We start from the raw sequence: 576,716 nt of genomic DNA, 5'->3' as shown, positions 1-576,716 counted from the left end.
ATCTGAACCACAGCTTTGTAGTTCACATTCTTGCTTATGCCTCCCAAAATCCAATAACATGATTATTGGATTTAAGAGATTCTGTGGATATGGACAATGTGAACAGAAATTCTCATGCCTTGATCCATGATCCTTGAAGGTCCAGAGAGTTTCAGTAATGACTGGTAATGAATAAGGGCTCATGTTTGGATGTAAGGTGTTTTAAGTAAGCTTTTTATTTTGAAATAATTTCATATTTACAAAAATTTGCAAAGATAATGTTTCCATATATACTCCTAACTCACTTTCCCTAATGTTAACATCTTATATTACCAACGGTACATTTGTCAAAAGTAAGAAATAGATATTAGTATGTTGCTATTACCTAAATTATAGACTTTATTTGGATCTCACCAGTGTCTCCATTAATGTCCTTGTTCTGTTCCAAGATCCATTCCAGGATACCACATTACATTTAATATCAGGTTTTAGTTTTTCCTTGTTTTTCATGGTCTTGACAGTCTCAAGAAATACTGGCCAGGAATTTTGTACGATGTCCCCCAGTGTGGGTTTGTCCAATAGTTTTCTTATGATTTGAAATATGGGGTTTTGGAACAAATATTGTAAACAGTTGGGTAAGCAGTTTCATCAGCTCTTAACAGACCTTCTTATATCTTCTGCTGTGATACTGGGACTGTTTAGATAAGGATTTTCTTAAGTCTTTGAGGAGGCTATTGCAATCTGGTCAAGATCAACTTCTTTCTTTGCTTTTTATGTTATTAGTGACGCTATGACCAAATAGAATCAGTTTTGCTAAAATCTTAAGGAAAAAGAAAAAAAAGGTACATAAACCCATAACATACTAAGCATCAGGTGCTTAAACCGACCTTCTCTTGTGGTTTCTAGGATACAGGAACTTGTTTGTAATAAAATATCCAGACTGGGTTTTAACAGTGTGGAGTACATTTAAAATTCATGATAAGAACCACTAGAAGGACAATCCCAAAGTTATTAAAAAACAATTATTCCTTACCTCATTTTCACCTCAACTTTCAGTCCTCGGCCATATCCAGGTCACCATGTGGGCATTAATCAAATGTTTCTTCTAGCCTTGCTGGAAGTTCTCACCCATGGATAATGATTGATGGCCCCTTCCCAGGGACTGGATAACTGTCTTCCAGAGAAGCTGAACCTCTGACTGGGGCAGAGTGCACTCACAAGGCTGAGCGACTGTTTGGCAACAGGCACACACACATCTGTTCTGCTGGGCTGACACCTGCCTTTCTTTAACAGTTACTTATTCTCATAACAGAGTTCCTGGATGTTGAAATACTTTTCCTTCACCTGGACATACAGAAATCTAGAGACTACAGAAATGTGTTTGTCTAATTGTCATTATTATTTTAAATATAAATGTCCTACTGGCCAAGGGAAGTCTAAACTTGGTGGTCTTATCGACATATTTTGGTATGTCATGAGAGTCACCAGAGTCAGAGGGAAGGTTCAAGAAGGTGTAGGTCCCATAGTCCAGTCTGTCCCAGAGAAACAAGATTCAGTGGAATGCTAGTCAGCGCGTCAGTTTAGAGGCAAGGACACCATCTTTCATTTTTTTCAGTTCTTTCCTCCATTGGGGTGAGGATTTTACTCCACATTGCAGTCTCTGGTATTAATGCATTTCCCTTTGATTGTCTTTTTTTTTTTCAATTTGCAGATTTTATTGAGATATATTCACATACCATATATTCCATTCAAAGTATACCATGTCTCACTGTATCCTCCCTTAGTTGTACAATCATCATCATCACACTCAATTTTAAGCCATTTTCATTGCTCCAAAAAAGAAAAATATCAGGTAGACACACAAAAAGAAAACCAATTGTCTTCTGATTCCAAAGAACTGCTTGATAATATTCTGAAGGAGAGAAAAATAAAGGGTGTCAGCAATGGTTAAAAGTCACAATGGGGAAAAAAAGTCACAATGGGCGTTCATAATGCAATTCTTCCACAGTGGGTGTGTGTAGGGCAATGTGAGTCCCTAGTCCAAGGCAGAGCTATGGAGAGAACATGTCTTAAGAATAAGGAGAGTTAATTATACCAGGGAATAAACCCTAAATAAAGCCCTAATCATATTCTGATTATAGGTAATGAAACACTTAGCCCCTCATTTTGGGGAATACAAATTCTATGCTAAATGAGATTGGTTTATACTAAAGGGCCTGCCAAGTAAAATTCATGCTGAACCACTAACACAGAGAGAAAATGAGAATGTATGTTTATTTATTTATTTATTTTACATGGGCAGGCACCGGGAATCGAACCCAGGTCCTCTGGCATGGCAGGCATTCTTGCCTGCTGAGCCACCATGGCCCGCCCTGTATTTTAATTTTGTTCTTCTGAGAAGTGGAAGGAAGTGCCAGTCACCTGCTCAGGCATAAGTTGTAGTTGTCCATGGTTACCATTTTCATTAACATAGGTCAGTGGAATTAGACTGTAACATCTATGGAGCATTAGCTGTGCAGTCAAAAAACATCTCAAAAGATAAGATCACAATCCTGTAGGATCTTTTTGTTTCTCTGTCACAGACCTTGCCACTGCGGAGAATTCCAGGGCCATTCCATTCATAAGAAGAAAGAAATAGTGTTAAGATCAAAGCCACGTCTCCCAAGTGTTTCTTTTTTTGGTTAAATGCTTGTTTAAGAAAAGCAAAATGGCAAGCTGATCAGAGAAATACTGTAAAGTGAACTGATTGTGGGAATAAAAAATGTCTATTTTCAATTGAAAGTAGTAATAATAATAGGCAACATTTACAGACACTTACTAAGTGTCAGTTTCCATGCCAATGTGCTTCTTTTAATCTCTTGTAACCCTTTCAACAATCAATAAGGAATGCACTTTTATTATCCCCAAGGAAACCAAAGCTAGAGAGCTAAAATCACTTGCCCAGTCCTACAGTGTGTAAGTATTAAAGTCAGAATTCAAACCCAAGCAGTCCATTGCTAGCACCCATGTGCTTACTAGGCATTCCTTACTCCCTTTCCTTCCTTTCCTGGAGAAGAAAGCTAAGCTAAAAATGTTTGAGATAGATCTAGATCGAAATCATGTGTAAAAAAGAAAATCAATTATGAAATAACCAGGTGTTACAAAGCTGGGCCATAAAATATCTTGCCAACAGACTAGGCAGTAACAATTGTTTTGGTCTACTTGACTTAAGCTATGTGTTGTAACCAATCATTCTGCTTGATGATACTTGCAAATTCAGTCCCCATTTTCTTGTAGTCATAAATGACTTTCAAATCACAAGCCCAACTCTGGCTGTAGAAATTCCAGGCTGATAACTCTAGGAGCTATTGAAATACATTTAAGACCTGATGCAAAGAATAATGACTGGAGCTCCTGAGCTGGGTTTTATCTAGGTTAGAAGACTGGAGGACTGGATGGGGGAGATTCCTTTCATTCCCTCCTTTGGAATGTATTAATTCTTACCTCATCCCTAGAATTGTGCTTTCTATGTCTATTATCTGACTGGTCCAGGCGCACCACTTCTACCTCTGCCTGGGGAGCAAAAGACTCTTCTGAAATACCTCAGCTTCCTTCCATCCATCCATCTATCCATCCATCCTTCCACTCTTAGGTTAGATCATGTGAATGATATTCGTCTTATTCAATCTTATTACACCATGGAGTGTTCAATTAGAAAATGCTCAAACCAAACATAGAGTTTTACTGATTTCCAGTTTGAGTGGGAGCAAATAGAACAGTTTGTCAGATTTCCAGAGTTGGATAGTCTATAGACACTGTGGTGGACATGGGGTATAATGCTCAAATTTCCTTTCTTTTGAAGAAAAGGTGCAATAGGCATACTTGGCTGACAGTCTCCAGCTGCTACACCTTCAGATCCACCTTGGTAATCATTCCAAAGCCACGTTTTGCCAGAGACATTGCCAGACAAAATCTAGAGCACATGGCAGGAGTATGAGAGCTGAGCCATTCCTACTTGTTGCAGAACTCTTTCAATGGACAGTCTTTACTTGTGATCTTACCATCACACTGACTGAGACTTTCTCAGAGCCACACTGCAGTCTGAGGCTCTTTCTGCCTAATACCCCTTCTCCCTTCACAGGTGTCACACCTGAACGGCAGACTGAAGCCTTCCCCCACCTACTTCTGTTCCTTCACTACTTTATCCTTCACAGGCATTTCCCCCAATATCTCTCTTCCATGTCACCACCTCTCAGAGGACCTGAAGGGAAACAAACACCAACTCACATATTTATACACATCATGTGTATATATATTTATGTATTTTTAGCCTATTTTCAAGCCATACCATAAAACAATTCCAAGTCTGATACATCTGTACATGAATGACTACCAAATGAATGATCTCTTGTTCCAAGCTCTGCTCTGAAATCTAAATGCCTATGTCCAACTCTTTAACTGATATCTTTACTCAGATGTCTAATAGGCATCTCAGTCTTGAAAGGGCCTGGTCCAAATTATTTCTTCCTTAGTCTTCATTATCTCACTAAGTGGCATCACCCTTCACCCACTCGTTCAGGCTAAGAATCTTGGGCTCACTCTTGATCCCTCTCTCTTGTGCTTCATATCTAGACCATTTGCAAATCCTACTCTACATTCCATGCCTGTCCCAAATTATATGTCTCTTCACCACTTCCCCTACTCCCCTTCATGCCCCTAATATAGCATGTTTAAGCCCCATCATCTCCTGCCTGACAATTACAATAGCCTTCTTCCTGGTCTCCCAGTGCCCCCTCTTATTTCCCTACACTCTGTTCTCCATAGTGCTACCAGAGTGGTCTTTTAAAAACTTAAAAGTGGCTTCCGGGTCAAGATGGCAGCTTAACAACATGCGCGTTTTAGTTCGTCCTCCAGAACAACTGCTAAATAACCAGAAACAGTACAGAACAGCTCCTGGGGCCACGTCAGTGACCAGACACACAGCGTACCCCAGTCCAGACCAGCTGGACCAGCTGCGAGCACTCCCCAAAACCGTGAGTTCCCAAAGCTGCGGTGGCCAGCGCCCCTCCCCCACAGGCCACTTCCCAGAGGGGAAAGGAAAGGACTTTACCAGCAGCAGTGACTGGGCAAAATCAAACGCCAATTGTGGAACTAATTAACAAATTCTGAATACTAAAAATAGGCCCCCAGCTTAGGTGAACCCGATCAAAGCAGAGGTTGCTCATTTTTGCCCCGGCACCAAGGGGGCAGGACTGACAGAAAAAGGGGGGAAAAAAAAAAGAAGGAAACAGGTTTTTGTGGCTGTGTATCTACAAAGGCTTGACTGCCTCTGGATACAGCGGCAGGACTTTTCAGGCTGTAACTGCCCCAGGCATAGGCAGAAGTGAGCTCTTTTGGGGGCTTATCTGGAGCCTGTGCCTTCCCCAGGGGAGGGGTGAAGGCCCACGCAGGTGGAATCCCTCCATCAAGGAATTCAGACACCAGTGCTTGGTAATTTGAAGCCATTAACACCAGCCTACAACCTCTCCTCTGTCTCCAACAAACCCCCAGCCAAAATTAAAGGTACTGCATCATCTTATGCTGGTGGGACCTGCAGTCAGACAAGCGCCACATACTGGGCAGGATAAGAAAAACAGAGTCCAGAGACTTCACAGGAAAGTCTTTCAACCTGCTGGGTCTCATGCTCAGGGAAAACTGATGCAGGTGACTCTTTCCTCCTGATAGGAGGCCAGTTTGGTCTGGGAAAATCTGGCTGGGGTCTATAATATCTAAGCAGACCCTCCTAAGTGAGTGTGGGGGAAAGGTACCACACAAGCAGGGCAAGAAACAAGAAAACAAGAACTGAAAAATTCTCCTCTGTTAAACAAAACCTAAGCTAAAGGTTCAGATAAAGCTGAACAGAATGTCAAAGAACAGATAGACAACAAATTCATCCAGCAAGAAAACCCTAGATAAAAGAAGTGAAAGCAATCTCCAGAATAAACTAATTAAGGCAATCAAATGCCTAGATGCCAGCAAAAAATAACAGATCACACTAAGGAAACTGAAGATATGGCCCAGTCAAAGGAACAAACCAACAATTCAAATGACATACAGGAGCTGAAACAACTAATTCAGAATATATGAACAGACATGGAAAACCTCATCAAAAACCAAATCAATGAATTGAGGGAGGATATAAAAAAGGCAAGGTAGGAACAAAAAGAAGAAACTGAAAGTCTGAAAAAACAAATCACAGAACTTATGGGAATGAAAGACACAGTAGAAGAGATGAAAAAAACAATGGAAACCTACAATGGTAGATTTCGAGAGGCAGAACATAGGATTAATGAACCGGAGGACAGAACATCTGAAATCCAACAAGAAACAGAAACTATAGGGAAAAAAATGGAAAAATATGAGCAGGGACTCAGGGAATTGAAAGACAATATGAAGCGCATGAATATACGTGTTGTGGGTGTCCCAGAAGGAGAAGAGAATGGAAAAGGAGGAGAAAAACTAATGGAGGAAATTATCACTGAAAATTTCCCAACTCTTATGAAAGACTTAAAATTACAGATCCAAGAAGTGCAGCGTACCCCAAAGAGAACAGATCCAAATAGACATACTCCAAGACATTTAATAATCAGAATGTCCAAGGTCAAAGAGAAAGAGAGGATCTTGAAAGCAGCAAGAGAAAAGCAATCCATCACATACAAGGGAAGCCCAATAAGACTATGCACACATCTCTCAGCAGAAACCATGGAGGTGAGAAGACAGTGGGATAATATATTTAAATTATTAAAAGAGAAAAACTGCCAACCAAGAATTCTATATCCAGCAAAATTGTCCTTCAAAAATGAGGGAGAAATGAAAACATTTTCAGACAAAAAATCACTGAGAGAATTTGTGACCAAGAGACCAGCTCTGCAAGAAATACTAAAGGGAACACTAGAGACAGATACAAAGACAGAAGAGAGAGGTGTGGAGAAGAGTGTAGAAAGGAAGACTATGAGTAAAGGTAAAAGGAAGGAAAATTAGATATGACATATAAAATCCGGAAGGCAAAATAATAGAAGAAAGTACTACCCATACAGTAATAACACTGAATGTTAATGGATTAAACTCTCCAATCAAAAGACATAGTCTGGCAGAATGGTTTTAAAAAACAGGACCCATCTATATGCTATCTCTACTCAAAGGTCATGAGGCCAAGGACACAAATGGACATTTACATGTTTATAGCAGCATTATTAACAATTACCAAGTGATGGAAACAGCCAAAATGTCCATCAACAGACAGTTGACTAAACAAACTATGACATTTACATAAGATGGAATATTATGCAGCTGTAAGACAGAATAAAGTTATGAAGCATGTAACAACATGAATGGACCTTAAGGACATTATGCTGAGTGTGATTAGCCAGAAACAAAAGGACAAATACTGCATGGTCTCACTGACATGAACTGACGTTAGTGAATAAACTTAGAATATTTCCTTGGTAACAGAGACCATCAGGAGATAGAAATAGGGTGAGATATTGGGTGATTGGAGCTGAAGGGATACAGATTGTGCAACAGGACTGAATATAAAAACTCAGATATGGACAGCACAATACTACCTAACTAATGTAATTATGTTAAAACACTGAATGAACCTGCATGTGAGAATGATAGAGGGAGGAGGACTGGGGACATAAATGAAATCAGAAAGAAAGATAGATGGTAAAGATCGAGATGGTATAATCTAGGAATGCCTAGAGTGTATAATAATAGTGAAATGTACAATGTACAAATTTAAGAAATGTTTTTGCCTGAGGAAGAACAAAGGAATGTCATTATTGCAGGGTGTTGAAAATAGATGATAATTAATACTTTAAAATGTCACCTTATGTGTGAGACTAAAGCAAAAAATTATAACTCATGTAGATAGTTTGAGTAAATGTCATAAGTACTTGGAATCTCAGGTAGCATATGAGATTTTGTTGGTTTGTCCAGAGTGATCCTCCGATGAATCCCAGAGTGATTTGATCAGTGACTGGAAAAGTATTTGCAAGCCCCCTTTGGGGAATGGTGAGAGTGGGGAGAAATTCAACTTCCCCAAGTTGAATTCTTGATATTCTCACAAGCAGTGTGGACAACCAAAGCTATAGGCTGAGCCCCCAGGCTTGGGGTTTGTTCACATGAAACTTAACCTCACAAAGGATAGGTCAAGTGTACTTAAAATTTAGGCCTAAGAGTCACCCCCAAGAGAGCCTCTTTTGTTGCTCAGATGTGGCCTCTCTCTCCAGCCAACACAACGAGCAGTCTCACCACCCTCCCCTCTCTGCATGGGACATGACTCCCAGGGGTATGGACCTTCCTGGCAACCTGGGACAGAGATCCTGGAATGAGCTGAGACTCAGCATCAAGGGACTGAGAAAAAACCCTAGAATGAGCTGAGAATTAACATCAAGGGATTGAGAGAACCTTCTCGACCAAAGGGGGAAGAGTGAAATGAGACTAAGTGTCAATGGCTGAGAGATTCCAAACAGAGTTGAGAGGTCATCCTGGAGGTTATTCTTATGCATTAAGTAGATATCACCTTGTTGTTCAAGATGTAGTGGAGAGGCTGGAGGGAACTGCCTGAAAATGTAGAGCTGTGTTCCAGTAGCCATGTTTCTTGATGATGATTGAAAGTCTCATAGCTTTCACAATGAGACTCTGCGAATGTGAAAACCTTGTGTCTGATGCTCCTTTTAGCTACTATATCAGCAGAAGAGTAGAACATATGGAATAAAAATAAATAATAGGGGGAACAAATGTTTAAATAAATTTAGTTTGAAATGCTAGTGGTAAATGAAAGCGTGGGGTAAGGGGTATGGTATGTATAATCTTTTTTTTCTCTGTTATCATTTTATTTCTTTTTCTATTGTCTTTTTATTTCTTTTTCTAAATTGATGCAAATGTTCTAAGAAATGATGAATATGCAACTATGTGATGATATTAAGAATTACTGATTGTATATGTAGAATGGAATGATCTCTTAATGTTTTGTTTGTTAATTTTTTTAATTAATAAAAAAAGTTAAAAAAAAAAAGTGGAATTGTGAGGGTAGTTCAGTGGTCGAATTCTCACCTACCATGTGGGAGACCCAGGCTTGATTCCCAGTCCATGCACTTCCCAAACAAACAAAGAAACCAACCAAAACAACCAACCAAACAAACAAGAAATTCAACAAATGGAGCTGCAGTAATGGGATACTCACATGGAAAAAGAATGAAATGTGACCCCAGCATATAACATACCAAAAAACAAACAAACCAAAAAAACTTAAAAGCATATTGGGGAGGGTGGGCCATGGTGGCTCAGCAGGCAGAATTCTCACTTGCCATGCTGGAGACCTGGGTTCGATTCCTGGTGCCTGCCCATGTAAAAAGAAAAAAAAAAAGCATATTGGGGGAGAAAGCTTAGACACAGACATTTGCAAATGCAGAAGCTGTAGGAGATTGCAGATGCTGAGAGAGCTGACAGCGGCTAGACAGGAACCAGAGTGCAGCAAACGTCACCATGTGCCTGTCCATGAGATGCTAAGCTAAGAGACCAAAAGCAGAATTTTGCACCAGAGTTCTATCAGGACCCACAGGCGCCTAAAGAGAAAGCCACTAGAATAAGAAGCTAAAGGCAACAGCACTGAGAACAAGGGCAACAGATGCCAGCCACATGCCTTCCCATGTGACAGACATGGTCCCTTCTTTAGAGTCAAGAGTAAGATGGCACATGAAAGCCACAATGCTTACTGGTGGGCCAGGGAGAGTCTTCAAGTCCACAAAACTAGAGAAACATATTTAGTGATCACTACAACACCCAGCATTGTGATCTTGTTCAGTAGAAGGAGGCTTGATTTGAAAAAATTGTAACTTTACCAAACTTGCATTTGCCTTAACCGAAATACCTCGTTTCCAAGCATCTTCCCAGAATGAGTACTACACTGCCAAACAGAAGAAGCCTTGTGATCTGTACCTCGGTTTCTCAGGCCTGCCATAACAAAGTTTCACAAACTGGCTTGTTTAAAACAACAGGATTTTGTTCTTTCACTGTTCTGGAAACTAGAAGTCCAAATTCAAGATCAAGAGGAACTATGACCAAGGGACAGAATTCAAGGAAACTTATCCACAACTGGACCTTGTTTAGATGCTGAGATCCTTGACCTGGAGCCTGAACCTGATGCCCTGGTTGATAAGACTTTTTGGGGGGGGGGGTTCAAAGGGAGTGACAATAGGAATAAACATAATTGGGGGCCAAAAGGCAGAATAGGGTGGTTTTGAAAACACAATTTGTAGACTTTCTGCATGTAAAGAGAAGTCACATCTGGTTGTCTTGGGGTGTTCACTCTGTGGAAGTCAATCGCCATGCAAGGAGTCCAGTTACCCTGACATTGTGGTAGGGGCTAAAAGAAGGCATTCTCTTGGTGAGCACAGCTGAGCCCTCAACCAACAGCCAGCAGCAACTGCCAGTCAAGTGAATAAGCCTCTTGGAAGTCCAGCCCTGTTAGGCATTCCAATATTGGACTATAACTGAGCACTTCCCAAATCCCTGAACTACAAATCATGAAAAATAAAATGATCGCTTAAAAAAAAAAGCATATTGGCACTTCCTCCTGCTCAAAAATTCTCCAATAGCTTCCCACCACACTTGGCACAAAAGTCAAATTCATCCTGTGGCCTACTAGGCTCTTACGATCTGGCCTTGCTTGAGCTAACTCTCTGACTGTTCTATCACCATTCCCCTGGTAAACTCCATTTCAGCCATTCTGACCTTCTGCTGTCCCATTCAGTCTGCAAATATTTCTAACTTGAGGTTTTTGCATTTGCTGTTCTAACTGCTGGGGACACTCTTGTCCCAGATAGTCACATGACATGTTTTTCCCTTCCTTCAGATCTCAGCTTCAATGCCACCTCCTCCCAGAAGCCTTCCCTGACCAACCTACTTGCAAGTACATCCCTCATGGCTCCCCCTTCTCCAACTTAGCTCTGTTTACTTTACAGTATGTACCACTACCTGACATTTTGTTAAAAAAAAGAAAGCACAGGAAGAAAGATTTTTTTTTTAAAAAAGGGCAAGAAAAGAAAAGCTAAACTGTGCTCTTAATTTTAGTTTAACTGCCTTGGTTAATTCAGTGGACTTAGAGTCTTAGTAAGTTGTTTGAAAAAAATGATCTGTCACCAACTAAAAGTGAAGGATTTAGGAGATTTAGGAGATATATCCTATCTATGTGTCCTCTCAAATAGGCTGAGAGTGGCAATACTGACAAGTTTGATATAAGTGGATCTGACACTTTCTGAAATGACCTGATGGATTTTGCTGGTAAAATCCCAAAATTTAGGGCCAAAAATAAAAGCAAACTCTTATTTTAAAATCTCCAATCCAAGCATGATTTGAATCTATTTCCCACAGTACCATGCGAAATCAGAAAAACCTTGGGGGAAATAAAAATAGAGTGTCTTTATGTCCCTGACATTTTACTCACAGCCCACACAATATTAATGCAGTATAATGCCTAAAAATGTGATTTTCTCTGATCGTCTACTTACAAGTCTCTAGCACATAGAAATACCTACTTAAGTAGGCACAGATATATGTCTATGGATGTTCATCCCAATATTATTTATAACAGCAAAAAATTGTAAACAACTTAAATGTCCATCAATATAGAACCAGCTACATATATTATGATGCATCCACATAATGGAATTCTCTGCATCAGTTAAAAATTGTGTAGATCTGTATTTTCTATCATAGAGAGATGTTTGTGATTTATCACGTGCAAAAAAAGGGATAAGTTCAAATCTTGTGTATGATACAATCCTTCTGCTAAAAATATACACATATATATACATGTGGGTGTACTTACATAAATATGTGTGCAGACAGAAGAAAAAGTTTGAGGAGACATTGCTTTGAATGCTAATAGATTTCTGAATGTGTCAATTAAAGGCGTTTTTAATTTTTTCTTTACACTTTTCTGTAATTTTTAGATATTTAAAAATAATAAGCATGTACTGCTTTTGGAATCAGACAAAAAGAAAGATTAAAATGTGCACAAAGCCCACGGTACAGAATTACAGATAATATGAGCTGAAAGCATTCATTAAATGTTATCTAGATCAAGAAACATTTCCATTTTACAGAAGAAGAAACTAAGGCCCAGAAGGGAAATTAAATTATCCAGTGCCAGATTTATGATGCTCTCTTCTCTCATTCTTCTATTTTACCACCACAGCAGGTGCTCAATTAATATGGTGATTGATGTAATTGATTGATATTGATGTGGAACAGCCTGAGAGCAATCTCAGTCCACTGTTGAACTGAGGCAGAAAATTTCTCAGTGGGAATAGAGTTGGTTCAATTTTCCCCTCTGCACCAATTATGCAAGCCTCTGATTTACATTGATCAGGAGATCTTTTTGGATAGCAAAGGAGTTGATAGAAATTGCTAATATAAGATTTCCTCTGACTGTGAAAGTATCAGATTGCTCCTACACTCATCTGCCATTTTTTTTTAGTGTGAATTCAGAGAAACATTTGCTCTAAAAACACATTTTATTTAGACCTTCTTAATTATTTTATATTAAGTCCATCTTAACAAAGGGACTCGAGATGAAGTTGATAATAAAAGTGCTCTAAATCAAATTGTTATTTTCCCCCCATAAGTTTAATATGGGAAATAATGCATTGCTGAGAAAGAAAGTTTTCTTTCTAATGCATAATTTAATTATTATTTTATTGGGAGCTCAGATTCGATTCCAATGTTTAACATTGGTTTAATGAAACAGGTATGTGATCTCTTGATAATGGAGTATTCAAAACAGCCTGCTGAAGCTTCATGATTGTCAAAAGACTGTTTAACTTTTCAGTCTGAAATGGAACAGAACTCTAGCATTTTTTACCCAATTTCTCAGTTCAGTTGGTGCATCAGGAAAGGACCATAAATTATGGTAACCAATGGTAGCCTCTCCTGCTATCTTGCTTTGGCCAAGCATTGAAAGTCACACAGCTCTGTGCATCTTTATCAAAGAATGAGATGAGGCACACACAAAAAAGCCTTCTTTTGCTATAACTTCAGTGTCACCAGACATCACTTGAGGTGTTTTCACATAATAAGGGGGAAAAAAACAATTATGGGGGAGAAATAACTCTACCACTGTGCTTCTTGCCGGATAGCTTACTGCCTGTAAAACTATTATTCAGAGAGAGAAAGTTTTGTGTTTATTAGGTAAATCAGCGTCAACCTAGGAGGTGTTTGACAGGAGACATTTAATTTCCTCCTCAGTAGGACATCTTATTCAATAGGGGATGGCTTAGCCAATCCTTTATCCTGCTTTCTGTAGGAAAGTGGTGTGAACTGTAAATTGATTGCACTAAGTAACCAGAGCACTGAACTTTGTTGTGCTAGGCTTGTTTTTCTTTCTTGTTTTTTTTAAAACTTCTACAGAATGAGTTATCTCCTCAGCAGCGTGATTCACATTTTCTGTCCTTTACCTTTTGGAAAATTACCTACTTTGCACAAAATATTACAGTGTAAAACGGTTGGGCTAAAAACAAAGTTTAAAATTTCATTGTTTTCACAAATAATTTTGAAATATTCAATACATCTAATTCCCTTGAGAATATGTGGCCCTGAAATAAATGCACTGATGCATATACATGAAAAATAAAGTTTAAAAAGAGTGTCTACTATATATTTTATTATATGCCAATATTATATATATATTGTGTGTGTGGGTGGTGGTGGTGCATGGTCCAGGAATCGAACCTGGGTCTCCCGCATGGAAGGCAAGCCTTCAACCACTGAACCATCTGTATACCCTCAATATAATATTTTATAACAATATAATTAAGTAATATAATTTAAAGAGGTGTAGAATGGAAGGCAAAAGACCCAGGTTTTACTTTCAGCTCTGACTCTAAGGAGCTGTGTGACTTGGACAACTCACTGCAATAGGTTTCTGTTGCTGCCATAACAAATTACCACAAACTTAGCATTTGAAACAACAGGTCTATCGGTCAGAAGTCCAATAAGCTTGACTGGTTTCTCTGCTCTGGGTTCCACAGAGCTGAAATCAAGGTGTCAGCCACTGAGGGTTCTTACGTGGAGGCTCTGGGGGACAATCTGTTTCCAGCTCAATCAGGTTGAGGGCAGCATTCAGCTCCATGTGGTTGTAGGACTGACACCCCAATTCCTTGCTGGCTATTGGTTGGGGGTTGTTCTCTGCTTCGAGAGGCCATATGCATTCCACAGGCATTCATGTTCCCCTTTTATCTCCAAAGCCAGCAGTGGCAGCTAACATTCCCTACATGTCTTTGAATCCTCTTCTGCTCTACTCAGAGAAATCTTTCTGCTCAAGTGATTAGATAAACATTTGATAATACAGGATATTCTCCTCATGTCCGGGTTTGTGACCTTAATCCCATCTTCAAAGTCCCTTCTGCCAAGTGATGTAACACAATAACAGATTCTGGAGATGAGATTAGGGTGTAGATGTCTTTTGGGGGCCAACATTCTGCCTACCACACTTACCTTCTCTGTTCTGCCTCAGCTTCCTCACCTCTAAAAGAAAGGGGTTGGATGAAATCCACGTTTCCCAAAGCATATGGGGACAGTCCTCTGGAGGACGGCAGCGTGCATTCAGGGGGCTCTGGAGGTGGATGTGACATTACATAATACTGCATGACACACACTGAGAAGGTTATTCCCATGCCAGTTTCTTTCAATTCTTCTTATGAAGACAAGGAGAAAGTCTGTCTGGTGTTATTATTCTTTTCAGATCACACTTATATTTGCTTATTTCCTTTTTAAATGGGGTGAGGGGGAGGGAAGAGAAAGAAAGGAGAGAAAAGGGATCTCGGTCCCCAACTTTGGGGGTCAATGGATCAAATTACATTTAACATACTTTGCTTTCACTGTATTCATTTAAACAGCCACCTTCTGTTCATGGCAAATTGATATCGGTTTTCCATTTTAGGGTATCCGTTAATTTTAATTTTAAAATTAGTATACATAAAAAATAAAGCAAGTTAGTTGAAAGAAAAATATTCAGTGCATAATATACAGCAGAGCGAAGGTGATAAGATTGAAGGAATATGGGGACATTCTGCACTAGACAATCTTAAGTCATTCTGGTTTTAAATAGTCAACATAACCAATTGGAAAATGGGCCAAAGTCTGAACAAACACTTCAAGAAAGAGGCTATCCAAATGGCCAATGAACACCTAATAAGGTGCCTAGCTATATCATAAATCAAGAAAATAAAGATGGGGACAGTAATGAGATACCAGTCTGAAAAAAATTAAAAGCTCTGATAATACCAAATGTGGCAAGAATGTACAGCAATGGAAACTTCTATGTAGAGCTGGTGAGAGCATAAAGTGGTATGATTGGGAAAAATTGTGAAAGATTTGAAAAGGACAAAAAAGATGATTAGGCATCCTGTCTAGCACACCTTTCTGGGTTTTCTCTGCCTTTCATTGTCTTTGAGTTATTTCAAGGCTCTGCAAATAGAAGACTGATATCTATGTAAATTATTTTTGTCCATAGAAATGTAAATCTTATTCAGTGGAATGGAATTGATTATTGTCCAATAGATATTGATTGGTTTTGTCAGTTTTGTTTTGCATCTCTTCGTAAATTCTTTTCAGCACTCCTCATGCCTACATATTTGCCTGTTCTTCGTGGTCTCCTTTCAACTCTTTCTAACACTTCCTTTACATGCTCCCTTATTGAGTAATGAGTTAAATAAAACCTTTGATGATTGTTGATTTTATATTTGTATGGGAGTCATGAATTTATCTTTTTAGAAAAATACTCTTTAACAGTTTTACAAACTAGAAAACAATTAGATATTAATTAGTAAACGTATGCATTGCCAGAAACTCCATTTCTACATGTATATCCTAGAAAAACTATTTCACACATGCAATGAAAGATTCATTCAAGAACATATTGTTTCTAAGAGTAAAAAAAACTGGAGAAACCCAAATCTTCTTCAACAGTAGAACTGATTAATAGGTTGTGGTGTATTTACATGATGAAATACTGCACAGCAATAAAAAATGAATGAGCTATAACTAAACATAGCATGGATGAATAAGGAACATGATGTTTAATAAAAGAACTTAGGCACAAATGGATACATACTTATAATTTCACTTATCCACTTTAAAAACGAGGCAAAGCTAAACTGTAGTGTTTAGAGATGCATGCTTAGGTTGTAGAACTATAAAGAAAAACTAGGGAATGATTATTAAAAGTTAGGCTACTTTTAATACCTGGGAGGAGGACATGGTAGATGGATGGTACCAGCAAGATTCTATTTTATAACCCAGGGTTGAATACATGAGTTTTCCATTATTATTACTCTTTAAAATATGTATGGTTTATATGTTCCTAAATATTTTATATATCTCACCAAGAAAAACTCAAAGCCATGAATCTATTAATTCTGGGTCTTTTGGATAAGTAAATTGCTAGATGGAATGAACGTCAGAACATGTGACTTCAAAGGCTATCCTTTGAACCCTGAAGTTAATATTTGATAATTACTCCTTCCTAGTGATAATTTACATCCTAGGACCTAGGCATAAGCACTATTCTTAAATGGTCTGCAATACAGAAGTTCTCATAAACAACCTCATCCCTATCTTCTCTCCCAGGAAACTGTAGGATAGGACAAAGGCATAGAAAGCCCCAGAGGTAAGTGGTTTCAGTCTGTGCCATTTCTGGAAGAGAATGAAATGATCTATGCAAGTTCTCATTCCAAGAACGGGCAAAAAACGGACAAAGTAAAAAAGGAAAAGGGGAGAGAATCTATGGGCCTCAGTTTGTCTTGTGAGTTCAGATTTTGAACTTGTCCTACTGAATCAGATAATTAAGTTATCCGGTGATTGCAAATCATATATGCCTTGAACTGAAACGTATACTCCTTGAATTGAATTTTGCTCAACAATATGTTCCCTTCGCCCTATTTCTCTACTTTTCAGTTCCTTTTGGTTTTGTATATTGCTTACTGGAATGTCAATAGAATGAGATGTTGGCTGTTGTGGTGGTTTGAAACTGCATGTATACCAGAAATTCATGCTCTTAAATCTAATCCATTACTATGGATGTGAACCTATTGTAAGCAGGGCGTTTTGATGAGGATGCTTCAGCTGGGGTTTGACCCACCTAGATCAGGATGGGTCCTAATCCTTTTACTGGAGTCCTTTTTAAAGGGGATGAATACACAGAGAGAGAAAGCCATGGGACCAAGAACCTGAAGTAAATGGAAATTGGCAGAGAAGGGAAAGACCAGCAGGTGCTGCCATGTGCCTTGCCATGTGGCAGAGGAGCCAAAGCTCATCAGCAGCTGGTCTTTGGGAAGAAAGGATTGCTTTGATGCCTTGATTTGGACATCCTCTCAACCTCAAACTCTAAGCTAATAAATCCCTGTTTTGTTTAAACCCATCTATTTCATGGTATCTGCTTTCAGCAGCCTAGGGAACTAAAACAGCTATGAAAGTATTTTGTAATCTTTAAGATATAATGCAAACACAAATGGCACTACTCATTTGGGTAGTTTCCCAAAAGAAATGGTTTTGTCTAATGAAATTCAGGCATATTCAGCTTAAAAAGCATCAAAATATATATCTATATATTTATAAATACTCATAAATATATACCTAGGTAGAAGTTAAGAGGGACCTTTTGACCTTTAACACCTAAAAGCTAATCCAGGTTGCTTTGGACATAAATATTAAACCAAGCAGAGCAGAGTTCTAGCTGGGTTTTAGCCTGACACTTGATAGAAACCACATGATAGCAAGTAATTTATAATCTAGAATTCCCATTATTTCTTTAGTTTAAACTGTGTTAGAAAATTTAATAATTAAACAATCTGCAGGATAAATGAATGGCTCCACTTGAGAAATTACATGTTGGTAGTCAGTCTAATGAGATTACAGCCAGAACAAAGAACTATCTCTTTGTAAATGACTATTTATCACACCCAGAGAAATAATCTTCTAAAGGAACCAACACCAAATTCTAAAACTGCTTATTATACGGAAGAATTTCTTAATTAGGTTGCCTAGAAATAGTTTAAACACTATGAACATGAGGTCCGTTTTGGTTTTGAGACCCCTAATATTTGCTCAGAGAGACCTTTCTTTCCCACTTTGATTATCACTAATGATTCACAACTGCCACGATGGCTGCTACTAAATGCAGCAGCTGTCATTATTGGGCTTACTATATTCTAAGCCTTATATGTATGTCTTTGAATCAAATAGTGATCCATTTACAGCAGCATCACCTCTTAGGCAGGGTTCAAGGTTAAAGGATGCATGCAAGTTGAAAAGTATGCACAGTCAAAATTATCCTTGGAATTTCTTTGACTCACCCTTTCAATCTAGGTAATATTTTTGTCTATCAAACAATCTCTTAATAAGTCACAAGGCCAGTTTTATTTTCCCTATGGCCTTAGAACAGATTATGCTCTGCTTACCTAAAGTAGAAAGATAATATGGGAGGCCATATGTACTTTTTGTTGTTGTTGTTAAAAGACTGTCATTGCAGTCATTTAAGCTAAATGTGAATATGGTGTGATATCTATTATTTTTATAAACAGCCAGGATTATTTAATAAGTAGCGAAATAAATTCAATCCTTTATCTTCAAAGTGGATTCTTGCTGTATAGTGTAATTCTTCTCTAAAATTGTTTATTTCTTTTTGGGAGGAATTTGTTAAACTCAAACGTATGTGTTTAAAATTAAAGGGCATTAACATAATTAGAAGACCCTCTGGCCCTATCATGCAAGGTTTGGAATGGCTGACTTGCTAGCTTACTTCATGACTCAAGTTGAGGTCTCAGACATTAATTAGGATGGCTGGAGACCGTGGGATTCAAACTAGTAATTAATGAGTCTTTAAATGACCAACTGCTTGTGTGCAACTCCCCAGCCCACTATTGTGTTATTTATTTTTTTTTAAGCACACCTCAACAGGACAGTAAATCTTCCAGAAAAGACTTTGTAAAGAGAGAAATTATACTCATGGAACATTAAGAATATTGATTACCCATTCCTATCCCAGTGTTCTCATAATAATTATTTAGTGATGCTTTAAAAGATACAGATCATGTATGCTTTGTAGATTTTCTAGACAATGACTTTGGATATATTTGAGTCTGCAAAGAATTCAAAGTGCTGTCTTCCTCAAGACTAAAAAAAAAAAAAAGAGAAAAACCTTAAGGACCAGCCATAAAATAATGTAAAATAATGTTCTCTGTTCTTGCCAAGTTATAAATCTTGTTCATGAGTTTTCCTCTTGGTCTCAGTTTTGACCAAAGGCTCTTTCCAAACCACCATATCTTTGAAGCAATTCCCTACTAAATAATACTTATAGGGACTGAGATTTCTGGAGCAATTTTAATATTTCTAAACACTTCCTCAAGTGAACCCATTTTACCTTCCCAACAGTATATGGCATAGACAGATCAAACATTTTCCTCGCATTATTAATGCAAAAACATTTTTAGAAAGAGATCAAATGGCATATTTAAGGTTTCACAGTTTCCAGCACCTGTCAGGAATGAAAACTCAAATCTTTTAGCTTCTGATTTTGTGCTCTTTCAGCCAAGCTTAGCCATGGTACTCACTAGTTTCAAAGTTTCTGGAGATTTCAAGAAAAAATTCATGAGGTAAGCTTTGCTAAGGTACAGACTCATGCAGTCAATAGCCTACTTGACATCTCTACATGGTGAATAAATATCTCACTTCTTTATGTTGTTTTATAGCATTTAAAAATATAGTTTTATTAAGGTATAATTGACTTACTGCACATCTTTAAAATATGCAGGTTGATGAATAAAAAGCGTAAAATCAACACTACAATTAAGGAAATGAACATATCCACAATCCCCATTTCCTCATGCCCTGTTGTAATCCATAGTATATACTCAGACAAGAACTTTTTAACTCTAAATGTGTTTCTCCCTTAACCATTCCTACTGTAGATTGTATGTCATCCATCCTGCTGCTAATGTCAACATCCTTGATCTTTGCCTCACTCCCCGACATAAGCTATCTACTTACTGGCAAGCCCCATATCCTACAAATCTATCTACTTGCCTTAATTTCCCTTGCCACCTCCCTATTCTAGGCTGTCTGTGCTGTATAACCAATCTTCGTTCTTCAGACTTTCTTGCCACAACCCATTCTTGATATGGTAACAAAATTGATGTGTTAAAAATACAAATCCAATCAAGCCACTCCCCTGCTTGAAAGATGTATTAGTTTTTTAAGCCTGCCAGAATGCAGTATGCCAGAAATGGAATGGCTTTTAAAAAGGGAATTTATTAAGTTGCAAGTTTACAGTTCTAAAGCTATGAAAATGTCCAAATTGAGGCATCAACAAGAGGTTACTTTCACTCAAGAAAGGCCAATGCCTTTCCCACCTCTGTCAGCTGGGAAGGCACATGGTGACATCTGCTAGCTTTCTCTTCTGGCTTCTTCAATGGCTTCTCTGGGGCATTTTCTTTCATATTCAATGATCTTTGGTTGTGTGGGCTCTTTTAGCACTGTGGATTCTAAAGCTTTTTCCAAAATGGTTCCCTCTGAAAGGGCTCTAGTAAGCAACCCCACCTTGAATGGGTGGAGCTATGTCTCCACGGAAACCACCCACGATTGAGTGCGTCACATCTCCATGGAAACAATAAAAAAGATCCCACCCAGCATTACTGAATGAGGATTAAAGAACATGGATTTTCTGGGGTACACAAACAGTTCAAACTGACAGAAAAGCCTCTTCACTGCCCTTAGAATAAAACGCAAACTCTTTACCATGTCTTACAAGGCCATCTATAATCAGCTGCTATCAATATCTTCAAGGTCATCTCCTCCTCCTCCTTCCCCCTTCCCCTAGCACTCATGCCACTCCAATATTTCTGTACTTTTTCCAGTTTCTCCAAAAAGTAAAGCATATTCCTGGCACTGTGTCTTTGCACCTGCTCTTGCCTCTATCTGGAACACTCATTCTCCAGTTTTATATGGCTGATTCCTTCTATCACTCACATCTTAGCTCAAATGTCACCTCTTTGGAAGAAACATCTCAGACCTCATTATTCCTACTCTTTATTGTTCTTCTAATGTCTGGAGTTATTTATTTATAGTTTTATATGTTTATTATCTGGCTCTCCCACTGAGGTGTCTCAGTTACTCTGTGTTCTTCCATACCTAGAACATTATCCAGTTTTTCATGCATTATCTCATTCTATCTTCACAACACCTGATGAGAAAGGACCATCATCATTACAGTTTTAAATCAAGGAAACTGAGCCTCTGAGGATTTAAATAATTTGCTCAAGATCATACAGCTAAGGAATAATGAATTCAAGTAGCTGGCTTCAACCTCTTTACCTGCTGCCCAAACAAATGAATTTCTCTACTCACTTTTGTATTAGGCAAAAGCCATAATACCTGGGGTCAAATCCTAATTGTCTCTGTGGGCAAGCGGTGGACTTAACTTTTCTTATTTGGTTTTCTTATCTGAAAAATAGGGATAATGTAGAACATAACTCAGAGGATAATAACGAGGTTAAATTAGAGCAGGTCAGTGGGTCTCAAAATGTGGTCTCTGCAGCAGCAGCAGCAGCAGCAGCAGCAGCAGCAGTATTACCTGGGATCTTGTAAGAAATGCAAATTCTCAGCCCCACCCACACCTACTGAATCAGAAACTGCTTTAAGAAATACCAACTGATGTTGGAGTTCTAGACGAATGATCATTAGCAGAATAATGAAGTAGGTTGATGGAGGCAATATTTGAGATCATAAATAAATGCCTTTAGCTAAACAGATTGAGATTTTGCAGCTTAGTTGAAATGAATGATGACACTGCCCAGTTTTGTGGCTAAGAATAGTATGTCTCTATGTGGATGAAAGAGAAGGTGAGAAAAAGAAATGAAGCAATTATGAGTGACATAAATCTTGGCAAATTCACTGTTGCCCAATTCAACCAACTAGAAATTATTTAAAAAATGCGAGACACCACCCTAACATTCTAATTGTTCTGGGTAAATTCTTGTTAATAGAGATCTCCATGACTACTTATCAACTAGTAAGAAGCTCCAATGGCCTTTAAACAAATGCTGTCTCCATTAGGGATGGAAACAGATGTTTTCATGAAATTTTAGAAGGGTCTGAGAGACAAGGCCAAATGTTTTCAACTTTTAAAATTCTTGTGCTGCCCGCATGCTTTAGTGTTACTGCCAAAATCCAAGAGAAAGGGATAGGGTTGGTGAGGAGTGAGGACAACCTGCAATGCTCTCTTGAGATGTTAAAAGAATTTCCTTAAGGCTGGTATGGCAAACATATCACTTGAGAACCAACTCTAATCAATTGTTGAAAGGAATGAAGAGGTCACAGTTAGGAACGAATGCCATCATTAATAACATATGCCTTGCAAAAGTGTTAGTTTTTGTGTGAGGAAACATAGTTTGCCTCATATACTCTATGTAATGGTAAAAGATGTCATTCTGGAGGGAACAGGATTTGATCAACATGCAACTGAATCTGTGTTATATTGTGAGCACCTGATATTGGAATTTTGCATAAGCATTTGATTTCAACTTAAACACACAGATCTCCAAAACGTATTCTTTCATCTTGATTCCAAGTCTCTCTCTCATTCTGAATCAGATGAAGGAATAAAGCCACAATACATTTGTTTATTATTAGCCCATTCATTCAGCCAATCAGTCACCATTCTGGTTATCTATTGCTGTGTAACAAATCATCCAAAACGTCATGGCTTAAAACTACAGCAATCATTTTATTATCTCTTAATTTCTGTGGATCAGGAATTTGGGGAGGATTCAGCTGAATTGTTCTGGCTTAAGGTCCCTCATGTAACTGCCAGTAAGATGTTTGGAGAGGGAGCAATGTGGGACTGGGACAGTTGGGGTCCCTCTCTCAGGCAGTCAGTGCCTCTCTATGTGAGTTAATTTAGGTTTCCTCACAGCATGGTGGACTCAGGGGAATTAGACTCCTTCCTTGGTAGCTCAGGGCTCCAAAGGTAGGATGAATTGCCTTTTATAACCTAGCCTCTGAAGTCATGCAGTTATCACTTCTACCATGTTCAATTGGTTTAATGAGTCAAAAGCCCAGTCAGATAGAAGGGGTGTGTAGTTAGTTCCCCCTTCTTGATTGGGGTGTGATTAGCTTTTAGAAAAACATGAAGGATGGTAGATATTGTTATATTTGGAAAATAAAATCCCCCCAGTCATAAATATTTATTGAGAACCTACTATTGCCAGGTTACATGCTGGTAAGACAATGGTAAAGAGAACAGATGACTTCCTTTCCCCCTTGGAGCTTCTAATCTGCTGAGGATGAGGGTGGAGATGACAGTAATTAAGTAAATAAACAAGATAATTTTGAATGGCCATAAATTCTTGAAGACCTTTAAATTAGTAAAGTGGCTGGGTTTGGGGAGCTACTTTAGGCAAGAGTGGTCAGGAAATGTCTTTAAATCAGAGTTCTGAGTGATGAGAAGAACCAGTCATCTGGAGACCTCGGGGACCAGCATTCTGGAAAGATGAAAGAACAAATGCAAAGTACATGATGAAGAAGGTACGTTTGAGAAACAGCAAAAGGCCTGGGTGGCAGGACTGCAGTAAGCAAGGAGGAAGGTGGCATGAGATGAAGTCTAAGAAGTAGTCTAGAGACAGATCATAGAGACTTTTGAGGCTAGGAGATGAAGCATGGATTTTGTTTGTCATTGTTTAAGTTCCATAAGGGAAGGCAATTAATTTGCCTCAATCACCATTGTAACTGTAGTGCCCAGAACTCTGCATAACATATAGTTGGTACTCAACTGATAACCTGTTAGATAGAGAATGAAAGACTCAATGCAAACCCTCATCTCGCCACTAACCTACATCCCAAGGCCAGTTTCACATGGTAGGGGTATTTACCACGGGCAATATAGTGATTTAGATTTCACTTTAAGTCTTCAGCTTGTGAGTGGCTGGGCAACTAAATTGCATCTGTTGAAGATAACATAATAGGGAGCTAATTTTAAGTGTCTTGCCCTACTCTTGAATAATTAAATGTTTTATTGTGATGTTATACTTTGAATTTATTATCCTTTGCTGGGGAACAAAATTAAACATAATGAGGGCTGTTAGTCTTCTCTCAGTTTTGCTTGTATCCTGTACCTTATATCATTTTTACCACTTTGATTAGTGGGTTTAATTTACTTTGGGATATGTAGGAATCAGTAGAGGGAGGAGGTAGGACTGTTAAAATCCTTTTAATTAGACCCATAATGCCAAATCTGCATGTGTTAACAAGGGTGCACTACTATTGTAGGTAGTTTCTGGAAAGGTAACAGAGTAGCTTTGAAATATCCTTGGTGATATGAGAAGATCTGTTAAGTTAACAAGTAGAGCATGGCATTACATATTACCTCAAATGAAGGGCCTTTAATCTCAAGGTGTAGAGAATCACATGTTCTGGGGGGAAACTTTCCTGCTTCATTGTGTGAGTCATCTTTTGCTTAGCCCTCCAGTCCGCTCTCCCCCTCTTCATGTTGCTGTCTGCCCCAGCGCTGACCCCTGCACTCTGGTTGCTGGTCGGATTTAGCCAGTAGAAGTCCCAGCGGGAGATAACAGGGTGGAAAGGGGAAAATGTCAGGATATTTATTCCCTGGTTTTCTCCCTTTGGGATCACCTGATGTATCTTTTAGGCTGGCCTTGTTCCTCCTGCAGAAGACTTTCTCTAAACCACTCTCTTGCTCAGGTTCGCCTTGCCTCTCCCTACTTTAGTCCCCTTTAGACCCAAAGGAAGTAATAGCTCTCCTTCCACCTTTAGTCCCAAGTCTTTGCACTGCCTCTTGTCCTCTATATTCTACCCATGCCTTTGAAATCACCTGCTTTGAGTGTGCTATTTCCTACAGGGATCTTGACTGACACCCCATGTTAATGCTAGCATTTATTATATTTAAATTTTGTATAGGATTCATTAAAATGGACTGTATCATTTGAATACGTTTCCATGTTATGTTTCTGCATGAGATTGGATTACAGTCATGTACAAGCTTTCTCTACTGGAAATATTTATTACCACAGGAAATCAGGAGTGGTTTTTGGGGGGAGAGGGCTTAGAATTCCATTTATAATAGCTGAAATAAGTGCTTCCAAAAAATAAACGATTTTTAAATGGAAGAATTTCCAAAATGTACTAAACATCTCAATTCAATCAATGAATTTGCTGTTGGTTCATTATTTTTAAACTTACACATGAAGAGAAGTACTCTGATGTTAGTGTCAATGTGAAGAATTGGAGAGCATAAACACAAGTAAATAAATATTATATGCATTCAATTCAATGTGATTCAAGGTTTTTAAAGCTCCAATTATTTGAGGAGAAACATGAGAACGCTCCTTAGCAGCAACTTCTGAAAGCTAGTCACAATCTTCTTTTTAACTTGGCCTGAGGTAGGACTCTGTGGGAAGAGTCTGCAGGCTTTGGTTTCCTGGTGACTTCCACATTCCATTCACACACCCCTTCTCATGCCCATAAGAGGTTCGACATGCTTTAGATGTCTCAGCTTTGGGTTGATGGAAGCACTCAGTCTCTCCAGTATCTATTGTCCCTTAAAACTTTGCTAACAGATTTTACTGGGAACAGAAATGGAACTGGTCATATAGTAAGTTTTGGCTACTGTGAGATAAGCAGAAGTTTTGGGGTAGGATTTGGAAAGTATGCTTTTTAAATGTGCCCTTTTTCCCTTGCCCATCTAATTCCCACCTGAAAATTGGGTGTGATGGAAACACTTCATATCTTTGTCCTTCAGGAGTGCTACTATATACTAAAATAAAGGGGTAGAAAAATGGAAGGATGCTGGAGCGCTAACGATATCGTGGACCTACTGCTGTAGCTCCCAATGGCTCATCATGGGCCTTCATGCAATGGGAGAGATAAATAAATAAGATAAATAAATCTCTCTCTTGTTTAACCCACTGTTACTTGCCACTAAATGAAATTTCTGATACCCAAAGCAAACTACGGTGGGTACCATTTGTACCATCCTTCAGAGAAGTTGCTCTCTTTTAGGATTAAGGGCAATAAAGGGACTCTTTCTGAAATGTAGGCTTTCGACAGCTTCCACTCCTGAAATGGAATTAGGATGTAGACACAACCTCATTATTATTATTATTATTTTATCAAAGCCTTTTTCCTAACCAGACTAGATAATTTTTCCATTCACAGAAGCCCCCTGTAAATTTCTGTGCTCAGATTTTCTCCAGGTTCTTGATATACTTTTTCACTCTACACTTTCTTCTATATAGCTTTTCCAATGGTGTTATTAAATAGGACTATGTTGAATTCTTTTTGGACTTATATTTGTAATGGCTTGTTAAGGATCTCTCTTCCCTGATAGATTGTGCATCCATAAGGCAGGGACTATATGCATTTTATTTCCTAAGTACTTATGACCATGACATCAATAGACATGTTGAGAAATGAATGAATAAAAGAAGAGCCAAATTAACAAATAAATGAGCAAAAGCTGGGATATAGAGGCTTTTTAAGTATTGGAAGCAATGAAAGGAACTGTACAATTTAATTTAACTTTAATAAGCAGGGAGGCACAGAAAGAAGGAGGAGGGGGGCTACTAACTGGATCCTTGTGCATATGTCAGGTGGAGGTGGCAGGAATTTGGGGGCCAGGAGATAATGTTTGTCAGGGTTATTCTGTCTTGTTCTGGAAACCAAACTATGACAAAGGAGCCTAAAACAAGAGGAATGGCCTCAAAACCCCAAAACAATCTCTAAATACTGGTCAACAGTGTTTACACTCATCGTAACAGCAACAAAAAATTGGAAGGGGACACTCTTCAATCAACTAATAATCCCAGTCACTATGTGGCAGCAGTAAGAAACCTGAACAACAATAATTCATTTCACAACTGTGCCTGTTACCTTGGCCCCTCTTGGCCCCTCTTGAGGGATCATTGAGCTCTTTTCAACAGGGAGGTTCCAAACTGAAGACCAAGATAAACCTGGCAAGTCTTTCCCCAGGTTTGACAGTTGTGCTTTTAAGCATTATTGCCCTTCCGTTTTTCTGTTCTATTGGCTCACTTAAGAGAAGCATTATGTAATCATCTGACCATATGCCAAGGACATAGGCCCACAGAGGCCTTAGTTAATGTGGGAATAAAGCTTCCAGCTTTGTGTGGCTGAATCTGCTGCACTAAGCACCTTACTCGGAGTGCCAGAGGACTGGCTTTACTCAGGGACATTTATTCCAGCATATTCCTCTCCTAAGAGATGGATGAGCTTTTGCAGATGAAGCAGTTATTTGCGCTTCCCTAGTTCTACATGGGCCTGTTTATGTCACAAAATGTGTTTTGCATCAAATCCAGAGCTTTACAAGGCTCTATATAGTGATGCATGGTTTCCTTTTGCCTGGCGTTCTGAGCCACTATGTGATTTGTGTGAATCTGCTTTGCTGTCTGGTAATAAAATGAAATCTACAACTGATCAGATTTTTTTCTTGCCAGAGCAATTTTGCCTCCAGTCATTCTTATGGAGGGTAGAAATATATACTACCGCTGTGAACATGGCAATGCATTTAGATACTCTTTTCATCTGATATAAATACGCTTTTCATATTCAAATGAAGATTGTTGGTTATATATTTTGCCTTTTCAATTACCATCAACAATTCATAGGGACATATTCTAAACTCACTCTCTTTCTGCTGTGTGAATCATGAATTTACTCATGAGTTGTTCTTTTAAAAGTCTGATTATTTGGGTTCATTAAGTGTTGTATTTGAAAGGAATGAACCTGGTAACTACTTTAATAAAGTATATAAATATTGAAACACATTAATATTTTATTATAAGCATTAATTTTTAGAAGAGTGTATTCTACTCCAGTTATAGGTAATTGTTACTCCTGTTCTTGTTTTTAAAAAGACCAGGACTTCAAAATAAAGTATTGGGGAACATTAAGTCCACGTTTTTATCAACTTATTCTACAAAGGAAAATAATTTTCATTCACATCATCAACTATTCATATTTAACTACAACTTTCTATGTTATGAAGAAAATATTGGTACTGAGCTTGGGAAAGCAGAATCCCAACTTACTTCAGATTGCCTGCCTGCATCCTGGAATGCTACATAAAGATTAACTTCATGTAATCATTCATGCTGTTTGTGTACTTTGGGGTTTGACTACCCTGAAGATAAACTCAGAATTTCAGTAAATCAAATCTTGATTTTTTTTTTTGCAGTAACTGAAAGCAGAAGCATAAATAATCCTAAACAACAAAAAATTTGAAAATAACTTAAATTTAACTATGGAATACATTTTGCACTTAACCCTCTCCATATATAATATGAATTTGGGTAAAACATGGCTATATATATATATATATATAGCCATGTTTTATCCAAATTCATATTTAAACTTACTTGAATACTATTAATGAGAGGTAAGCTATGTTAAAAATGAGTCTGGAATAAGATACATGGGCAAAGCAGTCTCAAAATCCAGAAATCATTTCATTTTCTATTGCTTTCAACTTCTAAGCAAATCTATTATATTTAAAAAATCACATTTGTCGACTTGTTCTCAAAGGACATGTCTTTTATTCTTTCAGAGGAAATTGAATCATAAATGTTAAATGGTCACAAAACACAGCCAAATAGAAGCTTTTATGTCATCCATCCATGTTCCCCAGTAGCCCACTGATTTATTCTATTATTTCAATCAAACCTGGCAATTTGGACGTATCCCCAAATGACCTATAATTCCCCAACTTTTAGGATTTACTTATTTTTCTTTCTTTGCCTGACACAGTCTCTCTATCTTTGTCACATGATTCAAGACAGGAGGGTGTGGAGAAATGGCTGCTGGGGTTTGGAGTCTGAGAGAAGCCACAACAAAATAGCAGCAATAATAGCCAGTAACGGCCGAGCCCCTCCTCTGTGACACTCATTGCGGTACGTGCTTTACATGCGATGCTCTAGTTAAACCTATGGAAGATGAAGTTCACATTATGCCGAGGTTCAGAAGCTGTCAGAAATGTGTAATTTAAAGCCTTGCAGAGAAAAGAGAGGGTGAACTAGTGTTTCACACACCAGAAAGTACATTTTGATCTTACAATTTGGGAATAAAAGACTCAGAGCAAGGCAGAGAAAAAGACAAATAACAACGACTTGAAGAAAAAGGACTAGATAATTTCCCCAAGTAACTAAATATAGGTGCAATTTATGAACTATCACTATCTTCTACTTTAGCCTTGTTTAAAGACTTCAGGCAAGTCCCTAAAGTATGCTTCCCAAACCTTGGTATAAATACGAGTTTTGAGATTAAGAATTACACACTTCAGATGGATTGAGCCCAGATCCGTGATGAAATAATTGACAATGAAGTCGTATTTCTTTATACTGAACATTGGAAAACACAACAGACAACGGAGGGGATCTGTTAATTTATAAGCAAAGACAGAACATAGTCACACTGAATTTTACTAGACCAGTGTATCTTGTTCTACATTTGAGCCATCACAGTATTTTGTTTATTCTTCTACCATGAATTTTCTTTCTGCTTTGTGGTTTATCATTTGCATGCCTGTTATAATCCCTCTACTAAATGCAAAGCAATTAAAAATAGGGGATGGGTTCATTTTCTCATGAGGATATAAAAGATGTAGTATATAAATCATTCTACAGAATTTAGCCCAGTACCTCATTCATGAATGAATCTCAATAACTATTTCTTGAACTGAATTTTGTCTGCAGATCACAACAAATCTAAGCACACTTAACAACCATCGAAGACACTTCTTTTCCCTCATATTTCAGAAATGGTATAGCTTAATGGTTAATGGAAAATTGCCTGGGTTCAAATCCCAGCTCTGCTACCTAATAGCTGTTTAACCGTGGACAAGTCACTTCGCCTCTCATGCCTGTTTCCCCATTAGTAAATAGTGAGGCTTAAATATGTTAACATATGTAAAGAGATTCAGATAGTACCTGGCATGCAATGAACAATTTACAAGTATTAATTATTATTATCATTGTTACTAATTTAATTGTCTTTAAAAATTACATTGGGTTAAAGCTGCAAGGGAAAGGAAGACAATACAAAAGTTTTCATGCCTCACAAAGGTATTGGCTTGCAAGAGACAACAAACTTACAAATATTCCTGCTCCTATTCCTTATGAGTAAAATATCACTCTCTCTGTGAAGGACTCACCCCCATCCTTCCCCACAAAATATTCATGCAATTAAAGAAACCAAATTTAGGGAAGAAGAGTCTTTGGTGCCTCTCAGGATGCTTACCTGATTTTTGTTGGGCTCCTCTTCTGATTTTACTTCAATTCTGGAAACAAGACCTAGGCATCTTTTGGCGGTTGGTGTGTGGTCAAGGATAGAAAGCAAATCCAGGGGACAACCTTAACTTATCAGACAGCAGAATATCAGGTCTATCTCATAAGGCAGTCACCTGACTGATTAGCAATCCATAAATTAATATCTGTCTTTATCATGCTGATCAGGAATAAGATCAGGAATAAGATATTACTCTTACTTTGAGAAGTCTAAGAATAGCAGGTGTTCCACAACACAGATCAATATTGACTTTCTTCATCAGAACTTTCTTCTCTGTCCCACCCCTCCTGCTTTACCCCCAGTCCATCATGCCACTTCACACCTGTGCAGGGATTACATGCCAGCAGGAAAGGGACCAGTCTCCTGTGTTGTAAGATTAATGAGGTGCCTGAAGGGTTCTTTTCCATCCTATTGCTCTAACTCCTCTTTGAATAAAGGCCTTATCTAGCATAAAAACTTAATTTACGATAAAATTACTTCAACCTGTTTTGTTCAATCTTAAGCAGAAATCAAGCAGACCAAATAATAATAATAATAATAAGTATATAGAGGAATTGAGAAATAAAAACGACAACACCAATTTCACAGCTATGCATTACAATTTATTCCCTATAAAGAATATTCCTTTTCCTAGGGAACAAAGAATACCTCAACAAAATCCTCAAATTAGAAATTATACAGGCCTGTCAGATCAGCAGAGAGGAAAGTAGATAACAGGGTCCAGGGTGGGTAAATTCAGAGAGGGCTTACCTATGTCAGGGTGGAGGAAAATACCTCAAACCAGTGGCAGGAAGAGTGAAAGGGCACGTCCAGTGGGACGTTTTGGGGAGAAGAATGCCTACAAAATGGCACCACACCTTCCTCGTGAGTCATAAAGGCCAGCACTGATATTTCAATTGCATAGTTCATATTGTTTTCTCTAGCAACTTTTCATCCTAGTCTTAACAAATGTTGTGTCGATATATTATCTTAAAATTTGGTGAAAAGATGACACTTCAGGAGACTATGCTCTAGTGGAACTCTTTGCCCACTATTTTTTCCATTCCCAGCTATACATCTGGTTCAGTATTGAGAACTTTGTTGGAGGGGGGCAAAGAGGGTGGGCATATCTAGTAACTGAGTTGGAAGGCCAATGAAAATCAAATTCTGCTCAGCCATGCTCTTTGGCTATTATATTCAACTCACACACTTTAAGCACTGGGAACATGTAGATAATTTAGACCTAGTCCTGTCCTCAGTGTAGAAAGGAAGAAAGAAATAGAGAAAACAGATAAATAAACTAACCCCCCAAAAAGGATAATAAAAAATATTATGGGGTCAGGAAGGGAGAACTGACCTGTGGGAAGTGATTGATTAGTGGCCATACAGAGAGGAGGCAACTTTTTAGCTGATCCAAGAAGACAGGGTTGTTCAAAAAGATCATCCCAACATCAGCTATGAGTCTTGTCTAGAGTCTCCCAAACAAGAACGAACATTGTCTGAGATTAGTCTTGGAAACCCTAAGGGAAGGGGCTTCAATGTGAGTAATCTCTTAACAGTATATGCTTACATTAATGCTTCCTAGATCTTCAGGAGAGAAAGAACCCAATCCTTCTCTTTTAACATATCTCAGGTAAAGCGATCTGCTTCTAAGATCTTTTCTAAACCCAAGGGTGGAAACGCTACACTTGTACCAAAACTCTTCAAGTTCACTTGGGAGAGACAACATCCTATTTCTGATTACCCACAACATTCCTAGTTGTGTCCTTTTTATCTCATAGAAAGAAACATTTTATGGTTGTAAAAGTAACACATATTTATTGGGAAAATATAAGAAAACCATTAACTCAGTTATAATGCCATCACCCAAACTTTTAATATTGTGCTATATTTTTTTCAGTGCTTTTCCCCATATTTCGTGTATATTTTAAACACAATTTAATTAAACACCATTAAATGTATACATTTAATAACTTATGTATCTTTGTCCTAGAATTTTCTCTTATAATATCATCACTATTGCATAGTATTCTGCAATGTGGCTATTCTGTTTTTAATTTCCTTTTCTTGAACATTTTTGATTGTTTCCAGTTTTTGCTATCTTTAACCATTTAGGTTTAATTTGAACTTCTCTAGCCTTCCCTTTCACATATACAAGTCCACTCAGACTATATTCTAATAGGGTTGACTATACCCCTCTCTTGGAGAACCAATAAATTGGTCCATCCAATTGAACTTCTTGAAAGTGAATCTGAGCTAGGCAACTTTTACTAGAGAGCAGTGTCTTAGAGAAAAGAGCATCTGTCTAGAATTATTGGACCCTTTGACCAATATGCCATATGTTGGGAATACCTCTTCCTACCACTCTGCTCTCCCATTTCCCTACATGCAAGAAAGTATAGAATCTCTGACTGGGCATGGCTCCTTCCATTAAATTTTTCTTATGTTGGAGCTGCTGGACTTTCTAAGCTATAAATATCTTGTGACTCTCCCCTAGCAGTCAGACAATCAATGTTCTGTGGAAAAATTTAAGGGAAGGGATTCAGGTAACAAAAGGAGCAACATGAAGCAATGTTTTGCTCTAATAATCCTCTTACCAGCTGAGACTGAAAATGCTCTATTGAGTTAAATAACATGTTTTGAGTTAAGTAAATAATGACAGGTAAGAGAAAAATATGCTCGAGAAGTGCCATTTCAGTCTATTCATAAAAAAAGGTTCATTGGGCGGGCCGCGGTGGCTCAGCGGGCAAAGTGCTTGCCTGCTATGCCGGAGGACCTCGGTTCGATTCCCGGCCCCAGCCCATGTAACAAAAACGGAGAAACAGAATACAATAAAACAAGAAAATGTTTAAAAATGTTTCCCTTTCTTCCTTCCTTTCTTCTATCCTTCCTTCCTTCTCTCTGTCTTTCCTTTAAAAAAAAAAAAAAAAAAAAAAAAAAAAAAAAGGTTCATTGAAAAAGGCTCTTAAATAAGAGTGTTAAAATAAAGGGAGGAAAAAGAAATAGATAAATTCTGAAGTGTATGCTAGGAAAAAAAGGAGTGGATAATTTTAAACATGTGTCACATGCTGAAATGAATGGGAGGAGATGCCATTGTGTTAGGCAATCTGGGTTTCTTGGTTTAGACTGAGGATCCACAAATTCTCTCTGTAAAAGGCTGGATAGTAAACACTTATATTTTAGGTATTGCAGCCCTGTCTCTGTCACTGTCTACACTACAATGGCCCCACAATTATAATGTGAAAGTGGTCACGGACAACACAAAAATGAATGGGGGTGCTATGTGCCAATAAAAATTCATCTATAAAAAGAGATGGCAAGCTGGATATAGCCGGTGGGGCATAGTGTGCTGAACTATGGTTTAGATGATCAGGAGGGAGGTAGTTCCCTAATATTCAGTTCTTGTGTCTGTAAAATGGAAATCATACTTGGTTTTGGCTGTGGTGGGCATTAAATAATAAACATGGAAAGAAAAGATCCCAACACGGTGGCTCCATCCTTCACGTCAATGATTGTTATCTGCAAATGAGCATTGCCTGGTTAATCGTGTATGCCAAGTAAAGACAGAAAAGCCAACAGAAAGGAAGGAGGGACAGGCAGAAGGTAGTTGTTGATTTTGTTGTAGGTTTTCTATACACACAACTCAGGAAAAGTCATTAAAAAGTGTCTTCCCACAAATTGAAGCAACAGAGCAAAGTAGAATGGCCAAAATGATTTGACTAAAGTTGATGGAAGGTAATTTCCATGACCGTAAACTCATTTTCCCTGTTGCCTTTGACTGAACTTTTCAGAGTTGAAAAAAAATATCCTTACTTTTAAGATAGAGAAAAAGAAGATGCTTATCTGTTCAGATGAATTATAATTCAGCAAAAGTATAAAATAATTTATTTAAGATTCTTAGTTTCAGTCAGGATAGCATCTTAATTTTGACCGGAAGTGGTATTGCTCTGGTTTTAATACAGGAGGTCCTCAGTGGTCTCTCTGGGTAGTTCTACTGCAGGTTCTTTGAGGTATTTCTAAATGAGGTAATCTTATTGTACACAGGGTTTCTTGTAAAAATTATTGTCTTTCTATATCTAATTAAAATAAAGATGTAATAAAGAATTTACCATTTTAATTAGAGCATAGATCTTAAAGCAATTATTGTGTCATTAACAATTCTTTAACAGACATTGTTGCATAAGATGAATAAAAAGATTTCTACACTGAAAAATCAATACACATTACTCATTTACATTAGCACAACTACACAAAGCAACCTAAATCTTCATTAAATTATTTCTCCAGTAAACTAGAGGAGTTTGGAAAGTCATTAGCTATTTATAACCTTGTGGAGCGTCACTTAAAAGGAAAACTCTTATCCATGACTGGATACTTATATCAGTGTCATTTAAATAAAGTGCCAAATAATATCAATATGGTATAAATGAAAGCAAATTTATGTAATCCATAAACAGAACTAAATGATGAAAGACAACCACCATCACAGGGTTATAAATTGTTCAATACTCAATTTGAAAAGTAAAATTCTTAATATGTATATTTTGAGTTATGTTTAAGTCCCCTTCCTGCCCCCCACACATATTTGTGTTCCCTTTAAGACAATTTAGCAGCTAAGAGTAACTAAGACCCGTGACCTTAAAATGTATTCATGAAAGCATGTTAAGCTGTATTTTTAGAGTTTAGCACTTTCTAGAATTTCATCTGATATTATTACAAGAAGATTTGGAAAGGACAAAAAGGCAAAGCAAAACAAAAATCTCAAGAGGTATTTTTGTGTATGTTAAAAGAGGAAGGGTTATGTTGCTATAAAAAGCCATTAAGCAGAAGAGAAAATACTTGGCAATTTTAATTTTAGTCATTTTGTACCTAATAGATAATTCAGAGGCAGAGGTGGGCCTGCACAAGAAAACAGAGACCTGAGGTCACAGAAGGTCCAATTAAATTCCCTTAGGGAAAAATTGTCTAAGAAAATGACATAATTGCAACAGTTACTTTGGATCGTTGTTAGTATCTGAGTTGTTTCCTGAGCTCATCAAGATGGTAAAGGATGGAAAGGGGTGTTAACCCAGGTTCTTGGGCCATTTGGTTAGTCCTTCAATTAGCATGGCTAGGCTTTGGTGAGTGGTAACTATCCTTGATGGAATTAAGGTAATCAGAAGAAGCAAATAATCAAAGCACTCTGTGAATATATGGATGAATGAGCTGTTTCTGGGGTCTTGGGAGAACTTACTCCATGAATCTTAGAAGAATTTGGAGAGTATTTGTGAACTGTTCACCAACATTTCAAGAAAAATTATTGAATAGCAGATTCGTGGTTACTTACCTTGATTCCCACAACTTGGCCAGGAAGAACTCCTTTGGAGTGGAGAGGAATGGATGGCTCCGCAGAAGGAGTGCTTCAAAGGCTCTGCACGTGATTGTAGGACACGTTGCTATGTCCTGTAATGCTGCAATGCAGGAGATTTCGCGTTAGAATTCCCGAACGTATTTTCATCAATTACCAATAGTCTTTTCAAATGTTAAAAGAATGCAAGAGATGCAAGAAGCAAAGTTCATGGCATTTTCAATTTTCCTCTAATATTTCTGAAAATGTTTATAAATATTATCTTTTATAATTCTGGCTGCCGAAAATGGAATTATCTTGTTCTACTTTCCAGGAAATAACAAAGACATGGATACTAGTGAGAGCACAGGAAGGGTGACAGAGACTGCTAGTTGTTTTCCAAATCTCCCTTCTCCCCTTCTTCCCAAGTGGGAGGACCCATGGATTATAGATGAGCTCATGGCTGAGTGATGCCTGGTATGTAACCTCTGTCCCAGTATAAGTATGGGGAAATTTCACAGGACATCTTCTGGAATCTTCCTTCAAAGACAGCCAGGACATGCCTACTGTCCCCTTCTAGCTCATCCTATCTTCCTTCTGCTTCTACAATGTTGATGAGATGGCTGTCACTGAACCAGCCATCTAGAGCCTGGCATTGACCTTGGAAAGGGAGGCAACGCATGGCACAGTATGCAGATAAAAGAGTCTGGCCCACGAGAGCATGATAGAGGAGGAGTGGGGGTGTTTTGGGGAAACACTTACTACTATTGTTGCCTGGCTGCTAAGTGAAATATAAAGTCCATAATCTGCTGTTTCAAGAAAGGATGTGCATTTAGATTCTGTAAAAATTGTTGTGATAAGTGTGTTTTGTTACAATTAGGAAGGTATTTTCATTTCTGATGCAATCAATCTGTAGCCAAATTTACCCACTTTTTTCTTCATAGCTTCTGAGTTTGGGTTGTTCAAGCATTCTCCTTTCCAAGAGTTATTAAAAACGATTATCCATATGTTTCTCCCGAAGTGGTTTGTTTTTTAAATATTTAAAGGTTTTGTTCATATGGGATGAATAGTGTTAGAGTTGCTTACATGATAGAATATTCTTAGTAGTAGTAGTATATTATTTATACTAAAGTTAATTTTAATAATCCTCAAGAAAGCATTTATTAGTGCCCATACACCCCTATCCACAACTATTACAGCTGTATTTCTTGTGCTTAGGAAGGACATGAAATTATATGTCACAGAAATAACTCAGATAGTGAACCTATGAAAAAAATGTTCATTTCTTTATTAGCAATGCTAATAAAATGTTTTGTCTAATTAAATAATCAAAATAAAAAATATTGTTGGCTTGGATATGTTGAGACAGGTATCCTTTCATCCTAATGGTGGGAGGGTGAATTACTTCCTTGAAAGCAATTTGGCAATATATCATAAATACCTTATAATAGTTCATTCTCTCTGATCTAGTAATTTCACTACCGGAAATTGACCTTACAGAATTAGTTTGATTTTTCAAGAAAGTAGTCCAGGATATCCATCTCAAAATTAATCTTTGTAGTGAAATAATTGTTTTTAAAAATCTGAACATCTCTCAACAGAGAAATTGATTATATCATGGCACACTTATAACTGGTTTATTTCACAATTACTACAATGATGTTTCTGAAGAATTTTTAATAAAATGTAGCAGTGGTTGCAATATAAAGATGAGTACAAAAATAGCATGTATGCTTTAATCGTAAATAGGCATAGAAAAATCACATGTAGGAAATATATTATTAGTTTTCTCCTTGGGAGATAGAATCACAGATACTTATTTTCTGCTTTATAGTTTTTGCATTTTCAAATTTTAAATAGACCATGGATTTCTACTGTAATTATAAAGAAGGATTATAAATATAATAGGATCCTGGGTTCTAGATTGAACAAAACAAGAAGTAGCAATTCTTATAAAAAGTTGGCCTAACCAAGACATTTCCTCTTTGGATCTGCTCTATGCATCATTATCACTATTTTGCTGCCAAATCCAGTATTCTCTCTCTCATTAATAACTTGATAAATACAAAATGAGTTATAAGCCAATTATAAAAACTCATTACTGCCTAACAGACATAAAATAACATTAACACAGAAATGCATCTATTCTTGTACTGACAATATTGATGATCAAACTGCCCCTAAATGAAGATCCTGTAATTTATATGCACCATATCAGGAAATCTCACTGGAAACTTAACCACTTTGTCATTTGGCAATATGGACTCCTGCTTGGTTCCTCACTAACAATCATTAAAGCTTACTGAACAAAGGCTGGGTTTACCAAAAGGGGTTTGAAACTTCAGAGACTCAGGAAGGTAAAAATCTTGATATTCTGAAATAAGTTGGCTTGGCAGTCTCAGTTAAAAACAACATAACCTTGTATTGGACGATATTATTTTGGCATTCTATATGGAGTATAGTATAGAATCAAAGGATATTTTATTCAATTTACTATGAAATCCTAGCAAATTTAGCTAAAATGACGCTAAAGTGTGCCCAAAGATTTATCTACAAAAATATTGCTTTCAGCAATATTTGTAAGATGAAAATAGAAAATTTAGTGTCTACCAATTGAGCCTTAGATACATAAATTGTGTTTCTATGTAATGAAATCTTGTGTCATCATTTAAAAAGATGTTGTCTGAGAATATTTAATGAAATGGGAACATGCTAGCAGCATATCATTAAATGAAAACAGGTTATCATGTTGAAATCTGTTCTTTCATTCATTCGAACTTGTGTAAAAATTTTTTTTTGCACCGAAACATCATTCACAGGTAACAGTGTTATAGCTAATTTTATCGTCTTGATTTTTTTAAATTTCTTACAACAAAAAGACCTTAATGTCTTTCCACTTACCCTTGGATCCCTTGAATAAATTATATTAATGATAAAGACATACATTAATATGAATTAGAGCACTGTAGCTGAGACTGAAACTCAATAATTCTGAATTATTTACTTAAACAAGTGGGAACAAAATGTTATTTTAAAATTACCAGCAGTTTTTCTGTTGGTGGTAGTATATTACTCCTCTGTAGCAGGGAAGAGAAAATCAGCCCTTACCGGAACTTGTGATGATGCAAAGGTAAACACCTTACTGAAGTGGGAAGGATGTGAATTGAGATTAGAAACAGTTAAACTGCCCTGCATGATATTGCAAAGGTTTTACTTCATGGGCATTGAATTGTTGAATAGTCATTCTGAGGTTTCCTCATTGAAAGGTGAATCCAGGACAGCGGTGGGGGGTGGGGGATGATGAAGGGGTTGGTGAGAAGAAAAGTTTGTTTCTCTTTCCTGTTAGTCTGATCTGTGGGGGGTTGGGAGGGGTAATGTAGTTATCTCAGAGGCTTGGAGATACCTATATCTCAAGTATGCAGAACACAAAGGCATTATCAATTAGAGAGATGATCAGAAAGTTCCCTGTATATTCTTGGCTTTCCACTTTCCAAGAACTTCCAATCTCCTTTAAAATGTAAGATACACAATAACTACAAACAAGGTGGGACATGCTCCTTAATAAAGAATATTAATGAGTTAAGGCCTGATACTATAGAAATCATCTGGTGGATTAACATTCACTTAGATTTAGAGGGCAGGGAAGAAAAATATTTGAGTTCCTTTATTTCCTCATCGTCTGGCCTCATCTCCTATATGAGCTCAGAATGCATTTAGCTGCAAGTAATAGAAAAATCCAGTAAGAGTCACTAAAGCAACACAGACATGTATTATGCCATGGGACAGCAGGGCGGCATAGGCACTGGACCAGCTCTCCAGTGATATCATCAAAGACTCAGTCTCTTCCTTCTTTTCTGCTCTGGGTTTGCTGACAGCAGGTGACTGCCAGCTCCAGACATTATATTAGCACTCAAAGATAGAATAAAAGGAAAACAATCAAGCACATCTGTCTTTTAGTAAGAAAGCAAAAAGCTTCCCAGAACTATCATTCTTATTAATAGAAACTTCCTATTAGACTGTGGCATGATCCCCACTAGCTGAAAGAGGGCCTGAGAAAGTATTTTACTTTTCCAACCTTTTAATGGAGGTGGGCAAGAGGTAGGGGGTTTGGAATGGCCTTTTGTAGCCGCTCCCTCTTCTCCCCATGACTTTGACATATACATGATGGTATTTCTATCATTTCTAGTTGCTCCTTTGGTTGTTCTCCACAATTGTTACAGAACCAGTCTATTTTTCCATTTTGTCTGGTAGATGCAGGCATATAGACACATAAAACTTAGTTAACTTGGAATCTTCAAAACACAATGACAAACAATGAGGGTATTGTAAATAAGGAAGTACAAAAGTGCAGACAAAACCTCTGGACAAAAGAACATCAAAAATATTTTTTTCTGCCATGGTCATGGAGAGATTGTGGGAAGGGGCACTGCCTGATTCCCATAGCTTGGCCAACACAATCTTTTAAGATGGTTTCTGCTTCTCTTATTTTATCTCAGAACACTAAGAAGGCAGAGTTACTAGAGGGGAGTGAGACGTGAATAACCACGGAGTAGTCTATATTAGTGTTTCTCAACTGTTTTTTCATTATTATCTCCCTAATAAGCCTTTTTGGGTATTTTTTCCTATTTACAGACTCATAAAGTTTAAATTCACAGATATATTCTAAATCCGTTTTTGTACTATATATTTATCTGTATTTTATACATAAAGAGAATAAGACTTGCTTTTTGCTTTAAACAGCCAATATTCCTCTCCTCAGGACAACAGCATCCCTTCTGAGAATGCCTGGTCTAAATCAAGAATATTTCTTACTGGGGAGAGGTGAGTAGACAGAATTAAGAAAAATATCTGGCCTCACCCTTGGAGGATAAAAATGGCTATATATAAAGAGATAGAGGGAAATGCATTACAGGTTGTGGGAATGCAAGAATAAAGCAGAAGAGGTAGGAGATGGCTAGGCCTGTGTTAGGAGATTAAGAAGGGAACAACTAGGAGACACAAATTTACATTGGTAATGAGAACAAATCCTCAAACAGGCAATCTCTGATTGTACACTAAGGGATCTCAGTGCTGGGCTATACTAAAAAAAGGTAACAAATGGAGAACTCACTAAGGGGAAGTAAAATCACCCAGCAATTGGGTGATAATTTCAAATTTGACTGGTGTCTACATCTTTATTTTTGCTTCTCAAACCCATTGCTTCCAAGTTAGAATAAAAAAGGGCCTACTGAAATCATCTTTCTAGACCATTAAGAATTCCTCTAAATTTCTACCATGCAGGAAATATTTAACTTGTACAGATAAGCTAAATGGCTGGATACCTACCGAAGCAGCACTTAAAGATTTAATAGCATAAGATCTCAGTAAAAAATAACTGAGTCAGGAAAAGACTGTATGAATTATCAATTGCAACTTCTCCCCTGAGCTTCTTACTGTAAAGAAAACATCTAGAAGCTTAGACATGAATAAAAGTTGCTCTGTGTTTTACTTTTCTACAAAAATGGTCATAATTAATTTTGTTGACAAAAATACTCAAGAGGTTAAAGAGGAACAGCATCATGTTAGAGAGAAGAAAAACCCATTCTTGCCTAATTCACTGGAGAAATGTACCCAGAACTATTCACCCATGCAAAAGCAATCTTTTTAGTGCTTCCAAGGTCAGTAAGACCTCTGGTTAAAAACAAACTAATGCTAAAGCCAGGTAAAGATATTACAAGAAAAGAAAAATTACAGACCAATTTCTGTAATGAATACAGATGCAAAATGCTACAAATCAAGGACAACAGCACATCAAAGGAATTATACACAATGATCAACATCCTTTTTTGTTAAAAACATATCATCATGTAGGAATAGAAGGAAACTTCCTCAACATGATTAAAGGCATATATGAAAAGCCCACAGCTAACATAGGACTCAGTGGTGAAAGACTGAAGACTTTACCTCCAAAATCTGGAACAAGACAAGTATGCCCATTGTCACCACTGTTATTCAACAGTGTGCTAGAAGTTCCAGCAAGAGCAGGTAGGCTAGTAAAAGAAGTAAAAGGCATCTAAATTGGAAAGGAAGAAGTAAAACTTTCACTAACTGCAGATGATATGATCTTATGTATATATATATATATATATATATATATATATATATATATATATATATATATATATATATATATATATATATATATATATATATATATATATATAGAAAGTCCCCAAAATATATACAACTAAACTACTAGAGTGAATAAACAAGTTCAGCAAAGTGGCAGGGTACAAAATCAACATGCAAAAGTCAGTAATGTTTCTGTTCATTACTAAGTAGCAATTTGAGTAGGAAATCAAGGAAAAAATTCTATTACAATAGCTACTAAAAGAATCTAACATCTAGAAATAAATTTAATGAAGGTTGTAAAGGACCTATACACATAAAACTATAAAACATTGCTTAAATAAGTCAAAGAAGACTTAAATAAATGGATGGTAATTCCATGTTCATAGATTAGAAGACTAAATATCACTGAGATGACAATTCTATCCAAACTGATTTACAGATTGAACACAATCCCAATTAAAATGCCAACAACCTACTTTGCAGAATTTGAAATCCCAATTATCAATTTATTTGGAAAGATAAGGGGCTCCAAATAGCCCAAAACATATTGAAGAAGAAGAATGAGGTTGGAGGACTCACACTTCCTGACTTTAAAGCATATTACAAAGCTACAGTGGTCAAAACAGTATGGCACTGGACATAGGTGTACTGACTAATGAAGGTGACTTGAGAGTTAAGAAATAGACCCTCACATCTATGGTTAACTGATATTTGACAAGGTTGCCAAGTCTGCCCAACTAGGACAGAATAGTCTCTTCAATAAATGGTACTAGGAGAACTAAGTATCCATATCCAAAAGATTGAAAAAGGACCCCTTCCTCATGCCATATACAAAAATTAACTAAAAATGGATCAAAGACATAAGTGTAAGAACCAGTACTATAAAATTATTAGAAGAAAAAGTAGGGAACTCTCTTCAAGATTGTATAGTTGGCAATGGTTTCTTAGACTTTACATCCAAAGCACAAGCAATGAAAGAAAAAAATGATAAATGGGATCTCCTCAAAATTAACAACTTCTGTATTCAAATGACCTTTCCAAGAAAGTAGAAAAGGTAACTTATGCAATGGAAGAAGATATTTGAAAACCACATATCTGAGAAGGGTTTAATATCCAAAAATATAAAGAAATCCTACAACTCACCAATAAAAAGATAAACAATCCAATTAAAAATAGGCAAAAAACTTGAAAAGGCAGTTTTCCAAAGAGAAAATACAAATAGCAAAAAGCACATGAGAAGATGCTCAGCATCATTAGTTATTAGGAAAATGCAAATCAAAACCACAATGAGATATTGTTTTGCACCTATTAGAATAATCATTGTGAAAAAAACAAGAAAGCTACAAATGTTGGAGAGGATGTGGAGAAAGAAGCATACTCATTCACTGCTGGTGGGAATATAAAATGGTACAGCTGCTGTGGAAGACAGTTTGGCATTTTTTTCTGGAAGCTAACTGTAGAATTGCCACATGATATGGTAATCCCTTCACTAGGTTTATACCCAGAAGAACTGAAAGCAGAGACACAACAGACATTTGCACATCAATGTTCATAGTGACATTATTCAAAATTGCCATAAGATGGGAGCAACCCAAGTATACATCAACTGATGATTGCATAAGGAAAATGTGATATATACGTATATTTCAGCTTGCTAAAATTGCTGAAATGCAATATAGCAGAAATGGATTGGTTTTTATAAAAGGGATTTATTAAATTACAAATTTAAAGCTCTAAGAAGATAAAACGTTTCAAACTAAGGCATCCGGAGAAAGACACCTTGACTTAGAAGAAAGGCCAATAGCATCTGGGGTTTCTCTGCCACATGGGAAGGCACATGGTGATGTCTGCTGTCCTTCTCCCCCAGCTTCTGGTTTCAAATACCTCTGATTCCAGCGGCTTTCACTCTAAACTCTGGGTCCTCACTTAGCTACCCTGAGCCAATTCTGGGTTTCATCTCTTAGGTTGGCATCTCCAAATGTCTGTCGCTTGGTTCTATTTCTTTGCCCTCTGTGTCAGGTCTGAGCTTTCTGTATACTTCTTTTATTCTCTTCATAGAGGACTGTAGTCAAAGGATTAAGACCCACCTTGAATGGGTGAGGTCACATTTCTGTGGAAACCATGTAGTCAAAAGGTCCCACCCAAACAATAGGTCTGCCCCCACAAGATTGCATTAGAACATGGCTTTTCTGAGGTACATACAGTTTTAAACCAGCACAACATATGATGGAATATTGTTCAGTTGTAAGAAGGAATGAAGTCTTGAGCATGCAGCAACTTGGGTATACACAGAGGACAGGTTGAGTGAAAAAATCCAGATATAAAAGGATGAATATATAATTTCCCTAAAACGAAGTATAATAAGCTAACTTATAAAGTTAGAATCTAGAGTATAGGTTACCAGGAGATAGAATGGGGGTAGAGAATGGGGAGCTGATGCTTAACTTGTGCAGAATTTCTATCTAGGTTGATTATAAATCTTTGGAAATGGGTAGAAGTAATGCTAGCACATTACTGGGAGTATAACTAACAGCGCTGAATTATGTGTATGAATGGGAAAGTAAAGGGTCGTTTTAGGTCATGTATGTTACTAGAAAGAAAGCTAGAGGATAAAACCTGGGACTGTATAAAAAGTGAACCCTGTGGTAGACAATGCCTGCAGAGAATAACATAAATATAAGAAAGTACTTTCATGAACTATAACAAATGGTGCATCACTAGTACAAAGTATTAATAATAGGGTAGTGTATGGGAAAATACACCTAACACAAACTATGGATTATAGTTAACAGTAATATTTTAGTATTCTTTAACTAGAAATAAATCTGTAGAGAGAGAATTAGATTAGTGGTTACGTAGTAAGGGGAAGAATAGAGGGATGAGAGGTGAATGCTAAGGGGTATGGGGCTTTTGTTTTTAGAGTAATGAAGAAGTTCTAAAATTGAGGTGATGAATACTCAACTCTGTGATTATGTGAAAAGCCGCTGATTATATACCTTGTATGGAATGTATGGTACATGATATATTCCAATAAGACTGCTTAAGAAAAGCTATTTCATGAATGCAAATACATTTGGATCACATTACATGTCTAATTTAATCAACACTCCAGACAAAATTACGTAACAAAAATGAATGTTAAACTCATAAAGACCTCTTCTTTCATTTGCTCTCTCTGGTGTTATTTCATTCTCCTTGGAGTAACTCTCACTTGGAGAAACACACACACACAGAGTCAGGACGAGATGGTTTCAAGAGGAGCACGTTGAAAATGAAAGTTCAATCTTTCTTGGGGCTCAATGAATTAACACATTATAGCTAGAGAAATTCTTTTCATCCTTGAGATAGTCATTCAATGAATAAATTTTAAAAAAGGGAAATCTTGGCGATTTTCCCCAAGCTTTATTGGTTCTTTTGTTGCTACAACAAAATTTTGAGATTACCTTGTGGTGTTGCTGCAGCTGTGTGTGTATATGAAAGACACGTCAGGGTCCAACACAATGGGATTAATCGATTCTCTTTGCTTCAGTCTGGGAAGCAAATCTGTGGAAGCTCTGATGCCATGTAAAGTTCAAAGCCAGCCAGCTCATCCTTTTGAATAGGCAAAAGAACTATTAAATGAGATGCAATGCTAATCCCATGATCACCATGCAAGACTTATAAATAGGAGCACAAATTAAAATGTCTTAAGTTTAAAAGGGAATGTCCAAAGGGATGGATATAGAAAGTTGTAGAAGTCTTGTTGGAAGGGAATTTTATTGGTTGTGGTTAAAGTTGGCTAAGATTGTATAGTTTTATAAGGTTTTTAATCATTTTCTTATCAGATGTCTCTTCATGCAAAATAAGAATTTGGCTTTCACTCTGTTAAAATGACAATGTTTTCTTGGATTATTTATTTGCTTTTAGTGAGAAGCTATAAAAAGTTTTTAACCATGAGTAATCTGTCTAGATGACAAAAATTCTATGTCTTATCAGACCAATATACTTGCTGATATGTATGTTGATAATCTCCTTCCTTATTATTTTAGACAATGCCCTTATTTTAAAAACAATTATGTCTTTTAAAAATCATGTTAACTCCTCTATTTACTTTCAAACTTTTATGTCACCTTGATTCAGAAAAGAACAACAAAAAAAGGGATGTCGTAAATTCAGTTTGGTATCCTGAAATGAGTCCCAGAAAATGGAAAAGCCAGTGTATTTCAAATAAAACCTGTAGTTTAGTTAATAATAATCTACAAGTGTTAATGTTTTGTTTTTCTTTTTTTCATGGGCAGGCACTGGGACTTGAACCCAGGTTTCCGGCATGGCAGGCAAAAATTTTGCCACTGTCTTGGCAAATGCACCTTGACTATATGAGGTGCCATCAGTGTGTAGGGGAAACTGAATGAAAGACATGTAAGAACCTCTCCACTATCTTTACAACTTTTCCTGTAATTTTAAAATTATTCCAAAAATTTTAAAAAGCTTATATTAAAAAGGCAGGAATAGGGTTTTGATAAGGACACTTTTCTACAGTTCACAAGTCCTAGAGTTTATTTAGTATTCACTGAAGAGATTAATCTTTTTTGGTGATAATAACATGTCAGGCATTTACCCTTTTGGTATACAGAAGCATTTAATAAGTGTTTAGTGAATTCAGTTCCATAAATAGCATAGCACAGATGCTGTGGATTTGAAGGAGTTGGATTCGTCATGGGTTGTGAGATCCTGTGCAAGTCATTTCCTCCTAAATAGTTCTCACTCCACTTTAAACCCTTCTCAGCACTGGGATCCCATCTCACTCATCTTTTAGCCTTTAGTAACATCTCCTGGTGGAATCTGGGACAAACATGCGCTACAGAGTCCAACTTAGTTAAAAATTCCATTTCCCTCATTAACCAAGAACCGTACTTTAGGCCAAAATGTTTAACATTTCTGAGCCTCAGTTTCTTCATCTGTATATGAATTGTTGAGATGGTGTAATGAGATAATGAATGTGGAGCAGCCAACAGTATCTGGCAGAAGCTGGAAGACTGGCATGCCTCTTCCACGGAACACCTTTCATATGGAACTTTACTTATTTTTAATTTTGAAACACTTTTCTAGTACTTATCATGTGCAAGACCCTGCTCTAATATTTTTTTAACAAATAGTAAATCATTTTATTATCCCAATCCTATAAAGTAGGTATTAGTAATACCTCACTTAAAGATGAAGAAATGGAGACATATAGAAGTTAAATTACTTGCCCAAGCTCAAAAACCTATCAAGTGGAAGGACCTGGGATTTGTACTCAAAAAGAGAATTCTGGTACCAAAATTCCTAAAACACTAAGCTTTAGAACTTGTGCAACTAAAGAGGTGCCCAGAGGCAGGCACCATGCTTGCCCTATTTAACACAGTTCCCCCTAGAGGGCCCAGCACACAGTAGGTGCTTAAGCACTTGCTGACCCAGCGAGTGGATGAAGGCACAGTAGCCCCTCTATAGGCATGTGTTGAGATGAGAATCTGCCAAGCGGCACTGCCATAAAAATGTTGCAGTGGAAGAGGACTAACAGTTGCCAAGTGCCTTCTATGTTCCACAAACCATGTTTGACACTTCACAGGTTCCCTCATTCAATGTCTAGAAACCTTATAAGGCAGATGGGCTATTTCCTTTTTCCGACTGGAAAAATCATAAGACACAGAGAGATTACTTAATGGCCCAAAGTCATACAGTAAATCAGAGATGAACTTCATTGTCTTAATCATTACCTGATATCATATTACACTGATTTGTTTCTTGTGAGAAAGTTCTATGAGGGCAGGACATCTGTCTGTCTTGGTCACCCTTGCATACCAGAGCCTAGACTAGCATCTGGTGTAGAGTAGGTACATGGGGTGGCTCGGAATTACGTACCCCAGAAAAATATGCTCTTAATCTTAATCCATTCCTGTGGGTGTGACCATGGCAAATAGGACCTTTTGATGGGGTTCCTTCAGTTCAGCGTGGCCCAGCTGAATCAGGATGGGTCTTAGTACCTGGAGGCATTGCAGGGAAAGCCAAAAGGAGGGAAGCCCTGGGGGCAGGGGAGGAGACACCACCACAGGTATTGCCCTCTGATGGAGGAACTAAGGACTAAGGATCACTGTCAGCAGACAGTCTTTGGGAAGAAAATATCTCCTTGCTGATGACTTGATTTTGGACATCTAGCCTCAAAATCATGAGTCAATAAATTCCCGCTGTTTAAGTCCACCCTCTCTGTGGTATTTGTTTTAGCAGCGAGGAAGCTAAAGCAATACTCAGAAAAATGCTGATGCCTTTGCTGTGTGTTTCTTTGTTATTTAAAAAAATAAAATAAAATAAATTAAAAAATGCTGATGAATAAATAAGTAGACATGCAGGAGATTACAGGAATAGTTTATTACTATTATCCTTATTATGATTAGTAATATCTCCTTTCGTCAGTTAGGTCAGTCAGTTGGGACTAAGCTTACTTTACAATATAAAATGCATAGGAAAATTGAGTAAACAATGTTGCTTTCAATCAGATGAGGCACAAAGCCCAGAGACACCCATTAACGCCAAGGAGACTGCACGTGGGGGATGAGGGGCCCTCCAAGGCTGCAGCACTAAGTTGCCAGACTCCTAGTTTTCATTCCTTCTACATCCCCTGTGAGCTCAGAAATTCCCCTCTATTGCTGATCACAAACTGCCTTAATTCACATCTAATCTTTCCATCAGGAAATAATTGGCCTTGGTTTATTTTTTTAATCACTTTATTTACATGTTTCTTGCAAGACTGAAGCATTGATTTTCTTAAGAGACAATGTTAAATCTGATCAATGAACTACAACGAGCCTGTATCAAAGTATCATTTCTTCTCCTTAACCTGGGGCAGAAGGTGCTGGAGCAAGCAGTCTCTGCTGCAATCCAACCTCTTCCCTATCCAGCACCTGTGACTTTGAAGATGGTGTGAAAGCACCTTTACTTATAAATTATGAGCAAATTCAAGCAGTTCAATAACCCAGACCACACACTAAAGACAGCAAAACTGAGAACTTTGTGGGAAGTCTGGGGGCGAAAGTCATATTTGAAAGCTGTCTGTAGAGTCTACAGATAGCCAGAGTATGTGGGAGAGGCAGCCGGTGACAAAGGCTATGCAAAGGATTGTGCTCCTGTGTTGGAATCTTATTTTGAGTGATGGGAGCAAATTGGAACAAGTCATTTCCCAAGTGGCCTTACCTTTCATTTACTTTCAGAAGTTTTGAGTTTTAGCCTTATGGACGCAGGTAGCAAAAGGCAGCCAGAGAGCCCACTGCTTAATGGCAAAGCTAATTGGGGCTCCCAGACATATTTTCTGACCAATCCAAATGTGGTCTTTCTCTAGGCTCCAATGCCTCATAAAGGCAAGCGGTTCTGTTTTCCAGCCAACACAGAGGCCGGAGCAATCCCGCCTCTCTTCAAATACCTACCAGTCTCTCCACTGCTGCAAGATAAAGCACAGTCTTTAACTCTCCAGAAAAGACCTTAGCAGAATCATATAAGGAACTTTCCTGAAAGTACGTGTGTGCTGGTCTGGCATAACTGATCTCTCCTCCCACCTAAGCTAATAAACACTCAGAATTTCACCTGCGGTTCTAACACCAGACATTCAGTAGAATCATCTGAAGAACTTTGGAAAACTAACGATTCCTTGGTCCCACTGCAGACCTATTGGATCAAAGTGCAGAAGCTAAGTATAAGGTTGTCATGTGATCCTGAAACCCCAATTTTAGGTGCATACTTAGAAGAACTGAAAGCACGGACAGGAATAGACATTTATACACTATTGTTTATGGCAGCAGTATTCATGATTTGCAATGGACTTACATGGTCTAAGGGTATGTGGACTGATGAAAGAAGAGGTGAAGTGTGGCATATATATACAATGGATCATTGAGTGGCTGCAAGAAGGATTAAGTTGTGAGGCATGCAACAATATGAATGAAACTTGAGGGACAATATCTTGAGTGACATAAGCCAGAAACGAAAAGACAAATATTACAATGCCTTACTAATATGGACTAACTATAACGTACAAACTCGGAGGATTGAATTTGAGAGGATAGGTTATCAGGGGAAGGCTAATTGTAAAAGTTCCTAGATTGTAAGCTCTTACAGCAGGCACATTTATTCCTGAGCTGTAACTATTATTTTTAATTCTGAGATGCAGAGCTCTCTGTGTAATGCAGTTGGTTGCTGTAACTTTGAATATCTTTGTGACATCTGAGACACAGGGCTAGAGTTCTGTGGCTATAAAAGCCAGGATTACCCCATACAGCAACTGTTAAAAATGCTGAAAAAGAGATAAGATTTCAATTAGAAATATGAAAGGAACTGGTCTGGCTAGGACTAAGGTAAATCAGACTAAAGGGTAAAGAATGATATTGACTGTTTTAAAACTTCAACTTCTGTATGAGAGCAAAGAAAGAGATTTTATTTGGTGCAAAATTTTTATTTTCTGTTTCATACTAATTTAACCTGTATGGCCAGTTCATTCAAACACCATAGTTACATAGAACTGTGAACAGGGAATGAGAACTTGTTGGTTTGTAGAGGTTAGTGTGATGCCCTGATACATCCCAGATGTAGGATGTATATCTGTATCTGGGTAGAAAATAAAAAAGTATTAGCAAAGTCCTCTAGAAGGACTGGGGAAAAATGTGGAAGTATTAAACTTCACTACCTGGGGAATTCCCTGGTATTTTTGCAAGCACTGGAGACTGCCAATTTAATAGGCCAAGCCCTTGATCTTGGGGCTGGCCTTTATGAAGATTATTCCTGCAAAAGAAAAGCTAGGTCTACTTATAATTATGCTCAGATACGGCCTCACTCTCTAAGACACCAACTCTGCAGTAACTCACTGCTCTCCCCCCTATGTGGGACATGAATCCCAGGAGTGTAAATCTCCCTGGCAATGTAGGACAGGACTCCTAGGGATGAACTTGGGCCTGGCATTGTGGGCTTGAGAAAGACTTCTTGACCAAAAGGGAGAAGATAAATTAATCAAAAATAGTTAAGAGTCAAGAGGTCATTCTGGAGGTTATTCTTATGCATTGCACAGATACCCCTTTTTAGTTTTTAGTGTACTAGAATAACTAGAAGGAAATACCTGAAACATTGAACTGTAATCCAGTAGCTTTGATTCTTGAAGATGAGTGTATAACTATATAGCTTTTACAGTGTGACCATGTGATTATGAAAACCTTGTGGCTGACACTCCCTTTATTCAATGTAAGAATAGATGATTAAGAAAATAAAGACAAACAAAAATAATAATGGGGGATAAGGAGCATGGGATTTTTGGGGGGGCTTTTTATTTTTATTCTTATTTTTATTTTTTGGAGTCACGAAAATGTTCAAAAATTGATTGCGGTGCTGAATGTTCAACTACATGACGATACTGTGAACCACTGATTGTATACTTTGCATGATTATATGATATGTGAGTATAGCTCAATAAAATTGCATTAAAAAAGATGTGATTTGGAGGACAATAGATTGCAAACTGTACATATACAATGCCTGTATGTAGAAGTAGGCATGTAATCCCAGGGCTGTAAAGCTGCACCTGAAGATTCAGCAAAATAGTAATAATGATTGCACAGCAGGTAGCTTTCATTGGTGATGTTTTTCTTTTTTTATTGTTTCCCAAGTTGTCTCATTGTGGTAACTTTTAAAGCAAATTATTAAATAAAATTAAAATAATTATTTGCACTCTTGGTCATAACTTTGCCTGAAATTTTGCCCATGCAATGCAGATAGTTTTCTTCTTTGGAGCCTTAGTTCAAATGCTACATCTAAGAAGCCTCATCTGAATTTCCTGACCCAGTCAGATTTCATTGCTTTCTGCCCTTTGTTCCTATTTTGGTTTGCTAAAGCTGCCTGAATACAATATACCAGAAATTGAACAGCTTTTAAAAACGGAATTTATTAAGTCATAAGTTTACAGTTATAAGGCCATAAAAATGTCCAAACTAAAGCATCCAGTAAAAGATACCTTGACTCAAGAAAGGCCAATGTCTGTCATGTGGGAAGGCATGTGGCTGGCATCTGCTGGTCCTTGTTCCTGGTTCTTTTGCTTCCAGATTCTTTTGCCCATGGTTTCCTCTCTAAGCATCTGTGGGCCTTCACTTACCTCCTCCAGGACACAACTCTGGGTTCTGGCTTGCTCAGCATCTCATGGGAAGGCACATGGTAATATCTGCTGGACTATGCCTGGGTCTAGCCATCTGCTCTCTCTGTTGGCCCTCCAACCATCTCCAAACATCCATATCTGTCAGCTCTGAAGCATCTCTAAGAGTCTGCATCTGAGGTTTCTCCAAAATGTTTCCCATTTTAAAGAGCTCTAGTAAACTAATCAAGACTCACTTTGAATGGGAGTCATATCTCCAGCTAATCAAAAGGCCACACCCTCGATTGACTGTGTCACATTTCCATGGAAACAATCCACTCAAAGTTTCCCACCCTAAACAGCAGATCTGGCCCCGGAAGACTGGATTAGGATTAAAACATGGCTTTTCTGAGGTACATAATAGTTTCAAACTGGCACTATTCTGACAGTATTTCCCCTACTATTGAGGTTCTAACAGGATAACTGTTAACAGTAAGCTTGTCTTTCTGTTCCACTGGCTAATTTACTTATTGAACATAGGCTCTATATTATTTATCTTTATAACTAACTCCAGTGCCTTTTACAAATCCCTACACATGGCAGGCATTCAATAAATGTCAGCTCAAATGAATTTTTTAAATTTTTTACTTTGAAAAATCTGGGGACATTGTATCTCTGAAATTTTAAACACAGGTCAATTCAAAGGGTGAACTGATATCTTGCAAAAGAACCAAAACAGAAACAATCAATTGGTATAATCAGCAGTTATTTAACATGTAAACAAATAATTGTATAATCAGCAATTATTTCTTTTCCAAAATAAGCACGATATGCTTCAAAAACTAGGAAGCTGTGATGCCCATTAAAATTTTTGTATTGAGTTTCTTCTGTATCAATTTCTCTTTCTCATGTGTGCATTAACACCATAAATGCATTTTTCAAAAGAATAATTTGGCAAATATTTTGCTTTATTTTCTTTTTGTATGGCCTTGAACTGTAAACTTGTAACCTAATAAATTCCCTTTTTAAAAGCCATTTATTTTCTATGTGTTGAAACAGAATGCTTTTGAATGTTTTAACTTCTGACGTAAATCGTCATATATACTCCTTTATATTTTCCAAGTGTGTAAATCAATTCAAATAATAGTGTCTTTCTTCTAGGTATTTTAAAACGCTCCAGATCCCTGCTAGCCCAAGTTTGGTCTATGAATCAAAAGCTTTGACATCACCTGGTAACTTGTTAGAAATGCAGAATTTTAGTCCCCAATCTGACCTACTGTAACAGAATTTGCTTTTTAACAAGCTCCTTAGATCACTGGTATGCTCATTGAAGTTTGAGAAACTTTCCTCCTAGGATAAAATGACTTGTTCACATTTCCATCTTTTGCATTTGTCTAAAGAGATTAAAAGATTATAATTTTTCATAGAATCAGAGTTACTATAAAAATTTCTTTGTGGTTTTTGCTTTGTTTTCAGACAAATATAGAACAATGACAACCAGGTTGGCTCAATTTGAATTTAAGAAGTGTATCTAGTTTAGCCTTTCGGATTTCTCTGTAACTTGGTGTCCTAGATATGGGGATGGATGATACAAAGAAATCCAGTGCCTGTTAAATAAATCACAAAGTCAATAAAGAAATAGGTGGAGGTACAAATAAAGAACTCTATTCCCAGAATCTTTCTGAAGTGACTTAAGGCCAACCTAAAAATGACAGTCCAATTTTTAAATAATAGAAAAGTCCTGAGTTTCAGGGACTTTCAGGTGACTGCTAGGAGCCACTTTTTTATAACCTGATGCTATTCAAATATATATTTTAAAAGGTTTTATACTCTATTAGTACGTTGCAAATAAATACTCAAATGGATATTAAATATCTCTCTGATACACAAAGACAAAATATTGACTCTTTCTTTTTTCCTACCTCCAGGCACAGATTTCAGAGAAGAATTCAATTGGATTTATGGCTCATGAACAAACATGATGGTAAAAATGCTTTGTGGTATAAAAAACATTTCTTCCCAGGGGCTCAAGCTGCATTCTAGACATTATCTCATTAATTGCTCCCTTAAATCTTTCTCATTGATTTTCATATATTTTTTGAGCCAAGTTCACTATTTTTGCATATGAAAGAAAGAGTTCCCTTCAATTAGAGTTTGAGTTCTTAAGCGTTTTTAAAAGTGAGATGTTATAACTCAACTGATGGTGTTCTAGTTTGCAAGCTGCCGGAATGCGATACACCAGAAGTGGAATGGCTTTTAAAAAGGGGAATTTAATAAGTTACAAGTTCTAAGAAATGTCCAAATTAAGGCATCAAGAGAAATATACCTTAACTCAAGAAAGGCTGATGCATCTGGAACACCTCTGTCAACTGGGAAGTCATGCTGGTCCCTTGCTCCTAGGCGCTGTGCTTTTGGCCTCTGTTCCTGTGGGGGGTCCTCGCTTTGCTTCTCCGGGGCTGGCCTTCATCTCTTGGCCACCCTTTGGCTCTCCCCAGGTTCTGGCTTGCTCAGCATCTCATGGTGACATCTGCTGGGCTCCAAGCATCTCCAAACATCCATGTCTCTGTACTTCACATATCCACATCTGGGTCAGCTCTGCTGTGACGTTTCTGTCCGCTCTGAGGCTTCGGTCATTTCTGTAGGCTCTGTCACTTCTGACTCTCTCCAAAATGTTTCCTCTCTTAAATGATTCCAGTAAACCAACCAAAACCCACCTGGAATGGGTGGAGTCAAATCTCGCTCTAATCAAGGTTAATACCCACAATTGGGCATATCACATGGAGATAATCTAATCAAGCTTCCAACCTACAGTGATGAACAGGGATCAAAAGAAATGGCTGCTCCCACAAGATTGGATTAGAATTACAGCATGAGCTTTCTGGAGTGCATAATACTTTCAAACTGGCACAGATGGGTTAGTGGAGTATTTTCTGAAAACAAAGTGCCCTAATAGTGTTATTTATTTATATATGAACTAGCCAAAAGTACTGTGGATAATTTGGGAATATTGTATCAGTAATATACATATTTGACTAATGTACCTTGGCTGTGTCCACCAGAAAGATGTATCTGAGGATCAGAGATATAAAAATGTCTCATTTTAAGAGGGAAAACAAAATGCTACTATATATTATTAAATAAGCTGTCTGAGTTTTTAGGAAATAATGCAGTGATCATTAGGGAACAGTATGGATTCTTTGAGAACAAGGTCATTCCAAGCAGGCCATGTTTCTGGTTTTGATAGCATTATCAGTTTGGTAAAAGGAGAGAATATACAAGCATCATAAAATGCAATGAATAATGATAGCTCATTTTTGTGGAGCACTTCCCATGTGCCAGAAACTTAAGGTGGGGTGGCGGCTTTATATATATATATATGACTGATTCATTTGAAATCTGTGAGAAAGTATTATTACTGCCAATTTCCAATGAGGAAGAGTAATTATTCAAAGGTCACAAGGCTCTTTCCAAATCTCATATGTTTATGTATTACATGGTATTCTCTTCAGTAGGCCCAATTTGCCTGTGAAAGAGTCTGGAAAATTGTGTCCATGTGAATTATCATAATACTTTGTCCACAATTTGTTACAGTATTTTTGCAATATCACGCTTGATGACTTGCCTGGCTCCTACCCCATACCAGGAGCCTTTCTTACTCTTAATTTCTTTTGCCCAGCCCAGGATTTGCCACAGGGAGTTTAAGGCAGGGACAAGAGAGGGGGTGAGTGGGAAGACAGTGGTCCCTACATTCTAGGGATCTCAAAACCCCACATAGAGTTTTGAGCTCTTGGGTTCTATTATTCTACATAAGCAATTCTCATTTAGTCTTTCTCAATTTTCTCCAAAGATCCCTGATGATAATAATTTGGGCACAACTTGTTTAAAATACATATTCTTGGATCCCACTTCAGGGCCCATAAATCTCACACTGCTTTAGATGGGCCTGGGAAATTGATTGTGGATGGGGGACAAAAAAATGACTTGACTTCATTTTACACTTTTGAATGCCTTACCATAAAGTAACGTTGCTTGTATTTTAAAATATAGTATATAGTCACTGACGAGAACAAGGTGGTTGGAGAGATGATCTGGAGGAGTTGTTAAGAATTTGAATTCTGAAGACTCCTTAGGCGGATTCAATTCCAAGTGACGCTACTTAGTAGCTTTTGATTTTCACAAGTTGCTAAACTTCTTGGTATCTGGGTTTCTGTCACCAATAACTGTACCTCAGAGAGATATTTTGAGCATTAAATGAGCTAAATCATGCAGAACACTTAAAATGTTCTGGTACATAGTGTTATTTGTCAGCTGCTCTTAATATCTTGAGGTATAAAACAGAAAGATTTAAAAAAAAGAAGTCAAAAAGAAGTAAATTGCAGAAAAGTATATAAGATAAGGCCACTTTTATATATTGAAAACTGTATTTATTTGAATAAATGCAAAGACATGGTGATGGTTAAGTTCACATGTCAGCTTGGCTAGATTGTGGTTTTCAGTTCTTGGTCAACAAAAAACTGGCCTTATTGTCACTGTGGAGATATTCCTTGGATTTAAATCATTATTTAATTACATCTATTACTGATTATAACTATAATCAACTGAGGAGATTGCCTTCAGCAATTAGAAGAGTCTCATCCAATCGGTTGAAGGCCTAAAAGGGAGAAATGACTATTTCAGCAGTCAGCAGGGAGAACTTCTATTTCGACTTCAGCTAGCCAGCTTCTCCTGTGGAATTCATTGAAACCTGCACTGGAGTCCCCCAAATCTGGATTGTCCTACAGAATCTGGACTTGCCAATCCCACAGTCATACAAACCAATTCTTATAATAAATCTCTTAATATTTATATGTATATACATCCCGTTGGTTCTGTTTCTTTGGAGAACTCTAATTCAGACTTAATTATGTCTGTGCTGTTTTGAAACTATTGTGCACCCTAGAAAAGCCATGTTCTTTAATCTTTTTATTAAGTTGTTTCCTTGGAGATTTGACCCCCCTCCCACCCCCGCCAATTGTGTGTGAGATTTTTTAAATTAGGTGGTTGTGGTAGTTAAATGTCAACTTGGCCAGGTGAAGGTGCGTTGTTCTATTGCTGTGGACATGAGCCAATGGCATGTGAACCTCATCTGTTGCTGATTACATCTGCAGTCAGCTTAGAGGTGTGCCTGCTGCAATGAATGACGTTTGACTTAATTGGCTGGTGCTTAAATGAGAGAGCCAAGGTAGCACAGCCAAGCATCTCAGCATACCTCATCTCAGCACTCGCAGCTCAGCCCAGGCCTTTGGAGATGCAGAAAGGAATCACCCTGGGGAAAGTTGTTGGAACTCAGAGGCCTGGAGAGAAGGCCAGAAGAGATCGCCCTGTGCCTTCCCATGTAAGAAAGAACCTCAGTTGAAAGTTAGCTGCCTTTCCTCTGAAGAACTATAACTAAATAAATCCTTTTTTATTAAAAGACAATCCATCTCTGGTGTGTTGCATTCCAGCAGCTAGCAAACTAAAGCAGTGGTTTTCTTGGAGATGTGTCTCCCCCCATTCAAGGTGGGATTGCTCACTGGAGTCCTTTAAGAGGGAACCATTTTGGGAAAAGCTTCAGAGCCAACTAGAGACCCAGACATTTGGAGATGAATAAAGAAAATGCCCCCAGGGAAGCTGTTTGAAATGAGATGCCAAAGATCCCAGCAAATGCCAGACATGTGCCTTCCCAGCTGACAGAGGTTTTCCTGACATCCAACATTCCTGACCCATGGTATCTTTTACTGAATGCCTTAGTTTGGACATTTTTATAGCCTTAGAACTTTAAATTTTCAACTTAATAAATTCCCTCTTTAAAAGTCATTTCATTTCTGGTATATTGCATTCCAGAAGCTTTAGTAAACTAAAACAGATGCACTACTCTTTGCGGTAACCTATTACAAGAGAGGAAGACTGTGGGAGCCAGGGATAAATGAATGAAGGAGGCTTTCAATATTTTTCTGTATCCTTCTTCTATATTATTTCATTTTTTACATTGATAATATATTCATGTATTTATTTTGTAATTTAAAAGTTGAATTAGTTTTTTTTAATGTCAAAGGAAAAACAACCAGGTAACTCTGTAATCTGTTGATCCTCACCTAGATTAAAGACAAAGAAATCATATATGCAAAGAACTAGAGCACCACTTACCAAGATATAGCTGTCCAATAAGTATATATATGTCCTACCCTTCTCCTGATATTCAAAAAGGCATAGCACACATTGAAACAGGACTTGGTCCCTTTTTCTTGCTAGGTCACGCGATAGCTTTGATCTTGGCCTCTTGAAAAGAAAATGCCAAATTCATGTGCCTTTTCATATTTTAATAACTGAGATTCCAGAACACTAAGAGAAAAACTTTCACCACTGAATTTTCTCATAGACTCAGAAAAAAGGGCTGCAATGTTATTTCATTTCCTAACATAATCTTAAAAGATGGCTCAGTCAACAGGCATTGGCCACTTTGGGCAGCTGTTCTGGGAGCTCATGGCAACCATACCAGCCACATTCTCCAAAAACCATGTAATAAAAATTAATAAGTACTCACAGCTAACATTTAAGAGCCTACTATGTGCCATCACCATGCATACAGTGAGTGGATGACGCTATTATCTTCCAGTTACTGTGTGCATGGTGATAGTACATAGTAGACTGCAACTTAGAGAGATTAAGTAACCACCTATGCTAGTTTGAAAGGATTTATGTACCCTAGAAAAGCCATGTTTTAATCCTAATTCCATCTTGTGGAGGAAGCCTTTCTTTTGATCCCTATTCAGCACTTTATGTTGGAGATTTGATTAGATTATCTTCATGGAGTTGTGATTCGCACAGTTGTGAGTATTAGAGGGAGCTGTGACTTCACCCATTCCGGGTGGGCCTTAACTAGTTAACTTGAATCCTTTAAAAGTGGAAACATTTTGGAGAAAGCTTCAGAATGACAAGAGCCAGAACCCATGCAACCAGAGACCTTTGGAGATAAAGAAGGGAAAACAAAGAAGCCTGGAGAGAAAGCTAGCAGGTGCCACCATGCTAGCTTTTCCAGTTGAGAGAGAAATCCTGAACTTCATCAGCCTTTCTTGAGTGAAGGTGACCTCTTGCTGGTGCCTTAATTTGGACATTTTTATAGACTTACTTTAATTGGGACATTTTCTCAGCCTTAGAACTGTAAAGTAGCAATTTGTTAAATTTCCTTTTTAAAAAGCTATTCTGGTTCTGGTATATTGCATTCTAGCAGCTAGAAAACTAGAACACCCTCCTAGGTCATATGGTTTCGACCACAAGGCATTCTGACTCTAGAACTTAAGCACTTGACCTATTACAGTATACTGCTTCCAGTGTAAGTCATTTATTATTGATGCTAACTAATATAAGCAATGGCTCCCATTTACTGAGTTTTATTATTCACAAAGTGATTTCATATATTAGTTCTTAATTCAATGGCTTCCTGAAGTGAGGGGGTATATATTATTATATCCCTTTTTTTTTTCAGATGAGGAAATGGGATTCACAGAGGTTTTTTGTGTTCATGTAGTTAATAAGTGACAGGGCCATCATTTTTGATGTAGGATCAAAATCTCAGTAAGAATTTTGCTGAGTGTTAGTTTTATCCTGATTTGGGGAAGAGTAGGTATATTAATTTTTAATTGAAAATGAACAAGATTTTAATAATTAGAACCTGCTGAACATTTTAATGTCTAACAGCATGTCCATTCTAAACGTGTTCTGTTTGCAAGAAAAGACATTAAAAAAAAAAAGAAGATAAGAGTAAAGAGCATACAAATGAAAAAATACAGAATAGGAAAAGCTAAAATTGGTGCTTGTTGGTCTCTATCAAGGTTAATGCAATATAATGGAAGAATAAAAAGACAACAGGTAATAGTTTTCTAAATCACTTATTAGCTATGTGACTAAGCAGATTTTTTTATATTAACAAATCTCAACTTTCTCATCTATAATGACGTTAATCCTTGACCTTGACTACCTCACAGGCAGTCAGGAAGATCCAAACAGATGCTGAATAGGAAATGCTTTGTAAACTTTAAAATCCTAGTGTATTTCATCCTATTCTATTGCTCTTACTACAATCTGAGTGCTGTTGCTTAGATATAGATTTGAGCGGCATGGGATGTGGCTGATTCATGTCTTCAATTGCCTTTCTTTGGATGTCTGAAGAACCTCAAATCTGAAATGTTCCCACCTGGATTCCTTATTCTTCCCTCTCTCCCTTTTCTCCTCCAAGGATCCTTATGTTACTGAATGGCACCATCCCTGCCAAGTTGGATTTTCTACTTCACTTCTGTTCTGTACATCTATAAAAAGACAAGATCCTGCCTATTCTCTTGCTCACCTTTGCATCTGAAACACTCTTTCTTGACCACCCAACTCCTACTCACCCTGTAGGCTCAGCTTAGACCTCAGCACCTCCAGGAAGCCTGCTCTGGCATCAGGTTTGCCTCCAGTGTGCGCCCATTTATTTCTGCGCATTTCATAATTTCTGCAGCACTCATCACGATGTTTGGTGATTGCTGCTTGTCAGAATCCCCAATTAGCCTGTAAGCCCAGTGGGGGAAAAGCCACACTAAGTCCATTTCACCACTTTATCCCCTTCTAATGGCTGACAATGTGTCAGACATTGGAATGTCAGTTGTGAACAAGAGACATTATCGCCATCTTCATGGGGCTGCTGTCTAGGAGGGGAGACAGACAATAAGAAATTAAATAACAGTTTTTGAAATAGATGAATGCCTTGGAGATAATGGTCAGGGTCTGGATTAGATGATATTGGTGAGAGGAGACCTACTTTAGCTGGACAATAAGCTAAGACCTCTCTATAAAGGTAACATTTAAACCAGGACATGGTAGTTGAGAAAGAACCAGCCATACCTTAGGCAGAGAAAGCCTCTAGGCAGAAGGAACCACTTAAGTGAAGACCTCAAGGTAGAAAAGAGCTTGAGGAGTTTGGAGAACTGCAAGGAAGCTGGTGTAGCTATTATCTGTGGAGAGCGGAGAGTGGGCCTGATGAGCAGGATGCTGGGCGGGGGCCGTTTTGCAGGTGCTAGGTAGGCATCTTGAATGTGATCTTTTGGGCAACGGAGATCTTTGGAGATTGTAAGGATTGTAAGCAAGGAATGGGCATGATCCAATTTAACTTCCAAAAAAAGATCACTCAGACCAACACCTTACTTTGAAAGACAGAAATTATGAGGAACTATCCAACAATTTATCTTGCTTTTCCTATATGAACTGTAATTTGGGGTAACCAAATAGCCCTACTTGCTGTGAAACAGTTCATCTTTAAAGAAGAATTTCAGTTATGAAGTGTATGCAAAGTGATAGAATTTTTTAAAACACCACTTTATGACCCCAAATGAAATAACTAATTCAGGTAAAAATCTTCAACAGACAAAACTGCTAGAAGAAAATTTATTAGGAGCCTTTCCATGCAGCTACTTCCACAACCTTCTAATCAACCTTAGCAACAATGACTTGATGTATTATGAATTACTTTTGCCAAAAAATTGACTTTGAAATTATTTAAACTTTTGAAGTAACTTACAGCTTACAGGGAATACAGAAGGTAAAGGAAGATATTAAATACTACCAAGTAAAAGCAAACAGATAAATCCAGAAATTCATATTTCTTCTAGGGGATACTATAGAACAACTGACCTAGTTTCTTCAACAAGTCAATAGCATGGAGGAAGGGGAATAAAAGAAGAGACTAACATTAATAGACCTATGAAATATAACACAAGGTAATTTGCAGACCTGGTATGGTTCTTAATTCAAAAATTTCTGAAGCAAATGGTAAAATTATGTGGACTAGGTACTAGATGATACCAAGGAAGCATTGTTATTGTGTAAGGGGGACAATAGCATCATAATCATTTAAAAATTCCCTATTTCTAGATATGCATAATAAAATATAGAGGTGTGAATGATGACAACTGGGATTTGTATTAAAATACTTCAAAGGTAGAAGGGAGGCAGGCATGTGATACAAGTATATCAAAATCTTGAAAATTTTTTATAATTAAAAAAAAATCCACCTAGCATGTTTGAGGAAAATGAGATAGAAGGGTACAAGAGAAGTAGGAAAGCCATTGTAATGGTCTAAATGGGGAATGATGGTAGCTGGGACTGAGGGGACAGCATATAGTAGGTCTTCAGTAAACATTTGGTTAAGAGAAGGAATGCTATGAATTCTTAATATTACTTTTTTTTTTTACAAATGTAAAAAAGTAGAATGTTTTCTTTTTGAAAACTCTATTACTTTAAAAGAAAGTTTAGTAAGAAAGGGCATCTACATAGAGTCAGGATCTCCTCAGGTCCTCTTTCCTCATTAGCTTGTCAGCCTGGAATTCAAACATTAGGAGTTTTGGGACATTTTGATAAAAATTATTGTTGCTAAGAGTTCTTGTTTTAATGGCCACAGTGATTGTTTTTTCAAATTATTAAATGTGGGGAAAGTCAGCCATCTAAATCAATGGCCTTCTCTTACCTGATGTTACCTGGCAAGGCCTTTGCATTGAAATAACACATCTGGAAAACAAGCATGGAGCCTGTTCAGGGTGTGTATGTGTCTGTGTATTTAAGCCTCTTACACAAAGCTTTAACATTATTTTCTTAAGACTTTCTTTATCTGACTAGAATTAAGATTTAAGATTCTCTTCATTCAGTGGAGAATTCAGCTGAGTCTTCTCATTCTCCTGTGACCAAACCCTTTCTTGATGGTTACCATGTTTTGAAATAGACCCAAGGCAGTTGGGAAGGTGCAAGGTCCTCTTTCCTGGTAGGGCACCAGCTTGCACTGGATTCATTTCCACGGGTGCACATTTGGCCACTCTCTCAAAGATCAGGCTTGAAATTTTTACTTTATTGAGTTGTTGATTCTGGGAAAGGTTTCCCTTCTTGTGTATCGCATTAGTGAAAAACAAGTCAGAGATCAAGAGGTAGAATTAGAAAAATACCACTTTATGACCCCCAAATTCAAGAACAGATTCAGATAACAATCACCAGTGGTCAAAACTACTAAATGAAAGGTACTAGAAATACTACTCAATGACTGAGGGGCAGGTTGCAGAAACTCTACGAGGAAAGGAGGTCTGAGGCCAAAGGGGAGATGGTATGCCTGGCAGCACAGTACAATTGCTCAGGGAGCAAGGAGGCAGCAGGAGGTGGGGGCAGGATGCCCATCTCAGTCTTGAAGAGCGTGGAGAGGAAAGAATGAAAATGGCTACAGACTAATTACAGTCCAAACTGGCAGTGATATCCGTTAGGAAATCATTCTAGTAAAAATAAAGGTAGAAACAACCCAATTACCCAACAGTAGGGGATTTGATTAGAAATGACATTAGTTCTTGCAATATATCACACTGCTACCATTAAAAAGAAGATAGAGGATTATCTTTACTGACTTTGAGTGATCTCCATTATATATTTAAGTGAAAAAAGCAGGTGATTATGAGCCATTGATGGTATACTACAGGTAGTTTATATGATGTATGAATATATTTCAATAAAATTGTATTTTAAAAAAGCAGTTTAACCAGCAGCATGCATGCCAAAATTCTATCTTTATATAAAATAGCATTATTATGAAAATTCGGAAAGAATTTACACTAAAAGGCAAGCAGGTGTTGAAAGGGGTAGTATTTTTTCTGTTCTATTTCCTCCTTTGTTTGTTTAATTTTCTAGTTTTCTAAAATGTGTTCCTTATAAACTTTAGAAAAGATAAACACTTGCCTGTCATGGCAAGTCTACTTATTTTAAGAAGAAATTGTGCACTGAAGGGAACTAGAGAAAACTCATGCTTTGGACATAAAGAACAAAGTGGGTTTCACTGTCAACTCTTTTATGAGGCATCAGAGTGTATAGCAGGATTTCCCAAACTGGTGTCCATGGGCTGTTAAGAAATAGATTTGAGGAGGTGGGGGAGGGTTTTATCTGTGCTAAACTAAGACTGGGAAAAAAGTGAGGACAATAAGATTAAATGGATTTCTTCACTGCAGGATTTCTCAGAGTCCTGAATATATTAACATTTATAGTAATTTTCAAGAGGAAGAAATACTTCTTGGTCATGAAACCCTTCTCCCCTCCTTCCCACCCATTAACAACTCACTGGGGCATAGTCTGGGAATCCTGGCATGATGAAAAGACAACAGGGACAGAGGTGAGATGCTTTCTACTGTATTACGGTGTCATCTAGTTAGGGGAAGCAGCTTCTTCAACTGTAAAACTGGTGCAATAAAGCCTAATATTGTACACTATCACTTATAAGAGATGACTAGAAATAGCAAAGTTCTAGAGATAGAAAACAAACTAAATGTTACCAGAGGGTGGGAGATGGGAGTGGGGGAAGATTTGTTTGTAAAAATTTTTTAAATGAAAAGAAAAAGCTATATGCGCCCATTTGAAAGGATTATGCCCCCTAGAAAAGTCATGTTTTAATCCTGATCCATCTCGTGGAGACAACTGTTTCTTCTAATCCCTACTCAGTACTGTAGTTGGAAGCTTTATTAGATTAGCTCCACGGAGATGCGACTCACCCAATTGTGGGTATTAACCAATGTGGTGGGTCTTGATTAGTTTACTGGAATCCTTTTAAAGAGGAAACATTTTGGAAAAAGCTTCTGAGCCACAAGAGAGCCACGAGAACCACAGAGCCCAGGTAGCCAGAGACCTTTGGCCGATGAAGAAGGAAAGCATCCCCAGGGGAGCTTCATGAAACAAGAAACCTGGAGAGAAAGCTCACAGATGCCACCACGTTTGCCATGTGCTTTTCTGGTTGAGAGAGAAACCCTGAACCTCACTGCCTTTTCTTGAGTGAAGGTAACTCCTTGTTGATGTCTTAATTTGGACATTTTACAGAGTTGCTTTAACTGGGACATTTTTATGGCCTTAGAACTATAAACTTGCAACTTAATAAATTCGCCCTTTTAAAAGCCATTCTGTTTCTGGTATATGGCATTCTGGCAGCTAGCTAACTAGCATAACATCTATGTTAACAACAGCAGCCACCATGGTGCAGAGGCTTGTTTTTCACTAAACTCTTGGGATCACAAGAATAATTTAGCTATGGTCCATGCTCCTGAGGGGAAAAACAATTAAAAAAAAATCTAACTCTATATTAATGGAAAACTGATAACTACCATTTACATGAGGACATTTACATTCTGAAGCAACTTTCTTTTTGCATACGCTATCCTGCAAGTTGTTTCAAATGGAATGTTTCTCAAAGTTCTGTGAAAGTCTGAAATATATATGTATACTGTAAAACCAAGGTTTGCTAACAGTGACAACACCAATGAGCCAATATCATTTAACCCAGGGGTCAGCAAACTTTTTCTGGAAAGGGCCAGATAATAAATATTCTAGGCCATACAGTTTTTGTCACATCTCCTCAATTCTGCCACTGCAGCATGGAAGCAGCTGTACACAATACATAATAAAGGGATAAGTGTGGTTGTTTACATAGGTTGTGTTTTACTTACAAAAACAGGCAACAGGCTGGATTTGACCCATGGGCTATAGTTTCTTGTCCCCAGATAATTCTCTGAGGAAGACACCAAGAACTTTTTAACATTCATGAGATCTGTGTACATTGCATGTCTCCACAGATAGAAGGATTTCCAATCATGCATACTTGATAACTATGGGGAACCAGCACATCTGTTTTTCCATCCCCTCCAAAAAAAAAATAAGCTAAAGAGGGGTTGAAAACCCTGAACAGTGACAAAGAACAACGGGACACATACACTAACTTTAACTAATGAAATCAAATTGCTTGTCTGATCAAAATTAGGAACATTTAAAATGCATTTTAGTAATTTGAAGAAAGATAACTCTCTTTAAGCGTGTCTATTTTTTAACATCACTTTTCATTTGAGAAGGGATAGATACATGAAGATTGTTGTCTCAATTAATTAACAGAACAACTCCCAGAGGGAAAACAATGCATACAGTTTTGGAGGAGATCTAAAGAGCTCCTAAAGTTTGTGTTGACATTTAACAATATTTTAACTGCTGGACAGAATTAATCAAATGTTGGATTACTTAGCCAAATTAGTCAAAAACATTGAATCATATGAAATTTTTTAGTTTCAACATGTCAAATATTTTAACCCTTATAAGATCTAGAAGTGCAGATTCTCAGTTTCTAACCATGTATCGTCAGACTGGAGCCCCCTCTTAAGCTCACACTTTGGTCAGACTTGATTTTCGTATTTATGTGATAAAGCCAGTGACATACTTGGTTGAAATGCCAGATTTTGTTTGAGGCAAATGAAATAACCATTTCATATCCAGCAACAATGTGGATTTATTTTTTTTTAAACAATGTGGATTTAAAAAACATTTAAAAAAATATCTGACAGGAGAGATGAGCTGCAATATTCTTTCTCTTTCATTACTATAAATAACATAGCTCATATAATTTGTTTTTAAGGAGTGCAGCATTCGCTTACCTGTAGGACTCAGCCTAACTACCCGTTCACTGTTGGTGGCCTCCACAATCAGGCGCTCAGTCTTCCAACACTTTTCCCACCAACTTGTACCAAGCTCTGCGATGCAGCACTGCTTTCCACTGCCCTCCTTGCCTTTCTCTCTCTGCTTTGTTTATTCAAACCTTATACATCCTCCAATTCCAACTCAAATCCTACTCCCAAGAAATTTCTTGGATGACCCCCACCCAAAGTGATTGCCATGAGTCTTTTGTCACGTAGCATTCATTGCCTTTTGTTGTTAATGACAACACCTTATCTCTAAACTCCTAGAAGACAGGGGCAATGGCTTTTAAAGTCATATACTCATAATCTAGTATGCTGCCTACCTCTTACAGTCATTCTCTCTAAAAGCTGTTGGAAAGACAGCTGGATGGACGGACAGGCCATCTACCCCAACTAGATGGTAAAAGCCTGAAACTGTAAAACAAGAAATTTCACATACATTCAAATAACTTTCCATTTGCTGGTTGTGTTTTTTGCTGAAACCGTTCAAAGAACTAAGCAATCATATCATGGTCTAACTTAATGCCTCAGATGTCCCATATAACTACAAATCACCACACCTGCTAATTTCTGACCTATGTAGAGAGTTCTCCTGTTCTGCCCAAATGCATACTTAAAAATGAAAACAAACATTTACAACATTAAAACAAATGTAAGATTTGCAATCTTATAGGTAGTCAAGATGACTCAGGTAAGAGACACTTGTCGGCAGAGAATATATAATAAATATACACATACTTCTTCCTGAACAAATCAGAATTACAACATCCTGCAGAGAAGATATGAACTGAATTGGGAAATACATGCTTGAGTCCACTGCCACTCTTCAGTAAAACAAAAAGGCAGAGTTTCTTAGCAATCTGTTTTCTACGCTAACTAAGCTAACTAAGTGCAGAATGACACAGAAACATCTGCAAGCTGTTTTATTTGTAAGCTGTGGGGAGCTCTGGTTTGGTACACACTTCTCCATCTTAATGTTCTTTCCCCAAAGAACTGAAAGGGGAGAAAGTAATTGCCCTAAGAAGGATAAAGCAATGAGTTGGTGAAAGGTGAGTCTGACACAGTAATAATTTAAGAGAACACGTTTTCCAAAGCCTAGCTCCTGACAGCCTGCCTCTGCTCTGTCTGCTTGGAGGCAGGTGCAAGCCAAAGAAGACATACCAGGGAGTTGACAGAGACCCTCTGGGAAAATTCTGATCAAAGAAATGATTAAGGGGGGCTTCTAAGGGTCAAACTGAAGTCTTTTGCTCTTTTTACTTAAGAAAAATCACTCAGTTTGGACATTTTTGCTTTAGTATTCATTAGCAATTAAATATGGGCTTGTCTAGCTAGGCTGAAGGTAAAATTCTCTCTTAACCTTCTAAACTCAGCTTTCTTGCAGGTTAAACTCATAGGACGTCATTAAATCTAAAGGCAAGCTGCACAGAAATGTCAGGATTGCCTCTGCCCAGATGATCACACTCTTCCCAGCAGCTGGCCTGGGGCCTGGCATAGAGTATGTGCTGACTTTAAATGGATGAATACACAGATAAAGAGGCTTTAAAGCTGGAAGGGAAATCAGATAAAAATCCCCCTCGATTTACAGAATAGGGTCAGAGAAGTAAAAACAAAAGAAACTTGCTCAATATTGAACACCTGGATAAAAAGCATAAACCAGTTCCATTCTTCTACCTCGTAAGGTCCACACCCCTTTCCAGTATGAAGTTAAATGGTTATTGCCCAGATATCCCTGAAGATGGAGAGAAAGATCAAATGAGGGAAGGAGGTATAACTGAGAAATTAGGATTTAGCAAATGATTATGACAGCTGACTCATTATATAGATATTTCTTTTTAGTTTCTAGTGTATCCGAATATCCCGAAGGAAGTACCTGAATTGTTGAACTGTAATCCAGTAGTCTTTATGTTCAATAATGAGTCTATAACTATATAACTTTTATTGTGTGATTGTGTGACTGTCAGAACCTTGTGACTGATATTCCCATTATCCAGTGCATGGGTAGATGAGTGTATTAGTTTGTTAAGCTGCCAGAATGCAATATACCAGAAATAAAAGGTTTTTTATAAAGGGAATTTAATTAGTTAAAACTTTATTGTTCTAAGCCAATGAAAAATCCAAACGAAGGCATCTAGGTACCAATACCTTAATTCAAGAAAGATCAATTAAGTCTGGAAAACCTCTGTCAGCTGGGAAGGCATGTGGCTGGCATCTGCTGGTCCCTTGCTCCTGGATTCCATTGCTTGCAGTCTCTGTTCCTGTGGGGAACAGGAAAATGGGATGTAAAATAGCTTGGTTAGATTAAGCAGCCTTCAGATCTGTGAGGGTGTCCTAACTGAAAGGAAGGAAATAGTGCTATACATTTTGATTTAATAAATCAACATGTTGATGCTTATCAATTTAGTACATTGTCCAAGGCCAACTTCTGGCCTTTTAGAACTTAAAGTGCAGGTGGAGGGACCTTTCTGAGGGTGCATGAATTGGCTCCTAATATACCTTTCCTCTTTTCCAGTGACCTCACCCTCTTTTGTCCTCTGTAACCCTGTTGACCGCTTATTTCCTCCTGTGAGCCAAAGTCCCTCCAGCCTCGGGACTTTTATCTGTGTGGTTCCCTCTGTAATCACCGACTCCCTCCTCCCGCACCCAGTCGGTTAATTCTACTTCATGTCTGAGGACTTTGAGTCTAGACTTCTTTCAACTCTCAGAGATGATTTTCCTGACAGCCCTTCACCACCATGAGTTAAATTAGTGCCCCAATTACCCTATCTAAAGCATTATGTAGTTTTATTCATAAAATAGAATAGAATTGTAGTTCTAGTGCCATGCTGTGATACATGCCTTCAATCAACATTCCCTGAAGAAACCTTCATCTGAGAGAGCATTTACACAAGTATTTGTCTATATATGCATGTACACATATAGATATATATGCACACACACACAAACTCTCTAACTTGACAAGTGTTAAATTTAAAAGCCAAAACACTTTGGTTTATTAATACTACCAAATCATACTTTCCACTTTCCAGATTTTGTTTTAAACAAGTGTTTGAAAAAAATCATTTGCCTGTCCTAGTGAAAACTAGGTAGCCACAAGAGTAAATTCAATTTCTCAGCTTTTCAGCCTTACACATTAAAGGTATTCTTTTAACAAATGTCACTGAAATTTGACAATTTTTGAGAATGTCCTTCCCCAATGAAATAGAAAATTTGAGTACAAAGGACACACACATGAGAGTCCATGTAACTCAGCTTGGCAGTGAGCTAGCTACATGGCATTAAACAACCATTTCATCTCTCTGAGGTTAGGAGGAAAGGAAACAACTCAAATCTGAGAGGGCTGTCTGAGTTGTCAGGAAAGGCTTTTTAGGAGCAACTGTGGACCCAAAGACTATTTTGTTTTGTTTGTGTTTCTTTATCTTTGTGGTTCACTTGTTAGTTTTATAAAACACTTGATTGCCAATATCTCACTTGTCCCCATCGTTATTCACAGGTATTCTCCCACATTGTCTGTATTTTTTATTTGCTTTCTTGAACCAAAAACATAGGAACATATTTTTACAGGAAGACTTTGTTAGAATGTACTTTGTATTTAGATTTGGCTTCAGCCACACCCATGTCCCTCCAGAGATGTGATAAATCACAAACGTGGTGTGCTTTTGTGCAGTGTGCTAAAAATGATCCAAAGCTTTCCCCTCTTTGCCCCACCTTTTGTGTAAATACATTTTGTTTTGCTCAGCTTACTGGAACTAAGGTTGAACAAATGAAATGTTTTTCTCCTTAGATGTTAACTAAATCTTTTAAAAATGTATGGTCAGGAATAGGGGCAAAATACCCCTAGTATGGACAATAGTTAATAGTACTACTTTATTAATCTTTCATGAATTGTAACAAATGTAACTACTGTTAAAAAAAAATAGAATTACAAAAAAAGTGTTACCATCAATTGTAACAAATTTTCCACACCAGTGCAAGTGTTGGTGGTAGGTTGGTGTGCCGGTTTGAAACTGTAATGTACCCCAGAAAAGCCACATTCTTCTAATTCATTCTTTTGGGTCCAGACCTATTGTGGATGGGGCCTTTTGATTATGTTGTTTCCATAGTGATGTAACCAACCCAATTCAAAGTCATGGGTCTCAATCATCTTTACTGAAGGAGTCCTTTGCAAGAGAATAACAAGCAGAGCCATTTTGGAAAGACCTCAGAGACAGAGATACCCTGTGAGGAACAAGCAAGGACACATAGAAGCCTAGAGACATTTTGGAGAGACGGGCCAGCAGACATCACCAAGTGCCTTCCAATGTGACAGAGGAACCCTGGTTGCTAGCAGCCTTTTTCAGAATCAAGGTGTCTTTCTCTGGATGCCTTGATGTAGACATTTTCATGGCCATAGAACTGTTAATTTATAACCTAATAAATCCCCTTTATAAAAGCCAATTTATTTCTGGTATATTGCATTCCTGGCAGCTTTAGCAAATTGAAACAGGTGGTATAAGGGAATCCTGTGTTTCACGGACAATTGTTCTATAAACCTATAACTTCTCTAACAAAAAAAATTAATTAAAAAAACAAACACCTGGTTAGAAGGCTTTCTAAAACTAAGATCAGTGCTATTTTCACTACTGTATACTTCACAGAGATGAGACTTTGATAATATCACCTTATATTGCCAAATGCTCAACTGTTAAATCTTTTAAATGTCCAAATTCTCAGATAAATGCTTTCCTCTCACATCTGGCCAATGGACCTCAATTTCATATCATATCCTAATTATCCATAATTGAGATCAGAAGTCGGATGATAGGTCAGGAATAGGGGCAAAATACTCCAAACTACAGAGGTATATAGCTCAGAGTTTGGATTTCTGAATCCCACATCCCAACTCTGCCACTTCTCTTGACCTTGTCCAAATCACTTAAGTGTCCCGCACATTCAACATACAGGGAAAATTTTAGATTTTGTTTAATCATCAATATCACCTTTAGGGGACCAGGGGCATTAATTTGTGGTTTTAAAATATGTGTTATATATTTTATTTCATTCATTCAACTCCTCTTATACAGCTAGGACTGGATGTAGGACGGAAGACAGATATATAAGCAAATATGTGATAAAAATCATAATCAAGTGAAAGAAGACTTTATGGGGGTCCCTAAGGCTTCAACGCAGTAGTGTCCCTAGGGTGAATGAAATTTATGGCCTGAAGTATTCACGGAGATGATGATTTAGCAGCAGATGTGAAAGATGAGTCTGGATATTTAGGCACACACTGGGGATGGAGCCTCAGAGCCTCCTACCAGGGGTATTCGGTGGACATGAAATATCCTCCTTCCTGGTAGGGAGCTGTACCCTGTTCTCAGTAGCTAGAGGAGGTTTCAGGAGAGGATGAGGCAAGGATTAGGGTACAATACAGGATCTCATGTGGCATACCAAGAGATTGGACTCTTTTTTTGGAAGTCATTGAAAAGCCACTGAATGGACTCCTTGGGGAGTAACATGATCTTAGAAATCTCATTCTGGCCACTTCTTGAAAGTTGGAGCTTAGGAAGGAGTTAGTTAGGACAGGAACATCCAGACAAAAAATCAGGACAACTACCTTGCTAAGATTTACCTCTCCAACAAGACCAATGGTGCCTCAAGGCCATGCCCATGCCATACTCAATTTAATATAACAAGTAGCTGGCAGATATAGCACGTGCTTAGTAAACATTTCATTAAATGAATGAACACAACATTGTATCTCAAGAGACTATCTAAAAGGAATATATTCCTAAGTAGGTCATATAGTACCTTCTTTTGAACTACAAATTAGATTTTTAATCATTATAAGAGGCATTTCAAGGGCCAAAATGAAAACAAAAGGTAGGTTTATTTTTCTAAGGAAGCACAGCTGTTAGCAACAGTTCCTTAAATAAGAGTCATAAGAAGAGACATTGAATTTCTTATACTAAAACAAGATACATCTCATTGATTGGGTGATTCAGGTGAAGTGATGATCAGAAGCTGAACAATCGTTGCTCCTGTCAATCTAGCTATCAAGAAGATCCAGAAGTCTCCTGCACTAATTCCCAGGCTAGCCATCCATTGCTCCAGCAAAGTAATCAGAGTGATTGTCGTTTGTGAACTGCTCGGGAACAGGCGTGGAAACCTCTAGCTCCCGATTTATAGGCCACCTCTGGAGAGAGCTAGCTTGCAGGGACAGGAAAATAATATTAATAGAAGTTCTCTTTCCTGAATGCTTACCATGTGTCCAAGGCTCAACGCTATACCTTTTACAGACATTATCTCACTTAAGAAAATCCCTATGAGGTAGGAACCACTATTATCCACAGTTTTCAAATGGTGCAACTGAGGCTCAGAGAAGTTAAATAATTTGCTCAAAGTCACACATCTAGGAAGAGGCAAAATTACTCAAATCCAGGCCTCCAAAACCTGTTCTCTTTAACCATGATTATAGACTGAGTTTAACAAATTATAATGATGCCCTTCATTTTGACAGCAATTGGCAGCTGACTTTGAGCCTGGGTCAGTTGTTGTGGCTGTTGTTATTATTATATTACTTTGAACCCAGTCAAAGGTACCCAGTGGAAACCTTATGAGGCATGGATTATGATCACTCTATGACAAGTTGAGGGACTTGAGCTAGACAGTATGGCAGAATCTTTAAAGGGGCTGGTAAAATAGAAGTTCATTGGGTTCCAATCACAGTTCTGTTGCTTCCTAACTATATGACTCTGAAAAGTTGCTTAACCTCCTCTGAGTCTCAGTTTTCTCATTTAACAAAATAGGAAATACCTATGTTATAGAGTGATTGAGAGGATTAAAGGTGACAATGCATGTGCAAACCTAAAATGCCTACCACATATTAAATATTCAATAAATGTTAGTAGTATTGCCCCCAAGACACTTGGGAGAGTAAGTGCTAAAGGCAAATAAATTATTTCTATTCAAATAAATCCAATACAGTTCATTTTAGTTACCAATTACTGGGTATCCTATAGGTGACAGTGTTTCAGAGGCATATATTTTGACTCCTAGTTCAGGGGTGTTCTTAATGCTCCAATTTATCCATCACACCAAAACCCAGAGTGTTGCATTGAGGTGAGCAGCTAATAACCTGGCACAGGTCATTAACACCTTAGTTAGGGTGGCATTTACTGTTCTTCAAATACCCTTCCTCCTTTCCATTATTTCTCTCCACCCTTGGCCTCTTCTTGAACAACACTGGGCTCGCTCTCTTTCTCATTTAGAATCTATGCCTTAGGGCAGCTCTGGCACTCAGAAGCCCACGGAGCATTGTTCTGACTTGCTCATAGTCCCTGAAACAAGAAATCAGCCATCCTAGTAATTCTCATTTCAATGAGTACAGCTTCTTAAAAGCTCTAGGATGAAAAAAGCTGTGAGATGGTCATCCGTGGGGCAATGGGAGTGGATCAGAACTAACAAGTGAATGGGAGTGAGGGCTGGAGAGTCTCTGTCCTGATGTTAGAGATGAACGTAACTTTAAAAAACCATTGTAGACATCTGTAGAGGGGCTCTTTTGTGGCTTCCATCTGGCTAAAAGGCTTCCACTAGAGTGCTCTGGTTCATGCAAGTTTGTTTAAGATGCATAATTCATGAAGGGTACATAACACTATCCTTAAATAACTTTTCCCTTCCATCTGCTAAGAAGGATGAGATGGAGTGACTGTCACAGAGAATCACTTTTGAAATCTGACAGTATCATAATTCATGGCCTGGGAAGGCCCACTAGTTTCCCATCTCTTCCTTTTCTTATTCCTTAGCTGTCCCTGGAAGACACCTGTAAAAGAAGGTATTACTCAGCAGGTAAAGTTCTTGTCTCCCAGCATGTAGTACCAAACAGAGTCTAAAATAATAAGAGCATCTCAGAGCTAACTGCATTTCACCCACTGCCATTATGTCAGGAACCAGGAACTGACTTCCTCTGACTCTGCTTATTGCTTAAAAAAAAAAAAAAAGGAAAAATTAAAAATCTAGGGTATAAATTTAGCACTGCTCTTAAATTTTTTATTTTTATTTTTGAATTGAAACAGTGAGAAAACTTATCTCCTTAGAATCCATGAGGTTGCCCCAGATTATTTGTCATTCCAGTGCCTGATGATGACATAATAGTCAATTTAGAGGTGATTAATGGAGCTCCTGGCAGGACTGATAAGGAGTGGCTGCACAATAGGGTTATTTGAGGAAGGCATTGTTAGTGCTCCAGACAGCCCCAAATATCCTTTTCTTAGCACATTTTGATAATTTTTTTTTCAGTGTGACCAAAACCGCCCTTTTAAAATAATCCGTCAAATTAAGCTAGAAGACAAACATAGCTTCGGCCCAGAAGTTGATGAGAACATGCCCTGAAAAACTTTATGTTCTTGTTGGGCAAACAGCCATTACTTCTAAGAAGTACCCTAACTAGTAGTTTTCTACCTGCCCATTGTATTTCAGTCTAGAAACAGCCCTGTCCTCATTCCAGGTTAAGCCTGTAAAGAGTTGGCACACTGAGAAGGTATGTTAGCTAGCAGTTACCGTCACCTACTACTTGTCCATTCATTTAAGGATTCAACGCACTGTCTATCTATATCATTCCTTACAATAATCCTAAAGCATGAAGTCTAAATATTGTCCCATTTCACTCCAGTTTCCTCAGCTGTACAAAATAATGAAAATGGGAATTAAAATAATAACTGCCACCCTTTCCTAAGCCTTTACTATGAGGTAGGCACTGTAAGAAGCAGCTTGCCTTCATTCTTTCACTTTTATTATTTTATTATTTCATTTTTCAGATAAGCAAATTCCAGGTTGGGGAGGTTAAGCAACTGGCTGAAGAGCACGCAGCCAATGAGTGGCAGAAAGGATGTGAACACAGGTCTGAGACACCCCATTTAGAAAAAACAGATATTCGCTTGCCTAGAGTCTCTCAAGAAAAAGTCACAAAAGTGTCAATCATAGAAAATGACACCAAGGGAGATGCCACCCAAAATGCAGATTTTAGTTATTGAAAAAGTTGAAGTCGCCCCTCTGGCTACTTATTTTGTTTGATTAATTCCACTACAACTCACAGATTGCATAGTCAAAGCAATTGGCCTGGCAGTCCTCAAACCTCCAGCTCAGCATCTGAGGAAACTGGTAGTTTGACCTTTGCCAAAAGGTTGGGGTTGGCACATGTGATAGGCCTCAATATAGAAGGGACTGATTTTTTCTCTGTGTCCCATATGTGTGTATATATGTTAGGGTGTGTATTTCCACAGGTGGACATTATGTGTTCATGTGTTTTATATGTATATGTGTATATTTATACATGCACACATGTACTTAGGTATATTTGCAAACATATATACACATATATCCATCTCTATATAAATACATACATATGCACATAAAATTTCCTTGGATCCATTTCTGAGACTTCTTACCCTTCTCCCAGAGTTAGCAACAGGTCTGTCCCTGGTTCATTTGAACTACTTTCCTTTATACATAGCTGCTGCTTATTGAGAACATGCTAATTTCACAGACCCTGTACTGTGAAACATTCTGCATTCACGGTCTTATTTAATCCTCAAGACAGCCCTAGGACACAGGTTCTATTATTACTCCCGTATCAGCCTGTCCCTGGGGTCTCTCACTTGTTTTTACAGATTTTTCCAAGGCTTAGCAGAAACTTTAAAAATTACATCTCTTCGATGAGCAGTGCTACAGAGATCTTTTGTTGCTCTCATGGAAGGATTGTGGCTCTTGAAAGGGTTTACTGACCATAGGCTGATAGATAAGGGGCAAAGCTCCTAATCCAACTCATCTTTGATGATACCCAAATCAATGGTTGCTTTTGCTGAAAAAAATCACTTAAGAACACTTTAAATTTGAATGTAGTCAGTCTTGTTTGGGAATATGTACCCAGTCTCAGCCCTCTTTGAAACAGCCTGATCCATCTTCTGAGTGCCTGGGGACTTTGGAACCAAGGGCCCTAAATTCAAATCCTTCTTCAGTTAGTAGAACCTCCATGTTCCTCTTATTCTCTTAACTTCAGTTTTCCATCTGTGAAATGGGATCATTATAGCAAGTAATAATGGATGCTTTTTGAGTGCTTATGTACCAGATGCTGTTCTGCGTGTTTTACATTTTATTATCAACAATCTTATGAAGAGGAACTATTATTGTACCTGGCTTATAAATGATGGAACGAAGCATGGTGGTTAGGTAACTTGCCAGTTTCACATGGATAATGGGTGATAGAATTTGGATTTTAAACCAGGTGGACAGAATCCAAAGTTCACTCTCATGCCAATATCCCTGTAGCTCTCCAGTGTTAGCATGCAGCAGAGTCACACGGAGGGTTTTGTTAAAACACAGATCCTGGGCCCTGCCCCTAGAGTTTATAATTCAGAAAGTCTTGGGTGGGGCCCACAAATAGACATTTCTAATGAGTTCCCAGGGGATGCTGATACTGCTATCCAGAAACAACGCTTTAAGAAGCACCACTTGACATTTATACTGAACTGTTGCATTAACCATTAAAGATTATGTTTCTAAAGCATCCCCTGCAAAATCCAACTCAGAGTAGACACAATTCATTATCTGCTCCCTCTCCTGCTATTTGTTACCAGCAGGCATCTGTTTTCTCAAGCCAGCAGGCTTGGCTGGTATCCTTGACTCCTCTCTCGTCATCAGCACCTACTTCCAGGTAAATGTCCTGTCAAGTCTGTTTCTTAAATCTCTGTCCCTCTTGTTTATTTCCTCCAGCTGTAACTGTAGTTCAGGCCACTACTATCTCTTGCCCGGTTTACACCTGCAGTTATCCAAACTGGTCTCCTTGTCTTAGGTCTGATCCTTTGAATCATTCTCTACCCCACTGCCATCAAGATCTTTCCAAAGGGCTGGTTGGATTATGCCATCCTCTTCTTTAGACACTGTGACACTTTCTTACTCTCAGGATAAAATCCAAAGTCTTGCATATGTCTTCTTAGTCCCTGTCACACTGCTTCTATATATCAAGAATCAACAAACTTTTTCTGCCCCTAAAATATTTACCTGTTAAGGGCCAGGTAAATATTTTAAACATTGTGAGTCATATGGTCTGTCACAACTTCTCAACCTTCCATTGTAGTATAATATGTAAATGAATGGGAGAGAATGTGTTACAATAAAACTTTATTTACAAAAAACAAGGGCAGGTGGAACTTGCCCAATGGCTATGGTTTGCTGACCCCTGGTATATACCTTCAATCTTCATCAAGCTCTAAAGATCAGATGTTCTAGTTTGCTAGCTGCCAAAATGCAATATACCAGAAACAGAACAGCTTTTAAAAATGGAAATTTAATAAGTTGCTAGTTTACAGTTCTAAGGCTATGAAATTGTCCAAATTAAAACAAGTCTATAGAAATGTCCCATCTAAGGCATCCAGGGAAAGATACCTTGGTTCAAGAAGGCCGATAATGTTCAGCATTTCTCTCTTAGCTGCAAAGGCACATGGTGAACATGGCAGTGTCAGCTAGCTTTCTCTTCAGGCATCTTGCTTCATGAAGCTCCCCGGGAGGCGTTTTCCTTCTTCATCTCCCAAATCACTGGCTGGTAGACTCTGGTTCTCTTGTCATTCTGTTGTGGTTCTGTGGCTCTCTCCTCATTCCCAAAAGAAACTCTCTCCAAAATGTCTCCTCTTTTATCGGATTCCAGTGAACTAATCAGGACCCACAAAGAATGGGTGGAGACATGTCTCCATCTAATCAAGTTTAATACCCACAATTGATTGAGTCACATCTCAGTGGAGATAACGTAATCAAGCTTCCAACCTATAGTACTGAATAGGGTTTAGAAGAAATGGCTGCCTTAACAAAATGAGGTAGATTAGGATTAAAACATGCTTTTCTAGGGTACCTAAATCCTTTCAAACTAGCACATGAGGTATGCTATATAATTTGTTCTTGAATATGCTATTTTGTCTCTGACTCTCAGTTACTCTAAATCTTGGTAATACGCATACCCCATTGGCACTCAGTTTAGACATCTCTTCTTCTACAGACTTCCTGGCTCTTCTTCCCCAGCCCAAGTTCAGGTGACATCCTTCTCCTGAGCCTCCATGGCACTTTGAGCTTTCTTGTTTAGTTCTTCACTTTTAGTTCTGCACCTCATTAAGGCATGGGACTGTTTTGTTCATTTCTGTATCTGCAAACGATGTCAAGTATGTAGAGAATGACTACTATATGAAAGAGTGTTTATCATTTGTCATTCCTGGACAGATGAATAAATGTTGTAGAAAGATATTTTGGTCATTCCATCTGTAGTCACTTTCAGGCCTTACTGATTCTTCCTGTGAGAAGTGAGGTTCAATAGAAACCTAAACAGTCCCCTGTCCCACATCCTTTGAATTTGTACTTATTACAGATTTGTGTTACTACATTGTTTTCCTTGTTGGAAATATTGAAACAGACACAGGAATATTAGGTTAAATTGTATCCAGAATATATAAAGAACACTTACCTCTCAATAATAAAAAGACAAATAACCTAATTTAAAAATAAACAAAGGATCTGAACAGACATTCTTCCAAAGATGTACAGTGGCCAATAAGCACATAAAAATTGCTCAACATCATTAGTAATTAGGGGAAAATCATAATCACAGTGAGATACCACTTCATACCCACTAGATGGCTATGTCAAAAAGATAAGTACTGATGAGAATGTAAAGAAACTGGGGCTTTCATATACTGTGGATGGGAATGTAAAATAGTGCAGCCATGGTAGAAAACAGTTTGGTGAGCCCCTCAAAAGTTTATCATAGCCAAAAGCTGAAAGCAACCCCAGTGTCCATCAATCAATGAAGGAATAAACAGAATGTGGTACGATGGAATACTGTTCTGTAATTAAAAAGAATGGAGTGCTGATGAATCCCAGAGTGATTCAATCAGTGAGTGGAAAAGTATTTGCAAAGTCCCCTTTGGGGAATGGTGAGAATAGGGAGAAATTCAACTTCCCCAAGTTGAATTCTTGATATTCTCACAAGCAGGGTACACAACCAAAGCTATAGGCAGAGCCCCCAGTCTTGGTGTTTGTTCATATGAAACTTAACCCCACAAAGGATAGGTCAAGTCTACTTAAAATTTAGGCCTAAGAGTCACTCCCAAGAGAGCCTCTTTTGTTGCTCAGATGTGGTCTCTCTCCCCAGCCAACACAACGAGCTATCTCACCACTCTCCCCCTGTCTACGTGGGACATGACTCCCAGGGGTGTGGACCTTCCTGGCAACATGGGACAGAAATCCTAGAATGAGCTGAGACTCAGCGTCAAGGGATTGAGAAAAACCCTAGAATGAGCTAAGACTTAGCATCAAGGGATTGAGAAAACCTTCTCAACCAAAAGGGGGAAGAGTGAAATGAGACAAAGTGTCAATGGGTGAGAGATTCCAAACAGAGTCTAGAGGTTATCCTGGAGGTTATTCTTATGCATTAAGTAGATATCACCTTGTTGTCCAAGATGTAATGGAGAGGCTGGAGGGAACTGCCTGAAAATGTAGAGCTGTGTTCCAGTAGCCATGTTTCTTGAGGATGATTGAATAATGATACAGCTTTCACAATGTGACTGTGTGATTGTGAAAACCTTGTATCTGATGCTCCTTTTATCTACCTTGTCAACAGACGAGTAGAACATATGGAATAAAAATAAATAATAGGGAGAACAAATGTTAAAATAAATTTAGTTTGAAATGCTAGTGATCAATGAAAGTGAGGGGTAAGGGGTATGGTATGTATATTCTTTTTTTCTGTTTTTGTTTTATTTCTTTTTCTGAATTGATGCAAACGTTCTAAGACATGATGACTATGCAACTATATGATGATATTGAGAATTACTGATTATATATGTAGAACAGAATGATATGTTAATGTTTTTGTTTGTTGTTATTGTTTTCTAATTAATAAATAAATTTAAAAAAAAAGAATGGAGTGCTGATACATGTGACAATATGGATAAGCCTTGAGGACATTATGTTGAGTAAAATAAGCCTGAAACAAAAGGACAAATATTGTATGATCTCACTGACATGAAATAATTAGAATAAATAAATTCACAGAGTCAGAAACTAGAACACAGGTTACCAGGGTCATGGAAGGATATGGAATGTGGAGTTAATGCTTAACTGGTACAGCGTTTGTGTTTGAGATAATGGAGAAGTTTTGGTAATGGATGGCGGTGATGGTAACACAACATTGTGAATATAACTAATGTCTCTGAATTATATAATTAAATACGGTTAAAAAGGGAAATTTTAGGTTGTATATATTACAAGAACAAAGTTTTTAAAAAATATAGGACTATACAATTCAAAAAATGAACCCTAGTGTAAACTACAGACTGTGTGTGTGTGTGTGTATTTTTTTTTTTATGTGGGCAGGCACCGGGAATTGAACCCAGGTCTTGGGCATGGCAGGCGAGACCTCTGCCTGCTGAGCCATCGTGGCCTCCCCTAAATATGGACTACATTTAATAGTATAGTTATAATAATACTGTCAATTGTACCAGATGCTGTTCTGTCAATTGTCACAAAGGTACTACCCTAATGCAGAGTATTAATAATAGAGAAAACTGTGTGTGTTTAATGTAATAGGGAAAACTGCATGGGAACTCTGAATTTTATACATTTTTTTTTAAACCTATAACTTTGCTAGTAAAAAAAGTCAAACATGGAATTACCGTAGGACACAGCAATTCTACTTTTAGGTATATACTCAAGAGAATTGGAAACATGTATCCACACAAATAAAAAAAAATTGTATATGAACTTTCACAGCAGTATTGTTCATAATAGCTGAAAAGTTAAAACAGCCCAAATGTCTATCAACTGGTGAACAGATCAACAAATACGGTATACCAATATAATGGACTATTATTTGTCCATAAAAAGGAATGAAGTACTGATACATGCTACTGTACGGATGAACCTTGAAAACATTAAGCTGAATAAAAGAAGCCAGGCATAAAGGTCACATATTATTTTATTCTATTTCCATAAAATTTCGGGAATACACAAATCTATATAGACAAAAAGTAGATTAACAAGGGAGGAGGGAAATGGGGAATAATGGCTAAATGTGTGTGGCATTTCTTTTTAGGGTGATGAAAATGTTTTGAAATTAGTGGCAATGGTTGTACAACTCTCTATATTCACATTCTTTAGGTGAATACACTAAAACCTACTGTATTGTAAATATTTAAAAAGGAAATTTTATGATATGTGAATTATATATCCAGAAAGCTGTTATAAAATATAAGCAGGTGAAAACAGCAACAAAAGATGGAAAAATGAGCAATGATTAAAAGATGGTCATCCATTGCTACCTATCATAACTTGCCAAACCCCAACAAAAACCATTCCAGCCAATCCTAAAGAACACCTAGGGCAATATATGATTCTACAAAGGTTCCATGCACTAGGGAAACTTTCCAAAACAACCTCCAGATGGGTCCCTGGACCAGATGAGTCCTGAAACCTAGAGGGCCCAGCCTCTCCAGAACATCAGCTAGTTCCATCTTCCTACCCCATTAACAACAGCCCCCTCCAACACAAAAGAGTTAGAAGGGCCATAGCCCAAATATCCCTAAAGAATGGGATAGAAAGATCAAAGCTGATGGTGGAGTTATACAGAGAAGGTAGGATTTAACAAACGAATATGATTGCTGAATCACTAAATTGATATTTCTCCAGTATCTTAGAGCAGCTAGAAGTAAAAACCTAAAATAGTGGAACTTTAACCCATACCAAACTCTGAAATCTGTTCTACAACTAACTGTTGTCCTGTGCTTTGAAATTTATTGCTTTTTTGTATATGTGTTTTTTTTTTCACAAAAACAGAAAACAAAAAGTTGATTGTGATGGTAAGAAAAATATTTATTCCTTCTAGCTGCCAATGTTCTGGAGTAGCTAGCAGGAAAAATCTGAGAAGGTAGTGTAGTAGCCTATGACAAACTCTGGGATCTGTCCTGTAACTACTTGTTGAAGAATGCTTTGAAAACTATTGCTTTTTTTCTTTCTTTGCTTTTTATATATGTTATATTATACAATAAAAAAGTTAAAAAAATAGATGGTCATCTCAACAGGAAATCAAAGTAATACAAAATCAAAATAACAGTAATTTAAATAAAGTTTATAAAGGAGATTAATACTCATTAGGTTCTCTATACCCTCATGTTCAAAAGTGAACAGTTAAACTGCCACAAGAGGTGGGACAGAAACAGGAGAGAGGAGGCTCAATTACACAATGAATTCTGCAACCGAAGGTTCTACACTCAGGAGTCAGGACTGCATTATGTGACCATGGCAATGTAGTGCAGAATTTACAGCTAAGTTCAGCAGTTTACCAGAATCACAAAATAAACACGAATTTCAATTAAAAAAGCAGACAAGTCAATATTTATATTTAAAGTTGTGGCTTGCCTAATACACAAAAATAGATTTCAGTGAGTGCTTCTGTTAGTACATTGTACTTAAGAACTTTGGCTGAAATATATATCCATGAGCCAATTGATCAGGACTTTTCCATACCAAAGTAGCAAATTTGGTTTATGCCTAGTGGTCTTATATTCAGAATAGGCTTATTTTTACCCTGAGGAAGACATAAAGTTTTTATGTTAAACTTCACCACTAATAACGAGGATGCTAACTTAATTCTAACTGAGATAGGGATAATGATACAGTATGTGTAAATCATGGGCATTTCTGTGTATTTCTATAAAAACCCTATATCCCCTCTCCCCTACCCTTACCTGTTTCCTAGAGAGCAGATTTCCAATAAAAACCCTTCCCAGAGCTGGGAATGTTAACTGTACTTTCATTAATTACTGGCTTTCAAATATTGAGAAACTACTCTCTGCCAGACATTGTCTTGAGCTTATGACAACTCATGTATTAGTTTGTTAAATGTTGCCAGAGTGCAATATACCAGAAATGGGTTGGCTTTTATAAAGGGAATTTATTAAGTTACAAGTCCACAGTTCTAGGCTAGAAAATGTCTAAACTAAGGCATCCAGGTAAAGACACCTTGACTCAAGAAAAGCTGATATCTGTCACGTGGGAAGGCTTTGGCTGGCATCTGGAGGTCCTTATTTCCAGTTCCGTTGCTCCCAGATTCTGATGCCAGTGGTTTTCTCTCTAAGCATCTGTGGGCCTTCACTTAGCCCTGGGACACAACTCTGGGTTCTGGCTTGCTTCACATCTCATAGGAAGACACATGGAGACTTTTGCTGGGATCTGCATCTCCAAACATCTGTGTCTAGGTATCTGTTCTCTGTTGGCACTCAAAGCATCTCCAAGTGTCGGCATCTCTGTCAGCTATGAAGCAACTGTGTTTTCTCCAAACTGTCTCCACTTTAAAGGACTCCAGTAAACTAATCAAGAACCAACTTGAATGGAAAGAGTCACATCTCCATCTAATCAAAAGGCCACACCCATAATTGAGTGCATCAATTTCCATGGAAAAAATCTATTCAAAATTTCCATCCTACAATATTGAATCAGGATTAAAAGACATGGCTTTTCACAACACTTTCAAACCAGCATACCTCATCTAATCCTAATTACAAGCATAAGCGGTAGTTACTGCAATGAATGATTCCTACATTACAGATCAGGAGATTGAAGCAGAGAGAAACTATTACATGGTTAAAAAATGTTGAATTTGACCCATATGCTGAAAAACTCTAAAAGCCATGATTTCAAGACTCTAGAATTCTATGTGTGTTTTCATTGTTCTCTTGATGATTTCTTAATGAGGAATGCCATACAGATAATGAATTAATAATAATATCAATAATAGCAACAACCATGATAGCTGACTTCTGCTGAGCTCTTATTATATGCCCCCAATGTAACAGGCAGTTTTTCAATTGATATTTTATCAATTAATATCTCTACTTTGCAGGTGAGGAATCTAAGGTTTCAGAGGTTAAATAGCCAGAAATGGCAGAGCTGGCACCCAAACCCAGGTCTTCTTGAAGTCAAAGAAAATATACGCTGGAAGTTAAATTCCCAAACTCATCCAAAGTGGGGCAACATCCTGACTTCTTTACAGGGGTGCTATACAATAATGATTACTGTGTAAAGGACTGCATATCATTTCCCATTCCTGGACAGATGAATAAATGTTCAGAAAGATATTTTTGTCAATCTAACTGCAGTCATTTTGGAGGTGTGTGGCAGGGGGCATTGGATAAAATGCACACTTTTGCACTTTCTCCAGGTAAATGCACTTTAGAAACAGTTCCAAGGCTGTTTAGAGAACCTAGGTTAGTTGGGTTAGCTGGGATGGCATTAAGGAGTAAGTATATTTTCACACTATAAATTATATGCAGAAACTTGCCCTCTTGGATGTAGGCAACATTTTGAAAACATCCAAATAGCCTATACCCAAATGCAGAGAATCAGTCGTAAATTTTAAAAATGACTCCTCGTTCTTCTCAGCTTCCAAAGCTTTTGGGGTATTTCCCGGCCTCAGCCCTCTTCTCTGAGCTCCCCAGAAGGGGGTATACTACAATTGCTTTGTGTTAACCAGCCCCCAAGCCCCTCACCACTGCTGACTGGATCAAAGATGAACTCTGACTCAAGGTGGGCCGGTCAGTGCCCTTTCCCTGGAATTGTGAATGGGCTGTCTGGTAGAACAGGAAAAGGAAAATTCAAAGGTGATCTGAGACTATGTTTGTCCATGGATGCAAAGAAGATACAAAAGCCAGTCTACAAAGAGAGGAGAAAGAAGCAAATGGGCAAAATAAAGTAAAAAGAATAGAATTTGCAGCTCCCAAGAAAGCAAAAGATGGTTGTTCATTTCCTGGTTCCAATTCCTTCCCATGACTAAAGGTCCATTCCTATTCTTGAACTCTCTGAGACACCTCAGTGTCTTTATGATAAAGTTCCAAACCTCTCCTTTTAAAAAAACAAATGTAGTTCAAGTGGGTTTGTGCTACTTAGGACAAAAGGGGCCTTGACACAGACACAATCTTAACAAACTTATGGGCAATTAGCTCTGAAATAGCGCAAACAGAATTTCCTAAAATAGTTTCATTGCTTTTTCTCCTAGCCAAGATTTCAAAGAAAGCTTCACAAAGTTGGAGTAATATGTTCTTTAAAGTGAAAGGTTGAACAGAGGTTCCATGTTTGGGTTTTCCAGAACTATACCCTAAGACAGGGATGAGTGCAGGTCACTTATTTGGAAGGTGATTCTAGGAAACACCAGTAGGACAGGGGAGGGAAGGAAGCCCATCAAGGGTGTGTTTATCAAACTAGTTACAACTAGTAGTTTATCAAACTAGTTACAACCACAGTTAAGTGAAGCTCAGTCCCTATGGAGAACTCAGAGCCAGTGGAGCCCACATGCCTTGGAATAACCCCACTGAGAGCAGACACCAGAAAAATTTCCATCACAAACTGGTTGACAGCTCTTGAGAGGAAAGGCAAGAAAATAAATCCCCCTGCATTTCCAGCCTAATGCTTGGCCACAATCCCTGCTTCGATAGCCAGAGAAATTTCTCAGGAAAGAGATATAGATATAAGGTGTTGGAAGTCCAGGAGGTATGCATGCAAAGTGGTAAAAGCAAAGGGATGTGGGTGGGACATCCACAGCATCTGCCACAGCTTCATGTAGGAAAATAATGTAGCCAGGAAAACTTTAAAGTATATCCTTAATAAGAAGCTTGTTTTAGTCTGCTTACTAAAGGTTAGTAGTTTAGATTTACTAAAAATTGGTACAGTTTTCAGCATTTTGTTCCTTGCCAATTCTTTGTCCTCAGTGAATTCTTTTTCTACTAAAAAATGGGAGTGGGTAAGAGCAGCAGGTTCTGGGGTCTTTTGTCTCATTTACATGGGCCCTGGTAGAAATATTTCAGACTTACAGCTAGGGCTGGAGAAAATAATTCCTAGTGACTTCCTGTTTTCACCTCCTCTTTCAGGCCTCATGACTGGAGGAAAAGGGGCCAGTAGAGGAACCACTGGGAAGCAGGCCCCCTTGCAGACTGGTGAAATACTGACTTAAAGTGTTCACATAAAGGCTGCAAATCTTCATATCCTTTTACACACACTGAGTAATAAAGCGGTTAAGAGGTTCATGATAAGACTTAATGGGTGAAAGCCCAGGGAGTGGAAATTGTTCTTTCCTAACTACTCCCTTAAGGAAACACTGGAAACAATCCCTTACTTGGTATTTACAGGTCCAAAACAGAAGAGGAAGGAATAAAATTATGAGGACACGAGACACTCAGCCAAGTGCGCAGGAACCCCAGACTCTTTCTTTTGGTTCCATCCTCTAGCTCCTCTTCCCACTGAGTCCTGAACCAATTAGGAAAGAGACACAGAGTCAATGAGGAATACATCAGCTGGTCAAGCTGAAATGAAGGATATGGCTCGGTTGTGAGGCTAAAATTGTCTTCTTAATTCTTTCCCCAGTCTAGTTCTGGGAAACTGCATGCATGCGTCTGCAGACATGAAGTCATATTAAATATGATGCTAAGTGGTGAGCAATAAATGACAGTCATTATTGGGGCTCCTTTCTCTAAATCTCTAGGGTTGTGCGAAGGCCCTAAAGCTCTAAAATCAAACAGACTATATGGACAGGGGGCAGCTTTGGGCTTTGGCCCAAACTGGTCATGAAATAACACACTCATCTTCCAAGATCACTTGGCAGAGGTTGGCAGTCTTGCTGCTGCTGCTTACATCCTGAAGCTCTCCAAGAAACCTTCATTCCCTTAAAGGAATCTCTGTCTCCTTTTACCTTTGACTATAAATACTTTCCTGATGCCCCTCCCGAACACTTTCCCACCCTCAGACTGCACTTCCCAATTCTTTTTCTCACTGATCTCTCTCTTTCCCCTTGAGAATGACCTAGTACAATCTCTCCAATTTTAGCCTTTGAAAAATATCATCTAGGAGGCTCCTTCTACTTTTAGCCTTTCAAAGTTGAATGTATCTGAAGGAAGGAAATGATTACAGCCTTACACAAGGGAAGAGGAAACATGCAGAGATAATAAATTGAAATTAATACATTAAGAAATTATCCTGCCATGCCACATATACCAAACTATGCCTCTGCTTTCTCACATTTACTCGGGAGTTACCAGATGAGAATTCCTCCAAATAACTTAGGTCTTCTGTGGCAGGAGAATTTAATGACAGGACCTTCTCACAGCTTCAAGAAATAATTATATCTCATTCTCAAACTGATGCATTCATTCACTCAACAAATACTTTTGAACACTTTGCATATATGTCAGGCAATTTTATAGGAACTGATAACACCTTAATGAACAAGAAATATAATGGACTTTCCCTAATGAAGATTAGATAATAGGGTAATTAATATATAATTTCAGGTAGTGATATATGCTTTGAAAAAAATAGTGGAGTAAATGGATAAAGAATGCAGAAGGTTGAGAAAGATCTTTTGGGGGAGCGATATTTATACATATATCTGATAGAGTGGGGGAGCTAGGTCTATCAGAAATGCATCTACCCAGAAATGTGGTGCATGCAGGACGCTGCAATTCATCCATAAGAACGGAGTAGAGGCTGATGTGGATATTATCTACTGCATTGAGCTTGGGTCAGAATCATTAAAGGTCACCATTCAATAGGCATGGGGCCAACTGGAAGTGGTGACACTGCCTCTTTTACTAAGTGGTTGACTCCTTGATTTTCTTTGCTGGTCCAGGTCCCTTATTCCTTTTGAACTCCACTAAATTCCCCTCTTACAGCCTCCTTTAACTTCTCTCCAGATTTCTGTGATTAATTACATGAATCTTTAGTAGTTCTTTTTGTATGTGTGTTCACATAGGATGTGACCTGAATGCTGTTCTGTCTGTAGGTTTTCTAGGTTTATGCCAAAACCCTCCACAAGTTAGCTCTTGGTTGGGGAAGGGGTAGAGGTAAGCAGAGATGGAAGAATAGAGAAGAGAATAAAACAGTGTAGCATTTCCACTCATATTTTCCCCTGCCTGTGGTTCAGTGTTCTGCAGAGAGGAGCATAGGAGATGCAGAACAGCATGGCGCCCCAGCATGGATCTGAAGTCAGACTGCCGGGATGTGAATCTTTGTCTATGATGCTTATAGCTGGTTGTCACGTCTACTCCCCAGAGCCTGGCATAGTTGCGGCTCAATGAATATTTGCTGAATGAGTAAAAAAAATAAATAATAGACTAAATGAATGATTGAAGTAGAATAGGATGCCTCCTCAATACTGAGATTTCAAGGCTTAAGGCCACACATAAGATCTGTGGGGCCTGGGACAGAAGTACAAAGGCCGCCAACCACGGCTTCATCCCACACTGAAAGGGGTCTCAGGCCAATGCATGTGGATTCTCTAGCCTGTATGTCTAAGGTCTATTCTCACCTCCAGCAAAGAACAGCCAGCTACACCTCATAGAACTGGGCTTGGAAATGGGTTTATGCCATCTGCAAAGAGAAACTTGGAATTTTGGATACTCAGAGGGGGCATGAGCTCTGGATGTACGCATCCCTCTGCCCTGCAGAGTCCCTTTCTGAGTAGAGGGAGCATTCAGAAGAGGGTTAGAGTGACACCCTCTATACAGGGGCTTTCATCAGACTGTATACTGATAATCTGTACATGTTTCTGTAGGTATTATATTTTGATAAAATTTAAATGACAGTTAAATGAGTATACAAATAGATACAGCAAATTGTATGTGTTAACAATTGTTGTATCTAGGTAGTGAATGTAAGTTTGTACCTTATAGTAGTCTCTCATTTTTCTCCATGTTTTGTATTTTAATCACATTTTTATTAAATAAAAAGTATCTTTAATAAAAATTTGGGACAAATATTGGGAAAAACACAGCAGTAATAAATACTCTAATGGCAAGGACTGTGATGCCATGAGGCCTCCTTCTAAGGGAATGTAACCTAGGCAGGGAAGGGTCACAGCCAGCCCATTTGTAACTTTGGGCCCCAGGATATGCAGCTCTGTTGACTGCCTCATAAGAAACTTGTAGGAATTAGAGAAAAGCATGCCTTCCTACAGGTGTACCCAGCTCCAGCTCAGGGCCCTTGCAAAGCAGGCATCCTATGGAATGAACAGCCCATATCATTGTAAGCAGCAGCCCTGTCTGAGAAAGGATTCAATGAGAGACTAATTAGGCAAACAGGTGGGGAAGGAACTTTGCAGGCAGAGGAATCAGCAGGTTTCGAGGTCTTGAGGACAGAAGGAGCACGGTGACTATCAAGAACTTAAAAAGGTCCACTGAAACTTAGATGCAGAGCAAGTGCAAGAGTTTAGTGTGAAAGATAGAAAGAAATGAAAAGATTTGTAAAATGGAGGCACTACAATACCTGGTACCACTTAGATATATTGAAAACCTGGACTCTGACATTGCTTAACTTCGAGTTAGGGCTTAAACAGCTTTCTCATTTTTAAAATGGAAATCATACTTATATAAGAGGATTAAATGAGATTTGGCCTGCAAAAACAAAGTAAGTTTTTAATAAGTATTCATCGTGTTTGTTATTCTTCTTGTATTCACCTTTTATCCATCTAACATTTATCTATTCAGCATCACTGTTGCCGTCCTAACAGCCAACAATTATCACTCACACCATGTACCAGTACTGATCTAAGGATTTCATACGTATTAATCATGTAATCCTCACAACAACCCTATGACACAATTACTATTATTATCCTCATTTCACAGACAAGGATACTGAGGCAAGTTATGGGATTTGGTTAAGATCACATAGCCAGAAAGGAGCAGAGCCAGGGTTTGAACCAGGCAGCCAAACAACAGACTTGGTGCCTTAACACATATAGCAATGCCTTCTCCACAAATAGGCAGGAGGGGGAAACACACATATTTAAATAGCCAGATATCCCATGCTATGCCTTCTACATCACACTGATTCCAAGGAGTAGCCCAGGGGGAAAAAAGCACTATGTAACCAACATTGTTGTGAGCAGTCATTTCTGTGTACAAATCCCTGGGGCTAAGATTCAGCATTGCATCTTTTTATATCCATCCCAACAACTTCCTCAACCTTGAAGCAAATCCAAGCTGGGAGAAAAATGAAATAATTTCTTTGCGATAGTTGCATCAATTTTTCAGCACAGCTGTCACTGAGTGTTAGAGTTGCAAAGCTTTGGGAAATGTTGATTGCTTGTGAGCCTTTTGTATGACATGGGGCTGTGAAATTAGTCCAGGGCTTTCCAGAAAGAGAACCAATCTTTCCTCTCCCAGCTCCCCTCCCCCTACCCCCATTGCAGCTCAAACCCAGATGAAATTGAGCTGTTTTCATAATTCTGTACTATTATCATTCAGGTTCTGTCCAAAAGACAGAAACCTTGCTGGTTTACTTGAATAGGGAAAATGTAATATAAAGAACTGTATACTCGTAGAAGGTGCTTAATTATGAAAAAGAGCAAAAAAGGAATCCAGACACTAAGGAGTACAGAAGTAGCAGAAACAAAAGCAGCTATTACCTCTTGGTTAAGAAACAGTTAAAAAAAAAAAAGATAGGAGCCTCTTCCAGACAAGACAAGGCTCAGATCTTTTTGAAGAGGGTATGACTGCCTCCAGAACACAGTCTGCCCATGGTGAAGAAACTTGCCAGAGAGCACAGACCTTCAGTGGTCTCTAGAAATGGCCTAGAGACATGGTCGGGTTTGGGGAGCAGGAGTTGCTCAGAAGTAACCAGTGTTGAGAGCACATTCTGAGGGCTCAACAGGAGCTGGTCTGCACAGGACTCTCAGCTTCTAAACTGAATAACCAATAACAGAAGGTAGGAACCCAGGAGGGAAATGTCTTTTGGTCTCTACAACCTTGTAAGATCATTCCCTGAAAGGAATGATCTAACATTCTGCTGGCTAGCCAAGAGAAATGTTGAGAGGACCCAGCACCACTATCACAAAGCTGGATGAAGAAGGATAGATTTGCAGCTTAGACACAATAAACTGACAACTAGCACACACATGGTCATACATGAACCCATCATGTCCTCAACAATACTATTAGCACTAGCATGCCATTACACTTCATCCTTTTGAGGTTGTCTCTATCTATTTCACTCTTTTTAGAAGTAATAAAGGAGTCCAACGATTATGGAAAGTGAATGTGCTAATTTCTTCATCAGGCACCTTCTCATCTAAATGTATATACAGTTAATGCTCTAGGAGGGTGGCCTGTAAAGATTTTGTTCCATTCATAATTATATCCCTAGTGCTAGTAGAGTGTTCTGCATACAGGAAACACTCCATGAATATTTATTGAATGAATGAGTGAGTGAATGAATGAATGAGTTAGTAAACTCTGCTTGCCTCATTCTGTGCTATATCACTGGGTAACTCCAGGAGGCTACACTCACACCAATTTGAAAATCAGTGGATGAATGAAGTGTTGACTGATTGTGTGGAAAAGGAACTTGAGGATTCATGGGCAAGGGGCTCCTGAGTCACCAAAATGGCCACCTAATTTCCCTTGCTGAGACTAAAAATTGTACTAGTCTTGCCTGGCAAGTTGCCTCCTGGAACATGGATCATGGATGCTCTTTTCTCCTCTATAATCACAGTTGTTTTTTTTTTCTTTCTCTTCTTTCAGGCCTAAGCTGAAATATCATCTTCCCAGAAAGGCTGTCCATGATCACCCCTGTTCAAAGCAGTCTCCCCACTCTACCTCTCACATTATTCTATATCATAATGACTACTGAATTTTTCAGTGCATTAGAGTCACAGAGGAACCTTTTAAAAATCCCAATGACAGTAATAAAGGCAATGTGGTTCTGGAATAAGGGTAGATAGATGATAGATAGATAGATAGATAGATAGATAGATAGATAGATAGATAGATCAATGGAATAGAATTAAGAATCTAGAAATAAACTTTTCCATTACAGTTAATTGATTTTAGACAATGATGGTAAGGTAAGTCAATGGGGAAATAAGAATCTAGTCAACAAATGGGATGGTCAACTGATTATCCACACACAAAAAGATGAATTTAGAACCTAACCTCACACCATACACAAAAATTGACTAATTGGATCATAAATCTAAATCCAAGAGTTGAAACTACAAAACTTTTAGAAGAAGACATAGAGGAAAATCTTTTTGACCTTGGGTTAAGCAAACAGTTTTTAGATATAACATCAAAAGCACAATCTATAAAAGAAAATATTGATAAATTGGACTTCATCAAAGTTAAAAGCTTTTGTGCTTCAAAAGAGACTGTTAAGAAAATGAAAGACAAGCCACAGACTGGGAGATAATATCTCCAAATCATATCTCTGATGAAGGACTTATACCAGCTTTTATTAAAAAAAAAAAAACGTATACAATAAGAAGACAAAAATCCAGTTTAAAAATTGCCAAAAGATTTTAATAGACATTTCACCCAAAAATGTAAATGAATGGATAGTAAGAAGATGAAGAAATATCCAATGTCATGAGGGAAATTCAAATCAAAACCACAATGAGATGCTACTTCACACCCACAAGGACGGCTTTAACCATAAAGACAATAAGAAATGTTGACAAGGTGGTAGAGAAACTAGAACCTTCACACGTTGCTGATAGGAATGTAAAATGATATAGTCACTTTGGAAAACAATTCAGAAATTCTTTTAAAAAAAAGGGGGGGGGGGCATGCCACAGTGGCTCAGCAGGCAGAATTCTCACCAGCCATACCAGAGACCCGGGTTTAGATTCCCAGTGCCTGCCCATGTAAATAAATAAATAAATAAATAAATAAATAAATAAATAAATAACTGTTTGAGATTATCTAGTTTTTTGGTAAACAGTTTTGTATAATATGCTTTTATAATCCTTTTAATTCTGTAAGGTCAATGATGATATCACCATTTGTTTTTTCTTGATTTTAGGTATTTGCATCTTTTTTCTATTTTTCTTTGTCACTCCGACTAAAGGTTTGCAAATTTTTCTAATTTTTTTCAAAGAACAAGTTTTTGTTTTGTTTATTGTCTCACTTTTTTACTCTATTTCATTTTTCTCCACTTTTAATCTTAATTATTTCCTTTTATCTGCTAATATGGATTTCTTTCATTGTTCTTTTTTCCTTATTTGCGATGTAAAGTTACGTTTTTAATTTGAGGTCTTTCGTTTTTTAACATAGATATTCAGAGCTATAAATTTCCCTCTGAGTATTGCCTTTGCTACATTCCATTAAGTTTTGGCATTGTGTGTCTTTGGTCTCATTCATCTCTATTTTTTAATTTTCCTTTAATTTCCTCTTTAACCGATATGTTGTTTAAGAGCATGCTATTTAATTTCTACGTATTTGTAAAATTTCCTGTTTTCCTTATGTTACTGATTTCTAGCTTTATGCCATTGTGATTGGGGAAGATAGTTTGTATGATTTCAGTATTTTAAAATTTATTGAGACTTGTCTTGTGGTCTAATATACAGTCTGTCCCAGGAGAGTATTCTACTTGCCTTCGAGAAGACTGCTTATTTTGCAACTGTTGTATATGATATTCTGTAGGTATCTCTTAGGTATATTTGGTTTATCATGTTGTTCATTTCCTTTGTTTACTTACTGATCTTCTGATTAGATGTTCTATCTAGTTTTGAAAGTGGTGCTTTGAAATATCCAACTATTATTCTACAACTCTATTTTTCTCTTAAATTCTGTCAACGTTTGCTTCATATACTTGGGGTGGATTTATATTTATAATTATTGAATATTCTTGTTGAATTGACCCTTTTGTCAACATCTAATGTCCTTCTTTTTCTCTTGTAACAGTTTTTGACTTTAAAGTCTATTCTATCTGATATTAAGATGATTACCCCAACTCTTTTTGGATTATTATTTTCATGAAATTTTTTTTCCATCCTTTCACTTTCAACCTGCTTTTGGACTTAAATGAGTCACTTGTAAACAGCATACAGTTGGCTATGTTTCCTTATCATTTTTGAAAATTTCTTCCTTTTGATTGGAAAGTTTAATTCATTTACATTTAAGGTAATTACTGAGAAGACAATATTTACTTCTTCCATTTTGCCAACTGCCTTTAAAAAAAAATAGTTTTAAGAAAACAAATGATATACTTAGAACCACCAAAAATGGATATTTTAGTTGGCTTATCCATATGTATATTTAAATAAAGTATCCAAATAATCATTGTAAAGTCTGTTTTGCACAGTAAGTTTCATCACCAATTCAAAATTAAGGGAACAAGGAAAAAAGTCTACAAATTCAGATAGCAGAGTTTCTTAAATTCTAAATATTAAACACTAACTTAAATACCAGTTGATGAGCTGTCAAAACTGTGAATGTTCTCAAAATATCAAAAAGAAAGTTATTAAAAATATCTTTATTCATAATATATGTGGCTATAGTAATGACCTATGTTACTAAACTTTGTCCTTATTTTAGGAAAATATAAAGATACAAATGTTTTTACAATTTACATATGAAAATCTTAACCACCTAAAATGGATATCTTAGTTAGCTTACCCATAGGTATATTAAAATAAAATATCTAAATAATCATTGTAAAGTCTGTTTGTACAATATATTTCATAAACCAATTTATGAGGAGAGAAAGGCTTGAGGCCAAGATGGTCATGTGCAGCAGATACCTAGATTATAATCATCGCTATGTGTGTGCATTTTTTTTTAATAATGCTGTGTATGCAGTGGACAAGTAAGTTCTTATTTGAAATATCTAGTCTTTCTAAATGTTTAGAAGTGCTTGATGTTTTGAAAGACAGACAGCAGGATAACACTGTAAATAGCTTTTAATCACTGATGGGAAATATTGTCTTTGGGAATGGAATTGTTAAATTACCTCTGAACATTGTACTCGTGTACTTGCTCATTGGTTTGAGGGAGGCAGGAGGGAAGAAATGGCAAAAGATATCTTGCTAGCATGTACTAGAAAATTTCTGATCATCCATTGCCTTGTATGTTATGTGAATTCATTTAACTTTGCTTTATTGTATATATTGGGTATATACTGGACAAATGAGTTCTAATTTTATAATATCTAGTCTCTAGATATCAAAGAGGTTGCTACTGTATAAAAAAAGTAGAGTTAGTAAGCTAACACATTTTGTACACTGTGTGTTAAAATTCATAGAAAGACTGTCTTCTGAAACTGACCTTTGGAAATGAAATTATAAAACCACATCTAAGTGCCATGTCTGCCTCTAACTCATCCACTGGGTTTATGGTGGAGAGAAGGAATTGGGAGAAATGAAGGGCTGTAGTCCAGACTATTTCCATGTAGAAGATACTTTCATAAGATACTTTCGTGTGTAGCTTATTCCATACTACTGTGTATATAGTGAACAAATTTAAGTCCTCATTTGAAACATTTGGTCTTTCTGGATGTTTAGAAGTATACAAAGTATGTTAAAAGTAGAGGTAGTAAAATAACACATTTTGTAGATGCTGTTTCATTAAAATTCACATGAAATGTCTTTTGGAAATGGTTAAACCACCTTCAGGGCAGTACGTATTTTGTTTGTGCTGTTTCAAGGAGGAGGGAGAAGAAGTGTCAAGGACTCTGTGCCAGTAAGTCTATACTTGGGCAAAGTAAACCATCATTCTATATGTTCTGGGTATTTTGTTTTACTTTACTGTGTATATAGAGGACACATGAGTCCTGGTTTTTCTATCATCTAGTCTTTCTAGATGTTAAGGAAGTTGCCAGTGTATGACAGAAGTAGAGCTAGCAGACTAACACATTTTGTACATTTTGTGTTAAACTTAATAGGGAAGACTTGGTTCTGAAAACAATGGAGTTTTACTTGTGGAAGCAAAATTGTTAAAATACCCTCTAAACACTGCAGATAAAATCACTGGCTTGAGAGAAGTGAGAAGGGAAAAAGGATTCTAGGCCAGAATGTTCCTACTTAGAATACACTTTCAGATTATATCCTTTGTTTAGGTGTGTGGTTAATGCCATGCTACTGTGTGTATTATGGACAAATTTAAACCTTATTCGAAACATCTGTCTTTCTAGATGCTCAAATTTGTACAACATAAGGAGTGTGAAATAATACTTTACATTTTTCTGTTAATACATGGGAATGGCACTGTTCAACTAGATGTCCTGGAGCAATATGGTGAGGGGATGGTGGTGGGGGCAGGGAAGGAAGCACAGAGGGAAGATTTCTTTGCAGGCAAGTTGTTAGACAAATTCAGATTGTCTGACCATTTTCCTATATAGGCATTTCAGTTATATTAAAGAATAAGTCCTAATGTCCAAAATACATTAAAAAATAAAAAAAGGGTGGTGCGATGGTAGTTCAGTGGCAGAATTCTCACCTGCCATGCCTGAGACCTGGGTTTGATTCCTGGTGCCTGCCCATGCAAAAAATAGATAAATAAGTAAATAAATAAATAGAGGTAGAACAATAGTCCCTATGGAAATGTCCTTGTGTTAGTTTATAGGAAGGACTGTCTTCTGGGGGTCACCTTTGCTAATCCATCTCTTGGAACTAGACATATTTCTGTGCTTAGTTATTGACATGGTGAAAGAGGAAGAAGAGGAAGGGCAAAGGCTAGGACTGTTTGCTAGTATCACTATATCCAGAAGACAGTTTTAGATTATAACTATAGTTCTTTGAGCAGCTTTATTGCAAACTATCTGTTTATTTTGAATAAGTTTCTTTACTTCACAACATCTAAGTTTTTCAGACATCTTGAGGCGACAATGTATGATAAAAAGTAGAGCTAATGAATAACGAATTCATAAATATCATTCTGTTAATAGAAGAGAATATCTTTGACATAGATTGTTAAACCACCTCTGAGCAATATGCAACAACAGGGCTTGTTCATTAGGTTGGCTGCAGAGACAGAAGAAAGTGCAGGGAGAGAGACTTATGCAGATGTATTCATATTTTCTTTCTTTTTTTTACATGTCGAGTAGTTAGGGTCACATTTCATTCTTTTCCTGTGTGAATATCCCATTATCACAGCATCGTTTGTTAATTTTTTTTTGGTGGGGGGAGGGCAGAGTACAAGAGCCAGGAATTGAACCCGTGTCTCCTACGTGGTAGGCAAGAATTCTACCACTAAACTACCCATGCACTTCTCATGTTTCCATTTTGACATAATCATTGTATGCGCACATCTCTTGGCTGTACCATAGGAAAATGTTGTTAAATAACTCAATGGATACTTACCTTGCTATTATTCTGATACAAAGCTGATGCATTATACTTTTTGTACTCTTGCTTTAAGTCTAATTTTAAAGTGAGCATTAAGAGAATGCAGTATTTGCAACTGCCAAAATCTATAGAGATCTGGTACCATTTTTGTCTTTTATGAAATTTTTATTCTCGTGAAAGGCAAGGATACATTCTTTCCCCTGATTGAGTTGGTGTCATGTATTCTTGTTTATCACGATAGTCAATGGCTTTGGGACTTTGAATTGGTAAATATTTATGAAAAAGCATGATAATTTCTGTGTGATTTCAACCACATAAAAATGTATGCTCACCGCCACGCGCTGCCGACCCGCCCGCCTGCCCCCCTTCTCCCCTTTGTCTGCCGGCCCACCGCGCGGCACCCATGCCCCGCAGCAGCTGACCCGCCCGCCCTCCTCTCCCCTCTTTCTTTGTCTGCCGGCCCGCCGCACGGCGCCCACGCCCCGCAGCAGCCGACCCGCCCACCCTCCTTCTCCCCTCTTTGTCTGCCATCCCCTCTTCCCCCTCCTGCTCCGGCGGCTCTCCAGCCACCACGGTGCCCTCTTCTGCCTTCACCGGCTCCTCAGCCACCAGCCTCGACAGCCTTGCCACCCTCACCTTTCCTCCTCCAGAACAGCTACTGGGGGAGTGAAGACAATACAGAGCAGCTCCCAGAGCCACGATGGAGATCAAAGGGACGGTGTACCCCATCCTGGAACGGCTGACTGTCTGAGATAACCAGCTCCGGTGAGAACACCGAGGGATGCGGGCTTTCCTGGGCGGGACGGCAAGTGGCCGGAGTCCCTCCCTTCCTCCTTCCCAGGCCAGATGGCAGAATTGGGCAGGCGGTCCCATTGGGTCGCGGCGGCTGGCGTCCCCACCATGCGAGGCCCCCCGGACCAACTGAAAGAGTTGGGTCGGAAATCCCCAGACTGTGGAGAACGGTGACCAGGGGGTCCCTTCCAAACACGTGACTCCCCGGTCCGGCTGGGAACAGTGCACTCTCCCGGGCTGCGACAGCTGGCGCCCTTCCGCCACGCTTGGCGCCCCGGGCTGACTAGGAAATTTGGTCGGGCGCTCTCACGTGCTGCGGCGGCCGGCGACCCTCCCCGCGTTCGGACTCCCGGGCCAGCTGGCACTCTTCCAAGCCGCTTCGGCTGCCAAACCTCCCCTACGGCGAGAGTTTTCCAGAGTTAAAGGACCCACAGCAACTTTTACTGGTGGATCCCGTAGACAAACGTGTGCCACGAGCGCCACCTACTGGGCAGGATAAGAAAAACAGAACCCACAGATTTCACAGAAAAATCTTTCAACCTGTGGGGTCCAACACTCAGGGAAATCTGCCTACATGCCCAGACGCCAGCAGAAGATAACGGATAACGCTCAGAAAATTGAAAATATGGCCCAGTCAAAGGAACAAACCAACAGTTCAAATGAGATACAGGAACTGAAACAACTAATGCTGAATATACGAACAGAAATGGAAAACCTCTTCAAAAATGAAATCGATAAATTGAGGCAGGACATGAAGAAGACATGGGCTGATCAAAAAGAAGAAATAGAAAAACTGAAAAAACAAATCACAGAGCTTATGGAAGTGAAGGATAAAGTAGAAAAGATGGAAAAAACAATGGATACCTACAATGAAAGATTTAAAGAGACAGAAGATAGAATTAGTGATTTGGAGGATGCAACATCTGAATTCCAAAAAGAAACAGAAACTATCTGGAAAAGAATGGAAAAATTCGAACAGGGTATCAGGGAACTCAAGGACAATATGAACCGCACAAATATACGTGTTGTGGGTGTCCCAGAAGGAGAAGAGAAGGGAAAAGGAGGAGAAAAACTAATGGAAGAAATTATCACTGAAAATTTCCCAACTCTTATGAAAGACCTAAAATTACAGATCCAAGAAGTGCAGCGCACCCCAAAGAGATTAGACCCAAATAGGCGTTCCCCAAGACACTTATTAGTTAGAATGTCAGAGGTCAAAGAGAAAGAGAGGATCTTGAAAGCAGCAAGAGAAAAACAATCCATCACATACAAGGGAAACCCAATAAGACTATGTGTAGATTTCTCAGCAGAAACCATGGAAGCTAGAAGACAGTGGGATGATATATTTAAAATACTAAAAGAGAAAAAACTGCCAACCAAGACTCCTATATCCAGCGAAATTGTCCTTCAAAAATGAGGGAGAAATTAAAACATTCTCAGACAAAAAGTCACTGAGAGAATTTGTGACCAAGAGACCAGCTCTGCAAGAAATACTAAAGGGAGCACTAGAGTCAGATACAAAAAGACAGAAGAGAGAGATATGGAGAAGAGTGTAGAAAGAAGGAAAGTCAGATATGATATATATAATACAAAAGGCAAAATGGTAGAGGAAAATATTATCCAGACAGTAATAACACTAAATGTTAATGGACTGAATTCCCCAATCAAAAGACATAGACTGGCAGAATGGATTAAAAAACAGGATCCTTCTATATGCTGTCTACAGGAAACACATGTAAGACCCACAGATAATACAGGTTGAAAGTGAGAGGTTGGGAAAAGATATTTCATGCAAATAACAACCAGAAAAGAGCAGGAGTGGCTATACTAATATCCAACAAATTAGACTTCAAATGTAAAACAGTTAAAGGAAACAAAGAAGGACACTACATACTAATAAAAGGAACAATTAAACAAGAAGACATAACAATCATAAATATTTACGCACCGAACCAGAATGCCCCAAAATACATGAGGAATACACTGCAAACACTGAAAAGGGAAATAGACTCATATACCATAATAGTTGGAGACTTCAATTCACCACTCTCATCAATGGACAGAACATCTAGACAGAGGATCAATAAAGAAATAGAGAATCTGAATATTACTATAAATGAGCTAGACTTAACAGACATCTATAGGACATTACATCCCACAACAGCAGGATACACCTTTTTCTCAAGTGCTCATGGATCATTCTCAAAGATAGACCATATGCTGGGTCACAAAGCAAGTCTTAACAAATTTAAAAAGATTGAAATCATACACAACACTTTCTCAGATCATAAAGGAATGAAGTTGGAAATCAATAATAGGCGGAGTGCCAGAAAATTCACAAATACATGGAGGCTCAACAACACACTCTTAAACAACAACTGGGTCAAAGAAGAAATTACAAGAGAAATTAGTAAATACCTAGAGGCGAATGAAAATGAAAACACAACATATCAAAACTTATGGTTTGCAGCAAAGGCAGTGCTAAGAGGGAAATTTATTGCCCTAAATGCCTTTATCAGAAAAGAAGAAAAGGCAAAAATGCAGGAATTAACTGTCCACTTGGAAGAACTGGAGAAAGAACAGCAAACTAATCCCAAAGCAAGCAAAAGGAAAGAAATAACAAAGATTAGAGCAGAAATAAATGAAATTGAAAACATGAAAACAATAGAGAAAATCAATAAGACCAGAAGTTGGTTCTATGAGAAAATCAATAAGATTGATGGGCCCTTAGTAAGATCGACAAAAAGAAGAAGAGAGAGGATGCAAATAAATAAGATCAGAAATGGAAGAGGAGACATAACTACTGACCTCGCAGAAATAAAGGAGGTAATAACAGGATACTATGAACAACTTTACGCTAATAAATACAACAATTTAGATGAAATGGACAGGTTCCTGGAAAGACATGAACAACCAACTTTGACTCAAGAAGAAATAGATGACCTCAACAAACCAATCACAAGTAAAGAGATTGAATTAGTCATTCAAAAGCTCCCTAAAAAGAAAAGTCCAGGACCAGACGGCTTAACATGTGAATTCTAACATTCCAGAAAGAATTAGTACCAACTCTCCTCAAACTCTTCAAAATAATCGCAGTGGAGGGAAAACTACCTAATTCATTCTATGAAGCCAACATCACCCTCATACCAAAACCAGGCAAAGATATTACAAAAAAAGAAAACTACAGACCAATCTCTCTAATGAATATAGATGCAAAAATCCTCAATAAAATTCTAGCAAATCATATCCAACAACACATTAAAAGAATTATATATCATGACCAAGTAGGATTCATCCCAGGTATGCAAGATGGTTCAACATAAGAAAATCAATTACTGTAATACACCACATCAACAAATCAAAGTAGAAAAATCACATGGTCATCTCAATCGATGCAGAGAAGGCATTTGACAAGATTCAACATCCTTTCCTGTTGAAAACACTTCAAAAGATAGGAATACAAGGGAACTTCCTTAAAATGATAGAGGGAATATATGAAAAACCCACAGCTAATATCATCCTCAATGGGGAAAAATTGAAAACTTTCCCCCTAAGATCAGGAACAAGACAAGGATGTCCACTATCACCACTATTATTCAACATTGTGTTGGAAGTTCTAGCCAAAGCAATTAGAAAAGAAAAAGAAATACAAGGCATCAAAATTGGAAAGGAAGAAGTAAAACTATCACTGTTTGCAGACGATATGATACTATACGTCAAAAACCCAGAAAAATCCACAACAAAACTACTAGAGCTAATAAATGAGTACAGCAAAGTAGCAGGTTACAAGATCAACATTCAAAAATCTGTAGCATTTCTATACACTAGTAATGAACAAGCTGAGGGGAAAATCAAGAAACGAATCCCATTTACAATCGCAACTAAAAGAATAAAATACCTAGGAATAAATTTAACCAAAGAGACAAAAAACCTATATAAAGAAAACTATAAAAAACTGCTAAAAGAAATCACAGAAGACCTAAATAGATGGAAGGGCATACCGTGTTCATGGATTGGAAGACTAAATATAATTAAGATGTCAATCCTACCTAAACTGATCTATAGATTCAATGCAATACCAATCAAAATCCCAACAACTTATTTTTCAGAATTAGAAAAACCAATAAGCAAATTTATCTGGAAGGGCAGGGTGCCCCGAATTGCTAAAAACATCTTGAGGAAAAAAAACGAAGCTGGATGTCTTGCGATGCCGGACTTTAAGGCATATTATGAGGCCACAGTGGTCAAAACAGCATGGTATTGGCATAAAGATAGATATATCGACCAATGGAATCAAATAGAGTGCTCAGATATAGACCCTCTCATCTATGGACATTTGATCTTTGATAAGGCAGTCAAGCCAACTCACCTGGGACAGAACAGTTTCTTCAATAAATGGTGCCTAGAGAACTGGATATCCATATGTAAAAGAATGAAAGAAGACCCGCATCTCACACCTTATACAAAAGTTAACTCAAAATGGATCAAAGATCTAAACATTAGGTCTAAGACCATAAAACAGTTAGAGGAAAATATAGGGAGATATCTTATGAATCTTACAACTGAAGGTGGTTTTATGGACCTTAAACCTAAAGCAAGAGCACTGAAGAAATAAATAAATAAATGGGAGCGCCTCAAAATTAAACACTTTTGTGCATCAAAGAACTTCATCAAGAAAGTAGAAAGACAGCCTACACAATGGGAGATAATATTTGGTAATGACATATCAGATAAAGGTCTAGTATCCAGAATATATAAAGAGATTGTTCAACTCAACAACAAAATGACAGCCAACCCAATTACAAAATGGGAAAAAGACTTGAACAGACACCTACCAGAAGAGGAAATACGGATGGCCAAGAGGCACATGAAGAAATGCTCAATGTCCCTGGCCATTAGAGAAATGCAAATCAAAACCACAATGAGATATCATCTCACACCCACCAGAATGGCCATTATCAACAAAACAGAAAATGACAAGTGCTGGAGAGGATGCGGAGAAAGAGGCACACTTATCCACTGTTGGTGGGAATGTCAAATGGTGCAACCACTGTGGAAGGCAGTTTGGCAGTTCCTCAAAAAGCTGAATATAGAATTGCCATACGACCCAGCAATACCATTGCTAGGTATCTACTCAAAGGACTTACGGGCAAAGACACAAACGGACATTTGCACACCAATGTTTATAGCAGCGTTATTTACAATTGCAAAGAGATGGAAACAGCCAAAATGTCCATCAACAGAAGAGTGGCTAAATAAACTGTGGTATATACATACGATGGAATATTATGCAGCTTTAAGACAAGATAAACTTATGAAGCATGTAATAACATGGATGGACCTAGAGAATATTATGCTGAATGAGTCTAGCCAAAAACTAAAGTACAAATACTCTATGGTCCCACTGATGTGAACCAACATTCGAGAATAAACTTGAAATATGTCATTGGTAACAGAGTTCAGCAGGAGTTAGAAACAGGGTAAGATAATGGGTAATTGGAGCAGAAGGGATACAGACTGTGCAACAGGACTAGATACAAAAACTCAAAAATGGACAGCACAATAATACCTAATTGTAAAGTAATCATGTTAAAACACTTAAAACACTGAATGAAGCTGCATCTGAGCTATAGGGGTTTTTTTGTTGTTTTTTACTATTATTACTACTACTTTTATTTCTTTTCTCTATATTAACATTTTATATCTTTTTCTGTTGTGTTGCTAGTTCCTCTAAACCAATGCAAATGTACTAAGAAACGATGATCATGCATCTATGTGATGATGTTAAGAATTACTGAGTGCATATGTAGAATGGTATGATTTCTAAATGTTGGGTTAATTTCTTTTTTTTTTTTTCTTTCTTTCTGTTAATAAAAAAAAAAATGTATGCTCAGTTGTGCATATGCATGTAAAGGACCTGGAAGAATATGTCAAACTGTAAACTGTGATTCTGGATGACTTTTGTGTTCTTTGCTTCTTGTCCTTTTCAGTTCTACATTGCACAGCTAATTTAATAGCTTTTAAAAAATAAGTGTTATTTTAAAAACCAAAAAAAAAAAAAAAGTAAGGTAAAGAAGGAAGTCAATTGCTTTTTGTACATCATATACCTTTTTATTTGTTCCACCTTTCCTTCATTATTGTCTTCTTTTTTGATTAGATGATCTTTATGATAAGCCATTTTGAACCACTTATCCTTTCCTTTTGTGTAGATTTTTAAAATAGTTTCCTTATGTTAACCATGATTACCAAAACTAGATAATCTAGAAGAAATGAAAGAATCCCTAAAAATATACCAATTACCCAAATTTACTCAAGGAGAAATAGAAAACATCAACAAATTCATAATAAGAACAGAGACTGAATCAATAATCTAAAACCTTCCACCAAAGAAAACTTCAGAATCAGATGGCTTCATTGGTGAATTCTACCAAACATTTAAAGAACAATTTCAAATTCTTCCAAAGAATTCAAGAGGAGGGAATGCTTCTTAATTCATTCTATGAGGCCAGCATTACTGTGATACCAAAGCCAAGTAAAGACATCACAAGAAAAGAAAATTACAGACCAATTTCCCTTATGACTATAGATGAAAACCCTTAATGAAATATGAGCAACTGAATTCAATAGCATTTTTAAAAGATTATACACCATGATCAGGTGGCATTTTATCCCAAGAATGCAAGGGTGGTTCAACATATGAAAATCAATCAATGTAATATACTACGTCAATAGAATGAAGGAAGAAAACCACATGATTAACTCACTAGATGCAGAGAAGGCATTCAATAAAATTCAGTACAATTTCTTGATAAAAACACTCAGAAAAGTAAAAATAGAGGGAAACTTTCTTTGACATGATAAAGGCCTTTTATGAAAAACCCACAGCTAACATCATACTCACTGATAAAGGTCTTAAAGCTTTCTCTCTACATTCAAGAATGAGACAAGGATGTCCACTTTCACTATTGCTATTTCATATTGTGCCAGAAATTCCTGTCAGAGAAATTAGGCAAGAAAAGGAATACAAGGTGTCTAAATTTGAAGGGAAGAATAAAACTATCTCCATTTGCAGGTAACATCATACTATGCATAGAAAATCCAAAGAAATTCTCAAGAAAGCTATTAGACTGTAAATGAGTTCAGCAAAGTGGCAAGGTACAAGATTAACACAACAACAATTGTGATCCTGTACACTAGTAATGAACAATCTGTAGAGGAAATAAACAATTCTATATACAAGGCATTTAAAAGAATAAAATATCTAGGAATAAATTTAACGAAAGATACAAAAGACTTGTATACTGAAAACTACAAAACACTCCTGAATGAGATTAAAGATGGCCTAAATAAATGACAAGATATCCCATGTTCATGGATTAGAAGAGTTAACATTTGTTTTAGTTTGCTAGGCTACTGAAAGAAATATACCGTGAAATGGGTTGGTGTTTATCAGTGGGAATGTATTAGTTTACAAGCTTATAGCTTTGAAACATGAAAGTCAAGCCATCATCAGGAGAATTCTTTCTTCCTGAAGACTGACTGCCAGTGACCCAGAACTCCTCTGTCACTTGGCAAGGCACATGACAGTGTCCAATGGTTTCTCCCTCCTCTTCCAGGTTCTGTTGCTTTCACCTTCTTGCTTTCACCTTCTTGCTTCCATTGGCAGGCTCTCTCTCTCTCTCTCTCTCATTTATAAAAGACTCAAGTGTATTAAGACCCTCCCTGAGTCACACCATAACTGAAATAACCTACTCAAAAGGTCCTATTTACAATAGGTTTATAACCACAGGAATGGATTAGCTTTAACATGATTTTCTGGGGTACATATAATTCCAAAGCACCACAATTGGTAATGTGCCGGTATTAACCAAAGCAATATATAAAATAAAAGTAATCTCCATTAAAATTCCAGAACACTTTTTTTTTTTTTTTGCAGAAATGGAAAAACTGATCCTCAAATTCATTTGGAACTGCAAGGGAACTCTAATAGCTGAAACAATTTTGTCAAAGAAGAACAAGGTTGGGCGACTCATACTTCCTGATTTCAAATTGTAATACAAAGCAACAGTAATCAAAACAGTGTGGTAGTGACTCAAAGATAGATAAATAGATCAGTGGAACAGAACTGAAAAAAGAAATAGGACCCACTCATCTATGGCCAATTGATTTTTGATAAGGGTACTAAGTATATATAGTGCTGAAAGAATAGTATACTCAATAAGTGGTGTTGAGAAAGCCGGATATCTACGTGCAAAAGAATGAAGGTGGACCCTATCTCACATCATATACAAAAATTCAATTCAAAATGGATCAAAAAGACTAAATATAAGAATTAAAACTATAAAGCTCTTAAAAGATAATGCAGAGGCAAATTTCATGACTTGGGATTGGGATTCTTAGATTTGAAACCCAAACCACAAGTTAAAACAGAAATAACACACATTCAACAAAATTCAAAACTTTTGTGCAGCTAAGGAAGTTTGAAGCAAGTCAGAAGATAACCTAGAGAATGGGAGAAAATAATTTCAAGCCATATATTGGATAAGGGTGTCATTTTTACATGATAAATGTCAACCTTCTCCTGTCTAACATTTATCCATCTAGTCTTGCTGTAGTTTTCTTTGCTTTTCTGCCAGCTCCCTGGAAATGCAGACCCAGGCCCAAATGCAGGCCCAAATGCACAATCTAATAATCTAATTTGTACACACTACCTATTACAAGAAAACAGACTCTCTTACTTTGGATTCTCCCAAAGCAAATACTGAGAAGAGCATTCTGCTGTAAATAGCTTATATGGGAAATTCCAGGAGACACCAAGAGGGAATAGAGAAATAAGATAGGGAAAGGAATAAAGCAAATAAAAAATGCCCAGTCAGATCCTCAGTGGAAAGCTGGATCTCAATCCCGCTGGGCAACTAAGTGAAGACTCTGCCCAACAAGTTTCAGAGAATTGTCCTAAATGAGGGGCAAAGAATCTGGGGTATTATCTATTGTTACCTATTTGTCATTCAATAAAGCTTGCACCTGGAGCCTTTAACTCTCCAGTACTTCAGATTTGTGAAGAGTATCTCCTTGGCCAGGGGAAAAAAACAGCAAATTGTAGGTGTTTAAAAAAAGACACACTTCCATAGGAAGGGTGAATGTCAAGGACATATTCTCTGAGAGTTCAGAGGTATTGGGGGAAAAATGGCAGATATTTTACACAAAAACTAGGATGTGTACAATAAGTTAGTGGCTTGATAGTAACTTGGAGGCAAGTTAGTGACTCCAAGGAGGTTTACCTTGGATGACTGAGTTATTCTGGTAGAAAAAGATTCTGGCAAGTAACAGAAAAACAATTCTGCTTAGAGAGGCCAGGTTAGTAGCTGGCAGCATGCAGAAAAAGCAAATTGAATTAAATGGGAATGACACTTCATTTACTTTGCCATCCTCTCTGATGAAACACCTAGTGGTCACTAGCTCTGACCTTTGCTCTTATGCTAATATTGTAACTTTCATGTACAGCTCCAAACCTAATTTGAGTGTGTCTGTGTGGATATGTAGTGTTTAGGGAAGGGGGTAGTAAAAATAGGTTGTAAACTGTAAAATGGGTGATACATTGGGAGTTCAGGATCCACAGCAGTGATAGACAGTTCCTAAGCCGAATACAAAGACTGAAGTCAGTCAAGCTGTCCTCTCATTTCAACATGGCAGTCTTCCCAGTTAAGGTCTTTGGTGGCAAATCAAATATTCTATTACAATATTTTTCAATTTCAGGCATCTCCCCAGCTAGAATCTCAAGTAGTATATTTTCCAAAAGTTCAGAAACATCATCCTGCTTGCCATCTGCCTTGATGGCCCGATATATTGGACGCTGACTCTGGGACCAAAACATCTGTGGCCCAAGGACACAAATCTACCACCAACTTATGGCACCTGAGGGATGGTGGGCACAAACCACTCTACCCAGCTGAGCCGAACACAGTGAATTCATGTAAATGGCCTCTCCAGCCTTGCTGGTATTTATTCAGCATTTGCAAGGTGAATGTAGATTAGATTAACCTTAAAAATTTCACTGTCTCACATTCTCCAATGAATAATATGACAATTTGGCCTTTTACAATATGGTTATGTGGCATCTGTAAGATATTGAAAGCACTTACATACAGCAGTTTAGTACCAATTCCACCTGATTAGGTGTGTTGTCAATGAATGGACCTTGAATCCTAAGCAGGTGGTTTGTTTTTTACTCTTTGCCTCTTTAGCTCTCCTGTGAATCATTCTGTAAATTTTAGGGAACCACATCTAGGAATAATTCATGTTCTTAAAAGAGAGTGAAGAGGAAAGAGTACAGCTGGAGCCAGAACTTGCAGCTCTCTCAGGAGCCAGCCTGGAATCACTGAAAAGGACTTGAGCCAAATATTCTGTACCCATTATTAGCTGGTGTGATGAAAAGTGATTAGAATTTAACACAACCATCACAATCTTTAAATTCAAACAAGCCTCTGATCCTAGCTTCCTGTACATTTGCTCAATACTGGCTCTTTTCCATACTGATGTTAGTTATTGGTGACACAATTCATTTCTTGAATTTCTGCACCCCCACTTCCTACCATCCCTCGCTATGATCCTGAAGGGATTATTTGTGTGTGCAGCTGGAGAGAAACCAAAGTAATCGAGAAAGAAGAAAAGTTACGGGTGGAATGAAAATGTAGCCTTAATCACCCTGAGTGCTATGAGACGGAACTCTGAGGACACTTTGCTCCTTGTGGACCGACACAGACCTGGAAATTTTGTGATTTAAACTGCTTCTTCTGATGGGTTGGTTGGGTTAAAATGAAGGGCTTATGAACTGGTTGAAACCAGGAATCAGTGTTGTTTTTACTTTGACAAACAAGGCATGGTTATTCATCACATAAAGAAGGTGTCTCAGAGCTAAAAGTCTGGAGAGTTCCTCTGGCCCATTCTCCTTCTCAACATGGGCACCACCTCTACCACACCCATGCCAGGTGGTTGGCTACAATTTCTGCTGAAGCCAAAGGTGACAAGGCTCAGCTACCTTCGGGGCAAGGAAGCTAAAATAAGTGAGTGAAATGGAGACTAGTCTAAACTAATGGGGAGAAATAGGATTTGAGAAAAACTGAAGAGCACAGACTCCATCTAATGGGGGTAGCCACTGCTCAGCTTCAGCCAACTGTTGAAATGCAGAAAGGTGGGTGCCATGTTGCCCAAGTCTTGATCTTTCTGGAAACTCTAGAAACTTGGATATGCATGTGTGAAAGAACTCATTTCAGTAAAAAAAAAAAAAAAATATATATATATATATATATATATATATAAAACAAATGACAAAATTAAAAAAAAAAAGCCCTAATGGGTAAACAATACCCATCCATGTGCAAGCCACCAGTTTGCAACCCTGGCTTAAGTAGGTAACAGGGAACACACTTCACAAAGCAACCCATTGTACGTAACATCAGTTGCTAGAACATTCTTCCATATATTCATCTGTTTTCAACAATCTGGCACTCATTGGTCCCATTCATTTTTCACTTATTCAACAATGCTTTACTAAACACCTACTATGCTCAAGACACTCTGCTCAACCATAGGAATAGAAGAAAAGCCTGAGGATGGCCAAGACAATAAGAGAGCCTTTCTCCAGGTTTCATTTTACCTATTGGAGGATAACAATCCTGTCCCAGTCTTCTCTTTCTAGATTAAACAACTTTGTTTTCTCTAGTCCTTCCTAAAATGTAAGGGTTTCTCTTGATTTCAGTTTGTTAATATCCTTATTAAAATATGGTATAATAAGTGTAAATTACTAGTTTTGGAGCCTTGTTCTAAGATTGTTTTAATTCATAATTGTTGATAAAGAATTTGCTGGGCATATATAAATGCACTGCTGTTCAATACACCTACCATCCTTTGATGGTTTCTCTGGGTTTTAGAGAGTGAGTGTATATCCTCATTTATGAGAATTCTGAGGCATACAGTGCTCCACAGACATCTCCACATCTAGCAACTACAATATTCTTCATAACATATTGGAACACAGGACATGCATAGCCAAGCTTATTTGCTTATTTGTGCTTACATTTCCAAAGGTCACAGATTTCAGGTGAAAGTGCTACATGATATAAGCATTTCCAGGAGCACTTGAGGAGAATAACATTAATGCCTGCAATTCTAATTGGCTTTATGACAGTGGCCAGGTCAGTGGCTGGGAAAAGGCACCCCAGAACAGCTGTCAAATACACAACCTGGCAGAAAGACATCCAATGCCAAGAGTCTTTCCTGCACAGAGCTGATATTCGAGATGTTCACGCAGAACCTAGTGATCAGAAATATCTCCCTCCATGTAATGATTTTTCAAATCCACTTGACTTAAAAATGGTTTCTGTGGAGCATGCAAAACATGCCACATTTCATCCCTGGCTGGCAAGAAGCTGCACTTGGAGTAGAAAAACCCCAAACCTCCTAGTCATTAAGTGAATGCTTAGGAATGTACACAGTGATTGGGCCACAATAGCATTATGTAGCCAGTTTTTGCTAGGCACATAGTTTTGCAATTAGAGATGATTTGGGGAGGGCCAAATGGAAATTAACAACCTTGATCTGCCAAGAATAACAAGCTTTAGCAATTATATAAGTATCCTCAAATGATTGTACTGTTTCTCTCCCATCTCAACATTCATCAGTAATTGGGCATGAGCTCTATTATTTCAGTATTTTACTTCTTGATTATATGAGATGAAAAAGCATAGGCCTGTAGAATCACAAATACTGGTGATCAGAGTCATCACCAATTAGGATTTGAGTAGCTAAAAGAGACTGTATTAGTTTGTTAAATCTGCTGGAATGCAATATACCAGAAATGGAACAACTTTTAAAAGGGGAATTTATTTAAGTTATAAGTTTACAGTTCTCAGGCTGTAAAAATGTCCAAACTAAGGCACTCAAGAAAGACCGATGGGTCCAGAAAACCTCTGTCAGCTGGGAAGGCATGAGGCTAGTGTCTGCTGGGGTCTGTGGCTTCTGGTTTCAAACAGCTTCCCCGGGGGCATTTACTTTCTGTATCTCCAAACCACTGGGTCTGGTGTCAGCTTTGTTGCTTTTTCCAAAATGGTTTCCTCTTTAAGGACTTCAGTAAGTGACCCCATCTTGAATTAGTGAAAACACAGCTCCATGGAAACCCCTAATCAAAAGGTCCCACTCACAACTGGGTGAGTCACATCTCCATGGAAACAACTTAATCAAAAAGATCCAACCCTGCAATATTGAATCAGGATTAAAGAACATGGCTTTATTGGGGTACACAATAGTTTCAACACCACACAGAAACCAAGTGCAGAATTGGATGCCAGAGGCTGTTCCTGAGTCCTACTTCCTTTCAAGATGATTTGCAAGGAGATTCCAATACACATTTAGAAGCAAGTTGAAAAAATGTGAAGCACTATGCAAAGGTATTGAGATGTTTTCATTATTTTATTTATATTTCCAAGATATCCCTATTCTAAAGTTAGCAAGTAGTTACAAATTCCTCCCATCATATATATATACATATATATGTGTGTATATATATATATATTTTAAACCAAAACCACAGGATCAGCTATACAAAACCACTACTACTTCAGCCACTTATTCTCTCCCACCAGTTTCAAACAACAGATCAATGGGTCAAATTCAGCCTGCAGAGATATTTTGTTTCACTTGAAATGTTTGTTTTTGTTTTTTAAACTGTCTTGCTTGTCAACATTTAATGTATGAGATATCTCATTCTGATATTTTCCTTTGACATTTTTCTATCAAAATTCAGATTTCCTACTTCTTTTGAAAACTGAAAGATGGGGCAACACCGGTTTGAATTTCCCACAGCTGCAATTTCAGGAGCTGAGTAGCAGCTACCCTGGAGGTATGGTCTCAGTATTTCTCCATAGACCCATCTGGCCTGCTTCCCTCATTTATGTTTCCTGCCTAAATCCCATAGGCTTTTGGATTTCAACTCATGCTCTTCCCTTTTTGGATTCAAAAACCAATAGTTCTTTAAAACATCAAAAGGGATAGAAACAAGAATAATAAAGAGAAGCAAGGAACTGAATAATCAACATATGGGACATTAATAAATAAAATAGATAACACCAAACAGCTACTATGAGAAGTAGCCAAAGTGGTTAAATGTATAGGCTCTGAGGCAAAATACTGAAGCTTTAACAAACCAGGGCTCTAGCCTTTATTAGCTAAGGAAAATTACATAAGCTCTCTGGACCTCAGTTTCCTTATCTGGGATCAGGGGATAATAATTCATTGTTGTTATTTTTAGGATTCATTTAGATAACAAGTATTTATTACATGCCCATTGCATACCAGGGACTCTTCTGGACACTGGTGATACAGCAGTGAGCCAAACAAAGTCTGTGCTCATGTGGTTTACCTTTAATTAATGAATCCATGTTAAGCACCTAGAACAATTCCTAGTATTTAATATGTAAAGTAACTCAATACATGTTAGCTATCATTATTAATATTTTGCTAACTACTCAGAAAGTGATTACTTAAATCAGGAATGGCAAGTCTGTTTAAACTTGCATTGTGTTTTTTTATATCATTTATCAGAAAGATGGCATCAAGAATAATTCTGAGGTTTTGTTTGGGTTTAGCAGAAAGGAGCACAATGATGGATGGACTTGAATTATGTGCATGGAAATTTGCCTGGAGGTGTTGGCCAATTTGGGTTAAAGGGTCCCTAGTTTATGTAAATTAAGCATTATTTCTGCTTCTCTTGTATCAGTGTTCTCAGTCTTTCTGAGAGTCCTTGTTTGGGAAGAGATGAAGTCATCATATCCCGTTCTGTCCCTTCAGCAGTCAGCTCAGAGTGGCAAGGTCATGCTCTGCTGTTGCAGATGCTCTGGGAACATGGAGAGCTCGAAGGGCTGCTTGCCTGCAATTAGGGAGGGTTTGAAGATGTCTGTTCCCATAATCTGCTGTAAAGATGACCCGCTCAGAGATAGAAACCCAACTCAAAGGAACTGAAATGCTTGCTTTGCGAGGATATATTTCTCTTCAATACAATTTTTAAGAGAAAAGATAGAAAGAAAAGAAAAACATCCCCGTCAAATCACACCACAAACCCCAAGAGTTAGCCCCTAGCAGGCCGGAAGGCTGAAACTCTTTGAGGCCGTTCCTACTCCCATGAATATCTCCAGTTGATTCCCCCATACCTCTCTCGAGCACAATTCCAGACTAGGAGAGAGTGGAAAGACAAATGGAAGTTTCCTCCTTCACAGATAAATTCCTCAGGGGTGGAAATGAATTCAAACCTTTTCCAATAACATTAAATGTAAACCCACCGTACTCCCTTGAAGCTCGCTCCTGCTGCCCCAGCCCAGGGCTTCTCTCTGTGTTCCATCAGAATCACATGCAGCAGCCAAGTTTCACGTGGATAAAGAATTCACAGCCAGGGCAGCAGATAGGAGAGTTCATGGGGGAATGAAAGAGAGAAGCCATGTTTGGGCCTCAAGTTTAAAGTAAGCAGGCAAGGCAACATCTTGTCATTAAACAGACACATGCAATAATGTTGGGAGTTAGCTCTGCACAGTGCCTCATGCCTCTTCATCAGCTCGCCTCACACCTTCATCAGCTGGGTGCTTGAAAATGATTCTCACCTGGCGGCTCACCCATTAATTCCATTACCGTCCTAGAGGATCCATTATTGTTTCTGACCACATAAAACAAAACCTTGCAGTTATACTAAGGTGGACTTTCAGGAAGGGAGCGGGGAGAGACCACACAAAGTGGATGGCGTTTAGGATCTTCCTTGGTTTCCCACATCCTACTCTGGACTTTTCTTTCCAGAGTACTTCTCATAGTACATATTGGATTATTTACATGTATGGCCACTTGTTTAATCCCCACCCGCCTAAGCCTTTTGAGGCCACAGACTGGATCAGTTTTTTCATCATTCTGTCTACATACCCTAGCACAGGGATTATCAAACATTTTCTTAAAGGACCAGAGTAAATATTTTTGCCTTTGTGGCCCACACAGTCTGTGAGGACTGCTCAGCTCTGCCATTGCAGTGAAAGCAGCCTAGACAATATGCAAACAAACCGGCATGGCTGTGTTCCAATGAAATTATTTACAGGCAGGGCTGGATTTGACCTTGGGCCATGTTTGTTGACCTCTGATCTAGCACAGTAAATCATCAATAAATCTGCATTTTTTGAATAAAATAAGTATTTTGTATCTTCTTGTTGAATCCCAGTAAGAGCTAAAAACAAGACTAATGTATGGTGGGGTTAGAAATCAGGATGGTGGGGTTGGGGGTTAGGAAATAGGAGGGGGCACAGGGAGCTTCTAGGGTATTGGGAAATATTCTGCTTCTTAGTCTGGTAACACAGTGAATTTACTTTGTGACAATTCACCCAGCCATGCACTTAAATTTGTATACATTTCTGTATGTATGTTGCACTCCAAAAAAAGTTTACAAGTTAATAAATGTGTAAATAAAATAAAGGAAATCTAAAGTGAAAAAGCAGCGCATCGCTGCCTGCTAGATTTTAGCTTCCTTAATGACAACTAATGAAAACAAAATAAGAGGTTTCTTGACCAGCTTTGAGTATAGACCCTAGAAAACCAGCAGTATTCCCTACTGGCAAACTCAAGCTAAAATATGGCTGTTTGATCAGTCAACTCCATAGACAAAACCAGTGTCCTGATTAGAAAAATGACCTTTGGATTATTTAATTTCTCTGAGCTTCTGTTTTCTCACCCCTAAAATAATTGTGTCTACCCCACAGTTCTGTTGCAAGAGTTAAATTAAATAAAGCATATCCCAACGGTGCCTGACCCATGATCTATACCCAAGGATTGCCAGCTAATATTATGAACAAAGACAATAGTGGAAAGAATGTGCTGGAAAGCTTTCCTTAGTTCCTCCACACCCATTCTCCATCCTTCTCTATCCCTCTCTGCCTTGAGGCCCACCAGCTCTGGCCACATCAGTGGATTCCTTGGACTTCTCTGACCTTTAGTATAAGGACCAAAGAGATGAGAGAGAGGGAGGTCAAGTTATTTATCTCCTCAGGTTCCTCTAAGCAACATTCCTCAACCAAATGGATGGATGCAAAGCAGTCCTTTTCATATAGCCTCTTTGTCTCCAAGACCTTGTAAATGCTCCTCCCTCTTGCTACTTCAGGCTAGTTGGTGGTAACAGCTCCTTGATGTTAATGCTGGGATACTGGAGCAAGTATTCCATGTTTTCTCTGCAATTTGCCCCACTTTTGTCCTCTGTTTCCAGTACTCTGAATATTTAATTAACCATACAAATTCAAATTCAAATAGGAGTGAGGCAGAAATATTTCTGGAAATACTAAATTGTGCTTTGTTTTTGCTCACATATGGAAATTGAAAAAAACAAGGGTTATTTTTCTCAAGGGTCAGCACATAAAGGTTAGAAGGCTTTGTTTGCTAAGACTGGGCTTCCTTGCTTCAGGAGTTCATTAAGCCCGAGTTTGTATTTCAGGTGTGAAAACAGCAGTTATGAGACAACCTAGAAACATGGGCTTTGGTTTGGGAGTCTGTTCTCAGAGAGGTAGCCTGGAGCTGGGAGGCATCTAACTTGGGTACTGTAGTGATGGGTTTTGAGAGAAGCTGGGAGCTCAGCCTGACTCCCAAGAGCAAGACTTCTGGTGGAGCAGCAATAGATGCCACAGGCCCAAAACATCGAGTCCTGCCCCAAGCTGCTCATGGAAGTATCTGAGATGCCCTCTTTGAATACACACATGGGCCTGGACAAGGAAGCTTTCAGTAGTGACCCAGGAGCTGACTAGAGACCTTTCTGGTTAGAATTGTCAGCACTATGTAAAGCCGCAGGAGTTCTCCATAATCCCAAGGAGCCTCCTAAAAAAACTGTTGGATGCATTCAGGTTTCACTCCACTGAGTCTGACTTTCTGGGACCTGAGACAACATTTTTAGCATGCACTTCAGGGATACTACTGTGAGGGGTCTACTGAGTACAAAGATACTATAATTTTCCACCATTTTACAAAGGAGCAAACAGAGTCTACAAGAGACAAAACTTCCCTGGCTTAAAGTGTGTAGGATCTAAGCCACTATTGGTTGAGTGAGAAAAAAATAAGTATATGTAGCATTTCTTGTGTTTAAAGCACATTTATAACTGCTATAGAAGCACAGTTCTTATTTTGTACTGGGAAATCCTGCCCAAACCTAAACATTTGCAACTTTCCAAGAAGTGAGTGGTCTTCTCCTTCTTACTCCTTTGTGATTAAGTAAGCTGGAACACTGCAGCTAGCAAAAACTTTTCCCCAAACTCTTATTAGAAAAGATGGTCTAGAGCATTTAATCTATGAAGGTGCTGAGCAAAACCAAGAAATTTTTCCCATTATGCTATTAGGCACCAAACTTAGAAAATCAAGAAAAACAATCAACGCAATTGCTCACAAAGTCAAAAAATGTTTATATAATTAATCTTCATCATGGCAGTTCAGTTACAACATTAGTGACAAATATACCCAGAGAATAAATGTAAATTGTAGGTGCAAATCAATTTACTTTATGCATTCGGCAGCAATTCCACTTACATCCATATACACACTTAATAGCTGTTTGAGGCCTATAAATAGTTACTGGTCTTTAGAAAGATGCAAGTCTAAAAACTGAGATCTGAGGTAAAAGAACAATGAAACAGCAGTATGAAAACACCATATTCAGTAGGAGATGTCCAAAGAGGACCAGGAGCGAATGTTTTAGCACTCTCGGGGAGAGGGCAACACTAGCTAAGTTGCTCATTTTCTTTTTTTATCTCTCTTTTGCTAATAGCCCTTTCTTGAGATGGTTTCTTGAGATGAATTCTACACCTGGTGCTGTGAACATTGTTGAAATAACAACAGAAGATTTAGAATATTACATAAACTTAGTTGACAAAGTTGTAGTAGGATTTGAGAATGTAGACTCCAATTTTGAAAGAAGTTCTTCTGGCAAAATGCTATCAAACAGCATCACATGCTACAGAGAAATCTTTCAGAGAAGGAGGAGTCAATCAATGTGGCCAACTACATTGTCTTATTTTTAAAAATTTTCACAGCCACCCCAACCTTCAGCAACCACCACCCTCATCCATCAGCAGCCATCAACATGTAAGACCCTCTACCAGCAAAAAGATTACAACTTGCTGAAGGCCCAGATGATGGCTAACATTTTTTAGCAATAAAGTATTTTTAATTAAGTTATATATAATAGACTAGAGTATAGAATAAACAGAACTTTTATATGCAGCAGGAAACCAAAAAAACTGTGACTCACTTTGCTGTGATAGTTAGCTTTATGGTGGTAGTCTGGAACCGAACCTTCAATATCTCCCAGGTATGCCTGCAGAATGCTTACAATGTGCCAGGCATTCTTCCAAGCACTTCATATCTATGAATTCTTCTGATTCTCACAACAAACCTATGTGGCATAATTATTATTATTCCTATGGGGAAACTAAAGCAAAGAGAGGACAATAAACTTGTCCTAGGTCAACTGGTAAATGGACAGCTGGGATTCAAGCCCAAGAATTAAGTGCTAAGGCTCTTGATCTCTGTATATATGCCTTCAGCACATGACTATAGGAAATATTCTGATTTGGGGGTATTACTAAATATTATTCATATTCAAAAAGTGTTCCATCATCAAATAAGTTTGAGAAACACTAGCTTAAACCAAATTAGTTTTTTGACTGTAGTACTCCTCAGATCTTTTAATGTGCTCCATAAATCTCTAGGAATGAGGTATGAGGGCAGCAGTTCCCAAGACTAATTTGAAGCAAACCCATCTCCTCATCAGCGTCTCAGAGGACTGTATTGCATAGAACACATTTTCGCAAATGCTGATGTATAAGATCTGCTAAATAAGTAGTAGCAGCATAACGCTCGAGGATTTGAAAAACTATCACTTGAGGTTGGAAGAACAAATATAGAAGTTGACACTAATTCCATTTATATATGATCTCCACTTTATACACTAACAAACCGTGTGGTTCCCAAAGTGAAAAAAAAAGTTGCAAGCATTGCAATCCTTTTTACAAAATAAATGTGTAAAATATGCTTTTGTTTTAAAGGAACTGAAACACTATTTTTTTCTGCCCCAGAGTGGGTCTCTGAGTCTGACATTTAGAGAAGAAAGATGTACAAGATGGAACTAAGTCTTCATGTTCCTTGTTGCCATGAAATATCATAGATCACACTAGGGCAGGACTGAGAGAGCCCTAGGAACAAGTTGTGTCCAAGTGATTAATGACAGTAAGATGACCCATGACCCCATCTAGGCTCTTCTCTACCTGGGCGTCTGCAATTACCTTCAGGCGATGTATATATATTGAGAAAGAAATGAGAGACTGTCTCCAAATCACTGAGTCTATGACTTCCTTAATAGAGACCCTCAAAGTATATTAATCCTTGTTTATTGAGTTCTTCACTTTCAGTTATTAATACCAACTTACCATCACTTCTAACACCCTCATGTTCCACACACATACACATCCTACTCTTAATCAGGGAGAAATTCCAGTCCAGATACCAGCTCAACACAGAGCTGAAAACAGCTTAAAGACAGAGATGCAAGGGCAGTTCAGTGGTAGAATTCTTGCCTGCCATGTGGGAGACCCAGGTTTGATTCTTGGCCCATGCACCTCCCAAACAAACAAACAAACAAACAGAAATTCAATAAATGATGCTGCAATAAGGGATACTCTCATGGAAAAAGAGTGAAATATAACCCCTGCCATGAAGTATACAAAAAATAAAAAATAGCTTAAAGGCATATGCATCCGGTTAGCCTCACTGGATCATACCAAAGGAAAAGTCTGTGGATAATACCATATTTGCCCACTTTTTAGAAACCCCATGAGACCTTATAAAACCAAATCAGATGTTGACATACCAAGCCATCAGCATTAACACCATATTATCACTAAACTCCATTCCATAATATGTGCCTACCTTGTGAATTCATTCTAAACCTGCAGTTATGTTAGGTTATTACTCCTGGGATGAGCCTAGGATTTCAAAAGTTTGGAAGTTCATTTGAAATGGACAGTGATAACTTCCTTGTATGCATTTTGGCCACATGTCATTTCTTGATGATTCATGGAATTTAGGGACAGATGATGCTATTGATATCCTCATTTCTTCCTTTAGTCTTCTTAGCAATTCAAGTGTCTTTGCCTTAGAATTCACTTCACTCTGCTACCCTTCTCTTGCCAAGCACAGTTTACCAATTTTCCACCTCTCATTCTAACCTCTTTAAGGATAATAAAGCCATAGTTGAAGACCAAACTCTCAAAAAAAAAAAAAAAAACACTTTGTAGTTGGAATTAAAACTGTTTAAAGGGGTGCAAGGATGGGTCAGTGGTACAATTCTCGCCTGCCATGTGGAAGACTCAGGTTCGATTCCCGGCCTGTGCACTTCTCTCGCTGCCCCACCCAACTCCTCTCCCCCACCCCAAAAAAAAAGATTCAACAAATGATGCTGTAATAACTGGCATAGTCACACAGAAAAAGGATGAAATGTGATCCCCACCATATAGCTTACAAAAAAAAAAACTTTTTAAAAACCAGCTTCCACCTACCTGCTCCCTCTGCATATGGCTGCAGATTGGCACCCCTAGTTAGAATCAACAAATCATTTCCTTGAAGCACCTTGTAAGAGATATAGTACCCATTATACGACACTTGTCCCTCAAAGCTATTCCCTGAGACCAAGGAAGAATTGTAGGAATATTATGAACCAGTGGTTTCATGAAACTATTGATGAATCTGTAGATGGAAATAAAAACTGATTCCAATGTGGAAATAAAATCTTTGGACTTTATCAAGGATTACAGAACAGCATAGAGGAAGTAAGACAATTGTATTAGAACAGACAGTTTTGGTTAACTATGGTATCAGTTGGGTCCCCTGAAAAGTAGATCCTGAGACTGAGTTAGGAGTGTGGAAAATTTATTGGAGAATAATGTTTGTGAAGGGAAAAGGAAGAGAGTAGTATTAGACAGGTAGAAACTTCAGACCATACAAACCTGCCAGCCCAACAGGGGCTCCAGGGCAAAGATTGTCCCTCAGAGTCCTGAATGAGGCAGAAACCCTTGCTAAGCCCTTGTCCTATCATTTTGCTCAGTCATTGGCTGGGGCTACCCTGAAAACAACTAATCTTGGCAAAAAAGCTGAGGTGGGCTGGAAGAGACAATAGTTGGAGGCTATCAGTCAACCAAACATTTTGCAGCTGAGAAAGAGTCCTTTTTTGAAAGGAGGATCTGAATTGCACAGGTCTGCCACAACTCTTAACATCCATTCAATCCCTTTCTCCAGGTGGAGCAGATATGTAAGTTGAGTTAGTACAGAAAGTCATCTAAGTATGCACTTGTGCTGGTTTGAAAGGAAGCATGTCCCCTAAGAAAAGTCATGTTTTAATATAAACTCCGTTTCATAAAGGTAGAATAATCTCTATTCAAAACTGTATATTTGAAACTGTAATGAGATCATCTCCCTGGGTGATGTGATTTAGTCAAGAGTGGTTGTTAAATTGGATTAGGTGACGTCATGTCTCCACCCATTTGAGTGGGCCTTGATTAGTTTCTGAAGTCCTATAAAACAGGAAGCATTTTGGAGAATGAGAGATTCAGAGAGAGCAGCACCACAAAGCAAAGAGTCCACCAGCTAGTGACCTTTGGAGATGAAGAAGGAAAACGCCTCCCAGGGAGTTTCATGAAGCCAGGAGAGAAAGCTAGCAGATGATGGTGCCATGTTCGCCATGTGCCCTTCCAGCCGAGAGAGAAACCCTGACTGTGTTCACCATGTGCCTTCTCATTTCAGAGAGAAACCCTGAACTTCATTGGTCTTCTTGAACCAAGGTATCTTTCCCTGGATGCCTTTGATTGGACATTTCCATAGACTTGTTTTAATTGCGACGTTTTCTAGGCCTTGGATCTGTAAACTAGCAATTCATTAAATTCCCCCTTTAAAAGCCATTCCATTTCTGGTATATTGCATTCCAGCAGCTAGCAAACTAGAACACACTCTCAACATTGAAACTCTCACTGATTATTTTTTTTTACTATAAATATGAGCAAAGATACACATCAGATCAAAAGCACATTAAGTATGGCAAACAAAAGGCAATCATGGTCTCCTGGACTTATAAATAGAATCTTTCAGAATTAAATCTATGTGTAAGTAGAGGGTCTTCTAGACATAGCATTTGGATCCAGACAATATTTTAATTCATTATCAATCAATAATATCTTAGGGTACTTTAAAAGAAAAGATAATGGTCACCTAGGAAAACCAAGATCAGGAAATGGAGTATAGACAAATAAATTATACTGTGAAGAAAAGCGATTCTAGGCAAAAATTGGCAAACACAGTGACAATGAGAAATTTTATCACATCTCTTTCAGTCACTTGTAAATCAAACAAACAAAAATTAAAAATATACAAAAGATCTGAGCATAACATTTTCATCTATGTTGATGTCTTTAATTGTAGCTTTACAGAAACAGCCTTCAATAGCAGAGAACAAAAGAACTACAGATGTAGAAGCCTGTGAATAATGTTAAAGTAAAAGGGTCACAAAGGTTCACGTTTCCTCCTCACTCTGTGGTTTATATAAACACATCTGTCTTGCTGTCACAGGCTTGCTGAAGTCATAATACACACATACCTTGAATCCACACACCAGACAGTCTCATCATCTTCATGCCCTGTACATGTGCATCCAGGCTCACGTCATCTATTCTTGGGGAGCTGTGACTGTGCCCATATGCGTTGTGTGCCTTGGCCAGTGGCCCAGGCAGCTGGGTTCACAGTACACAGGTTCATGAATTTGACTCTTCTGGTCTGATTACTCATGAATGCTCCAAATGTCTCTGTGTGAGGCTATGAGTGGTTTTCTGAAGTCTGAAATGCAGAGGGTCTGACCCAGGTCAACCAGTCACTGAGCTTGTACATGAGCTTAGGGAATTGCCCAACACCCACCTGTCCACTGGCCTCATTGTTTTCTTACTCATCAGAGTTTGTATTGTTTCTCCCTTTCAGAATCTTACAGTTTTCAATCATGAGTTACTGTAACTTATTGGAGAAGCTTTGTACTCTAGGAGTCCTTCACATTTGGGCATTTTCAAAGACCTCTCATAAACGCTGGCACATTTCATTTTTAAAAAGTTTACTATAATGAATCTATTTAGAATCCTGCATCCAACATAAGGAATATGCATTGTTTTTAAACACGCATGGATCACTTATAAAAATGGACCCCGTTCTAGGCCACAAATAACCAATAGTATACCAAAGCAATGTTATCCCATAGACCACATGCTCTTAATTAAAATAGGTATCACTGACAAGTATTTAACTAAAAAATTGCCCTGAACCTTAGTAAGTATATCAGTCAGGGTCCCAACAGGAAACAGATGGCTCATTCAAATTAGGGCACTCTATGGAGAATTTATTAAGGAGATATTTAAAAGATGTGAACAGATGTGGGGGAAGCATAAGAAATAGTGCTGTCCCCCAGGGTTAATATGAGTGGGGTGGTAACTATTCCTAGGTCTGAAGAGGTAAGGGGCAGGAGACATAATTAGAACTTAGGAAAAAGGAGCCGTGTGAGAAGTCCAGTTTAAGAGGAGAAGTGACTTCAGGTTGAGCATTCAGCCATCCAAAGAGGCAGCAGCATTGACTCTTTTCCTAGTACTTTTGCAGCCACTTCAACAACTGAGCCACAGCACACCCTAGTCAATGCCAACTCTTTAGTAGGCTGGAGAGCAGTTTGTCTTCTTACTGTCTTTCAGGAGGCCAAAGCACACAATGTAGAGGTAACCTTTACTTTCCTCCTTTCTTCTCAACAAAAAGAGAGGCACCTTCAGTGCCAGCCATCTGGTGAGGCAGATAAGGAAGGCCCAAAAGAATAGAAGCACTATCAAGATGGCCACCACAAGTCTCTTGGCCAGCTGCCTTTGGGACAGACATTTAGCCTCAGGGTCTACGGAAAGGACTTGACTTTAGTTTCTTCCCTATGGGACTGGAGAGTCAAAAGTATGATCTGAAAAGTTTCCACTTTTACCCTGGGAAAATCTCTTCCAGGCCTTTCTGATGAAACCACTAAAACTCAAGCTATAGCATCAAACCACCACCTCCATTTTCAAAACCTTTGTATAATTCCAGGTTTGATTGAACTCTAACTTGGCAATAGCTGGTTAAATAACAACTTGGATGCCTATATTCTCCTTCCACCAGGAACAAAGAACTGGCTTCAAAATGATAAACTCTTATTTTTATTTTTTTTATTTTTTACATGGGCAGGCACCGGGAATCGAACCCTGGTCCTCTGGCTTGGCAGGCGAGCATTCTTGCCTGCTGAGCCGCCGTAGCCCGCCCCAAAATGATAAACTTTTGTAATAAGTCATTTCTGAGCATTCTTACAATATCTTGCTTCCAATATCATACAGTCATCAGTTGTACCCAGCAACTACAGAGCCATACTTCCTGGAATGTGGAAGCTTCAAACTCTCAGTACTAATTCATTTTGCATTAGTGCTTAGCAGTGAAAATCTCAAATCCTGACAGCAAGAAGTAAATTATTGTTAGAGCACTACACTTAGATGCATTAATTACCTTGTAATTTACAGGTCATGTTATTATCATAAAGTTACACGGTTTTTGCACATTTATTTACAACCTATAAAAAAAAGACTTTGGAAATGAATGTTGCTAAGTTGGTCCCTTGCAAATAGTATTTTGCCATTGTTTAAAAAACAAAAGCTTCCCCACAGAAAAATGTGGGCTGCTTGAATGCCTACTCCCACAAAAGTCAGGAACCAGAATTTAGAATGAAAAGTGGGTGATCACTACATGAGGAGCCTGAGGGACTCACATATCAGGCAGGTACGTAGACTGACATTGAGAAAGACTACATTTAGGGGAAAGGGTCCAATCCAAGAAGAATGGTCATATGATATGGTCAGTTGAGAGTAATGAATTCATCCAAAGTCTGAAATATTGGTAATATTTAATATCCAAGGTTCAGATGTTTATAAAGAATGATAAAGTTTTCCTCAGTAGAAATTTGCAAAGTTTGAAGATGACCTGAGTATTACACTTGGTGAAGACTGTTCTGTTTGGTCCACAACATATTCATATAACAGAATGGAATAAAGTGAAGCACTATTGGCCTCTAGGGGGAGTCAGGATTGTTTCCCTCCTTTCTCACCCCTATCACCTTACCTCTCTAGGATCAGTGGCAAGAAACTTAGCCTCCAAAGAAAGGCATTGTTGCTCAAATTGAAGGATGTTGGCGGGTAGGACTTTCTAAAGGAAAAAGGTCACATCAAATGCAGACATGGCCTCTCTTTTCTCTCCTCCTTGCTCCCCAAAGGGATAGTGAAAACCTAAGGCTGTTCCAACAATTCCTGGCATCTCTCTGTCTCTCCTTAAATATTTTCTTTCTTTCCTGGGGGTAGCATGCGAAGGGGAGCATAGGCCAGCGTTGCCCCATTGTTGGTAGACACTGAACATCCCTTATCTCATGGTGATTGAAACAGTCTTGTGTTTGAACATCGTGGGAATAGTGGGGACGGTCAGAGCTTTATCACCATCCACTTTATCTGAGGTTGGTTGGGCCTCACCACATGGGGAGAAAGAAAACTTCAGTTTGGTTAAGACCGTTTATTATAACTCTGTCTTGGTGTTTAAGTTCAGCCTTGATGATAACTTAGTCACCCAGTCACTGGTTGCTGTTCATAGGCATGTATCTCTCATTAGGACCTCACAGGGAAAATGGGTAACTTTCCCAAGGCAGAATTTTTATGCCCTTGGTCATAGCAACAACTCATAACTTCTCAGTCTTATCTTGAAGTCCAATAGCAACTCACTGAGAGCCTCAGTCTATAGGTAGATGTCAAATTCCATGAACATATAGTTTATTTTCTCCTTGGTTATTTTTCTTTAAATCCTTATTCCTTTTGGGGGACCCTTATCTCCTTCCTTTGCCTCTGGACACTGGCCTTCCCCTCCTCTCTGGTTCCTCCCCCAGTAACTTGTACACTACTTTTTCCCCAAGGGCCTACTGACCACTCCCCATTATTTGCTTTTTATCACCTCCTACCTGCCAACCTCTAAACCACTCCTGCCTTAGTTTTCCAGGACTGCTATAACAAATACCATAGACTGGTTGACTTAAATTATAGGAATTTATTTATTTGTTTTGTACTCTAGAAGTCCAAATTCAGGACATCAGCAAGGTCATGCCTTCTCTGTAGTCTGTAGTGTTCTTGGGTAGCGAGCAGTCCATAACTCAAACTCTGCCTCCATCACATGGCTGCATCTCTCCCCATCTGTCTCCTCCTCTTGTGTCCATATTACCTCTGCTTATAATGAGTCCAGTCATCTTAGACTGAGGCTCATTCTGATTCAGCATGTCCTCACCTTAACTAAGAACATTTCCAAAGATCCTGTTTAGAAATGGGTTCAACCCAGGACCAGAACTTAGGATTTGAACATGTGTTTGTGGAGCGACATGACTGAATCCCTAACAACTGCTAACTATCCTACAAGTTTCCTTACTACCAAGCAACATTCAGTACTCAGTATTTGAGAGCAAAGATAAAGGATAGGCTACTCTGTGGATAACGTGAGTTGACATCTCTTGACTGAAAGGCCTAAAAGGGATTCCAAAGTAAAAAACTGTGGCATTTTCAAATTTTCATTGACCTTTTCAGAGTGTAGATCCTACTTGTAAAATGACTTGCTAAAAAATGTTCTTAAATATTTAAGAAGTGGCATGGGCTCTGAATGTTGCCAAGTAATAATTTAAAATAAATAAATATTTTATGTATATTGTTCTTTTCTTTGTCTGAGTCCCAGAAACTGTAAGCCGTCAGTACACATATTAAATGCTGGAACCAAAAAGGAAAAATGGCATATATAACAGCTTCAAGTTTTATTAAAGTTAAACCAGCTGGTGACAATTTGGTAACCAAATCTATATTCTGACTTACTAAAATGTCTGAACATTACACTGTACTGGAGTTAAAAAAAAAAAAAAACACCATCATATGAATATGGGCTATAGGAATCAGTTACCTAACTCTTCTTAACCTTCAGGCTATAATGTTAATCTGGAGGGTTAAGTTTTATACGTGAATGCCTATAGATTTTGCAATTTATGCACTTCTAAAAATACTTTCTAATAAGAAGAAGATTATGTTTTGCTAAGGAAAGAATTAAGTTCATTGACTCTCTATTTTTTTGTAGTAATTGTTGTTACTAAGAACTCCAGATATGGATGCCAAAGGCAAATCTGAATATGACATGATATAAATTATGATGAGATAGCATCCTACATGGTCTGAAATAGTAGCACCCTGACAGCAAGAAATGCTATCATTATAGTGAATAAGATATGTCTTTGACCTCAACTGGGCCCCTTTCAGGAGAGATCTACATGTAATTAGAACACCACATTGACTTGGCATGTTTATATAAGGTACTGTGGGAGTACAAAGGAGAGGCAACTAACTCGTCTAGAGTGAGTGAGAGAGAGCACTAAAGGAAGAACTCACAGAGGAGGTGATACATTGGTTGAGTCTTAAAAAATGGATTCAAGCTTTCCAGGTGAAGAGCAGGGTAAAGAAATAAATATATAGTGTACTGAATGAGAGAATTGGAAAGGGTATATACAAAATGTTGGGGTATCATACTAGAAAAGTCTATAAACTTTCCCATTCATTGTCCCTTCTAAAGAGACTTCCCCACCCTCAGCACCTGGAAGGGTCAACACTCTGTGCTGCCTCCTCAGCTTTTGTTGATTGGACCAAGGATGGATGCTTGACTTGATCCAATACACTGGTTGTTAAGTAACCTCTCAGATTGTCCCTAGAAAATTTGAATGAATAGACCAGAGGTCTATAAGCTGAAAAGTTGAGACAAGGGCAGCCATATTGGGCCATCAGTGAGCAGAGGAAGCTAGTTCAGAGACAATCAGAACTGAACAGATTTGCAGAAGAATGTCATGATGAAAGAAGCCATGTGTATTTTATGAGGTTGGGTTGGTCTTTTGAGGTTGGGTTAATCAAGATAAGCCAGGTTACACTACAGCAGTGGATGGCAAACTATAGTCCCCAGGACCATCTAGCCTAGGACCTGTTTTTAAACAGCTTCAACTAAGAATGGTCTTTCATTTATAACATGTTGAAAAAACAAATCCAGAAGAAGAATATGAGACAGAAACTTATGTGGCTCACAAGGCATTTATAGAAAAAGTTTGCCAACCCTCATGCTGTTTATCACCTTGGGGCCTTGCTCCAAGTCTCCTTACTGTGGGAAGGAGGCAGGCTGACAAGCCACCAGGTTGTACACTGCCTATGTGGCAGAGGGAAAGAGTTCTGGAAGGTCTCACATCAGGAATTAAATACTTCAGTCTGGAGGTGACACACACCACGACCGCTTTACATTGGCCAGAACTAATCACACTGCCCTACCCAACACAAAAGGATCTGCAAGTGCAATTCCACCCCAGGAAAGTGGAGAAACAGAAATATTTGGCATTAAAGATGAAAACATATGCTTGAAAATCTCTTGTTACATGACACGGGAACTAGTTTAAATAAGATTCTGTTCCTTAGAACGACAAGAAATCTTGAATACAAGAGGCCACCCAAATATAAAAAAAGTTGAGATCAGATCATGAAGGGTCTCGTGTGTCAATCTCAAAAATGCATAGTTTTTCCTGTGGTTGGTGGGTAGTTTTAATGGACTTTAGTTGATAGCAAAAGGGTCCACTAACAGTTTTAACCATGGAGTTACATGATTAGTTATTTTAGAAATATCATCTAGCTACCACATGGAAATATAGATGGAAGATTTATTGAATGAACTAAAATTGGGGACATTTAGCAGGCTATTGCAGTGGTCAAGGCATAAGATGAAGTGGGTTTGAAATAAGGCAGTGGTCATAGAATGAGCAAGATGAGCTAGATTGGGGAGAAAAAAAGGTGTTAGAAGTAGAATTTACAGGACTTGTTGACAAGGAAAGTTGGAAGCAATGAAGTTGTGAGGAAGCCTGATTTTTAGTTTGGACAACTAAGTGTTAAGACCAGTAATTAAAATAGGAAGATGAGAGCATGGTGAATGGTCTCTGAACATTCTGAGATAACCTTCCTACGTCTCTCTCTCTTCTTGAACTTTTCTCTCTGTATCAGTGAGGAATAAACTCCAAATCCTCCCTTCTGATCAAACTGCAATCTTCCAGGAGTGTTTCACATGTGTTTCTTGATTTCTTAAGTGCCAGGTAGATGGCATTTCTAGCTCTTCTAGCTGTACATTATAAGTGACCATTTTGAAAAATAAGCGTGGTACATGGGTCTATAACTGATTTATTCCCAGACTGCAAAAATAGAAGATGTTCACTTTGCCAAAAGCTTAACTTGGACTTTCTCTCTGGAATAAATTGGAAATGAGTTTAATGTCCAACAGTACATAATTAAAAAAATTAAAGTATATGTGGCAGATGGAAACACACACATTTTACAGATTGAAAGCTGTTCTTTTGGGGTCTGCTAAAGATCCAGGTTTATGCACTGAAAATCAGAGAGACAAATCATGGGAGGCAACAGATGACAGATGCATGTGCAGAGATTGAAGGGGATACAGTAATGTATTATGATTGTTGTGGGGCGCACCAGAAGAGACCACACAAGTCAAAGCAATTTGCAAGCCAATTAGGAGTCTTTATTAGCCGGAGGCTACTGCCTCAGAAACTCAAGAAAGGAATCAGAGAGCAGTCCCGAGGAGTTCTCAAGGGGTCTTATAAAGGTAAAAAACACAAGCGTATCCACAGAAGCAGAAAAAGAGACATTATCTTTTTTGAGCCACATCTTGGTTTGCAGCTGTAAGCAAGCAATCTTATCTACAGAAGCAGAGAAATGCCATTTGCTCTTGCACAATACATCCCATTCTTTTTGTTTCTTAACAATGATTATTGTTCAATTTTTAACTCTTGGGAACTTCCTGCCCTGGATCTTGTGACTCTGGATACCTTCTTCTTGCTAGGGCCTGATTTATTGCCTGATTTATTGCTCCTGACCCCCCACAATGATCATGGCAATCTTGGCCTAAATTGGACTATGCAGTGCTAATGAGGGTCAAAACACTGAGTAAATCATTTATGACATTGAATATATATATATATATTATACTGTGATTGATATCAATAAAACTTTAATTGCATGTGTGCTGTATTTTCAGACTTTGTGGCCTCTGGAGGTAAGCTACAATAACTATGATGTCATTCAGATATGATGACTTTCTCAGCTTATAAGGGTCATATTTCCTTTTAGTGCCTGTACTGGTCATTTTCCTGATTGCTCTCAGATCCGCTCTTATGTTTTTTTGTTCTCTATCATAAGAAGCAGAACCCTGAAAACCACTACTCCCAGACTCCTTTGTGAACTGACTTCCAGCCAATAGGAAGGCAATGTAGAGAGACTGGAGGGCAGGAGGAAAAAAGACAGGATAATTCTACCCCCCTCTCATCTTCAGGGGACACCTTGTCTGTGACTGCATCCCCTGCATGTTTCCAGCTCATGCTGGATAAACACTCCCCACTCTGTCTGGGTAACCCCCGGTGTAACCCCAGGTCCTATTATGTGGCTACTTGTACTCCAGAAACCAGCTTTTGTGACAGTGCCAGCCACATGGTCCACTGGGCCAGCTTCCAAGGCCCCAGTTCCCTCAAGGCATCCCTGAGTCCTGGGCTCTGACAGCACCATCTTCTCTCCAGTTTTAGCATTCATAACACCCTCTTGTAGTTGTTAAATTCTGGGTTGGCTCACCTCTCCCTGTTTACTCTCAGCTCTTCCAGCACCTCAGTAACTAATTTCCTATATTAAATTCCTTTTACCAAACTATGTGGCAAGAGTCCTATATACAGCCCAAGAAGATGGGCCATAGCATGTAAAATGGCTTCATGGGGACATCTATAGTTATGAAGCTAATTTAGTGACTCAGCACGAAGGGACAAGGTTCTGAAGTCAGGTTGCGGTAAGTGGGAAGGTCTGAATCTAGGAGGAGATTTGGCTGAATGGATATTTTGGAGAAAAGATGAGACGTGGCCCTGAATGGGCTGCTTTTCCTCTTCCTGCTCCATCCCCTCCTCAAGCTTTTGATATTCTCAGAATACAAAGTCTCAGGTAACAATGCAAAACCCATTAACAGTTCTAGCCTCCATCCACATCCTCACACTCAACATGCCCTAAGAGAAAACTTGGCTGCTTCCTCTGAGAATAAAATTGAAAAAAAACAAAGACATTAATAGATTAATAAATTATTGAGAACTGAACCAGTATGTAAACAGCATCCCTTAAAAGCAATCTTTTGATGCCTTTTGTAGGACTGAAAATTGAGCTTATCTCACCTCAGTAAATTTGCCCAACTCTGGCATATGTTTGAATTTGTTTTTCAGACAGGAGAGAGCAACACCTTTTACTAAAATCAAAGGACTTAAGACTTGCAGTCAATGTGAAAGTGGGACACGAACTGGGGCAGCAGAGCCCACAAGTTACCCTGGTAGACTCAGGAATCAGCAGGACTACATTTGAATCCTGGCTCTTCTGCTCACCAGCTGAGGGCCCCCAGGAAAGTTACTTACATCTCTATGCCTCTGTTTGCTTAACTGTAAAATGGGGATGATAATACACCTACCTTTTTGGGTGGTCGTGAGGATTACATGAGATATATTTTGTAAAGTTTCATCAGAATGCTGTATCTGATTCTTAACAAAATCAAAGAAAAGGGCTGAAAAAAAAATGGGAAGGCTTTGTGTGGATAACTCGAATGTATTGGAATGCATAAAAATCATCCGGTTGTTAAAAATGTGGCACCCGGAAACTCCCCCTTACCCCCACCCCCACACACCCCCACCCCAAAAATTCTGATTCAAAAGGTCTAGGGATAGATGCCAGGAATCTGAATGTTTAATAGGTTTGTATCCCAGAGATTTGAATGCATATGGACAAAAGATCCCACAATAAGAAACACTTTCATTTTTACTTCATTCTCTACCTATTTGCAAAATTCTCTTCAAATCCACCATTTCCTTGATATCAGTGATTTTTATTTTATTTTTTTTTAATTCTTAGGTTATTTTCTTAACACATCCTACTAAGTAGAGGAACAGAAAGCAAATAAAATAAACCTGGATAATGGTGGAGGTTAGGCCACTTACTGATCATGTAGCTTTGGACAAGTTACCTCATCACTTGAAACCTTACTTTCTTCATCTAAAAAATGGAATAATAATAATATTATGCTACCTATCTCTCAGGGCTGCAGAAAGGATCACTGAGGAGAAAGGATATGGACATATTTGTTAAATTATAAGGCACTCTACCAATGTGAGTTATTATTGCATGGAATCAGCTTGATCACAGAGTCTCTATTAAGCTATAAACATGGAAGAGTTTTATTCTTTCTTTACCTCGTACTAACTGCACTGTAAAAGCTCACCTTTCCCACTAAGCACAAGCTCTTGTCATATGTCCCATTTTAGTTCCCTGACTTTTTCAATCCTTTTTGGTTATTCAAACAGTCTTATTTAGGTTAAGATGTAGACTTGCCCATTTTAAATCTTTAATCTGATATTCAGTTCATCATTTTATCCCTTTCCCCAGCCATAGGCTAGACTCATGGTATTAGAGACTTAGAATGTGGGGAGAATGTGCTCCCACACACCACGTCCCATCCCGAGCCCGGTCTTATTCCTCTGCTGCAAGACAGGGAGGCAGAAAAAATGTTTCCTTCTGTCACTTATGTCCTTATATCTCAGCAGTATGACATCCTGGCTACTTGCCTTATGTATAGTAAATGACATTTCCTTCTGTGAACTATGCTATGCAATTTGAGTAGCTGGCTCTTTCCTTTTGTCATGAAAACTGATAGTTCCTTATCTAAAGAGCTGCAAGCTTGAGCTGGTTCCCACGAGGCCAGCCAGGTGAGGAACTCAATCAACAAACAGCTTGCCTGGTGTTGATTATTTCTCACAAGATTTGCCTACATTTCCCTACTGGCGGCATCAAGCCACATTTTTTCCATGCTGGTCTATCTGCCCCCTACTTAAGTGGTAGCCCAAAACTCTGCCCCCACTCTCCTCTTTTCTCTACTCCTCAGTTCTGGTGGTCTGAGGGCATAGAGCACATTCATCTCAGGGGCACGTCTCAGTCTCTCCTGCAATGCCTCATCTCCTACATTGGGAACATAAGCACAGGCAGAGTCCAGCTGCTCATTGCACAGCTAAATGGTGAACTCAATGCTCATCTTTTCTTCTTGCAAAACCTATAAACTTTATAAAGTGATTTTCTGACCCACCTATCTAACCTCCCCCATCCCCCCAAATTTTGACTTTGGTAAGGGGAGCCAATTGAGTCCTCCCCCTCCACTCCCCAAAGAGAAGAAAGCAGGTAGCCAAGTGCAGTTCCAATTAAATCGGCTTCTCTCAGCACATCCTGTAAGAAGGTGACTGGCATTTGCCTGAATGTGAGGGTACAGAGTTTGCTTTGGCCTCACACAGGGGTTATCACCAATTCCTCAAAAGCTGGAAAGATCTATTCAGCTATTGTACCAGCTGGATGAGAAGTATCTGTAATAGCCAGAGTGTCTTGGGATTCCCCAGATGTGGGGCCGTGGCAGTCATCAGAGCTGTTCTCTGATATGTCCTCCTCCTTTACATACGTGATAGGATTGGTATTTGTCCCTTTGAAATTTGATGGTCCTGTGACTTGATAGGGCCCATGTGCTACTTCTGGGCAGGAAGCAATGCGGCCATCCCCCCAGCTCCTTTTCCCTCGCTATAGCAACCAGAAATGATCCAGACAGCCCAGCCTCTGTCAGCTTGCAACACTAACCAGACTACAAGATGCAGACCCTTGGCAGGCAGGAAATGTGAACTGCAGGTTTTGAGTTCTGTGATTGTTGGCTGCCCCTGAAGTATAAACTAGCCTAGGTCGACTAATATTAGAGATTAGGTGTAAGTGGAAATACTTAGAGATACATTCCCAAAGGTAAACTAGCCAGTTCAGTGTAGTGAATGCACAATAAGCAACAGGGCCTGCCTCAACTTTGAAGACCTGAAAACAATTGAACACAGGGAACTAATCTCATTTGGCTAGAGAGAAATTTATAATGTTCTTTTATGATTATTCTTTTATAATAAAAGAATTCCAGAAACTGCTTTTATGAGCAGTAGTCAATCTTCCCATTTACTTATAATGCTGCACCATAACCTCTCAACCTGTGGATGCTCTGATAAGGGAGTGAGTGCCATCACAGAGGTGCTCAAAAGCTTGGAAGCCCAGTATCAATTTAAGTGCATATAAGTGATGGAACCCATATACTTTGTCAGTGTATGGGTTTGGTGTTTTTGTTTTGCTTGCTTTGATGGGCAATACTTGGTAAAATTGTAAAACTGGCACATTTGCAAATCTTAACAATTTGTAAAGACCCTCTTAAATAGCAATAATGCTTAAGAAAATGAAAAGTCAAGTCACAGACTGGTAGAAAATGTTTGCAAAACACATACCTTATGAAGTAGTTGTATCCACAATATACAAATAACTCATAAAATTCAATAATATGAAAGCAAACAATGCAACGAAAAAATTGGCGAAAGATCTGAACAGATACTTCACCAAAGAAGATATACAGATGGCAATATAAGCATAAGAAAAGATGCTCAACATCATATGCCCTTAGGGCACTGAAAATTTAAATGAGATACCACTATACAACTACTAAAATCACTAAAATCCAAAACATTGACAACAAATGTTGGTGATGATGTGGAGCAACAGAACTCTAATTCATTGTTGGGAATGCAAAATGGTACAACTATCTTGGAAGACAGTCTGACAATTTCTTATGAAGTTTAAACATGGGCTTACTATAAGATCTAGTTATGCTCCTAGGTACTTACCCAAATGAGTGGAAAGCTTATGTCCACACAAAGCTGCACCCAAATGTTTGTTTATAGAAGCTTTGCTCATAATTGCCAAAGATGGGAGCAAGTTGTGGTACAATTACACAATGGAATACTATTTGTTTTCGCTTGCTCAGACTCCGAATGAAATATACCTGAGATGGATTGGTTTTATAAGGGGAATTTATTTAGTTACAAATTTAAGCTTCTCAGAGGAAAGGCAGCTAGCTTTTCTGAGTTTCTCTGTCACACAGTGACATCTGCTGGCCTTCCCTCCCAGCTTCTGGGTTCAAACGGCTTTCCTTGGCACATATCCCTTCTGCACCTATGAATGTTTTGGTCTGAAGTGCTGACCTGAGGCTTACTGGGCTGCCAAACTCCACTGAGTTCTCCTTTTAAGCCTCCAGCTAATTAAATTAAATGTCACTCATTGTAGAAGGCACTCCCCTTAGCTGACCACAGATGTAATCAGTCATAGATAAAATTCACATGCTGACTATTTAAGTTCACAGCAACAGAACAGGGTACCATTACCTGGCCAAGTTGACACCTGGTCCTAAGTACTACACTATTCATTATAAAAACAAATGAGCTTATCAAGACACTAGACTTGAGGTTGGAGAGGATTGGTGGGGAGGGGGGACGGGGAGAGGTAGGATTTGATGCTTTAAAGCTGGACTGCCCAATAGGCAGCCAATAGCCACATATGGCATTGACAACTTGAAATATGGCTAATGATAAAATGAAATAATCTACAAACCACAAAGAGACATGGAGGAACATTAAATACATATTGCTAAGTGAAAGAAGCTGGTCTGAAAAAGATACATGCGGCATGAGTCCAGTGATAAAACATGTAGAAAGGGCAAATGATTAAGAAGTAAAATGATCAATGGTTGCCAGGGGATTGATGGGTGGGGGAGCGAGAGGATGGACAGGTGGCACACAAGGTATTTTTAGGGCAATGCAACTCTACTGTATGATACTGTAATAGTACATACACGATAATATGCACTTGACAAAACCCATAGAACTATTTAACACAGACAGAACCCTAATGTAGACTATGGATTTTAGTCAATAATACCATATCGATATTGGTTCACCAATCAGAACAAATATACCCCCTTAATGCAAGATATTAAAAATGGGAGAGACTGGAGGAAGAGAGAATGTTTGGGAAATCTCTATACTTTCTGAACAATCTTTTCTGTGGACCTAAAACGTCTCTAAAATATAAAATCTATTTTAAAAATTAAACGAGACAGTATATGGAAATTTTTAATCACTGTGACGAGGTCAAAAAATGGCAGACATGATGATCATGAAGACGATGACTAAAGGAGCAGGAGGAGGGAGAAGAGGAGGAGGAAGGAATAGACTTAAGAATATAAAAGGGTTTCAGATGGATACAGGTTTTTCATATTCAATTAGTCATTACTATCTTCAGCAAACTGAGACTCGGGATTCAAGTATAACCCTACAAATTAGGGCAAATTAGGAAAACTGAAAGAAAAAAACTGGAAATTTTAAAAGTAATTTCAAATTGTGTATGAATCATACTGAAACTCTTCTTTTTACAGCAGAGGAGAAATTTCCATCTAAGCCTCTAGTTAAAAGGCGGTGGGGGGGGGGAGTGTGGGGGGTGCAGACTTGGAACATCTTCCAGAATAAAACTATATATATATATATATATATATATATATATATATATATATATATATATATATATATATATATATATGCTTGGGAGAAAAGTTGGTATTTCATCCACCTTCACTTTCACTTGAGATATCTCTAAAGAACAGTAAAAATCCAGTCAGAACTATCTGAGGCTGACTGTTTTTGAAAGCATTTATGGTTTTAGCACAATTTTACTTGAGTCTCTTGCAACTTATTTTCCTTCCTGATACAAACGGTATTGCCAAACAGGAGCCTAGGAGCCAGGCTGCATGCCCCAATTTCCACAGCAAGGACAGAAAGTCTTTTTAATTGTCTTAAACTCAGAATCCTTTGCCCTGGATTTGCTAGAGAATCTCTATTTTAAGTGACTCCTCTTATTATGCTGTTTCAGGGACTCTATTTTTCAAAGCCCTGATTTTGCCTGGATACCAAACTATAGGAATCATATGATTTGGAACTAAATCTATTGCATCAGGCTGAGTATTTAAAATGGTAGGGAAGATAGCAATTTAATAAAGAAGATTTAGAAATGTGTTGCCTTGTTTCCTGGGGAGATAACTGAGGCCCTAAGGAGATAGTTAATTTGTCCCAAGTCTCACAGCTTGTATGTGATTAAACAGGATTTGTACCCAAACCTGTGTGACTCCAGAGATCGTTCTTTTAACCACCCCTTTAATTTCTGGATTCTTGAACCCTGGGACCTAAGTGTTTTAGTCTTTGGGATGAATCATATTCCAAAAGCACCGTTCAGTGGGCAAAATTAATCTTAGGGAATCCAATTCTTTGCCCAAATCTATCAAAAATATTAAACAATATCAAACACATAATCCAAGCACATGAAATTATCATTCCTCTCCCACTGTCAGAGACAGCAACTGCCCTGGAATAGCTGTCAAACTATACTCCCAAATCTTGTCTCATTCCAGGCCAAAGAGCTTTCTTCTATTCTCACTCAGATTTGGCTAAGTTGATTACTTCACCACTATAGACTTAGATCCTTTACCTTCTCCTCCCTTCTATTTCAGTCTCCATCTCTACCTCCTACCCTCTCCCAACTCTGTATCCCCAAAGCCCAAAGAATCTTTCTTATAGAGTCAGAATTTCTCTAAGCAAAAACTTTCTCAGAATCTTTTATTTTAAGCAAATGTGGGGAAGACTTGAACAGTCTAACATTCTCAAGTTGTAAATGTCAACATTCTGCCTTCCTCATGACAGTGAGATCTCCCAAGTCAAGTCCTAAATCTCACTCATGTTTGAATCTCCCATACAGTGTCTGTGGATGCCCCAAATTATGTTGCAAGGGATAATCCTAATTCTTAACATTATGTATTCAGATTTTTTGTGGTAAAGCTTTATACTCTTAGAAATCTAGACAACTCCTTGTTTTAGCTTCCCATTTGCTAAAACAAATACCATAAAAAACAAAAAGGTTGGTTTAACAAAAGTAATCTATTGGATCATGGTTTTGGAGGCCAGAAGGCTTGAAGGCTTGCTTATATTCAGGGTCTGTATCTTCTGGCTGGCTGGAAATCTTTAGGGTTCCTTGGCTTTTCTGTCACATAGCAATGCACATGGCAGCATCTTTTCCTTTCTCTTTTGGGTTCCTTTGACTTCCAGTTTCTGGCTGTTCCCCATGGCTCCTTGTTCTATGTCCAATTTCTTTTGTTGATGAGGACTTCAACCATATTGGGTTAAGAATCAAACACATTCATTTTGGGCATACCTTAACTAATAACATCTTCAAATATCCTATTTACAAATGTGTTCATATACACAGGACCAGGGCTTAGGAGTTGAACTTGCTTTTTGGGGGGAACATGATTCAATTCCCAACATACCTATTTCCAATAAATACCCCTGGGGTTCTCATTGAATGTTTTATCAGCCAGAATGGTAGATTATATTCTCCCAAAATGGTCACAATATTATATGTCCTATCCTACATGCTGCTCTTACAATACAAAATTAGCACTCCATTGAGAGATAAGGTCTATGTTTTCATCTCTTCAAGCTTGGAACACCTTTGTAACCACTTCAACCAACAGTGTGAGTGGTAGTGACTTCCAAGGCTAAGTCATAAAAGGAATCACAACTTTCACCTTTGACTTGCATTTCTTAATTTGGAGAAACCAAATATTGCAAGAAACCATGCAATAAGAACACTGAGTCAGCCATGTGGAGAAGAACTGTGGCCTACAACCTAAAACAGGCAACATTGCCAGAAATATGACTAAGTCATCCTGGAAAAGGATCCTTCAGCCCCAATCAAGCCTTCAGATGATTATGGCCCCTGCCAACATCTGACTGCAACTTCAAGAGAGAACTAAGTGAGAACTACCTCGCTGAGCCCTTCCTGAATTTCTGACCAACACGAACAAGGAGTCCCTAAACTTCATATGATTTTACATAGCAGTAAATAAAGCAGCCATTAGTACCTAATCTCAAATTGGCTCCAACAATGAATTAGTCAATCCAGCCTAATTGTACTGTAGCTTTGGGGGAAGAAAGAGTTCCAAAAAGTTTAGAGCCACAGTGGGGGAGGGTGTGGTCCTCTTATTGTTGCAAAGGAAACAGGAGGCATGAGGACCAGGGAAAGGTACCCCCAAAACATGAGAAAATTCAGAAAATAGCTGTGCATGAGAAGATCTGCTTCTCAGGCTTGACTAAGAGATTGCCTGAATTGATGTATTAGCTGTGGCAAAATCCTACTTTTCTAGATCAGGAGGAGCATTGTATCATGCAGGTAGAATTTAAATCTCTCTCATTATATTGCTGAATGTATTTTGTATTATTCAGGGATCAAGTCATCCACACTCTGTGACTTCCCTTCTGTGTTGGAAGAAAACCTAGCAAAAAGGAATGGGTAACAGGAGCTTCTGAGGCTGGCTCTCAAAGAAGCCTGGGAGCCCAGCAGTAACTGGAGAGTAACTTCAAGGTTGGAAAGACACTGAAGTTTCTTTGTAAGTGCCAGACACCATCAAGAGATGTATCATTGAATGAGAACCATGCTGTCCAGAGGGATAGATGGGCTGTGGGAAAATGCATGACTCTAAGTAAGCATTTCCTCAGTTGGAGGGATAGAAGAAGATTCTTTGTATTTGTAGACACAAAATCTGCTTTCCCTATTTTCCACCTTTCCCCTGAGAAGCCACCTGTCTTTTTTATGTTCAGGTTCCTACTTATTACTGCCCGAATGTCTCATCAACCACAGCTAAGGGGGCCTGCCAGGTACCATCAGAGGGAAAGAACTGGGACTGAAGATTCATTTTCTGAGACACTAACTTCCATGTGAAATTGTGTATTTCCTTCCTTTGATCTGGAAACAGCAAACTTTGGGGGGCTCATTTTGAAATCTATTCTGAGTTAGCATGGCTGCTTTTGTTTGCAAGGAATTAACAATCACTCAGATTTCCTTAATCCATGGGTATTGTTATAAAAATAATTATGGAAATAAGCAAGTCAGCATAGTAGGGACTTCTTGACACACAGATGCAAGATTTTTCTAAGTCAAATTTTTCTTGACTTTTCTAAATCAAAATCTATTACCAGCCCCCTGCCTAATAGTGGAAAATTCAATCCTAGTCATTTTGGAGAAATGGATGAAAAAGAATCCTGGAAACTATGGAAGTCCAGTAAACTTAGGAAAGCATTTCCGATGTTCATAGTCCATGTGAGTATTAGCTAACATGTTCATTGGCTAAATTCCCATAATTCATTCAAAGCAAAGATGCTCATGGCATCTACTGTCTTTGGGATATGGGCTCTCACGGCCTTAGGACAGAGTACTTATTCTCCAAACATCCACATGCCACTCTTATCATAGGTCTTCCTTTCCTAGGTGCTATGTGGGAGGGAGATATTCCCTCTCCCATCATCCTATGGATAAGGAACACAGCTCTTGCTCATCAATTCCTAGACGCTTGTCCTTTGACAGAAGCATACCAGGGGTGGCTGTGAGAGTAAGAGTAGTCAGTCCTAAGAATACCAATAAGACTGTTCCTTATCTACAGAAAATGAAAAAAACAATTTATTATCACCTGTAGGCAATTTAAAAATACTCCTCCCTGCCTTGGGGCAGATCACTTTCATTTCTCATCCTTGGTAAGACACAGCCTTTGAAAAAGTGAAGCCTATGTGCCTTCGAGCCTGGGTTTGGTAAACAAAGCCCTCTTAACTCTTTCCTTCATGAGAGAAAAGTCAACCTTTTGAACATGAAGAGCCTGATAACCTGGTGTCATGGGAGGAACAAGCACTACAAACATTGGAGCCTCCTGGGTATGAGAGATCCAGTTAATCATATTTATTCCTATTGCATAGAACATTCCCATTGGCTGCCTTTGAGTCAGGTGCCCATCTGAGGACCTATCCATGGTGGGATAGGGATATATTGCCCAAATGTTGATATATGTGAAAGGAATATCATTTACATGAAATGTAGACTTAACAGGTATTGTAAGATTTAGCCTAGGCAACAGAATTCCAATTGGCTGAATGTCTTTCAAGATGGGCAGTTCAGGGCAAAATGATGGGGCCTTGTGGAGCATTATTTAATGCATGAGCTCCCTAAAATGCCTCCACATGTGGCCCAGACAGTTGAAAAAGTCCATATGGGGATGGCATCCAGGGCCAAATACCTGCTACTGCCTTGATAGGAAACCTTTCTGCCTCAATTTCACACTTAGAAAAAAGAAGATTAATGCCATCAAGATAAACCCCCAGAGTATGCCTGAAGAAATAATAAAAAGGAAAAACTAACTTTGGGGTTAGAGGACCCTTATCTTTTTCAGAGCTTACTGTACTTAATTTATTTTATAGATATCACCTAGCTTAAGCACCATTTAAAGAGGAAAAATTAATTTAAGGCAGTACTACTAGGGGTGTAGTTCATGAACCAGTATCATTAGCATCAACTGGTAACTTATTAGAAATGACAATCCTTGGGCCCCAGACCTCCAACACAAATTTAGAACATATCCATTAGGAATATTTTTCTTTCAGTTATATTCTGAGTTATTTTGGTAATTTAAAAAGTTAGCTTTAGTGGTAGAAAACAGTGTTTCCTATGATGGAGTCAAAATAATTTTAAGGAAATTATTAAGCAAGCATTAGGACTGAGGAAAAACTGAATTAAAAGAACATTACCAAGAATTTCATTTCTGGTGAGGTACAGTCTAGACATTTTAAAGGGCTCTCTTGCTATAATACAACTAAATATTGGTTGAACTACAATCAACATGCTTTTCTAGGTATTTGTTTTCCCAAGAAAGTGAGAGAAATCTCTAAGATTAAAAAATAAATAAAACAGCAAGATGAAAATAGAATAGGGAGCCAGAAGTGGTAAAAAAACAAAACAAAACAAAACATGCGAACTGGGGATTTCCTCAGGAGCAAATACCTCAAAAGTACTGGGACCAGGGGACAAAGCCTTGGGCCCACCACAAAGTGGAGGAGCTGAATCTGAGCCACACAGGAAGCCTTCAACTTCAAAAAGCACTTGCAGCAACCCAGAGGGCATTTATTAAAAAACAACAACAAAAATAGCTGAATCTCAGTAAAAGCCATGAGATTTGTGGTATTTTATCTTGTCCTAGTCCCCTCTTCTGGTTGCCAGCTCAGTAACAACATTGAAAATAGAGCAGCCCATATTCTAAGTGCAGTCTGACAACCACAGTGGGAGAAGAATAGAGCTGGCACTCTTTAAAAGCCCCATACCTAAACAATTGTCATCATTTTGTCTACATTTTGGTTCCCTGGAAGACTCCATTTATAAGCCTGTTTGTATTTAACCTGACTTGGATTTCACCCAGTGCAACATACCTTCTCCATGGAGGTGGGGTAGGGGTGGGGGGCATTTGTCAAAAACAATTGCAGGCAAATGTTTTAATGTTGAGACTGCCTGAGGCAATGGATAACAGTTGGGGAAACAATAGACAGCCCACCCCCCACCAAATTAAAAGGAAAATCCATAGGGGCTTTGAAACCCCAATATATTCCTAGGAATCTAGAAGTTCAAATGCATATAGACAGGTATATATGTGCTCAGAGGGACCTAAGCTCTTAAGGATGACTGTGAGTCTCTGTGAAAACAGGAAGTGAAGGCTAACACAGAGTGTCAGTTGCTTGGCTGTGTGTTGCAGGTGTGCACCAAAATGCATATAGAGCACCTCAGCAAAGACTGGGAAATGTATTGGTCCCAAGTGTTTAAGGAAATCTCTGTCTAATTATCAGCTGACCACTAAGTTAACCAGGCAGAGATTCAATGGCCACTCATGACAGAGTATAGACTTTATGGATTTCTTTTCATAAAAGTCAATAAATAAACAGCAACTACAATAAACATTAACAACAACAACAAACACTGGGAAGGAGGAAGAATCTGATTTTCACTTTCCACATTATATTATTTTAAATGTACAGCTTTTGACAACAACAAAAAATTATGAGACATGCTAAGAAACAATAAAATATGGCCTGTACCTAGGGGATAAAACAATTGTTAGACACTTCCCTGAATAATCCCAGACATTGGACTTACTAGACAAGACTTTAAATAAACTATGTTCAAATAACTAAAGGAAACCATGTCTAAAGAAGTAAAAGAAAGTATGAAAATTGTGTCTCACCAGTTAAAGAACATCAATAAAGAGACAGAAATTATTTTAATAATACCAAATATAAATTCTGGGGTTGAAAAGTACAATAACTAAAATGAAAAATTCACTAGAGGGGACCAAGAGCAGATTTGAACAGACAGAAGAAATAATTAGTGAACTTGAAGGTAGGCCAATTGAGATGAGGAACAGAATGAAAAATAAGAATGGCAAAAAGAATAGAGCCTCAGAGACCTGTAAGACCCCATTGTATGTACAACAACTCGTAATGGGTGCCCCAGAATGAACGTAAGAAGAGAAAGAAGAAGAAAGAATGGTGGAAGAAATAATGACCAAAACTTCCCAAATTTGATGAAAAACATCTGTCTACACATTTGAGAAGCTCAATAAACTCCATGTAGGAGGAATGCAAACAGATCCACCTTAGACATACTGCATTCAAACTATCAGAAGCCAAAGATGAAGAGAAACTCTTGAAAACTGCAAAGAGAACTGATTTGCAATGTACAAGAAATACTCAATAATATTAATAGCTGTTTTTTATTAGAAACTATGCATTTAAAAGGCAGTGCAATAATATATTCAAAGTGCTACATGAATAAACTATCCACCAAGAAATCGGTATCTAGAAAAACTAGCCTTCAAAAATGGTGCAACAGGACTGATTGTAAAAATTCAGAAATGGATAGCACAATAGTACCTAACTGTAATACAATAATGTTAGTACACTGAATGAAGCTGAATATGAGAATGATAGAGGGAGGAGGGCTGGGGGCACAAATGAAATCATAAGGAAAGGTGGATGATAAAGACTGAGATTGTATAATCTAGGAATGTCTAGAGTGTACAATGACAGTGACTAAATGTAAAAATTAAAAAATGTTTTTGCATGAGGGAGAACAAAGGAATGTCAGTATTGGAGGGTGTTGAAAATAGATGGTAATTCATATTTTAAAACTTTAACTTATGTGTGAGATTAAAACAAAAAAATGTTTATTTGGTACAAAATTTATATTTTGACTAGTGCATCTCCTAATATAATTTATATGGACAGTTTAATTGAACACCATAAGTACATGAAACCTTGAATAGGGCATGAGATTTTGTAGGTTTATCCAGAGTGATGCCCCGATAAATCCCAGAGTGATTTGAACAGTGAATTATAAAGTATTTTCAAAGTCTCCTTGGGGGAATAGTGAGAAAGGGGGAACATTCAACTTCCCCATGTGGAGAATTCCTGATATTCTCACAAGCAGTGGGGACAACCAAAGCAATAGGCCAAGCCCTCAATCTTGGAGTTTGTTCATATGAAACTTATCCCTGCAAAGGATAGGTTAAGCTTACTTAAAATTAGGCCTAAGAGTCACCCCCAGAGAACCTCTTTTGTTGCTCAGATGTGGTCTCTCTCTCTCAGCCAACATGACAAGCAAACTCACTGCCCTCCCCCTCTCTACGTGGCACATGACTCCCAGGGATGTAAACCTTCCTAGCACCATGAGACGGAAATCCTGGAATGAGCTGGGACTCAGCATCAAGGCTTGAGAAAACCTTCTCAACCAAAAGGGGAAAGAGAGAAATGAGACAAAATAGTGTCAATGGCTGAGAGATTTCAAACAGAGTCAAGAGATATCCTGGAGGTTATTCTTATGCATAGTTAAGGTACATTGGAGAGGCTGGAGGGAAGTGCCTGAAAATGTAGAGCTGTGTTCCAGTAGTCATGTTTCTTGAAGATGATTGTATAATGATACAGCTTTCGCAGTGTGACTGTGTGATTGTGAAAACCTTTGTCTGATGCTCCTTTTATCTACGGTATGGACAGATGAGTAAAACATATGGATTAAAAATAAATAAATAATAGGGGAACAAATGTTAAAATAAATTTAGTAGACTGAAATGCTAGTGATCAATGAAAGGGAGTTATAAAGGGTATCGGAAAAAAATAGGGGAAACAAAGGCTAAAATATATTTTATATATATTTTATTGGGTAATATATTACCCAATAAAATATATTGGGTAGATGGAAATATGAACTGTCAATGAGAGGTAAGGGGAATGGCATGTATGAATTTTTTCTTTTTTCTTTATATTTCTTTTTCTGAATTGATGCAAATGTTCTAAGAAATGATCATGGTGATGAATATACTACTATATGAAGATATTGTTAGTTATTGATTATATATCAAGAGTGGAATGATTTTTTATGGTAAGAATATTCATGTTTATTTGTTGTTATGTTTAAAAAAAATTTTTTTAAATCAAAGGAGCATGAAGCAAGAAAGCTGCAAAGCAGGCAGCCAGAAGTACAAAATACAGATTTGGCACTTATTACTGTCCCATAAAAATACTCTCAGTCAAATTCTGGAGACCCTGAGGTAGACCAAAAAAATTCAAGAACCTAAAAAAGAAACTGAAAGTATTTGAACAACTGAAAAAACAAGCAGCAACTGGAAAAAAAAAAATCAGCTGGAGAAACTGAAAAAGAGGAGCTCTTCTGCAGAAGCTGGAAGATTGGGAATTGGATATTTAAAGATTCACAGAGAACAAATGTTAAATTCATTGGGATTCAGAGAATATCCATGTGCTTGCACTAATGTTCACCTATAAGTTTTAACCATTTATCCAAATTTCTGCATATATGGGAAAGTATTTAATAATGTCTCTTAAGTTGAATTTTCTTACCTGTTAAGAGATGATTTAGAAAAGAGACTCATGAATTTTTAAGCTTGATATAGTGAAAGGTAAATGCCATTGTTTTTCAGTAGGGAAGAGTATTTACCATATGTGCTGGTTTGAAAGTACTTATGTACCCTAGAAAAGTCATGTTCTAATCCTAGTCCAATTTGTGGAGGCAGCCATTTCTTTTCATCCCTATTCTGTACTATAGGTTAGAAACTTGATTAGATTATCTCCATGGAGATGTGACTTGCCCAATTGTGGGTATTAACTTTGATTAGATGGAGGGGTCTTGATTAGTTTACTGGAATCCTTTAACAGAGGAAGCTTTTTAGAGAGTAACAAGCAAGCCATGAGAACAAGATGAATCATGAGAACCCATGCAGCCAGATACCTTTGGAGATGAAGAAGGAAAACGCCCCAGAGGGAGCTTCATGAAATAAGAAGTCCGGAGAGAAAGCTAGCAGATGTCACCATATTTGCCATGTGCCTTTCCAGTTGAGAGAGAAACCCTAAACTTCATTGGCCTTTCATGAGTGAAGGTAACCTCTTGTTGGTGCCTTAGATTGGACATTTCTATAGCTTTGCTTTAATTGGGACATTTTCATGGCCTTAGAACTGTAAACTTGCAACTTAATAAATTTCCCCTTTTAAAAGCCAAAAAAAAAAAAAAAAGGAGAAATTAAGACATTCCTGGATAAATTGAGAAAATTAATCTATAGCAGACCTGCCTAGGATACTTGGCATAATTTGAATTCATCTGAAGAAATAAAGATCATTAGTAAAGTTAACTACCTAAGAAAATATAAAAAATGGAATGGAGTCAATATATCTTTAGACTTTTCAAAGGAAAGTTTTTATAGAAAATTTCAAGAGGAACCATCAAAAGAATAGAAAGATTGTATAGTTTCTAAAGTATCAGAGGAAAAAGTAAAAAAAACAAAAACAAAAAAAAACCCAGACCAATCCAAAAGGAGACAAGAAGTTAGAAGAAGGATCAAATTAAAAATGCAGGCAAATAAAAAAGAAACAAAAGCACAAATGGGGCAAATAAAGAATACAAAATTAAATGGTAGAAACAAATCCAAATGTTAGAGTAAACTCAATAAATAAATGTACTTGACGGAGCAGAGATAATTGGACTGGAGTAAAAAAAAAAATCAATTGATATATGTTAATGTTTAGGAAAGTCATAGCTAAAGCATAGGATACAAAAAGTTGGAAGCAACAAATGGCAAAACAATACACCAGAAAAAAACAAGAAAGAAGACAGTACACACATATTGGTATCAGATGAAATAGCAGTATTAAGCATTAAGAGAGTCATTACATGATGATACAAGTTTCTACTAATCAGGAAGATGTAACAATGGCAAACCCTGAATGAGTCAGATAAAATTCTCAAAATGAATTAAGCCAAGACTGAGTTCTACAAGGAGAAATTGACAAATCCACTCTCATGAAAAAATACGTTGTGGTGGTTAAGTTCAAGTGTCAGCTTGTCCAGGTTATGGTGTCAGGTTGTTTGGTCAGGCAAGCATTGTCCTAATTATTACTGTGAGGGAATTTCATGGTCTTAAATCATCCATTAGTTGATTGTATGCATGGCTGATGACATCTACTATAAACTGAGGAGATTGCCTTCAACAATGAGAAATGTCTCATCTCATCTAATCAGCTGAAGACATTAAAAAGAGAAGTGATTATTTCAGCAGTCAGAAGAATTTCCAGCTCTATTTCAGCAGCCAGCTTCTCCTGGGGAATTTATTCAAAAACTTCATCAGAGTTCCCAGCTTGCTGCCTTCCCTATGGAATTTGTATTTGCCTATCCCCACAGTTGTGTGAGACAATTATTTTTAAAATCTCATAATATTTACATTATATATATAAATTCTGTGGACAGGTATGGAAATTAAATTCAGTGAGCATGTACAGAACTCTGCATCGAGCAATGAAGGAATACACAAGGAACATTTATAGTATGTAAATTAAAAACACAAATTAAATTTGAGTTAAAGAAGAAATCATGATAGAAATTTAAAAATAAATAGCATTGGATAATAAGGAAGTAATACTCTACTAGTTATTCCTATGCTTTACCACTTATATCTAGCAGTGTGCCTCTGAGCACTTGACAGTAACAGGCTTCCTAGTTCCCTTGAGATTGGGTGGAGAATTGCAATTATTTGTGACCAATAGGTTGTGAGAAATGAAGTGTTCATTTCTAAGCCAGAACGATTAATTATGTAAGATTCTCCAGATCTCACTTTCTGTCAGACAGTGGCAGCTCTGACGGCTTTGGTCTTGCAGTGAAAACAGTGTTGAAAAAAGATTCCAGTCACCTCATGTTGCTCATATAATGTGAGTGAGAAATAAATCTTTGTCATTCTAACCAAATGAGAATGTGGAGCTATTTATTACTGCAGCATATCGAGCCTATCCTGACTGATACAATTACAAAACCCACACTTATGGTATAGACCAAAAGTAGCACTTCAAGTGAAATTTAAAGCTCTAGACATTTATATAAGAAGAGAAGAAAGGTTGAAGATCAATGATCTAAGCAACTAGTTAAAGGTATCAGAAAAATAAAACTACATAAACTCCAGGAAAGTGGAAGGAAATTTTTTTAGAGCAAAATAAAACCCACAAATTTTAAATTGAATTGATGCTCTAAGCCAAAGTTCCGTTCTTTGAAACAGCTAATAAATTTAACAAATTTCTAATAAGGTTGATCAAGAGACGGAAAAGACACACATTTAACAACCATTATTAGGACTGGAAAGTGGCTGTACTGGTGGGGATAGCTAATACCAGCCCCTCCACAAACTTGAAATCTAAGTAGCCTAAAAACATTCTTAGCATAGTCTTGTGCAGGTCAGTTGGCTTTATGGGGTAGCTGTCCTCCAAATGGTGACACAGATCACAGAATTGTCTCCATTGATATTCAAATAGGAGCAAGCAACTGCCACCAAATGGTGCCAAACCAGATTAGATTTATGTCGTGCATCTGGACTTCAGAATTCTAGCCAACTCACTTCTCAGCTTACTCTTAACATTTCATTAATATGGAAATAACATGACCCTGCATTTTATGTGTTCAAATTTTTTTGACCACATATATTGCTTATAGTGGGGTTTTATTGCATTAGTGAAAAAAAAAGTAAGACATAGCAAAATACTTACAAAATGTTACCATTTTATAGTGCTTAAAACAGCAAAAGTGAAATAATATATTGTTTAGAAAGGTATATCTCTCTCTATCTCTATATACATATGGTAACTGTTTTTTTAAAGCAGGGAAATAAACACAAAATTTAGGATAATACCTTTGGGGGGTACATATAAGTGAATTCAATGGTTTTAAGTCTTTTCTAATGCTAGAATTGGGTGGCAGGGCCTCAGTGTCCACTTTAGTATTGTATTTTATGTCTTATATGTGTTATAAAAATTCTTTGTATGTAGTAAATACTCCCTCTAATTACCATCAAGTTCCATTGCATTTCAGATCTTAGTGTCTCAATTCCTCAGCTTTTGCACATATGAAATGGGGATTTTAAGGTTAGCTTCTATTTTCCTCAAGAGGAGAATTTAAGAAATGTAAATGGATATTTTGAGATCTTAGAGCAAATGTTTCTATGAATTCCAGTTTCCTTGGCTTCTCCAGTGGTGGGCTTAAAACAGTGGAAAAAGGGCATAGGGTACTTGAGAGTTGTCATGGCTTTCCTGTTTAACTGTGATTGTATAGTTAAAGACCTTATGAGTCTCACCCAGAACAGGCTTTCCATCTTCAGTTTCCATTTTGAGGAAGAGCATACCCTGGGCAATTCATTATGTGTTTCACATATTCACATGAGAAGGGAGCTGTGAGGCAAGAGGAAAAAAAAAAAAAAAAAAAAAAGGAAAGAAACAGAAAAAATTAAAGGGAGGTAGGGGATCAGGGTGAGAAGAAAACCAACTGTCTTAAATGTCTATTTTCCACCTATGAGCTCCAAGGGGGGCTGTGAACAGCTGAATCACAATTCACTTCCTAATTCTGCCCACTCACCTAAGGACTGCCAATTAATTCCCTTAAGTGATAAATGAGCCCTTTGTGGCAGTGACCTGAAGTCACTGAGCTGTGTCCAAAGTCTCTCTCTCAGCTCTCAGGAATACACTTCAGGGGTTCCAGAGAAAGAACTGATTTTTTAATATTAATAAATAAAAATAGGGAACTGCCCTAGAGCATATTTTCTGGCTAATTCTAGCCAAGAGAGTTAATAGGCAATAATAGTTATATTAAGCCAGAGCAGTTGGCACAATATTTATTCATCTCAAACAGCCTAAGAAGTGTAAGTGATAAAAACAATAGGCATGGCAGATTGGGGAAAATAAACAAGCAGGCAGTGAGGCTGAGTGGAGCTTTTCGAGGAAGCCATAAAATGTACCCAAACGATAAGAGGAAAATTAAAGATCAAAAGGAAATTATCATATTCAAGCAGTTCTGGAGTCCACAGGCTCACTTCTCCTGGACTTGGAGGGGAAAGCAGTCAATGGTAATAATTAAGAAAGCTTGCACTTGTTCTTTTAATAAATATTTCATGATATGTCATCTGCTTCTAAGAGGAGCCATAACACGGTACAGCTACCGCATACTTAGCAGTTGTGGAATGACAATAACTGGGCTAATTATGCTAAGATCATACAAATTTAGAACCGCTGGCAGTGGAAGCTGACAGACTGTGTCAAGGGCTATGAATTCTGGTTATACACAGAACTCCAGGAGTTAGCAATGTCAGCTTGTTATGTTGAGGCAGCCCGGCAGGTCTTACACACTGGGACACCCTTGGTGAGGGTTCTAGAAAACACTTTTGGCAAGAGCAGCACTTCAGAAGCAATCAGAAATTAGTGGACCAAAGCCAGGAGGGCCTGAATCCTGCCTTTTCCTGTCGCACAGAAACCTTAGGTTAAAACTGTAAATTATCCTGCCCGTATCCAAATCTTTGAATGTGGGCAAAGACTCAATGTCGTTTAGGTTCACTTTCCTTATTCATTAATTCCAAAAATGTTTACTGAGCACCTATTAAGTGTCAGGCACTGCTCTAGACAATGGAGACAGAGCAGTGAACAAAAAAGGTAAGAATCCTTGCCCTCGTGGAGCTTTCATTCTAGAGGGGGAGAAACAACAACAGTGACAACAAAACCCAAGTAAAATTTGATACATGACAACAAGAAAGTTAAATCGGAGAAGGGGGATCAGACGCGTTGGGACAGGTATTGCAGTTTTATAAAGGGTGTTCAAGAAGGGCCTCACTAAGGAGGTAACGTATGAGCCAAGACAAAAGGAAGTGAGGGAAAGAGCTATGTGGATATCTGGGAGCAGAGAATCTTAGGGAGAGTGAGCAGCAAGCGCAAGGGTTCTTAGAAGGTAATGTGCCTGGCATGGTAGAGAAACAGCCAGGCTGCAAGGAGCCTGGAGAAGAGTAAAGGAGGGCAAAATCAGTAGAAGATGAGGACAGAGGAAACATGAGATGTCATGCCATTCCTTAAAGGTTTTGTGAGGACTTGGATTTGATGGAAACAGGAAATCATCAGAGGGGACACAACATCTGATTTAACCTTCCAACAACATTGCCCTGGCTGCTGTGCTAAGCTGACTATCAGGGGCAAAGTGAGAAGCAGGATAACCAGCTGGGAGGCTTTAGCACTAATCCACATAAGAAATAAAGTGGTTAGGGCTAGAGTGGGCAGCAATGGAAACCCATGATGAGAGTGGTCCAGAAGTAGCACTGACAAGACTTTTTAATGGATTGGATGGAGATCAGACTAAGAATCCAAGGATGACTCCAAAGTTTTTGGCCTGGCCAATTGGAAGAACAGAATTAATACTTAGCAGGTGAAACTTGAAAAGGGGCACATTTAAAGGGAAATTTCAGGAGCTCAGCATGGGTCATGTTCAGATGCCTATTCGATGTTGAGCGGGCAGTTGGGTACATGGGTCCAAAGTTCAAGGAGTCAGTCTGAACTCGATATATTAAGTTGAAAGTTGTCAGGATCTAAACGTATTTAAAGCCATGAGGCCAGATGACATCACCCAGGGAGGGAGTCTAGAAAAGGATAAAGAATCATCAAGGACTGAGAACCAGGGTATGCCAACATTTCTTCAAAATGGCAAATGATTATGTCTGCAAAATGGAAATAATAATATACCTCAGTGAGTTACGAGGCTTCAAAGTAAATACATGTAAAGCACTAACCATATATGTCCCAGCACATAGTACAAATATTGAATAAATTTAAACAAAAAGCACTATCTTGTTGGAAACTTTAGCCATTCTCATTATACAGAAGAAGAAACTAAGACCCTGAGGGGTTTAGGGGCTTCCCGCCTAATGTACAGCTAAGGAGTTTTGGAGAAGAGATGAGGTTTTCCTAACCACAATTCAAGCATATTTTTTCATTTGACACATGTTTACTTGCTGATGAAAAAGTCACATTCTTGTCTTCAAGGAACTTAACACTTCATGGTGGGAGATAGAAAGATGTATAAATGAAAAGGATTTAAGTAACTATCCGAAAAGAGGGGATTCCCAGAACCTGTGTTCTTGGAGCCCCCGTTTGTGGGTCCTCGTTAAGGCTGTGGGGTCTGGCTGCCTTCTTGGTGAGGTCACCACGGTTATTCATGGAGAGAGAACGATAAGAAAGATTTCCCCTGATTAGCCCTCAGGCCAACTGGAATACTGGCCCTGACGTTATTCACTATGCCAGCTTGGAATTCAAGGTCCACTTGATCTGACCATAAACAACTTCTACTTAAACATGGTGCCTGGACTAATCAAGCCTTCTCTTTTATAAAGCCTCCTTTCCCTTTGTGAACAGTTTCCTTGCGTGCTGTTTGAAGAACACCTGCAGAACATAGCTTTTCCTTTTGCTCTAGGACAAGAGTTGGTTTGTTTCATGTGAACAAAGTTGGTAAAAACAACTCACAGTTAAATGATACATTTTTCAGGGTCTCCAAGCTTCCTCAATCAGAACTAGCACCAAACAGCAACACCAGCTTAGGGTCTGTGCCAGCATCTCACATTGCAATTATAATATCTACATCAGGCTTTCACATCGTCCTCATTTCAGTCTTATGACACCATGGTAGAGATGATAGGGTTTGTATTATTATCAGCATCCTCATTTTATTGAGTAGGAAATTGACGCTCAGAAAAGTTCTATGACTTGTTTTATGGTCACAAAGCCAGGAAGTGATGAAGCAAAGATTTGGACCCAAGCTTTCTAATCTCACATTGCCCGCAGTCGTTGCACAGCAAGGAAGAAACAGAGCAGGGATTTGAACCCAAACCTTCTGTTCTAGTTTGCTAGTTGCTGGAATGCAACACACCAGAGATGGATTGGCTTTTAATAAAAGGGGATTTATTTCATTAGTTCTTCAGAGGAAAGGCAGCTAACTTTCATCTGAGGTTCTTTCTTATGTGGGAAGGCTTGGGGTGATCTCTGCTGGCCTTCTCTCCAGGCCTCTGGGTTCCAACAACTTTCCCCAGGGTGTTTTCTTTCTGCATCTCCAAAGGCCTGGGCTGAGCTGAGGGTGCTGAGATGAGGTATGCTGAGCTGCTTGGGCTGTGCTATGTTAAGCTCTCTCATTTAAGCACCAGCCAATTAAATCAAACAGCATTCATTGCAGCAGGCATGCCTCTTAGCTGACCACAGATGTAATGAGCAACAGATGAGGTTCATGTATCATTGGCTCATGGCCACAGCAACAGATCTAGGCACCTTCACCTGGCCAAGCTGACAACTGAATCTAACTACCACACCTTCTGATTCCACATTCCCAGTAAATATTCCAAAAACAATCTTTCCCAGTTAAGACACCTTTTAAAGAGGCCTTTAATTATTTCTCTAGCTTGTGAATTTAAAATGGACTCACATGACCCTGACATATTCTCTACAGATAAAAGAAAACAACAGCTTAATTTTGAAGTTACAGTATTTCAGAACGGCTGTTTTTCAGTGGTCACATACATTCCCAAACCCCCATGAACACTTATCTTCATAACCCTACAGTATTTTTCCCAAAGGGTTGATCAATTCATGGACTTTTCCCCATCAAGTTGAATCAGCTGTTTATGTGGCATTACCAAATGCCTAATGCCTACACATTTAATTCCTACATCTGTAATCAGATAAAAGTTCTCAAATGTCAGCAGACACCCACATGCTTTTCAAAACCCCACATCCACACTGGTCCCACACTTTCGTGACTGTCTTCCTCACTACCCCCTGTAAACACTCATTGTTTTCTAGATGTCCCTTGCTATGCTAGCCAAAAATAAGCATCCACTCACAACAACCCACTCAGATATAATTTTCCCTTCAACATTGCTTCCAAATGCCTGAAGGGGGATGAATAGCACACTGTTTGGTACCAGCAACTGGGTCTTATAAGGCCTATCTGATTTCATTTTCTGCTTCCAGATAATTGAGTAAGGAACAACTAGAAGCACTGTGCTAACTAAAAGATGGGGCAAGATTACTTAGGATATTTGTTCTCGCAAGTACCATTAGTTCTGCAGAGAAAGAAACTGCTGGGCTCTGGAGAGCTTAATTTTTTTTTTTTTTGTAGAAATTGATGGAAGGTGTGCATCATAGGACTCAAATCCCACGTCCCACTGGTCACTCTGTGCTTAAAATACATTGAAGCAGGAGGAGAAAGCAGCATCTCCTCCATTAATTCTTTCCTGCCAACATTCCACCACTGTCCAAATGGGCCAGAAACTGACTTTGAGCTGAAAAAGCAAGAGCTCTACAAAGATACAACAGAGCGATTCAGTGTCTGCCAACTAATCTCTGAGCCTCAGAATCATCCATCTAATAAAACAAGGAAATAGCACGGCACTGAGGATGCTGCTCAACTTGCCGGTGAATATCCTTCCTGCTTATTTGCAGTGAAAACAGAGAGATACTGAAATTACCTCTCTAGATCTTTTTGTCTGGAGAAAAGTGGGTTTGGGAGGGCAAGGAGGACTGGCTCCCCCTGCTGGCCAAACTTCCCATCACACCAGCAAGCCAAGAACTTGCGATGCCCTCGCTCCAGTTCCTGCCATCATCTACCTACAACTGCTCCTGTTCTTCCCTATTCTTTATCCCGTTTCTTTCCTTCCCTCCTTTTGTTTTTCCCAAACCTAGAAATTAAACATAATCCGCCACGCAAATTCTCATTTTAATGTTCTAAGAAGATTATTTACAGCATGGAAAAAATGACTAATAGACGTGAAAGGGGAAATAGGTTTCAAAATTTTAGGTAGATTATGATCCCCATTTTATAGTGGAAAAGAAAGAGTGTCTAGAATAATATCAAAATATTAACAGCAATCTTCTCAGACATCATGTAATCGTGAATGATTTTAAAATGGTTTCTTTGTTTTAACTAAATCTTTTTCAATTTTATAGATGAGACTAGTGGCATTTAAAAATTACCCATTTTCATTCCATAGCAAGAAATTTAACAAACATTGGTTACCCACCTATTGTGTGTGGAACCTTTTAGGACACACTCAAATAATATGAAATCAGAGTTCCTTGCCTTCAAAGAACTTATAGTTTAGTGAGTTGGCCAGCAAGAAATAATATAAAAGTGATAAAAAATATTATGAAACAGAACTTTATTTTTAATTTTAAAAAATTAGAACACTTTTAGATTTATAGAAAAAAATGTGCAAAGAATGTAGTGTAGTCACATATACCCCATATCAGTTTCTCTTATTAATATCTTCCATAGTTCATGCTAGCTCTCAGCTGAGAGGGCCTGGGAGCAAAGACACCCCAATAGTAATGAGCACAGCTAGCACCCAGATCTTGGTTTCCAAAAACCATTCTCCAAAAAGTTCTGGTTCGTTTGTCAAAATTAATGAACCAATATTGAACAAAATATTAACTAAAGTCCATATTTTATTTTATTTTACTCAGATTTCCTTAGTCTTTACTAATAGCTTTTATCATTTCAGAATCCCATCTAGGATACCACATTACATTTACTAACCTGTCTCCTTAGTCTCCTCTAGATTGTGACAGTTCCTCTGATTTTAAGTATTTTTGATGACTTTGACAGTTTTCAGGAGTTCCAGTAAGTATTTAGGACTTTTTTGTCCTACATTTGTAGGACATACCTCAAGTGGGATTTGTCTGATGATTTCTTACGAACAGACAAGAGTTATAGATTTGGGGTATGTAAAATGCCATTTTCATCACATCGTATCAAAGGCATATACTATCAACATGACACCACTGTTGATATTAACCTTGATCATCTGGCTGGGATAGTGTTTGTCAAGTTTCTCCACATTAAAGTTACTCTTTTTCCCCTGTCCATACTTTATGTACTCTTTGGAAGGAAGTCACTATTTGTAGCCCAAATTTAAGGAGCAGGGAATTATGCTCCACTTCCTTGAGGGAAAAGTATCTACATACATTATCCAGAATTATTCTACACAAGAGATTTTCCACTTCTCCTTAATTAATTTATTGGTTCAATAGTTTATGTGTATCAGAATGGACTCGTGGATATTTATTTATTTATTTATTTATTTATTTTTTATTAATTAATGGAAAAAAGAAATTAACCCAACATTTAGAAATCATATCATTCTACATATGCAATCAGTAATTCTTAACATCATCACATAGATGCATGATCATTGTTTCTTAGTACATTTGCATCGGTTTAGAAGAACTAGTAACACAACAGAAAAAGATATAGAATGTTAATATAGAGAAAAAAAATAAAAGTAATAATAATAGTAAAAACAAAAAACCTATAGCTCAGTTGCAGCTTCATTCAGTGTTTTAACATGATTACTTTACAATTAGGTATTATTGTGCTGTCCATTTTTGAGTTTTTGTATCTAGTCCTGTTGCACAGTCTGTATCCCTTCAGCTCCAATTACCCAATATCTTACCCTGTTTCTATCTCCTGATGGTCTCTGTTACAAACGAAATATTCCAAGTTTATTCACTAATGTCAGTTCATATCAGTGAGACCATACAATATTTGTCCTTTAGCTTTTGGCCAGTCTCACTCAGCATAATGTTCTCAAGGTCCATACATGTTGTTACATACTTCATAAGTTTATTCTGTCTTAAAGCTGCATAATATTCCATCGTATGAATATACCACAGTTTGTTTAGCCACTCTTCTGTTGATGGACATTTTGGCTGTTTCCATCTCTTTGCAATTGTAAATAACGCTGCTATAAACATTGGTGTGCAAATGTCCGTTTGTGTCTTTGCCCTTAAGTCCTTTGAGTAGATACCTAGCAATGGTATTGCTGGGTCGTATGGCAGTTCTATATTCAGCTTTTGAGGAACCGCCAAACTGCCTTCCACAGTGGTTGCACCCTTTGACATTCCCACCAACAGTGGATAAGTGTGCCTCTTTCTCCGCATCCTCTCCAGCACTTGTCATTTTCTGTTTTGTTGATAATGGCCATTCTGGTGGTTGTGAGATGATATCTCATTGTGGTTTTGATTTGCATTTCTCTAATGGCCAGGGACATTGAGCATCTCTTCATGTGCCTTTTGGCCATTTGTATTTCCTCTTCTGGTAGGTGTCTGTTCAAGTCTTTTTTCCATTTTGTAATTGGGTTGGCTGTCTTTTTGTTGTTGAGTTGAACAATCTCTTTATAAATTCTGGATACTAGACCTTTATCTGATATGTCATTTCCAAATATTGTCTCCCATTGTGAAGGCTGTCTTTCTACTTTCTTGATGAAGTTCTTTGATGCACAAAAGTGTTTAATTTTGAGGAGCTCCCATTTATATATTTCCTTCTTCAGTGCTCTTGATTTAGGTTTAAGGTCCATAAAACCGCCTCCAATTGTAAGTTTCATAAGATATCTCCCTACATTTTCCTCTAACTGTTTTATGGTCTTAGACCTAATGTTTAGATCTTTGATCCATTTTGAGTTAACTTTTGTATAGGGTGTGAGATATGGGTCTTCTTTCATTCTTTTGCATATGGATATCCAGTTCTCTAGGCACCATTTATTGAAGAGACTGCTCTGTCCCAGGTGAGTTGGCTCAACTGCCTTAACAAAGATCAAATGTCCATAGATGAGAGGGTCTATATCTGAGCACTCTATTCCATTCCATTAGTCAATATCTCTATCTTTATGCCAATACCATGCTGTTTTGACCACTGTGGCTTCATAATATGCCTTAAAGTCAGGCAGCGCGAGACCTCCAGCTTCATTTTTTTTCCTCAAGATGTTTTTAGCAATTCGGGGCACCCTGCCCTTCCAGATAAATTTGCTTATTGGTTTTTCTATTTCTGAAAAATAAGTTGTTGGGATTTTGATTGGTATTGCATTGAATCTGTAAATCAATTTAGGTAGGATTGACATCTTAACTATATTTAGTCTTCCAATCCATGAACACGGTATGCCCTTCCATCTATTTAGGTCTTCTGTGATTTCTTTTAGCAGTTTTTTGTAGTTTTCTTTATATAGGTTTTTTTGTCTCTTTAGTTAAATTTATTCCTAGGTATTTTATTCTTTTAGTTGCAATTGTAAATGGGATTTGTTTCTTGATTTCCCCCTCAGCTTGTTCATTACTAGTGTATAGAAATGCTACAGAATTTTGAATGTTGATCTTGTAACCTGCTACTTTGCTGTACTCATTTATTAGCTCTAGTAGTTTTGTTGTGGATATTTCCGGGTTTTCGACGTATAGTGTCATATTGTCTGCAAACAGTGATAGTTTTACTTCTTCCTTTACAATTTTGATGCCTTGTATTTCTTTTTCTTATCTAATTGCTCTGGCTAGAACCTCCAACACAATGTTGAATAATAGTGGTGATAGTGGACATCCTTGTCTTGTTCCTGATCTTAGGGGGAAAGTTTTCAATTTTTCCCCATTGAGGATGATATTAGCTGTGGGTTTTTCATATATTCCCTCTATCATTTTAAGGAAGTTCCCTTGTATTCCTATCTTTTGAAGTGTTTTCAACAAGAAAGGATGTTGAATCTTGTCAAATGCCTTCTCTGCATCAATTGAGATGATCATGTGATTTTTCTGCTTTGATTTGTTGATGTGGTGTATTGCATTAATTGATTTTCTTATGTTGAACCATCCTTGCATACCTGGGATGAATCCTACTTGGTCATGATGTATAATTCTTTTAATGTGTTGTTGGATATGATTTGCTAGAATTTTATTGAGGATTTTTGCATCTATATTCATTAGAGAGGATTGGTCTGTAGTTTTCTTTTTTTGTAATATCTTTGCCTGGTTTTGGTATGAGGGTGATGTTGGCTTCATAGAATGAATTAGGTAGTTTTCCCTCCACTTCGATTATTTTGAAGAGTTTGAGGAGAGTTGGTATTAATTCTTTCTGGAATGTTTGATAGAATTCACATGTTAAGCCGTCTGGTCCTGGACTTTTCTTTTTAGGGAGCTTTTGAATGACTAATTCAATCTCTTTACTTGTGATTGGTTTGTTGAGGTCATCTATTTCTTCTTGAGTCAAAGTTGGTTGTTCATGTCTTTCCAGGAACCCGTCCATTTCATCTAAATTGTTGTATTTATTAGCGTAAAGTTGTTCATAGCATCCTGTTATTACCTCCTTTATTTCTGTGAGGTCAGTAGTTATGTCTCCTCTTCCATTTCTGATCTTATTTATTTGCATCCTCTCTCTTCTTATTTTTGTCGATCTTGCTAAGGGCCCATCAATCTTATTGATTTTCTCATAGAACCAACTTCTGGTCTTATTGATTTTCTCTATTGTTTTCATGTTTTCAATTTCATTTATTTCTGCTCTAATCTTTGTTATTTCTTTCCTTTTGCTTGCTTTGGGATTAGTTTGCTGTTCTTTCTCCAGTTCTTCCAAGTGGACAGTTAATTCCTGCATTTTTGCCTTTTCTTCTTTTCTGATATAGGGGGCATTTAGGGCAATAAATTTCCATCTTAGCACTGCCTTTGCTGCGTCCCATAAGTTTTGATATGTTGTGTTTTCATTTTCATTTGCCTCGAGGTATTTACTAATTTCTCTTGCAATTTCTTCTTTGACCCACTCGTTGTTTAAGAGTGTGTTGTTGAGCCTCCATTTATTTGTGAATTTTCTGGCACTCCGCCCATTATTGATTTCCAACTTCATTCCTTTATGATCCGAGAAAGTGTTGTGTATGATTTCAATCTTTTTAAATTTGTTAAGACTTGCTTTGTGACCCAGCATATGGTCTATCTTTGAGAATGATCCATGAGCACTTGAGAAAAAGGTGTATCCTGCTGTTATGGGATTTAATGTCCTATAAATGTCTGTTAAGTCTAGCTCATATATAGTAATATTCAGATTCTCTATTTCTTTATTGATCCTCTGTCTAGATGTTCTGTCCATTGATGAGAGTGGTGAATTGAAGTCTCCAACTATTATGATATATGTGTCTATTTCCCTTTTCAGTGTTTGCAGTGTATTCCTCACGTATTTTGGGGCATTCTGGTTCGGTGTGTAAATATTTATGATTGTTATGTCTTCTTGTTTAATTGTTCCTTTTATTAGTATATAGTGTCCTTCTTTGTCTCTTTTCACTGTTTTACATTTGAAGTCTAATTTGTTGGATATTAGTATAGCCACTCCTGCTCTTTTCTGGTTGTTATTTGCATGAAATATCTTTTCCCAACCTCTCACTTTCAACCTATGTTTATCTTTGGGTCTAAGATGTGTTTCCTGTAGACAGCATATAGAAGGATCCTGTTTTTTAATCCATTCTGCCATTCTATGTCTTTTGATTGGGGAATTCAGTCCATTAACATTTAGTGTTATTACTGTTTGGATAATATTTTCCTCTACCATTTTGCCTTTTGTATTATATATATATCATATCTGACTTTCCTTCTTTCTACACTCTTCTCCATACCTCTCTCTTCTGTCTTTTCATATCTGACTCTAGTGCTCCCTTTAGTATTTCTTGCAGAGCTGGTCTCTTGGTCACAAATTCTATCAGTGACTTTTTGTCTGAGAATGTTTTAATTTCTCCCTCATTTTTGAAGGATAATTTTGCTGGATATAGGAGTCTTGGTTGACAGTTTTTCTCTTTTAGTATTTTAAATATATCATCCCACTGTCTTCTAGCTTCCATGGTTTCTGCTGAGAAATCTACACATAGTCTTATTGGGTTTCCCTTGTATGTGATGGATTGTTTTTCTCTTGCTGCTTTCAAGATCCTCTCTTTCTCTTTGACCTCTGACATTCTAACTAGTAAGTGTCTTGGAGAACGCCTATTTGGGTCTAATCTCTTTGGGGTGCGCTGCACTTCTTGGATCTGTAATTTTAGGTCTTTCATAAGAGTTGGGAAATTTTCAGTGATAATTTCTTCCATTAGTTTTTCTCCTCCTTTTCCCTTCTCTTCTCCTTCTCAGACACCCACAACACATATATTTGTGCGCTTCATATTGTCCTTGAGTTCCCTGATACCCTGTTCAAATTTTTCCATTCTTTTCCCGATTGTTTCTGTTTCTTTTTGGAATTCAGATGTTCCATCCTCCAAATCACTAATTCTATCTTCTGTCTCTTTAAATCTATCATTGTAGGTATCCATTGTTTTTTCCATCTTTTCTACTTTATCCTTCACTTCCATAAGTTCTGTGATTTGTTTTATCAGTTTTTCTATTTCTTCTTTTTGTTCAGCCCATGTCTTCTTCATGTCCTCCCTCAATTTATTGATTTCATTTTTGAAGAGGTTTTCCATTTCTGTTCGTATATTCAGCATTTGTTGTCTCAGCTCCTGTATCTCATTTGAACTATTGGTTTATTCCTTTGACTGGGCCATATTTTCAATTTTCTGAGCGTGATCCGTTATCTTCTGCTGGCATCTGGGCATTTAGTCAGATTTCCCTGGGTGTTGGACCCAACAGGTTGAAAGATTTTTCTGTGAAATCTCTGGGTTCTGTTTTTCTTATCCTGCCCAGTAGGTGGTGCTCGTGGCACACGTTTGTCTGCGGGTTCCACCAGTAAAAGATGCTGTGGGTCTTTTAACTTTGGAAAACTCTTGCCATGGGGGAGGTTCACCAGCCGAAGCGGCTTGGAAGAGTGCCAGCCGGCCCGGGGTTCCGAACGCGGGGAGGGTCGCCGGCCGCAGCAGCCCGGGAGAGCGCCCATCCGAATTTCCTAGTCGGTCCAGGGCGCCAAGCGTGGCGGGAGGGCGCCAGCCGCCGCGGCCTGGGGGAATGCACCGTTCCCAACTGGACCGGGGAGTCACGTGTTTGGAAGGGACTCCCTCCGGTCACCGTTCTCCGCAGCCTGGGGATTTCCTATCCAATTCTCTCAGTTGGTCCGGGGGGCCGTGCGTGGTGGGGCACCAGCCGCCGCGGCTTGAGGGGACCGCCTGCCCAATTCTGCCAGCTGGCCTGGGAAGGAGGACGGGAGGGACTCCGGCCGCTTGCCGCCCCACCTGGGGAAGCCTGCGCCCCTCGGCAATCTCACTGGAGCTGGTTCTCCCAGCCAGTCAGCCGTTCCAGGATGGGATACGCTGTCTTTTTGATCTTTGTCATGGCTCCAGGAGCTGTTCTGTATTGTTTCTACTCCCCTAGTAGCTGTTCTGGAGGAGGAAAGGTGAGGATGGCAAGGCTGTTGAGGATGGTGGCAGAGGAGCCGGTGAAGGCGGAAGAGGGCACGGTGGTGGTTGGAGAGCTTCTGGAGTACGAGGAGAAAGGGAAGGATAAGATGGCAGATGGAGTGCCGCCGGAGCAGAAGGGGAAAGAGAAGGGCAAGATGGCGGCGGGAGCGCCGCCGGCGGAGAAAGAGGAAGAGGAGGGCTAGATGGCGGCGGGAGCGCCAGCGGAGAAAGAGGAAGAGGAGGGCTAGATAGCGGCGGGAGCGCCAGTGGAGAAAGAGCAAGAGGAGGGCTAGATGGCGGCGGGAGCGCCGGCGGAGAAAGAGCAAGAGGAGGGCTAGATGGCGGCGGGAGCGCCGGCGGAGAAGGGGGAAGAGGAGGGCTAGATGGCGGCGGGAGCGCCGCCGGCAGAGAAAGGTGGATATTTATTTTATACTCTGGGTTATAATCCCATATTACTTTATTTTCTTCATCAAATTGTTGTAGCTTTAGTCAGTGGGAGCTCCTTCAGTTGGCACCTGTGCCCCTTTGACCATACTTTCTTTATTGTGGGTTTGTATGAGCACTTCCTTATTTCCTAGCACTACAAGATACTCCAGGTTTATCTTGTATATTTCCTGCCCCTGTAGTAAAATCAGCCATTTCTCCAAGGAAATCTGGCATTTTTTTTTTTTTTTTAGAGAATGGTTTTTAGAAACCATGTCTTGGTACTAGGTGTGCTCATTGCTACTGTGGTGCCATTGCTTCTAGGCTTTCTCAGCTAAGAGAATAAGGGGATATACGTGTATGTATTAATCCAAATATATACACGTATCTATTATTAATTTTATATGCAACCATCTCTATTTATATCAAGCTAAAATGGGTTCAAACTGATGTTTCCAAGTTTAATTGATTACTAGTTGGCTCATCCTTGCTTCCTTTCCCTGCTTATTTGTAACCTCCTACTGCAACAGTGAGAAACAATTAAAATCCAAACCTCTGGGGATACAGCCAAGGCACCATCAGGTCTTCAAGCTCTACACAGTGATTCCAGTAAGAACCCAGGGTTAAGAACTCCTGCCCTGCTTAGACAGATATGCTCATTTTCTTCATTTCTAAATCCCCAGTACCCAGTGCCTGCTACTCAAAGTTCTCCATTGTGGGTTGAATCGCATTCTCCGAGAAGAGCTTCTAATCCCAAGTGCCTCAGAATGTGACCTTATTTGGAAAAAAGGTCATTACAGGTGGAATTAGGTGAGTTAAATGGGGTTATATTGGAGTGGCATAGACCCTTAATCCAAAAAGACTGTGTCATGGTTAGGGACAGGTGTCAACTTGGCCAAGTTATGGTACCTGTTCATCTGATTGGGCAAGCACTGGCCTGTCTGTTGCAATGAGGACATTTCATAGGATTAGGTCATGATCACGTCAGCTACATCCACAGCTGATTCCATTTGTAATCAGCCAAAGGGGAGTGTCTTCTGCAATTAGTGATGCTAAATCCAATCATGGGAAGCCTTTTAAGGAGGACTCAGAGGAGACAGGTCCCATTCCTGCTTTGGGTGGTGAGCCTCTCCTGTGGAGTTCATCCAGGCCATCCATTGGAGTCATCGGCTTCGCAGCCTGCCCTGTAGATTTTGGACTCTGCGTTTCTACGGTCACGTGAGACACTTTCATAAATTTTATATTTACAAGTGTTCTCTGTTGATTCTGTTTCTCTAGAGAACCCTAACTAATACAGGCTGGAATCCTTATAAGGGGAGGAAATTTCAACACAGCTGTACTGACAGAGACAGAGGAGAGAATACCATGGATCCCTAGTAAACAAACAAAAGCAAGAAAAGGCACAAAACAGATTCTTTTCTACATGTTTAAGCAAAAGCATGGCCCTGCCAACATCTTGATTTCAGACTGCTAGCCTTCAGGACTGTGAGACAATAAATTTCTGTTATTTCAAGTTACCCAGTTTGTGATACTTTGTTATGGAAGCACTTGCAAACTAAGACAGCGTTCTAAAAATTTGCTGCTAGAATAGAGCTGAGACTGGGGTTTGAGGTGATGTGAACATGCTGTTGGTGTGGGAAAAAAAGAAAGGGGTGAATCTGAGGGCTAGAGGCAGAAGCTGCTGCTGGAAAAGTGCGGGATGATCAAAAGTTGTGGGAAAAAAAAGAATTGAAGGAATTGTCATTGCGCACATGAAGGAAATGTACATAAAGGCCATGCTCAATGTTTTTCTCATCTCCACAGAGGCAAGAGGAGAGAAAGGCTAAAATTTCAGCAAGTATACTTAGTTCTAAGGTATAATTTGTTCGCTGTAAAGATGTGAAAATAGAGGGCGTTCTGTAGAACACTAGCCCCTGTGAATCTATTAAAAACAAAAACAAATAAACAAAACCTCCTGTAGACCTTGTAGTGTGTTTACTGAATTAGCTCAGCTCAAAAAGGCAGTTTTAAAAAGGAGTTCAAACTGATAAGACAATGAGTTTCAGCCTTTCTTCTGCCAAGAAACAATTAAATCCTCCCTGAATTTGCACCACTGCATCTAAACAGTGTGGCTTTTCAAGTCTGCAATCTTAGGTAGAGGCGCAGGTTGCATCACATTCCTTGCCAAGCACCACACCTTTCTCTCCAACTCATCTTACACATGCCTGTGGAGTCCATAGTCTTATACTATTGTCTTAGGAAATTTCAGGATAGGCCTACTATAACACCTGGATACTGCCTCCCTTATCTGTGGCATCTTACACCACTCCTTCCTTCTTCCCTCCGACCATACTGACTTTCTTTTACTTCCTCACATCCCTCATGGTCTTGCTCACCATGAGGCCTTTGCACAACCTGTTTCCTTCAATTAGTTGCTTTCTTTCCAACCTTTCGATCTCAGCTCAAACATCACCGCCTCTCCCCAAATGCATAGCCTAGATCAGGCTCCTTTGTTGTTTGGCCTCAATAGAACCATGCTCCTTTCCTGAGTAGTGCTTATCTTAGCATGTAGGTATACAGTTAGTTTTGTTCTTTGATTAGTGTCTGTCTCCTCTTCCAAACCGGAAGGGTATTGTCCCAGTTCATTACTGCTGATTAAAAAAACACCCCAAAACTAAGTGGCTTAAAACAAGAATGACCAATATTTTGCTCAGAGATCTGCAATTTGGGCTGTCCCAAATGAGTGTCCCTGATTGGGATAGCTCATCTCTGTTCCACAGCTCCCCTGGAGTCAGAGTATACACTTCTGAAGCTGGCTCACTCACCTGGCTGACAGGTGACGCTTGCTGTCAGTTCATCTCCGCATGGGTCTTTCAGTGGTGGCATGGTGACTGGGTTTCAAGAATGAGCTTCTCAAGATGGTAGTGGTGGTGGCAAATTTCTTAAGGCCTGAGAACAGAAACTGGTGCAGCATAATTCCTGCTACATCTATTGGTCAAGCAGCCACAGAGGCCAGATTCAAGGAGTCATAAAACCATCTTTTCAATGTGAGGAGGGTCAAAGACTTTGGGTGTGAACCTTGTCTGATTTTCCTTCCTATTGTTCCCTGAGCATCTAGCACAAAGCCTGGTACAGAAAAGTCTCCAATTTGAATAAAGAAATCCATGAGTTGTGCTCTTTGTCTGTTTGCCAGAAAACTTGTGCTTGGGCAGAGTATCTCTGAGCTTAACCTAAGCTCTGGGATTGTCAGAGCTTTGCCTGCAAACCAACCTGTTGCACCAAACCAACACCTGGGTAAGTCACACAGGAGTAAGTCAATTTATTCAAATCTACCCCCTGCTTCCCAGCTCACTCGCTTAGAGTTATAAGGAAAGATGGCAAGCCAGACACCCTCACAATTAGCAAAACTGGCTATTACAGACACTTGCCTAAAAACAGAACAGTTACACATGACTAAGGCAAATAATACCCACCTACAGCTGAAATTCAACACCACCCACAGCACAGCTTGCAGCTGCTGATCTAAAACCTTTGGGGAAATCAACCCGGCATAAAGCTTGACTGGGAGCATCTATCCAGCTATGAATCCTGAAAGCACACTCAATCATCCACTCCAACCCAGCTTTCTTCTCCATTCAAAGGCCTGGTTATAAATGAAAAACCCTTACTGAGAAACTGCTATGTACCAGGCACTATTCTAAATGCTTTACATGTGTTAATTAGTCTAATTCTCACAACAACTCATGCGATTAGTTCTATTATTATCCCTCTCTGGAGGACAGACACTAAAATGACCCCAAGTTCCCCACCTCCTGGTGTGCATGCCCTTGTGTAATTTCTTCTCCACCTCCTGGTATGCACTCCTGTGATCTGTTTCTAGCCAATGTAATATCGCTACTTTTTACATTTTAATTTACACTTCCAAGTGTAAAATTCAGTGTTATGAGTTATGTCACCATCACCAACATTCACTATTCCAACTTTTTTATTATCACAAACAGAAACTTCATACACATTAAACAATTCCCCTAATCACTCGGCCCCTGGTAATCTGTAATCTACTTTCTGACTCTCTGAATTTACTTATTTTAGGTGTTTCATATAAGAGACATCATACAATATTTGTCATTTGTTTTTTGGCTTATTTCACTCAATGTGATGTCTTTAAGTTTCATTCATGGTGCAGCATGCATCAGGACTCCATTTCTTTTTATGGCTGAACAACATTCCATTATATCTTTCATTGTATTCTAAAATGATAATAAAAGCCACCATTTTTAAATTAGAGAAATTGCAGGTTAACAGAAAAATCAAGCACAAAATACAGAGTTCCCAAATACCTCCCCTCTATCATTAACACCTTGCATTAATGTTGTACATTTGTTAACTTGATGAAAAAATATTGTTATAATTTTACTATTAACTACAGTTCATGGCTTACATTAGGGTTCCCTGTTTGTGCTGTACAGTCATATGCTGTTTTTTAATTTTCTTCTAGTAACATATATATACCTGAAATTTTCCCTTTTAATCACATTCAAATATATAATTCAATGCCGTTAATTATATTCACAATGTTATTCTATCCTCACCACCAACCATTATCAAAACTTTTATATCACCCCAAATGGAAATTCTGTACAGTCTAAGCATTAACCCCCATTCCCTACCCACTCCCTCCCCTGACCCCTGGTAACCTATACTCTAGTTTCTGGCTCTGTGAATTTGCTTATTCTAATTATTTCCTAACAATGAGATCATACAATATTCTTTTATTTCTGGTTTGTTTTACTCAACATGATGTTTTCAAGTTCATCCATTTTGTCATGTGTAGCAGAACTTCATTCATTTTTATGGCCGACTACTTTCCATTCTATTTCCACTGTATTCCAATACAAAATAATAAAGACTACCATTTTCTGAGCTGCAGAGGACTAGACAATCGGAACATGTCACTCCGAGGGCTTTGGGAAGGGGTTTTCAAAGACCATGAATGAGGCAAGCAATTGGAGATAGCAGGATGCAACAAGGGGCTTTCAAGGGCCCAGAGAGAGTCCCTTGGGTACAAAGTAAATGAAAGAAGAGGTTTTTTTTAAAGTGCTTAAAGGCCCCCCATTTGATTCGGAAATTAGTTTTAAGGTCACTGAGCTGCTCTGTTCTTAGAGAAGCAATAGCAGACAAGGAACGTCTGTTGGAAACTGGAATGATACTTACAGAGGTCACCTATCGGGAATGCTGGAAGTAGTGCTGGCATAAAGCAGGGACTCAATAAAACCTGGTTCCTTCCCTCCCATCTAATGTTTGGTCTCTGTTATCTCAGCTATTCTGATATTTTCATGTGCATTATTCAGGGATGAGTCTTGACTTTTCTGCTTTAAAGCAATTGCTTCATTTGAAGCTTCCTCATGCATTAATGCTTATACCAAATTCCAAACCCTGATGGTTTCATGGCATCTAAAAGTCAGGGAGCAAGGAAAATTCCTATCAGGGGTGGTAAAGGGCATTTTGTTAAACCATATACAGAGTTTGTGAAGACTAACATAAAAGCAATTATAAATTTTACACTATGGAATTAGAAAGGAGTGAAAGAATATGCTGTCACCAGGTCACATAGATAACCACAATATTGACAGATGTCTTTGGTTCAAGATGGCTGAAAGACAAGATTCAAACACCATTTCAGTAAATCAAATAGGCACCTTATCTAAGAATATAAAAAAAATCAGCATTATCAGTATATTCAGTAGACAGCTAATCAGTACTGTCTAGGACTGGTGAAGGAACAAACCTTGAGATCCTAAAATCCTCACCTGGGATTTGTGATTCTAGATCTGAGAAAGAGTGGTTCGTTAAATGTTTTGTAAGCTCAACCGTCTCCCCCTGTCTCTGCAGGCTCAGCCTTATAGGTGTAAGACTAGAACAATTCCTTAAGAAACCAGACATGTCTGGGGAACATTTGGGCCAGGAGTACCGTGTCAATCTTGGACTTATGAAATAGACAATGTGATGGAGCACAGTACAATGCACGCTTGCTAGAGTAGCCCTAGGCCAGCTTTAAGGTGGAAGCTGCTGCCAGTTTGCAGCCTGGCCGTTTCAAAACTGCTGCAGGAAGACTGGGTAAGAGGGCCAGTGAGAAATGAGGTCCAGGTACTCTGATATTTCAATTCAGTTTGACCTGGATATCTTGAACTCTGTGGCCTAAGACAAAGAAGACCAAATCCCTGCTCTCAGGAACCCATATTCTACCAGTAGAGTGTGATAAACAGAGAAAGAAGCAAACAACTACAACATAGAGAAGGGCGATGTAAGCTAGAGCAGAGATCCACATAAAGTGCAGGGGAGGGCGGGCAATTGTGACTCAGTGGCAGAGTTCTCACCTGCCATGCTGGAGACCCAGGTTCACTTCCAGGTGCCTGCCCATGTTAAAAAAAAAAAGAGTGCAGAGGAGACTGATTTCCAAAAGCAGGATGGGATGATTTCATGGGGACATGGTATTTGGCATGGGAACTTCATAGGAGCTTACCTATTAAATTCCTAACAGGTAAAATAAGGGAAATGGTTGTTCCAGAAAGACAAAGGATACAGAGGTGAGAGATGCAAATATTCACAGAACATTAAGAAATAGATTGTGAGGGGCAAGGGAAGCTATATGTATTAGTCAGTGTTCTCCAGGGAAACACAACTGACATTATATATATCATGTACATACATAATGTAAATATGAGATTTATTATAGGAATTGGCTCATGCCTCTGTGGAGATGGGCAAGTTTGAATTTTGTTGTGCAGGATACAAGCAGGGAACTCCAGCGAAGGTTTACAACCAATTTCCTAGGAGAAGCTGGTTGGCTGAAGTGCAGATGGAATGTCTTCCTTCTTAGTGCCAAAATAATCACTTCTCCTTCTGAGGCCTTCAACTGATTGGATGAGACTTCTCTTTCTTTGTTGAAGGCAATCTCCTTAGTTGATTGTAGATGCAATCAGTCATAGATGCAATCAACTTAATGATGATTTAAATCCACAAAATAACCTCACAGGGCCAATTGGGCCAATATTTGTTTAACTAAACAACTGGCCACCAATAACCTGGCCAAGTTAATGCAGGAACTTAACCATCACACTAAGTAACGGGCCATAAAGGGAGAAAAATAGGCATTTGAACCTTATTTGGCAGACTATGGGGAGTTGTAAAAAAATTGTGCATGTGTGTGTGTGCAGAAGATAGCATTTAGACTTGCCTGACATTTTGAGAGACACTATGTCTCTCTGCATAATACAGTCCCAGATGGAGAAACTGTTTTCCAAAATATACTAAGAAGCACTGACCACATGCAAGTTCCTACAAAATTAAGAGTTCTATAATAAAATAACTATCCCAAGAAGTGCATATATCCCTTCTTGAAGATCTGAAATGCATATTAAGATACTAGAGGCACTGAGACAAACCTGCAGTAGGAAAATCTACTTTGTTTCACCCAGGGTTTTCCCAAGTTATTTCATTCCTGATTTTTTCCTTTGAACAAAGATCTACTAATATCCCTTGAAACTACAGGATGTATTATTGCAGGAAATAAATGGTCATATTCTCCAATTTTAATGGTTGTTTTAATGATAAAGAAGAGATTCCATAAAGGAATGTCCAAGTCCTTACTACTTCTTACACAGGAGTGGAGATGATGATTTCTCCTCTATGTTTAATGAGTGAAGTTGGCTAAAAGGGATGAACTGAAGATGACTCTACAAAGTGGGCCATCATCTAAGAAAATACTTTATTGAGTCAGTCATTTTGCTTCAAGGAACAGAAAACTTGCAGCTGTCACTGTGGTCTCAGCTTTGTGTAAAGGCCCCAAATGGACTTATCTTGTTGCAAGTATCAGAGTATTCCACATTAATTACAAGTGTCTATTAGAAGGCCCACACATGTCTGTACAGGCAAATAAAAGTGGCAAGAACAGGCCTGCAAAAGCACAGGGCCTGATATAAATCAGACCAAAAACTCCCAGGGGGTCTTCAGTGGGATCAAGAGCATGATTCAGCCATAAAATGATTCATAGCTGCTGCTTCTCTCTTTTTCCATATAAACACTTTGTGCCTCATGGAAGGATTCTTTACCATCTATTCTGGGCAAGAGACCCAAAGATACAGCACAGAAAAGAGGCATAATTTGGCTATAAAAATGTTGTAATAAGTGATTTTATATAACTGAAACGCCAGCTCCTTTACTACATCCTCCCACTCATTTTACAACCAGTTAATATTTTGCTGAACTTTTGTGCTGTATTCCACTCAGCCGCCTCTGCAATCCTTTTTGCCTATTTTTCTGCCAGAGCCACAAGAATAAAGCTGTCAGATGGGCTGCGAAGCCATTTTTCTTGTCTGGCAAATTGTCTAGAGGCAACCATAACCTCCTACCTGCTCCACTCTATAAGAAAAGTAGCCTGTCTTAACAAAACAGAATTTAAATATTCTTTCTATCTATGTTATCTACAGGCAACTAGGATGAAATGAGTGTAAATATATTTCATTGACTTTTTTTTTTCTTTACCTTATTCCTTATATAGGGGCAGATATTCCCATTAAGCAGCTCTTGTGTTGACATTCTTAGAGAAATGCTATGTAGCTCTACCACAGGAAAAGCCCAAGGTTTTTGAACTGCAATAATAAATGTGGCTGCTCCTAAGGGAAGAAGGATACAGCAAGACAGTGTCCCAGAAGAAGATTAAGAACTGCAGTAAGCTAATGGTCTACAGTGGTTAGGCTTTGAATGAGATGAGGATTTATGGTTTCAATTAGTGCTGGAGAGCAATTTTAGAAAGTTATTAGCAGGCAACTGGCATGCTCAAAGATGGTTCATTTGTGTATTGCTCAAGATTAGCTGGAGCTTTTAGTTGTTTACAAACACACATGGTGGCTTGTATTGAATGTGCAGAAGTGGCTGCTATATTCCATATTCGGAGCGTTTGAGCAGAGATAAAGTAAAGGCTGGTGCTTTGGTTTCTTACTACTCCTGCGTGAGCAAAGTAAAACTCAACTTTGCAACAATTTCTTCAATTAAAAAAAAATTGCGTTTCCCACCTGTTCTAAACTCGGATACACTATTTCAAACAAATAACTTCCTCATTCGTTACACCCCCTATTTAAATTCTTAAATGCTTCAAATACTCCACATTGTGATGCTTAGAATACAAATTAATTTTTAAAAATCTCCCCACTGGAACGTTTTGCACTGAAACCCGTAAAACTTTATTGTTGAGGTGTTTTTCCCTCATAAAGCCTTTGGGGCACTATTCATATGGTGCAAAAATTCTCAAATAGATTAGAATCCTGGTTGAGGTGTCTGCAAGCACAACAAAAAGTGTTCAATCTCAGAACACTGAGAGCTGTTCCTCACATCCAAAGTCACAGAAAGTATTAGGTCACCTGAAGCCCATCTTGGCCTCAGCATCTCACTGAGCACTGAAATTGTTTCCCCAACACCTTCAAACAGGAAATACAAGGTAAACCTCTTTGCCTACAGCTGCAGTAGGAAATGACACATTGGTGGTTGAGCCAAACTTTTGGTCCAGGGATGATGTTCTCACTGCAGGAGGACGTCTACTCTTGTATGACCCTGGTCTATATGGTGACTGAGGGGATGGTTCTTGAAATGCAGTAGTTTCCCGTTGCTGCTATAACAAAGGGCCACCAACTGCATGGCTTAAAACAATAGAAATGTGATGTCTCACAGTTCTGGATGCTCCAAGTCCAAATCCAGGTGTCAGCAGGGCCGTGCTTGCTCTGAAGTCTGCAGGGTTCTGCTGGTGGTCCAGACGGTCCATGGAGATCTGCCTCTGTTCATGTGGCCATTTTCTCTCTGTCTCTGTCCCCAGATTTCCTCTCCCAGTAAGGACACAATTTATATTTCATTGGGCTCCATCCTAATTCAATCTTAACTAATAACATCTTCAAGGACCCTATTTACAAATAAGTTCATATTCACAGGGCCGGGGTTTAGGACTTGAGCATGACAACCCCAAAATTCAGTTGGTTAAGAAATATACATTTCCTTATTTTTCTTATTTATAAAACATGCATTGTTAGTAAATACATATATTCCCATAAATCAAATGATTGTACCAAACCTTTATTGTTGCATCTGAGGGAAACTACTGGGTGACCTGGAATCTGGGAGACTTTTATGATAAAAACAGTGGAAGGGCCTACTGACATATTCCTGTTATGTTTTACTGTGGACCCTCGAAATTAAGCAACTTTCTATTTCCCTGCCAAGGGACACAACACCAGGCACCATTCCCTTCTGTGACTTAATTTCCTCATTTCCTAACCCTCCTGTACATATATTAAATTAAATAAATTCAAGTATTTACTTGAGTAGGGAAGGCATATATGAAAAACCCACAGCTTACATCTTACTCAATGGTGAAAAACTGAAAGCTTTCTCTAAGATTACAGAGGTAGGACAAGGGCTCCAACTGTCACCACTGTTATTCAGCACTGTACTAGAAATTCTAGTCAGGGAAATTAAGCGGGAAAAAGCAATAATAAACATCCACAATAGAGGAGCCAGAGGTTCCAAGAAGATTTTGCTTTTATTCCTGTGAAAATCCTAAAGAGAGACCAAGGATCTAGCCCACCTCTAGGAACTGGGAGTCAATCAGAGAATCCAAACATATTAATATCTCTAAAGACTTATTCTAATTCAAGACAGTTGCAGGTATAAGGAGATGAGACTCCCATACCACACATCCTCCTTCAACTCAAGAAATGAGCCTTTTCCTTTCAGTTCCAATTTTCCAGGGCTTTGGTTGGGAAGGGCAGGCATGCTCTCTGCTCTGAGTATTTGGGACTAGAATCTGAGCCATGGGTAGATGAGAACATGGTTGTGTAGTGGGTGTGAGGATATAGCTATGATGTAGACTATAGCTTTAAGTGATAATGGCATGGGCTTTGACCATTCAGAATGGAAATCCGTAAGTGGAAATGGGCAGGCCAACTTTGTCAGTTAATGGTAGCTGAGTATTAAATCTGGAATTTGCCAAGTACTGGTGATTTTATTGAACTAACTGAATTCAAGTCGGTACTTCAGAAATCTCTCAAACAAGGGGAGAGGGAGCTGAGGTTTTGATTCACCAACTCTATCAGCTGATATAAAACTGCTCCTGGATGCATTAATTTCCTGGCATTTCCATTTATGTGCCAGTTGAATTGGCTGCCATATCCAGAGAAAGACCTGAGGCAAAGAGACACAGTAGCTTGCAGTTGGTAGGCATTGGGTCTACCACATTGAAATGGTGAGTACTTACGGAAAATGGGCAGGCCAACTTTATCAGTATCTGTTTCAGTAGCCTTCAGCTGCTCCTGCCTGCCATATGCCCAGCTTCAAGTCAAATGGCTGAAAGAAAACCCTCCCTTTCTAATAATTCTAATAATTCTGATAAAAGCTGTGAAACATGAATCTTATAGCATCTGATAGGTTCAAGTGCAATGCTGTAGTTGATCAAGCCTGGATCATCTCACACCAGCCAAATCCATGAAGAGATAATAAAAGTAGGTAAGGGTGATTTATGTTGGAAACTCAGATTACTGGTATATCAAGAGTAAGGAAGGCATATATGAAAAACCCACAGTTTACATCTTACTCAATGGTGAAAAACTGAAAGCTTTCTCTAAGAGTACAGAGGTAGGACAAGGTCTCCAACTGTCACCACTGTTATTCAGCACTGTACTGAAAATTCTAGTCAGGGAAATTAAGCAGGAAAAAGGAATAATAGACATCCACTTGGAAAGAAAGAAGTAAAACTTTCACTATTTGAAGATAACATGATCCTATTTGCAGAAAACCCTGAGAAACCAATAATAAAGCTACTAAGGTTAATAAACAAATTCAGTAAAGTGGCAGCCCAAATCAATATGCGAAAAACAGCAGTGTTTCTCTACACTAGTAATTAACAATCTGAGGGGGAAATTGTAATGGTTAGGTTTATGTGTTAACTCAGCCAAGTAATGGTATCAGGTTGTCTCGTGAAGCAAGCACTAGTCAGTTACTGTGAGGGTATTTCATGGACTTAAATCATTGAGAAGTTGATTGCATTTATGGCTGATTACATCTACAATCAACTAAGGAGAGTTTCTTCAGCAATAAGAGACATTTCATCCAATCAGTTGAAGGCTTTAAAAGAAGTGATGACTTCAGAAGTCAGAAGAGAGAATGTTCATCTCTATTTCAGCCAGTCAGAATTGCCTGGGGAATTCGATGAGAAACTTCATCAGATTTGCCAGCTTGCAGCCTGCCCTTTAGAATTTGGACTTGTGCATCCCCACACAGTTGCATGAGACGCTTTCATAAAATCTCATAATATTTACAGATATCTCCTCTTGATTCTGTTTCCCTAGAAAACCCCAACTAATACTGAAATCAAGTAAAAAATTCCATCTACAATAGCAACTAAAAGACTGAAATATCTAGGAATAAATTTAATTAAGATGTAAAGGACTTGTACACAGAAAACTATAAAAGAGTGCTAAAAAAAAATCAAAGAAGTCCTTAATAAATGGAAGGACATTCCATGTTCTTGGGTTGGAAGGCTAAATATTGTTAACATGTCAATTCTATCCAAGACAATTTATCGATTCAATGCAATTTCAATAAAAATTCCAATGGCCTTGTTTGTCGAAATGGAAAAGTCAATCATTAAATGTCTAGCCAATAACAAAGTTGAAGGACGCACACTTCCTAATTTTAAAACTTATTACAATGCTTCAGGAATCAAAACAACATAGTACTAGCCCGAGGATAGACATATAGGACCAATCAAATCATATTTAAATTACAGAAGTAAATCTTCATGTCTATGGCCAGTTGGTTTTTGATGAGGGAGCCAATACCATTCAATTGGGAAAGAATAGTCTCTTCAACTTATGGTGCTGTGAAAACTGGATATCCAGATGCAAAAGAATGAAGGTGGACCTTTACCTTACACCATATACAAAAATCAACTCAAAATGGATGAAAGACCTAAATATAAGAATCAGAACAATAAAATTGCTAGAAGAAAACATAGGGAAGAATCTTCAGGATCCTGTTTTAGGCAGTGGTTTCTTAGACTTTACACCAAAAGCATGAGAAAGGACAAGAAAAATAGATAAATGGAACCTCATCAAAATTAAAAACTTTTGGAGAGGAGGAACCAAGATGGAGCTTAGTGAGGTGTGGGATTTAGTTTGTCCTCCAGAGCAGCTAGTAAATAGTCAGGAACAGTACAGAACAATTGCTGGGGCTACATTAGTGATAGGACACTCAGCTTAAACCAGTCTGGACAAGCTGGACCAGCTTCAATCCCATCCAGAACCATGAGTACCACAAGCCACAGTGGCCAGCATCCCTTCCCCCAGAGGGGAAAGGAAAGGGACTTTACTAGCAGCAAGGGACTGACCTCTACTAAGCTCCAATTTATGGAATTAATTAACAAATTATGACTACTAAAATAGGCCTCCAGCTCAGCTGAACCACTAGTAAAAGCTGAGATTGCTGTTTTTTTGTCCCAGCATTGAAGAGGCAGGGCTGACTGAAAACTAAAAAAAATTAAAAAATAAAAACTGAGTATTTTTTGGATTGGACTAAGCACAAAATACTCGAAAAGTTTCTAAGCTCTGAAGGAAAGGAGGAGGCACATAGGACCTGGAGATACACAGAGCAATGTACCAACTTAAGCTCTTGATTGGCAAACCTGAGGAATGGGGGTCCTGCTCTAGGAAAAAGATTTTTATTTTTTCTTTTCTTTTTTTTTTTTTTTGGCTGTGTTTCTACAGCTTAACTGCTCTTTGGATACCCTTGCAAGGCTTCTCAAGCTCCAACTGCCCTAGGCAAGTGTGAAATTAAGCTTGTGTGAGAGCTTGTCTGGAGGCTGTGCCTTCCCCAGGAGAGGGGTGTGGTCCAGATCAGGTGGAATCCCTCTCTCAAGGAATTCAGACCCCAAGATCTGGAAAACGGAAGCAATTAAATCCAGCCTCCAACCTCTTCCCTGTTTTGACCACACCTCCAGCAGGGAGAGTCTGCTGAAGTTAAAGATACCATATTACCTTATGCTGGGGGGACCCACAGGCAGACATACTGGGCAGGAAAGGAAAAACACAGAGTCTAGAGGCTTCATAGGAAAGTCTTTCAACCTGCTGGGTTTCACCTTCAGAGAAAACTGATGCAGGTGACTCTTTCCTTCTGAGAGGAGGCCAGTTTGGCCTGGAAAAATCTGACTGGGGTCTAGTAGACCCTACTAAGGAAAAAAAAAGGCACCATACAGGCAGGGCAAGAAACAAGAAAACAAGAACTGAAAAATTCTGATCTGTTAAAAACTAAGCTAGAGGTCTGGAATAAGCTGAACTGAATATCAAAGAACAGATAGACAACAAAGTCATCCAGCAAGAAAATCCTAGGTAAAAAAAGGAAAAACAATCTCCAGAATAAACTAATTAAGGAAATTAAATGCCTAGATGCCAGTAAAAAATAACAAATCATACTAGAAAATTGAAGATATGGCCCAGTCAAAGGAACAAACCAACAATTCAAATGAGATACAGGAGTTGAAACAATTAATTCAGAATGTTTGAACAGACATGGAAAACCTCATCAAAAATCAAATCAATGAATTGATGGAGGATATAAAGAAGGCAAGGAATGAACAAAAAAGAAGAAATTGAATGTCTGAAAAAACAAATCACAGAACTTATGGGAATGAAAGGCACAGAAGAGATGAAAAAAACAATGGAAACCTACAATGTTAGATTTCAAGATGCAGAAGATAGGATTAGTGAACTGGAGGACAGGATATCTGGAATCTGATAAGCAAGAGAAAATATAGGGAAAAGAATGGAAAATATAAGGAGGGGCTTGGGGAATTGAATGATAACATGAAGTGCATAAATATATGTGTTGTGGGTGTCCCAGAAGGAGAAGAGAAGGGAAAAGGAGGAGAAAAACTAATGGAGGAAATTAGCACTGAAAATTTCCCAACTCTTATGAAAGACTTAAACTTAACAGATCCAAGAAGTGCAACAGATGTACTCTAAGACACTTACCAATCAGAATGTCAGATATCAAAGGGAAAGAGAGAATTTTGAAAGCAGCGAGAGAAAAGCAACCCATCACATGCAAGGAAAGCCCAATAAGACTATGCATAGATTTCTCAGCAGAAACCATGGAGGTAAGAAGACAGTGGTATGATATAATTAAGATACTAAAAAAGAAAAATTGCCAACCAAGAATTCTATATCCAGCAAAATTGTCCTTCAAAAATGAAGAGGAAATTTTAAAAGTTTCAGACAAAAAATCACTGAAAGATTTTGTGACCAAGAGATTGGCTCTGAAAGAAACACTAAAGGGAATACTAGAGACAGATAGGAAAAGACAGGAGAGAGAGGTGTGGAGAAGAGTGTAGAAATGAAGACTATCAGTAAAGGTTAAAAGAAGAAAAATAAGATATGACATACAAAATCCAAAAGGCAAAATGGTAGAAGAAAGTACTGCCCTTACAGTAATAACACCAAATGTTAATGGATTAAAATCCCCAATCAAAAGACATAGACTGGCAGAATGGATTAAAAAACAGGACCCATCTATATGCTCTCTGCAGGAGACACATTTTAGACCCAAGGATAAATACAGGTTGAAAGTGAAAGATTGGGAAAAGATATTTCATGCAAACAACAATCAGAAAAGAGCAGGAGTAGCTATACTAATATCCAACAAATTAGACTTCAAATGTAAAACAATTAAAGGAGACAAAGAAGGACACTATGTATTAATAAAAGGAACAATTCAACAAGAAGACATAACAATTATAAATATCCATGCACCAAGTTAGAGTGCTCCAAGATACATGAGGAAAACACTAAAAATACTGAAAAGAGAAACAGACACATCTACCATAATAGTTGGAGACTTCATTCCCCACTCTCATCAATGGTCAAAAAATCTAGACAGATGGTCAATAAAAAGCAGAGATTTGAATAATACAATAAATGAACTAGACTTAACAGGTATTTATAGAACACTACAGCCCACAACAGCAGGATACACCTTTTTCTCTAGTGCTCATGGAACATTATCAAGGATAGACCATATGCTGGGTCACAAGACAAGTCTCAATAGATTTTAAAAAATTGAAATCATACAAAATACATTCTCAGATCATAAAGGAATGATGTAGGAAATCAATAATAAGCAGAGGACCAGAAAATTCACAAATATATGGAGGCTCAACAATACACTTTTAAACAACCAGAGGATCAAGGAAGAAATTACAAGAGAAATCACCAAATATCTTGAGGCAAGTGAAAATGAAAACACAACATATCAAAACTTCTGGGATGCAACAAAGGCAGTGCTAAGAGGGAAATTTATTGCCCTAAATGCCTATATCAAAAAAGAAGAAAGAGCAAATAAAGGAATTAACTGTCCACTTGGAAGAAGTAGAGAAAGAACAGCAAACTAACCCCAAAGCAAGCAAAAAGAAAGAAATAGCAAAGATTAGAACAGAAATAAATGAAATTGAGAACATGAAAACAATTAAAAAACCCAACAAAACCAGAAGTTGATTCTATGATAAAATCATTAAGATTGATGAACCCTTAGTGAGGTTGACAAAAAGAAGAAGAGAGAGGATGCAAATAAATAAAATCAGAAATGGAAGAGGAGACATAACCATTGACCTTGCAGAAATAAAAGAGATAATGAGAGGATACTATGAACAACTTCCTGCTAATAAACTAGACAATACAGATGAAATGGACAACTTCCTAGATAGGCAAAAACAACAAACACTGACTCAAGAGGAAACAGACGATCTCAACAAACCAATCACAAGTAAAGAAATTGAATTAACCATTAAGAAGCTCCCAAAAAAGAAATGTAGGACCAGATGGCTTCCCATGTGAATTCTACCAAACATTCAAGAAAGAATTAGTACCAATCCTGCTCAAACCCTTCCAAAAATTGAACAGGAAGGAAGACTGCCTAACTCATTCTATGAAGCCAACATCACCGCCATATCAAAGCCAGACAAAGATACTACAAGAAAAGAAAACTACAAACTAATCTTGCTAATGAATATAGATACAAAAATCCTCAATAAAATTTGTGCAAATTGAAGCCAGCAGCACATTAAAAGAATTATGCACCGTGACCGTAGGATTCATTCCAGGTATGCAAGGATGGTTCAACATAAGAAAATCAATTAATGTATACATCATATCAACAAATCAAAGCAGAAAAACCACATGATCATCTCAATTGATACAGAAAAGGCATTTGACAAAATTCAACATTCTTTCTTGTTGAAAACACTTCAAAGGATAGGAATAGAACTTCCTCAACATGAGAAAGGGAATATATGAAAAACCCACAGCTAACATCATCCTCAAAGGGGAAAAATGGAAAACTTTCCCCCTAATCAGGAACAAGACAAGGATGTCCACTATTACCATTGTTATTCAACATTGTGCTGGGAGTCCTAGCTGGAGCAATTAGACAAGAAAAAGAAATATAAGTCATCAAAATTGGAAAGAAAGAAGTAAAACTCTCACTGTTTGCAGATGACATGATACTATATGTCGAAAAACCCCCAAAATCCACAGCAAAACTACTAGAGCTAATAAATGAGTACAGCAAAATGGCAGGATACAAGATCGACACTCAAAAATCTGTTCCATACACTAGTAATGAACAATCTGAGGGGAAAATCAAGAAAAAAAATCCATTTACAATTGCAACCAAAAGAATAAAATATTTAGGAATAAATTTAACTAAGGATATAAAAGACTTATACAAAGAAAACTACAAGAAATTGCTAAAGGAAATCACAGAGGCCTAAATAAATGGAAGGGCATATGATTTTCATGAATTGGAAGACTAAATATAGTTAAGATGTCAATTCTACCTAAAGTGATTTATAGATTCAATGCAATACCAATTAAAATCCCAAAAACTTACTTTTCAGAAATAGAAAAACTAATAACCAAATTTATCTGGAAGGGCAGGGTACCCTGAATAACTAAAAATACCCTGAGAAAGAAAAATGAAGTCAAAGGTCTCACACTACCTGACTTTAAGGCATATTACGAAGCTACAGTGGTCAAAACATCATGGTATTGGCATAAAGATAAATACACTGACCAATGGAATCGAATAGAATATTCAGATATAGACCCTCTTATCTATGGACAATTGATCTATGAAAAGGCAGTCAAGCCAACTCACCTGGGACAGAACAGCCTCTTCAATAAATGGTGCCTAGAGAACTGCATATCCACATGCAAAAGAATGAAAGAGGATACATAGCTTCCACCTTATACAAAGATTGACTCAAAATGGATCAAAGACCTAAACATTAGATCTAAGACCATAAAACTTTTAGAAGAAAATGTAGGGAAGTATCTTATAAATCTTATAATAGGAGGTGGTTTCCTAGACCTTACACCCAAAGCACAAGCATTGAGAAAGAAATGGATAAATGGAATGCCTCAAAATTAAACAGTTTTGTGCATGAAAGAACTTTGTCAAGAAAATAAAAAGACAGCCTACACAATGGGAGACAATATTTGGAAATGATATATCAAATAAGAGTCTAGTATCCAGAATATATAAAGAGATAGTTCAACTCAACAACAAAAAGACAATCAACCAAGTTACAAAATAGGCAAAAGTTATGAACAGACACTTCTCAGAAAAGGAAATACAAGTGGCCAAAAGGCACATGAAAAGATGCTCAACTTACCTGGCTATTAGGGAAATGCAAATCAAAACCACAATGAGATATCATCTCACACCCACTAGAATGGCCATTATCAATAAAACAGAAAACGACAAATGCTGGAGAAGATGTGGAGAAAGAGGCACACTTTTGGTGGAATGTCTACTATTGGTGGGAATGTCAAATGGTACATTTGCTTTGGAAGGCAGTTTGGTAATTCCTCAGGAAGCTAACTATAGAATTGCCATATGACCCAGGAATATCATTGCTAGGTATCTACTCAGAGGACTTGACGGCAAGGACACAAACGGACATTTACAAACCAATGTTTGTAGCAGCATTATTTACAATTGCCAAGAGATGGAAACAGCCCAAATGTCCACCAACAGATGAGTGGCTAAACAAGCTGTGGTATAGACATATGATGGAATAATATGCAGCTATAAGACAGAATAAAGCTATAAAGTATGTAACAACATGGATGGACCTTGAGGACATTATGCTTGGTGAGATTAGCCAGAAACAAAAGGACAAATACTGTATGGTCTCACTGATATGAACTAACATTAATGAAATGAACTTAGAGAATTTCAGTTAAGAACAGAGACAATCAGGGTATAGAAATAGGGTAGATATTAGGTAATTGGAGCTGAAGGGATACAGACTGTGCAACAGGACTGATTATAAAAATTCAGAAATGGATAGCACAATACTACTTATCTGTAATACAATAATGTTAGTACACTGAATATGAGAATGATAGAAGGAGGAGGGCTGGGAGCACAAATGAAATCAGAAGGAAAGATAGACAATAAAGACTGAGATGGTATAATTTAGGAATGCCGAGGGTATACAAGGATAGTGATTAAATGTACAGATTAAAAAATGTTTTTGTATCAGGAAAAACAAAGGAATGTCAATATTGCAGGGTGTTGAAAATAGATGGTAATTCACATTTTAAAACTTTAACTTATGCTTGAGATTAAAACAAAAAAATGTTTATTTGGTACAAAATTTATATTTTGACTAGTGCATCTCCTTATATAACTTATATGGACAGTTTAATTAAACATCATAAGTATATGGAACCTTGAGTAGGGCATACAATTTTGTAGGTTTGTCCAGAGTGATGCCCTGATAAATACCAGAGTGATTTAAACAGTGAATAAAAAAGTATTTGCAAAGTCCCCTTGGGGGAATAGTGAGAAAGAGGGAAAATTCAACTTTGCCATAAGGAGAAGGCCTGATATTCTTGCAAGCAGTGAGGACAACAAAATCAATAGCCCAAACTCTCAATCTTGTTTTTTTTTCATATGAAACTTAACCCCACAAAGGATAGGCTAAGTCTACTTAAAACCAAGAGTCACCCCCAGAGAACCTCTTTTGTTGTTCAGATATGGCCTAGCTCTCAACCAACAGGGCAAGCAAACTCACTGCCCTCCCCTTCTCTATGTGGGACCTGATTCCCAGGGGCGTAAACCTCTCTGGCAACATGGGACAGAAATCCTAGAATGAGCTGGGACTCAACATCAAGGGATTGAGAAAACCTTCTCAATTGAAAAGGGGAAGAAAGAAATGAGATGAAATAAAGAGTCAGTGGCTGAGAGATTTCAAATAGAGTTGAGAGGTTATCCTGGAGATTATTCTTACACATTATATAGATAATCCCTTTTTAGTTTTAGATGTATTAGAGAGGCTAGAGGGAAGTGCCCGAAACTGTAGAGCTGTGTTCCAGTAGCCATGTTTCTTTAAGATAATTGTATAATAATATAGCTTTTGCAAGTGATTGTGTGATTGTGAAAACCTTGTTCGGATGCTCCTTTTTTCTGCTGTATGGACAGATGAGTAAAAAATATGGATTAAAAATAAATAAATAATGGGGGAACAAATGTTAAAATAAGTTGGGTAGAGGGAAATATTAGTGGTCAATGAGCGGGAGGGGTAAGGGGTATGGTATGTATGAATTTGTTCTTTTTTCTCTTTTTATTTCTTTTTTGGAGTGATGTAAATGTCCTGATAAATGATCATGGTGATGAGTATACAACTATGTGATGATATTGTGAGCCATTGATTACACACCAAGTATGGAATGTTTGTATGTTAAGAATGTTCATTTGTATGTTGATTGATTTTATTAATAAAAATTTTAAAAAAAGAACAGTGAAATTTTCTGATAAAAGATCTGATAACAAAAAAATTAAAAACTTTTGTACATTGAAGAACGTCATCAGGAAAATGAAAAAACAACCTACTCAATGGCAGGAAATATTTGGAAAGCACATATCTGATAAATGTTTAATATCCTTAATATATAAAGAAATCCTACAACTCAATGATGAAAAGACAATCCAATTAAAAAAATGAACAAAATATTTGAATAGACATTTCTCCAAAGAAGATATAAAAATGGCCAAAAGGCACATGAAAAGATGCTCCATATCACTGTCCTTTAAAGAAATGGAAATTAAAACCACAACAAGATAACATTTTGTTATGAAATGTTATGAAATGACATTTCATTTTGTTATGAAATGTTATGAAATGAAAAGATAACATTTCATACCCAAGAGAATGGCTACTGTTTTGAAAAATGAAAAACAGCAAATGTTGGAAAGGATGTGGAGAAATATGGGCATTTGTTCATTGTTGGTGGGAAAGTAAAATGGTGCAGCCACTGTGGAAGACAGTTTGGCAGTTCCTTTGAATGTCAAGTATAAAATCATCATATGACCTGGCAATCCTGCTTTAGGCATAGACCCAAAGAAATTGAAAGCAAGGACTCAAACAGATATTTGCACACCAATGTTCATAGTGGCATTATTTGCAATTGTCAAAAGATGGAAGCAACCCAAGAGTCCATCAACTGATGATGGATAAACAAATTGTGGTATATTTATACTATGGAACATTATCCAGCTGTAAAAAGGAATGAAGTTCTGATACATGCGACAACATGGATGAAACTTGAAGACATCATGTTGAGTGAAATGAGCCAGACACAAAAGGACAAATACTGTATGATCTCATTGATATGAAATCATTAAAATAAGCAAATTCATAGAGTCAGAAACTGGAATACAGGTTACCAGGGGCCACATGGGAGGAAATAGAGAGTTAATGCTTAGTTAGCACAGAGTTTCTGTTTGGGGCAATTGAAAAGTTTTGGTAATAGATTGTGGTGATGTTTGCAAAATAATATGAATGTAATTAACAGCATTGAATTATATATTTGAATATGGTTAAAAGGATACATTTAGGTTTTATATATATATATATATATATATATATATATATATATATATTGCTAGATTAAAAATTTAACCATAGGACCATATAACACAGACAATGAACCCTAATGTAAAATATGGACTTTAGTTAGTAATACAATTAGAATAATATTTTTTCATAAATTGAGACAAAATTACCACACTAGTGTAAAGTGTTAATAATAGGAAGGGAGATATATTGGAACTCTGCATTTTATGTATGATTTTCCTGTAAACCTACAACTTCTCTAATAAGACAAAATTGATGTTGAATTAAAAGAGAGAAGATGGAGAATGGATACAGCCAGAAAATATAAACCCAAGAAAAGGTGGCTCATTGATGTTCTAACTACTGAGATGCAAATACAATTTCCTTATTGACACCCAGCCCTGAGAGTGAGGTAACTTGGAACAGAAGACTGTATCCTGAGTCTCTAAAATGCAAGTGTGGGGGCAGTCATAATCTTATCTAGCCCTCTACATGACTTAGATTCTATTTTGCCCTGGGTTTTGACTGTAAGAGTTAGGAGATCCCTGGAAAAAAAAAAGATATTTAGGTACAAGGGACCAAAAAATAAATCACAAAGGCAAACATGAGCCTAGTTATTTTTCTCTTACTACAGAAGGGTAGGAGGGTTATAGAAAATGTTGAGTTAGTTCATGGGCAGCAAAGGATGGTGTCTTTACAAGATCATCTACCCTATTTTTGCATCTTCGAAGTTAAGGCAATTACAGATTTGATGTCCCTAAGGAAATGTAAACAGGGAGAGAGGTCTAGAATTAATGATTATTAGCACTGAAAGACACCTTAATCAATATAATCCAATTTTATCAATTCCATGTATGATTGATCACAAGAATGGGTTGTTTCATTTAAAGATCTTTGCAGAAATTGTATATCTGTAAATTTGTAAAAGTACAAACTATGTGCTTGTTGTTAAAGAAAAGTTATATTCTTATTAAACTATGTGAGACTCTCCCTTCCTAACAGTTCTAACAAAAGTATTGAGTCTCAGAGGTTCTGACTAGGATAAATGTTTACTTGTAAACCAATTCTGGTGGCCAGACGAATGCACTCTTCTGATTGGCCAGGGGACAAGGACTCCTTTGCTAATGGAGAGCTTGAATTTCCAGACCACTTGGAGAAATTTCTCCCAAGTCAGAGAATGTCAGGGTGACTTCATACACCCAAGCTGTCCTTAATATATACCTGGCTGGTTCTACTTATATCTGGGGACTGCGGTAGGTAAAAAATGCTGCTTAATTGAAAGAAATATGCATTTGTTCTTATGGTTCTCATTGTTTGGTAAATTATACTTTTTTTTCCGTTCACCAAATTTTTATATTATAGTTAGTCCATATGATTGAAGCATGATAATATTTGTCTGTTTGTTCCTGACATTTCATTCAACATACAGCTTTTAAGATTCATTCATGTAGTTGCATGCATCACAACTTTATTCCTTCTTGTGGCCACTCAGTATCCATTGTATGTATACAACATAGTTCCCCCTTCCTTGCTCAGTTGTTATACCCTTAGGCAATCTCCATTTACTTTGAATCATGAACACGGCCTGAACACTGCCACCAGAAACACCAGTGTGCAAGTGTCCATTCGTGTCTTCACACTCAGTTCCTCCAGGAATACACTGAGCAACCGGGTGTCAGGATCAAATGGCAACCCCACCCCTGGATCGCTGTGGAACCACCACACTGCCCTCCAAGGGGCTGCCTCTCTCATTTCCCTACTGACAGTGAATAGGTACATTCTTTCTCTGCATTCTCTCTAGCACTTGTTTCTCTCTGTTCATTTTTAAACAGTTCTATTCACACATCATACAATAAAGCCTAACGTATAGACATGCCTTTGCTACTGTATTCTATCTGAAGTCATTCCCTTTTCTTCCACACAGATTCCATGCCCCTTTCCCAATCCCCCCACCTGTTGACATTCAGTCTGGCATAGTGCCTTGATAAACGATACTTTTTGATGAAGTTACCACCACTAAACTAGTGAGACCTTTTCATTTATCTAAATGGTTCTCATTCTTGTGTTGCTCTGATATACAGAGAAAAATTAGTTCACGTGAAGAGGCTAAGGACTGTGCATTTGGTTTCACTGCATTCTAGGGTACTGTCAAACCATGCGGGATCTGCAAAGAAACTAAACAAAGCTGAAATCTACTATGAGCACTTTAATATGCCGAGAACAGTGAGCTGTCTACCCATACAAAATGACTTTAAAAACCAGCAGTTAATCTCAAGGAAAATAATCTATTTTAATAATTAATTAAATTCCATAAAAAGATGGTTAGAAACCAGTTACCAAGAGATTTTTAAAAATAGTTATTTTCTTGGATTCAACCTTAAATGAAAGTTTTATGTTAAGACATAGACAAGTGAGGATAGATATGTTTTAATAATAGGTTTAGATTATTTCAATAATGAATTCAAAAGACCAGTAATGGTAAATTTGCAGCAATTGGTGAAATAGTCAAGGTCAAGGAAAGGACAGAGTAGATGCAGAAGATGTAGAGGGAAGAAAGAGAGAATAACATGGAAAGATGATCAAGATACAATGTTTATTTACTTCGGTTTTTGTAATGGTTTAAAGTAATTATCGTTGATGCCTCATCATCCTACCTGGCCTGGACATAAGTTTCCTGTTTAAGTGATCACCCAATTAGACCTGCCCTGGGCATAACCACAATCAGCAAGGCCTGCACCTCTATATAGTACAGGATAATAAACGTCCCTGCCACTTATTTTCCTGAAAGTTCCCCACCCTTTCATGCTGCATAATTTTCTAGCAGGGCAGGTACTTCCATATGGTTTGGATGATGAGAAGCTTCCCTCAACTTCTCCAAATGGCCTTTGCAGCCTCGGCATTTTTTTTTGTATACTGTGTGGTGGGGGTCACATTTCATTCTTTTTCTATGTGAATGTCCCATAATTGTGGCACATTTGTTGAATTTTTGTTCGTTTGGGTTTTTTGTTTGTTTATTTGGGAAGTGCAGGAATTCAACCCAGGTCTCTCACATGGCAGAGACCCGGGTTGGATTAATAATTCTTTTAAAATTATGGTGAGGGTGTCATGAAGCACATAAAAAAAAGATTTAGCAAAACAAAATTTAACAGCAAACTTCAGTGAGAAATTTTCAGTTAAAAAAACCATTTAAAATGGACTAGTGTTACTGGACAAAGGCAGTGGATTCTTTACCCCATGCATTCCATAATCCATTCCTGAAACAAGGGGCTTCAAGGAGAGAAAAAGTTTATTGTTAGGTGCGAAGCAGGAGAGCAGATGGCCTATCAGCTCAAAATTCTGTCTCCCTGAACTGCAGTCATTCTGATAGTTTTACACTATCAAAAGATTGGCAGGTTTTAGGATAATGAGCATGATGGCCCCAGATGATGTAGTTAGAAGTGATGTGATTATTGAGCATGCATAGTTTGATGACATGCTTAGTCACAGGACCTATGTAAGAAAGTGGCAGCCTTAATATGATGATGGGTGTGTTTTTAGTATTATAATGAGGTATAGGTGACTTATAGGTTAAAGTCTAAGCTACTCGGCATGTCAGGCAGGCCCATTTTGGTTAAATTCAGCTTCGGTTATCAAGATAACTTTGGAATTGAGGTGGGTTAGTTCCGGGCTGACCCAAGACCCCTCATTAATAAACATTAGGTGTTGTCTTTAGTGATCCCAAGACTCCAAAGTCAAAAAACTGGATAAAATGGTTACAAGTGAGGGTCAGTCACAAGGGTTTTACAGTCACAAGGGCACAAGATAATGGCTGTACAATTATTTATTAGAGATCAAGGCAGATGGATTACAATTCAAAGACTTTAGGTATTTTCTCTGTCTTCTCCAATACAACAGAAAGCAAAAAGGAATACCTAGATAATAATTCAGCAAACATAATCATCCTTTAACTCCTAATCTCATGGTCACCCTAGCTAGAGAATTTCCATGTCAGAAAGAAGGAATTAGATAGAGATTGGCAAAATCTGGGTTCTAGATTCAATCCTGCCAGTATCAAGATAACTGTCTTATCCTCTTTCTACCCCAGTTTCTTTTGAAAATGAAAATGATGAACTAGATAACCCCCCAAATCTTTGAGCTTTAATTTGTGTGATTCTAGGAAGCAGTTTTTAAAAAAGTTAATGCCCTAAAGTTCCAACAGAAATCCTAAATCAATTCAGTTGCAATAGTGACTGCTGAAATATATTCATAAGAGAAATAAATTCAAGTTGAGAACATAATTGAACGTTCTTTCAAGTTAGTTTTATATTCTCTAACAGCCTGCATATTACTATTTGAGTGCTGTTCTTGAATAAAAATTAAAAGGCAATATTAAATATTTTTAAGAGTCACATTCCCTTTGATAAATGTAATGTTTGTTTGGAAGCAAGAAAATAGCATTTCAACTCTGCTTTCATTCTTTTTTTCTTCTGAATTTATTGAATTTTCCTTTACCTTTTTAGAGAAGTTAAAATAAATAAAATCATTTCTGATTCTCATATGACATCTCCTTTTCACAGGACTCTTTGCCTCTGCACAGGTTCCTTCCCTGCTGGTTAGCAGAGTTCAGGGAACAGTATTTATTTATTAACTCCAGATGCCAAACTGATTGAGACACAGCCAAAGTACTTTGAGGAACCTAAATTCCATGAAAAAATTCTGTGTTTCTTTTATATGCCTGTCTTCACAGAGGCAAATTAACCTAGGACTAAGTTGAGAATGCTTTAACTCTGTACTAAGTAGAATTACATCACTAAAAGATTAGAAAATTGACCTTTAAGTTTCTGACTTGTTCAAATAAATGGTGATGCCATTCATGAGCTGTAGAATATTAGAAAAGGACAAGATGGAGGGGGGAAGATGATGAGTTCAGTGTTGAAAATATGTATTTGAGGCGTCTTAAGGAAAGCCAAATAGAGATGTCCCAGAAGGTGTAGACTACAGGGAACTAGAGCTCAGTAAAGAGGTCTAGGATGGAGACATTATTTTAGGAACCCCTGGTATATATTTCTGGTTAATTAAAACCATGGGCCCATGGAAAGAGTCTCTGGGGTGAAAATTACCATGGGGCAGACACCTCCCATGCCTCACCTCACTTCTACCCTGCAGCAACCCTATAAGTGAATGTCATGGTCAGGTTCATGTGTCAACTTGGCCAAGTGGTGGTAACTGTTTGTCCAGTTGGGCAAGTGCTAGCCTGTCTGTTGCAATGAGGATATTTCATAGAATTAAATCATGATCATGTCAGCTACATCCACAGCCAGGAGTGTCTTCTGCAATGAGTAATGCTTAATCTGATCACTGGAAGCCTCTTAAGGAGGATTCAGAAGAGACAGGCTCTTCTGTCTCGGCTAGTAAGCCTCTCCTGTGGAGTTTGTCCAGACCCTCCATTGGAATCGTTGGCTTCACAGCCTGCCCTGTGGATTTTGGACTCTGCGTTCCCACAGTCATGTGAGACACTTTTATAAATTTTATATTTGCGACTGTTCCCTGTTCATTCTGTTTCTCTAAGGAGCCCTAACTAATACAGTGAATATCATTAATCTCGTTTTACAAATGAGAAAATTGAAGCTTAGAGACAAGCAGAGAAGAGCTCTTTACTTGATGAAGTATTCCTTCCCCCACCTCTACTTTTTTGTAGGTCAAAGTGATTAAATGAGGTTTATACTTCTCTGTTCCCTCTCCAATCTCCATTCCAATCAGAGTAAGTGCTGATAAAATGGCAATTGCTGGTGGAAGTCATTTGAGGAGGAGGTTTTGCCTATGATTTCTCAATGATGGCCTGTGTGATTTCTACCTGGAGGATATATGCAGTCAGATAATGAGATCAGACCAAATTTAAGGGGACAAAATCTGCAAGCCACCCTCCTTGAACACCTAGCCATATAGTGAGAATATTTTATTAATATTTGATATTTTTTTATTTCTCTACCTGATTTGAGCCTTACCAACCCAAGAGTTGAATTTTGTCGCAATTTTTTCCTTATTATTCCTTTGCATTTTCTTTAGGTGCATGTCACTGGACTTCTCTGGTCAGAATTCCAGTGGCTCATGTAGTTTCAATGCCACCTCAGACTTCAGAACTACCACACCATGGTGGGTGAGTTTTTCTTTATTGACCTGTCTAGTCCTTTGCTTCCTGTCATGTCAAACTTGACTCTGGAAGGAAATTGGAAGCCAGTCACAGACACATGCATCACTTTCCTGGAAACATAGTAATTTATTTCTGGGTGGGATAAAACCCAGTAATTTATTTCTGGGTTGGGGAGGGAGCTATGTAAGTCACATAGCTCTACAGAAGACACTGTAATAACTTTAAGTTTGTCCTAACAAACATTTCCCAGACCCAGTCAATCCCCATAGAAACAGGGCTTGCTGTTGCAGTTACATCAGAATTCTCTTCAGTAAATAGACAGTGATAGCATAATCTCTCCTCATTGACTTGGTAACAATGGTGTATCCTCAGGTGGAAAGAGAGAACAAAAGGAGAGAGATGCTACTGACTTCTGAATAAGAGGTGAAATTCCTTCTATATTCCCTCACCAACAAGGGAGAGAGGCAACAATACGATTTTAAGGCTGAGTGCTTTTAAAAAGCAGACTACAGCAAATATGTACATGTCTTACAGGCTGGTTAGTAGCTTGCTGAAGATGCTATGGTTCTATACAGCTCATTACCACACTAGTAAATATTTAATGGGCCCCAAATATCATGGCTTTATAGTAAAGCCCTGGACAGGAGAGGGTCTACCTTTTGTAGGAACTGGAGTTTATACAGTGGGGAGGGGGCTCTTTAAGGCTAGAAAACCAAATTAAGTATTGGGCTTTGGGAGGGCTCTAAGCAAAATGAGGGGCCAAGAAGTTTAAGCTTCATTGACTTTTTGATAAACCTGCCTCTAATTCTAGGACTAGAGTTACAAATGGTGATAACAACAGCTTAGTAGCAGCTCACATATACCAAGTGCCTAGCATCTGCTAAACCTTTTAATGTGTTATCCCATTTAATTCTCACAAGACCATGAATTAGATATGTGTAGTTGAGGAAGTTGAGGCTCAGTAACTTGCCAAAGGGCACACAGCAAGTGAGTGGTGGATTAGATCCAAAATCTGAAATTCTTACTCTAGAGACTAAGCGCTCTATGTATAAAGTTCTCAAAAGCAGTTCTCAAGAGTTTTATGAGAACACTACGGGAAGCACCTAAGCCAGCCTAGGAGGTCTCATAAAACATTTCCTGGAGGACACAACACAAAGCAGTGTTTCTCAACCATGGCCCTGTTAACATTTGAGGTGGGATAATTCTTTATTATATGGGGCCATCATGTCGATTGTAGGATGTTTAGCAGCATCCTTGGCTTCTAACCACTAGATGCCAGTGCACTACCTACTAAGACGTGACAACCAAAAATGTTTCCAGACATTGCCTAATGTCACTGGGGTAAAGAGGAAATATTGTCCCAATTGAGAACAATCAACTTAAAGATTTCTAAAAGAAGAAGACTTGATTTGCGTGATCTTTTGGGCTTTTGACCCTCTGCCCCTTTCCTGGCTGGAAGAGAGACTTGAGGGTAAAAGTGGAACAATCATCTTTTTATCATGGAACAATCATCTTTTATCATTATCTTTATTGATGATGAAGACCTCCATATCTGGAGGTGGAGAGAAAATATGCAAAAATAGAAAGAGAAGAGTCGGATACTTGATGCATCCATCCTGGATTGCCTTTCTCCAGACAACTCAATACATGGGCTGAATAAACTTGTATTTTCATAAGTTTTTGTTTCTTTATGTTTTGTTTTATGCAGCTAAGCAAATTGATGATCAAGAATGGCAACTCAAGCCATTCTGGTAAGGAAAAAAATGACCTTGGAAGAAGAATCCTGATAATAAATCTAGTGCTGACAAGAAAAAAAAATCATCCTAAAGCCCAACAAGAAATAATCAGAATCTTCTTTTACCTGTAAATTTCCACTTCAGATTGGTTTAAGCATTTGAACTGTCCGATAGGGTTGTTTGAGTGCTATGAAGAAAAGTATATTATTAACCTAGAATTCAGTGGAAAGAGAGTAAGGGTTACAAGCAGTTTTTAAAAACTCTTGTCCAATATTTACCAGAAAGAGCAGTAAAACTTTTAAAAAGCAGAAAATTCAGAGATGAAAAAAACGAAAACCTAACAACTTTGATTTGGGGCGATCATATATCAGCAGTGTCTATAAAACCATTAAATCTCATCCAACTCAACCACCTACCAAATTCTTTAATTTGCAAAGTACCTTGGAAAGATATTAGATTCCTAAATACTGATCTGTTGACAAATTACTAGCATTTTCTTTGGCTAGGTATATAGTTCCCATTCCCCAATCTTGTGGTTGTACATTTTCCCCTCAAAGGCTCATTTAGCCACAAATTGCCAACACCTATTAACCAGCCAAGCAAACTCTTATTCATAAAATAATACCATGGATGACCTACTCAGAACCGTGGTTTCATTTCTGTGACAAAGACTGATATATAAACCATACCCGAAGTATGGAGCAGCTATGACAAACTGTGTGAATAATCCACTTTCTGGTTAGGATTCATAGCAAAGACTATACCTCCCAAAGAGAACCAACAGGGAGCAGAGTGTTCTGGAAAGAATGAAACTGTCTTTGAACGGAGGATGCAAGGACTTTTTCATTATAAACACATACATAAGTAGTGAGTTTGAATTGTTTGCACTTGTCCTCCATGATGAATAAAAGCCTTATTATCTCTTATTGTTTGTGTAACTAACTTTGTCAGCTGGAGCTAATTTTTATCCAACAGTTTAAGCTGCCCATTAAGCAATACCTGGTGAAAAGATACCAGGAGGGTTATTGACAGGCTTTCTTGAATATGTGACTTTAAAGAATCAGTCTTACTTGGTGAGAGGCAGTAAACACTAGCATGAGCGTGTGTGTCTCCTTATGGGTGTGCATGGTGAAGTATGGAATAGGGAAGAAAAAAACATTTCCAAAAATCTCCTAGTATGGATGCTCAGAAGACTGTTAATACAGAGAAATATTAATTTGCATTCCCCAACAGATGGCCTAGAGAGTCCATAAATTGGAGGGGCATCCGTAGAAAGTGTAATAAAATACCATTTGTGTATGTACGTGCACAATGGGAAAGGGGATATGAAAATGCTAAAAATGCTGAATCTTAGGGAGACTGCACAATTCAAGCATCTATAGGTTTTCTCTGTATTCATTATTTCCCTTTGTGAGAAATGTGCAATATTTACATTGATAGTGAAGAAAAAGAATTGACATTTCATAATATATTTTTTATAGCTTTATCACGTTTCCTACTGTTAAAAAATTTGCGCTCCCTTTTTACCTTCCCCCCATAAATATTCTCCAATGCTACACATGTGATCTTTGGTTTCATAGTTACAAAAACTAGATTACTTTTAATTTGATCCTAATTCAGATAAGCTGCTGTTTTGAATTCAAAGCCTCGTTAAGGAAACTCAGAGTGCTAAAAATGCTATAATGCATAGATTTTATGGTGCTCTATGTATCAATAAACCTAAACCAAATGAAAATAAACAATAAGGAAATATAACTAGAAATCTAGACTCAGGGTAGATGGCATAGAGTGATTAATGTTCCGGCTCTTTTTTCTTTGGATCACTCGCCTTTGCTTTTCTCTAAGGCAGATTTGTTTTTAGGTAGCTTCCCTCACATGGCTGCCAGCATCAGCTGGCTGAGAGCATAAAACTCATTCAACCGTAAAGGCCTTCCTTGGATTTGTCTGGTTTTACTTGGTGACTATGGCTGCCCTTTTGTTTCTAGACCAATTATAGGCAAAGGGATGAATTAACTCAATTGGACTCTCATAGCTGAGGGTTGCCTTCCAGTGCATCACATAGTTTTGTAGGAGGAAAGCTTAGACTAAGACCTAAGTGAAGGAGTAAGGAAGAAATGGTTGTGCAGTGGTACCAAAGTCTACTTCACTCTACATTATGGCCATCTTGGAAATATCCCAAATGTGAGTTGATGAGAGACAGGGATTACTTGGTGGGGCATTTCTAAGGGACAGCTATATCTGTGAATTTTAACAGATGATTGGACAGGAAATAAAAGTAAAAGAAAAATAATGCAATATGTAGTTACATTAGAAGACATTACTTGATAGAGAATAAATTTGAATGTGAGTGGAATGGTGATTTCTTGTATCAGATACAGCTCAAGATGTTCATATTTCATCAGGAAACCATAAATTCTTGTAGCCAAGAAAGTATCTTGAAAACTTATTAGATTCAGTCTCTACATCCTAGCCAGCAGTGAGATAAATGTTTAAATTTGTAATTTCCAGGCCTGTGTATAGATCTTGCCATACTTTTATGAGAGGTTTCATACATTCCATTTCTGGCAGCAAAATTACTGGGTCAAAGGATGTTTCCATTTAGAATTGATATCTCTCATTAAAATATGCTTCAAAATGTTATACCAAGGTACATTCCATCCAACAGTATTTGAAAGCCCCTCTTCAAACTTTTATCAACATTGAGTGGCAATGTACTCTTAAATTCCTAATAATTCCATAGGCAAAAGGAAAAAAAAGGGGGGGAATTTGTTTAGAGTAAGGTTTCTTTTTTAATTATGAGCAAGATTGAATATCTTTTTATATTTTTTATCTCCTCTTAATTTGCATTTCTTTAATTATTGTTAGGTTGATTATTTGTCATATGTTTATTGATCGTTTTCACTGTGATTAGCAGTGTTTTATAAAATCTTTTTGTAAGGGCCAAGGAATTAATACTAAGATATATCTCAGTAATGGATCATTTCAGGGTGCCAAGTAGTTTTGCCCTAGTTTGTAACATATCAATTTAACTTGACCCAAGGATACTGAGGATGCCAGGCCTATCACTTAGATTATTTGCTATAAATATGAATTATCTTAGCTAGCCTTTTAGGAAGAACAGTGATTAGACAATTTGGGGTGACTTTTCTACAATGAGATGTATATTCTCTTTTGGGGTCTACATCAATGTGATGGGATAAGTCACATGTTATGATTGGCATTCTTTGAGTATTAAGCATAAGAAACGTTTTTTACTTGGCTGGAACACCTCTGTTTTGCACCTCCCTTTGATGGAGGCAAAAGGAGTCACGTGTTGGGTGAGAGAACCAATCAGATTAACAGCATAAACTGGGTAATATCAGCTAATGGAGGGGACTCCTCCCCTCCCATTACCATTTCTATTTCCCCCTCTTTCTGATATACCCAAAAGCCAAAGGGTTACATTCATCCTGCATGCAGGCCTTCTAAGGTGACCTGTCTGGGGGCCTTTGCATTTGCTATTCCTTCTTCCAGAGCCCTCAACAAGACTGGTTCTTTGCTTCCTTCAGGTCTCCGATGAAATGCCATCCCCTCAGGGGAGTCTAACCTTGATGTCTAACACAGGCTGCTTCAGTTATCTTTTATCACAATATTCTGTTCATTTCCTTCCTGATATTATCCCAATCCATAATTATTTTATTTATTTCTTTACTTGCTTATTTTATAATTTCTCCCACTAAAGAAACAAGACCCATGAGCAATAGGATCTTGGTTTTCTGGTTTGCACTGAGTTTGTAAGATATCCCTTTGTCTTGTGGTTAGGCTTTGGAAACATGCCCAAGCTAACCTGGGAGATAAATGATGGGCATAATGCCTCCCTGGGCTGCCGTGGGATGGATTACAAAGTCGAAGGCTTCTTTCCACTATGTTATTGAACGGATGAATATCTGCAATAAATAGCTTAAATTCACATCCCTCCCCCCCACCATGCAATTATAAGCACTATTGAGACTAGGTTTCATTTTTTAAAATACATTTGCTATCAATTTAGTTTGAGTTGTAGTGGCATTTTTAACCAGAGCTACAATTATGCTCACAGTATGAAAAGTTGCATCAGTTTACACTGACATTTGATTGCTCAGTTCATCATCACCAAATGTCTATGAAAATAAACGAGAAGCTGGAAGCCTCTTTGACTCACTCCTCTGTTTAATTACATTTATGGAGAGAGGCAATTGATCACGTATATAATCCACAGTTTAGAAGTTGTCACTTAATATTTACCAAAACAATGGCTCTAGCAAAAGGAAAGGAAAGCCAACACATGCTTTTCTCAAATATGTGTGTATATATAAGTGTCTATACATATATAAAAGATGTAAATTTATTTATATCAAATCTATATTATCAGAAATCAAATATAAATATGTTTATATATATATTACTTGTTCATATATATATTACTTGTTTATATATACATATAAAGAACAATTTGCCTGATTTATTAAACGTAAAAGCCAAAAGTGGCAGCTGTTCATGTACAACTAGGTATTATTTTTCATAAATTACATAGTCACCACATTATAAATTTTCTTTGGCATTTCTATCTTGCAAGTAGTTACTATGTTGAAAATGAATGTACTTTTTAAAACTCATAAAAAGAAAGCTTCCATCCTTCAAGGGACAATTCTGACTGAAATCATAATCTATTCTCATAACCCTTCTTCATTATGTCTAATTTCTTCTTAGCATCCTTAGGTATTCTCACACTTTAAAAGTAAAATATAGCTCTTCTCTAACATTGAAAAGTTGCTCACTATTTAGACCCAGTCAAGGAGTCTCCTCTCCTGAAAAGTATTCCGACCATCTGATAACTATTCAATCACAACTCATATGCCTGCAATTTGAGGAGTGCATATGATAGAGCATTTTGGTTTTCATAATAGCCTTATTGCTACTGCTGACTAACACCAGAATACAGAGAGGAGAGATGAAAGTTGTCATTGTTTAACAAATTTCTTTCCAAAGCAAGTCTTGGGGGTTATAAGGAAGGCTTCTACAAGTTGGGCTTTCAATAATTTCATACAATACAGCAAATAATCACCAGATACAACTTTCCGACCCTCCCCCTAAGTTCCTATATTAGAATGGATGAGATATTTTTTCACTCCTGTTGGGGCAATGAAAGGTCAAGCATCCTTAATAATCTTTTGGAAACTCTCTGGCTTTAACTGCTTAGCCATCTATTCTCGAATTTTGCAGAGGCCTCGGATAACAAAATAGGAAACAGAAGAGAAGCTTAAAAATCATCCCCAAGGCATGTAATAACAGCCAGCAGCTGAATGTGATCAACTCCAGTGACATGGGCTAGGTAAAGATTGTGTCCCATCAATTATTCAGGATTACCTGGGCAAAGAAAACTAGATGACCAATCTTTCCATTGCTCGACCCTATAACCTTTTCATCTACCTCAAAGCCTTTTGGGTGAAAAGGTCTGGGACTCCACAAAAAGCTTCCTAGGGATCTCAGGCTTCCCAAAGTAACTGTGGTGATTTATGAGAATGAGGAGATGACACTGCCCACTCTCAGTTCAGAGGAGAAGGAAGCCCATTTCAGGCAACAGGGAAGCTGTTTGCTGCTTCTTTCAAGGCACAAAAGACACACAGATTTTCAAAACCACTCTTCAAATTTCTCAATTCTATTCAAATCCACTCTCTCATTTGTGTTTTATTTTGAGTACCAATGAATGTCTTCATTTGCATAGTATTAGACACTTGTTGGAATATTAACTCAGTTATGAAAAAACATCAGTGATGTGTGGTATAGAAATTAAGTTAGAAATTTCACAGGATTACACATCATTTAAAAGTGCTTTCTTCTCCTGATGCCCACTCTTCAGATAGTCTAACAGTGTGTTCTGGTGGGATATGCTGACGTTCATTCATATGAATTTGGCCCTTATATGGATGAAATATGTAAGTATATTGAAACAGAAGAATTGGCTACATAAATCCCCCCAAATTCCCTCCAATCCACATGATTCTTTTCCTGCCACTGGCACTGCAATCAACAAAGTCCTTTTGTTTGTTTACTGAATCATCAATCTGCCAGAAGAGCCTAACTCTAAATTACTGTTACATTTCTGATGGAAAGCTGCCACATAATTTAAATTCCAACAGCACTATAGGCTCCCATATTTCTTATTTGTGACTTGCCACCTCACAGATGAAGTGCGTTGTGCTATCATTTTAATAAACAGTTTGAGTGAAGGCCGTTTTTCTCTGTGTCCAAATTCCATCTGTTTATTTTTGCTTTTATTTTAACCAGCATATCCTGAGATCCAACAAAGGGCTTTGAAAAATCATTCCATTTCAAAGGTTGCCATCACACTTCAACAGCCAATAAGCCAAATGACCAAAAAGAACGATGTCTTCAAATGGCCAGAGAGATGGTAAGTGAGTGACAGGACTGGTTTGTCACTTTGACTGAAGGGAATGGGTATTGTGGATCCTGCTTGTTCAGCCATTTAGTTGTAAGTAAACAATATATTTTGGAAAATCAATTTTCTTGGGTTTTCTCATCAACGCAGTATTTTCCCCATAACTGTAGATAATTACCTAGTATATTTGGGAAAATGGAGTCCATCTTCATGATAGGGATGGCACTTAGACACGGATTGGATCCAATTGGATTTACCGTCCAAGCTGTGAAGAAATGGATATCATGAGACTTTTAATCTTCAATGAAACAAAAAGATTAAACTGTCAATATTACAATGAACTGCCGTGACGAACCCTATGATAGAACCACATACGCAGAGCTGCTTCTAATGATATGTATGCAAGGAATAGATTTTTCCTTATAATGCATGTAATTAGAGTACAGAACAAAATGTTGTGTTCAAATTCATGACATGCTCAACTAATAAAGGAAGAGAGGATAAGGCCCTTGCTCTTTATTTGCATGAAAAAGCTTCAATATATGATATACTTTAGAGAAATTAGTTTTTAATCTAGGTGACTAGATGAGATTTTGACCCTGAACTGTTTTTTGAGTTGACCTGAGAGAATTTATGCAGAAATAAGATTGTGATGCTTACAAACCAGACAGGCATTGCTTTTTTCCATTAATTCCTGAATGTCTTGTATAGTCAAGAGAAGCAGAAAATTGGTCCTTTTAAAAGCTCACCTTATGAGAGTTTGCTTTTATGAAACCTAATCAGCAAGAGCTGATAGGAATCTTAGCCGGAATTTTTTTTTAATTTAGACATTCATGAAGTTAGATACATTGACTCAGCAGCGATGGCTCTCCACTGATCTGTATGAAACAGAAATCTACGGTTGTATATCGGTATGAATATATTTGAGAGGTCTCTTGCTATCACAGTACTAGCTCTTCAGGGTGAATTACAGACCACATAATGGATACTTGAAAGAAAGCTTTACATCAATGCTTGTGCTTCTTTTTCCATGATAACAGTTAGTGTTACATCCACTGGATATACACAAGAAATTGCTTTTAAGAGTTAGAGGTCTATCCTCATATAAAAAAAGAAAGGCTTATAACATTATCTTTATAATGTATCACATAAGAGCAGTCATCAGTACTTATTATGATAAAAGAGAAATAGCTAGGCATGAGGTAAAAGGCAAATGTCATATGCTAAATGTTCCGATGCCAGTTCGAACAAGAACAAGTACGAATCACTGGTATGCAAATAGGAAAGTAGTCGTATTTCATATCGGCCCAAGATCTACACGGATGCTGAAGCTGGACACTGAGAAGTCATCCAGGCTTCTTCCCTGCACTTTTCTTCCCACTTCCAACCCATCTACAACTTCTGTCAATTCTCCCTTCAAACATGTATCACACATTTCTTGATTCTCTCTAGCCACAGCCTTGCTCAGAAAATCATCTCAGCCTGTGTGGTCTCTTTTAAAAAGTTTGTTTGTTAAGCTTCTCTCCCCATCTTTGAATCCCTCTAGATCCATACTCCACAAAGCAGGAAGAATAGTCAGATAATGTCCATCTCGATCTGCTGTTTAAAACCTTCAGTGGCTTCCCCTAGCATTCAGGTGAAAATCCAAACACGGATCTGGCCTCTGCTTCTCCTTGTGACCTCTTTGAGCCAAAAGTGCTACAGCTGCGCTTCTCAGCCATCGGTTCTCCAAGTTCTTTACCACTTCAAGTCCTGCTGTTACCTTTGCTTGCATTGCTTTTTACCCAGCTTGTCTCCTCGTATCTCAGTGTATTAGCTAGAGTTCTCGAGAGAAACAGAATCAGCAGGAGATGTCTGTAAATATAAAATTTACTAAAGTGTCTCGCGTAACCATGGGGATGTAGAGTCCAAGGTCTGTAGGGTAGGCTGTGAGCTGGCAGCTCCAACGAAGGTCCTCAGGAAAGGCTGGCTGGCTGAAGCAGGAAGAGGGATTATCTCCTCTGACTCCTCCTTAAAAGCCTTCCGGTGATTAGATTAAGTGTCACTCATTGCAGAAGACACTCCTCTTAGCAAATGCAATCAGCTGTGGATACCACCAACGTAGCATGATTTAAAGTACATGAAATGTCCTCATAGCAACAGACAGGCCAGTTCTTGCCCTACCAGATAGCCAGGTGCTACCACCTGGCCAAGTTGACACATGAACCTGACCATGACACTCAACTAAAATATCCTTTCCTTGGATATTTTCTTGATTGCTAGATCTAAAGAAGATCTCACTCTGCTCTTATTTTCCTTTATTGTACTTAACAAAATTTGCAATTAGTTCATTTGCTGACTTTGTTCTTTCTCCATTACCCCATGACAATGTCAGTGCATGAAGGCAGGGATGATGTCTGCTTGATTACTGTTATATCTATATAGTGAGTCTTCAATCAATGTTTGTCAAATGAATAAATGAACTCATCACAACTTTGCTATTATAGACATAGGCCAAGAAAAAAAAGTAGGGATGATGAATTCCATGGGGGAAGGAAAAACTGCCTGTCCTTGATTTGATTTCATGTTCAGGGAAAACAAGTTTTCTGTTTTTCCACCCTAACAAAAATGTTTGAATATAACTAATTTTCACAAGGGAAAAGTGAAGGGAATAGATATTTCCACATCTTCCAGTCATAAAGTTTGCTCAAGTCTCTATATTTTTTGTGAATGGGTGAGCCATATTTTTTTCTGCAAGTGAGCTAACCTCTTGGGAAGTTTTGTTATATCTTTTGGGCTACTTAAGTAGAAGAAAGATATTGGAGTTGTTAACGTGTCCCAGAGTACTGCATTTATTGCCAAAGAACATGTTGGCAGGGTATATCCGCTTATGTGTCTTCACAAGTATAACAGTATAACAGGCTTGTAAAGCAAGTATAACAGGCTTATAAAACACGAAAAAATTCTTGGCTAGCATTATTTTCTTTATTAGAGAAGTTGTGAGTTTGCAGAAAAATTTGGCATAAACTATAGGGTTCTCCTATATCATCCTATTAATAACACCTTGCATTAGTGTATTATATTTGTTGTCATTCACAAAAGAACATTTTAATAATTGCATTATTAACCACAGTCCATAATTTATCTTAGGCTTCACTGTTTATGTTGTAAAGTCCCACGGATTTTTAAGAAAATTTTCCTTTTAATAACATATATATTTCCACTTTGAACCACATTCAAATACATAATTCAGAACTGTTAATTAATTTTGTAATGTTGTGCTACCATTACTACCAAAAATTATCAAAACTTTTCATCATCCCAAATAGAAATTCTGTCTAATTTAAGCCTTAATGCCTTGTTCCCTACCCCCACCCCATCCCCTGGTAACCTATATGCTAGATTCTGACTCTAAAATTTTGCTTATTCTAATTAGTTCACATCAGTGAGATCACACAACATTTGTCCTTTTGTGCCTGGCTTATTTCACCCAACATAATGTCTTCAAAGTTCACATATCATTGCATGTATCAGAACTTCATTCCTTTTAGTGGTTGAATAATATTCCACTGCATGCTTATACCACGTTGTGGTAGTTAGAGTCAGTTGTCAACTTGGCCAGGTGAAGGCACCTAGTTCTGTTGCTATGGAAATGAGCCTCATCTGTTGCTGATTACATCTGCAGTCAGCTGGGAGGCGTGCCTGCTGCAATGAATGACATTTGACTTAATTGGCTGGCACTTAAATGAGAGGGCACAATTTAGCACGACCCAAGCAGCTCAGCATACCTCATCTCAGCACTCGCAGCTCAGCCCAGGCCTTTGGAGATGCAGAAAGGAATCACCCCGGGAAAAGTTGTTGGAACACAGAGGCCTGGAGAGAAGGCCAGCAGAGATTACTCGGAGCCTTCCCACGTAAGAAAAAACCTCAGATGAAAGTTAGCTGCCTTTCCTCTGAAGAACTAACAAAATAAATCCCCTTTTATTAAAAGCCTATCCGTTTTTGGTGTGTTGCATCTGGTAGCTAGCAAACTAGAACACACATTTTGTTTCTCCATTCATAGGCTGATTGCTTGGATTGTTTCCATCTTTTGGCAATTGTGAATAATGCCAGTATGAGTGTTGGTGTGCAAATACCTGTTTGAGTTCCTGCTTTCAATGCTTCGGGGCCAATACCTAGTAGTGGAATTGCCAAGTCATATGGTAATTCCATACTTAGCTTTCTGAGGAACTACTAGACTATGTTCCGTAGCAGATGTACCAATTTACATTCCCACCAACAATGAATGAGCATTTCTATTCTCCACATCCTCTCTAACACATGTGGTTTTCTGTTTTTTTTTTTTTTTCATAGTAGCCATTCTAGTGGGTGTGAGATGGTAGGTTACAGTGATTTTGATTTGCATTTCCTTAATACCTAATAATATTGAGCATCTTTTCATGTGCTTTTCAGCCATTTGGATATCCTCTTTGGAGAAATGTCTATTCAAGACTTTTGCTCATTTTAAAAATACATTGTTTGTCGTTTTATTATTCAGTTGTGGGATTTCTTTACATATTCTGTATAGCGAACTTTTATTGAACATGCAGTCTCCAAACATTTTCTCCCATTGAGTAGGTCGTCTTTTTACTTTCATGATAAAGTCCTTTGATACACACATTTTTAATTTTGATTTGGTCCCATTTTTTTCTCTTATTGCTTGCATTTTGGATGTAAAGTCTAACACAAGATCCTGAAGATAGTTCCCTATATTTTATTATTGGAATTTTCTAATCCTGGTATCTATATTTAGGTCTTTGACCATTTCGAGTTAATTTTTGTATATGGTGTGAGATAGAGTCCTCCTTAATTCTCGTGCATTTGGATATCCAGTTCTCCCAGCATTATCATTTGCTGAAGAGACTATACTTTCCAATGAACTGGACTTTGTAGGTTTCTCAAAAATCAGTTGGTCATAATTGAAAGAAGAAGTTCAGGATCGTGTATATCACCAGAAGGAAAGCTAGAGGATGAAACAAGAGACTGTATGATATAGGGAACACTGTTGTGGACGATGAAGTTGGTTAATAGTACAAATACATGAATGTGCATCCATGATTAGGACAAATGTATGTCAAAAGTACAAGGTGTTAATTATCGGGTGGTATATGGAAAAACACACCTAATGCAAACTATTCACTTATATTTAACAGTAATATCTTAATGTTCTTCCACCAATTGTAACAAAGGTACCACACCAAAGCTAAGTGCCCTGAATAAGGGGTGTTTTAGTTTACTAAAGTTGCCATAATGCAATATACCAGAAATGGAACAGCTTTTAAAAAGGGAACTTATTAAGTTGCAAGTTTACAGTTCTAAGGCCATAGAAATGTCCAAACCAAGGTGTCCAGAGAAAAATACCTTAACTCCAAAGAAAGGGCTGGTGAAGTTTTGGATTTCTCTCTCAGCTGGGAAGAATTTCTCCTCTCCTTCCAAGGACTGCCCTGGGGGTGTTTTTCTTCTACATCTCCAAAGGTCTCTGGTTGTGTGGGCTCTGTTGGCACTGAAGCTTTTGCCAAAATCAATCCCTCTTAAAGTGCTCCAGTAAGTAACCCCACCATAAATGGGGGAAGACACATCTCCATGGAAACCATCTAATCAAAGCTTACCATCCATAATTAGGTGGGTCACATCTCCATGGAAACAATTAGAAAGATACCACACAACAATATTGAATGAAGATTAAAGAACATAGTTTTTCTGGGGTACAGAACAGTTTTAAACTGGAATATGGGGGTAAAAGAGACATAGGGTTTTTCTTTTTGGAGCTATAAAAATGTTATAAAATTGATTGTGGTGATGTAAGCACAGCTCTGTGATTATACTGAGAGCCATTAATTGTACCATTTGGATAGAATATATGGTGTGTGAATTAAAATGTGTTAAAAAATGCCACCTTTGCAGATAAATCTTCTTTGATTGTAATCTGATGTTGACCCAAGGTCACCCTAGCACATCACTCTGCTTGCTTTTCTTCATAGCACTTACCACCATCTGAAACTTACTGTATTTATCTGTTTCATCATTTGGAGACTATAAATTGCACATGGCCAGGGATCTTGTCTGTCTTGATTGACAGCATATCAGCAGTGCCCAGCCAATAGTAGGTGCTCAGTAAATGTATGTCAAATTAATAAACGAGCAAATTATCACTTAAAAATCAATTGGGCATAGATGTGTGGGTCTATTTCTGAAGTCTCAGTTGGATTCCATAGATCTCTGCATCTATCCTTGTGATAGTACAATGCTGTTTTGACCTCTGTATCTTTGCAATATGCTTTAAAAGTCAGGAAGTGTGAGTTCTTTGAGCCCATTTTTCTTTTTCAATATGTTTCTAGCTAATCAGGGACCCTTACTTTCCCGAATAAATGTGATAATTAGCTTTTCCATCTCTGCAAAGTAGGCTGTTGAAATTTTTATTGTGATTGCATTGAATCTGTAATTCATCTTAATAATATTTAGTCTTTTAATCCATGATCATGAAATGTCCTTCCATTTATTTAGGTCTTATTTGATTTCTTTTAGCAAAGTTTTGTAGTTTTCCATGTATGTTATTTACATACTTGGTTCAATTTATTCCTAGATATCTGATTCTTTTTTTTATTTGATTCTTTTGGTTGCCATTATTATAAATGACATTTTTTTCTTGATTTCCTCCTCAGAGTGTTCATTACTAGTGGATAGAAACACTACTGATTTTTGCATGTACAGGATGAACCTCACCATTTTGCTTAATTTGTTTATTAGCTATAGTAGCTTTGTTGTAGATTTTTTTTGGACTTTCTATGATGGCATCATACCATCTGCTAGAATTTTGTTGGAAATTTTTGCATGTATATTCATAAGAGATATTGGTTTGTAATTTTCTTTCCTTGTGCTATCTTCATTTGGCTTTGGTATGAGGGTATTATTGGCCTCATAGAAGGAAATAGGGAATATTCCCTCCTCTTCAATTTTTTGGAAGAGTTTGAACAAAATTCGTGTGATTCTTGGAATGTCTGGTAAAATTTCCCTTGTGAAGCCACCTGTTTTTTGTCTTCTCTTTCTTAGGAGGTTTTTGATTACTGATTCAATATCTTTACTAGTTATTGGATTGTTGAGATCTTTTACTTCTTTTTGAGTTGGCATAGGTAATTTGAGGGTTTTCTTGAATTTGTTCATTTCACCTAGGTTAACTGATGTGTTAGTGTACAGCTGTTCATAGTATCCTCTTATGGTTCTTTCTCTTTCTGTGGGGTCAGTAGTAACAACCCCCTTTTCTTTTCTGCTTTTAGTCATTTGCATCCTCTCTCTTTTTTCAGTGTCTGCCTAGCTTAAGATTTATCAATTTTATTGATCTTTTCAAAGAAGTCACTTTTGTTTTTGTTGGTTCCTTTTTCAGGTTGCTAAAGCTGCCAGAATGCACTATACCAGAAATGAAATGGCTTTTGAAAAGGGGAATTTATTATTGTATAATATAACATATACACAAAGCAATGAAAGAAAAAAGCAATAGTTTTCAAAGCACTCTTCAGTAAGTAGTTACAGGACAGATCCCAGAGTTTGTCATGAAGTACGTACCATCATCTCAGATTTTTCCTTCTAGCTGCTCCAGAACACTGAAGGCTAGAAGGAATATATTTTTTTATCATCACAATTGACCTTTTTTGTGAAAAGTGACATATATACAAAAAAGCAATAAATTTCAAAGCACAGTGCAACAATTAGTTATAGAACAGATTTCCGAGTTTGGTATGGGTTACAATTCCACAATTTTAGGTTTTTATTTCTAGCTGCTCTAAGACCTGGAGACTAAAAGAAATATCAATATAATGATTCAGCAATCATACTCGCTTGTTAAATCCTACCTTCTCTGTATAACTTCTGATTTTTCTCCCACTCTTTAGGGGTATTTGGGCTATGCTCATTCTAACTTTTTCACATTGGAAGGGGCTGTCAATAATACAGGGTAGGGAGATGGAACTAGCTGATGTTCTGGAAAGGCTGGCCTCTCTAGGCTTTAGGACTTATCTGGTCCAGGGACCCATTTGGAGGTTGTAGGTTTCTGGATAATTAGCCTAGTGCATGGAACCTTTGTAGAATTTTATATATTGCCCTAGGTGTTCTTTAGGATTAGTTAGAATAGTTTTGGTTGGGGTTTGGCAAATTATGATAGGTGGCAATGTCTAACTGAAGCTTGAGTAAGAGTGACCTCCAGAGTAGCCTCTCAACTCTATTTGAACTCTCACAGCTACTGATACCTTATTTGTTACACTTCTTTTCCCTGCTTTTGGTCAGGGTGGAATTGTTGATCCCATGGTGCTAGGGCCAGATTCATCCCTGGGAGTCATCTCTATACCACCAAGGAGACTTTCAAATAAATTTCAAAGCACAGTGCAACAATTAGTTATAGAACAGATTTCCGAGTTTGGTATGGGTTACAATTCCACAATTTTAGGTTTTTATTTCTAGCTGCTCTAAGACCTGGAGACTAAAAGAAATATCAATATAATGATTCAGCAATCATACTCGCTTGTTAAATCCTACCTTCTCTGGATTGTCATGTCTGATGTAGGTGGGGGGACAAAGATTTCACTTTCAGAGTTGGGCTTAGAGAGAGTGAGACCACATCTGAACAACAAAAGAGGTCCTTCAGAAGTAAGTCTTAGGCATGCCTATAGGTAGGCTAAGCTTTTCCACTACCTACATAAGGTTCACAAGAGTAAGCTTCAAGTTCAAGGGCTTGGCCTATGCATTTGGATGTTCCTAATGTTTGACACAGTATAAGGAGTTTCCCCAGTGGTAAAGTTTAATAGCTTCATATTTTTTTCTCTCATCCCTCAAGGGACTTTGCCAATACTTTTTGATTATCTGCTTAATATCTTCTAGGATGTATCCAGGCATTACATTAAGCTATACAGGATTAAAGGCCCTCATTCTTATTCTGAAGGTTGCCTGTGTTTTGATTATTTAAATGAGCTATCCAGACAGGTTGAGTTAGATTATATGATACAGAAAATTTAAGTTCCAGACAAAATAAACCTCTGTGTTCTGAATTACCTCAATTCTGACCTATCAGCTTCATTCTTCTCTCTACATACCAGGTTATACATATACAAAAGTCTCTCAAAATCCAGAATAATAACTACCACTCTGGACTAAATGTGACTGCTATAAGCCCCTGTTTTCTTATAAGCATCTTATAAAGGAGACCATACAATAATTACTGTTTTGTTTCTGACTTATTTTGCCTCACCAAATGTCCTACAAGTTCATTCACCATGTTGCATGCCACACAACTTCATTCTTTTTTGTAGCAGCACAATATTCTATCATATGTATACACTATCATTCACCAATCTACTTCGCAGTCAGTGCATCCTTCAGACACCTGCATTTATAAGGCATCTTTTACAATTCAAGCTACATGAGAGAACTGAAGAAACTACTTTATCATTGTTTATAAGGCATGTTCATAAGGCATCGTGTATAATGCCCAAAGTCCACAATCCATCAACACTCTCAATTTTAGATATTTCATTGTTCCCAAGAGAAAGATAACCAATAAACACACCTTCATCAAATAGGAAATCTAAACATCCCCCTAACTCTTGTCCCTCCCCCCATTATTTATCCCTGGTGTTGCTGTGGTACTGTTGATGTTTTCTTATTAAACATAGCCCATAGCGTGCAATAGCAGTTTTCCCCCTGTACCCTGGATTTAGACACTCTTTGTACAAGAATCATACCTGTGAAGTAGTTCATGCAAGAACTTATTTATATTAGTAGTATTAATCAGTGGGACACATAGGTCTATACAACCCCTTTCAATCATGTTCACCTACACTATAGTAATATCACCTATAGACCCACTAGTGAACTGCCTTCACTTCTATACATTCCCTTACATTTGAGTTCAACCTCATTAGCTAACCTTTCACCCATCTCTAGCTTTTTTGTATCTCTAAGTCCTCTATATTCTGTATTATAAGCCTCCAATTTTACTTCTACCTTGGTCATAAAAGTGGAGTCATACAGTATCTATCCTTTTGTGTCTGGCTTCTTTCACTCAGCATTATGTCCTCAAGGCTCATCCATCTTGCCTGTTTGGTGATTTTAAAAATTTCTCTTTGAGTATGATCGTTAGGTTCTGGTGTCAACTTGGCCAGGTGATGATGCCCATTTGTCTGGTCAGGCAAGCACCGGCCTAACCATGGCTGCAAGGATATTTCATGGCTGATTGATAAGTCAGAAGGCTGTTTTATTAAGTCATCAGTTGGTTGATTACAGCTGTGGCTGATTACATCTACAGTCAACTAAGGGCACATCTGCAAATGAGATAATTCAATCAATTGAAGACTTTTAAGGGAAGAGAGAATTTTCATTGCTTCTTCAGCCAGTGAGCCTCTCCTGAGGAGTTTTTGAGACCCTTAATTGGAGTTGCCAGCCTCACAGCCTGCCCTGTGGAGTTTGGACTCTTCCATCCCCATGGTTGTGTGAGACACCTTTATAAATCTCACATTTACAGATATCTCCTGTTGGTTCTGTTTCTCTAGAAAACAAGGAATACATAGAGATTCTCATATTATTCATTCATTATTTTTCTGATATCTTTTAGTTCTTTTGCTGTATTTTCCTTCTCTCCTTGCATATTGAAGATCTGTTTTTAAACATCTTTATCTGGTTTGTTCACAATTCCTCATTGATATTTCCTGGACTTTTATCCTTTGGATGGACCATTATTTCCTGTATCTTTGTTTCGTGGCACAGTGTACAATTTAATATTTGAAAATGTTAATTCTGGGATTTATTTCCTGAGATATCTCAGGAGATTCAGGAGTTTGTATCCAGTCAGTGACATGACAGAGATTTTCTTGAGTGTCAGGAGTTAGCAAAACCAAGCAAACCTAAGCAGAAAACACATTTTGCAGTCTTTGCACATTGACTTTGCATTGGCTGGTGCTCTCCTTCAGAGTTCAGCCCTCCTATCAAGAAGGTCATCCCAAGGTGAACACAAAGTGCATGCTCCTCTCTGTCTTTTCTGGGCCTGTGTCTTATCCTGGACTTGTGTCTTCCAGTAGCTTAAAGAGTTGTCCTGTTTATAGTAGAGTTTGAATACCCCTTCTACTCCCCACAAACAGAACTTCTCCCTCTCCTGGGTGATTCTCTGTAGGACTTAAAGCAGATAAAACTTTGTCCCAAACTACTGACTCAATTCTTTTTTTCTCTGCTTTCTCTGCCTTATGCTGCTTTAGCCAGGAGGCTAAATTCTGGACCGGAGCAGGGGCAGGGAGGGTTGGAGAGGAGTTCCCCAATCCAGTCTTTCCTAGCCAGAACAAGGCTAGAGACACAAAGGGAGCACCAAATTTCCCTGGGTAAGGGCTGAGAGAGGACCAACAAGGGCAGCAGAAGCTTCCCCTATGGCTTCCTAAAGCTGTGGTTTCCAATGTAGCCCTTCAATTCTCCCTCATGGCTCTGAAGAAGTATGCGGTCTTTAAGTCTTATCCACTGTCTTTGTCTGAGGTGGTTTGGAACAACGGCCATCCTCAGAGCTGGGCCCCCAGAAATCCAAAGTAGCTAATCAAAAGCCATGATCATTGTTTAGACCATATATTCCCAGATCTTGGGGAACTTGGTTTTTAAGTCCCACTCTGCCACCAGCAAGCTGTGCAGGTTCCTTACTGCTGCCTGTGGTGAGGTTGGGGGATGAGTGACAGTTGCTGCCATCCTGAATATAATTCAGTGGTATTTTCCTCCCACTCTTCCATGGATGATGAACAGTGTTTTACTGGATTCTGCAGTTTCAAAATAGTTGATTCCTACAGTTTCTGCCTGTTTAAATAGCTGTTCTGGTGGAGGGACTAATTCCTGGAGCTTCCTACTCTGCCATCTTCCCACAATCTTGTTAGCTGGCATTACTGAAATCTTTTACAATTCAAGCTACATGAGAGAACTGAAAAAACTACTTTATCATTGCATATAAGGAAAAAAGATTTTGTGGAATATGTTTAAAGTGGACAAATATTTTATAATGTCCTTCTATTTAAACTTTCAGTACTATTTTCCTATTATTATTCATTGCCCAAAGAAAATTCAGAAAGCAAGTAAAAAGCAGTTAATGAACAAACTACTTTATTAAACTGGCAGCCAAAGATAACAATTTTACTCCACGTAATTTGCAATTTAATAGACTTAACAGACATGGACATATTAAGGGATATGATGCAAATTTTATGTGAATTTTAAATATAAAGTACTTGCTTTTGAAGAAATACATCTACCTCTGGGGGGTATGGGTCTTTCCTGCAATTAGGGATGCTTGAATGGCAATTTTTATAAACACAGCTAAAATATAAGTGAATAAAATATTCTTTCCTCTATACCAGGGATGGATGCTGTCCAAAGTTATTCATTAAAATAAGTCAGTCTATTCAGCTAAAGTTAAGTCACTGGATATTGGTGAGCTCTCCACTGGTGTAAGACACAGTTATGCAGACACACAAATGAGCCCATGAACTTGTGGGTCCATGTATGCTGATGTATGTGTACATATATCACCATAGTCAATATGTCAGATGGGGTAAGATAGTTATAGGGCAAAATTCTGGTCTTTTATAGCAAAGTGGGGGGGGGGTATCACCAGTGTTGTGGTTTGATGCGGTATGCGCCCCAGAAAAGCGTATTCTTAAATTTAATCCACTCCTGAGGTGTGACCCCATTGTAAGTAGGACCTTCTGATGAGGTTAATTCAGTTAAGATGTGGCCCAGTCCAATCAGGTAGGATCTTAATCCTACCACTGGAGTTCTTATAAATGAAATGAAATTCAGACAGAGAAGAAGCCACAGGAAGCAAGAAGCTGAACATCAGTGGGAGGGGGAAGAAAAGGGATAGACCAGGAATCTCCACCAAGTGACCAACAAGGACCAAGGATGGCCAGTAGCCAACCCCCAAATGCCACAGTCTTTGGGAAGAAGTATCGCCTTGTTGATGCTTGGATTTGGACTTTTTTCCCAGCCTCAAATGAACAAATAAATTTCCATTGTTGAACCAACCCATTTCATGGTATTTTCTTGAGCAGCCTAGGAAACTAAAACACCAAGTCTATGTTTCAAAGAATCAGAAAGAGTCTGACAGCCTGGACTTAATCTGCTTTTCCCTCCTAAGTGATGGGGTATGCAGGTCGCACTGTGTCTGTAGCCCAAGCAGTACATAAACAGCACAACTAAAAAACTCTAGGAGAAGGAATGCTGCAGAACCAGGCAGTCAGGAAGGAAAACAGTTGTGCAGAGGAGACACAGAGGCATCAGCCGTTAAATGTTGGCAGGAAAATGCCTCCTTTTTAAAAGAGGCTAATCTGCATTTACAGAGGCTGTAATTCTTTTGGGGAAGTAACAAGACCCCTGTAATAAGGAATTGACTAACCTAGCATAGCCCAGAGTGGGATAAGAATGACAGCCATTTAAAGAAGATTGGAACTCCTGGTCAAAGTTTTCGCAACTGCTAAGTAAAGAGAAAGGAAAAGTAAAATTTGTAACCACAAAGGTACATAGACACGCACACATGTACACAAATGCATATGCACGCACACCTGCACAAATGCAGGTACACACACATACATGCATATATATGTGGACGCACAGACACCACACACATCCATCCACAAACATAAGAACACACATGCAGGGAGACACATGCTGCATGTGTTCATCATGTTTATATTTAGTTTTGCTAAGTTAGATGTAGTTCTCATTCTCTCTTTACATTCAATCATTCTGTAACCTTCATATAATTCCACATTCAAGAACCTCTGTAGGAATTGTTTTAAATTAGTGGTAGCAAAATGGTTGGCCCACAAATGGATGGCCTGGGTTCAGACTTGTTTTATTTGACCCACAAAGCATTTAAGACACTTTGAATTGGTTGCCAACATTTATAAATCAGGGAGCTTCACTCAGAAATCCAGTCTCCCAGCCTCTTGAAAGAGTAAGAGATCTGGGAGCACTCGGCGCAAATTCTTGCACAGCAATTGGTTGGAGCTTACAGCAATTGTCAGTTCAAACCACCTGTGCTCTCCAGATGCCCAGTGTTCACCTCCTTGAGCTGACTATTTCTCAAATATTAATGTGCATATGAATCACCTGGGAAATTTCATTAAACTGCAGATCCTGGTTTAGTAGTTCCGAGGGGTGGCCTGAGATTCTGCATTTCCAACAAACTCCCAGATCTTCTCTGAGGATCTAGTGATCCACAATCCCATACTGTATAGGTTTGCCAGACTTAGCAAAGAAAACTGTAGGTGGCCTACCCAGTTAAATTTGAATTTCAGAGAAACGCTGAATAACTATTTTTTGTGTATGTTCCACGCAATATTTGGACATATGCACACTAAAAAAGAATTGTTTCTCTGAAATTACAGTTTAGCTAGGCACTCTGTTTTATCTGGAAATCCAATAGCCATACCTAATCTATCCTCAAATCTGAGCCCATGTCACTGGCTACTGTAGAATATGAACAGAACCTGAGAAAGGGATTCAGGAGCATGTGTTTGCTAGAAGGGGAGGCTCTTGGGAGGACGGCAACCAATGAGGGAGGCAGAGTAGGGCTTGGGACAGAACTAAAGACATGGTCTCAGCCAGAGCCTGGCTTTAGCCTGATCCCAAGGGAGCTTTGAAATGTAAATTGTACCACAGAGTTGAGGCAAGGCTACTAAAGGTACTGCCTTAGTACCCTGTGCTAGGCATTTGCAGGGAATAGCCTTCGATGTGAGGTAGCACTTTGCTGGGAATTCTGTGCTGAAGAAGGGAAATGGCAGCCATTAGCCACAATCCTCATTGTTGCTGGGTGATGGGTGCATCTTCCAAGTAAAGGGGAACTGGGTGTCGGTAACACCCACTACAGATATCCTGGTTATAGATGGATACCTGAGTAACAGAGACCATCCTGCTCTAGTTTGCTAGCTGCCTGAATGCAATATACTGGAAATGGAATGGCTTTTAAAATGGGAAATTTAATGAGTCGCTAGTTTACAGTTCTAAGGCTGAGAAAATGTCCCAATTAAAACAAGTCTATAGAAATGTCCAATCTAAGGCATCCAGGGAAAGATAACCTTGTTTCAGGACGGCCAATGAAGTTTAGGTTTCTCTCTCAAGTGGAAGGGCACATGGCGAACACAGTCAGAGTTCTTCTCTCATTTGGAAAGGCACATGGTAAACACAATCAGGGTTCCTCTCTCATCTGGAAGGGCACGTGGCAAACATGGCGCCATCTGCTAGCTTATTTTCCTGGCTTACTGTTTCATGAAGCTCCCAGGGAGGCGTTTTCCTTCTTCATCTCCAAAGGTTGCTGGCTCATGGACTCTCTGCTTTGTGGTTCTGCAGCATTCTTCTCTCTCCGAATCTCTCATTCTCCAAAATGTTTCCTCTTTTATAGGACTCCAGAAACTTATCAAGACCAGCCCACATGGGTGGAGACATGCCTCTACCTAATCCAGTTTAACAACCACTCTTGATCAAATCACATCTCCAGGGAGATGATCTAATTACAGCTTCAAACATACAATATTGAATAGGGATTATTCTGCCTTTACAAAATGGGATTTTGATTAAAACATGGCTTTTCTAAGGAACATATATCCTTTCAAACCAGCACACATCCCCTACACACAAAATTCATTCATGATTCTGTTGTCTCACACAGGCAGCATGTTTTATAGGATTCTACCTTGCAAAGACTTATTTTTTCTTCGTGCATTATGTACCACAAACACAGTCATAGCAATACCTTATATTGTACACCTCTTGGTAATACACACAGGGCCTTCATCTATTATTCAATCCAATTAAGTCCAGCAAGTATTTACCAAGTACATGCTATGTGCAAATCATGGTAATGTGATATGTGCAAATTATAATAATATATTACCTCCCCAGTGCTTCCCTAGCTTCAATCACAGTAGAATAGAGAACATAATGTCTACCAAATATGACTTCTTCCAATGTAGTTGAGGAGACAGAGCCTTATGGAGGTATATTTACTTTCCCAAAATCGTAACAGTGAAACATGGATAAGCCAGAACTTAAAAACAGGTTTTGTGATGCTTATTCTGTTTTTGAATAAGTAGAATAAGTATTCAAAGTAGTCATAGGCATACATTTATAGATAATAAATAAGTCAGTATGGAGCTAGAAGGATAAAAAGAAATACAACCAGCAAACTTTTTAAAGAACTGTTTAATTTTGAAATAATTACAGATTCACAGGAAGTTGCAAAGATAGTACAGAAAGCTAACATCACTCGCTTTCCCCCAATGGTTACGTATGACTTAGTTACAGCATAACATCATAATAAGAAAAATGACATTGGTACAGCATGTGTCCAGTTCTGCATCATTTCATCACACGTATGGGTTTGTGTACCCACCATCACCCTCAAGAGACACAACTATTGCATCATCACCGAGGTCTCCCTCATACACTCTTTGATCATCACACTCAGTCATGCTTCCTGCCATCCCTGACACCTGGCAAAGAGATAGATGACAACAATCTATCACTATAATGTTGTCATTTCAAGAATCCTGTATAAATGGAAGCATACAATATGTGGTCTATTGAGATTGGCATTTTTGATGAGCATAATGTCTTTGACATTAATCCAAGTTATATTGTGTATCAATAGTCATTCCATATTATCGCTTTATGATATGGTATGATATGGGTGTATGATACACTGTTTATCTAATCCACCTAGGAAAGACATTTTGGTTGCTTCATTGGTTTAATCTATTGTTTCTCTAACTTCAATTTGATTAATTTCTGCTTTTATCTTTATTGTTTCCTTCCTTCTGCTTGCTTCGGGTTTATTTGCTCTTGTTTTTCTAGTTTCCTAAAATGGAGAAAAATGATCTGGGCATGTTTCTCTTTTCCTACATTCAGTTACACAAATTCTCCTCTCAGCACTGCTTTGGCAGCATCCCACAAATTTTTATATGTTATGTTTCATTCTCATTCAGCTCAATGTATTTTTAAAGTTTCCCTTAAGATTTCCTCTTTGACCCATGGATTATTTAAAGATATTTTGTTTACTTTACAAGTGTTTGGAGATAGTCCTGTCTTCTGTGGTGTTTGGCTGCAGGAGAGCAGTTATTGTCTAAGAGGGTTTTGTTTTGCATGGTTGCCTCTTTCCTGGCCCTTTGGCTAGAGAGGTTATACTTTTTTGGGGGGGAGGGGCTTGTTTTGTCTGTCCTTGTTGGCATTCTGGGTTGCCGGCTTACTCATCTCCAAATCTGTGATAAATGAGGAAAGACAAAACTCAAGCAACAAACCACTGTGTCATTCTATGTGTTCCAGGTCTCTACCCAACTTCCCTTCTTCTCTCTACTTTTCAGTTTGTTCTTATGTTTGTTTACCACATAATGCCCAGGGTTTTCAGATGTGCCTATTGAGGGGAAAGGGGAAATGTGCGTCTACTTCGTTTTCCAGAGCTAATGCTCTTACCTAGCGAATTTTTAGAATCCTATTGGTCTAATCCACATTGGCCAGATTTGAGCGGATTTATGTTCCTCTATGTTCTGATTAGGGTGTCCGCTCCCCTTGTTCAAAATCCCACTTCTGTTGGTTGAAGTCCTTTTACTTGTACAAAATCTTGTAATAAGAAATGTTCATCTTCCTTATGGCAATACAACCAGTCTTTGCCTCGTGATTTGTACCAAATTTAGGAGCCAATTATAAACATTCTGAAAGTCTTGTTCTTGGTTCTCAAACTCCCTAAACTTTTGCTTTGTCTCTCCGTTAAGCTTGGACTTGAGTATTTTATAACTAGTCTCTTAGTGATTCTTAGAGAGGAAAACTATGCTGATCTTTGGCAAAATCTACATTGCTAGTATGATCTTTTTTTATAAACCCTATATTATTTAATATAAGCCATATATATCAAGAAGTATCACCAATCATAGATGTGTAGCAATAGAGTCTGATGAGAAACAGAGCACACTCAATTAGGATAATTAGAGGAAGGTTGATGCTACAGAAACTATTTACAAAGGCAAGAGGGGGCCAGGAGAGCCAAAGTGATACTGGAGTAAAATGCTAAGGCCCTGAAAGGACGAAGGGAGGCAGCAGTTACCACGTGGAAGGAGAAGTTATATAGAAGCGTCTACTTGGAGAAAATGCAGACGAAGGCAATCTGAGAGGGAGGAGGAAGACATATTCTGAGGTTTCCTTCCCTCAACTCTCCTTGAAGGATTCCCAAAGGCTCAACTTGAAAGCAGGCCAGAAGGCCAGAAAGCCCATGTCAGCATTTTGGGACAGAGATCCCAATGAGAAAAGGTAGACAGGAGATTCTACCAAGGTGGTATGTTTCCTGGTATCCCCTTGCAAATTAGAGTCGAATGGCTAGGTAGGGCACAGAAAGAAAGTTTGAGTACTGATTCTCGAATCCTTTAAAAGATTCAGATCAATTAGCAAGACATTATCTGCACAAAAAATAATGTACATGAAATATTGGGGGTGTCTTTTAGCTAGTTCTTTTTTTTTTATTATTATTATTTTTTATATGGGCAGGCAGCGGGAATCGAACCCGGGTCCTCTGGCATGGCAGGCAAGCATTCTTGCTGCTGAGCCACCGTGGCCCACCCTAGCTAATCCTTTTATAAGCAAAATATGAGGTAACCTGGACCAGTGGTTTCAGATTACAGTATGCTGATTTTATTTGGGAAGTTATTCACGACTGTCAAGCAGAAACTACTGAGCAACTTTTCCTATCTTCCAGGTGTAGCTTCTGCCAAGGTACCTGGCATCTAACACCTATGCCATATTTACCTATGAATGCAAAAGAGGCTGAAAAGGCAGGTGAAGAAGGGTAGTGTATGAATACTCTTGCATGCCTACTTTTTCACAAATTTCAACTGAGTAAGCAAGTATACACTTTTTCCAGCACTAATAGTGTAATATTATTTTAAAACCCCTAATATATAGCATAATTAGATCATATTTTCTTTCAGCTTCCATGAGTTCACAGAAGCAGGGAATCAACTTTGAAAGTAGCATGACTACAATGTTATTATTCAAATGGTATTGTAGCTGAAATTACTGCAAACTTTGAGATATAGGGAGTATTTCAAACCTGGTGACCCATGACTGATACTAATGCCAATACCTTCCCATGAAACCCTATAAATGAGAATACCAAGCAAATGGAAATGGGAAAAAGGAAATGGATTGGTGATTATAAAGACAAGTAATAGACTATAGAACGTCCATCTTCTTAGAGGATGCACCAAAGCCAACATACTTCATGAGATAATGTGTTCCAGAGTGGAAAGAAGGGGGGGCAATCGGGAGACCAATAGCCCAGGATGCTTAAAGTAAAGGAAACGAAACCTCCAGAGGTAGAGAGTCAGAAAATGCCATTCAATTCCATCTGTCGGGTGTTGATAATGGAGAGGGATCAGAGAAAAGCGTTTTGAACAACCTTTGAAAAAATAGGCACTATTCACAAGTGTGCTTTTGAAACAATTTTATACTTTTCTGAGGACCATGTAGAAACTATTAAAATATTTTAGTAGAAGTGAGACCATACTGTGGCATCAACTCTGACAATAACTAACTCTGGTTAAATTATTTAATTTCTAGCACAATATTTTTTCATTAGAGTAATTGTTTTACATTGAGTAAGAAAAGACAGGTGGTGTGTCACTCCTATTTTCACTTGTTCTAGTTTTTGGCATTGCTTAATTTGCAATTATCTTCACTGCTGGATGAAGTGTGTTATTCTGTGTTTTCAGTTGGTCAATAAAAATATTGTGTTTTTATATTTAAAATATACTCTTTTTTTTTTTTTTTTTTTTTTTTTTTTTTATTACATGGGCAGGCACCGGGAATCAAACCTGGGTCTCTGGCACGGCAGGCGAGAACTCTGCCACTGAGTCACTGCGGCCTGCCGTTTTTTTTAATGAACCATGGCAGTGAAATTCCCCAATGGCTTCATGATTTCTTATGAGTTTATGGTTTCTTTAGCAAGTGGTTGCAGAAGATACAGGAAGGGGTATCAAACAAAACAATCTGGAACATCCCCTAACTTTGAAATATGAATAAGACTCAACAGAGACTTTCAATGGTAGGTATTTTTTTTAACCTTTCTCACTCATGTTATGTGAGTACTTTATGGATTATTAATCTAAAATTCAAAAATGTTGACTCAGAAACATTTATTAATTACCTTACCCAAAACTTCATAGAACTATTTATTTAAAAGAGAAAACCTTCCCATTTACTAAATGAAAACCTATGTCAAGTGACAAACATCAAATGGTTTGAGACTGTATTTTCTATCTTGATGGGATTCCTGAGAATGCAATAAGCAGCATGAGCAATTGATATTTACTTAAAAAGATTTCTACTCACACAGAAAGTATGAATCTCAGGCTGATGGTGAGAATAATCTTTTCAAACAGTTAGGTATGTTTGGCTAATGGAAAAGATGCTTATTGGGAATAATTAAAATATTGAAAATATTTTCATCATTGCTGTTTGCTATGTGAAAACTCATCTATACACACAATGTTAGTAGAGGTAGATGGCCCACACCAGAATTTCCTAAGCTGCAGGCTCTGAATGGATTAAAAGAAGTTCTGATATTTGCTCCAACATGGATGAACCTTGAGGTGAAAAATATATTTTCCTTCAAAATTTGCTCCCAAATTTGGAAAAAGAATCTACCGTTGGCCTCATGATGATATTTCCTATTGGGAGAATGGAATGAGGGTTCATAAAGGATTCATGAATATGATCAGTTTGGTAAGCATGTCTTCAATTTGGTGATGATGTAATTACTATGCAACTTCAAGTTTGGAGACTAAATAATAGGACAGCTAGTTGGAAAGTGTATGCCTGTGTTACATCATGTCACTGGATTGAGTATAGAGCTGAAATCAGTTTCTTCTTATGAGGTATTCAAGATCCACACAATGTTTCTAAAGCTATTGTCCGCATTCCTGTGTACTGCTCAGGTAGTCTCTAAGCCAGCCTTATTTGCTCTTTGGCATAACCGTTCCCCAATTTCCATTCTTTTTATTCTCTTTAGCTCTTGTTCTATATAGCTGCTTATTAACTGCACACAGAGTAGACACAATAGGAGGGAAGGGAGCTGAAATGACTCATGAATTCCACAGAAACACAATCACATTTTCGCCCGGTACACTTGCCTTCAAGCAAAGTTTTATGGCTATGAAAGAATGATTTACCATTAAGAAAACAACACTATTCATTCTAATTAATGCATTTTCTGTAAGTAATCGTTAAGAAAGCCAGATGAGTCCATGCTTACAAATTCATATTTTTAGTACGGATGTTTGACTCCTCCATAGATCTTGTCTTCTGCCTAATTGCTCCTTTAAAAGATTTTGATTTATTATGATTAGATAAAAACTGGGGTGGACCATTAATTGATTAGAAATAAATTAGAGTTAAACCCAAACATTAATAGCAGCATTAGAAAAATTTTATGAGTCTATGTGATAAACAGGGGGATATGCCTCTGCCGTGAAATTTTACCTTCTTGGAAGCTGACACCAGGAATTAAAACAGATAATTCCCTGGACTGAATTTGGCCCACATAGTATTTTCTTTAGACTGCATGGTATTTAAAATAAATTAGAATTTGTGGCCATTATTTGAAAGTGAGGAGATTTTACATTACATCAAGGATATCCTTGATTTCAGTTAAAAAAATAAAACAGCCAGCCCTGGCAACACAGGGTTCACATCCTCTCTTGGCAATGCCAAGCCTGTGAGCTGCTTGTAACTTGGTTACAGCTGCACCTTTAGCCAGGGTATGAGCAGTCAGTCAAGCTTGTCAAGTTTCCCACTTGACAATTGTATTTAAAAAATAACATTCCGATTACTGGATGAAAAAGGGATTGTAGGAGGCAAGAACAGAAGCAATGAAGATGATGCGAACTTGAGTTGACCCTATTCAAAAAGGCTCAAAATACTGAAATGAATGACCCTGGAAATGGCACAAGTCCATAAAGGGAGACGTTCCATTTGCTGCTTCAGATCTACTTTATACTGCTCTGCTGAGGAGGCTGACCCCCCACAGACCCCCTCAGCCACTGCCTCCTGGTTGCATTCAGCCAATGGGTGGTACCAGGAGATCAGAGAGTGGCAGGAGAGTGAGGTCAGGGCATTTATTTACCCAGCTCCCTCCATGCTGGATTGTTTGTGGTTGTGTTCCTCTTCTAAAAGGCGTAGCTCTTGTCAGACTATAGCTCTCTCCAGGATCCTCTCCCTCTCCTTGCCCTTGAAGCTTAGGGATTGTAAAAGTTTCTCACTGTTACCCAGATAAGGTCCTCATCACTCATTGTTAGTTTTTCTTAACTTGGCTCATACATTTCTAAACAGGCCCTTCATTGAACTCACCTTGGTTACACCCATTTGATTGGGCCATTTGTTTCCTGCCTTGATCCTGACCAAATGGGCCTTAACCCTAATTGTGAACATTCATTGGAAACTTTAAAACTATTTTTTTTTAATTTTTCTAACTTTTGATCATTCCGTTCTACACATATAATCAGTAATTCACAATATCATCACATAGTTGCATATTCATCATCATGATCATTTCTTGGAACATTTGCATCTATTCAGAAAAAGAAATAAAAAGAAAACAGAAAAAAATTCATACATACCATACCCCACACACCTCCCCCTCACCAATCACAGCATTTCAATCTAAATTTATTTTAACATTTGTTCCCCCTATTATTCATCTTTATTCCATATGCTTTACTCATCTGTTGATAAGGTAGATAAAAGGAGCATCAGACACAAGGTTTTCACAAACACACCATCACATTGTGAAAGCTATATCATTATATAATCATCTTCAAGAAACATGGCTACTGGAACACAGCTTTACATTTTCAGGTAGTTCCCTCCAGCCTCTCCACTGCATCTTGGCTAACATGGTGATATCTATTTAATGCATAAGAATAAACTCCAGGATAACCTCTCAACTCTGTTTGGAATCTCTCAGCCATTGACACTTTACTTTGTTTCATTTCACTCTTCCCCCTTTTGGTTAAGAAGGTTTTCTCAATCCCCTGATGCTGAGTCTCAGCTCATTGCAGGATTTCTGTCCCACATTGCCAGGAAGGTCCACACCCCTGGGAGTCATGTCCCACATAGACAAGGGGAGGGTAGTGAGTTTGCTTGTTGTGTTGGCTGGAGAGAGAGGCCACATCTGAGCAACAAAAGAGGTTCTCTTGGGGGTGACTCTTAGGCCTAATTTTAAGTAGGCTTGATCTATCCTTTGTGGGGTTAAGTTTCATATGAACAAACCCCAAGATTGGGGGTTCAGCCTATAGCTTTGGTTGTCTGCACTGCTTGTGAGAATATCAAGAATTCAACTTGGGAAAGCTGAATTTTCTCCCTTTCTCACCATTCCCCGAAGGGGACTTTGCAAATACTCTTTTATTCACTGTTCAAATCACTCTGGGATTTATTGGGGCATCACTCTGGACAAGCCAACAAAATTTCATGTCCTACTCAAGGTTCCATGTACTTATGGCGTTCAATTAAGCTGTCTACATAAGTTATATTAGGAAATGCACTAGTCAAAATATAAATTTTGTACCAGATAAACATTTTTTTGCTTTAGTCTCACACATAAGGTAAAATTTTAAAATATTAATTGCCATCTATTTTCAGCACCCTGTAGTAATAACATTCCTGTGTTTTTCCTCATGCAAAAACATTTTTAAAATTTGTACATTTAGTCACTATCATTATACACTCTAGGCATTCCTAGATTATACTATCTCAGTCTTTATCATCTTTCTTTCTGATTTCATTTGTGCCCCCAGCCCTCCTCCCTCTATCATTCTCACATTCAGCTTCATTCAGTGTTTTAACATAATTGTATTATAGTTAGGTAGCATTTGCTGTCCATTTCTGAGTTTTTACATTCAGTACTCTTGCACAATCTGTATCCCTTCAGCTCCAATTACCCAATACCTTACCCTATTTCTATCTCCTGATGGTCTCTGTTACCAATGAAATTCTCCAAGTTTATTCACTAATGTCAGTTCATATCAGTGAGACCATACAGTAGTTGTCCTTCTGGGAAACTTTAAAACTCTTACTCACAGTTTCTCTAAAGCTAAAGAGGCAAAAGAAACTATAAGAAAATCACACTAACAAGTCCATAAGAGAGGCATTCGGAATGCATCATTCTGCCTGCCATCTCTATAGGGAGGTCAAGAAACCATCAACAATGAAGAAGCACAAGGGAGAGATACAGAACGGAGTACTGTGGTGGGTGCTGTTTTGTAGTGGATACCGTGGTGTGTGACGTCGAAAATTCTTCAGGGGTGAGGATCTCCTTCCGCCAGCTGCTGCAGTGTTGGTGGCCCAGGGTTCTTAGGTGGATTGTTCTCCAGGCAAGCCTTCACTCAAAGAGAGCCTACGTTCAAAGACTGCTGGATGAAGTGTAAAAAGGCCTACACAGGTCAACTCTGAATGGCTGTCCCAGCTCCAGGCTGAAGTTCTGTTGCAGCTGCAACTTCTCTCTGCCCAATCCTGCTTCTCTCACCCCTTACAGATGCCGATCCCAAGGGCTTCAGTAAGCTTTCTATGCACTTGTCTGTGTCAACCTGCTTCCTGAGGAACTGACATAGACAGATTTTACAATCTTATAAAAAATGTACAAACCTCAAATGTCAAATTTCAAACTGAAGTTTAATCATAATTATCATCATCATTATAATAAGCATAGTAAGCTTTAAAGAAGTCCACACAATGTTGATACTGTTAATATGGATTTCTAGGATAGGAAATAGAGGTGCCCAGATTATCTTTTTATGGCATGTATTGACACACAAATAACCCATGTTATGAGTACATGTTATGAGTGCATGTGGCTTTGGAAAGTAGCACTATTTGCAGGCATAGTAAGGTGAATGACCCTTGGGGAGTGTGTCCCATGGAGCTTTATCTACCTCAGTCTGTGGTAGAAACTGGTAAACAAAAATATCCGATATATGTATTTCCCTGAGGATGTTTGCAAATGTAGCAGCTGTTTACTCAGCTCTTACTAGACATCAGGCCCTGTGCTAAGTATTGCACATCTCAAATAATCCTCAAAATAACCATTTGAGGTCAATGGTTTTATTGTCCCCACAAGTGCAGTAGGAGAGCACCAAGCCAAGTGTAAGATGATGTGGTTCACTGCACCTCCCTGGGCCTCAGCTTCCTCAGCTGAAAATGGTATGAGATCTACCTAAGAATGGGCAATGAGGATTAAATGAGTGGCAAAAGGTCCTGGAACTGCTTATCAAGCTAAGTTGTTTTGCAAATATTAAGAATTATAATCAATGAAGTTTGTGTCTGAGTGAATGAATAAGTGAATAGGTGTGTGTGTGTGTGTGTTTGTAAGAGAGATGGATGATTGACTGATTGAGTGATAGACAGAATTGGTATTCAACAGGCCAGCAACTTCACATCCTCATTTTAAACACGCACAACAGTGATATGTGAATCATATTCTCTATTTCAAATTATTCAATTGACACAAATGAGATGGTTGTATGCCATTAGGAAGAAAAATATAGGATCTACAGATGACAGATTTCAAAGAGATTTGATAAGACAGGATATGCTTTCTGGTACTCCTTCATTTATTAAAGTAGTATTGATAATTACTGTTTTATGCAAGTTTGCATGTGATCATTTCATTTCTACATTCTACAGAGTGAACTGGCCCCTCTGCTACATGCCAGTCAAGAATGTGTTCACTTGACAATGCTCCACTCCCTCTCTTATAAAAGTTATCTGATCAGAGGACTTTTAAGTCTTGCCAGTTCACTTCAGAATAATAGAACACCAGTTGCAAAACCGAATGGAGTTTCTCAGTTGTGTGTCATGGTGATTGGTGGGATTCATGTTGGAGATTTGTAAGAAATACAGTAAGTTTCATTTCTATCAGCTGGAGTGTTGGCTCACTGGGAAACATTAATAACGGAAGCTGTTGTTTATATGCAGGCTACGGAAGAAGAATGCAGCTCTGAATGGGAAATATGCTGAAAACTTACTCTCATAAATTTAATTTAATATTACTGACTTGGGTGGATAGATCATTGTTCACAGGGCTGGGTGGGTAAAATCAGTGTCTTATAGCCTGAATTATAGTAGGGGAGGAACACTGGCTTATAGGACAGGCTTCAAATGCAAACACAACGCAGAAATTTCCATTGATTCTGCTCTGAAATAAAAAGAAATATTTTGAGAGCTTTGGAGAAGGCCCTGCATAACTTGGTGACCTGATTGTAAAGACCGAACTTCACATGATAGCAGGAATAAAAAAAATCATGAGAATGAGTTTTCAAGAACCACCGGTAGTATCTGAACATTTTAGCATAGTTAGCCCCATAGTTTTTCTGCCTATATTAAGACAGAAAAAGAGAGAAACTTCTAGTGATTTAGGAATGACCTAAATTCTCATTCATTCATTCATTCATTCCAAACACAGTCAGTGGGCAACCACACCATTCCAGGCTCTGTGCCTAGGCTGAATATAAAAAAGAATAAGGTATAAATTTGTTCTCAAAGTGCTTACAGACTTAGGAACTCATGGGCCCTCTTGCTCTTTCCTGGACTACAGACTTTTCTTCATTTTTGACTCTACATTTCTCACGATAATTACAATGGGAGGGAGAAGGAAAGGAAATTAGGAAAGATGGAAGGCATCTAGGAAGGAGAGAAAGAAAAAGAAAAAAAGAAAATCAAGGCTTGCTCCCCAGAAGCAGCTGTGCGACATCACCTTTTGATGTTCCCTGATGAGCGACCTAATTAACCAGGTCAAAAGGGCACTACTTCCTGGCTGTACACAAGCAGGGCTTCCACCTCTTTACATGTTTATAGGACACTCGGGAATTGAACCCATGGTACAAACCACCCCTGGAGAGGTTCATATAACTTGTGAGGTGGGTGACAAGCCAAGAGAAGATTCCTATCTGCTCTCTTTCATCAAAACATGGAAAAGCTTCAGCTATTCTGGTGCCTGGTACAGCCTTGTCCTTCAATCTTTAGGCTCTCGGTGTTGTTGTTTCCCTGTCTACATTGTGGAGATAATGATAGCACTTATGATAGCATTTATCTCATAGACTTGATATGAAGATTCAAGGAGGAAAGTCCATATAAGATACTTAGCATACGCCTGCCACAAACTAAGCTACTAGGATGATAGTTACCATTACTGTTGTTGATAGTGTTATTTTCACCGTTGCTGTTTGTTCAGTTTAAATAGGCAGGCGATGGAGTTAAAACCCAAAAGTCAGAATGAATGGGAAGAGCAGGGCTGTTTCGTTAGCAGTCAGGACACAAGGGTTACATTGGATTCCAAAAAGTGTAGTTATTCCAAACTACAGAATTTGAGTTTAAATTTCAGAATAAATCTAAAAATGGAGTTAACTGGTTGAGTAAACATCTCATCGCAGCTCTCTACCACACTAACGGTTACGCTTGAAGGTTAGAACCTTGTCTACTTTCTCTCTCAAACTGACATCACACCAAACAAACGGCAAGTTACTCAAAATATTGTTTACTGAACACAGATAATGTCAATAACCCTTTAGCTCTCATTGTTCTCATCTTATTTGGACTCCAGGCAAATCCCCACTTATCCTTCAAGATTGAGCTTGAGTTACCTCCTTTGTTAAACCTTCTCTGACATCCACAGGTAGAACTGACCACTCTGATATCTAGCTCATAGTGCCTTGAATTCTCCTTCCACAATTAGTGACCACTATATACTCTGCTTATTTAGAAAGTCAGGGGTCAGTATCTGTGGAAGCAGTCTCAGCTAGTACGTAACTGGTAGCCATGGCCAACTAGCTGTATCTATGGGACCAGGACCAGTCTTCTCTAAATGTAGTTTTAATTTAATTTGATTTAATTTCATTTTTCAGCATGGTACAGTAGGCCAAGTCCTGAGCTGGCAAATAAGCAGATGAAAAAATATTCAACATTCTAAGTCATTAGGGAAATTCAGATTAAAACCACAATGAGATACCACTACATACCTATTAGAATGGCTAAAATAAAAATTGAAAACCTTACAATATCAAGTACTGATCAGGATGCAAACAACTTCAATTCTCATTTTTGCTTGTGGGAATGCAAAATGGTACAGTTATTTTGAAGAAGTTTGACAGTTTCTTATGAAGTGAAATAAACATTTACCACATAATCCAACATTTCTTATGATATTAAATATATATTTACCATATAACCCAATGATCCACTCAAACCAAATATCCTTCACTTGATGAATGGATAAACAAAGTTTGCTACATCTATGCAATGAAACATCATTCAGCAATAAAAAGGCATGAACTATTGCTACAGGCAACAACATGGGTGAAGATCAAATGCATCACACTAAATGAAAGAAACCGGAACCAAAAGGCTACATATTCTATGATTCCATTTATGTGGCTTTATTGCAAAGGCACACAACAGAGACAGAAAATAGATGAGTGGTTTTCCATGATAAGAGATGGAGGGAAGGGTTGATTAAAAAAGGGACATGGAGGATCTTTTTGGTACTATTCTGTATCTTAAGTATAGTGGTGATCACAAAACTATATTATTTTTATTAAAACTCATTAAATTTCCAATAAAATGTTTCAATTTCATTGAATTAAATTTTACTTCAATAAACCAGATCTTAGGTAGCAATAAAAATCTTAGGTAGCAATCTCTAAAACATTTCCTGATATTTTTATCTGTTTTTAATTTTAACAATAAATACACAGTTAATTCTTTCTAGACAAATATAGTATTGTTTGCTTTTTTCTAGAATTACCAATATAGTTAACCACAATAAAAAAAAAACATAAACAAGTGGAGAGCAGCAAATACTGTTCTCATTGTGTGGAAAGAATAAAAGAAGTGAATAAATAGATAAATTATGAGAAACAAATAGAGAAACTAGCAAATTGCCTTGTTTTTCTTAGTGAAGGACATATTGTTATGAGAAGGAGTGAATTTAAAAGTATGAAAAAATATTCAGAACACCTGATCAAGAAAGGGAAAAGGCATGAGGTATGAATAAAGACCTAAGCCTGCAGAGTCCAGTAACAGTAACAATAATAGGTGGAAGCAAATATACATAGGCTAGAAATATTCTTTTAATTTCAGTGCCCTGATTATCTGGTTAGGCAAGACTATTGTACTCCATACATCCTCTCCCTTTCTAGCTGTAGCTTATAAAGCCTAAGAAGAATCTAGAATACTATTTACAGTGACACAGTTAGGAATTCCCCTCCTACTACTGTACCTGCAAAAACTTCAGCTTAAAAGTTTTCAGAGAGATTGCTTTTGCTCAGGTCTCTAAACCATAATGGCCAGAATAGTAGTTTCTAGGAAGTGAGTATATGCCTGAGATATATACATATGAATATGAACATAAAAAAATAAACACAATCACAAACATAAATATAAGCATAAATGCAGGTATGGTATGTATATACTGAGAATACCTTTCATTCTACTATCCTTTTGTACTTCAGAGATAGCAGTACTAAAATCCTATCTTTATATGTAGAATAGGCAAGATAATAAGCCCAGATCTTATTATTCCAGAGAAAACAGGATGAATATGGTTGATACAAAAATCCTCAAAATAGATGCAGAAGTATTTAGCAGGACTCAATATATAAAGTAAAAGAAGCTTTCAACCATATAGTCATACTCTGTTCCAATTAAACAACAAATTTCCTAAATTAGCTGAAAATAAAATGAAACTACATTACAGATAAATGGAAACTGGAAATCATATTTCAGTAATAGGTAATTTATACAGTTATAGGAAATAACCAGTTACATACAAAGAGTGATTTAAATAGCATTCTGAGAAGATAAAATGAGTCTTTAGAATTGGAGAGAATGAGAGGTACAGAGTAGAAAGCAATGTCTTATAATCTATTTATATTCAAATGAACCTTTAAAATCCACTTTAGAAAACAAAACAAATGCTGCTTTGATTTAAGAAAGATACCCACCTTTGTTCTTTCAGTATTATAAAAGCAGTAATTTTGCTTTCAATTTAAGAAAAAAAATGATAACTTGAATTTGTACTTAAAAACCTTCCCACAAGGAAAACTAAACACTTAAAGAGAAAAATTACCAATTCTATATAAGCTCTATCAGAAAAGTGAAGACAAGGGAATGCTCTCAACTCATTTTCTAAGGCCATCATCCCCCTGATACAAGAACCAAAGACATTATCCACACACCCCCACCCCGCCCCGGTAAAAGTTAATTACAGACTAACATCCCTCATAAGCATAAATGCAAAACTCCTTAACCAAAATTGGTGAATCAAAGATAGCAATTTATAAAAAGAATAAGATATCATGGCCAAGTGGGATTCATCACAGTTAGGCAAGGCTGGCTTAAAATTCAAAAATCAAAGTAATTAACCATATTAACAAACTAAATATGAAAAGAAAAATCATATCATCAACTCAATAGATACAAAGAAAATATTTGTCAAAATTCACTATCTAATCATGGTAAAAGCTCTCAGTAAACTAGGAATTAAAAAAAAAAAGAACTTCCTCAACTGATAAGGGGCATCTACCAAAAAACAAACAAAAACAAAAAACAAGCAAACAGATGAAAAGCAATTAAAAAACCTCTATTGCTAATATATATTCATACATATTGTGTTTCCCCTAAGACTAGGAACAAGTCAGGGATATCCCCTCTCAAAACTTTCAATGAATATTGGATTGGATTGCATTGTAGTTAATGCACTAATGCAAGAAAAAGAAATAAGTCATACAGACTGGAAAGGAAAATGTAAACTCTCCTTATTCATAGATCACATGATAGTGAATGTAGAAAATCCTAAGGATTCTACAAAAAAGCTACAGGAACAAATAATTGAGAAGCTTCTAGAAGGAATACAAGAGAAAATCTTTGTAACTTTGGGTTAGGCAAATATTTCTAGGGACAAAAAAAAGCATAAACCAGAAAAGAAAATTTTGATGAATTTGACTTCACCAAAATGAAAAGATTCTCATTTTTAAAGGACTGTTTTAAGAAAAAGGAAAGAAAACTCACAGAATGGGAAAACTATTTGCAAAAGGATAACTAATTTTCAAAAACAAAGCTTCTTTTAGTAAGAATACTAAAAATCCAACTTAAAAATGAGTAAAGATTTGAACACTTTACCAAAAAAGATACAGTAAGGCAAATAAGGACATGAAAAAATAATCAACATCATTAGTCATTAGGGAAATGCAAACTAAGCCCTCAATTATATACCATTACAACCAATAGAATGGCTATATTAAAATAACTAACAATCCCAGGTTTTGGCAAGGATGATGAGCAAGTGGAATTGCATACATTGCTAGTGGGAATACAAAGTCGTATGGACACTTTCAGAAAAAGGATTTGGCAGTGTCTTATAAAGTTAAATATACATTTATTCTATGCTCCAGCAATGCCTCTTTTGAATATTTTCCCTAGAGAAATTAAAACATAATCCCAATGAAGTATTATATGCAAATGCTCATATCAGATTTATTCATAATAGTAAAAAACTGGAAATAAACCAAATATCTATCAATTCATACGATGGAATATTGCTTAACAGTAAAAAGGAACTGCTGATTTATGCAATACCATGGATGGATCTCAAAGCAGTAAGCTAAATGAAAGAAGTCAGACACAAAAGAGTATGCACTATGTTTCCACTTATATGAACTAGAAAAGGCAAACTTCTGGTGCTAGTAAGCTCATCAGTCATTTCCAGGGGCCTGCATTGGAGAGAGGGGATTGGCTGAAAGGGGCACATGGGAAAATTTTGCGGTGATGGAAATGTCTGATATCATGATTGTTGCGGTAATTACATTACTGTATACATTTGCCCAAACTGATAATTTGTACATTTGAAATTAAAGAACTTTAATATATATATAAATTATACCTCAAAGCTGATTTTAAAAATGTAATAAAAAAAAAGAAATACCAAGTGATTTTAGATTTTGCTAGGTTATGATTCCTTTCGATAAAATAGCAATGCCAAGTGATGGCACTAACAGTTATTTTGGTAGACTTGGTAAACACTAATTGCTTTAGCTACCATGCTGGTTTGAAAGGATGTACTTTAGAAAAGCCACATTTTAATCCTAATTCCATTTTGTAAAGGCAGCTGTTTCTTCTAATCCCTATTCAAAGAACTGTATGTTTTAAATTTTAATTAGATTATCTCCCTGGAGATGTGACTCAATCACGAGTGGTTGTTAAACTGGATTAGGTGGAGACATGTCTCCACCCATTCTAGGTGGGTCTTGGTTACTAGAATCCTATAAAAGAGAGATTCAGAGAGAGCAGAGTGGAATGACAGAGCCACGAGAAAGCCACAACAGAGAATGCCACGACACCACAAACCGAAGGAAAACACCTCCCAGGGAGCTTCATGAAACAGGGAGCCAGGAGAGAAAGCTAGCAGATGACGCCATGTTCACCATGTGCCCTTCCAGCCAAGAGAGAAACCCTGACTGTGTTCACCATGTGCCTTCTCACTTGAGAGAGAAACCCTGAAGTTCATCAGCCTTCTTGAACCAAGGTATCTTTCCCCAGATGCCATAGATTGGATATTTTGATAGCCTTATTTTAATTTTAAGGACATTTCCTTGGCCTTAGAACTTTAAAATGGCAACTTATTAAATTCCCCTTTTTTAAAGGCATTCTGTTTCTGGTATATTGCATTCTGGCAGCTAGCAAGCTAGAACATCTACTGTAGCCAGTTTCTTTTAAAAAGTAGATTTTCATCATTGCAAAAATATTCCTTTATTAGATGGGCAAATAGGTATCAACATATTTTGTTATAAATGGGCCCCAAAATACATACCTATTTTGAGGATAAAGACCTCAAAATAGTTATATGAGTGAATCTATAAAGATGGAATTAATCTGGATATAAGACAACTTTTCTTCCCTAGAAAAATTCTTCAGCAAACAGGGAATAAATATTCTTGTTTCAAACCTTTATATGTTCTCTCATTATGGTGTATTTTCTCAAATGCTTCATTTTGAACTTGACTGAATTGTTTTTTAAAACAATAAGAAGAAAAAGGAATTTAACACGGATTTAGCCTTTTTCCTGGAGGAATGACTGCACCATGGCAAATATTAGATGTCACAGTAAACAAGCCTTTTAAAAAAGCAATGTAGGAAAGTGATTACATTGTGGGGATCAGGAATAAAAACTTGCAGGACAAATGATGGACCTCATTTACTGGTATATGCTCTAGCAAGATTAATATACCAAAAGCTGAACTGGGTAGAATTTTAATAATCTAACATTTGGGGTCTGTGTGCACTGAACCTAGCCATTCATTTTTATTAGGTGAATGCGCAGTCATGTGCTCTGAGCCTCAATTACTGGCTTTCTCTCTGCCTCAGGAGAAAGCCCAACAAACCAGTGGATATGCCAGAGCTAAACAGAGAGCTACATCTGGCTTTGGGTCTCTGACTTGGGACCAAGACATCTGCCCATCAGAAGTGCTGCCAATTCCAGTGTTCCTGAATGCACATTTTTTTTGCCAGGAATACTCTGAAAAGTAGAAAATAGACCATTAGTTTCCCAAAGAAAGAACAGCAAGAACAACACAGCACAATTTTAAAAGCAGTTTCACACACTTAAAAAATGTTTTCCATGATAGAAGCTGAATAGCTTAACGGATGAGAGTATGGAGTGTAAAGCCAGACTGTGCAACTTTGCAACCAGGCCTACCACTTACAGATCATTAACTTCTCTGTGCCTGGGTTTCTTCTGCAAATGAGGACATAGTAGTATTGGTCTAGAGGGTTGTTTTAGTGGGTTAAATAAGTTAGCAGAAGAAAAGTCTTAAAAGAATACCAGGCACTATATAAGTGTCATTTATCACTTGAGGTGCTATTTTCTCCATGTTACAGATGGAGAAACAGGCTTTGAAAGTGAATGAATTGCCCACAAATCCCACAGCTGGTTAGTAACTTAGCCTGGACCAAACTCTCCATCTTCTTACTATGGTGTTTTACCCTCTCTATCATATTTTCTTAAACTTAGAATCAAGAAAGATGGGCTTGTCTTATTCAACTATAAGTCACCAACTGTTGAGCACTCATTCACTTTCTATGTCATTCTAGAAACATATGAACTTGCTTAGGCCATTAGAGTAGAATTTCTCAAAATGCTAGTGGTAACCCATTAGTAGGCCAAATATTCAATTTAGTTTGTTGCAACCAGCACTGAAACAAATAAAACAACAGAATAGAATAGGAAATATTAGAATGCATCGCACGTAGTAAGGTAATTATTATTTTGTGAAATTTTGTTCAATTATATATACACTCATTTACACATATGTGGTAGACTATTATTTTCAATAATTATTTGCCCATCTCAACCCCTCCAAGTCTGAGGATTCATCTTTCTCCATTGCCAGTTGATTTGCAGGGCTCCTGTGAGAAGGATATTGCTCTCCAGCCCAACAATATTTGAGAGGTGCTACATGATTTACAAGGGCCAATGGAATATAAGCATAGGGTTCATGTCCAGTCTGAGCAATAGATTCCAGAGCAACTATGTAATTTGACTCTGCATTTTGCCCTCTCCCTCTGCCATGAGCACAACCCCGGATGGGGCTGGTCCTTTAGTCTAAGTTCGGAATGAGAAGCTACAAGGGGCTTATTCTCTACAGCCTGTAAGAGAGTTAAACAGCCCCGAGCAGATCCACTACTGACCCACAGCCTTAACATAACGTAGCGAAGAATAAATCTTTGTTTTGAAGCTGCTGAGTTTTCAGGATTACTTGTTATACTAACATAACTTGGCCAAAGATGACTAACTAATATGTATATATGTATACAGTTGAGAACATAAAATGTATTTCTTCCTGACGACGATGGTCAAAAATTTGAAAAACACTATATGGAATGACCATTTGGGAACTTCTACAAAACACTAGATAGCTTATCACATTAAGTGTCTCCCTGCATTTCCCACTGATTTAGACTAGTATGAAAATATTTCACTTCTGTTTTTGTTTGCTTTTCTTGGACAGACTTAGACTCACTCTATCCTTTAAGACTTAGACGAGAGTGATAAAAGTTTGTATACAGAAAGTCCTGGGGACCGTTTAGAGCTAAAAACAACAACAAAAACAACAATAAGCCATACCCTCTTTGAGTTTCCTCTTTTTCTTTTGAAATTGGAAATCCCTAGCAAGGCAGCTGACCTGGTGAGCCAACGAAGCCCCAGTTCATTACCTCTGACGCAATGCACTAAGCCCGCCCCTATAAGACACACAACCCATGTCCAACCAATAGGAGTCAAGCTAACTTCCTTTTGCTATCTAAAAAATCGTTGGCCATCCCCTAGAACCCTGAAGCTACGCGTCTGTTTTGACTTCCTTTGCTGTCACAAAACTTTGATGTACCCAATAAAATGCTGTAGTCTGCAAACTCGACTCAAATTTGTCTTCCACTCTAGTGTGTCTCAAATTTCACCCATCTGTAGATCAATGAATAGATTTTCAGACATGTTCATCACCACATTTAATACATCAAAATATAGTAAGAATGAAATGACATTTACAATGTAAAGATATTAAAAATCACATATTAATGAGAGATGGTTCTGTAAGAACCTTTCGGTAAGGTATGTTTAGCCACTTTCATAATGAGTAACAGTTGTAGCTGTCCCTCACCTACTACATTTACTTTTATATTCTTTTTTATTTCTATTAAATTATATCTGGGCCAAAGATAGATTGTGGGGCTAGTTCTCATTGAAGACCACGCTAGCTTGTATCTCATATTAAAAATTATAATCACATCACACTCAAATGTTGAAAGATTGAAACTTTAACCTGAAAATCACCAGGAATGGAGACCTAATCCACTCTGGTAACTTTGGGCTCCTAGAAAATTTTTTTCCTTTTGCTATGGCAACTTTAGGATATGATTTTTCGGGAGTCGAAGCCCTGTCTCAGGCATGGCAGGCGAGAATTCAGCCGGCTGAGCCACAGACGCACCACCCTAGGATGTGATTTTTAAACAAAGCTGATTACATGTCAATGGTTTCCTTCATAGATGGGGGGAGGGTGGGGGAGGGTGGGGAGCATCAAACATTTGAAAATAATCACTTTTGAAGACAGACAATTTGTTCTCTTTAAGAAATCCTGATGACTTATCTCCAACAATGAAAAAAAAGATGATGTTTTCTTGAAGTGATGGGTGCATGCATTCAAATTCTGAATATATCATTAAAAATCTGCCACTTGGGCAAGCCATCTGGAAACCGTAGAAATAGCCTTTACTGGTATTCGTGTAATGAAGAAATGTGTTTTCAAAATGTCATCTATCATTTTAAAACTTCATTTTAAGCATCTTTTTCCTCAACAGCAGTTGTAATTCAGTATGGGAAGGTATAGAGTTCTGAAACTGTTACACATTTCTTCACATAGTATTCTGTAAAGAGTTAAAATCAATTGCTATGACTGCATAGTATTTGTATTTTTTACTATTTCTTCAATGTTGGGTCAAGCTCCAGGGATATGGTATTGATTATCAGTTATTCTCTATAAATAAAGCAGTAGCTTGGCAATCAGACACAACCCCTTTAATTCAAAGTCTTTCACTGCTTCATATGTAGATGGTGTTCCTTCAGTATTGATATCAACATACAGTTTCTATTCTAATAACAGCTTTGGAATGACCATTAACCAAAGAAAATATCTTTTTTTATAGAATAGATGTTCAATGGTAAACAAAACTGAAAGTCACTAAGCATTTCTCTCTTTTAGATATGCCACACATATGCTAAGATACCTGAGAGATGTTACCCAATTGTGATGCAAACATCTGCCAGCTCACACAATGGTCCTTTCTAATCCACAGGGTATGCCACTTGCATTAATAACAGCCATCAGTGTCACCTGATGGAGGAATTGTGGAAATTCATTCAGCTTTCTTTACAGGTACTGTGTCTCCAACCTGCTGCTTTTGCCATGAGAGATGCAAATCTGAATGACAACTCTGCAGTTTTGTTCTCGTCTCTGCTGTCATCCACTCAATTCAACAATTTTGTACTGGAAACTTGGTGGTTTTTTTTTTTTTTCTGAGAAGACACAATTAATTCACCAACTTACTATTTGCAAAGGATAAAAAGCATAAAATCCTTTATGGCCCCATTATAAAAAATGATAATACATTGAGCATTGCATTATCTGTTGTCCAATAAAATCCAACTGTCAGATGTTCTTCATTGCCTTTTCTTAGAAGTATTTTGCTATTTTGGCTGCTTGGGTAGTTGCCACATACCTGTAAATTTGTTTGTCCCAGCAAACACAGATTCAAATTCTGTGTTTATTCTTTATGCTTACAATTTTTTTTAATGCTTACAATTTCAATGTAGACTTTAGTAAATAATAAGTAAATAACTACCTTTTCATTACTGTTTCTAACATTTCTTTATTTTAGTAAATTGATAGTATAATACAACATATCAGCAAAAAATGCACATTTAATGCATAAAAAATAACACAAGTGGCAGAAAATTACCTTAGCTGAGATGAACTTCATCCTGCTAGCTATCTGAGAAAGCATTTTAAAATGCTTTTATGAGGCTATTAAATGAAATTCCCACTATTCTTGGATAGGGGGTTTGATGACTAATGTAAGACACAACCTTTCCTATTTCCTATTTCAGAGCTCTTTTAGAAAGCCATTCAAGGCACCTTCATACTGTCCCCAAACTGATGTTACCACTTTCATGTTATCATCACGATCATGAATACAAAAATTAATAAGCACTAAAAGATAAAACTTCCTTTATCAAAAGTTTTGGCTTTTACTTTTCTTTTTAATGGTTTGTGGGTTCAACATCTTACAATCAATATATTTGAAACTTATTGATGGATATCCTGAATACTGTAATTTTTATAATCTGTAAAGAGGCAATTATGTGAAATGACAGAAATTTAAAGTGCCTCCTTTGCATGTTCTATGCTATAGCCATCAGAAGATTTGAGCTATAAAGTGGACAGTGATCTCAAACAAACAATTCTCCAGAAGTATGTTGGTTATTAAGCTGTCTCCTCTCATCTGCAAACCCACCCTTCTAATCTCTGCCTTGTGATTCTGGGGCTGGGACTCTGCCCCCACATATCTGATATGCCGGCTGCTTTCTGCTAGAGGGAGGCTTCCAGGCTGTAGGAGGGAGATGGCCCCGTTCCCCCTGCTCCTGATTGCTTCCTGTTCCTGTCAGCAGCTCCCAGCGGCTGTTCTTCTCTGTGGGGTGGCAGTCTCCTCCTATAGCAGCAGTTGGATCCAGTTTGCAGTTTGCTCATGCTCCTAGAACTAGTGACCTCCTGCCATCCAGAGACATAGGCAAGTCAGGTGGGCCCCTTCCTCTCAGTCTGGGTCCCAGCTCCACCAGACCCTTCAGATCAGGCTCCTGATGTACAAGTACCAGTCATGTATGTCTTCTTCTCTGAGTCTTGGTCTCAGATCCATGAGCTTCTTCCCCCGAGCTCAGAAACACCTTCTCCAGCTAAGCAGTGGCCTCATCTCAGAGGAGACCTCTCAGCTCCTGCTGGATCAGCAGCACAGGCCACGTGGGTCCATCCCTGATGTCTGGGTCACAGGCCCTCGAGACCCCTCCTGAAAGCCAGGAGCCACCGGCACCTACAAAGTAGCATCCCGTATTCAGAAGCTAGTTTCCAGCTTGTGGAGGCTCCTCTGCCAAAGTTTTATATTTTTGTTATCTCAGCCCCTTCCCTTTATTTCTCTGGCCTAGGAGTGACAGCTGCTTCCAACAGTTATTACCTTCATGATATTCAGTGTTTCCCCTTTTTTCCTTTTCATTTCTCTAGTACATGGTTGACAATATTTTACATTAAATTCTTTCTGTTAAGAAAAAAAGGTTTGGATGGATAGTTTGAATCCCATAATTTTTATAATCTGCAAAGAGGAAATTATGGAATTCTTTTTAAAGGGCCTCCTTTGCATGTTCTTCCTTTAGAAAATCAAGTGCACTTGTTTTTATAAAAGTCAAAAAGTCAATATTGACAACAATCCCATAAAAAAGGTCTCTCTGCCTTTGGCAATTAATCCTCATATTAGGCAGTCTTTATAATGGGGACTATTTTGGTTTAATCATTCTTAACCATTAATAGAATGATGATCAGGCCCGATTGTAATGGATACTGAAATTTAAAATTTGTCATCAAGTATTCTCACCATAACCCACTGTTGGATGAGTTATTTTGATCTGCTACTGAAATTTGACACGTTAATATGTTTTAGCATTTAAAAGTCTTCCTAGATCATTCAACAATGCCTAATTCATAATATTCATCATTATTAAAAATAAAAGGGAGGTAGTGGTTAAAACTTAGGCTTTGAAGTCAAACGGAACTGGGTAAAATCTTGGTTTTTCATAAGCATTACGCTCTTGATCAAGTAACTCAACTTCTCTCAATCTCAGTATCTTCATTCCTAATCAATTTCAAGTGCTATAAAGGCAAGGGGCCTTTACTTATTTGACCTTGTACTTTGTTTTCCAACATTTAATACATTACCTAGAACATGGTAGGCACTTAGTATTCACACCAACTGAAATAATAGATTGTACAATGGGGTTAGTAATGTAATTTACCTCATGTGGTAGATATGAGAATGACATAAGAGTAGGTGAGTAAAATGTTGAGCACAGTGATCTGTTACTCATAGATCTGGCAAATAAACAAGAATAATTCTTTACTATTAGGGAGACCATATATTTCATCATATAACCAGGGCACTTTTGAGAGTTACAGGGGGGTGCTATTAAAAAATTTCTGAGGGACAAAAGGTATAAAATAAGACCATCCCAGGCAAACTGAGGTACGAGCGATTGCTGTGATTCTTAGACAATAGAGGAATCGAAGAGTTCAAGAAAATATGTAATTACATCATTTTGAAAGCATTTGCAACATAGACAAAGAAGGCCAGAGCAACATGTCTGGTCTGAAAAAAAGCCCCCCATCATCTTGCCTGAGATATTGGAGAGAAGAAACAATTGGTAAAATAACTTCCTGGATACAAATTTCTGCATTTGTTGTTTTGGGTGCTTTAAATTAACCAAGTCCAAATAGATTAAAAATTCTGTTTCAAGATACCTCATCAATCACTTACAGTGATTGTTTTACATTTTCACTTCTCACCTATTCATCCCTAGCCCTGCCCTCTCTAAGAAGAAAAACATATCTAATTTAATAAACAACTTGCATATCTACCTAAGATTCCTCTGCCAAGGTTTTCTCCACCTCTGAATCTCTCTGTACAATCGCCTTCTCTGTCTTTCATTTCTCCTGACTCCAAGGAAGACGTATCCCACACTCCTAGACCTTCCTACATCCCCAACCGGCTCTTCATATCACGGCTTCTAAGGGGTTCCTCCATTACTTATTCACTTGCTCCTTACTTGCATCTTCAGTATCTCCCTTCTGTCAAGATTCAGTTCAGATCTTGTGCTCTGGAGTCATAACAATTTGGGTTCATAGTCTGGGTTTTCAGCTTACTATATGAATAGCCTTGGGAAAGCTGCTTAACTTCATTGAGCCTCAGTTTCTTCATAGTTACAATTGTAATAGTAATACCTACCTCAAGGGCAGCAGGGAGGATTAAATGAGATAAGGCTACAAAATATCTAGGGGACTTCTGCAAGATGATTCCTTAGATTTAAATCTTGGTTCAACCTCTTCACCACTAAGCAAATAACAATGACAGGCAGAATATGTGAAAAAAAAAAAAAGCAATATTTTATGTCAAGAACCAAAAGAAAGGTTAATGTTTCTTGAACCAAAAATAGAACAGAAATATAAAGTAATAAGTGGAGTTGGAGCTGCTGGCCTGTGGGACCGTGTACAAAGTGGGCGGTGATTGTCTAGAACTAGGCTTCTGTGTGTTAATGGGGACTAAAGGACATGCACAAAAGAGAGGCAATTGGAGTCAGGTTCATGCTAGAGGACAAGAATAGAGAAGTAGGGGGAAAAAGTTGTGTCCCACTACTTGGGACTAAGGCTTTAAGCAAGCTATCAGCTTCAGGGGATAAGAATTGCTGTCTTATGCAGTTGGGTTGCCTGGATGGAAATTAAACCAATATCCCTGTTATCTAAGTGGAACGGGCCCCAAAGTGATATAGTGTCCAGCTGCTGAATGTAGGCAACTGGAAGAGGTGGGGAAGGGAAAGAAGAGGGAGGGAGGATGAAACAAGAAAATTAAAAACATATATATTGATTAATTTGTAAGCAAAATTCACTCCTGAAGAAATTTATTTTACAGAGAGAGTTTAATAATTTAAAAATAATCAGACTGTTTAAAGACAAAAGGAAGGAATACTAGTTTAAAGAAATTATAAAAATAAATAAAAAGGAGGAGCATAGATGAAAAAATAAAGAAAGGAATAAGAGCCATTAAATTGATAGATTATGATACCTAGACTTGGGAGATGATGAGCAAAGAAACTGACAGAATATCTCAGTATATTTAATTAAGTATTGACTATTTCAGTGTTATTCTGGTGTTAACATTGCGTTTAGAGCAAAAAACAATATGGGAGAAAGGGGTAGATTGATTAATTAAAGTGTGGTAAGAAGGAGGACACAAATAATAATAAAAAGCACTTTAAATTTGTTTAAAAAGTTATAGTTAAATAGACATGCTAAAAAAAAACATATCGAGTTGCTATTAAAAGTCCAGATTATAATTTGCCGTCCATATTAGTTTTCTATGGCTGTATAACAAATGTCTACAAATTTATTGGTTTTAAACAACATAATTTATTATTTATCATTCTTGCTAGCTTTTGGCTCTCAGCTCCTAGATTGTGTCCGCAGGTGTTTGCCACCAGGTACCCTCCATAAGTAATTCACAGCCTCACTGTTTCTTCGAGGTAAGTAAGGGAGTCTTTCTGGCTTCTATCTCTAATCTCTAGACCCTCATTCAAAGGGCTCCCGGGATTAGGTCAGGCCCAACCAGGATAATCTCTTTTAGATTAACAATTATATCTGAAAAAAATCCCTTTGCCTTTGTCACATGCCACCTAATCACTGGAGTGATGTTCCATCATATTCCCCTATTCAGCTCACACTCCAAAGGAGATTATAAGGAGCATGCACACCATAAATGGGGACTCTTTGAGGCATCTTAGAATACTACGTACCACAATCTGTTCTCTGGCCCCCAACAATTCACATCCCACCCAAATGCGAAATTCATTCACCCTCGCCCCAGGTTCCTACTAGTCTGACCGATTACAGTTTCAACTCAGGGTCCAGAAAGGAGATAAAAAGGAACGTAGGAAATTTGATCAACCAAAAAGTAGAAAAAGAGAAATCAAAGGGTATATATATAGTGTTATCTGTCCCATTTTCTATATATATAGAAAGAGATAACACATGTAATGTTATCTGTCCCATTTTTGTTCCTATTATTGTCTATTTTTGCCTTCTCTTATATTTTTTTTTTTTTTTTTTTTAAAGGAAAGACAGAGAGAAGGAAGGAAGGATAGAAGGAAGGAAGGAAGGAAGAAAGGGAAACATCTTTAAACATTTTCTTGTTTTATTGTATTTTGTTTTTTTGTTTTTGTTACATGGGCTGGGGCCGGGAATCGAACCGAGGTCCTCCGGCATAGCAGGCAAGCACTTTGCCCGCTGAGCCACCGCGGCCCGCCCTGCCTTCTCTTATATTTTTATTAATTCTTATTATTCCTTCTGGGGGTTTGTCTATTTTTTAGAAAATCAATTTTTGGTTTTGGTAATGCCTATCTATTTTCCCAAAAATGGGACAGATAACACTACATATGTGTTATCTCTTTATATATATATAAAGACAGAGAGAGAGAAAGAGGAACAGAAAATACCAAGACTATAGAAAGAAGTACAAATCAATGATCACAACAAATACTAAAAATTAAATTCACGATCTAAAAAAATAGGGATACTCAAAATTAGTAAAAGGCAAAATCCAAACGTATGTCTCTTACAAAGGACAAACTAAACTAAAATGAAACACAGTAAGATTGAAAATAAGTAAATGAAAAAGATATAATAGTTAAATAGCAACCCCGTAAAATCTGGGGTTTTAATATACTAGTAGACAAAACAGAATTTAAACTCAAAAGCACTACTGGGGATCGGGGTGCAAGGGTAGTTGAGTGGTAGTGAGTGAGCCAAAACAAGACAAGAACTGCCCAGTTGTGCTATTTTTGACAAATTCTGAAGAACTGATGAACTTTTGACCTCTTGGACATGGGAAAAAATGTGTAGCTGCCTTATCTACCACTTGGGGTTGTCACAAGTTATCATAGAAGATAGTTCATGAAAAGGCACTCTCAAACTGTTGGTATATGCCCTTAGAAAATGTGAATAAAGAATCAGACATAAAAGTAATTGTGATGATGAATGCACAACTATATGATGATACTGTGAATCATTGACTGTATACTTTAGATGATTATGTGGTATGTGAACATATCTCAATAAAATTGCATTCTTTTTAGAATTAAAAAGAGTCAGTCATAGTTTTGAGAGTGGCTGGGTCTAATAGGTATCATTTCAATGGTTGTATGCTCTGTGGCCCTGCAATACTGGAAGATTAGGAAAAAAGTCAGGACTCTGTGGAGTGCAATATCTCTAAGATCTAAGTAAAAAACCTTTAATCATTTTTGGAGACAAAAAAAGCCAAATCCAATCAAGTAATGTCAGCAGCTGGGCTGGGAGTTGCTGATTTACAAGAACAGATGCAACTGTGAGTACATGGGTTTTGAGGGCCACAGAAACATCCCCCTGTTGAGGTTTTTCACCTATGAAAAGGGCTCTGTGAGTCCCACCTGTGAAGCTGATGAGAAAACAGTCAGAATGCAGTCAGCGTCCAGGCTCAGTTCATTAGCAGGTATAAACTTTGGCTGGCCCAGGGAGATTCAGAGTTAAGTCTAGAAGTGTTTACTCAGTTGAACACTCAAATGTTCAATATTTTTGTGTAAAATATGGTATTTTATACACTTGAAATATTTAGACTAATAGGTCAGCATTGTGTTTCCAGTTTAATGTGTGTGATTGAGTGCTTGATAAAGGCTAGGGATTTTAAATAGGAATCTTACTAAGTATACAAAAACAATATCAGGACATTTAAGAAAATCTCATAATGACTATATTTTATTTTAATTTGTCAGATTTATGAGAATTACTGAAGTGCTTGGGATGGCTTGCCATAAAAGTGAAGACACTTGAAAAGAAAATGAATATATTAAATGTACACAAGCAGTTTGAATGCTTTAAGGAGTTTGTTTGAAAATAGATCTAATCATGAATCCCCTTAAAAATGATTTGTTAAAATTGGATAGATTTATAAATAGAATGCCTATAAGTTTAAGAAGTATGTGCTCAAGTGTAAAAATCAATAAATTACTAACTTTTAAACCAATTCAAGGCTCTGAAAAATCTTTTCAATGTAAAAATCTGTCCCCAAAGACTTAAATAGCTCATGTTTACACTAAGATTCCATGAAAACACGGTCTGATTATCATACGTGGAAAATTCTTGTCAGGTTTTTCTAGTATTTCATTTTCTATCACTTCTCCAAATCCTGTAAAGTTCCAGTTATTAGTCCTAATTCCAACTGGATTATCCACTCCTTGAGTAGAAAGTCTGTCTTTATTTAATCTGTTTTCTCCAAGAAGCTGCCATATGGACTGGGCATTTTTTTTTCTTCACTCATCTGTCCATATACTGGATAAAGGGAGGATCAGTCACAAGGTTTTCATGATCCCACTGTAAAAGCTCTATAGTTATTCAGTCACCTTTATGATTCAATTACAGTTCAATAGATTGAGGTATTTTCCTCTAGCTACTCCAATACACCAAAAACTGAAAAGGAATATCCATATACTGCATAAAAATAACTTCCAGAATGACATCTCTACTCTATTTAAAATTTCTCAGCCACTGAAACTTAATTTTGTTTCATTTCTCTTCCCCCTTTCGGTAAAGAAGACTTTCTCTTTCCCATGCTGTCAGGGGCAGGCTCATCTCCAGGAGTTCTGTCCCACGTTGACAGGGAGATCTCCACCCCTAGGAGTCATGTCCCATGTAGGAGGAAGGGCAGTGGGTTCACCTGCCGAGCTGGCTTAGAGAGAGGCCACATCTGAGCAACAAAAGAGGTTCTCTGGGGGTAACTGTTAGGCCTAATTATAAGTAGGCTTCGCTTGTCCTCTGCAGGAAAAAGTTTCACAAGGGCAGGCCTCAAGATCAAGGGCCTGGCTCGGCAAATTGGCAGTCCCCAATGCTTGTGGGACTAGCCTTGTCATTTTTTTAAAGAAACTCCAGGAGTACACCATTCCTTAACTCTTTTCATACAGAAGGATTTCTGAGTATTTAATTTAATACTTAGACATTTGGCTGGTAACACTTTCTGTCCCTAAGAATTTTGCAGGTTTTGTTTCCTTGTCTTCTTTTTTATTTAAAGTAGCTGAGAAGCGAAGTGCGGTAAGATTATTTCTTCTATATATTTGTCATTGATATGTTCAGACAGGATACCTGAAGGATTATCTCTCTATCACTGAGGTTGAGAAACTTCTGTATTTAAAATATCAATTTTTGTTATTGATATCTCCTGGAATGCAGCATTCCTTTTCAATATTTTGGTGTGATTTCACATTCAATTTGATGAAATTTTCTCTTATCAAAATAACTTTAGTTCAGTGGTAAAATGCTCACCTTCCATGCAGGAGATGTGGGTTTGATTCCCAGATTGTGCATCCCAAAACAAAACACAACTCTAAGTTTCAGTGTTGGTTTCCCTACTCAGGGATACCAATGATTCTTATATTGGCTAACCCTTGTCCTCCATGCTTATTACTTCCTCTCTACTTGCGTTAATTTCTTCATTTCCCCCCCCCCCCCCCGCCCCCCACATTCTTTGTAAATAGTTCATTGTATGTCAGTGTTTCCATTTTTTTCTTTTGAAATCTTCATTTTAACTACATCTATAACTCACATTTACTTTAGTAAATGCAGTTAAATCAGGGTTTTTAAATCTCAACCTTATAGATATTGTGTGTGTGTCGGGGGGCGGTGTCTGTCTTGTGCATTACAATGTATTTAGAATTCATTGTCATTACTGATTCATTTACTAGTTACTGAATATTGCTGTTTCTGGTCTTTGATTAGTTTCCTTAGATCTCTTTTCTTCTGTTTTGAAATCAGTCTTTGATATCCTTTTTGTTTTCTATATGAAATAATACTCTTCAAGTGTTCTAAAACAAAAAAATCCAAGAATTTTTTTTCTATTTCTTGAATTATATGTTTTTTCAAAAGGGATTTTGTTGTCTGGAAGGTTTTGTGCTTTTATTTTTCTGTCTCACTGTTCTTCTCTTTTCTTCACAATGTTGAACAGACACCATACTGGTTTTTTTTTTTTTTCCTGTTTTTCATGCTTATTATTATCACAAGCAGCTGTGTCTATCTTCTCTTTGTTCTGATATAGTGTCTGAATATTCTCTTTGATCTCCTGCCCACTTTACCTGAGATCTGTTGTATACCTCTCTGAGGGCTGGAAGTATATATTCCAGCAAAGGTAGTGCAAGCGTAGTTCAGTGGTAGAATTTTCACTTGCCATGTGGGAGACCCTGGTTCATGCACTTCCCAAAAACAAAAAAAACAAGGAAGAAGAAGGAGGAGGAGGGAGGAGGAAGAGGAGGAGATGGAAGTGGAGGTGGAGGAGGAGGAGGAGGAGGTGGAGGTAGAGGAAGAGGAGGAGGAGGAGGAGGAGGAGGAGGTGGAGGAGGAGGAGGAGGAGGAGGAGGAGGAGGAGGAGGAGGAGGAGGAGGAGGAGGAGGAGGAGGAGGAGGAGGAGGAGGAGGAGGAGGAGGAGGAGGAGGAGGAGGAGGAGGAGGAGGAGGAGGAGGAGAAGGAGAAGTAACAAACAAAAATTCAGGAAACGGTGCTGCAATAACAGGATACTCACATGGAAAAAGAATGAAATGTGATCCCCGCCATACAGCATACAAAAAAAAGTATTTCATAGTTCAACTTATTTCCTGAGGCTAAGGGTGAGTGGTGAGAATACTGGGGGGTGAACTGAAATTGTTCAGCTAGAGCTGTCTGCAGTCTTTGGTGTAAGAGGCCGTCATGCTCTCTCTTCTGTTATTCTGCTAACTGTCCTGGGCCAGGGTTGCCTCCGCTAGCTGGAGTTTTGTGCTGGGACACATTTACGTGCCCTTGCGGCGGTGAGGACAGTTGCCTCTGGCTTCAGATCATTCCTGCTTTTAATACAGTACTTTCGGCTTTTGATTCAGGCAGACAGGTCAGCCCAGACATTCCCTCTCCCTGTTTCACCTGTCACCACCCTGCAAGCATTTCTAAACCCCACAGAGGTGGAACTGTGAACATTTTTATAATGTTAATCTGTACTAAAAAGTTCTCTCCAGAAAAGTTGGACTGATTACAATCTAACTACCAAATCAATGAGTACCTGTTTCCCAATACTCTTGTCAACTTTGCTTACTAGCATTCCTATTTTTAGTACAAATGGATTTTTATAAAAATGAAAATAAACGATGAGAAAACATAGTTTAAAGCATTAAATTTATACAAAAAATTTTTGGAACCTAATGCAAAATCTTGAAAGTTTACAAATGTCATCATGCTCACATAAATTGTGTAACATTTTAAACAATTGGACATTTAAAGGATTTTTATTGAACTGAGTGGGTATTAAAAATTCCTTGAAAGGCAGCAATAAAAATCAATTTTTACATTGTCAAAATTGAGTGGCAATGTAAAACTCAGGTTCATTAAAATATATATGTTTAACAAAGCACAGTTAACTCAAATGCTTCAAGATATAGTGTTATAGATTGAAAACAATGATTTTTAAAATAGAGGTCCTAAATAATTTTCAGAAATTAATAATGTTTTCACTGGAATGCAGGGAGCATGGCTACTATTCTTTCCATGAACACACAAAATATTAGCACCAACTGGTAAGGTTATCTTTTTGTATCCACGAGATTATAAAAGTGAAGAGTTGGAAATAAAACCCAACCTATATTTCAACATATGTGATTCCTAATATGAGGTCTTTAATTAATTAATTAATTGCAGCTTTATTGAGATATAGTCACATAGCATAAAATTCACCGTCTTAAATTGCACAATTTAATGGTTTTTAGTTTATTCACGAAGTTGTGCAACCATCACCACTCTCAATTCAGAAAATTTTCATCATGCCAAAGAGGAACAATCAGTCCCCGTTCTACCCTCCTGTATAGTCCTGGAAACCACTAATTTACATTTGCTGTCTCCATAAATTTGCCTATTATGGACAATTCAGATAAATAGAATTATATAATATGTGGCCTTTTGTGACTAGATTCTTTCATTTAACATTATGCTTTCAAGGTTCATCCATGTGCTAATATGTATCAGTACTTTTTTTATGGATGAATAAAATTCCATTGTCTGTATAAACTACATTTTGTTTATCCATTCATCAGCTGATAGACATGTAGATTGCTTCTACTTTCTGGCTATTATGAATAATACCATTATGAACATTCATGTACAAGGTTTTGAGTGAATATATTCTTTCAGTTCTCTTGGGTACATACCTGGAGTGGAATTGCTGGACTATGCAGTAACTAACTCTCTGTTTAACATTTTGAGGAACTTCCAAATTTTTCCAAAGTGGCTGTACCTTTTTACAATTCTACCAGGAATTTTTAATGGTTTCCATTTCTCCACATCCTGACTAACATTTGCAATTATCTGTCTTTTTAATTTTAGCCATCCTAGTGGTGTGAAGTGGTATATCCGTGTCATTTCTCTTTGTATTTTCATAATGCCAAATGATATTGTTCATCTTTTCATATGCATTGACCATTTTTATATCTTCTTTGAGAAATGTCTATTCAAATCCTTTGCCCAAATTTCAATTGGATTATTTGTCCTTTTATTGTTGAACTGTGAGAGTTCTTTATGTATTTTGAGTATAAGTCCTTCTCTGACATACGATTTGCAAAAGTTTTCTTCCATTAAATGGGTCGTCTTTCCACTTTCTTAATAGTCTCTTTTGAACCACCAAGTTTTTGATTTTATTGAATTCCACTTTTTGTTTTGTCTCTTGTGCTTTTAATGGAAGTCTTTTAAAACCTTTTTTTTTTTAATGCCAAGGGCAAATTTTTGTAAGGTTTCAAGCATGTGAATGTTCAATATTAAAAGAGTAAACAAACTGAACCATAGTCTTCTAATCTCCCATTCTCTGCCTGATCTCTAAATAACTGCTACATTATGATGTTCCTTTATTTCTTTCTTTTCTAGTAAGGAACAGAGATAGAAGAGCTTCTAGTTTAATAAACATATCCCTATGCTACTGCCTCTTAAAACACAAGGGAAGAACAAGAAAAAAGAGCATTTTCCCATAGTTGGCATATACAATCTAATGAATATCAGGTACTTATTTGGCATGAGGTACCTAGGAACTGCTCGTGGCCTTTCAAAATATTAGGCTAGATCGCTGGACCTAAACTCCAGAAAAAGGGTGAAGATTGCAAGCTAAAAATTTTCCTGATGCTGTCTCCAGGTTTCACCCCTTCTGCCCTTCTGCCTTTTGTCTTGTGGGTGAGCGTGGATTTGTTTATTGGGGAAGGCGATGATGAGAAAGCACGTGGGGTCAGGTCCCTAGAAAATGATCCTCACCTTACACATTGTGCAAGTCTGGGGAGATGCCATTCACATTGCAGCTCGTACAAACTGCACATATGGCAAGCTGTTAAATCTCACTTTCACAAGGCATTGAGTACAGTATACAGGTAATACACTTAAGAACCTATCTTGCTAAATTTCTTTGCCTTCAATATTCTCTCAAATTGGATCCACGACAACAAATGGCACAACAATAATGAATGTGGATCCTCACAGGTATAACAAAGAACACTGGCTTTGGGCTCAAGATCAGAGCTTCAATCCTGACCAGCTGCATTCTAGTTGTATGCTCCTGGTTACGTCACTTGACCTCCCTGAGATATAATTTCCTCTTATGCAGAGTAGGAGTGATGATTCACAGACTTGCTCAGAGGATTAAATAAAGTAACATAGGTAAATTCCTGGCACAGAATCAGTAGCTAATCAACACAAGTTCCTTTGCAGTGAGAGTCATGCATCCCAAAACTCATTAGATTCAGATGCTAAAACTGGACTCTTCAACAGGGTAGCTACCAGCAACAGGTGGCTATTAATTAATTGAAATTAAGTAGACTTAAACATGCAATAACATTCAGTTCCTCAGTGCTCAAATAGCCACATTTAGGTGGTGACTACCTGTTGGATAGCACAGATATTCAACATTGCCATCACCATAGGAAGTTCCATTAAGCAGTGATACAATAGGAGAAGTAATAGAATTACTCAGGAACCAGAAGTCCAGAAGTCTGGATTTTTGCTACTGACTATATAGCTTTACATGAGTAATTTGATTTCACTATGTCCGCAGTTCCTCATTGGTAAAAAGGAATAATGCCTTTGCAGGAATGTTGTGGGGATCATGTGCATTGATGTCAGCTTTCTCCCTGCTTTTCCAGCATCTTCCTAGAAATCCAAGACTAATAATCTACAGCACAGTGTCACAAGCAAGGACCACTGAGGATGACTCAATGAGTATAGTTCTTTGGGGGTTTTATATGTATAGCAGCACTGATTTGATATTATTCCAGGTGTAACTTGTTAAGAACAGTATATGCTCAAAAGGGCAATAAGCTATCTGCAGATAGTTCTTGTGGTGATGGAAAGATGCAATCAAATTAACAACTGAATAAGTGTTCATTTGCTAGTGACATTTGTATTCTAGTAAGTTCTCAATGGAAAATGGGAAAGATCAAAGATCATATTTCCTATTTTTTCATTTCTGTTTAATGTCTGAAGTTGCCTTTTTCAGGTTTAGAGACACTAACTGTTGCTGTCATTTTGGGGCAATGTATTTTTTTTAATTTAATTTTTAAGACTTTATATATATATATTAAATATATAAATTTATTGACTTGACTGCTAATTGCAAGAGAATATTCTTTCCTTTTTTTCTTGTATGCTGTATGGCAGGGCCACATTATTTTTCCATGTGACTATCCTGTTATTGCAGCACCATTTGTTGAATTTTTGTTTGTTTGCTTTTTACTTGTTTTGCTTGTTTGTTTGTTTGGAAGTGCATGGGCTGGGAATTGAAGCTGGGTCTCCCACATGGCAGGTCAGAATTCTACCACTGAACTACCCTTGCACCCCCAATTTTTAAGACTCTATATTTTTAAATAATTTCAAACGATACAGAGAACTATAATGTGCCCCCTCTCTCCCTTCCTTATCCATCCATTTTCTGCGCACTTGAGAGTAGGTTTTATACATCATGCTCCTTTAGCACTTAATACTTGTATATTTCCTAAGAACAAGGATATTCACTTATGTAACCACATTGAATACAGTTACCAAGTACAAGAAATTTCACATTTATTTAAAGCATACAGTAGATATTTCGACTTTTTCAATTGTCCCAATATGTTCTTTTGGGCATTTCCTCTTTCATTATTAGATCTAGTCCAGGGCCATATATTGCATTTAATTTTCATCATCCCTTTAGAAATTATTTTTTAAATTATAGTAACATATACACAAAATAAACTTTCCTTTTTAATCACTCCTAGACATACAATTCAGTAGGATTAAACTCACTCACAGTGTTGTACTACCATCACCACCTATCATCCCAAACAGCAACCCGGGACCCATTGTGCATCGACTCTCCATTCTCCATCCATCCTCACATCCCTGCCCCCCCCTCCTGCCCTCATCACCTGTACTCTTCCTGTCTTTATAAATCTAAGGATTTGTGGAAAGTCCTATTGTCTGACTGGTTTTGATCCCTGTGTGCTGCATGTCAAGCTAACATTTTTTTTGTGAGATCTGTAGGAATGGAACAACTGACAGTATGGGCTAAAAGGAACAGAAAAGGGACAAATTGAAGGAAAAATGACTTCAAAGGCAGAACCATGGAAGCTAAAATCTGGAGCCAAGAAATCTCCAGCCAGGAGAGTGAACCCACCCATGCACATGGATAGGGTGAGTTTGCCCTTAAGGCAGAGAGTGGACCTTCTACCCAGTTGTTTAGTTTCAACAAGAATGTTAGCACCCCAGGGCTCTTAGATGCCTGGGGAGTTGAGGGGAGCTTGGCTGCCCAGTTGTTCTGGAAGAATGCCACCACCCCAGGCCTCAGAGAGGATGGAACCAATTCCCCAGGGACTGGGGAGAGCCTGGGGTTGAGTGCGTGCCCTGGAGATGGCAGATAGGCATGCCACCCTGATACTTGGGGAGTGGGGGCTCCTGAGAACAAGAGAACAACATATCCCCAGTGCTTTGATATGTTGGAATGCTCATCCCACTGTTTGGAGACAGCAGGACAACTGCATAAGCCCTTGGAAAGAGTGGAACTGCTGCTCTCTTAAGCCCTGAGGATAAAATGTCATTCTATAAATGAGTCTCAGATCTTAAAATCTAATCAAGTATGCCCTGTAGGTTTAGGAACTATTTGAAAACTTTGACCCCTGTTTTTCTTCTAGTTTCTCCCCATGAAATGGGAACATTTATCCTGTGAGTGTCCCTTTTTTGTATTTTGGAAGCGGATAACTTGTTCTAAGCTTCATAGACCCAGCATCAGAAAATTTTGTCTTAGGACAAACCATGCCTGTAGTCGACTTTGATGCGACTTTATACTGTTTTTGACTTTGTATTGTATCTGTATTGTTACTGAAATCATTTAAGGCTTTTGTGATATTGTGATGGAAGGAATTCATTTTGAATTTGTAAAGAAAATGTCTTTCTTTGGGGCCCAGAGGGTGGACTGTGCTGGTTTGAATGTGTTATGTACCCCAGAAAAGCCTTGTTCTTTTAATCTAATCTTGTGGGGACGGACCTATTGTTGGGTGGGAACTTTTGATTAGGTTATTTCTATGGAGATGTGACCCTGCCCATTCAAGATGCATCTTAATTTGCTTACTGGAGTCCTTTAAAAGGGAGACATTTTGGAGGAAGCATAGATGTTTTGGGACAGAAAATGCCCTAGGAAATACTGGTAAGATGAAATCCAGAGTTTTCTCTAGAGTAGCTAAGGGAGGACCCTTCACACGTAGAGTGAAATGTCCCAGAAGAATTCATAACCTAATTAATCCCCTTTGTAAAAGCCAATCCATTTCTGGTATATTGTATTCCAGCAGCATTAGCAAACTGAAATATGCCTAAACACAATTGTTTCTTGAGTGGGCATTACTGGTCAAAACAAATATATTAAGTTCAAATATTTAGATGAATCAAATAGCATTTATATAAAAATGCCTGGTAACTTATATGCATGAGTAAACATAGACCCCCAAATCCAACATTCACTATGTTTTTGTGATCATTCACGGACATGTACAGAATGGTGAAAAACTGGAGTAGCTACACATTCCCAGCTGAGATTTAACAAGGCAACTCTCTACTTTCTTGTTTCAGTTCCTGTACTATAAACATACATCCTTTTCTATGATAAATTTAGTGAAATGTTTTTCACATTTTTGTGCTTCTTGGTGATTTTGCTGTTTAACATGGTCCTACATGTAATGATGAAGTGCTGTCTAGCATTCCTAAGCATGAGACTGTAATGTTCCTTATGGAGAAAATACATGTATTAGCTAAGATTCATCAGTCATGAGTTATAGCACTGCTAGCCATGAGTTCAGTGCTATCAATAACATATATTAAGTAAAAGTCTTTAAACAGAAGCATACATAAAAACAACACTTGTTTTATGTTGTTCACGTGTTGATCAGTTGATGAAACTGTTGTAACCAGAGACTCACCAGAACCTAACCCTGTATTTCCCTAAAAGCAATCGTCTGGTTCACTCATTCAGTGTTTGTTGAAACTTTATAGAACATAACTACCATGAATCATGGGAATTGACAAATGTTCAATCCCATCACTTTGCAGTTGATGAGTGTGGTTGCCATCTGTTATTTTTGCCTTTCTAGCAAACACTGTGTACTCTCGGCCCTGGTAGGCTGGATGAGGCCAGCTCACCTCCAGCCCCACAATTAGATATGTAACCCAGGGGGAGATCTACTAGAGTACATAACCCTCCTGCTCCCCCCCTCCTGAGGGTGCTAAGCTGGGACAGCTAGCAGTCATTATGCCACCTGTGGCAATAGCCTGCTGGAAAATGAAACCAAAACAGAGACAAGTTGGGCAAGATGCAAAGAGACCAAGTTTTGATGCTTTGGAGTCTCTGGATCCAGCTATAATTATCACCACAAACTTGTGGTCTTTATAACCACGAGAGCAAAAGAGTCCCCCCTCCTCCTTTTTTTAAAGATTAGTTGAGTTTTTGCTACAACCCAAAGAGTTTGGACAAATATGGTGGATTAATCAACTCAAAGAATTGACGGCTGGAAGTGGTAGGGTCAGGACTGTCATCTCCTCTAAATCTGATGCTTGTTCCAGTAGACTGTGATTCCAGTAGACTAATAGTCAGTTAAATTGGTGTGCAAAGCAGTTCAGGTAAAAAGTGAGAAGTACTCTGCTTCTAAGTGCCATGGTTAGATATTCTTACCTCCTGGAGAAGATGAACTATATTTCATCGCCCATCATCATCATCATCAACATGGTCATCATGACTAATATCTTTTGAGCACTTACATGTTACTCATACAGTTCCCAGGGTTATAAATACATCTTGCCATCATCCTGTAGATGGTTACTATTAATATCCTCAATTTATATATGAGAAAAGTGAGCTCCAGCCTAGTTATTGGCTGGCCCTCAGGCTCTCAGACAGAATCTGCACGAACCAGGCAGTCTGCCTGCAGCACCTGCATCTGCACAATCTTGCTGCAGACACCAGAGCCCTTTCTTCACAACTCCAAGTTCAGTGATGGAGAAGCCAGGGCAATGGGCAGAACTCTATGCCTGAACTGCCTGCATTTTGCCCAAAGTGTGGGTCATGTAGGATGATTTTATATGGTGTGCGGACTGTTTTTATTTAAATGCTTATCTATTTAAGGAATTCAAGAAAAAATCTGGCACACTAAGCCCATATTCTCGTGGAATTTCTTGCTTAGGAAAAAGTGAAGTAAAAAAAAAAAATAGTGACCAGATTTAAAGGCAAATATTCTTCATATTTACATATAACAGAGGTGAGACAAAGACTTGAAGGGGGTACTAGAAGGCTGAAATATGGGACATGCTGGATCAGGTGATATATAGAGGATGTCAAAGCTGTTACCAACACAAACTGCTCCCAATTCCACTCGGTGCCATCAGTCAGGATGGCTGCGTCCACACACACACACACCAGTAATTCATTCTACAATTGTTTATGGAATGAATTCTGTGCTTGGCATCAGGGATACCATGTGAACAACACAAACTCAGAAACCTGGACCTTTCAAGGGAAAAAAGTTTAATTCTATTAAATAACCACTATTTTGAATATAAAGGGCTATTTGCTTGCTAGTAATCTTTTCACAAAATAATGATATGAATAGCTCAATTGTTCTATCCCTATTTGCAAAGTAGGTTGATTAGAAACATCGATATATATAAGTGATGAGAACACAGACCATTATAAAGGGTAAAAAATTCAAATTGGGCGGGCCGCGGTGGCTCAGCGGGCAAAGTGCTTGCCTGCTATGCCGGAGGACCTCGGTTCGATTCCCGGCCCCAGCCCATGTAACGAAAAACGGAGAAACAAAATACAATAAAACAAGAAAATGTTTAAAAGATGTTTCCCTTTCTTCCTCTCTTCCTTCCTTCTATCCTTCCTTCCTTCTCTCTGTCTTTCCTTTAAAAAAAAAAAAAAAAAAAAAAAAAAAAAAAAAAAAAAAAATTCAAATTGCCTGATTTTCATCTAATTGCCAAAAATACACATTACTTCTTTAATCATACTAACTTGTTATTAGACTATAACAACAAAACAAAACATACGTACAAGAATACTATTATTGTTCATTGATGGCATGACATTAAAGAAAGGACATAAGATGAATTTAGTCTATTTTCCCCTAGCAAATACGGATTTATAAAATAATGACTTTTTAACTTTTTTTTTTCATGTGAAATTTCTGAGAACAGTGTAAGCTGGCAAAACCCAACCAAACAAAAAAGTTTGGTCCACTACACATTTTGTACTTTGAGAGGAAAATGGTCAGTGGTGGCATCTGAGGCTGCTTAAACAAAAGGAGGTTACAATGATGTATTTCTTTAGTACTATGCAGGTTAAAGTCACAATTTAACCTGTTTGACATCTGCAGTAGTTACCTTGGCTTTTGGTTTGTATATAATTCTTATTCTTTCATTGAATAATATCCTAACATAGATATGGTTTTCAGTTAAAGCTGAGCAGAACTGGAATAATCCTGGGACAATCCAAATTTTGTAATTTTAGGGATATGCCTACCGGAAGGGTAGTATCTCTGTAAAAGACAAGTTGTTTGAGGAATAAAACTGACTAAAATGAGACATACACAAATTAGAGCTTATAAAACATGGGATTTTATTCAAATTTGATATACACATAAAAATTTACCAACATTTAAACAAAAAGTTAATTCAAATTCTTTCCCCCTACAAAAATGGACATTATGGAAAAAGCCACTTACCCTCAATTACTCTCAATTTTCCCATCTTTTTACCATAAAAAGGGAGAAGAAAGAAGAGACTGACCATTCATAATTTGATCTTCATTGTGGTCTCTTCTTGACATGTCTTAATTAAAAAGATTTCCAAAAGAATCAAAGTTCTTCAGTTTTGCTATAAAAATGGAATTTTTTATACTAAAGTCACAAATGAGTCTTCTGGCTTTATTTTTTTGTGTGAGGTAAACAGTATATTCAATATTAAGGCAAATGGTAAAATACAAAGCTATTAGTGTAGACCTTATATTATAAAAACTATCTCGGAATATTCATGAGTCTTCTAAATATGTGTTGGAATTAGCAATTTCTAAAGAACCAAAAAACCAAAAAAACCTAGTATCAGCAATTTGTTTGGATGTCTTCAGCTGTACCTTTTTGCTAGTAAATATATTAAATACAATGTTATTCAAATGTTTTATGGTCTGTAATTTTTTTATTATTATTATTATAAGGGATGAAATGCCCACCAAAATTCTTGTAAACAAAACAGGGACTGACTTAAAATTCTATAAATATGCACATTGTTTGGTCATATATATTATTCCCCTAACCCAGTAAAACACTCACTGGGCAGGCTCATCATGACAGAAAAGTTCAAGAACATATGGCATTATTTTAGTAAAGACATTAAGTGAAATCAGATTATTTAGATGGTCTAAGTATCTTCTTCAAAAAAGAATTACAGACTTAATATTTTTCATACAGTGATTTTTGCTCACCCTCCCCCCGCCACCTCATTTTCCCAATGAGATAACCAAGGTCTTCACAGTGATCAGAGAAACATCCTTTTTCTGGAAACGTGGACTTCTTTCCCCAAGGGATCAGAAGAGGGCATCACTTCTTTGCCACACTGGCCACAGCCTTCTTGGCTGCATCCTCCAAGTCCACGGCCGAGGTGATGGGGAGTCCACTGTTACTGAGGATGCTCTGGGCCTCCTCGACATTGGTTCCTAGAGAGAGGATGATGCACAATCACTGAAACGGAACTGGAGATGGTTCCCTGTGAGGAATCTAAAATCTGTACGATCTAAAATCATGGGATGCCTGGGTCTCACATGACACACATGCACGATTTTAACAGTATTTCAGCTTTTATGATGCTGATCTAGATCTGTCTACTTAGATATATCCAGATGACAAATGTATTTTTTTTCCTTCTTTCAAATGTATTTTTTTCCCTTCTTTTCACCTTGGTTGTCCAGCATTAGAAAGACACTGCCTGTATCTTTTCTTGCATTTAATAAAGTTGAAATAATGAACTTCTTAGAGGATTGCGCTTATAGAAAAGTTAAAGACCACTTAATTTGCTGACTTGAACAAAGAAAATCGTCTATAATGAATTTGTTCCTCGATGGAATAATCTGAGTGTTGAAACTAAAGAAAAAGCCTTGTGTAAAAAAATGAGCCAGAGAAAGAAAATCAGGGAGTTGGGATGATATGAAAAATTGGGAGTAAACATGAGGAAACACAAGACCAATCTAGAGCTTTCATAGGGAAATAGATGAATCAAATTCAGAAAATGAATGAAAAGTTCTGAATAATTCCATTGACAGGAAAGATCATGTGACAAGAGCTATCCCAAACTGTGATGAAGAAAAGGAGAGTGAAAGTAAAGAAAAGCTAGAAAAGATGAAAAAGGAATTGCAAGAGACATAATGACTATTTTCTACCAAAAAACTGATTTCTTTTGATAATCTACTTAAGTGGAATTAGTGTGGTTTGGGCCCATACTAGAAGTATCTTAAGGACCTTAAGATCTTTAAGTGCCTTAAGGACCTCTTGGAAAGAAGGGGTCTAAGTGGTGACCTCATTTTTGACAGTGAGAATTTGCTCCCTATGCCCACGAATCCACTGCTATGGAGACTCTCCAGTATTCAATTTGTCCATTTCTGCCTCCTCCTCACTCTATGTAAGGAAAAGGCAGACACCCTGAAAATAAGCGTTGTAGCCTCTGATGATCTCTCTTGGCTACTCCCAGTGGATCTGTAGCATCTGATGGCTGAGAGTCACCAAAGGTGACTTTTTCATGTGCAAATTGCTTTTCTGTTCTTTCAGAGTGAAGGACCTTCCAGAAGAAACGTGAAAGAATTTAAGAGTCAAATGAAATATCATCTCTTACATCATTTCCTAGGCTTTTATCTAGTTAGCAAGATAGCCATTTATAAACAAAGACTGAAAAATAGGCTTTAGAGGGTCTATTTTACCACAGAGTGCAAAATAGAAAGGAGCTTCAGTCAATATGTTTTATACAAAAAGGCAAAGGCCGGATTCAACAGGAATAGTTGGTTTGAAAAGGTGATGAAGCACTGATTCTACTAGGTACCTTGAGTCCACCAAAACAGTGGTGTAAGAGACACTAGCACTACGCCTTCTGTTTACTTGCTGCTGCTTTATGCAGGGGTCTGATAAATGGCCTTTTTGGAAAGCATCAACTTTAAAAATAGGGAAGTTGCTACTTAAAATCTCTGGCTCTCATCTTGTATTAAACATCTGCCATGTATTAGTTGTGGTATAGGGTATATCATTTGAGTCTCAAAGTCTTTATCTCCACACATAATGTTATCATCATCATCTTCCTCAGAATTAATATTCATTAAGCATTTACATGTGCCAGACATAATGCTAAGTAGCTTATATGAAATCTTTACAATAACTATGCATAACTATTGAACAATAACTAATGCATAGTTATTGACCCTATTTCTGAAATGAGGCAACTGAAGCACAGAGAAGTGAATATTTCCATTGCTACACAGGTTTTCAGTGACAGAGTTGGGACCTGAACCTGTTCTCTCCAATTACACAAACTTTAATGCTTTAAAGACTTGCTAGCTTCCCTATTTATAAAACAAAGATAGTAATACAGATAGCATAGGTTGTGAAGAGGCAAATCAAATGATATATTTGAAAGCATTTTGTTACATGGCAAAGTATCTGTGACAGACCTGGCTGGCTGCTCACCAAAGATTCATGCTCCTTTTCTATAGCGGAGTGCTATTGTTGGGAAGTAGTTGCCTAGTCAGGAATGAGTTTCCTGGGCCCCCTTATATCTTGGTGGGATCAAGTGACTGAGGCCCAGCCAATAGAATTTGAGTGGATATGATAAACATACCCATAAAAATAACTAATGTGATCCCCTGACTCTATTTTTCGTGTCTGCCTTCTAGAACATGGCCAGCCAGGACAACCCTGGAAGGCACCTTTTAAAGCTGGCAATGAAATCCTCAGCTTAGAATGCATGAAAAACTGTATAAGCCAAGGACCCCACCCACTCAGTCACTCTGACTTTATAATAATGAGAAAGAACTTTCTATTAGGTTAAGTCTCTGACATTTTAGCATTTATCTGTTGTTACAGGTGATGATATCACTTCAACATGCAACTATATAGAAGTTATGGTAGGCAGCTTCTAAAATAGCTTCCAAATGATCACCACCTCCTGTTATTCACACCCTTGTGTAATCCTCTCTCCTTGAGCGTGGACTGGATGCGGTGACTGGCTTCCAATGAATAGAAAATGGCACAAAGTGATGGAATGTCACTTCCAAGATGGGGTTACAACAGCTTGCGACATCTGTCTTATTTGCAGTCTCTCTCTCTTTCTAACTCTTCATTTGCCTGATGAAGCCAGCTGCCATGTTTGTGAACTGTCCTAAGGAGAAGCCCATGTGGTAAGTAAATGAGGACAGCCTCTGGCCTACAGCCAGTTAGGAACTGAGCCTTCCCTTCAACCATCCATGAGGGACGGCATTCTGCCAACAAACCATGTGAGCATGGAAGCGAATTCTTTCCCAGTCAAATCTTGAGATGCTTGTAAACCTGGCTGATTGCTTGAGTGCAGCTTGTGGGACTCTCTGAGCCAGAGGACACAGACAAGCCATGCCCAGAATCCTGACCCGGAGAAACCGTGAGAAAACAAATGTTCATTTTGTCAAGCTAAGTCATGGGGTGATTTGTTACACAGTGATAGATAAATAATACAGATGCAAAGATTTATTATTTCATTAATAAAACTTTAATGTGTATTTTGCTTCACTTAGTAAAGTTTTAGTCAAGGTCTCAGAGGTTGAAAAGTAGGACAGGAGATCAGACTGTGGCAGGTGTGAGATACCAGGCTAAGGGATTTAGACATTAATCTGCAGGCTTGACTTTCATGGAGTAATGACATGGTGTGAAGCAAAAGCCCTTACTGACACAGAAGCAAATTGGTCTTCGGATCAGAAGGTGAATGCAAGTTAAATGTGTAAATTTCTATCTCCCTCAACAGAGATACAGGCCAGAGTCTGCTTCCAACTGACCTCCAATCTTCCAGGGATCAAAGTTAAGATACAAAATGCTGTTTTCCCTCTTCCCTTTCTGTTCAGGGTACCCTCCAATCTCAACAAAGAGCTCCCAAGACCTTCATGCAGCACCCCAAGAAGCAGACTCACCTGTCTGAACATGTATTATCATCTGACTTTATCTTTCCTCTCTGTGAGTTATGCTGTTGGCATGGACCTAGCTAAGCCTGTCTGTCTCTATTTAACTGGACCAACACAGGATTTCCAGTGCTAACAGGGGTAATTCTGGTCCTAACCCTTGTACTGGGCACGCAGGACAGATTGCTCCATTTATCTAAGTATATCAGCTCATTCATTCTTCAAAAACAACCCTGACATAGCTACTCTTATTACTCTCATTTTACAGGAGAGGAAACTGAGGCACAAATACTTTTAAAATCTTGTCTAAAAAAGTCTAGTTAGCATTCCTAGCAACAGTTAGGAAGTGGTGGAGTGAGATTCTAATTTAATCTCTCACTTCTTGGAATGATTTGTGGAAATCATGCTTGAAACATCCATTCTGAACTATAAATAACACCTTCTAACTTTATAAATGTCTATCATGCTAATATGAACAATAAGCTTTCTATATTTTTGTGGTTTTATGATGTTTTCTCACATGTCACTTTATTTGAGCCTTACAGTGACCTTGTTGGGAGTTAGGTATTTGTATTTTAAAATTTGCAGCACTTTTCCTATGCATGATATCAGCTGATTCTCAGGACAACCATCAAGGATGACATTGTTTAAGAGATCAAGTCTGCTGTAAGGTAGGTTCCACTAGGGTCTCTGCTCCATCTAACTCCCTTCTGCCTACTCACTGTCCCCTGCCCGAGGAGAGACATGAGGGGGTTCTGTGCCCTGCGGCAAATACTGATGGGCTCCAAGTGGGCACCTAACCCAAGGGTGGCCCAGCTACTCACAGCCCAAGTACAGATGATGGCCATTAGCTTGCACAATTAGATCCACTCTCTTGCAAATGGGTGGCAGACATGAAATAGAAATTAGTATCAAAAAGGATTCACCAGCTGTGAGTAGGCAGGCAAAAGAAAGACAGGGAAACATGCAGAGAGCTGTGGAATTAAGTGAACAGAAAGTGCTGAAGTGACAGTCCTGACATTGACCTGCTTTTCCTTGGGTCCAGCCTCATCTTGGTTCCTGCCCATACAAAGAACTGCTTCTTTGGTTTCACTTGAGTTCCCTTTCATATATATACATAGTTGAAACTCTCAATCCTTTTTTTTTTTTTGAGAGAGAGAACTTTAATGGGTTGTTCTTCCTCATAAACAAATAGTCCAACTAAATCAGTGTCTCAATGAATACCCTCTTCAGCACTGAACTTGGCATTAGGTATTCCCAGGAAAAAAATACTGATTTAGGAGTTTGTGAATTTCCAGAAATGCTGGGCCTTTGCCTTTGCTGTCATCTTCACCAGAACTCTCTTACCCTCTCCCAGTTTGACCAGTGCTCATGCATTTGTGAAGTATCTGCCTAAATAACCATACTCTGGGGAAGCATTCCTTGTCAAGCCCCAAACCTGGGCAGGGGCTTTATAATAAGCTATTAGAGTACCCTGTATTTACAAAATCATAATAACAGATTATGTACTATTGGGATTGCTTATGGACACATTTCCCTCATTCTCATTAAACAGAAGTTTCATGGGGTTGACACCTTGTCAGCCTTGCTCACTGGGTATCTCCTGGGCTTAGTACAACATTCATCACAAAGTAAGCACTGTTGAAAGACTGAATAACTGTGGGTCATTTACATATACAAAGCCTGCTGAGGAGGTGAGATGTGGGTGGATATGTTTATGATCATTTTACGGCACCATCAGCCCAAACTAACCCTTTTTTATAGAGTTAGAATAGAAAACCCTAACTGCTTAAGGAAGGCAAAAGAGTGACTATTTTTCAGCTCTCTCAGGGTCCTCTAGTGGCATCTTTCTTTCAAAAGGGTCATGTAGCAGCTGGCTTTGTTCACTGCCCCTGACCCCAAGCTGCTGCCACTCTCTCGCCCAGCAGCTCCGTGTGCCCCAGGCAAGTGAAAGCTTGCTCCAAGGCTACCAACCAGAGGACAGGGCCAGAAGAAGGGGGGTGGAGCAGATATCCAGAAAAACACCATCCTTCCCTCCTCCCAGCTGCTCCTTCAGTACCATGTCAAAATGTCTAATTGCTTCATAATTCCATATCCATAAGAGGAATTTTAATTATATTTACAGTTACACTTTAATTACACCCTTAGTTATTAAGAATAACCTAGTCATGCTCAGAACCAAGCAGTTTTTGAAAGGATTCTCATATTCAAGCATAAAACTTTGGCAGAAGACTATGAGATGAGAAGTGAGTCATATATAGAGGCATTATCACAAGATGAAAATCTGTATTACAACAAGGAATGACAGAGAATACAACACAATCATGAGAAATTCAGAGGCAGGGAGGAAAAAGAGACAGGCACATGGAGGAAGACAGAGGTAAAGAGGAGAAGACACAGATAGAGGCTACAGAGTGAAAAAACAGAGATGGGGTAGGGGAGAAACAGGAAGAGATGAGAAATGCACAAAGGGAGAAGGGGAGAGATGTAAAAAGAAAGACAAGAGGCAGGAGAGAGGGAAAAAAAAGAGACTGAGATGAAGTGAGATTAAGACAGAGACTGAGGGGAAGATAGAGATACGAAAAGACAGAGACATGGACATATGAAGAGAGAGAAGGAATGACAAAGACAAGCTGCCAAGTCCCTTCCAAGCCAGCCTCACCCCTGAACCTGTCACCATTTCTCTACTACATGTACTACTTCATTTCTCCTTGGATGACATGGCTGTGGACAGATCAAGGAGGAGCAAAGTCAGGGCAGGCTCTGCTGCGTGCTGACAGTGCCCCAGACAAAAACGAGGCCTTGCTTTCACCTGCTGTCGAAGGAGTCCCCAGAAGGCAAAGTGGGTACACACAGAGACAAAGGCCTAAAAACAAAAAATAGCAGCCACTGAAACCAGGTCATTGGAAAAGAAAAGGGGAACAGAGGAAGCCTTTGGCAAACACTTGCTAGTTTGTGGACTTCTCTTTTTCAGTGATATTATTTGAGCATGTGAGGTTAGTTATTTCTTGATTCAGCAAGTGGCTGTCATCTGTGCCCCGCCCTTTTCCCTGCTTTTCCTTTAAGCAGAAACCTTCACAGCTGCTTTACACACCAACATGGAATTAAGTGTTCAAAAGAGAGTGTTTATGCCGGTGTACCCAATTACAAAGGAAATTGATCTCCTTCCCACATTTCAATGGTGCTGCTGACACACTCTTATGTTTATTAAATGCAGCATTGCTTTTTAATGAGGTTGCGGGACAATATTTTTAATAACCACCTGTACAGATAAATGATCAACTCCCGCTGGTCGAACTTAAGGCACTTCTTAGGACCTGCTTGCTGAGAGCCACTCAGCTAAATGGTCATCTACCCACTGCAGGCCTTAAAAATGGTAACATACAGGGAATCAAGGGGGGATAGTCGTAAAATGAAATCATGCTATTTTGCCAGAAGATACTGAATGAAAAAATAATAACTATAAAAATATTTTAAATTCTCAACCTTTTCTGCATTTTTTACCACTGACTTCACACCACTGGGTGGAGTGAGTGAGCTGTAAACTGAGAGGCAAGGTTCATTTATCAAAATAATTTGCTCTTTGCTTTCATTCCAGGTAAGAAGAGAATGGAAGTAGACACAAATTACAAGGTTTTGCTCAAAAGAAGTCCCCCTACCTCTGCCCCAGCCAGTCTTTCCTCACAGGACTAGGAAGAAAACCACTCTCTGGTCTGGAACAGGGAAAAGTTGTTATTATTATTATTTTAATAAGAATTCTAATAGTTTTTCTTAATGGCTAACACTTATTTAGTGCACTCTAGGTACAAAAAGATGTTTGTTGAATACATGAGCTAAAGGGTTCACAAGCATCATATCACTTAATATTCACTATAACCTTGGGTTGGCATCACTTCCCATTTTACAGATGAGAAAACTGAGGCATTTGAAGGCTTAAGAACTTGCCCAAACCTCCCCAGCAAGTTAGAGGTCAAGTGAAGTCTAAAGTTGTGGTTGGTCTGAGTGCAAAGTCCTTATAAATCATGTGGTCTCACCTTTTAGTGCAAGAAGGAAACCTAGAGCTCTTTCAGGATAAGTCTCTTGCTTTTAGTCAAGGAAACAGAGGCCCAGAGACATTACATAAATTGTTCAGGCTAAACAACCAGCTGGTGGCAGATTTTTAATTTTAACAGGTCTGACTCTTTGTCTAGTGCTCTCATCAGGGCTTGCAAACTGTGGCCCCTGGGCCAGCTTGCTGCCTGTTTTTGAACCGCTCATGTGCAAAGAACAGGTTTTGCAGTTTTATACTCGGTTAAAAGTCAGAAGAATAATATTCCATGATACATGAAAATGATATGAAATTCAAATGTCAGTGCCCATAAATAAAGTTTTTTTGGAACCCAGCCATCCTCATTCATTTACATGTTGTGCATCACTGCTTTTGCACTACTGTGGTAGAGCTAAGTAGTTGTGACAGAGACAGTCTGGCTCGCAAAGGCGAAAATATTGGATCTCTGCTGCAAGTAATTGAGTTTATTTTGGGGAGGAGAGAGGAGAGTAGTGGAAATAAGCCAAATTCTATAAAGCAGCAGATTCCTCTAGCAACAGTCCCTAGGCCATGCCCTGGTTCCTCCTCTGCTATTCTCAAGTGACAGAGAGAGGAGACCTATCTTCTTGATGATAACTCATCACATCCCTTTTGTCATGTTACTGTCCTGTTAGCAATGAAACAGTTCATTGAGAATGAGAGGTAAAGCCCCTGCCATGTCAGCAGCCCTATTCGTCAGTGATGACATATGTCCAACACCTAGCACGTTGCCGGGCACCCCACAGGCAACAGATGGGAACCCCCAGATGCCTTCAGTTGAGTCCTGACCTGAGTCCAGATAATAATAACAACAGCTGACACTGGTTGAGCCAGGCATTCTTCGAAGTTCTTTAAAAACTCATCTGCTCCTTAAAACAGCCCTATGAGTTGGCCCAAATGTTTATTCCCATCTGACAGAACAGGAAACAGGCATTAAACCTGGCTCTTCTGCCAGTTAGCTGAAGGACTCAGGGAAAGTTATTGCAGCTTGGAGCCTTTACATTACTCCTGGATAAATGCCATGTATCTCAGTGGCTTGTATCTCTCATAAGTTATGAAACTTAAAGATGACCTGAAATATCCAGTGGAGCTGTATCATGAGCATACCCATTGTCCTGGATGATTTCTTCTCCCAAGGAAAAAAGAAACTGATGTGCAAGGCATGAACATGTTAGTTATGCGTATGATTGCAGCAAGACCCACCAACTTCTGTGGGTAGGAAGCCGCTGGCAGATTCCTTCTTTACAGCTTACAAAGGGCAGTGTGTACATGCTCATGATCAAGTAAGGCTTACAGTCAAGTCTAACCTATATTCACCAAGGGCTTATTTTTATGCCTTTAACTATATTAACCTGAAAGCAAAAATACACATTAATGTAAACCAAAGCTATGGGAGGCTTAATATTAAACTACAACAGCATGAACTCTTCTGGTAGGCAAATGACACTTTACCATTCTGTCCTCATCCCCCATTACTTGCTAGGAAGCACACAGTTCTCTTAAAAAAGGAACATCTTATACACCTAAACATCTGCATGTGGGCTTTTCCTTCATGCCTTCCTTGAGTCTACTCATGGCTTTCAATTCATGTATCCTCTAACGTATGGATGATTTAAAGAACTTTCAAAGGTAATTGTGATAGTTTGAGACTTTTGTCAGGAGTGCTGACGTTAGAACACAACTGCTGCCTAGGAAGGGACATCACAGTCAATTACTCTGTACTGAGGTTTATGAAATGATTCAGTGGACTCCATTGCTATTATTTTCCTTGTGGAAAAGCCAGCCTCTGAGAGGTTAACTTATTTGATTCTCACAGAACATTTTAGAGCTGTGCAGAGAGGGAGACACCAGGTGGAGCTTCTAGAATCCTGGGTTTTGCAGTTGGCCTCTTCGCTACATCTAGGGTGAGTAAATTATGGCCTGCTGTCTAAATCCACATACCCCATTCTCTGCTTTTGTAGAAAAAAAGATTTATTGGCATTCAGCCACACCCATTCCTTTATGGTCTGTCTATGGCTGTGTCTGTGCTACAATGGCAGAGTTAAGTAGCTGTACAAAGAATAAATGGATTTTTATAGAAAAGGTTGCTGACACTGCCTTGTACCATCCAAACTTCTGGAGATGTGTGCCTGGCTGTAAGGCCAGGTAGAAGAACCTGGAATTATTTTGAGCTTTCCTGGTTTGCATTCCCCATTTCCTACTTTTGATATGGTGGGCAGCTTTATCGCTAAGGGAGATGCTTTGAATCAAGAACAAATACTTGGCACAAGTACCTCCATTCTCTTTTCTTCCATCTGTGGTGGACAACAATCTTTGATCAAAGAACTCATTTTCACTCAGTTGGGATACAGCCTCAGAATTTTATTGGCCCAGGTCTTCAGGCAGCCACTGCGATTACAAAGAACGTGCCTGAAGATAAAGGCTATTTGTCCTCCCTGCTCTAAAGCATTCTCATGGGGTTTTTCTGCTCAGGTAGCTTTGCCTGTGCCCATGACAATCTCAGGATGACATTCTCTGGGAAAGTCTTATTAACAGATCACACTTACTACCTGTAAAATAGTACAGACTAGATCTATCTATATACCTCCTACCTGATAGCAATGCGCTCTGTCTCTTGGATGGCTGATCAAATATGACTATGAAGTTTTACATGAGTTAACTCAGTTAAGACATAAAGAAATGAACTGATTGGTCATTCAGAAAATACACATAATGCAAATAAGGATGTTCTTATATTACAGGGCAGGTCTCAGGACATGCCAATAAAAGGGGTTAACTCATTCTAAAGCCCCTTTTTATTGCAACTCTTCCACCCACAGCTTCTACTCAGGGAAACAACTGAGGTTCTTATTTCTGAAGGGGTGACTGACTGCCCAGACTGGGGTAGATCCCTGGGCAAAAGGCAGTCCCCTCCTCAAGCCTAATGACCTATGATGCTCATTGGAGGGATGTTTCCTTCTTGTAGAGGAACACTGATTAGCAAAATACTGGTGTCTTCCTTGCCTGTTACTCATTCCTCCCCAGGGGGTTGGAGTAGTGGAGAGACTTATTTGATTGGGAGCATGTGAAAGGAAAAAGTTGGCACGTATAGTCAAGCCCTTTCTCTTCCCTTCCTTTTAGGAATGCTCAGAGTGAACCCCATAGTTGTCTTCTGTTCCTTAGGGTTCTTCCCTGCAGATGGGAGCCCTGCCCCTGCTAGCTGTGCCTGTGACTAGGCTGTAAAGCTGCTTAATTCCGGGATTTGGAGTAAGGGGAGTCATTGTTGGTTCCCCAATAAGGTAAATCCTTCAGCCTATTCTTTATCAGCAATGAAAGCAATGTTTTGGTCTCCTTAGTACTTCTTGTTTTTCATCTGATCAGAACCCATAGGGGAAAGAATATGTTGGATCCTCCCCAAGACCACAATGACATAGCCTGGTTGGATGGGCTGAGAGCAGCAGGAGTGGCAGTTATCAGCTCCAGTCAATTAGACTGACTGCCTGTGGGATGTGGACCAACAGGGGACACAGGACCAGGCTGGTCAGTAGCATGAGGCCAAGGTGCAGAGGCACCAACAGTGACTGAGAAGGTGTGAGACGACCTTCCAGGACTCGGAAGGAGAGCTAAAGAGAAAAGTCAGGAGGCTTACGGTTTCAATTCCATTAAAGCCTTCAGAGTAAACCTTCTTTTTATTAAGATAGCTGAAGAGTCTCGGTTCATTACATCCAAAAACCCCGCATAATGCAGAAGCCATCTTTCCTAAAGGAGCTTCAATCCTATAGTTACACTGACTATTTCTTTAAGGGGCTTTAAAAGGCTTTTTCTTGGGTAAAGGTAGAGAACATCCAACATGGAATAAATTTCAATTATTTACATGGTCCTTGGATGAGTGTCTTAGATGGGTGAAATGAAAATCCACATACCAAATGTGGATACCTAGATTAGGTACCTGGAAGTTTAAATACTATATCCAGAAAAGCTTCAGAGGCCTATCTAAGACTTTAGGTCAGGTCCTGTAAACTTAGTGTGTGGTTAAAGTGTGACAAACATTTCAACATTAAGAAGTATCTATCAATGTGGGCAATGGATAGGATTTAAGACTTAAAGGCAGAACAAGATTCCTTCCAATATCTTACTTGGTTTAAACTGGCAACAATACACTCCATGAGGATATAGAAGGGGGAAGTATAAAGAGAAAAGTTTGTGAAATGCTTGTGATTAAAGAGAGAAGAGGCAATAGATGCCCAAGTAAAGTGAAACTGGTCCATGAAAGGATATGTCCATAGGGTTCCGTGGGGAGGAAGGAGATGAAAGAGGTAAGTTGTTCCCCAGAGGCAGAAAGCAAGGTGAGGAACGGAGTATGCAGACAATGGGGACAAGGAAAGGGGTGCAAGAACAATGAGACTCAAACTTAAGATAGGAATGAAGTGCACTGGTCCCAGGGATCAGGAGAGAATGTCTGATCCCTGCCCTTCAGGAAGCTGCCTTTTCCAATGACAGCAGCAACAGAAATGACAAGTGGAGAGAGAGGAATGATGCCATCAGGCAGGTAGGGGTGGGAGGAGTAGGGAAAGGTGTTTCACACCTTGCAAGGGAACAGGGATTGGGAAAGGAAAGAGGATGACATCTTGGGACAGGGCACAGGTGGAAACAAGCACTTGGGAAAACATGCAACATCTCGAAATGTGCAAGGAGGCCAGGAGATATTCTCAGACACAGAGCCAGCACCTCCTGGCTCTGCTAGGCTTCTGCATTCACCATGCCCAGGATCATTCAGCCACTCAGTTGAGGTTCCCTTACACTGTTTATTCTAGGATTAAGCAACAAACCAGGGCTCAAACATTCTGAACAAAAATTTTTTCAACCTATCAGCCACTCAATCTACCAAGGCTACCTTTTTGATGGGAAGCAAAGAAATAACTTCTGCTCTCTTTTCTTGGTCTTACACCCTAGATAAATGAAGACTTGGAGAATAGTCGTCTGCCAAATGCATAGTCACGGCTGGAAGCTCTGTGGCTGTTTCTTAGGTCTTTAATACTTTTAGGATCCACCCTGTCTGCCCTTTAGCAGACTGGATCATCACATTTCAGTTTTACTCTATCCATGCTAAAAAGGATGGTTGATTTGCACTTCTCTAGTTGTGACTACAATTCGTCAGTATCTCACAGAACAAGGATGAGCAAGGGTCCACAGAGGGGAAGTGCTGGCACTTTGACAAAGTAAAAGACATGGAAGGCAAAGTTTCTGACTTAAAGAAGTTGGCATTCTCAACAACTTAACAGGGAGTTTACATAACATTAGGGCAATGGGTAAGGGAAAGAAGGAGGGGGACCAGGGGAAAGCCTTGTTTCTAAAGAGGTCTGTCAAAAGAGAAACAAAATGTTTACATTGCTAAGATAAATCTTTGGCCATTAGTGGAGAGGCCAAATTGAGAAGAGTTGGCTAAGAGACATGGGATTCAATCTAAAAAGTATCTGGCTTACTATTAATTTTTTTTAACTAGTTCAACTTGAAATCATAATGAACACCTGAAAGAGAAGCACATCCTCCTTGAACATATTGAGACACAGAAGCTTGCTGTAGGTTTAAATAGGACAATAAACAACAAGGTGTAGTAGTTGATAGGTTCAGGTGTCAAATTGGCCAGATGATGGTGCCCAGTTCTGTTGCTTTGGATTTATATGATCAGCATGTGAAATTCATCTAGGGCTGATTACATCTGCTGTCTGCTAAGGGGAGCAATATTTAATTCAATTAGCTGGAGGTTTAAAAGGAGACAGCATAGCTCACCAACCCAAGACACTTAAGCTCAGACCCAGATTTTTGGAGATGCAGAAAGGAATCACCCCAGGGAAAGCCATTTGAACCCAGATGCTGGAGGGAAGGCCAGCAGAAATTCCCATGTGACAGAGGAACTCAGATGAAAGCTACCTGTCTTCCCTTGGAAGAACTGTAAATTTGAAACTAGATAAGTCCCCTTTATAAAAGCCAAATCCATCTCTGCTGTATTGCATTCTGCAGCCTTAGGAAACTAAAACACAAGGAAAAATGAATACTTAAAAAAAAAAAAAGAGTAAGTTCCTTTTATGATATGGCCCATTTAAAGTTCCCTAAGATGTTGCTGGTCTCTGGGCCAGAGTTGTAAACTACTTATACAAAACCCAAAGCTTTGGCTAAACCACATTTGCATGGTGAATATACAAAACTGTCATCAGTTTATGTCATTCTTAATGGGTTGGGCTGAATTAACTATTTAGGTAATTTTTGTGCCAAGTTTTGTATGCATTTTAAAAAGGGGAAAAGATAAAACTAATTTTGGATAATTTGTTCTTTATTCATGCCAGACAAAATTGTCTAGAAAAGCTAAACTTTCGAGGGTGGGTCATGGTGGCTCAGCAGGCAGAGTTCTCACCTGCCATGTTGGAGACCCGGGTTCCATTCCTGGTGCCTGCCCACACACACACAAAAAGTTAAACTTCCTCCCAAATACGTGGTTATTCAATTCACCCAAGAATTGAACAATTCTTATTAAATTATTAAATAAAAATAATCCTGCACCTTTGCTGGTAAGTTCTATTCTGATAAGGCAAGCAAATACATGTAATTATAAAGTTACCATTTTCAAAGAGGAGTGTAATCCTTTCCTTATCTATGGGTAAAAGAGTTTGTAATTATACAGTTATACAGTTGTATCTCTGAGATACAGTGTATCTCTTATACAGTTGAGAACAAAGATTTGTCCACAAAATCAAGCCTGATTGGATTGATTAAAACTTTTCTCATCTGCACATTTCCAAAACACTGTGTGTGGGCAAATAAGTCTTTTACATGTGGGTCAACAATTGTTGACATTTTTGGCAAAGATCCTAGACCTTCCAATGGCCAGACAGTAACCAAGAGGGACCACTTTCTTTATTCAAATGAAATTGATGCTCCTAACGAAAGTCTACCTTCTTAGTCACTAAAACTCTAAAACATTTGTTCAGAACTGGTTATACCCTCACATAACCATGTGGTGAGTGCATGAAACTTAGAAAACACTTAATAAATGCTAGCAATAATAATGATTGTCATTGTAATCCAGACTCATGTAGAAAATTTTTCTACCAACTCTGTCTTTTCTGTGTCCCCTGGCTCTGTCACAGTTGCCTGGGATCATGGGCACTTCTCTCTCATCTCATGGTCTCTGACTAGACAAAGGATGTGTTCTGGGAATATGAACGAGTTGTATTATATTAATCAGAATAATGATAAGTTGGAAGTATACATTAGCGAAAATAGACAACAAAACTATGTTAAGTAACTAGAAACAACCACTTGGAATTGTTCAAAATGTCCCTCTGTCTTAGTGCCACTTTGATTTTCCTCTGCATCCACAGACAATGAAGAGTTTTTCTGTTTAGGAAAACAGATGGAACCAAATTGTACTCTAAGGTTGGGTAAAGTAAAACTAAATGTAGGGAGATTTGTATGATGGGTGGAATTATATTTCCACAAGAGAAATGCAAATCCAAAACTGAGATTAAGTATAGGAGAAATTCCCATTCAGGCCCCTGTTAGTTAGCTATTTCCCCCTTTGGAAGCCCTGGGAAGCTGATCTTCTGTGATAACACTGGTTTTTGGTTAGTTTATCATTTTACTGAGTTGTACTGTAGAGGAGCAACTTGTAATGCAGCAAGTCCTCAGTGAGGTTCACTTCAAAATGGGGGTGACGTGCATTTGTTTACCTCATCTCTCTTGGATTACCCCCTGCCTGTTCACAGCCCCTTCCACAGTGTGCAATTTGACCTGCTACTACATAGCTTCATCACAAACTTGGGATGACTTTTCTATAACTCTATGTGGTTTCCCATATTTGACTTTCCCAAGTCAATTAACTATGCTATCATTCTTCTGATCACTAGATTTAAAACTTTTAAGTTTCTCTCTTTTATATGTTCTCCTTTTCTATTTCATCTCCGTGTGGCAATTCTGCCTGGGTTTTCAAGTCTACCTAACTGCAAAGACTCTGGCTACTGGCTTGATTATTCTGCTTTATGTTCTTTCATCTATAATACATTGCTGCAAAGCCATTACTCCCTCCAGCACAGCCTTCCAGTTGACCTAGGCCCCAAGTTTTGGTCTTCATCACTGTTATCATTGCAATGACAACTCCCATATATGGAACAGACCTGATGACTTGGTTCTACTCCTCTTTGTGCTAGGTTCCCTCCTTCTCTCCAATGACCCAAATCTTACGTCTCCTTCCAGGTTCAAATGGGAAATTCTCCTTTTAAAGATTTTCATGCTTATGCACATCTCTAAATCCAATACAATCACAGTAGCCAATATTGGGTAAGCTTAAAAAGGGGGTATATCGATGGCAGTAGGCTGAGCCACAGCAGGCACTCAGCTTAAGGAACACATGCATATTTCATAAGGATCTGTGTTTCCTAAACCCAAGGAGTACGAGGATGATTTGCATTTAGTTCCCTTTGGGGGCCTTTATGGCTAATACCTTCTCCAAATTTCTGTGATTTATTACCCATCATCAGTGCCAATGGTACAGTTAGACAAAGCCAAATTCTTCATCTTTCCCTTGTTTATAATGTGGACCTACACAATTTGGGGATAGGTCTTATGCTGGTGTAGGGTTTCTGGTTTCCTAGAGTATTCCTGGTGAGCATCTTTGGTACTAAGATGCTGGATGCGAGAGCCTTCATCTATGTAAGGACACCAATTCCCACAAGAGGAAGAAAGGAATACCTATTAGATCTCCAGAAAAAAAATGTCCAAAGCTTTCTCCCCCTTTAGCTCTCTTGATAAAGGTTCCAGGGGCTAATTATAGTATTGAGGTTATTATGGTGATAGGAGGGTAGTGGTAAAGAAGGTCACCACAGATGTTTGCGGCTGATATAAACCTGGGTACTGTTTGCTCTTTGAGCTCATCTTGAGAGATCACATTCAACTCCCAGTGACACCACTGGATACTGTGAGGCCATCAACATTGCCTAAGATTCTGCAAGCCAGGCTGGTTAATTATCTGGGATGCCATAATGGTGAGTATTACTATGATAGGAGCTGGCCCTATTAGGGCAAATATTTAAAATTTTATGTTTATTCTTGTACTTTTATTGTTTTCTTTTGTTCCTTCTGTTTATCTTGTAACTGAAACCATTTCCTTTATTTCTGCATATCCTCTTTAATGCCTAAAGCTTAGGGACTCTACAAAGCATTTGTTAATATATTAATTAGCTAGTTAATAAACCACAGGCATATATAGCTTTTAAGGGCACTAACCTAAAAGTTGAGCATGCAATCATCTAACAAATTTTAAAACTTCAAAGCTCTTTGTAGTAGCATAGACAGACCTTGGAAACAGCCAGTAGAGATTATTAAGGGGGATTATCAGAGGATGTGTTATTTGGCATTATTTCAACATGTATCATCCAGGTATTAGTAGAGCTCAGTTAATACTCCTGAAATCTTAAACGTAATGTGAAAGCAAAATAAATGCTTTTTTTAATCTTTTGAGAAAAATTTAAAGAGGGGGTAATAACATTCTTTTCATATTCATGAAGAGTGTTTTGAGACTAGGGTTCAGAATACAATTGTAACTAATAATTATGGGCTTCTACTGACAACACAGGCACATGGAGGATCACCAGAAAGAACAAGTCCCACCATACTGTATGCACCCATTTCTAGTTGTTTCCATGTAACAGATGCTAGCAGGTCTGATTTGCCTATAGGGATCTGCTCCCCTTTAAAACAAAAGGAAAGTTGACTTTTAGAATCTGGGGGTCATTGGTTAATTTGACTCTGAGAACAGTCTGACACCAAGATTTCAATTAGAATTATACCAACACTGATGAACCTACTAACTTCTTGCTCACTTTTTTTTTCAGCGCAGCTTGGCCAATTATTTTCCTTTAATTGAAATTAATTTTATTGGGATCAACTTTGTTCCATTTACATTTTTAAGAAGATTTCATTCATTGATGCATTTTGATGTCTATATTAAATTTTGCCAATTAGAGTATCTGTTATTTTCAATTTAAATGAAAATGTTTATTTTTGGTGACATACATACACCATGAAATTTCCCATTTTAAGCACTTTCATGCATATAATTTGGTGATTTTATATTCATAATTTTTAAGTCACCATACTATCAATTATTACCAAAATGTTTACATCACCCCAAGCAGAAACTCTGACCCATTAAGCATTAACTCCTCATTCCACTCCCCAGTCCTTGGTAACATATAATCTACCTTCTGTCTCTATGAATTTGCTTATTCTAGGCATTTATATAAATGAAACGAAACATTTTTCCTTTTCTGTCTGGCTTATTTCACTCAGCATAATGACTTGGAGTTTTATCCATGTTGCCACATGTATCATAACTTTATTCCTTTTTCTGGTTGAAAAATATTCCATCAAGTAAAATACCACATTTTGCTTATCTATTCAGCAGTTCATGGACACTTGAGTGCTTCCACCATCTGGTTATTGTGAATAATGCTGCAATGAACACTGGTGTGCAAATAACTGTTCAAGCTCTGGCTTTAAATTTTTTTGTACATATACCTAGGAGTGGACATGCCAGGTCATATGGTAGTACAATGCTCATCTTTCTGAGCAACCGCCAAACTGTTTTCCACAGCAGTTGTATCATTTTCAATTTTCTTTTGAGATCATAATTTCTCCTAGGACCATACTGTTTAGATCTGAGTTTGTGGAGTAGAGAGTGTCAGGGAGGAGGAAAGGAGAGTGACAGGGAATGACAGAAAAAAAAGGAGGAAACATAGAGACAAAGAAGCTGCAGCTGCGTGGAGTACCAACTCCAAAGGACAGGATAGACAGCAGTGTCAAAATATCCCTGGAGCTTATCTTCAGGAGAAGAAGGTCTCTAGGGAAGTACAGCACCAGGACAGAGCTTGGGAAAATCAAGCTGTCCCAAGAACAATACTGTTGAAATCTACTCAAGAGGACTGCTTACTTGTAATATGCATTTGTTGATGATGTGGACAGAATTTTTTAATAGGTCTCACATGAAAGTGTCTGTTTTATTTGTCTATGACAGTTCTGTTCTCCAAGCGTATTTCATGGAACCCTAGTTTCCCTGGGGCATAAACTTTTCAGGGCAATAATAATAATAATAATGTCTATAATAATACTGTGCTGGCATTTGCATTGATGGTGCTAAAGCAACGGTAGATAAAATTGTTCACTGGCAGTGCACAACAAATTAAGGTAGTGGCAGCTGGCATCATTGCATTTTTCAACATTGCACACTCAGTAAAAAAATTGCCAATTTCAAGTAAGAATATCCTCAGTGAACAGTAGAACTATTAATTTTATTAAATTTCAATACTTGAGTACATGTCATTTTAATACTTCATGTGACCAAATGGGAAATAGAGCAAATGTGCATCTGTCTATCTGTGCAGCACTTCTGCTGCATAATGAACTGCGATGGTTGTTCAGAGGAAACTGATCTGTGCAACTGTTTGAGTAGTGAGCTAAACTACCTACTTTTCCTGTTGAACATTATTTTTACTAGAAAGAATGATAGACACTATGTTGCTCAGATTTGGCATTTGGCAGACATTTTCTTGAAAATGAATAAAGTATATCTGTCATGTAAGGAAACAATTGACAGTTTTGTGGCTGATAAAATTTGCACTGTCAACTGAAAATTAGAATTTTGGGAAACTTATGAACTTGCCAGCTTTCCAAATCTTAAGGGCTTTTCTGCTGAGGTTTGTGGTGATGTTAACATACATGATTTAGAAAAATAATTCTATCTTGAAATATATCTTTGGAAGAACTGAATAACCCAATCTTTTCCAAATGATTAATCTATGCTGTTACAAATAAATGGGTAAAAGTCTATTTAATTTGCAAAAGAGACCAACAGATATTCAGCCAGATATTACAGGAATCTGCAAAAATGTCAAACAATGCTGGTATTGTTACTAAAATTTAAGAAGATGATTAATGTGCATAAAATATGATTTATGTTAACATATAATGGTTTTATTATTTTTATAAAATGAATTAATAAATACTTAAAAATGTTTCACATAGCTATTCCTATTACTAAGTTAATTTATTAATCAATTACATTAATTAAATTTAAAAATATTGATAGATATAAACCAAAATACACAAATCTGTTGGGGTCCTCAGTTTTAACATGCAAAGGGGTCCTGAGACCAAAAAGCTTCAAAACTGCAGCTCTGCCATGATGAATAATTATTGGAACAGCATTTCACATTTTTCATAGAATACTAATCTTATGAAATGATTCCTTTAAGAGGACTCAAATCTGAACTAGATTTTGAAAATTTGGAGAATCACAACAAATCCCATTCTTGGAGAGCCACAATCCATATATTAGCCTGTCAGGGGCACTGAGAAGTCCAGCTATACTGCGTTTTCTTTATCTTTTTTATCCAGTGTTTCTTTATGTCATTTGGGGGAGTTGGTGAATTCAGAACATGTCGGTCACCTGACCTTGGCTAAGTGGTAGTGGTACAGTGCAAATCTATCCAACTTACCTTCAAGTCGGACCACTAGGGGCACCTTGAGTTCTAGCTCCCGGCAGGCTTTGGTGATGCCATTTGCAATGATGGCGCAGTTCACGATTCCACCAAAAATATTGACGAGGATGGCTTCAACCTGGAGTCAGAAATCGGAATCAAAATGCTGACAGTGGACATCCTAGAAAATTACTGGTTAAGGACAGGTTCCTTGGGTATATTCTCTTTTCCTTTCCTTTACCTTTTTTTTTTTTTTGACACAGAGCATAAAATATAAAAGCCCAAGTGACATTAAGAAAATTAAACTTTAGTACTGAATTAATAAATATCAATAGGTAATATTACCATATTAAGCCACGTTATACCATCAATCACTCCCCTTGACATGAAATGAATTCAAATGAATTCAATCACCATTTATTTGCCTATGTATTATATATAGCCTTCTGGTCTTTCTTATATTATTGTTTGGAAGCATTCTTTTTATAGGTAGTATCATGTACTTTCATCTTTTCTTATCATGGTTTAAACTTAAAGTTTTACCTGGGATGGTGCCTCTTACAATATTTCAAAATCTAGCAACTTATCAATTATTTGTTGTTTTTTTATTAATAGGCAAAGATTCAAACTTCCCTATGTGTCCTTAATACCTCTTCAATATGCTAAAGCTATATTTGCAACAACCAGATAATAAGATAATTAATTATCTTATGTAACAAACTTTTTGAAAAAAGACCCCCAAAGAAAGAGATATAAGTTTATACCACAAGTAAGGATATAAGAAAAAGTCAAGCTACTGACTGTAATTTTTCAGGAATGCAAATTTAAACCCATCCTCTTAACTTGTTTGTATATATTCCATATTCCAGGGCATGAATGTTGTAAAAAAAAATTGTTCTTGTCCTGACTTGACAAATAGAAAAAAGAAAATCCTATATAATTAACATGAAGGAGGTAATGAAGAGAATTCATTACCCAGATTAATTGATAACACCCACATAAAAGGCTGTTCATCAGCCTGAAGCATCAAAATCCCAACAATGGAGTCACAATTAAATTATGCTATGCTAACTGTAAAGAATGTATGTATGTTCTGCATGCTATTTTCAGATTCCATTATTTCAATATATTAAATCAGCTAGCCTAAACATATGAAAAAAATACATTTGGTACAGCACTTAACTGCTTAGAAAGTGCCAATGCATGGACCCCTCATTTTTTTTTTTCTTGATCCTTACCAGAACTCTATTCTGTAAACACGGTGAGGGTTAGATGCCTGAAACTGATGAAGTCAATCAGAAAATTAACAGTACTTGTCTAAGCTCACATAGCTAACACATACAGTGATGAAGCTCGAAGTCACCTCCTTTGCTTGCCTACTGATTTGTTCATTTAAGGCAGCTGTTAAAGCTGGGACCACGGGCAGATTACTAAACCTCTTTTGAACATGGCTTCCTCACCTATAACACGGGAATAATAATAATAGTACCTAGTCCTTAAGGTTGCTGAAATGCCTAAATGAGGTGACATATGTGAAAAGCCTAGAACTTGCCTGTAAAAGCGCTTAACTGACGTTTATACGTGCATTTATTCAGCAAGCAATAGTGAAGGTACCTAGACAGCAAGCAAGAAGTAAGGAAACCTCTTTCTGTAGACCGCAATTAGGTTGAATTGGAGCACAGTGGGAACACAGACTTATTGAACTTCAATAAACAGGTAATGCTTTAAAAATAAAATAAATGAGCAATATTTTTCAACTCAATTAGAGATGGAGACTACTCCCCAAAAAAGAGATCGAAGGTTACCACACACAGCAGTGCCATCGCTAAGCAGAAGCTTGCTTTTTAATGACAGCTATTAAGTGCTGTTAGCACTGAGGTTTGGTACGGCTAACCTTTTTGCAGGGCTGGGAGTAGGCAAGTATTGAAAGTAGCCTATGTTGGGGGTAGATATGTAGTAATAAGTAGTTTCCAAGTAACTGTGGGACGGTGAAGAACTTGCCAGAACAATGGGAGAAAAACACTCCAGAGCAATAATGACTCCACAGGGTCCAAGACCGACACTGAGGAACTGCTGAGGCCTACTAAGGTTTGGGTAGAAAAACTAGGCATTCTAGGAAAGCAGACTGACACCTGTACATCTCTATGTTACAACGTGAGCTTTTAGGAAAAGAAAATCCTGTACAATCTTAGAGGACAAGTTCAAATGTAGATTTCTCATTGAAGTTTTCCTGCTTTACCACATTAGAACGAATCACTCTTTTTAATTTATTTAAAACAGTATGCTCACTCTAGAGCTGGCTCACCTACAGTAGGTGATCTGACTAACTAATGTGAATTCATAAGGGGTGAGGGGAGAAAGAAAGGGGAAGATGCCTGTGGTTCTGTGATTCAATTCTATTCAATGGATGTAGGTGTCAAATACGAGCTGTGAATCTGCTGTTCCCTCCGCCCGTATCAGTTCTCATGAGTCTCTCATATGCCAGTTTCTTGTTGTGTTTAATGACAGTCTGACATTTAAAGATACTGTTCATATAACAACTTGTGCCTAAAAGTACGCCAATCTCTTCAACTATTTTAAACCCAAGGAAAAGCCCTCTTTTCCAACACAGACGAATAATTAGCATTGTTAGTTTTACTGAGAAATGGTTTGTTTTTGTTGTTCAATGTAGTTTATTTGGTACTCACCCCCCATCTCCCTGACCCCAAATGGGAATTCCTTGCATGTGTCACCTTTGTGCTCCTCCATGATAAAGATGCCATTTTTCTGCCTTTTTCTAATCAGCAGTTAGCACAATTCAAGACAGAGTAATCTAATAAACAGTGGTTTAAAGAACAAGTGAATTGATGCTGATAGACACTTAATGACTCTCTCTTTTGTACCAGGCACAGAGTTAAGTGCTTGGGATACAGAGATGAATAAGATATCATCAAGGAATGCAAAGCCTAGTTTGCGAGGCAACTGCCATTGTAATTGCAATGACAATATAGGGCCTGTAGGGGACTTAGAGGGCTAAATCCAGGACAGGGGCAGTGGACTCAGACGGATGGGGCTAGAGAGGCATTTTGGAAGAGGCGATGTTTCAGTCCACAGGGAGAAGAAAGAGCAGGATCTCAATAGAAGGCAGAGGCAGGATGAAGGTAGGGGTGGTAACCCAATTTGGTTCACTCAGGAATGACAGGTTGAATGAGGAGGTAATGAGAAAAGAGGCTGATGAGGCAGAGTGGCAAATACCAGAAGGCAGGAATGGGATTTCAGGCTCTCTTCCTTATTCCTTCCTTTTTGCAGGGCTGGGAGTAGGCAAGTATTGAAAGTAGCCTATGTTGGGGGTAGATATGTAGTAATAAGAGGGGGATAGGGGGACAGAGAGAGGAATGAGTGCATTGTGAGGGTAAGAGAGCTGGAGAGGGAGTGAGAGAGGGTGAGAGTTGGAGAGCCAGAAAAGAAAGAAGCAGAGAGGGAGGCTGAGAGAGAATGCAGGTGAGAAAACACCAGAGGGAGAGAGAATGCAAAAGGAAGAGAGAGAACCAGCAGTGTGAAGAGACAGTTTGACCAATGTGGTAGTTAGATTCAGTTGTCAACTTGGCCAGGTGAAAGTACCTAGTTCTGTTGCTGTGGACATGAGCCAATGGTAGGTGAATCTCATCTGTTGCTAATTACATCCGCAGTCGGCTAGGAGGCGTGTCTGCTGCAATGAGTGACGTTTGACTTAATTGGCTGGTGCTTAAATGAGAGATCGCAATGTAGCACAGCCTAGCAGCTTGGCATTCCTCATCTCAGCACTTGCAGCTCAGCCCGGGCCCTTGGAGATGGAGAAAGAAATCACCCCGGGGAAAGTTGTTGGAACCCAGGGGCCTGGAGAGAAGACCAGCAGAGACCATCCTGTGCCTTCCACGTAAGAAAGAACCTCAGTGGAAAGTTAGCTGCCTTTCCTCTGAAGAACCAACAAAATAAATCCCCTTTTATTAAAAGCCAATCCGTCTCTGGTGTGTTGCATTCCGGCAGCTAGCAAACTAGAACAACCAATGCCAAGAAGGCAGTTAGGATTTCAACAAGGAGAGCAAGGGAAGAGGTTCACAGGCTGCCTTGAGCAGGGAACAGGGTTGGTTAGAACACATGGTGTGCCATAAAGCACTGAAAGGGAAATCACAGGTGGGGAGTGCTGGCGGGAGGACCCCGCTCACCCGGAAAGTATGCCATTCCCTCCCACTATAAAATAATTTGCTGCAGTCATGCACTTTAATGGAAATCTGATTTAAGGTTTCTCACTCTGGGCCAATTTCTATAATTAACTACTGTAATCTGCAATCTCAAACTGAGAATGAAATTAAGACAGTTTGAAAATGAAAGTCTCGTGGCATTATCATTTTTATTTAGCATTTATGAAGCATGTCAAATTTACAATGTGTGCTTCACATGTTCATTCATTATTACAACCACTAATTGCTGCTCTGTGACAACATCAATGGCAACTTTTAATAGTCTCCCCACCTTCTCTTGGCAAAGAAGATGTTAACAACAACAAAAACAAATGTCAATGTTAGTTCTATTGAAGTATCCAGGGACTCTCCCAGAACATTCTCTAGTGAGTTCAGGAACAGAATTCTCAGGTGAGAATTATGAGGGTTGCTATTTACTGTTTCACAAAAGGAAAGATCATCCAACAAGGCACTTAAGGGGCCAGATATGGTACCCAGGTCCACAGAGCCCAGACAGCAGCTCTCAAGGCGAGGTCTGTGGCAGACGTTGGCAGCTGTGCAGTCCAAATGCAGGTTCTTCAAACGTCGGTGGGTGCTTGACTTTGCAAAACACACTCTGGCTACAGATTTTAGCTCACAATTAAGAGTAAAGAATGAATAGCAAAAGAACAGTTAAGTTCTGCTGTTTATCAAACTCTATCTCCCCAAACAAACAAAAATCAATAGAAAAACTCCTTTTGGGGGGTGGGTAATGGATATAGAACCTCTGGAGTATCTTATGAACTTAAGGGACCCCAGATTAGCTGAGCTCACACACCAATACATATATTTTTGGAAAATTTCATGCAAGTCCCATGAGTAAATTGCTCTGAAAAGATATGGGGGTACAGGCCTCAGAGGGAGCATTTAGGATAGAGGTATAAGCTTTGGGGGAATTGTGAATTCTTTTCCAACTCTCTATAAAAGTTTGTTTGAATGTGTCCTTTTCTGGGAGAAGCATCTGTAATGTCTAGGACACACTACATTAATATTCACAAATGTAAAAATAACATTGACTAAGCACTTAGCAGATAAGAGGCAATAGTCTAATTATTCTACATTAACTCATTTGTATATGAGCATTACATGAGGTAGATATGATTATTATCTGCATTTACAGATATGGAAGCTGAAGGCACTGCAGATCTGGAAGAATTACTGGCCTGCAGCTTTATCTATCATCAACTGTCTTACTCAGAGCCAGCAAACCTATATGGGGCCCCCAGAATATACACTGTGTATTTTTTCATTCATCACCACAGCCAATTCTGCCATAAACGTATTAGGTAGCTATTACCTACTCTATTTAAAGATAAGAAAACCTAGACTCAGACAGATGAAACAACTTGTACCAAATTATGTAGCCAGTATGTTGCCTGGCTCAAAACTCAGTTCTTTTTCTTCAATATTATCCTGCCTCTTTTAAAGTGTAAATACTATATATTGCTCAATAACAAGTGAGTAATTAATTATGTATTCTTGAGGGTTTTACTTGGGGCTTAATCTTCTAACCATTGATTATGCCAGTGGTTAAGCCAGTGAGAAAAAAAAAAAAAAAAAAAGATGCACATTTTCTACATCTACATTTAAAATCACAAACCATGATATAAAGGGGGAGGGAAACACTCGGTACTAAAAAAATCAGAGAACAGGATCCACATTAGCCTGTCAGGGAAGGTCTCTGGGAGACAGTGATATTTAATTGAGATTTGGACGGCCAGGAAGAGACCAGACAGATTCAGAGATGGGGGAAGATCAGAGATGGGGAAAGAATAGAGTAAGACAAGAGAACCCCTTGGGTGGAGAGAGGTTGGTGTGCCTGAAGATTACCCAGCTTCTGGGGCTTGAGAAGGATAATGAGGAAAATGAGATGGCCACCAAGCCAGGGGCCAAATCACCCACCGAGCTCCAGGATAAGGAGTTTGAGAAGCCTTTGATATTAAGACATCTACACAGACTTCAGAGAGGCAAGGAAGGAAACTAACATTTATCATCACCAACAATGTATTTATATAACATTTATATGATAGGTTTTATTATCTGTGTTTTATGGATGAACCAAGGCTCAGAGAGTTTAAGGTCTCATTAGCTATTAAGCAGTCAATAGTTCAAGCAACAGCCAGTTCCACCATACCACATTCAGGGCCAACTGGGGCAGCTGTGAAATCTTAGAACTGCCACTGAGAGAGACCAGGGATCAGCAAACTGAGCATGGCTGTGTTTCAAAAAAAACTTTATTTCAAAACAGGTGTTGGACCAGATTGGGTCCACAGGCTACAGTTTGCCGATTCTTGACATAAACATGACTTGGTTCCCAGTTTCTCTCAAATTCTCTGCGAGTCAATCACTGTCCTCTTTCCTAGTATCGTTTGATATTTCTTAGTTTGCACTTTTCAAATTCTAATGTTGTCTCTTCTTTTGTTGCATCATTTTCTTGCTGTCACTGATAACATTAAAGTGCCCAGGCTGTAGCAGTGGCTGATTAAATAAACGTGTCCATTCCAACTTAAATATCATTTCTTTTAAATGAAATGTGTACCTTTGACTAGTTCATAAAATGACTTGAATGCATTTGCTTTATTCTCTTTCCCTCCCTGAAAACGGCTAGGAGTGAACAAACAGAAAGATTCTGGCAACAAGCCAGCCATTTTGCAGAGTAACTGTTATTGCAAATGGTTAAGTACTATATTGCATCTAAAATATACTGCAGCATATACATTAGGTACAGTAAGTGTGACTATTGAATTTTGTCTACCTTTTCCTATTCAGTATGCTAATTTAATCTCATTGTGGTGGGCATTAGGCTGATAAAAACCAAGGAGCATGTTTATATTAGTCAAGATAAGGAATTTTTTTTTTTAATCACAAGTTATTTTAATTCTGAGTGCTGTTGCTCTTGTTTAAGCATCTGTTTTTGTGGAACTTTTTCTTTTTTTCTTGTGTTTTTGTTTTCCTGCTGAATTCTAATCATGTCTTCTAATCCATTGGCAGCTGGCAAAGAAAAATAAATGGTGGAGGAAATTAGATGCAGCTTGGATAATTGATGTTTGTATGCCTGGCTTTAAAAGGATACTCTGCTAAATTAGAAGGGAGTCTAAATGAATTCAATAAGGAAGTGATTCAGGTGAGAAATTCAATTTGGGACTTCGCTGTAATCTTATAAATAAGCCAACAGATCAGTTCGATTGGGACCAGATTTGCCTTCTGCTGAAATCAGGATGAGCTGCTCTGTTTGCTTCTCTCTTTGGTTTGTTCTTGAAGTTTGACATTATTTTCTTTTGTACTAATTCAAGCCCTTGGATCCTTAGTGTAAAACAACTGACATACCCTTAAAATAGCTACATGTGATGTGGGAAAAACAGTATTTCCTGAAAAACATCCTCTGTACTGGTTTGAAAGGATATATGTCCCCTAGAAAAGCCATGTTTTATTCTAAATCCCATTTCGTAAAGGCAGAATAATCCCTATTCAATACTGCATATTTGAATGTATAATTAGATCATCTACCTGGAGATTTACCCAACCAAGAATGGTTGTTAAACTGGATTAGGGGAGGTGTGTCTCCACCCATTTGGGTGGGTCTTGATTAGTTTCTGAAGTCCTATAAAAGAGGAAACATTTTGGAGAATGAGAGATTCAGAGAGAAGAGAGCAGAATGACAGGGCCATGAAAAGCAGAAGTGACTTTTGGAGATGAAGAAGGAAAATGCCTCCTGGGGAGTTTCATGAAACAGGAAGCCAGGAGAGAAAGCTAGCAGATGACGCCGTGTTTGCCATGTGCCCTTCCAGATGAGAGAGAAACCCTGACTGTGTTCCACGTGCCTTCTCACTGAAGAGAGAAACCCTGAACTTCATCAACCTTCTAGAACCAAAGTATCCTTTCCTGGATGCCTTAGATTACACATTTCTATAGACTTGTTTTAATTGGGACATTTTCTCGACCTTAGAACTGTAAACTAGCAATTTATTAAACTCCCCCTTTTAAAAGCCATTCTGTTTCTGGTATATTGCATTCCAGGAACTAGTATACTAGAATGCCCTCCCACTCTGCCCCTCTAATTTCTTACAAGGAAAGAAATAAATACTTTTAGTGCATTCACAATCCAACCTAAAAATCTCAAAATCAAAAAGAAATTAATTCAAATATCTTAAACATCACTCTTAATACCAAACAACATGCTGGCTTTTAAAATTAATATATTAAGATAAACTCAAATATATTATTCCAACTTTGCCAACTTGATGGCATGGAAACGACATGAGATTGATAAATCCTCTGGGAACAAAAATTCTGATGGAGAGCCAAGTTTCCTTTAATCTTGTCCTTTGAGAATGAGGCAGGGTGAACTTATGGAAATATGTCTAATTTGCCCTGGATTTGTTTCTTTTTTCCTGAATTCTTCACCCTCTAATCTCCTTACTAGAATAAGTGGAATGATATGGAGGATTAGCACTTATGGAGTGTCAATATTCCTGAATGCTAGGAATTATGCACCACTACCTAACCTGATAAGTAAACTGAGACTCAATGAGATTTAATAACTTTCTACAGATCACGCAGTTTCCAAATGATAGAGCCTGTATTTGATCCCAAGTCAGTTAGTCTTCAGTGTCTGTTGCTCTTTCCACTCCCCCTGGCTATCTCTCATGACTAATCTAGAGTTTCAGCTCCATTCTGGTCCCCACTTCCAAGCTTAAAGGTCACGCTCCTGTATCCTGTTCTGGTGTGTGGCTTTCATATCCTATTACTCAATTTAAATGGAACAGAGAATACATCTTTTATAGTTTTGTAGACCTCTGGGTTTTGGTCCTTTACAACCCAAGATATTTCCTGTTTACTTATAAAAGAGTTGTTTAGACCGTGTGGTTTGCGATCCCCTAGCCTAGAAGGGCTGGGTGACTAGTGATGATTATAAAAGACTGGGTCCTGATCTAAAAACCTAGGGTTTGTGCTCAACTGGAATAGACGTCCCTAACAAAATCTCTCTCTGCAAAAGGTTAAATCCTCCCTTTTGGATGCACTGAAACTTATCCCTTTGCCACTGTTAATATTTCTAAGTATGATCACGAAATACCAATGGAGAGGTATGCCATTTGAAGCATCATAATCAACAGAATTTTTAAAAATCAGGCAATGTAATGGCTAGCAGAAGTCATGGTAACTCTGTTCTTTGTGAGTGGCTTTTTGGAGTCAAGTGTCTAAAACAATGATGGGACCACATCCTGGTTCAGTGAAGGAGAGCTGCCATCTATTAACAATGCCCTAATGGGAGTAGAGGAAAGAGGCAAAGTCCGCGTAGTATATATTTGTTTCTTTATCCTCAGAGTAAATTAATACCCATTTTGATGAGTAGAACTTAAAATTTAGATCTTTCAATATCACCCTCTCCTGTAATGATTTTTACAAAGTGTTTGCCCTTTTTCTAATGATTTTTACAAAGAAAATATCAGACAGTAAGGAAACCCAAATCCCACCCAGCATAATCACCAACATTCTCATTAATTATCTGTGATTAGATATAATCCAAATATAGATTTCCAGCACTAGAGAGGTTGAAAGCACCTTCCATTATAAATACTGGTTTATTTTAATTGGTTAAAAAATGTGATGGATACTGCACCACATAAATCATAAACTCATACTTCTCCCAACACAAGCGCCTCTTTCCTTAAGTCAAAAATTTCCTCAAGTGTGTTCTTTTAAGCATTAGACTATTGTGATGCTCCACGAAAACACCATTTTTAGGTCAAAGTTTTTGGATTCTAGCTTATGGGAACTTTAGCATATCATCTGTGTTCTAACTTATGTCAACCTCCTTTAGTCATTTTCTGCAAAGGAGACAATAGGTTGGAAATCTAATCCCCAGAGAGCTGCCAAGAAAGGGATTCAGAAACTGGTGATTTTGTAATTAGGTGAGGTCCAGGGTCCTTCTAGCTAAAGATTTCAATCATTTCACTATTTAGGTCAGATTTTAGTATCTGAAAAAAAGAAAACTGAAAGGATTATGAAATCAAGAATGGCAACCATGAATGCCCTGGCTGGCCCAAGTGTGACATAAATGTGTCTCCAGTTGCCAGCAACACAGTGGTCAAGATTAAGTTAGCTGTTAACAGACTTTCTAGCAAAAGGAAAAATCCACAGGTGGGAAAACTGGTCGGCATGACAAAGCAGACATGGGAGACAAAGTGTTAAGAGGACCAAAGATTACAGAGAATTGGGGGTTTGGCACAAACATGCTTCTTTGGACTAAGACTCAGAACCATTACCATGCTTACAAAGCTTGGACATGCAGAGTGGTAAATGCCCAGTTCGGTTTTGAGTGCCATGCTTTCAACCTCACTCTCACAAGGGCCACAATAATGGGCAATTTAGGCACAGAGCCATTTGAGGCAAGAAGGGGTGGAGGTGGGTGGATAAGAACAAGGAGATTTTGGTTTTATCCTTTTACCAAGGGGTTAGTATCAAAAGGCATAAGACGGTGCAGAAAAAGCAGGCATAGAAATTCTCACTTAAGTAATGAGCTATTGGAATTGACTTAAATATTTTTGTTACAAAGCTGCCTTCCCAGCTTAACAGATAACACATTTCAAGGCAGGATATTCATTGCTCATCATGCAATATCTATATTTCATTTGTAATGGGAGCTACATTGGTGTAGATTAAGAAAATTTACTGGCACATTGTTTCTGAGCAGTATTTTGTCCAAACATCTCAGATTTATGTCGTTTGAGGAATGTGAATATGGATACTATCATCATTAGTTGAAGAGTTAATATACGGAAACCCATAAAATTGGTAACTTGGTGAAAGACCCATTTATTAATCTATAAACTGGATGTCTTTCTGCCTATGGTTGCTATATAATAGCCTCCACAGGGTAACAGTTCCTACAGGAAAGAAAAAAAAAATTCTTCTGTGGATGATTTTTTAATTCTTTTTTTAATTTTTTTATTGTTTTTATTGTTTTTTACATGGGCAGGTACCGGGAATTGAACCCGGGTCCTCTGGCACAGCAGGCAAGCATTGTTGCCTGCTGAGCCACCGTGGCCCACCCCTTTTTTATTCTTTATTCATGACTGACATCAATTAAAAAAAATTAGCTAAGCAGACACAGTCAAAACCTAGGACCACAAAAATTCACATTTCACACTACAGAGAAATGAAGACAAATTTAGTTAATGGCAAAACCCACTGTTTCTCTAAATAACAAGCCTAATGTAAAATGAAGGTGGAATATAATGATTCTGTGATGCTTCATACATCTGTTCAAGCAAACCTATTTGATCATTCAGTTTTATGGAAAACAAAGGACTGACAAAGATTCATATCAAAACCCCAATTGATAAATATCTGACTAGAGAAAGTATAAATATAAGCTTCCACCTGAGACTTAAATAAGTTTTAAGCTATTTGTTATATATTAAATTTTATATTAAAAATTTTTAACTAAAATAATTTTAAAACATATAAATATGGCTCTACTCACAACAAATCTCATTGGCATATCTAGGAGAATAAGTTTAATGTCAAATTTCATTGTGAGAACAAGTTTCTGATTTATTTCCTAATATCTCCAGCCTTCGTTTGTTCTAGTAAAGCAGCTCCAACCCTGAACCACACACCTAGAATCAAAACTTAAATTCAGACATATTAAGCAACAAAACAAAACAAAACAAACAACAACAACAAAACACTTCAGGAAAGTTACCCTTCAAAAAAATTTTAATTCTAAAAATCAACACTCGCATTTGCAGTAGGGCTCCTTTGTACTGCCTGGGTGGCCTGGTGCCCAGTCACCAGAACAGCAATCTTTAGAATTCATTCTCTGTTTACCAGCAGCATCAGATGTCACTGTCACAAAAAAACATCCTCAGCTGTAGACAATATTCTAAAATTACTGATATCACTGTCTGACCTTGCTGTAATCTGTTGTGTGGAAGTCTGATCCATTTATTTAGCTGTTCAGCAAATGTCAGTATCATGTCTGGAGCAAATTAAAATCTACATTGGCAAAGCACTCCCACAGCCTGCTAGGAATGAAATCTAAGAAAACTCTTTCCACCACAAAGTGTCTAAGTCATTGATTGGCCACACATTCTCTCACATACGTTAAACCTTTTGTGGACCCCTAGAAGAGTTCTCAACCTGTAAGTTCTCAACCTCCTTTTGTAAAAGGATTCCAGAATATTTTATTTCCTGTGGCAAATGTTCAACAGATGATCAAAAGGATCTCACGTGGGATCCCTCTATAGTATACTTTTGTGTGCCTCTCCCGGTCTAGTCTACACTTCTCTACCCTTCTCTTGGCCCTGCTCATGGGCTCCATTCCCCTCTGGGCTCTGGGAAGCTCTGGCAGAAGGAGAGGGAATCAGGGTGTTTATTCCCCCAGTTCCCTCCTAGAGCGGTTGCCTTGTGTGGTGGTGTCCTGCTATAGAGGTGTCTGGTCCTCTCAAGGAATCCTTATTACAGAATTTTTGCTTCTTCTGGTCAAGTAACCCCTCTCCCCCACCCCCACTATTTCCTGCCTTCTTTAGCTTAGGGATAAGAGAGTCTTCAAGTTCAAGGGTCCTGCTCTTTCCCTTGTGGTTCTTATATTCTCAACCCACACCCTCATTAGCAATCTTTTTCCAAACTCCTCTCCATATACAGTACACCCATCTCTTGTTGAGAATGTCCAGTAATAACATCCTATTTTAACCAAATCAGCTTGATCTAGAGAAAATCCATTCATCCTGAAGACTTGAACCTTCTAGAACTAGAAGGTTTATTTTTTGTGAAGTTTCCTCCTTCCTACAAAATATCTACATTATGAGTTAAAAAATAAAATAATAGTAAAGTAAATTGAACACTCTTAGCACAAGCAATTAAATGAATATAACCAAACATTTCTTTCTCTGGCTCTTGGGAGATGGTTAACACTGAAGAATCTTAAAGTATTGCTTATTAAATGCCTAGATATATATCCACGCTAAAGGTAGAAAAACGAAAACAAACCAAATGCTTTATTATCTTGGGTCCTGTCCATTATAAATGACAGATGATAGCTGTCAGGTGAAATGAGCATCTCAGCTCTGAGAAGGCTTCATTTAGTTTATTAGGCACAAATAAAAACTCAGGAAGATCCATCCAGAAAGTGACTCGCAATTTTTACTTTCAGAGTAATGGAAGATATGCTTAGTAAGTCTAATGCCCACAAGACCTCCGGGTATAGTACCTAAAGGAGGTATACTAGACACAAACTCGAGAAGATGGTTAACAAGTAAAAAATGTAACTCTACATTCTTGGACAATGATATTTAAATTCCATGAAGTTCCAATGACCCTGCATCAGCTCACATTTATCTTGAAAGCTGCATTACTCTGTTATATTAAGCAAATAAATTGTGTCACTGAGCTATTAATGGTCACCAACAAAATATACCCAAAAGGGAATATGTACAGGATGGCTTAACAACCAAGAAAAAACATGGGGGAGAAAACAATCTTTCGGTTGCAATTACCACTTTAACCTCCACTTAGCTTTTCTAGGAAGTGAATAGCACCTGGTAAGACAAGCATCTGCTTTCTTTATAGGTTAGAGCTCCCTTTTTTCTTCCCTATGCCCACAACTGCCCTTTATTTGTTGAATCATCTGGACAAAATTCCTTTCCTTTGCAGAAGTCTACCTCACTAACCCGTTTTGTGACATCCGTCCCTCAGAGTGGGTTTATTTCATGGAGATGTATTTTCCAATATGCTAGATCCAGAAAGTAGCCTTGAATCTATTTAATGCTTATGTATCTCCTACCAAAGTAGAAGCTCCATAGATTGACAGAAACATTTACAAATGGCTTGAAGTACTTCCTTCTCCCCCACCCCACCTTTTTTCAAGATAAGCCTGAATATCATTCCTAGGTTCTCACTTAGAAAAGTCTTTTGGTTGCTCAAGACTAGCTATTATCATCTTCCATTTCTTGTCTGCCCTGACCAGATGATGTTTCCTCTGTGTCATTCCTGTCACACAGTGCTATCTGCAAAGGTTCCTTTCATACTCTGTCAACATGCTGTACTCCAAAGTCCTACCAGCTAGCCAGGTGGACTGTAATCTCTGCCCAGGCAGATTTGAAAACAGAAATTCCATCCTACTCTCATGCTGCGGTTTCAAAGGCTGTCTGCTTAGATGCTTGGGGTATGTTGAAGGTGGGGGGAGCTGCCTATGGGAGATAATGTTAACTGACTGAACCCCAACTGGGCTGTAAAGTCAATGCCCTTAAAGGTCAGACAGGTGAATAAGTGAGTAAAGGGAAGACTGGGTTAAGACAACAGAAACTACTCTGACACACAGAGGGGATGTCTTGGCTAAAGTAGGCAGTGGGTATATAATCCATCCAATTATCGCCCTGGGTGTGTGGACTCAGTGTGCCTAGATATTTCCATTTTCCAAAACCCAGAGTTTCCCAAACCAAACATATCTATGAACCACATCCATCCTCAATTCTTTATGCTTGTAGCTCCCATACTAGCCAGATGAGTCATCACTCAGGAAGGTGCTTTCCAAATCAGCACACTTCTTTGCTGCTGCTGTCAACGGTCTGTCTCCCAAACCTAGTTGCTGAGTTCCCTCTCCCCCTAAGGATTTGAAAATCTCTCACATAATGAAAGTCTCCAGGTGGGAAACTGTTACATTCATGAATGAAGGGATGCAGAATAAAGCTATAAAGGGAGGGAAAAAAAAGGGAGTTTGAAGACGGGATCCAAACAGGATTACTTAGGTTAGAGAAGAGAGAAATGAAGAATTACAAAACATGAATCCACTTACAGTAGCAGTAATACTAATGCTAAAAGTAGTAGCTTATGCTTATTGATCCATATAACAAGCATTTCCCTAAGAATTTTATATGTTTTAACTTACTTATTTCTCACCAAAACCCAGTGAGGAAAGTGATTATGTTCCCTATTTCACAGATGGCGCATAGCACAGAGTCATTAAGTGACATCTCCGAGGTCATATACCTGGCAAGAGGTAGACCCTAGCCTGATTTCAGAGCTGTCATACTATACAGCTTTTCCTATATCCTTTCAGTTCACCTTCAGTCACTCCATTGGTGTGATTTGCTTCCAGTCCTTGGCACAGCCTTAAATGTCCTTTCTAAACATCTAATTCCAATTCATTCTGTAGACTTGAGACAAATCCTTTCAGGAAAATCTTCTGCAGTGGTTTTAAAATAGGTCTACAAATTATTCAGTGTTTCTCCCTTCAAGAAGGGAAGGTTAATTGTCTCCTCTTCAGTGTGGGTTGGACTTAGAATTGTTTCTAACAAAAGAATATGATGGAAGAGAAGGTGTGTGACTTCCAACATGAGGGTATAAAAGACACTGTGGCTTCCTCTTTGCTTTATCTCTTGGATCATTTACTCTGGGGAAAGTTAATTGCATGTGATAAAGACCCTTGAGCAGCCCCTATGAAGAGTTTTATGTAGGAAAGAACTAAGGCATTTTGGAAGTGGACCTCACTTCATGAGAGACACTGAAACATACCCACTCTAAAAACAAAATCCAGATGCCATTTATCACATAATGAGAAGTAGTACTGTCAGTTCATTGGTGGGAAGGCGTTCTTTCCTCTAAGAGCTTAAGTAGTTTTAGGAAAAACATGATAAAATTAGGTTCTTTCAATAAAATATTTAACACTTGAATTTAGGGTAAATTACCAAATAAACAGGGATATGCTATTACTATTATTGACTATATATTAAAATATTCCAATATAATGAAGTTGCTTTGGAAAGTGTTGCTTTTCTTTTTTTTTTAATGAAGCTGTATCTAAGGAATGTAAAAGAATTTGTAAATAAGAAGTACTATGAAATTAACATCACAATTCCATCTCAAAATTTTATAGGACTATATTTGTTAACTATACTAAGTATGGAATATCAACATGAAAGTTTAATTTCATGATGAAATCTACTTCAAACCCCCCAAAACCTTCACGACCACTTAATATAGATTCTAGAAAATTATTAAAATATGTGGTATAGTGTTATAGTAAGTGAGCTAAAGCAAGATTAGTATGAAACATAATTGTGACAGGTATCCACTAGAGGCCAGTATAATTTAGCATGGAGTAGAAATTTATAATCAATCCCTGTGGGAAAAACCAACATTATTTCTTCAACTTAAAAGTGAAGCTCTTGTGAATTGGAGAGAAAAAAAAAAAAGATGAAGCTAGCTTTTAGGATTCTCTAAAGAGGAAGTTTCAAAGGCCAAGAAAGATGAGTTAGGAAAAGATGAGTCATGAAAAACAGGAGCAAAGAGAATTCTTGTCTTATGGTGGGGGGCGGGGAAGGAGTACTACCCAATAATGTTTAATGTTTCACCAATGCAAGCAAAAATTTTTAAGATGCTTGATTTAATTGTAACTTTTCCCATAAATGTTTCATATGACAATGACATTAGAAATAATTAAAGACTGAGAATAGTGAGAAAGTGTCATAGGAATCTTGTTTTCAAGGCAATTGTCATCGCTGGCTGCCCAGACAATGCCAGGAGTTTTAAAAAGGGGTGGAAAGACTGAGCATTTGCAATGTCCTTGCCTTAAACAATTTTATTCAGGATAAGTACCAAATTGTTCCTTCTTAAACATGGAATAATTCATACAAATTCACCTAGCACTATATTCATATTGTATAATACATTTCTTAAGAATGGTGCTACATGATGCTTACAATATTTTTTAACAAGGAACTGAACCAGTTTCTTTAAATTAAAAATAGAAGTAAAAATGAAAATCCAATTCTTCACTAAAGCTTAGATAATAACAGTTGGTAGGATCCTGAGTAGGAGATTTTACCTTGTAAGAGTGAAGGCTGAACAATTTAACACATAACCCACGAAAGTGTACTCTTTTTCCTTTGCTCCAGCAGAGAAAGATACCTTATGTAATGTGGGCATGCCGAGAAGATTAATGAACCATAAAATGTTAGAGCTGAATAGAACTTTAGAGGTCAGCTAGCCTCAGCTTGAACCTTTTCAATGTCAGGGAGCTTTCTCCTTTCAAGGGTGGCTCACTCCATTGTTGAGGCAAGAACTGTTTTCAGTTATTCTTTAATCCTTACATTAAGAATCTCATCCAAAATGCAACAACAAAATGCTGTTCCGAGCCCTGAAGTCTAAAAGAGAAGGTGAGATACAAAGATACCAGAAGATCCTGAATTTGAAAAGATACAAAATTCTATCCATGAAGTTCTGATCCTGATCTCTGTAATACCAGTCCTGGCTCTGTCAGTCACCAGCTGTGTGAATTACTTAATTTCTCTGGGCCTCAGTTTCTTCACCTGTAAAATGGAGTAATAATAGTACTTACATTGTAGGTCTGGTACCAGGTTTAAATGAGGTAATTCAAGTAAAGCACTAAGTCCTATGCCTGGCAAATGGTTAAATACTCAGCAAATTATTAACTGATATTGCTAGGCACCATTTATTTGACAAATAAGATGTCCAATCCTTATCAAACTTCCATACGTTATAGTTTATTATCACTATTTTTAGAGACAGGAAAACTGGGACTTAGAGAAAAGAAGTGGCCTACAAGGACCAACAGCAGGTTAGTAGTTAGACTGCGATTTGAACAAAGGTTTGTTTTAACTATTAAAGCTTCCACTACACCAAACTACTTTGAACAGTTAGATGACTTTCTGTCTCATGAGACAGTGCTGGCAAACACTGAACAGGACTATTGTGTATCCCCAATGTCCCTTTTTATGACCTACATATGGTTAGTGCCAAAAGCTACCACAAGATCCCTTTCTCCCCAGCCACGGGACAGTAAGGGGTCCTGGAGGTGGTGGTGGGAATAAATGGAAATTTGAAGACCCTGAGGCCTGCTTCAAGCAGGCCACCTCATCTGCAGTTCAGATCTTAGCCTCATGTCATGTCCCTTCATAGAGGAAGGCATCACTGCCTTTATTCCTTCAAGGACAGGCAGAAATGGCCTCAACCCATCTGGGTTCAGGGATATTAAAGAACTGAAAGAACAATCTCGTGGGGAATAAAGACACTCAGTTTAATGTTACGGGAAATGCGTTCAGTACTAATAACCCTCTTGAGTTTGCATCCTCTTAAAAAGTTGTGCGCCTGCTAAGCTTAGTCAGGGATTTGATGGGGAAAAAAAATGTTCTACATACCAAGGCCAATGGCAGGGCACGTTGGCATGCCACCCAAGAGAGCCTTCCAGGTGGCCTGCCTCCTGCTATTACATAATGAAGCCAGTTGTCTTCCAAGACCAAGCACTAGCTATGTGCCATGCACAGCACTGGGCCCAGGGCTTAAGAGGCTGAACTCAGTGTGATCATGACAGGGAATTGGCATTCTACTTAAACCAGCTAATTTTACAGAGTATGTACAGTCTGTTTAAAGGAACAAATTAAAATAGCTCTAAATCACATGTCTTTAATTTCCTAAAGAGATACCCCTAGTATATACTCCACTTAGAATACCTGGTCATGGGTTATGCTGGTCTCTCTCCTGACAGATTTTTCCACCACTTCAATTTTCTTTCAGAGATACATATTTCTGTCTATTAAGAGCATAAAAAGTTGGCCTTCAAATGACATGTAAATCGGACTGTCCAACTCTCTGCCTCTGGCTCTGAGAAATGTAGCTAAGATGAGGAATCATATATTAATAAAATATTAGTCCTTGAGGTCACGAAGTTCTTCTCTCAAATATGCTTTAATATAGCTTATAAGGCCAGAGGAAAGAAATGATTGTTTTCTTAAAATTTCGTATTGGGAGTATTTTCCCCCAAATGTCAATGAGGTAGTGGTGATGCTCTCATGAAAGGCAAGCATTCTATCACTGAACCACCTGCGCACCCAAGAACAGTTAACATTTTATGAAGGTTATCACTTAATATCAGGTTTTATGCTAAGCACACGTAGGTATTAGGTCATTTCATCCTCACAACAAATTAAGAAGTTTACATTGGAGGTCATGGTCCTAATAACTCACCCAAGGCCCTACAGTTGCTTACTGTCTGAGCTGGACTTTCAATCCTGGTCTACCTGACTAGGAAGTCCAAACTCTTACCCAGCATGATTCCCTGCCTGCTGCTTTCAGAGATGCACAGTCCTACTCCATCAAGGGCACCCCAGACTCTATGACTATGGGACAACATGACCCTGGACTTGCTAAATGGAGCCCTTTTTTATATATCCCCAAATCATCTTTTGAGCAGCATGACATAGTAAAAAAAAAATAAGCAAAGAAAAAAACAGTAGGTAACATTTCATTAATAATCAGGGTGGAAGCCTTGGGATCTACTCTTTACTCAGCCCTGATAAGATATGGGACCTTGGTAACATATTTTCATCCTTCAGGTCCTCAAATGCTTAATGCGTTTAGAAAATCCTGGAGAAATGTTCCTGCTTGAACATTCTAAATGTATAAATGTGGCAATCATGAGATTTCTGAAGATCCTGTGGGTACTACACCAGGCTGCTACTTCTAATACAATTTTTTTTGGGGGGGGGGGGCATGGGTAGGCACCGGGAATCGCACCCAGGTTTCCGACATGGCAGGTGAGAACTCTACCACTGTGCTAACATTACCCACCCATCTAATTCCATTTTGATATGTTTATATAAACTTTTTAGTCCAACACAAAGAAAGATGACAAAGTAATATTCACTGGGAGAATGGATCTTAGAAACTCAATATTTTGTCACTTACCACTAAATATCTAGGTCAAATTCGGTTTTTATGGATAAATAAAGATTAAGAAAAAGAATTGCAAATCAAAAGAGTTTAATTAGGATATGAAGACAATGTCAAAAGAACTGAATTATATCTTTTGACATAAACCGAACTGGAGAAATAATTAGAATAGGCTTTTAAGAAAGCCTATTTTGGGTTAGATTGAGTACCAGAATATTTCAATGAGAAGCATTTCCAATTCTTAGAACAAAAGCTACCAGGATTTGCAGGTCAATCAATCTGAATATATGTACATTTCTTCAAAGTATGAAGAGGTTTACTCAAATGAGGTAGGTGAATGCAAAACAGAAATGAGCGATGTTAGCTCTACTTGACTCTCAGAGATTAAGCTTCAAAATGTGTTTTCACCTGAAAGAGTTTTTCACCTGTGGAACAATGAAGTATTACAGAGATATTCAAAGAAAGAAGCTTCAACAAAAATTTACTAAGGTCCTACAGCTGTGTTCAGATAAGGAGAAAGAGCAGGTTGGTGAAAGGCAGTCTCTGCCTTCACTGATTTTATAATCCAATGGTGAACTTGCGGAGAGTGTGAGAAGGATTTTTCAAAGGCATAGCTCAACTAAGAGCATCTTCTTACAAATGGTAAAACTCCTATTTAAGAGTTATTTCGCCACCTACTCAGGATGATGTCTAGGAGAAAATGGCCATGTTCATTTTATTATCGTGCATCTTATTAAAGAGTTGACAGATATGGTGTACACAGAGTTTACATTGAATAACCTTATTTGTCTACACCAAGAGGGCTGATTCACACCCATGAGGTCTCAAGAACACGCATCAAATCAGGCTGAAGCTTCCACTGGGATCCTTTATTAGAATGATCAGAGAATGGGGGTAGGGTGATGTGGCCATGCCTTTGGAGACAGATTTATTAGGATGAGGAAGGTAGATATCCTTGGGCTGGGCTTCCAGGGTGGATCTGGTCTTATCTGAGGATGGTCATTGGGTGTATGCAAGAAATGATTTCCCGCAGCCTCTACCAGGTTAAGCTGACATGAGTAACCCAAGTCAAGACACAGAATTCCCTAAAACCCACTCATTTCTTTTTGGCCCGTTCTATGCCTCACTTTTAATTTGTCTTCTTTATTCCTCCCTCACCCTTTAGAACCCAAATAAGCCCAAATCATGTTGCCTTTGCCAATATTTACCTCGTTTTCTCTTTTTTTACCCCCATGAGCTTTTATAAAGGCTAGAGGCAGAAATTCCTACTTATTCCCTCTATTCTTAGGGAAAAGGCTTTAGACATTTTAATATTTCTGAAACCACAATCAGTCTTAGAATGGATGTGTTCTTTACTAAGTGGGTTTGGTTCTGAAATACTGTTATTAAAACAGTGGCATATCTTAAAATAGCTGGGTTTCTCAAGCAGAAGAAACACTGAATTTCTTCTGTTGTTTAGGTTCTGACCAGTATCAGAACAAACACTAATACTATATACCAGCATTTCTTCCTCTTCCTCCACTTCATGAAATCTCTAAAAGGCCTCAAGTGTTTGGCCCAAATGCAACTTCAGAAATTGGTGGATAGCACAGTTCGTTTTTTGTGTATCTAATCTTTAAGGATTGCTTTAGCAGAACATAAAGCAAATGATGTCTAATTCAAAAAGGATCACTGAATGACATCTCTGAGTCACTCTTTTGTCATTGGTAAAAATAGTCCCATCCATCTGGGATAATCCTTGTATGAACATTTTTTGCATAATTCCCTAAATCTTTATAATATAGAATAGGGAAGAAACTGGGCTCAACGGGACTGGAGGAGAACAAAAGGGGATACAAAGCCAAATTTATCATTTTCTCTCACAAATGTGATAATCTTCTCAATATCCTTGTTTCTGTTCACATGGATTATTTTACCATATTTCACATCTTTCATTGGATGGACTCCAGTTATATGTAGGACTTTAGATATCTAATTTTACTGTATTGGTCTTCCTGCAGTGTAGTGCCATGAGGCTGCCTTAGAACTGCTACGCTCAGCCCAGAGATAATACAGAGGAGAGCTTAAGCATGTGGACTAGGGGATAACATTGTGTGGCTTCAAATTCTGGTTCTACAACATACAAGCTCTGTTATCTTAAGTTATAAACCTCTTTGGGGCCTCTTTTCCTTGGCTATAAAGTAGATAATAATATACAAAAAGTAAAAGAACCCAATGTGTGATACCAATGTCTGGTACATAAATAAGCCTCTTGGATTGAGAAAATCTTCTTGACCAAAAGGGGGAAGAAAGAAATGAGACAAAATGAAGTGTCAATGGCTGAGAGATTCCAAACAGAGTCAAGAGGTTATCCTGGAGGTTATTCTTATGCATTAAATAGATATCACCTTTTTAGTTAAGGCATAACAGAGAGGCTGGAGGGAGCAGCCTGAAAATGTACAGCTGTGTTCCAGTAGCCATGTTTCTTGAAGATGATTGTATAATGATATAGCTTTCGCAATGTGACTGTGCGGCTGTGAAAACCTTGTGTCTGATGCTGCCTTTATCTACCTTATGGGCAGATGAGTAAAACATACGGATTAAAAATAAATAAATAATAGGGGAACAAATGTTAAAATAAACTTAGTAGATTGAAATGCTAGTGATCAATGAAAGGGAGGGGTAAGGGGTATGGTATGTATGAATTTTTTTCTGTTTATTTCTTTTTCTGAATTGATGCAAATGTTCTAAGAAATGATCATGATGATGAATATACAACTATGTGATGGGAAAAAAAAAAGAATGTTAAAAAAAAGACTCTGCCTCTTGCATCCACCCAAGGTCTTCAACCCACAATCACCTTACTTTCTTTCTGACTTTTGGCCAGATAATCATTTAGCATCTAATTAAGTGTTCTTCTGGTTTCTAATTCAATGCCATATATTATTTCTATGTTTTATGGCTTCCTAATTGACTCATGAGTTTGCCCTATCTTTCTAATCACAGGGTAAGGAGTCTCCTATTTTTATTTGCCATTACTGTCCTACATTTAGTATTATCCTAGTAACACAGAGTAAAATCTAGTTAGTATCGGTATATTGACTCATCTACTTTTTGAAGGTGGTAATGATTCCTAGGATTAATAGAGGGACCCTTGGAAGGTGAATTACATCTTCATTGAACACTATGACACTGCTTAACATTAGGGCTAGTGAATATTCCAGCAATCTAAAATAAAAGCAATTTAATCTCAAATCGAGACCTGTAAAATGTTACCATACGCTCAACAGGAGTTTAACATACACTCAGAGAGTAGTTCCAGCTCAGGAAGATCCTGCCTTCTTAGAGTTACTAACTGACTCACTAAAAATACTTAATACACAGACCCACGTGAAAGGTTCTGTATGGAAAGTAGTGGATAATATTAAGGAGTTATACTCCAGGAGGTTAGATGAGAATGGAGGATGGTCAAGTTTTAGTGTATTAAAATAAAAAAATGAGCTAAAAAAAAATGAAGAGGCTAACAAGCAAGCAAATAACAAAACCTATGGTCACTTTTATTTCACTACTTATAAAACCCAGTGTCACATTGAAGTCATTATGGTTAGTTTATATAATTACAAAAAAAAAATTGACAGCAAATAAAATACACACACAAGGAAGGACATGGCTAAAGGATTGCTCTGATTATACTCAAAGTACTATTAATGTCCCTTTGTACAAAGAGCTAAAACTCCTCATGGCAAACTCCATTTGTTCAGAATTTAGACAGGGACTTGTCTGAAATTTATTTTTGCAATACCAAAGAAAAATATTAAGATAAGATTGCAAAGAACATATTTAATATGTTTAAGAAAACAAACTTTTCTCTACCACCAAAATGTCTTCTTTATAAATTATTGGTTACTTAAAAACAAAACATTTTTTCTATTAATTAAAATAGATGACAAAAGATGTCTACTCGACCAAATATCACTGTGTACTTTAAATATACAAAAAAATAGTAAAATGAAAATAAAAAATTAAATTTATAACAGGCTCTCTTCCTGCTTATTGGTCCCATTTATGAGATTGAACCAAAAAGGTTTTATATAGCAAATATTATCAGATGAATGGAATAGTTTTTCTCTGTGTAAAACTCTGCTTATTATTGATGGTTCCAGTCATCTAAAATAATCACAGATATGTGTATGTGATTATTGTTTTTCCCCTTTTCAGCAAAAATAATTTTCTTTTAGAAGCAGCCCAACAATTCAATTGTGAACCTGAATCTATTGCTGTAAAATCAGGTTTTAAAATAACTTCAAGGAAGAGAGGCCCTTGACAGTAGAGTTAACAATAGAAACCAGGTCACCAACTCAAGACACAGACTTTCTTTGTCGTTCATGGACACAAATGCTTGGGTTTAGAAGTGCATCATTATCAAGGAAGTACCTGGCCAACACCATTTCTTTGTGCAAATTATATCCCTGGAACTAATGTGACCAACTGAAGTCAGTTCAACCTTCAAACGCAAATTAAACACACTAACAAATAATAATCACTTAGGAGTCAGCCACTGGTGGCTTGCTTGGGCACTGGAGGCTACTTTTGCTCTCTGGGTGGTAGTGTGAGGGGGACTGACCTTGTGAAGGGCAGGGAAGGAATGATGGATGGCTTAGTCAGGTCCCCTTTGTCCCAACAGCATTTTTCAGCTGTCAAAAAAGGAGCCGTAGCAGGGGCCAGATTTAACAACGGGAGACCACCCAGGGGGCTAACAACCAATCCAACTATATACTTGGCAGGTGACAAGCATCTTTACTTTCCATTCCAGCAACACTGTGTGTTATTGTTGTTTTACTGGTTTATTAGATTTGTTTCAACAAACAAGCAGCAAGCAAATGGTTACACGATTAACAGACTGAGAGCTCCTTAAAGACAGGGATTGGTCTTAGTAAATGCTGTGTCCGGGTGCCTAGGACAGTGGTATAGGTGATAATACTGGTTTGATGATCAGCAAGGCCACCATACAAATGTCTAACATTAAAGACAAACTCACATGCTGTAGTGAAACTCTTAGCTAACAGCTGTGAAGGAAACTTTCTCAGGTCAGCGGTGAATTTCCAGCTACACAATGATATTCACCTACTCCAAGTTTATCATCTACTTTCATACTCCTTCCTATCCTTATGCCTAGAATTTTCTTTTTCCTTATTTTCATCTGGTTAAATCCTGTATATCCTTAAGGGCTTTATTTAAAGGTTCTTCTTCTGAACCCTCCAGAAATAATTAATCTTCACGTTCATCCGACAGTGTGGCTTCTGTGCATTAGGTTCCAAGCTTCTGGATTTTACAATATGCCACCCCTCTTCTATCCTACACTCTTTTATATCCCCATGGCTTTATCAACAGACTATATAGAGAACACTTACCATATAATCATATTATATGAGTCTAGCTCCAGCCTCTGAATTTCCTTAGGGCAGAAATGGAAACCTAGTCATTATTTTAACAGTTCCCCTAGCGATCCCTTCCCACAACTCCAAAGGCAGGGTTTTAAAAGGAATAGGAACTTGGTACACACTTATTGAATTGTACTGAATTGCAAGGAATAGCTAATGTCTCCCGTGTTTTCTTATTTTCTTAAATCACTAGACTGGGTAAGAAATAAGAGATGATACCTAGTCATGCTAGACTAATTTCGCCTAAATTGAGGGACAGTTTGTCTTTTGTCTGTCCTTTTCATTGCCCTTCTGGGGGAAATTTCTGCCAGTCATTTCCTCCAGTAAAAGTCTGAAATAGCATTTCAGTAAAAGCTACCTACATAAAACATTACTTTATAACCATATTAAAAATCCTAAAGTTGACCTCTATGAGAAACTATTTCATATGGCTATCCCCAACCCTTGTTTAATGAGTTTTAAAATATGTAGCTGGAATGTTATTTGAAGTTTATTTCCTCATTCCATTTACCAGTTATGACCTAATCTGAGATTGGTGTTGACTGAAGAGAATCTATTTTATTCAGGTAAAAGACATTTCAGACAGAGCTGTGATGCCCTCTCAATAATAAAAAGATGGTGAGGGAGAGGACAGGTGTCAGGGGGAGAAATCTTTTCTAGTTGCAGAAAAGAGGAGACAGTAGCCCTGGTTCAAATTATTGTGTGACCTTTTTCTCTTTTGCAGCTGTTTGGGAAAGGAAAGCTTTCTTCCTAAAGAGAGCCGAGAGGTGAGGGAGGGCAGGCCTATCACACAAGCTGATTAAGCAAATTGCTCAAATTCCCAGAGGCACAGATAGTTCCCTAGAGAATTAACAATAAATCAAAAGATTGAGTGAATTAAATTTAAAGTCTGAAGGCTCAACCAGTGTCAGATTAGCCAGAATTTGTAAAATGCAGGATTTAGTGAAAAGATAACTAACTTATACTGTGATGCTTGGTTAAATCTAGCACTATAAAAACATCCATAAAATACAGCTTTTAACTGTCTATCTGCTGGTTTAATGATGAGCTTTATTTTTGTTCAATAGAGAAGAAGAAGAAGAAAAAAAAACACTGTAAAGAAAAATGCATTCTATGACTATGGAAAGCCAACTAATTAAGCAATGAAGGCAAATTCAAGATGCCACCACAGATTAGAGATTAACAAAGTGCATGCAAAGAAACATGTCTCAAGAATGCTGATCTCGCAATCCCGAATTATTAAAGTGAAGGTAAACACAACATAGTCAAATTGATCAAATGAAATAATCACTTAAAAATCTCTTTGAAGGGCCATGGTGGCTCAGCAGACAGAGTCCTTGCCTGCCATGACAGAGACCCAGTGCCTGCCCATGCAAAAAAATAAAAACAAAAAATAAAAATCATAAAAAATTAAAAAAAATCTCTTTGAAAAGAAATTTATGTATACATACACAGACACAAAACTTTTTTGAAATGCAAAAATGAATACACACACACACATAAATTCATAAATGATGATTGATGATTATTGCAGTCTTATAGACTCATGAAAAGGGATATAACAAAAATAAGTTCAATTTAAAACAGGGTACTTGGTATGACACAGAAGGAGTTATCAAATTTGTTTTTTGGAAACTTGGGATGGGAGGAGGGGAAGGCCAGCAGTGCTAGTTTATACTCGTTGGGGAGAGGGGTGGACAGTGGACAACTCTGGATACAAAGCAAACGACTTCCTCCTTATCAATGTCTGTAAATATGAGGGCACGCATGCTCTGCCACATGGCAGGATGGAATGCAAACTTTATTTCTTCTTTCTTTTCTTTCCAAATAAATGGGCAATAAAACTATATACCAGAAGGGCCAGGCCAAATCCAATCTCATATTTTATATTAATTCTCAAATGTGGATTCTTTATATGTCTTATATGCTGTTAGGCTGATCCATCACAAGTAGGTGACAATAGTTTAATATATAAATTATGCTTCCAGATGAAGAAAAAAAGACTCAGATCGGTTCTATGATGACTTTTTTTCTCATTCCATTGCAATTCTATTTATTTGCTTGGAGGAAAGAAAGCAAGCTACAGTAATACCTCTCTTCCACTGGGTGGTGCAGCTACTTTGATGAAGGTTCGTGGACCACTGTTCTCTATAATTCCCAGTAAATCCTAAGTGTACTTGCATGAGAGCAGTGAGCTACCTTGTAATATTGAATTAGACCCAAATGTGCTTTCAGGATATTTTAAGCATTATTTTCCTTTTGAACAAAACATTGAGAGAAAAGGCTTAAAAGACTATACCTCAGCCCTTTGCTTCAAATGCAGGTTGTTATGGACTGAAGCAGAAAATATGTATTATTAAACACCAGCAGTTGTTAATGGTAGTAATGATAATATGTTTTCTCCACTACATACCGATAAAGTTTTTATACCATTAATATTATAGTAAGTTGCGGCTTTTATTTATAGAAATTAGAAAATGAAATGCAAAATTACATCATAGCTCAAACTGCAGAAGCTCTTAGTTCTCAGTGGGGACAGTGCCTGTGCATCATCTGTTAGATTTAAAAGAATACATATCATTTTTGTTCTATTTTATATCTGTATATATATGAACCCACAGGCTACAGGAATAGGAAGGCTAGTTTAAGGAAAGAAAACATTCTTTCCTTAAATGTAATTTTTTAGAAAGGAAAATGGGTCTTAAAAGTAATGTTAATTTTTTAACTAACCAGGAACAGACAGGAAAATAAAAGCTCTTCTCAACTACAACTTTTTCCCTCTTAAAACAAACCCACCTAGGAAATATGCACATAGCCAAATAGAATTTTCACTGACCATTTAAAATAGTTCAATGTTTTTTCCACTTGCACTTTAGAATAAAGCTCTATTACAAATACTTTCTGTAATGTGAGTACATGAAAAATAGTATCTCCCAAAATGGCCAATGAAATTGTATTTGCTGTCAAAAGCGATGCGTAGAATGGGTCTATATTTGAAAACTAGGAATTCTAGTAAATGTGGTTCTTGGGAGACAATTCTATTTTACTTTCACCAATTCAGAAAATAAAATAGAAAATCATAAAAAAAAGAACAAACACATCACAGAAGGACATATAATGAACTCAAATCTTTTTTTTTTTTGCTTGGGCAGGCACTGGGAATTGAACCCAGGTCTCCAGCATGGCATGCGAGAACTCTCCCTGCTGAGCCATCGTGGCCCGCCTGAACTCAAATCTTAACAAAACACTTTAGGTACTTTTAAAAAGAAAGGGCTCAAGAAGTAAAAAAGCAAATAATTTTTCTAAACATGATGCTACTGTGAATAATAAATGATTAAGAGCAGAAACAAAATCTTGCTTTGTTTTGGCTCTTGAAGAAGAAAAAATAATCCAGTTGCCAAACAACTTGAAACAATTTAATGGTGCTGCTTAGTGCTCTTCACAAGACACTTGTATCACAGTGACCTATAGTAAGCCCAGAGGAGAACCCCACAAAGAGATGGAACTAGTCATCACAGAAGGTACCACATGGTACAAAAAGGAAGAGAAGAGGGAGGAGTAAACCAATATCAACACAGCTAGACAGCAAGCACCACTGAAACACTATTTACAAAAATCTTATTGTTGAACAAGACCAACAATCCAAAAATTTTCTACATACTAAAAGATGCAGATTTTGAAGGAATGACTAGAAAAGATGTGCTATAAATTCTGTTGCCCAAATAATTATACAAGACATTGAACTGTCACCAAATTATGATCAACAATATTACTATGGATTTATATGTTACTCGTAAGTGCCAGGAAAAAATTAAAGATTCATCGGTACTTAAAAAAAACAGCTTATTAAAAAAAATCTGCAAGTGATATATGATTACTAGACAAATTTTAAATATCTCATAATCTTGAATCCAAATGTAAAAATTCACAACTTTTCTCTCCCTAAACAACCAAATAGTTCCCAAATGCTACGTGTTCAAACTCCTACAAGTTAATTTCTTGTTTTTCCTCTAATTTCCCCTATTTCTTACATCTTTTTATCCTTTTAATAATTTCTCCACTGTAAAATAACGTATGATCATAATAGGGAATAGAAAGACGCAGAAATGTAAAACAAATAATTTGCAGTCCTCCTGATGCACAAAGACATGTGGCATCATTACTTTGTATATTTCCTTCTAGTATGTTTCAAGAGTAGAGAAAAGAAGATCGATGCCTGGTATAGTTAAAATAATACACACCATGTATAAAAATTTTACATTTGTTCCTTTCATTACACTTAGGTCACAAGTATTGTTTCTGTATTATTTTATAATCTTTAAAAATGCCATGTGTTAGGACTGTGTAATATTTCAGGAAGTTTATACAATCAATACTTACTAATTTTTCTACACTGATCTGTTTTGCTCTTTAGTACTGTAATGGTTGCCTATAGCCGAACAACAAATATTATCTTAGTTTTTGGAGTCAGGAATTCAGAAGTCTCTTAACTGGGTGACTTTTCTCACAGAAGTGCAGCCAAGGTGTGTCAGCTGAGGGGGAGGATGTGCTGGTAAGTGCACTCACAGGGCTAGTGGCAAGCCTCAGAAAAGTCACGTTCAAGCTCATTTACGTGGCTGGTAGTTGGTCCTTGGGGGTTGTTGTCTACCGTACTGGTTTGGAGCTGTTACGTACCCCAGGAAAGACCATGTTTTAAAATTCATTCCTTTGGGTGTGGACCTGTTGTTGGCAAAATCGTTTTGATTAGGTTGTTTCAATTGCGATGTGACCTGCCTCATTCAGGAGGGGTCTTAATCCCTTTTCAGAGTCCTTTATGAGGATAAAAGACAAAAACAGATGAGAGAGCTCAGAAAGAAGAACGCAGAGAAGTTTGGAGAGAGCTGAGAGAGAAAAGTCCCAGAGGAGCTAAGAGAGGACCAATGAGGAATCCAGTGGAACCAGAGCTAAAGGCAACAAAACCTGGGAAGGAAGAACCAGCAGAAGCCGGCCGTGTGTCTTCCATGTGAGAGAGGTAACCCAGATGCCAGCAGTCTTTCTTCAGTATCCAGGAATTGTCCTGTTGATGCCTTGAATTGGACATTTTCATGGCCTAAGAAGTGTAAACTGTAAGTTAATAAATCTTCATTCTAAAAGCCAACCCATTTCTGGTATATGGCATTCTGACAGCTTTAGCAAATGGAAACATTCTGATATATCAATTCCTCACCATGTGGACTTCTCCAAGGGGCTATTCATAACACAGCAGCTTGTTCCCCCCCAGAGTGAGGGATCTGAGAGAGAGCAAACAAGTGAGAGTGGGGCACCACCTCCCAAGATAGAGGCAGCAGTCTTTCTATAACCCAATCTCTGGACTGATAATTCCATTGTTTCTTCCATTTCTATTTGTTGGAAATGAGTCACTAAATCCAGGTCATACTTAAATGAAGGAGAACGCACAAAAGGATTAAATCAGGAGGCAGGGACCAGTGGGGGCCATCTTTTTTTTTTTTTTTTCCCAACAGTTTTTATTATGAAATATATAAAGAAAAAGCAATAAATTTCAAAGTACATTGTAGCAAGCAGTTACAGAACAGATTTCAGAGTTTGGTATGGATTAAGTTCCACAATTACAGGTTTTTCCTTATAACTTCCGAGACACTGGAGTCTAAAAGAAGTATCAATATAATGATTCAGCAGTCATACTCATTTGTTAAATCTTCCCTTCTCTGTTATAACTCCTCCTTTTCCGGTGATCCTTCTTTCAATCTTGAGGGATATTTGGGCTCTGCCCTTTTAATTTTTTTGTGTTAGAAATGGGTATCAATAAAATGGGATGGGGGATGGAATTAGTTGATGTTCTGGAGAAACTGACCCCTCTGGGTTTCAGGACTTACCTAGGAACCCATCTGGAGGTTGCAGGTTTCTGGAAAGTAATCTTAGTAACTGAAAACTTTGTAGAATCTCAGACAGTGTCCTAGGTGTTCTTTAGGGTTGACAGGAATGATTTTGGTGGGGGTTTGGTAAAGCATGGCAATTGGCAATATCAAGCTAAAGCTTGTGTGAGAGTAGCCTCCAGAATAGCCTCTCAACACTATTTGAATTCTCTTAGCCATTATTACCTTATTTTGTTAGGATGCATGGTGCCAGGGCCACCTCTTCCCTGGGAGTCATGTCCCACGTTGCCAGGGAGCCTTTCACCCTTGTATACCATGTCCCATGTAGGGGTAAGGTAATGATTTTACTTGCAGAGTTGGGCTTAGAGAGAGAAAGGCTACATCTGAGCAACAAGAGGTCCTCTGGAAATAACTCTTAGGCATAACTATAGATAGGTTTAGGTTCTCCACTACAGAAATAAGCTTCACAAAAGCAAGCATCAAGATCAAGGGCTTGGTCTATTGACTTGGGAGTCCCTAATATTTGAGACAGTATCAGGGTTTTCTCCGGTGATAAAGCTTAATTGTGCTATATATTTTCTCCCATTCCTCAAAGGACTTCACCAATACTTTTTAATTAACTGCCCAGCATACTCTAGGATGAATCTGAGTATTACTTTAAGCTATACAGAATTACAAGCCCTCATTCCATTCTGGGCTCCATGTGTTTGGGTGGTTTAAATGAACTATCCAGAAAGGCTGAGTTAGATTATGTGCTACAGAAAATTTCGGTTTTGGACAAAATAAACCTCTCTTCCTTTGGTCTTGTACAGTAGGTGAACTTCTAAAATACAATATGTCATCCTTATCCCTGTACTCTGATTTACTTTAGTCTCAACCTGTGCCAGTCTGAATCTGTGGTGGACCCCAGAAAAGCCATGCCCTTTGATCCTCATTTGATATTGCTGGGTGGGAGCATTTTGATTGTTTCCATGAAGATGTGACCCACCCAACTGTGGGTGGTAACTTTTGATTAGATGATTTCCACGGAGGTGTGTCTCCACCCACTGAAGGTGGAGTTGTTTGTTGGAATCCTTTAAAAGAGGAACCATTTTGGAGAGAGTCCCTTTTTGGTAGAGCCATGTGAAAGCCAGCAGATGCTGCCATGCTCACCATGTGCCCTTCCAGCTGAGAGAGAAACGTTGAACGTCGTTGGCCTTCTTGAACCAAGGAATCTTTCCCTGGATGCCTTAAATTGGACATTTTTATAGTCTTGCTTTTAATTGGGACATTTTCTTGGCCTTAGAACTATAAACTAGCAACTCATTAAATTCCCTTTGTTAAAAGCCATTCCGTTTCTGGTATATTGCATTCTGGCAGCTAGCAAACTAGAACACAACCCAGTTGGCTTTGTTCTTATCTATAATTGAAGCCTGATCTCTTTTCTGGTTCCTTTACCAGTTGTTTTATGTAGCACTGCTGACTTTCAGAGCTGCAGAACTCCAAGTCTGAGTCTTAAGTGTCACACAGGTAGCTAAAGTTCCAGGGAGATACCAGGTTATACATACACAGCATAGCATCTCAAAATCTAGGAATAGCATTAACAGCTCTGGATTAAATGTGACTGCTATAAAAATGTACAATCTAGGCCCAATTTTCTTATATATTTCTTTTTTAAAAGAGACCATACAATATTTATTTCCTTGTTCCTGGCTTATTTTGTACCACATAATGTCCCCAGGGTTCATTCACCTCATTGCATGCCTCATGACTTTGTTCTTTTCTGTAGCCACACAATATTCCATCATGTGTATACACCACAGTTTGCCATTCTACTTCTCAGTCAATATATCCTTCAGTTACCTCTATCCATTGGGCATCATGTATAACATGCAAAGTCAACAATTCATGTCTCATATTATCCTCCCTTAGTTGTACAATCACCAGCACTCTTATTTTTAGATGATTTTCATTGCTCCAAAGATAAACACACCTTCATCAAATACAAAGCACAAACCTCCCTTTAACTCTTGTCCTCCCTGCAGCCCGCACCACAATTATTTACCCCTGGTATTTTGCTATGGTACTGTTGATGTCTTACTGCTAAATACAGACCACAGCATGCAATAGCAGTTTTCTCCCATACCCCTCTATTACTGACTTTTTGTACAAGATTCATACTTCTGAAGTAGTTCATGTAATAACTTATTAATATTTGTAGTCATAATTGGTGGGATACATGGCTCTATACAACTCTTTTAATCACATTCACCTTCAATATGGCAATATTATTTCTAGACCTACTAATGAACTGCCTTCACTTCTATCCATTCTACTGAGAGCCATCTTAGAGGATGCTTTCCACAAATACTCTTCTGTGCTAAACATCTTTTTGCTACAAAGACTTCGGTATTATTTTCTTAAGACAAAATCCTAGAAATTGACTACAGGGACAGGTGGTTTTGATAATTTTTAAGGTACATGATAGTCACCATTGTTGCATTTTAAAGGAATTAAACCCTACTTGGTAATACAACTCATTCTTTTAATAAGCAGCTGTTTTAGTTTCCTAGGCTGCTGAATGCAGATAACATGAAATGGTCTGGCTTACCACCGGGAATTTATTAGCACACGGTTTTGAGGCTAAGAAAAATATTCAAATCTAGGCATTATCAACGTGATGCCTTCTTCACAAAAACTATCTGCCAGCGAGCCTTGAGTCCTCTGCCATATGGCAAGACACATGGCAGCATCTCCTGATCTCTCACTTCTCTTCCAGGTGGCCCTGCTTTCAACTTCTTGCTTCCTTGACTTTCCCCTTTGTCTGTATTTCATTCTCTTCTATAGGATCCAGTAATAGGGTTAAGACCCCCCGGATCACAACTTAACTAAGTAACCTCATTAGAAGGTCCTATTCCCAATAGGTTTACCCCTACAGGAAGGGATGAGCTTTAAGAACATCAACATACAGTTCTAAACCACCACAGCTGCTGAGTCCCATTCACTAATAAAGTATTACAGATGTGCACATCCATAATCATGTTATCAGCCGATAACTTCTTTAGTAATATAGAGTCTGGTTTACTATCAGACATCTTCTTAATTAAAAAAAAAGATTAAGAACTTTTATGCTTTCTGACAGTTTATAAAACACGGATTTGGTTACAGAGAGCTGCATACATTAGACTTTTTGGTTGAGCATAAAGATCTTTAGAGATGACTATTCTCCACAGATATTCAGCAATGACTATTCCATTGATCCATTCTCTTCTGGCCTTGTGGACCTCAAAGGAGAAAATCAAGATAATCTGGTGGTAATGATGGTAATCACGATGAAACAGGATTATGATAATGAAATAATAGATACTATTATTGAGCCCTTATGAATTCTCTAATGCTGTGTTAATTTCATACTCAGTTTCCCATTTTATGGACGAGGAAAGTGAGAAATCTATAGTGTGATGGTTTTAAAGATATAGTCACAGATACTTTAATACTCCCTTTAAGAGGTGGTTCTTCCTTCCCCTGCCCTTGAGTATGGTCTGGACTTAGTGATTTGCTTCTAGTGAACAAAAAACAGTAGAAGTAATACATTGTCACTTCTGAGATTAGGTTATAAAAAAGGCTGCAGCTTCTATCCTGAGTGTGCTCTCTTGCCATGTTTTAAGTGCCCCATGCACAGGCACACAAAGGAACTGGAGCCTCCTGCAAACATCCACATGAATGAGCTTGAAAGTACTACAGATACTTCTGAGTTTATAAGCCTGACCTCAGGGGAGAACCCAAGCCAGAACAACCCAACTAAGCTGTTCACATGTTCCTGACTCTTAGAAACAGTGAGAGATGTTTGCTGTTTTAATTTGCTATATTTGGGGGTATTTTGTTACATAGTAATAGATACCTGTCACTTAAAATAATTTGCCCGAGATGACACTGCTAAAAGTGGTAGAGTTCAATCTTGCAGCCATTTCAATTACACTAACTATTAGGAAAGATGAAGAGGGAAGGAAAAGAACTAAGGAAGGATAACTTTCAGAATGGTTCCTCCTGCTTTCAATGAAAAGAAGAGAAATAAAGGGACAGCCATACCGGTTTTTCATCTGCTTCTCCTGCCTTTTTGTTTTACCCAACAGTAGCTTGTTTTGAAATATCTGTACTACCTGTCAAGTGGACCAGGTTGCTACCAACTTTCCAATGAAGACTGAATTCCCTAGAACACTAGTTCTCAATCTATGGTCCCACACCTGCAGTATTAACACCAGCTGAACGCTTTTTAGAAATGCACATTCTGGGGCCTTCCTCCCAAATACTAAATCAAAACTTCTGAAGGCAAGACTCAAGAATCTGTGATTTCACAGGCTTTTCAGGTGACTTTTATGCATACTGGAGTTTGAGAAGCACTGCTCTCTATTTGAGACTCCTATGAAAGTGACAATGGCCTCTGATATTGCTTTGTGCCCAGTGATATCTCAAAGCGCTTTCAAGATGGGAGCAAAGGCTTTGGGTGACCTTGGGTCTAACTAAAATGTTTAAAGAGACTTAATTACCAAATGCCAACCCGTACAAATGTAAAGACCTTTCCTACAGAAATGAATCGAAGGCATTTTTTAATCAACTTCCTGGCAAGCAGTGTGAATTTTCTTGTTTGTAAACTATGCTATACTAATGCTAAACATATTTATTCACAAGTTGACAAGAAATATTGCCCTGCAATTAATCACTTCCCAGTCCAAATTCAGATAAAATAAAAATACAAACCCAAAACATATATTTCTTTCTCAGTATGAAAGAGTCACATACATAAATAGATACACATACATAATTAGATAGTCACATACATAAATTAGATCTGGTATCTACATAAGTGCAGATATTTCTCAGACAAAATAATGCCTGGTATAAGAAATGCACTGACCATCTCCAGGGTATTGTGCTTTTTAAAAATACATATATAGCTAAGAAAATCACTATTTATTTCAACCACTTTCAATTGTGAGTTATGAAAATCAGATTATCTATTAACCGCAGACCTTAATTAATGGATTTATTGCTAAGGTGCCAATTTTTAAACAATTGTCTACTATCTGAGGAAAAAAATGATTAAGTCCAAAGACTAACATTAGTTTTTTTAAAACCATTTAAGAAAAGAAAATCACTAGCAATTACCTCATGAAAATACATTGTTCTCTGGTTCACTAGTTTTATTTAATGTATATTCTCAAGATGTGTACATGAACAGGAATCGTTCTCAACTGGATTACTCGCTAAAATTCAAGGTCTATAAAAAGGAGTTAATTTTTTAAAAATTGGTTTACTTACTTGCCTCTAGGATTTCTACCTCATTTCCCAAATGTAATAATACTAGGAGAGCCATAAAATACTGCAATTAAGCACAACATTCACTATAAAGCAGAACTCCAACAATGAAAGTAAATGTTATCAAGTCATTACAAAAAGCAACAGTTTGAATATTTTACAAAAATATCATTTTTTAATGGGTAGCAGTGGGCTTTTTCTCCATCGTTTCAATATTCATTGGGCAGTTATTACATGGCAAGCACTGGGGTGTAAAAATCAGTGAGCCTCTGCTTTGAATGTACTTGCTCTCTGGGGGTGGGGAGTGGGAAGGAATTGGGGAAAGGCACTTGTAGGCTATAAGAACAATGTGAAAACAAAGCCAATATGAGCAAAATACTGAAAATATTACACTTTGCCCTCCCACCACAGGAATATTAGGTCATGAACTATATTCAAAATCAACATATTTGCCAATGGAGAAGATAGTTCATAAATACTTGAGACGATTGGCTTTAAAAAATAGATAAAAATTAAGATATCCGAGAAATGTTACTAATTGTAACTTATTAGAAATACACACCGAAGTTCATAAGGACACAGTAGACAACTGGACTTAATATGGTTATATACATGAATATCCTTGTTCATAGGAAATGTACATGGAAGTAGTAAGTATTCAAGGAGCATGATCATACAACCAACTCTCAACTGGTTAGAAAATAGACAGGAGAGATGAATGGAATGATACAGCATATGTGGCAAAATGTTAAAAATTGTTGGGCCTGGGTACTGGGGTGGGGGGTATGTTAAAAATTTCTTGTATGGGTTTTCTATTATTTTGCTATTGTCCTGTAAACTTGAAAATTATTTTGAAATAAAAAGACAATGATGACATGGTCTCTGAGATGGTAATGTATGGAAAGAGAAAGTAGGAAGAGCACGAGGACTCAGGGACCCTGACCAGCAGGAGCTCTGCCCAACCCCCACCCCCCCAAAACAGATATGATGTAGCAAAAGTCCAGCAAATGTTAAAGTAATCTACAAGGGATTACCTTCAACATTTTCAGATCTAGCGATTTCCCATTATGTTTCCCTAGCAGACACCTTCCTTCTGGCATCCTTGAGTTCTTGAGTGACTTGGCACAATCATCAACAGAAGCATGTGCTATCAAAAGGACTGCTATTGATAAATGGGGTATAGCTTGAAGTTGTATGTTACCCAGAAAAGGCCATGTCTTTTAATCTATTCCTGTGGGTGTAGATCTATTGTGGGTGGGACACTTCTGATTCGGTTATTTCAACTGAGACGTGACCCAACCCATTAAAGTGGGTCTTACTCATCTTACTGGAGTGTTTTATGAGAAGATAAAAGACAGAGAGCTGTTCTTGGCCCCCAGAGAAGGGCAAAGAGAGGACCCACAAAAAACAGAGAGGAAGCAACTGAAACCAGAAGCTGAAAGCAAGGAAACTCAGAAGAGTAGGACCAACAGACTCCAGCCATGTGCCTTCCCAAGTGACAGAGGTGTCCTGGATGCCAGCAGCCTATTTTCAGAGTCCAAGTATTGTGTCTTGTTGAGATCTTGAGGTGGACAATTTCACAGCCTAAGAACTGTAGCTCAGAACTTAATCTACCTGGTAAAAGACAATCCATTTCTGGAATAATTGCATTCTAGCAGCTTTAGCTAACCAAAACAATAAGTGTACATTTTTAAACCTCTTTTGTTTTGGGGCACAATTATATTATTGTGTTAATTTAAATTGATGGTAAAATTTTTTGAGTGTCTGTGATGGTTTAGAGCTGTATGTACCCCAGAAAAATGTGTTCTTAAACTTAATCCATTCCTGTGGGTGTGAACCCAAAGTAAGTAGGACCTTTAGATGAAGTTATTTCAGTTCAGGTATGGACCAATTCAATCAGATGGGTCTTAATTTTATTACTGGAGTCCTTTATAAGCAGAATGAAATTAGGACAAAGAGAGAGAGAAAGCCACAGGAAGCAAGAAGTTGAAATTCAGGGACTCTGGAAGAGAACAGAGGGGCCAGGAGAGGCTGCCATGTGCACTGTCATGTGACAGAGGAGACAAGGACCAGCCAGCCCCAGAATGCATTCTTTGGGAAGAAAGCATTGCTTTGATGATGCTGTGATTTGGACTTTCTCTTAATCTTAAAATTGTTAGCTAATAAATTGTTTAAGCCAAGCCACATGCTTGAGCAACCAGGAAAACTTAAAGTCACCATGATTTAAAATTACTTTTGAAGTAACAGATCATAGACTCAGAGACTTAAAGTTTGAAGACTTTAAAGATAGTATAGTTCACAGTAGAATAGTAAGCTGGCTGGGGGGTGGGGGTGGGCGGGACGGATATATAGTGTTTGGCAATTTCCAGAGTGCAAATACTCCCAGCACAATCAACTTCAAGTTTCCATTGGCTAACATTCCTGAATACTTAATATCACTGATACAGCCTACCCCTTTAATGAAAGGATAGATTCTGAGGACGAGAATAACTGAGTTGCTCAAGGTAGCAGAAACAAATGCCAGTGCCTGGGTTGGAATTCAGGTTAACCATCTCTTGATCTAACCCAGTTATCCCCAAACCATTAAAATCACCTAGAGAGAGCCACGGTGGCTCAGCAGGCAGAGTTTTCACCTGCCATGCCCAAGACCTGGGCTCGTTTCTCGGTGTCTGCCGATGGAAAAAAAAATCACCTAGGGACTTAAGAAAGAAACTTTGGCCCAGCTTTACTTCAGACCATTAAAAAAATGAGAATGTCTGGAGGATCCGTACTTCAAATAAGAAAAGCACATGCAATAAAAACTCCCCAGGTGCTGCTAATAATACCAAATTCAAGAACCCCTGGAGGGTTTTTCCCACATTTTATGTTGCCTAATAGGAGCACTTTGCTCCTTTATATAACTTGGAAGATAAAATATATATTAACAAAAAGCACAAATTATCATAATATTTTAAAATGTTATGAGATTCTAGTATATTCAGTGTGTAGTCATGAATTCTACCCATTAGAATATTTTCTGAACTTCTGGGTCTGCTTTTGCAGAGGTGACACTGATTTATAATTAGCACATTGATTTTCCATAAATAAGTGCTTCCATATTGCTTAAAAGGCTGATAAAGATTAGTTCTCTAAACAAGTTAAAAATATTTTTTCTTCTGTTAGTTTCTTTATTAAACCCTTTTTTATATGTAGAAAAGAGGTAACTTTCAGATAGTAGTTTAAATTGATGATTGCAAATTCCATATCAAGTTTACTAAATACTTGCATATCCAATTTTGTGTTTTGTCTCTTTCTTTCTTACAAATATTTGAGTGCTTACTAAGCATAGACTACTAAATCTAACTCAAACACTCTGCGTCAGAGATAACTAATACATTCATTTAATTGTCATTCTGTAACTGAAATTCTATTCAGGTCATTTTTCTATTATGGTTCAAGGAATAGCTTTGTATATAAGTCACAAATATCATTTTAATTTTGCAGATCTCACGGATATATATGAATCTTCAAGTCAAATCAGTTGCATTATACAACACCATAAGCAAGTGTATTTTAAAGGAAGCCCCCGGAATTATTTCCTTTTCACCTGGAGTCACAGATTAAGCTTTAGAGTAGATCTATTCACTTTCTGAATTCCTTTAAGTTCTTACATTTATTATAGCCCTGAAATACATCATCCATTTTTTTTCTGCATTACCCTTCATCCTCAGCATATTTCTTCTCTTTACCTTGTAGCTGATCAGCAAGACTACAGCACTGGATTTCAAATTTTATGATGTTTGAGTTATGTGAGCATTTTCTTCAGAAGAATAATGGGAAGAAAATGTTTAGTGTAACAGTGTTTTTTGCTTTTCTGGTTACCAGGCCACAAATCGGGAAGCAGGAAAAAAAATCTCTTGAGCAGTTATTTTCAGGTAGTGGGAAACTCTTGACATTCTTTGATGGAAGATCTACATTAACCACAAGGGATCCCAAAACTTTTGAAAAGGTATGTGTTCATTGGTTACATGTACATTGGTTACAAAGGTGACCAGCTTGTTCAAACACTATTCTATCTGCATATATTAGAAATACATCTAATTCTTTACCAAACGCTTCCTACCCAGAATGTTATGATGCACTTGGGCAAATTCTCAAGGTTATCACTGTCACATTATTTTCGTTTTCAAACACCTTAAACCTATTCAATACTGCCTATTGTTCTTACATGAAATGTATCAAGAAAATTAGATGTTAGGCAATAACAATAGCCCTAGACTGAGATACACTGCTTAAAGAATTTCTTAGGTTTAAGCATAGAAAAATTTTTGTTTTCATTTCTGTAATTTTATATGAATTTGACTTCAAACTGCATAAAAATAGCAAAAGGAACATACTAGATTATGAGCTATAAGTACAAAGACAGTATCTTATTCATTTATATATCTCTAGCACGTGACAGTGTCTGGCATACATATTAGATGCTGAGTAAACGGTAATAACAATAAACTTTGAAACTGGGGAGCAAGGTGGGGTGTAAACTTGGGGTTGTGATGGAGGTCATTATTATTTTTCACATTTTGAATTATGAAAAACGTTAAATACACAGGAAAATATAGAGGTGAAAAATAAATATATAAATACCTGTATAACCTTTGTCTACAATAAGAATTTAAAATGTTTTGTCATTTTTGCTTCATTTATTTGTATAAGTATGTGTTGTTGCTCTTCAACCATTTTAAAATAAACTGCATGTATCATGACACTCTGCCTGTAAATACTTTGGCATGTATCACCTGAGAATGAGGATATTCTCTCACATAATCATAATGTTATTATAGCACTTAAGAAAATGACCAATAATTTCCTATCTTCATCTACAATGTTGTCTATATTAAAATTTCCAAAATTATCCCAAGAATGTCTTATAGACACACACACCCAAAACAGAGTCCATTAAAGTTCACACCTTACGTTCGTTTCCTAGGGTCTATTTCATAATGTTCATACTTTCGGATTTACTTATCCCAAGTTTTTCATTCCCAAAGATATCTGACTCCAACTATCTCTAAATTACAGCAAGCATTCTGATATCCATAAGTTGAAAGTGAGCTTTGTGAATCCTTAAAGGAAAGAGAACTGCAGAGACCTCTCATTCTTGCCATCCTTCACACAAGTAAAGGTCATTTGGTCCATCCTCCTGCAAGTAAGGTATTATTTTGTCGTGGTGATACACTTGGGATTTGGGGCATAAATCACCATAAGATCTTTCATGTTTGCCTTGCCAACGGAGCTAATTTGCCGAGTATAAAGAGAGCCAGCTTTCTAGAATTAAATTGGAGGAAAAGGGAGATTTAAAATTTCTTCCTTGCTCCTAAAAATGGAATACTCCAAAGTGATACATATTGGAAATGCACAATACTTTTGGTAGGGAGAGTATGCACAAATTAACTTTCTAACTTGAACAAAATTTTCCATTTTAAATATACTAGAATGTGCTCTAGGTGCAGGGTGGAGAAAATGCTGGTGGAACAGAGCTCTAGCTAGGGAAAGTGGCAGAGGAAGCGAGAAAAAATTGGAATCAAGATTCTCAAATACGGGCCCTTGAAAGGGTGGGCCATTCCACTTTTGTCCTACTACTCAGTGCTCCAATCCCACTAAGAACACCACCACCTTCCAGGTAAATACCATGCTGCTCTCACTTTGCCCTGCACAGATCTGAAGGAGGGGGCACTGTTTTGCACAGTGCTTCAAATTAAAGGTGTTATTACCACTTTTTATTTAAGCCATACGTCTTCTACTGGAACATCCCATAAACAGGGATGTTTCATTTCCGAGGCATTAATTGGTGTAAGGCAGAGGCTACTGGGATATCCAATATCAATTCTTCATGTCTTCTTTAGATGCAGAATCTCAACAGAATGTCAATTCTGGCATTTTCCGACTTCCCTTTCAGCTAAGTGGAATCAAGTTTCTGGCCAGTGAGATGTAAGCAAAAGAATTCTATGATGTCACTCTTCCCCAGTAAATGAATATTTTAAATTAAACCATAAGCACTGAGTGCCTTCATTACCAATCAAGTCAACAGATTGGGTCAAAATATGGTCTACCACCTAATGGTACACTTAAAAATGGTTAAAATGGGGAATTTTGTGTTATATATATCTGTTATCATAGTAACAATTTATATATATAGACACATGCAAATATACACATACATCCCATTGTATACAAGGCTGTGCTATGTTATAGGCTGATCTCAGAGGGAATATCAGAGAAGTCACAGTGAAAAGGGGTTTCTCTATCAAGGAAATAAATGCTCTTCAAATATTACTGAACAAGACACTTGTCTACTCATCCCCACAAAAACCCTCCTTCAAAGGTTTTCTAGAATACTGGATTGGTTATAGATAGTAGGGGGAGGATACAGCTAATAATAAGAACAGATTTCTGTGCTGTTCATGGTATGTGAGGGCCGAGGAAAAAACACATTCTCTACTCAAACAAGGGCATGGTAATTTCAGGCTCCATTAGAAACACAGGGTGGTGAGATCAATGTAAGCCAGACAAGAAAAATCAAAATCAGCAAGAAAAGAAATTGTAATTTCAAGCTTCCAAAGAGAGACTATAAATAATTAAAAGTTTAAAACATATTAGCAAAAGTACCTCATGGTATCTCACTCTCTTAAGCAAAACACTAAATTTGGAAGATTCTTGAAGACTTTTAATTGTGCATATTTAAAAGCAAATGCATATACTTGCTAGAGAAGAAAAAATGTTCCAGGGGAAAATATTAAAATGATAAGTCTTGGACAACACATTCAAAATATGGGTGCTGATGTGAATGACTCCAGGTTATTTTCCTTTTCCTCTTTATGTCTTTGTCTATTCTTCGAAAAATTTACATTGTGAACATATTATTTTTATAGTTAGAAGGACAGAGTTTTTGAAAACAGGAAAATGTTCAAGGGACTGATCACAGAAGGCTCATCGGATCTGATCATTTCCCAAATACGTCAACAAAATGATATAATGAGTTCTTCTTAATGAAGCACGGTGTCTCCAGCAATAATGTCTGGATGTTGCTTTAGTGGTTGAGAGTGAGGTCCCTAAGCTGTAGACTAGAGTCGCACTTCTTAAAGTGGGTCACAACAGTGGCATCAGAATCACCTGGGGGTTTACTAGTAATGCAAAATCTTCAGCCCCAACCCAGATCTGCCTGAATCAAAATCTGCACTTTAGTACTATTTATTATTATTTACATAATGAAAATTTAATCTTATTGTTAAAGCCAGGTGATTTCTATGTACAATAAAGTTTTGAAACACTCAGCATTAAGGGAGTGTTTCTACTCCTTATTGAAAACATTATTTTTTTCTCAGTAGATCTCCCAGGAAAACTGTGGACAGTGATGTTAGACATTTACAATAAAAGATACAAAATAAAATTATTTGATGTTACTAAACCTCTACACAAACTGTTTCCATCTATGTCTATTTATAAAAATAACAACAGCAGAACAACAAAACAAAACTAGAACAACATCAAAAGAGAGCAGCTAGCATTTATAGAGCTCTGAACATGTGACAGACACAGTGGTACAAGCTTCAAGCTTGTGGTAGTCTGCTGCACGATGTCCACCAATGATCCAGCCACGTTAACCTTCATGTAAGCCATAGTGTAGTGCCTTTTTCCAGAATCCTGGCCGGGCCTTTGGCTTGTTTTAACCACTAAACTGGCAGAATGGATGCTGTAGTGCAGCTTCTGTTTTTGTCTTTTTTGGAAGCCCTTAGCCGCCATGTAAGAAGTCTGGGCACTCTGTTGGAAAGAGTATATGAAGACACCATGTGCAGAGATCACACGGAGAAGGGGAGGTACTGAAACAACATGAGGATGGGGGGAGCCCAGCTGCTCCAGCATCACAGCTGAGCCCAGCGACCAGCCAGCCAAGCCACCAGTTGGACATAGCCACTACAAGTGAATGGCAACAAGACCAGAAAAACTGCCCAATGATTCCCAGCCCAGTTTGCAAAATTCTAAGCAAAGAAAATCGTTATGTTTTAAGCCAGTAAGATTTGGGGGGTATATAGTAACAACCAAAACAGTGCTTTGTAGACATTTATCTTATGCCAATTTTGCAATAACCTTAAGAAATAGGTTCTAACAACATCTTTCTACAGAAGATTTTAACTAATTTGAATAAGCCCACACATCAGTAAGTGCAGGGACTAAAACAAGGGCTTCACTATATAAGAACAACACTACATATCATCCAACATGCATCAGATCAGTTTCTGATTTGAGAACAGAGTATTCCCTGTGACAATAAACTTTTCTACAACACGACTTTCCCCAACACTGTTCTGATACACGCAGGTTGGCATAAGAAATTAAATGGGAATTTTGGAGGAGTTTTGTCAAAGCCACAGGTGACACAGAAAATTAAGAAATTCAGAAATGCATAAAATAAATGTATAATATTGTATAACATCAACATATTTTATCTTTTAATACTATAAATCAACAACTACAAAGCATTTGCATAAACCATGAGATCCATATCTCTCTCACGTAGAAAGTGCAACATTCTTTTGGGTACAGGATTGTTATAAAAAGGGCATTCTGGGGGACTCAAGTATCATACGAGAAAAGCCTAAGTTCTTACATGATTCGTAAATGAAAGTGATGGGGAAGGGTATTTTCAGGCCAGCAAAGGCTAGATTGGAAATATTAAGAAAAGGTTTAGCCTATGCAATGTAAAAGTAACAAGAGAAAGTGTCTGCCAATCAAGAGGTGCCTAGGGAGTTTCCTGAAAACCTGAAGAAACTGACTGAAGAGAAAGGCTACAGACTGGAACAGATATTCAATGCTGACAAAAGTGCCTTATATTGAAAAAAAAAAATGCTTCAGACAACATACATCGGTCAAGAAGAGAAGCAAGACTCAAGGGACAAGGTAATCCTGTTCTTTTGTGCCAATATCGTAGTGTTCATAATAAAGACAGCCCTAAAACATAAAACTACTAACCCTTGAGCTTTGAAAGGAAAGGACAAGTAACAGTTGCCGATCTTGTGGATGGATGTTCAGTAAGAAAGCAAGGATGACCACAGCACTTTTCTTCGACTGTTTCCACCAGTGTTTTGTACAGTTGGAAAAAACCTTGCCAGCAAGGGTCTACCCTTTAAGGTGTTATTGCTTCTGGACCATGCCTCTGTCCACTCAGAACCCCATGAATGCCATGTTGAAGGTGCTGAAGCTGTCTACATGCCACCTAACACAATGTCTCTCATTTGGCCTCTTCATCAGGGGGCTATACAGACATAAAAGAAAAAGAAAATATCCAGACTTCTCTGATATGAAGGGAGAGCCAGAAAATTTTATGTGGATTTTCCAGATCACAGAGATCCATGCCCCTAACCTCTGTGATGAGGAAAAGATAACTGTACTAGCCTTGCAGCTCATCTGTAAAGCAAAATAAAAGTGAATTCACTGGGTGTCTAAGGTCTTTTCCACCTCTGAATTTCTGACTGTACTTAAATTAGTAGTTCCATGTTTGTGGCTTAAACATGGTAGTCTTCATCATATCACATATTTTTGCTGAAAAAAGCCAAAAGGGCAAAAAAAAACATCCTGAGAACATCACATCCAAGTTGTCCAGAAAATGGGAATTATAGAAGAACTCTACAGCCAAGAAGGAAAGGTACAAAGCATGCTTAAAATGTTTTAAGAATGTCTTTAAACAACTCAATCTGTCATATATACTTAGAGTCCTTAATTAAAAAACAAAAAAAGCCCATGTAAATATTACCATTTTTTAAGTCTTCTGATTTAGTGTTGAGTACTCCAACAAGAAAAACACATGGTTAATCACCTCTGAGGCCCAATACAACAAAACCTAGAAAGAGAAAAGGGCTTTTTAAATTATTTAAATTATGTAGTCAATAAAATCTAATCTATTCTAATTTATTCACATGGAAGGTCAATAATGCAAATGCTCTTAATTCAGTCTGTACTTGATCTTGGTGGCCAATGAACCATTTAAAGGGCAGCTGTTTTGTGTGTGTGTTTTAATAAAAATTAGACATCACATTTTTAGAATTTCCTCTTTTTCTACTTTTGAAGCTAACATGACCTGCTTGACACAGTACATTTTGGTAGAGTGCTTCTTTGAATTCTGGAAGGAAAAAATATTCTCTATGGCCTTTCTTTAGTCAATATATATTAAAACCCACCAGACTGACACAACTACCATCTGCTTGAAGGAAAACACCATAACAGCTTTAAGGAAACATGGGTGCCACTTCCAGAAAATCCCATCCCGAACAACAGACCGTGCAACACACATTTCCATGGTGCAAAAGAGGCAACAACCACAAGATGAGCAATTGGACTCATAGGAAGGAAGGCAACAAACCTACTTCACCAATCAATCGCTTCTTTCTGTAAAACTATTTTATCTTCAAAATAAGCCCAAAATGCTTGTCAAGGAACAACATACATTTACCTTTACCCTTTCTATGAAAGCTTTTGTTCATTTGTTCAGTGGCCTATGTTTAAACTTAAATCAACTGGCTTATTTGTGTTATAATGGAGGAGAAACTTACCAGGGAAGAAACAAACATATTGGAAGTACTCTATGTTAAATAAGAGAAACTATGCCAAAGCTATTAGGAGAAACTCAGAAATTGTATTTGGATGCTAGAACAAGGAAACACGGGGACTTAAACATACAAAGATTTATTCTTTCACATAAAAGTTTGGTGTTAGGTACTCCAGGGCTGGCATGTAACTATGTGAAGTCAATCAGGGTCTCAGATGCCTACAGCCTTTCTCCTCCACCATGCAAAGCTACATCCATAGGTTATGTCTTAGACCAAGATTGCTGGTGTATAACAGCATTCCAAGCAGCAGGAAAGAAAAGGGAAAAAGGCAAAAGGACTCTCCTCTCAGCTGTTCTAGTTTCCTTTAAACAAATAGCCTTGCCAGAAGTTCCAAACCATACTTTTGCTTATATCTCACTGGCCAGGAAACAGTCACATGATGCCACTAGCTGAAAGGGAGGCTGAAAAATGTTCTAGAACTGACATTCTATTGCTTGACATTGGATATCCAAATAGCCTCTGCCTTATACGAATTAATATCTTGGAACAAATAATCCCTGCTTGAGGTATAATTACTTCCAGTGGTAGAAACATAGCTAAAATTAATAGCAATTGTCATTTTCTAAATTTGAAGAACTTCCATGCATAAGTTATAATTTGGGTCACACAATAATCATGTGATAGTAATAATAAAAATGAAAATAAGAATAATTGATATCTGAAATTAGTAGTAGGATCTATGATTTCTTGATTTATATACTTTATTTTAGTAAATCTTCAGATCACCTTTGGCAAGGGTTTTATTAACTTCATTTTATGGAGGAAGATCTCAGAGATGGGAATTAACTTTTCTAAGGCTATATATCGCCAGGAAGAGACAGAGCCATTCCACCAAAATGCTCCTGATCATATCAGTATTAATCATTACACTGATGAGGTCATTAATACTTCCATCTTACAGTGAGGAAAGCAAGATTCCCATAATTAGAGGACTTTACTACTACTATAAGGTACTATAATTTTGAATCAGTGATAGGATTTTGTTTTAAAAAATGATTTTTAACCCACTGGCTCCTAAGTGTCCCAGAGGAGGAATTAGAAAATCTGGCTTCTTGTTCTGGCTCTGTACTTTAACCATGGCTTTTATTTGATTGTAACAATAATACATACACAACTGGAAGTAGAAAAAATACAGGAAAAAAAACAGTAAAAATCACCCCAAATATCAATAATTGGGGACACTATAAGCAATGTGAACATTTCGGTGAGTCTATTCTCACTCAAGAAATGGAATAATGCTGAATTTAGGTATCCGAATTGACTGACAGCTCAAAATAAACATGAGGTGAGTTTTGGTTAGTAAGATGGCAGCGGATTGATCCACATTTATGGAAATTCAAGCCCTTGTTTTGCTGCTAAGATTGTTATAGAACCTAAAAACAGTCAACAATTATCTATGGACCCAGAGTCTCCCCATCTGTAAAAGAGCAGGGAGAGGACTCAATTTTCTATCTCTAAACGGTTCTTCAGTTGTAAAGCACTATGGGAGACTAAGTCATGTTCCCCACAAAGGCATGTTCAAGTCCTTACCCCCAAGCTGTACGTGTAAACTCATCTGTAAATAAGACCTTTGAGGATCCTATTTGGATAAGGACAAGCTGAATCAGGGTGAGCCTTAATTCAATAAGGCTGAGGTCCAAACAGGCAGAGGAGATGCAGGTGTAGTCAGTTAGGAGGCCAGGGGAGCAACACAAGGAGACCAGTGGCCATGGGAAGGAGGACGGCTGGAAAGCCACCATCAGAGCATTTCAGACTCTGGAGAAAGCAGGGCTCCGACAACACACTGATGTTGCACTTCTAGCCTCCTGCGGTTTAAGTCAACCCATGGTTTGGTATTTGTCATAGCAGCCTTGGCAAACTAGGACAAGTACCATGGTTCCCTCCTATAACTTATGTAGAAAATATTACTGCATCGGCATAAATTTCAAAGTTTTCTCTTCATCAATAAAGTAAACGGATGTTTAAGAAAGATGGTACTACAGGCCCTAAGAGTCACACAGGAATATTCTGGAAATGTATTGCTCTGATTTCACTGACCAGAACACTGACTAATTCTCACCATTGGGGTGGAGAGGAAGTTCCGGCAAAGGGAAGGGAGTCCAGCCCAATCATTGAGGCTAAGTGAGCAGGAGAGAAAGTTATTAAAATAGAAACAGAAAACTCTGCAGAAGCGCTGTCAAAATCCAAATGGGGAATTATTGATGGCTGCAGGGTTGGCAGGCTCAGATCCCACTCTGGCCAGCGTGTGAGCAGGATTCTTCAATGATATGCTAATGGCTATGGATTATTTCAGGGACTGCCACCTGGAATAGAAAGTCCCAAACTGAGAGATCTGGCTCCTCCTGGAGATTTTTATTTGATCTGCAGAAGGACTAAAAGTTCTTAAGGACTTAGCAACAGTATAAAACAATTAAATAGTACATAGACTGGATGAAAGAAAGAACAATAAACACTTTCTCTTCTTTCAAGGCACCTGAACAGAACATGCGGCAGAGCAAGAAAAGAGTTGGAGTTACTCATGGATGAAGATACACCATTGCTACTAGAAACACAGCTGTCACACACTCATGTACATAGTGGTTAAGGACACACACTTGCCAAGTCAGCACACATGCTGTCTCTGCCCCTTAGTGACAGGGTACTTCATTCTTAAAAGCCTCAGGTTCCTCATCTGCAAAACAGGCATATAAGAGCATCAATGCCACAGGATGTCAATGAGCACTGAGGGGGAAGACATATGCAGAGCATTTGTAAGAGTCCTGGCACAAAATATGACCTCGATCCATGTTATCCTGACATTGTTGTTACCAGTGGAACAGCAACACAGAACACGAGTTCATTCATTGCTCTATTCCAAAGGCCTAGGACAGGGTGTGGCACTGCTCTATTCCAAAGGCCTAGGACAGGGTGTGGCACATAGTACCTGAGCAGCACATGCTTGATGAAATGATTTATTGAATCATCATCATCAGTTGCTAACAAGGCTAGGACTGATACTAAGCTCATGAAATGGAAAAATCTCTCTCCCAATGTCTGAAATAGGTATTATCATTACTGTCATTTTATGGTGGGAAGGGGAGGCTGGAGTGACAGGGGTTAAGTAATTTGCCTAATGTCTTGTGGATACTGAAGTCCACCTTTATCCAAGACCCCAGTGTATTCTCTTGCCCAGGACATTAATGAGCCTTACCTTTCCTGCTGAGACATATTCCATAGATGTTCATGACTTAAAAATTGTGTAACAGAGGCTGCCCTTTCATTTAATGGGCTTTGGAGAAAAGATCTTTTTATTTATGTTTTTCTTCCAGGCACCAAGATGAAGAAAACTAAAACGATGACCATTAACAAACTGAACATGCTGTGTATGAGCTTAACTCTCCAAGTAAGACTTTTCAGGGTTTTGAACATTAACAATGCACCAGAGCCAACTTACTTCTTATTTTCTTTTGCCAATTCCATAAATGTGCTTGAAATCTTAAGCATAGATTATATATGTAAGTAGCTCTGGGATTTTGGCAAGTAAAAACATAAAATGTAATTAGGTTTGCATATAACTATAACAGAAGAAACAAAAAGTAAGAGAATGCTGAAGAGGAAAGAATTTGTGTGTCATTACAACATTTGAAAATCATCTATTACATGTCAGGCATTGGAAGTCAAAGATGGATCAGAGAAAAGAACCTTTCACTTAGTACAGGGTTTCTCAACCTTGGCACTAGTGTCATTGGGGGTATTTGTTGTAGGGCACTGTCCTGTGCATTGGAGGATCTTTAGCAGCATATCTGGCCTCTTCCCATTAAATGCAAAAAGTAACCTACCCCCCCTCCAAATTATGATAACCAAAAATGTCATCAGATATCATCATATGTCCCCTGGTGGACAAAATTGCCCTTGGTTAAGATCCCCTGGTTTGATAGATCCCCTAAAGTTCACACAATCTAGGACTATTCCAAGAAGGTGGTGATAACTGAGGCAGGCAAAGGTGGCAGGGGGAGGGGGAATATACCAGGACAAGGGTACCTAGGACAGATGGTAGAGTCTAGGCCAGCAATGAAAGGTAAGGTTGTCTGGGGCCAGATAATATGAGCTTCTGAATCTCTAACTCAGGAGATTCAGCCCCCTGCAAGCAATGGGGCTATTCAAGTGAGTGAACAATACTGAAGCAAAAACATGAAAAGCCAGTCTTTGAGTTTGAGGTGATACTTCCGGGATGACCGCTCTTGTGGTGCTTCAAAGAAAAGTAGAGGGTGAAATAATTATAACTATATACTGAAAATGGCTACATACACAATGGTATTTTCAATAAATACCATTGAAAATTTTCAGACTTTTGAGACAGAAATGATTTCAATAAAGTATTTTCACATTGCATGACACATAGACCACACGCGTCAATGTTTATTCCTTATTGTTAATCACTGTCATTGCAATGCTTCTTAAAGGAAAAGTGGTACTGATGGCCAATGCCGCCATTCCTTAGGACTTTTCCAAGAAACTGTAGTGTCCAAGAAGTGTGAATATTTTCTATACACACATAGAGATGTGCACAGAGTTATTTTCCCTTTCAACCTTTTTAAAAATTTATAACAAAGGATGTGAAATAGGAGAGAGGTTCCTTTGTCTTTAAATGTCTTGTTATAAATGCCTAAATTTCCCAACACATTTTATACAATGAAGAGGAGAGCACATGATTCAAAGCATATCTTTTTTTGAAGTAACTGATTGATCTAGGAGGCTACCCTTTCCCTGTCCTCTGTCATGAGTTTATGTTGGTGAACTGTACTTAAATGAGATAATGTAAGTTTGGAAAACCATGTCCTGATCAAGCTGATGGACTACATGGAAAAGACCTTGAATCTGGTATCCAGAGATTATGCAAGAGCCAGAGAGCCATGTTGAAATAAGGAGAAAAAGCCATTCCTGTGAAAAGGTCAAGAAGAAAGTCGTCCTGCCAGCTGTCTTCACACATCACTCCAAAGCAACCAACTGACAGAGAGTGAAATGATCTCAAGTAGGTACTAAAATAGCATCAGTGCCAGAAGGCTGAGGAGACACATCTGCAAAACGCCTAGACAACTGGGCATCACTGGGAGTTGGAGGGCCATCCCCTCCTCTGCCTTTTAGGCAATTTTCTCCCTTGACACATTATGTTTTGTCTTCCTGAACATTTAACCTCTCGATCTGGACAGCAGAGCCCTGGCCCACGCCCGCTCCTTTAGGGAGTGCTCGAATGGTTACTGAAAGTGACACTTTTCTAATTATTCTGTCAAGCATCAATCTCAGAAGTTCCTAGTTCCTCAGAGCTCTGACTGACAGGGCAATCAGTGCTTTACTTAAAGCATAAACACCATCTTCTCCTGGCCAGCAAGAACTCCCTACATGCAGTGAAAAACAAAAAAAAAAACGTGTAACTGGAAGAAGGTAAGAAGTCCTGGACGTGAAAACTTGCAAGTTTGTGCACACACCTGTATTGAGACTGGTGCTTTTTTTTTTACCTGGCATCCCTTTGAAATGGGGATATCCTCAATTCCAAGGAGTATACTTCCAAATCTCAAGCATCATGCCCAGGATTTATTCTTCACTCACTGTGGCTGCTGGAAACTCAATCAAAAGTGCAGAAGCAAAAAAAAAAAAAAGGCCAGTCTCAAAACTTGCTAGGTCAAGACAGCAGCACCCCACCGCCCCCAACTCCTTTCTAACATGATAGGCTTCTAAGGGGAAAAAGAGGTATATGAGGGCGTGCACAGGAACCAACACAAAGGAAGAAATTGGTCATGTTAATCAAATTCAGGCAAGTTTTCAGAGGCTTCCTATTTTATTTAGAGCAAGGCCTTTCTGACTGGCTCCAGCTTAACTCTCAAACTTCATCTCCCACTTGCTCTGTTCCTGAAACTCTAAGCTGTTTCCTGCCTTTGGACATTTGCACTTGCTTTTCCCCCTGCCCTTTCCACTTGGCCCCAGATTGCCAAAGACTAATTCCTTTACCCCATTTTTATCTCAACCCAAATGTCACCTCTGGGAGCGGCCTTCCCTTGCCACTCCAACTAAAGGAACCACTTACTCTCCACTGAGTGAGAAGCATCTCACAGACCTCAGTACAGGCAGCATGGCCGGCCACACTTCCGTAGGCTGCTCTTAGCCAATGACTAGGTATGGAGGGACACTAAAGCAAGTCCGTTTCTAGGGAGTAAAGGACTCCTCTAATAGCTGACTTTGGTCCTGGGAGTCCCAGACCAGCGTGAAAATCTTAGATTGCAGGATAGTTTAGGACACTTCCCTGCCCAACTGTCTTTCCTTCCCTCCTTCCTTCAGACCTGCATCGCAGTCTAATGACTCCCCAAGTTTCTCCTTGCTCCCACCCATTTTCTTTCACAGGCATTTTTCCTAATAAAATCCTCTTGCACATTAGCCCTCTCTTGGTGTCTGGCACCCAGTGTAACACCGTATCATCTCATTCTATTTACTGTCCGCTTAGCGCTTACCACTAAAGAAGACTAGCTAGAGTGCCACCAGCAATCCTTGCTTCAGGTGGTTCTGAGGCGTGCACAGCCTAAAATGATAAAGCTAAAGATCATTGGAGTGAGGATCAGGACCCAGGTCTATGAATTCCCAGATGTCTCATCAGTACTCTTTAAAAAAGGTGCAGTCCTTTGGCCGCATTGTTGCTTGAGTATACTGCTTTAAAAAATTCATATAGATGCTGGTTGATATTTTACATTCAATTTTTTAATGGGTTTAATAAATGGTCATTAGCTTAACTTACCAGGCAAACTGAAGGCACTTCTAGAACACTGACTTGAGCATGGCTGACTGCCTCTATGTAGCTAACCGGCTTTATAGCTTTTAGGCAGTAAAACTAAAGTTCTCAATTTATACCCCTCTCTTGTGAGGGAAGCTTAATCTGATGTTCTGCCATTACGAAAGTGGAAAAGCAGTAGTGCTATCAGGATGGCATCAGGCAAGATGAAATGGCGCTGAAGTTTGTTGCTATTGATTTCTACATGGTAAAACCTGTGCCTTGTTCTCCTTTTATTCCTTTTAGATCAAGGACTATGATCTCTAGGAAGAAACGCTGAGGGCTTCGGTGAACGGTGACTGCTCAGCCACAGCTCAAGCAGGTGTAATAATGACAAAATGGATTGATTGCAACCAGGAAACTTATGGATGGTAAGATATGAATTGTATCCAGCTGAACAACCAAGATAAAGGATCGACTATGCTTTACTGCTTACAAAAGGGAGGTAGAAGAGTTTCCCTTCTAACTTAACTCCTTAATTCTGGGGGGCGGGGGTGCACATTAAATCTAGTCCATTCTCACATTTAGATACAAGTGAGGATTCTGAAAAGAGGGAATACTTAATATATTTTTAAGAATTGAGAAAGGTGAAGTTTTGGAAATAGATGGTCATGATCGTAGCACAACATTGTGAATGTAATTACAGCACTGAATTGTGATTCAGTGATGTGATCAAAAGAGGAAATTTGGGGTTGTATATATTATAACTAGAAAAAAAATAAAAAACCAACATAAGACTGTACAACACGGTGAACCCAAATATAAACCATGGAATATAGTACAATTACAAAAATGTCCTTTCATCAATTGTAACAAATGTACCACACTAATGCAAGGTGTTAATTATAGGGTGGTATATAAGAACTCTGTATATTATGCATGATTTTCTGTAAACCTACAATACCTCGTATAAAAAATAAAATGAAATAAAATAAAAAAAGCAGAAAGGATTGAGAAAGGGAACTTTTACAATGATATGAATTCAGAAACCAAAGACCTTCCTTCCTAATTAAGAACCTCTGTCTGCAAAATCCTCTTAGAACTTCTACATGTTCTTTACAACTGTTTTTTTTCTCTTTAACTCGTGAAACCAATAGCACAGATACATTTAACTGTATGATAAGGACCCTTTAGAATCTAAGTTTTCAGTATACTAGCCAGAATCTCTCTATCCTTATAAATCAAAATAGTAGCTCTGATACATTCCTCTAATCTCAAAAATTGCAGAATATGAAATTTCTCAGTTTATCACAATTTTTCTTTCACCGAAAGTAAAGGGTTTTGTCAAAGCCTGAGTCATACCTGCTTAAGCTCCAGAGAGAACAAGAAGACACAAGGTATGAGAAAAAAAGCCATTCATCACTGCCTCCCTATAACACAGAAAGAAGATGAAATGGGAAGGCCTGGAATGAAGCACATTTTTGTAATTCCACTACTTACTATAGCACATTGTCTAACTGAGGGTTCACTGTTTGTGTAGCATAGTTTCAGGCTAAAAAAGTTCCTTTTTCTATTACCATATATACAATCTAACGTTCTTTTAACCAAATTCATATACATATTTCAGTGTTGTTAATGTGGTGCTACTATTACCACTAACCATTACCAAATCATTTCCATTATTCCAAACAGGAACCCTGTACATTTTAAGCCTTAACCCCATGCCTTGGTAAACTACATTTTATATTCTGGATCTACGACTTTGCTTATCTTTCCATTCGAGCTTTAGTAAAATAACAGGACAATGTTTCTGGAAAATTGAACTACAATTTTACCTTGAACAAATAGTAGGGTACAATGTCCTTTAAAGGGAGTATGTGAAAATGATAAAATGTTTGTTCACTCAGCAAATATGTATCAAATGGCTATTATATATCAGCATAATATAACAACAGTTATTGGAGATTAGAAATAATTAACAGTACAATGTGTTAAGAACTTTATTTTTTATCATGTCATTTAATAATCACAACACTTGGAATTGTGTCGATTAATACCTCATGTTACTCGACAAGGAAAAAGTGAGCCTTAGAGAAGGTGAGTCATTTCTCCAGGTCACATGGTAAAGAGGAAATGGGAGCTGAAGCTGACGAGAGAGCAGGTCTGGGTTTTTAACTACAAAACTCTATTGAGGAGCATTTAATCCAAGTGTTCTGAAGAACATAATGGATGCCTTTAAGGAAATTTATTGGGAAAACAAATGAGAAAGGAAATAATTATAATATTGTTACCTGACTGTGTGTTACAGTAGCTTATATATATATTTCCTGGCCTGATAAAATATTCATCTAAGACTATTCCCTGAAAAGTATTTATTTGCTCAAAAATATATCTTCAGCATCTATATGTGTCCGTATGATGTAGACATGGACCCTCACTTCATGAAGGCCATCAGCTAGCAGGGGAAGTTAGGCTGTTTTCATACATGGTCATAGCAATACCTCCCATCATACATGTTCCTCTGCAATGTGACTCTGGCACTCCCACATCAAGAGGTGCAGTCTATTTCTCTACCTCTCTCCCCTCCCTTAAATCTGGGCAGGATCTTTGACTCCTTTGAGCTACTGAATATGGCAAAATGACTCAGTGCCAGTCCTGGGAATTCAATGGCCTGGCAGCTTCTATTTCCTGGCTCTTGGAAGCCAGTCATTATAGATTAAGTAACTACCCTGAGACCACCATGCTGTGAAAAGTTCAAATCACATAGAGATGAGAGGTGATGTGGAGAGAGAAACTGAGAGAGGCCAAGGACCCATCACGGTGCCAGAGCAGGGAAGAAGCCATCCTGAATGTGCAGCCCTGATGGACCTTCAGATGATTCCAGCTCCAGCCACCACTGACTGCAGTCACAAGGCAGATCCCAAGCAAGGGCTACCTAGCTGAGGCTAGAGAATGTACAGAACCATGAGAGATAATAATTGCTATGTTAAACCACTCTGTTTTGGGGTGTTTGTTATGAAGCAATGGATAACCCAAACAAAATTGACTACAGTATAACCTATAGGGCTACATAAGCAGACGAGAAGTAGAGACTAATTTGAGAAGTCAGAGCCTGTATTCAACCAGATTTGAGAGCTTCAGAATGCTTCTCTGAATAACGACACTTAGGCTAGGACCTGAAGAGTGAGTAGTAGAAAGAAAAACATGAGAAAAGGAGATATTTGGGGAAAAATTTATGGCCCAAGCAAAGTTCAGTGGATGTGGATTTACATGTACATTCTAGGAAGAGAGAGAACATCAGTGACCAAATTGGATGAAATGGATACAAAATAGGGAAGAGGTAGGCTGGCATTAGACAAGATGGAGTCTTGTATGACACAGAAAGCATTTTGAAGAGCATCCATAAGAGTGTCCTAAGAGCAGTGGGAGCTAGGCAGGGGGAGTGATGGGACAAGATTTATGATCACTGTGGTTGCCATAAGGAAGGTTTCAGACAAAGTCATGGGGGGTGTCTGATTGGACATAAGGCTTTGGATATCCAAGGGCAAAATGAGCTAAAGTGAAACTCAATCTATACCTTGGGCACAAGCTAGAAGGTTCTTAGCTAAAGATGCTAAAAATGCTTTAGAAAAAAATAAAAAAGGAGGACATTGTACTGGAATTAGGCTTTGGAATTCAAACTTTATGACACACAATGAGTTTACGTGTAAAGTCAACACATATAGCTGATCACATGGGAGCAGAATACAGCTAAATTTAATAAACTAAAAACTAAAATAAAAAGAATGACATGGTTTGAATAAGAAACTTAGGTGGATTTTTCACATTTCACGTGATCTCCTCAGGTCCAAGTTAGCTAGTGACATGTACACATGAGCTTCTTAAGCTTTCATCCCCCCTGCAACTTTCTGTTTCTGGTGAGTCTAACTGCATTTTATTTTAATTACATGCTTTTCTCTAAAATGCTCAGTGTTTTATAAGACCAGTACTTGGATGGACAGATGTCTACTATCATCCGTATACATCAAACATCAAAGAAAGGGGAGCTGCTGCTTTCTGAACACAGCTGTTCTAGACGTGAAATACTCAATTCTTCCATCATAAGCAGGCCTGTAGGCTGCGAGGGTGATGAGCTGTGCAAAAAGGGAGTCTGGACACTTTGCTGCCTGAGGCAAGAAACCACAGGAATCCAAAAACTGGTGAAGAGAAAAACTATGTAGGAGAATATACAACATGTTGCTAACAGTGTTTATCTCTGGGTGTTGTTATTTTTTGCTTTGTTTTTGTGTTTTCTAAGACAAGCAAGAATTACATGAGCAATAATTATTAAAAAGTACTGTAGCAATGTGCTATGAGGATGGTATTAAAATGCATTTGGCCAGGGCAGCCAGGGAAACCTGAGGCCACTCAGTTATGATGATGAGGTCACTGTACAAGGTCATGGGGATATAAATAGGCCTAAAAACCATAAGGCAACATGGTCTTTACTATTAGCTGAGGATGGAGGCCCAAAATCTAAGTGAGACAGAGAACTGTGCTGAGCACCTTTACCCATGCTAAAGAAATTAGTACATCATAATTGCTCTCTCTGCATCCATACCCTAATTTCACTCCTCAAATCCAAGTTTCTGAACTTACCATTCCAACAAAATCATAAAACCTCACTCTCCTACAGCATTAAATGAAAATTAGCCAGAGATAAAATAAGAGAACGTGATATTTATGTCATAAATGGTTACAGCAGGTGCAGTCTAGGCTGGTTCCACTTTCGCAGGGCCTGGCTGGATACAAAAGAAGGAGGGGGAAAGGAAGAGAATTGATGATGATGATGAAGAGGAGCAAGAAGAAGCAAATTGATTGGGCCAGCTCTGGGGGAGAGCCTGGTCTGTCCTGTCCTCAAGCAGGAGCTCTGAAAGGGAACACAACATGCCTGGGCGTGGGATCTTTTATTAGGCACCCTGATCTTTTAAGTGGACACTCCAACCCACCAAGATACAAAGAAGAATTGTGCTTTAATGAAACAAACCAGATCCGAGCTTTTCCTCCTTAGCAGTTGAGTGAGAGGTGAAGGAAAAGGTGGATAGAAGGAACTTGCTCCCTGGAGGTCAAAATGAGATTAAAGAAAATATTTTATAAGCACATGTACACACACACACACACACACACACACACACACACACACACTTACAAATTCATCCTAATTGTTACCAATAAAAGAATGCACCCTTCTATGTGTTTAGAGTGTCTGATGGCCGTTAAGACATATAAAAATCAGTGAAAGTAATTGGTTCAATGTTGCATTATAAATTGATACCACTGAACAAATCAAATTTTGTTTCATCTGTATTCACTAATTTGTCTATTCATGGAAATCAGCAAAATGAGTCTAAAAGAATATAGTCAAAAGCTTCCTTCTTGGACTCTAATTTGAGGCATTTTAACACAGTAATACTCATCTCCTTAATACACTGGAAAAGATAAAGTCTAGAAAATTCATATACCCAAACATATTTTACTGTTGACTTACACACTGAAAAATTAATTTTTTAAAAAGCATGACTCCATCCTTGCTGGATGCAAAATTTTAGCAACCACAGTGGACATTGTTTAGCACCAGATTCACAATATGATAACCACTTATTTATTATAAGATATATTGGATATTTATTATGCAATTTTAAAATTCTACCATATGTAAGACAGAATAAATTCATTAAGCATGTAACAATGTGGATGAATCTTGAGGACATTATGCTAAGTGAAATTAGCCAGAAACAAAAGGACAAATACTGTATGGTCTCACTAACTAATGAACTAACATTAATGAGTGAACTTGGAGAATTGAAGTTAAGAACATAGGTTATCAGGAGACAGAAACAGGGTAGAGATTGGGCAATTGGTGCTGAAGGAATACAGATTGTATAACAATATTGATTGCAAAAATTCAGAAATGAATAGCACAATACTACCTGATTGTAGCACAATAATATAAGTATACTGAATGAAGCTGAATGTGAATATGATAGAGGGAGAAGGCCTGGGGGCACAGATGAAACCAGGAGGAAAGACAGAGAATAAAGACTGAGATGGTATAATTTAGGAATGTCTAGAGTCGAAAACGATGATAATTAAATGTACAAAAAACAAACATTTTTGCATGAGGGAGAACAAATGAATGTCAATACTTCAGGGTGTTGAAAATAGATGATACAAGGGAAAAAGTACAATCAATGCAAGCTAGGGTCTACAGTCAACAGTAACATTGTCATATACTTTCACTGAATGTAATGCTAAAACTAAATGTCAACAGGCGGTGGCATTAGGAAAGGGGTATGGATTCTTTGTGGAAGAAAAGGAAATGTCTTCATGTAGATTACGGTGGCAAAGGAATGAAAAAAAACAAAAGAAAAACCAAACTACTTACCAGATCTGAAAATGAAAGAATGTTCCTTTCTGTACTTTTTCTCTTTTAACCATAACAAGGCAAGACAGATTTACTTCAAGTTTAAATGGTTAGATTCTAATAGATACAACAGGTTTGCCCTTCATCTTTATGAAGTCCTCCAGGAATTTCTTCCTTAGTTGAGTTAAAGATATTTTTGTCTCTTTCCCACATGTAAATTTCTGGACAGCAGCCTGCTGTGGTGCAGATGCAGGTGTGTGACCATATTCATTTCAGATCTGGACTCTGCCGTGTCTATGTGAAACAGCTTTGCATGACATCTTCATTCATCTCTTTGACTTCTCTGTAAGGTGGTGGTCAGAACACTTCAAATCTTGAAATTGTCATGAGGGTAAATGATAAATTATTTGATTAAAATATACAATATGTGAAACCTTCTCTCAAATGTTCAGAAAATGGATAGATCTGAAGGTGCTGATAATGATATATAATGGACGGATACGTGTATGGCTCGAAGGAAGTAAGGAAGTAAGGAAAGAAGGAAGGATTAAAGGAAGACTTGAAGGAAGGATTGAAGGAAGAAATGGCAAAGGTGACAAAATTGGTGGATCTGGGGTGGGGGTGGGGGTCTATTGCAGTTCTCTGTATGGGGTTTACATTGCTTTTACAATTGTGCTGTATGTTTGGATGTATTTCAAAACAAAAAGTTTTAAAAACTAAGAAAAAAAATTCTACCATAAATTCTGTTCTCTGAGTTGTCTTAGAATGAAATATCCTTGATGATAATAATTTAACTTTACCAAATTTTTACTATTATACTTAGATTTACTTAGTTTCAGTATATACAGATTTTCCAAAGACATCTGCTAATATCTAAGCACCTATTTTTTAACTGGCATTTGACAGTTGGGGCCATGTAGCAAAATGCCTTGTTTGGAGAATGATGGAAGCCAATGAAACTTAATACCAGAGTGACAGTTCACAGAGAGACAGCAAAAATAAATAAACGAAATCCTTCTCAATTGTAGGGGCAGGATTAAAAAGGAAATACTGAACATATACCCATGTCTCTAAGAGAAAATAAAACTGTTCAAATTCCATTTATAAATTTATACCACAAAAGTATCATAGATGAATACATTATGGTGATAGCAGAAAGATGGGAAGCCAGATAAATGTCTAATGATAGGAAAATGGTAATATATATATATAAGGAATTACTCATATAATGGAAATAATGGGGCCACTAAAAATCTTGCAGCAGAAAAACATTCAATGATATGGTAAAATGATTTCAGTATATTATTAAGTGAAAAAAATGCTTCCAATTTTAATGTAAAATATAAGTGTATATTTAGGCAGAAAGAAGAAAAAAACACTGAAAGCAGACAGGCCAAATATTAATGAGTTAATTCTGAGCAAAGGAATTTTGGATGATTTTATTTTATTCTTTATGCTTTGCCTGTATTCCAAATCCTCTAAGACTGCTGGGTCTTTTAGAGGTGGTAAAAGGATAGAAAGACAGCACCATCTTCTTGTGGTCATTTGGGATTAAGAATACACTGCCCAGTAAAACTGATGACAAACTCAGAGAAAATACTAAAATATTAAACTTCCCTAGAAATGACCTTTTGCATTTATTGAAGAGATGCATATTACTGTTAAAACTGCCTCAAAATAATGTCCAAAAAAGGAAGCTTATTTGCTACATTCTTGATGGTCTAATTCTCTGGATTTCCATGCATGTATGAAGTAGCTTACAGAGATGAGATAAGACTTGTTTAATGATTACAAAGGGTTTGGCCCCCTTTCAGAAAAATGTGCCAACTCTTGAATTTGTTCAAATTTAAGTTACCTTATGATATTGCTTTCTTTCATTTTTAGAAATGCTAACCCAAATCTAAAATAACATTACATATAAAGTTCTAAAATATGTTTTTAAGAAGCTTCATTTAAAATTGGATTTAAACATATATGCTACAGAATTAATTATCTTGCCTTTAATTTTTCTTTTAATGTCCTGTATAGGCATCTAGGTCATTCACAATTCTACCGGACTCCATATTTAGGCCTTTTCTCACTCTAGACATAGGAAAAACCTCATTCCAGGCCTAGGAAGTAGAAGGGAAAAAGGACAATACGTTGTGACTTCAACCCTTTCTAGCTACCAACACAGTAGTCCGCATAACCCAAACATAACCAGCCTTTGCAGTCTCCATTCCTAGAATCACTCACTCATCATAACAACAAGGCATGCATGTCTAGGTGTCATTTCCTTTTCTAGTTTAAGAAGCTGAGAGGAGAATAAGGAGAAAGCATGCTGCCAGGTGGTGAATAAAAATGCAAGCACTGGACTCTTAATGGCCATAGCTCTTATAAAGTGTTACATAAAGTAAATGGCATTGAGTAACAAACAAATATCACCGAGTATAGTACTCTGAGATCCAGAGTCACGGGCTGGCACCCCTGAGCTGGCATAAGAGTTTAAGTTTACTTAATATTAACAAAACTAAAAGAATACAAATTATACAAGCTTCAGTTAACCAAGGATTTAAGAGTTCACCAATGAAAACGCTTTTGCATTTGTAAGAGTTTCTCTCCAAGGTAACAAAACCTATGTAGCTTGGAAGTTCTGACTTCCAAGGTCAGAACTTGGTGAATCCTCACAATCCTCCCCAAAGAGGAGTTCAAGTGGACAGCCTCCAGGGAGCAGCAGAAACTAACTATTCAGAAGAGGTCCTGTAACTTTCCAGCTCACTGTAATTTGTCTTATAATACATCGTCAATGAAAAGGCATGCCTTGTAGTTCTAACCTTTAAATCAAATGATTTGTTGAGCACGAAGTACCCAAGTTCATCACCATGAGACTGACTTTGCACATGTGTTTCCTTCATCAACCCCCATAATTGATTTTTCTTTTCCTTTTATAAGGCCAAATGGTTGGGGACCTGAAATACCTTCTGGAAGGACAACTTCATTAGTCTGTATTACAGAAAAGTTCTCTTAGAACCACAGAATTTGAGTATGCATTTTCATTTTCTCTATGTCACTTTCACTTTTGCTCTCAGGGTAAAACTCCTTTTGCCTATCCACTTAAAATTTCAACAGGATTCAGCTTATGCGTAACTAATTTATAAACACAACTTTCAACCCTTCATGTTTTAGATGTTGATTCTGAGAAATGGAGAGTTAGGAGCACATTCATGTAACATAAGGACCAGGGCTGTTGCGTGTTATTCTCCTAACAAAGTGGTTACCAAGACAGATCATTCAGTAAGCCTGGTAACTTCAGGTGGCACAAGTCAATAAGAATTCTGGAGACTTGCAATGGATGCAAACAGTGAAATATTGAGGTTCATGGATAATTTTATCAGAGTGATCTAAATGATTCCATACTCAGTAAAACCAGGGATAGATAATTCCAGCTCTGGATTCTGGCCCCAAGATGAAGCCAAGAGTATGTTCTTGTGATTATCTTGAAGAGGCCTCTAAACAAGAATAACTACTTATACTGTCTACTAAACAAATGTCATGAATTCCGAATTGACAAATTTATGCAAACCCTCCTTGTATCTGCAGACCTACAGTCTGAGAATACCACCTTCTGCATCACTCATTTTCAAACCAGCTGTACCATGGAATGAATCATCTGGGGAGTTAAGCAGTTCCTGAAGCCTCTGAACCTCCTCTTTCCTACCTAAGAGTCTTACTTAACTGGTTTTCGGCTTGAGAAGTGGCAAAAGCTCCCCAGGGTTTCTAATGTGCAGCCAAGTTTGAGAAACAAAGTCTTTTTAAACTAAGACCCTCTATTTGGCTGTTTTGCTTATTTATTTATGTATTTATTTATTTATTTATCTATTTTTAAGCAAAGCCTATGTCTTGCTTGTCTCTTTATCCCTGGTGTCCTCCCAGGTCAGTCTTTACACATCCTCAGCCACAGGCTATAATTAGAAAGCACTGGAGTATTTGATTAGTGCCAATCTTACCACTCCAAGGTAAGGTCCATGAGAGAAGGGATGATCTCTTTTATCCCCTACTTCCCCACTTTTCACACAATGGCAGAAATATGGTGCAGAATGAATAATTATTTTGCTTAATGAAATAAATGAATTGTACCAGAGTGAAAGAGTAAAATAAATAATAATAATTAAAATAGCAGTGACTATGCACTCAGGCACTAGATGCCAGGAACTCTTTAAAGCACTTGGCAAATATCAACTCATTTATACATGACTACAAATCTAAGGTAGGTACTATTCTCAAAGCTACTTTATAGAAGGGGGCGCTGAGAAACAGATTAATAAGTTAGTTTCCCCAGATCTCACAGTCAGTGGTAGAGCCAGGATTCAAACCCAGGCAGCCTGGCTCCTGAGTCCCTTTTCTTACCCACTAGATTAAACCGTGCCAGCCACTGTAAGAGACCGCCCAACTGCTCCCTTTATATAAATAATTCAACAACCAACACCCCGAAGACAGCTACCACGGACAATACTGTTATGGAATGACTATCAAGTGCCAGGCACTGCCACACACTTCAATGTGTTACACCATATAACACCGCAAGTTATTAACTCCATTTTTAGATCAAACAAGTGAGGTATAAGGAGCTTAATCAACTTGCTCAAAGTCACAGGAACTTGTGACCAGGAATTGGCAAAGTCAGAACTCATGTGAACTCTGTTGCTGAGTGCAATCTCTTAGCTACCATATGATATAATGATATATAGACCATATAATGACCTTCTAGCTGGAGAGTTACATATTTCAAAAAAATATCTGATGTGCATGACAAGAATACACTGCAACAATACGTTGGCCTCTAGTTTTCACTGATTCTTCCATATCTTCACTAGCATGTTATTTGTCATACATCAAAGCTGTATCATACCCACATTTAATTTATATGAAAACAGCTGTCCCAGCACAGGGACAGAATGAGCAAATGAATAAAAAGAGTCAAAAGTAATAAGAAAAATCTTGTGGGTGACCCCACTGCTGTTCCCTTCAAAGAACATGGGTCCCCGATGGAGGACACGGAGTGTTCCCATGAAATCTTCACCAGGTCATCTTCTCTTTACACTAATGAAACTCTCGTGCTTAAAAAAAAAATACGATATACAGGTGATTGAAGGGATTTTCAAAGCTAATTTGGTGTATAAATATTTTTTACCTTTTGTTCTGGTTTGCTAGCTGCCGGAATGCAACACATCAGAGACGGACTGGCTTTTAATAAAAGGGGATTTATTTTGTTGGTTCTTCAGGGGAAGGGCAGCTAACTTTCTACTGAGGTTCTTTCTTATGTGGAAGGCACAGGATGGTCTCTGCTGGTCTTCTCTCCAGGCCCCTGGGTTCCAACAACTTTCCCTGGGGTGACTTCTTTCTGCATCTCCAAAGGCCTGGGCTGAGCTGCTAGTGCTGAGATGAGGAATGCCGAGCTGCTTAGGCTGTGCTACGTTGGGTTCTCTCATTGAAGCACCAGCCAATTAAGTCAAACATCACTCATTGCAGCAGACACGCCTCCTAGCTGACTGCAGATGTAATTAGCAACAGATGAGGTTCGTACCATTGGCTTATGTCCACAGAAACAAGACTAGGTATGCTTACCTGGCCAAGTTGACAACTGAATCTAACTAACACACCTTTGAACTACCTTTGGAACCACCCCATGTAGGATGCAATTCTGTTGGACAGTGACTCCAGAGAATGAAAGACTACAGCAAAACTCAACACAAGGATGAAAACTAGCCCACATCTTGTTTTGTTTCTAGGCCATCCTCTAACGGAAACAATGAACACTCAATAACATGGTACAACATCAGAGACTGAAGAAACAAGCAATTGCGTCTCAGCCTCAATAATTAACATATGAATTAAAAGAAAAGAAGGCAAATCTCAATACCCAAATGGCAGGTGATATAAAGATATGTTAAATAGCGACAGTCATTCACTGATTCACAGACCATAGAATAATCTGTAAAAGAAAACTGTAGAAAGAGCCATCCTGATAATGAAACATTAAATTGTATTTTTTAAAAAAACAATAGTTTTTCATTCCCTCATAAATATCAAGGAAAATCTCAGCTAAGACCTTATGTCACGTACCATCATGTATCATTTTTCTTGGCCAAACATAAAAGCTGACTCAATATCTCCATCCTGAAATACTCTATTATCATCACATTTGTCAAATACACATACTGAAAGATCTGACCACTTCCCCTTTCCCCAAACAGTACAAAGAACCCAACTAACAATTGAAGGTTGTACTTTGTCACCAGAATAGACAAGAGACTGAATCACAGCAAAACACTTACAAATCAAGAGGGGAGAAAAATACCTTGAGAGATTAAATGTTCGGAGAGTGATAATAGGAAATAAATCTCTGGTGGAAAGAAGAAGCTGATGGTAACATAATGGGGGCAAAAATGAATTAGATCTACTTCAATGACTGAGCTCAAGATGAGGTAATTTCATAAAGTTTATAGAAAGTCACTCGGAAATTATACAACTTGTTGTATGCTACTTTTAGAGAGAAGGGAAATAAAAGTTTTCTGTGAGGGAAAATGCATTTACAAAGCCAGATGAAGAACTTTATCTATTAAATTATCCTTAATTCTCATTTGGGTGGAAAAGTAATTTTAGCATTAATGAAGCCCTCTTAGTTTCAGGGAAAGACTTTGACATAGAGAGAGAATAAAAATCTTAAAACACATTGGGATTAAAACATATGGGGAAATAAATAAAAACGTGTTAATAGAGCTGAGCCTGGGGTCACAATATGGTGTGATGAGAGTGCTGGAGTGAGCTCAATTTGGTAAGAATAGGATTCAAAGTGTACATTGAACAGGACTTGCTGGGTTGTCAGTGACAGAAAACAAACAGACCCTCATTTAAGAGGGAATAAAAGGAAGAAGTTGACTCACAGGATGCTGAAGGAGCTCACAGAAGGAAGAGCACAGAGCAAAGCAGTGATTCTCAAATGTAAGCCAACATCAGAATCACTGGAAGGTTTGTGAAACCAGACTTCAGGGCCCCAGTCCTAGAGGTTTTCATTCAGAAAGTCTGAGGTGGGGCCTAAGAATCTGCTTTTCCAGCAAGTTTCCAGGTGATTCTGATGCTCCTGGTCCAAGAACCATACTTGGCAAACTACTGAGTTACAGAAGGCTTCTGGAACTATGAGGTCCTTTGACTAAAGGAGCCTCTATCATACAACTTTGTTTCTAGATCTTACAGGTGCTCACCAGATGACAGCGAATATAGTCTACCATATTGCTTGAGCTCATGATTCCAGACGCTGACAGGGTTTTTTATGAACTTTAAGAGGGAGAGCCTGGGGAGGTGTCTGACTGGCCTGAGGGGCTTGCAACCACCCCTGAAAGAAACTTCTATGTAAGGGACACAGGAAGCAACTGGTTTGGACACAACCGAGGGGAGGAGGAAGAGAGGACACAGGTGGGGATTTGGAGGGCAACAAGGCATCAAACTTGACGGTATCATGAACATGGGGAATGGGAGAATTACCCTCAAAGGAACAAGAGAAAGAGCCACAGGAAGGCAAGAGCAAAGAACAATATGGTTATCACAGTCCATGACAAAGTTCACTTTGGTGTTAAGATTTACAGTGTACAAATTCCTTTATGACACTGTTATTCACAAACATACCTATACTTAAAGAGCACTGTTACTCACATACTGTGTGGTGAAGTTCCAATTTTTTGTTTTTAATTCCCTAACAGTCCCTGACTGATATTTTTCTAATAGACAATAGCATAAATTACCAGAAAATTGATGTTACACTTGGATGTCATGGCAATGGCAATTTGCAATAAATAGTTCCTAAATGCTTTTCTCAGTTTCTATACTTAACACAGACTCATAACAGTTCAAGCCCTGGCACCAATCCAACAACCACACTTTAAACATTACTAAGTTAGACCAGGGTGGGCCAGGAGATCACTGTAGCAGCTATGCAACTTGATGAGAAAATGAATGAACATGGCTATGTTCCAATAAAACTTTCTTTACAAATGCAGGCAGTGAGCAGGATTTGGCCATGGGCTGTAAGTTTGCCTGGCCCTGCTCCAGACCAATGCTTCTTGAAGGAATAGATTGGAGAGCCCATGAGAAGGCAGAAGAGTAGGGTAGGGCTATGGGGCTGAGAGTCTGTATTTCTAACAGCCATCAAGCTGTTATTGATGGACCACAGCTATGGTGCACAATCTGTGTAGTCAGGCTGCATATACTCTCTGTGTGACCCAGGGACTGTGATGTGACCATGAGTATAGTAAGCACTTTACACTGGAGCTTTACTGAAGTTTTAAGAGACTACATGAAGACTTGATCTGTCCAGCAGGAACATGTCTTCTCAGAGCAAGGCCCTGAAAGGGATGATTATAACCAGAAATAAAAACAAAAGCAAAAAACAAACCTGATAAGGCCATCCCCATTGGAACCCAAAACATCAAATATTGTATAGTTTCCCATTTTTCAATTAGCCCAGAACTTGACATACAGTGGGTGATCAAGAACTATTTGTTGGCTGCTGGCTGAATGCAAGAACACCAAGCTGTACCCATGAGGAGGAGAAGCTGGGAGGCAAACCCTAAATTCTGTCCTGCTGCCTTACCTAACTACCGCATATTTACACAATAATAAACTGGCACAACCTTGAAAAGGCAAGTGCTTTCAAGACTGTACTGTATAGAAAAAATTGAGTCACAGAATTTATTATTTCAGTAAAAGTCCTCTTTTCAGGCTTTTTTCTTTTGTCTCTTCCTCCCTTCTGAATTTAAATATCAAATACCTCTTCTTTGGAATTTGGTCATCACTAGTCAGCATTTGGATTAACTATTTAATAGTTAAGTGAAATGGAGAAGTGCCACGGATGAAATATGACCACTAGTCACAGGCCGTGGACACAAGAGACTATCAGAGATCATCACCCAAATACAGGATGATTCAGGCATTTCCCCTCACACCTGCTATCCCAAAGCCAGCGTTCATGGATCGCAAAGACACAGTGAAGATTCTGAGTCATTTATGTTTCCGTCTCAGAGAAATGTACTACTAGGATTAATGAACAAGTGAAATCTAGAAGGTCAAGGGTTAACGCTGCAAATGGATTTTCTGTTAGCTGTTTACAAACCTAAGGCCTCTGAGTATTAGAGCAGACACCTAAATGTTTGCTCAAAAATATTGTACTGGAGTTATAATTGAGAAAAAGGGATGTGTCCAGAATGCTTACAGATAACAATTAATGAAAGAACTCACAGATAAACTGGAAGAAAAATAATTAACTCGGATTTGTGCCAGCTGGCCCTTGGGAATCCCAACTAAAATGTGTGTTCAAGGTGCTCCATTTCAGAACACCTCAAAAATGGTAACAGCACATCCTGAGAGAGGGCCCTGGATGTATAGATAGGATATCCATGGATATTCAGAAAGAACCTCTAATTGCAACAGAGTTAATACCCAAATTAGGATAAGGTTGCAACATAAACTAGTCAAGTGGACAAATTTTTTAAACAACTTTAATAAAGCAAACAACATTGCTTAGAACAATAGTGAAGAAGCAGAGAATAACAAAAGTGAAAGAAGGAAAACTCCTTGTAGACGCTGGATAGATTCCCTCATTGATAATGCTCACAAATCTGAATTCAAACTCACATAACATTTCTTAATATCTGGAATAAACTTAGAGAAGTCTTCTCAGACAAACCGTTTGAAAAGAACAAATCCCTTGTCATCTTGGGTCCCTGTTCATTTTTATTTTTTCAATTTAATGATGATCACCCCCTAATACATTATATTTTTGTTTTACGTTGAATATTTATTATCCTGTCATTGACTTGTTTATCTTCTCCATGTAGAATGGCAGCTCCAGCAAAGCAAGATTTTATCTCATTGACAGCTTTATCCTAGTAAGAATGCCTGGCATATATGAATTCTTGTTTGTCTGAATTTCTGAATAACTTTCTATACAGCTTAATCATTCTAAGGTCTACAGAATCAGTCTTGGGTTCATTTAGGACACTTTGAGGAGCTGTCCCCCAATATTTGGAGATACCCCTTCCCCATTAAGTCATTCTTACCTTGGGTTTTGTCCCCATGCCCAGCACCCTGTTCCTATGGCTTAACGCTGGTCTTAGTTACCTGCTGGTACTCCAGGCTCCGAGAACCTGATTACTGCTTATGGGATCCTTACCTTGAACGGCACCTGGTCCCTGCACTATCGCAGGGGACTGTACCACTGGCTATTTGTTAAGACAATTTTCTAAATGCTAACTAAATAACTAAATTTTGAGGAATTACCTTCCCACATCTGTGCTATTTCAGTCTACTACTAATATGCTGCTTCAGGTAAGATCCCCTTCCAACTCCTTGTATAACCAAATCTTGTCTGCACACATTGCCTCTGGCTGCTCCATGGGAACTCATCCCACACTCTGCAAACAGGTCCTTCCCTCCATTGCTTGCTTGACCCCTGTGGGCATGTCAGGTTGTAGGCTACAACCCCTACCAGGATGTCCTATTATATTAGAGTTTGGCCAGACTCAGGGCCCTGGCTTCTAGCTTGTGAATTCAATTGTTACAGAGGGAAAACTCACTCATTTCTTATTTTTTTTACTCCTGACTGCAAACATTCAACTATATGTCTACTTATATGGTAGTAATGAAATGTGGATTGTCAATATGAATTTGTGATGAAAAGACATTTTTGGAGCACCTACTGTGTTGCAATAATAAATGAGCAAAACAAAACCATGGCCAGCAAAAGAAAATTTCAAGAAAGCATTGTACTTTTATTTTTAAAGAATATGGAACCCATGGAAAGTCTACTGAAAAACTAGCTGGAAGGGGATAGGAGAGGAAGAAAAAATAATATTTCTAGGAGGTTTTACAGGATTTAAAAAGAGAAAAAAATGAACAGAGAAGAGATGATTAAGTAGTGAAGGATGTAAATTGTAAATTTAACATGGAAAAGAAAAAGAGACAGGGACAAATTATAACCAAGGAGACATATGATGGGAATTATATGGATCAAAATCAAGCTTATTTTAGAAATTCCACCTTTAGTGTCTTGTTTCTTTACAAGGAACAGTTGATGAAATGCACAAAGCAATCAATTGATTTGATGTGAGATCCTTTAGTAAAATAACTCATTTGAGAATCCTGGCAAGAAAAAGCAAAACAGTAAAGGTGAGTTTATTTTCCTACCAACAACAAGTCTCATTCTTGACTTGCTGTCATCAGAGTGAACAAAATATATTGGGAAGATATTGAATTAAGATATCAGAAAATAGTATTCAGAATTCAGACAGTTCAGAATGATTCTATCAAATATGAATGGACAACTCACCATTAATTCTGAAATAATTAAAACAAACTCAAATTAGTCATCCATGAAAGTAGTAGTAAATGTATAAAACATTCAAGAGGCAGTCAGCTTGGCTCTGTATTAGGTTGAATTTTTTTCTTGCTCTAAAAAGTTCATGTGTACTACTAAGTGTTTCATGCTTATTACCACTGCATTTAATTGTAACCTATACTGCACCCTAATTTAAACCAATCTGGCTTACAGAATTCCTAGACTTTTAAATACTGGTCTTCTTTAAAAAATCTTCTAATAAGGTATCTTTAAAGCACTGTTCATTAACACTGCTAATAAAAATGCTTGTCAGAGAGAACAGTTAAGAAGATGGGAAGGTGTTTATCATGTAACATTGCATGAGTGGGGTGGGCATCAAAAGGAAGGGGCTTCTAATTATAACCTTGCAAAGAATACTTGCATAGATAATGCTGAAAGACATTCTAATAAAATTATAATAGTGGTGTGCTAGGGGAAAAAGTCAAGGAAAAATTCTTTTTCATGTTATAATTTTAGTAGGAAACGTAAATTTATTAAAGTGAAAAAAAATCAACTTTTTAAATGTAAAGAAAACTTTTAAAAAACATAATGTGAAGGAATCTATGTTAGTAAGAAAATCATTTTCCAAAATTGAAAAATAAAAAGCTAGATTAAAATTTCCTTGAGATATATTCACTTAATCCATAGATATAAAGGCAAAATATCAAAGAAGCCATTACTGGTATATTTTGAAGGATCCCATACTTGAAACCCTTCCTTTTAGGAAACAAATTATTGACTTATGAAAGGAAACTACTTTTTATAATATATTCAAACTAGGCGTTTCTAACTGTCTTTTCCTAAAACCAGAAAATGGGAGTATCTATGCTGCTTAATCTCTTAAGAACTATCCATAATTATCCAAACCACTAAACACTAGTAGAAAAAAAATGTATATTGAATGTTTTAGTTTGCTAAAGCTGTGGAATAACTATACCAGAAATGGAATGGCTTTTAAAAAGGGAACTTATTAAGTTGCAAGTTTACAGTTCTAAGGTCATAGAAATGTGCAAATTAAGGCATCCAGAGAAAGATATTTTAACTCCAAAGAAAGGGCTGATGACATTTGGGGTTTCTCTCTCAGCTGGGAAGGCACATGGCCATATCTGCTAGCTTTCTCTAAAGGCTTCTTCTGATGGCTTCCCTGAGGGTATTTGCCATCTGCATCTCTAAAGGTCTCTGGCTGTGTGGGTTGTATAGCTTTTTCCAAAATGGTTCTCTCTTAAAGGGCTCTAGTAAAACCCCACCTTGAATGGGTGGGTCACATCTTCATGGAAACAATAAAAAAGATCACACCCAAAAATACTGAATTAGGATTAACATGGCTTTTCTGGTGTACACGACAGTTCCAAGCCAGCACACTGAATTACAATGAATTTCCATTAATACTTCTATAACCATTCACTGGAAAGATTTAAGGATCTCCTTTATAATTAAAGGAACATATCATTACAAATTATAACATTCATCTTGCTTATAAAAGAATGGTCTCTTTTGCAAGAGGGAAGAGAAAGAGTATCAAGTTTTGAACTGAAATTATACCTACAGTGATTCAAGAAACAACAAATTTTAAAAGCTTTCATAAAAGATTCATTAGTAACTAAGTATTTGTAGATCAAAAACATATATTAAGTGGTCTCAGCACACTCTAAATAACAACATTTCAAATGTATATACTCTACTATAATGGAACATGAAAATTCCACATAACCAATTCAAAGACAGGAGACAGCATGGAAAAAAAAAAGACAAGATATATAATAAGGGCCATTCCTTTGATCTCACACACATACATACCCTCACATGTTTTCTAAGTCACTGGGAAAAAAAGTGACATTACAATGGAAAACTGGGCAAAAGATATGAATAAGCATGTCATAAGAAAAGCAATCAAGAAATGCTGAATAAAATAAAAAGAATCAAATTCTACCTCTCATATAGGTAAGGAATATTAGTAATGATAGGCAAGATATAGAATTGATGAGAACCCTTATGACTTCAACCAGGTACATGTTGAGTATGAAAACCTTAAAATCTGCAAACATTTTTACCCAACCATGGCATGTCTAGAGATTCACATTATATGAATAATCTGAGTTTTCTGTAAAATCATGTGAACAAGGAGGCTAACAGCAGCATTATTTTAAGTTGGAAACAACCTGAACACCAAACAACAGACAATTGGTTAAGTACATTTATATATCTATACAAGCAAGTATTATTTCATAACTGAAAGTGCTATAGAAGATTATACAAGATGGACAAAAAAGGCATATAAAGGATGAAGAAGAATGAGATATGAAACAGTACTAATAATGCAATACTAATTTGGTCAAAAATACTTTATATTCATTAAAACAACAAGGTTATATATATGCAATTTGAGTTATTTTCTTGTACTTTTCTATGTATATGGCTCCTCCTTTAATAATGTAATAATTAGGGAAAAGGGGATGCTATTTTATAAAATACCCTAAAATTTAGCAAACCACCTTGAGTCAAGCCAAATACTTAGGCAGGCCCACAGGGCGTGCTACTCATTTAGGAACTAGGAGCTCCGGCCTCATTCTTTGGCAGTGGGAGGAGTCAGCGGTGAGTGTGTTGGGGGGTGGGGGGTGTTCACTGCATCCTTAGCCTCCTGAGTCCACCAGGGCTCCTCCCACCACACCTCACTGCTGTGAAGAAGAAACAGACCTGCACTGTCCAGAGGCTTTAACGGGAATCTGATTAATTTTTCTAAGTTTGCGTCCCACCTCTAGTGATTCTGCTACCAGGTTTTATTTAAGCTATAAAATAATACCTTAAAGATAATAATGGTAAAATTTTCATATGCCTTGATCACTTCACCATTTTAAGATTATCCTTGAGATCAAGAGACCACTGATATTATTACCAGATACTGTCTTGCCAGAAAATTCAATGTCTTCTAATTTTTAAATTCAACCACTTACTTTCTCAATGGAATGGCATTAAGGGCGAAGCAGCCAACTTAACTCTTCCAATTATATATAATTTCTAATCTACGCGACATTATAATTTGATTACTGCTCCATTTCTCTCTAACAGTCTATAGGCTTATCTATAGAGGATTCAAAATCAATTACTAAGCATGTTGGGTCTAATGATGAACTTTGCTAAGACATTCCGAAGTCTGTTAAATGCTTCAAATCGCTTACCATGAAACAGAGTGAGGCATATAAAAATTTGAATTTTGACAAGTAGAGCAGAAAGTAGAAACCTTTACTTTTTATTTATTTCTGGGAGTATGTCAACAAGGAGCATGAAAATAGATTTGGAGTGTTCCATTAGGGATGCTTTTAAAATGTGGTAGCTATCAGACACACTGATCGTGTGTAAGACAGGGCACCAACTGCTATTGCCAGAACCCAGCTAATAGAGAGAATCACTGGCAGATAAAATGGGATGACTGTGAGTTGGGCATGGAGGTCGAAATATTCTTTGAAATTCTGATCAACTTGCCATCAGGAAAAGAAACACAAAATCAACATTTACAAATTCACGACAGTGGGAAAATTACTGAGAGGGCATAAAGAAAAATGAGCCTAGAAAAGGGAGGGCAGACAGTTTAACACTCTCCATCTAAGCATAATGGTTATGCCACACAGTGGCTATTCTAAGTGAAAGGGGAAGCCAAATGACAGGTTTTAAATCCTTAAGAATAAAATCATTTTTATTTCTCTCCAAATACACTATCAGGTAGACAATCACCATAAAAATGGCTGGCTGGACTTTTAATTTTCAGCTCTACATGAAAGTAAAAATTTGTTTTCAAATAGGCCTCTAAGAATAGGAATGCAGGGCACTCATTTCAAAAATAATTCTCATAATGTGTGAGGTATCAGGCATTATATTGGAAAATAAATCCTTACAAGAGTTCTATTACCCCAGTAAGCAAATATTCCCTTGTAGATAAGGTATTTCAGCAAATACATGTAGTACATAATGAACTGGGTTTTGTTTCATGCCTCTGATGTGAGTGTTTATAAGAAAAAAAGAAGACATCCTGCTTTGCATTTAAATACTCTCTAAATGTACAATACTTTAAAAATATGTGAGACCTTTAGGACACAGTAATCCCAAAAAAAATTTATGAAAGTTTAAAACATTTGTATAAACCTGATACTGAAAACAAGACATGTTGTTTCACTTCTCTCATCTCAAATTCTAATGGTTTTGAATCACATACGACAGAACTAAGAGTTGGTCTCTTCTCAAATTTATATCAAATGATATTTGTTGGTTCATTCAAATCTGAAATTAATCCCTCTTTTTCTTAAATTATGTTTTCATGGCTATCTAAATATAGATTTACTGCAAGCTACTGAATCACTCACACATTTCATCAATTTCAAAACAACACATGCAGTAACACTGGTGCCAATGAACCTGCTTCAGATACCTCTCATTTCAGCTGAAGCTCATTTACTGTCTGCTGGTTCAATTCTAAATTGAAGCTTCGAAGTGATAATAGATTGAATACTCAAAACAAAACGAAACAACAACAAAAGCTAAAGTTTTCATTGTGTTTTGAAAATTCTCTGTCAAGTTTTTCCACACATATTATCTCAGTTTATACTCAAAGCTTTGGACTATTGTTTACCTACCTACTTTACAGATGAAGTGATAGGTTTAAAGACTGTATCCAAATGGATGACAAACATGTGAAAAGGCATTCAACATCATTAGTCATAAGGGCAAGGCACATTAAAACCATAATTAGATACGACTGTATAAATACCAGAATGACTAAAATCGAAAAGACTGATCCATCAAACGTTGGTGAAAGTATGAAGAAACGGGAACTCTTCCACATTGCTGCTGAGAATGTAAAATGGTACACTTGGAGAACTGCCTGGCACTATGGATTCATGCTGAGTATATGCACAACCTAGGTCCTAGAGGTTCTAGTCCTAGGTACACACTCCACAAACATGTGCTCCAAATCGCATGCATTAGAATGTTCGTAATAGTGAAAACTGAGGATAACATAAATGTCTATTGAAAGAAGAATGGATAACTAAATTCTGATAGAGTCATACTATCAGACTTATAGTATGTGGGGGGGTGGATGCATGGACCTGGAATCAAACCTGGTTCTCCTGAATGGTAGGCAAGCATTCTACCACTGAATCATCCATGCACCCCTATTGGTTACTTTTGAGGTGAGGACAGGAGAGGGGACAGACTGGGAGTGGACTAAAGGGGCTCTGGGATGCTGATCATGTTTTATTTCTTAATCTGACTAGAGGTTACATGGGTATGCTTATTTTGTGATAAGCATCAAGCTATAAACTTTATGATTTGTATTATATTTTCCTGTATGTAGGTTTATCTTTAACAACATTTCTTAAGTTTTAAAATAACCTCATATGAAATTATTGAACTTTTAAATGGGAACTTTTAAATGTGTATGTGTATGTATCTCATTACAAGGTCATGCTATTACCTCTTTCTTTCAAATGAGGAAACTGAGGCATGTAACATGCTCAAGATCCACAAGCAATATGTTTTAAAGACAGGATTTGAACCCAGGCAGTCTTGCCTCAAAGCCCCTTTAAGAATATTTCAGGACATATAAAGGGTTTGGAAAATATGACTGAGTTGGATGTGAACAATGAAGTACAGTCAAATCAAGTAAGGTGACTTCACCAACGTCAATAATACATTATTGCTTTACAAAATTCGGGCCTGAGAGGCAAACAGATTTGTTCAACTTTGGCCAAGAGAACTGGGGCTATTGTTATGTTCATCCAACTTTCCTTTTATTCATTTATGCACAAATGTTACATACTCCAGATATTGTACTCATTTTCTAAGTTTTGGAATTCTAAGTTCAGAATTAGAAATAAGAGCCAAAGCATAATTCAGGAAAGCAAAACCCCAAGGAGAATATTGTATATATCTTTCTTTAAATGGGCTCAAATTCTTAACAGATTATCACAAAGTGCTACTTCTACTCCCTATTTTATAGATTTTCTTTTGCCCCTATGATTTTAAGAATACTAGAGCATAGAATCCTTTAAGGAAAAATGATGACGATAAGATCAGATCTATTCTATGAAGGACAGAACAAACTATTACCTGTCTCTTGTCCTAAGCCCAGTTGGAAAATGAGAGAACTGTAAAATATTTAATGATACACTTCATGTGAATCCAGTTTGGTAAGTGAACTATCAAAAAGACTGAAACAATTTGGCAGAGAAACTCCATTTTATATACATTATAACAAATAACATATTAGTTATAAAGACACTTGTGTCAGGTCTAAATGAAAATCATTATCTGGACAAATAGTCAAGCAAAATAAATATAAATTAAGTTGTAGCTCCATAGTTGACATTTTGCATGGAAATATATGTTAATCCATAATTTTCCACTTGATTAATTCTGTGTTTATTATTTGATCAATAGAATTATCTTGTACTTATGACAAACAAGTAGTTGTTAGGAGCAGTTGATTAAAGTTTAACAACAGGCCTTTTTAAATTCTGAGTTTCAGTATATTCAACTTGACTAATCCTGGTATCTAACAAGAAAATCGATACCTTTGAAATAATTAGCTTTGGGCTCTAGGGAACACCTACTTCTGGGCAGCTAGATGGGGTTCTACTTGAAACAATTATTGCCAGAACTGCAAGCAGTTTCCTTGTAAAATCAAATCAACTCATCTATACTGTTTTTCAGCTTCTGCTCTCTGAAATCCATGAAACATGCCAGGGATTGAAAATACATATTACATTTCTATCTTTTTAACCATCTCTGAAATTTCAAGCTAGAAAACGTACTGTGAGATGAGCTATGCATTCACTTTCCTGATATAGCTTGAAAAAAATACAGCAATTCCCACAAACCTCTATTCACCCAAGAAGACAGCCAATCTAAAAAAAAAAAAAAAGTTTAAATACTCTAAGCATTTGAAAATATTCAATAGGGTAAAGTTAAAATTTTTGAAGAGAACATTAAAAAAAAACGGCTCTGCAAGTGATTTTTCTTTCCTCTCCTATATTTCGACAACATTAAAATTTGGAATCAGTCACTAAGAAAAAAATATTTTAAAGAAAACCCAATGTCTGTCCTGGTAATATTTAATCCCTCGATAGCCCTCTATTATTCGTAGCCTGAATTTCAGAAAATATTAAAAGTTCAATATTTTATTACAGTGATCAGTCCTTTGGGTACTTTGTGGTTCAAGGCATTGAGTGTTACGTACATATGTACGGAGTTCAAATGGTTTGGGAATCTCCGGGAGGATAATGCTTCTTCCCTTAGAAAAGGATAGAAGAAGCAATAAGTGAACGAATTAATAAATGATGAGGGAACTACTGATAATGCCCCTGCCTAACTAATGAGAACAAGGTACTTTATGTCAGGATACTCAACTGCAAACACTTTCTGCATGGCTGAGTGACTTCGGACTTCTATAACTTTGCTATTCCTGAACACTCTTAGAAAACAGAAGATACACTGCTGATAATACTTAACTGTTTATTTGTGACTCAGAAGAAAAGATTTAGCGAAGACACAAGGTGATCAAACTAAGTCATACTGAAATCAGAGAAGTACACTAGTGATGTAGAATGAAATTTTAGCACATGGATCAAAATAGCCTATTGCCAGTTTACTTATTAATGGGAAGCTTCATATTAAGTTCAGACTACCTTTCTTTAAGTAATGTTATCTGGCTTAGGAATTTGTGGTTCCTTATGATGGTTTTGATTTCCCATATCTTCAGATATGTCAGAATCCAAATATATATATATTAGATATTATAACAATATCAAAAATTATTCTCAAAATTTATTATCTGCATATCTACCTCACCGGACTGTCAGGAGAATTAAATGAGAACCACACATATGAGATGTTCAAAACATTTAATCTTTTCCACCTAATACGCATCTGCGAAACTTAGTTATCATAGACTATGGAGTACCTACAGCTGAAACAAAGTACACTGTCATTTAATTTGTTTACTAAGCTAATTAAATATTTAGTGCGTGCCTACTGTATACCTAGCATAGGTGTATTAGCAAATTGAAATATATAACCACCACATTCAAGAAACCTACGTTCTAGTTAAGAAATGACACATATGAAGCAACAGTGGAAACTATGAGACCTGGTACAGTTATCTGCTACTTAGTGAGTATGTCACAAACTGTAATAGAAATGAAAATGAAAAAGCATACAAAGGATACAGAGTCATCATTTCCCAATGATAATCTCTAGTTTTAGTCCCTCTCCAAATTTATAAAACCTCAGTAACCTTGCTGGAGGCATCTGAAGCTGAGTGCTCCTAAGTCATGCAGATACAGGACAAGTCACGTCAGTGTAATTTACTCACATAATGTTTCATGACAACCAATATTTCACTGTTTGGAGCACTGTATTTACTCCCACTGTTAGGACTTTGTAATACCCTGGGTTGAGTTTATAACCTTTCACCAGAGATGAATGAACTCATCTTACATTCCAATGTAATATATGTCGAGATTTGCATGTGGGGCTGCAAAGCACCTGTATTAGCATATTACTCCTCAGAGGCAGGAACAAGATAACCCTTGATGGGGAGTAAACAGGACATTGTACAATTTCCCTGCAAACAGAGTAGTTACCTTAGGATCAGCTGTGAGTAATTTGAATGCTTGATATACTTGAGCTTCCTTTACACCACCACCAAGATCCAAGAAGTTGGCTGGCTTCCCACCATTAAGGGAAATGATGTCACATGTAGCCATGGCGAGCCCAGCACCATTCACTGTGAGACATAAACAGCAAGATGGGATACATTTTGTCATATGAAAGGGTGCATAAACTCTCCCATATAGCCAAAAGAGAACCCTTTCATTGCCTGGCTTATTTCTGTCCTATTTTGAATTCTGTTCAGCCAGATAACTTCAAGGACTTTTAGGATAAAAAACCAGAAAATACACAAAGAATAAGCCCCAAAGACTTGAATATGAAGAGAAGGATCTATTGAGAAGTTAAATTAGTCTGGGACACAAAAAGAAGGAAAGAGCTGAAGTAATCAATTCGAGCTACAAGAGAGTTTCAGGTTCTGAATAGTATAGAGTGTATTAGAATTGTGAAAGAGCAAAAAAAGGCTGTGGGAAACTGGTAGGGTCTATGAATTACAATCTTTTTAACATCCTTTAAGAGACTCAAGTAAAGAATGAAATTCCTTTCATTTTGTGCTTATGCTACTATGAATGTGGCATCCCTCTGGGACTGAACTCTGGGGTCCCACCTTCGTAGGGTTCCATACATTTTTACACCGAGTGACCTTATTTGCCTAAACTTGGAAGACAAATGAACACACGACCATGCCAAAAATAGTATCCCACTCCCTGATCCTCTTTCACATTAATATATAAAATGTTCAGTAGCATCCTGATCATTAAAACTAGAATGAAAGTACATCAACATCTCAGGAGCTTTTGAGAAAACAGGTAAAGATTTTGACGTCGAAGTTTTTGTTTTCCAGAGTTAAGTTTTATTGATCAATCGCACCTCTTTTGTTTCTTATGCTTAATTACATAAAATTGCTTTCCTAAAGTTAGAAAGCAAAAAAATCTCTTTAACACAGCAGAAACTCTCAAGGTAAAGTATCCTTCACTTTTTCTGACCCTTGACTTCCCCAGACAATCTTATATACTGTGAATAATTTAATTAAATCTAGGGCAACTAAAAAAAAAAAAGGTTTATATAGAATCTTAAAACAATTTAAAATGTGTTTATCACAGCTTTCTAGGCTTGGGCAAGTTATGCACATTCCTACAGAGTCTACAAAGAGTCTGTATTTAAATAGTCCTAACACCATTAGATCTTTCCTCTTTCTAATGATTACAAACACTGAGAATGCATTAGCTTATCAGGATCAGAAGTGAGTGATCTGGTACATTATAGTTACTACTCCAACAGAAAGCAAGATCTTTTCACTGGATGTCAATTTCTACTTTATTGAATAGCAAACTATTAGATGAGGTCGCTTTAGTTCTGAAAATAGCGATATCATTGGTTTAATGAATTACAAGTCATTTTTATTTTAATCCTATTAAGATTAAAACTTCAGTTTGCAGTTCAATAAATTAGTTCTACCAGAAACACAGCCTCTTGCAATTAAGAGTAAAAATCTCAGTACTATAAGCTGCGAACAATAACAGAAATTGTATTGCCTCTATAGAACCATTCTTATCTCAGCTGAATAAGCCATTTTCACAAATTTAGATGAGACAGATGAAATCAACCGGTTTATTAATAAACTGGCATAACGGATTAAACATATCATCATTTGCTTATCACAGAATCTAAACCTTTAGCATAAGGATTAAAGCATATATTCTCTACTACTTCTTCTGAGAAAGCAATTTTATTTTAAATCCAAGTTTCAGAATAGTTCCCAGAATATTAACATCATCTCGAGTACCTAAGATTCTGATTTTTACTAAGCAAAGTTTAACCGAGATGTTTTAGATCCATAGTTTCCAACCAGGGTGATTTTGTCTGGCGACATTTATGGTTATCACAACTTGGTGGGGAGAGAGGGAGGGAGGGCTACTGGCATCTACAAGCATGATGCTCAACATCCACAATGTACAGGAGAGTCCCCACAACAAAGAGGAATCTCATCCAATTGTCAACAGTGCAGGCTGAAAAACCGTATTTTATTTTAAACCAATGACCATTGACCAAAATGAACTCTGAGAAGAAACTTTAGATTGTTTTCCTAAGATTCTTTGGATACAAACACCTCAAATGTTTACTTGCTATTAGGAAATAACATTTTGGAAATCAGAGGTCCCACAATTCTGTAAAAATCTGCAAAGCATTCTATTGAAACAAGTACTTTCTTACCAAAGCAAGCAATGTTCCCATCCAGTCCTATGTATTTGAGATCATATTTGGCAGCTTCATTCTCAATGGGCTCATTCTCTGATTTGTCGTCCATGGCAAATATGTCCTTTTGTCGGAATTCTGCATTATCATCAAAGTTTATCTTGGCGTCAAAACAGACAACTAAATAAAGAAGAAAGGAACACACCTAAATATATCTTGAGGATTAAGTTCTCCAGATTGGCAAGCATGGGAGACAAAAAGGTAAGATATTGTCATTTTTATTCACGCTATAGGCAGGAGAAGATATTTTGGTTTTCATGACCTTTAAACTCTAGGGCTACAAAGACAAATTTGACATGATTCCTTTCTCAAGGAACTTACATTCTATTCTGTTTGTTGATCTTGGTCTAATAAAAAAAAAAACATCAAAAGTTGCCATCATAAAAGCTACAGACTGACATAGCTCACACTGCTTTGATTTGCTATTTTCATTTCATTTTTTAATTATTACTTAACCACTGAGCATCACCTTTCTCTTTAATGCAGAGAGAGTCTAGAAAATAACATTTAATCCTGTTGTCCTTCATTGTACTTCTAAGATTACAAAATGAAGCACTTGCTTAATCAGTATCCTCACTAATATTTCCAAAAGATATAGTAGGGAAAAAAGGCTGGACCAAAGTCAGAAGTTTTCTATTTGATTCTTAACTAACTCTGTATACCTTTGTACTTTGTAACTTTGTACCATTTCACCTTTGTACTTTTCCATCTGGGCTTCGATTTTCTTATTTGGAAGATGGGAATAACTAGCACTTGTCTGCTGATATAATTGCTTTGGGGGTTGCTAAAACTAGAACCATTCTGTTGATTTTCACAGGATCATCTTATGACTCTTGATCTAAGATTGATCAGGATGCCCTTCTTTATTAGCATTATTGTCTCCACCTTCTGCTTGATGGTAGAATTCTCCAACTATTTTAATGATCAACAGCCCTGGAACCAGTGAAACTCACTTGGTGATAAGCATGAACTAAAAAGTGCTTTTATGAGGGAGACTGTCTGTATGTATGACCAAGTAGAGGCTAGGGGGGACAGGAGTATATCTGGTGTAGGGGCTCTGATTCCTTTTATTATCTCTAAAATATAAAAACTACTTTTCTGTGATGACATTCAATAGCAACATTCTTTTACTTTATTTGGATGTTGACAGGCAGGATTCTCTGGCCAAGAATTCACAAATATTACTCATTCTTCTCCAGCACTGCTTCCATGCAACAACTCTTAAAATGGAAAAATCAGCTCTCGTCTATCTCCCTTAAAAGTAATGGCCAAGGAGTGCAAGGGTGGTTCAGTGGAAGAATTCTCACTGGGTTTGATTCCCGGTCCATGCACTCCCAAAAACAAACAAACAAACAAAAAGTTCAACAAATGGTGCTGCAATAATGTGATACTCACATGGAAAATGAATGAAATGTGACCCTGTAGCATACACACACACACACACACACACACACACACACACACACACACAAATAATAATAATAATAGGCAAATCTTTCTCTCTCTAAGCCCAACTCTGCAAGTAAAATCATTGCCCTCTTCCCTACATAAGACAGGACATTCAGCAGTAAAAGTCTCCCTGATGGCGTGGGTGATGCCGCCCAGGGATGAGCCTGGCCCTGGGCACTGTGGGATCAACAATACCATCCTGACCAAAAGGGGGAAGAGAAGTATAACAAATAAGGTATCAATGGCTGAGAGAGTTCAAATAGAGTTGAGAGGCTACACTGGAGGTCACTCTTAAGCAAGCTTCAGTTAGACACTGTTACTATCATAGCTTGCCAACCCCCAACCAAAACCTATCCTGCCAATCCTAAAAAACACTTCCACGCACTAGGGTAACTTTCCAGAAACCTACAACCTCCAGATGGCTCCCTGGGTCAGATAAAACCTGAAATGCAAAGGGGCTAGCCTCTCCAATACATCAACTAGTTCCATCCTGCTATCCCATATTATCAACAACCCCTTACAACATGAAAAAGTAAGAATGGGCACAGCCCAAATACCCCATAAAGGAGAAAAATCAAAGATAATGATGGAGTTATACAGAGAAGGTGTATTTTTAACAAATGAGTATGACTGCTGAATGATTATACTGGTATTTCTTTTGGTCTCTAGCATTTAGAGTAGCTAGAAGTAAAAACCTAAAATTGTGGTATTGTAACACAACAAACTCTGAATTCTGTTGTATAACTAATTGTTGCAATGTGCTTTGAAATTTATCCCTTTTTTGTATATGTTTTTTTCACGAAAAAAAAAGTCAATTGTGATGATTTAAAGAAAAAAAGCAATGACCAAAGACTCTTAGTCACATCTACTTCTAATGAAAAGAAAATATTTTGCTTTATAGGATCTTGGGGTTATAGGTTCAATGCAGAGGATTTTTCCAAGGGTCTCCCCACCATGGCTTGGGGTTATGTTTCTCAGAAAAATAGGTTCTTAATCTTAAACCATTTTAAGGAGTGTGTGAATCCACTGTAAATAAGATCTCTTCAAGGTGCTACTCAAATTAAGGTGTGGTCCAAGTGAATCAGATTGGGCTTTAATTTGAATTACTGGAGTCCTTTATAAACTGAAAGAAATTCAGAAAAAGAGACAAGCTACAGGCAGCAGCCAAAAGCTAGAAGTCAATGGAACCATGAAGACAAAAGAGAAAGTGCTGCCATAATGCCTTGTCATGTGATGGAAAAGTCAAGGAACCCCAAAGATCACCGTCCAGCCAGAAGATATCAAAGCAGGGAGAAAGCAAGTCTTCTAGCCTTTGAAACTGTGGGCCAATCAATTCCTGTCGTTAAGCCTAGCCTTTGTATGGTATTTGTTTTAGCAGCCAGGAAACTAAAAGAGATCTTTATACAAACCTATACAGAGCTGGCATATTAACATCCAGGGACACGTGGAATAAATAAAAGTCCAAACCACAGATCACTTAAAATAGCACTGTCTGACAAGAAATAACCTCTTATAGAATGTCTGCCTAAGTCCTCTGTCTTGCCACAAAACGCCCAACCACTTTGCCCATGCACTGAGAATACCTGAAACAAATGAGTAATTATTTTCCAGAATACTACAAATTTAATGATGGAACCCGAAAATTACTGAAGCAACTAGCCAATATTCTCTGCTTACTACCATGGCATTTTTCTCCACAGTTAATGACCAGCATAATAATCAATAGGAAAGCAACTTCATTCTTGGCTTTCCATTAGTTTATAAATATGTTTTAATGAAATTTACTAGTGATTTTAGCGCTTCCATTACTCACTGGCAAGACTACTTTTAACTGACACCTTTAAAATGAATGGGCAAAGGCTATCAAATTGGCTTCCTAAATGAAGAGTTTCAAATAAAAGAATTCTTGGTTGTGATCAATAAACCAGTAAATCAAAACAGTTTCAAGCTGATCTTTGCCCTTTCTAAAGACTACAGTTACAAGCTGCTTGAGAGAGAGCATAATTAACAGATGAGTATGCAAAATTCAGGAAGCAATCCTAGCTAAATGCCTGCAAAGCAAGATTTCAAAAGACCCTTACCTGTGGCTATAATATATGTGCCAAGTACAGAAAAAGAGTTCCCAGTTAGCTGAGTACCTTGAGAGAAATTTATAGCTAACTCAGGGCTTGAAGACAGTGACTGTGGGATAAAAAGGCTGTTTATCTACAATGGCCCCCTGCCAATTGTTTCCTCTCTGTAGAGAAATCTAAGTGATATAACTAAGTCAACGTATGTCTAGGCATTCTGGGAAGTTAAAAACCCTACATATATATGAGATAAGCAAGGGGACTGAAGAGCTACGAAAGGTGACTCAAAACCAAATTGCCATTATTAAGGCCTAAATATTTTGGGGGGGGAGTGGGGGAGGAATGGGTGTTAGTATAAAGCTCTTTGAAGAGGTATATGGACCCTCTCAGACACATACTGGCTATACCTGCTTAATTATCTCTAAAAGCAGCCCAAACACGAAAGTGCTTTCCTACGTTACTGGCTCAAGTCTATCATGTTCCATCAGCTAAGGGCTCATCCTTCCACTTGACCTCTTCATGGACAACTCTGACATCACACAAACACCTGGGTATGGATTACATCCCTTGCCATTTACTAGCCAGGGGACTCTGGGCACATAACCTCGCTTTAGCCCCCGTGCCTATAGGGATCAGATTATTTTCTACCACTTCGTATTGGTGGGAGGAGAGACCACGCAAATAGCCTAAGATACAGCCTGCACACAGTCGTCATACTCCCAACATGCCAGAGCTTTCTCAGACTGAGAGCCTCGAACCACTGGGGCCCAGGCTACAGAATTCTTCTCTTCCTATTTCATGAAATATTACCTGTCCCATATTCCATTTTTCTTATAATCCTGTGATTTGTTTATAGTAAACTTACTGTATACTAGATTTTGCTTATGTACAGGTTACCAATGGTTTCCAATAAAAGCCATCTTGCAAATTCAAAAAGAGTTTCTCAAAATAAGGATTTTCATGGTTGGCATTGCAGGCATCCTAACTGACAGAAAAGGAGATTTTTGCCTAAGGAAGCAGGATGAAGGGAGATGTCTTTAGTGACCCTCAAGTCACAAGGAGGTAACTTTGCCGTTGCATAGGGCCAGGGTGGCTACAGATGGATACAAACCAGAATGCCCCAAATATGAATCTAGTTCCGGGGTTAGTAAACTATGGCTCTCGGACCAGCCCTCACCTGTTTTTGTAAATAAAGTTTTACTGGAATGCAGCCTTGCCCATTCACTTCCATATTGTCTTAGGCTGCTTTTCCAAGACAACAGCTAAACTGAATAGCTGCAAGAGAGACCACATGGCTCACAAACCCTAAAATATTTACTAACTGGCCTTTTACAGAAAAAGTTTGCCAATCCCTACTAAATCACAATTCCCACTCATTTGTATACTGCTTTAACCAACTGATCTAACAGGTACTGGTGTCACATTTACTACAGTGAAGGAGAAACTGAGAAAAGAGCATCCTATTAGCATGAAAACAAAATAAATAAAATCCTGCAACTTACATAAAAGCAGATTAATCCTTGAGTATTGAATGACTCTTATATGCTTATTTCCTCCTCCTAAGACCCCAAGCTATTGTCTTTCAAGTATACTTCTAGAAATGGTGGATTAAAATGGATTGATGTCTATGTCAACAACAGGGCAATAAAATAAACTTGCCTGCCCAAGCCTTAGGTTTCTCATTTAATAAAACAACAACTATGGTAAAACGTATTTTTGGAGGGACTGAGCTTGGTTCAGATATACGGATTTTCAATGTCATATTAATGAAACCTCAACTCTATAGAAAATTCATTTTGAATAAAGGCCAGTCTGTGCCCAACGTGGGTGAAAAAAACATACCTATTAATATTTATAAAACAATTTTCACCATCAAAAGCACATTGTTACATGCGTGATAGATTATACAAATGAATTTTCTTTCTGAATATTAAAAAAAAAAGCCTCGGTACTTATATTCATAGAGTGTTTTTGTTGTTTTGTTTAGTGATGTGCGATTCTGTGAGCTGCTAATTCAACAGTCTTGATGGAGAACATGACTGGCAGTTAGAGGCCTCTGACCCTAGAGTTTTAACAGAAGAATGTGCCACAGAATTAAACAAAAGAAAAATACATTTCATACTCACACAAAAAAGAAACACAAAAACAGCAGGAAATAAGACTGCCATAATTAGTTTGAAAAATAATCTGTCTTCAAGCAATGTACTGCATTTGATTTGTGTGAATAACCATAATGTGCTATTGAAACGTGCCTTGCCAAGATGGCCTTAAAATGCTGATACTTTCAAATTAGTTCTACTTTCTATTAAATGTTGCTGTTCCAGGAGTTCTGTGCTTTTTAGAACTTTCTTTAGTTGCTGTGAAAAGAGAAAATAGATATGAGGTGGGGAGGGGAGGGAAGAGAACTGAAAATATTCTTGAAAATAGAGTATGAAGAGAGAAACAGAGAAACACCCACCACCAACATGGGCACTTGCAAACAGGAATCAACAAGGTGGTTATTTCGGGAAATCAATCTGAAGAAAGAAAAGAATCTGATGTACCAGTTAACTTTCTATCACCCCACCTTAATACTCAAGGAATCTTGGCTAGATAGACACTGTTTTAAATGTGGTCTCATTCCTTTAGTGAAGTAGGGCTCTAACTGATTGAGAGCAGGAACTCTTAACCTTGGGACTCCTGATACACTGGTGTGATTTTCTATGTAGTGGGAGCTATCTTGTTCATTGTGGGATGTTTAGCAGTATCCCTGGCCTGTACCCACTGGATGCCAGTACCACTCCCAATTATAACAACCAAACATGCCCCCAGACATGTCAAATGTCTCCTGGCAGACAAAATGGTCTTTCCCCTCCCTAATGGAGAACGAGGGCCTTAGAGACACAAGAGAAAGGAGCCTTTGTGCAGGCAGAGCTGGCTAAGGGTGGGAAGAAATGAAACGTGATGCTAAAGCTTAGCACACATTGTAAAATAAATGCCTTAATCAATTAATGTTAATTAAATAAAACCTTATTTCTTACTTGGCCACAGGTTTAATGGATTAATTATGGCATTGTAGTTGTACAAGCAAGGAAAATATAATAAGGTTCTCTTTATTAACAGTTTACTTTCATTTCAATAAAGTAAAAAACTGGTAGACATGTTTTGATTCAGTTTTGCTTTTTCTGCTGTGGAAATGTGTTCCTCCTACACCACATGTTTCTCACTGAGTGACTGGTCTAGGAGTGGGCATGTGACTCCAGCTGGGCTGACCATTTGAAAGGATTGCTATGGTTGCTAGAGGCAAGTAAAGGAATCTTGGTGCCATCTTGGCTGCCAGCCCCAGAGACCCTGGCTAAGGAAGAAACCAATTCAGAAGTAAGCAGGGCTTAGCGAAAGACCAGAGAATGGCTGATTCCCTTCAGACCTGAAGCCAACTCACTCCTTAGACTTCCCTGTCAAAGAAGTCAAATCCACCTTCCCCCATTTTTTAACAAAGGCTAGGCTGATGAAGGTGAGCAGCCAATACAGTCCCAATAGCCCCTAATCTGCATAAATCAGTACAGCCAAATTATATTCTTTGAATCAGATTATTAGATATTGAAAAAAACAATTCTTGGACTGCAGTTTTTTATCCATGTCAAAAATTGCCCATGGGTAACCTAGCAGTGTAGATGTTACGAAGGCTGCTGCTCATGAAAACTGTGCATCACCTGTCATAAAACCATATGACCAATAAACTGGATTTAAAAAGAAAAAGGCAACACTTCTCAGTGAGGAATGGAAGACTGAAGAAATACATTTACAAAGAGGCCGTCTGATGAACAGTTGTAAAGTAAAAATGTGTGATGTAATACTGAGCTACTTAAACTTATAATCAAAAGAGTAATTATTAAATCAAAGTTTTAATGTGAAGGGCCATATGTTCTGCTATTACAGATAGAAATGGAAATAATTTAAACATTAAGATGATCAATATCGCAAAGGTAGAAACGACTACTTTTATAGCTCCTAAATAAAGAATTGCGTTAGGGGATTGTGACAATGATGAAGATCAATTTGTACATTTGGTCATTAATCACTATTTCCTAATTGGACTTAATTTGACTACTGCTCATTAGAGTGATAAACCAACACACTCATTTAATTGTGATTATAATTCAATAGCTGAACTTTTATGGTACAATGAACAAATTAATAGCTAAAGATAATTTTGCTCTTAAAAATATCACATAAGACTTGTTTTAATGTACTGCATACAATGTATTTTATGATGCTTCCTTCTAAAAAAAAACTCAGTAGTTTTCCTTTATCTTAATAATTAAAAGGTAAAATTCAGATGTCATGAGGTTTTGCACACGCCTTCTAGGAAAAGGTTCTCCTGCTCCCTGCCACCAGATCACAGCCTGTGACTGAATCAAAATAGTATTATAGTCTGATTTTTATCTCACTCCATTGCAGAACTTCCTTCTGTAATTTTATTTTATTTTTGATTGCTGTGTGCACTAGGGGTCACATTTCATTCTTTTTCCAAGTGAATATCCCATTATTGCCACACTATTTGTTGTATGTTTTTTTTTTTTTGCGTGCATGGGCTAGGAATCAAACTGAGTCTTCCACTGAACTACCCATGCACCCACACCCAACTTCCTTAAAAAAAAAGAAAAAAGTCTTGTTGCTTATGAATACCAGTTTTAAAAATACATGATCCACACCCAGTAGGGATGGAAAGCAGAAGTGCGGAGGGTCTGTGGGGCAGGCGCGAGGAGGTCCCAGGGGAGCATGGAGCAGTGAGCAGTTCGGGCATTGCCAGCCACACCATGGAGACAGGGCAGCTGAGGAACCCTCCATACAGGCAGCTAAAAAGTTGAATGAAGATAATTTAACCAAACAACCAGAAGAAGGTTTTGATGTCTTAGAGAAACCTGGAGAAGGATCCTATGGCTGTGTATAAAGCTTTTTATAAAGAGACTGGTCAGACTTGTTATTAAGCAAGTTCCTGTGGAAGCAGACCTGTAACAGATAAAGAAATCTCTATAATGCAGCAATGTGACAGTCCTCAGGTAGCAAATATGACAGCAGTTATTTAAAGAACAAAGACTTGTGGATCGTTATGGAATAGTGTGGGGCTGGTTCTGTGTCTGACATCATTCGATTACAAAATAAAACATTAACAGAAGATGAAATTGCTAATACTAACAACCCACACTTTAAAGGACTGGCATACCTTCATTTTATGAGGAAAATCCATCAAGATATCAAGGCAGGAAGCATTTTGCTAAATACAGAATGACATGCAAAACTTACAGATTGTGGAGTAGCAGGTCAACTCGCAGATACCATTGCCAAGTGATTGGAATAGCATTTTGGATGGCTCCTGAAGTGATTCAGGAAACTGGGTATAACTGTGGCAGACGTCTAGTCGCTGGGAATAACTGCAGTATAAATGGCTGAAGAAAAGCCCCCATATGCTGATATCCATCCAATGAGGGCAATCTTCATGATTCCTACAAGTCCTCCTCCCACATCTCAGAAGGTAGAGGTGTGGTCAGATAAACGTTATGGATTTTGTGAAGCAGTGTCCTATAAGGACCCCTGAGCAGAGAGCCACAGTCACTCATCTCCCACAGCACCCATTTGTCAAGAGTGCCAAAGGAGTCTCAAGACTGTGGGACTTAATGAAGCCATAGATGTGAAGCTGAAATGCCAGGAAATCCAGCAGCGGGAGGTGGACCAAGACAATGAAGAAAATCAGAGGAGGATGAAATGGATTCTGGCACGATGGTTTGGGCAGGGGATGATGAGATGGGCACTGTCTGACTTGCCAACACCAAGAATGATGGGGCCACAGTATGTTGAGCATGATGATGTGCTGTTGTGACACTGGGCCCCATGGTGATCCATGCTAAGGAAGAGGAAGGTACTATGAAAAGAAGGGATGAGACCATGCAGCCTGTACAACCATCTTTCCTTGAATACTCTGAACAAAAAGAAAAGGAAAATAAGATCAACAGCTCTGGCAAGAGTGTATCTGGCCTACTGAAAAATTTCTTCAGATTGGAAATACCACAGGATGGACACTAAGAGTTTCTTAAGAGTTGGATCGTGGAGGACCTTTAGAAGAAGCTCCTGGCTCTTGACCCCCATAATGGAGTTGGAGATCGAAGAGAACAAATAGAAGTACCAGTCCAAGCAGCAGCCAATCCTGGATATCACTGAGGCCAAGAAGCGGCGGCAACAAAACCTCTGAGCAAGCCCAGGCTGGGAGTGTCCCCAACTCCACCCCAGGCCATCAGCGAACTCGATGAACTGCTCACCACTCAAGTTTGTCAGTCAACAGTTCTGCTCTGTCATTTCTCCACAGCACCTCTGTGAACTCAGAAACACGTACCAGAGGGAAGGGCTACTGACAGTGTGCCCTCTTGATGTGTGAACTTACAGTGGTTAGGTATATTATTCCAAAGGACTTCTATTGACACTTATAGACTCAAGAATTTTAAACCCCAGGAACAGAGACTCCTAGTTGAGTGACAGCTGGGAAACTTTTATGTTATCTTTGTTTTTCCTTTCCCAATAGCTTTTAATTGTTCTTTCTGGAAGACTCTTTAAAAATATATAACTATCCATATATATATATGTTATAAATAGATTCCCCACTCAGTTTGGTGGCATCTATGTTAGGTACAGTTTTAAACAGGAGTCAAGTCTAACAGGCAAGTAAGTTTTAAAAATCAAAGCTTCCAGTGTGCTTCCCTCACTCAATCTGCCTCAGCCTCTCTGTTTTTTAAACGAAGGACTTGCACTTGGCCAAAGAGGAGAGGAATGCACGTTTTCTCCTGCCCTAGGCTAGATCTAAGTAAAAGAAGGTTTGGTTCTTCCTCATAAATGTTCTTGGGTCGTGAACGTTGATTTGGAGTTTATCATGTTTCAAGCATGTGTGTCCTCAACGTGCTGGTCCAACAAAGCAGACTGCTCAACAGCCTGGCTAAACAGAGCCCTCTGGCCAGAAGCCAATTTGTTTTGGATCTGATAAATTTTCTGATGAAGTCATAAAAAGGGAGAGGAGCAAGTCCTAGTCATTTTTTTCTTTAATACCAAATTCAGGTATTAGCTTACTATTATTGAGGCCTTAGTTTCAGTCATGCTTAAGCACTTGTGACTCAAGCTTCCAAAAAATTCTGAGACTAATATATTCTCTGTTTCCAAGAAACAATGACCCATATATTATTGTGTCATTAAAAAAAGCTCAAATTCTCTAAGAATATCTTACTTGCTTCCCTGTAATTTCAAAGCATATTTCTGTCCCTCCCCTTTCACACTTTCTCCAGCCACCAATTGGATGGATGAATGTATTGCTGGCTGGCTGGCTAGATAGACAGACAGACAGATAAAACCAAAAATCCAAAGCAATTTAAGAACTTTTGCCCTTAAGGCCTATCAACATGGGTTTGACTAAGGAAACTAATAAAGTATCCTTTAAATAATGAAAAAACAAAACAAAACAAAAAAATACAGCCTTGATTCCTTGAGGGTGCAGCTTCTGATCCAGGAAACAATTGTTTAGCACCTACCACATGTCAGAAATTTATTGTACTACTTAATACTCAGCAGTTCTTACCAACGTCAGGAATTAGAGAGGTGACATCACTAAAGACCATACAGATATTATAGGTTAATTAAATATTATAAATAACTTCATGTTAATAAATTGAATAATTTAAATTAAAAGGACAGATTCCTTGAAAGGTACAAAGTAGCAAAGTTTACTCAAGAAGAAATGGATCATGTGAATAGCCCTATTTTTATTAAAAATAACTCTGGAAGATATAGGTATTGTCCTCATTTTAGAGATGAGGAAACGGAGGTACAAAGAGGTGAAGTTTGTTGCTTAAGGTTACACAGCTAGAACATGGCAGAGGAAGGGTTCAAATCCAGGTCTTCTGACTCTTACTCCAGTGCTCTTTCTAGCACACAATAATTGCCTCTAAAGATTGCAGTTCCTTATTTACTGGAAAATCATTCCTGCACAATCCATCCCCAACCCCATCCTTTCTTAAGCAATATGCCCGTGTTTTTATCAGGATTATGTTGAATATCTTTGCAATCATATTTTTGTTTATGCTAGGGAAAAACATCACTTCTATGAGCTTGCATTTGGATGAACTTGGGGAAAAAATAAAAGCTGAGATGCTATTGCGGGTGTACAACTTAAAAATGTAAAGATGGTAGCTTTAACTTTTTTGTAACAAATACTAATAACACTGGCTTAAGTGCTGACATGAAATGCTGTTTGGTAAGGTTTAGATGTATATAATCTTATCAAGGTCAGCAGTTTGTATATGTAGCTTCTTTCTTTTTTTTAAAATTTATTTATTAGTTAAAAAATAAAGAAACAAAATAAAACAACACACATAATCAGTAATTCACAATATTATCACTTAGTTGCATAGTCATCATTTCTTAGAACATTTGCATTAATTCAAAAAAGAAATAAAAAAGACAATAGAAAAAGAAATAAAATGAACACAGGAAAGAAAAAAAAAAAAAAGATTATACCTACCATACCCCTTACCCCTAGCTTTCATTGATCACTAGCATTTCAAACTAAATTTATTTTAACATTTGTTCCCCCTATTATTTATTTTTATTCCATATGTTCTACTCCTTTGCTGACAAGGTAGATAAAAGGAGCATCAGACACAAGGTTTTCACAATCATACAGTCACATTGTGACAGCTGTATCATTATTCAATCATCCTCAAGAAACATGGCTACTGGAACACAGCTCTACATTTTCAGGCAGTTCCCTTCAGCCTCTCCATTACATCTTGAATAACAAGATGATATCTACTTGATGCATAAGAATAACCTCCAGGATAACCTCTTGACTCTGTTTGGAATCTCTCAGCCATTGACACTTTGTCTCATTTACCTCTTCCCCCTTTTGGTCAAGAAGGTTTTCTCAATCCCTTGACGCTAAGTCTCAGCTCATTCTAGGGTTTTTCTCAATCCCTATGCTGAGTCTCAGCTCATTCCAATATCTCTGTCCCACGCTGCCAGAAAGGTCCATACCCCTGGGAGTCAAGTCCCATGTAGAGAGGGGTAGGGTGGTGAGACTGCTCGTTTTGTTGGGTGGAGAGAGAGAGGCCATATCTGAGCAACAAAAGAGGCTCTCTTGGGGGTGACTCTTAGGCCTAAATTTTAAGTAAACTTGACCTACCCTTTATGGGGTTAAGTTTCATATGAACAAACCCCAAGACTGGGGGCTCAGCCTATAGCTTTGGTTGTCCACACTGCTTGTGAGAATATCAAGAATTCAACTTGGGGAAGTTGAATTTCTCCCCATTCTCACCACTCCCCGAAGAGGGTTTTGCAGATACTTTTCCACTCACTGATCAAATCAGTCTGGATTCATCGGGGCATCACTCTGGACAAACCAGCAAAATCTCATGTCCTACCTGAGATTCCAAGTACTTATGGCATTCAATCAAACTATATACATAAGTTATATCAGGAAATGCACTAGTCAAAATATAAATTTTGTAACAAACATTTTTTGCTTTAGTCTCACACAGAAGGTGACATTTGAAAATATTAATTACCATCTATTTTCAGTACCCTGCAATAATGACATTCCTTTGTTCTTCCTCATGCAAAAACATTTTTAAAATTATACCTTGTACATTTCACTATTATTATACACTCTAGGCATTCCTAGATTATACCGTCTCGATCTTTAACATCTATCTTTCTTGCTGATTTCATTTATGTCCCCAGCCCTCCTCCTTCTATCATTCTCACATGCAGCTTCATTCAGTGTTTTAACATAATTGCATTACAATTAGGTAGTATTGTGCTATCTATTTCTGAGTTTTTGTATCCAGTCCCATTGCACAGTCTGTATCCCTTCAGCTCCAATTACCCAATATCTTACCCTATTTCTATCTCCTGATGGTCTCTGTTACCAACAAAATATTGTAAGTTTATTCACTAATGTCAGTTCATATCAGTGAGACCATACAGTATTTGTCCTTTAGTTTTTGGCTAGTCTCACTCAGCATAATGTTCTCAAGGTCCATACATGTTGTTACATACTTCATAAATTTATTCTGTCTTAAAGTTGCATAATATTCCATTGCATGTTTATACCACAATTTATTTAGCCACTCATCTGTTGATGGACATTTTGGCTGTTTCCATCTCCTTGCAATTGTAAATAATGCAGCTATAAACATTGGTGTGCAAATGTCTGTTTGTGTCTTTGCCCTTATGCCCTCTGAGTAGATACCTAGTAATGGTATTGCTGGGTCATATGGCAATTCTATATTCAGCTTTTTGAGGAACCGCCAAACTGCCTTCCACAGTGGTTGCACCATTTGACATTCCCACCAACAGTGAATAAGTGTGCCTCTTTCTCCACATCCTCTCCAGCACTTGTCATTTTCTGTTTTGTTGGTAATGGCCATTCTGGAGGGTGTGAGATGATATCTCATTGTGGTTTTGATTTGCATTTCTCTAATGGCCAGGAATGTTGAACATCTCTTCATGTGCCTTTTGGCCATTTGTATTTCCTTTTCTGAGAAGTGTCAGTTTAAGTCTTTTTCCCATTTTGTAATTGGATTGGATGTCTTTTTGTTGTTGAATTGAACAATCTCTTTATAAATTCTGGATACTAGACCTTTATCTGATATGTCGTTTTCAAATATTGTCTCCCCATTGTGTGGGATGTCTTTTTACTTTCTTGATAAAGTTCTTTGAGGCACAAAAGTGTTTAATTTTGAGGAGTTCACATTTCTTTCTTTCTTTCTTCAGTGCTCTTGCTTTAGGTGTAAGGTCTATAAACCCACCTCCAATTATAAGATTTATAAGATATTTCCCTACATTTTCCTCTAATTGTTTTATGGTCTTAGACCTAATGTTTGGATTTTTTATCCATTTTGAGTTAACTTTTGTATAGAGTGTGAGATACGGGTCCTCTTTTATTCTTTTGCATATGGATATCCAGTTCTCTAGGCATCATTTATTGAAGAGACTGTTCTGTCCCAGGTGAGTTGGCTTGACTGCCTTATCAAAGATCAAATGTCCATAGATGAGAGGGTCTATATCTGAACACTCTATTCAATTCCTTTGTTCAATATATCTTTCTTTATGACAGAACCATGCTGTTGTGACCGCTGTGGGTTCATAATATGCCTTAAAGTCCGGCAGCGTGAGACCTCCAGCTTCGTTTTTTATACTCAAGATACTTTCAGCAATTTGGGGCACCCTTCCATCTATTTAGGTCTTCCGTGATTTCTTTTAACAGTTTCTTGTAGTTTTCTTTGTATAGGTCTTTTGTCTCTTTAGTTAAATTTATGCCTAAGTATTTTATTCTTTTAGTTGCAATTGTAAATGAAATTCGTTTCTTGAGTTCCCCCTCAGATTGTTCATTACTAGTGTATAAAAACACTACAGATTTTTGAATGTTGATCTTGAAACCTGCCACTTTACTGTACTCGTTTATCAGCTCTAGTAGTTTGCTGTGGATTTTTCAGGGTTTTCGACATATAGTATCATATCATCTGCAAACAGTGATAGTTTTGCTTCTTCCTTTCCAATTTTGATGCGTTGTATTCCTTTTTCTTGTTAATTGCTCTGGCTGGAACTGCCCACACCATGTTGAATAACAATGGCAATAATGGACATCCTTGTCTTATTCCTGATCTTAGGGGGAAAGTTTTCAGTTTTTCCCCATTGAGGATGATATTACCTGTGGGTTTTTCATATATTCTCTTTATCATTTTAAGGAAATTCCCTTGTATTCCTATCCTTTGAAGTGTTTTTCAACAGGAAAGGATGTTGAATTTTGTCAAATGCCTTCTCTGCATCAATTGAGATGATCATGTGATTTTTCTGCTTTGATTTGTTGATATGGTGTATTACATTAATTGATTTTCTTATGTTGAACCATCCTTGCATACCTGGGATGAATCCTACTTGGTCATGATGTATAATTCTTTTAATGTGTTGCTGGATTCGATTTGCTAGAATTTTGTTGAGGATTTTTGCATCTATATTCATTAGAGAGATTGGCCTGTAGTTTTCTTTTTTTGTAATATATTTGCCTGGTTTTAGTATGAGGGTGACGTTGGCTTCATAGAATGAATTAGGTAGCTTTCCCTCCACTTCAATTTTTTTGAAGAGTTTGAGCAGGACTGGTACTAATTCCTTCTGGAATGTTTGGTAGAATTCACATGTGAAGCCGTCTGGTCCTGGACTTTTCTTTTTGGGAAGCTTTTTAATGACTGACTCAATTTCTTTACTTGTGATTGGTTTGTTGAGGTCACCTATTTCTTCTTGAGTCAAAGTTGGTTGTTCATGCCTTTCTAGGAAGTTGTGCATTTCATCTACATTGTTGTATTTATTAGCAGACAGTTGTTCACAGTATCCTGTTATTACCTCCTTTATTTCTGTGGGGTCAGTGGTTATGTCTCCTCTTCCATTTCTGATCTTGTTTATTTGCATCCTCTCTCTTCTTCTTTTTGTCAATCTTGCTAAGGGCCCATCGATCCTATTGATTTTCTCATAGAATCAACTTCTGGTTTTATTGATATTCTTAATTGTTTTCATGTTCTTAATTTCATTTATTTCTGCTCTAATCTTTATTATTTGTTTCCTTTTGTTTGCTTTGGGGTTAGTTTGCTGTTCTTTCTCCAGTTCTTCCAAGTGGACAATTACTTCCTGAATTTTTGCCCTTTCTTCTTTTTTGATATAGGCATTTAGGGCAATAAATTTCCCTCTTAGTACTGCCTTTGCTGCATCCCATAAGTTTTGATATGTTGTGTTTTCATTGTCATTTGCCTTGAGATATTTATTGATTTCTCTTGTAATTTCATCCTTGACCCACTGGTTGTTTAAGAGTGTGTTGTTGAGCCTCCACATATTTGTGGATTTTCTGGTGCTCTGCCTATTATTGATTTCCAACTTCATTCCTTCATGATCTGAGAAAGTGTTGTGTATGATTTCGATCTTTTTAAATTTGTTGAGACTTGCTTTGTGACCCAGCATATGGTCTATCTTTGAGAATGATCCATGAGCACTTGAGAAAAAGGTGTATCCTGCTGTTGTGGGGTGTAATGTCCTATAAACGTCTGTTAAGTCTAGCTCGTTTATTGTAATATTCAAATTCTCTGTTTCTTTATTTATCCTCTGTCTAGATGTTCTGTCCATTGATGAGAGTGGGGAATTGAAGTCTCCAACTATTATGGTAGATGTGTCTATTTTCCTTTTCAATGTTTGCAGTGTTTGCCTCATGTATTTTGGGGCATTCTGGTTCGGTGCATAAATATTTATGATTGTTATGTCTTCATGTTGAATTGTTCCTTTAATTAGTACATAGTACCCTTCTTGTCTCTTCTAACTGTTTTACATTTGAAGTCTAATTTGTTGTATATTAGTATAGCTACTCCTGTTCTTTTCTGGTTGTTATTTGTATGAAATATTTTTTCCCAACCTTTTACTTTCAACCTATGTTTATCTTTCGGTCTAAGATGTGTTTCCTGTAGACAGCATATAGAAGGATCCTGCTTTTTAAACCATTCTGCCAGTCTATGTCTTTTGATGGGGAGTTCAATCCATTAACATTTAGTGTTATTACTGTACAGGTAGTACTTTCTTCTACCATTTTGCCTTTTGTATTTTATATATCATATCTAATTTTCCTTCTTTCTACACTTTTCTCCACACCTCTCTCTTCTGTCTTTTTTATCTGTCTCTAGCGCTCCCTTTAGTATTTCTTGCAGAGCTGGTCTCTTGGTCACACATTCTCTCAGTGATTTTTTTTGTCTGAAAATGTTTTAATTTCCCCCTCATTTTTGAAGGACAATTTTGCTGGATATAGAATTCTTGGTTGGCAGTTTTTCTCTTTTAGTAAATTAAATATATCATCCCACTGTCTTCTCGCCTGCATGGTTTCTGCTGAGAAATCTACACATAGTATTATTGGGTTTCCCTTGTATGTGATGGATTGTTTTTCTCTTGCTGCTTTCAAGATCCTCTCTTTCTCTTTGACCTCTGACATTCTGACTAGTAAGTGTCTTGGAGAACGTCTATTTGGATCTATTCTCTTTGGGGTACGCTGCACTTCTTGGATCTGTAATTTTAAGTCTTTCATAAGAGTTGGGAAATTTTCAGTGATAATTTCTTCCATTAGTTTTTCTCCTCCTTTTCCCTTCTCTTTCCTTCCGGGACACCCACAACGTGTATATTTGTGCACTTCATATTGTCATTCAATTCCCTGAGTATCTGCTCAATTTTTTCCATTTTTTTCCATATAGTTTCTGTTTCTTGTCGGATTTCAGGTGTTCCATCCTCCAGTTCACTAATCCTAACCTCTGTCTCTTGAAATCTACCATTGTAGGTTTCCATTGTTTTTTTTCATGTCTTCTACTGTATCTTTCATTCCCATAAGTTCTGTGATTTGTTTTCTCAGACTTTCCATTTCTTCTTTTTGTTCATTCCTTGCCTTCTTCATATCCTCCCTCAATTCATTGATTTGGTTTTTGATGAGGTTTTCCATGTCTGTTCATATATTCTGAATTAATTGTTTCAGCTCTTGTATCTCATTTGAACTATTGGTTTGTTCATTAGACTGGGCCATATCTTCAATTTTCCTGGTATGATTGGTTATTTTTTGCTGGCGTCTAGACATTTAATTACCTTAATTAGTTTATTCTGGGGATTGCTTTCACTTATCTTACCTAGGGTTTTCTTGCTAGATGAATTTGTTGTCTATCTGTTCTTTGAAGTTCAGTTCAGCTTTTTCTGGACCTCTAGCTTACGTTTTGTTTAACAGAGGATAATTTTTCAGTTCTTGTTTTCTTGTATCTTACCCTGCTTGCATGGTGCCTTTTCCCTCCCCACCCTGAGGAGGGTCTACGTAGGTATTATAGACTCCAGCCGGGTTTTTGCAGACTAAACTGGCCTCCTATCAGGGAGAAGGAGTCACCTGCATCAGTTTTCCCTGAGGGTGAGACCCAGCAGGTTAAAAGACTTTCCTGTGAAGTCTCTGGGCTCTGTTTTTCTAATCCTGCCCAGTATGTGGCGCTTGTCTGCCTGCAGGTCCCACCAGCAAAAGATGTTGTGGCACCTTTAAGTTTGGAAGACTTTCCCTGCTGGGGGCATGGTGGAGACAGAGGAGAGGTTGTAGGCTGGTTTTAATGGCTTCAAATTGCCAAGCCCTGGGATCTGAAATCCTTGAGGGAGGGATTCCACCTGAGATGGGCTTCACCCATTCCCTGGGGAAGGCACAGGTGGGTGACAGCCCTGAACGCAGTCCATTTCTGCCTATGCCTGGGGCAGTTGCAGCCCGAGAAGTCCCGCCACTGAATCCAGAGGTGGCCAAGCCTCCGTAGAAAGACAGCAACAAAAACCTCCGTTTCCTCCCCTTTCCTCTTTTTCCGTTAGCCCAGTGAGCGACTTCTGTCTTGACCAGGTTTAGAGTCTCTTTCCTTTCCTTCTGGGAAGCCACCTGTGGGGGAGGGGCGCCGGGCGCTGCAGCCTGGGAAACTCACTGTTTTGGGGAGGCTTGCAGCCGGTCCAGCTGGTCCAGACTGGGGTACGCTGTGTGTGTGGTCACTGACGTGGCTCCGGGAGCTGTTCTGTACTGTTTCTGGTTATTTAGTAGTTGTTCTGGAGGACAAAGTAAAACGTGCACATTGCTAAGCCACCATCTTGGCCCCTCCTGTAGCTTCTTTCTTTACCTTTTAAAAAAATTTTTGAGATGCTTCCTATGTGCTTTTATGTTAGAATTGCTCTCAATCCTTTTTGTTCCTCGCACCTTGTCAGCTTTGATGTTTTAAATAAATTCTACCTTAGACTAAAAAAACACAAACAAGTAAAAAAAAAGAATCTATCTATCTATCTGTATATATATATATATATATATATATATATATATATATATATATATATATATATATATATATATATATATATATATATATGATCCACAAACATCTCCTTCCTTCACCTTCTGTGGATGTTGGTGACCAAGTAAGGTGAAGAGTTAGACTCTGGGCACCAGGGACTTCACCAAGATGATGTATCACCAGCATGGGGCACAAGGTGAGATTAATTATATATTTAAGCAAATTGAAAAGCTTCAGAAAGCTCAGTTCCATAAAAGCAGGTGTATTCATTACACCCACGTCTAATAGTTCCCATTCTCACCCAAATCCTTATCACACATCAGGTCTGAAAAAATGAAGGGGAGTGAATGGATGTTTCTAAGTAAAAAAAGAAGTAGCTTCCTCTGAGGCATGGCATTTGGCTGCAAGCAAACCCAAGTATGCTAGTAATGAAATGTTCAACTGCATCATGGGTGCATTTGAAACTATGGCAGAAATTAAATTAATACTAGAAATGAATGCAAAGCTATTGGTACAGTCTTTTATAATGTGCATAAATAACTATATATAAATATATATATATATATTCACTTGTTTTCTCTGTTTTAATTTTTTTTTTTTACCTTGTCCTTCTGGTGTTTCACCAAAGGGATTCACTTCCACCTGGGTAGCATCAATTTTCAGAAAGAGATTATACAGCTTCTTAATCTGATCTGCAGCCTGCATGTGATCAAGTACAGCAGAGTTACACCAAAGCAGTAAAAGGAAATTTATTTTTTGTATTAATGAAACTTTCAAAATAGCAAGTTACATCTTTATTTTCAGTTAGGTTTTCTAAAGGGAAAAACAGAAAAGCATAATTATTTTAATTTCCACTGCTATTCATTAGAAGGAATTGCTCAAATTTCCTCTAGACACCAGAAGAGACCATTGTCAAGAAAACAAAATATTTTCAGTACAGACTAGAAAGACTATTTATCTTTTCATGAATTATCATGTCCCTATTAGCCGAGTTAAGCTGCAATACCAGCTACAAGCATTAATACAAACAAGCTCCATTTAAGTAAAAGGTAAACATGATTTGGAAAGTCTATAATGACTAGGTTTTCCTTTTATGCTGGAATAAAACGGTTATTATATTCATCAATCCAAGCCCATAATCTGTGAAACAACAATTACTGAGTGTCTAATGGAATTGTTGAAAGACAGGAAGATGAAAGTTCTCACAGCAGTGACTGAACAGCAGAGTTCCAAATGAAAACAGCTTGTCCCAAAGGCATAAACCACAAAGTTCAAGAATAGCCAAGATTTCTTTGATGACGTGTCCATGATTTAATATTTATCACTCTGCTTGAAATTCACTCACTCATTCTTTCTTTCTTTTCAATCACTGCTGATTAATCACCTATGTCACAGCAGGCTGGCATCGTGTGAGCTGGGGCTAGGGATGACATGAATGAGGCATAACCCAGTCTGGAAAGCTCACAAGAATTACAAGAAACAGAACCTGTGATGCAACACAGTAAGACTGTGCAATCATGGCTGACCGTTAGGCACTAGTGTCATATTATTTCCTGGCCATGGTTTTTACCCTTTGCTACAGTTTGCTCATTGTTCCAGACCTGCATTATCTGCTATCAGATTCATTTCTCACTCTCCTCCACCTCTTCTCTGTATATCAAGGGAGCCGACTCATGAGGGTTGAGTTTCCAAAGCTCCTTGGTCAGGTGGCTTCCAGTCAATGGGAAGCTGCATTTGGAAAGTGTAGGTGGGAAGAAGGGAAAAGAAGTATTTCTACCCATCTCTTTCTGCCTTGGGAAACATCTCCTCTGGCTCTAGGGCCCATAAGAGATGTCCACCAGGCCTACCTTGAGCATCCTAAGGTCCAGTAATGCTACAACTTCACTGTGTTCCATGAGCCTAGGGATAGTAACTATTTCCTGTTGTGGTTTAGCTTCTAGGTTACTTCTCTGTCCACTTTACTTCTCAGCTCTCACAGCATCTATGTAACCAATTTCCCAAAGGAAATTCCCACTGCGGCAAATATTGAGAGTGGTTTTTCTGTTCCAGATTTGACTGAAGAGCTCATGTAGATTTAGCTCATGTATTTTTTTTTTAAGTTCATGTATTCTTAATGGACTTTATGTATATTTGTAAATTCCCTTAAATACTATTTTGAAATACAAGGATATAAATAAACATACGCACACATTATGAGTAAGGCTGAACATACCTTAAGATGAGATTTTTCTCCTGGCTAGACAATACACACACAATGTGCAAAACTCCTACAGTCCACCAGGATCTCCCTTGAACCCTGATTATATTCCCTCGCCACACAACCACCCACCTCCCTTCTCACAGCAGCCACATTACCAGTTTGTTTCATCTAAGAAATATTTTGCACACGTATAAGCATGCATATTCTTCACTTTTTCCCATAGATTATTTCAAATCACTGCTGTGATGGTTAGGTTCTAGGATCAACTTGGCCAAATGATTATGCCCAGTTGTCTGAACATTGCTGCAAGGATATTTGTTGCTGGTTGATTAAATCATCAGTTGATTGCATATGTGGCTGATTAAGTCCACAATCAACTAAGGTACGTTTCCCACAAACAAGCTAATTCAATCAGTTGAAGTCTTTTAAGGAAGAAGAGAGGGACTCTTTCACTGCTTCTTCCTCAGCCAGCGAGCCTCTCCTGTGGAGTTCATCCAGACCCTTCATCAGAGCCGCCAGCTTCACAGCCTGCCCTATAGATTTTGGATTCTCCCATTCCCATGGTTGTGTGCGACTCTTTTAAAATCTCACTTTACAGATCTCTCTTGTTGGTTCTATTTCTCTAGAGAACTCTAACACAGCGGCATAATATCTTATCGTATCAATGTACTATAATTTATTTTACCTGTCACTTAAAGAGCAGCCATTTGGTTAGTTTCCAATGGCTTCATATTACTTAATGCTGCTCTACATATACCCTTATGTTTACCATACCTGTGATCAAGCATCTACAGGATAAATTCAATGGAGTGAAGCAAATCGGTATAGGCATTTTAAAACTTGACAAATGCTATTAAACTGTTCTTGGTAGAAGCTGTACCTAATTTTCATTTCCACAAATCTGTATCACAGAGATTACTTCTTTACTCCCAATGATTAACCCTTTGGATTTCTACCAATCTGTTAGGTGAAAAAAGGTATCCATGTATGGTTTTAATTTGAATTTCTCTTATTATGAGTGAGTCTGAATAGCATTTATTAGCTTAAGAGCCATTTGTATTTCCTTTTCTGTGACCTTTGCTGATTTTTCTATTGTGATTTTGGTCTTTTTCTTATCAATTTATAGGAGGTTAGTTTTCATATGAAGGAAATTAGCTCTTTATCTCAAATAAACTGCAAATATATTTATCCTTTAACTTTTGTCCTTTGACCATGTCTTTGGCACTTTTGCCACATGGAAATTTGATAAAAAATATTTTCAGTCTTTTCTTTTGTGACATTTGGTTTTGTGTCAGACTGGTGACACTTTCAGAGTGTTTAAAAAAAAATCTCCCATTATTTTTTCAAAAGAATATTATGATTTCCTTTATTTAGTACTTACAGCTTTTTTAAATCCAAATGGAATTTATGTGGGTTAAAGAGTAACAGAGACAAATAACTCACTATTGAATACGCTTTGTATTTTGGGAGTTTTCTAGCTCATCAGTAGGAGCTTGCAATGGGAGCGGCATGAGTGAAACACAGTCTTCCCTGGACACCACAGCACTCACTATACTCACAAAGCATCTGCGCAGAGCACATGTAATAAATTTTGGTTGAACTGGTAACTAATTTAATAATATGGGAAATATTATAAAATAAAAATATCTTATAGGTGTGTGCATACGTAAAAACTTATCTCAGCCACTTTAAAACTTCATTAAGTTTAAATCAACTTAGCTTAGCACAAAGCCAGACTTTTCTGCACAATAATGGCACTGTATTTTTACATTAACACAGCATTTTTAGGATGTTCCCTATTATAAATTTTTATTGTTATGCCAGGGTAGACAACATTTTTTTAACAGAGCTGAGGCATGATTAGATCTGTATCGTAAGATCTACAAGGGAGACCCAGCCTGGCCTGGAGACAGGACATGCTTTCTCCCAGCAACTACGAACCGAAAGGCTATAAGGAGACAGGCAGACAGAATGTGGTCAGGTATATAATAAGGAATGGTCGGTCCTGTGGCAAAGTCAAGGGTAGTGTTCCTGCTTTTTAAATGTGTTTAAATTAAAATAAATAAATTAATTAAATAAGCACATGTCAAAGAAAACTTTCTGCTGGTTAACTTGGCAATTGCAGCCAGTTTCAACTACTTCCACCTACTTCCTCAACATCACCAGTTACAGAAAATTTGCTTTCTTCCGTTTTCCTACAAATTAGTTACTTTAAGGTGCTTTGTTAATGAGTTTTAAAAAATTCAAATTCCCCAAAGCAAATATTCTTGGGGCCATACAAATGAAATCCTGACAAATTTACATATAACTTCAAAAATATTTCAGTATGCGAATATTCATCTTCATTCCATAGGTAACTTAAGTAAAACCTAAAGGTTTTCAGGCACTGGGAAAACATGATTAAGCCACTGAAGATGATATAAACTTATTTTTCTCATAATACAGACGGGGGAAAAGTATCCAGCTTCTAATGTGTATAATACTATTATTGTCTTCTGTACAACTTTCAAGTATGTTGACTTCTTGAGCTTTCAAAAATCACTGAAAGATTGCTCCCCACTCCAGATTCATGATTCTGCCACTTGTAGCCATCTATCCTTGACTCTCTAAGAATTTCTTCGAAGTGGACACCCCAGTTGTTTTGTTCCATTTATTCCTTTATATGACAAATGCTGTAGAACACCTAACATGTATGTAAGTACTTTGCTGGCCACTGGCTGCTGAGTGCTGGTAACCCACCAGTGAATAAGATGGACAAAGTTCCTGCCATGATACAGATTAGGATCTAGAAAAAGTGACTGCAAATAAAGAAGAGAAATATGGATGAGCATGCAAAGTGACATGGAGGAAATAAATAGGGGTATTAAGCATATCCTGAACTGATTATAAGGCCATGTAGCTAGAACAAGTGACTGTAGGGGAGAGGAAGCTGCTGAATAAATGTCAAACTAATATAGTTAGTAGCCTCTTGCTCAGGAGGTGAAACCAAACTCTGCAGCACAGAAACCTTCCAGTATCTTTCTCTCAAAGCTACCTTGACACCTTTTTGTCAATCTCAGAAATGACAATTCACTGTGGTATTTGTTCATTGAATCCTGGCCCTTTCCACCTCCTCATGAAGTTGGTTCCAGTTGACCCTATCCTTATCTACCATCTAAAATATTCTATAGTCCAAGGAAACTTTTCCTCCCATTTTCAGATAAGAGTTGTATTCTCTTTATTTAAACATATATGTCTTATTCTGCTTTATTCTTTTTTGATTTGTTTTTATTTTCATCCTCAAACTGCTATAGATAGAGTCAATCAAAAGAAAATGGGAGGCCAGGAACAAAAGAGTACAAAATCTGTTTTACTGGCGCCCTAGATTAGGGGTGTGCACACACACACATACACACACACAGATAAGTTCTAGGGTTATAAAGCAGGAATCATGAAGGAAGGACAAAATAGGCAGTAAGTTCTTCTAATTTAAGTGGGGGAGAAGCTAGCATGCCTCTGTAGACATACAATCAGGTTCCATGGGATGGACCAAGTGCAGTGCAAGACAAAATAGCTTGGGAGACAATTTTTCTGTCTTTGAAGCCAAGAGATACCATGCTTAACTGGCATTATCTTAGGCAGGTTCAGGGAAATATTACCATACCATTAACAGTTATCTCATTCCCATTACCTATCAAAGAGAAGCAAATAATTAAGTAATGTGTATTATTAAATAATAAAAACTAAACCTTTGTGGAGCACCTTAATAAGCACTTTCACACATCATCACCCTAAATCACACCAATAACCCTCTCAATTAAGAGCTGTCACCATTCCCATTTTACAGATGATGAAACTAAAGTTCAGATGGGTTAAATCATACATTGTACTACGTGATAGGACCATATTCAAATTCAGATCTGCCTGACTCTACAACCTGTCTTTTAACAACTCCATTTCCTCTTATAATTCATGGGTTACAGCTGTAATGCCACAGGGACAATAAAGAGATAAACATACATAACAAAGTTTTGTGTGTATATGCACACACACACACTTTGTTCACACACACAAACTCATTCCAATATATATATATAAACACACATGTCATAAACACTGTCTTATGGAACACCAGGGAAATATTTTTCATCATAAACAACTGGAGGAAAAAGTTATCAAACAATAAATAATCCTGGTTCCTGGTAATCACAAACATTAGAGGCAATTAAGCAAGTTCCCAAATGTTTTCTAAAACAAGTCAGACACACTGTCTTCTAATCACTCATGTACCTGATTTCTCAAAGGCCCAAGGAAGCCTAGATTTTCTGCCATCCGCTGAGCTTGGCTGTCCTTTATTCCATCAAAAATGTCAATTTTCTCCTAGTAAAAGAAAACCAAATGAATGAAATTAAGACAGGCAAGTGTGAAGATTTACAACCTCAAAAGAAAATGCTTAGTATATATTTGCAAATGAGTAATTAAAGCATGGCACCTTTCCAGGGATCTCAGAGCAGGGCTACTGCAGCTGCCTATAGGGTATGTTTTAATTAGCAGGCCATCGATGAAACAGCCCTTCCAAAAACTATATAATTCTTCAGGGTGGCATGCTGACAAGACAATCTGATGCCAGTTTTCACTTTTAATTACTATACAGATGGCATTGATGAATATTTAGTCAGTTAATTTTTATGACATCTTTTGGAAGTCTTCCAAAGTAAGGTTTTCCTGCCTAATATTGCTGTAAATTTAGAGCTTATCAAACACAGGTTAAATATTAACTTATAATTTAAACACTACATTGATGATGATTATTATTAATACCACCTTCGCACTACAAATTGCCTTTCTTTCAAAGACATAGTGTGGTTTATATACATGATTTCATGTATTTGCCTAACAAGTGGAATGACTTATTTTAAATTATGTTAATTTTGAAAATGGCTAGGTATTTATTGGTAAGACAGTGTGTCAATATGAAGTCTCAAACTTCCAAGCCAGTGCATGAATGTGAAGTTTCAAGTGAAATATGTACCATTGGTGAAAATATTTTAAAACCAGTCACCAATGTACATCATCTAGACAATGAGATTATAAAGAAATAAAATTCCCTCTTTTTGAAATGAAAAACAATTACTCTATAAAAGAAATACTTTTGCCAGAAATTTTTAGTGGGCATTTCCTAATACTAAGAACCCAGAATTAAGGAATTATAGTTCCAATGATCATGGGTTTTGCTTCTTACAGCAATTCTGAGGTAGATTAAGAAACACTTAATACACATCACTTCACTTAATCCTCACAATTCTATGAATGCAAATTAACCCCCATTTCCAGTTTGCCAATCTAAAGAATGAGGCTCTGAGCTGTTAAGAAACTTGATAGCTAAAGTTAGAATTTGAATTCACATCTCTTTGACTAGAAGCTAATCTTATTATCAGTAGAAGGAACTAAGTATCAACGATTGAAACAAACGGACAGGATCTGGACCTTAGAAGGATTCTACTTTATATCAGTGGTATGGAGAGACCTCAGTGTAGTCTCTAGTTCAAATCTGGACTCTTGGGAGATAATTCCCCAATTATAGGTGTTGTTAAATAGGGCAGAGTTAACCAGGAAGAAATGGAAATATCACAGTCCTCTCCCATTGATTATTTCTTGGGGCAGATCAGATGGAAAGGAAGCAGGGAAGAAGAGGCAGGAAAGGATACAGTAATGAAACAAGCCCTTGAATCATGAATTCCTTGGTCCTACCCAATCTTCTATTGGATACCCCAGAAGAAAAAGGTCTCAACATCTTTGGACCTTAAAGACTAGAAACCAGTTTACTGTTCCTAGTCTCAAATGCCACACTGAATACTTAACAGCTTCTTTTATAGCAATCAATTAACACAGCACAACTAAGCATTTGGACATACCTTAAAAATAAGTTGTGGAGAAGAAACGGCTACCTCTTCAATGTCAACACCCCCCTGGGGGCTGCCCACCAGCACAGGGCCATTGCAGGAGCGGTCCATCAGAATCGCCAAGTAGGTTTCTCTGGAAATGTCCAAGGCTTCAGCAACCATTACCTACCACATTAGGGGGAAAGTCAAATTAATTCAGCATCAAACTGACTTATACTTGGAAATCTATACAAACTTGCTATACAAGTCAAATGGCTTCATTTTCAGACTCTAACAACCCTGAAAGTTAGCTTCCAGAGATTTGAGAGTTCTCTCCTGGTGCACAGTAGCCATTTTCACCTCCTTGATTGATCCTGTTAATTTGTGCAAGTGACAGGTATTTGGTTTGCCTCAGGGAACTTTCCCACTTTAACTTTAATCTTTTTTTTTTCTTCCTTGAGAAACCCTGTCACTGAAGAACAACTCCAGGGAATCAGCTGTTATTTTAATTTGAGATATTAACAGTACATATATATTACTACACTGATTTTTCTCAGATTTCACAGGTAGAAAACCAAGTTCAACTGCCAAAGGATTCTTTTTTACAGTATGTGTGATGCTTTGTAGGTTTGTATACTGTCTCTTAGTTCACTGTATTTTGTTTTATTTTATGCTTTCTTATAAATTATAAACATAATACCTATTTTTGAGAAATACAGCAAATGATAGCAACAGTGTAAAAACTAACACCCCTCCCCGCCGCCCCAGGCTCCTATAGTTAAGGAAAATATGAGTCCATTTGGAAGCTTTGTGACAATTAGGAAAAGATACTCCTTTCTCTGAGAGGATATGGTTATGTGCCACAACCATGACTGGGCAAGAGGCCAGGGGGATAGATGGACTTCACTCCCCACTCCTGCTTCACTCAGGTGAGGTTTTACTCTGCATGACTTCAACTACTGAATACAACAGACTTGCCAGGAAAAAAAATAAACAACAAAAAAAAATACTGCTAACTTTTTAGTTGTTTTCCCATGCACTTGCAAGCATTATAGTAATGGAATCATCCTACAAATGGAAGCACATTATACCCGCTAGAATAGAATGCCCTTCTTTCTTTTTATTAATCAGAACACTGTAACTTGGAATCTTTCCATAGTCCAATCTCTTTATTGAGACTACACAGTGCTTATATGTCAACATTTATTTAACCATGTCCCTACTGACAAGCACTTATGAGGGCTTCAACTTGCCTGAAATGCTACTTCAGGGATATTTTTGCACATATATTTTGTTCATTTGCTTTTGTATTCTTGTCGAGAAGGTACCTAGAAGTAAAATGGCTGGGTACTACACAATTCAATTCATATTTAACATTTTGATATGTACTACCAATTTGCCTCCAGAGACGTTGTGCCAACTTAGCTTCCAATAAGAGTGGTGGGAGATGTCTTATTTGATTTTTTTAAAAGAAATTAAGAACACACCCATAAATAATAAGTAATAGAACTAAAAAAAACAACAACAACAAAAAAAACAGGTTGCTTTTCCAAAACTATTTCAGTAATAGGTTTCACAAAAAACCTATGGATTAAATAGCACATTAGATTTTAGCTATCCAGATGTCACAAAATAGTAAACTTTAAGTCACATGATATGGGATATGCATATGATTTAAAATGCTAAAATGTAGTGAATATAGAATTCTCTCTTGAGATATTTTTCAATCTTTTTGGATTTTAACATAAGTTAAAAGAAAATACCTTATAAGGGGACTCTTATTTATGGTTTTATCATAAATAGTAGCTCATGGGTACATAAAAACTATATTTTGGTACAGAGTGATAGCATTATCACAGTACCATTCGGATTGCAAACTGGTTGTTCTTTTCAATAACACAGGTCAATGAACGTCTAACCATTAATTAATAGCTAGTTGCCTTCTCAGCCTTCTGGTTACCTAAACCAGTCAACTCTTACAATTTCTAAACTAGGAGTGGAAGAATATCTGAAGCAAAAATATTTAGTACTATCCTTTCTTCATCAAATAAAAAAACAACTAACAGTTTACAGAAATAATTCAAAGTATGTCTTTATAAAGATCAAAAACAATTCAAACACTTTAAGAAATTCAGACAAGCATTTCTTCTAAAAGCTTCTCTAGGAGAGAGAGCTCTTTCAAGGAATTTGGTAGGCACAAAATACAACATGGGGAACATGTTTAGTTTGTGCTTTCAGGTTTACTGGCAAAACTACTATTCACTTCCTAATGCAGAATTAGTCTAGTGAACAAGATTTAAAGATTTTTAAGGAGTTCTTAGAGGCAACACAACATAACTTTTTAGGATGTCATTCACGACTCATTTTCTTAATCTTCTGAAAACGTTGATGGCATACTCTTGTCTTCTGGCCAATTTCTCTTTTTAAAGAGCAGCTGCTGTCTCAAACATCTCTTTCTTGGTAAAAATAATGTATCACTCTTTAAGAAAACATTCCCAAGAAAATGATGATTATCGATCAACAATTCAAGATTTTTTATATAAAGACCTTTTTTTTTTGGCTACATGGTCTAGGAATCGAACCCAGGTCTCCCACATGGAACACAAGCATTCTATCGCTGAACCAACTGTGCACACTGAAAGACCATTTTTAAAAATGTTATGCTACCATTGGCCCAGGAAGTCAGATTATTTCAGAAATTGTTATAGATTGAATCAAAATGGACTCCATGAACACTCACCCCATGGCAAGCTCACTCGCACATATTCTGAAAAGCTTCAACTATGAAGTCTTCTTGCAAAGAAAGCTTTTCAATTTCCTTTTCCCTATTTGACTATTGAACCAGTTTTGTTTCTATACTATCAGTGCCACTCAGGGTATTCTGTGGATGAGTACCAGTGTGCAAACTGTTTGTAAAATGTGCAGGAAGAGGTAAGATTAAAAGTGTACACTCATCTGAATTTATTTCCCTGTAAGCAACAACCATGCCTGACACTGAATCAAGGACCACAGATAGCAGCACGATCTTACATGCTCCACTTTATCCCAAGAATCACACAGCTCATTGGGCACATATTAAGAAAAAAAAAATCCAACCTGTAGTTTTCTTAAATAAAACTTAAAAATCACAAGTTTCTATAATCCAGGGAATCCTGCTTCTGAGAAGATGGAATAAATAAGATGTACATTTCTTGATTCCTCCTGCTAGGTATAATGCAAATCCTTAGACATTTTATATACATAGAAGTTTATATAAACTTAGAATCTGAAAAGTAGAGAGAAGAAATCAAACTAGCTAAGGAGCTTGGGATCCAAGGAAAAATATAATGTTGAGTTCCCTGTTGTTATTTTCATCTCATATCACAGACCGGGTGCTGGAGGTGCCCAAGAAATACCAATGGGCACAGACAAGGAAATCCCTAAGACCATATGATTTTGCTAAAGAATTCTACCAAGCATTTAAAGAATAACTGACCCCCAACTTTAAATAATTACTTCTAGAAAATAGAAGTGAGAACACCTCCCAATTCATTTTATGAAGTTATTATTATCCTGATACCAAAACCAGACAAAGATGATTTAAAAAAAAGAGAAAAATCTTGGCAAAGAGAATTGAGCAATATATATAAAAAAATATTAATGACCAAGTGGGATTTATTCCAGGAATGTAAAGTTGCTCCAATATTTGAAAATTAATGTAATCTACCGTATTTACAGGTTTAACTCATAGAAGAATTCCATAATTATATCAATCAATGTTGGAAGAAGCATTTGATAATATTCAACATCTATTCAGGATTAAAAAATCTCAGAAAAATGGGATAGAAAAGAAAGTCCTCAATAAAGAGGATCAACAACGAAAAAAAACTAAAGCCAACATTTTATTTAATGCTGAAAGACAATGTTTTTCCTCCTGACACAGGGAATAAGGCAAGGATGTCCATTTTCACCAGTCTTATTCAACACAGTAATAGATGTTCTAGCTAGCAAAATAAGAATAAGAAAGGAAATAATGACACGCATATTAGAAAGGAAGAAATATAAATGTCACTTTTTGCAGATGTCTAATTCTCACATAATATTAAAAAATTAACTCAAAATTGATTAGTGATTTAAATGAAAATGGTCAAATTATAAAATGTTTAGAGTAAAACAAATGAGAATATCTTTGGTATCTAGGGCTAGAGAAAGGATTCTCACACTTGATACCAAAAGCACAATCCATAAAAGGAAATACTCAAATATTGGACTTCATCAAAATTAAACAGTTGCTCTGCAAAAGATCCTGTAAGAGAGTGAAATGACCTAAGTTATAGACTGAGAGAAAATATTTGCAAACCACCTATCTGACAAGGGACTACATCAAATGTGAGTAACTACCAAATACAGCAATAATTTTTAAAAATCCAATTAGAAAAGACAAAAACCATAAAGAGACATGTTACCAAAGAGGATCTACAGATGGCAAATAAGCACATGAAGAGATGCTCAACATCATCAGCCATTAGGGAAATACTGGAAAACACACACACACACACACACACACACAGTCAGATATCATTATACCCCTAACAGAATGACTAAAATAAAAATTAGTGACAACACCAAATCCTGGAGAGGAAACTGGATCACTCATTGTGGTAGTTTAGAGTTGTTATGTACCTCAGAAAAGGCTACATTCTTTTAATCCATTCTTGTGGATGCAGACCTGTTTTGGCTGGAACTTTTGGCTAGGTTATTTCAATTGAGATGTGTCCCACCCCATTCAGGGTAGGTCTTAATCTTTGTACTGGATTCCTTTATGGGAGGATAAAGGACTGAAAAAGCTGAGAGAGCATAGAGAAAAGTGTAGGACAAGAAAGGACACACAGAAACTCAGAGAAAAAGCTCCAGAAAAGCTAAGAGAGGACCCACAAGACATGGAGAGGAGGCCACTGGAATCAGAAGCTGACAGCAATAAAACCTGGAAGAAAAGAACTAGCAGACAGTGGCTATGTGGCTTCCCAGGTGACAGAGGTGTCCCAGATGCTGCAGCTTTTCTTCAGAGATGGTATTATTCTGTTTGATGCCTTATTTTGGCATTTTGACAGGTAAATGTGTAAGCTAATAAATTCCCATTATAAAACCCAACCCATTTCTGGTATATTGCATCCTGACAGCTTTTGCAAACCAAAACTCATACATTGCTGCTAAGAACGTAAAATGGTATAGTTACTCTAGAAAACAGCTTAGCAGTTCCTGAAAAAACTAATCATCCAATTTCCATATGACCCAGCAATTGCCCTTTTGGGTATTTATCATAAAGAAATGAGCACTTATGTTCACACCAAAACCGGTCTATAAATGCATATGGCAGCTTTATTTGTAATAACTTAAAACTGGAAACAACCCAGATGTCCTTCAGTGGGTAACAGTTAAACAAACTGTGGTCATCTATACCATAGAATATGACTTACATAACAAGGAACAAACTTCTGATACATGCAATCACCATCCAGAAAATTATGCTGAATGATAAAAGCCAATCCCAAAAGGTCACATAATATATGACCTCATTTATAGAGCATTCTGAAGTTACAAAATTATGGAATTGGAGGAGAAATTAGTGGTCGCCAGGGATAAAGGAGGAAATGGGGTGGGAGGGAACAAGTGGAGCCATAAAACAGTAACATGAGGGATCCCTGAAGTGAAGGAAATGTTTGTATTCTGATGGCATCAATATAAATACCTTTCAGTTGGGATATTATAGGATGGTTTTGCAATATGTGAGCATTGGGAGAAACTAGGTAAAAGGTACAGGAGAGCTCTATATATGATTTCTTAAGACTGCACGTAAATCAATAATTATCGCAAAATAAAATGTTTGAATTGAAAAAAAATCTGTAATCCTAATGACAATCCTCATAAAGTCTGTAACAATAGTTATCAGTATTAACTATTTACTGTTAAGCACTTATTATGTGCATATATTAACTTGTTTAATCTATCACTACCCTACCAGGCAGGTTTTATGGTTGCTTTTATGTGTCAATTTGGCTAGAGTACACAGTTTGGCAAGCAAACATTAATTTAGGTGCTGTTGTGAAAGTATCTGTAGATGTGGTAAACATCTACAATCTGCTGACTTGAAGCAAAGGAGATTAAACCTCAATAATGTAAGTGGGCCTCATCTCATCATTGTGGGGCCTTAAGAGCAAAACTGGCTTCCCTAAAGAAGAACAAAGTCTGCCTCAGTCTGCTCCAGAGTTTCCAGCCTGACAGCATGCCTGCAAATTCAGAATTGCCAGCCCCCACAATCACGTAAATCAGTTTCTTGTAATAAAGAACTCACGTGCTCTCTCTGTCTCTCTGGAGAATCTGACTGACAGACCAAGTTATTTTTATTATGACCATTTGAAAGTGAGGCATGGGCTATAAATGGTGGAATAAAATTAAACATAAAAGTAAAATGAAAAAAAAAAAAACCCACCTGGAAACTCCATTGCTCCCAGAACCCAGCACCAAGGCTGGCATGTAAAAGAAGTCCAATGACTGCTTCCTGAATGAATAATCAAATCCATGCAGATTCTCACATTTATGAGCCCTGTATATCTTTAAAAGTTTATCCTTCCTCAGCTGAACTATGAGGTAAAGACTAAATGATAAAACTGCTCCCTGACTTCAGCTCAGTTCCTGATGGTCTGCAGCTGTCATGGATCAATGAAGATGCAATGAACACCAGAGTATCTTGGGTCATGGGAAACCTGGCATCAAGCAGTGAGCTTGGCTAAGACCCTCTAAGGGTTATGCTTGTCTATCTTAAAAGTGAAAGCAATGGTCATCATGATGCCTAAGGCCCTTCCCCCATATCCAGGTATTCAGGATATTTCCTGTCGCATTATCTGTAAAAGTAATACATGCAGAGTGGGCCATGGTGGCTTAGTGGCAGAGTTCTTGCCTGCCATGCTGGAGGCCTGGGTTCGATTCCCAGTGCCTGCCCATGTGAAAAAACAAAACATAACAAAAAAACACACACAAATGTCCATCAATGGGGGATTGGTAAATACTAATGACAGTATATTCACTCACTGGAACATTATGCCACCATCATAAGGAGATAGAACCATATGTACTTATATGCACGGTGTCTAAGAGTCCATAAATGAAAAATGCAAGTTCCTTAAAACTGTGTACAATATGTCCTTGTTATAGAAACGTGATAATATATTTTACACAGAAAACGGACTTAAACGATGACAATTTTGGGTGGTGAGAGTAGGGGGTCTTTTACTCTCTAGTTTTCGTCCTTCTGTGCTGTTGGAATTTTTTTATGTGTTAACCACTTTTGCAATCAGGAAAAAAAAAAAAAGCTTAAAAAAATCTCATGTAAGTTCCCTGGCAATGAATGACTCAATTTACAAGTGGGCACTTATCTCCAGTATCAGGAACTATCTATAAAACAATTTTATTGTTATATATAGAGTGATTCTGTTTTATACGTGCGTGTTTTTTGCTTTAAAAAAAACTCACAAACTCTAATCTAAAAAATCCATGTATCCACATAAAGCAATGAATTCCTAAAAATAAAAATACTGATCATGAAGCTAGCTTCCTCTGTGGGTGAATCTGGAATAAGTTACATAGGTCAAGGCTCATAGATTTTAAAGGGAAATAAAAGAATGGTGCCAGACTGACCAAAACAAAACAACAAAAAGAAACACTTCTGAATTTTAAACAGTTTTTTGCCTCTACCTGAGAGGCAATGGGAAAGGGAAATAACCACAATCAGTTTTGTTTGTTTGCTCCCTTAAGGTTTAGAAAGCCTGTGCATCCTTAGGGTGATGGGGCTAATGATCCATCTTGTCTTCTAATCTCTCTCCAGCTCAATGTCCTTTCCTGGGCCTGTATAGACTCTTTCATGGTACACTAGGAACCAGTGGGTGATTCTTTGTAGCTCACATCAAGAATTCTCTACAAAACTCTCTCTAAAGTACTGCACCTCAGTGTCCCCAAGCACGGTACACGAGCAGAGATCATTGATCCATGGTGTTCTGTCAACAGAGCAGACAACTGCCTCCTCGAAATGGCAGGTGCTAATTCATTGTTGCAATGGGGTCTTTAAACCATCTGCACTCCCCAGGGCCAGCTTCAGGGGCGTGTGGTCCATGCAGTCACACAGGGCACCCTGCTCAGAAGGGCCGCGTGCTCGGTTTAATGCTCTACTGTAGATATCTTGAAATCTGAGCAAGGGGCTCTGCATTTTTATTTTCCCCTGGGCCCTGAAAATCACCTAGACAGTCCTGGTGCTTACAAAAACAGGGTTGTATGGTAAGAGGTGAAATGACTGGCCTCAGCTCTGCCACTCCCTATTTCATGACCAAGGCAGGCCACTTTGCTTTCCTGGGTTTCGTTTTGTGTGTGCGTGTGCACATGCACATGAGCACACATATATCTGTGTGTGTGTGCACTATACACATTGGGTGCCCCATTACACATCTGTACTCCAAGAATTAACAGTAGCTCAAAGTAGAACTGCTCTCAAAGTAACATACAGACGCAGTTAGAAAAGTCACCACCCTAACAGATAATTTTGATAGAAGAGAAAGGACTGATGAGGATGGAGTGCAAATTTCCTTCATTGAGTCTAAGAGCTGGACTACAATACCAAGCCATTTTCAACACTAAAAAGAATGAATCTATGTTCTGAAAGGGAAAGCTACTGCTTTGGTCATCCCTCCCCCCACCTCGACTTTTACTAAATGCAGATGAAAATATTATAGAACCTTTTTTATTCCCCCCTCAAAGCTATACCAAATACTAACTAGATTATAGGAGGTTTAACAAAGTGACACCTTGCTGAACAGAAGTGCTTCATTAGATTCTGTCAAAACTGAAGTATGATCCTTTTTCCTTTTCAACACATACATAGCAAATGACTAAAAGCATTCATATTACCTTGTTAACTTTCACACCTTCTTTGGGAGTTTGTTTTGTTGCTAGATTATAGCCAATCATCTGTTTAGCCAGCTGTCCCACGACTTTAGGGCTAAGAGAGAGAAAAAAGAAAAAAAAAATTAATGTCCATGTTGAAAATCAATATAAAGTAGAGTCTATATATAATTATTTTCACACTGTACCTCCACCCTCACCTTATCAGTAAGTCTTTCTGCTCATATCCTATATGCCTAATATTGTATAGAGGCTGAGTACAAAAAATGAATGAAGGAAGGAAGGAATGAAATAGAAGATGCTTGCTTACATCCACTACCCTTTCTCCAAATAAGTTAGTCATTGTAAAGAGACAATGCTGAAATGTATAACATATTTAAGTAAGAGTTCAGTAAATAATGAAGACATGAGATGGGTAATTTGGGAAGTATTAATCATGAGAGGGGAAGAGAGGGGAATAAGACCAAAGTAAATAACGACAAAGTATGCGACAAATGTGACAAGGAGGAGAGAAGAGTGCTCAGTGCTGAGAGCCGTGGGAGGTAAAGTTGAAAAACCAGGCTTAGATAAAGGACAGCTTGGTCTATCAGAAGGTACAACTGGTGCCACCTGTAAGGAGGAATCACTGCAAGGTCTTGAAAAGAGAGTAAAATTATGCACAAAGCATTTAATTTGTAAGTAAAACCACTGTCAAGATTTTATGATGCGAGACTGATTATCTAGGAGAGAAGGAACATCATGGTTCCACCAGTCGGTGAAGAAAATCCTTCCATGGGAGGAGGAGGAAACGAAGGGCCACAGTCAGAGATATCTACCTATAATATCAGTTCCCTCTACTTGCTGCCTCCTGCTCCTACCCACAGCCCAAATCCCTTTCTTATGGCTTCTTTCACTTATGAGCAAGATCTTCCATAATCACTAGACCAAAGATGAGGAATTAAAACTTCTACACTTACTCTTTTGTTAAATGAACACCTCCTTTCAAGCCACTATTGAAGATACCTTTTCCTCTTCCTCCAGCCAAGATCTGGGCTTTTAAAACAATTTCTTTTGCATCTGAAAAAAGAAATATCCAGAGTTAGCAGTTGATTTTAAATTCCTCAAAAAAAAAAAATTAAAAAGGCAACAAGGAAAGTGGTTATGACATAGAATTTCCAAAAGTGACTGGTAAAAGCTCTCTCAGATCAAATTTAAAAATAAAGGCAATGAAGAACTTAGAAAAATATATATCTATGTGCCTAAATATAAAGTTTGCTTACTGAGAACATTCAAATGCTTCTTATAGTTTAACCAGCTAATAATCAATCATCCCAAGGGAAAGGAAGGCATGTGTTCCCCAGCTCTTTTGAGTTTGTCAAAAGAACAATGCTAAATAAATCCAGTTCAGAGTATTAATTTTTCCCTGTATGACACTCCCATGTGGCACAGACACCAATCTGTCAGAGAACTAACTACCTGTCAGCCATCTGTGTTGTCAAAGGGAAGACTGGATTACGTAGGGGAAAGGTTTTAAAGACAAGAAGCAAAGACAGTCTTTAGAACTGTATCCTTGGAAAAGGACAACTTTATGAGCAGTTGTTCTATATATCAATAGGCTTAGGTAAGGGAGGAGGACATGGATTAGAACTAAAAGCAAATAATATGTTTAAAACTTGGCAAGATAACAAAACAGCCCAGTAGAAAGTGGTTGTAGAATCTTTGTTTCTACACACACTCAAGGAAAGAAAAAAATTGTTATTGACCGTTTGAACCAGCGTCATAAACTCAAATGCCTTTATATGGGCTTGGCAAGAAACCTGGGTGTGTGAAGCAGTTCAGGAAGAAGGGGCCTCTTCCAAAGGGAATAACTCCCCTGTCAGCCATGGAGCAGGGGAGGGAGGGAGGGAGGGAGACAGGCAGGGCAGGAGGGGAGCCCCAAATCAAGTATGTTGAATAGACCAAACAATATACATCTCCAGCCACAGCGGGCATCCTCTGTTTATAATTCATCTTCCTATAAAGCAGAGAACTAAAGTAAATAATTTTCTATAATGCAGTAATAGTTTTCTGGTTCAACACTCCAGGTTTAGAATCTGCAGACCCAGGTTTCAATACAGCCTTCATCCCTTACTTACCTATATAACATTGGGCAAACAAATTAATGTCTCCGACCTTCAGTTTACTCAATTATAAAATGAGGAAAGCTGTTTGAAGAATTAAATCACATAATGCATGTGGATGTTTTATCCCAGGTCTAACAACTCATATTATTAATAAAGACCACTGCTATGACCAAGAAGTTCATTTATTACCTGTGTATACTGTAAGGAATCAAAAGGATCATTTCCACTGGGGCAGAGATGTAAAAAGCTAATAGGTACCTGCTATCACTCAAATAAGGAGTTCCAATAAGTGTTGGGTACTTAATCTACTGCTATCATCATTATCGTCATTATACAAAGGCAATCAGACAAAGACTCAGAGAAAGCCACAGAAAGTTTTATCAGAAGGCAATGGAGCCACAGAAGGATTTCACATTCTGAAGGTCTCGGGTTAGAATGTCACCTCAGCTTATGTAATCACAGAATTAAAGATCATTGTCTTTGTTTTGCCTTCCTTTCTCCTATATTTGCTTCTTCTATTATAGTCAGAAAACCAGGGCTCACTCCCCTCTCAAAATTAAATGAAGTCTCTTCTTTGCTGCCCTCTATGCTCCCTGCCAGTAGTTCCTGTTCTGGAGGTGAACCATCATCACATAAGGCAAACCCTGCCTTATAATAAATTGCTTCCCTTCATATAAAGTGGAAGCCTAGCCACAGTGAGAAACTCAGCAGGAAAAGAACAAAACAAAGTGAACTATTGCATATTTAGGCTACTGCATGTAAGGGTACCAGTTTAGAGCAAGGACTTTGGAATTTTATAGAATTGGGTTAGAACCTCCAAATGCACCTGTCACTTTCTTTGAAGAGAAGAGGTAAAAGTAGTATACTCATAAAAATGGTACTGGAGACTTCTGGAGAAGATGGCGGCTTAGTAAGACGCGTGGATCCTAGTTTCTTCTCCAGGACAGCTACTAGGGGAGTAGAAACGACACAGAACAGCGCCCAAAGCCACAACAGAGATAAAAAAGACAGCGTACCCCATCCTGGAACGGCTGGCTGGCTGAGAGAAGCCGCTCGGGTGAGATCGCCGAGGCGCACGGGCTTCACCGGGCGGGGCGGCAAACGGCCGGAGTCACTCCCTTTCCCCTTCCCGGGCCGGCTGGGAGAATTGGAGAGGCGGTCCCCTGAAACCGCGGTGGCTGGTGCCCACACCACGCGCGGCCCCCCGAACCAACTGAGAGAATTGGATCGGAAATCCCCAGGCCACGGAGAATGGTGACGGGTGGGGGAGGCCCCTTCCAAACCCGTGACTTCCCGGGAACGTGCAATCTCCCGGGCGGGCCGCTGCCGCTGGCGCCCTCCCACCACGCTTGTCGTCGGGGCGACTAGGAAATTCGGACGGGCGCTTTCCTGGGCTGCGGCGGCCAGCAACCCTCCCCGCATTCGGACCCCGGGCCAGCTCGAACCCGTCCAAGCCGCTTCAGCTAGCGAACCTCCCGGACGGCGAGAGTTTTCCAAAGTTAAAGGTCCCATAGCACCTTTTACTGGTGGGACCCACAGACAAACGTGTGCCACGAGCGCTACCTACTGGGCAGGATAAGAAAAACAGAACCCAGAGATTTCACAGAAAAATCTTCCAAACTTTTGGATCCAATACCTAGGGAAATCTGTCTAAATGCGCAGAGGCCAAGAGAAGATAACGGATCACGCTCAAATAATTGAAAATATGGCCCAGTCAAAGGAACAAACCAAGAGTTCAAATGAGATACAGGAGCTGAGACAACTAATGCTGAATATACGAACAGAAATGGAAAACCTCTTCAAAAACCAAATCGATAAATTGAGGGAGGACATGAAGAAGACATGGGCTGAACATAAAGAAGAAATAGAAAAACTGAAAAAACAAATCACAGAACTTATGGAAGTGAAGGACAAAGTAGAAAAGATAGAAAAAACAATGGATACCTACAATGATAGATTCAAAGAGACAGAAGATAGAATTAGTGATTTGGAGGATGGAACATCTGAATTTCAAAAACAAACAGAAACTATCGGGAAAAGAATGGAAAAATTTGAACAGGGTATCAGGGAACTCAAGGACAATATGAAGCGCACAAATATACGTGTTGTGGGTGTCCCAGAAGGAGAAGAGAAGGGAAAAGGAGGAGAAAAACTAATGGAAGAAATTTTCACTGAAAATTTCCCAACTCTTATGAAAGACCTAAAATTACAGATCCAAGAAGTGCAGCGCACCCCAAAGAGATTAGACCCAAATAGGCGTTCTCCAAGACACTTACTAGTTAGAATGTCAGAGGTCAAAGAGAAAGAGAGGATCTTGAAAGCAGCAAGAGAAAAACAATCCATCACATACAAGGGAAACCCAATAAGACTATGTGCAGATTTCTCAGCAGAAACCATGGAGGCTAGAAGACAGTGGGATGATATATTTAAATTACTAAAAGAGAAAAACTGCCAGCCAAGACTCCTATATCCAGCAAAACTGTCCTTCAAAAATGAGGGAGAAATTAAAACATTCTCAGACAAAAAGTCACTGAGAGAATTTGTGACCAAGAGACCAGCTCTGCAAGAAATACTAAAGGGAGCACTAGAGTCAGATACAAAAAGACAGAAGAGAGAGGTATGGAGAAGAGTGTAGAAAGAAGGAAAGTCAGATATGATATATATAATACAAAAGGCAAAATGGTAGAGGAAAATATTATCCAAACAATAATAACACTAAATGTTAATGGACTGAATTCCCCAATCAAAAGACATAGAATGGCAGAATGGATTAAAAAACAGGATCCTTCTATATGCTCTCTACAGGAAACACATCTTAGACCCAAAGATAAACATAGGTTGAAAGTGAAAGGTTGGGAAAAGATATTTCATGCAAATAACAACCAGAAAATAGCAGGAGTGGCTATACTAATATCCAACAAGTTAGACTTCAAATGTAAAACAGTTAAAAGAGACAAAGAAGGACACTATCTACTAATAAAAGGAACAATTAAACAAGAAGACATAACAATCATAAATATTTACGCACCGAACCAGAATGCCCCAAAATCCGTGAGGAATACACTGCAAACACTGAAAAAGGAAAGTACACAAATACCATAATAGTTGGAGACTTCAATTCCCCACTCTCATCAATGGACAGAACATCTAGACAGAGGATCAATAAAGAAATAGAGAATCTGAATATTACTATAAAGGAGCTAGACTTAACAGACATTTATAGGACATTACATCCCACAACAGCAGGATACGCCTTTTTCTCAAGTGCTCATGGATCATTCTCAAAGATAGACCATATGCTGGGTCACAAAGCAAGTCTTAACAAATTTAAAAAGATTGAAATCATACACAACACTTTCTCGGATCATAAAGGAATGAAGTTGGAAATCAATAATAGGCGGAATGCCAGAAAATTCACAAATACCTGGAGGCTCAACAACACACTCTTAAACAACGAGTGGGTCGAAGAAGAAATTGCAAGAGAAATTAGTAAATACCTCGAGGCAAATGAAAATGAAAACACAACATATCAAAACTTATGGGATGCAGCAAAGGCAGTGCTAAGAGGGGAATTTATTGCCCTAAATGCCTATATCAGAAAAGAAGAAAAGGCAAAAATGCAGGAATTAACTGTCCACTTGGAAGAACTGGAGAAAGAACAGCAAACTAATCCCAAAGCAAGCAAAAGGAAAGAAATAACAAAGATCAGAGCAGAAATAAATGAAATTGAAAACATGAAAACAATAGAGAAAATCAATAAGGCCAGAAGTTGGTTCTATGAGAAAATCAATAAGATTGATGGGCCCTTAGCAAGATTGACAAAAAGAAGAAGAGAGAGGATGCAAATAAATAAGATCAGAAATGGAAGAGGAGACATAACTACTGACCTCACAGAAATAAAGGAGGTAATAACAGGATACTATGAACAACTTTATGCTAATAAATACAACAATTTAGAGGAAATGGACGGGTTCCTGGAAAGACATGAGCAACCAACTTTGACTCAAGAAGACATAGATGACCTCAACAAACCAATCACAAGTAAAGAAATTGAATTAGTCATTCAAAAGCTTCCTAAAAAGAAAAGTCCAGGACCAGATGGCTTCACATGTGAATTCTACCAAACGTTCCAGAAAGAATTAGTACCAATTCTCTTCAAACTCTTCAAAAAAATCGAAGTGGAGGGAAAACTACCTAATTCATTCTATGAAGCCAACATCACCCTCATACCAAAACCAGGCAAAGATATTACAAAAAAAGAAAACTACAGACCAATCTCTCTAATGAATACAGATGCAAAAATCCTCAATAAAATTCTAGCAAATCGTATCCAACAACACATTAAAAGAATTATACATCATGACCAAGTAGGATTCATCCCAGGTATGCAAGGATGGTTCAACATAAGAAAATCAATTAATGTAATACACCATATCAACAAATCAAAGCAGAAAAATCACATGATCATCTCAATTGATGCAGAGAAGGCATTCGGCAAGATTCAACATCCTTTCCTGTTGAAAACACTTCAAAAGATAGGAATACAAGGGAACTTCCTTAAAATGATAGAGGGAATATATGAAAAACCCACAGCTAATATCATCCTCAATGGGGAAAAATGGAAAACTTTCCCCCTAAGATCAGGAACAAGACAAGGATGTCCACTATCACCACTATTATTCAACATTGTGTTGGAGGTTCTAGCCAGAGCAATTAGACAAGAAAAAGAAATACAAGGCATCAAAATTGGAAAGGAAGAAGTAAAACTATCACTGTTTGCAGACGATATGATACTATACGTCGAAAACCCGGAAAAATCCACAACAAAACTACTAGAGCTAATAAATGAGTACAGCAAAGGAGCAGGTTACAAGATCAACATTCAAAAATCTGTAGCATTTCTATACACTAGTAATGAAGAAGCTGAGGGGGAAATCAAGAAATGAATCCCATTTACAATTGCAACTAAAAGAATAAAATACCTAGGAATAAATTTAACTAAAGAGACAAAAAACCTATATAAAGAAAACTACAAAAAACTGTTAAAAGAAATCATAGAAGACCTAAATAGATGGAAGGGCATACCGTGTTCATGGACTGGAAGACTAAATATAGTTAAGATGTCAATCCTACCTAAATTGATTTACAGATTCAATGCAATACCAATCAAAATCCCAACAACTTATTTTTCAGAAATAGAAAAACCAATAAGCAAATTTATCTGGAAGGGCAGGGTGCCCCGAATTGCTAAAAACATCTTGAGAAAAAAAAACGAAGCTGGAGGTCTAGTGATGCCGGACTTTAAGGCATATTATGAAGCCATAGTGGTCAAAACAGCATGGTATTGGCATAAAGATAGATACATCGACCAACGGAATCGAATAGAGTGCTCAGATATAGACCCTCTCATCTATGGACATTTGATCTTTGATAAGGCAGTCAAGCCAACTCACCTGGGACAGAACAGTCTCTTCAATAAATGGTGCCTAGAGAACTGGATATCCATATGCAAAAGAATGAAAGAAGACCCATCTCTCACACCCTATACAAAAGTTAACTCAAAATGGATCAAAGATCTAAACATTAGGTCTAAGACCATAAAACAGTTAGAGGAAAATGTTGGGAGATATCTTATGGATCTTACAACTGGAGGTGGTTTTATGGACCTTAAACCTAAAGCAAGAACACTGAAGAAGGAAATAAATAAATGGGAACTCCTCAAAATTAAACACTTTTGTGCATCAAAGAACTTCATCAAGAAAGTAGAAAGACAGCCTTCACAATGGGAGACAATATTTGGAAATGATATATCAGATAAAGGTCTAGTATCCAGAATTTATAAAGAGATTATTCATCTCAACAACAAAAACACAGCCAACCCAATTACAAAATGGGAAAAAGACTTGAACAGACACCTCTCAGAAGAGGAAATACAAATGGCCAAAAGGCACATGAAGAGATGCTCAATGTCCCTGGCCATTAGAGAAATGCAAATCAAAACCACAATGAGATATCATCTCACACCCTCCAGAATGGCCATTATCAACAAAATAGAAAATCACAAGTGCTGGAGAGGATGCGGAGAAAGAGGCACACTTATCCACTGTTGGTGGGAATGTCAAATGGTGCAACCACTGTGGAAGGCAGTTTGGCGGTTCCTCAAAAAGCTGAATATAGAATTGCCATACGACCCAGCAATACCATTGCTGGGAATATACTCAAAGGACTTAAGGGCAAAGACACAAACGGACATTTGCACACCAATGTTTATAGCAGCGTTATTTACAATTGCAAAGAGATGGAAACAGCCAAAATCTCCATCAACAGAAGAGTGGCTAAACAAACTGTGGTATATACATACGATGGAATACTATGCAGCTTTAAGACAGGATAAACTTATGAAGCATGTAATAACATGGATGGACCTAGAGAACATTATGCTGAGTGAGTCTAGCCAAAAACTAAAGGACAAATACTGCATGGTCCCACTGATGTGAACAGACATTCGAGAATAAATTTGGAATATGTCATTGGTAACAGAGTCCAGCAGGAGGTAGAAACAGGGTAAGATAATGGGCAATTGGAGTTGAAGGGATACAGACTGTGCAACAGGACTAGATACAAAAACTCAAAAATGGACAACACAATAATACCTAATTGTAAAGTAATCTTGTTAAAACACTGAATGAAGCTGCATCTGAGCTATAGGTTTTTGTTTTGTTTTGTTTTGTTTTGTTTTGACTTTACTATTATTACTTTTATTTTTGTCTCTATATTAACATTCTATATCTTTTTCGGTTATATTGCTAGTTTTTCTAAACCGATGCAAATGTACTAAGAAATGATGATCATGCATCTATGTGATGATGTTAAGAATTACTGATTGCATATGTAGAATGGTATGATTTCTAAATGTTGGGTTAATTTCTTTTTTTCCATTAATTAAAAAAAAAAAAAAAAAAGAGAAGGGGTAATTGGAGCTGAAGGGATACAGACTGTACAACGGGACTGGATATAAAAACTCAGAAATGGACAGCACAATACTACCCAATTGTAATGCAATTATGTTAAAACACTGAATGAAGCTGCATGTGAGGTATAGGTTTTTCATTTTTTTTTTCTTTCTATTAATGTTTTAATTCTTATTCTGTTGTCTTTTTATTTCTTTTTCTAAATCGATGCAAATGTACTAAGAAATGATGAATATGCAACTATGTGATATTATTAAGAATTACTGATTGTACATGTAGAATGGAATGATTTCTAATTGTTTTGTTAATTCTTTTTTTAATTAATAAAAAAAAGGAAAAAAATGGTACTAATATAGAAATCTACAGTGTTATGATGATTTGAAGAATAAATGAAACATAGTAGGTAAAATATTTCACTCAATGTCTAGCACATTTTCTTAAAAGTCAAAAAATGAGCGCTATCATCATTATAATTATTTTTAGCAGTTACCAAAAAAATGGTATATGGGAAGGCATTTCCCATTTCTCTCTTGAAGACATCAAGTGGAAAAAATACTTTTTGCTGTCTATTCAAATAAATTTTTAATTGTCACTTTAACTTCAAAAAGGATAATCAGCATTTCATAGCTATTATCATTTTATATACCCTTCCTATCCAGAAAAATGAGATGCCTTCCTCTCAGAGCTTTCCAGTGGCAAAACTTGAAAGCCACACAAAGTACCTAATTGGGCATTGTTAATTGGCACTACACAGGCTTCATTAGATCAGCTCTAGACACTAACCATCAAGACCAGAAAACAGTTGTATCCTCAATGAAGTGTTGTCAATTATACCTGTCACCACTGAGCCACATGCCAGAGGACCCCTGTCACCCAGCTGGTGTGTCTAAGCAAGACTTCGAAGAATTTAGAAAACTGTGAAGCCATATATTGGGGCAAACAGAAAAAGGGAAAGGAAAAGGCTGGCTCCAATCTGTGTACACCTTCTGTACTTCATTCCCCAGGCCATAAATACGTTCATTAATATCATCTCTTCTGGATAGATCTCAAGGGCTAACAATATAGTAGATCACCAGCCCAGAGTAAAACATGTTCTTGAGGGAAACCCACATAAAGCAATCTATCTAATTCAATGGTTATTTATTCAAACCCCTGAAAATTAAGTTGTCAGATCCTACTGAAAAGTAACTTGTCTTTTCATTCGGTATTTACCAAGTTGGTTAACACTTAATGTCTTTTCATTTGGTATTTCCCAAGTTGGCTAACATTTAATGCCACTGGTACCATTTTATTTAAAGATCTGATTTCTCCAAAAGCTCACACAAACTTCTGTGGGTTTTTTTCTCTGTTTGGCTTTTTGTTTTAATGTTACCTCCTGCCTCTATTCCCAAACTGAATTACAAAAGAATATCCCATACAAGAAATTCAATTTTTGCTGAATATGTAAGATGATTTAACTGTACTCTCAGGATAACAAGCTAAAAAAATAGGGGAAAAAAATCAGCAACTCTCAAAGATTTTGTATGGATAAAGACTGTACCCATACATTGATAACCACATTATTGGGCTTTGAGTTAATATCTAGTATATCCATTTTAATAGAAAAAGCTCTATAAGAGACTGATTTGATCAACTTATAAAAAGGTAAGACTCTCAAATACCATATAACTTAAAAAAAACAATATTTATAGCTATTTAGAAAGTTTAGACAAAACCCACCTCATTCATGGCTTCTTTTTATTCTATTAATGGCATTAAAATAGTGCTTTCTCAAATGCTTTTCTTTCATTTTTTTTTTACCACAATTGTTATCCTAATTGCAATAATACAGTTACACCAATTTTAAAACTCCCCCAATAGTACCATGCTGGGTAATAAATGTTCTTGGAAACATTATTAAATCTAAAAGAAAGAAAATAAGTCAAATTCATTAAGGGAAGCACAGCCCAAATAGAATTCATTTTAATTAGGCAAGCTTTGTATAACTGTTTCACTTCATTTTTTTATAGATGGAATCCGAAAACATATTTATGCAAAATAATGTTCATAAGCCATAGTTTATCAGAAACATTCTACAAATGGACCATCGTAAATATCTGAAAATGTTAATCAGGAATACCAGTAAAAATATGTTATTTTCAATTTTTTTTAAAGAGTTTAGAGATGAATAAAACGTTTGCATTATCAACCTGATTTTTATGCAGCATTGCTCTCTTCTAAAATATAATACTTTTCTAATTGCAAAACAAAGTGCTACATACACTGATTATACAGTGAAATGACCAGTACAGTGATCAAATTCAACTCAATAACTTTAGACTTCTTTGGGGGAATTATGATTTTTGTGCTTCACTGGAGCAAAACTGGAATATCCAGTTTTCAACACAATTGCGCTGTAAAATTTCTAATATGGCAATCACCTTTCACAAGGTTTGATAGAATTCCTACCTTGACAAAGTTAAAAAACATTTTAGATTTACCTAATACTGCAAGGTAAGAAGAAGGAAAAGGAGGAGGCAAGAGAAGGGCCAAAAGAATTATTACAGAAAGATGAACTTTAGAAAGAATATACAATTACACAGAAATAAATCAGAAATCTTAAGAGCCACTACCCCATACAGGAACTTTTAAAAAGTTGAAAAGGGGATTAGACTTTGACTAGAGATATGAATGAAGCTGATATGAATAGGACTGGGGTAGATCAGAATACAGGGTAAAGGATGATATCATTCATATTTTAAAACTTCAACTTTTGTATGAGACCAAAAGGAGAAATGTTTCTTTGGTGCAAAATTTATATTTTGGGTAGTGTATTTACTAATTTAACTTGTATGCTCAGTTTAGTTGAACAGCATAAGGGCATGGAATCTTGAATAGAATGTGAGATACTGTTGGTTTGTCCAGATTAGTGTGATACCTTGATATATCCCAGAGCAATTTGGGCAGTGAGTAAAGAAGATTTGCAAAGTCTCCTTGTGGGTCTGGGGAGAAAGGAGGAAATACTCAACTTCAACATTTGGAGAATATCTAATATTCTTGCCAGCAGTAGAGACCACCAAATCAATAGACTGAGCCCTTGATCTTGGGGTGTGCCCCTATGAAACTTATTCCTGCAAAGGATAAGCTGAGCCTACTTATAATTATACTTAAGAGACTCGCCCAGAGAACCTCTTTTGTTGCTCAGATGTGACCTCTCTCTCTAAGCCAACTTGGCAGGTGAACTCACTGCCCTCCCCCGATGTGGGACATGAATCCTAGGGCTGTAAATATCCCTGGTAATATGGGACAGAACTCCTGAGATGAGCCAGAACCTGGCATCTGGGACTGAGAAAGCCTTCTTGATCAAAAGGGTGAAGAAATAAATGAGACAAAGTTTCAGTGGCTGAGAGATTTCAAACAAAGTCGAGAGATTATCCTGGAGGTTATTCTTATGCATTATATTGATATACCTTTTTGGATTAAGGTGATTAGAGTGGTGAGAGGCAAGTACCTGAAACTGTTGAGGTATATTCCAGTAGTCAGCCTTATTCTTGAAGATGACTGTATAACTATATAGCTTTTACAATGTGACTGTGTGATTGTGAAAACTTTGTGTCTGATACTCCTTTTACCCAGAATGTGAACAGATGAGTAAAAAAAAACCTGGATAAAAAATAAATAGGGATGATAATGGGTAAAATAAATTGGGTAGATTGAAATACAAGCAGTCAATGAGAAGGAGGGGTAAGGAGTATGGGACGTATGAATTTTTTCTTTTTATTTCTTTTTATGGAGTGATGCAAATATTCTAAAAATGATCAGAGTGATGAATACGCAACTATGTGTGATATTGTAAGCCATTGATTGTATACCATGTATGGACTATATGTGTGTGAAAATTTGTCAATAAAACTATTTAAAAAAAAAAAAAAGCCTAAGTGCCAACTTCTTAAAATAAACGAGGTAATTTCTATGTTTTCATTATGATTCCAACATCCAAACTAAAAACTGAGAATTACCCAGCTTCAATCACTACTGTAAAAGCTACTACAGAAAGGTTTATGTGCTTTCAAGTTGCAACTAGGTCATTGGAAATAAGATGGTATCATGATGACTCTTTCCTTGTATCCAGTGGAATCACAGAAACGGAAACAATTATGTTAACTTTCAATCTGTTTGACTTGGGCTTCCTAACTTTGGAAGGGGAATGTCAACCATACAAGGGATGAGAATAAACCATTTCACCATCAGTCATATATTCTTGACTGAATTAGGACTGGAGATGCTACCTAGATTCCCATCACTTGGCACCCCACCACACTGACACCCATCGAAGATTTAAACTGCACATATTGGAAACAGTAATTTACAAGTACAAATAAAAGAGGGAAATGGAATTACATATGTAGGACAGGGAAGTTGTCCAGGGGGACATTATCTCACAAAAAGAAATCCTTTACTGATAAGGCTTTTATGTAAATCTTAAATCTTAAATTTCCAACTGAATATTATATCTAATTCCACATTACCAAAAATAACTTCTTCAGATGCTGTGGGGGCATGATTATGCCACTTTTTGAAAAGCTTATTAGTTGCAAAGTAGATAATAATATTATCTTAACACAAGACACACCCATGTTTTCAAGGGAATGATTTTAATTGTAGTCCATGTAAAGATTCCTAAATTAAATTTTGATAAATCATTGTTTGTTCATACTGCCATATCCATAAAACATTTTATATTTATTACTACATTATAGGTGTCATTAAAATCTATAATGCTATATCAGTCCACTCTTCTGATGTTGTCACTGATATTATTGTTTTCAGAACCATTACTACACACTTCATTAGTGAAACATTTTTAAAAGCTAGATAATAATTACCTCTAGAAAGGCTCAATCTAGTCATAATGGCTTACTCTTACTTCATAGTAAAAGATATAATCTTGTTCTTTTCATGTAGTTTAATACTAATAAGCCAATCTTATACTGTATCAATTTGATTAATAGATATATTTCTACAAGAAAGCTTAAGGACAGAACTTTCTAACACTGATGGCAAAAATACCCATGTGAAAACATTCAAACATTTACAGATAATCAATGAATTCCCAACAGTATAAGACTGCAACCATAGGAGATTAAACAAATCACTTCTGTGAATGAAGCCACTTGATAAAAATGACAACTCTTCAGAAGAAAACCAATTTTTTGGTTTCAGAAGAAGAAATTTCCAAAAGAAATCTCTACTGTATTTTATACAGATGGCAGGATGGATTTATAATATACATTGATAGTAAAAATACCTGTATAACATTTGTAACTTCAGCAGATCCTGGAAAAACTCGTGGGATGTAAAAGCATTTATGAACACCAAAAGCATTCGTGCTGTGCTTTGTTGTACATTTGCAGGGAAGGAATGATACAGGAAAACTGGCTAGACAAATCATTTTTTTTTCCTGATTTTCAAACCAAAGATGTGTTTCTGAGTCAGGTTCAATTAGGGAAGCAGAACCACTATGAATTATGGATAAGGGATTTAGTACAGGAATTAGACCTTATACAATTGAGGGAGGAGCTGAGAAAGGGAAGTTCTCCAAGTGGAGGTTGGAGGGTTAGAGAAACCTTCAATCAGCCTATCAAAGAAGCCAGCACATCCGGACCAGGAAATGGGGTGCAATGGAGTTGCTGGGGAGAAGGACATGGGACTTCTGTTGCCAGGCATCTCACAGTGGGCCTTAGATGAGGGTCAGCAGTCAGGGAAAACTGTTTTCAGAACTATTACTACACAGGGCCAGCAGTCAGGGAAAACAGCCGGACATGGAGCTGAGCAGAGCGAGGATAAGCTGGACCAACCCGCTTCTCTGCATCTGCCACCACATCTATGAAAAACTTAAGACACGAAGGGCTGCAGTCCAAACTTCATGCAAATTCTTCTTTTGGACAACTCTATCCTGAAGATAACAGGGAGGGGGATTCTGGGAAACACAGTTCCAGCTTAATTACACTGATACAGCATAAACTCTCACAGATGTGAGGCCTCTGAAGGGAGAGCCCTTCATGGTTGATCTTAACCAGCGATGAACTAGAGGAAGAAAAGGTGTCAAGGCCCAGAACTGGTGTGGGTGGGAGTGCGCTTTCATATAACGTTAGAAATAAGAACTCACGCAGTTTTTATTTTCAGAGGCAATTGAAATGCCCATCAGTTTAAAAGCATATGTAATCTTTACATTGTCTGGCTGTATCCATATTTAAAGTTGTTTCTTTCATTTTTAGTTAAATTGCTAACAATCTGAGATCTCCTACCTTGTTGATCAGGCATATTATCTTTTTCATATTTTCTCTTATGTAAATTAATCCCTCTTTCAGATGCTTCTTTGATAAAATGTGTTCTCATATGCAGCCGAGTTATTTGGAATCTCACGTAACTGCTGACTGGAGTCTTTGCTCAGCTGTTTGCTAATAATCTCTTCTAGGCTGCAAATACTGAAGTCCTTCTCCCTTGCCACAGTCAAGGATGATCCTTCAGCTTCTCATGAGTTGCACACTTGCAGAGAGGGTCCTATACCAGATTGTCAGGGCCCCTAGTGATTCAGCCTTTTTCCTTTAACATGGTCTCCATTCCAGAGGACACAAGCTTTCCAAGGAAGATTGGCTCCATCAGGTACAATCTCAAACTAAACCTGAAACCTCTGGCCCTCAGAGCTCCAACTTGTGCTGCCCATTCAAGTTCTTTTTCTCATCCACAGAGATCAACTCTTGAGAAGTCCTCACCTCTCTTACCAGTTCCGCTTCTCAGAGACTCCAATTCTCCAGACAGACCAATATATGTCTGACTTCCCAGTTGCAGACTGAGTTTAAAGTCCCTCTCAAAGACCCTTGAGCCCAGTAATGTAAATCAAGGAACAGGGCTGGACACCGATTCTGTGCTCCTGGAAAATTCACAACAGTTAAAAGAACTTAGGGCATTTGAGGACAATTAGGAGGCCCATCTGCTGAATGCTCACAGTAAACTCTTTGGTGGAAAAACCCAACTTCTATGAAAAGTGAAATCAGAAATAAGGATTTTCATTGCAATGTAAAAGTTACAATGTAATAATGAGAGATAAGAAAAAATCTAAATGTTCACCAATATTTGGAAATTTGTGACTGGAAAAATATATTTTACGTATCCATATCATGAAATAATAATACACTACATAGCCATTAACAAGGATTATTAAATTTATGCATGAACATGGGAAAATGTCTCAGGTACATTATAAGCTTTAAAAGGATCTTAACAATTAATATGTTTTCTTAAAAATGTAAATCTTAATTTGCTTTTGTGAATAGTTAGATAGCCATAATGAAATCTAGATGAACAATAACCAAACTATTAACTGAAGTTTTCCTGGGGGTAGGAGGTAGAGTGGCATCATGGATAAAGAGAGCTTTATATTTTTTCTTAGTATTGATTTAAATTTCTTTTTTTGCAATTACCATGTGTTATCATAAAAAAAAAATGAAAAAAAATTGGAAAGTGAGATAAATGTGAGCTGTTATTCATAGTAGTTTGCCTTGAAAATTTAAATGTCCTTTAAATATAAGCTTTTTAAATTTTATTATACTGGGTCAGGGATGCCTCTATTTGAAGGGACCTTCAGAAGACAACTTCAGGAAACTAATAACATGACCTCCTAAAGTGTTATGCAAGAAAATAAGGAGTGGCAGAAAACTGTTTTGCCTGTTTAAAACATCTAATGAAAAAAGAAACAAAAAACATCTAATGAAAAAACAAACAAAAAACATCTAATGAGCACCGACTGTGGGAATTCACAGAGCAAAAGAAAAAAAGCCATGGTCACCACCTTTCAGAAACTTCAAATCTATTGGAAGAAACAGGCACATGGACAAAGTCGCAAAAAAAAAATATTAAAGCTACAATAAACATAAAAATAAAGTGCAGTGGGAGGAGGACATGGTGCCAAGCTGGGCAGGAGAGGAGATAGAAAAGCTACAATAAGAGTGCTGGGTCAGGGTCATGAAGAAGAGCTGACAGTTTTCTAGCTAGATATGGCTGGAGAACAAAGACATAAGAGGATATACAAGAAAGAAAGGCTACTTTGCTTTTCTATCTATATTTGCCTGGTTCTCTCAGTCACCTACTTAAATTAGAAAACACCTAGCATCACTTCAAATAAAGCATGCCAGGATTTAGCATTGCAAATCACATAGCTTTGTTGTTTTCAGATCTTCAGAAAACATCTACAAATTGAAGTTTATCTCCTATCATCATGAGCAGCATATAAATAGGGGACAAACACATTTATCGTATTTGTTAAATTTAGATATTGTTCTCTAAGTGCTTTTAAGATCCCTAATAATTTTATCATGGGGATCTGAAACCAACCCCCAATCAAGTAAAGCTAACTCTCAAACAGGGCTCTTATGAACATCCCCCAAGGGGTCCATGAATTTCAAACTAACCAGTTGTTTAGTTATTAGTTATCAGTAGAAATAACAAAGTCAATATCCAGCCCACTCCACCCCCAATCTACAAACACACATTCCACACTTGAAATCTGCTGGAATTCCAAATGAAAGAAATTCAGAGCTATGAATAATGGCTTACTATAAAAAGGAACTCAGTCAGTTTTTATTTTCCATTTTAAAGTAGTAAAGTGGTTGAGGACACACCCAATTTAGCAGAAGCCAGGAATGACCTCCGCACGAGAGATGGAAGACCTCAGAACCACTTTGCCATGATACACACATCTACTGGGGTCCAGCATAATTTATGTTTCTTTCAAATTGCATTGAGTTTTAAATTGCAATGTCTTGCTCTTTTATTGCCTGTCCTGATGCACTCATTGTGTCTGAAATCTAAGTCTATTGCTTGAATGTTAAACACAGAGGTGGACTTAAGATTGCATCCTGGAGGATGAAACTGCAATTTCAGTAAACTGGGATGAATTTATGTTCAGATGACTGTCAAGGGCTTGTGAAGGCTTGAGAAACAGTTACTTTTTCCTTTTTCTCTGTGAAAGCTTTTACTGGTTGCCTCCCTCCTTCCTTTCTATTCTTCCTACCACTTTTCCTTGCAATGCTTCCAAAGTTATTTAATTTGCATGTTCAAATACATCTGCAATAACTAACTTCAGTTTCAACAGCGCTGACCTCAAATCTCAACTTCCAGCATACCCTGCCTCAAAACCACCCCCCCAATAAAGACTTAACACATGTACATCCCCGTGAAATGTAACATTTGTTATCAACTTGCTTTACACCCGACCTCAGAAGCCATAAAACCTGCACCTATTTTCTTGGATTGTTTTCAGAGCAACTCTTCTGATTACATTTGAAGCAACCATGCTAGTACAGTCTTTTTTTTTTGATGCCTGGTTTGAACTAGAATCCATACTGGGGGAAACCAGTTCAAGCATTATGAACAGGAAATTGGGAATTAACAAACTGATTAATTAACTTTACTTCTTTTGGGGGAAAAAACTGAATTGAGTTTGGACTTGCAAAACACAAAACAGCACAGGAAATTAATAAAAAGCTGCAATCCATATGTAGTAAAACTAAAAGAAGATCTCGGGATTTTTTAGTAGTTCTCCAACGTTATTAGTGTGGCAGAGAAATCAAATCTTCTTTCATATTGATGAATCCAACAGTACTAAATGAGGATACTCTTTGAAATTCCAATCATTACAGGACATTTATGCTCAACATCCACATTCCATAATCACAGCTAGAAAATTTGCATCTATGTCTACTCTTCCCACCCACTAAAAACTTGCTCTCCTTTCCGAAGGTGGCCAGTTTTGTTTTATACCTCAAACTCTTCCTCAACACCATAGTTTTTAAACGGTTTCCAACTTAGTTTCTAGCAACATGATATCAGATATACTGAAGCAAATGACACATCCACAGAATTACCTGAAATATCCTCCTTTCATTTTCCCTGATACCAATGCCCTTAAACCCAGCTGCAGCCTCTTCTAGATTTCTGACCCTTTCTCTTTGGCTCCTAGTATGAGGTTGTGGCATTCTGTCCTAATGGATAAACATGATTCAACTGTGGGCAAGGGAGACTCTTGCTACTCTAGAACAATTTTCCCATATGCCTGTCAAAAAAAGCTAAAAACAGGATAACACCAAAAAAGAGGATGTCCTAGACTTATGCAAAAGAAGCAATTTTTATGAATCAGCTAAGTTAACATTGACTAGGCAATGCTACCGTGTAGAGCAAAGCAGATGCCAGCTTTCCTCTGCAGGTCCTTCTGGTTCAAAGGAGAGGTCACACAGAGGGGGACCCACAGAGCCAGGGATGGGCTCTTGTCAAATTGAATGCAGCCGCTCTTCAGTCGTGCTAATCAAGGCCCTCACGCCTTCTGTATGGTTGAAATTTCCACTGAAGGGCACACAGGTATGATGCAGGATGAGCATGCATCCCCGCCCCCGCCCTGCAAAGGACCAAATCAGGGTTCCAGGCACAGAGTGGGCCCTCAGCACATGGTCATTTGCTTACACTCATCGCTTCCTCAGCACGTGAGGGAATAATCACAGTGTCTGTTAGGAGCTTACAGAATAAGATTTGTGCTAAGTGTATACATGATCCCCATTTAACAAATAGGCCAACTGAGGTTAATCAGGCAGATTTCCCAGGGTCACACAGCTAGCAAGCAGAGTTGGGACGTTTAACCCAGAAGGTTCCTTCTAGAGACTTTGCTTTTAACCCCCTCACATACAGCCTCATTACTACTCATATTTTATTATGAAACTGTTCAATCACGCAGAAAAGATGAATGACTGGTAGCGCAAACATCCCCAACACCACCACCCAGATTGTACCGCTGTCAACATTTTGCCTTATTTGCTTTATCACATATTCTCTCCGTACATCACGATCCATCTTACTTTTTCATGCATTTCAAAGAAAGTTGCAATCAGTACAGCTACCCTTCAACTCTGCAGCAGGCATATCAATAAGTAAAGCTCAGTACATGTTGACAGTTTCTTTTTGGAGGAGGAAAAATTTACATACAGTTAAATGCCCAAATCATTCATTCAATGAATTTCAAAAAAGTATATACTGTGTAACTCAGATCCTAATCAAGAAAAGAGCATTATTGTTTCTGAGAACATTACAAGCATATCTTTAGGTCAAAATATCTAAATAGAATGGCATTGACAGTGAGGATCTCACATCTTCTTTAAAGGAAGCTAAATATAATGAAGCCCAATGCCTGGAAAATAACAGGCATCCCCAACAGGTGATGACTACTCAAGGGTGTCATCAAAAAAAAAAAAAAAAGCAGCTTCCACCACTACCACCATCAGAATTCTGTTTGAAAACCATTCCAAAATCATTAAGAGTCAATGATATCCAAAATACTGATTTCAAAAGAAAATTGTTTACTATAAGCATACATAAATTTTTGAAAATAGAAACAACTATTTTAAAACACAGATTTTTATAAAAGTGATATTTTGTAAATATATTGGGTAAACCGATCAATAATATCTGTAAGAAAGGTGTTTCTTCATATCATACACATCCTGGTACTTTTGCTATGGCTACTCCATTTTGAACAAGGAAGTGAATTTCTCTGGGGATACTTGCCACCGCCAGAGAAGCCAGGATGATGCCTGGAGCAATGGTCCACTGCTTAAGTGATGGAGGAATGAAAATGACTATCTTGAACCAAAAACTTTTCTATGCAGTCAGTGTCACTGTCACCTGCCTGAAGCTTAACATCATGGGACTCCAGACTTCTGATAAGCTTATAGGATTTTTGAAAGAAAACTAGCAGAGAGCATTTAGAAGATAAAAGCCAAAACATATCTGTGTTAAAAATAGAGTAGATTTCTTTTTGCAAAATTTAGAATATACAGATATAAACGCATTTAAAAAGTCTGAAATGATACAAAGCACACATCAACAGTGGATATCTATAAAGAGCAAGGGTTCAAGTGCATTTTACTTTCCTTTTTATAGTTTTGAGATTATATGCATTTTGTACAATGACTCTTTATACCTTTTATAATCACAGAAAATCTATTTTCAGTTTTAAATAAAATATATGTTCATTTGACCCGGTAAGACATTAACAATATATTGCTGAGAAGGGGAAAAGCCTGCTATAATCCAAAATATACCATTAACTATAAGTACATATACATGTAATATGTATATCGAGGATAAATCTGGAATGTAATATTCCAAAGTATTAACTCTGGTTATTTCATAGAGCGAGGAGAACACGGGTATTTTTTCCTTCTCTGAAAATTTGCTGCAAGGAACGGATATTATTTCTGTAAATATAGGGAAGCAACCGTTCTCTCTAAAATAAGCTTATTGCATATTAGATAAAATCAGGCACTTGAGTGTACACAGAATGCTGCCCATCAACTGTATTGGGTTTAATACAACTTACGTCACAAGAGAGGCGTGACTTTAAATGGAAGATCAGGCACAAAATGCAATCACTTTTCAATTCAGCAGCTAATCCTCTAATTCAGTGCCAGCCAAGGATTTATTTGGGCCTGGGGAAACATGCATTTGCACTTGCCAGAATTAGCTGCATCTGGTCCATGCAGGCAATATGAAGATCTGACCTGTGAGACTCAGAAGTCACCGCACCTCTCTGGACCCATTTCTGTGTGACATAAAGGATAAAGGGGTGGTGTGCCCTCTTGAGGTGCCCTCCAGCAACAACACACTAAAATGTACAAGGGGAATTAATCGGTAAAGCCCTCTTCTTTCTGTGTACAGATTTACCACCTCTCTTATGTCCCTCTTATAGAAACAAATGTAGCAGAAATGATGATAGTGTAGTGACTGAGGTCATGAGCCCTGGGTCAGACGGTCTTGGGTTAGAACTCAGGCTCTGACCCTTATTAGCAGGCTGAGAGACCTCAGCCAGGTAACTGAGCCTCAATATTCCCATCTACAAAATGAAGCGGGTTAACATGTGTGCTGACATTTCAGAGTTGCTTTGAGCACTAAGTGAGGGGGGAAAATGCATGTAAAGTACTTAACACAACATCTGGCACGTTGAAAATATCAAGTAAATGGTAGGTGGTGATGATAAAAATGAATATCCCATTAGGCAAAATAATTTTTACAATAAATAAATCTATTATCACTGACTTTTACAAGTGTTAAGAATACATGATATTTATGTCTTATATTTTTTCCCATCATTCATAAATGAGAAATAAAATGTGCTCATGGTTGCTGGGAACCCATATGAATTTTAAAAAGGGTAGATGCTTCAAGACCAGTTCAAATTCCATAAACATTTAGCACTGCCCTGTCACTCCCCACCCAAGCCCCCCAAATGGAATATCACTTTTGTGAGTAAAATGAGCATCTCTGGATCCCAGATTCGATTCCCCTGCCACAAATGCACAGCATGTTTATATTTACGTTACGATGATCTGTTTGGTCCTAACGCCTGCAGGTTTCCTTTCTTTTTGCCTGTTTGCCTTCTGATATCCATAGCTATCGCCTGGCACAAATGGCTCTGGCCCATCCACCACATTTCCTGGCAGAGAACACATCACTTGACTCCATCTGGAGTTGCTTAATTTGGGGTCTTATTAGCAGGCTGAGGCTGTACTAGTAAAGGGCATCCCTCCCCCAACACTGATGCTGGGATCTCTCCAGCCCCATAGCAGCCTGCATGAGAGGGAAAATGAACAAAGTTTGGGCGGTGTTTCATACATCAGTTAGGACACGTGTCTATTTGTCCTTTGGCATCCTTACTGCCTTGGCTCTTATTGTTACATTGTGGGTGGGATTGCTGTTATGTTTTAGAGACATCACGCACTCAGTAGTAACCGCCCTTAAAACGGTTCAGAGGACTTAACACACCTTATCTCATTTAACCCGCGCATCTGCCCTCTGCAGGAGCTATTATTCTTGGAGATCAGGACACTCAAATGTGACCTGCTCCAAACCACACAGTTGTAAATTACTGAACAGTGGATCCAGCAAGAGCTGAAGCGCTGTCCATGCCACTTAAGCACAGCCACTCATCATCCTCACACATTTGGGGAGTGGAAAATGTTGTGATGGGGGGGATGGGAATGGGGGCCAGGGTGACAGTGGTCAAGCTGAAGGCGAACCACCCAGTTTCAAATGTGTCCAGAAGTCCTGAGGACAGCTTCTGGAGTGAGGAGCTGCCCAACTCAGTGAGAGAAAAGATGAGGGCCCAATAAAAGCAATGACAACAGGCCGTCTCAGCTCTATGAAAGGCTGTGCCCATCACGTAGCTCACAAATGTTAACAGCTTCAGGGACATTCCTTTTATTGTTTACAAAACCAAATCCTTTCGCGATTTAATATACCGGATCATCTGGTACTAAAACAATGCCCACTCCATTAATGTATTCCCGCAGTACTTTTATTATGCATGTAAAATCTTAAGACAGCAATCCAAATAGGGGGTTCTTAAGTAAAACTCCATGCTGGCTGGCCCTACTTTCTCTGCAGCCCCGTTACTGAGGCACAGGTGTCTACAACATAGAAATGTGAAAGTGTGGAGGTTGAGTCCACTAGATATAGAATTGGATTTCTCCTATTTAAATTCTGGTTCTATTCTTTTGCTGAGCTGCCAACAATTGGAAAAGTCACTTAACCATTCTAAACCTCAGTTTCCATCTGTAAAATGGTGATGATGGTACTAAATACCTGGGAACATGGTGGGTGATTGATTAATGTGAACTACTATTGTTTATAATGCCTTAAGCCCTCTTACATGGCCCTAGATAGTTCCTGAGCTAATCCATCAGCCTCATCATTTTCCTCTAACAAATGCAATTGCTGTTTGTACCCCTCCCAGGGGACAGTCAATACGTTGGGTGCTTTATGTTTATTTTCTCTAATCCTCACAATATATCCCATAATTTAAAAAGTGTTGTCTCTATATTAAAATGAAAATACTGGTGTTCAAAAGACATCAATTGGGTGATGCAACAGTGGCTCAGGTGGCAGAATTCTTGCCTGCCATGCTGGAGACCCGGGTACAGTTCCTGGTGCCTGCCCAGATTTAAAAAATAAAAGAATAGATAAAAGACATCAACTGACTTTTTTTCTCAACAGTTTTGTTGAGCGGCCTGACCTCCAACCCAGGGTTTTTCTATTGCACCTCCCATGAAGACCAAAGGGATGTGACTATTATCTTGCTGCCCAAGGAAGCTGCTCATGTGCTGAGGCTGACAGTCCTGCAGACTCGCCATGCTGGCCCAGGCGGGGTCACCAGGAACTGGACTGCGGCACCTGCTTGGCATCCAGTTCCTACCTGGACTGCAACCTTGCCCAACACAGATCTTCAGTCATGGCCACTGCAGCAGGAGGAGGACACTGTCTATGTTGATGCATTTTGGAGTCTGAAGGAGGCTCTCCCGCAAAAAAGAGTCTACTTTTGGTTTAAAATACATATTTTCTGTAGTAATGGTGACAATTTTTAATGTATTTTTTATAAACCTTTGCGTTTAACTTGCAAATCTTATTACTCTATCTATAAATTTAAAAGTTTAATATTCAAGAGGGGCTTTTCATTAAGGTTCAAGCATCTCAAGTCGCACACCCTAAGAAATTAGTTTAATTTACAAATTTTATTTTTCTTAACCATTTCGAATTGCATTTACAGATTTATTATATACATTTTCTTTTCCTTAAACATCTCAGTTGCCTGACCTAATAAGCAAAACCTTCCCAAGTACCAAACTGCACCAGCAGTTCCCTAATGAATGGAAATTAAAGACACAGCGAACTTTAAAAGCATTACAATATTGTTAATAATCTTTGTCAAAAATCTTTCAACAGAAAAATCACAACAGTAACATCAATTACTCAATTAAACACATTACAGTGGAATCGATATCTACTGTGTTAGTTACTTTAATATACCAGATTCTCTAGATTATTTCAAGCGCATCAACCACAAAACACATGCAGATAATTAATAACTGATGAGACTTAATCATATGGGTTTCGGGAACTTCATCAACTGTATACTAAATCCTAAACCTTCCTGGGGCTAAAAGAAACATAGCCACTTAGGAAACACTTTTTAAATCCCATGCCATGGAAAGCCAGGATAGGAGTGATCATTCATCTCTGTCTCTGTCTAGGAATGCTTCTCATAGACAGGTCGGAACTGTTTTTAATGGCTGTTGGGACAAATGGGGACCCTCAAACAGGGTGGGCGTTCAGTTTGTGTCTCTGGGTTCACTCAGCTTATACCACCACCTAATTCTGCTGAATTCCATCTGATTTGAGCATAGAGAAGCCAGCCAGTCTGTGTAAGACTGCAGCTATTACCTTCAATTAGAGGGTTGGTTGGAGTCATGACTTTTTTTTAAGTTTTTGGGGGAAGTTCAATTACCTTCTTATAACTTAACTGTAATGCCTTTCCATGAGATCCTTTACACTCTACTCTATTTCTTTTAATATTTCTATAAATTTTGTCACTTGACTTAGGGAGACGAAATTCATCAGCGCTCTTGCTTTACCTCAATAAATTGGGTGCTGGCTTCTTTTAAGAATTATTTTTACTGCCTGACTGAATTCAGAAGTATTGTCATTTCCTTCTTGTCTAGCAAAGGTATCAGTTAGGAATAGATTCAGGGGCAGGTGAATCTATTCAGTTGCCAAGGAATCAAAGTCTTAAAATAATACATTTTAAAATTTTAGATAAAATATACAGGCATTTATTTTCTCCCACTAAAAGTCCAGAGGTGAGTTGTTTGGGGCTGGTGTCACAACTCCACAGCCACCATGGTCCCTCCACATATCACTTCCACTTCATGGTCGGATTAGCCGCCACTGGCCATCACTCTGTCACAAGTCCACATCAGCTACACAGGAGGGTACACTATAGTCTTTATTCCAACTATGTACTTGGTCAAAAACCAAGGAATGCCTGGTGCCCTAGGACAAGGGGATAGAAAGGGGGTGTGTGTGACAAAGGTATTGGTGGTATGCCTGCTGGAGCCAACACGAACAATGAGGGAGGCGGGAGTATCTTATAGAGACATGCCAGTAGTGTACCTAACAGCACTCCAAAGAGATGTTGGAGGGGTCGTGGGCAGAAGAGACAGCATAGCTGGAGACTGGTTATACTGACTGGTTATACTAAATTGATTGAGGAAATATGAAGATAAAAAGGACAATGGAATCAGGTTTATCACTGTTGGAGAAAATATTTCCAAACATGTAAAGGTGGAAGGCTAGAAAGTGTCAGGTTTTAGATGGTAGCCAACTGAGAAATCAGAGAAACTGAGTCCGAGTTTAAAAAGCTTATTGTCCTGGGGCGAGGTTCCCAGGTCCAGATGCTCAGGGTGCGGGTGGGGGAAGGGAAGTCGTGCCCCCCTAGGAGTGGCAGGGCTAGATACAGGCTAGCTAGTGGGGGTGCTGACGATGCCTACAGGGTCTCTTGCAGTAGGTTAGGAGTTTCACGTGCTTTAGGGCCAGGGGCATAGCTACGGGTCGTGTGCAGTGGGGGTCCTTTGTTTGTCAGGGCAGGGCCTGATTGGCTGAGTTTGAACATATGCCCGGATGTGCACTAGTTTTAGTTCGGGTGGGGGCCTTCCAGCCAGAGGCTACTGGGCCAGGCCTTACAGAAAGAACCTTGAGATTTAGAATTGGAATTGGAGGTATTGATGTACACACAATCATTTTTTTAACATAGACAAAGAAATGGTTAGAGATGCATGTGTGTGCATATAAATATGGATATGTGGAGTAGAATGAGAATAGTTCATATATTTTATGTATTTGTAAGTGTGTATACATATATACCATTGTATTTGTGTGTGTGTATGAAAATAATACCTCAAAAATAATAAACTAAGACCAAAATACCATCTCTACTAAAAAAAGTACCAGAGTTTCTAAGATAATTTTTTGTTTTGTTTTGTTTTTGGTCCCAAGACAAGGATGAAAAAAAGGAGAAGTTGAACCTGGGGCATCTTATACCAGCCAGTAAGGAAATACTCAAAGAAATGATGAAGCCATGAGAAGAAGACTTAGCAGATGGCCTAGGGAGTCAAGATGGCAGCTTAGCGAGGTGTGGGATTTAGTTCGTCCTCCAGAGCAGCTAATAAATAGCCAGGACCAGCACAGAACAACTGCTGGGGCCATGTCAGTCACAGGACACAGAGTGTACATGAGTCTGGACAAGCTGGACCAGCTGCAAACCCACTCAGAACTGTGAGTTCCCCAAAACGTGGCAGCCGGTGCCCCTCCCCCACAGGATGCTTCCCAGGGGGAAAGGAAAGGGATTATGCCAGCAGCAGGGGCTGACCTCAACAAAGCTCCAATTGTGGAATTAATTAACAAATTTTGACTACTAAAAATAGGCACCCAGCTCAGCTGATTCTCTAGTAAAATGGAGGTCGCAAGTTTTTGCCCCGGCACAGAGGGGACAGGGCAGATGGAAAAAGAAGCAGAGGGGCAGGGCAGAAGGTAAAAGAAAACAGAAAAAAAAAAAAAAAGAGAAGGTTTTTTGGATTTGAAAAGGTCTCAGCCCTGAAGGAAAGGAGGGGGCACACAGGACATGGAGATACACAGAGCAACATACCAACTTAACCTCTTGATTGGCAAACCCAAGGAACAGGGACCCTGCTCTGAAAAGGATTTTTCTCTTTCTTTTTTTTTTCTTTTTTGTGGCTGTGTTTCTATGGCTTGATTGCTCTTTGGATACAGCTGCAAGGCTTCTCAGGCTCCAACTGCCCCAGGCATAGGCAGAATTGAGCTTGTATGAGAGTTTGTCTGGAGCCTGTGCCTTCCTCCAGAGAGGGGTGGGGCCCAGCTCAGGTGGAATCCCTCCCTCAAAGAATTCAGACCCCAGGAAAAGTGAAGTGATTAAAGCCAGCCTACAACCTCTCCTATGTCTCAAGCATGCCCCCAGCAGGGAGAGTCTGCTGAAGTTAAACGTACCGCATGAACTTATACTGGTGGGACCTGCAGGAAGACGGTGGTCTGGGTAGGAGAGAAAAAATGCAGAGTCCAGAGACTTCATAGGAAAGCCTTTCAACCTATTGGGTCTCACCCTCAGGGAAAACTGACACAAGTGACTCTTTCCTCCTGAGAGGAGGCCAGTTTGGTTTGGGAAAATCTAGCTGGGGTCTATAATACCTAAGCAGACCCTCCTAAGACAGGGTGGGGGGCACCATTAAGACAGAGCAAGTAACAAAAAAACAAGAACTGAAAAATTCTAATCTGTTAAACAAAAGCTAGCCTCTAAGCTAGAGGTCTAGAATAAGCTGAACTAAATTTCAAAGAACAGACAGACAACAAAGTCATCCAGCAAGAGAATCCTAGGTTAAAAAAAAAAAAAAGTAAAACCATGTCCAGAATAAACTAATTAAGTTAATTAAATGCCTAGACACCAGCAAAAAATAATAAATCACAGTAGGAAAATTGAAGATATGGCCCAGTCAAAAAAGCAGACCAAAAATTCAAATGAGATACAGGAGTTGAAACAATTAATTCAGAATGTTCAAATAGACATGGAAAACCTCATCAAAAATCAAATCAATGAATTGAGGGAGGATAGAAATAAGGCAAGGAATGAACAAAAAGAAGAAACAAAGTCTGAGAAAACGAATCACAGAACTCATGGGGATGAAAGGCACAGTACAAGAGATTTAAAAAAAAATGGAAACCTACAATGGTAGATTTCAAGAGGCAGACATTAGGATTAGTGAACTGGAGGATGGGACATCTGAAATCAGACAAGCAAAAGAAAACATAAGGAAAAGAAAGGGGAAAAAAATGAGCAGGGATTCATGAAATTGAATGACAACACGAAGCGCATGAATATACATGTTGTGGGTGTCCCAGAAGGAGAAGAGAAGGGAAAAAGGAGGGGAAAAACTAATGAGGAAATTATCACTGAAAATTTCTCAACTCTTATGAAAGACTTAAAATTACAGATCTATGAAGCACAGCATACCCCAAACAGAATAGATCCAAATAGACATACTCCAAGACACTTACTAATCAGAATGTGAGATGCCAAAGAGAAAGAGAGAATCTTAAAAGCAGCAAGAAAAAAGCAATCCATCACATACAAGGGAAGCCCAATAAAACTATGCATAGATTTCTCAGCAGAAACCATGGAAGCAAGAAGACAGTGGTGTGATATATTTAAGTCACTAAAAAGAAAAACTGCCAACCAAGAATTCTATATCCAGCAAAATTGTCCTTCAAAAATGAGGGGGAAATTAAAACATTTTCAGACAAAAATCACTGAGAGAATGTGTGACCAAGAGACCAGCTCTGCAAGAAATACTAAAGGAAGCATTAGAGACAGATAGGAAAAGACAGGAGAAAGAGGTGTGGAAAAGAGTATAGAAATGAAGACTGAAGAAAAATTAGATATGACATATAAAATCCAAAAAGCAAAATGGTAGAAGAAAGTACTGCCCATACAGTAATGACACTAAATGTTAATGGATTAAACCCCCCAAATCAAAAGACATCCACTGGCAGAATGGATTAAAAAACCAGGACCCATCTATATGCTGTCTACAGGAAATGCATCTTAGACCCAAGGATAAACATAGGTTGAAAGTGAAAGGTTGGGAAAAGATATTTCATGCAAATAACAATCAGAAAAGAGCAGGAGAGCTATACTAATATCCAAGAAATCAGACTTCAAATGTAAAACAGTCAAAAGAGACAAAGAAGGACTCTATGTATAAATAAAAGGAACAATTCAACAAGAAGATATAACAATCATAATTATTTATGCACTGAGCCAGAATGCTTCAAAATACATGAGGCAAAAACTGAAAAGAGAAATAGACACATCTACCATAATAGTTGGAGACCTCAATTCAATTCCCCACTCTCATTAATGGACAGAACATCTAGACGGAGGATCAATAAAGACACAGAGAATTTGAATAATACAATAAATGAGCTAGACTTAAAAGACATTTATAGAACATTACACCCCACAACAGCAGGATACACCTTTTTCTCAAGTGCTCATGGATCATTCTCAAGGAGAGACCATATGCTGGATCACAAAGCATGTCTCAATAAATTTAAAAATATTGAAATCGTACAAAACACTTCTTAAGATGATAAGGATTGAAGTTGGAAATCAATAATAAGCAGAGTACCAGAAAATTCACAAATATATGGAGGCTCAACAACACAGTCCTAAACAACCAGTGGGTCAAGGAAGAAACTACAAGAGAAATCAGTAAGTATATCAAGGCAGATGAAAATGAAAACACAACATATCAAAATTTATGGGATACACCAAAGGCAATGCTAAGAGGAAAATTTATTGCCCAAAATGACTATGTCAAAAAAGAAGAAAGAACAAAAATAGAGGAATTAACTGTCCACTTGGAAGAGCTAGAGAAAGAACAGCAAACTAACCCCAAAGCAAACAAAAGGAAAGAAATAATGAAGATCAGAGCAGAAATAAATGAATTCAGAACATGAAAACAATCGAGAAAATCAACAAAACCAGAGGTTGGTTTTATGAAAAAATCAATAAGATTGATGGACCCTTAGCAAGGTTGAGAAAAAGAAGAAGAGAGACAATGCAAATAAATAAAATCAGAAATGGAAGAGGAGACATAGCCACTGACCCCACAGAAATAAAGGAAGTAATGAGAGGATACTCTGAACAACTTTATGCTAATAAACTCGACAATGTAGACGAAATGGACAACTTCCTAGAAAAGCATGAACAACCAACACTGACTCCAGAAGAAACAGACTACCTCAACAAACCAATCACAAGTAAAGAAATTAAATCAGTCATTAAGAAACGCCCCAAAAAGAAAAGTCCAGGACCAGATGGCTTCACATGTGAATTCTACCAAACATTCCAGAAAGAATTAGTACCAACCCTGCTCAAATGCGTCAAAAAAATTGAAGAGGAGGGAAAGCTACCTAACTCATTCTATGAAGCCAACATCACCCTCATACCAAAGCCAGACAAAGATATTACAAGTAAAGAAAACTACAGACCAAACTCTCTAATGAATGTATATGCAAAAATCCACAACAAAATTCTTGCAAATCAAAGCCAGTAGCACATTAAAAGAAATATACACCATGACCAAGTAGGATTTATCCCAGGTATGCAAGGATGGTTCAACATAAGAAAATCAATTAATGTAATATACCATATCAACAAATCAAAGCAGAAAAACCACATGATCATCTTGATTGATGCAGAAAAGGCATGTGATAAAATTCAACATCCTTTCTTGTTGAAAACACTTCAAAGGATAGGAATAGAAGGGAAGTTCCTCAACATGATAAAGGGAATATATGAAAAACCCACAGCTAATATCATCCTTAATGGGGAAAAACTGAAAACTTTCCCCCTAAGATCAGGAACAAGACAGGGATGTCCATTATTGCCATTGTTATTCAACATCGTGTGGGCAGTTCTAGCCAGAGCAATTAGACAAGAAAAAGAAATACAAATCATCAAAATAGGAAAGGAAGAAGTAAAACTCTCACTGTTTGCAGATGATATACTATATGTCGAAAACCTCCAAAAATCCACAGCAAAACCACTAGAACTAATAAATGAGTACAGCAAAGTGGCAGCTTCCAAGATCAATGCTCAAAAGCCTGTAGTATGTCTATACACTAGTAATGAACAATCTGAGGGGGAAATCAAGAAAAAAATCCATTTCCAATTGTAACCAAAATAATAAAATATTTAGGAATAAATTTAACTAAGGATATAAAAGACCTATACAAAGAAAACTACAAGAAATTGCTAAAAGAAATCATAGGAGACCTAAACAAATGGAAGGGCATACATGTTCATGGATTGGAAGATTAAATATAGTTAAGATGTCAATTCTACCTAAAGTAATTTACAGATTCAATGCAATACCAATTAAAACCCCAAAAGCTTATTTTTCAGAAACAGACAAACCAATGAGCAAATTTATCTGGAAGGGTAGGGTGCCCCGAATAGCTAAAGATATCCTGAGAAGGAAAATGAAGTCGGAAGTCTCACACTACCTGACTTTAAGGCATATTATGAAGCTACAATGGTCAAAACAGCATGGCACTGGCATAAAGATAGATACACTGAAAAATGGATCGAATAGAGTGTTCAGATATAGACCCTCTCATCTATGGACAATTGATCTTTGATAAGGCAGTCAAGCCAATTCACCTGGGACAGAACAGTCTCTTCAATAAATGATGCATAGAGAATTGGATATCCACATGAAAAAGAATGAAAGAGGATACATATCTCACACCCTATACAAAAATGAACTCAAAATGGATCAAAGACCTAAACATTAGATCTAAGACTGTTAAACTTTTAGAAGAAAATGTAGGGAAATATCTTACAAATCGTATAATAGGAAGTGGTTTCCAAGACCTTACACCCAAAGCATGAGCACTGAAGAAAGAAATAAACAAATGGAAACTCCTCATACACTTTTGTGCATCAAAGAACTTCGTCAAGAAAGCAAAAAGACAGCCCACAAAATGGGAGACAATATTTGGAAACAATATATCAGATAAAGGTCTAGTATCCAGAATATATAAAGAGATTGTTCAACTCAACAACAAAAAGACAGACAACCCAATTACAAATTGGACAAAAGACATGAACAGACACTTCTCACAAGAGGAAATACAAATGGCCAAAAGGTACATGAAAAGATGCTCAACTTCCCTGGCTATTAGAGGAATGCAAATCAAAACCACAATGAGATATCATCTCACACCCACCAGAATGGTCATTATCAATAAAACAGAAAACAAGAGCTAGAGAAGATGTGGAGAAAAAGGCACACTCATCCACTGTTGGTGGGAATGTCAGATGGTAAAACTGCCGTGGAAGGCAGTTTGGCGGTTCTTCAGGAAGCTAAATATAGAACTGCTGTGTGACCCAGGAATATCACTGCTAGGTGTCTACTCAGAGGACATGAGGGTAAGGACACAAATGGACATTTGCACACCAATGTTTATAGCAGCATTATTTACAATTGCACAAGTGATGGAAACAGCCAAAATGTCCATCAACAGAGGAGTGGTTAAACAAGCTGTGGTATATGCATATGATGGAATATTATGCAGCTGTAAGACAGAATAAAGTTATGAAGTATGCAACATGGATGGACCTTAAGAACATTATGCTGAGTGAGATTAGCCAGAAACAAAAGGACAAATATTGTATGGTCTCACTGATATGAACTGACATGTGGATGAACTTGGAGAATCTCAGTTGGTAACAGAGACCATCAGGAGATAGAAATAGGGTAGATATTGGGGAATTGGAGCAGAAAGAATACAGATTGTACAACAGGACTGACTGTAAAAATTCAGAAATGGATAGCACAATACTACCTAAGTGTAACACAATAATGTTAGAACACTGAATGAAGCTGAATGTGAGAATGATAGAGGGAGGAGGTCTGGGGGCATAAATGAAATCAGAAGGAGAGACAAAGGTAAAGACTGAGATTGTATAATCTAGGAATGCCTAGACTGTATAATGATAGTGACTAAACGTACAAATTAAAAAATGTTTTTGCATGAGGAAGAACAAAGCAATGTCAATACTGCAGGGTGCTGAAAACAGATGGTAATTAATATTTTAAAACTTTAACTTATGTGTGAGACTAAAGCAAAAAATGTTTATTTGGTACAAAATTTATATTTTGACTAGTGCATTTCCTAATATAACTTATGTGGACAGCTTAATTGAACACCATAATACTTGGAACATTGAATAGGGCATGAGATTTTGTCGGTTTGTCCAGAGTGATGCCCCAATTAATCCCAGAGTGATTTAAACAGTGATTTTAAAAAGTATTTGCAAAGTCCCATTGAGGGAATGGTGAGAAAGTGGGAAAATTCAGCTTCCCCAAATGGAGAATTTTTGATATTCTCATAAGCAGTGGGGACAACCAAAGCAATAGGCTGAGCCCCCAATCTTGGGGTTTGTTCATAAGAAACTTAACCCTGCAAAGGATAGGCTAAGCCTACTTAAAATTAGGCCTAAGAGTTACCCCCAAGAGAACCTCTTCTGTTGTTCAGATGTGGCCTCTATCTCACAGCCAAAATGACAAGCAAACTCACTGCCCTCCCCCTCTCTATGTGGCACATGACTCCCAGGGGTGTGGATCTTCCTGGCAACGTGGGACAGAAATCCTAGAATGAGCTGGGACTCAGCACCAAGGGATTGAGAAAATCTTCTCGACCAAAAGGGGGAAGAGCAAAATGAGACAAAATAAAGCGTCAATGGCTGAGAGATTCCAAACAGAGTCCAGACGTTATCCTGGATATTATTCTTACACATCATATAGATATCACCTGTCTAGCTAAGGTGTAATGGAGAGGTTGGAGGGAACTGCCTGAAAATGTAAAGCTGTGTTCCAGTAGCCATATTTCCTCAGTTGACGATGAAGACGATGATTGTATAATGATACAGCTTTCAAATGTGACTGTGTGGTTGTGAAAACCTTGTGTCTGATGCTTTTATCTATCTTATTGACAGACGAGTAAAACATATGGATTAAAAATAAATAAATAATGGGGTGAACAAATGTTAAAATAAATTTAGTAGGCTGAAATGCTAGTATTCAATGAAAGGGAGGGGTAATGGGTATGGTATGCATGAATTTTTTTTCTGTTTTCTTTTTATTTCTTTTTCTGAATTGATGGAAATGCTCTAAAAAATGATCATGAAGATCAATATACAACTATGTGATGATGTTGTGAATTCTTGATTACATAACAAGAATGGAATGATCATATAGTAAGACTGTTTGTTTGTATCTGGTTATGTTTCATAAATAAATTAAAAAAAAGAAAAATGATCCATTGAATAAAATAAGAATTCATGACTCATTGCTGATATTGATTAATTAACTAACTAATTAAACCAGCAAACAGAAGGAAAAATCTTACTTATAGTAGAATCCAACTAATAAAAGTACAACAAATGATGGAAATAAGAATCACCAATTGGCAACCATTCATAGAGATGGGTTGATTCAGTGGGAGTTGCTTATGAATGCCAAGACTGGCAGGTGGAGATTAGATGAGGCACATATTGGTGCAATTTCAAAATACCTCCCCATAAAATTCTAACTAATTACAAAGGGAAAATGGCAAATCTAAGACGAAAACCTGGCAGATACCAACCAACTTGACCAGTGTTGGAAAAGGTCCCATGGCTCCTGATGTGATCAATTGTCAACAGCCAACCATCATTTCTATGGTATTTTTGCCGAGAATGTGGGACCTAAACCTGGCCATGAGCAGACACTAGGTAGACCCACATTGAGGGGCATCCTATAGAATGAAAGGCTTGAACTCTTCTCATCTACCAAGGATTTGAAAGACAGGGAAAGGAGAAGCAAATATTACAGAGTTGAGGAGACTGAATAGACATGACAACTAAATGCAACACGTGTTCCAGAAAGGAATCCCGAGTCAGAAAAAAAGAAGAAATGCTTTGGGATAACGGGTGAAATGTAAATGGGGACTATAGTTTGAATGACCGTGATATAACAATTATTTCCTGACCTGCAGACCTGGTGATCATGTAGTAGAGTGTCCTTGTTTTATGGGAAACACATCAGAAGGTTTAGGAGTAATGAGGCATCATGTCTGTAGCTGACTTTCAAATGTGAACAGTTGGGAAATCTGAGTGAAAGGGATAAGGGAGTTGTATTGTACTTGGAACTTTTCCATAAGTTCTTAATTATTTCAAAATAATGTAATGAATTTTAAAAATCAGGGCTCTATTGTTCAGGAAGAAGGGAGCCCTAATATTGGAAAAGATAGGTTGTAGTCTCTGCTACTCAGCCCACAACCATATCTGCATATCTTTCTTGGCTTTGTGTAGCTATAATCATCATCTTTCTTCCCGTTGTCTCTGTTCAGTTGTTTGCCATCACACCATGATGTCTTTGCCTCTGCCTCACTCCATGACCACCCTGTCTTATGCACAAACCGGTCAGTTATCACGGGCAAAATGCTTTGGCCAGAAACAAGATGTTTCTGATATTATAGGATCTGCAGAGCATTTAAGAACTGCCCTGAAGCAGAGATTCAGCAGGAAGAACAAGATGGAAGAAAGCAGGACAAATGCAATATCCAGGCAATGTGGAGCACGTGAGACTGTATAAACTGTAGAAGAGAAAATAGAAAGGAGAACGGGTTTCAGAAATACAGTCCTGAGCATCTCACCATACTTCCTACCATGTGAAAAGATCATCCAAGACTGGACTGGTAACCACCCAGAAAATCTGAGCAATGATTCTCCCAGCTAGAATTCCTGACATTTTTCATATATGTTTGCAGACCTGTCCCTCACTGGAAGAAGAATAAGGAGACCAGAAAAGGTTTGGCAAGGTGTCCTTCCTTAAAGCCATGGGATACTTTCTGTAATGACCTAGTCATCATGTTGAATACTTTAAGAAATACTAAAATCATAAATTATATAGCCATTTGTAACATGCTATTAGTGTCACAGATGGATATGATGAATAGAGATTGTTTCTGTCATGTATGATGAAAAGAACATCCAGCAGATAACATTTTTACCCCTTTTCAAATTCAAACCTATATCTCATAAACATTTATTGAATTCCTCCCACTCTGTACTTTGAACACCAAGTTAGAAAAAGACCAGTGCCCACACTGAGCCCAATCTCTGGATGGAAAGAGACACGTAAACAAAAAATAAGCACATATGACATCTACTTATTCATTAATCTAGATGGTAGTAGTTAGGTTTAGGTGCCTACTTGGCCAGTTGCTGGTGCCCAGTTATTCTGTTGCTATGGACTTAAATAATCAGCATGTGAATTTTACCTATGGCTGATTGCATCTGTGGTAGGTAAGGGGAATGCATTCCACAATGAGTGACATACAATTTAATTAGCTGGAGACTTAAAAGATGAGGTCAGAAGAAAGAGAAAGAGCTCAGTGAAGCTCAGCACAGACCAGCACAACTCAGTTCAAAGCTCAGAGTCAACAAAGACAGACATTTGGAGATGCAGAAAGAAAACACCCCCAGGAAAGCTGTTTGAACCCAGAAGCCAGAAGAGAAGGCCAGCAGATGTTGCTGTCTGCTTTCCCAAATTAGTAAATTTATAACTAAATAAATCCCCATTATAAAAGCCATCCATCTCTGATGTATTGCATTCTGGCAGCTTTAGCAAACTAAAACATAGGTCTCCATATAAATAAATACATTTAAAAATACATGAAAAATACAATAAAGTAACAGACCTTAAGTAATAGTTTTATTTTAATTTGCTTTATTTTATTTTAAAGTTGGGGATCAAACTAGGGAAACTGAACACACCCTGGCTCACTACATACTTCACTATTTAAATATTAGATCCATGTACGTGTATCACTTAAATCAGTAGTTTCCATGGTCCAGGGCTGAGCTTTATCAGAATCACCTGTATTGCTTCTTAATTTAGAAATCCAAACCTAATGAATCAAAATCCCAGGAATTAGACTCAGGGTTCAGGGTTTTTAAAAGTTTCACACTGGATTTTGATGCATAGCTAGGTTTGGGAATCTTTGATTTAAATAACTGTTATTAATACTACCCAGAGTGACCTTAGCACACTACTTGCTACTTTGCAAAATAAAAATCATTCCCTTGGCTGTGAAACTCACAAGACTACTGATTAATTCATTTGAATATGATTAAACTGCTTTCCTCTACCTGGGTTTGAGGACAGCAAGGAGCTAAAATGTTTGCTGTGACATCCATTATTAATGATATTCCTTTCCAAAACCTGTCCCTTTGACCTCTGTTTATCCCTCCTTGTCTCCTATATGAGTTTATAGTTAGTTATTATGTGCAATTACATCATGCTGAGTGCAAGGACACCCCACAAGCTGTTAGCTATATTATCTTAATAATAGATTTCAGGGTTGTGATTTCCAATTAATTTCATTTTCCATATGCACATGCAGCTACATGGGAAGCCAAAATTATAGAGTAGCCATATGGTGCCTCATAAGTAACAATTAAAACTAATTTTCTATTCTTTGACACTGAAAAAAAAAATCATATGGTTCAAATGCCACAGAGAATATTGAAACTTCAACAGCATCTGTAGCTTTCTAGAAAGAAGATGCTCTGCCTTCTAAACTGTAGTATTGCTATTCCTGTTTCTTGTTGGCCTGCGGGCTCACCTGCCTTTTCACATGTTTGTTTCTTTGCTGCTGCTACCTCACACGGATGTCTTCAAGCAGTCCTAAGAAAGTACTCTAATTTCATATCAGTGATTTGACTTGAAAAGAAAAGTTTAGTTTCATTTGGAAACAGATGATTTCTGATAATAGAAGTTTCCCAATGGCTCATTTCCAAAAGGCAATGTTTGAAACGCTGCTGCAACCTGCCCAAGCCAAAAGAAAATGGTGATGTTTTTCAAGCAACAGAGACAAGTGTACTAGGCTAGGGAGGGTTGGGAAAAAGAGGCTCCCTCTGGAAACACAGACTAGTGTGATAATTGGATGGATGGTCCTTTTACACTTATCAAAGGGTATAATTTTGTCAATTCTCAAGGGTCCAATTTTGGCAGATTCATCAGCTGGGATGTTAAAAAAATAAAACAAAACATATTGAGACCATATTCAAGATATACAGTGTGGTAGGAAAAAAATCCTTGATTTTGTTAGTCTTTCACAATTTTCAACTCTAAACATGTCAAGTTTTTATGTGGGAGCAAATAATATCACAGTGTAAGTTTACTCTTAACTGCTTTGCTGAAAATAAGACTAAATCTCATTTGAAATTTTAGGATGAATTCCCTCTATAGCTAATGTATGGAAGTAGGGGTGACAAGGGAATAATGGGGAGAAAGGGGGCCCAAGAGGCTAGAGGGCTCTTGAGAGTCTAATAAAATGAACAAGAAAATCCTCTCCAAGTCTTTTTAGTATTGGGAGAGAGGGGAGACAGGGAGGGTGAAATCATTATTAAAAATATCATCAGTAAAAATTATAATGACCACATGAAAGGAAAATTCTGAATCCATGTCACTTGGGTAAAGTACAAGAGATGTGAGTTCGAGCCGTGGCTCCCACATCCATTAGCTATGGGATTTTGGGCAAGATCTTTCTCCAAGCAGAATTTCCTCTCGTGAACAACAGGGCAGTAATAGTGCCCTACTGGCAGTGTTGTGATGAGAATTAATTTAGATAAAGCTCGGTAAACACAAAGCACAATGCTCGGCATGGATGTGTATGCAATATTGGCAGGGTTCTCCTTGTTGGCTCCCTAACTTCATGAGAAAACCAGCTGTTGGAGTCCTTCCAGTAACTCCTTTTACATGGATCATCAAATAATCTCAACATCCCTTTCCATATTCCAGTAATGACAAACTCCTCTCTTCCCCCAAAGAACTACTAAGTAGCAAAACCTTGATAATTCTTTCTGTGCAGGTGGCAGTGGCCAATTAGAAAAGTCAAATTTCCCCTTCTTTCCACCCCCCTTTCTGACTCACCCACTCTCAGAAAACAAATATAAAAACAGCACAATAGACACCAACTCAGCCAGTTAATGTTGACACAGATGCATACTTTGCTTGTCTAGAATGTTAGGCTTCAGACCCTACCAGATGTTTAGAGAAATTTTTTTAAAACTTCTTTGATAGTGAACTTTTTTCTATAAGGAGTAACACAGCTCTCTGGCATTTAGTATTTTATATCAATCTATCTTATTCCCAGAGGCCACTTGTGTCTTGTATTAATGATGCCTACAAACTTCAACTGAGCAAAATATTATACTAAGCACTGTGCTTGTTATTTTTTCTAGTTAAAGAGTTAATAAAAAACTGAACACTGCAATTATTTACTCCCCTGGTTGTAGACACTGATGAATACCAAGAAAGTGAAGTGGGTTCTTTGTTATCTTTTTTGCATTAATTTTTGATTAAACATTCCCAACATTAAGACAATGCTATATATGGCATTTCATGCAAGGCAAATATTAAAACCCTCAACAACTATAAAAACAAATCCCCTCTTGTCTAACAAAGAACACAAAGCTTAACAGGTGCAGTTTCCTACCAGCTCGCTAAATAACCATACAAAGAAAAATGAGCTGGAAGATTAATGTATCTACACATTCTAGCAAGAATAAATATTTGGAAAACCAAATGTTTGGTTAAAAATTTATCCGTCTCATCATTCAGTCATTATTCACTCACTCATTCTCGGTTTCTCTTTTTTTCCCCCACCCTATTCTCATTCTCTCCATTCAAGTGAATAAAGGAATTCTTGGAGAGTTTCACTTCTCAGTGGCGAACACTCAAAATTCAGATGAAATAGCTATGAATATCACATGCGTCCTAAGTTTCTGTACTTTTAAGTTTAAAATACAAGCAGATGCATACATTGCACACATTTATGTGAAGAGCTCTCACAAATAATTTTAATGGTTGCTAGTGTGCTAAGCAACTAACTATAACGTTAAAACCCCTTTTAAAGGGGTTTTAAAAGCCCAATATATCAGTTTTAAAAACTGCTTCTCCATTTTATTAATTGGTCATCCACGAGGCTTCAGATCGCAAAGTTAGACCCGAAGGCACGGCCAGACCAACATTTGGTTTCCCTCTTCCTACTCTCCTACCACCACTCCTCATGGGAAGTGTGGACAGATGAGTGAGAACACAAAGAGCCACTGAGGACATCTGAAGCCATCAACTGACCTTTCATGACCCTCCCTTGGGTCAGTTAATAGTGAGATTTCTCACTATTAACTCTTGCTTGCATAATCTTCAGTCATGGTGGTTTTATTCCGTGCCTGTGGGACTTGACCTAAGGAGCCCAAGTTCCCAGTTTAGATTGTATCTGATCCCCCAAATCTATGTAATAAAGAGGAAGTATGATAGTTAATGGTCAAGGGCATGGCAAGTTAAACAACTTTCTAAACATCAATTTCCTCATCTGTAAGATAAGGGCAGCAACTTTCACCTCATAAAGCTGCTGAAGCATTAAAATGACTTGATTTTTATAAACTGCTCTAATACATCGGGCATATATTAAGAGCTCAGAATGTGGTTTTCTACTATCACTGCTATTAATATTATTTCCATTAAAGCTAAAAACATTTGATTCATGCAAACATAAGTGGGCCAAACATGCACATACACACACACACACACACACATGAAAAATGCATTTATATATTTTAACAGTATAATTTCTAAAATGTATAAGTTCTATATTTATACTTTATTAGCTATTTTAATTATCAAATTTAAAAGTGTTATACTATATCTATACCTTATAATTTATAATGTACATAATCTATATTTTATTTTAATACTTTTTATTATTATCTTATTGTAGTTTATTATTTACATTGTAAATTATAATATTTATAATGTATAAGATGAATTATGCTTTGTATATTCTCTGAAAATCTCACAATGCCATTAAAAATATCTGGAAACCATGGAAAAGGACAAAGCCTTCTCCCAAAGCCCAGGGTCAAGAATTGCTGTTATAGGGAATAGTTTTTGGAATTCTAACTCCTCACAGAATAGTGTGATATACTAGGGAGAATTAAGCCTCGTGTTCTTGTTCTTTGAGCAATGCCACCCCCATCCCCCACCTCCCGCAAAATGCTCAGTTGCTCCTGTTTTCCTGAACTACAAGTCTTCAGCTACCTCAGAATACTACTTTTAGGCCTTTAACAGGACAGAAGAGAAGAGGCTAGTGGAGATGGCTAAATAAATACAGTACATAGAGAAACTGGAATACTATGCAATGTCAAAAAAGAATGGAGATACTCTTTACTGAGAAAAGGAAAGGTATAGAACAGAATGTATGATATACTAGCTTTTAAACTAAGACTCATAGAAGTTCTTAAGGGGCATGCCCTTGAACTATTGGCAGATCCTAGAAAAGTATCAGCTGTCCCCAAAGTTCTCCCTTTGCCAATTAAGTAATATCTGTGAAGAAATAAAGGTGGAGGCAGCTTTTTTGAAAGGAGGGAAACTTCAAGATTATTATAATTTTCCCTTCTACAAAAATCAAGTATATCACCAATAGCAATATAATTTTACCAACCTGGCATGTTCTTCCTATTTGTAAATGGTCTCCATTACAGCCAAAGTGCTGAATCTCAATTTATACACCTTACTGAGCTGATGTACAGGGATCACGGGCTTTTACTTTCTGCCAATATTCACTCCACTCTTTATTTCTTATTTGAACTTGATTTAGATTTCCAGCAACCTGCAAAGCAGTATGCTGAAAAAGGGAAGGAAATCTGTTGGTGTGACACGCTACATTAGTGAGACTGGGTTGAAGCCAAATGTCACAATTAAAATCTCTATATTCACGGCAACAGGCAAAAGCTACTAAATGAAATCCTCCCGGGTACTTCACACCCATGTCTTAACCATCTGTGTTTTAAAATCTACACACAATAGTTATAGCTTGAAACCTGGCACTCCAGTGGAAACATGTCCTAATTAAAAAGAATAAAATAACTGACACAAACTTGGAAATTTATCACTTTTTTTTTTTTGCATGGGCAGGCACTGGGAATCGAACATGGGTCTCCAGCATGGAAGGCAAAAATTCTGCCAATGTGCCACCATCGCACTGCCCAGTTTTTTGTATATACGTTATAATTCATAAAAAAAAGTTAATAAAATAAAATAATCTACATAAGAATACCCTTCTATTTGAAATCTTAGAATAACATTTCTCCTTCTCAGTCAAAATACAATGTAGCTCATGCCATAAACCTTAACTATAAAATAATTTTGGTATGTATGCACTGACTGGACACATGTTGCCAGGCTCTGAGTGTGGCCCTGGGGATAGGTAGCAAGTTAAACAGTCAAGCTAAGGGGGTGTTTCAGCTTGCTAAAACCATCACAAATCAATACACAAGAGATCGATAAGCAATTATAAAAGGGATTTATTAAGTTACAAGTTACAATTCTAAGGCCACAAAAATATCCAAATCAAGGTACCAACAAGAGGATACGTCCTCAGAGGAAAGGCTGCTGGCATTCAGGTACCTCTGTCACATGGGAAGGCACATGGTGACATCTGCTGACCCTTCTTTCCTGGGTGGTTTCAAAATGGCTCTCTCAGCTCCTGTGGGTCATTCTGCCTTCTCCTGGGGCATTTTCTTTCTCTCTTTGCTTCTCAAAGGGCTCCAAGAGAGGATTAAGACCCACCTTGAATGGATGGGGTCACATCTCCATGGAAACTACCTAATCAAAAGGACCACTCAACAAGAGGTCTGCTCCCACAAGATTGGATTAAAAGGACGTGGCTTTTCTGGCGCACATAACAGTTTCAAACCAGCACAGGGGAAAAGTGATCCCACAAATAATTTCATAAACTATTCTATATTGTCACATATAGTCTCTAATAAGTTCTGATTTATGAATAGTAATAGAAACTACTATATAGAGAGCAGCTTTCTTTTTTTTTTAATTGCATGACACCTTGGGGTTATCTGTGTGAAAACCAGCTATTTTATTATTTCAGTTTTACCCCAACCTTGTAATTGGTATTACCTATTACAATATAAATGTGACCCATTTCACTGGTCACTGACTCAAGTCCAAACCACTCAACATTAGCATATAAACAAATCTCTTCAAAATCCATGAGAGTGAAAAATGCTTGAGAAGCCTTCTTGACTCCCCAGGCAAAGTCTGTACCATCATAACTCATGACGTACAGGAATCTGTACGTCACAGGACCCACGCACATGGAACCAATCTCGTGCAAAGGAACCATGTCTCATTCACACAAGACACCAGCACCTTCCCAGTGCCTGGCTCACTGGAGCCGCTCAATCCCGGTCTGCTGAGTGTACTACAGATAGAGGGTAAACCTAACACCACAAAACAGCTGTCACTCCAAATACTGCAAAATTTCACAAAGTACACTCATTGCGTTAATTGGAAATGCCCTAAAATTCTGGCACAGTTCAGCTGACTGCCTTATCTGAAAATCATTCCTTCTTCCTATTATCTTTGATTTGGTAAAGTGCATGCTATTCCATTTGCTGCAGTAACAACCCTGAATCAATCAGACAGAGAACAGTCTAGTAGATGGAATCAGAGATCAGTGCACTTAGAACAAGATTTTGCATGCAAAGGACCAGCATTTTCAGTGAAATACTCAGGCATCTGGTTGTTGATGAGCCTTTTTTATGAACCCTTTGGTTCTTGGAAGATGGCAAGCATTCTAGTGTATTTTTGACCATATTAAGTTATGTCTTTACTTCTCAGGTTGTAAATTTAAAGTGATGAAATCAATCTAAAAATCTTTTGGGACTACAGTTGAGTATTTGGCACCATGGGCTAATCAGATAGATATGGCCTTGGTTATGATGCTGAAACCTGCAGAATTCATGGAAGATATGATGCCAAAGGTTCACTGGTTGAGGCCCAGTTACTGTCTTCTGCCAATGATGGAGTAGCTCCTAACACCGTCCATAAATGTGCAAAGGCAGGAGCTAACATGCTAGTGCCAGGAGTGCCATTATGAGGAGTGAAGACCCCAGATCTGTGATCAATCTGTTGAGAAATGTTTGCTCTAAAGCTGCTCAGAAACGTTCTCTTGATCAAACAAACCTCAAAGAGCCCAATGTTTCTGCTCATGAAATCTCCTTTTTACTGGAAACCAAGGACATCTAACCAAATCATATTTCAATTGAAGGTGTGCTGCTTTTCTGAGCAATTATTCATTCTACTGACTAAAATCTATTGTGCAGAATGTTCTAAGAGCTTACAAATCCGTGTGTATATTATAACCATATTCTCAGTGAAGGAATTTAAAGATTAGTGTGTTAAATTCCCTGTTTTTACTGGGAGGCTTCTTTTTTTGTTTTTCATGGGCAGTGTTCTAGTTTCCTAGCTGCTGGAATGCAATATACCAGAAACAGAATGGCTTTTAAAAAGGGAGGTTTAAGGCATTGCTAATTTACAGTTCTAAGGCTAAGAAAATGTCCCAATTACAACAAGTCTATAGAAATGCCCAATCTAAGGTATCCAGGGAAAGATAACCTTGGTTCAAGAAGGCTGATGAAATTCAGGGCTTCTCTCTCAAGTAGAAAGACACATGGTGAACACAGTCAGCATTCCTCTCTCATCTGGAAGGGCGCATGGCAAACACAGCATCATCAGCTAGCTTCTTCTCCTGGCTTCCTGTTTCATGAAGCTCCCCGGGAGACATTTTCCTTCTTCATCTCCAAAGGTTGCTGGCTGGTAGACTCGCTTCTCGTGGCTATGTCGTTCTGCTCTCTCCAAATTTCTGAATCACTTTTATTCTCCAAAATGTTTCCTCTTTTATAGGACTCCAGAAACTTATCAAGACCTACCCAAGTGAGTGGGCACATATCTCCCCTAATCCAGTTTAACAACCACTCTTGATTGGTTACATCTCCAGGGAGATGATCTAATTACAGATTCAAACATACAGTATTGAATAGTGATTATTCTGCCTTTATGAAATGGAATTTTGAATGAAACATGGCTTTTCTAGGGGACATACATCCTTTCAAACCAGCACAGGCAGGCACTGGGAATCGAACCTGGGTCTCCAGCATGGCAGGTGAGAACTCTGCCTGCTGAGCCATCATGGCCCACCACCTTGATTTTTATTAAGAGTAAAAGTATGGCCGTATTATTAACGTCTTAAGCATATGTCTAATGCCTAAGTAAAGCATATTAGCTATTAAAAGAAAACGATGTTTCCAAAAAAAAAAGAAAAAATCCTATAGGAGGAAGATAGTTAAATCAGTTTATAATTAATATAATCATTAAATACATTTCATAATATGGAAAATTCTCCTATACCATATTAATATAAAAAAGCAGAATACACCTGTACATAAACTATGATCTCAATTTTGAGATATAAAACCACATGAAAATAGATAAATACACAATTACAGTATGGTTCACAAAGAAAATCTATCTTAAAGGAGAAACTAAATTATCTCTTTGGGGACAAAATAAATAGATGAATTTTACTTTCTTCTTCATAACTTTCTTCTTTATAATTCCATTTGGTTTTATTATAGATGTTATATATTTCATTATATATTGTATTATTTACAGAAATTCTGAAAATAGTATGTGCCTTTTAAGAAAAAAAAAAAGGCATGCATTCTTCAATAGATTCTACGGTGGATTTTGCAAACTAACAATTTCTCTACTATCTTTGAATACACTTTTCCTTTTCTTTTCAATCATATCTAATTCAAATTAAAAACACACACCAGAAGTAAAGATGAGCCATTAGTATCTCTCCACAGTGAACAAAATAAACTTTTAAGAAAGTTAAAACATATAACTTTATAATCATTTCCTTTATAATTATCAATTTCTTCCAGCCTCAAAACTATACTCCTTTGAAGGGGCTGAAAACAAAATCAGTGGAGATTAACAGCAGACTTAAAAACATCAGGCAATGGTGCATTTAAATATGGCAGAACTATACTTCCTATATGTTCTAGTTTTCTAGCTGCCGGAATGCAATACTAGAAATAGAACAACTTTTAAAAAGGGAAATTTAATGAGTTGCTAGTTTACAGTTCTAAGGTTGAGAAAGTGTTCCAATTAAAGCGAATCTATAGAAATGTCCAATCTAAGGCATCCTGGGAAAGATACCCTGGTTCAAGAAGGCCGAAGAAATTCAGGGTTTCTCTCTCAAGTGAGAAAGCACATGGCAAACACAGTCAGGGTTTCTCTCTCAGCTGGAAGGGCACATGGTGAACACAGCATCATCTGCTAGCTTTCTCTCCTGGCTTCCTGTTTCATGAAGCTCCCTGGGAGGCATTTCTCTTCTTCATCTCCAAAGGTCACTGGCTGGTGGGCTCTCTGCTTCTCATGGCTATGTCGTGCTGCTCTTTCATAATCTCTCAGAATCTCCCGCATTCTCCAAAATGTTTCCTCTTTTATAGGATTTCAGTAATCTATTCAAGACCCACTCAAATGAGTGGAGACATGCCTCCACCTAATCCAGTTTAACAACCACTCTTGATTAAATAACATCTCCAAGGAGATGATCTAATTACAGTTTCAAATATACAATACTGAATAGAAAATTAGAAGAAACGGCTGCCTTTACAAAATGGGATTAGGATTAAAACACGGCTTTTCTAGGGTACACACATACTTTCAAATCAGCACACTATGTCAGCAACTTAAAGAATAAAATAAGGGAGTAATCTGAAAACATTTTGGTAACCTTTGATTTCCTCTCCAGCCACTGACAGAAGAAAAGTGTTCACTCTTTTCAGTTTATTCTATTTGGGAAGATGCTTTTTAAAGATCACCAGAGAAATGGAGCCTAAGTCAAATTCCACACCTTGCCATCTGTTTAGACCGTCAGCTTTTCCTTTTGATTATTCTTTGCACTTGAAGAACCTAAAACTGATTTTCCCAGTTGAACCCAAAGCAGAAGAGGGACAATGTTTAAAAAGATTCCTCATTCCCCCAGCACAGACGATCTTCTTTATTTATATACAAAGAAACTCTGTCTTTTTGTTCTTGTGAAAATGTTTTCAGAGACTATCACTCTGGAAACTTAATTCAATTGTACATACCACCAAAAAGAGAAAGTGAGAAAAGAAAAGACGATGATGATAACCCTATTAGCCACCTCAGCAAAGAATAAAGACGTGCGTTGATCAGCTCTCTCAAGAATAGCTGCACAAATTAAACTCCACCAAAACGTAAAGCAAGGGCACCTTGGAGCCAGACTTCCATGACCTTTTTTGTGCCTAAGAGGGAGACCATACCAGCAAAACAACTGTGGTATCAAAGTCATTGAACTTGTTACAATTTAAAAAAAAAACTTCACTTTTGAGCTTAAATGTTCTAAAGAAAAAGATATTTGTGTTAAATAAAAAGCAACAGAATAAGAAGGATCCAAAATGATCCCTCAAATGAAAAAGAGGGGGAAGGGGGTATAGCTTTTAGTTGAATGGCAAGACTCAGCTGGTAAAGTAAGGAAAGGATGAAAATAAATAAAAGACTAAAATTAATATGATTCTTTGATCCCATGTAAGACTGAGATTCCATAACAGCGCAAAGACAAATGAGAGACAGAATGTGAGAAAATCAAAAGCTTTCTATCTTTGTCTTAAGAAAACCAAAGTGACTTCTTTTTTAAAGAAAGTCACAAATATTTTCTGAACACAAACTGTGAATCATTAAAATTATCTCATTCCATTCTTCTCAGGGCAGCAAGTTTTTAAAAATAAATATTGAAAAGTCTCTGAACAAATTCAAGCTATTTCAGAAAAACATTCCTAAATCTGCACTAATGAATTTATGAAGGTTAAACTTGCACTGGAAACATATTTAGAAAAAGATGACAGGATTGTTGAGCTTTTCAATTATGATTCCCAGTCCCATCTGGAATCTTGAAATTCTCAGATTCACCAAAGCAAATGCATTTATTCTCTGCTTTTTTGTTTCACTAATTCAATAGTTTCTTAAAAGGTACCAACAAAACAAAATATCCTTGAGGATATCTCAAATTTCCTTGAGGATATTCCAGATCAAAATTCCTAAACTCTTAGAACATAATCTCTCTGGAACCCATAGAATGTATCATGTATACTTTGCTACAATTATTTATGTAGATTCCTGTCTCTCCACTTAGACTACAACCTCTATGCACATAAGGATCAAACAGGACTTAACATTTCTCCTTCTCATATACACATCTAATCATGTTTACTACCTAACTTAATAGCTTTTGGGGGTTCCCAACAGCGTACAGAATGGAGGCCCACTTAGACACATCATTTCTTCCACATCTGGTTGCCAGTTGCCAAAAGCTTTTATATTTCCATTGTTTCCTACTATTTCTGCCATTCACATCATTCTGCAGACACTGAAGTCTTACCAGCAGAAGGAATATGTCTTGCTCCTTCCAGTACAAATGCACATTAGCTCCTTTCTCAGGGAGGAAATCTCAGACATCATCATCTCAGTAACAGTTCCTCTACATACCCAAAACGGAGTTAACCATGATTTCTTCCTCGGTGCATAATCCTATTTTCTCTGGTAATTACAATGGTTCAAAATCCAGGGTGATTTGTTCCCTAACAGGACTTCTGGCAATGCCTGGAGATATTTTTGTTTGTCAGAACTGGGGGTGTTACCAGCATTTCGTGGGTAGAGACAATGGATGCTGCTAAACATCCCACAATGCACAGGACAGCTCCCTACAGGTAAAGAACTATCTGACCCAAAATGTTAATAGTATTAAGTTTGGGAAATTCCAGCCTTGACCCTTGACAGCTACTGAGTGAACTCCACATCTGAGATGAAAGCTTTAGAACTAGTGAGGAGAAAGAGTCCTGAATTCCTAGGGCTGATGTCCAAATGTCACCTGCACAATCTATTACGTTTGACCTAAAGCAAACTGCCTAGCCTTTAACCTGCAACTTTGGCATCTGTAAAATGAAAACAATAATAGGATTTACTCCATAACATTGTTTAATGAATAAATGACATTAAAATGACTTAGCAAAGTACATGGTCCAAAGTAAGCACTGGTTAAATGTTCATCGTGCCATTTAACTTTCCTTGTATAATGAAAACCATTTTTTTTATATATATAATTTTTTGCCCGGACAGGAATAACTGGTAAAAGCAGCTTCATAAATCACTTTTTCTTGATTTTGTACAGAACAGATATGATTCCTTGATGTCATAAATCTGAGCTACCACTAAATTAAACATTTCTTTCTATGTGAAATTTATTTTCTCTCCCTATGACCTATTATTACCACTCATGGTTGGCTTTTCTATGTGTCCACTTTCCACAAAATAAATAAATAAATAAAAGTTTCTATTACACCTGGGAATTACTATAGAAGTAATGCCAAATAAAAATAACCAAGCAATCCAGAGACGATATTGCTGGGCAGGCAGCTCAACACAACCACCCTTTAAACTCAACAAAAGGAGAAGTAATTCCCTCCCATGTGACTGCCTCCCAGGAAATTACAAATTGTCCCTCATACTGGAGATCATTCTGGTCACAGACCTGTACATGTTTTATCTGAGAATGGAGAAGGTTTAATTTATCCTTTATTGGTCTATATCTTCCACTACCCTCCATTCTAAAGTGAATTCCTCAAGCAAGAGGCATAATGCTCCCTCTCAGTCCCCAAACCCATCACAACACCTTGCACGCAATATATGATATCATATCGCTTGGATAGATGGGAGAACAGTCGGATATGCCAAATCGATGAAAGAAAATAAGAGCAAATGGACACCAAATGAAAGAATGAATAAATAATTAAATGGTCCCTTAAGAAAGACAAAACAAGAACTTAAGCTCTCATCAATTCTACTCAACATAAATACTAGATATTTGAGCCAGTGCAATCAAGGAAAAAAAAAAGAAAAGTCATGCAAATGGGAGGTTTAAAAAAAAAAAGGAAAATCTGTCTTTATTCACAGAAGATTGGCTCCTGTTACATAGAAGATCTCAGGAAATCAATAAAAACATTATTAGAACTAATAAATAAGTAAAGTGAGCTCACAGGACACGATTAAGTACAAAATCAACGGTATTTCTATATTCAAGTAATGAACAGTCTAAAAATAAAATTATGAATGTCACTCCATTCACAACAGCATAAAAAATAATAAAACTTAGAAATACATTTTAGGAATATGTTTTGAAAAGAAATGTAAAATCTATGCACTGAAAAAGAAAACACTGCTGAAGAAAATTAAAGAATATCTAAAGAAATAGAGAGCCATTCCATATTCATGTACTGGAAGACTCAAAATTGTCACATCGTCTCCAAAATCAATTATCCTAAGATTGATCTATGGAATCAACACAAACTCTTATCTAAATTTCAGAGGATTTTTGCAGACATTGACATGTGGATCTCAATTTTTTATGGAAATGAAGAAAACATAAAATAGCCAAAAGAATTCTGGAAGAAAACAACAAAGCAGAAAGACTTCTACTTTCTAATTTTTAAGTTTATTTCAAAGCTACAATTATCATGACATTGTGCTACTACTATGTATAAGGTTCAATTGCTACTAATAACAAATGATCATACTTAGCATATTTACACAACATAAACTTATTACTTTAATCACTGTAGGTCAAAAGTCCAACAGGGGTCACAACAGGGGTCACAGGTTAAAGTGACTTATTGGCAGGGTGGCACTCCTTTCTGGAGGCTCTAGGGGAGCTGTTTTCCTCTTGCTCTTTTGGGTACTAGCAGAATTCAATTTTTTGGATTGTAGTACTGACATCGCCATTTCCTTCATGACTATTAGCAAAGAGCTGTTCCCAACTTCTAGCGGCCACCCACCTTCCTTGGCAGGTGGCCCCTTTCCTCCATCTTCAATGACAGTAACAGTGAGTTGAGTCTCCATTATGCTTCAGATTTCTTTCGTCTCATGTGGCTGTTATACCTGGGAAAGGGTCTCCACTTTTCAGGACTCAGTGATTAGGTTGGGACCACCCAGTAATAAAGAGAATTTCCCCATGTTAGGGCTACTATCCTAATCACATCTGCAAAGTCACTTTTCTTCATATAAAATGACACAGTCACAGGTTCTGGGGATTAGGACATTGGAAAGCCACTATTCTGCCAACAACATGACATAAGGATAAATATAAAGATCAATGGAACTGAACTGAGAGTCCAGAAATAAATACTTATATTTTATATTCAATTATTTTTGGCAAAGATACCAAGATAATGCATTGTGGAAAGGTTACTTTGTTCAACAAAATGAAACTAGGACAACTGCAAACAGATGAACTTAGACTCTCACCACAGATCATATGCAAAAATGAATTCAAATGGATCACAGACCTGCACATAAGAGCACCTGTACAATGAAAACTACAAAATAATGCTAAAAGAAATCAAAGAACTAAATAAATGGAGAGCAATTCAGTGTTCATGGACTGGAAGGCTAAACATCATTAAAGGTCAGTTCTATCCAAATTGCTGTAAAGATTCAATGCAATACCAATCAAAATTCCAACAGCCAATTTTGCAGAAATTGAAAAGCTAAATATCAAATTTATTTGGAAGGGTAAGGGACGTTGAATAGCCAAAAACATCTGGAAAAAGAAGAATGAAGTAGGAGGTATTATGCTTCCTTTAAAGCATATTATGAAGCCACAGTGGTCAAAACTGTATGGTACTTGCATAAAGACAGACATATCGATCAACAGAATCAAACTGAAAGTTCAGAAATCGACCCTCAGATCTACATTCAGTTGATGTTTGACAAGATAGCCCAGTTCATACAACTGGTACAGAACATTCTTTTAAATAAATGGTGTTGGGAGAACTGGCTATTTCCAAAAGAGTGAAAGAGGACCCCACCTCACACCCTATACAAAAATTAACACAAAATAGATCAAAGACCTAAACATAAGAACCGGTACCATAAAACTCCTAGAAGAAAATGTAAGGAAACATCTTTAAAATATAGTGATAGGTGATAGTTTCTTATATCTCACACTCAAATCACAAGCAAAGAAAGAAAAAATAGCTCAGTAGGAACTCTGCAAAATTGAATACATCTGTGCTTCAAAGGACCTTGTCAAAATGATAAAAAAGGCAGCCAACACAATGGGAGAAAATATTTGGAAACCACATATCCAATAAGGATTTGATTCCAGAATATATAAAGAAATCCTGCAACTCAACACTAAAAAGACAAGCAATCCAATTAAAAAATGGGCAAATAGACATTTTTCCAAAGACTGAAAACAAATGGCTAAAAAGTTCATTAAAAGATGCTCAGCTTCACTAGCTGTTAAGGAAATGTGAATCAAAACTACAAGATCATTTTACACCTACAAGAATGGCCTCTATTAAACAAACAGGAAACTACAAGTGTTAGAGGGGCTGTGGAGAAATAGGAATGCTTATTCAATGCTAGTGGAAATATAAAATGGTACAATCACTGTGAAGGGTGGTGTGGCTTCCTCAGGAAGCTAAGTATAAAACTGTCATATGATATGACAATCCCACTACTTGGTATATGCCCAGAAGAAATGAAATCAGGGATGCAATCAGACACTTGCACACCGATGCTCACAGAAGCAGTATTCACATTTGTCAAAACATGGAAATGACCCAAATGTCCATCAACAGATGAATAGATAAATAAAATGTGGTATATACATACAACGGAACATTATGCGACAGTAAGAAGGAATGAAGTCCTGAAGCTTGTGACAACATGGATGAACCTTGTGGATATTATGTTGAAAGATATAAGTCAGAAAGAAAAGGACAAATTATTGTATGTTCTCACTTACATGAACTAATTATAATATGTAAACTCATAGATATAAAATCTATAATACAGGCTACCAGGATATAGAATAAGACTAGAGAATGGGGAGCGGTTGCTAAATAATATGTGCAGAATTTTTAACCAGGTTGAATTGAAATGTTTGGAAATGGATAGAGGTGAAAATAGCACAATACAGTGATTATATGGCAGCATGTTGTTGTTAGTATAATTAACAGTGCTGAACTGTGGGTGAATGTGGTGGTTTGGGGAAGTTTAGAGTCACTAAAGTCAGATATGTCACCAGAAGGAAAGCTGAAAATTACATGGGAATATATAACACAGTGGATCTTGTGGCGGATGATGACTGTGACTAGCTGTACAAATATAGAAAAGTTCTTTCATGAATGAGAACGTATGACACTATTACACAGAGTTAATAGTGGAGGGGTATATGAGAAAACATGTACCTATTGCAAACTATGGACTATTGTTAATAGATATCTTAATATTCTTTCATCAATACCAAAGATGTACCACACCAATACTAGAGGTCAGCAATGGGGGTGGGAGGAAGGGATTATTTTGGTTTTCTTTTTTCTTTTCAATTTCATTTATTGGAGTAATGAAAATGTTCTAAAATTGATCATGTTATTGAATGCACAGCTACATGTGGATACTGTGAGTCACTGACTGCATACTTTGGACTGATTGATCATGTGTGGATATATCTCAATAAAATTCATTTTTAAAAAAAAGGTAATATTGAAAAAAAAGAAAGAAAATCAGCTAGGAAACCCATTAAAAACATCCCAGTATAAAGATACTGTTTGGGGTAATTATCAAAATTATACTAGTAACACTAAACTTCAGAATAAAAAAATTCAATTTCATCTAGACAGACATTTCATTAAGTGGATTCTGAGTGGCTGTTCTCTGGGTCCACAAAGGACTGAACTAGAGAACTGAGCATCAGCCGTCAATATACGTTCTTCACTTGAAACACACTGGACCTGGACCTTACCTCCACTGACAGCTGAGCCCCTTCTATCCTAACTTTCCACGTAACTGCAGCTCCCTGGATATGCCAGAAAAGTAAAGCTCCACAGTTTGTGTGGACATGACTATAACAATAAACTAAGTGACAATTATTCATTCACGAGTCTACACAGTGGCAAACAGGACAGAATTCCACAACACAGATCTCAAGATATCACAAATGAAGTCTTATCTCCAAGACAGCCTCATTCAGTCTGCGGGGATATTGTTCATTTATAACTCAGGCACTCTCTTTGGAGGGAGAGACAAAATATATTATAGTACGGCTTGCATAAAGCAAAATGCACAGACATTCCATGTGGACCAGTAAATAATCTGTACAATTTTTAATAGAAAAAAAAGTAGACTCAGGAAATTTTCCCAATGCAGAATTGAATTTTGAGAAGCATTTCTCATTCACAAATGTGTCGAAACAGTCTCCTCCTTAAATAGCAAATAGACAAATTTAGATAAACATATGTAAATTCCCAGAGCAATCAGGAGGAGCTGGAACAGTTTGGGAAAATGTCAAGAACACCCTCTGCTTGAGAAAACTGCTCTGCTATGCAAGATGGAGATTATCTCAAGGAAAACAGAAGCCTTCTCAAAGACTCTTACCGAGTGCCACATTTATACAACTGTTGATTTTTTAAAATTTTGGCTTTTACTCTCATCCTGCCAGCTAAATAAAAATATCTCAGGCCAATTGGATTAAAGGGAGAAAAGCATGTAACTTGAGAAGACAGAAAATACTATAGGTTCACTTTAGTCACAGCTTTAATATACCCAATTCTTACTAAGAGTTGACAACCAAGTTGTTCAAATGATTTGATAATACTGATACTAAACAGTGATGAAAAAAAAAAAGTTCAAATGGATTAGCCATCTAAATGTAAACAACTCCACAAGTTGACCTGGCCAGATTTGGACTGTGCAAGTGAAAAATTAAGTTCAATTAGGGTGGCTAAGAGTATAGTTCACTTTGTGATAAAAGTAAGCTACTGAAAAAAGAATTACATATTCATTTAAGAGAAAATTAAAGAGTCATAAGAGACTCAATGTTGAACATAAAATAAAGTAGTACTTTGCTGAAATGTCAAAAGTTATGCCAAAGTCATAAATACAAGAACCTTTAACAATAACAGCTATATCACTCAATATAAAATAATTCGATGTGTTATATGGTTAATATTTTAAGGTAGAATCATGAGTTAGAAAAACAAAACAATTAGACTAACTGAAAGGATCCATTTTCTTCTCTGTAGAGAAGAGAAAGGATACATTTTCTTCTATTTAAACACTATTTTCCACAGCCACTAGATGCTAAATAAAATACATTTGGTCATTATAAACCAGATGTAAAAGCTGGTGGTATTAACCTAACAGAAATTTTAACAAAAATGCTCAGGGAAAAACTTGACAACCCAAGGAGGATATATGAGCCTCTTTTTTTTTTAAATGAAATTTTATTAAGATATATTCACATACTATATTATCATCCAAACTGTACAGTGGTTCATAGTATCATCATATAGTCGTGCATTCATCACCATAATCAATTTTAGAACATATTCATTACTCAAAAATATATATATATAAAAATATAAGTAAAAAAGAACACCTAAAACATCCCATAGACCTTATCTCCCCCTATTATTTATTTATTTTTGTCTTTATTTTCTTACTCATTGTGCTGGTTTGAAAGGATGCATGCACCCTTGAAAAGCCATGTTTTAGTCCTAATCCCATTTTGTAAAGGCAGCCATTTCTTGTATGATTTAATCAAGAGTGGTTCTTAAACTGGATGAGATGGAGGCATGTCTCCACCAATGTGGGTGGGTCTTAATTGGTTTACTGGAATCCTATAAAAGAGGAAACATTTTGGAGAACAAGAGATTCTGAGAGAGTGAAGAATGACATAGCCACAAGAAGCAGAGTCCATCAGGCAGCGACCTTTGGAGATGAAGAAGGAAAATGGCTCCTAGGGAGCCTCATGAAACAGGAAGTCAGAAGAAAAAGCTAGTAGATGACGCTGTGTTCGCCATGTGTCCTTCCAGATGAGAGAGGAACCCTGACCATGTTCACCATGTGCCCTTCCACTTGAGAGAGAAATCCTGAACTTCATCAGCCTTCTTGAACTAAGGTATCTTTCCCTGGATGCCTATGATTGAACATTTCTATAGACTTGTCTTAACTGGGACATTTTCTCAGCCTTAGAACTGTAAACTAGCAACGCATTAAATTCCCCTTTTAAAAGCCATTCTGTTTCTGGTATATTGCATTCTGACAGCTAGCAAACTAGAACACTCATTTGCCCATGATCTGGACTGTCAGTCACAAGATCTTGACAATAACATGGTCATACTGTAACAGTTACATAGTTTAACACTCATCTTCAAGAATCAAGTTACTGTATTACAGTTCAACAGTTTCAGGTATGTCCTTCTAGCTATTCTAATACACTAGAAACTAAAAAGGAATACCTGTATAATGCATAAGAATAACCTCCAGAATGACCTCTTGACTCTATTTAAAATCCCTTAGCTACTGAAACTTTATTTGGTTTCATTTCTTTGTCTCTTTTTGATCAAGAAGAGAATGCTGATTTTCACCAGAAAAGAAGCTGAAGAGTACAGAAATTTGGGAAAAGAGCCAAGTGATGCTTTCCTTTGGAACTTTCTTCAGAATCTAGTTGGCCTCACTGACTCCTGTGGTTTGGGTCCTGGTAGATGGATGGAGCATCAGACACGGGGTGTTCATGGTATTGTATGATCATCATCGAGGGACATGGCTGCTGAAACACAGTTCTACATTTTCGGGCAGTTCTCTCCAGCCTCTCCATTATATCTCGGATAACAAGAACAGCTATGAAATAACCAGAAACAGTACAGAACAGCTCCTGGGGCCACATCAGTGACCGGACATACAGTGTACACCAGTCTGGACCAGCTGGACAAACTGCAAGCCCCCCCAGAACTAAAACATGGAAATGTCCTGATATAGATTGTGGTAGTGAATCCACAACCTTGGATTACACAGGCAACCACTGATTGTTCACTTAGGATGCATCACGTGGTGTGTTAAATAAGCAGAAATATCAAGTGCTGGAGAAAATATGGTGAGAGGGATATACTGTTCCCTATTTATTGTTGGTAAGGAAATATAATTGTGCAACCCATCTGAAAGGTAGTGTGATAATTCCACAGGAAGCTTAGTATAGGATTGCTGTATGATCATGCAACCTAATTAACATGTATATATTTAGAAGGACTAAAAACAACATGAATGGACATTTGCATGCTGTTGATATGGTGACAGTATTCACAATCTACAAATGGATGGAAGTGGCCTAAAATACATAGACAGATAAACTAAAGGGGGATCTGTGGTCTATACATACAATGGGGTATTGAGTGGCTGCAAGAAAAAATGAAGTTGTGAGATCCTTCCATAGGTTATTTTTATGCATTATATAGATATTCTTTCTTAGTTTTTAGTTTATTAGAATAGCTAGAATGAGATACCTGAAAATGTTGAATAGCATTTCACTAGCCTTGATTTTTGAAGATGATTGTATAACCATATAGCTTTAATAGTATGGCTGTGTGATTGTTAAAACTTTGCTACTGACACTCTGTTTAACCAGTGTATGGACAGATGAGTAAAAAATAAGGGCAACAGATAAATAACTAATAGAGAGGTAAAAGTGGCATGGGATATTTTGGGTGTTCTTCATTTTAACTTTTATTCTTATGTGCACTTTTTTGGAGTAATGAAAATGTTCAAAAATTAATTGTGATGATGAATGTGCAGCTATATCATGATACTGTGAATGACTGATTGTACACTTTGGATGATTGTATGGAATGAGAATATATCAATAAAATTTGCATAAAAAAAGAAGAAGAGAATGCTCCAGAGGGGCATTCAATTACAATCTAGACCAGCTATGATGCTAGATATTGCATACGCACTGTCTCATTCATTTTTATATAAGTAGTGCAATCAAATCTCTACTTGCCCAAAGAATTAAGGATCAAGATAGAGAAAAATAGTCAATGATCATCTCTTTAGTTCTTTATCTTAAAAACAATGATAGGAAGGGAAAGATGAACATGAACAAATTTGTGTTTCAAAAACATAACTCAAGGGATGAGAACTTGGTTAGAGTGAATGGGGTAGGATAAAAATCAGCTGATTATTTGATGTCTCCCATTTTCTTTGTGTTTATGTTCCTGATTTTATTATAAAATAGTATTTTTCCATTTCTACCACTTCAAAAATTACATGTTTACTTTTGGTTAAGAATCTTTTAACTCATATTAAGATAATTAATTATAAATTACATATTGAACAAACAATACAATTAATGCATAGTAACATGTAGGATTATTTATGTGGCTATTTCTGAAACTAGGAGATAAAGAAATTGTAGCACCTAGTCAAGAATAAGGGCTTATACCTGCTGAAATTATTAAGTTATTTGGTATTAAGACACAATAACGGCAAAAATTTACGTTTCCAAAATGGCTTAGATAGGCTTACCTAAAATACAAGAACACACAAAATACATATGCCAATTCTCTATTTGGGGTTGGAATTCCAGAGAAGCCAGGATGAAGGGGAAAAGAATACACAGTTGTGCGTTAACAAAGTGGTCACAGCCCCACGAAAGAACATAGGTGGTTGCCTGGTCACGGAGGATGGTGTGTGGGAATGGTTCATGAGGGGAAAGGGTGTGAGAAGAAGCCAAAGAAAGGAAGAACAAGCAACACGTCTGCAGGTTTTTCTGTAAGCTTTCTTTCTTGGTCAAAGTTCACCAAGAAGTTCTAGGAGAAGCAAGAGCTTCAGAGGGCCTGAGGGTATGAGACTGAGCTTGAGCCTCAGATATTGCACAGAGTGCCTGCCCAGCCCAGCAACATTGCACAGGGGTGCTTACAGCCAGCTCAGAGCCCAGAAACACCCAACTTGGCAAACCTGGAGCGTCACATAAATTGGGTTTTATACAAAATCTTTTCTGGAATTTTCTTCTATTGTGAGATCTCAAAATTTCTTCAAATAGAAAGGAATTAGAAATAACAGTAATACCTATAATATCAGAATTCATAATTAAAATAAAGTGGAAAGTAAAATTGTTTCACCCTCAAATTAAAAATGTCCTTCCTCATTGATAAATCCTTGTACAACTGAATCTTCAACAGGATCCAAGTTCACAGTGTACAAGTCAGGGCAAAATAAGGTATTTACAACATTAAGAGCAGAAGAATTTAGAACATCAAGTGGCATTAATTTAAGTGAGAAATGCATTCCCTATACCTAATTTAATTAATGCCAAGTGCTCATAGGACTCTGTTTTTCTAAGGTGAGAAGTGAAATTGAACAAGACTAACACAATAAATATAACATGCCTTTCAGAGCCACAGATTTTATTTCCCGTCATTAAAAAAAAGAAAAAAAAAACCTTATCACTCACAATGTCTGTAATATAAAATCAGGGGAAACAAAAACAAACAGATTTTAACAAGCTTGTTGCACTCAATCACAAATGAAGAAACCTCTTGAGGTGACCTTTCTGACCTGGCTGGTCTTTCTACCTGACAGGAGCACAGCATAAATGCAGGTTAGATACTATTTCCCCTCAATAAAGCTATCATAGGCTTTCAAACAAAATAAGAGTGTCATTAAAAAAGAAAGTTTGAACAGAGTAATAGGAAATGATATCCATGTCAAATGCCAACGAAATTACAATGTCATTCCCTAAAATGATTTAGTGTAGTTTTTAAAACACTTAACAATGATATAAAACATGAGGATATTAAGCTGTGAAGTAAAATGATACCTATTCTGAGATAGATAGACAAACATATTACACAAAAATTAAGTCACAGGTGTCAGTAAGTGCAACCCCACAAGACTTAAACAAAGCAGGGCAGTGAAAGAGTCAGCAAAGAGAGGAAAGAAGGCAGAGAGAGAGGGAGAGAGAGAGAAAGAGAGAGAAACTATCCAACAAGAATATACTCCAAGAAATCTCCCTATTGGATTTTGTCCAGGTTCATTTTTTTTCAGGTTCATTTTTATAGTTCCACTAGAACTATATGAATCTATTTTAACAGTTAAAAAAAAAATAAAAGAACGCCGAACTTCAACGAATAAAAAACACAAGGAAAAATTTCCCATTGATACATTAAGATTGTTTGTTTCCAACATATTCAGGGTGAGCAGCATCGAAAAAGCACACGACAATACCATATGCCTTGATAGTCATTCAGAAAGGGTGGAGACATCAAATCTAATCCTGAACCAGGTTCAGGCTTTTCTAAAAGGATTACTGAATTCTTGTTCTGTAGGTGCACTGGTTAACAACAGACTTGCAGTCAAACAGAGTAACGTTTCATTTTCAACCGACTAGTTGTGTGGTCTTGCCCAAATTCCTCGTTTTCTTCAAATGCGCACTGTAAAAACACCCACCTCACCGGACTGTGATAAAGATGAAGTGAAACAATGTATGAACAAGCAGCACAGTGTCCCTGAGGTCGGGAAGCACTATGGGTGCTGCTTTGTTCCTTTTACTAGGATACGGTAATGTCCGGGAGCAGCAGCTTTCTTCCCAGAGTATAACAAATAAAAAACACTGGACATTTTAATCTTAAAACCAAGTTTATAATTTACTTAGGGTCTTTGTCTCAGTGCACTTATCTCTAAAATATGTTCTTGTCCGACTGCATAAACTAAAAGGACGGTGTTTAATCTGAAGTCTGGCATATGAAAGACCCTGGACAAAAGCAAACTTTCCTCCGCTTCCCACCTATCCTCAGCCCATCCTGGTATTGCTCCTCAAGGCTCCAGACCAGCTACTGCACGGACCAACCACTTCCCAAGAGGGAAATCCATAAACTGCCCCTGGCCAGCGCAATATCAGTCAGGCCCTTTCTCTAATCATCAGGACAGCCTGTCAACTTTTTCTTACTCTAACTTAATCCTCTATTGCCTACAGAGCTTCTCAATTGACCACTTCCTAAACACTGGGCCTCCCTGCTTGACCCCGCCCCCCGTACTCAGCTTGCTGGCGGTTTGCCTCCCTGGATTTGGTCCACAGCCCGTTTGCAGCCTAGCTTTCTCCGGAAGACAACAAAATCTTAAATTTTTCCATCACTTTATGTTTTTTTTTAAATGTTTATATTCATGTCAACTCTTTTAATCATCACCACACCCTGAGAAAAAGATAGGTTATTTTAGTAATTTTACAGATGAATAAAAACATTATACACTTTCCCAAGTCACAAAAGAGCCCAAAGGAACAAAGATAGAACAAAAATTATGATCTCATCACTCCAAAAGTTATGCTTTCATGCTCTATAAACATAACAATTGTGAAAATAAAAACTAATAAACATTAAATGCAAATGAGTTTCATGTGGACCTTATAGTAAATAAAAATAAGAGAGTCAATTCTCCATAATAGCATAAAATACGCTGGTTCTAGACAAAAGATGGCAAGAAGACAGAGCATACTTTAATACTAAAAAAGAATCTGGGTAAAAAGTCCAACAAAATAATATAAGGGAAGCAAGGTAGGAGAGTGATAACTCTTGGTTTTTGAGATTGGACACCGGGAAAATGCCCATAGACAGGGATGGAGACATTCATACGGAAAAAAATGGGGACATTTCTTTCACCGAAGAAATCACTGGACATCTATTTATGTACAACTTTGCACTTGCTGCTTTGTGTGCTGACTACAAGCCAAGGAAAGCTGCCTGTGCCCGCAAGGAGCCTAGGACCCACTGACAGGCACAATACGAAGATTTATAGTACACAGCATATCACTAGATCCAAATCATGTAATGTAAATTCTACAACATGATACTGCTGGCTATTACGTCTCTATCAGAATTAGTGCTGGTGGTCTCCAAAAAAATTGTGATGAACCAATAAAAATTCAAAATGAACAACAATACACAGCTTTCGTTAAAAATGGAGGGAAACAGTCACATTCATTCTGACTTACTGTGTAAATGGGTACAAAGTTCAAAGTTTCACAAACAGTAAGACCCAAAAGACTTTCAAAAGTCAAATTCTCAGCAACCAGGAATTCCACTTATAGAAATATACGTCCAGTAGCCTGGATTCTTGAAGACAATTGTATAACTTAACAGTCTTTACAATGCGACCATGTGATTGTGAAAAAGAAAAAGAAATACATCATATGGCACTAATTACCCAAGGGAACAAAGAGGTAGGGACTAAAGATGGTTACAGCAGTGTTGTTTACAATTAGTGTGGGGCGGGGAGAGGATACAATCATCCTAAAAATCTAAGAAGATGGGATTGGTTAAACAAGTTAAGCAAAGCCAATAATAATTCTGAAGGTATTCATGGTACAGAATTCTAATCACTGACAAGTAAAGATGGTCGTGATGTCTTAAGTAGCATGAGTATGCTGTCACATTATAAGCCAAATGTTGTGGCTGTGTATATGCACTCATCCATTCATACCTGAGTCTGCAAAGCCAGGAATCAAACTGACAACTGGATGATTCTAGACGATCATTATCTTAATTATCTTAATGATAATGATTTTAGAAGATCATTATCTTCTTCATATTTTATTTCTTGGAAAACTTTGCAATAAGACTTTTTTACTTTTTTTTTCAATTGAAGAAAAGAGTGCTAAATAATAATAATAGTAATAATAATGTGATAAAAGATTAGGAAAGACATATCCTCAAAGAGGCTACATTCATTCTTTTACACAATATTTGCTGAGCACCTCCTCAACCCACTGCAGGAGACAAAGCTCTGGATCCGGAAACAAAGCCAGAGACCCCTGACCACCAGCAGAGACCTTCCCTTGATTAATTACTAGTAGCATCTCCACTTCCAGGGTGAAGATGCCATCGATGGGTCACAAAATATGGAGCTGGTTCATCTTCTGAAACCTTCCACTGGTCAGTTTTGAACACTATTGAGATGAACATTATAAAATGTCAATCATAATTTCACAACTGAGTAGTCAGAAAAAACAAAATACCCACTCCACTTGGAAATGTCAAATGTAACCCAATAAATGTCAAATAAAATTGAATTGTTTGCAGGTACCTATGGGTATATGAACAGGAAGCCTGGGCAAGACCCTCGGAAAGTATGAGCTCCCATATTTAATTGAGTTTGCGCTCCTGAAATCAAGGTTTTTCCCCTCCATGGTAATGTGCACAGCAAGCCATGCCAACTTCCTCTGAAGAGTACTTTATCCTTTAAATGCCTGGATGTCTAGCCACTTTTCTGATAAACACATTTCTCACACGCCTATCTCTGCACACTGATACAGGAAGAGTTACCAAGGCATGTAAGCCAATGCTAGTTAACACATTCTCTAGACATTCCCATGGTAGTCTTTTCTCTAAGGCAACTCTCAAGGGCCAAATTAATAAGGCCCCAGCACTGTATAAAAGAACTTAGTACACTTCTACTTACACTGCAAAGGATCTTAGCAACTAGATGTGGTGCCCACAGGTCTGTGGTCAATATAACGTGCTCTGCTCGCATTTGCTTGTCAAAAGGATTCCAAGATCTGTCCATGACAAGTGACTTTCTCTGGACACAAATTTTTATAATTGTTATTGCATGTATAGGCATGTATGTGTATGTATATATAAATACATATTTTATAGAAATAAAATATTTCCCTCATCTATACTGAAATTAACGACTTCATACTATTGTATCTTTCGAATTTTGAATTATGTGCATTTCTTCAAATAGAAAACTAGAAAAAGAATCTGCTTGATTTTCTTTGAAAATAAAACTTTTAGAGCAATATATATATATATATACCCCAATAAACTTGTTAGAATATTTAAAAAATTAAAAACACTGCAAAATGGTTTCCCATTTCATGCAACTGAAAAGGTCAGTGTCCCTCCAATTCCCCGTTCACTTCTCTGACCTTACTTCCTACTGCTGTCTCTCTCTCTATAGCTTCTTCCTGCCATACTAGCCTCCTTAGCCTCCCTCATCTTCCAGGCACACTCCTGCCTCAGAGCCTTCCCAATTCATCTCAACAACCAAATGAACCTCTCACCGGAGACCTGGATTCAGCTCTCCCTTGAATCAGCTCTGAATCAACAAAGTCTTGACTATGGAAGAAACATGAGGAGGACACTCACAGCTTCCCCCCCCCCTCCAGCTCTCCTATGGGTAAGGGAATATGTAATGAAAAATGAACACACTGCAAAAATCGGTAAAAGTTGAGCATTGTGATACTTAGAGAGCAGGCTAAGGACATTCTTTGGAACAGGGCTACTCCATCATCTGTCTCTTGCTGCCACCGGATGTCAATAAGCTGCCAGAATATAATAGCTGACTACAACAGGAATCCACAAATCACTGGATGTTGAAATGCTTTCTACCTGCTTGCCACTCTCACTCCCTTGTCCAATAAGTCGCGGCTTATTTCAATTATTTCTGTGAAAGAGTTTCCTCAGCATTCGTAAAATAGTGGCAACATAAACTATCATATCTTTTAAACCAGTAAAAAATCAGCCCCACTTTATCAGAACTGCTTGGGCAGTTAAATAAATTGCAGAGTATTTCCAAAAGAAGCAATTATTCCCACTTTTTTAACCAGGCATTTTTGTTTTCTTTTGTCATGAATATCCTACTTCTCCTCTCAGTGATTTCCAAAAGGGCTACTGCTAGTGACAATCAAGAAAAGCTCATTTCTTATTACAGTCAAATCAGCAAGAATATTTGCTGTTCAGGGCGGGGGGGGGGGGGGGGGAATAATACAAATTCACCTCAGAAAGCCATTGCATAGTTTCTCAACAAGCCCCTAAAACAACCTAGACTGTGTGGACAAAATCTCTTTTTGCAAATGAAGTGCTTCGTTTTTTTTTTTTTAAAAAAAAAGAAAGCTATTAATAATAATGAGATCCACTAATGTCAACAGATCATAAACAAGTAAGCTTTGCAGCAGAATCCAATATGCCCATTTCAGTCCTCAGGGAGTCAATTAATTTACCCTTCCCAATTGGTCTGATGTCCGTGACCCCATGGGATTTTCTTTTTTAAATGAGTCTTTTAAGTAAAGAAATAAAAATGTCACTGGCTTCTATTTTCCATGTGCTCTGTTGGATGACCTTACAAATGCTCTGGAGGATGTTTTGGGGGGGCTTTGTGTTTGGTGTGAAGGCAGCCCGGGATAGTGGTTAGGAAAATATGCTCAGAGAGACACAGGTTCAAATCCCAACTTTAACATTTACTAGGTTCAGAGATTTAAGAAACTTGTTAATACAACTCGTAAGGAACAGGACAGAGATTTGAACCAAGGCAGCCTGGCTCCAGGGTCTTTGGGCTTGACCCTTACTCAAAGCTTCCACCCATTTGCTACTGTTACTACTCTTCAGTAGCACTAGGAGAGCCACATTTTTTTTTCTTTTTTTCTTTTTTTTTTTTATTAATTCACAGAAAAAAAAGAAATTAACCCAACATTTAGAAATCATACCATTCTACATATGCAATCAGTAATTCTTAACATCATCACATAGATGCATGATCATCGTTTCTTAGTACATTTGCATCGGTTTAGAGGAACTAGCAACACAACAGAAAAAGATATAGAATGTTAATATAGAGAAAAAAATAAAAGTAATAATAGTAAAAACAAAACAAAACAAACCAAAAACCTATAGCTCAGATGCAGCTTCATTCAGTGTTTTAACATGATTACTTTATACTTAGGTATTATTGTGCTGTCCATTTTTGAGTTTTTGTATCTAGTCCTGTTGCACAGTCTGTATCCCTTCAGCTCCAATTACCCATTATCTTACCCTGTTTCTAACTCCTGCTGGACTCTGTTACCAATGACATATTCCAAGTTTATTCTCGAATGTCCGTTCACATCAGTGGGACCATACAGTATTTGTCCTTTAGTTTTTGGCTGGACTCACTCAGCATAATGTTCTCTAGGTCCATCCATGTTATTACATGCTTCATAAGTTTATCTTGTCTTAAAGCTGCATAATATTCCATCGTATGTATATACCACAGTTTGTTTAGCCATTCTTCTGTTGATGGACATTTTGGCTGTTTCCATCTCTTTGCAATTGTAAATAACGCTGCTATAAACATTGGTGTGCAAATGTCCGTTTGTGTCTTTGCCCTCAAGTCCTTTGAGTAGATACCTAGCAATGGTATTGCTGGGTCGTATGGCAATTCTATATTCAGCTTTTTGAGGAACCAAGAGCCACATTTTTAAAAATACTTAAAGCTTTTTAATTTATCACGTGTCAACCTCTGAAGAGCCACATTTAGCGAAGATTACCCAATAAACAGTCACCACATTAATTCATTTTTCTAACAATGTTCCAGTGAAGCAGGGAAGAAAAGGTCATAAACCTCATTTCATAGATTGGAGAACTGAGCTAAAAATGATAAAGTGTCCTAGCACCACTGGGTGACTGAGAGGCAGGGACAGAACTGATGACAATCGGCTCTATTCACAGCATTATCACTCATGTTAAAAATATTTAAGCTTCCCAAATGAAAAGAGGTAGAAATGCTTGCAGCCTTCTGTCTACCTGGAGAAAAACAAGGCCAAGCAGGCTTGCTAAGCACGTTGGAATAAATAAAGTATTAAGACATGAGAAAGGGCCGATCATAAAGAATTCCCACACTGTGGCTGCAGTCAGCATAATAAACGTGGCATTTCTTATTTCTGTATTCAGTCTGGGTAATTCAGCGAAGCCTTAAAAGTGACAAATTAATGTGAAAAAGAGCTGACATCTCTTCTAAAATTTGAGAAGATGCCAAAAGGACCCTGAGAAAGTGCAGTGACAGCTGGACTGAATAAGAAGAGCTTAAAAAGCAGATTACCATTACCATGTATTTTTAAATTTAAATTTATATTAAAAAAAACAACAACATGAGATGGCACTGAAAGAAAAATATATTAAATAAACTCTTTCTTACTTGAACAGTTAATATTCCAAAATGTGGCCAAAATCAAAACGAATAAAATCAAATATATCCCTGAAGCCTGCAGTCCTTATTCTAATAGTGTTGGAAATATTTTTATTTAACTATTTCAAAATATACAAGAAAAAAGAATCTTAAAGACTCTACCAGACCTTTAAAAAAGACCCTGAATATTGTCAGCACGTTTTTCAATATTTTCTTGGAACTCTGCTACATGAACATTTGCCAAAATTTCACTAAAACATCTCTAAAATTAATAAATTACCTGTCAAATCCCATAAAAACAGATGGTCACTTGGAGACAAGTGAAGATGTTATCATTCTGTTTTACACAGCTGTTCAGACAAGGAAAAGACCATTTCATTTTCCATAACATACAATAAAGTCTTTCTAAGATATCCAATTTTACACATAAAAATGAAAATTTCATGCAGCTGCTCTATGCTACACATCTGCTTATTGTTGAGGAAACATCTTAAATAGTAAAAAAAAAAATCATTATAATAAATTAAAGCTAAAATTGGTCTGTGTTTACATTTTCCCTTAACAAGGATCATGCAACTTCTTAGTCTTTTGCTAACAAATAATTTTTAATTGTTGAGTGTTCCTAAGCTGAAGTACTCTAATATGCTATTTGACACAATTAAGAATTTTTTAATAATGACCTCTTATCAATGAAAAAGTGCATACAGCTGAGTATCTCATGCCACAATTGCTTCTTCTTGTACTCCTTTCAAGAAGGCACTTTAGTAATTTTATCAGAAATCTAACACATGAAACAATATGTCAACACAATATTAGTGTCACAAATCTAAAATGAGATTTTGATTTGTTAGTCTACTGCACATTACTTACATTTTTATAAATCACGTGAGGATGAAGACATGTGGTACCTAAGAACAGTTATGAAATAACTAATACCAAGAGCATGCCTGTATTTATGCTCAGAGCTCTCTTGGTCCTATATTTTTAGCATAAGACATGAAACTTGATAGCTAAATATATAGCCACTTTTTTCACATTATTTTCCAGGAGCTCCAATGTTTAAGTCTTCAAAATGTCTACAAAATATATCTGTAACATTCAACTATTAAAAGAGATGGGGGATCTGTATGGCAGGGGAATTAATTTAATATTGGCAAAACAATTAAAATTGATGGACCTTTTTGAGTTAATTGTTAATTAGTGAATTCCATCAGGAAGTTTTACTATCATTCCCCTGTTTAAAGTCTCCCATTGGATCCCCATTAGAACAAAATTCAAACCTTTCACAGGGTCTATAAGGCCCCCATGACCTCCTAAACCCTACTCAGCTATCCACCGTCGTCTTTCCACCCCCCACCAACTGCACCCAAGTCTCCATGATCATCTCTCTGCCCTTAGAGTCCACCAGGCTCATGTCCATTATTCATGTGGTCTGTCTGCTTGGAACCCTCTTCCCTTGAGAGTATTCAGTGTTGACACTGCAAATATCTCTTCCACAGAGAAACCTTCCCCAACCATCTGCCCAGTCTAACCTTCCAATCACATCCAACCAACCATAACCTTCAATTACAGCCTCACTACCTACTTTTATTTTCTTCATGACAATGATAACCTTCTGAAATTATTCTGTAATTGTTTACAGGTTTATTTTGTCTCTTCCTACTAGAATCTCCAGTGCCAAATCCCTGCATGTAATTCTTACTAAATGAAGGAACAAATATTGTTTTTCACTAAACTAATAATGTGATTGAAGTGGCCAAACAATCCACTTGAATTCAACTTGTATCATGGATACCCGACTACTAGCCTCATAATCATACTGAATCACGGAATGAGGTGAGGACTCTATGCAGCCAACAGGTCATGCCCAAAGCCTGTCCAGTCCCGGCTATGCCCATTCTACCAGTAGTTTCTGCCCAAATGGCCCCCTGGCTGCTTTCAAGTTCTTCTCAAGATCTGGCCTTCCAAGAGAAGAACATGGTACTCAAAATATACTCCTGTGTTCAAGGGGTGGCTACCTGTAGGAGGTGTAGACGGATCTGGACACATGTGCTTGTGAAGCTCTGTGCAGTACAGGATGAAGATGGAGGTGAGAAGAGGAACTACAGGCTGGGGTTTGGCTACTCTTCTCAGAACTCTGGGAGGTCCTGGAATGCTAAATTCAAACCAGGTATTCCAAGTCATTATGAAGGTGCATCTGTCAATGTAGACATTCATTGATCTACTTAATAGACTGGCAGCTTGATTTATAACTTTATTTTGAATATATAGAATGTAGACCTCTATTTGTATTCTTGCTTCCAGCTCCACAAACGTTAGGGAAGGGACTATCTACTAACGTGAGATCCTGATCAAGTCCCAAAAACTCCTGAGCCTGTTCCCTCTTTTGAGAAAGAGAAATCATTCGCATCCTGCCAACATCCCGTATTACATGAAAAACAAATGTGATAGTACATAAAAACCTAGAAAAGGTATAAATTTAAAATATTTTTATTGTGTTCTTTCCCTCATAATTACCTATATATTCCAGCAAGTAAGGACCATGGCAGTTTCCAAAGCTACTGAGGTTTTTGAGGAACATTTGAGCTAGGTGAGGTCTCACTTTTCTTTCAATTTTTCCAGGTTACTGGTATTTAGGAAATTATATCATTATACTGCTAAGTTTCACATCTTTCCAGAAAGGAAAGATACCAGACTGCCCAAGAGTTTAGACATTAAAAAAGAGATAATGTTCTTTAGAAAAAAAAAAAAAACCTCTAGAATTATTTATAGTTATAGTGACACACCAACTGAAAAATACCTCTTCTTCTATTTACTCACTGAATAAAGACCTGTTTTCCAGGAAAAGCACATAATATACACCAGTGCTGCATTTATTGATCTCTAATCACTTGCGGAATGACCTGAACAAGAAGTATATCCTTGGGACTATTTTAGACCTTCCAGGTAGCCTGTCCAGAAGCCTTCCTTCCCATCCCAGAAAAATGATGATCTCAGAGATTTTAATAAATCAAGAGTGCAAAGGGAACATAGAAGGAAGCTATGACAAATCAGGAGAAACTCAAACATTTAAAAAAGGTATATTTGGGGATGGGGGAGGTGTACAAAAATAAAATTGACTATCACCTATAGAGGGCAAGGGGAAACAAAAGGTTTCTGTGGACTGTGATTCAAAAAGACTATATTTCTAGATTATCAAAACCCTTGTGTGCAATGCACTGAATTCATCAAATGGTGTACAATAATTACTGTAGAGAAACTACAAATTGCCAAAAAAAAGTTATAGAAATTTATGCCAGATTATCATTTAAGAGTTTATCACAATATGAGCTATCCAATTTTCAACATAACTTGATAGTTCTGCCCCATCTCTCAATTCTACAAATAAGTAAATTTAGCAGGAAACTTACCTATAAATAATAGCATACATAATAATGCAGCTAACATTTATTGAGAGCTTATTATTTCCAGGCACTAATTGAATTGTGTTGACACAAGTGAATGATTTATTATAATTAACATAACAAGTAAAATCACAGCAACACTCTGATGCAAGTATTAGCCCCCTTTTTAGATAGGAAAACTAAAGCACAGAGTGGTTAAGTAACTTGTACAAGAGCACATGCTAGAAAATTAGAAGAAAAGGACTTAGAATTCAGGAAGTTTTAGAACTGAGAGTCGGCCAACAGACCAGAGAGTTAAGAACTGGTAGAAACCTGACACACTATCAGCAATGCCTTTCACAAATACGTGTTCATCACTACCACACACAAAAATGTAAGGCACTGAGCGTGGAACAAAAATGAAGCCAATATGAATCCAGTCCTGAAACTCATTTGTGCTGGTGAAGAAGAGAGAAGATCGTATTGATTAGACTTCACAAAGTGTCTTTACATACCGCTTTCATATGATCATCATGATATCCTTGTGTGATCATTAATCCCAGTTCATAAAGAAAGAAACTGAGCCCAAATATGCCAAAAGAGTTTTTTAGGGTCACAAGAGTATTCAGTGGTACTGCCCATGAGTGAGCTGGTAGTAACTCAGCATTCTGCATGGTCTGGGAATAAGCTACTCTCCTCATTCAAGACATAAAACTGCTGAGTGGGGGGAAAAGCATTGGCAATATCTAATCATAATCATACGACCTCCCATCCCCCAAAAAAGGTAAAAAGGAAAAATGATTGAAAAAAGCCACAGCTCAAATGTAGACCTTTAAGACCTTCTGAATCCTATTCAATATTCTTTCCATCATACCATGTACAGTGACACCCACTGTATAGGAAACTAGTGATGTAGATATAAATGTAAACTGTAAATCCTGATGGGCTAAACCCTTGAAAAATTAAATTTAATAAAATAGACCCATTTTCCAATTCCTGTGGCTTCTCTGCTAAGTATAGAAGCAAACAGCTGGGATATCAGTACTGGTGTCGGGAAAAGTTCCTTTGTTATTGACAATCGCTTTTCCAATACAATTTGTTTCCATTACAAAGTAGAAATTTGGATAGAATTGGATCTATGTACAGCTTTGTCCACATTTAATACACTAATTTCTATGACATGGCTTCAGAAAGAATTACTATATTATGCATCTATAACATATGAATGTATTGGCAAGTACTGATTTATTACTATTGCAAACAAGTTAAAATTCACTATTTTACTCCATAAGTTATTCAGATCCCCATACGTTCCCAGGAAATGACGTATTCAATTGATCTAACATATTCTCAAATCGTTTCTTTATCTACCACACCCCATACTTCAGCAAGTTCCATCAGCTCTATCTTCAAAGTACATCCCAGTGATGTCCACTCTTCTCCATCTCTTGTCACCATGCTAATCCAAATCACCTCTCACTTTGACGTCCACAACAGCTTAATTCTTCCTCACTTCTCCTCCTGTCCCAATGATCCATTCATCAAAGGACAGTTTGCTTGGTACTTTCTCAGTTTCAATACTAAAAGTTCCACATCCTGGGAAAACCCTCATTCCTGGGCAAACAACAAACTTTAGTATATGCTGAACTTTTTATAAGATAAATATGATCATGTTATTGCTTGTGGTCAAAAGAATCACTGGCCCCAAGACTTCACTCCTCTCCAGATCAACATTCTCTGCCACGCGATCTTGTACTTCCTTCCACAAGAGGTCTTGGTTTTTCGCCTTTGGTCTCTACCAATGGAGTGTTAGCAGATGTGATGAAAGCAGAGAGGCCTGAAACACACTTGCAATCAGGCTTGCTCCCTGCACTTCGGTCATACATCTCACTGCAAAGAATACGCCCCAGCAAGCCACTCATCCAAGGAGGATGAGAAACACATGGAGCAGACTTGGACCGAATCTGTAACTTACAGTCAAACCCCAAGTGCCCTTGTTGGAGCAGCCAATATGCAGACATTTGATCAAGAACAAGTGAGTCACTAAGTCTAGGGACTGTTTGTTATCTAGCATTGCCAAAGGCATACCTGACTGATATGGGTATTATCAAAACATTTCAGTACCTCCCTATTTCACGTAGAATAAAATCCAAAATGGCCTACAGAGCCCTACATGATCTGGCCTCTCACCTACCTCCTAAACCTCACCACATTGCCCTTCTTTCTAAATTTCAATCTCACTGGTCTGCTTTCTGTTTCTCAAATTGATCAAGCTATTTCTAATTCAGGGTCTTTGCTCCTCCTGTCACCTCTGCCTAGGACACTTTCCTTCTGGTTCTTCTCACCACTGCTCCCTCTTATTCCTTACATGTCAGCCTAAAATCACCTCCTCAGAGGGGCCTTCCTTAACCATCCTAAGTCCTCCATGGTTTTACCTGGAACTGTTTACTTCTGTCATAATACTTCTCACAGTCTGTATATTATCTTTCAATTTCTTTGCTTTTATTCTGTAGCCCCACCCAGATCAGATATCCCAAATATTTTCTGATTAAAGGTATGAGCACAATAACAAAATTAAGATGTCTTTTGAGTAGCAATTGACTGGAACCCAAGGGCTCAGAAAATCTGTTAATTTGCTATCCTTCTGGTCTGAAGTGTATAAGTGTATTATACACTCTACTATTCAAGAAAATTAGTAAGACAGCAGAGCTGTAGATAACATTTATCAATCACTGTTATGGCATGAAACTGAAAGCTCGAAAAGGAGTCAATGAAAAAAGTTAACAAAACAAACTTACTGGAAAACAGAATTACATCAGACTTTTAGTTCTATCACTCTTCCTAAATAAAATAATACCTCAATAAGAGACTCCATAAGCACTACCAACATTACCACCAAAATTACTTTGCCTAAGTCAAAAACAGCTGAACAAATAAAAACTTGTTTGGCCTGGTATGAAATTGCAAGCCTTCCCATGTTCAGCTAATGGGTGTTGTTAGTACTATCCATGGCAGAAAAAGAGGAGATGCCAGGACTCCTCAGAGTTTTGTCTAATAAAAGCAGCCCCAAAGGGGAACAGGCAGGGAGGGATGGAGGAGACTTTAGTGTATTCTGGACTACGATTTGTGAAGCAGGAAGGTCTAAAGAGTTAGATCAGAGATCCTGGGTGAAGGCAAGCAAACTCCTGAGACACCATGCTTTCCTGTCACCCAGTGGGGCTCCATTTTGCTTGAAATTGGAGAAATCCCACAGTGTAGTTACTGAGAGTATGGATTCAGGGTTCAGTCTGCACAGAACTCTTACTATCTCTTAGAGGATTTTTCTATAAATTAGGGATGAGGATGAAGGTATGTTTTGGAAACATTCTTTTGTTTCTCATGAAGATTCAATTAGACAGTGCAGGCAAAGTGTTTAGCAGAGCATTTGGTAAGCATACACCATGTACTCAAGAAAAGTTAGCCATTATATTTTCCACTGCATAGCATAAAGAACTCAATACACGTTTGTTGAATGCATGAGTAAATGAAAGTTTAAGCTATTGTTTGAAATGTGCTCTTCAACTGTAAAAGAGGGGAAAAGTATGTAAAGTGAAAAGAAATTTAATCTGTCTTTTAAGTTATCAGGAAAGCAGACATGAACATTCCCTTCATGAGTAAAACGGTTTGTTGTATAAATGAGCCCACTGGCATTCTGGTTTATACAGCATTCTTGTAAGTTTAGTTGGTATCCAAACTCCTTAGTCTGAACTCTACAGTACGTACCAAAAAGTTTTCTTCCCTACAAAGCCATGAAACAGTCGGGGATTTACTCAAAGTTCTATCCCCTGGAGGGCTGTCCATGATATTGTATCTCAGGAAGCAACCATCTTCACTTCCCTCAGGCAGATGCCTCTGCCTTTTCCACAAAACTACAAGAAACTACCTTGATAGACAAATGCTAACATGACAAAATTGTGATTTCTCTCTTTAAAGCTCATATTTCCAGTTTCTTGCTAGTCATTTTGAGAGATCATTTTCATGAGACCCAAAAATAAAAAAAATAACAAAGTCAAGGTTTCTAGGGTCAGAGCAACAATGTAAGTTTTACCTTTTCCAGAAAGCCTTCCCTGACCACCCACCATCCATAATAGGATAGACTATCCTTTTCCCTCTCCCAATCCCTAACTTCTGAGCAGCCTCTACCATCAGAAAGCATACTGTTCCCGTCAGTTTATATAACAGTTGCTCCACTAGGCAGTGAAAATCTTGGAAGCACCAATCAATCTGAGTCATCATTGTGCCCAACTAAGCTCAGTGCCTGTCTCACTTTAGGTATTTAATAATTGTTAAATAAATTAGCATTACACAGGAAAAAGATTACTTAATTTACAGGTGTTTTTGAGCCTTTCCTTGGTTTCTTTATAGTTCCTTTTATTATAGTATCATGGCATACAACAACTATCTGGCAAGGGAAAGAGCTATTGTCTAACACTATACCATTTTTTCCCCAGGAGGAACAGGGTAAGCAGTGATTTAAAAAAAAAAAAAAGGCAGTAAAATCAGCATATCAGGGGTACTTTTCAATCGAAATCAATACACATCCAAAGATTCTATAACTAAAACTGAAGCTAGTCAATGTAAATAGAATAAAAAGTCACTATAGACCAGGTACTTCGCTTAACATGACCTATCAGATCCCAGAGGTATCTTAGTACAAGTAGATTCATTCCTGACAACACAGAAGACCTGAGCATCACAGTATTTTGCTCACGGCTATACTGTGGCTTTAGATAAAAGGACAAAACTGAAGACTACAATGGACCAAATTTAGCCACTATACTGGCAGCAGGCAAAGCCACCAAGTTGATGTCTCCTTTCAGATTTCCAAACGTCCTGCAATCCCTGATGGGTCTGCTGCTCCCTTAGTTTTCCTACCTTCTCTATATAAAACCAGGCTTAAAGAAATGACTCAATGGCATTAGAGAAAATCCATTAGGTGTGCACATTAGCAAAGTCCTGCTTGTCAACTTTTAACCAAGATGGAAAAGATCCTCTGTGTAATGTTTGTTCTTGATAACTTTTTCCATTCACTCACTATATATGGAACCCCTTCTATGTTCAAGGTAGCAAGAGTGTAAAGATAAACAGGAAACTGTCTTTAGCATTGCAATGGAGAATCAAGCCTTGCCTACCATCAGTTTCTGTATCCCACTCCCAAGCAGTCACTACTAACAGTGCCACAAGGCCCTTTCTTCTCCTTTTCAACCTTCATTTAAAAGTTATATGAATTAACTTCCGGAGAAGATGGCGCCTTAGTAAGACGCGCGGGTCTTAGTTCCTCCTCCAGAACAGCAACTAAAGAAACAGAAACAATACGAAACAGCTCCCGGAGCCACGACAGAGACCAAAAAGACAGCGTACCCCATTCTGGAACAGCTGAGCGGGCAGGGAGAATCCTCTGCGGTGAGATACCCGAGGGGTGCGCTCTTTCCCGGGTCAGGGTGGCTGGCGACCAGGGTTCCTTCCGCACACGTGGCTTCCCAGTCCGACTGGGAACGTTGGATGGCGGGTCCCTCCCGCCACGCTTGGCGTCTCGGGCCAGCTGGGCAATTTGGATTGGTACTCCCCCGAGCCGCGGTGGCCGGCGACCCCCCCTCCATGCACAGTTTCCCGGGCCGACTGCGAGATTAGGATTGGCAAGTTAAAGGAGCCACAGCATCTTTTACTGGTGGGACCCGCAGACAGACGAGCGCCACGAGTGCCACCTACTGGGCAGGAAAAGAAAAACAGAGCCCAGAGATTTCACAGAAAAATCTTTCAACCAGCCGGGTCCCACACCCAGGGAAATCTGATCAAATGCCCAGACACCAGCAGAAAATAATGGATCACACCCGGAAAATTGAAGATATGGCCCAGTCAAAGGAACAAACCAATACTTCAAATGAGACACAGGAGCTGAGACAACTAATGCTGAATATATGAACAGAAATGGAAAATCTCTTCAAAAACCAAATCAATAAATTCAGGGAGGACATGAAGAAGACATGGGCTGAACAAAAAGAAGAAACAGAAAATCTGAAAAAACAAATCACAGAACTTATGGGAGTGAAGGACAAAGTAGAAAAGATGGAAAAAACAATGGATACCTACAATGGTAGATTTAAAGAGACAGAAGCTACAATTAGTGAACTGGAGGATGGAACATCTGAATCCCAAAAAGAAACAGAAACTATAGGGAAAAGAATGGAAAAACTTGAACAGGGGATCAGGGAACTCAAGGACAATATGAACCGCACAAATATACGTGTTGTGGGTGTCCCAGAAGGAGAAGAGAAGGGAAAAGGAGGAGAAAAACTTATGGAAGAAATTATCACTGAAAATTTCCCAACTCTTATGAAAGACCTAAAATTTCAGATCCAAGAAGTGCAGCGCACCCCAAAGAGATTAGACCCAAATAGGCGTTCTCCAAGACACTTACTAGTTAGAATGTCAGAGGTCAAAGAGAAAGAGAGGATCTTGAAAGCAGCAAGAGAAAAACAATCCATCACATACAAGGGAAACCCAATAAGACTATGTGTAGATTTCTCAGCAGAAACCATGGAAGCTAGAAGACAGTGGGATGATATACTTAAAATACTAAAAGAGAAAAACTGCCAACCAAGACTTCTATATCCAGCAAAACTGTCCTTCAAAAATGAAGGAGAAATTAAAACATTTATAGACAAAAAGTCACTGAGAGAATTTGTGACCAAGAGACCAGCTCTGCAAGAAATACTAAAGGGAGCACTAGAGTCAGATACGAAAAGACAGAAGAGAGAGGTATGGAGTAAAGTGTAGAAAGAAGGAAAATCAGATATGATATATATAATACAAAAGCCAAAATGGTAGAGGAAAATATTATCCAAACAGTAATAACACTAAAAGTTAATGGACTGAATTCCCCAATCAAAAGACATAGACTGGCAGAATGGATTACGACCCAGCAATACCACTGCTAGGTATCTACTCAAAGGACTTAAGGGCAAAGACACAGATGGACATTTGCACACCAGTGTTTACAGCAGCATTGTTTACAGTTGCAAAGAGATGGAGACGGCCAAAGTGTCCGTCGACGGATGAGTGGCTAAGCGAACTGTGGTGTGTACCTACGATGGAATATTATGCAGCTTTAAGACAGACTAAACTTATGAAGCATGTAATAACATGGATGGACCTAGAGAACATTATGCTGAGTGAGTCTAGCCAAAAACTAAAGGACAAATACTGTAGGGTCCCACTGATGTGAACCAACATTCGAGAATCAACTTGGAATATATCATTGGTAACAGAGACCAGCAGGAGTTAGAAACAGGGTAAGATAATGGGTAATTGAAGCTGAAGGGATACAGATTGTGCAACAGGACTAGATACAAAAACTCAAAAATGGACAGCACAATAATACCTAATTGTAATGTAACTATGTTAAAACACTGAATGAAGCTGCACCTGAACTATAGTTTTTTTGTTTGTTTGTTTGTTTGTTTGTATCTTTTGTTTTTGTTTTTTTTCTTTTTCTTTATATATATATATTTTATTATTATTATTATTATTTTAATTTTCTTCTCTATATTGACATTCTATATCTTTTTCTGATGTTTTGCTAGTTCTTTTCCTAAATCAATGCAAATGTACTAGGAAATGATGATCATGCATCTATGTGATGATACTAAGAATTACTGAGTGCATATGTAGAATGAAATGATTTCTAAATGTTGTGTTAATTTCTTTTCTTTTTTTAATTAATAAAAAAAATACACACACACACACAAAAAAAAAAGTTATATGAACTAACTGGATAATCCTTAAAGCAATCAAATTCCTTCCTACAGAATAGGTTTCATATTTAGGACAGTTGTTATCAAGGAGTCATTCTGAATATATTCTTGGAGTTAAGTAATCACCTGCTGTATCGTTTAAACTAAGATAACTTTGAGAGTGAAAGAGAATGCAGAACTTTTAATAATAGTTCTGGAATAATAGATGCATTAAGACCATCCCAAGCAAACCAACACGGATGGTCACCTATGTTAGAGTCATTTATGAGAACTTTTGAATACTAAATGAGTCTTGAAACTACCTGTCCTGATTTAAGACCTCATATAACCTATTTCTCATATGAAAAGTATAAGTAACTTCTACATCTTAAGGAAGATTCTTCCTCTTTCAGGGATACAGACACCACAGATTAAATTACAGCCCCACTCCCATCTTGAGTAAATCAAAATGTGGAGTGCACCACTTTCAGTAATAGTAGAAACCACAATAATATAATGACAGCATCTATGAGATGCTTCCAACATCCCAGACACTGTGTCAAAACGACGGTCACTCCTCCTACCAATCCTATAGTAGGTACCATGGGCATCCATATTTTACAGATGAGGAAATGAAGCCCTAAACAAGTTAACACACAGCATGAAGGGGGTCAAGTTGGCTCCAGAGCCCACCTTCTTAGCCACCACCCTACAGCATCCCCCAGAAGACATAACCAGAGAGGTGCTGTTTAAACTAAGCCAAGACGGATAAGTGATAACCTGATAATGATCAAACTACCCATTACAGAGGCTTGAGAATATACAACTCTGCTATACCTTATACATGCATGACTGCATTTCAACCTCATGGTTCCCCTACCATACACTATTACTAGTCCATTTCACAGACAGAGAAACTGAGCATTCTAGAGATTAAGTAATTTGTCCAAGATCACACAGCTAGGACATGGCAGATGTAGGATCTAACTTTAAGGCCAACTTCAGAGTCACTTCGCTGTATGAGAAGGCACTCCATGATGGAAAGAACATGGACAAAGGCAGAAGGGAATCTACTGACGTGGCTGCACATTGGGAAACAGGCACAAATGGGAGGCAGTGTGCAAAAGGCTGACTGTGGCTCTGTCATGTACAACTATGTGTACAACAGTAAGTTTAATTGGACACCAGTCAAGGAAGAAGAGTAGTAAGGAATTCAGAGCAGGAGGATTGTCATGGAGGGATCTAGATTTTCTCTTGTTTATGATGCTAATATACAGGTTTATTTTTGTTTTGTGCTGTTTTTTTTTTTTTTTTTTTGCATGGGCAGGCTAACGTACAGGTTATTTATAAAGAAAATATGTATTTATGTAAAGTTCTTTTACAGTGCTACATCTAGCACCTGAAGACTGGAAACAGTATGATTTTTGCATATCAAATATTTTTAGTGCTGTTCTGTTCTCCCTGTTATCTCCATCCCATCTGCTTCCTTTTCCCCATACTGAAATGATTGGTATATTCACTCACATATAAGCCTGAAGACAAACACACACACACACCAAAAAACTAATACTTGGCTCACATTTAATTTGAGAGAAACAACAGATTCCCAAATCCCTTGGCTTGTTCCATGTGGAATGAAAGAAAAAACTACATAATTGAGGTGGCTTGTTTACTCATCTTGTTTTCATCCTCAGGTAGATCAAACAATACATTTTTTTTAAACCTTCTCAACTCATTTTCTGATTTTTTTTGTAGGTAACTTAGAAAACTCAAGTGGCGCCTTGCTTCTCTTTAGGAACAGCTGTTAAACATTGCCTACTTCTGTAACAACCACCTTGGGGAACAGTGTAATATCTTAAAAGCCTTATTCTTTAACTTCCTTGACCAATTTTCAATTTCTTTCAAAATCATTTAACTTTTGACTTCATGTACCACCATGACCCTAAAAAAATATTACCAAAATATCAAAGTATACAAGTAAAATATTCACTATCCAATCATTTGACAAGCTGTATACTAAATACAGTTTAATGCTCGGGTGTTACTGCAAAAGCACTGAACATTTTTTATTATCTGCTGTTGATGTTTCTAATAGCTGTTATTAACATTCCTTTTATGACAGCTTGAAACATTCACTTAGCACAACCAAAAAGGGGAGGAAGGAAAAAAGAAAGAGAAATTGGTGAATATCTAGTTTGTATCTAGCAAGTACTGTTTGTCTTTTTTATCTGACTCATTCCTTGAAGTATTTATTATTATAATCTTCAATTTTACAGTCAAGTGAATTGTGGCTTAGTTTAATCAGTCAAAGTACAGCTGGGTTGAGAGCACTGCTGGGACTGTAAAGCCATGCATCTTCTATTCCATGAAGCGAGGCATTTTCTATTCCACAAAGCAAAGAGACAAATTTTCCCAAAATTCTAAACACTGCCTTTAGTAGAGGCTGCTACATGATCACCAAGCCCTCATCCTCTTCCTCCTAAGCACAAAGTTGAGGCTGCATTTCCCAACTACGCTTACAGTTAAGTGTGGCATGTGATGAGTTCTAACCAGTGCAACGTGAGCTGAATTGATGTGGTGTGTGCAAATCTCCACATGCTCCTCCACGCTGTTTTTCCCTTTGGAGTGCCTGGAATGGACATGATGATCCCCAGGTCATCTTTAAGAGCTGTGCACTGAAGATGGCAGAGCAAAATCACAGAAGAAACATGGGTCACTGAGTCACCACGTAGAGGTAGACCAAGAATACCACATTGAACTTTTATGTAAATAAGAAATAACTTTTTATTGTATTAAATCACTGTGTTCCAGCAAGTAACGTTACCTTATATACTGTTACCAAAAAAAAAATCTAAATAAATCACAATAGGAAGTAAAAGAGTCAATCTATGAATATCATACAATAAAACATTATTTTTAAAATATTTAATATTTATATAATGCTCATGTGTAATGTGAAATTTTTAAAGTAGGATGCAAAACTTCAAGCATATTTCTAATATTTAATATTAATATCTAACACTCTAATGATATTTATAATATTTATAAACAAAGTCTCTCACTCATATTTAAGTAACTATGTATACAGAAATTAACACTGCTGCATATATAAATGAATGAATGCAGGAAAAATGGAGGGATATATATTTATGTTAATATTGGTTACCTCTGGGTAATGGAATTAGAGAACGTTTTATGTCTTCTTTGTACTTTACTATATTTTTCAAGATCACAATAATAAGCATATTCCTTTGATAATCAGATGAAATTTATCTTTTTATGCTTACATTTTCTCTAAAAAGACCAATGAATTTTGAAATTAAACAAACAATCCTTTTTTCACAATACTTTGTAAAAGAATAAAACATGTAGGAATAAAAAACTTAAGGAGGTGAAGGACGTATACACTGAAAACTACAAAACAGTATGGAAAGAAATAAAAGAAGAGCTAAATAAACAGCAAGACATCCCGTGTTCAGGAATAGGAAGATTTAAATCATTGAAATATCAATACTCATTGAAATATCAATACTTCTCAAAGCTATCTACAGCTTCAATGCAAACCCTATCAAAATCCCAACAGCCTTTTTGAAAAAATGGAAAAGACCATCCTCAAATTCAAATGGAACTGCAAGGGGCCTCAAATAACCAAATGAATTTTGCAAAGGAAGAAGAATGTTGGAAGTGTCACATTTCCTGATTTCAAAACTTACTACAAATCCACAGAAATCAAGAGTGTGGTACTGACATAATGATAGACATATAGACCAGATATCATTTCATGCTTACTAGGATGGCAATTATCTAAAAATCAGAAAATAATGAATGTTGGTGGAAATATGGAGAATTATTAACCCTTATATGTTGCTGGTGGCATTGTAGAATGGTACAGCTACTACAGAAATCAGTATGACAGCTCCTCTGAAAGTTGGTAATTCTTGGACTATAGCCAAAAGATTTGAAAGCAGAAACCAGAACATGTATTTGTACACCAATGTTCATAGCAGCATTATTTACAGTAGCCAAAAGATGGAAGCAACCCAAGTGCTCATCAATGGATGAATGGTTAACCAAACGTGCTATATACATACAAGACAACATTATTCAGCTATAAGAAGGAATCAACTTGCCATGTATGCTACAACATGATAATCCTTGAAGATGTCATATTCAATGAAATAAGCCAGATGCAAAAAGAAAAACATTGCAGGATCTCATTTATATGAAATACCCATGGAGCACATTCATAGGGGCCAAGGGGACAGGGCATGAAGAGGAAGTTATAGCTTAACTGGTGGGTAGTTTTAAGGTGATAAAAAAGTAGAGAGAACAGATTATCAGTGATTGTACCATAATATAATGAATGTTATTAATACTACTGAATTCTACACATGAATGTGGATAAAATGGGAAATTGTGTGCTGTACATTTGTTACTACAATGAAATTTTTTTTAAGAAATTGATTTGGGAAGTGCCCAGAGGCAATGGCCAAGATCTCTCCCACTTCCCACCAGGGACACAGACTATAAAATTTCTCACAGCAATGAGACACATCCACACCCATATCCAGACACAGAGACCCAAGCCCACAGAGACCCATGGCAGGACACGAGTGCTGGGGAGAGCACGAGACAAAACAGCCCCAAGGAGGAGCTCCCAAAATGGAGGTTCAGGGAGGGAATGTCAAAATCTACTTCTTTCCTAAAAGCAGCAGGTAGCCAGGCAGAAACTGACTGAATCAACTGTTTGGGACCTGGGAGACTGGGGAGGATATTTCAGCGCCTAGGTCAGTGTGGGACGAAGCAAGTGAGAAAACTTGGGCAGATTTCCAGCCACGGTTCCTGGTGCCCATCCCCACCCTTGAGGGAAGCAGCAGCAGGAGCCCTATAGCCCAAGTAAAGAGAAGGATACAGCCAAACGCTGAGCCTGATATTGGGCAGCAAAATGAGAACACAGATTTCCCCAGTTTCTGCCCTACCTGGTCAGATGCTGCTGGGCTCTGCCAGTTAAACAGCATTTAAGAATGGATAAGGAAGCAGCAGGTAACATTTGCTGGTCAGGCTGAAAAGTACAGGGGAAAAATGCAGGATTTTTTAGAGCCACTCCAGACCTAACCCAGGCCCAGCAGAGCTGGTCTACACCCCTCAGACAGGCTGAGAAATATTGATGATGCAATGTAAAAGCAATGACCAAATAAAAATCTAAGCAACAATGAAATCCCTGGCAGGAGAGTGAAACAATTCTTCAAAAAAGACCCATCAAGATAATCAGATAACCAGATATCAGCAAAAAATTAGCAAGGCACACTAAAACACAGAAAGAAATGGCCCAGTCAAAGGAACAAGTTAAAGTTAAAAAGACAGAAGAGACACAGAATTTAGAATAACTAAAAAGAGATAGTCAAACAAATCTTCTAAGTCAAGTCAATAAAATGAGGGAAAATATGCATAGGAGATAAAGGATATTAAGAAGACACTAGGAGGGCAGGCCACGGTGGCTCAGCAGGCAGAGTTCTCGCTTGCCATGCTGGAGTCCCGGGTTCGATTCCCAGTACCAGCCCACGAAAAAAAAAAAAAGACACTTAGGCGAGCATAAAGAAGAATTTGAAAGAATGTATACATAAATAACAAACATTATGGAAATATAAAAAACACTTTAGATGAAATTAAAAATATACTAGAGGACGGTGCGAAGGTAGCTCAGCAGGTAAAATTCTCGCCTGCCATGCTAGAGACTTGGGTTCAATTCCCGGTGCCTGCCCATGTGAAAAAAAATATATATATATATAATATATATATACATTTTGATATAAATATATATATACACCGGAGACAACCAACAGCATATTTGAAGAATGAGAAGAAAGAATCAGTGAGCTAGAAGACAGAGAAGCCATATGTGAATAGACAAAAGAAAAAACGAAGAAAAAAACAGAAAAATTTGAGCAGGGTCTCAGGGAAATGACTGCCAAAATGAAGTGCACAAAACATCATTTTGGATACACATCATAGATGTCCCAGAGGACAGGAGAAGGGAAAAGGGCCAGAAAGAATATTTAAGGAAAATTTCCCAACCCTTAAGAATGACATAAATATGCAAATCTAATAAATTCAACCTACTGCAACAGAGTAAATCCAAATAGACCCACATGTCAAATGCTAAAGAGAAAGAAATTCTGAAAGCAGCAAGAGAAACGCATTTCGCCAGATATAAGTGAAGCCAAATCAGAAATACCGATTTCACATCAGACATCACAGAGACAAGAAGGCAATGGTACGATGTATTTAAGATATTGACAAAAAAAAAAAAAAAACTGCTAGCAAAGAATTCTCTATCCAACAAAGATGCCCTTCAAAACTGAGGAGGAGTTTTAAATATTCGCAGATAAACAGAAACTGGGAGAGTTCATTAACAAGAAAACTCTCCCTAAATATAAGCACCAGTACCGTAAAACTCCTAGAAGAAAATAAGGGGAAATCTTTAAGATCTAGCATTAGGCATTAGTTTCTTAGACCTCACACACGAATCATAAGCAAAGGGACAAAAAAATAGATAAATGGGAACTCCTCAAAACTGAATACTTCTGTGCTTCAAAGGACTTTGTCAAAAGGATGAAAAGAGAGCCAACTCAATAGGAAAAAATATTTAGAAACCACATATCCAATAAGGATTTGATGTCTAGAATATATTTAAAAAATCCTACAACTACACAATAAAAGACAACCCAATTTAAAATGGCAAAAGACACTTTTCCGAGGAGTAAATGCCAATGGCATACCAAAGCATATGAAAAGATACTCAGCTTCATTAGCTATTAGGGAAATATGAATCAAAACTACAGTGAAATATCATTTCACATGTACTAGAATGGCCACTACTAAACAAACAGGGAAGTACAAATGTTGGAAAGACTGTGAAGGAATAGGAACATTTATTCACTGCTGGTGGGAATGTAAAAATGCTACAACCGCTATGACGGGTGGTTTGGCAATTCCTCAAGAAGCTAAGTATAGAGCTGCCTTAGGACCCGGCCATCCCTCTATTTGGTACACCCAGAAGATCTGAAAGCCAGGACATTAACAGGTACTTGCATACCAATGTTTATAGCAGCACTATTCACATTTGCCAAACGATGGAAATAACCCAAATGTCCATCAACAGATGATGGGATAAACAAAATGTGGTATATACATACAACGGAATATTATTCAGCAATAGGAAGAAATGATAAAGGATAGGGAACATGGATGAATCTTGAGGACATTATGTTGCATGAAATAAATCAGACACAAAGGGCAAATATTGTATGAACTCACTAATATGAACTAATTATAATATGCAAACTCACAGACATAAAATTTAGAATATAGGCTACAAGGATATAGAATGAGACTAGAGCATGGGGAGCAGTGGTTTAATATGTGCAGAATTTTTAACCAGGTCTAACTTTAACGTCTGGAAATGGATAAAGGTGGCACTAACACATTATAGTTAGTATAATTAACAGTGCTGAATTATGGGTGAATGCAGTGGAAAGGGGAAGTTTTGAGTCATGTATGTCACCAGAAGGAAAGCTGGAAATTACATGGAAATGAGTAACACAGTGAATCTTGTGGTGGACAATATCTGAGATTAATGGTACAAATATAAAAAAGGTTCTTTCATGAACTAGAACAAATATATGACACTGTTACAAGGAATTAGTAAAGAGGGATCTATGGGGGAAAATGTACATATTGCAAATTATGGACTGTAAAGAAAATGTTCTAAAATTGATCATGGTGATGAATGCACAACTATGTGATGATAATGTGAGGCACTGATTGTATACTTTGGGTAGATTGGTTGGGGCAGGGATATATATCAATAAAATTGCCTTAAAAATTAATACACAAACTCCATACAGAGAACCCCAACATACCATCCACAGTCTTCCCATCCCCAGAGTTACCAATTCATCAATTTTACCATTTTGCCGTTTGACATATTCTATCACACACACACAGTCTATCATCCAGCTATCTGTTTTCTGAACATTTGTGAGCAGACTGCACACATTATACTCCCTAAATGCACACTACGTCCATGTACATTTCCTATATACAAGGATATTAACTGATGTAAGAAAAAAAAATAATTCAGAAGGTAAGGAGCTAGTTCCTTTGCCCATTTACCCCAGATTATGTCTTCCTGCATTTACAACCCCATCACATGCCCTCAGGATATTTAGAAATACCAAATCAGACATTGGGATAAGCCAAAGATTCCAGGGAAAAAGAATTCCCAGGAAAGTCCTAGAAACTGAGGCCATGTAACAACATTATTTTCTTGCTCGTTCACAATGAGGCAGCTTTAAAAAACAAGTTAATAAAATGACTCCATTAACGACATTGAAAAGACAGAAAATGAAATTATGTTAGTTGCCGTGGATACACAAGCAGGGAAATGCAGAGATCTGAAGATTCTGAACCAGCGCCCTATAAAGGAAAGCCTTTCCCTTTGGTGTCAATGAGGATTACGTGAGATAATATCTGGAAAAGGTTCAGAACAATGTCAGACACGCGACAAGGGCCCAAAGGTTAAATGTTACTACTAGTGTTTTTACTGGTTAAAAAGTGAAAAAAAAGATTTAGTCCTTGGTTTATTATGCTACCAAAATTCAAGTTGAGGCACTGCCTTTCTTTTGTCATCCGTTTCTAAGGAAACAAAACAAGCTACATCTGAACTTCTATGAAGCCTGCCTGCCCACAACCTGCCTGATCTCTCTCTGCTTTCTGTTGGTCTCCTATTGCTTTTATCTAGGGAACAGCACAAGACAATTAGGTAAAAGACATTTTAACACAAAGAAATTCTAAGGAGACAACCAGAAAAAAATCATTTATATATTTAGACGCAGGAAGAAAAAAAAACATTTCAAACAAGAATAGGGGTAGGTAGATTTTCATGCAAAAATAGATACAAAAGGCTACGGTTTGTTCAATGGGATCCTTTTTATTGATATGGTCAGGGAAAAGTATTAACTTCAATTCAGTTGTTCCTCTAAATAGCATTTTCAAGTGAATACTAGCAAGTGAAATTTTCTGGAAAAACATTTATTGAGCACTTACTTTGCCTAAGCACCTTCTATCTGGATGTGTCAGGGTTCTTAGCTGCAAGCAAGAGATATTAACTTCAGCAAAAATAAGCATAAAATAAATTACAGAAAAGATGCTGATGGCTCACATAATCACCAAGAAGGCTTGAGAATCAAGCTCAGAAACTGAGAAAGGGTCAAGTCACACCACAAAGAACCATTCATGTGGTGAGGAAACCACTGTTATTCCTAGAAAGCTGGCACTGATTTCACCTCTGAGAGACAGAATTTGCCATTATCCTTTATTCTTTTCATTACTGACTCTAAATTCAAAATAATGGGCAGTTGATAATACTGGTAAGATGAAGATTTACTACACAAAAGTCAATGTTATCATTGACTGTCATTATTAGACATTATTGGACAATGATGACCATCACCTTAATACAAAGGATATAAGTTCCCAGATCCTAACCACACAATGTGATACAACAAAGCCACAATAATCAAGGAGGCTTGCCATGTATTTAATTGCTTATAGGACTAATACCACATGCCAATCAGTATTCAATGAGAAGCAGTTCCCTTTTTGACATAAAATACAATTTCTTAATGGTATAAGTAATTCACTAGGCTTTAGGAAGTGATTATATATAACAAAAAGAATAAGTTATCATATTGACGGAAGGAAACAGGTTGTAGCTCAAAGCAATCTGAAGCTAGCCAAATTCAATGAAAGCTCCTTATCACCATTTTAAAATGCATGTCATTAGCTCAGAGAAGATTAATTTAGCCATTCATATTTCAATTTTCTTTCCTGGCAAAAAATAAAACTGAAATACAATCTTCTTGCTTAATCAAATGTTGCAATTTTCATGTCAACATAAATGGAATAATTAACAAATTGTGGAGATTTCCAAAATTAAAAGGCAGCGATCCTACTTAAGTATCATCTATGTTCATATGGAAACATTCTTCTAAGACCAGCCTGTTCAGTCAGGTGAGGCACATTCTTTCATTAATCTTTAAAGACAACTGAAAAGGTAACATAAAGATAAGCACAGAGTAGGTGCTCCATAATTATCTGATTTAATAACTTAATTTAAATCCATAGAAGAATATAATTAATACACATCCAGAGACAACTGTAGGCAAAGGAAACAACAGTTCCTTCCTTAAAGCTTGATTACAAAAGGTAGCTTGTGCAAACTGCTGTAGAAATATATTATCCACATATTAAAAACTTAATTCACCAAACCAAATTTAGTCTCTCCATCAGACATAAGCCCATTTTCTGTGCAAAAAAAAGAGAATGAGGATCTCACTCAGCATTTTATCATTAAGAACTGCTTCAGAAACAGAAGGTTTGCATTACCCATTTTAAAAAATGTTCAAGCTAACAAGGTTTCTATAACTATATGGCAAAATGTTCTACTGCTCTAAGAGATACAACAAAATGAATCATTAAGGAAGTATCTGCAGATTACAGCTTCTATAAATTGCTCTGAGGAACCTGAGACATCTAATTTTAACTCAATCTTCTAATTTTATTAATATGCATTTTCCACATAAAAGTGCTGACCCACACATAAAATTCTCCCAAGAATATCATCATCAAGTTAGCAAAGAAGAAAAAAGCTTGGGGAACAGATTAAATCTAATCTAGCTGAGTTCAAATCCCATCTTTGTTGTTTATCATCTGTACAACTTGCTAAGTTTTTTAACCTCCTCTTGCCTGCTTCCCTGCTTGTGAAATGACAATGCTATGCTATAAATGGCAGAATCTGACAACTGATTAAATATGAGAGACACATGAGGTGTTAAAGATGCGCTGGAAGTATCTCAGCTGCACGACTAAAGGGAGATAAGAGGAAGATGAAAAGGTTTGGCACAAACAAGAAACGACAAGTTCCATTTGGGCAAGGAAAGCCCAGGACACCCATGAATACATGGCGAACAAAGAACCAAGAATGAGATTCAAATACAAAGAAGCACATTTATGGGTTAACCGACATAAATTATACTAGATATCATAGGCCCAGCTAATAGTAACATTTATTTTGAAAATATGTGATAAAATGTCATTTTATTAAAAATACAACCAAACATGAATAATATAGAAGGGTAAGCCATTATGTCTCAATCATTTACAAATTCTTCAAATTAAAATAGACCTCTCCTAACATATGATTGACAGGATACTGATTATCATACATCTCCAATGTGTCTGTGAATTTGAATCATGATGGCAGTGAACCATCTGGAATTACATGCCACTGATGGTGATGATCATGATATCAATAAAATCTTATATAGCACTTACGGCACGTCAGGCGCATTATCCTGCGGTGAAGTTTTTGTCCATTACAACATCACAATTCAAGTGGAGTTCCCATTTCCAGGACAGTCTGGAAGATGCATGTGTAATTCAGCTTAAACATTAACCTCAAATCCATCTGGTAAAACTTCAATTATGCTCTTGGTTCTTCCAGGAACAAGAATGTAAACACTGAAGTTTTGCCAAATTAATCTTGTTTTGTTCTCTTCAGGCAATCTCAGTGACACTATCAGCTCATTTCATTTTTAACTTAATGGACTTGGTATGATACCCTCTTCCAATACTATAAATTTCCCCTCTGAACAAAACTGCTATCCAACAATGGAAACCAGAGATCTGCCTTCTACAAAAATGACTCATTGAATAAGGGAAGGACTGCTAATTCATTCACCAAATGAGATGGTCAGATTAAGTCTCTAAAATCCCTTTTAGCACTAAGCAGGTTTAGAGAGGCTCCCTTGGCCACACCATCTAAAGAAGCATTACCTGTATACACAGGCACAGGCACACAAAGCCAAGGCATTTTAATATCTTTACTCAGTTTAACTTTGTTGAGACCACTCCCCAGTAACCAAAATTGTCTTTTTCATTTCAATTTTTTAATGTCAAAATTTAATTTATTTCATTTAAACTTGAATGTTTGACTCTTTCCTTCCTCCACTCAGACACTAGCATGTAAATTCCACTTTGCTAATTCCTCCTGAGCAAAAATCTGTCTCATAGGTATGGTGCATAGCCCCCACCATAAAGCGATGGCTAAATAAATACTTACAAAACAAACACATGACTAAGAATACAATTAATTCAGGAAGCCCAAATCTCCATGGAAATCTGAATGATAAATCCTCATAGCTGTGCTATGCCTAAGGGGGAAATCACCTGCTTCCAGAATTCCCTTAAAAAGGATACACCTGGGATACTAGTCTTCACAGCATTTAAGAGAAGAATGGGGAAAATGAAAATCAAAGACCAACTTGAACCCTCATTTCTTTGTTCTTATTTCCCAATCCCCAAACCACAAGAACATAAAACAAAAATGATCTTTCTTGTGAAAGGTTGGAATGCTAACTTTGTGTTGGTCTATTACCACAGCTCACCAAGGAGCTCTCATCCAGGTTTATACCTAATTTACTATTTTTTTCACCATAAAAACCAATTTTGATAGATTATCATTCCTTAAAATATAAGTGGTTCTTAATGTCTACATTCACTATCTGCAAAGTAATTATGAATTAATGTCCTTCTACAGTGTAAGTTCAAAGAAGAAAAAGGGCATATCTCCTTTCACAGCTGTACCCACACGGTGCTTAATACTTAGCTGACGATAAATATTTGTTAAGAAAGATAAATATACATTTCAACTAACAGAACACAGAAAAGATCTGGTGTATTAGCATCTGGGAAAACTTTGAAAAGGAGATAAAAGAACAAGTTACAGGCTGAAATATCTAAATAGCTACTCTTAAAAGAGAATAGAAAATTGCCAGTACCTATACCGCACTTTAAACATTGCTCCTGCTGCCTGGGTGAAGAAGGCTAGGAGATGCTCTATTCTTTATCTTTGGTGGTAAAAAAATAGGTTCCAAGGTTGCAGGTGAAGAATATGCATGTAAATCCTTCTAATGTCCAGATCTGCGCTGTCCACCATGACAGCCACTAGCCACAAGTGGCTACTGAGCACCTGGAATGTGGCTCATCAGAATCAAGATGTGCTGGAAGTATAAAATACAAACTGGATTTGCAAAGACTGAGGACCAAAAACAGAATGTAAATAGCCCGCTATTTTAAATATTAGTTACATATGGCGATGATAATAGTTTTGATATAAGAGGGTAAATAAAATACTACTACAGTTAATTCCACCTGTTTCTTTTGGCATTTGTTAATGTAACTATTAGAAAATTTAAAAATCTACCTGTGAGAGGATCCACACGAGGCTAAATATAGGGTCGCCATATAATTAGGCAATCCCATTACTGGGAATATACTCAGAAGAACTGAAAACAGGCTCTCAAATGGACATTTGCACACTGATGTTTATGGTGACATTATCTGTGATGCCCATTGAATGCAGGTGGCCAAAGGGTACATCAACTAAGAAGCAGAAGGCCAGCTGTGGTATGTGCATACTTTGGAATGTTGTGAGGCTAACAGAAAGGAACAAAGTCATGAGGCATGCAATGAGGTGAATGAAACTTGAGGACATTATGTTGAGCAAAATAAGCCAGAAACAAAAGGACAAGGATTGTATAGTCTCTTTTAGAGAAAACTTAGGGGAAAATTGGGGCCTAAATTGTAAACTCTTCCAGCAGGCATGTTTACTACTAAGTTTTATGTCTTATTTCTAAATGCTGAAATGTTGTGCTCTATGTGTCTAACCAGGTATTTTCATTGTCCAGCACAGATCTGGACAATGGAAGGATTGACATGTGTATTTACATGTGACACCTAAGATTCAGAGTTAGAGTTCTGCAGCTCTGAAAGTCAGCATTGCTCCATATAGCAGCTATTAAAGAAGCCACAAAAAAGATAAGACTTCAATTAGAGATAAGAAAAAAGACAATCTGGTAGGGGCGAAGGTAAATCAAAATACAGGATAAATGACATTATTGTCTGTATCTTAGAACTTTATCTACTATACGAGACCAAAGGAAGAAATGTTCATTTTGGCCAAAACATAAATTTTTTATAGCACACAATGTAACTTAATATGCTGGCCAGTTCATTTAAACAACCTAGCACATGGAGCCTAGAATTGAAAATGAGATCTTGTAATTCTGTATAGCTTAATGTTATACCCTGATACATTCCAGAGTATATTGGGCAGATAATTAAAAAGTAATGCAAGGTCCCTGAGAAACTGGAGAAAAAATAGAACTATTCAACTTCCCCACTTGAGAAATCCCTGATACTTTCTCTAAATTAGGGACTCCCAAATTAATAGGCCAAGCCTTGATTTTGAGGCTTGCTCTTATGAAACTTTTTTCTGTAATGGGAAAGCTAAAGCCTACCTATAACTATGCCTAAGAGTCACTTCCAGAGAACCTCTTTTGTTCCTCAGATATGGCTTCCCTCTCGCTGAAAGCTGCAAGTAAACTCATTACTCTCCACCTACATGGGACATGACTTTCAGAGGTGTTTAAATATCCCTGGCATTGTGGGACACGACTCTCGGGGATGAGCCTGGCCCTGGAATCAGGGGATCAGCAGTGCCTATGTAAACAAAAGGAGGAAAAGAAATGCAACAAAATAAGGTATCAGTGGCTAAGAGATTTCAAATAAAGATGAAAAGCTACTCTGGAGGCTACTCTTATGTAAGTTTCAGCTAGTTATTGCTATTTACTATGATATGCCAAGCCCCAACAAATAGCAATCCTGAAAACCCTAAAGAACACCCAGATCTCTATCTAAGTCTCAACAAAAGTTTCAGTCACTAAGTTTATTTTTCAGAAACTCAAAGTTCCAAATTGTTTCTAGGCCAGATGAGCCCTGAAACCAAGAGGCACTGGTCTCTCCACAAACATCAACTAGTTGCATCTCCCTACCACATAATGTCGATATCTCTTTTCAACATGAAGAAGTTAGAATGGTCATTGCCCAAATATGCCTGTATATTGGGAAAAAGATCAAATGAGAGGAAGGAGTTGCAACAGAGAAGATAGGATTTAACAAATGATTGTGACTACTGAATCATATCTTGATATTTCTTATTATCTCTGATATATTAGAGCAGCTAGAAGGAAATACTAGAAATTGTGGAACTGTGATCCATACCATACTTTGAAATTTGCTAACTACTTGCTAGACTGTACTTTAAAATTTATCATTTTTCTGCACATTACATTTCACACACACACACAAAAAAAGATGCACCAACATGTTGCAACCTGGATCCACAAACCACCTCCAATCTTCTCAGGACACAAGGGAGCTCCAGACAGGAGGGAACGCCTGAACAACACAAGGGTGATTTTGGAAAAAAAAAAAAAAAAAAGTCTGTGGCTTACATTACATTTCTATTGGACAGAACTGATCCAGACTGACAATAACAGTCTGTATATTGCTGACAGAAAAATAGACCGCAGGACCCAATTCCTAAGTCCACAATCTATACTCAGGGAAATTGGTTAGATTTTCTACCATACAACAGGTAGCTGACAAGTACTATCTCTCTTAAGGACACAGAACAGCATTGGGAAATAAGCACTATTAGTCCTGATCTATAGAGAAGGAAACTGGGGTGCTGAAAGGAGAAGGCACTTATGCAAAGTTACAAAGCTGACAAAAGGAAAGGCAAAACAGTGAACCAAAGTCAGTATGACTTCAAAATGCAAGCTCTTCTATTCATTATCTTCCAGTCACTCAGCGGGAACTCTCATCACGTTCTGAGAGGCTTTGAGAAGAGTGCCAAGACTCCTGCCTAAGTTTTCCCTCAATGGGCTTCTCTTTGACACTCAACCCCTATCAGCCACATTAGTCCCAGCTACTGAGCCACAGAGAAAACTGTATTAAATGGTAATTCAACAAGCTCAGAAGAATGACCATGGAGTGACATCCAATATGCTGGTATCACAAGTACAAGAACAAAGCTGTCCTTGCTGGGCTGTTTTTGCTTTTTCAATTCAACGTTTTCTACTGTATCTGTTAGTATAACCCACAACAAAGCCATTTAACTAGTGGGAAACTACTACATGTGAATTCACTCATTTGTGAATATCATATTTCACCTCTTATTAATTAGCTTACTTAGTCTTTTAGCAGCCTCGAGAGCTTCATTTGCAGTGTCTGCCACAAAGAATCTTTGAACTTTCACTCCGTTGTCAAACATCAGTTTCTTGCTCTGGTATTCCTGCAGATTCAGCCATCTTCTAGAGGTTAACTGAACTGCCTAAAGAAATTGGAGGAAAAGGGAATGGCACTTATTAATAACAGAAAAATTAATAGTCCTATATGAGCAGTCTTACAGGTACCCTCAAATGGCAATCAGTAACTTGGATATTGGAAAGGTAAAATAGGAAAAGCAAATAATATATATTCTTTATGCTTCTTTTTTTTTTTTTTAAGGCCATTTAAAAATGCCAAAGACAACTACACACACACAGGAATGCATGATTTAAAAAATGACGAAAACTGAATAAGCCTGTAGTATGGGTGACACAACGTAACAGTGTCAATTTCCTGGTCTGGATACTGCACTTCATCTAGATAAGATGTCACCACTGGGGAAAGTTGTATGAAGTGTACAGGGGGCTCTGCAATATTTTTGTAACGTGTGAATCCGTAAGTATAGAAACATGTTAAGAACTCTATTATACAGTGTAGGTCTGCCTCTTGCCCTCCCACATAAAGTTCGTAGCATTATTTTAATAACAGAACATGCATCATCAATCATTATAAAGTATCTGGGGTAAACTGTTTTAAATCATTAAGGTCATGGGCCAAAAACTAATCTCTTTACCACAGTTTTTTTTAATGGAGTCCAAGTACAGTCATTATGCATTTAATGAGGTTATCTCTCATACAAAGCTAAATGCAGGAACCTGAAAGAGTCACCATGAATTAAATTTGTTTCTAAACTGCAACTTGTATATTAAAGCAACACTGCTTAAATATCAAGCAGAAGTTGTTTTGCGAAATACACTATAAATCAGTTTTTATCTGTTAAAAGGAATTTGTCAAAGGACAGAATGAATGACATGAACAAAATTTTTTTTCACTTTATCCAAAATCAACAGCATTTCCTAGCAAACCTCAGCCCCATTTGTAAAAAAGAAAACAAAACCAGGAAAAAATTAATCCACTTAGTGTTTTAGTTTGCTAAAGCTGCCAGAATGCAATATATCAGAAATGGGTTGCCTTTTAGAAAGAAATTTATTGAATTATAAATTTACAGTTCTAAGGCCTTAAAAATGTTCAAACTAAGGCATCCAGAGAAAGATATCTTGACTATAAAGAAAGGTGAATGGTGTCTGGGATTTCTCTGCCAGCTGGGAAGGCATGCGGCTGGCATCTTAGAGTCTTTGTTTCCAGTTCAGTTGCTTCCAGTGGCTCCCTCTCTAAGCACCTGTGGGTCCTAACTCAGCTGCTTTTGGGCAAAATTCTTGGTTTCAACTCTTAACTTAGCATCTCATAGAAAGGCACATGGTGACATCTGCTGAGCTCTGATTCCTGCCCAGCTTCGGCTGGCCTTTTCAGCTCCCAATGTCTCCCGGGGCGTCTCCATTTTTACACATGTGTGGCTAAGTTGTCTCTGACCATCTACAAATGTCTGTGTCTGAGCTTTCTTCTAAAATGTTTCCCTGTGCCAGATTCTTTTAAGGACTTCAGTAAACTAATCAAGACCCACCCTGAATGGGTGGGGTCACATCTCCATCTAATCAAAAGGTTCAACTCGCAATTGAGTGTGTCATATCTCCAGTGAAACAATGCAATCAAAAGTCACACCCGCAACTGAGTGTATCACATCTCCAATCCAATCAAAGTTTCTACCCTAAATAGGTCTGACCCCACAATACCAGGTGAGGATTGAAAGAAAATGGTTTCTCCAGGGTACATAAAAGTTTCAAACTAGCACTCTCAGTTTCAACTTGTTTTCATCCATGAGTCATGATGCAAGGGAACCACAACTCCAAAGAGGTAAGATGAGGATATCTTTAACATACAAACAAACCAAAAAATCAACCACACATCTGGATCACAACCAGGCAAATCACTTGCCATGCCCTCAGTGGATGTCAAATGCATCTACAGAGTTTTACCACATAGAATCACTAGGTTTTGTGATCTCTAATGTGTCATTTTTTTAATGTGTAATTTTTTTCCTGTAATTTGCTGTACTCATAGAGCTCTTTTGAGAAAATGGGGATTCCAAAAAGGACTCAGAACCTTACAACTACACTGGGTTCTACTCAAGGGCAGAGTCTTAAACTGCTTTACAGCTTTATGAAGACTGTTTGAACTTGGTGTATAGAAGACACTAAAAAAAAAAAAAAAAACTACTAGTTAAATGGCCGAAAGAATAAACACTACCTTTTGTCCTGATACAATTTTTCATTTCTAGAAACTTACCTCTACCAACAGAAAAGTTAGTCCTTAAGACTTGAAATAAATAAAACATAATATACACACACTTGTAAAAAAAAAAATCCAAATTTCCACATGATCTAGCTAGAGATATCTCTTCTGTCCTTTATAAGTACTGGTAATGATGTTTTTAATATTTTAAGAATGTTTTTAAAAGTTGGCTGCACTTCATCTTATGAGCTAAAAATAAATACCAGACAAGCAATGTTCACATCATTCCTAAATTATTTGTCAACTTGTAGATCTTCCTTACTTCTGACTTTTTAAAGTCTTGTTGAAACATCAGCAATTTGAAAAGCAAAATTTCGTAAATGAACATACTTGTAGTCTTAATAATCTTAGTAGAATGCCTTATAACATACCAAAAAAACTACAAGTTTAAGGCATTTAGCAAAACTGTACTAATGAAAGGAAAGAGTAAACACTAGATATATGCCATTTTGTGGGACTACTTTAATAAGGTAAATGGGGAAGACCAATAGATTAAGTCTATGTTGACATACCAATTTAAAGCCATTAACTGAAGCAGAAAAAATACATATTTGAAAAAAACATTTGAGCATTTGAGAGAGATTAAATACAGCCACATTGTGGTCGTGGTCAATTCCTTTTCATCAGAACACTTGCCATATTAATTTAAGATATGTTAATGTAATCTGCTGTAAACTAATTGCAATTGATCCACAGACCAGCATCATAGATATATAATACATATTGAGTGTTTCTACATTGACTCAGATGAAAGCCTGCTTAAAAGAGGTTGCTCTTAAATTGAAAACCAAGACAGTGACCAAAGTTCCAAAGTCAATGCTAATAACAGGAGCTATTACTCCATAGAGAAAAATCACCTATTTTTGTTAATCCCAAACTTGGAAGAATAGGGTCCCTGATTGGGTCTAAAGCTTCATTAAGTCAAAACTTCACTTATAAGAATTTGTGATAAGTCTAGAGAGGAACAACTTAAGCTTTTTTTTTTTGTATTTTCAGGGGGATAAAAGGAGAGGCAAAACTTGCTAAAAACAGATAGTATAAAGAATGCTGGAAATGGAATAAACTGCATAATAATAACAATAGCAGTTTCAACTACTATTAACTGAGCATTTGCCATATGCTATGCATTAGATTAGGGATTTATAAAATCTAAAGTCAAAACAATCCAGAAACGTATTATTTTCTCCCTTTGTGGTTGTCATCAGTACCAGTCAACAAATACTACCAGCCTTCCACTTTTCAGGCACTTCCTTGCCCTATTTAAAGTTAGGAGAGGCCATGTAACTGCCTCTGACCAGTTAGCTGTACGTACTGGTGATATGTGACACATCTGGGCCAACACTTACCTGCCATCCCTCCTACCCTAACCAAGTTCTCTTTTTCTCTTGCCTTGGGGATGGCAATAGCTGATGTATTACCCTGGGGCCAGAATGAGGAAGCCATCTCCGTCAGTATGGACATATGAGGAAAGCGAAAAGTAAACACTGGTGGTTTATGAGTCACTGGACCTGAGTTCTGATAACACCAACTCTTTCCACCCCTAAGACTGGTAGAAAATCCCTGCTGTTGTCTATCTCTGGGTTGCCTCCCCAGCCTATCTGCCTTCCACCTGTTCTAACATCTTTGTACTAATTTTCTACCAGATTGTTAATTTCTATTAAATGACCTGGTGTGATCTCCCATCTTCCCAACCGACCCTGCATGTACTCCACAAAGCCCAAAGGTGCTCCCTTCTTCAGGCATGGGAAGGGAAGGGGAGTGGCAGGCTGCTGATAAAGGGAACACCAAGTCTCTACTCAGAAACAGTTTTCCTCTCAGTTATGTGTTTCATATATCTGAGTTCCAAGGTAAAAGGACCAAGGGGGTCCAATTTCCCCATTTTACAGTCAGGAACCTTGGGGCCTAATAAGGGAAAGTGAGCCGGGGTGGGATGAGAACTGGTCTATTTCTTATTTTCTTCCCCCTCTTTCATGAGGACTCTGGAAAAGTGACTGTCTTAGAAACGGCATCATGTTCTGAAACCACCTGGGACAGGCAGTCACACCGGTATAGTTCCTTTGGGACTTGTACATTAACCTTTCCCTTGTTCCTTTCCATTCCACGTTTCTTTAACCAAGAAAACATTTCTAAGCTTGGAAAAGGGAAAAATACAACTTAAAAGAAAAACAGCACATAAAGATTTAAGGGCCTATGGGAACAAGGAAGCAGAGGTAGAAGAAAAAGAATGAAAAATGAGGGAACGGACAAAAAGAACCAAGAGATTAAAAACAAAAAAATGACTAAGAGGGTAAAACTTCACAAGAAAACTCAAAGCACAAAATTAGACAGCTACACAGAAAAAAATGACACGACCAAAAAATCATCCTTCACCCCATAGTTTTAAAATTAGACGTGGAGAGACTACTGAAATAGCACGTCAGGAAAATAAATCAATGAAGGGAGAACGAGAAGTGTCACCACACAGAGTGTCCCCCACAAGAAAATACGTGACCCATATTTGCCCACTGGCTTTTTGCACTTCGCCCCTCATTTTCTTCAGTCTGACTTTCCACAGCAGTGCCAGTTCACCAGGCCAAGCTGACGACGCATTAGGAATCAGGAAAATACATAACGGCATGGAAATGAGAACCCATCCTGCCAAAAGTAAAGAAGATACCATTGTAGTAAAAAATAAAAAATCAAGATTTGATGACATCATTGGTGAAGGTATGGCAAAATGGGCTTATACATACATGTCCCATGAAAATGAAACACTGATGCAACCACCTTCAAAGCTAACATGACAGCATATATAAAAACTAAAAACATCCTATGGCCTGGAAATTCTACTTCTTGGGTACCTATCCAAGCAAAACATTTGCACATATACCAGAGATACATAAAAGAGTCTTTTGTATAGTACTGTATGTAACAACGAAAACAGTTGGAAATGTTCTAAATGCTCATCAAATAGAAGACTGGCTAAATAAGGTATAATATATTCAAACTATATAAGTATATGAAGCATATAAAGGAAAGTAGATGCTCTTATCTGTGGCAACACAGTATCACCCAATATCCATGAGCTTCCTATATTTCTAAAGTCTCTTGTTATTAGTTCTGAATGTGTGCCAAAACATCAAAGACCATGTACAACTCTCCAGGTCCCTCTTCCTTGGCTGTAATGACCTGGAAGATGCAAGCTGAGATGCTGGAGTCACAGGGTTGGAGTAGCCTGGATTATTGAGTTACTACATGATGACAGCTGCCCGGGAATTCCCTGACCCACATGTACAAGAATAATAAACCCTAGATGAGTTAAGCACTGAGATTATGGGAATAACTCATTATAGCAGCATTGACTAGTCTAGTCTAATTTATGTCTGCATAAACTAACAATGAGTATTCTCTAAGACACATTTTAGAAAGAAAACAGTAAACTGAAGAACAATAAATATAGTAGAATAACATTTATGATTTAGACATACATGTCCACTCACAAAGCAATATTCTATGCCTTTTAAAGATAAAATACACATACAGGTAAATGTATAGGAAAAGACCCAGAGTTTATTTGATACTAGTCAATGTGGGGATAACAGACCAAGAAAGTGGTGATCAAAGGAATCTTAAATCCAATCTATAGTATTTTACATTTTTTAAAGAACAAATTCATTTACTATGTGTGCAATGAAAATCAATCTACTTAAAAACAGCACCCACGGTGGTGCAATGGTGGCTCAGTGGCAGAATTCTCTCCTGGCATGCTGGAAACCTGGGTTCGTTTCCTGGTTCCTGCCCATGCCAAAAAAAATAAAAATTAAAAAAAAAAAAAAACAGCATCCAGAGGAAGCAATCAAACCTAGGCTTTAACTCACCTGTGTAGCCCTGGGTCTCTACTAATATATCTAGAAAATGAAGGGTTTGGTCCTTTACTTTAAGGTAGCAGGGGTCTACAAGTATGGTGTGAAAATCCAGGTGGGGGAGCTGGAGCTTGCATTCTCCATTACACAGAACTCACCACCTCTAATATAAACTCCTGCTGTTAGATATGAAGAGGCTCTTAAACCTCATTTCAAGCTCTCAACAGCGATGACGACAGTAGAATACAAACAAGGAATTAGCTGTAAACACAGAGGAAAGTATATTTCATTCTCATTATAGGCATGGCAACAGAGGCAGATGCTCAGTGGGCTGCAGCAGGCCAAAAGTTGGTATGTGGTTGTTATATTTTAGTTTTTGCCAATGTTATTCTGCATGCAAATAAGCACCCATAAATCTACCTTAGCCACGTTACCTAGGAAATACCGGGCTTCAAATAAACATGTTCGTGCAAATGAAAAGACAGATATAACTCAAAATGTGTCTCAACGTGAGAATCATAAAAGGCCCACATGCTTAAAACAGGCTCTGTTGAAGAGGCCATTTTAACTGTGTGATCCCATAAAAGGGGAGCCTTGTTCGTAAAAGGCATAATAATCATCATAATAACAATACTACTAATAATATTCTATTTAGGCCTGAATACAAAGATGCAGCATGCCAGCTCCTCCTTCAGAATGAAATCACACTCAAGAAACAGATAAAGAAAAGCAACCATCGTGATTAGACGCCTAAGTCTATGGAAAGGAGAAAAGAGTAATGGCAGATGTAGAAGAAAGAGCAGGGATGTAGGAACCAACATGCTGCTATATTTTACTCTGTGTTTGAGCCAAAGTACTTGGTATTCATTTGGAATCACCTTTGAAAAATATAACACCTCTTCGTCTAGAACTGGAATGTTCTGATGAGTCTCCACTTGGGTTATTCCCACTTTGCACACTGTAACAAAATTAATTAGCCAATTAAAGAGCTTCCTGGGGCGGGGTTCTCAAACTCTAGTAGGAATGCTGGAAACCCTCCTTACCCTATGGATGAAAGAAAGAGAAGCTAAATTTTTTCATTTATAAAATGGAGCATCGTAACAAAACCAACATGGATTGCTGTAGGGATTAAATAAACTAACGAGTAGAAATCAATTGGTACAGTGCCCAGCAGCACATCATGAGAACTTAAAAAATATATTAGCCATTATTATTTAATATAGAAATATAAAAATGTAGAAGGGAATAGTGAAACATGTAAAGATTTAACAAACAAAAAAAAACAATAAAAATACTGGGTGATCACATTTTTTTTTAAAAAGTGCCCACTGTGTCCTACTTCATTTTAAATGCATTGGGGGATGTAATTTTAAAGTATAACTGTAGAATCTCTTGTATATGAATCACTCAACAATGACAGAAAAAGAATAGTAATAAACAAGAGAAAAGATTTAAAAAAAATCTTCCATTTGGTATTCTAGTTTGCTAGCTGCCGGAACGCAATATACCAGAAACAGAATGGCTTTTAAAAAGGGGAATTTAATGAGTTGCTTGTTTACAGTTCTAAGGCTGAGAAAATGTCCCAATTAAGCCAAGTCTATAGAAATGTCCAATCAAAGGCATCCAGGGAAAGATACCTTGATTCAAGAAGGCTGATGAAGTTCAGGGTTTCTCTCTCAAGTGAGAAGGCACATGGCGAACAGAGTCAGGGCTTCTCTCTCAGCTGGAAGGGCACATGGTGAACATGGCGTCATCTGCTAGCTTTCTCTCCCGGCTTCAGATTTCATGAAGCTCTCATGAGAAAAAGGGAGGCATTTTCCTTCTTCATCTCCAAAGGTCGCTAGCTGGCAGACTCTGCTTCTCATGGCTATGCCATTCTGCTCTGCTCTCTCTGAATCTCTTTCATTCTTCAAAATGTTTCCTCTTTTATAGGACTCCAGAAACTTATCAAGACCCACCGAAATGGGTGGAGACATGTCGTCACCTAATCCAGTTTAACAACCACTCTTGATTAAGTCACATCTCCAGGGAAATGACTGATTACAGTTTCAAACATACAGTATTGAATAGGGATTATTCTGCCTTTATGAAATGGGATTTAGATTAAAACATGGCTTTTCTAGGGGACATATATCCTTTCAAACCAGCACATTTGGTAAGTACCTTAAAACATGGCATTTGAACTAAGATATGCAAATTCACTTTCCATCTCAACTGAGTTAGGATATCCTCATTTCACAAGATTAGGAGATTTCAAGGTGAGAGGCAAAGTAACTTGTCTAAGGCCACAAAGGTGGCAAAGAAGTCTATGATTTGAACCCAAATCCACTTGCCTAAAAAAACTATTAGCTTTCTATTGTTACCATTGTTCTTTTTTTTTTTTGTCAGTCTATGAAGCTTGTGTCAATAAAAAGAAAGGTTACAACTACCACTAACAAAAACTATACTGCCATTCTTTACATAAAAGTATTAATTTACACTTAAAAAATCAGCAAAATAAGGTGGCCAACAAATTAGGAGCAATGATGATGATGTGGTACCTGAAAAAGCAGTGCTGATGGGATGTGAAATATAATTAGAGTAGATGGCTATAGAAGAAAAGTACGTTAAAGTTTACTGATCAAGAGAAACAGTATTTGAGCTCTTCTTCATAGGAAAAGTGGGATCAGACAAAGAGCCTGGGGCCGTTTTTGCTCCACTTGGAAATGCATCTCTGAAAGTACCACACTTCTCTCTACCTAAAGCCCCCAGCAGTAAGGCAGGCAGCATCTGCTGAAATTATCATCATCATCATCATCATCATCATCATCATCATCACCATCATCATCATCACCATCACCATCATCATCTGTCCTACCAGAAAAGAAATGCCAAGTTGAGCTTTCAAATTACCCAGAAAGTGAAGCATAACAGGTTCCTATTACAGAGTTAATTTTTCTTGGGGCGCCTTGGGAAATAAGAATAAGCCTCATTGAATAATTTCCAAAAAGGGTGCCTATGTCTCTCTAGTTTTAAATTGGTTTCCTTAACCCCAGAATATGCTTTGAAGAAAGCCATCTATCCTCTGAAGAAGAAAAACATGCCCAAACAAGCTAGTTAAACGAAAGCACAGACCAGGATGGAAATGCGCAGAGCAGCCAGTTTCCCAAAAGGCAGTGGAGTAGCAAAGTCTTGTGTGTTTTTGTTTTTTCCTGTGTGGGGGATGGGGGGTGGTGGTGCATGGTCTGGGAATCAAACCCGGGTCTCCCGCATGAAAGGCGAGCATTCTACCACTGAACCACCTGTGTACCCTGACTTGTGATTTTCAACTAAAACAAATAACACTAGTTAACATTTTAGGAGGGCCGTGAAGTTGCAAAAACTGTGCTATATACTCAGTAAGCACGATCTCATTTAATTCTCTCAACAATCCTGTGAGGGAAAAAACTGGCAGAAACCCATTTTACAGATGAGCTCATTAAGACTCTGAGAAGCTAAGTACCTAATCAGGGTGACAGAGCTGTTTAGAGGCAGAGTCTTATTTCAAATCCAGGTATGTCTGAACACTTCAATGAGGCAGTAGTAATAAATCAAATGTTATCGCACAAAAGTGGAACTGGAGCAGTGAAATCAGCTGGGGCAAGAGAAGAAGCAGGAGGCTCTGGTTTATGGATTCCATTGCAGGCAGTTACAGAACCATACTGAATACAAGATTCAAGGAGGAAATAGGAAGCTCTGGATGAAAAAGAGGCTGCTGGATGGATTTTACTAAGTCAAAAGAATTAAGACTCTCAAAGATATTGCCTCATCCTTTTTATCCTAGGTTAGCAGAAAAGCACCATATTTTTTCCTAAGGAGCAAAGAAATGTAAAACTCTTTTAAGTAAGGACAAATGCCCAAAGGAGAGTTCACTCCGTAACTCCATACTGCTGCTCTGCCAGCAGCAAGAAAGGGAAGGGAAAAATGCAACCTTGATAAACATTAGCACATAAACACACCAGCAGAAACAAATGTATAAAAGCCTCTAAAGCATCCTTTCAAACTGCCTGCCTGTTTCCTGCCACCAGAGAGTGTGCCAGCTCGGTTATGTTGCAGGGAAAAATCACCTTAATTTCACACTGTGAGCAGAAGTGGGCAAGACTTATTTATATAGAGAAAGAAAACAAATTAAGGTAGTAAAGACAAGGAAACCAAAGAAAATGACAGAACCTATATTGTGTTCACTCATTTAGCAATTTTGTACTTTATACCTATAACACGATCACCACTGTGTTTAGCATTTGGGATTCATCAGTTCTTTGCCATCACAAAGCTTGTATGTCCTAGGAGGGGAGGTAGAGATGAAAGAAGTGAATGCATTAATTAAGAATGTAATTACACCGATCTATGAAGGAAATTACATGATCAATTATGGAGGCCAACTTTAGACTGAGTGGTCACATGGAAGAAATATCTGTGCAGAAACTTGATATATTGTGTGAAGAAATTATAAGAAGCATACCAGGCAGAGAGACCAGTAGGGACAAAGGCTCCAAGGCAGGAAAAGGGTTCTTACGAGCAGGAACTATGAGATTACTGTAAGAGATGAGGGTGGAAAGGTGAGCAAAACCAGATCACATAGGCACTTGTAAACTTCAGTCATGAGTTTTGGTTGTAATCACAAAAAATTTTAAGCAGGAAAATGACAAGATCAAATTCACATCTATCTTCTTTTTAGAGACTGCAAGTACAGAAGTCAGAAAGCCAGTTAAAGAGAGATGTATTAAACCGGACAGTTGGCAAAAATTCTCTATCAAGGGCCAGAAAATAAATTCTTTAGGTATGGAGGGCCAAATAGTGTCTGGTGCAACTATTCAACTCTGTCTTCGTAGTGCAAGAGCAGCCACAGATAATATATAAAATAAGGGTATGGCTATGTTCCAGTAATGCTTTATTTACAAAAACGGGATTTGGCCAGTAGGCCATAGTTTGCAGACTCCCTCAACTGATAATAGAAAAGAGGGATGGAAAAGGAGATGGATAGAAGTGAAGGGATTCTGGATATAGCCTGAAGATAAAATAAAACTTTCTAATTGATTAGATGTGGTGTTTAAGGGAGATGGAGAAATCTAGGAACACACACACACAAACGCCCACTGTTCAATGTTAGTACACATGAATATGGTGAATTTCAGGTGCCTGTTAAGTTAAAAAAAACATTTCTTTAGAAAGAATTTTTACCTTGGATTTTTGCCCCAACTGGTCTTCACATTACACTTAATTATTTAGATTCCTGTATATCATTCCACAACATCAGAGCTATCAGGTCTTTGATCTTATAATCTTCTTCCATTATTTAATATTAATCCCAGCAGGTAACAAGCAAAACTGCCCTGATGCAGCCCTATCCTGCTACTCTGGCCCATCTGCAGCTTCTCTTCAAGGAGAAAACACATGGCCTCCCTTATTAAAGAAACACCATGCAGGAATAAAAAAAAGAAGAAATAAAAAATTAAGGAGTAATAAGATTTGGCATATCCAATGGAATGCTCTAAAATGGTTCAAATGAATGAATCAGTTCTTGAAATACATCAATATGGATATATTTCCAAAGCAAAGCAGAGAGAAGGAAAAACAGGTAACAGACAAGAGGAACACAGAAAACTATACACACTTAAACATAAAAAAATATTTTAAACAATTTAATGGAGACTGTGCTGGTTTAAAACTGTTGTGTACCCCAGAAAAGCCATGTTCTTCAATCCTAATTCAATATCGTTGGGTGGGATCTTTTTTATTGTCTCCACGGAGATGTAACCCACCCAACTGTGGATAGTTCCTTTTGATTAGGTGGTTTTCATGGAGCTGTGTCTCCACCCATTCAAGGTGGGTCTTAATCCACCTACAGGAGTCTGTTAAGAGGGAACTACTCTGGAAAAAGCTTCAGAGCCAACATGAGACCCAGACATTTGTAGATAAAGAAAGAAAATGCCTTCAACGAAGCTCTTTGAAAAAAGAAACCAAAGACCCTGGCAGATGCCAGTCATGTGCTTTCCCAGCTGACAGAGGTGTTCTGGATGGCATCAGCCTTTCTTGAGTGAGGGTAACCTCTTGTTGGTGCCTTAATTTGGACATTTTCAGATGCTTGGAATTGTAACTTGCAATTTATTCAATTCCCTTTTTAAAAGCCATTTCATCTCTGGTATATAGTATTCTGGCAGCTTTAAAAAACAAATACAGAGAAATAAAAGCTAATGCACCAAAATAGTTTGGAAGGTGAGATGCAAAGTTTAGGATCATGACTACATTGGGAGATCAGAAAAGGGGCATGAGTTTGCGATGGGGTATGAAGAGATTCAGCTTTATCAGTTATGTTTTATTTAAAAATGATCTGAGCAAATATGAGAATTAAAAACATCTGAAACTTCTTTAACTTAGACCCAATGATGTGATACTATTCTCAGTATTCTCCATTTTTCTAAATAAAAACAGTTATATATTTAATGCAATTAATTTATAATTACATAAAGATGTAATTTTTCACCAAAAAGCAAAAAAAGGGTAAGCTGGAAAAAATAATTTTAATAAGAAAATGTCAAAAGTAAGATGTAGAAAGAACCTCCCTTCCAAAGTAACAATCTGTATCTTTATAGGGCAGGCGAGCTTAAGGAAGGAAGGAAGTAGGGACTGTCTAAAAGGTTTCCACCAGGTGGCTTGGTACCATATCAGTTTCATTTTCATAAAAGTCAAGTTTGTATTCACTTCTTGCATGAATAAATAACTTCATAAGTTATTCCAGAAACTAAAGTCATTATTTCATCTCACATTTAAAAAAAATACTTCTTGATTAGGGAGAAGCTGGGTACACTTCCCTCCCAGAAAAGTAATTAGGAAACAGGCAGAAACTGTTTGGTACAACAGTTCTGGAGCTCTGGGGATCAGGGGGAGTGCTGTGTAACACCCAGGAAAGTGTGGGATGAAGAGAGTGAAAAGCTCTGGTGAGGGGATAGTGAAAAACCCTCCTCAGCCCTGGCTCCTGGTGCTGAGGTAGAAAGTTTCAGGCTGTCTTATCCCTGGCAGGTAGACAGTAGCAAACTGAAAAGGCAGCAGAGGTCCACTGTCCCAAGAACAGGGTCAGATGTGGTATAGCACTGTTCCAGCTTTTAGACAGTGAATTTGGATTGTGGGGACCAGTGATTTCAACCTGTCCAACCAGACATGGTTATGCCATTGCCTGCAGCCAACAGCTAAGAAGAGCCTGCCTTCAGAGGGCTCAGAGGAATAGGTTGCCAAAGTGTACCTTCTGCTGGGAGGCAAGGAAAATGCACCTCTGAGAGGACCTCAAAAAGACTTTCAGGCAAGGAGGCCATATGATGGGAAGGCCAGAAAAGTGAACCCTTGGGGAGCAGAATTAAAGGCTGATTCTTTCCCAGGGGCCCTGTGGAACTGGTGTGTGCCACCTTCAAGGGTCCCTGGCCCAGCCCTGGTTGGTCAACACTGTTGAACCAGGTGTCAAAGAATAACACTAATACAAACCCAATCAGCAACAACAGCATTGCCAAGAAACAGAATCTGACCCTCAGAATAAACTTACCAAGATAATCCAATGACTAGACATCAGCAAAAATAGCAAGCTACACCAAGAAACAGAAATATATGGCCCAGACAAAGGGGCAAATCAAAAAGTCAGAAGAGATACAGAATATGGAAAAACTAATCAGATATTCAAATGAATCACTTAAGCCAATTCAAGAAGATAGCTAAAGAGGTATAAGCCATTAAGAAAATATTGGGTGAGCATAAAGAAGAATTTGAAAGCATAAAAAAAATACCACATCTAATGAGAAAAATGAAAGACACAGAAGAGGAAATTAAAAATACACTAGAGTACACAAAAGCAGATTTGAAAAGGCGAAAAAAAAAGGATCAGAGAACTAAAAGATAAAGTATCCAAACTTAAACACAGAGAAAAAAATGGGAAAATTGATCAGGGTCTCAAGGAACTGACTGACAACACTAAGCACATAAATATCCATGCCTTGGGTGTCTCAGAAGGAGAAGATAAGGGGCAAAGGGGAGAAGGAATATTTGAGTAAATAATGGCAACTCCAAACTGAATAAAGCCAAATAGACCTAGACATATACTAATCAGAATATCAAACACCAGAGATAAAGTGAGAGTTCTGAAAACAGCAAGAGAAAAGCAATTCATTACATATAAGGGATGCAGATAAAACTAAGCACTGGTTTCTCATTAGATACCATGGAGGTGAGAAAGCAGTGAATAGATACAAGATACTAAAAGAGAAATATGACCAGCCAAGAATTCTCTACTTGGCAACAGTGTCCTTCAAAATGAGGGCCAGTTTAAGATATTCACAGATAAGTAGAGGTGAAAGAGTTCATTAATGAAAGACCTGCCCTACAAGAAATACTAAAGAGGGTCCTGTAGGTTGTAAGGGAAGGACAGAAGAGAGTATAGGAATGAAAAGTATCAGTAAAGGTAAATAAAACAATATAAAAAGAGACAAAAATAAGACATGATATATAAAAGCCAAAGGATAAAATAGATGAAGCAAATACTGCCATTACAGTAATAACATTGAATATTAGTGTATTAAACTCCCCAATCAAAAGACATAGATTGGCAGAATGGATTAAAAAAAAGTGAGCCATCTATATGCTCTCTACGAGAGACTCATCTTAGACCCAGGGATATGAATAGGTTGAGAGTGGACGGCTGGGAAAAAATATTCCACACAAACAGTATCCAAAAAACAAACAAACAAAAAAGGCTGAGGTAGCTACTATATCTATGTTGAACAAAAGAAACTTTAAATGCAAGGCTACTACAAGAGATAAAGAAGGAAATTATAAATTATATGTTAATAAAAAGGGCAATCCACCAAGAAGAAATAGCAATCATAAATCCATACACACCTAACCATGGTGCCTCAAAATACATGAGGCAAACACTAGCAAAACTGAAGGAAAAAATAGATGTATCTATAATAATAGTTGGAGAATTTGATACACCACTCAAAACAATAGATAGAACATCTAGACAGAGAATTAATAAGGAAACAAGCAAGTTGAATAATTTGATGAATGAACTAGACCTAGTAGGCATATACAGAACAGTGCAATTTGTTCTAGTTTGCTAACTGCCAGAATGCAACACACCAGGGACAGATTGGCTTTTAATAAAAGGGGATTTATTTCATTAGTTCTTCAGAGGAAAGGCAACTAACTCTCAAGTGAGGTTCTTTCTTACATGGGAAGGTACAGGGTGATCTCTGCTGGCCTTCTCTCCAGGCCTCTGGATTCCAACAACTTTCCCCGGGATGATTTCTTTCTGCATCTCCAAAGGCCTGGGCTGAGCGGCGAGTGCTGAGATGAGGTATGCTGAGCTGCTTAGGCTGTGCTACACTGCACTCTCTCATTTAAGCACCAGCCAATTGTCAAACATCATTCATTGCAACAGGCACGCTTCCTAGCCGAATGCAGATGTAATCAGCAACAGATGAAGTTCACGTACCATTGGCTCATGTCCACAGCAGCAGAACCAGGCACGTTCACCTGGCTAAGTTGACAACTGAATCTTACTACCACACACCCCAAAATACAAGATATACATTCTTTTCACATGCACATGGATCATTCTCTAGAACTGACCACATGTTGGGACACAAAATAAATCTTGATTTAAACTTAAGAAGACTAAAATTATACAAAGCACTTTCTCTGATCATAATGGAATGAAGTTGGAGATCAGGAACAGGCAGAGGATTGGAAAATGCACAAATTTATGGAGGTTAAACAACATGCTCTAACACAATCAATGCATCAAAGAGGAAATTTCAAGAGAAAGCAATAAATATTTCAAGGCAAATGAAAATGAAAACATAAATCAAAACTTACGGGATACACCAAAGGCAGTGCTGAGAGGAAAATATATAACCCTGAATGCCTATATTACAAAAATAATATATTACCAAAATTAAAAAAAATCGTAAGAGGATACTATAGATATCTGTATGCCAACAAACTAGACAATTTAGATGAAATGGACAATTTTCTAGAAACACACAAACAACACATACTGACTCCTGAAAAAATAAAAAATCTCAACAAACCAATCACAAGTAAAGAAAATGAAACAGTCATCAAAAACCTCCCAAAAAAGACAAGCCCAGGGTCAGATGGCTTCAGAGGTGAATTCTACCAATCATTCCAATAATTAATACCAATCCTACTCAAATTCTTCCAGAAAATTGAAGAGGAGGGAACACTACCTAATTCATTCTATGAAGCCAACATCACCCTAATACCAAAACCAGATAAAGATACCTCAAGAAAAGAAAATTACATATCAATTTATCTAAAGAATATAGATGCAAAAATATTCAACAAAAACTTGCAAATTGAATCCAACTGCACATTAAAAGAATTAAAGACAATGATCAAATGGGTTTTATGCCAGTATGCAAGGGTGATTCAACACAAGAAAATCCATTAATGTAATATATCATATAAACAATGCTAAGGAAAGGAAACATACAACCATCTTAATATATATCGAAAGGCAGTTGACAAAATCCAGCATCATTTCTTGACAAAAACACTTTGAAAGATAGGAATAGAAGGGAGTTTTCTCAACTTGGTAAAGGGCACATTTAAAAAACCACAGGTAACATCATAATCAATGATGAAAGACTGAAAGCTTTTCCAATGAGATCAGGAACAAGATGAGTATGGCCACTGTCACCACTGTTATTCAACATTATGCTGGAAGTTCTAGCTAGAGCAATTAGCCAAGAAAAAGAAATAAAAGGCATCCAAATTGGAAAAGAAGTAAAACTTTCACTATTTGCAGATGACATGATCCCATATTTAGAAGGTCTCCAGAAATATGTAACAATGTGACTAGACCCAATAAACAAGTTCAGCAAAGTGGCAAGATACAAGATTAACATGCAGAAATGAGAGGTTTTTCTACACACTACTAGTGAGCAATCTGAAAAAAAAAAAAGTACATTTACAATAGAAACTAAAAGAATGAAATATATAGGAATAAACTTAACCTTGGTTGAAATCATCCTTAGATGAAAAGCATCTGTACACAGAAAGCCACAAAACATTGCTAAAAGAAAACAAAGAAGACCTAAATAAATGGAAAGAGTCTCTGTATTCATGGATTGGGAGGCTAAATGTTGTGAAGAAGTCAATTCTACCCAAACTGCTCTACAGATTCAATACAATACCAATAAAAATTCCAACATCCTATTTTGCAGAAATAGAAAAGGTAATTATCAAATTTATTTGGAAGGATAATGGGCTTTAAATAGCTTGGAAGCTATTTCTTCTTGAAAAAGAACAGTGAAGTTGAGGATCTCATACTTCCTGACTTTAAAGCATATTACAAAGCTACAGTGGTCAAAAGACAATGGTACTGGCATTTGAATTGAGACTTCACACACAGACCTTCACATCTAGGGTCAGTCAATTTTTGACAAGGCTGCCAAGTCCACTCAACTGGGACAGAGCAGTCTTTTCAACAAATGGTGTTGGGAAAACTGGACATTCACAAAGAATGAAAGAGGACACCTATCTTACCCCATGTGCCAGTTTCAATCTATTATGTACTCCAAAAAAGTCGTTTTAATCCTGATCCAATCTTGTGGGGGCAGCCTTTCCTTTTAATCCTGATTCAATACTGTAGTGTGGAAACTTCTAATTAAATTATTTCCACAGAGTTGTGACATGCCCAATTGTGAGTGTGACCTTTTGATTAAATGGACATGTGACTCCACCCATTCAAGGTAGGTCTTGATTAGTGTAGGAGTCCTTTAAAAGGGGAAACATTTTGAAGAAACCTCAGAGCAGGCACAGACACTTGGAGAACAATTGCTTCAGAGCTAACAGAGCCAACATAAGACCCAGACATTTGGAAACGTTGCTGTGTGCCTTCCCATGAAATGCTAAGCAAGCATAGGGGACAGAGGCTAAAAGCAATGGAGTCCAGGAGCAAGGTACAAGTAGATGCCAGCTTGTCCTAACTGACAGAGGTGTTCCAGATGGCATTAGCCTTTCTTGGGTGAAGGTAACCTCTTTTTGGTGCCTTAGTTTGGACACTTTCTAGGCACTAGAACTGTAAACTCATAACTTACTAAATTCCCTTTTTAAAAGCCATTCCATTTCTCGTATATTGCTTTCTGGCAGCATTAGCAAACTAATACCCTGCATACAAATTAACTCAAAATGATCAAAGAAATATAAGAACGAGTAATGTAAAACTCCTAGAAGAAAATGTAGAGAATCATCTTCAAGGGCTTGTGGTAGGAGGTAGTTCTTAGATATTACACCCAAAGCACAAACAAAAAAATAAAAAAAATAGATAAACAGGACCTTCCTAAAACTGAATACCTTTTGCTTCAAGAGGGTGAAAGGCAGCCTGCTCAATGGAAAAAAATATTTGGAAACCTCATACTGATCAGGGTTTAATATCTAGGATATATAAAGAGATCCCCTATAACTCAATAGTAAAAAGACAAACAACCCAATCTTTAAAATGGTCAAATTTTAAAATGAATAGACAGTTTTCCAAAGAGAAAATACAAATGGCTAAAAAGTACATGGAAAGATGTACAACATCACCAGCCACTAGGAAAATGCAAATCAAAATTACCATGAGAAATAATTTCCTACTTACTAGAATAGCCACTATTAAAAAAAAAGAAGAAACAGAAAACTACAAGCATTAGACATGGTTTGAAGAAATAGGAATCCTTATTCACTGTTGGTTGGGAAATAGAATGATATAGCTGTTGTGGAACAGTTTGGCAGTTTCCTCAGGGCCCTTCATATGGAACTGCCATTTGATCTGGCAATCTCACTGTGAGATATATACTCAAAAGAGAGGTTAACTGGAGGTTATTCTTATGCATTACACAGAAATCCCCTTTTTAGTTTATAGTATATTAGAGTGGCCAGAGGGAAGCACCTGAAACTGTAGACCTGTGTTCCAGTAGCCATGTTGCATGAAAATGATTGTATAACGACATAGCTTTCACAATGTGACTGTGTGATTGTGAAAATTTTGTATCTGATGCGCCTTTTATCTAGGGTATGGACAGATGAGTAAAAGACATGGATAAGAAATAAACAAATAATGGGGGAACAAAGGTTAAAATAAATTGAGTAGATTGAAATACTAGTGATCATTGAGAGGGAAAAAGGGTATGGTATGTATGATTTTTTCTTTTTTCTTTATTTTGCTGGAGAGATGAAAATGTTCAAAAAAATTATCATGGAAATGAATATACAACTATGTGATGATACTGTGAGCCATTGATTGTAACCATGTCAAGAATGTATATCAAGAATGTTTGCATGTTTGGTGTTTGCTTACATTAAAAATATTTAAAAAATAAATTTTGAAAAAAGGAACTGAAAGCAGGGACATGAACATTCATTTGCACACCGATGTTAACAGCGGCATTTTTCACAATTGCCAAACTGTGGCAACAACCCAACTGTCCATCAACCGGTGGATAAACAAAATGCAGTGTATACACACCTATACATGTATACATATACATAAATAACAATAGAATACATGCAGCTATAAGAAGAAATGAAGTCACGAAGCATGTGGCTACATGGATGAACCCTGAGGACATTACGCTGACTGAAATAAGTCAGACCCAAAAGGACAAATATATGACTTCACTAAATAAAACTAGCAAACTCATGGTGTTAGTATCTAGAACATAGGTCATCAGAAGATAGAATGACGACAGGAATAGAGAGCTGATGCTTAATTTGTGCAGAATATGTAATACGGTTGACTGTAAATGTTTGGAAATGGATAGAAGTGATGGTAGCATATTATATTGAGTGTAATTAACACTCAATTCTGGTCAAAAGAGAAAGCTTTTTTATTTTTTTTTTTTTACATGGACAGGCACCGGGAATCAAACCCAGGTCCTCTGGCATGGCAGGCGAGCATTCTTGCCTGCTGAGCCACTGTGGCCCACCCAAAAGGGAAAGCTTATGTCACTAGAAGGGAATCAGAAGACAAAACGTGGGACTGTATAACATAGTGAACACTCTTGAGAGTGAAAATGTTCTAGGCTTGATTATGGTGATGAATGTACAACGATGTGAATTTACTAGAAGATACTGATTGTATACTTTAGATGGATTTATGGTTTATAAATTTATCTCAATAAAACTGCTTTTAAAAAACAGGTCATTTCTTCCACTCCTACTGTGAGTCTATATGGAAGCAAAAGGGGGTTTTGAGTTCTAAAGAATCATTTCCATGTAAAGCATTCACTCAAGAACAAATTCAAGATGGCACATTAATACAGGAGCCATGGGCTCATTCATTCAAGTTTTGGAGAGGGAAAAGGACCTGTTCTGGGGCCATTAATTGCACAGTTTATCTCAGCCAAAGTTTGCACATTTATATTTGCCATCAGAGGAGGTTATTTATAATACTCAGGTAAAAGGAAAACACAAGATATTTTTGTTCAAGCAAGTTGCCCAAACATTACCAGTACGAGAGACCAACAAAGGTGTTTTTCAGGGTCTCTACTTTGAGTAATTTTGCAGCCTTGAAAGAGTAAAACAGTGACATTAGTAAAATAGAGCATCCAACCTTTCAAGGTTGCTAGGAGGACATCAACAGGTAATGTACATGAAGGTATTTCACAAACCCTAAAGATCCTACACACATGCTCAGCACCAGCTTCATGACAGGTTAAACACGTCAGCTCAGTGCATCAGCTCACTATCTCTTCTCGGAGCTCTGCCACCTTCCTCCACCACCCCTCCCCCTTCAAAGCCCAAATTGCTAGCCCTCCATAAATTACTCCCCAAAGTCCCTTCCAATAAATTCAGTTGAAAGTTTGCAAGAGGCAGACTTTATTTTCAATCAACCCACTCATGCTCTTTCTAAAAAATCCAATAATGCTTAATAGTTTAGGATACATTTGAATTTAATGGGATTTACTTCTTAGCAACAGACTTCTCATCTCCTCTTTTATAGAGGCTGTTCGGAGCAGCCTAGCTAACTCAATCTCACAGGTTCACCTGTCACTAGCATGCCGAAGAAATTATCTGGAGTAGTAAATTAGTGACCTTTGCTGTGGAAATTCCCAGGATCATCTCTGTGACATTCTGAATATTCTCTGAGTAGAATGATAATTGGTGCCTACATGGTTGAAAGACCACTATTTGTGTTTAGAAAGAGACTTCATTCTTGTTGATGAATAAAATATTACTACTATGGAAGACTAGATGACATACATACATATATTTTTTTTTAAGAAAAATGACAGCATTGAAGGCAGTCATCTGTTTTCATGTTTCCATTTTCAAATTTGCTATTACAGAAGTGATTACAATCTCATGTATTAATAGTCATTGCCCTCCCTAACATTCAACATAAAATGTGCTAGTCATCAGAAAAACACATGCCAAATCTTTCAGCTCATGTTAGTCAACCCCTCTAGGCAAAATTTTAAATTGAGTTTCTTTTGTCACAGTGGAAAAAGGGGGAAACCCCCAAATTCAGCCTTTAAATGTATGAAAAACCCATAGAAGTTAAATTCAAAGCAAGTTTCAGGCAGCTGGATAACATGAAAATGAAATGTCAAAATAATCCCTGACAGGAGATTGTGTAATGCATGCCACATTAGCATGGATGACATTCACTTTCCTTCAGGAAATTTTTGAAAGAAATACTGTCATTCATGTGAAAAGTACATGGTGATGAGAAAGACTTCAGCGTGGCACAGACAGACAAAACACCCCTTACAAAATAATCTGACCCACTATGTACGCAGTAAAGGGATTATACTCTAATCATAGTATACCCTGTTAAAATTGGGGGATTCTTCCCAGACCATGCACACCCCCCCAAAAAAAAAAAAAATTGGGGGATTCAAAACACTGAGAAATATAAAGTAAGTTTAGTCCTCATAATTTTTCTTGCAAGAACCTACAGTAAAATGCTATACAACACTAACACAATCTAACAACTGGTCCTGACGAAACACAAATAGAGAACACAAGACACAAAAAACAAAATAGGAATATTAATTTAAAAAAACAACAACAAAAGAAAACATATTGCTGGGCAGAGTCATAAGGACAGTTTCAGGAGTCAATATTGAGAAATGGGCTTCAATGATGAGGCTGAAGACCCCATTGCTCAGCCTGAACCGCCACTCATGGTCTGGTGATCTTTCACCAAGTATGATGGCTAATTTCATGATCAACTAGACTAGGTCATGGTGTCCATTTGTTTGGTCAAGCTCTGGCCTGCTGGTTAACGTGAAGGTATTTTGAGATGGGATTTGCATGTATAATCAGCTGACTGCATCTATAATCAACAAAGGAGATTATTACCCTCAGCAATGTTGGGAATCTCCACCAGGGGTCTTAAATGACAGAACTGAGAAGTTCAAAAGTTTAAAGAGGAATTTGAACTCAACTTCAACACTGGCTCATGCCACAATTTCCAGCCAGCTTCCCCTGTGGAATTTCTATTAAGGACTTCAGCGTCACCCTTATCAGTTTCCAGCTTATGACCTACCCTACAGAACTCAGACTTGCCAGCCCCCACAGTCGTGAGAGCCAATTCCTTACAATCAATCTCATACATACACATATATCCTGTTGATTCTGTTTCACTGGAAAATCCTGAGTAAATACATCTTGTTTCCTTATGGTAAATGAGAATATCAAACACCACAACTTTAAAACATTGTTGAGAAAGGGAAAGGAGAGATTTCCGTGAAATCACTCTTCAATCTGATCTGGGATCAAGAAGCAACCCCAGAGAAGGTATGAAATGTCATCACAGTGGGATACGGTTCCATTAGTTTCCACCGAGCCAGAGCCTGCCAGCATCCAAACGGCCATCCAAGGAGAAAGAGCCTCAACAACTCTACCCAAAGTCCTGCTGGCCCTCACTCTCTTCTCTTGGCTCCTCCTCAGAAGCTAACTCAGGATTGCTATCTCTGAGGCACCAAACTTGTGGCTACTCACTTTCCTAAGACAGGGGAAATAGCTCAAGAAAGGACCGCTGCTCTTTGCCACATCTACTGCCAGAATGAAGACCACTCTCAGCAATCAGACTGTCGACATCCTAGAAAATGTCAACATCATGCTGAAGAGATGCACAGTTATTGTGAAGGGTCCCAGAAGAACTCTGCAGAGGGACCTCAGTCATATCAATGCAGAAGTCAGTCTCCTTAGAAAGAAAAAGAAGAGGTTCAGGATGACTAGTGGTGGGGAAATAGAAAGGAACACGTTCCCGCTCACACTCTGCCATCGTGTACACAGCACAATCAAGGGTGCTACACTGAGTTTCTGTTACAGGATAAGCTGTCTGTCGGCTCATTTCCCCATCAACATCATTATTCAGCAGAGTGGGGCATCTCTTGTTGAATTCCAGAATTTCTTGGATGAAAAAGATAGCCACAGGGTTCGGATGAGGCCAGACATTGTTTATTCACTATCTCCAGGCCTAGAAAGATGAGTTATCTTAAAGTAAACAACACTAAACTAGTATCAAATTCAGCTGCTTTGATTCATCAAGCCACAACAGTTAAATACAAAGATATTGGAAAATGTTTGGATGGTATCTATGTCTCTGAAAGAGGAACAGTTCAGCAACTAAGTTCTTAAGCAGATAAGTAAGATCTAAGAGTTGTCCAGCTACGAAAACAACAGGATACCAGACCTATTTGTGATATTTTGCAGATGCAATAAAACCCATCTGAAGGGAGGGAGGGAGGGACTGCCACATTAAAGGCTGTAAAAGTCACCTGAGGCCTTGAGAACAGCTATTGATACCTATGGCTATGGACAGCCCAAAAGACCAGTTACTGGCATACAGCACTGGCTACACATTCAGCCCCCCTCCCACAGTCACTGATGGCAAGATGTAAGCACAGGACTCAGATTTCCTAGAGACCTAGAGAGAATCTGGAAGATAAAGGATAAACAGAATGAGAACAAAAGCAAGAAGTATTAAACAACAGAGGCCCACCAATAGCATTAATGAGTAGCACCAACCACAGCAAACAGAGCTAGCGCCTGAAGAAAAAAAACCATGGAGGAAAGAGCAAAGGGTTTTAAACAAGTATAATTCATATCATCAAAGAGATGTGAAAGGAGATCACAGCCACCAATACACACTTTAACTAGAAATCTTGAAAAGTTAAAACTTATCATTGAAAATGAAGAAATAAGAGAAAACAAGATCAGATGAAAGCAGAAGGCACACAGTAGGAAACAAATTAGTGAACTTGGAAATTGGATAGATGCCACAAGAAAATAGAGGAGAAATGCATGCTCAAACAAATATTTGAGAAATAAATCATTTTATTTTCTTTACCTAAAGATTCTCAATACACGCTACCTTATTAAAGATTCTGACCATTTAAAAAATAACTATATTTTACACAGTTTTCTTCAAATCAATTTTAATATCTGTTTTAAATCCCACGGAACTAGGTTACTCCTTTGGGAAATGCCACAGACTGCCAAAGAGACAAGTACACAATAAAACAAACCACTACACAGAAGGAAATAGTTGCTATTTTACCTTCATATGAAAGCACTTTTGTTTATTCAGGTACTTCACACTCATTCCCTCATTTGACCTGTATGACCTCCCTGGGATTCGGTACAGTTAATCAAGAGAAAGAGAAGACGGCTCAAAGATGTGCCAGTTCCTCAACTATTTTCTCTCCGTTCCAAGCCTTCCTGATAGAACCTCACTGCTCTATGGGGCTGGAACTCTGAAAATTACTTTCTCCTTTGCCAGCTGGCTTCCCGAAAGATTCTGCCAATATGGACACCACAGAGAGACCAGAAGGCTGGAGGATAGAGAAGGAAACTGCTCCTTTTTCTGTGTTTGAAGTTTCTTCATTGTCGCCCTTGGCCACAGCTCTTTCCCAGGGCAGCAGCAGTTGGTACCAGCCTACAACTTGTGCCAGCACTCCCGGAGCAGCCTCAGAGGCATGGGTACCAGCCAGCTGTGGCCCCTCCTCACTGTGCTACGTCACAGCTGGAGGACCCCTCTCCAAGTTTCTAGGTTGGTGCAGAATCCCAACCACTTCTCATTATTGTAGGGTGATAACTGCTTCCTGCAGTGACAATCTTTGTTTTACTCAGAATTCCTTTTTGGCTCTTTTAGTCTTCCCATACTTCTCAATTAATTCCCTATATTAAATGATCTCAGTTAAAATAACTAGAGTGGTTTCTGTACCCCTGACTAGACCCCAAATGGTTAAAAACAGAAAAAGAAAGGAAGGTATGATTCAAAGAAATTAAGTATATATTTATTATATTAAATTTAAAATAAATATACACAGAGAGAGAGAGAATGTCAACTCATTCCATAGGACAAACATTTGTTTTGCTCACTGCCCAATTTCCAACGCCTAGAACACTGCATGATACAAAGCAGGTATTCAATTCTATATGAATGTACAAGAGGGAAAAAGGTACATTACTCTCAAACTCTCTCTGAAGGCTGCTTTGGAAGGAATACTTTGATAAGCTTTGGGATGATTGGATATGACACCTACAGGACATGTTTAAGTAATCACAGATGGTCACTAAATTTGTATCTAAGAGAAGGAAGTCTAGCTAACTGCAGGGCTTTTGCTGCAGGGATATGCAAAACTGGGAACAGAGTTAAACTATTCCACATAATGGAGAAGCTTCTCAACACATAGGGAAAAGCCTAAGGGTGGAGAAAAAGAACAAGGATGGAATGACACATCTGGTGAGAATGTTTGAGGAAGAATGTGTGTGAGGTGTGACATGGCTTCACATTTCTGTCTCAAAACCTTCAGCATAATCTGCTCATCTAATGTTTTGGTGTCAAAGCATTCTTTCCATTGAATAGGGAGACATGACGACCCCCCTATGAGTTCAGCACTGGCAAGAGCAGACATCAGAAGCAAGGAATTGGCAAGACCAGACATCACAGGCTAGGAAAGTCAACTTTATATGGTTCACAGCATTCTCTTAACCTGTCCCCTGCCCTTCTCATCCTGCAACCCTAAAAGCACAATGGATCAAGTCTTTATACAGCCATGAAATGCATGTTGTGCTTGTAGAAAAAGGATTCAGAGGTATGTATTATAAATATATAAGGCACTACACTCTGTTCACTATAAAAGAGTGAAACTGATTTTCTAAAGCACACACTCCTAATTATCCACTTCACATAATTCAAAAGAAATGCTTACATAAATTCTAATTGCACTCTATTCTTTATATTATTTGTAGGAAATATGAATGTCTTAATTACAAACACAGTAATGGCAGAACTAGAAAAACATAACATAAATTGTAGACTTTGGTAGCTGTATTAGGTAGAAAGATAAAATACTGATGGCCAAGGACATTAAACACAGACTTAGCATTAAAATAAAAAGATATTTAGATTAATGCTACAAACGCTTAGTAAGCACCTATTGTGTAATATAAATGGTTTTCATGTGGCTTTTAGGAAGGTTATCGGGCCACATGCCCATTCTTTCTACAAGTCTTACCTGAACTTCAATGCATTGTGCTAATTATGCAATATATATGCAGACAAATGGCAAAGTCTTTGCTCTCAAGGTACTTGTGTGTCTGGTGGCAAGGATGGAAGATGGGGCACTTGTGCCAGTTTGCCCTAATCTGAACCTGTGATAGACATTACTAATCAATTGCCTCCTTTTCCCCCAAGAATGGCCTCAGCCTCAGAATCCTCAGCACAGTGTTCCAACTAGACATCACCAACCAGAGTAGAAACACAAGGTAAAACTTCTAGCCATCTCAGCTTAGAATAAAAGTCTTAATCAACTCTCCTGAACTCACATGTATTTCAAAGCCACAGATTCACAAGTTTTGTTGGAAAACAGTTATGCCCATTTGTTTATGCATTATTTCTGGGTGCTTTTACACTATAATAACAGAGATGAGTAATCACAACAGACAGCATGTGATTACAAAGCCTAAAATTTTCACTCTCTGGCCCTTTAAGAAAAAGTTTGCCAACGCTTAATAGAGATAATGTCTTGAAAGTCCAGAGGAGGAAACTGCAGCCTGACAGCAGGGACAGCCCCACAGGACAGCCTTGTACCGCATTAGCTAAGAGAGAGCATCCAAGTGGCCTCTGGGTGCAGAAACACGAAGAGGTTTGCTTATTAAATAAAAACCAACCTACAGATTTGATCAGCCTCTGACTCTTACCCAAAACACCTACTAGCCCAAATGTCCTTTCTTACTGGCCCAGCACACATTTGGATCATGGGAGGAAAAAACGCAGAGCTGGTCTGCTTACAGAAGCATGGACTAGAAGGGAAGGATAGAGAAGATTCCTGTTTTGCTATTTTATCTCCCAGCTAAGAAAATGCAAAAGTCCCTATGGATTAAACCATATGTGAGTCCATGACAAGAAATAAAACATTGAAAACTTCATCCAGCTGCTATCAAATTCAAGTTTTGAGCTTTCACACCCATACTCAGTTTATCTGGAAATTAGAAACTTTCCTACAGTTTATTCTTTAAACTTACAAAAATGAAAGTGATATAAGAGGCTCTAAGTGGTAAACTTTATTCTTCTGAGTCATTTTATTCCAGAGATGCTTCTTCTACTCATGCTAATAACATTTTTTATCATCAGAATGTCTCAGGAACAGAAACCAATTTTCACAAATCCTCGTATATATTAAACTTTGAAAGACCGTGTCCCATTTATTGATGGAAAAAGAAGACTAAATAGGAGCAGACTTCCCTTGTCTCATCCCATCACTGAAGAGGACTAGATCTAGAAGCAAACAATAGTACCAGCTTTTACCCGTACAAAATTTGTTTACCTCAGCTTACTGGATAAAATGGCCTTTAAAAAAGTTCATTCAAATGTACAGGTGCGGCTTATAAAATAAACAAACTATATACATAGAACACTATACCCAAAACTGGCAAGAGTACAAACACCCTGGGGAAGGGAACACGAGCACAAGAGACTTAATTTTTACCATATATTTTATGTATCTTTTGAATTCTGTATTAAGGGCATAATAGCTTTCTCCAGACAATCCTGCCTGACTCTCCAAGCCAGAGTTCGGCTAATTATGGTCCATGGGTCATGCCCAACTCTTATTTTCGTAAATAGAGTTTTATTGGAACACACCTTGTCCATTCATTTTTTTTTTTTCACATGGGCAGGCACCGGGAATGAAACCCAGGTCTCTGGCACGGCAGGTGAGAATTCTGCCGCTGAGTCACCATCGCACTGCCCCACGTCCATTTATTTTTATAGTCTATGACTGTTCTCATGTTACAATGACAAAGTTGAGGAGTCGCCACAGAGGTCAGCAGGCCTAAAATATTAACTATGTGGCCCTTTACAACAAAATTGCCAGCTACTACCAAAAACCATATTAGTACCCCCAACTCCAAGTTAAACTTTCTCACTACAACCTGCCATTTTCCTTCAAAGCACCTCTCAATTTATAATAATATATTCATGTGATTCACTATTGTCTGGTTCCTCTGGTGAGACTGATAATCTACAAAGGCACAAATCACATCTAATACATTCACAATGCATCCCACAAGCCTGGGACAGTCCTAGTATGTACTAGATGTTTCATAAGTATTTGTTGAATTAAATAGATATAAAGACCACTGACGAAATGCCCCTCAATCTAAAAGTGGAATCCCTGAACTGTCTTCATGGCAGACAAATAGCAATAGTTACCATGACAATAAATTATATTAGACAAGGCCAGGTACATCCCTGCACTAAAAGTTCAGTAACGATGTCTCTAGAATGATACAGATTCCAGTGCCTGTGCCCATAGTTTATTTCTAAAGCCTCCAAAGCAGAGAAAAGTATCTCTCTGCATTCAGCCATATAACATTTACAATCGGCCAAAGCAGCCAAGTCAAATGCAGACTCCACAGAGATGTACTTCAGAGCAGTATTTACTGATTGCCGTCTGCATGTCAGGCAGCGTGCTCAGACACACAGCGAGGTGGTGAAGTCCGGGACCCTGAGAGTCCTGGGTCCACTAAAATAATGACCACAATCATTTAATGCATGGTGACCAGGGAAGGCATGGATCCAAATGCATTATTTTTAATTTTCCCATTGCCCCATATGGTAGAAGAGGATAATCCTCTACTGTAGGTAGGGAAACTGCAGCACAGAAGTTAAAGCACTTTTCCAAGTCTCCAAGGATTCCAAGCAAACTTCTGAAGGCTGTGACCTGAATCACTATACTGTCAGGACATTACGTGTAATCAATGACAGCCTACCTCTGAAGCATATGCTGCAGTGCCTAACACAGGGCACTCAATAAACACTTTCATTATTATAATTATTGCATCACCATCATCACTTCTACATTCAAGCAAAGAACCCATTTGGCTTTTCATCAATATCAGAATAAAGAATCAACCTATACTAAGATATTTAGTAATCCATTATACTGAAATATAAATCTGAGCTTGTCAAATTTTGTTTTTCTGTAGTCCTCATCACTGATACCCACAAGTGCAGAAGAATAAATGTATAGGTAATGTATTTTTTAATTAATTTTCTTAACCCAGAAACCAAAGACAAGAAAAAAATTAATGAAAAATAAAATTTTGCTAAGGTTATTTAAAAGAACACAATTATTTTTTCCTAGCTGTTTCATAGACTGATTCTGGTAAAATTTCCCTAATCCTATGCTAGATGAAATACCTACTAGCAAAATATATCCATTAAATATTTATTATATCAATATTCATAAACATTGTAGTACATTGCAATCAGTTTCTATAATGTCATTTACACAGAGGTCAAACCTTTAAAACACAAAAAAAGCAAACTGAATTTTCCATGTTCTCAAAAACCAAGTTCTAAACCAAAATCTATAATGATTGATGTACTGACTCCTTCATACCATATTTGACTTCTCATATTCTGTAAGCTATAAAATAATGTAACCAGTATAATTCCAATAATTTGCTCCCCAAGTCTACATGAAGTTAAATAAATAGCCCATAATAAAATGCCAAAAAAATACCCTGTTTTAGTATACATCAATTAAAGAACAATGCTTCCTATCAATGTCTGTGTTCAATAAATTCGCCTGGTAATAGTAAAGTCTAAACTTCATTAGGCAGGTCAGGAGAAAATCTTAATGGACAGTTGTTTAATGCACTGCGTAAGCTTGGAAGTGGCCTCAGGGGAGAAGCAATATAAATATGTATCTCACCCAAGGCAGTTCCCCTCCTTCAACGATGGAATCTTCTCCAGTTTTTGCCTAATTCTGGCCATTCTCCAACATCTTCAAATATGGTTTTTTTTAAAAAAATATTTTTAAAATGTTTCACACTTTTCTATATTTTGTCCAGGTTACCACTGTTTTAAGTATTATGTTGGTCCAACACAAATTACTCTATCATTACTGGAATAAGGTGTCCAGTTTAAAACTGCAGCATTCAGATGGGAACCAATGTCTAGCTGCGGTGTGAACAATTCGGAGCAGAGCACAAACCTAAGGCTCCAGCCTGGGCACCCCGCAGACGTTACCTAAGCCTAATGCTGTAACAGCAGCTCAGCCTAATGCATCGTCTAACACCTTCCTAAACAACACATCCCGGGGCTCAGTGTATCATGAAAGAGGCAGGGATTTCTCTTTCCTTTGCCACTGCTTGGCTAGCACCACTACCATCACCAAGGTTACAGCCAAAAGCCTGCAGGACTCACTAAATAGATTACAAGAATTCCAGTTCAAATGCAGTAAATAATCATTTCACTGACAAAGTTGAATTTCCTCTTTACACACTGATTAACTACATTCAATAATCTGCTCCCCCAAACATAAAGAATTCAACAGCATTTCAGCCACAAGTCAGTAAACAATTGCTTAGGCTAACTCACCTGAGATCAGCTAACTTCACTCATTTTTTTATCCCTTTAAAAGATTCAACTGTTGGGCCTATACTAGTGTTTCTTAATCTTTTTCCTTCAGAGTCCATGCCACTAAACTTGATAGGACTCAGTGGCATGTAAATTATATTTTCATATCTATCTTACTTAAAAATCTACAGGAACAAAGTACAGATGATATTTATTTCACAATGTGAACCACAATTTTAGGGATGTGCACATATGTATATATGTATAAAAACCTATCTTCCTCTTGGCTACCAGTTCTACTACTTAAGAGCTGTGTATTCAACCCTTCTGTGCCTTATTTTCCTCAACCATGAAGTGGGGGTAATAAAATGGAGCTAAGTGAGGATAAGACAAATTATTTCATATAAAGTGCTGAGAACATTACTCATCATATAATCAGAGTTCAGTAAATATTAGCTAATATCATTTATTACCGTGGCTTTTTTACAATACTCATCGTCACTTCTAATATCATTCTTAGAGCCAGCAAAGAAACATGAGGTAACGCGATATTAAATTCCATGAAGGAAAATCTTCACAACACATCTGTACTTGTACAAAAGAAGTCGGAATTGTGCCAGAACCCATCATCCTTAAAATATTGTATCAAACTCCCTTGGCTAAGGATTTGCACTGGTTATGAATTTTTTAGACCTGTTGCCTGACTTTCTAAGCCTAACAACTCTGAACTAAAGTATACAAACTTCAGACAGGCAACTGAACAGTGGGAATACAGTATATTTACATTGTGTGTATCAGACATAAGTGAAAATAGCTGAGTTTTCAGTAAAGAGTGACTCACGGGTGACATATATTCAGACTTAAACTGCAAACTCTGTCTCTTGGGTGGCAGCTCAAATTTTAATTCAGTTCTTTTTTACCTTAACTGCGCCACTTGCAGTCAGCCTCATGCCTGTGTCATACAGGGGATACTTTCTGTTTGGGGCACAGTCTACACACAGAATCCGGGGCTTCCCTTCTCTCTGACTACTTTCCAGGAGCCTCCACTTTCCAGCAGCTGTGCTGTCCCGAACTCTGCCCCTCTGGTACTTTGGGCGAGAATAACCGCAGAATTTCTACTGGAGTTTTATACACCACTGTGCCCTGTCCTCCAAACGAAAGCTGTAAAAACTAGAAACTCAGTACAACACTACCAAGTTTTGACTTCCCACCAGAATCTCCCTGCTTCTGTTCACTCTTAGGAGTCTTCAAACAGTTGATTTTTATATTTTTCCCAGAGTATAAACTTATTAGCCATTGAAAGCTCAGTCTGTTAAGGGTTTATACTGCCATACTGGAAACAACACATATTGTGCTGGTTTGAATCTGTGGCAGACCCCAGAAAAGCCATGTCCTTTAATCCTCATTCAATATTGCTGGTTGGGGGCTTTTTGATTGTTCCCATGGAGATGTGACTCACCCAATTGTGGGAATTAACTTTTGAATAGAGGGAGATGTGACTCCTTCCATTCCACACGAGTCTTGATTAGTTTACTGGACTCCTTTAAAAGAGGAAGCATTTTGGCAAAAGCTTCAGAATGACAAGAACCACAAGAGCCCACGCCACAAGAGACCTTCCGAGATGAAGAAAAACTACATCCCTAGGGGAACTTCATGTAGCAAGTCCTGGAGAGACAGACAGCAGATATCACCATGTTCGCCATGTGCCATTCAGCTGAGAGAGAAACGCTGAATTTCATCAGCCTTTCTTGAGTAAAGGTGACCACTTGTTAGTGCCTTTGTTTGGACATTTTCATAGACTGGTTTAATTTGGACATTCCCATGGCCTTAGAACTATAAACTTCCAACTTAATAAATTCTCCCTTTTAAAGGTCATTCCATTTCTGGTATATCACATTCTGGCAGCTAGCAAACTAGGATGTATATCCAATAACACTTTCATAAGGGATTCAATCGCAATATTCTTTTCTATTCCAAACAGTTAGGGAACACTTACTCTAGCAGAGATAGTGTGTTGAAGCTCATATTATTAAACAAGGAAAGGGCCTGCATTTTAAGAGAGGGAGTCACTTCCAAACACGAGCCCCAAAGGAGTGGGTAAAGACAAGACAAGGAAAAGGTCTAGCAGTTTGTTCTGAAATGTACAAACATGTAGGCAGGTTGAAAGATCTGACAACACATGGGAAGTAAGACAATATAGAGAGGTTTAGTGAATGGGAAGATCTTAATCCAAGTAAGTCAGAAAATAAGAGTCCAATGGAGGAATTTTTAAAAAATCAGCAAGAGGCCCTGGAGTTGTTATATTACGTTCACTGAGAAATAAGGATATAAAAGTCTGGATTCAAGACAGCCAACATCAGGAACAGGGATGGTAAAAAACTGCTGATTCTGACCAGCAAGAAGTGGCTGCTTGGATTGCTATACAAAGGAAGTCCCTGAGACTTTGCTTGGGCTCACCAGAATAGAGTTACAATTGATTTCTGATGTCTGCCACAGGAAGAGAGATGGCCAGCACAGTCCCGCATATTCACAAGTCGGAATCAAGAATAAGGTTACAGAACTTGCAGAAAAATAGGACAGGTCAGATTCATCAATACCATTATTATAACTAATTCTGTGTATCTTCAACAGGCCCAGAAGATGTTTAGGGTAATTCAAATTTAAGTGAAATTTTAAAAGGGGTATCAGACGGGCTAAAATTAAAAAAAATTTTTAAAGTGCCTTGAGTCTTCATAAGCCCACAGTACATGAAATGCCTCTAATTAGAATCAGGAATATGACTCCTTTTGAAACCAATGAAGAAAAAACACTTTTGAAACCAATGAAGAAAAAACATTCATTCAATGAAAAATTAATAACCCCTTGGTTCCACTTTATCATGCACAGACTTTAACAGTGTTTTTTTTAAAAACGAAAGTACAGTCTGTCTCAAGAAATTATACTTATGAGTCCTTCAAGAGGTAGGACATTTTCATCAATAAGGTATAAGGGCAATTCACTGACTTACATAAATGAACAAAACACTTGCTATTCAAAATGAGTGAAGTCTGTGGCTAAAGTTGTTAAGGGTTTATATAACCCCAATATTAAATTAACAAAGAAAACAAAATCTGCTTTTCAACCTCATCTTCATGTTCCAATTAACCAACCCTTTATTTGGGTATTGTTGGTCTAGCTTTTCAGAAGCCATTTAGCCCTGTGCCTTTGTTTTTCAGAGATGTGACTTGTCCAAGATAAACAATTACAGAAGGAAAGTATCTATGCCTATTTTCTGGTCCACGTAGCTTTACCCTATACTACTGTAAGACTTCTCAAGAAGGGCAAGCAAGAAGGGTAAGTATGAGTGTAACTTTCATAACTAAATGAGTAGTACAAAAATCAGCAGTTAAAAAAAAATTAGCAGTGTGATTACTGTAGAAAGAGGAAGCAGTGAGATTTTTTGGGATGCTTATAATTTTCTATGTTGGTTCTGTTAAACTGAATACATATGTCATGTGGACTTCTTCAGTGTGTTATTTCCCAATTTTTAAAAAAGCTTTTTTAAAAAGTATGAGCTTCACAGTCCCATAGCCCTGATTCTAATCTGGACTTTTACCATTTATAAGCTGGGAGAACTCAGCCAAACTATTTAACCTTCCTAAGCTTCAGTTTCCCCTTTTGTACAATGGGGATAATAGTACATACTTCACAGGACTGTTGAGTTTAAGGAGAAAATGCAGTAACAGCACTTAGCATGGTATCTGGCAGTTAGTATGGTATCTGGCACTTTTAGTAAACACTTAATAAGCTGCCTCTGCAAAGGCTCACAAACTGCCCCTGCATCATTTCCAAGCTGACAGACATCAACACATTTCCAGCTTGTAGTTACACTGGGTGTTTCACCTCTTAGCTGACAACATGCATGCAACTGTTCAAACTGCCATGGGGCAGCATGCAGCTGACAGCAAATGCAGTCCTCTCACCTTGGCTAGGAGCTCCATCCATCAGGAGATGCTCTCACAGTCGAGGGATAGGCAGGCTCAGACCACAAAGAAAGCCAGCAGGGACACAACTGAACATAATCTACAATCACTAGCCATCAAATCTTAACCCCAACAAGAATCCCAAACAGGGAAGTACAACTGGAAGCCTTTATACCACAGGAAGAGAGATTCAGGGAAACTCTGAGGCATCGGAGGAAGTATGTACTATTATCCACATTTTACAAACTTTGGTGTCTGACAGACCAAGGGCCCAAACCCTGGCTCTGCCACTCACCAATAACATGGATGTTGTGGACACTGACGTGACTCCCTTTTTATCAACCATCCAGCAGTCTCAGCAACTCATAGGAATTTCTACCTCTTGGCCAATACTGGCTCAGCCATGAGCATGTGACCAGTGATAAGTGAAGGAAGCCTGAAGGAGGAGTACGGGAAGAACTTCCTTTCCTAGGAGAATAACAAGAGAAGATGATCTTCATTCTTCCTCTGGATACTGTCTCTGCCCAGATATGCTAAAACTATCTAGTTTCTAAATTGAAGGAAAAACCAGCACTGAGCAAAGATTCTGGATTCGCAATAACATAGGTGAGCCATTGAATCACCCAGCCTAGGGCACACTCTATTTCTAGATTCCCTGATACATAGGATTCTTTATTATTTTATAATACATTCTATTTACATAGTAATAGATATATTCTATTCCAATATATATATATATTCTGTTCCAATATAATGTAGCATATTATAAGAATTAAATAACTTATTTATTATTTTAGCCAATTTGAGTCAGAGTTTGTCACTTGTAGCATCCTAACTGAAAATGACTTTAGATTCTGTGGATTTCAGTTTCCTCATCCAGAAAATTGGCATATTGATACTGAGTTTGCCTTTTTCAAAAGATCTAAGGAAAGAAAATATTTATATATATCTAGCAATTAAGGACAATGCTTGGTTCTACTAAATATCCAATAAATGGTCCCTATTAAAAAAAAAAAGAGTTCACATGAAAAAGTTTTAAACTATTTGTTTTCCTCTGACAAGTGCTAAAATAGATCCTAGAGACCACTGACTTTGTAGTTCCAAACTTTAACATGGAAGATTTCCGTGTGGGGTTTGTGAAAATGCAGTTTCCTGGGCTGTGTTGGTTTGAAAGGATGTATGGACCCTAGAAAACCAATGTTTTAATCAAAATCCTATTTTGTAATGGCAGAATAATCCCTATTCAATACTGCATGTTTGAATCAGCAATTAGATCATCTCCCTGGAGATGCAACCCAATCAAGAGTTGTTGTTAAACTGGATTAGGTGACAACATGTCTCCACCCATTTCGGTGGGCCTTGGTTAGTTTCTGAAGTCCTACAAAAGAGGAAGCATTTTGGGGAATGGGAGATTCAGAGAGAGAAAAGCAGAATGATATAGCCATGAGAAGCAGAGTCCACCAGCCAGCGACCTCTGGAGATAAAGAAGGAACATGCCTCCCGGGGAGCGTCATGAAACAGGAAGCCAGGAGAAGAAGCTAGCAGATGACGCCATGTTTGCCATGTGCCCTTCCAGGTGACCACCCCGTGCCCTTCCAGATGAGAGAGAAACTCTGAACTTCATCGACCTTCTTGAACCAAGGTATCTTTTCCTGGATGCCTTAGACTGGACAATTCTATAGACTTATTTTAATTGGGACATTTTCTTAGCCTTAGAACTATAAACTAGCAACTTATTAAATTCCCCTTTTTAAAAGCCATTCTGTTTCTGGTATATTGCATTTCGGCAGCTAGCAAACTAGAACATGGGCTTTATCCACAGATTATATTTAAGGGGACCCAGGAATCTGCATTTTTAACAAGTGTCTCAGGTTATCCTAACGCAGGTGGTCTAAGGATCAACACCTGAACTTTTTCACTTGCCTCTCAAATGGCTGTCTAGCTGTCATATCACCATTCCCTCTCTTGGCCTGCAATAGTCTATTCTCCACACATAGCCAAAGTGGTGCTTTGATAACTGAAGTCTAATCAAAAGACCTCCTTGTTCCAAACCCTTCACTGGTTAAAAAAAAAAAAACAACTAAAATTAAAATGCTTAACTGAGCCATACAACATGAAATAACCTTCAATACCCCTCCTCAATTCCAACTATTTTTAATACAGTAAGATATATATATATATATATATATATATATATATATATATATATATATATATATCAGGTTAGAATAATTCAATTGAATGAGGAATTTCATTTAATATACCTGCTTAAATTACAATGGTATTTATTTGCAGTTCGCAAGATCAATTTAGAGTCCTCATGCCTTATGAGCAGCTGAAAACTGGGAAACAGAACACATCATGCAAGCATCTTCATCTGCACATTTGGTATAAATGTGTACCTGGTTTGCAAGTTCATAATACTGATATCTTATGTACTGTTACACTGTTTTCATTGATTCTTCTGCATACTTGTGATTTTTTCAATGGGGTTTGCATTAAAGATTCAAATATAAAATGCTGAACATCAAATGAATATTGGTAAGTGAAATATTAAGAGCACTATATAAAAGCTAGCAAAAACCTGACAGAACAAAGGTAAAGGGCACACAACAGGGTAAACAATGAAAGGAAACTATCTTGTTATGATAAATAACATTAACTTCTGAAGACACGTGTGTCCATTTTAACAAGATTTCATGTTGTTTAGCATAAATTGGTGTTAACTTTAGAGTTTCAGTCACACGTTCAAAAATTTCCTATTGAAGTTAACAGTCACTATACAGTTTGATTTACTGAGAATTTAGATTTTGCTTTAGGAAATTTTCAGGGACAAATGTCTTGAGACAGAAGAATACAATAATCTTGCTTTCGGGCACTGATGAAAAAATGAACGATCTTTGTTGTAACAGAGCAAAGCAATCTGAAACAATGCGAAGCTATTTCCCTTCTAAAACACCGGGAAGCTTTTTTTTCCAAGGGAACAGGAAAACACACATTCTCAAACTGAACCTCAATTTGCTCATCTCCGAAGGAGACTAGCATTTTGTGAAGAATGAGTTAATCCAAGCAAAATGCATAGAATAAAGTGTGGCTTATAAAAAGTTCTCGATCAATAGTAGCCATTTTATTGTTTTTAATTGTCATTAACCACTGCAAGTACAAGTATAAATCTGTACAGCCTTTCTGTTGGGTAACAGAAAGGTTGAAGAATTTATTTGATTAGTAAACAGAAATTTAGGTAAGAATATTCATTCACAGCATTAAAATTAGAAACAACACAAATGACCACTAAAACAAGGAAATGACAAAATAAAATATGACATCTCTGTTAGTGCAAGCCTTCTTTCTCTCTAAGTACTTTGACATCAGAAATAAATATGCAAAACAATTTTAATGCACAGGGAAGAACTGATTTAATGTCAAGTAGGGGAAAATAACAGAATTATCTAATTAGTATGATTCTACTTTTATTTAAAAGAAGATGCACACACATACATAAAGCACAAGAATAAAAACTAATGAAGGGCGACAGTGGTTCAGTGGCAGAATTCGTGCCTGCCATGCCAGAGACAGAGGTTTGATTCCAGGTGCCGGCCCATGTAAAGAAAAAAGAAAACTAACGAAAAGAGCCACACTGTTCTTTTTTTTTAAGAGAGAGGGAGGAAGGGAAGGAAAGAAGGATGGAAGGAAGGGAAACATCTTTAAACATTTTCTTGTTTTATTATATTTTGTTTGTTTGTTTGTTTTTTACATGGGCTGGGGCCGGGAATCGAACCGGGGTCCTCCCGCATGGCAGGCAAGCACTCTTACCCGCTGAGCCACCGCGGCCCGCCCCGCCACACTGTTCTTTACAATTCCTTTCTCTACAGCAGGAGAAGGCAGTGATCTTTATGGCCTTTTTTTAATCATTTTTCTGTTGTTGTTTCTGTCGGTTTCAAGTTTTCTACAATAAGCTCAAGCAAGCTAAATTTTCTTAATCAGAAATAAAATTAGCAAAGGTGCAATATTAATTATTTAGATCACCTTTTCCTCTCAAGATTATATTATTCCAGTCAGTTTAGTTCGGCAACTTGGCACCCTCAAAATATTACTTAATCTTCTATAACAGTTTAAAGGATGCCCTCTTCTTAAATTCCTAGCAGAATTGAAGTTTAGAAAAAAGCCAATTGCTACCTGTCAGCCTAAAAAACATCCTATTTTGAGATGCTTAATAAAACTTGAACAGACTAGCAATAGAAAAAGTCAGAATTGTAGGGCAAACAGACATAAAATATGGAGATAATTTCAAAATAAGTACTAAAACAATAATCACAAGTGTTTACCAGAAATAATTAGGTTTCAACTCAAACAAATGAAATATTTTAGAAAAGATTACATTTTAGCTCTTTCTCAAATAGTTTGAGTCCTCCATTCCTTCATTTCATATCATGAAATAAATTAAAACATCTGTAGCCACCAGGTAAACTAAAGAAACTAAATACAGAACTAGGATTAGGGAAAAAAAAAAAAGAGTTCAAATGTCATGTATCCCTTACATTGCAGACCTCACAGAAGACACAAAAGTTTCTCCAACTGTGCCTGTATTTAACTGCCATTTAGTACAATTAATTATAATGCACTGAAAAGCATGACAATTAATGTAGACAATATAGGAAAGAAGCACTAACTAGAGGTATAACACAAAGTTTCTCAGCCCTAAAAATTAAGAGCAGGTATTAAACCATGAGCTCTTAACTACTTCTTCACAATCTACTCTAAATCACAACTTAAAGAACTCTTCAGGTAAAAGGGTCAAGTAATTGATTTTTCACATGTGGGGAGGGGGAAAAGAGGAATGGCTGGAAGGAATAACTGATTATTTTCTCAATTAAATTTTTATCAGTTATTCATGGGCACTTTTTCATTAAATGAGAAATAAATTTATTCTCTCTACTTTTCAACTCTGATGATGCTATCTATATGCCCAAGCTTTCTCCTGCATAATTTAAAATCACTAATTACCCATCAAAAGCAGACAACTCCTTGCTTCAATGAACTCCCTGCTTCAAAGTCTCTGTAAACCAGTAATTCCATGTATTCTTTCTACAGGAAAAGCACTCACCAGATGCCAGCCATGTGCTAGATGCTGAATATACAAAGAAAAGAGACTGAACTGGGAAAGGTGGAAGGGGCTGGGAAAGATGGAAGGGATCAGTGGAAAACATATTTCAGGAAATATTATTTGAGCTGAATCTTGAAGATAGTAAGAGAGTTGATAGAAAAAGGCATTTCTAGCAAAGGAAACATAAATAGTTCAGTGTGGTTAGAACATGGGGACATGTGTATTTGGATGTGTGTCCACACGTAAGAAGAGAAAAAGAGAGGGAGGCCAAAAGGTTGGAAAGAAATGTGAAGGTTGTGCATATATATACAACATGGTATCAAGATTATTCTGAGTGATCCAGAGAGAATATCATCAGAATGAAGTCTTACTTTCCAAACTAGTAAGTTCTGAGTGGTACTTATGAATGAATCATTTAGCTTGATATTTAAGAAAACATACCAGATGAGCCAATGCTAACACATGAGGAAAGTAAAGCTCTGAGAGTTTAAGAAACTTGCCTAACAACACAGAACTAAGCAAGATCAGGGCCACTAAGATTTGATGCCAGGAGTCTGCCTTGAAAGCCTGTTTTTAAGCCACCAAACTCCCTTGCAGTCTTGGATATATTTGTTACTAAAGCTGAATGAAAACATGGTGTTTAAAACACCAATTTGATTCCATCTAACAGCTATATTCTAGTGTAAAAGAATAACAGAGGATGACAAAAAAGAGATTTCTATTCTCCATGACCATAAACAAGTTTTTCCTTGCCCATATAAAAGTGGCCTTGGCTTCTATGTTAAGACTGAATCATTTTGGGCCACGGTGGCTCAGCAGGCAAGAATGCTTGCCTGCCATGCCAGAGGACCCGGGTTCATTTCCCAGTGCCTATCCATATTTAAAAAAGTAAATAAATAAAAAAATAAAAGGCTGAATCATTTCTAAAGTTCATAATAGCCTTAAGACTCTGTAAGTCACCATGGAAGTAGAATTATAATCTACTTCATGAGAGAGTCAATGAAAACTTAAGCTTCTATCAATTTTTTTCCCCAACAGACCTACTGAAAGGAAGTGGAGAGAAACAAATCCATTTTCATCATCCATCTGAACCTATTTCAGCTTGTTTTATTTGATCAACACACTATAAATGTCACTGAGATTATCACTGATGGGTACATTCTCCAGGTTCCCGTGGTCCATTACGCTTCAAAATTGCAGGAAGAAAGCTTCTAAACAGAAAATATATAAACTGATTTCATCAAAAGAACAAATTTTGACAGTAAAATCCATTTTAATTTTTAATGCAGATAGACAGAAGAACTCAGCCAGGGTTGTTAAACAAAAAGCCATGGAAATTTCAGTAAAATATTCAACACTTTTTTCCAGATTCTCACATAGTTCCTTGAGTCAGAAAAGTTTAGAAACCAAATGATGCCATGTAAAGACACCAAACAACTGAATTTATATTGAAAACAAAATACATTCGAAGAGCCAAATACATTTATCTCTGTGGAGATGAGAGGTGAAGTGCCTGGAGAGGAGTTCAGAGCACAGGGTTCAAGTATGGCTTTGACCAAGGCAGCACAACTGGTTTCCTACATTAACTTCTCTGCAATTCAGTTGGTTTATCATGTAGGAGATGATATTAAAGACCCTTAACAGTTCTAAAATTCTAGAATTCCATCACAAGGATGACAGATGTTTCTAGGCAAAATCAATTCAAAAGAGGAAGGATAGCTGTTTCAACAAATGTTACTGGAGCAACTGGATATCCATAGGCAAAAAAAGAACCTCAACCTAAACCATCTTACACAAAATTAACTCAAAATGGATCAGAGATTTCACTTTAAAAGTATAAACACTTTTAGACAATATCAAAAGAGAAAATCATTTGGACTTGTGGAAAAGTTTCAGACATGACACCAAAACGTGATGCATCAAAGAAAAAATAGATAAATGGTACTTATCAAAATTTAAAGCTTCTGTTCTGTGAAAGACTTTAAGAGGGTAAAAAGACAGACTGGGGAAAAATGTTTTCAAACCACATATCTGAAGAGACTAGTTTTTAGAATATATTAAAAAAAATTTCAAAGCTCAACATAAAAAAATCCAACTGCAAAACAGGCAAAATACATAAGGACACATTTCAATGAAGACAGATAGATAGCAAATAAGCACATAAAAAGATGTTCAAACTTACTAGTTATTAGAAAATGCAAAGTAAGACCATGAGGAGCTGTTTCAGTTTGCTAAAGCTAATAAAATGCAATATACCAAAAATGGATTGGCTTTTACAATGGAGATTTATTAGCTTACAAGTCTTCTCCCAAACACTGGTTATGAGCAATCCTCAACTCCTCGGTCACATGGTCAGGCACTTGGTAACATTTACTGGTCTCTACCTTCTCACCCAGGTTTCACTGCTTCCAGCTTCTGGCTTCAGAGGTTTTCTCTCTGAGATTCTGTGTGTGTCCTTGTCTCTCAGCTTCTCTGGTTTTTCTCTCTTTTAGCTTCTCTGGGGTGTTTTTCTCTCTTCTCTCTTCTGTCCTTTTATAAAGGACTCCAGTAAAATTAAGACCCACCCTGCATGAGGTGGATCACATTTCAACTTAAATTAAGAGCCTACTCACAATGAGTTCAAACCCATGAGAACAGATTAGCTATAAAATGGCCTGTTCTGGGATACACACAACTTCAACCCATCATAACCACACAGCTATTAGAATAGCTAAAGTAAAAAATAGTGATATCGCCAAATGCTGGTAAGGACATGAAGAAACTAGATCTCTATGCTGATGGAATGAAAATGGAAGTTACTCTGAAAAATCATTTAGCAGATCCTTTAAAGTGTTTTTTATTATGAATAGAAAATATATACAAAAAAAGAAAAATAATTTTCAAAATACATTTTAACAAGTGGTTACAGAGCAGATTTCAGAGGGTGTTATGGGTTACCATTCCACTATCTCAGATTTTTCCTACTAGCTGCTCTAAAACACTAGAGGCTAAAAGAAATATCACTATAATGATTCAGCAGTATATTCATTCGTTAAATTCTGTTTTCTCTGTTATTACTCCTCTTTCTCCTTTGATCCTTCTCCCAATCTATAGGGATCTTTGGGCAATGCCCTTTCTAATGTTTTCATGTTGATAAGAGATGTGCATAATAAGGGATAGGGAGATGTAATTAGTTGATTGTTATGGTCAGGTTCAAGTGTCAACTTGGCCAAGTGGTGCTACCTGTTTGTTTGGACAAATGCTGGCCTGTCTTTTGTGATGACGTCATTTCATAGAATTAAATCATGATCATGTCAGCTGCACCCACAGCTGATTCCAATTGTAATCAGCGAAGGGGAGTGCCTTCTGCAATGAGTAATGCTTAATCTAATCACTGGAAGCCTTTTAAGGAGGATTCAGAAGAGAGGCTTTTTTCCTGCTTTGGCCAGTGAGCCTCTCCTGTGGAGTTTGTGAGACCCTCCATCGGAATCATCGGCTCCACAGCCTGCCCTGCGGATTTTGGACTCTGCGTTCCCATGGTTACACGAGATGCATAAATTTTAGATTTGTGAGTGTTTCCTGTTGATTCTGTTTCTCCAGAGAACCCTAACTAATATAACTTGGTACCAGGAGTGATTCTTAAATGTAGATGAGGGGATACAGAGGCTTAGAGAGATTGGAATGTTAGAGTGGATTTATCATGCAAAGCCTGCTCTTATACCCCAGGAATGTCTGGAAGATGTACCTTTTACCAGAACAGTGAAATACAATTTGTGAGACTACCACCATCATCCCTGAAGAGCTCTGTAGTTGCACCTCTCTTTAGGTCAGATATTACTGTAGGAACTGCTGTCACTGAGCTGGAATCCTTACACACAATGGGGATGACCAGATCCTGAATTGGCCGAAGCCACGTGGCAGCACTTAATTGCCAGAGACAGGGTGGACATGGCTATTATAACAGACAGCAAACTCAAAGCAGGAGTAAAGAAATATGACTCACAGAGATTTGTGGCATTGGCTAGTAGATCATGGGGTACCTAGAAATACAATAGAAAGGCAGTCTACTAAATTCTTGTTCAAGCTGTATAAACAAAAGAGTTCTAGGTCAAGTGAACAGAAGTCTAACCTGAATTACAAAACACAGAGTCACAGCCCCTTAATCAATTTCCAGACTTGAGACAGTTTACAGATCCAGAGCCCCTTGAATGAAGGGGAGGCCAGGTCCCTTTGGGGGAGAAACCTATTACACTGCCACAAATTTATACTGTTAACCTTCCTCCAAGCCTTCCCCAAGGAGACCGATAACCTTTACCAGGATAACTGTGCACTGGGGAAAAGGAAATGATCAGATATTTTGAATATTATCAGATATTGGTTCAGAAGTGATATTAATTCCAGGGGACCCAAAACATCACTAAGGTCCACCAGTCAGAGTGGGGGCTTATGGAGGCCAGGTGATCAATGGAGTTTTAGCTCAGGTCCATCTCACAGTGGGTCCAGTGGGCCCCCGGACCCATTCTGAGTTATTTCCCGAGTTCCAAAATGTATAATTGGAATAGACATACTGAGTAACTGGCAGAATCCCCACATTGGCTCTTTAAGTCATGCAGTGAGGGCTAGTATGGTGGGAAAGGCCAAGTGGAAGCCACTAGAATTTCCCCTACCAAGCAAAATAGTAAATCAGAAGCAATACTGGATTCCTGGAGGGATTGCAGAGATTACGGCCACTCTCAAGGACTTGAAGGATGCAGGGGTGGTAATTCCCCCACATCCACATTCAACTCTCCTATTGGGCCTGTGCAGAAAACAGATGGGTCTTGGATGAGACAGTGGATTAATGTGAGCTCAACCAGGTGGTAACCCCAATTGCAGCTGCTGTTCCGGATGTGGTATCATTGCTTGAGCAAATCAATACATCTCCTGGTACCTAGTATGCAGCTATTGGCTTGGCAAATGTTTTTTTCTTGATAGCTGTTAGTAAGGACCACCAGAAAGCTTGCTTTCAGCTGGCAAGGTCGGCAATATACTTTCACTGTCCTACCTCAGGGGTATATCAACTCTCCAGCCCTGTGTCATAATCTTGTCTGCAGACCTTGATCATTTCTCTCTCCCACAAGACATCCACTAGTCCATTATATTGATGATATCATGTTGACTGGACCTAGGGAGCAAGAAGTAGCAGCTACTCTAGACTTACTGGTAAGGCATTTGCATGTCAGAGGATGGGAGATAAATCCAACAAAAATACAGGAGTCTTCCACCTCAGTGAAATTTCTAGGTGTCCAATGGCATGGGGCATGTCAAGACATCCCTTCTAAGGTAAAGGATAAGTTGATGCATCTGGTGTCTCCTATGACCAAAAAAGAGGCACAATGCCTAGTTGGTCTCTTTGGATTTTGGCAACAACATGTTCCTCATTTGGGGGGGTACTCAGGGCCATTTATCGAGTGACCAGAAAAGCTGCTAATTTTGAGTGGGGACCTGAATAAAAAGAGGCTCTGTGACAGGTCCAGTCTGCTGTATAAGCTGCCCTGTCACTTGGGTGGTATGATTCAGCAGATCCAATAGTGCTGGAAGTGTCAGTGGCAAATAAAGATGCTGTTTGGAGCCTTTGCAGGCCCCTATAGGAGAATCATAATGCAGACCCTTAGGATTTTGGAGCAAAGCCTTATCATTTGCTGCAGATAACTACTCTCCTTTTGGGAAACAGCTTTTGGCCTGCTACTGGGCCTTAGTAGAGACTGAACGCTTAACATGGGCCGCCAAGTTACCATGAGACCTGAGTTGCTTATCAAGAGCTGGGTGTTGTCTGACCCACCAAGCCATAAAGTTGGGCGTGCACAGCAGAACTCTATTGTAAAATGGAAATGGTATATACGAGATAGGGCCAGAGCAGGTCCTGAAAGCACAAGTTACATGAGAAAGTGGCCGAAACACCCATGGTCTCCACTCCTACCACATTACCTTCTCTTTCTCAGACTAGAGCTATGGTCTCTTGGGGAGTTCCTTACAGTGGATTGACTGAGGAAGAGAAAACTCAGGCCTGGTCTACAGATGGTTCAGCATGATATGCAGGTACCACCCAAAAGTGGACAGCTGCAGCATTACAACACCTTTTTGGGGTGTCCCTGAAGGACAATGGTGAGGGGAGATCCTCCCAGTGGGCAGAACTTCAAGCAGTGCACCTGGTTGCTCATTTTGCTTGGGAAGAGAACTGGCCAGAGGTGCATTTGTATACTGACTCATGGGCTGTTGCTAATGGTTTGGCTGGATGGTCAGGGACTTGGAAAGACCATAATTGGAAAATTGGTGATAAACAGGTCTGGGGAAGAAGTACGTGGATAGACTTTTCTGAGTGGGCTAAAAACATGAACATATTTGTGTCCCATGTGAATGCACACCAGAAGGTGACTTCAGCAGAGGAAGGTTTTTAATGAACAAGTGGATGAGATGAACCATTCTGTGGATACCAGTCAGCCTCTTTCCCAAGCAACTCCTGTCATTGCCCAATGGGCTCATGAACAAAGTGGTCATGGTGGTAGGGATGGAGGTTATGCATGGGCTCAGCAACATGGACTTCCACTCACCAAGGCTGACCTGGCTACAGCCACTGCTGAGTGCCCAATCTGCCAGCAGCAGAGACCCACACTCAGCCCCCAATATGGCACCATTCCCTGAGGTGACCAGCCAGCTACATGGTGGCAGGTTGATTATATTGGACCAATCCCTTCATGGAAGGGGCAGTGATTTGTTCTAACTGGAATAGACACATACTCTGGATATGGGTTTGCTTTCCCTGCACACAATGCTTCTGCCAAAACTACTATCTGTGGGCTTACAGAATGCCTTATCCATTGTCATGGTATTCCACATAGCATTGCTTCTGGTCAAGGAACACACTTCACAGCAAGTGAAGTGCAGGAATGGGCACATGCTCATGGAATTCTCTGATCTTACCATGTTTCCCATCATTCAGAAGCAGCTGGATTGATAGAATGGTAGAATGGCCTTTTGAAAATTCAATTACGGTGCCAACTAGGTGGCAATACCTGAAGGGCTGGGGTAATGTTCTCCAGGAAGCTGTATATGCTCTGAATCAGCATCTGCTGTATGGTGCTGTTTCTCCCATAGGCAGGATCCATGGGTCCAAGACCCAAGGGGTGGAAATGGGGGTGGTACTACTCACTATTTTGCTTCCTGTCTCTGAGACCCTGAGCTCTGCTGGTCTACAGGTTTGGTTCCAAAAGGGGAACCAGGAGACACAACAATTATTCCATTGAACTAGAATCTAAGACTGCCACCTGGTCACTTTGGGCTACTCATGCCCTTGGATCAACAAGTCAAGAAGGGATTACATTACTGGCTAGGGTGACTGATCCTGACTATCAGGGGGAAATAGGACTGTAACTACACAATGGAGATAAAGAAGAGTATTCTTGGAATATAGGAGATCCCCTAGGGCATCTTTTAGTATTACCATGCCCTGTAATTAAAATCAATGGAAAACTGCAACAACCCAATCCAGGCAGGACTACCAATGACTCCGAAACTTCAGGAATGAAGGTATGGGTCACCCCACCAGGCAAAGAACCATGGCCAGCTGAAGTGCTTGCTGAGGGTAAAGGGAATATGGAATGGGTAGTGGAAGAAGGTAGTGATAAATATGAACTTCAACCACATGATCAGTAACAGAAAAGAGGACTGTAACACTGCTTTGTTCATGTTATACTATTTAAGTTGTAAGATATCAAGTTTAAGAATGAATATTACCTAAGGGCTTGCACCCTATTCTGGAGAGATTTAATATGTTTCCAGTTATATGTAGGACAGTTGAGTATTGTTAGGTGAAAGAAAAAAATGTGTTTTATTGTTTTTTATTTAGAAATTAGGTATGGTTTAAGGTGATATGTATAGCTGCCAAGTTGACAAGGGGTGGACTGTCATGGTCAGGTTTTTGTGTCAACTTGGCCAAGTGGTGGTACCTGTTTGTCTGGCTGGGCAAGTGCTGGCCTGCCTGTTGCGATGAGGACATTTCATAGAATTAAATCATGATCACATTATCTGCATCCACAGCATTCATCTGTGATGCATTCATCAGCCTTTCTTGAGTGAAGGTAAACCCTTGTTGGTGCCTTAATTTGGACATTTTTATACACTTGTTTTAATTGGGACATTTTCATGGCCTTAGAACTATAAACTTGCAACTTAATAAATTCCCCTTTTTAAATGACATTCAATTTCTGGTATATTGCATTCTGGCAGCTAGCAAACTAGAAGAAAGGGTAAAACCAATTTCAACCAAAATGTGATGAATCCTGATTTTGTCAAGCAATATGTAAGCAGTAAGCCGTCACTCAATCAAGATATCCTATGGCCAATTTGAGTTTGATCAGATTGCTTGTAATCAAATCATCTGGGATTTGATGTCAACTGACATCTCCATGACATTCAACCTTCCTATCCATGAGTATGGGATGTCTTTTCATCCATTTCAGTTTTCTTTGATTTCTTTAGTAATATTTTGTAGTTTTCTGTCTATAGGTCCTCACATTCCTGGTTAAGCTTAGTTCCAGATATCTCATTCTTTTGGTTACCATTTTGAATGGGATTTTCTCCTAAATTGTCTCCTCAGTTAGGTCATTACCTATGTATAGAAATATTAATGATTTTTGTACATTAATCACATATCCCACAACTTTGCAGAATTTATTAGCTCAAGGAGCTTTGTTGTAGATTTCTCAGGGTTTTCCTAGGATCATGTCATGTGCAATAATGAAAGTTTTACATCTTCCTTTCCTATTTGGATGCATTTTATTTCTTTCCCCTGCCTAACTGCTCTAGCTCTAAGACTTCTAATACAAGGTTGAATAATAACAGTGACAATAAGCACCTTGTGTTATTTCCAATCTTCCAGGGAGTGCTTTCAATCTCGCACTATTAAGTATGATGCTAGCTATGGGTTTTTCATTATGCATTTCATGATTTTGAGGCAGTTTCCTTCGATTTCTACCTTTTGAAGTGTTTTTATCAGAAAAGGATGCTGAATTTTATCAAATGCGTTTTCAGCATCAATCAATATGATCCCATGATTTTTCCCTTTCAATTTGTTAATGTGCTGTATTACATTGATTTTTCTTATGTTGAACCACCCTTGCATTCCTTGTATAAAGTCCTCTTGGTCATGATGTATAATACTTTTAAGGTGTTGTTGGATTAGATTTGCTAGTATTTGTTGCAAATTTTTGCATATATGTTCATTAGGGAGTTTAGTCTGTAGATTTCCTTGCTTGTAGCATCTTTACCCAATTTTGGTATTTGAGCTATATTAGCTTTCCTTTTTCCTCAATTTTTTTGAAAGAGTTTGAGCAGGATTGATGTTAGTTCTTTTTGGAATGTTTGATAAAATTCCCCTGTGAAGCCATCTGATTCTGGGCTTTTCTTGTAGGAAGATTTTGATGACTGATTGAATCTCTTTACTTGTGGTTGGTTTATGGAGATCTTCTATTTCTTCTTGAGTCAGTGTAGGTAGTTCTTGTGTTCACAGGAATTTTTCCATTTCATCTAAGTTTGACAGTGTATAGTTGTTCGTAAGTATTCTCTTATGATTTTTTTAAATTTATTTCTTCAGGATCTGTGATAACAACTCCCTTCTCAGTTCAGTGATTGCATCTACTTTCTTTTTTCCTTTGTCAGCCTAGCTAGAGCTCCATCAATTTTACTGATTTTCTCAAAGAACCAACTTTTGGTTTTGCTGATTTTTATCCATTGTTTTTTGTTTTTTGTTGTTTTGTTGTTTTTTTTTGGTGGTGTTGTTCCCCAGTTCATTTATTTCTGTTTTAATCTTTGTTATTTCTCTTTGTCTATTAATTTGCTGTTCTTTCACTAATTTGTCCAGGTGAGCAATTAAGTCTCTGAGTTTCTCATTCTTTTTTAATATAGGCATATAAGGCAATATAAAATTTCCTCTCAGCACTGACTTTGCTACATTCCATAAATTCTTATATGTTGAATTCTTACTTTCCTTTGTCTCCAAATATTTAGCAATTTCTCTAGCAGTTTCTTCTTTGACCCACTGATTATTTAAGAGTGTGCTGTTTACTCTCCATATATTTGTGAAAGTTCTGGTTCTTTAGTGGTTGTTAATTTCCAGCTTCATTCTGTTGTGATCAGAGAAAGTGTTTTGATAATTTGATTCTTATTAAGTTTATAAAGACCTGTTTTGTGTCCCAGCATATGATCTATCCTAGAGAATGTTCCATGAGCTCTGGAGAAGAATATATATCCTGGTATTTTGGAGTTTAACAATCTATATGTATCTGTCAGGTCTAATTCATTTATCACATCATTTAAGTTCTCTTTGTCTTTGGTTATCCTTTGTTTTTGTTTGATCTATAAAGGAGGGTGGTGGATTTAAGTCTCCCACTATTATTGTGAAATGTCTACAGCTCCCTTCAGTTTTGCCAATGTTTGACTCACATACTTTGGAGATCCATCACTGGGAGCACAAATATTTATGATCATAACTACTTCTTGAGGAATTGTTCCTTTTATTAAAATGTAGTATTCTTCTTTGCCTCTTATGACATTTTTACATTTAAAGTCTATTTTATCTGATATTAGTGTAGGTACTCCCGCTTTCTTTTGGTGATAGCTTGCACAGAACATCTTTTCCCATCCTTTCACTTGCAATCTGTCTGTATCCTTGGGTCTAAGATGCATGTCCTATACAAAGCATATGGAGGGGTCATATTTTTAAATCCGTTCTATCTTGGCAGTTTTTAAATATCTAAGCATGCACTTTTCAGCTAATCAGACAATTGTATTCCTAGGAATTTATCCCAGAGAAACAAAATCTTATGTCCACACAAAAACCTGAAAACAATTGTTCAGAGCAGCTTTATTTGTAATAGATATTGGAAATAATTAAAATAACCCTTAATAAGTGATACACTACTCAGTATTAGAAAGGAATGAACTATTAAAACATGCAACTCATAGGGATCTCAAGGGCATTTTGGTGAGTAAAAAAAAAAAAAAAAAAAAAGGAAAGAAAAAAGCCAATCCAAAAGATCACATAGTATATGATTCCATTTATATAACATATGGCAAAATTATAGAGATGGAGAGCAGATGAGTGATTATCAGGGATTAGGGATGGGCTAGGGGTGCAGATTATATAGCAGGGTAGTAGGAGAGAGACCCATGAGTAGATGGATTCGTTCTGTTTCTTGATTGTGGTGGTGGTTACAAATATCTACACATAATGAATTGACCTAAAACTATATACACATTGTAACAATTCAGTCTCCTGGCTTTGATAGCATGCTCTAATTATGTACACTGAAAGTCCTGGAGGGCCTCTTCATACTATCTTTGCAAATTCCTGAAAATCTATAATTACTTCAGAATAAAGCATTCAAAAAGATAATAAAGCTTTCTGGGAAACTTTCTGGTATTGAGTAAAAATGACAATTAAATTCCAACTTGCCAGTTAGTCAGAACTGTGTTCTTCTTGACTCTTTTCTCTTCTTCTCATTGCCCACATACAATCTATCAAGAAATTCTGTAAGATGACTTTTTTTAATAGATGACTTTTTACTGAAGAAGTAAATGCAGAAAGATTTAAGATTCTTAACCTCGTAAGCTTCTTTTTAAATGTTTCCAGAATCTGACCAATTCTCATCATTGACATCTCTGATCCAAGCCACATTCATCTCTCCCCTTTAGGTGCCTTGAAAACCTAAGTCCGTTCATTCCTGTGGAGAGCCGCCTCCCGGGTCAGGCCTAGTGGACGCGCTGCAGCCTGCTCTAGAGTTCCCCCCGCCCATCGAGTGAGCCAAGATGGCGCCCGCATCCTGTTTCCGCGTATGACGCACGCGCCCACCAACCCTGTCTTCCAATCACCTCTGTATACGTGGCACTAACCTATTGGGTTTGGGCACAGTATATAAGAGGTTACCCGGACAGGGTGGGTGGAGACGACCCACAGGGAGCCGTACCTGACGGCCGCATAGAGGTTGTTCCCCCGCGGGGTATCTTGTCCCGCGTGGAACCTGTAACAGAGAATGCAAGCTTAACTCCAGTAAAGGTCTGTGCTCACAACCGCTGCGTGCCTCGAACCCGTGTTTATCACTCGAGTCGGTTTGCCTGCGTCCGTCTCTTTCTCCCCTCCTGTTCCCTTCACCGGCCGGGGATCAGAAGCCAAACGAGACGGCTGCAGACAAGTGGTGGCCCGTACGGGGAACCTCCTCTCTCGACACCTCTTCTGCAAGGAGAGCCGTACTGTCTCTTCTTGAACTGAGAAGGACGTGCATCCTGAGCTCGCAGCGGACTTCCCGCGCCTGATCACCGCGAGAAGGTGAGTACTTCTTATTACGTGAGAGTTAAGGCCCGCGGGCTTTCAGGTAGCCCCGGGGACTCGGAAGAGCTCTCCGAGTGATTAAAGTACAGTGCCGACTGCAAGCATGGGGCAGTCAGGAAGTTCACCTTTGTTAGCTCCCTTAAAGACCCTTTTGAAGCAGTGGGGTATCTCGGTTAAGGAGAGTTCCCTCCTGCGGTTCCTTGACGATATTGCTGCTTTTGCCCCTTGGTTCGCCCATTCCGGTAGCCTCAGTTTGCCTTCTTGGCTGAAACTTGGTAATGACATAGAACGGGCGCGCCGGACGGGCCTTTGTATGGACCCGATCCTGGTCCCTATCTGGGAAACCGTCCGTGCTTGCCCTGAGGCAGAGTCTACTTCAGGCCTCAGTCCGTCTTCCGCCCTGCTGCAGGCACGGCACGCGCTCCAAGAAACTCAGTCAGTTTCGTCTGCGGACGGCTCCCGTAAAGGCAAGCCGCCAGAGTCAAGCGATAGTTCAGACACCTCTGACTCAGAGTCAGATGGTGATGAGACCGAGGGTGCAGACGCGCCTCCGCTGATCGATTGGGGGAGGCCCCCTGTCTCACCCACGCAGCCTTCCGCCCCGCCAGTGCCTGCTGCAGGGGCGCGGCGGTTTCCGGTGAATGGTTTTGGTGATCTCGCCAAAAACCCTCACCACGGGCTCCCTCTGGTGGCCGAATTAGGTAATTACAGTGGCCCTCCTTTGCGAGACCCGGAACCCCCTACAGGCTGGTCCGAGTGCAGTGGAAGTTACAACTAATTGATTACAGTCCTGAGAGAATTTGCCGGCCCCCTGAATATTGTTTCTGATTCCTTGTACGTCGTAAATTCTGTAAAAGTTTTAGAGACAGTAGGCATTATAAAGTACTCCTCCTCAGTAAGACCATTTTTTCTCAAACTTCAAGAGACAATACTTGCTAGACATCACCCCTTTTACATAACTCATATTAGGGCCCATACAGGCCTGCCTGGCCCCATGACACAGGGAAATCACATAGTAGATGTAGCCTCTCGAGAGCCACACATCTTCCCTGTGCAGACGCCGTATCAGCAAGCCCAAAAGTTCCATGCCAAATTTCACATCAATGCAGGTACCCTAGCTAGGCGGTTTAATATACCACGTGCAACAGCTAGAGATATAGTCCGAGCGTGCGGAAATTGTGTAGAACAAAGAGCAGTCCCTTCAGTTGGGGTTAACCCTAAAGGTCTCATCCCGGGAGACATTTGGCAAATGGATGTCACCCATCACTCAGAGTATGGTAAAATTAAATACCTGCATGTGTCAGTGGATACTTGTTCTCAAGTTTTATTTGCCTCTGCCGAATCAGGAGAAAGAGTCCACCAAGTAATTGCACACTGCCTTGCCGCTTGGGCAGCTTAGGGTAAGCCAAAAATATTAAAAACAGACAACGGACCCGCTTACACCAGCAAAGCCTTCCAAAGATTTTGTGAAAATATGGAAGTGCAATTAAAACATGGCATCCCCTACAACCCTCAAGGGCAAGGAATCATTGAAAGAGCACACAGGTCTCTTAAAGACCTGCTCAAAAAACAGAAAGGGGGAATAGGCCACGGCCTGTCCCCGAAGGCTCAACTGTCTGTAGCCTTATTTACATATAATTTTTTAAATGAAAATTCACTAGAAATGACACCTGCTCTTCAGCACACTACTCCGAGTCCTCCACATAGAGGTCTAGTCCGTTGGAAGGATGTCCTGTCAGGACAATGGCAAGGCCCTGACCCAGTGCTCAGCTGGGCCAGAGGCTCTGTTTGTGTTTTTCCCCAGGAACCAGGACGTCAACCTGTGTGGGTTCCAGAAAGACTGGTGAGAACCGTGACACCGCCCGGGGGCGCCGAGGAACTGCTGCCCAAAAAACCAACAAGCCTTCAACCTGAACCATCAGATCAGGCCTCCAACTCTGCTGATGATGGCGGCGACTGACGAGATGGCAACGAAAACGCCGGTCACCCTTCGATTGTTTAGAAGGGGGACCAGTTTTAATACCCCCCACTCTCCCAACAGGTGGAATCAGACCTTAAAGTGCTTGGGAAGATCAAGTTAACCCCCGTTGCCTTCGACCTTTCCAAACTGGGCGAGACTGTACAAAGTCTGTGGAACCGAGTCACCTCTTGGTTCTCTTGGCCCAATTTGACTACTTGGATTCTCGTAGCGGTGGGACTATTAGTGGGATTAGTCACTGTTAAATGCTTGTTAGAACGCTTGTTCCAGACACAGCAGCAATTACGTGTCACTACCATGTTGGCTATGTCACTCGCCCCTGATGCTCCTGGCAACGACCGTCCCGCTGCCCGGTCCTCCCCCTCACCGGACGGTCCATCCCGGCCACTCAGGGCGGGGCGCTCGAAAACAGGATCTGCTGCAAAGCCCATGGCCGTGTCCCGGGTGTAAAAGGCGGCACCAGAAGTCATAATTTTTGTCTAAAGGATGATCTCTACGGCGGAGTCACGGTCCTGGCCAGACTAGACTCCGGCCATTGCACAGAGACACCTAATGACGCTCTCGGCTCTGGTTGCCCCTCTCCTGCCCCCCTACATAACCCAGTTGCGAGGCGAAGCACTGCAGGGAGAGTCACGTTGTTTCCAGTTCACGGGCTCTCCGGTCTCTATATGAGGAGGCATTCTGGTTGGTGCCTAGCAAGCCTAGTCCAGACTCCCCAAAGCACCAAAACAAGTAGTGGGCTAATCAAGCTCACGGGAGCTCACTCATCAATGGAGACACTGGGTCTAAGAAAGGGTCTACGGACCAAAAATAATAAAAAAGGGGGAGATGTGGAGAGCCGCCTCCCGGGTCAGGCCTAGTGGACGCGCTGCAGCCTGCTCTAGAGTTCCCCCCGCCCATCGAGTGAGCCAAGATGGCGCCCGCATCCTGTTTCCGCGTATGACGCACGCGCCCACCAACCCTGTCTTCCAATCACCTCCGTATACGTGGCACTAACCTATTGGGTTTGGGCACAGTATATAAGAGGTTACCCGGACAGGGTGGGTGGAGACGACCCACAGGGAGCCGTACCTGACGGCCGCATAGAGGTTGTTCCCCCGCGGGGTATCTTGTCCCGCGTGGAACCTGTAACAGAGAATGCAAGCTTAACTCCAGTAAAGGTCTGTGCTCACAACCGCTGCGTGCCTCGAACCCGTGTTTATCACTCGAGTCGGTTTGCCTGCGTCCGTCTCTTTCTCCCCTCCTGTTCCCTTCGCCGGCCGGGGATCAGAAGCCGAACGAGACGGCTGCGGACACATTCCCCCAGCCCATTCATTTCCTCAAAACAAACAAAAAACTGAACAAACAAAAATTCAACAAATGGTGCTGCAATAACGGAATACTCACATGGAAAAAGAATGACATGTGACCCCCACCATGCAGCATACAAAAAAATAAACAAACAAATCTGACCATTTATTTTTCTGGTCAAATTCTCCAATTAATTCACATAACTGAGTAAAAATTCATGTCTTTAAATTTGCCTATAGGTTCTACAATATCTCAAACACCCTCAAATTTTCCTGTCTCTCCAAGCTTATCCTCTTTTTTCCCTACTCATTCCATTCAAGATACACTGGCCTGCTTGTTACCTAAACGTGACAGGTATATGCCCCCATCGTAGGGCCTCTGACCTGCTGTTCCCTCTGCCTGAAACACACTCTCCCAGATTTCTCTTTGGCTCACTCTCTCACCTCCTTCAGGGCTTTGCTCAAATGTCACCCTATCATTGACTATTTCCCTGACAACCTTGGCAACCCTATTATCCACACTCCTTTTCTCTTGTTCCTACCTTTTCTCAATAGCACATATTGTCATCTGACATGCTATATATCTTCTTCATTTATTATCTCTTTCCCCACTAAAAAGAAGGTAGGGAATTTTGTCTGCTCTGTTGTCTGTTGTATCCCTGATGCCTAAAAATGTTCCTAAGTCATAGCAGCTACTACAATATTACATGGCAAATGAATGAACTAAAAGGCGCTGTATATGGGGCACTGCCTACTGTGGCTGTTTCCCAAACTTCAGGTCACCCACATACCAAATGCCTTAATTTCTGCTACAGTTGCTTACCACATGTACAGTTATTTACTTAATTTTTAAAAATACTTTTACTATGTTTTATTTAAATATCTCAGTTGGCACTCTCCCAAGCAATTATATGTATGAAATTATAGATTTGGAATGTCAGTTATATATTTTACCCAAATACACAGAATGTCTAGGTATTAACATTTAGAATGTTTACCTCAAGCCCTCCTTAGTGCACCAGCCATCTGCATACCACACTGAGGCACGCGCCGGCCTCCCAAGTAAGACTGATTTGGTAGAGCAGTTTCTCTTTGCCACTCCACTAGTCTCCACTGATCTTCTCTGTGGCTCCAGCTCATCATACTCTGGGTAAGCGGGGGTCTCAAAGAGTCAGGAGCTCTATAATTAAGGTTAAACTTGGTAACAGTCTCACAGGTGAGAACAGCAATCACGTAACTGACCCTCAGACCCCATCTAGAAAAGTACAGCTTCCCTTGACAATCACAGAGCAAAACATCCTAATAACTGCTCATCTGTGTGGAGCCTTTCACAGCTCACCAAGCCCTCCCTCAGCTCTAACCTGATTCTCACATCTGCCCTTTAAGTTATTCACTGATTATTCTCATTCTAACACTGAAGAGACTGAGGTTTAGAGAAGTAAACTGATTAGCTCGCAGTCACACAATTTGTGATTGTAGCTGACATGGTTTAAGCTCCTACTGTTCAGGTAGGAGAGGCTGAGGTTACAAATAAGCACAAACATGAAGTGGCCTGACACAACCATTCTACTTGCTAAAGTAACAGTCCTGGGTAGGAGAACAGGTAGGCAAGGTACTTCTCCTCCACAGGGCTGTCCACCGACCCAGCTGGCAGAGTCTCCTTGTCATTCACTACACGGGTTTCGGGTCACCTTGGTCATGACTATCTCAAGAGAAAGAGAAAAGAGCCTCAAGAGGCCACACAAGAGCTCCTTATAAACTGCACTGGCCTGCAGTACTTCCACCCGAGTTCCATCAGTCCACAGCAGAGTCACATGGCCGTGGGAAGCTGCAAGGCAGGCTGGGAAATGCAGTACAGATGGCTGGTGTTCAGACAAAAAGAGAGATGGTTTTGGCTAACGCATTACAGTTTCTGACAGTATGTTTTCTTTGTGGCAGAGCTCTTTACTATGTGCTTTTTATTAATATATATTAGGGAAAACCACATATATGTAAATAATGTAGTAAGCCCATAATTTCATGGATATTATTGCTTAAGGTCAAGCTTAAAAATGGGTTTTTTAAGAAAAAAATAATGAGTAGATTTAAAAAAATATTTAGCAAATAATATGTTATTTAAACGTCACAAAAACCCAACAGACATTATTCTATCCTAGATGAGGAAACCTACACACACAAGAATTAAACAAATTGTCCAAGGCACAAGGTTAATGAGTGGCAGAACCAAGACAGAAGCCAAATGCTTTCAGTTCAAGTCCAAAGCATCTCCCATTGTACAGCACTGCTGCCAAGAAAGGAGAATTTAAATTTAATGCCAAAGTGATAGTGCTGATGCTTCACAATTTTGTATTAGAAATCGCTGAACTGTACATGTTAAGAAGATCATTTTTTTAGATGTTAAAAAAAAAAAAGTCAAAGGAAGAGTAAAAGAAAACCTAAGAGAGACATCCTCTACGGGAACAACAATGGATGTGCATAAAGACCAGAACCCCTGGGATGCAATTCAGAGCGAGTGACACACCTCATTTACTAAAATATGGCAATGTGGATTGTTATAGAGGATAAAGCGAAAGGAACTCCTGGCAGTACATTTCAGCCATTCTGCTTTACTTAAAGCTGTGAAGACATGTTAATACAAAGCTGTGCTTTCTTTCAGCACAGTTTGAAGAAAAATGAAAATACTAAAAATAAAAAAAGCTCACTGCAACAATCTCTGAATGAACCAAAAGTAGGAACCCAATTGATAATGTACATACACATAAAAATCAGAAATTTATTTTTTCAACATCTGCAGTAAACAAAGACAAGAGCACATAAAGTATGCAAAATGTCATCTTCCGGAAAAGGGGAACCCATACATAAATGAAAGCAGAAACTTGTAAAGCAGTCAGTCAAAGATAAGCCTTCTAGAAAACAACAGAAACTATTAGGGTTTTATTTCAAGCCCAGCCAAAACTTACCATGCAATTCCTTTTAATTTTGTATTTTAACCACAGTATGTACTTTTGAAGTTATTTCATATCAGCAGCTTAAAAGGGATGCTGAGATAGTTGATTAAGTACTTTCCATGTCCAATGCATTTTATTAAACACAGCCATTGTTCAGTGTTTAAATTTATCGATATATTTTCCTCTGGTGGGAGAACTGGGAATCTGGCACTGCAGCTGACCAGATATGAAAAGAAATTTTAATGGTAGCAACTTCCAGAACCAGCAGAGTAGTCACTGAACATAAAGATTAACTCCTGTGACGTAAGGGAAAAATGGAAAAGAAGGGAAATCTGCTCTTTAACCTGGAGTCTTTTAGACTCTATAACCCACAATCAACTGTCTGGCCATGTGCCGCATTGAATCTGTGGTGGACCCCAGTAAAGCCATGTCCTTTAATTCTCACTCAATGTTGCTGGCTGGGGCTTTTTGATTGTTCCCATGCAGATGTGACCCACCAAACGATGGGTGGTAACTTCTGACTAGATGGCTTCCATGGAGTTGTATCTCCACCCATTCAAGGTGGGCTGCTTACTGGAGTCCTTTAAGAGGGAACCATTTTGGAAAAAGCTGCAGAGCCTGCTGCAGCCAGAGACCTTTGGAGATAATGAAGAAAAACGCCCCTAGGGGAGCTTCATGAAACAAGAAGCCTGGAGAGAAAGCCAGCAGATGTCACCATGTTTACCACGTGCCTTTCCAATTGATAGAGAAACCCTGAACATCATTGGCCTTCTTGAACCAAAGTATCTTACCCTGGATGCCTTAGATTGGACATTTCTATAGACTTGCTTTAATTTGAACATTTTCAGGGCCTTAGAACATGTAAACTTGCAACTTAATAAATTCCCCCTTTTTAAAAGATTTCTGGCATATCACATTCTGGCAACTTGCAAAATGGAACAGGCCATAGTATCACAAAGTATCTTTGAAATTCAATTATATCTATATTTCTTTTCTTGCTGCTAGGAAATTATATAAGATCCTAACTGGAATGCTTCTGCACATTGCTATGAGAATGATCAGCCACCCCCATAACCTAAGATGAACATACATGTTAGTGTCACTTCCTCCTAAGTACTGTTTCTGAAGGATGGTTATATTTAAACATACACACACACACAAACCCAAACTAAGAAAACAAAAACTCATGCATGCACCTGGCTTACGTCTTACCTCAGATCTGGAAAGGACTTGTACCAGATATCCTCAATGCTCCACCCACATGCCCTGGATCCCTCCACCATCTTGCACACAGGCTCCCTGTGTGCTCACTCCCAACAACCAGCCCCAGGGGCTCTTCGTCATGGGGCTGTTGGAGCCCACCTGCCCTTGAATATGAAGAACTAGAACTGCCTGGAAATTTATATCCCTGTGGGAAGGAAGGGGTATACAAATACCCTAACACCCTTATCTCTAACAGGGACACCTCTGGGGTGTGAGCTAAAGTGTCTCCAAAGCTGCCCTGTGGAATAAAGGAAAATTGCCTTCCTAGGGACTTAACTCCCTATCTCACCTTTGTTCAGCCTCCTTCCCAAATGGTTCCATCTCTCCACTCCCCTTCTAGCTTCTTCTGGAAATACCTCCTAAAAAAATCACTTTCACTACAGTCCTATTTTCAGGATCTGCTTCCAAGGAACACAAGCTAATGACGATTTCACGTTACTTTGGTCCAACGTTTCCCAAATGACAATCACTCACATACAATTACCGCTTCCTCCACAGAACACTAATACTTTCATTACTATGTCTGCGTTACTTTTTTTTAAATAAAATAAATTTATTTTAAAAGTATACTACGGGGCTAGGGAGGCGGGGCCAAGATGGCGGCTTATTAAGGTACGCGCGTCTTAGTTCCTCCTTCAGAGTAACTACTAGGTGAACAGAAACAGTGCAGAACAGCTCCTGGGGCCACGGCAGGGAATGGACACACAGCGTACCCCAGTCTGGACTGGCTAGTCTGACTGCGAGATTCTGCTGCGGTGAGATCCCTGAGAGGCGCGTGCTTCCCCAAGCCGCGGCAGCTGGCGGCCGGAGCATCTCCCTCCCTCCTTCCCGGGCCAGCTGAGAGTCTCGGAGAGGCAAGTTTCCCAAGCCGCGGCGGCTGGCGCCCCTCTTTTGCGGGCAGCTTCCTGGACCGGCTAGGAGTCTCGGATCAGAGGGCTACCCAAGCTGCGGTGGCCGGCAACCGGTGCCCCTTCAGGGAGAGGAGGGAATTTCCGACAGTGGCAAGGACTGGGTCCAACAAAACACCAATAGGGGCATTAATAAAGGAGTCATAGGGTCCCTCAAGCCGCGGCGGCTGGCGCCCGCACCATGTGCAGCCCCCCGGACCAACTGAAAGAATTGGATTGGAAATCCCCAGTCCGCGGAGAACAGTGACTGGGGGGATCCCTTCCAAACACGTGAGAAAAACGTGTGCCACAAGCGCCACCTACTGGGCAGGATAAGAAAAACAGAACCCAGAGATTTCACAGAAAAATCTTTCAAACTGTTGGGTCCAACACCCAGGGAAATCTGACTAAATGCCCAGACGCCAGCAGAAGATAACGGATCACGCTCAGAAAATTGAACATATGGCCCAGTCAAACGAAGAAACCAATAGTTCAAATGAGATACAGGAACTGAGACAACTAATGCTGAATATACGAACAGAAATGGAAAACCTCTTCAAAAATGAAATCGATAAATTGAGGCAGGACATGTAGAAGACATGGGCTGAACAAAAAGAAGAAATAGAAAAACTGAAAAAATAAATCACAGAACTTATGGAAGTGAAGGATAAAGTAGAAAAGATGGAAAAAACAATGGATACCTACAATGATAGATTTAAAGAGACAGAAGATAGATTAGTGATTTGGAGGACGGAACATCTGAATTCCAAAAAGAAACAGAAACTATCGGGAAAAGAATGGAAAAATTTGAACAGGGTATCAGGGAACTCAAGGACAATATGAAGCGCACAAATATACGTGTTGTGGGTGTCCCAGAAGGAGAAGAGAAGGGAAAAGGAGGAGAAAAACTAATGGAAGAAATTATCACTGAAAATTTCCCAACTCTTATGAAAGACCTAAAATTACAGATCCAAGAAGTGCAGCGCACCCCAAAGAGATTAGACCCAAATAGGCATTCTCCAAGACATTTACTAGTTAGAATGTCAGAGGTCAAAGAGAAAGAGAGGATCTTGAAAGCAGCAAGAGAAAAACAATCCATCACATACAAGGGAAACCCAATAAGACTATGTGTAGATTTCTCAGCAGAAACCATGGAAGCTAGAAGAGAGTGGGATGATATATTTAAATTAATAAAAGAGAAAAACTACCAACCAAGACTCCTATATCGAGCAAAATTGTCCTTCAAAAATGAGGGAGAAATTAAAACATTCTCAGACAAAAAGTCACTGAGAGAATTTGTGACCAAGAGACCAGCTCTGCAAGAACTACTAAATGGAGCACTAGAGTCAGATACGAAAAGACAGAAGAGAGAGGTATGGAGAAGAGTGTTGAAAGAAGGAAAATCAGATATGATATACATAATACAAAAGGCAAAATGGTAGAGGAAAATATTATCCAAACAGTAATAACACTAAATGTTAATGGACTGAATTCTGCAGTCAAAAGATATAAATTGGCAGAATGGATTAAAAAACAGGATCCTTCTATATGCTGTCTACAGGAAACACATCTTAGACCCAAAGATAAATATAGGTTGAAAGTGAAAGGTTGGGAAAAGATATTTCATGCAAATAACAACCAGAAAAGAGCAGGAGTGGCTATACTAATATCCAACAAATTAGACTTCAAATGTAAAACAGTTAAAAAAGACAAAGAAGGGCACTATCTACTAAAAAAGGAACAATTAAACAAGAAGACATAACAATCATAAATATTTATGCACCGAACCAGAATGCTCCAAAATACGTGAGGAATACACTGCAAACACTGAAAAGGGAAATAGACTCATATACCATAATAGTTGGAGACTTCAATTCACCACTCTCATCAATGGACAGAACATCTAGACAGAGGATCAATAAAGAAATAGAGAATCTGAATATTACTATAAATGAGCTACACTTAACAGACATTTATAGGACATTACATCCCACAACAGCAGGATACACCTTTTTCTCAAGTGCTCATGGATCATTCTCAAAGATAGACCATATGCTGGGTCACAAAGCAAGTCTTAACAAATTTAAAAAGATTGAAATCATACACAACACTTTCTTGGATCATAAAGGAATGAAGTTGGAAATCAATAATAGGCCGAGTGCCAGAAAATTCACAAATAAATGGAGGCTCAACAACACACTCTTAAACAACGAGTGGGTCAAAGAAGAAATTGCAAGAGAAATTAGTAAATACCTCGAGGCAAATGAAAATGAAAACACAACATATCAAAACTTATGGGACGCAGCAAAGGCAGTGCTAAGAGGGAAATTTATTGCCCTAAATGCCTATATCAGAAAAGAAGAAAAGGCAAAAATGCAGGAATTAACTGTCCACTTGGAAGAACTGGAGAAAGAACAGCAAACTAATCCCAAAGCAAGCAAAAGGAAAGAAATAACAAAGATTAGAGCAGAAATAAATGAAATTGAAAACAATAGAGAAAATCAATAAGACCAGAAGTTGGTTCTATGAGAAAATCAATAAGATTGATGGGCCCTTAGCAAATTGACAAAAAGAAGAAGAGAGAGGATGCAAATAAATAGGATCAGAAATGGAAGAGGAGACATAACTACTGACCTCACAGAAATAAAGGAGGTAATAACAGGATACTATGAACAACTTTACGCTAATAAATTCAACAATTTAGATGAAATGGGCGGGTTCCTGGAAAGACATAAACAACCAACTTTGACTCAAGAAGACATAGATGACCTCAACAAACCAATCACAAGTAAAGAAATTGAATTAGTCATTCAAAAGCTTCCTAAAAAGAGAAGTCCAGGACCAGACGGCTTCACATGTGAATTCTATCAAACATTCCAGAAAGAATTAGTACCAACTCTCCTCAAACTCTTCAAAAAAATCGAAGTGGAGGGAAAACTACCCAATTCATTCTATGAAGCCAACATCACCCTCATACCAAAACCAGGCAAAGATATTACAAAAAAAGAAAACTACAGACCAATCTCTCTAATGAATATACATGCAAAAATCCTCAATAAAATTCTAGCAAATCGTATCCAACAGCACATTAAAAGAATTATACATCATGACCAAGTAGGATTCATCCCAGGTATGCAAGGATGGTTCAACATAAGAAAATTAATTAATGTAATACACCATATCAACAAATCAAAGCTGAAAAACCACATGATCATCTCAATTGATGCAGAGAAGGCATTTGACAAGATTCAACATCCTTTCCTGTTGAAAACACTTCAAAAGATAGGAATACAAGGGAACTTCCTTAAAATGATAGAGGGAATATATGAAAAACCCACAGCTAATATCATCCTCAATGGGGAAAAATTGAAAACTTTCTCCCTAAGATCAGGAACAAGACAAGGATGTCCACTATCACCACTATTATTCAACATTGTGTTGGAGGTTCTAGCCAGAGCAATAAGACAAGAAAAAGAAATACAAGGCATCAAAATTGGAAAGGAAGAAGTAAAACTATCACTGTTTGCAGACGATATGATATTATACGTCGAAAACCCAGAAAAATCCACAACAAAAGTACTAGAGCTAATTAATGAGTACAGCAAAGTAGCAGGTTACAAGATCAACATTCAAAAATCTGTAGCATTTCTATACACTAGTAATGAACAAGCTGAGGGGGAAATCAAGAAACGAATCCCATTTACAATTGCAACTAAAAGAATAAAATACCTAGGAATAAATTTAACTAAAGAGACAAAAAACCTATATAAAGAAAACTACAAAAAACTGTTAAAAGAAATCACAGAAGAACTAAATAGATGGAAGGGCATACCGTGTTCATGGATTGGAAGACTAAATATAGTTAAGATGCCAATTTTACCTAAATTGATTTACAGATTCAATGCAATACCAATCAAAATCCCAACAACTTATTTTTCAGAAATAGAAAAACCAATAAGCAAATTTATCTGGAAGGGCAGGGTGCCCCGAATTGCTAAAAACATCTTGAGGAAAAAAAACGAAGCTGGAGGTCTCGCGCTGCCTGACTTTAAGGCATATTATGAAGCCACAGTGGTCAAAACAGCATGGTATTGGCATAAAGATAGATATATCGACCAATGGAATCGAATAGAGTGTCTTATTGCTCTGGCTAGAACCTCCAACACAATGTTGAATAATAGTGGTGATAGTGGACATCCTTGTCTTGTTCCTGATCTTAGGGAGAAAGTTTTCAATTTTTCCCCATTGAGGATGATATTAGCTGTGGGTTTTTCATATATTCCCTCTATCATTTTAAGGAAGTTCCCTTGTATTCCTATCTTTTGAAGTGTTTTCAACAGGAAAGGATGTTGAATCTTGTCAAATGCCTTCTCTGCATCAATTGAGAAGATCATGTGATTTTTCAGCTTTGATTTGTTGATATGGTGTATTACATTAATTAATTTTCTTATGTTGAACCATCCTTGCATACCTGGGATGAATCCTACTTGGTCATGATGTATAATTCTTTTAATGTGTTGTTGGATACGATTTGCTAGAATTTTATTGAGGATTTTTGCATAGACACTCTCATCTATGGACATTTGATCTTTGATAAGGCAGTCAAGCCAACTCACCTGGGACAGAACAGTCTCTTTAATAAATGGTGCCTAGAGAACTGGATATCCATATGCAAAAGAATGAAAGAAGACCCATATCTCACACCCTATACAAAAGTTAACTCAAAATGGATCAAAGATCTAAACATTAGGTCTAAGACCATAAAACAGTTAGAGGAAAATGTTGGGAGATATCTTATGAAACTTACAATTGGAGGCGGTTTTATGGACCTTAAACCTAAAGCAAGAGCACTGAAGAAGGAAATAAATAAATGGGAACTCCTCAAAATTAAAAACTTTTGTGCATCAAAGAACTTCATCAAGAAAGTAGAAAGACAGCCTACACAATGGGAGACAATATTTGGAAATGACATATCAGATAAAGGTCTAGTATCCAGAATTTATAAAGAGATTGTTCAACTCAACAACAAAAAGACAGCCAACCCAATTACAAAATGGGAAAAAGACTTGAACAGACACCTATCAGAAAAGGAAATACAAATGGCCAAAAGGCACATGAAGAGATGCTCAATGTCCCTGGCCATTAGAGAAATGCAAATCAAAACCACAATGAGATATCATCTCACACCCACCAGAATGGCCATTATCAACAAAACAGAAAATGACAAGTGCTGGAGAGGATGCGGAGAAAGAGGCACACTTATCCACTGTTGGTGGGAATGTCAAATGGTGCAACCACTGTGGAAGGCAGTTTGGCGGTTCCTCAAAAAACTGAATATAGAATTGCCATACGACCCAGCAATACCATTGCTGGGAATCTACTCAAAGGACTTAAGGGCAAAGACACAAACGGACATTTGCACACCAATGTTTATAGCAGCGTTATTTACAATTGCAAAGAGATGGAAACAGCCAAAATGTCCATCAACAGATGAGTGGCTAAACAAACTGTGGTATATACCTACGATGGAATATTATGCAGCTTTATGACAGGATAAACTTATGAAGCATGTAATAACATGGATGGACCTAGAGAACATTATGCTGAGTGAGTCTAACCAAAAACTAAAAGACATATACTGTATGGTCCCACTGATGTAAACCGACATTCGAGAATAAACTTGGAATATGTCATTGCTAACAGAGTCCAGCAGGAGTTAGAAACAGGGTAAGATAATGGGTAATTGGAGCGAAGGGATACAGACTGTGCAACAGGACTAGATACAAAAACTCAAAAATGGACAGCACAATAATACCTAATTGTAAAGTAACCATGTTAAAACACTGAATGAAGCTGCATCTGAGCTATAGGTTTTTGTTTTGTTTTGTTTTGCTTTGCTTTTTTACTATTATTACTTTTATTTTTTTCTCTATATTAACATTCTATATCTTTTTCTGTTGTGTTGCTAGTTCTTCTAAACCGATGCAAATGTACTAAGAAACGATGATCATGCATCTATGTGATGATGTTAAGAATTACTGAATGTACATGTAGAATGGTATGATTTCTAAATGTTGGGTTAATTTCTTTTTTTCCGTAATTAATAAAAATAAATAAATAAAATAAAAGTATACTTCGTATCACTACATACTGTTTGGGAAAGTAGAAAGTAATGTCAATACAATTTGTTTAGAAACACACTTCAATTTTAGCTCATCTAGATAAAAGGTTCTGAGCTGGACATTGTAAAAGAATTCTGCACAGAACCAAGAAATTCTCCCTGACAAAATACTAAGGTTTAAAAGATATTTAAAAGAGAGTAACTTTCTTACTATGTGGTTCATTGGTTTTTGATATTAAATCCCCGAATCACCTAAATCCAGCTGTGTACAGTGAATGGTATGCACCCCATTCTGGGAAGCACCACTTTGGTGGTCATTTTGAAGAGTCATGTATGATCTATCACACAGCACAATTCCTGATACATGATAGCTGTACAATAAATATTAAACAGAGTTTAATAGAGAAACTGAGCCTCAAAAACATTAAAAGTCTTACCTAAAGTCACATAGCTATCTTTGGGCCAGAAACATGGTTACATTGAACCTGTTCTCAATTAGCCACCTGCCAGCATTTGGAAGGGAGATGTGATCCTGAAAACTTAATATGAGTCTACCCAGATGACTTCATCTATAGTGGTAATCTAGTCAACTACATAGATTATTACCCTCTTATCATGGCTGTTTTCCCCATTCTCCCAACACTTTGAAAATTTCATGGGACATTCTTACTACCCACTATTTGACCACGTTCTTTGAATCACCCTCTTTTTTTCAAAGTACTGCTATTTTTTTCCCCATTATAACTCAAACTGATATTAATTTTAAGTTCATTACTGTTCATTTATAATCAGCTTTTGATTGCATGCTGATTACTCTTAAATTTCAACTTTATACTACTAAAGAAAAGCAGTGCTTGGTATTATGCTTCTGATTACAAAATCAAATGGATTAAGTTATATAACTGTTTTTCCAAAGGCCAGTAGCAAATGAATTAAAATAGTTTTCTTTCTTTAACCTTGAATGCACTGACAGAATAAAGAGAATGGTAAGGAAATGGGTAAGACAAAAAATAATAATAATAATAAAGTTTGGTTGTTTTTGATGTAAGCAAAATGGAAAATACCAGCATTTTAACACATCTGAATGAATGAGGCACTATTTCTCCATTTATGCCAATTTCTGGCTGTTGTTCAAAATATTTTTAGAACTCCTATTTGGGAAATGGCATCAAAATCTGTGCCACATTCCTTGGAATATTTTCTAAATTGCAACTCTCTTTCCTTTAATTGATTTGACTTTCAAAACTGGACAGAAGCTTCTCAAATCTAAGACTGGTGAGTAAAATAGATGGAAACAATGTTTTGGTTCAAAAACAAGTATATGAATCATAAAAGTAAGAAGACTTGTGGTTCATGAATTAATTCTCCATTCAGCTAGAAAAGAAGTCATGTATCTCTAGGATAAGCTCAGAGACTCCCCAATGGCTAGATTGAAAAGCCAAAGGCTCAAGTGTTCACATAATTTCAGGTATGTTTGATCAGAAAATTCAGTTACACCTTCCAGTCCCAATGCAGTGAGGTTCGGAGGCCCTTAATAGAGGTCTGCAAGGTCAAAACTGCTTTCATAAAAATACTAAGATGACATATGGCACTCTGATTCTCTCACAAACAAAGAGAATACAACAAATTCATTGATATGGTTTCAGATTCCACATTACAAATAAATTTTCAAGAAACCAACACTGATCAAGTTTAAAGGCAGTACTAGACAAGATTATCCACAATTATCTGAAACATCCATTAAATTAAGCCTCCCGGGGGCAAGTTCATATTTGTGTGAGCCTGGATTCTCTCGCATACATCAACAAAAACAGCATATCACAACAAATTGAATGCCAGAACAGATATAAGAACCAAGCTATCTTCCATTAAGCCAGACACTGAAGAGATTTTCGAAAATGTAACCAGTACCATCCTCCTCACTAAATCTGTATATATTCAAAAAGTTTATATTACTTTTCATAAACCTGTTAACAGGTTATGAGAATTACATGGAACCTTGAATAGGGAATGCAATCTTGTTGGTTTGTACAGGTTAGTGTGATGCTCTGATACATTCCACAGTAACGTAATGTGGGGAGAGAATAAAAAAGTATTTGCAAAATCCCCTTGGGGGACAAGGAGAAAGGAAGAAATACTTAACTTCCCCTTCTGGGGAATTCCTGATATTCTCACAAGCATTGGAGACAACCAATTCAATAGACTGAGCCCTTGATTTTGAGGCACGCCCCAATGAAACTTAATCCTGCAAAGGAGAAGCTAAGCCTACTTATAATTATGCCTTAAAGTCACCTGCAAAAAACCTTTTTTGTTGCTCAGACGTGGCATCTCTCTCTACGCCAACCTGGCAGGTAAACTCACTACCCTCCCTGTTACACTGGACATGATTCCCAGGGATGAATTGGGACCTGGCATCATGGGACTGAGAGAGACTTCTTAACCATAAGAGAGAAGCGAGAAATGAAACAGAATAAAGTTTCAGTGGCTGAGAGATTTCACAAAGTCGAGAGGTCATTCTGGAGGTTATTCTCATGCATGATATAGATATCCCTTTTTAGTTTTCAGTGTATTAGAATAACTAGATGGAAATATCTGAAACTGTTGAGCTGTATTCCAGTACACTTGATTCTTTAAAACGATTGTATTAACTATATAGCTTTTACACTGTGCTGTGTGATTGTGAAAACCCTGCGGCTGACATCCCTTTTATCCAGGATATGGACGGACGAGTAAAAGAATAAGGACACGGGTTAAAAAAAAAAAAAAAAGTAAAAAGAAAAAAGATTGGGTAGATTGCAATACGAGTGGTCAATGAGAGGGAGAGGTAAGGGATATAGAATGCATGGGGTTTGTCTTTTTAAAATTTATTTTTCTGGAGTGATGCAAATGTTCTAAAAATGATCATGGTGATGAATACACAACTATGTGATGGTATTGTGAGCTACTGATTATATACTTTGGATGGATTGCATAGTATATGAAGATATATCAATAAAATATTTTAAAAATAGGTAATGGGATTATTATTGACATTTTCAAATGAACTCAGATATTTTTAAGTTTTCTATTTTAATTTCCAACACAGTAAAATCAACAGAGATGACACACATATACAAAAGTTCCTTGTGGGCCTCATTAAATTCTAAGAGTGTACAAGGGGTTCCAAGTACAAAAAGTTTGAGAACTGTTGCAGGAAAAAAAAAAAACACCACAGGATGAAGACAGCAAATGAGATGCACCAGGGCTCTATCCCCCAGAAGAAGCTTTTTTTTTCCCAAAATGTACAGCTTATTGTAAAAAAAAAAAAAGCTGGATAGTTTTGTATCGAACTTTTTCACTTAATGTTTTATCATAAAACTGTTAAGTTCTGTATGAGCAGAAACAGAGTCTTTTTGGCTCATCCCACTTCCTAACAAAGGTACTCAGGAAGCCACTAAGGAAGCAGACTGATGAAGAATTAAATTTTCCATGTGAATCAGGGACTTCATAAAACAGCTAATGACTCTATAAACATCCCATTGTCTGGAATATCACTGACCTCATGGTAATCACTTTAGTCAGGGGCAGCGGCAATACATGGTGAGGACCCCAGGCTACAGGTCAACCTTGAGGAAAATGTGTTCAGTGAAATAAGCCAGACAGAAAAGAACTAGTGTTGTGTGGTATTGCTTATATTCTAGGTTTCATATGAAATATCTACAATAAACAAATTCATAAGAGGCAGAAAGTAGATTAGAGGTGAGCAGGTATAAACGGGGAGCTATTGCTTAAAAGATACAGAGCTTCTGGAGATGATTGTGATGGCAGCATAATACTGTGAATGTAATTAATGCCACTGAATTGTACAACTGAAAGTGTTTAAAATGGGAAAGTTTGAATTGCATACATATATTACTACTGTAAAAAGTGAAAGATGGAGGAAGGGAGGAAGGGAAGATGGCAGAAGGAAGGGCGGACAAGGAAGTGAGCTTGGCTCTGCAGTCAGGCCCTGCCTTTAAATTCCAGCTCCACTTCCAGAGCTGTCCTGCGGGGCCAAGCAGCACGCACACTGCACAACAACGGCACCACCATTCACACAGACTATGAGAGTGGCCTCCCAAGGAACTGTGTAAGGTAACAGCTGTGATGACAGGGAAGTTATTTAAACTCCTGAACCAGTTTGCTCCGCTTTAACATGGACTTTGCAATGGCAGTAGTGATGCCTACCTCCTAGGATTGTCATAAGGTTTCAATGAGATAATCCACACCAAATACGTTTAACACCAGGCTTGGCTCCCAGAATGTGCTTGGTATATGTCAGGTGTCATTTCTGTGTGTGCCCAACATCAGGTTATCCAGGCAGACACCACTAATTGCCATTGTATAGGTGAGTCCAAGAGGCATGGTACACTGTGTTCCCAAGAGGGCCCTGGGAAGCCCTCTCTTTGCCCCAATTACATCTCACTCTAATTGTCCATTTCTCATCCATCTTCCCACTAGACCAGACTGTAGGTTCCTTAAGGTAGCAACTGTCCATATCCCCAAGCTTCCTACCAACCCACCATCTCTTGGCCCTAACAGTACACATGCTTTACATTTAGTAAATACCCATGAAAGAATAAATGAATATGAACATTTAATGGAATTTTCTTAGAAATACAGTTATTTCTTAACAGACATTTTAACTGGAAAAAGGAAACTGAAACTGATGCTCAAAGTGTATGACACAACATTTCTACTCAGGTGAACACTCACGTAAAAATATGGTTGAGCTTTTAGTACCTCTAGAAGCTTTAAAAAACAAAAACAAGTTTTCAGAAACACGTAAAAGGCATTTGCTCATCCAAAATTTGAATTAAAAGAGCAGTTCCTTTCCTACCTCCCCCAATACCACAAAATTCGATCACAAAAACACTGCTTTGCATTATTAATTAATTTTATTTATAATGCAAAGCAGTGTTTTTGTGATCAAATTAAATTATGACAATGTTGCTTATTTAAAATTTCAAAGTTCCAGGAGAGGGATTCTTTTCTTAACAAAAAAGGCTCTTTAGTATGTGCAGGGAAATAGATTTATCCTGTAGCACAGAACAAAATATCAACAGAGAAAAGAATACTATAAATCACAGATTACTATAAACATAACATTACTGATACATTGCCAATATTAAGAAAAATGAATTGCCATCACTAAATGTACTCGCTTGGGACCCAGTAATGGAAAAGGAAATTTAATGTTTTTCTCTCATCTTTATATAAAGTTTAATTTGTAAGTTTTTCCCCATATTAAAATTATATTTTAAACAAAATATATTCATAGAGTCTATTTTTATACCATTCATAAAAGGCTCGCCATAAAATTATATTAAGCAAAAAAGAAAGCATGCTTCCCAGCCTGTGAATTCAAAAAAAAACAAATAAATAAAAATCAACAAATGGTGCTGAATTAACGTTAACAGGATATTCACATGGAAAAAGAATGAAATGTGATTCCCACCACACAGAATACAAAAAAAGAAAAAGGAGAAAAAAGCAAGCATTCAATATACTCATAAAATGTCCACCTAGAAGTTTGGGATTTGGTACTCTGATCCTAAAAGCACAGTCTCCCCAAGGACCAATCAGAAAAACCTTCTCAGAACCTCCACTGCAAACTATCTCACTAAACATTCAGCCACTCACTTCTGAATAATTTTTAAACTAGTGAGAGTATTCTGTTTAAAAGCTTAACACCATTACAAAATTTACTTATTTTTTCTAATTAGCCATATTTTTTTCATGCTAATTATAAAAAAGTTAAAAACTGAGAAATTCAGGTTTTTTGCCCTGTATTTCGGTTTCAATTTTAGTGATACATCACTTTTTACAAATTAAAAAAAAAAGCTCTGAATCTTAAAGAAACACTATTCAGTAGCTTTTTCCTCTTAATAATAATTAATTACTCAGATTTCTTTGTATTACTTATTCAAGGCCTACATAAGCCCTGAGACTGGATAGAAAGTGAATATTAAATATGCTTTTCCCCCTTCTTTTCAGAGATAAGTTAATAAGTCCCTCAAAATCCAGGCAGTGTAAGAAAACACCTTCACAGTAGTGAGGGAAACACAAGCTGATTACGGCAGAAAGCAAAGAATAAAGATTTCCCTTACAAAAAGGTGAAGAGATCTCCATCCATAATAGGAAAACTTTGCATTTTCTGAGAGATGTAAAATATGGGTCTCCACTCCCAATCAGTGTTGTGGGTATAAGAGGAACCTTTTCCCAATACATTTTATCTTATTCCTCCACTTTTGCACACATAAAATTCGGGGAGCCTTGCCCTCTTCTTTCTTGTCATCTCCCCACTCTTAGCCTCCTGATTTCCTATTCAGGGCCTATTAGCTTTTCATCTGCTTTGCAAGGCATAGGGTTCAGGGATTTAGGAGGAAAGCAGAGAAAGCACTGAAGGAGGCTGTGCTGGTCTGAAGCTGTTATGTACCTCAGAAAAACCCTGTTCTTTAATCCAATCTTGTGGGGGGAAGATGTATCATTGGGTGGGATCTTTTGATTAGATTGTTGCCATGGAGATGTAACCCACCCAACTGTAAGTGGGACCTTTTGATTAGGTTGTTTCCATGGAGACGTGACCTCTACCCATTCAAGGGGGTCTTAATCCTTTCCTGGATATTTCATGGCTGGTAGATAAACTAGAAGGCTGGTGTATTAAATCATCTGTCAGTTGAGTGTATCTGTGGCTGATTACATCTGCAATCTACTAAGGCATGTCTCCCCCCAATGAGATAATCCAATCGGTTGAAAACCTTTTTAAGGAAGAGAGACTTTTGGCTGTTTCTTCAATCAGCGAGCCTCTCCTATGGAGTTCATCCAGATCCTTCATCATAGCTGCCCAGCTTCACAGCTTGCACTGCAGATTTTGGACTCTTCCATTCTCCTATTTATGGGTACTTCCAGTTGGTTCTGTTTCTCTAGAGAACCCTGACCAATTACCCAGAAAAGTCATGTTGTTTTAATCCAGTCTTGCAGGGGCAGGCCTATTGTTTGGTGTGGCCTCTTGATTTGGTTGTGTGCATGGAGATGTGACCCACTCACTTGTGGGTGGGATCTTCTGAATATGTTTCCATACAGACACGATCCCGCTCATTCAAGGTGGGTCTTAATCCTTCCCTGGAACCTTCTGAGGGGAAAATTTTGGAGAAAGTTCAGATACAGTCACTTGGAGATACTGACAGAGCCATTTGAAATCAGACGCCCAGAAGAGAAGGACAGCAGACATCACCATGTGCCTTCCCACGTGATAGAGAAACCCTGGGCTCAATTGGCCTTTCTTGAGTGAAGGCATCCTCTTGTTGATGCTTTAATTTAGACATTTTCATGGCCTTAGAATTGTAATTTGTAACTTAATAAATTCCCTTTATAAAAGCCAATCCTGGTATATTGCATTCTGATAGCATTAGTAAACTGCAACAGAAAATAAAGCTCCCTGATGCTTAGTTTAATGATAATAATTCCAAGATCAGTAACTAAAATCATTTAGGGAACAGATTTAGATTTTAGGCATGGCCTCTGTTAAACCTCACAACAGCTCTGGTAAACGAGTACTATAATTCTCCCCATTTTGCAAATGAGGAAGTTGAGGCAACAAGAAATTTCCAAAATTCACCACATTTAGGATACCATTGGAAGACGTACCATTCTTATGTGCCACTGGGGAAAAAATCTGCCGCTCAATCTATGACACAAGCATAAAACATCAGCTTTCAGAGATACTAAACTGAAAAAGGAAAAGTATGTCTTGCAATAAAATACATAACTGTCACAACATCCCCAGCTAATAAGTGTTGACAATAAGATTTGAGCCCAGGCAGTCTGATTCCAGTTCTGGTATATGCCTATTACCCTGGCATAATTAATAACAGCCCCTTTCATTCTCAAACATGCCCAAGTTCTAAAGATAAACTATATGGTCTCCCTACAAATGGCATGTGGTTTGAATTAAATGAAGCCTGGCACCTTAGACCCTGACAACTGCGCCAAGGATGGAGGCAGGAGCCCAGGCAGCCTGAAGGAGCTAGGAACTTCTGCAGGCAACTTGAAAGAAGCCCTACCCAATAGGGAAGCTCCTTACTGACTCATGGCAAATTGACCCAAACAAATCCTCCTCTCTAGGAAACAAACAAGAAGTAAACCATGAGAAGCTAGGTTATTTCAACCCAGACTACTGTGCTCAGCAAAGCTGAGGAAGGCATCTAGGCCTAAGCAAAGCCTGTCATCTTGGAAATAGTCACTTGGCCATTGAGATACAGGAGCTGTCTTCCCATGGTACCCCACTGTCCCATTTATAAATTCTTTATTCCTGAGAATTAAAAAGAGAACTATCTAAAACCAGGCACATTACAATTACTTTACACTCTGGTGAATTAGCTGAGCTTAGGCCAGAAATGGGAATAGCAAAAGCCTCTTCAGAAATTTGGAAAAGTGAAAAAGGAAACAATGCAACCAATATTATGTGAATTTGCAGAAAAGAAGACAAACAGGTTGGCACTTCATGAAAGACAGAAAATAAAATGATGCCCTCCATATATCAGGTCACCCCATCAACATGCGCCCAGTTCCTCAAGTGGCCATGAAGCTGCTCTCTATAGACCTCCCTACTTCAGTCTCAAGTAGTAGGATGCAGGTAGATACCTTACTCATAGCAGCCAATCTTTCGCCTCACTGGTGACCAAAATTGAGTCCAAATGGATGAGCTGGACCAACGAGAGTCTCTTGTTAATTAGAACCATAAAATTCTGGAAGATGGTAGAAGCTGGATGGTTTGTTGAGGGGAGGGTGTTGATGTGAGCATTGGAATGAATAACCAAAGTCATGTGCTGGAAGAAGTTACAAAGAGATGTCACCATGAGTAAGCCACCAGTTGACAGAGAGAAAAAAGCTCAGAGGAACCACCTGAAAAGATTAGACTAGAGTTGGAGAATCTGTTGTTTTCAAGAAACACCTTTCTCCCCCCTGCAATAAGCCTGAATGGATCTCTTTCTTTTAACCAAAGCTTAGTAAGCAACTGGGTCCTATACACAAGAACAAGAGCATGGAAGAAAATAACCTACACCAGCATACATCATTCCAACAAAGCCTATAATAAATATCCTGACCATCGGATAAGGCGGGCCTGGGGCTTGGGAAAGCTCTTCGCTGTTCACAGGTTTAGAAACCTGTGCTTTAAAGGCTGGCACATTATAAGTCTTTCTATTTGTCTTCTTTTATTTGCCTTTTGTTTATATGCCTACCCAGAGAACATGGTATAAGGAGAGAGTACATGGTTCCATGAGCAAAGATAAGCAGGGATATTTTATAACTAGAGTAGTTCCTCACACTTTCTCTGCTCAGGAACAGTAAACAGCAGCCTTTTATCACCTTTCTGCTAAATGACAGAAGAAAGGCCAGGAATGGGAACACAGAGGGAAATCATGGGTCCCGTCCAGCCTAATTCCCTAAAACTCTCAATCTTTCTCTCCTATCCTCACTGCCACCATTTGATTCACTTTAGAGTGATGATACATCTGGTTTTCCAGGGACACTTCTGGTTTCCACCTGTTGTCTCTCTGGAACTATTCAGAGTGCTCACTTTACTCGTAAAGTATCCCAATTAAGGAGGCCCCCACAACCAAGATGGTAGCACGAGAGCAGTCTGATACTAGTCGTGGTTTATACCTATTTCCAGGCATGATTACTAATAGTTCTCAGTCAATGCAAAAGGCTCCTAAATGATCTCCATTCCTGCCCTCCTCTAACCCTCCCCACATCATAAAGAGGACCTGAAGGCATTAAACTGCCTTGCTACCCCATTATCTAGAATCCTTCAATGGCTGCCCACTGCCCTCCAACACAAGGCTTAACTGCATTACCTGTTCACAAGGACAAACAGAATTTTGCCCCTGCTCACCTCTCTAGCCTAATCTCTCACCACTCCCCCAACTCTATAGGGTAGCTCTCCTTGAACTTTCTCAATGCCCTCAAGTGACAAGACTGGAACAAAGAGCCCAGAAATGGAAAGAGACAAGCATGAAGAGCAACTGACGGAGACAGAGAAGGTGATACCAGATCCTCCAATCACAGGACCCAAATTTTCACAGACCTAATCCTTACACTTTGCTATGTCCCCAAAATCAATTTCAGTATTACACCAAAAGCCCTTCAGTTTGGAAGCTGAAATACATTTTAAAGGTAAAGGTTGAAAATCTATGCCTTTATGACTTATACCTAAGTGCTATTCTTTTAGAATCACTTCTAAACAGGGTCAAAAGCTGGCTACTTGCTCAGCACACTGATCAAAGTCTGAAATCAGAATTCCAGGAACCTCCATCCTCCATTACCATCCCCCAAAGTACATCCTGCAAAGGCCACAATATTTCACAATTTCTCCAGCATTCCTGAAAATCTGAAAGCAGTGCTGTGTGCTGCACAGACAGTGAAGGGCCTAGTCCAATTGGTAGATATTGGGACCACAGTCTAGTCTTTAGGTGCCCCTCCCCCTTCCAACTGATACACATGAGGTCCAGACACCACGGCTAATAAGGTAACACTGAGGCATGCAAACGTTTCTGGAATGTGCAACAACCAGGAGTGGTGCAACTGAACTTTTCTGTGACCCTCCCCACTGCCACCCTGGGCCTCAGCAGACGAGAACCAGGGACCAAGAAGCAGGTCAAACTGGGCTCAAATCCTCATTCCTAGATGTGTGAACTTCAGCAGGCTACCACCTTTCTGAGGCTTGGCACCCCCGTATGTAAACTGGGGAATAATCACTTCTACTTCACATGGTTATTGTCAGAATCAAGTGAAATAAAATATATGGCAGTGATAAGCCAATGTCTAACTCTGACATGGCATACAGCAAATGTTTACTGAATCTAGAAAATTATTTTAACCTAATAAAAGATCAATTAAATTTAGCTTCTAATTCACTGAAAGGGAAATAATCATCACGTTTTATACATCATCTTTTTTACTCTTTATAATCATCTGTGAGAATTATCCCCTTTTCAGAGAACAGTTCATCGAGGCTTAGTCAAATAAACTGTTTCAATTTGCAGAGTAAGAACATGCAGACATTTTTGAAAAAAAAAAAAAAAAAGAGCATAGCAGCGACAATATATGAATTATGTCTGACTCCAGAGCTTCCTTAACCCCCCTGCTACTCTGTTTCCCACACCCCATAGCCAGAGGAAGAAGTCACTGTTTAAGAGCCTGGATGTATAAACTGGACCTCAATCAGAGCAAACCCAAATGACCAAAGACACCTATCACTCACAGGGCAAAGATATGGAAAAGGTAAGCAATTAGTTTAACTGGATGGTTCAGCCCAAACTGGTGTCTTCAAATACAGCACAGTGGTTTAACAGCACCACTGGTTGATCAAAATAATGCAGATGACTCCTAGTGCTGGGACTTTAGGCAAGTTACATGACCCCTCTAGGCATCCACACCCTGATCTGATGAATGAAGACAGTACAATCTCCACTGCAGTGATGTTGTATGGATTAAATAATGTGCCAGAGATTAACACATACTAAATACTCAATGAACTGCCCTATTATTATGAAAGCCCTTTCACAAGTAGACTTTCTACAGCTCCTTCCTTCCTTCCTTCCTTCCTTCCTCCCTTGCTTGCTTAAATGACCAGCATCATTCTTCAACTTCCCTTATTCATCTACTCTCTATTCTCCTTTCACCCAACTCTAATGGTTGATTAATTTAGAACACAAATGTTTACTGAATACCTATTCAGGACAGCTGAGGGAAAGGGCAGTGCTTATGAAAAAAATCTTTGCCTTCTTGAAGCTTACACTATTGTTACATTTGGGGGAGAGGGAGAAAGACACAAAATAAACGGATAAGCAAAGAAAAAACACATATTAAAACAACCAGGTAGAGTTAAGTATTATAAAGTACAATAAAGCAGGTAAAGGGATAGAGAATAATCCCCAGGATAGGAGTCAGATAACTAGGGAAAGACCTGTCTGAAGAAGTTACATTGAAGCAGAGAGGTAAACAGGGGAAGAACTCAGATGAGATGACAGGAAACAGTGTTTCAGTCAGAAGGAACAGCCAACCCAAATGTAAAAGTCTAAAAACATAGCTCTCCAGCAGCACTTCCTGTAGCAGTATTAATTACTGGTTTACATGCCAATTTTGCCTCTAGACTGTAAGCTCCTTGAAGGTAGAGGCTCTATTTTTCCATTCTCTATTCTCTCAGTCTCACAACACTTAATTATTGGATATATCTATATTTCCAGCATTTTTTTAACTACTGGGTTTACAGTGAAGGACTAAATCAATATGGTCCCTTGCTTTGGGGAGACTACAAAAATAGCACTGGATACACAGCAAATGCATGTAGAAGATATCTGCTAAAGAAACAAGATTTACTTGATGTAGTTTTATATGCTACTAATTCTCGGCTTTCTACATCCGTGTCCTTCATTCGTTGCTGCCAAAATGATCACCATCATCTCTCAATTTCTCCTGTTCCTTACCTGCCTCTTCCTTCTCCACATCAAACTAGTGATGAAGGCTCCTCTAACCTCCCCATGTCTCCTTCCACCTCTGAATGCAGTCCACACCACCTGAATGCCCCTACCTCTCCTTCTTTACCAGACCAACTTCCAGTATCATTTCCCCAAATGTCATTAACATTGATTTTATCATTTGTCCTAACTTGTACAAATTTCTCCAGTTGCTTCAGGTAAAATTTTTCCCACAAACTAACAGAAAAGCGATGTATCAAGAAACAATTCCAAATTGAGTAGTAAAGCGAGTTGAAGGACAAATGATGTGAGGTTACTTATGTAATTTCTTTTCCTCCCCAAAATATGACTTATTTCAGTGACATTCTGGGCTTGGTGACTGTAGAACTGGGTCAGGGTACGAGGGCAGCAAAGTTCTCTCTACTGTGAGTCTGTGTACTCATTCACTTGCTCATCAAAGAAATGTTTCATTCACAGCAAACAAAACCAACTTGGGACACAAACTATCATTTAAAGGTCCTTCCTACACAGAAGGCCAATAGTTTAACATTCAATTGACATGGATTCTCTACTTTAACATCAGAAATTGCAGTTGTACTTCATTTAAAAAAAGAAAAGAAAAAAGTCAGGTATTCATTTTAGGCAAGAAAGCAGGTAAGTAACAACTTATATGCAGCTTTTCACAGCCTCATTTAGCTGATAAGAACTTGCATAGAACCTTTAATCCTTGGCTTCTAAAAGCCAGGCATCCATCTTTCTCTACCCACTTCGGGAAAGAAAAGAAAATCAAGTCAGAGCCATTCATTTTGAAGCATACAACAGCAGGGGCCTTGTTATTGTATAGTACTTTGACAATATACATTCCTCTCCAAGTTTCCGGACAGATCTTGGATTCTTCGAAAATCACCTAACAATGACTCTAGTCTGGAGGCCTGAGAAGTACCCTTTCAGATACTTCCTATACTTTTGTTACAACAGAACAGCTCGGTGACCTTTGCCCAGCCATAATGAAAGGGGAAAGGTCTTAAAAGGCAACAATAATGTTTAGCATTACTATTAACCATTTCAAACTCAGTGCCCTTGGCCAAAATTTCCCCAAGACAAGACGGCTAGAGGTGGCATGCCTCATCTACACTGTGATATGTACACCTTCCAGTACGTGTGTGATATTTCACTGAAACAATTAAACCAAAAGAAAAAGGCCACCTCATCAAATAGGTTTCCCCCATCATTAAATCTATATCCACACTCCCGCTAAACTACTCATTCTCCAATCCATGACTTGTCTAATCTTCTTTGTAGCATTTATCACTAGTTGAGGTCATCCCCTCCCCATTAAAATAAAGTGTCTTGGGGACAGGGACTCTAACTGCCTTTTTCACCACTCCCAAATCCATAGGGCTTAGACAAGTCCTGCCAGATGGTACAGGCTGAATAAAAAAAATGTACATAAAATAAGAAATGGCTAAAAGGGGCCCTTCAAGGATATAACATCAATCAAAAGTCAAAACAGTAAAGACAGGAGAAGAGATAATAAAAAACTTCACTGACATTAAGCATTACCAGGGTATGTCGCATGTTAACTTTAAGCACAGAGAGGAGGGTAGATAAAATGTCTTTCTTTAGATATCTTTGTGAGACTGGCTCAAGTAACTTCTCAAAGCAGAGATTCTCTTTTATCTCTGTATAACAGTTTTGCATAAGGCTTGGCACAGAATAGGACTTGGCCAATGGTGACAACAGATTTCTGAGACACTGCATGAGGATCCTTAATTTATTGCCAAGTTTGGTGGAAAGAGTGGGCCATGTTCAACTGTAATATCTGCCATGGGCAAGGAGTTAGTACAGTATCAAATCATGGAGCAGGGACTAAGAAGCACCCACAAATTTGAAAATAAGATTCCTTCCAAGTCACAAACAACAAACACCTATTTTTACTGCCAATTTTAAGATGTTTGTAAAGAAAAAATGAATATACAAACGTGTCAGCAGTGCTAATGACTTGGTTGTTACACAGTTGCTGCTAGTATGCAGACTGACACGTTGGTATAAGGTATTTTCAAGAGGAAACCTACACTTGCCAAGCACCATTCTTGGGAATGATCAGGAAACCTTTACTCGGGAATCAGCCTTACCACAACCTCTCTCTACAAACTAGGACAAGCCATTCATCTTTGAGTTTCAATTTTCCTAATGTAAAACCACCTCCTTGAATTAGATGCTTGCTAATTCTGGTTGGTGGGATTGTGTACTACTCCCACCTCGAGAAAATTACTCTCATCTTCACAGCCTTGTGTTTCCAGGTAATAAATCATCCACAAGTATGTAAGTCAAAGTGACTACCTGGAGTGAGGTAACAAATTCACTTAGCAGCCACTCTTCTAGCCAAAGCCAGGATATCTATCCCAACTCAGTTTCTCTCCAGGGTTGTGCCCAGGCCCCCATTTCTTGGTTAGGCAAGAAGCCTTATCACTTCAGCTAAACACTCTGCATTTTAGGTTTCTCTGTGCAATATTTCCTTTTCTTGAGTTTTCACAGCCCTGGGCACCATGTTTCTCATCAATTTAATTCTACACTTATACTAAGCACTACAATTCCTAGGTTTTTTTTTTTTGTGGCACTTACATAATGTATAGAAGTTATCACCTAGAGGCATTATCCTTACTCTATTACAATAATCATAAGTGATTTTAATTAGACAAAATTGCCATTTCTTTTGCTAACTCTACTATACTGTCAAATGCCTATTAAAGATATTACAGTAAAAAATATTAGCACCTTTTAAATTTGCATGAACAAAAAACAGAGAAAGGGAAAGTCAGGAAATGAAAGGAGGAAAAAAAATACTTAACAGATGATAATTAACCAAAGCTTAGAGCAACTCAAAAAAAATCATTAGTAGCTTTGTTTTTTAATTTTCTTAAAAACTATAGTATGCTTATCCTGGTTAAAATTTCACAAGTAATAATTTGCCTCTCATCAATTAAAAATGAGAAAAGAGTCAAGGACGTTGCTCTGCTGTGGCTAAGTCATAGACTGTCCTTTTCTCAAAAGGGGAGAGAGAATATTTATGGAGAATAAGCAGCAGAGCATTTGAGCAAACTTTCCAATCGCCTTCAGACTACTGTAAAACTTGCCCCCTACAGAAGGTAAAATCTACTGGAGACCAAATTCAAATATTATCCAGCATGCACTACTGGCCCTCAGGTTTTATTCTCCGTAAAGGGAAAGTGGACAGGGCCAATGATCTTGATGGGTTTTCGCCAGAAGGACTGATTTTTCCATTGAAAGGAGGAAGAAAATTCCCCACTTTTCTCCTTGCCCCATGGATTTCACTACCTCAGGAACCCTCCCACCCCATCCCACCGCCCAAGTCTGCAAAGCAGGCAGCTTGTGCAGAAAGTTGATTCCAGGAGCTGAGTGGCTGGGACAGGTTTTGAGACAAGCATATCTCGTGGTCTAAGAGATGCGTTCAGACCTAGACACGTTCAAAGGTTGAACTAGCAAAGCCTCCAGGAGTCAACAACACGGTATGAGGAACTTCTCTTGAACACAAGCTCAGTGCCCGGCACTTTCACCTGGCGGTCGGCGACTCCGGAACAGTCTGCGGTACCCCGCCTGCCAGCCCTCAGCCTCCCCCCGTCGCCCCCCACCGGAGCGCTGGTCCGGGTCCTCCCGTGCGCCCTGGGCGCAACACGCGTCACTTCCAGAGGGGGGGGGGGGCGCCAGAGGGGCCACGCAGGTGAGGCCAGGAGGAAGAGAAGAAGGAGGCTAAGGAGAACACGGGCTGCGCGGGCGCCCCGGCCAGCACCCTTCCCGCAGCTCCTGCCTCGAGGCCCGGCTCACCTGGGACCTGGCCGCCAGGAGAGGGGGCCGGAACACCAGGTCTCGCAGAAGTTTCCGGGACTGCACTGCCACGGGAGACGCCATCTTAACCAGGAAACTCGGCGCGGGGAAGTTGGACTGAGCGCCGGCAGTGGGAGGGGAGGGAGGAGGAGACGAGCCCGGGCCGTCCCCCTCCGCCCGGGGCCGCCCTAAGGCTCCCGGAGCGCGCGAAGGGACCTGCACCTGGCCTCTCCCTCACTTAGAGCGCCCCGCTTTTTCCCAGGCCTCCAGGCGCTGCTCGGCTGTCGCAAGCCCTTGCTACCCAACTCCGTCCCTAAGTTTGCAGTCAGCTTTCAGAAGGCCTGTGGCTATCTCCAGGGTCCAGCTGTGGGCAAAAACACATCCCAAGCCCTGCCCCCGTGGGAGACAGATAAGAGAAAATCAGGGACCGACCCACATAGCAGATGCCATCTAACAGAGGCGCCTTGACAAGTCCTGGGGCCACAGGCCTGCCTAGGCAAGCGGTGTTTGAGGTGAGGCTGGAAGGAATAAAGAAGCAGGCAAGGTGCCTTCAACCCGGAGTTCGAGGGGTTATGTAGGTCTGGTGGGGTCTGTGGAGACCTTGTAGGCCTTGGTGAGAATTTTTATCCTTAAGTTCAATGAATAGCTACTGAAGGATTTTATGCAGGCGATGGCAACAGGAATCATGATAATAGGAGCGGATATTTATCTGAAGCTTCCTGTGTGTATCTGTGGCTCTTAGCACTGTACATGGGAGTAAAAATGAGCACTAAATAAGTTCATATTTGTAAAGTGCATGATACATTATTGTCATTTTTACTCCATGTACAGTGCTCAGAGCCTTTGAAGTACGTGCAAGGGTAAAATCCCCATTTCACAGAAAACTAGGGCACAGAGAGGTCAAATAATTTGCCCGTGTCACGGTGCTGGGAAGGAGTAGGCAGGAGATTCAAATCCATGCTCCTGCTGGTTTTCCCCCTGTTAAAAGCTATTTTTTTAAAATGTTTTAACCCTACCTATACTTGAGTACATGATCATGAAAAAGGAACAATGTGGCAAAACAAGATAATTAATGGTACTAGTTTTCTTCCCTCCCTTCTTTTTTTTAAACATTTATTGTGATATAATTTCAAATTTACAGAAAATTTGCAAGAATATAATCAAAAGATGTCCAAATATCCTTTACTCAGATTTGCAAATTGTTTACATTTTTCCCCATTGCTTTATCATTGTAGGTGGGCAGGTAGGTAGATGATACATAGATAGATAGATAGATAGATAGATAGATAGATAGATAGATAGATAGATAGATAGATAGATAGATAGATAGATGATAGATAGATGGATAGATAGATAAAGAAGGAAGAGAGGGAGGAAAGGAGGTAGCTTTCTAGCCTCTTCCTCATCAAAATTTTACCCATTAGATTTAGCATCCATTCTTACTTGAATCAATTATTACTATGATGGTTGCAAAATGGTTTTCTAACTCTATCCTTTTTCTACAAATTGGTTTACATTCTACTCTAAGAAGAACTTCTCTTTTATTAATTCATATCGGTATGGATTCATGGATTTTTTTAAATTATTCAATGCTGCCTGTGAATATGGGTCATTTAATCCTCTTAAGAAACCTACAGACAGGCCCTACTGTTATTCTTATTTTGCAGAGAAAGAACTGGACCATAGAGAGACTTATGTAACATGCCCAGGGCCACACAGCTTGGATATCAGACCCTAAAGCTGGATTCTAACCACTCCACACCTCCTCTTGACATAAGTAGACTTGAGTCTCCATCGTTTCACCACCGCTACTGAGTTTGCTGTGAAGCCAGGCTGGCCCAAAGATTCTCATTAATATTTGCAGACTAAATGCTGGAACTTGCTGAGAGTTTTGAACATGTTAAAAGGATTAAGACCAAATGTAGACTTCATTAGATCGTATTTTGGTAAGTTCACTGCCTTCAGTTTTCTTCCGGTTGAGGCAGGAGTTTGAAAGGAAAGTGAGTTTATAGAGTGAAAAGTGGAAGTCTTAACACAGACTTTGATTGACAGGTGTTTTATTGGGGTGGGATTTTTGGAAAGAAGCAGGGAGAGGTTTTCTGAATGGTATTCCAGTACATTTGGCAGGTCTTTAATTGCTTCACTGTTTACTGGTATATAACTGGGAGTATTCCATGCTGTGTACTGTCATATGAATTTCCTTATTTCAATTAAACGTCCTTTTCTTTGGGGTCCAAGTCTCACATAAATGACTCCTCAGTGTCTTCAACCTGCATACTCACAATTTGCCTTCTCTGCAGCAAGGGACACAAAAGGAAGAAATAAATAGCCATTCCCATTTTATTTCCAGTGCTTGGCATTGAACTAGGCTTAGAGAAGTTGCTCAATAAATAGATGTGGAATGAACCACACTTACAGAGTCCCTCCTGAAAGTTCTTCCTATTTTCTAGCCCTTTCTTTTCAAATAAGAAGCTCTTTGAGGGCAGAAAACCTGGATTCTACTACAATCTTCTGCTCTGTGTTTAATTGGGACGAGTACTGGGTTTCCAATCAGACTGGCTTGGATTCAGTTCCCACCTCTACCCTCTTATATTCCTGTGATCTGGGGACATGTCTACCTCATGGGGTGGTTAATGAGCATTCAATGATATATTATATGTAAAGACATTGCACATAGCAGAGTCTTAATAAATGTTATTTTTTTCTTTCCCTAATGAGTTCTTCATAAGTATTTGATATCAAATGTGGAACACCAGAACCCATTGAGATGTGGGTTAGAAGGTCTCTGGCACTTGGCATCACTGGAGAACTTTAGAGATGTATAAGTACCAATGAGTGTAATAAAACAGTCTAAAGTGGTTGTCTTGAAGAAGAGAGTAGGGGGAAGTAGTCAGGGAACAATTATATTTTGTTTTAGTGCTTTAAAAAATGCTGTATATTAGATTTAGTGCATCACAATCACTTACTGTATGGTCTACATTTTAAATAATCTTTTTAATTGAGTCTTTAGTTTAAAAATTTTAAAAGCAACACACACAAACCCTAATGAATAAAGGGTAAATTATTATAAGGACATGTACATCTCTCTTTCAAGAGCTTTCCTGGTGACTCAAATGCTGTCCCCCAATGTTCTAAATGTAGAATGAAGAGCTGATAAATGATAGAGGTGATAACTACATACTATCTTCAGAGTGTTATGATACATTGGTACAAAACCCAGCTTCCTTCGGTGGTCTAAGTCAGCCACAAGGTATGGAAGAGGCATTAGCTAAGGATTAATAAACAGCTATTTACCGGTTTTTCTTCACCAAAATTGCAATGTGGTCTGCTTGCACAGTATCTG

General features: G+C 38.1%; 1 protein-coding gene, 1 long non-coding RNA gene and 1 pseudogene across 4 annotated transcripts; 2 read left to right on the top strand and 1 right to left on the bottom strand.

Annotated features, from left to right (window-relative positions):
• The first annotated feature begins 190,742 nt into the window (after nucleotides 1-190,742).
• LOC143657870 (uncharacterized) lies at nucleotides 190,743-235,845 on the top strand. 3 transcript variants are annotated; one of them, XR_013162998.1, is made up of 4 exons: nucleotides 190,743-190,846; nucleotides 198,466-198,589; nucleotides 235,441-235,535; nucleotides 235,615-235,845. It is a non-coding gene; the product is annotated as an uncharacterized LOC143657870 (long non-coding RNA). The 3 variants fall into 3 exon arrangements; XR_013163000.1 differs by lacking the exons at nucleotides 235,441-235,535; nucleotides 235,615-235,845 and adding an exon at nucleotides 217,344-217,447; XR_013162999.1 differs by lacking the exons at nucleotides 235,441-235,535; nucleotides 235,615-235,845 and adding an exon at nucleotides 198,748-198,842.
• Nucleotides 235,846-255,395: 19,550 nt separating this feature from the next.
• SUCLG2 (succinate-CoA ligase GDP-forming subunit beta) lies at nucleotides 255,396-573,508 on the bottom strand. Its single transcript, XM_077128756.1, has 11 exons — nucleotides 573,374-573,508; nucleotides 490,062-490,203; nucleotides 396,355-396,454; nucleotides 395,405-395,495; nucleotides 386,504-386,656; nucleotides 384,879-384,968; nucleotides 379,012-379,108; nucleotides 358,963-359,124; nucleotides 356,724-356,866; nucleotides 276,401-276,521; nucleotides 255,396-256,339 (listed from the first exon to the last, which is right to left on the bottom strand). The coding sequence occupies exons 1-11, from the start codon at nucleotides 573,455-573,457 to the stop codon at nucleotides 256,224-256,226; spliced, it is 1,299 nt and encodes a 432-aa protein (XP_076984871.1). The 5' UTR covers nucleotides 573,458-573,508; the 3' UTR covers nucleotides 255,396-256,223.
• On the top strand, nucleotides 367,322-368,751 carry LOC143657717 (serine/threonine-protein kinase 4 pseudogene; annotated as a pseudogene).
• Nucleotides 573,509-576,716: the final 3,208 nt, after the last annotated feature.

The sequence above is a fragment of the Tamandua tetradactyla genome, chromosome 15 (assembly GCF_023851605.1).
Source record: "Tamandua tetradactyla isolate mTamTet1 chromosome 15, mTamTet1.pri, whole genome shotgun sequence".
NCBI classification, from domain to species: Eukaryota; Metazoa; Chordata; class Mammalia; order Pilosa; family Myrmecophagidae; genus Tamandua; species Tamandua tetradactyla.
The sequence above is the reverse complement of the archived record's forward strand: the minus strand, read 5'-3'. Positions and strand labels throughout refer to the sequence as shown.

Bases quoted from the DNA above. Each gene is read 5' to 3' on its own strand.
- SUCLG2 (XM_077128756.1), bottom strand. From the start codon at position 573,457: ATGGCGTCTCCCGTGGCAGTGCAGTCCCGGAAACTTCTGCGAGACCTG. The intron at 490,204-573,373 runs GTGAGCCGGGCC...CAATTTCTTTAG, and splicing joins TCCTGGCGGCCAGGTCCCAG to GCAGTTCAGTTAACCTCTAG. The intron at 276,522-356,723 runs GTAACTACTCTG...TTCTGACTCCAG, and splicing joins TACTCACAGCTGATCCTAAG to GTTGAAGCCATCCTCGTCAA.